At 49.3% G+C, this 535,413-nt stretch overlaps 193 protein-coding genes and 4 non-coding genes across 197 annotated transcripts in view; 103 read left to right on the top strand and 94 right to left on the bottom strand.

The window, feature by feature from the left end:
- Window positions 1-4,462: 4,462 nt before the first annotated feature.
- On the bottom strand, window positions 4,463-5,056 carry ACHE_50415A (uncharacterized protein; the record flags this gene model as incomplete). The annotated part of the gene is made up of 1 exon (XM_043280129.1): window positions 4,463-5,056. One exon carries the CDS (start codon window positions 5,054-5,056, stop codon window positions 4,463-4,465), a length of 594 nt encoding a protein of 197 aa, XP_043137739.1.
- A 3,991-nt stretch (window positions 5,057-9,047) lies between these two features.
- On the bottom strand, window positions 9,048-9,142 carry ACHE_t50006A. The gene has a single exon. It is a non-coding gene; the product is annotated as a tRNA-Ala (tRNA).
- A 4,446-nt stretch (window positions 9,143-13,588) lies between these two features.
- On the bottom strand, window positions 13,589-13,918 carry ACHE_50416A (uncharacterized protein; the record flags this gene model as incomplete). Its single annotated transcript, XM_043280130.1, has 1 exon — window positions 13,589-13,918. The coding sequence occupies one exon, from the start codon at window positions 13,916-13,918 to the stop codon at window positions 13,589-13,591; it is 330 nt and encodes a 109-aa protein (XP_043137740.1).
- A 104-nt stretch (window positions 13,919-14,022) lies between these two features.
- Window positions 14,023-14,775, bottom strand: ACHE_50417A (uncharacterized protein; the record flags this gene model as incomplete). Its single annotated transcript, XM_043280132.1, has 1 exon — window positions 14,023-14,775. One exon carries the CDS (start codon window positions 14,773-14,775, stop codon window positions 14,023-14,025), a length of 753 nt encoding a protein of 250 aa, XP_043137741.1.
- A 4,399-nt stretch (window positions 14,776-19,174) lies between these two features.
- Window positions 19,175-19,393, top strand: ACHE_50418S (uncharacterized protein; the record flags this gene model as incomplete). The annotated part of the gene is made up of 1 exon (XM_043280133.1): window positions 19,175-19,393. One exon carries the CDS (start codon window positions 19,175-19,177, stop codon window positions 19,391-19,393), a length of 219 nt encoding a protein of 72 aa, XP_043137742.1.
- A 1,829-nt stretch (window positions 19,394-21,222) lies between these two features.
- ACHE_50419A (uncharacterized protein) lies at window positions 21,223-22,197 on the bottom strand (the record flags this gene model as incomplete). The annotated part of the gene is made up of 1 exon (XM_043280134.1): window positions 21,223-22,197. One exon carries the CDS (start codon window positions 22,195-22,197, stop codon window positions 21,223-21,225), a length of 975 nt encoding a protein of 324 aa, XP_043137743.1.
- Window positions 22,198-22,769: 572 nt separating this feature from the next.
- ACHE_50420A (uncharacterized protein) lies at window positions 22,770-23,273 on the bottom strand (the record flags this gene model as incomplete). Its single annotated transcript, XM_043280135.1, has 2 exons — window positions 22,770-22,879; window positions 22,937-23,273. The coding sequence occupies 2 exons, from the start codon at window positions 23,271-23,273 to the stop codon at window positions 22,770-22,772; spliced, it is 447 nt and encodes a 148-aa protein (XP_043137744.1).
- A 3,720-nt stretch (window positions 23,274-26,993) lies between these two features.
- On the top strand, window positions 26,994-28,497 carry ACHE_50421S (mannitol dehydrogenase family protein; the record flags this gene model as incomplete). The annotated part of the gene is made up of 2 exons (XM_043280136.1): window positions 26,994-28,043; window positions 28,135-28,497. 2 exons carry the CDS (start codon window positions 26,994-26,996, stop codon window positions 28,495-28,497), a joined length of 1,413 nt encoding a protein of 470 aa, XP_043137745.1.
- A 2,765-nt stretch (window positions 28,498-31,262) lies between these two features.
- Window positions 31,263-31,928, top strand: ACHE_50422S (uncharacterized protein; the record flags this gene model as incomplete). Its single annotated transcript, XM_043280137.1, has 1 exon — window positions 31,263-31,928. One exon carries the CDS (start codon window positions 31,263-31,265, stop codon window positions 31,926-31,928), a length of 666 nt encoding a protein of 221 aa, XP_043137746.1.
- Window positions 31,929-32,678: 750 nt separating this feature from the next.
- Window positions 32,679-34,755, bottom strand: ACHE_50423A (sugar porter family MFS transporter; the record flags this gene model as incomplete). Its single annotated transcript, XM_043280138.1, has 8 exons — window positions 32,679-33,400; window positions 33,462-33,896; window positions 33,952-34,077; window positions 34,133-34,217; window positions 34,264-34,325; window positions 34,384-34,426; window positions 34,485-34,541; window positions 34,606-34,755. 8 exons carry the CDS (start codon window positions 34,753-34,755, stop codon window positions 32,679-32,681), a joined length of 1,680 nt encoding a protein of 559 aa, XP_043137747.1.
- A 2,579-nt stretch (window positions 34,756-37,334) lies between these two features.
- ACHE_50424A (uncharacterized protein) lies at window positions 37,335-38,066 on the bottom strand (the record flags this gene model as incomplete). The annotated part of the gene is made up of 1 exon (XM_043280139.1): window positions 37,335-38,066. One exon carries the CDS (start codon window positions 38,064-38,066, stop codon window positions 37,335-37,337), a length of 732 nt encoding a protein of 243 aa, XP_043137748.1.
- A 1,694-nt stretch (window positions 38,067-39,760) lies between these two features.
- ACHE_50425S (NAD-dependent epimerase/dehydratase family protein) lies at window positions 39,761-40,678 on the top strand (the record flags this gene model as incomplete). Its single annotated transcript, XM_043280140.1, has 1 exon — window positions 39,761-40,678. The coding sequence occupies one exon, from the start codon at window positions 39,761-39,763 to the stop codon at window positions 40,676-40,678; it is 918 nt and encodes a 305-aa protein (XP_043137749.1).
- Window positions 40,679-41,424: 746 nt separating this feature from the next.
- Window positions 41,425-42,348, top strand: ACHE_50426S (uncharacterized protein; the record flags this gene model as incomplete). Its single annotated transcript, XM_043280141.1, has 3 exons — window positions 41,425-42,055; window positions 42,116-42,204; window positions 42,265-42,348. 3 exons carry the CDS (start codon window positions 41,425-41,427, stop codon window positions 42,346-42,348), a joined length of 804 nt encoding a protein of 267 aa, XP_043137750.1.
- A 347-nt stretch (window positions 42,349-42,695) lies between these two features.
- Window positions 42,696-44,677, top strand: ACHE_50427S (sugar porter family MFS transporter; the record flags this gene model as incomplete). The annotated part of the gene is made up of 7 exons (XM_043280143.1): window positions 42,696-42,764; window positions 42,835-42,886; window positions 42,950-43,205; window positions 43,259-43,507; window positions 43,566-44,204; window positions 44,263-44,393; window positions 44,466-44,677. The coding sequence occupies 7 exons, from the start codon at window positions 42,696-42,698 to the stop codon at window positions 44,675-44,677; spliced, it is 1,608 nt and encodes a 535-aa protein (XP_043137751.1).
- Window positions 44,678-46,721: 2,044 nt separating this feature from the next.
- On the top strand, window positions 46,722-47,285 carry ACHE_50428S (uncharacterized protein; the record flags this gene model as incomplete). The annotated part of the gene is made up of 3 exons (XM_043280144.1): window positions 46,722-46,730; window positions 46,793-46,875; window positions 46,958-47,285. The coding sequence occupies 3 exons, from the start codon at window positions 46,722-46,724 to the stop codon at window positions 47,283-47,285; spliced, it is 420 nt and encodes a 139-aa protein (XP_043137752.1).
- A 1,690-nt stretch (window positions 47,286-48,975) lies between these two features.
- On the bottom strand, window positions 48,976-49,776 carry LXR1_1 (SDR family oxidoreductase; the record flags this gene model as incomplete). The annotated part of the gene is made up of 1 exon (XM_043280145.1): window positions 48,976-49,776. The coding sequence occupies one exon, from the start codon at window positions 49,774-49,776 to the stop codon at window positions 48,976-48,978; it is 801 nt and encodes a 266-aa protein (XP_043137753.1).
- A 413-nt stretch (window positions 49,777-50,189) lies between these two features.
- Window positions 50,190-51,453, top strand: ACHE_50430S (NAD(P)-dependent alcohol dehydrogenase; the record flags this gene model as incomplete). The annotated part of the gene is made up of 4 exons (XM_043280146.1): window positions 50,190-50,195; window positions 50,243-50,365; window positions 50,432-50,439; window positions 50,514-51,453. 4 exons carry the CDS (start codon window positions 50,190-50,192, stop codon window positions 51,451-51,453), a joined length of 1,077 nt encoding a protein of 358 aa, XP_043137754.1.
- A 1,889-nt stretch (window positions 51,454-53,342) lies between these two features.
- Window positions 53,343-55,016, top strand: ECM14 (M14 family metallopeptidase; the record flags this gene model as incomplete). Its single annotated transcript, XM_043280147.1, has 2 exons — window positions 53,343-53,732; window positions 53,781-55,016. The coding sequence occupies 2 exons, from the start codon at window positions 53,343-53,345 to the stop codon at window positions 55,014-55,016; spliced, it is 1,626 nt and encodes a 541-aa protein (XP_043137755.1).
- Window positions 55,017-55,124: 108 nt separating this feature from the next.
- On the bottom strand, window positions 55,125-56,972 carry ACHE_50432A (dicarboxylic amino acid permease agtA; the record flags this gene model as incomplete). Its single annotated transcript, XM_043280148.1, has 5 exons — window positions 55,125-56,436; window positions 56,482-56,642; window positions 56,688-56,694; window positions 56,744-56,801; window positions 56,846-56,972. The coding sequence occupies 5 exons, from the start codon at window positions 56,970-56,972 to the stop codon at window positions 55,125-55,127; spliced, it is 1,665 nt and encodes a 554-aa protein (XP_043137756.1).
- Window positions 56,973-57,608: 636 nt separating this feature from the next.
- Window positions 57,609-57,956, top strand: ACHE_50433S (uncharacterized protein; the record flags this gene model as incomplete). The annotated part of the gene is made up of 1 exon (XM_043280149.1): window positions 57,609-57,956. One exon carries the CDS (start codon window positions 57,609-57,611, stop codon window positions 57,954-57,956), a length of 348 nt encoding a protein of 115 aa, XP_043137757.1.
- A 3,621-nt stretch (window positions 57,957-61,577) lies between these two features.
- ACHE_50434S (ABC transporter ATP-binding protein) lies at window positions 61,578-65,861 on the top strand (the record flags this gene model as incomplete). Its single annotated transcript, XM_043280150.1, has 11 exons — window positions 61,578-61,688; window positions 61,735-61,812; window positions 61,862-61,977; window positions 62,025-62,079; window positions 62,127-62,728; window positions 62,778-63,360; window positions 63,412-63,973; window positions 64,024-64,196; window positions 64,245-64,774; window positions 64,822-65,782; window positions 65,835-65,861. The coding sequence occupies 11 exons, from the start codon at window positions 61,578-61,580 to the stop codon at window positions 65,859-65,861; spliced, it is 3,798 nt and encodes a 1,265-aa protein (XP_043137758.1).
- A 913-nt stretch (window positions 65,862-66,774) lies between these two features.
- Window positions 66,775-67,776, top strand: ACHE_50435S (uncharacterized protein; the record flags this gene model as incomplete). Its single annotated transcript, XM_043280151.1, has 1 exon — window positions 66,775-67,776. The coding sequence occupies one exon, from the start codon at window positions 66,775-66,777 to the stop codon at window positions 67,774-67,776; it is 1,002 nt and encodes a 333-aa protein (XP_043137759.1).
- Window positions 67,777-68,650: 874 nt separating this feature from the next.
- On the top strand, window positions 68,651-70,374 carry ACHE_50436S (HoxN/HupN/NixA family nickel/cobalt transporter; the record flags this gene model as incomplete). Its single annotated transcript, XM_043280152.1, has 7 exons — window positions 68,651-68,872; window positions 68,922-68,932; window positions 68,988-69,060; window positions 69,114-69,199; window positions 69,249-69,527; window positions 69,577-69,722; window positions 69,770-70,374. The coding sequence occupies 7 exons, from the start codon at window positions 68,651-68,653 to the stop codon at window positions 70,372-70,374; spliced, it is 1,422 nt and encodes a 473-aa protein (XP_043137760.1).
- Window positions 70,375-70,913: 539 nt separating this feature from the next.
- Window positions 70,914-72,935, top strand: ACHE_50437S (type-X family DNA polymerase; the record flags this gene model as incomplete). The annotated part of the gene is made up of 1 exon (XM_043280154.1): window positions 70,914-72,935. One exon carries the CDS (start codon window positions 70,914-70,916, stop codon window positions 72,933-72,935), a length of 2,022 nt encoding a protein of 673 aa, XP_043137761.1.
- A 316-nt stretch (window positions 72,936-73,251) lies between these two features.
- Window positions 73,252-77,408, bottom strand: ACHE_50438A (aminophospholipid-translocating P4-type ATPase DRS2; the record flags this gene model as incomplete). The annotated part of the gene is made up of 2 exons (XM_043280155.1): window positions 73,252-74,100; window positions 74,151-77,408. The coding sequence occupies 2 exons, from the start codon at window positions 77,406-77,408 to the stop codon at window positions 73,252-73,254; spliced, it is 4,107 nt and encodes a 1,368-aa protein (XP_043137762.1).
- Window positions 77,409-78,083: 675 nt separating this feature from the next.
- Window positions 78,084-79,075, bottom strand: ACHE_50439A (exosome non-catalytic core subunit RRP45; the record flags this gene model as incomplete). The annotated part of the gene is made up of 3 exons (XM_043280156.1): window positions 78,084-78,678; window positions 78,737-78,856; window positions 78,912-79,075. 3 exons carry the CDS (start codon window positions 79,073-79,075, stop codon window positions 78,084-78,086), a joined length of 879 nt encoding a protein of 292 aa, XP_043137763.1.
- Window positions 79,076-79,277: 202 nt separating this feature from the next.
- Window positions 79,278-80,282, top strand: CWC15 (spliceosome-associated CWC15 family protein; the record flags this gene model as incomplete). The annotated part of the gene is made up of 7 exons (XM_043280157.1): window positions 79,278-79,287; window positions 79,340-79,362; window positions 79,410-79,486; window positions 79,536-79,829; window positions 79,877-80,129; window positions 80,180-80,215; window positions 80,265-80,282. The coding sequence occupies 7 exons, from the start codon at window positions 79,278-79,280 to the stop codon at window positions 80,280-80,282; spliced, it is 711 nt and encodes a 236-aa protein (XP_043137764.1).
- Window positions 80,283-80,597: 315 nt separating this feature from the next.
- ACHE_50441S (RNA polymerase II mediator complex head subunit MED22) lies at window positions 80,598-81,127 on the top strand (the record flags this gene model as incomplete). Its single annotated transcript, XM_043280158.1, has 4 exons — window positions 80,598-80,631; window positions 80,689-80,753; window positions 80,818-80,886; window positions 80,960-81,127. 4 exons carry the CDS (start codon window positions 80,598-80,600, stop codon window positions 81,125-81,127), a joined length of 336 nt encoding a protein of 111 aa, XP_043137765.1.
- Window positions 81,128-81,475: 348 nt separating this feature from the next.
- Window positions 81,476-82,276, top strand: DFR1 (dihydrofolate reductase; the record flags this gene model as incomplete). Its single annotated transcript, XM_043280159.1, has 1 exon — window positions 81,476-82,276. The coding sequence occupies one exon, from the start codon at window positions 81,476-81,478 to the stop codon at window positions 82,274-82,276; it is 801 nt and encodes a 266-aa protein (XP_043137766.1).
- A 160-nt stretch (window positions 82,277-82,436) lies between these two features.
- On the bottom strand, window positions 82,437-85,246 carry ACHE_50443A (chloride channel protein; the record flags this gene model as incomplete). The annotated part of the gene is made up of 3 exons (XM_043280160.1): window positions 82,437-82,592; window positions 82,648-83,037; window positions 83,087-85,246. 3 exons carry the CDS (start codon window positions 85,244-85,246, stop codon window positions 82,437-82,439), a joined length of 2,706 nt encoding a protein of 901 aa, XP_043137767.1.
- Window positions 85,247-86,212: 966 nt separating this feature from the next.
- ACHE_50444A (uncharacterized protein) lies at window positions 86,213-86,629 on the bottom strand (the record flags this gene model as incomplete). The annotated part of the gene is made up of 1 exon (XM_043280161.1): window positions 86,213-86,629. One exon carries the CDS (start codon window positions 86,627-86,629, stop codon window positions 86,213-86,215), a length of 417 nt encoding a protein of 138 aa, XP_043137768.1.
- Window positions 86,630-89,179: 2,550 nt separating this feature from the next.
- On the bottom strand, window positions 89,180-89,449 carry ACHE_50445A (uncharacterized protein; the record flags this gene model as incomplete). Its single annotated transcript, XM_043280162.1, has 1 exon — window positions 89,180-89,449. The coding sequence occupies one exon, from the start codon at window positions 89,447-89,449 to the stop codon at window positions 89,180-89,182; it is 270 nt and encodes an 89-aa protein (XP_043137769.1).
- A 1,618-nt stretch (window positions 89,450-91,067) lies between these two features.
- ACHE_50446S (uncharacterized protein) lies at window positions 91,068-91,961 on the top strand (the record flags this gene model as incomplete). The annotated part of the gene is made up of 1 exon (XM_043280163.1): window positions 91,068-91,961. The coding sequence occupies one exon, from the start codon at window positions 91,068-91,070 to the stop codon at window positions 91,959-91,961; it is 894 nt and encodes a 297-aa protein (XP_043137770.1).
- Window positions 91,962-92,005: 44 nt separating this feature from the next.
- On the bottom strand, window positions 92,006-93,319 carry ACHE_50447A (uncharacterized protein; the record flags this gene model as incomplete). The annotated part of the gene is made up of 1 exon (XM_043280165.1): window positions 92,006-93,319. The coding sequence occupies one exon, from the start codon at window positions 93,317-93,319 to the stop codon at window positions 92,006-92,008; it is 1,314 nt and encodes a 437-aa protein (XP_043137771.1).
- Window positions 93,320-94,144: 825 nt separating this feature from the next.
- On the top strand, window positions 94,145-95,821 carry ACHE_50448S (putative MFS transporter; the record flags this gene model as incomplete). The annotated part of the gene is made up of 4 exons (XM_043280166.1): window positions 94,145-94,360; window positions 94,415-94,841; window positions 94,892-95,636; window positions 95,686-95,821. The coding sequence occupies 4 exons, from the start codon at window positions 94,145-94,147 to the stop codon at window positions 95,819-95,821; spliced, it is 1,524 nt and encodes a 507-aa protein (XP_043137772.1).
- A 7,356-nt stretch (window positions 95,822-103,177) lies between these two features.
- On the bottom strand, window positions 103,178-104,420 carry ACHE_50449A (uncharacterized protein; the record flags this gene model as incomplete). Its single annotated transcript, XM_043280167.1, has 5 exons — window positions 103,178-103,482; window positions 103,543-103,642; window positions 103,693-103,865; window positions 103,922-104,102; window positions 104,154-104,420. 5 exons carry the CDS (start codon window positions 104,418-104,420, stop codon window positions 103,178-103,180), a joined length of 1,026 nt encoding a protein of 341 aa, XP_043137773.1.
- A 7,536-nt stretch (window positions 104,421-111,956) lies between these two features.
- ACHE_50450A (uncharacterized protein) lies at window positions 111,957-112,355 on the bottom strand (the record flags this gene model as incomplete). The annotated part of the gene is made up of 1 exon (XM_043280168.1): window positions 111,957-112,355. One exon carries the CDS (start codon window positions 112,353-112,355, stop codon window positions 111,957-111,959), a length of 399 nt encoding a protein of 132 aa, XP_043137774.1.
- A 4,368-nt stretch (window positions 112,356-116,723) lies between these two features.
- On the top strand, window positions 116,724-118,190 carry ACHE_50451S (uncharacterized protein; the record flags this gene model as incomplete). Its single annotated transcript, XM_043280169.1, has 1 exon — window positions 116,724-118,190. One exon carries the CDS (start codon window positions 116,724-116,726, stop codon window positions 118,188-118,190), a length of 1,467 nt encoding a protein of 488 aa, XP_043137775.1.
- Window positions 118,191-118,380: 190 nt separating this feature from the next.
- On the bottom strand, window positions 118,381-119,023 carry ACHE_50452A (uncharacterized protein; the record flags this gene model as incomplete). Its single annotated transcript, XM_043280170.1, has 3 exons — window positions 118,381-118,538; window positions 118,589-118,626; window positions 118,797-119,023. 3 exons carry the CDS (start codon window positions 119,021-119,023, stop codon window positions 118,381-118,383), a joined length of 423 nt encoding a protein of 140 aa, XP_043137776.1.
- A 373-nt stretch (window positions 119,024-119,396) lies between these two features.
- Window positions 119,397-119,986, top strand: ACHE_50453S (uncharacterized protein; the record flags this gene model as incomplete). The annotated part of the gene is made up of 2 exons (XM_043280171.1): window positions 119,397-119,492; window positions 119,660-119,986. The coding sequence occupies 2 exons, from the start codon at window positions 119,397-119,399 to the stop codon at window positions 119,984-119,986; spliced, it is 423 nt and encodes a 140-aa protein (XP_043137777.1).
- Window positions 119,987-120,589: 603 nt separating this feature from the next.
- On the top strand, window positions 120,590-121,556 carry ACHE_50454S (SGNH/GDSL hydrolase family protein; the record flags this gene model as incomplete). Its single annotated transcript, XM_043280172.1, has 5 exons — window positions 120,590-120,716; window positions 120,767-120,806; window positions 120,850-120,928; window positions 120,978-121,368; window positions 121,423-121,556. The coding sequence occupies 5 exons, from the start codon at window positions 120,590-120,592 to the stop codon at window positions 121,554-121,556; spliced, it is 771 nt and encodes a 256-aa protein (XP_043137778.1).
- Window positions 121,557-121,746: 190 nt separating this feature from the next.
- ACHE_50455S (uncharacterized protein) lies at window positions 121,747-122,289 on the top strand (the record flags this gene model as incomplete). Its single annotated transcript, XM_043280173.1, has 1 exon — window positions 121,747-122,289. The coding sequence occupies one exon, from the start codon at window positions 121,747-121,749 to the stop codon at window positions 122,287-122,289; it is 543 nt and encodes a 180-aa protein (XP_043137779.1).
- A 392-nt stretch (window positions 122,290-122,681) lies between these two features.
- NUO24 (complex I 24 kDa subunit family protein) lies at window positions 122,682-123,629 on the top strand (the record flags this gene model as incomplete). The annotated part of the gene is made up of 3 exons (XM_043280174.1): window positions 122,682-122,804; window positions 122,901-123,191; window positions 123,240-123,629. 3 exons carry the CDS (start codon window positions 122,682-122,684, stop codon window positions 123,627-123,629), a joined length of 804 nt encoding a protein of 267 aa, XP_043137780.1.
- Window positions 123,630-123,985: 356 nt separating this feature from the next.
- On the bottom strand, window positions 123,986-130,785 carry ACHE_50457A (putative SNF2 family helicase; the record flags this gene model as incomplete). Its single annotated transcript, XM_043280176.1, has 5 exons — window positions 123,986-124,289; window positions 124,357-129,300; window positions 129,355-130,098; window positions 130,157-130,301; window positions 130,359-130,785. 5 exons carry the CDS (start codon window positions 130,783-130,785, stop codon window positions 123,986-123,988), a joined length of 6,564 nt encoding a protein of 2,187 aa, XP_043137781.1.
- A 451-nt stretch (window positions 130,786-131,236) lies between these two features.
- ACHE_50458A (putative polyadenylation factor subunit CstF64) lies at window positions 131,237-132,151 on the bottom strand (the record flags this gene model as incomplete). The annotated part of the gene is made up of 2 exons (XM_043280177.1): window positions 131,237-132,051; window positions 132,100-132,151. 2 exons carry the CDS (start codon window positions 132,149-132,151, stop codon window positions 131,237-131,239), a joined length of 867 nt encoding a protein of 288 aa, XP_043137782.1.
- A 390-nt stretch (window positions 132,152-132,541) lies between these two features.
- Window positions 132,542-133,646, top strand: PHB2 (prohibitin subunit PHB2; the record flags this gene model as incomplete). Its single annotated transcript, XM_043280178.1, has 4 exons — window positions 132,542-132,722; window positions 132,781-132,849; window positions 132,910-133,265; window positions 133,323-133,646. 4 exons carry the CDS (start codon window positions 132,542-132,544, stop codon window positions 133,644-133,646), a joined length of 930 nt encoding a protein of 309 aa, XP_043137783.1.
- Window positions 133,647-133,834: 188 nt separating this feature from the next.
- rmt2 (protein-arginine N5-methyltransferase) lies at window positions 133,835-135,109 on the bottom strand (the record flags this gene model as incomplete). The annotated part of the gene is made up of 1 exon (XM_043280179.1): window positions 133,835-135,109. One exon carries the CDS (start codon window positions 135,107-135,109, stop codon window positions 133,835-133,837), a length of 1,275 nt encoding a protein of 424 aa, XP_043137784.1.
- Window positions 135,110-135,769: 660 nt separating this feature from the next.
- Window positions 135,770-139,513, bottom strand: ACHE_50461A (putative DUF221 domain protein; the record flags this gene model as incomplete). Its single annotated transcript, XM_043280180.1, has 3 exons — window positions 135,770-136,806; window positions 136,865-139,272; window positions 139,344-139,513. The coding sequence occupies 3 exons, from the start codon at window positions 139,511-139,513 to the stop codon at window positions 135,770-135,772; spliced, it is 3,615 nt and encodes a 1,204-aa protein (XP_043137785.1).
- An 885-nt stretch (window positions 139,514-140,398) lies between these two features.
- Window positions 140,399-140,486, top strand: ACHE_t50007S. The gene has a single exon. It is a non-coding gene; the product is annotated as a tRNA-Gln (tRNA).
- Window positions 140,487-141,393: 907 nt separating this feature from the next.
- ACHE_t50008S lies at window positions 141,394-141,481 on the top strand. Its single transcript has one exon. It is a non-coding gene; the product is annotated as a tRNA-Gln (tRNA).
- A 401-nt stretch (window positions 141,482-141,882) lies between these two features.
- ACHE_50462S (MCM DNA helicase complex subunit MCM4) lies at window positions 141,883-145,036 on the top strand (the record flags this gene model as incomplete). Its single annotated transcript, XM_043280181.1, has 5 exons — window positions 141,883-142,153; window positions 142,213-143,022; window positions 143,076-143,147; window positions 143,205-144,397; window positions 144,446-145,036. The coding sequence occupies 5 exons, from the start codon at window positions 141,883-141,885 to the stop codon at window positions 145,034-145,036; spliced, it is 2,937 nt and encodes a 978-aa protein (XP_043137786.1).
- A 907-nt stretch (window positions 145,037-145,943) lies between these two features.
- Window positions 145,944-148,615, top strand: vtc4 (putative vacuolar transporter chaperone (Vtc4); the record flags this gene model as incomplete). The annotated part of the gene is made up of 4 exons (XM_043280182.1): window positions 145,944-145,948; window positions 146,022-146,496; window positions 146,593-146,838; window positions 146,903-148,615. The coding sequence occupies 4 exons, from the start codon at window positions 145,944-145,946 to the stop codon at window positions 148,613-148,615; spliced, it is 2,439 nt and encodes an 812-aa protein (XP_043137787.1).
- Window positions 148,616-149,465: 850 nt separating this feature from the next.
- On the top strand, window positions 149,466-149,771 carry MET7_1 (folylpolyglutamate synthetase; the record flags this gene model as incomplete). The annotated part of the gene is made up of 1 exon (XM_043280183.1): window positions 149,466-149,771. One exon carries the CDS (start codon window positions 149,466-149,468, stop codon window positions 149,769-149,771), a length of 306 nt encoding a protein of 101 aa, XP_043137788.1.
- Window positions 149,772-149,810: 39 nt separating this feature from the next.
- MET7_2 (folylpolyglutamate synthetase) lies at window positions 149,811-150,086 on the top strand (the record flags this gene model as incomplete). Its single annotated transcript, XM_043280184.1, has 1 exon — window positions 149,811-150,086. The coding sequence occupies one exon, from the start codon at window positions 149,811-149,813 to the stop codon at window positions 150,084-150,086; it is 276 nt and encodes a 91-aa protein (XP_043137789.1).
- A 4,763-nt stretch (window positions 150,087-154,849) lies between these two features.
- ACHE_50466A (type I iterative PKS) lies at window positions 154,850-163,905 on the bottom strand (the record flags this gene model as incomplete). The annotated part of the gene is made up of 7 exons (XM_043280185.1): window positions 154,850-156,952; window positions 157,018-158,199; window positions 158,252-161,841; window positions 161,891-162,314; window positions 162,376-162,488; window positions 162,556-162,679; window positions 162,736-163,905. 7 exons carry the CDS (start codon window positions 163,903-163,905, stop codon window positions 154,850-154,852), a joined length of 8,706 nt encoding a protein of 2,901 aa, XP_043137790.1.
- Window positions 163,906-164,850: 945 nt separating this feature from the next.
- ACHE_50467S (uncharacterized protein) lies at window positions 164,851-166,363 on the top strand (the record flags this gene model as incomplete). The annotated part of the gene is made up of 2 exons (XM_043280188.1): window positions 164,851-165,033; window positions 165,092-166,363. The coding sequence occupies 2 exons, from the start codon at window positions 164,851-164,853 to the stop codon at window positions 166,361-166,363; spliced, it is 1,455 nt and encodes a 484-aa protein (XP_043137791.1).
- Window positions 166,364-166,530: 167 nt separating this feature from the next.
- Window positions 166,531-167,108, bottom strand: ACHE_50468A (uncharacterized protein; the record flags this gene model as incomplete). The annotated part of the gene is made up of 2 exons (XM_043280189.1): window positions 166,531-166,722; window positions 166,779-167,108. 2 exons carry the CDS (start codon window positions 167,106-167,108, stop codon window positions 166,531-166,533), a joined length of 522 nt encoding a protein of 173 aa, XP_043137792.1.
- A 392-nt stretch (window positions 167,109-167,500) lies between these two features.
- ACHE_50469A (uncharacterized protein) lies at window positions 167,501-168,098 on the bottom strand (the record flags this gene model as incomplete). Its single annotated transcript, XM_043280190.1, has 2 exons — window positions 167,501-167,689; window positions 167,754-168,098. 2 exons carry the CDS (start codon window positions 168,096-168,098, stop codon window positions 167,501-167,503), a joined length of 534 nt encoding a protein of 177 aa, XP_043137793.1.
- A 2,371-nt stretch (window positions 168,099-170,469) lies between these two features.
- Window positions 170,470-172,451, bottom strand: dbp9 (ATP-dependent DNA/RNA helicase; the record flags this gene model as incomplete). Its single annotated transcript, XM_043280191.1, has 4 exons — window positions 170,470-171,520; window positions 171,575-172,053; window positions 172,107-172,183; window positions 172,247-172,451. 4 exons carry the CDS (start codon window positions 172,449-172,451, stop codon window positions 170,470-170,472), a joined length of 1,812 nt encoding a protein of 603 aa, XP_043137794.1.
- A 1,499-nt stretch (window positions 172,452-173,950) lies between these two features.
- ACHE_50471A (uncharacterized protein) lies at window positions 173,951-175,198 on the bottom strand (the record flags this gene model as incomplete). Its single annotated transcript, XM_043280192.1, has 1 exon — window positions 173,951-175,198. The coding sequence occupies one exon, from the start codon at window positions 175,196-175,198 to the stop codon at window positions 173,951-173,953; it is 1,248 nt and encodes a 415-aa protein (XP_043137795.1).
- Window positions 175,199-176,497: 1,299 nt separating this feature from the next.
- ACHE_50472A (uncharacterized protein) lies at window positions 176,498-178,690 on the bottom strand (the record flags this gene model as incomplete). The annotated part of the gene is made up of 1 exon (XM_043280193.1): window positions 176,498-178,690. One exon carries the CDS (start codon window positions 178,688-178,690, stop codon window positions 176,498-176,500), a length of 2,193 nt encoding a protein of 730 aa, XP_043137796.1.
- A 4,521-nt stretch (window positions 178,691-183,211) lies between these two features.
- On the bottom strand, window positions 183,212-185,270 carry ACHE_50473A (putative ABC transporter; the record flags this gene model as incomplete). Its single annotated transcript, XM_043280194.1, has 6 exons — window positions 183,212-183,720; window positions 183,778-183,931; window positions 183,986-184,065; window positions 184,113-184,548; window positions 184,599-185,092; window positions 185,138-185,270. 6 exons carry the CDS (start codon window positions 185,268-185,270, stop codon window positions 183,212-183,214), a joined length of 1,806 nt encoding a protein of 601 aa, XP_043137797.1.
- A 1,621-nt stretch (window positions 185,271-186,891) lies between these two features.
- ACHE_50474S (glycoside hydrolase family 76 protein) lies at window positions 186,892-188,434 on the top strand (the record flags this gene model as incomplete). The annotated part of the gene is made up of 4 exons (XM_043280195.1): window positions 186,892-186,979; window positions 187,050-187,297; window positions 187,349-187,798; window positions 187,853-188,434. 4 exons carry the CDS (start codon window positions 186,892-186,894, stop codon window positions 188,432-188,434), a joined length of 1,368 nt encoding a protein of 455 aa, XP_043137798.1.
- Window positions 188,435-189,569: 1,135 nt separating this feature from the next.
- On the top strand, window positions 189,570-189,952 carry ACHE_50475S (FAD-dependent oxidoreductase; the record flags this gene model as incomplete). Its single annotated transcript, XM_043280196.1, has 2 exons — window positions 189,570-189,577; window positions 189,661-189,952. The coding sequence occupies 2 exons, from the start codon at window positions 189,570-189,572 to the stop codon at window positions 189,950-189,952; spliced, it is 300 nt and encodes a 99-aa protein (XP_043137799.1).
- Window positions 189,953-190,195: 243 nt separating this feature from the next.
- Window positions 190,196-190,576, top strand: ACHE_50476S (uncharacterized protein; the record flags this gene model as incomplete). Its single annotated transcript, XM_043280197.1, has 2 exons — window positions 190,196-190,336; window positions 190,391-190,576. The coding sequence occupies 2 exons, from the start codon at window positions 190,196-190,198 to the stop codon at window positions 190,574-190,576; spliced, it is 327 nt and encodes a 108-aa protein (XP_043137800.1).
- A 1,013-nt stretch (window positions 190,577-191,589) lies between these two features.
- ACHE_50477S (uncharacterized protein) lies at window positions 191,590-194,647 on the top strand (the record flags this gene model as incomplete). Its single annotated transcript, XM_043280199.1, has 2 exons — window positions 191,590-192,006; window positions 192,056-194,647. The coding sequence occupies 2 exons, from the start codon at window positions 191,590-191,592 to the stop codon at window positions 194,645-194,647; spliced, it is 3,009 nt and encodes a 1,002-aa protein (XP_043137801.1).
- Window positions 194,648-194,929: 282 nt separating this feature from the next.
- On the bottom strand, window positions 194,930-197,224 carry ACHE_50478A (arginine--tRNA ligase; the record flags this gene model as incomplete). Its single annotated transcript, XM_043280200.1, has 4 exons — window positions 194,930-194,936; window positions 194,995-195,408; window positions 195,460-196,754; window positions 196,811-197,224. 4 exons carry the CDS (start codon window positions 197,222-197,224, stop codon window positions 194,930-194,932), a joined length of 2,130 nt encoding a protein of 709 aa, XP_043137802.1.
- A 299-nt stretch (window positions 197,225-197,523) lies between these two features.
- On the top strand, window positions 197,524-198,609 carry ACHE_50479S (phosphatidylinositol phosphate kinase family protein; the record flags this gene model as incomplete). Its single annotated transcript, XM_043280201.1, has 2 exons — window positions 197,524-197,784; window positions 197,845-198,609. The coding sequence occupies 2 exons, from the start codon at window positions 197,524-197,526 to the stop codon at window positions 198,607-198,609; spliced, it is 1,026 nt and encodes a 341-aa protein (XP_043137803.1).
- A 213-nt stretch (window positions 198,610-198,822) lies between these two features.
- On the bottom strand, window positions 198,823-199,910 carry CBR1 (cytochrome b5 reductase family protein; the record flags this gene model as incomplete). Its single annotated transcript, XM_043280202.1, has 4 exons — window positions 198,823-198,972; window positions 199,023-199,648; window positions 199,706-199,851; window positions 199,906-199,910. 4 exons carry the CDS (start codon window positions 199,908-199,910, stop codon window positions 198,823-198,825), a joined length of 927 nt encoding a protein of 308 aa, XP_043137804.1.
- Window positions 199,911-200,171: 261 nt separating this feature from the next.
- ACHE_50481S (GIG1 family protein) lies at window positions 200,172-200,882 on the top strand (the record flags this gene model as incomplete). The annotated part of the gene is made up of 2 exons (XM_043280203.1): window positions 200,172-200,274; window positions 200,326-200,882. 2 exons carry the CDS (start codon window positions 200,172-200,174, stop codon window positions 200,880-200,882), a joined length of 660 nt encoding a protein of 219 aa, XP_043137805.1.
- A 937-nt stretch (window positions 200,883-201,819) lies between these two features.
- SMC3 (chromosome segregation protein SMC) lies at window positions 201,820-205,582 on the bottom strand (the record flags this gene model as incomplete). The annotated part of the gene is made up of 4 exons (XM_043280204.1): window positions 201,820-202,112; window positions 202,168-205,276; window positions 205,328-205,487; window positions 205,545-205,582. 4 exons carry the CDS (start codon window positions 205,580-205,582, stop codon window positions 201,820-201,822), a joined length of 3,600 nt encoding a protein of 1,199 aa, XP_043137806.1.
- Window positions 205,583-205,910: 328 nt separating this feature from the next.
- Window positions 205,911-207,611, top strand: RIO1 (serine/threonine-protein kinase RIO1; the record flags this gene model as incomplete). Its single annotated transcript, XM_043280205.1, has 1 exon — window positions 205,911-207,611. The coding sequence occupies one exon, from the start codon at window positions 205,911-205,913 to the stop codon at window positions 207,609-207,611; it is 1,701 nt and encodes a 566-aa protein (XP_043137807.1).
- An 851-nt stretch (window positions 207,612-208,462) lies between these two features.
- Window positions 208,463-209,718, top strand: ACHE_50484S (glycoside hydrolase family 3 protein; the record flags this gene model as incomplete). The annotated part of the gene is made up of 4 exons (XM_043280206.1): window positions 208,463-208,707; window positions 208,771-208,996; window positions 209,052-209,214; window positions 209,270-209,718. The coding sequence occupies 4 exons, from the start codon at window positions 208,463-208,465 to the stop codon at window positions 209,716-209,718; spliced, it is 1,083 nt and encodes a 360-aa protein (XP_043137808.1).
- Window positions 209,719-210,995: 1,277 nt separating this feature from the next.
- On the top strand, window positions 210,996-212,339 carry ACHE_50485S (uncharacterized protein; the record flags this gene model as incomplete). Its single annotated transcript, XM_043280207.1, has 1 exon — window positions 210,996-212,339. One exon carries the CDS (start codon window positions 210,996-210,998, stop codon window positions 212,337-212,339), a length of 1,344 nt encoding a protein of 447 aa, XP_043137809.1.
- A 2,715-nt stretch (window positions 212,340-215,054) lies between these two features.
- ACHE_50486S (class I SAM-dependent methyltransferase) lies at window positions 215,055-216,026 on the top strand (the record flags this gene model as incomplete). The annotated part of the gene is made up of 4 exons (XM_043280208.1): window positions 215,055-215,121; window positions 215,177-215,284; window positions 215,342-215,773; window positions 215,857-216,026. The coding sequence occupies 4 exons, from the start codon at window positions 215,055-215,057 to the stop codon at window positions 216,024-216,026; spliced, it is 777 nt and encodes a 258-aa protein (XP_043137810.1).
- A 3,427-nt stretch (window positions 216,027-219,453) lies between these two features.
- Window positions 219,454-221,097, bottom strand: ATG17 (autophagy-related protein 17; the record flags this gene model as incomplete). Its single annotated transcript, XM_043280210.1, has 1 exon — window positions 219,454-221,097. The coding sequence occupies one exon, from the start codon at window positions 221,095-221,097 to the stop codon at window positions 219,454-219,456; it is 1,644 nt and encodes a 547-aa protein (XP_043137811.1).
- Window positions 221,098-222,402: 1,305 nt separating this feature from the next.
- ACHE_50488S (F-box/WD repeat-containing protein) lies at window positions 222,403-224,525 on the top strand (the record flags this gene model as incomplete). Its single annotated transcript, XM_043280211.1, has 2 exons — window positions 222,403-222,726; window positions 222,813-224,525. 2 exons carry the CDS (start codon window positions 222,403-222,405, stop codon window positions 224,523-224,525), a joined length of 2,037 nt encoding a protein of 678 aa, XP_043137812.1.
- A 429-nt stretch (window positions 224,526-224,954) lies between these two features.
- On the top strand, window positions 224,955-225,839 carry ACHE_50489S (uncharacterized protein; the record flags this gene model as incomplete). The annotated part of the gene is made up of 1 exon (XM_043280212.1): window positions 224,955-225,839. One exon carries the CDS (start codon window positions 224,955-224,957, stop codon window positions 225,837-225,839), a length of 885 nt encoding a protein of 294 aa, XP_043137813.1.
- Window positions 225,840-226,027: 188 nt separating this feature from the next.
- ACHE_50490S (uncharacterized protein) lies at window positions 226,028-226,420 on the top strand (the record flags this gene model as incomplete). Its single annotated transcript, XM_043280213.1, has 1 exon — window positions 226,028-226,420. The coding sequence occupies one exon, from the start codon at window positions 226,028-226,030 to the stop codon at window positions 226,418-226,420; it is 393 nt and encodes a 130-aa protein (XP_043137814.1).
- A 289-nt stretch (window positions 226,421-226,709) lies between these two features.
- On the top strand, window positions 226,710-226,898 carry ACHE_50491S (uncharacterized protein; the record flags this gene model as incomplete). The annotated part of the gene is made up of 1 exon (XM_043280214.1): window positions 226,710-226,898. One exon carries the CDS (start codon window positions 226,710-226,712, stop codon window positions 226,896-226,898), a length of 189 nt encoding a protein of 62 aa, XP_043137815.1.
- A 955-nt stretch (window positions 226,899-227,853) lies between these two features.
- Window positions 227,854-228,205, top strand: ACHE_50492S (uncharacterized protein; the record flags this gene model as incomplete). Its single annotated transcript, XM_043280215.1, has 2 exons — window positions 227,854-227,893; window positions 227,937-228,205. The coding sequence occupies 2 exons, from the start codon at window positions 227,854-227,856 to the stop codon at window positions 228,203-228,205; spliced, it is 309 nt and encodes a 102-aa protein (XP_043137816.1).
- A 2,723-nt stretch (window positions 228,206-230,928) lies between these two features.
- On the top strand, window positions 230,929-231,301 carry ACHE_50493S (uncharacterized protein; the record flags this gene model as incomplete). Its single annotated transcript, XM_043280216.1, has 2 exons — window positions 230,929-231,037; window positions 231,087-231,301. The coding sequence occupies 2 exons, from the start codon at window positions 230,929-230,931 to the stop codon at window positions 231,299-231,301; spliced, it is 324 nt and encodes a 107-aa protein (XP_043137817.1).
- Window positions 231,302-234,563: 3,262 nt separating this feature from the next.
- ACHE_50494A (uncharacterized protein) lies at window positions 234,564-234,950 on the bottom strand (the record flags this gene model as incomplete). The annotated part of the gene is made up of 1 exon (XM_043280217.1): window positions 234,564-234,950. One exon carries the CDS (start codon window positions 234,948-234,950, stop codon window positions 234,564-234,566), a length of 387 nt encoding a protein of 128 aa, XP_043137818.1.
- Window positions 234,951-239,427: 4,477 nt separating this feature from the next.
- UBP12 (putative ubiquitin-specific protease UBP12) lies at window positions 239,428-243,884 on the top strand (the record flags this gene model as incomplete). The annotated part of the gene is made up of 3 exons (XM_043280218.1): window positions 239,428-240,865; window positions 240,959-243,067; window positions 243,121-243,884. The coding sequence occupies 3 exons, from the start codon at window positions 239,428-239,430 to the stop codon at window positions 243,882-243,884; spliced, it is 4,311 nt and encodes a 1,436-aa protein (XP_043137819.1).
- A 606-nt stretch (window positions 243,885-244,490) lies between these two features.
- ACHE_50496S (uncharacterized protein) lies at window positions 244,491-245,567 on the top strand (the record flags this gene model as incomplete). Its single annotated transcript, XM_043280219.1, has 1 exon — window positions 244,491-245,567. The coding sequence occupies one exon, from the start codon at window positions 244,491-244,493 to the stop codon at window positions 245,565-245,567; it is 1,077 nt and encodes a 358-aa protein (XP_043137820.1).
- Window positions 245,568-246,104: 537 nt separating this feature from the next.
- ACHE_50497A (arabinan endo-1,5-alpha-L-arabinosidase) lies at window positions 246,105-247,257 on the bottom strand (the record flags this gene model as incomplete). Its single annotated transcript, XM_043280221.1, has 2 exons — window positions 246,105-246,375; window positions 246,434-247,257. 2 exons carry the CDS (start codon window positions 247,255-247,257, stop codon window positions 246,105-246,107), a joined length of 1,095 nt encoding a protein of 364 aa, XP_043137821.1.
- A 1,573-nt stretch (window positions 247,258-248,830) lies between these two features.
- On the bottom strand, window positions 248,831-251,055 carry ATG20 (sorting nexin, cytoplasm-to-vacuole targeting pathway/endosomal sorting; the record flags this gene model as incomplete). The annotated part of the gene is made up of 5 exons (XM_043280222.1): window positions 248,831-249,025; window positions 249,110-250,228; window positions 250,299-250,565; window positions 250,624-250,907; window positions 250,965-251,055. 5 exons carry the CDS (start codon window positions 251,053-251,055, stop codon window positions 248,831-248,833), a joined length of 1,956 nt encoding a protein of 651 aa, XP_043137822.1.
- A 495-nt stretch (window positions 251,056-251,550) lies between these two features.
- Window positions 251,551-252,102, bottom strand: ACHE_50499A (uncharacterized protein; the record flags this gene model as incomplete). The annotated part of the gene is made up of 1 exon (XM_043280223.1): window positions 251,551-252,102. The coding sequence occupies one exon, from the start codon at window positions 252,100-252,102 to the stop codon at window positions 251,551-251,553; it is 552 nt and encodes a 183-aa protein (XP_043137823.1).
- A 414-nt stretch (window positions 252,103-252,516) lies between these two features.
- ACHE_50500A (THADA/TRM732 family protein) lies at window positions 252,517-257,926 on the bottom strand (the record flags this gene model as incomplete). Its single annotated transcript, XM_043280224.1, has 9 exons — window positions 252,517-253,341; window positions 253,394-254,028; window positions 254,083-254,223; window positions 254,279-254,802; window positions 254,854-255,164; window positions 255,216-255,444; window positions 255,493-256,714; window positions 256,764-257,716; window positions 257,772-257,926. 9 exons carry the CDS (start codon window positions 257,924-257,926, stop codon window positions 252,517-252,519), a joined length of 4,995 nt encoding a protein of 1,664 aa, XP_043137824.1.
- A 362-nt stretch (window positions 257,927-258,288) lies between these two features.
- Window positions 258,289-258,959, top strand: TIM23 (protein transporter TIM23; the record flags this gene model as incomplete). The annotated part of the gene is made up of 2 exons (XM_043280225.1): window positions 258,289-258,882; window positions 258,936-258,959. The coding sequence occupies 2 exons, from the start codon at window positions 258,289-258,291 to the stop codon at window positions 258,957-258,959; spliced, it is 618 nt and encodes a 205-aa protein (XP_043137825.1).
- A 3,962-nt stretch (window positions 258,960-262,921) lies between these two features.
- Window positions 262,922-264,963, bottom strand: ilv3 (dihydroxy-acid dehydratase ILV3; the record flags this gene model as incomplete). The annotated part of the gene is made up of 4 exons (XM_043280226.1): window positions 262,922-262,970; window positions 263,035-263,353; window positions 263,413-264,818; window positions 264,893-264,963. 4 exons carry the CDS (start codon window positions 264,961-264,963, stop codon window positions 262,922-262,924), a joined length of 1,845 nt encoding a protein of 614 aa, XP_043137826.1.
- Window positions 264,964-265,584: 621 nt separating this feature from the next.
- Window positions 265,585-267,743, bottom strand: ACHE_50503A (putative protein kinase; the record flags this gene model as incomplete). The annotated part of the gene is made up of 2 exons (XM_043280227.1): window positions 265,585-266,132; window positions 266,186-267,743. The coding sequence occupies 2 exons, from the start codon at window positions 267,741-267,743 to the stop codon at window positions 265,585-265,587; spliced, it is 2,106 nt and encodes a 701-aa protein (XP_043137827.1).
- Window positions 267,744-268,910: 1,167 nt separating this feature from the next.
- ACHE_50504A (uncharacterized protein) lies at window positions 268,911-270,250 on the bottom strand (the record flags this gene model as incomplete). The annotated part of the gene is made up of 3 exons (XM_043280228.1): window positions 268,911-269,478; window positions 269,531-269,869; window positions 269,925-270,250. 3 exons carry the CDS (start codon window positions 270,248-270,250, stop codon window positions 268,911-268,913), a joined length of 1,233 nt encoding a protein of 410 aa, XP_043137828.1.
- A 4,208-nt stretch (window positions 270,251-274,458) lies between these two features.
- Window positions 274,459-276,492, top strand: ACHE_50505S (MFS transporter; the record flags this gene model as incomplete). The annotated part of the gene is made up of 8 exons (XM_043280229.1): window positions 274,459-274,511; window positions 274,569-274,695; window positions 274,758-274,911; window positions 274,964-275,084; window positions 275,135-275,186; window positions 275,238-275,652; window positions 275,707-276,023; window positions 276,082-276,492. The coding sequence occupies 8 exons, from the start codon at window positions 274,459-274,461 to the stop codon at window positions 276,490-276,492; spliced, it is 1,650 nt and encodes a 549-aa protein (XP_043137829.1).
- A 140-nt stretch (window positions 276,493-276,632) lies between these two features.
- On the bottom strand, window positions 276,633-277,415 carry ACHE_50506A (HAD family hydrolase; the record flags this gene model as incomplete). Its single annotated transcript, XM_043280230.1, has 1 exon — window positions 276,633-277,415. One exon carries the CDS (start codon window positions 277,413-277,415, stop codon window positions 276,633-276,635), a length of 783 nt encoding a protein of 260 aa, XP_043137830.1.
- A 1,856-nt stretch (window positions 277,416-279,271) lies between these two features.
- On the top strand, window positions 279,272-279,490 carry ACHE_50507S (uncharacterized protein; the record flags this gene model as incomplete). The annotated part of the gene is made up of 1 exon (XM_043280232.1): window positions 279,272-279,490. One exon carries the CDS (start codon window positions 279,272-279,274, stop codon window positions 279,488-279,490), a length of 219 nt encoding a protein of 72 aa, XP_043137831.1.
- A 1,405-nt stretch (window positions 279,491-280,895) lies between these two features.
- Window positions 280,896-281,312, top strand: ACHE_50508S (uncharacterized protein; the record flags this gene model as incomplete). The annotated part of the gene is made up of 2 exons (XM_043280233.1): window positions 280,896-280,910; window positions 281,091-281,312. 2 exons carry the CDS (start codon window positions 280,896-280,898, stop codon window positions 281,310-281,312), a joined length of 237 nt encoding a protein of 78 aa, XP_043137832.1.
- Window positions 281,313-281,652: 340 nt separating this feature from the next.
- On the bottom strand, window positions 281,653-283,191 carry ACHE_50509A (phosphatidylserine decarboxylase; the record flags this gene model as incomplete). Its single annotated transcript, XM_043280234.1, has 1 exon — window positions 281,653-283,191. One exon carries the CDS (start codon window positions 283,189-283,191, stop codon window positions 281,653-281,655), a length of 1,539 nt encoding a protein of 512 aa, XP_043137833.1.
- A 3,832-nt stretch (window positions 283,192-287,023) lies between these two features.
- ACHE_50510A (ankyrin repeat domain-containing protein) lies at window positions 287,024-287,697 on the bottom strand (the record flags this gene model as incomplete). Its single annotated transcript, XM_043280235.1, has 3 exons — window positions 287,024-287,195; window positions 287,257-287,383; window positions 287,445-287,697. The coding sequence occupies 3 exons, from the start codon at window positions 287,695-287,697 to the stop codon at window positions 287,024-287,026; spliced, it is 552 nt and encodes a 183-aa protein (XP_043137834.1).
- A 522-nt stretch (window positions 287,698-288,219) lies between these two features.
- On the top strand, window positions 288,220-288,856 carry ACHE_50511S (uncharacterized protein; the record flags this gene model as incomplete). Its single annotated transcript, XM_043280236.1, has 2 exons — window positions 288,220-288,404; window positions 288,514-288,856. The coding sequence occupies 2 exons, from the start codon at window positions 288,220-288,222 to the stop codon at window positions 288,854-288,856; spliced, it is 528 nt and encodes a 175-aa protein (XP_043137835.1).
- Window positions 288,857-290,657: 1,801 nt separating this feature from the next.
- ACHE_50512S (uncharacterized protein) lies at window positions 290,658-292,925 on the top strand (the record flags this gene model as incomplete). The annotated part of the gene is made up of 5 exons (XM_043280237.1): window positions 290,658-291,063; window positions 291,128-291,861; window positions 291,968-292,272; window positions 292,322-292,758; window positions 292,816-292,925. 5 exons carry the CDS (start codon window positions 290,658-290,660, stop codon window positions 292,923-292,925), a joined length of 1,992 nt encoding a protein of 663 aa, XP_043137836.1.
- A 1,692-nt stretch (window positions 292,926-294,617) lies between these two features.
- On the bottom strand, window positions 294,618-295,897 carry ACHE_50513A (trihydroxytoluene oxygenase; the record flags this gene model as incomplete). Its single annotated transcript, XM_043280238.1, has 5 exons — window positions 294,618-295,112; window positions 295,164-295,395; window positions 295,450-295,597; window positions 295,650-295,845; window positions 295,895-295,897. The coding sequence occupies 5 exons, from the start codon at window positions 295,895-295,897 to the stop codon at window positions 294,618-294,620; spliced, it is 1,074 nt and encodes a 357-aa protein (XP_043137837.1).
- A 381-nt stretch (window positions 295,898-296,278) lies between these two features.
- Window positions 296,279-298,484, top strand: ACHE_50514S (putative monooxygenase; the record flags this gene model as incomplete). Its single annotated transcript, XM_043280239.1, has 6 exons — window positions 296,279-296,504; window positions 296,571-296,650; window positions 296,699-296,985; window positions 297,040-297,357; window positions 297,408-297,550; window positions 297,622-298,484. The coding sequence occupies 6 exons, from the start codon at window positions 296,279-296,281 to the stop codon at window positions 298,482-298,484; spliced, it is 1,917 nt and encodes a 638-aa protein (XP_043137838.1).
- Window positions 298,485-298,915: 431 nt separating this feature from the next.
- On the bottom strand, window positions 298,916-300,613 carry ACHE_50515A (lipase family protein; the record flags this gene model as incomplete). Its single annotated transcript, XM_043280240.1, has 3 exons — window positions 298,916-299,849; window positions 299,897-300,047; window positions 300,103-300,613. 3 exons carry the CDS (start codon window positions 300,611-300,613, stop codon window positions 298,916-298,918), a joined length of 1,596 nt encoding a protein of 531 aa, XP_043137839.1.
- A 787-nt stretch (window positions 300,614-301,400) lies between these two features.
- ACHE_50516A (uncharacterized protein) lies at window positions 301,401-302,700 on the bottom strand (the record flags this gene model as incomplete). Its single annotated transcript, XM_043280241.1, has 2 exons — window positions 301,401-302,523; window positions 302,576-302,700. The coding sequence occupies 2 exons, from the start codon at window positions 302,698-302,700 to the stop codon at window positions 301,401-301,403; spliced, it is 1,248 nt and encodes a 415-aa protein (XP_043137840.1).
- A 709-nt stretch (window positions 302,701-303,409) lies between these two features.
- Window positions 303,410-304,495, bottom strand: ACHE_50517A (lysophosphatidic acid acyltransferase LOA1; the record flags this gene model as incomplete). Its single annotated transcript, XM_043280243.1, has 3 exons — window positions 303,410-304,115; window positions 304,168-304,405; window positions 304,465-304,495. The coding sequence occupies 3 exons, from the start codon at window positions 304,493-304,495 to the stop codon at window positions 303,410-303,412; spliced, it is 975 nt and encodes a 324-aa protein (XP_043137841.1).
- A 1,993-nt stretch (window positions 304,496-306,488) lies between these two features.
- On the bottom strand, window positions 306,489-308,239 carry ACHE_50518A (putative MFS transporter; the record flags this gene model as incomplete). The annotated part of the gene is made up of 3 exons (XM_043280244.1): window positions 306,489-307,491; window positions 307,544-307,790; window positions 307,849-308,239. The coding sequence occupies 3 exons, from the start codon at window positions 308,237-308,239 to the stop codon at window positions 306,489-306,491; spliced, it is 1,641 nt and encodes a 546-aa protein (XP_043137842.1).
- Window positions 308,240-308,871: 632 nt separating this feature from the next.
- ACHE_50519A (uncharacterized protein) lies at window positions 308,872-311,352 on the bottom strand (the record flags this gene model as incomplete). The annotated part of the gene is made up of 1 exon (XM_043280245.1): window positions 308,872-311,352. The coding sequence occupies one exon, from the start codon at window positions 311,350-311,352 to the stop codon at window positions 308,872-308,874; it is 2,481 nt and encodes an 826-aa protein (XP_043137843.1).
- Window positions 311,353-313,139: 1,787 nt separating this feature from the next.
- ACHE_50520S (uncharacterized protein) lies at window positions 313,140-315,429 on the top strand (the record flags this gene model as incomplete). Its single annotated transcript, XM_043280246.1, has 5 exons — window positions 313,140-313,557; window positions 313,618-314,366; window positions 314,469-314,776; window positions 314,826-315,262; window positions 315,320-315,429. The coding sequence occupies 5 exons, from the start codon at window positions 313,140-313,142 to the stop codon at window positions 315,427-315,429; spliced, it is 2,022 nt and encodes a 673-aa protein (XP_043137844.1).
- A 3,399-nt stretch (window positions 315,430-318,828) lies between these two features.
- Window positions 318,829-321,677, bottom strand: ACHE_50521A (uncharacterized protein; the record flags this gene model as incomplete). Its single annotated transcript, XM_043280247.1, has 5 exons — window positions 318,829-320,404; window positions 320,451-320,669; window positions 320,723-321,432; window positions 321,501-321,608; window positions 321,669-321,677. The coding sequence occupies 5 exons, from the start codon at window positions 321,675-321,677 to the stop codon at window positions 318,829-318,831; spliced, it is 2,622 nt and encodes an 873-aa protein (XP_043137845.1).
- Window positions 321,678-322,128: 451 nt separating this feature from the next.
- On the bottom strand, window positions 322,129-322,967 carry nctA (negative cofactor 2 transcription regulator complex subunit BUR6; the record flags this gene model as incomplete). The annotated part of the gene is made up of 2 exons (XM_043280248.1): window positions 322,129-322,385; window positions 322,445-322,967. The coding sequence occupies 2 exons, from the start codon at window positions 322,965-322,967 to the stop codon at window positions 322,129-322,131; spliced, it is 780 nt and encodes a 259-aa protein (XP_043137846.1).
- A 1,529-nt stretch (window positions 322,968-324,496) lies between these two features.
- Window positions 324,497-327,726, top strand: ACHE_50523S (uncharacterized protein; the record flags this gene model as incomplete). Its single annotated transcript, XM_043280249.1, has 6 exons — window positions 324,497-324,540; window positions 324,609-324,718; window positions 324,782-325,188; window positions 325,240-325,504; window positions 325,566-326,529; window positions 326,586-327,726. The coding sequence occupies 6 exons, from the start codon at window positions 324,497-324,499 to the stop codon at window positions 327,724-327,726; spliced, it is 2,931 nt and encodes a 976-aa protein (XP_043137847.1).
- Window positions 327,727-329,184: 1,458 nt separating this feature from the next.
- CRN1 (coronin) lies at window positions 329,185-331,457 on the bottom strand (the record flags this gene model as incomplete). Its single annotated transcript, XM_043280250.1, has 9 exons — window positions 329,185-329,385; window positions 329,440-330,157; window positions 330,213-330,674; window positions 330,739-330,842; window positions 330,897-330,945; window positions 331,001-331,143; window positions 331,214-331,273; window positions 331,327-331,355; window positions 331,424-331,457. 9 exons carry the CDS (start codon window positions 331,455-331,457, stop codon window positions 329,185-329,187), a joined length of 1,800 nt encoding a protein of 599 aa, XP_043137848.1.
- Window positions 331,458-332,077: 620 nt separating this feature from the next.
- On the top strand, window positions 332,078-335,057 carry KAR3 (putative kinesin family protein (KlpA); the record flags this gene model as incomplete). The annotated part of the gene is made up of 6 exons (XM_043280251.1): window positions 332,078-332,095; window positions 332,152-332,281; window positions 332,356-332,661; window positions 333,067-333,198; window positions 333,258-334,822; window positions 334,881-335,057. The coding sequence occupies 6 exons, from the start codon at window positions 332,078-332,080 to the stop codon at window positions 335,055-335,057; spliced, it is 2,328 nt and encodes a 775-aa protein (XP_043137849.1).
- Window positions 335,058-336,617: 1,560 nt separating this feature from the next.
- ACHE_50526A (translation initiation factor eIF-2B subunit family protein) lies at window positions 336,618-338,282 on the bottom strand (the record flags this gene model as incomplete). Its single annotated transcript, XM_043280252.1, has 2 exons — window positions 336,618-338,088; window positions 338,146-338,282. 2 exons carry the CDS (start codon window positions 338,280-338,282, stop codon window positions 336,618-336,620), a joined length of 1,608 nt encoding a protein of 535 aa, XP_043137850.1.
- Window positions 338,283-338,557: 275 nt separating this feature from the next.
- Window positions 338,558-339,153, top strand: ACHE_50527S (GFA family protein; the record flags this gene model as incomplete). The annotated part of the gene is made up of 4 exons (XM_043280254.1): window positions 338,558-338,665; window positions 338,714-338,875; window positions 338,945-339,065; window positions 339,122-339,153. 4 exons carry the CDS (start codon window positions 338,558-338,560, stop codon window positions 339,151-339,153), a joined length of 423 nt encoding a protein of 140 aa, XP_043137851.1.
- A 2,040-nt stretch (window positions 339,154-341,193) lies between these two features.
- Window positions 341,194-342,735, top strand: ACHE_50528S (uncharacterized protein; the record flags this gene model as incomplete). Its single annotated transcript, XM_043280255.1, has 1 exon — window positions 341,194-342,735. The coding sequence occupies one exon, from the start codon at window positions 341,194-341,196 to the stop codon at window positions 342,733-342,735; it is 1,542 nt and encodes a 513-aa protein (XP_043137852.1).
- Window positions 342,736-343,636: 901 nt separating this feature from the next.
- Window positions 343,637-344,083, bottom strand: ACHE_50529A (Zn(II)2Cys6 transcription factor domain-containing protein; the record flags this gene model as incomplete). Its single annotated transcript, XM_043280256.1, has 1 exon — window positions 343,637-344,083. One exon carries the CDS (start codon window positions 344,081-344,083, stop codon window positions 343,637-343,639), a length of 447 nt encoding a protein of 148 aa, XP_043137853.1.
- Window positions 344,084-344,903: 820 nt separating this feature from the next.
- Window positions 344,904-345,631, top strand: ACHE_50530S (HHE domain protein; the record flags this gene model as incomplete). Its single annotated transcript, XM_043280257.1, has 3 exons — window positions 344,904-345,137; window positions 345,187-345,518; window positions 345,571-345,631. 3 exons carry the CDS (start codon window positions 344,904-344,906, stop codon window positions 345,629-345,631), a joined length of 627 nt encoding a protein of 208 aa, XP_043137854.1.
- Window positions 345,632-345,725: 94 nt separating this feature from the next.
- ACHE_50531A (Con-6 family protein) lies at window positions 345,726-346,167 on the bottom strand (the record flags this gene model as incomplete). The annotated part of the gene is made up of 3 exons (XM_043280258.1): window positions 345,726-345,822; window positions 345,886-346,038; window positions 346,091-346,167. The coding sequence occupies 3 exons, from the start codon at window positions 346,165-346,167 to the stop codon at window positions 345,726-345,728; spliced, it is 327 nt and encodes a 108-aa protein (XP_043137855.1).
- A 685-nt stretch (window positions 346,168-346,852) lies between these two features.
- ACHE_50532S (uncharacterized protein) lies at window positions 346,853-347,290 on the top strand (the record flags this gene model as incomplete). The annotated part of the gene is made up of 2 exons (XM_043280259.1): window positions 346,853-347,054; window positions 347,118-347,290. The coding sequence occupies 2 exons, from the start codon at window positions 346,853-346,855 to the stop codon at window positions 347,288-347,290; spliced, it is 375 nt and encodes a 124-aa protein (XP_043137856.1).
- Window positions 347,291-348,399: 1,109 nt separating this feature from the next.
- Window positions 348,400-349,080, top strand: ACHE_50533S (uncharacterized protein; the record flags this gene model as incomplete). The annotated part of the gene is made up of 5 exons (XM_043280260.1): window positions 348,400-348,416; window positions 348,472-348,539; window positions 348,597-348,627; window positions 348,683-348,689; window positions 348,748-349,080. 5 exons carry the CDS (start codon window positions 348,400-348,402, stop codon window positions 349,078-349,080), a joined length of 456 nt encoding a protein of 151 aa, XP_043137857.1.
- Window positions 349,081-350,571: 1,491 nt separating this feature from the next.
- eng2 (putative GPI anchored endo-1,3(4)-beta-glucanase) lies at window positions 350,572-352,578 on the top strand (the record flags this gene model as incomplete). The annotated part of the gene is made up of 1 exon (XM_043280261.1): window positions 350,572-352,578. One exon carries the CDS (start codon window positions 350,572-350,574, stop codon window positions 352,576-352,578), a length of 2,007 nt encoding a protein of 668 aa, XP_043137858.1.
- A 1,650-nt stretch (window positions 352,579-354,228) lies between these two features.
- On the bottom strand, window positions 354,229-357,588 carry ACHE_50535A (putative NRPS-like protein biosynthetic cluster; the record flags this gene model as incomplete). Its single annotated transcript, XM_043280262.1, has 4 exons — window positions 354,229-355,401; window positions 355,459-356,464; window positions 356,518-357,278; window positions 357,334-357,588. 4 exons carry the CDS (start codon window positions 357,586-357,588, stop codon window positions 354,229-354,231), a joined length of 3,195 nt encoding a protein of 1,064 aa, XP_043137859.1.
- An 839-nt stretch (window positions 357,589-358,427) lies between these two features.
- Window positions 358,428-359,128, bottom strand: ACHE_50536A (putative nuclear distribution protein RO10; the record flags this gene model as incomplete). The annotated part of the gene is made up of 2 exons (XM_043280263.1): window positions 358,428-358,834; window positions 358,891-359,128. The coding sequence occupies 2 exons, from the start codon at window positions 359,126-359,128 to the stop codon at window positions 358,428-358,430; spliced, it is 645 nt and encodes a 214-aa protein (XP_043137860.1).
- Window positions 359,129-359,410: 282 nt separating this feature from the next.
- ACHE_50537A (uncharacterized protein) lies at window positions 359,411-362,000 on the bottom strand (the record flags this gene model as incomplete). Its single annotated transcript, XM_043280265.1, has 6 exons — window positions 359,411-359,713; window positions 359,765-360,198; window positions 360,251-361,615; window positions 361,674-361,707; window positions 361,775-361,843; window positions 361,914-362,000. The coding sequence occupies 6 exons, from the start codon at window positions 361,998-362,000 to the stop codon at window positions 359,411-359,413; spliced, it is 2,292 nt and encodes a 763-aa protein (XP_043137861.1).
- A 617-nt stretch (window positions 362,001-362,617) lies between these two features.
- Window positions 362,618-363,787, top strand: ACHE_50538S (SET domain protein; the record flags this gene model as incomplete). The annotated part of the gene is made up of 1 exon (XM_043280266.1): window positions 362,618-363,787. One exon carries the CDS (start codon window positions 362,618-362,620, stop codon window positions 363,785-363,787), a length of 1,170 nt encoding a protein of 389 aa, XP_043137862.1.
- Window positions 363,788-364,271: 484 nt separating this feature from the next.
- ACHE_50539S (putative AMP-binding enzyme) lies at window positions 364,272-366,480 on the top strand (the record flags this gene model as incomplete). Its single annotated transcript, XM_043280267.1, has 7 exons — window positions 364,272-364,415; window positions 364,476-364,546; window positions 364,610-364,757; window positions 364,823-364,858; window positions 364,915-365,958; window positions 366,012-366,297; window positions 366,356-366,480. The coding sequence occupies 7 exons, from the start codon at window positions 364,272-364,274 to the stop codon at window positions 366,478-366,480; spliced, it is 1,854 nt and encodes a 617-aa protein (XP_043137863.1).
- A 260-nt stretch (window positions 366,481-366,740) lies between these two features.
- ACHE_50540A (putative serine/threonine protein kinase) lies at window positions 366,741-368,766 on the bottom strand (the record flags this gene model as incomplete). The annotated part of the gene is made up of 2 exons (XM_043280268.1): window positions 366,741-367,204; window positions 367,260-368,766. The coding sequence occupies 2 exons, from the start codon at window positions 368,764-368,766 to the stop codon at window positions 366,741-366,743; spliced, it is 1,971 nt and encodes a 656-aa protein (XP_043137864.1).
- Window positions 368,767-369,801: 1,035 nt separating this feature from the next.
- ACHE_50541A (uncharacterized protein) lies at window positions 369,802-370,534 on the bottom strand (the record flags this gene model as incomplete). Its single annotated transcript, XM_043280269.1, has 2 exons — window positions 369,802-370,256; window positions 370,360-370,534. 2 exons carry the CDS (start codon window positions 370,532-370,534, stop codon window positions 369,802-369,804), a joined length of 630 nt encoding a protein of 209 aa, XP_043137865.1.
- A 419-nt stretch (window positions 370,535-370,953) lies between these two features.
- ACHE_50542S (spermidine synthase) lies at window positions 370,954-372,719 on the top strand (the record flags this gene model as incomplete). The annotated part of the gene is made up of 3 exons (XM_043280270.1): window positions 370,954-371,906; window positions 371,963-372,266; window positions 372,321-372,719. The coding sequence occupies 3 exons, from the start codon at window positions 370,954-370,956 to the stop codon at window positions 372,717-372,719; spliced, it is 1,656 nt and encodes a 551-aa protein (XP_043137866.1).
- A 731-nt stretch (window positions 372,720-373,450) lies between these two features.
- Window positions 373,451-375,325, bottom strand: ACHE_50543A (dynein family protein; the record flags this gene model as incomplete). The annotated part of the gene is made up of 6 exons (XM_043280271.1): window positions 373,451-373,582; window positions 373,645-374,270; window positions 374,322-374,415; window positions 374,478-374,860; window positions 374,923-375,084; window positions 375,193-375,325. The coding sequence occupies 6 exons, from the start codon at window positions 375,323-375,325 to the stop codon at window positions 373,451-373,453; spliced, it is 1,530 nt and encodes a 509-aa protein (XP_043137867.1).
- A 512-nt stretch (window positions 375,326-375,837) lies between these two features.
- On the top strand, window positions 375,838-376,754 carry ACHE_50544S (uncharacterized protein; the record flags this gene model as incomplete). Its single annotated transcript, XM_043280272.1, has 2 exons — window positions 375,838-375,893; window positions 375,965-376,754. 2 exons carry the CDS (start codon window positions 375,838-375,840, stop codon window positions 376,752-376,754), a joined length of 846 nt encoding a protein of 281 aa, XP_043137868.1.
- A 366-nt stretch (window positions 376,755-377,120) lies between these two features.
- On the bottom strand, window positions 377,121-378,515 carry HSV2 (phosphatidylinositol-3,5-bisphosphate binding protein HSV2; the record flags this gene model as incomplete). The annotated part of the gene is made up of 5 exons (XM_043280273.1): window positions 377,121-377,642; window positions 377,712-378,068; window positions 378,127-378,224; window positions 378,288-378,326; window positions 378,407-378,515. 5 exons carry the CDS (start codon window positions 378,513-378,515, stop codon window positions 377,121-377,123), a joined length of 1,125 nt encoding a protein of 374 aa, XP_043137869.1.
- Window positions 378,516-379,111: 596 nt separating this feature from the next.
- On the bottom strand, window positions 379,112-379,528 carry ACHE_50546A (uncharacterized protein; the record flags this gene model as incomplete). Its single annotated transcript, XM_043280274.1, has 1 exon — window positions 379,112-379,528. The coding sequence occupies one exon, from the start codon at window positions 379,526-379,528 to the stop codon at window positions 379,112-379,114; it is 417 nt and encodes a 138-aa protein (XP_043137870.1).
- An 832-nt stretch (window positions 379,529-380,360) lies between these two features.
- aspA (putative septin AspA) lies at window positions 380,361-381,931 on the top strand (the record flags this gene model as incomplete). Its single annotated transcript, XM_043280276.1, has 6 exons — window positions 380,361-380,381; window positions 380,544-380,613; window positions 380,690-380,806; window positions 380,865-380,952; window positions 381,015-381,617; window positions 381,685-381,931. The coding sequence occupies 6 exons, from the start codon at window positions 380,361-380,363 to the stop codon at window positions 381,929-381,931; spliced, it is 1,146 nt and encodes a 381-aa protein (XP_043137871.1).
- A 1,106-nt stretch (window positions 381,932-383,037) lies between these two features.
- Window positions 383,038-386,829, bottom strand: rom2 (putative Rho guanyl nucleotide exchange factor (Rom2); the record flags this gene model as incomplete). Its single annotated transcript, XM_043280277.1, has 4 exons — window positions 383,038-383,118; window positions 383,177-383,608; window positions 383,664-384,094; window positions 384,150-386,829. The coding sequence occupies 4 exons, from the start codon at window positions 386,827-386,829 to the stop codon at window positions 383,038-383,040; spliced, it is 3,624 nt and encodes a 1,207-aa protein (XP_043137872.1).
- A 1,152-nt stretch (window positions 386,830-387,981) lies between these two features.
- VMA11 (V-type proton ATPase proteolipid subunit) lies at window positions 387,982-388,896 on the top strand (the record flags this gene model as incomplete). Its single annotated transcript, XM_043280278.1, has 8 exons — window positions 387,982-388,029; window positions 388,098-388,115; window positions 388,176-388,188; window positions 388,258-388,340; window positions 388,403-388,521; window positions 388,579-388,663; window positions 388,720-388,805; window positions 388,854-388,896. The coding sequence occupies 8 exons, from the start codon at window positions 387,982-387,984 to the stop codon at window positions 388,894-388,896; spliced, it is 495 nt and encodes a 164-aa protein (XP_043137873.1).
- An 827-nt stretch (window positions 388,897-389,723) lies between these two features.
- Window positions 389,724-391,097, top strand: PKA2 (cAMP-dependent protein kinase; the record flags this gene model as incomplete). The annotated part of the gene is made up of 4 exons (XM_043280279.1): window positions 389,724-389,979; window positions 390,044-390,133; window positions 390,199-390,323; window positions 390,375-391,097. 4 exons carry the CDS (start codon window positions 389,724-389,726, stop codon window positions 391,095-391,097), a joined length of 1,194 nt encoding a protein of 397 aa, XP_043137874.1.
- An 861-nt stretch (window positions 391,098-391,958) lies between these two features.
- On the bottom strand, window positions 391,959-393,099 carry OCH1 (glycosyltransferase family 32 protein; the record flags this gene model as incomplete). Its single annotated transcript, XM_043280280.1, has 2 exons — window positions 391,959-391,987; window positions 392,043-393,099. 2 exons carry the CDS (start codon window positions 393,097-393,099, stop codon window positions 391,959-391,961), a joined length of 1,086 nt encoding a protein of 361 aa, XP_043137875.1.
- An 880-nt stretch (window positions 393,100-393,979) lies between these two features.
- On the top strand, window positions 393,980-395,230 carry ACHE_50552S (glycoside hydrolase family 43 protein; the record flags this gene model as incomplete). Its single annotated transcript, XM_043280281.1, has 2 exons — window positions 393,980-394,495; window positions 394,547-395,230. The coding sequence occupies 2 exons, from the start codon at window positions 393,980-393,982 to the stop codon at window positions 395,228-395,230; spliced, it is 1,200 nt and encodes a 399-aa protein (XP_043137876.1).
- A 257-nt stretch (window positions 395,231-395,487) lies between these two features.
- Window positions 395,488-397,047, top strand: ACHE_50553S (homoserine O-acetyltransferase family protein; the record flags this gene model as incomplete). Its single annotated transcript, XM_043280282.1, has 1 exon — window positions 395,488-397,047. One exon carries the CDS (start codon window positions 395,488-395,490, stop codon window positions 397,045-397,047), a length of 1,560 nt encoding a protein of 519 aa, XP_043137877.1.
- A 2,935-nt stretch (window positions 397,048-399,982) lies between these two features.
- On the top strand, window positions 399,983-401,627 carry ACHE_50554S (tRNA threonylcarbamoyladenosine dehydratase; the record flags this gene model as incomplete). The annotated part of the gene is made up of 3 exons (XM_043280283.1): window positions 399,983-400,162; window positions 400,232-400,331; window positions 400,390-401,627. The coding sequence occupies 3 exons, from the start codon at window positions 399,983-399,985 to the stop codon at window positions 401,625-401,627; spliced, it is 1,518 nt and encodes a 505-aa protein (XP_043137878.1).
- A 101-nt stretch (window positions 401,628-401,728) lies between these two features.
- Window positions 401,729-402,325, bottom strand: ISC1_1 (putative isochorismatase family hydrolase; the record flags this gene model as incomplete). The annotated part of the gene is made up of 1 exon (XM_043280284.1): window positions 401,729-402,325. One exon carries the CDS (start codon window positions 402,323-402,325, stop codon window positions 401,729-401,731), a length of 597 nt encoding a protein of 198 aa, XP_043137879.1.
- Window positions 402,326-404,309: 1,984 nt separating this feature from the next.
- LXR1_2 (SDR family oxidoreductase) lies at window positions 404,310-405,110 on the top strand (the record flags this gene model as incomplete). The annotated part of the gene is made up of 1 exon (XM_043280285.1): window positions 404,310-405,110. One exon carries the CDS (start codon window positions 404,310-404,312, stop codon window positions 405,108-405,110), a length of 801 nt encoding a protein of 266 aa, XP_043137880.1.
- A 467-nt stretch (window positions 405,111-405,577) lies between these two features.
- On the bottom strand, window positions 405,578-405,998 carry ACHE_50557A (uncharacterized protein; the record flags this gene model as incomplete). Its single annotated transcript, XM_043280287.1, has 4 exons — window positions 405,578-405,659; window positions 405,735-405,809; window positions 405,871-405,932; window positions 405,987-405,998. The coding sequence occupies 4 exons, from the start codon at window positions 405,996-405,998 to the stop codon at window positions 405,578-405,580; spliced, it is 231 nt and encodes a 76-aa protein (XP_043137881.1).
- Window positions 405,999-410,087: 4,089 nt separating this feature from the next.
- ACHE_50558A (uncharacterized protein) lies at window positions 410,088-410,475 on the bottom strand (the record flags this gene model as incomplete). The annotated part of the gene is made up of 2 exons (XM_043280288.1): window positions 410,088-410,378; window positions 410,464-410,475. The coding sequence occupies 2 exons, from the start codon at window positions 410,473-410,475 to the stop codon at window positions 410,088-410,090; spliced, it is 303 nt and encodes a 100-aa protein (XP_043137882.1).
- A 256-nt stretch (window positions 410,476-410,731) lies between these two features.
- ACHE_50559A (uncharacterized protein) lies at window positions 410,732-411,642 on the bottom strand (the record flags this gene model as incomplete). The annotated part of the gene is made up of 2 exons (XM_043280289.1): window positions 410,732-411,486; window positions 411,561-411,642. The coding sequence occupies 2 exons, from the start codon at window positions 411,640-411,642 to the stop codon at window positions 410,732-410,734; spliced, it is 837 nt and encodes a 278-aa protein (XP_043137883.1).
- An 883-nt stretch (window positions 411,643-412,525) lies between these two features.
- ACHE_50560A (Zn(II)2Cys6 transcription factor domain-containing protein) lies at window positions 412,526-413,005 on the bottom strand (the record flags this gene model as incomplete). The annotated part of the gene is made up of 2 exons (XM_043280290.1): window positions 412,526-412,844; window positions 412,905-413,005. The coding sequence occupies 2 exons, from the start codon at window positions 413,003-413,005 to the stop codon at window positions 412,526-412,528; spliced, it is 420 nt and encodes a 139-aa protein (XP_043137884.1).
- Window positions 413,006-413,346: 341 nt separating this feature from the next.
- Window positions 413,347-414,206, top strand: ACHE_50561S (uncharacterized protein; the record flags this gene model as incomplete). The annotated part of the gene is made up of 2 exons (XM_043280291.1): window positions 413,347-414,085; window positions 414,145-414,206. The coding sequence occupies 2 exons, from the start codon at window positions 413,347-413,349 to the stop codon at window positions 414,204-414,206; spliced, it is 801 nt and encodes a 266-aa protein (XP_043137885.1).
- A 968-nt stretch (window positions 414,207-415,174) lies between these two features.
- On the top strand, window positions 415,175-416,717 carry ACHE_50562S (uncharacterized protein; the record flags this gene model as incomplete). Its single annotated transcript, XM_043280292.1, has 5 exons — window positions 415,175-415,248; window positions 415,308-415,556; window positions 415,616-416,254; window positions 416,313-416,443; window positions 416,518-416,717. The coding sequence occupies 5 exons, from the start codon at window positions 415,175-415,177 to the stop codon at window positions 416,715-416,717; spliced, it is 1,293 nt and encodes a 430-aa protein (XP_043137886.1).
- A 160-nt stretch (window positions 416,718-416,877) lies between these two features.
- Window positions 416,878-418,263, bottom strand: ACHE_50563A (putative serine/threonine-protein phosphatase; the record flags this gene model as incomplete). Its single annotated transcript, XM_043280293.1, has 3 exons — window positions 416,878-417,108; window positions 417,165-417,841; window positions 417,897-418,263. The coding sequence occupies 3 exons, from the start codon at window positions 418,261-418,263 to the stop codon at window positions 416,878-416,880; spliced, it is 1,275 nt and encodes a 424-aa protein (XP_043137887.1).
- A 3,448-nt stretch (window positions 418,264-421,711) lies between these two features.
- Window positions 421,712-422,127, top strand: ACHE_50564S (uncharacterized protein; the record flags this gene model as incomplete). Its single annotated transcript, XM_043280294.1, has 2 exons — window positions 421,712-421,855; window positions 421,924-422,127. 2 exons carry the CDS (start codon window positions 421,712-421,714, stop codon window positions 422,125-422,127), a joined length of 348 nt encoding a protein of 115 aa, XP_043137888.1.
- A 35-nt stretch (window positions 422,128-422,162) lies between these two features.
- On the bottom strand, window positions 422,163-424,181 carry ACHE_50565A (LCCL domain-containing protein; the record flags this gene model as incomplete). Its single annotated transcript, XM_043280295.1, has 2 exons — window positions 422,163-423,603; window positions 423,658-424,181. The coding sequence occupies 2 exons, from the start codon at window positions 424,179-424,181 to the stop codon at window positions 422,163-422,165; spliced, it is 1,965 nt and encodes a 654-aa protein (XP_043137889.1).
- Window positions 424,182-424,527: 346 nt separating this feature from the next.
- On the bottom strand, window positions 424,528-425,293 carry ACHE_50566A (MARVEL domain-containing protein; the record flags this gene model as incomplete). The annotated part of the gene is made up of 3 exons (XM_043280296.1): window positions 424,528-424,952; window positions 425,020-425,179; window positions 425,231-425,293. 3 exons carry the CDS (start codon window positions 425,291-425,293, stop codon window positions 424,528-424,530), a joined length of 648 nt encoding a protein of 215 aa, XP_043137890.1.
- Window positions 425,294-426,247: 954 nt separating this feature from the next.
- ACHE_50567A (uncharacterized protein) lies at window positions 426,248-427,135 on the bottom strand (the record flags this gene model as incomplete). Its single annotated transcript, XM_043280299.1, has 2 exons — window positions 426,248-426,939; window positions 427,006-427,135. The coding sequence occupies 2 exons, from the start codon at window positions 427,133-427,135 to the stop codon at window positions 426,248-426,250; spliced, it is 822 nt and encodes a 273-aa protein (XP_043137891.1).
- Window positions 427,136-427,725: 590 nt separating this feature from the next.
- Window positions 427,726-429,173, bottom strand: NSE4 (non-structural maintenance of chromosomes element 4 family protein; the record flags this gene model as incomplete). The annotated part of the gene is made up of 3 exons (XM_043280300.1): window positions 427,726-427,904; window positions 427,960-428,811; window positions 428,870-429,173. The coding sequence occupies 3 exons, from the start codon at window positions 429,171-429,173 to the stop codon at window positions 427,726-427,728; spliced, it is 1,335 nt and encodes a 444-aa protein (XP_043137892.1).
- A 395-nt stretch (window positions 429,174-429,568) lies between these two features.
- On the top strand, window positions 429,569-432,319 carry VPS34 (phosphatidylinositol 3-kinase VPS34; the record flags this gene model as incomplete). The annotated part of the gene is made up of 2 exons (XM_043280301.1): window positions 429,569-429,627; window positions 429,682-432,319. The coding sequence occupies 2 exons, from the start codon at window positions 429,569-429,571 to the stop codon at window positions 432,317-432,319; spliced, it is 2,697 nt and encodes an 898-aa protein (XP_043137893.1).
- A 120-nt stretch (window positions 432,320-432,439) lies between these two features.
- ACHE_50570A (uncharacterized protein) lies at window positions 432,440-434,704 on the bottom strand (the record flags this gene model as incomplete). The annotated part of the gene is made up of 4 exons (XM_043280302.1): window positions 432,440-433,031; window positions 433,082-434,013; window positions 434,069-434,162; window positions 434,286-434,704. 4 exons carry the CDS (start codon window positions 434,702-434,704, stop codon window positions 432,440-432,442), a joined length of 2,037 nt encoding a protein of 678 aa, XP_043137894.1.
- Window positions 434,705-435,069: 365 nt separating this feature from the next.
- MTG1 (putative GTPase MTG1) lies at window positions 435,070-436,166 on the top strand (the record flags this gene model as incomplete). Its single annotated transcript, XM_043280303.1, has 2 exons — window positions 435,070-435,339; window positions 435,408-436,166. 2 exons carry the CDS (start codon window positions 435,070-435,072, stop codon window positions 436,164-436,166), a joined length of 1,029 nt encoding a protein of 342 aa, XP_043137895.1.
- A 216-nt stretch (window positions 436,167-436,382) lies between these two features.
- On the bottom strand, window positions 436,383-437,224 carry ISY1 (pre-mRNA-splicing factor ISY1; the record flags this gene model as incomplete). Its single annotated transcript, XM_043280304.1, has 2 exons — window positions 436,383-437,135; window positions 437,222-437,224. The coding sequence occupies 2 exons, from the start codon at window positions 437,222-437,224 to the stop codon at window positions 436,383-436,385; spliced, it is 756 nt and encodes a 251-aa protein (XP_043137896.1).
- A 682-nt stretch (window positions 437,225-437,906) lies between these two features.
- ACHE_50573A (type II myosin) lies at window positions 437,907-445,275 on the bottom strand (the record flags this gene model as incomplete). Its single annotated transcript, XM_043280305.1, has 4 exons — window positions 437,907-444,336; window positions 444,386-444,570; window positions 444,632-444,775; window positions 444,829-445,275. The coding sequence occupies 4 exons, from the start codon at window positions 445,273-445,275 to the stop codon at window positions 437,907-437,909; spliced, it is 7,206 nt and encodes a 2,401-aa protein (XP_043137897.1).
- A 721-nt stretch (window positions 445,276-445,996) lies between these two features.
- ACHE_50574S (uncharacterized protein) lies at window positions 445,997-449,938 on the top strand (the record flags this gene model as incomplete). Its single annotated transcript, XM_043280306.1, has 5 exons — window positions 445,997-446,693; window positions 446,743-448,494; window positions 448,590-449,245; window positions 449,311-449,551; window positions 449,739-449,938. 5 exons carry the CDS (start codon window positions 445,997-445,999, stop codon window positions 449,936-449,938), a joined length of 3,546 nt encoding a protein of 1,181 aa, XP_043137898.1.
- A 2,137-nt stretch (window positions 449,939-452,075) lies between these two features.
- Window positions 452,076-452,291, bottom strand: ACHE_50575A (uncharacterized protein; the record flags this gene model as incomplete). The annotated part of the gene is made up of 1 exon (XM_043280307.1): window positions 452,076-452,291. One exon carries the CDS (start codon window positions 452,289-452,291, stop codon window positions 452,076-452,078), a length of 216 nt encoding a protein of 71 aa, XP_043137899.1.
- A 423-nt stretch (window positions 452,292-452,714) lies between these two features.
- ACHE_50576A (uncharacterized protein) lies at window positions 452,715-452,924 on the bottom strand (the record flags this gene model as incomplete). The annotated part of the gene is made up of 1 exon (XM_043280308.1): window positions 452,715-452,924. The coding sequence occupies one exon, from the start codon at window positions 452,922-452,924 to the stop codon at window positions 452,715-452,717; it is 210 nt and encodes a 69-aa protein (XP_043137900.1).
- A 1,182-nt stretch (window positions 452,925-454,106) lies between these two features.
- On the top strand, window positions 454,107-454,218 carry ACHE_t50009S. Its single transcript has one exon. It is a non-coding gene; the product is annotated as a tRNA-Ile (tRNA).
- Window positions 454,219-454,805: 587 nt separating this feature from the next.
- PFA5 (DHHC family palmitoyltransferase) lies at window positions 454,806-456,351 on the top strand (the record flags this gene model as incomplete). The annotated part of the gene is made up of 4 exons (XM_043280310.1): window positions 454,806-454,920; window positions 455,000-455,516; window positions 455,568-455,732; window positions 455,787-456,351. 4 exons carry the CDS (start codon window positions 454,806-454,808, stop codon window positions 456,349-456,351), a joined length of 1,362 nt encoding a protein of 453 aa, XP_043137901.1.
- Window positions 456,352-458,271: 1,920 nt separating this feature from the next.
- On the bottom strand, window positions 458,272-459,864 carry ACHE_50578A (uncharacterized protein; the record flags this gene model as incomplete). The annotated part of the gene is made up of 1 exon (XM_043280311.1): window positions 458,272-459,864. One exon carries the CDS (start codon window positions 459,862-459,864, stop codon window positions 458,272-458,274), a length of 1,593 nt encoding a protein of 530 aa, XP_043137902.1.
- A 1,934-nt stretch (window positions 459,865-461,798) lies between these two features.
- On the top strand, window positions 461,799-463,753 carry ACHE_50579S (uncharacterized protein; the record flags this gene model as incomplete). The annotated part of the gene is made up of 2 exons (XM_043280312.1): window positions 461,799-463,503; window positions 463,563-463,753. The coding sequence occupies 2 exons, from the start codon at window positions 461,799-461,801 to the stop codon at window positions 463,751-463,753; spliced, it is 1,896 nt and encodes a 631-aa protein (XP_043137903.1).
- A 3,007-nt stretch (window positions 463,754-466,760) lies between these two features.
- Window positions 466,761-469,867, top strand: ACHE_50580S (uncharacterized protein; the record flags this gene model as incomplete). Its single annotated transcript, XM_043280313.1, has 5 exons — window positions 466,761-466,838; window positions 467,109-467,340; window positions 467,441-468,520; window positions 468,890-469,618; window positions 469,683-469,867. The coding sequence occupies 5 exons, from the start codon at window positions 466,761-466,763 to the stop codon at window positions 469,865-469,867; spliced, it is 2,304 nt and encodes a 767-aa protein (XP_043137904.1).
- A 1,092-nt stretch (window positions 469,868-470,959) lies between these two features.
- On the top strand, window positions 470,960-472,946 carry bgt3 (putative cell wall glucanase; the record flags this gene model as incomplete). The annotated part of the gene is made up of 2 exons (XM_043280314.1): window positions 470,960-472,749; window positions 472,802-472,946. The coding sequence occupies 2 exons, from the start codon at window positions 470,960-470,962 to the stop codon at window positions 472,944-472,946; spliced, it is 1,935 nt and encodes a 644-aa protein (XP_043137905.1).
- Window positions 472,947-473,045: 99 nt separating this feature from the next.
- On the bottom strand, window positions 473,046-473,914 carry ACHE_50582A (SRR1 family protein; the record flags this gene model as incomplete). The annotated part of the gene is made up of 2 exons (XM_043280315.1): window positions 473,046-473,368; window positions 473,422-473,914. 2 exons carry the CDS (start codon window positions 473,912-473,914, stop codon window positions 473,046-473,048), a joined length of 816 nt encoding a protein of 271 aa, XP_043137906.1.
- A 485-nt stretch (window positions 473,915-474,399) lies between these two features.
- ACHE_50583S (copper acquisition factor BIM1-like domain-containing protein) lies at window positions 474,400-475,223 on the top strand (the record flags this gene model as incomplete). The annotated part of the gene is made up of 3 exons (XM_043280316.1): window positions 474,400-474,595; window positions 474,651-474,964; window positions 475,017-475,223. The coding sequence occupies 3 exons, from the start codon at window positions 474,400-474,402 to the stop codon at window positions 475,221-475,223; spliced, it is 717 nt and encodes a 238-aa protein (XP_043137907.1).
- A 940-nt stretch (window positions 475,224-476,163) lies between these two features.
- ACHE_50584S (uncharacterized protein) lies at window positions 476,164-480,174 on the top strand (the record flags this gene model as incomplete). Its single annotated transcript, XM_043280317.1, has 2 exons — window positions 476,164-476,199; window positions 476,248-480,174. The coding sequence occupies 2 exons, from the start codon at window positions 476,164-476,166 to the stop codon at window positions 480,172-480,174; spliced, it is 3,963 nt and encodes a 1,320-aa protein (XP_043137908.1).
- An 810-nt stretch (window positions 480,175-480,984) lies between these two features.
- hexA (putative Woronin body protein HexA) lies at window positions 480,985-482,955 on the top strand (the record flags this gene model as incomplete). Its single annotated transcript, XM_043280318.1, has 4 exons — window positions 480,985-481,021; window positions 481,323-481,608; window positions 481,920-482,272; window positions 482,453-482,955. 4 exons carry the CDS (start codon window positions 480,985-480,987, stop codon window positions 482,953-482,955), a joined length of 1,179 nt encoding a protein of 392 aa, XP_043137909.1.
- A 3,898-nt stretch (window positions 482,956-486,853) lies between these two features.
- On the top strand, window positions 486,854-487,399 carry ACHE_50586S (uncharacterized protein; the record flags this gene model as incomplete). Its single annotated transcript, XM_043280319.1, has 2 exons — window positions 486,854-486,874; window positions 486,947-487,399. The coding sequence occupies 2 exons, from the start codon at window positions 486,854-486,856 to the stop codon at window positions 487,397-487,399; spliced, it is 474 nt and encodes a 157-aa protein (XP_043137910.1).
- Window positions 487,400-488,370: 971 nt separating this feature from the next.
- On the bottom strand, window positions 488,371-490,547 carry ACHE_50587A (putative transcriptional regulator (Cti6); the record flags this gene model as incomplete). The annotated part of the gene is made up of 4 exons (XM_043280321.1): window positions 488,371-489,050; window positions 489,122-489,372; window positions 489,452-489,736; window positions 489,958-490,547. The coding sequence occupies 4 exons, from the start codon at window positions 490,545-490,547 to the stop codon at window positions 488,371-488,373; spliced, it is 1,806 nt and encodes a 601-aa protein (XP_043137911.1).
- A 1,890-nt stretch (window positions 490,548-492,437) lies between these two features.
- Window positions 492,438-494,410, top strand: ACHE_50588S (uncharacterized protein; the record flags this gene model as incomplete). The annotated part of the gene is made up of 3 exons (XM_043280322.1): window positions 492,438-492,486; window positions 492,586-493,338; window positions 493,473-494,410. The coding sequence occupies 3 exons, from the start codon at window positions 492,438-492,440 to the stop codon at window positions 494,408-494,410; spliced, it is 1,740 nt and encodes a 579-aa protein (XP_043137912.1).
- A 1,228-nt stretch (window positions 494,411-495,638) lies between these two features.
- Window positions 495,639-496,310, top strand: ACHE_50589S (MARVEL domain-containing protein; the record flags this gene model as incomplete). The annotated part of the gene is made up of 1 exon (XM_043280323.1): window positions 495,639-496,310. One exon carries the CDS (start codon window positions 495,639-495,641, stop codon window positions 496,308-496,310), a length of 672 nt encoding a protein of 223 aa, XP_043137913.1.
- Window positions 496,311-496,509: 199 nt separating this feature from the next.
- ACHE_50590A (GATA-like domain-containing protein) lies at window positions 496,510-498,592 on the bottom strand (the record flags this gene model as incomplete). The annotated part of the gene is made up of 4 exons (XM_043280324.1): window positions 496,510-497,267; window positions 497,318-498,161; window positions 498,228-498,430; window positions 498,493-498,592. 4 exons carry the CDS (start codon window positions 498,590-498,592, stop codon window positions 496,510-496,512), a joined length of 1,905 nt encoding a protein of 634 aa, XP_043137914.1.
- Window positions 498,593-499,338: 746 nt separating this feature from the next.
- On the bottom strand, window positions 499,339-500,642 carry ACHE_50591A (putative D-arabinitol dehydrogenase ArbD; the record flags this gene model as incomplete). Its single annotated transcript, XM_043280325.1, has 4 exons — window positions 499,339-499,519; window positions 499,581-500,006; window positions 500,066-500,135; window positions 500,189-500,642. 4 exons carry the CDS (start codon window positions 500,640-500,642, stop codon window positions 499,339-499,341), a joined length of 1,131 nt encoding a protein of 376 aa, XP_043137915.1.
- Window positions 500,643-501,746: 1,104 nt separating this feature from the next.
- On the bottom strand, window positions 501,747-504,464 carry ACHE_50592A (uncharacterized protein; the record flags this gene model as incomplete). Its single annotated transcript, XM_043280326.1, has 5 exons — window positions 501,747-501,803; window positions 502,212-503,835; window positions 503,896-503,993; window positions 504,056-504,254; window positions 504,310-504,464. The coding sequence occupies 5 exons, from the start codon at window positions 504,462-504,464 to the stop codon at window positions 501,747-501,749; spliced, it is 2,133 nt and encodes a 710-aa protein (XP_043137916.1).
- Window positions 504,465-505,016: 552 nt separating this feature from the next.
- Window positions 505,017-506,097, top strand: ACHE_50593S (uncharacterized protein; the record flags this gene model as incomplete). The annotated part of the gene is made up of 2 exons (XM_043280327.1): window positions 505,017-505,091; window positions 505,174-506,097. 2 exons carry the CDS (start codon window positions 505,017-505,019, stop codon window positions 506,095-506,097), a joined length of 999 nt encoding a protein of 332 aa, XP_043137917.1.
- Window positions 506,098-506,263: 166 nt separating this feature from the next.
- On the bottom strand, window positions 506,264-507,864 carry ACHE_50594A (uncharacterized protein; the record flags this gene model as incomplete). Its single annotated transcript, XM_043280328.1, has 7 exons — window positions 506,264-506,504; window positions 506,568-506,675; window positions 506,734-507,011; window positions 507,077-507,312; window positions 507,366-507,460; window positions 507,525-507,612; window positions 507,678-507,864. The coding sequence occupies 7 exons, from the start codon at window positions 507,862-507,864 to the stop codon at window positions 506,264-506,266; spliced, it is 1,233 nt and encodes a 410-aa protein (XP_043137918.1).
- Window positions 507,865-508,159: 295 nt separating this feature from the next.
- MCCC2 (putative 3-methylcrotonyl-CoA carboxylase, beta subunit (MccB)) lies at window positions 508,160-509,953 on the top strand (the record flags this gene model as incomplete). Its single annotated transcript, XM_043280329.1, has 2 exons — window positions 508,160-509,607; window positions 509,662-509,953. 2 exons carry the CDS (start codon window positions 508,160-508,162, stop codon window positions 509,951-509,953), a joined length of 1,740 nt encoding a protein of 579 aa, XP_043137919.1.
- A 901-nt stretch (window positions 509,954-510,854) lies between these two features.
- On the top strand, window positions 510,855-511,244 carry ACHE_50596S (uncharacterized protein; the record flags this gene model as incomplete). The annotated part of the gene is made up of 1 exon (XM_043280330.1): window positions 510,855-511,244. One exon carries the CDS (start codon window positions 510,855-510,857, stop codon window positions 511,242-511,244), a length of 390 nt encoding a protein of 129 aa, XP_043137920.1.
- A 1,620-nt stretch (window positions 511,245-512,864) lies between these two features.
- RSR1 (putative RAS small monomeric GTPase (Rsr1)) lies at window positions 512,865-514,046 on the bottom strand (the record flags this gene model as incomplete). Its single annotated transcript, XM_043280332.1, has 8 exons — window positions 512,865-513,291; window positions 513,364-513,373; window positions 513,432-513,460; window positions 513,546-513,568; window positions 513,619-513,698; window positions 513,824-513,850; window positions 513,925-513,956; window positions 514,036-514,046. The coding sequence occupies 8 exons, from the start codon at window positions 514,044-514,046 to the stop codon at window positions 512,865-512,867; spliced, it is 639 nt and encodes a 212-aa protein (XP_043137921.1).
- A 2,625-nt stretch (window positions 514,047-516,671) lies between these two features.
- Window positions 516,672-518,054, bottom strand: TGL1 (sterol esterase; the record flags this gene model as incomplete). The annotated part of the gene is made up of 1 exon (XM_043280333.1): window positions 516,672-518,054. One exon carries the CDS (start codon window positions 518,052-518,054, stop codon window positions 516,672-516,674), a length of 1,383 nt encoding a protein of 460 aa, XP_043137922.1.
- Window positions 518,055-518,718: 664 nt separating this feature from the next.
- Window positions 518,719-519,090, top strand: ACHE_50599S (PET191 family protein; the record flags this gene model as incomplete). The annotated part of the gene is made up of 2 exons (XM_043280334.1): window positions 518,719-518,819; window positions 518,904-519,090. 2 exons carry the CDS (start codon window positions 518,719-518,721, stop codon window positions 519,088-519,090), a joined length of 288 nt encoding a protein of 95 aa, XP_043137923.1.
- A 272-nt stretch (window positions 519,091-519,362) lies between these two features.
- On the bottom strand, window positions 519,363-520,921 carry WBP1 (dolichyl-diphosphooligosaccharide-protein glycotransferase; the record flags this gene model as incomplete). The annotated part of the gene is made up of 4 exons (XM_043280335.1): window positions 519,363-519,788; window positions 519,845-520,503; window positions 520,617-520,727; window positions 520,780-520,921. The coding sequence occupies 4 exons, from the start codon at window positions 520,919-520,921 to the stop codon at window positions 519,363-519,365; spliced, it is 1,338 nt and encodes a 445-aa protein (XP_043137924.1).
- A 380-nt stretch (window positions 520,922-521,301) lies between these two features.
- Window positions 521,302-521,657, top strand: ACHE_50601S (NADH:ubiquinone oxidoreductase subunit NDUFA3; the record flags this gene model as incomplete). Its single annotated transcript, XM_043280336.1, has 2 exons — window positions 521,302-521,485; window positions 521,611-521,657. The coding sequence occupies 2 exons, from the start codon at window positions 521,302-521,304 to the stop codon at window positions 521,655-521,657; spliced, it is 231 nt and encodes a 76-aa protein (XP_043137925.1).
- A 770-nt stretch (window positions 521,658-522,427) lies between these two features.
- Window positions 522,428-523,927, bottom strand: ACHE_50602A (uncharacterized protein; the record flags this gene model as incomplete). The annotated part of the gene is made up of 2 exons (XM_043280337.1): window positions 522,428-523,639; window positions 523,712-523,927. 2 exons carry the CDS (start codon window positions 523,925-523,927, stop codon window positions 522,428-522,430), a joined length of 1,428 nt encoding a protein of 475 aa, XP_043137926.1.
- Window positions 523,928-525,231: 1,304 nt separating this feature from the next.
- ACHE_50603A (putative transcription factor RfeG) lies at window positions 525,232-526,345 on the bottom strand (the record flags this gene model as incomplete). Its single annotated transcript, XM_043280338.1, has 3 exons — window positions 525,232-526,035; window positions 526,108-526,152; window positions 526,226-526,345. 3 exons carry the CDS (start codon window positions 526,343-526,345, stop codon window positions 525,232-525,234), a joined length of 969 nt encoding a protein of 322 aa, XP_043137927.1.
- Window positions 526,346-529,441: 3,096 nt separating this feature from the next.
- Window positions 529,442-531,526, top strand: RAD30 (DNA-directed DNA polymerase eta; the record flags this gene model as incomplete). Its single annotated transcript, XM_043280339.1, has 1 exon — window positions 529,442-531,526. One exon carries the CDS (start codon window positions 529,442-529,444, stop codon window positions 531,524-531,526), a length of 2,085 nt encoding a protein of 694 aa, XP_043137928.1.
- A 505-nt stretch (window positions 531,527-532,031) lies between these two features.
- On the top strand, window positions 532,032-533,014 carry ACHE_50605S (uncharacterized protein; the record flags this gene model as incomplete). Its single annotated transcript, XM_043280340.1, has 2 exons — window positions 532,032-532,425; window positions 532,482-533,014. The coding sequence occupies 2 exons, from the start codon at window positions 532,032-532,034 to the stop codon at window positions 533,012-533,014; spliced, it is 927 nt and encodes a 308-aa protein (XP_043137929.1).
- A 708-nt stretch (window positions 533,015-533,722) lies between these two features.
- ACHE_50606S (uncharacterized protein) lies at window positions 533,723-534,652 on the top strand (the record flags this gene model as incomplete). The annotated part of the gene is made up of 4 exons (XM_043280341.1): window positions 533,723-534,069; window positions 534,131-534,289; window positions 534,343-534,413; window positions 534,477-534,652. The coding sequence occupies 4 exons, from the start codon at window positions 533,723-533,725 to the stop codon at window positions 534,650-534,652; spliced, it is 753 nt and encodes a 250-aa protein (XP_043137930.1).
- A 659-nt stretch (window positions 534,653-535,311) lies between these two features.
- The window catches only part of ACHE_50607S (uncharacterized protein), a gene marked incomplete at both ends in the record, with an annotated part of 2,035 nt that continues 1,933 nt past the window's right edge, over window positions 535,312-535,413 (top strand). The window contains one exon of the mRNA XM_043280343.1: window positions 535,312-535,413. This exon is cut by the window's right edge and continues 931 nt beyond it. Coding sequence (XP_043137931.1) covers window positions 535,312-535,413 — 102 coding nt within the window.

Consider the following 535,413-nt stretch of genomic DNA (forward strand, 5'->3'; position numbering starts at 1 on the left):
GAACTGCCCAACCAAGATTGGCCAGTTAATGATTTCCTTGACGAAGAGTACGGTGCTCAGTGGAATGGCCACGATCCCAACGTGGAGGAACTCCATGAGATACCGGAGACACCTCAGAACGCAACTCCCGAAAATGATGAACAAGAAGAACAGAGTCTGGCAGAAGATAACGAGGGATACACGAAGTCCAGTGTGTATAGCCCTATTGCAAAGCAACAGTTATGGTCCAAGCGATATACGAAACAACGAAAAGCCGATGAAGAAACGAATACCGACGTTGCCGCGTACTTCATTGATGATATTGTTATTTCACTCCAGGAGAACCCCAAGAGGCTCTCTAAAGGATTGAAAGAACTATTCAATGAATTGAATACATACTGCCCACATCAGAACTTGAAATGTTGGGAACGAGCGAATGAAACTTGGGACGAACACCTACGGAAATGCGACCAGCACCCATACACGTGCCACTACTGTGGACAGAACAATGGAGAATTATGGGGATACTTACGGGACATCACGACCAAACGACTACGAGGCCCCATCCACAGCTCATGCAAGTATGATTGGTGTGATTGTGTGCACTACCGAGAGCACCCAAAGCATAACCAATTACCTTGGATTGTGTGTTATAGCCACGCATGTGGAGAACACTATGATCGAAAGAAAATGGCGCATTATTTCCCAGAACGACCTAAGAAATATAATGACAGTTGTCCTTGTTGGGATTGGAACTGTGCATGCAGAGGATATCTACTGCATCCAGAGCATTCAAGTATGCACTGGACTGCATGTTATGAAGATGACTGTATAGTCCACTTTGAACCCAAGGATTACTACCCAAGTCCACGACGTCTACGGCAACCAAGATGGCAAGCAAGCCTATCAGCGACACAGCGAGGATACCACTTGAAGTTTATGACGCCAGTTCTCAATCAACTAGCCAGAGTGATGGTTGACTCAGGAGCTACTGGAAATTACATGGATCCTAGATTCCAGCGACAATTGGGGATCTTAGGGATTGAGAAGGCGCAGCCAGAGCCTATCTCAGGACTGAATGGTGAAAATTTGGGAAGTCACCTGACGGTCGAATCGGGATTTGTCCCTATGGCTGTAGCGGAACATGAAGAAAGGATCAATTTCGACGTGACACCGCTGGGACAATACGATATAGTGTTGGGGATTCCATGGCTCAGGAATCACAACCCGGAAATTAACTGGAAAACTGGACAAATGAACTTTGTGAATTGTGATTGCCCAAGAATGAAAGGACCGAGTCAACGGGAGGCCGGGACCTCACCACGATCTACAGGCAGGAGACCTGGTAGATACGTGAAGCAACCAAGAGGTGGGTTGAATAACAGAGAAATGAATGACACAGCAACGAACATTGTTTTAGCAGCCACCAGGGCCTCAGAACGACATTGGCTGATGAATTTACCCGGATGGGCACCGGACACGACCCAGAAGTATTGCGAATACTCCATGGACGAGGATATATCCAAGAGATCAGCACCGATTGAGGAATATCGCTCAGAAAGAGTTGATAGCAACCAAGAAGCATCAGACTCAGAGCTAAGCTCATGGGAATGGATTGACCATAAGGAGCTAGCAGCGACGACTCAGGAACCACAGATTCCACAGGAGTATATTGAGTTTCAGCACTTGTTCAAACAGCCTGAACAACCTGAACTACCGGACCATGGACCACACGATCATCGAATGCCCCTTATGGAAGGGAAGGAACCAACATGCAAAAAAATATACTCGATGTCAGAAAAAGAGTCAAAGGCATTACGAGAATGCATCAACGAACAACTGGAGAAAGGAACAATCCAACCATCAACATCACCAGCAGGACATGGAGTCCTATTCGTTCCAAAAAAGGATGGAAGCTTACGATTATGTGTGGATTATCGACCACTCAATGCCATCACTGTTAAGGACCGACATCCATTACCACGAATTGATGAAATGCAAGATCGAATTAGAGGAGCAAAATGGTTCACAAAACTTGATGTGACAGACGCATACAACCGACTACGAATCGCAAAAGGAGAAGAATGGAAGACAGCCTTTCGAACAAAATACGGACATTATGAATATTTGGTCATGCCATTTGGGCTTACCAACGCACCAGCATCATTTCAACGATTCATCAATGAGGTATTCGGAGAGTATCTCGACATCTTTGTGATAGCCTACCTTGATGATATTCTGATCTTTTCCAACACCTTTGAAGAACACATGCAGCATGTCAAGAAAGCACTGCAAAAACTTGAGGAAGCAAAGCTACGATTGAAGTTGAAGAAGTGCGAATTCCATGTTCAGGAAACCGAGTTCTTAGGACACTGGATTACTACAGAGGGAATCCAGATGGATAAGAACAAGGTTCAAGCAATCTTGGATTGGCCAGAGCTGAAGAACACCAAGGAAGTTCAACAGTTTACAGGACTCGTGAACTACTACCGACGATTCTTGAAGGACTACTCACAATTCATGACACCACTGTTCAAATTGTTGAAAAAGGGACAAGAGTTTCAATGGGGACCAGAACAACGACAAGCGTTTCAACAAGCCAAAGAAAAAATTGTATCTGCACCAGCACTTGTGCAGTTCGACCCAGAAAAGGAAACCACAATTGAAACGGATGCATCAGACTATGCCATTGGTATGAGGATGACTCAACCAGGACCAGATGGAAAACCACGAGCCGTTGCATTCCACTCAAGAAAACTAGTTCAAGCGGAGTTGAACTATGACATCCATGACAAGGAACTGCTAGCCATAGTGGTAGCATTCAAGACTTGGAGAGTTTATTTGGAAGGAGCACAACACACTGTACTTGTGAAAACAGATCACAAGAACCTGACCTTCTTCACAACAACTAAAGAGTTGACCCGAAGACAGGCCAGATGGGCTGAAGTACTATCGCAATATGACTTCAAGATCATCCACTGCAAAGGAAATGAGAATGGACAAGCAGACGCACTCAGTCGACGACCGGACTATGAGATCAAAGACCGAACGATCAACCCAGCAATATTGAAAACCAACGAAGACGGGACCATCAGCTACAACCACCAGGTGTTAGCAGCGACAATGCATACCTCGAACGAAGCTTTGGAAAAGAAAATTGCCGAAGAAACACAAAAAGATAAAATGATCCAGGATATGATTGAAAACTCAGCAGAAAACGACAAATTGACCACAGATAACAATGGATTAGTGTACTTGCACAATCTCATCTATGTGCCAAAAAGCATGAGAAATGAGATCATCAGCATGCACCATGACACTCCACTCCACGGACATTTGGGAACAGAGAAAACAGCCGAACAAATCATGAGAAACTACTACTTCCCAAACACGCGAAAAGTTGTTCAAGAATATGTGAAGAACTGTGAAACTTGCATTCAAGACAAGGCAGCAAGACATCAACCATATGGAAAAATGCAATCCCCGGATGCTCCAACACATCCATGGGAATGGGTTACCATCGACTTCATCACACAGTTACCGACATCACAAGGATATGACTCGATCACAGTCATCACAGATCGAATGACCAAATATATTCATTTGGTGCCAGCCAAAGGAACCATGACCGCAGCAGATATGGCACAGATATTCCTGAAGCATGTCATCACCAACCACGGAATGCCTCAGAAGATCACCTCAGACAGAGACAAACTGTTCACTTCAAAATTCTGGACGACACTCACGAACTTGATGGGTATAGAGCACCGCCTCACCACAGCCTACCACCCACAAGCAAATGGTCAAACTGAACGAACCAACCAAACGATTGAGCAATACTTACGGCACTACATCAACTATGAGCAAGATGATTGGGTTAGATTCCTACCCATGGCACAGTTTGCATACAACAATGCAGAGCATTCAACGATCAAAGTAACGCCATTTTATGCCAACTATGGATACCACCCAGTGCTATACGAAAAGCCACGACCACAAGAGTCCACATCAGAAGCGGCAAATGAGACAGTTCAAAAGTTGAAGAACTTACACCACCAACTGTCAAGAGACATCGATTTCATGAACCTACGAGCGGCCATATATTACGACAAGCACCACGGAAAGGGACCTACCTTAAAAAGGGGGGAGAAAGTATACCTGCTCCGCAGAAATATCAAAACGAAACGACCAAGTCAAAAGCTCGATCACCAGAAGATTGGACCTTTCACCATTGAAGGAAAAACAGGACCAGTGAATTACCGCTTGAAACTACCGAAATCAATGAAGCGCATACATCCAGTATTTCACATCTCGCTATTGGAACCAGCACCGAAAAACGCCATGCCAACAGAAAATATCGAAATCGAAAGCGATGATGATGAATATGAAGTTGAACGAATTCTGGATTACCGACAAGTCAATGGACGACCATGTTACCTGATCAAATGGAAAGGGTACGATACCTCTGAGAACACATGGGAACCTATTGCGAACTTGACTGGTTGCCACCAGTTGGTGAAGGAATACCACCAGCGACAGCAGAGTCGAAATTCTCCCAGAAGGAAGGGGAATTCATCATCTGAGTCAAACTAGGATCGTTGGATACCGACGCCAGTTGAGCATCACACTCAACATCCTCTCCTTGTTTCTGAAATTTCCCTTGTTCTTCATGAGTTCTATTTTCTTCCCTTTCTAATTCTTCCAATTCTTCGATCGCTTGAAACTCATGGGAAATAAATTCATTCGCACGCTCCCTAAGCAAACGTTCTTGTTTTCGCAACCGAAGGAGTTTCGCCAGAAGAGCCTCTTCTTCATCCTTGATGGAATGCTGAGCACGAACGAGACGACGCCATTCAGCATCAGAATAGGAAGGTTTCATTTCAACACAACGCGAACGACCACCTTCCTTAACACACTCGCTACAACGATCGGAATCATCAGATTTGACGCAGGTCTTACCCAGACGAGCACACCGAGTACAAGAGAAAACCATAGCAAAACCGTTATCGGAAATCTTGCGCAACAATTCGTTCTTTCGGACAGAAGAGGATTTGGTCTTAGAAACCCTGGATGACATGGTGGAATCAGCAGAGAATAAGAAAGAAGTTGGGTAGTCAGGCGCTTACCTGAGGGATACCGCAGCTTTATGACTTTCGAGGACGAAAGCCTGAAAGAGGGGGAGGTAATGTTACAGACCTTGCCGTATCAACCTCACGTGATGATACAGGGTTAGGATGGAATCATTGGATAACAGTTGATGGTGGATATGCAAGATGGAACAAGGATCAGATTGATATTTGACGGCCATGTCACGTGATCGGCATATCAGTGATATGTTCCCGCATAGCGATGATATGAAATAACATAGCAGGACTACGAAATACCATATCAGTGATAGGAAGTGACAGATCACTGATATGACCAGGAAGGATATATAAGGACGCTCATTCATGTACTTAGTTTAGTTCTTCGCGATCAATTTTCAAGTCTTACAGCATTGGTTACCTTCTAGTTTCTGACTCGTCCGCACTTAACCAACAACCCAGTATACGTACTCGGTTGGCCTTGTTTCTCTATTCGTTACCTTTATTGTTTCTACTTGTTGACTATCTTACGGAGCCTGGAGGGGGCGATATACCCATCAACGCATACGACATACCGAACCGGACCCGGAGGGGCATTGAGCATACAATTACTTGGAAGACACTTAGGGTAAGTGTCCAGTCTCGAAATATAACTAACTAGAACCCTAGGTACGATACGAGAGAAGCCAGGTTGTGACAGATTGCTCTGAAAACATCCTGGCTGTCAGTGAAGTTATCCAGTTGTGTTCGCCAGTATTGCCGTTTTGCTTGGCGTACTGTGCGGCGCAAGGTTCGTTGTGCCATTTCTAATTCAGTTGGGGGGCTATCTGGGTCTCGTGAGGCTCTTCGGAGTGCCACTATTGCATCCTGGCAGTCCTCGTTCCACCATCTATGGCCTGATGGGTGAGCATGGGCTCTTTTTGTGGATGCTTCCAGGGCATTTGTGATTACTTGTGTGATTGCAGAGGTGTACTGGTCTAGAGCTTCGGGTGTGAGGTCGAGCTGTGCTGGTGGCGGTTTGCCCAAAGCTGTTGCTTCCTTATGGATGACTGAATGAAAGATGTCTTCCTGCATGGTGGCCATTCGGAGGGGCGGCACAGGCTTTGTGTTGTTGATAGGGTGCCAATGGACGGTTGTGGACAGAGCTATGTGGTCTGCTAGGACTGGGAACCCTGGTGCTGGCTCTGTATGTGTTCCTAAGCAGACCAGAGGCCTATTGGCCCAGGTGAGGTCAATGGTGTTGTTATCATGTGTTGGGGTGTTTGGCTCGAGCATCAAGGTCATCCCCTGATGATCTACCCATTGCAGGAAATGCTCTGCTCCTGCTGAGTTGATTGTATTGGTCTGCCAGGATGAGTGGTGGAGATTGAAATCCCCTGCAACCAAACAGGGCCTGGTAGGGAGGGACTGGCTTAGGAGGTGCTTCAGCCCCTCCCCTGCATCCACAGATCCAGGGGGAGCATTATACAGATTCATTAGTGTCACTTGTTGGTCTCCTGAACCCACCTGGACTGCTGTCAAGTCCCGGCTGGGTTGGGGGCCATATGGCACAAGCTCTGCTTTAAGCTGTGGATGTTTGCGAGTATATGTAAGGGTACGTGGTTTGTGTGTCCAGTCTTCTATTGGTGTGAATAGCTTGAAGGCAGGGTGGTGTTTAGAGAGGCGTCGTGCGCGGAAGGTGGAGATCCAAGGCTCTTGGATGAGAACAATGTGGTAGCCTTGTTCAAAAGCGAGTTGCAGAGCGGCTTTGTTAGGATATTGGGACCATGGGGCCCTATCGAGGTCCCCTATCGAGACTCTCGAGAGGCATATGTGATAGATCAGATACCCCGCAGCGGGGTTGTCCAGAGGAACAGGAGTTAAAAGGCGTGCACTGTATGTAGCTTCATCCGACAAGATTCAGTCTTGTAACAATCTCACTATACTGCTTCCTTTCCAATATCGTTATCCTTACCTGGTTGACAGGCTGATCTACACTGCCCCGTAGATCATAACAGGCTTCATGTGGGGATGGGCTCCGGGCCACGTTGACCTGGAGGATCTGCAGTTGTGGGAGAGATTTGTCATATCTCATTGGGGTGATGTGGGACTGGGAACTGCTTCCACAGCAGGGTTCACAGAGGAGGCATCAGTGCCTGTTTGTTTATCCTGGTTGCTGTCCTCTGTAGTTTTGGGTGGCAGAACTTGTTGTCGACCAGATTCAATTCGTCGAATAGCTGTTACCTGTGTCTTGGGAACCCGGACCAAAATGCCCTGCTTGATACTCGGCCGTACAGGGCAATGTGCATGGTCAGCAGGAGCAGGTCTTTGGCAGTTGGCACATTGTTGGGTGCTTTCTTTGTGACCCTCTTCAGTGTGGTCTTTAGCTCCACATAGCCGGCATTTGGGTCGTCGGGTGCAGGTCCGGGGGTTATGGTAGTCCCAGCACCGGGCACATTGTTGGACTTTGGGGGTTATGATCTTGCGCCTAATGCGGAGGTTCTTGCCGAAAAAATGGACCCAAGGTGGGATCCTGGGGGCAGAAGTCTCTGGCACTGCCAGGACCATTGTTGCTGTGTTGTCTGTATTGAGAGAATGTTCTTGGCTCTTCCTGGACCAGTGTAGCTTTAGGGGCATGGTGCCTGTCTGCAGCTTAAATTCTTCCTTTGCTGCTTGCTCTGATATAGTGACAACAGAACCATCATAGCCAATGTATTGTTTGATGGCACCGGGGATGACAAAGATTGCCCATCTCTGTTCTAACTCAGCATTAGAGCCTTGGATTACCTGTTGTATATCATCCTTATTGACAAGTAGGATCTCTGCATTTTGGACATCTTTAGGCCCAATAGCGAGCCCTGTGGGAACATGTTGTATTTCCTTGATGGCGTCAGTGACTGCTGGATCTAGGCTACTGCGAAGCTTTTGTAGAGTCGCATGCGGGCTGGCATGTCGGGCAGGGTGGTCTGTTGGGAGTCGAAGGAAAAGGCGAAGAGGTCTTGCTGGCTTAGGGGCTGAGACAACAGGTTGTTTTCCAGTTTTGTTGTTTGGTTTGGATGGGGAGATAGTGTTCGCATATGTTTTGGGGGGGCTAGCTGGGCCTGGGTTGGCTGTGTGGCCTTGGTCATTTGCCTTGCCACTGGGTTGGGTGAAGTAGTTGTGCACGAAGGTCTGTAGAGCCTTGCCAAAGGAGGAGGCCCTGGGGAGGCTTTTCTGTTTCATAGAGGAGAGCTTCTTGTCCAGTAGGTTGAGGAACTCCAGTATCTCCTTGTCTTCCTCTTTCTCTTTTTTGGCCCGGGCTTGTAGGGCGACGCTGGCGTTTTTTTCGAGCTCGAAGTCAAGTTGCTTGTTTGGGCATTGTGGCTCCAGCATAGCTGGTGGCGATTGGGTTGCCATTTCATAGTCCATGAACAGAGGTGTTGGGGGTGGAGGCGAGGCATTTGGCTCGCCTGTGCCTCCCTCCATCTGGTTATCTGGCTTTTCGAGTTTTCGGTGTTCGCGGGCTTTCACTAGCGCGGCTAAGCCTTGTTCCCGGGGGCTGTCCCCGTAGCGGGGACCGCCTGAGGCGTGGCCTCTGGCCGAGTGCCTGGTGACAGGCGGCATTACTCGTCTGGGGAGCGTGAGTGGAAAGTGGCTTGTGTGCACAGTGTGAGTGTGAGTAGTAGTAGTAGTGAGTAGTAGTAGTAGTGTGTGTGTGTGTTTCTATTTAACGTCGAGGGTCGGATTTTTCCACGGAAAGATCCTGGTCCCGGTTCGGGACATACGACGGGCAGATCGGAACTGCCTGGCATCTAGCTAAGCTACCTTCTATTATACATGAAGCACCTCCCGCGCGGGAGGATACTTTAGTCAAGTCAATACCACCTGGGTTGGCGATAGTGTTGAGTTATAGGGGATCTATCCGGCATTTACCTGTTGTTTCGTAGGGAAAAAATAACCCCGCCCAGGATCGGGGGAAAAACCTGCGAGAGATAGATACTTGGTATAGACAAGATTTGTGGTTCAAGGGCCAGGCGGGATTCGAACCCACAAACTGCTGAGTGATGTCTGCACCAGCAGTCTAGCCAGGCTTAGTGTCTATACCACTAAGCCACTGGCCAAGTAGTAGTAGTAGTAGTAGTTGCTATTTTACGTCGGAAATTCGGTCACATGTCAACTAAGATCACGTGCCGCGGGGGTCCCGGAACGGAACATACGACGGGCGGAGCAAAACCGCCTATCTGGTAGCTAAGCTGATTCTATCATACACTGGCGAAGACTCCCTCGCAGGAACTTGCTGAAAAACTCTTGGGCTGAATAACCAGCACTATATATCCATTCAGGGGGAGGAGGGGGAGAAGGAGGTGAAAAGGGAGAGGAAGAGGAGATTTTTTTTTTTTTTTTTTTGGGGGGTTGGTGGGTTTGAGGTCAGTGTGCCGGACATATCGTGCTGTAAAAGTGAGACCTCTGCAACCATCCATGGAGATCCCTTGTTCCTGACTTGGAGCGCAGAATCTCATCCACCTGCCGGTTACCCCATGGCTGTGGGAAGGCCTTGTGGCCTTTTCGACAGTAGTAGAAGTGGTGGGGGTCTTCGGGCGTCCACAGGAGCACTCCAACTTGGCGTCTTCATGTCTGAAGCGCTCATGATACTGTGCGAAGTCCCCATGGCCCGACCGGGCGGCAAGGAGACGACTGAGGGTGGTTCTGGGAAGGGATAGTTCATGGGGTCGTTTATCCAGGCTGATGGAGAGATCCTGATATTGTTGTGGCGCATTCTCAATCCAGTATGATTGAAATCGTCGCCAGAAAATCTCCTTCAGAGTCCGGTGAGCCCAGGCATACCTTGCTGGAGGGGCGTTGGTCTGTGGGATCAGTCTGGCACCTTTTTTTGCTTGTTCATCAGCCAGTTCATTCCCTGTGATGCCAGCATGACCAGGGATCCAGTGGACATAGACTTGTCCAGGCTGAATGGCCTGACATCGTGGGGACCGGGTGGGCCAGGCATTTGCAACCTTTTGGAAGGCCAAGATGGTTCGTTGACTGGAGCCTCTGGGGGAGCCCTGTAGCTGCTGTGCCACTTCCTGGTTATCAAGGAGGACATACAGATTCTGTGTGTAGGGGGCTTGGGCACTATCACAGGCGGCCTTTAGCCCTTCATATGCCGCAGTGGCCTCTGCATCAAAAACTTCATGCCTGGGGGAGGCAGAGATGGCCGCAGGTGGACTCCTGCTTCCAAGCACCCCAATGTCCATACCATCCAGCACCAGCCACAGCATTGTTGCTTAAGCGGCTGCCATCAGTGAAGAGGAACATGGAGAGTGGGGGGCATGTGTCAGCCCATTGTTGAAAGGTCTCACCTGCCCTGTCTCGAGTCAGGCATATATTTTGGATAGTCTTGGAATCCTCTGTCTGCCAGGGGGATATACCAGAGGGTCAGTCTGTTCTACCCCCTGTAGCCATGGCAAGTGATTATGGATTAGACGTGTGTTCACAGGAAAGGGTCGTGTTCGGAATAAGCGCCTGTGAACTGGATGGCGGTTGTCCAGTCGGGCAACACGCAGTCTGGCAGACGTGCGTTTCTGGTCCAGGATGATCTCCATTGGGGGAATGGCAGTTTCTCGATGGAGGGCTGGAATAGGAGTGGTCCGGTATACTGGGAGAGTACCACGGAGAGCATCTCTGAGCACCTGGTCAAGGCAAGAAAGGGATGAGTCAACTCGATTTGAAACAGAGCCCTGATTCCTGGGTCTGGGCCTGTTTCGGCCCGGCCACCAGGCCTCAGCCCCATAGCAAAGAACTGAAATGACACAGGCAACTGTAGCTTGTCGCAGTAGGTGTGCCTTAGTCCCTCTAACTGTGTTGGCTAATGATCTGACACCGGCAGTTGTCTGCTTGGCTTTTGCAGCTAGGGTTCTGCAGTGTTTGCTAAAGCTCAACCTCCGGTCAAACCAGATGCCTAGCCAACGCGTTGCGCCGCCAGGAGGGGGGGGTGTGACTGTGTGTGAGCCTTGAGAGGTGTGGATAGAGCATGTGGGGTTGGAATGGTTGGTCCCACGTGTGAAGTGCTGCAGTTCGGTTTTATTGAAGTCAAATGTGAGGCCTTCTCTAGCTCCCCATTGTCTGAGCTCCTCAGTGCAGTGCTGAAGCACAGTGCAGTTTTTCTCCAAGGAAGGGGAGGCCACAAGTTGGCATATGTCATCAGCATACCCAAAGCGGCCGCTGCCGCAAACTGAGCCCTGTTTGAAAATGGGCTCAATGAATAACATGAAGAGGATTGGGGAGATTGGGGAGCCTTGTGGGAGACCTGCTGGAACCTGATATGTCTGGCTTGTATGGTTCCCTAAGCGGAGGCTGGCAGTTCGTCCCTGGGTGAAGCTAGCTACCCATTGGACCACATTTGTGGGCCAACCCTGCTCTCGGAGACGCCTGATCAGTCGTCCTGATAGGATAGCGTCAAAGGCGCCTTGCACATCCAAGGTGAGCATGGAGGCCTTCAGACCTCGTGACCATGCCTCCTCGATGTCGTGTATCAAGGCTGTGGCTAGGTCTGTTGCAGAACGCAGTGGGAGAGCTCCAAATTGCTGAGGGTGGAGGACTTTATATTTGATAGCAATCCATGCCATCCTGCGTGCGATCAGGCGCTCAAGTCCCTTTCCCAGAACTGACAGGGAGAGCAATGAGCCTGTAGGCCCGGGGGAGCTTCGGTCCCTCTTCCCTGGCTTTGGAATGGCTACAAGCGAAGCGTCTCGGAATGGAGTAGGATGCCAACCTTGCTCTAGGCAGTGTCGGTATAGTGTTGAGATGGCGGGGCCTAGGGCGGGCCATGCTTTCCTAAGGATAGAGGTGGTTATGCCATCTTTTCCTGGGGTGCTGTTCTTGGGCTTGGCGACTGCAGTATATATCTCTTGCTCTGTGATGGCAGGGAAAGGCAGAGTAGGGTTGCTAATAGGTTCCAGGTTGAGCTCCACATCCTCGGAGCATGAGGTCTTTTGCAGAAGTGCCCGGACCAAATAGCTTGCCTTGTCATCTGTAGAGGTATGGAGTTGGTCTCCTTCTTTTAAAGGGGAGATGGGTAAAGTTCCTTCAGTTCTGTTCCACTTTACCGCATTGAATACATCCTTGGGTTCTTCAAATTCATCAACTTTTGAGCGCCAGAATTGGCGTTTGCTATGCCGAACAACACGGCGGAGGGTCCGTTTGGCATCCTCAATGCCTTCTGGGGTGGACATTGGGTCTCGTACAGTCCTGCGGAGTGTCCTGACTACACTGGAGCAGTCCTGGTTCCACCATTTGTGGCCACAGGGCCGGGGATATACTCGTTTGGTCGAGGCCTCCAGAGAGGTGGAGATTGCCTGGGTGATGCTAAGTGCAAGCTCATCTAGTTGGGAGGGAGAGGGGCAAGGGGGAAGAGTAGAGGTTATTCCATCCACATGTCTTTTCTCCCCTTGTAATGTCTCCTGGAATAACTTGTCGTTGTGGGTAGACCAGCGGAATGGCGGAGTATCCCGGGGTAGGTTGTTTATGCTCCATTGGATGGCTGTGAGGATGGGTTCATGGTCTGCAAGGGGTGGGAGGTCTGCAGCGACTTCTGAGGATATCCCAAGGCTGAGCAGAGCGCTATTGGCCCAAGATAGGTCAATCATGTTTTGTCCACGAGTTGGTGAGTCTGGTGGGAGCGTTAGGGTGAGGTTCTGGGACTCTGCCCAAGCTAGGAAGGGTTCTGCTCTGAGAGAAGGTTGAGCAGAAGACTGCCAGATAGGGTGTTGGAGGTTGAAGTCTCCAGCTATCAGGCAGGGGAGGGATGGAATTGTCTGTGTCATGAGAGACTCCAAGCCTTGGCCCTCATCGACGGCACTCCGGGGGCGTTATAGATATTAACCAGGAGTGCTGTCTTCTGGGGGGTGTTGATTCGGACGGCCAGGATGTCTCTGGATGGTGGTCCAAGAGGAACTAGTTCTGCTTTCAAGTGTGGGTGTTTCTGTATGTATGTGAGGACTCGGGGCCTGTTTGACCAGTCCTCAATTGGGGCGAGTTGGTGGAATGATGGATGGTGTTTAGATATTCGACGGGAACGGTCTGTGAAGATCCAGGGCTCCTGAATTAGCACTGCATGACAGTTGTTTTCAAAAGCCAGTTGAAGCGCAGTTTCATGTGCTTCCCAGTTTCGGCCAACGTTGAGTTGGAGGATCTGTAGATGAGATAGTCTATCTAACATGATAGAGGTTGTTCTCTTGTAGGTGATGAGCCCAAGTTCTCAGAGGGCTCGTTTGCATTGGTCTGGTCTTTTAACATATGCTGGCGCGCTCCTGCTTTCCTGACTGCAATGTATTGTGACCTTGTTAGTCTTTGGATGACTCCCTGTTGTATAGTAGGTCTGGTGGGACAGTTTGAGTGGTCTGCTGGGAAGGGGCCACAGCAGTTGGCACAGTTTGGTTCTGGTGATTTCTCATGGTTATGGTGGGAGTGCAGCTCTTCACTATGGTCCTTCTGGCTGCAAATGCGGCATCTAGGGGTGCGGGTGCAGGTCCGGGGGTTGTGATAGTCCCAGCACTGTGTGCACTGTTCTATGCGGGCCCGGGGGGTTTATGCTTGATTGGTGTGTTCTTGCCGAAGAGCTGGACCCATTTGGGCACTGTTTGAACTTGAGTTTCTGGGACTGCCATGACAAGGGTGCCAGACAGCGGATTCTTATTTGAGCGGTAAAATTTCAGAGGGGAGAGGCCTGTCTGAAGCTTAAATTCCTCCAGAGCCATCTGTTCGGTTATGGGCACTTGGTTCCCATCATAACTGTTATACTGCTGGGGCGCGTTTGGTAGGGCGTAGATAGCCCATTTCTGTTCAACTTCGGCTGTGGCTCCCTGTATAAGGCGTTCCAGGAGCTCCCTATGTTCCATGAGGAGCTGGAGGCCCGGGCCATCCTTAGGCCAGATTGCCAAGCCCGAGGGCACTTGTTGGATCTCTTTAATGGCTGCAGAACAGGTCCCGTCCAGGTGTTTCCTCAGTATGTCCAATGTGGCGTACGGGCTAGCTTGACGGGCTGGGTGGTCCTTGGAGAGGCGGAGAAAAATGCGCAGAGGTTTCTCTGGTTGTGGTGACTTGCCTGTGGCCTTGGGTAGCTTGGGCTGTGGCCTGGGGGCGTTATATGGGGATCCAACAGTTTTGGCATAGCTGTTGTGTGCCGGGTGCGGGGGTGGTAATTCTCCTGTTCAGAAGGATCTCCAGTTGTTAGGTTCTTTCCAAAGTTGAGGACCAGGGTCCTAATGTCTCTGCCCAAGGAGGCTGCTCCCTGTAGGCTCTGCTTTTCCCAATCGATGACCTTCTGGCTAACCATGGAGACAAGCTCTAGAACTTCATCTCCGGTGGTCTTTATTTGCGCTGTTTTCGATGCCACTGCTGCTGCAATGTGGCTTTGGAGTTCTAAGCCCAGTTGACTTTGGGGGGACTCGTGGGCCGGAGTCGTAGGAGGGGTATCCCGTTCAGGCTGTGTGGGTGGATACTGGTTTTCAGGAGGATTGCAAGGGAAGTGTTGAGCTTGCATCGGTATCTCACGTCTCAGCTGTTCTGGTGGATGTTGTGGGGTGGTGGGCTCTCGAGGAGGCGCGGTCGGGGTCTCGCAGACCTCCGGGGCATCCTCCATGCTGGCATCTTCCTTTCCATTGTGCTTGTTGAGTCTTCTCTCACTTCTCAATCGCATAGAGTGCAGGCGATCTTGCGCTCTGGTAGCAGGGCCCATTCTTTTCCTGGCGCCCATGGTTGATGGATGAGAATATGGAAGTATAGTAGTAGTAGTAGTAGTAGTAGTTGCTATTTTACGTCGGAAATTCGGTCACATGTCAACTAAGATCACGTGCCGCGGGGGTCCCGGAACGGAACATACGACGGGCGGAGCAAAACCGCCTATCTGGTAGCTAAGCTGATTCTATCATACACTGGCGAAGACTCCCTCGCAGGAACTTGCTGAAAAACTCTTGGGCTGAATAACCAGCACTATATATCCATTCAGGGGGAGGAGGGGGAGAAGGAGGTGAAAAGGGAGAGGAAGAGGAGATTTTTTTTTTTTTTTTTTTTTTTTTGGGGGTTGGTGGGTTTGAGGTCAGTGTGCCGGGCATATCGTGCTGTAAAAGTGAGACCTCTGCAACCATCCATGGAGATCCCTTGTTCCTGACTTGGAGCGCAGAATCTCATCCACCTGCCGGTTACCCCATGGCTGTGGGAAGGCCTTGTGGCCTTTTCGACAGTAGTAGAAGTGGTGGGGGGTCTTCGGGCGTCCACAGGAGCACTCCAACTTGGCGTCTTCATGTCTGAAGCGCTCATGATACTGTGCGAAGTCCCCATGGCCCGACCGGGCGGCAAGGAGACGACTGAGGGTGGTTCTGGGAAGGGATAGTTCATGGGGTCGTTTATCCAGGCTGATGGAGAGATCCTGATATTGTTGTGGCGCATTCTCAATCCAGTATGATTGAAATCGTCGCCAGAAAATCTCCTTCAGAGTCCGGTGAGCCCAGGCATACCTTGCTGGAGGGGCGTTGGTCTGTGGGATCAGTCTGGCACCTTTTTTTTGCTTGTTCATCAGCCAGTTCATTCCCTGTGATGCCAGCATGACCAGGGATCCAGTGGACATAGACTTGTCCAGGCTGAATGGCCTGACATCGTGGGGACCGGGTGGGCCAGGCATTTGCAACCTTTTGGAAGGCCAAGATGGTTCGTTGACTGGAGCCTCTGGGGGAGCCCTGTAGCTGCTGTGCCACTTCCTGGTTATCAAGGAGGACATACAGATTCTGTGTGTAGGGGGCTTGGGCACTATCACAGGCGGCCTTTAGCCCTTCATATGCCGCAGTGGCCTCTGCATCAAAAACTTCATGCCTGGGGAGGCAGAGATGGCCGCAGGTGGACTCCTGCTTCCAAGCACCCCAATGTCCATACCATCCAGCACCAGCCACAGCATTGTTGCTTAAGCGGCTGCCATCAGTGAAGAGGAACATGGAGAGTGGGGGGCATGTGTCAGCCCATTGTTGAAAGGTCTCACCTGCCCTGTCTCGAGTCAGGCATATATTTTGGATAGTCTTGGAATCCTCTGTCTGCCAGGGGGATATACCAGAGGGTCAGTCTGTTCTACCCCCTGTAGCCATGGCAAGTGATTATGGATTAGACGTGTGTTCACAGGAAAGGGTCGTGTTCGGAATAAGCGCCTGTGAACTGGATGGCGGTTGTCCAGTCGGGCAACACGCAGTCTGGCAGACGTGCGTTTCTGGTCCAGGATGATCTCCATTGGGGGAATGGCAGTTTCTCGATGGAGGGCTGGAATAGGAGTGGTCCGGTATACTGGGAGAGTACCACGGAGAGCATCTCTGAGCACCTGGTCAAGGCAAGAAAGGGATGAGTCAACTCGATTTGAAACAGAGCCCTGATTCCTGGGTCTGGGCCTGTTTCGGCCCGGCCACCAGGCCTCAGCCCCATAGCAAAGAACTGAAATGACACAGGCAACTGTAGCTTGTCGCAGTAGGTGTGCCTTAGTCCCTCTAACTGTGTTGGCTAATGATCTGACACCGGCAGTTGTCTGCTTGGCTTTTGCAGCTAGGGTTCTGCAGTGTTTGCTAAAGCTCAACCTCCGGTCAAACCAGATGCCTAGCCAACGCGTTGCGCCGCCAGGAGGGGGGGGTGTGACTGTGTGTGAGCCTTGAGAGGTGTGGATAGAGCATGTGGGGTTGGAATGGTTGGTCCCACGTGTGAAGTGCTGCAGTTCGGTTTTATTGAAGTCAAATGTGAGGCCTTCTCTAGCTCCCCATTGTCTGAGCTCCTCAGTGCAGTGCTGAAGCACAGTGCAGTTTTTCTCCAAGGAAGGGGAGGCCACAAGTTGGCATATGTCATCAGCATACCCAAAGCGGCCGCGCCGGGCGCAAACTGAGCCCTGTTTGAAAATGGGCTCAATGAATAACATGAAGAGGATTGGGGAGATTGGGGAGCCTTGTGGGAGACCTGCTGGAACCTGATATGTCTGGCTTGTATGGTTCCCTAAGCGGAGGCTGGCAGTTCGTCCCTGGGTGAAGCTAGCTACCCATTGGACCACATTTGTGGGCCAACCCTGCTCTCGGAGACGCCTGATCAGTCGTCCTGATAGGATAGCGTCAAAGGCGCCTTGCACATCCAAGGTGAGCATGGAGGCCTTCAGACCTCGTGACCATGCCTCCTCGATGTCGTGTATCAAGGCTGTGGCTAGGTCTGTTGCAGAACGCAGTGGGAGAGCTCCAAATTGCTGAGGGTGGAGGACTTTATATTTGATAGCAATCCATGCCATCCTGCGTGCGATCAGGCGCTCAAGTCCCTTTCCCAGAACTGACAGGAGAGCAATGAGCCTGTAGGCCCGGGGGGAGCTTCGGTCCCTCTTCCCTGGCTTTGGAATGGCTACAAGCGAAGCGTCTCGGAATGGAGTAGGATGCCAACCTTGCTCTAGGCAGTGTCGGTATAGTGTTGAGATGGCGGGGCCTAGGGCGGGCCATGCTTTCCTAAGGATAGAGGTGGTTATGCCATCTTTTCCTGGGGTGCTGTTCTTGGGCTTGGCGACTGCAGTATATATCTCTTGCTCTGTGATGGCAGGGAAAGGCAGAGTAGGGTTGCTAATAGGTTCCAGGTTGAGCTCCACATCCTCGGAGCATGAGGTCTTTTGCAGAAGTGCCCGGACCAAATAGCTTGCCTTGTCATCTGTAGAGGTATGGAGTTGGTCTCCTTCTTTTAAAGGGGAGATGGGTAAAGTTCCTTCAGTTCTGTTCCACTTTACCGCATTGAATACATCCTTGGGTTCTTCAAATTCATCAACTTTTGAGCGCCAGAATTGGCGTTTGCTATGCCGAACAACACGGCGGAGGGTCCGTTTGGCATCCTCAATGCCTTCTGGGGTGGACATTGGGTCTCGTACAGTCCTGCGGAGTGTCCTGACTACACTGGAGCAGTCCTGGTTCCACCATTTGTGGCCACAGGGCCGGGGATATACTCGTTTGGTCGAGGCCTCCAGAGAGGTGGAGATTGCCTGGGTGATGCTAAGTGCAAGCTCATCTAGTTGGGAGGGAGAGGGGCAAGGGGGAAGAGTAGAGGTTATTCCATCCACATGTCTTTTCTCCCCTTGTAATGTCTCCTGGAATAACTTGTCGTTGTGGGTAGACCAGCGGAATGGCGGAGTATCCCGGGGTAGGTTGTTTATGCTCCATTGGATGGCTGTGAGGATGGGTTCATGGTCTGCAAGGGGTGGGAGGTCTGCAGCGACTTCTGAGGATATCCCAAGGCTGAGCAGAGCGCTATTGGCCCAAGATAGGTCAATCATGTTTTGTCCACGAGTTGGTGAGTCTGGTGGGAGCGTTAGGGTGAGGTTCTGGGACTCTGCCCAAGCTAGGAAGGGTTCTGCTCTGAGAGAAGGTTGAGCAGAAGACTGCCAGATAGGGTGTTGGAGGTTGAAGTCTCCAGCTATCAGGCAGGGGAGGGATGGAATTGTCTGTGTCATGAGAGACTCCAAGCCTTGGCCCTCATCGACGGCACTCCGGGGGCGTTATAGATATTAACCAGGAGTGCTGTCTTCTGGGGGGTGTTGATTCGGACGGCCAGGATGTCTCTGGATGGTGGTCCAAGAGGAACTAGTTCTGCTTTCAAGTGTGGGTGTTTCTGTATGTATGTGAGGACTCGGGGCCTGTTTGACCAGTCCTCAATTGGGGCGAGTTGGTGGAATGATGGATGGTGTTTAGATATTCGACGGGAACGGTCTGTGAAGATCCAGGGCTCCTGAATTAGCACTGCATGACAGTTGTTTTCAAAAGCCAGTTGAAGCGCAGTTTCATGTGCTTCCCAGTTTCGGCCAACGTTGAGTTGGAGGATCTGTAGATGAGATAGTCTATCTAACATGATAGAGGTTGTTCTCTTGTAGGTGATGAGCCCAAGTTCTCAGAGGGCTCGTTTGCATTGGTCTGGTCTTTTAACATATGCTGGCGCGCTCCTGCTTTCCTGACTGCAATGTATTGTGACCTTGTTAGTCTTTGGATGACTCCCTGTTGTATAGTAGGTCTGGTGGGACAGTTTGAGTGGTCTGCTGGGAAGGGGCCACAGCAGTTGGCACAGTTTGGTTCTGGTGATTTCTCATGGTTATGGTGGGAGTGCAGCTCTTCACTATGGTCCTTCTGGCTGCAAATGCGGCATCTAGGGGTGCGGGTGCAGGTCCGGGGGTTGTGATAGTCCCAGCACTGTGTGCACTGTTCTATGCGGGCCCGGGGGGGTTTATGCTTGATTGGTGTGTTCTTGCCGAAGAGCTGGACCCATTTGGGCACTGTTTGAACTTGAGTTTCTGGGACTGCCATGACAAGGGTGCCAGACAGCGGATTCTTATTTGAGCGGTAAAATTTCAGAGGGGAGAGGCCTGTCTGAAGCTTAAATTCCTCCAGAGCCATCTGTTCGGTTATGGGCACTTGGTTCCCATCATAACTGTTATACTGCTGGGGCGCGTTTGGTAGGGCGTAGATAGCCCATTTCTGTTCAACTTCGGCTGTGGCTTGTGACGGCCTGGTCACGTTGGTTGATTATCACGTGAGGTGTGGTTGTTTGCTTTATTGCTTTGTTGATAAATATGGCGTTACCTCCTTTCTTCCTTCCTCATGTTGATTATTCTCGTCGATAGCTACCTAGGTAGAACCCATGAGTTGGACGTTCCATCATCCTAGTAGAGCGCCGTGACATAATAATCAACATCCTCCTTTTATACCTTAGGGAGAGAAATACCAAAGGCTTCTCCCTTCAAGGGATTCGCTGGTGCCGCAGTTCGGGAGCTGGCCAGGCTATAACAGTGTCTCCATTCAAGTTTCCATCCTCAAGTTCATCCTCAAGTCAAGTCAAGCGCTGCTTCAGTTAAGTTTCTAGAGCTCAGGACTGAAACTTCTGTTGTTGGCATATTCAAGTTCAACTTTCAAGAAGTCCAGTGGTTGCGACTATGCTGGCACCCCCTTCAAGTTCTCAAGACTTAAGTTTTTCAAGATTCAAGCTCACGATCCCTTTCTTAAAGATCATGGACCCCTTTCAAGAACTCCGAAACGAATTTTCTTCTACGATCCGCGCCCTCCAGAATGAAATCGAATCCGTCAAAAATGAACCCAAACCACTTCAACGACCAAAGCCATGCCTCCCTGATCCCGAGAAATTCAATGGCCAATCTTTGAAGTTTGATACCTGGCTTGCTTCGATGAAGGCTAAGCTTAGGATTGATGCTCCAGCTATTGGTGATGCAGTGGCTCAGTTCTACTATGTCTATCTGAATCTGGAAAGCAAAGTCCAAGCTCTAGTTCTTCCCCAGTTATCTTATGCAGAAGACACCAACACCTGGGATTACAACACCATCCTTGATCAACTATCTCTGGTTTATGACAACCCCAACAAGGTTCAAGAAGCTGAAGATTATCTACTAGTCCTAAAGCAGGATAGTGGTGAATCTGTGGCAGCCTACATCGCCAAGTTTGAGAGGATTCTTTATGAGGCAAAGGGCAAAGATTGGCCTGATGTCACCAAGATTTCAGCGTTCAGGAAAGGCCTCAATCCTACTCTCCGAGGACGTCTCAACCAGCAGTTGAATCTTCCAAAATCATACACTGATTTCCTTCGTGTGGTTCAACAATTGGGAAGTCATTCTTTCAGCTCAAATTCCACCAATGTTTCCCACTCTCAATCACACCAATCTGGCTCTCACACCAAGTCTGATCCTATGGACCTCAGCGTCATCAATATCAACTCCCTGTCAGCAGCGTCCACCTCCCTAGATGAAAGGAACAGACGACGACAACAAGGATCCTGTGTGAGATGTGGCTCCTCTGATCATTGGGTGAAGGATTGTTCCATGAAGGCACACAAGGAATCCAATAAAATATGGAACCAGCAGATGATTGCAAGGTTAGAGGCAAACCGTCTTGATGACCTTAATGATCTCGATGATTGATTTTTGGAGATGTTTGGACATGTTCATGTGTTTTTCTTTTCAAGTGTCTCATGTATTGTTGCCTTCTCATGTTTTCTTACCTGTGGGTTGACCATGACATTGAGGACAATGCCTATTGAAGCCGGGGGGTAATGTGACGGCCTGGTCACGTTGGTTGATTATCACGTGAGGTGTGGTTGTTTGCTTTATTGCTTTGTTGATAAATATGGCGTTACCTCCTTTCTTCCTTCCTCATGTTGATTATTCTCGTCGATAGCTACCTAGGTAGAACCCATGAGTTGGACGTTCCATCATCCTAGTAGAGCGCCGTGACATGGCTCCCTGTATAAGGCGTTCCAGGAGCTCCCTATGTTCCATGAGGAGCTGGAGGCCCGGGCCATCCTTAGGCCAGATTGCCAAGCCCGAGGGCACTTGTTGGATCTCTTTAATGGCTGCAGAACAGGTCCCGTCCAGGTGTTTCCTCAGTATGTCCAATGTGGCGTACGGGCTAGCTTGACGGGCTGGGTGGTCCTTGGAGAGGCGGAGAAAAATGCGCAGAGGTTTCTCTGGTTGTGGTGACTTGCCTGTGGCCTTGGGTAGCTTGGGCTGTGGCCTGGGGGCGTTATATGGGGATCCAACAGTTTTGGCATAGCTGTTGTGTGCCGGGTGCGGGGGGTGGTAATTCTCCTGTTCAGAAGGATCTCCAGTTGTTAGGTTCTTTCCAAAGTTGAGGACCAGGGTCCTAATGTCTCTGCCCAAGGAGGCTGCTCCCTGTAGGCTCTGCTTTTCCCAATCGATGACCTTCTGGCTAACCATGGAGACAAGCTCTAGAACTTCATCTCCGGTGGTCTTTATTTGCGCTGTTTTCGATGCCACTGCTGCTGCAATGTGGCTTTGGAGTTCTAAGCCCAGTTGACTTTGGGGGGACTCGTGGGCCGGAGTCGTAGGAGGGGTATCCCGTTCAGGCTGTGTGGGTGGATACTGGTTTTCAGGAGGATTGCAAGGGAAGTGTTGAGCTTGCATCGGTATCTCACGTCTCAGCTGTTCTGGTGGATGTTGTGGGGTGGTGGGCTCTCGAGGAGGCGCGGTCGGGGTCTCGCAGACCTCCGGGGCATCCTCCATGCTGGCATCTTCCTTTCCATTGTGCTTGTTGAGTCTTCTCTCACTTCTCAATCGCATAGAGTGCAGGCGATCTTGCGCTCTGGTAGCAGGGCCCATTCTTTTCCTGGCGCCCATGGTTGATGGATGAGAATATGGAAGTATATACCATCCTGTATACCGTGCCATATACCATATACCATATACCATATCACGTGATCTGTTCGGATTTTTAGTGTGCAAGCGTCGTTGATTGGATGGGTGGTCTATCGGCTCAGCTAACTATATAACTACCGGGCAGAAAGCGAGGGCGGTGAGGCACGTGACCCGCTGGGTACTAACACGGATATCAACTTGATCCCTGTTGCTTCCTGCATATTCATCGTCAACCACCATCCAATAATTCTTTCTTAACTCCCCGCGTCATCACGTGAGTCTGACACGACGAGGTCTGTAACACACAGCCCCAGTGGCCCAGTCTAGTAGATAAAACAAGATAGTATTCTCAATCTAAACTAGGTAGCCATAAGATGAGAAAATCGCCCCTGAAGAGGAAAGAAAAGGAGAAGAAGCCATAGAGTAAGACAAAGGAAAACCAGGTGAATTCATCTGATTGCTTGATAGTCGAGTTGGCTACAGCTAACAAAGATACCACAATAAAAGACAGACGCAAGTAAGCAGTGTAATAGCCATATCATCCCTGCTGATTCTCAATTATGTAGATGCACAGACATCATAAGAGCTTTCTGATAATTATACAGCTGCAATTCAGAATAATCATTGATAAACACAGCATGCCACAGCTTAGGCTCAGAGAACTCTATCAAGTTGTTAGTGGAATAAACCATGGATACTGAATTGAACACAGAGAACACACCTTTGGTTGGTAAAGAAGTCGCACAGTTGATTATGATCCAATCCTCAATCATCTTCTCCTCCAGCCAGGGATGATGCTTTCCGCCTGACTTGAATCGAGAGATATGTTCATCAACTTCATCATGATCTCTCACCAATTCAATCGCCCAATTCTTTTCAGGGATATAGTAATCCACTCGACCATCCTTGGTCCTTGACCATTCACTGGATATCGGTACACCTCGCCCTGCTACATGAGTGAATCTCCTGTAGAATTCATCCTGGTATTGGGCTTCCACAGGTCTGGGTTGTGACGCACTTGACATTTTTTTGCCCTCAGCTGAATGCCTTAAGTTCATGATGGAGAATGTTCTGAGGATTTTTTTGCATAGTTTTGGTAGTGAGTCGAACCTGGCAGGCAGGTGCTGTGACATTCTGCCAATCGAATATTCAATGTATCTAAGATGGTCAGAGCAGAACAACAATAGGGGCATGTGAGAAGATTTACTTTTCATGTAAGCGCGATAGCAAAACAGCGATATCATCACCACCATCCAGAGCTACCCTGTGAATCCAGCCTTTCTGATAACAGAACTTGATGTTTGCATCATTGATATCAAATGTAATGTTTCCTTCCTCTATAATTTTGTTCAACATGTTTGAAATCCCATCAGTAGCTACTGATATAACTGGGAAAGAGCGATTAACTGGCTTGATGCTTAGTTTTTGAAAGACTGTGGCAGTGTCCTCCAAAAACCAGATGACATAATTTCTGTCAAGGTCATAATATGTCCACGCTTGATCCATAACCTCCGGAAAAGAAGGGTTCCAATCAATGCTGTCAACTGGATAGCAAGCTTCCTACACCACCGCATCACAGATATCATACTGATGGAGGGTGCAACAGGCCAGTTTACCACAAACACAGGCATACCCCAAGGCTCACCTCTCTCTCCAATTCTTTACCTGTTCTACAATGCAGACCTAATCGACCGAATACATGAGGCTTACCCTGGAAAAGCTATGGTCACTGGCTACATTGATGATATATGCATACTTGTCTGGAGCTGAGCTGCTGCAGCTAACTGCCGACGTCTTGAGCAAATACACAAGATAGCAGGACAATGGGAAACTCAACATGCCTCCAAGTTCGCCCCAGCAAAATATGGCCTGATACATCTATGGCGGAAGGTCCGAGGTGTTCCTAGACCCTTGAGCTCAACCAATGCTTCAGTCAAAGTGCAAGGGGTAGAGGTTAAGCCAGTGCCTACCCTTTGCTACCTTGGTGTTCAGCTAGACCAGCATCTCACTGGCATGAAACAAATTGAACACGCCCAAGTTAAAGCAACTGAAATGATAGCAGCACTTGGTTCCATAGCAGGATCAACCTGGGGAATCACCCTATCTCATCTCCGCCAAATGTACACAGCAGTCTTGTGGCTGCAGATCACATTTGCCTGTTCCACATGGTTTGTACGGGCTAGGTGGGGCTTTAAGGTGGCAGAAAATGCTGCTAGGAAAGCCTTGGAATCTGTCCAGCACAGGGCCCTCTATGGGATAGCAGGTGCATTCAGAACAACCTCTCGAGCTGCTCTGGAAATATGTCTCAACATCCCTCCTCCAATGATTGCACTTGAGCGCGCGGCCAAAGAATCATATCTCTGGATAGCCACCTCTCCCCTTATGGCCACCCTCATTGAGATACGCCGCTCTGGCCAACGACCAGCACCAAGAAATGCATGGGAGCGACGACACATGCAATGGGCCACCAGCTCAGACCACGACCCTCTGACATCACCACTAGAACAGTGGGGACGGCGAATTGCAATCCCTCAGAACAGACTGGAGGTTATACACCCGCATGTGACCCCCCCCCCCCCCCATATGGTGATCAGGAATCCCACATAGCAGAAACTCGGGAAGATGCCTTAGCAGCTCACCAAGCCGCCTTACATAGCGGCACCGACATCATTGCATACACAGATGGCAGCTTGACAGATCAGGGAGTTGGAGCAGCAGTGGTTTCACCTCTAGGGCGCCAGGCAGTTCATATTGGCTCCCCAGCTACCCACACTGTATATGCAGCAGAATTGCAAGGCATAGAGATGGCCCTCACCCAAATACGCAACTCGGGCGGACTGGAATTGCAATGTTCCCATCAGACCTATACAGCAATCATCTTTACAGACAATCAGGCGGTGATACAAGCGTGCTCAGCTCCAGGAAGATTTTCTGGCCAATACATCCTGAGCGAGATTATACGCACTGCATCTCAACTACAGGAACGCGGCTGGAATATATGGCTGTATTGGCTCCCTGGTCATGAAGGCATCTACGGTAATGAGCGTGCTGACACTCTTGCAAAAGAAGCTGCTAATTCACCGGCACCCAACACTGCAGAAGAGCTAACCCTCATGGCCAGCGCTCGAAGGGCCCTCCACATGGAAGCAGCCAGCGCATGGAAATCTGAATGGGCCGCCTCCACCCACGGGAGTTCCCTCCGTCGTTTATGGAAAGAGCCTTCGAAAGCCCCAATGCAACTATACCAAGGCCTACGGAGAGCCGCTTCATCAGATCTCATCCAAATGCAAACTGGGAAGATAGCGCTGGCCAGTTATCTTGGTACATTTAATGCTATGGAATCGACTGAATGCTCTTGCGGGCGTGGTCCTCAAGATATACGCCATATTCTCCTCCACTGTACAAACCAGGCAGGACCCCGGATGCGCCATCTTATACAGGGGTCTAGGCGGGAGCTGGATCACCGGGCCTACCTAACACGGCCAGACTTGGTACCGAAGGCGGTGCGGTTCATGCTTGAGACAGGCCTCCTGGGCCAGTTCCAGGCTCTACCAACCACATACCGAATCACAGCAACGGACATGAAGCAGTCAACATTATGCGCTTGCAGAAGTAGGGACGGAAACGAGATAGTATCCAACATCCCATGCATCTCCGTGACCATGGGAACAGCAGTACGAAACCAGCAGAACGGGACATACAACATATGGAATAACATACCAGGATGTGTGCAGAAAAGTGACGATGTACATAGCGACTACCATTACGGCGGCTTACCCGGTCGCCCCCCAGGGCCTGCCGTCACCCGGCCTACAAGGCTGACAGATGCGTGTATGGATAATAATAATAATAATAATAATAATAATAATAATAATAATAGGCCTATTCTGGCCAATAGCCTCAAGCTCCGAGACTGCCAAATCCATGAAACTCTGACTGGTCATTCGTCAGCCAATCAGCGCCTGGGATTTTTACAACCCCAAAATCCATCATGACCATAAGGCTCCAGTCCTTCTTAATTAGGGACTGTCGCACTAGCAGGCCACACAGACAGAAAAACCAATAACCCATTCTTTGGCAAGCAATAGCAGTTTGTGCCGCAGCAGACAGGGCTTTTTAACAATCCTTGGGAAGGACAGTCTCCGCAACAGCAACAACAGGTGGGAGTTTGACTGATCCGTGATCTTGCAGACTTAAGAGTTTTCCTTTCAGTTATTGATTTGGTTAGGGGCTGCAATGTAGGATTCCGGATACCAAATTTGTTGAGAGTTTGTTTTGTTGTTTCTGGTTTGACTTGGTTTGCTTTTCTGCGTTTGAAGAGAATCTATCGACCTAGCATATCCATACTTTTCTATTTATTCCTTCATTTGCTTGAGCTCTCTCTCTCTGTCTCTCTCTCTCTCTTTATTATTTTTTATTTTCCTTTGTTTAAAGGTTAACTCCGAATCTGTTGCTATGAATTGGTATTTTGCGTTGGATAAGTCCTTCCTTTCATAGGTCATGCCCACACCATATTACATACTAGTATTTATCTACCGAATATATTATATTTTACAGAGTACTCACCGATAGACCGAAAAGGCAATTCCCTAATGGTATCTTCATAAGTAACGAGATTTTACGTGGGGACGAAACCGGGGACTGGGCCTCCGGTATTTTTCACCCCGCCACCTGATGTAAGTGATCAAAACCCTCGGTGGCATTGGAAAGCAGCTCTCGTCGATTCAGTCGCAATAAACCCTTTTATCTTTTCAATCCATCCATTCCAAATCACAATAATGGCACCCCTCAAACTCAACGGCAAGAATCTGTCACCAATCTCGGCGGGTGAAGCCCAGGTCAAGGTCCCAACCTACCAGCGCGGCGGCGCTGTCAAGGAGGGAATTGTTCACGTCGGTGTTGGCGGCTTTCACAGAGCTCACCTGGCTGTCTATGTCGACGAACTTATGCAGAAGCATGGTGTTGACGACTATGCAATTGCCGGTGTTGGTTTGCAGCCCTTCGATGCGGCCATGCGCGACGCCTTGGGATCGCAGGACCACCTGTCCACCGTTATCGAGCGTTCGGCGAAGGGAAGCATGGCCAAAGTTGTCGGCAGCATCAACTCCTTCCTCTTTGCCCCTGACGACCAAGAGGCCGTCATCGCGAAGATGGCGCACCCGGATACCCACATTGTGTCGCTCACCATTACCGAGAGCGGTTACTATTATAATGAGAATTCTCATGAGCTGCAAAGTGAGCACCCCGACATTCAGTTCGACCTCAACCCGACCAACGACAAGGCTCCGCGCACCACCTTCGGCTTCCTCTATGCTGCCCTGGCACGGCGTTACCATCAGGGACTCAAGCCCTTCACTGTCATGTCGTGCGACAACATGCAGAAGAACGGCTCTATCACACGCCGCATGCTCGAATCATTCGCGCGTCTGCGTAACGACTCCGTGATGGCCAATTGGATTGCTGAGCAAGGCGCCTTCCCAAACGCCATGGTCGACCGTATCACACCTCAGACATCCGCCGCCGACAAGACGGCACTCGCAGACACCTTTGGAATTGAGGACTCATGGCCAGTTGTTACGGAGCCCTTCATGCAGTGGGTTATCGAGGACCAGTTCTCCGACGGCCGACCACCGTTTGAAAAGGTTGGCGTCCAGGTTGTCAAGGATATCCACGCTGTCGAGGAGTTCGAGAAGCACAAGCTACGCCTGCTCAACGGCAGCCACTCGGCCATTGGCTACCCCGGTCAATTGGCAGGCTTCAAATATGTCCACGAGGCCATGGAAAACCCGCTGTTTCACAAGTTCGTGTGGCAGATGATGCAGGACGAGGTGAAGCCACTGTTGCCCGAAATTCCGGGCGTCAACATTGATGAGTACTGTGCTGATCGGGCGTTTCTCCAATCCCACCATTATGGACCAGCTTCCCCGCATCTGTCTCAACGCTTCTGGCAAGATCCCACAGTTCATCATGCCATCGATTGCCGAATCAATTTGGACCACTAGTCCGTTCCGTCGCCTGTGCTTCGTCGTGGCTGCTTGGTTCCGTTACGTCAGCGGTGTCGACGACAACGGAAACACATTCGCCGTTGCCGACCCGATGCGTGAGGAACTCCATACCAAGGCCCATGCTGGAGGCACCAGCCCGGCCGAGCTGCTCAGCATCAAGAGCCTGTTTGGTGATGATTTGCGCAGCGATAAGAGATTCCTCCAGGAGATCACCACGGCTATGGAGGGCATTGCGCGGGACGGCATCTTGAAGACGCTTCCCAAGTACGTTGACTAAGTGCCACGGCTAAAATCTGTTGTCTTTGGCGAAAAAGGGAAAGGGTATGTCTTCGTTCGGCTTGCGAGTGATATTTATGTTTTCTTTGCATGTGTTAAGATTTTTGCGGAAAAAGCACGATAGAGATATATGGCAATAGACAAAAACCATCTCATTGCACGTTCTACCATTCAGGCTACGGCGCATCAGACTGATTCATTCCACTGGCTGAAGAACCCCGCGCAAAGTGAAAAGCTGGCTTGATCGACTAGAGTTATAGAGAATGAGGTATAGAGAATCAGTAGGGAACAGTTAGCTTACTGTTGGAACAATTGAAGAACGAACGAAAAGTTGTCGAATGGGCCAGTGAAGATGAGCATTGAAGGGATAATATGTATTTTAATGAGATATTGTGAGAGTGCCATGAGGGGTAGTGGGAGGAAGCTCTCTGCAACCATGTAATAACTAGTTAACGCATTCAGTGGGCGAGCGGCGAATACGGTCGAAGTACGAATATCCCGAATATCCCCTGCAACCACTACTTTGCAGCTTTTCAACACCAACACCAACACCATTAAATTTGGCTAAGTGAGAATAGTTCGTAGTTAAATATACAGCTATTTATTAGGACGACACCTTATAGTGTGCCCATAATCCCAGTCACTGCAGCGTGGGGAGTTCGCTGGCGAGGTGTAGCAGATTAAGCTGTATATTTATCAAACTGCTGAATAGGTTGACGACCTTCCCTGTAAGAAGATAAAAAGGTAATCCCCTAAAGAAATGTTTCTTTGCATTCTTCTTCATCCTCCGCTCATTTCCAGCTCGTAGAACCCTGATTTCTTGTTGCAGAATGAGGTTCATATTCATTGCCATCTGTGCAGTTTTCTCAGCGCGGCTTATGATACGGCTTGGGAAACAACTCGCAAGTATACGAAGGGAAACCTGTTTTCAAATATTAGTATCCAACCATCCAGGCCTAGCTTCAAGTCAAAAATTCAGCTATTGGTTGGTGTTTTGAACCGGGATGTTAATAAACATGGTGCTTGTGGAAACCAAAACACCCGATCAAAAGGTGCCTTATAGATTCAATCGCATATTTTTAGCTCATGATCGGATAAGTACTTGATTGATCTTCTCTTAGGCTTTGAAGCTGTCTTAAAAGACTCAACGTCATCTTCAAGAGAGAATGTGTGAGTCAACGAATTTCTCAAATCGATCATGCCGCTTTCAAAGGCCCTAACAGCCCTTGGCCACATATTTACATAACGTTGCTGAAATTGCAAGTCAACCTTGTTTGCACTGCATAACTAGTATAAATGGAATCTTCATCTTGTCTTTCCCAGCACCGATAACGAAAACCTTACCCCCAAACTTGGCTGTTTGGATGGCAGTTCTTAAAGAATTTTCAAACTCAGTATATTCCGAAGCCAAGGCGATTTCGATGCTTTTTCCCAGAAGCTCGGGAACGGTCTCAGCAAACCGCTCCGGTGTCCCATCTTTTTCGACCTTGTGAGTAATTATTAGCGGCATGATATGCTTTGCAAAATCAAACACGAGCCATTTATGTCTGTAATTACGATTGGGTATGCCACTGGTGTCCTACATACATGCAAGCTAATGAGACCAATCGGCCCAGCTCCACGGACGAGTACTAAATCTCCAATTTTGAGTCCTGAACGTGTTGCGCCAGCTAGTGCCACGCTTAATGGCTCAAGCAATGATCCCTGATCAAAAGATAGGCTGCCAATCTTGTGACGCCAGATGGCGAGATGATTGACATATCAGCGCAGCAGGCGTGAGAAGGCGGACTGGAACGAAGCATGTTCTTGCACCCATTGTAGCGACCAGGCAAGCATGGGTCGCAAGTCCGGCAAACAATGTGCGGCTTGGTAGCAACACGGTCGCCCATGGCGAGGTTGGTAACTGTCCGGTGGACGGCGATGACCTCGCCTGCGGATTCACGGCCCAAAAAGTGAGAGTTGGTGACTTGCCAGGGGCCGATGCTGCCGTGCAACCAGAAGTGAATATCAGAACTGATGATTTCCGAGCCAGCTAAGTCGTTCTATGACGCAGAAGGGAGATCCTTTTTGGGAATTTCATGTCTACCGTAAGCAAACGACATTACCCACAGAGTCCGGTCGCTTTAATAGCGACAGTAACTTCACCAGCCAGGAGGCCACTCCCAGTTATTGCGTTTTACGCATGAAGGACTGCTTCGTCAAACCACAGCTAATGTGTTGAATTGATGTACATGCCAACATTAGGGGCCGCATACGGAGTGTTAAGCGCAGGTCCGGTAGGCATGGTTACCTTGGCCAGTTGAAGCTTTGAATTATCAAAAGTATTCAAGGCTAAAAATAACTATGGTTTAATGCGATGCGGCGAAATGAAAGTACAGCTTCAAGGTTCAGTTTGAGAATCGGGTTAACGCTGAAATCGGTTTGTTCGGAGTTAGGGTTTCACAGCCGGCAGAGCCCCGCACCTTCGCCTTTTCCTCTTTTGGAAAATTAGGAGAACCGCTCAAATTTCCTTTATAGGCAACAACATCTAGGTGCCCCACACGCCGAACAAGAAGAAATAATTATTTTCCAAAGAAACATGCGTGTTTTGCCCCATGGTTTAAATCTGAAGGGGCCCAAAAACTGCGGGCCTTTCCCAATTAACCGGCGAAATGTCCTTCTGACTTTACTCCTAGTAATTGTCTCAATCGATCTAGTACCAACCCCCTCACCCAAACGAAAAAAAAATTTGTCCAACGCAGAGCCTTTCAGACACTTACTTCCAAAATGCCTCTCCCTGGGACGAAATCCGCGAGACTTCTCGATATGCTGAGCCTCAAGGGCAAGGTGGTCGTCGTTACAGGTGCTTCGAATGGCCATGGGATCGGCATTGAAGTAGCCCGCGGTTGTGCTGAACTGGGCACCAGCATTGCCTTGACCTACTTCTCACGTAGTGAGAGTTGTCTTCAAAACATCGGAGACTTAACTCGCGATTACGGGGTCACATCCCGTGCATACACCCGTGACATTAGTCGGTGGACATCTGTCCAGGAGACTGTTTCCCATATCGTGAAAGACTTCGGGCAAATTGACATTTTTGTTGCAAACGCAGGCCGGCTAACTGACTCTGGTGTGCTTGAAGGCAGCGTCGAGTCATGGGAGGAGGTTATTCAAGCAGATTTGAATGGAACTTTCTATTGCGCCAAAGCAGTTGGTCCGCACTTTAAAGAAAGGGGTTCCGGAAGCTTCATCGTGAGCTCCTCGATTTCCGGACATATTGCAAACTATCCGCAAGAGCAAACATGTTATAATGTCGCTAAAGCTGGATGTATTCACTTGGCAAAGTCGCTGGCGAATGAGTGGAGAAACTTTGCGCGTGTCAACTCAGTGTCGCCGGGCTATGTTGAGACTGATATCTCGGATTACATTCCTAAAGAGAAAAAAGACATGTAGACATCTCTCTAACGCCAATAGGACGATTTGGAAGGCCAAGGGAGTTGAAAGCTCTTTACGCCTACTTGGCCAGTGATGCCAGTTCTTACACTACGGGATCAGATTTTGTTATCGGTGGTGGCTATACTATTCGTTGAATCCCTGCGCCACTTTTGCTTGTAGATAGGCACTGACGCAATGTATAAATTTGAAATAACTCAAAGCCATCCCTCATCCAATTTACAAACCAGCTCCATTACAAGCCCGAGAGTGTCAAAGGTGGCTCCGTGACCCCGCCGAAACCGCCTCGCTAATTTTTGAGGACGGTGCTCCAAGATTGCAGGTACACTAGTTTTGGCCTCTATCATCTGCTTCCTTGTCCTTAATGCCTGTGTGGCCGGGAAAAGGATTCGAATTCAGATTTACTCACACCCGTCCCAGCCAATCTTATCCATGGCTAGACGGGTGCCTAGTCCATCTGTATATACGGGCCACCGCGGTATTCCGTTGTAATGTTTTTGGGACATAAAAAAGGGAAATTGCTAAGACTGGCTAAAAACCCTTTTGCTGAGGCCTTTTCGCGCCCGGTAAATGTATCCGCGGGCCGGGCTGATAGTGTATCCACGCACCACCAGGGGATTTCTCTCGCGCCCTGGTAAGCATCGAACAACCCGTCCTTAGCATGGTATACAGGGTTTTAATAGCAAATAGAAGTTATGGGAATTATTATCTTCGTTGTCCTGAGAATCTCGTTGAATTTTGGATTTGGACCTATTCCTCCACCATTTCGACCTCCCGCTTAGACGACGAATCTTTGTGCTCGTCTATAATTCCAACATCTGCAGCCAGATCCGCCATGCCATTGATTCCAAGCTCGACTGCAAGGCGCTCGCGGCGGAGACGATCTTCTGCGCTGACCTCGTCCGCAAAAACGGCATCAATCTCCTCGAGCGTCAAGCCTTTCAATTCTGGCAAAACAAAGTAGATCCAGACCAGACCAAGGGCACAGAAGCACATGGAGACGATGAAGGTCTTGTAGCCAATGTTCGTGAGCATAACAGGCGTGACTTGTGCGACAGCGAAATTCATGATCCAGTTCACTGCAGAACCAATAGCGACTCCTTTGGCGCGTATATCAAGCGATGACGCCTCCGCAGTGACGACCCAGCCGATAGGTCCATAGGGCATTGCGTAGTTAAGGATCATCCAGTAAATGAAGAAAATAGCGGCATTGCCGGCAGACTTGTGCTCTTCAAAATTATCGCCGTAGGTAGCGATGAGGGCAGCAACAATTGCGTGGGAGATACCCATATTGGCCAAGCCCCAGAAAAGCATTGGCTTGCGACCAGCCTTATCCACCAAAAGAGCGCCTGGGATCGTGAAGATGAACATTACGATACCCACAACTCCAGTGGCCAGTAGTCCAATGCTTCCGCCCGAAAGACCGACTTGTGCAAAAACGGTTGGAGCGTAATAGATGATTGAATTGATTCCTATTCAGGTCAACGAAATTTTGACGCAATTTTATCGAATCTACAAAGGAACTTGGCTTACCTGACCACTGGCCAAATGCTTGAACACCGGCGCCGAGACCAACACGATGTAGAAGTACTTTTGTTGTGAAAATCCGTTTGTACTCAAGGACCTCAGTGCGCCAGTTCTTCTTTTCAGTTCCGTAGCGCAATCTAGAGGTCTCACGGTCTGCATAAGCCTCGACCTTGAGCGACCGATATTCATACTGAACTGCTGGAGAGCTTGCGTCCTGTTTTCGAAGGCGAGCCAAAACCGCAAGACATTCTTCTTCCTTATTGACTAGCATGAGCCATCGAGGCGAGTACGGGAGGAACCACGAGCCAACGCAAAGGATAATTGCAGGGATTAGCTGAAGTGCAAGCGGAATTCTCCAAGCTGCGCTTGATTGATCTGGGTAGGTAGTTCCACCGATATAGTTAGTACCGTACCCAATCCAATATGATATCATGATGCCGACTGATGTAAATGTTAATAGAAGAACGGGAAATTGAATAGGTTGAACATCACGTACAGCAAATTGCTACTTGCTGTAGACCAACTAGGGTACCTCTAATGGATGCAGGCGCAAGCTCGGCGTTGAACATGGGCACAACGACGGAAAGCCCACCAACACCCATGCCGGCAAACCAACGACCAGCTGAGATCTTATGTTAGTACCTCAACATAACTCGACAATACGCGCTGCCACCTACAGTAAATGAAAGCGACGTTGCTAGGCGCACCTACTTGAAGGGCGACACCAAGTATGAAGATAATGCACCAGGCTGAAATTGAAAGCTATTCCATGTTAGAGGCCGTGTATGAATTGTGACAAGAAACTCACCTTCCTGGAATATTTGTCCGCGAGTGGACTGCTGCCCAAAGCTCCAGCCATAGCTCCCAGCTCTAAACATAGACCCCATTAGAGTCTTGGTTACGATCCCTTTCGGTGAAGCTCACTTACCTAAAATTCCAGTAAGAAGGCCTTTGGTTGAAGAGTTGTTAAGCTGACGAGAACATGAGCTGAGTTCCTTGATGGTGAATTCGGCCGCATTGACAACTCACAGTGGCTGCAAAACGATGCTCGAAATCAGACATGACCTGGACCTGACCAAACACTCCCTAAATGAAACGAACGATCAGTAAATGCACGACTGCATGGTTAGCATGCGTGATATGGAATTACCTGATTATAGCCGTAGAGGACACCCCCAAGAGAGGCGAACAAGGCCAATCCCAAACATCCTCTGTTTTGTACCAGGCCACGGATACCACTAGGAGTGCGAGTCACTTCATCAAGGCCAGTGACGGAGCCCCGTTTCCGAGTGGCTTGCATACTTTTTGTACTTTCAAGATGAGCCGAATCTCTGCAAGTTGTCCATCGCATTTATGACAACACCCGGGCAACCCTGTGCCTTTTAAACATGCTGCCCCCTACCTTGAGGATTCGGCTGTTGATTGGTCCGAACATCGCCTCATGAATCCCCCCATGGGTGTACCCCACAACCCCATAATTCGGAAGACGCGTTCCCAGACGGAGTAAAATAAGCGGAGGGAAAGAAGAAACAAGCCATACTTTCAGTGCTATTTGACCGCGTAGACCACTGGACTGGGTCGAGCAATCTGCTTCCTGTCATTCAGAAACATTTAGGCGACCCGTATTCTGTAGGCAGGACTAACTATTTAATCGAGAGGATTGCATAAAATTGTACCGGCCAAAAGACGCCACACAGGATGATAGGCGTATGCATGTCCGGGGAAAGAGGTTGCTTAACTCGTTGCGTTGGTCACGAAACTGATGTCTCAGACGAAATTGCTATTCTTTTCCGAGCGACCAAGTCTCTGGTCAGATTATGGCAAGCGCTTTTCTATCCGACACCATCTTTTAACCCCGATGATCCGGAAAGTGACCGTAGAGCTCAAAATACGGCAAAAATATTCTGGACCGATAGGCCAGAATTTCTGAGAGAACTTGCCGATTCGAGACAGTTCCCTAGATCCCCAGAAAGGTGGCGATGGTTAGTGGGAACTCCCTCCCAATTAGGCAAATATGGCGAACCAGAATGTAAAATGCTGCGCGGGACCTTGGGTTAGTCAACCCAATCTATAATTAAGGGCAGCAGTCAAGGTGTCCACATAAGACTCACACTGTAGTCCACTGCAGTTCCCCCCCGGTTCCTGGTGCAATTCCGCCTACATCGATTGGTCCGCGGTGTGTACTCATCCCGCCTGTGCGTGCGATTTCGAGAGGTTTTTCGGAGATGGATTAACTCAAACCGCTCGAATTTCGTCGACAAAACCGCATTTGGGTTCTGTAGATAAATCCAAATGTTTTTAGGGAGATTGAGACAGCCTAACCGAATAGAGGTAAACCACCACAACTTCAACCGTTCCCTGGGCATCACCTCATCAGCTTCGGTCTTATTGCTGTACAAAACTCTGAACTATTTCTCGTTATTCTGAGCGAGATAATTTCTCTAATGGCTCTATCTCCCACACCTACAGAGAAACGAGGGCGACCGCCTGAACATGAATTCTTGGAGCAAAAGTGGTTAGGGTATGCCCAGCAGCAGTGGAACCAATGAGTAGCTACCCCTGTGACTGACCGGGAAATCCGGTTTTACTGGTATTATTCCCACACAGCAACCTCACCAGCCGAACTGCACCAGCAACTACTTACTTCCCCTGGGAGAACCGACAATCCCCCAAGAATCAAATAACTGCTGCCACCTCTCAGCCCCCAATTAACCTCAGCCCGTCCAGCCTCTCTTCTTCCGTGTGTGTTATGATCGGGAACTCGCCGACTATTTTGCAACCTCGCTCAGACCCTGGCTGATCAGCTTTGCCAATATCGTGGTTGCTGCCAGTCATGTCATGTGTAGCGGCAGACCGAGCACCATACCCGGCATGGGAGCATATTGGCTTGGCAGACTACTTGAGCCATGTCCAGGCTGACAGAGGATATCCTGATATGCTCTTGTCCCCCAAATGGCCAATAAGGAGTAGGACCTGGCCGGACAGACCAGTGTGGAACGCAAGACAGATCTACTCTGGGGTCAACCTGATGAATCCTGATCCAGACCTGATCCATCTACGCCTGGCTGCTAACTATCGGACCGCTACGCAGACCGCAGTGATCTTCTGTACTGTAAACGTTGTAGGGGTTGCGCTTACGTTCCTTAGGCAATATATTTCTTCCGCAGGCTAGCCTTCTCCATATAGACCTCCTTAGTCCGGAATGAAAGACCGCCAAGTTCCCACTGAGTTGAGAACATCGTATTGGACATAGAAGGCGAAGCCCTCGATAACCGACATGTGTTCGATGATAAACCCATATGCTCAGAATCAGGCCATTCCCTCCAGGCTCCCTTTAGACGGCGTATGGTGAGCAGAAATAAATTTGCCAACGGACAGAATTAAAGAATTCCTGAGTTTCAGATTACCATTTCCTATGGGGGCAGAAAACTCAAGCACGATTTGTAGTTTTTTCACAAAGCAGTCTATTTGAAAATGTTTGCAGTAGTACATTGAAATACACTTCTAATTTCTTTTTATCTATGCGACGAACTCGACTACTGTGAGGCAACAAAAAAGAGACCTTGATGCACAGTATCGTAATTGCGCGCACTTCAATTGTTGTGTCTTGGTCCATCCTCCTGCTGTGCCAAGCGCTGGTATTTGGGTACCTTCCGCAGAACCATACCATCACTCAATTGGGCCACCTCTTGGCGAAACAGCTCCTGCCATGGCGTGCCACTCAGGACCATATTGTACCCTTGATCACCCAAATCTTTTCTCCGCTGTTGAAGCTTCTCGTGGCTTATAAACATGTTGACCGTCCGTCTTTCTAAGTCAATACGGGTTCTGTCACCATCTTGCACGACAGATAGGCTTCCCCCCGCAGCAGCCTCAGGGCTAGCATTTCAGAATAGAGGGAGACGCTGATGTTCCTGACTGTTGTCCATCACCAACGCAGAAAAGTGCATCAATACCTTCCTTAATTAGCCTACCAGGAGGGTCCATGTTGACAGCTTCAGCTGCGCCTGGATAACCCAAGGGACCCACGCTCCGCATGATCAAGGCAGACCTCTCATCAATGTGTGATACACCTTCTACTCGTCTGTGGAAATCTTCAGGGCCATCAAACACCACGGCATTGCCCTCAAAAGCTCCTGGGTCTTTTAGATCAGATAAGTAGCGTTGTCGAAAAGCAGGTGAAATCACACAAGTTTTCATAATAGCAGAATCGAACAGGTTGCCTTTTAGATGAATAAACCCGGCATCCTTCATCAGAGGGTCATCACAGGGCCGGATGACACGGCGATCCCATGAATGTCGGCCTCGCACATTATCCATCAGTGTTCTTCCATTGCACGCCAAGGTATCACCATGGAGCTTTCCTGCATCCAGGAGCTCTGCCATGATAGCCGGAAGCCCTCCCGCACGATAATATTCCTCTCCAAGATACTGCCCTGACGGCTGCATGTTCAGGAGTAACGGAATCTGTGATCCGATCAGGTCCCAACCATCAATAGAAACCTGAACACCCATATGCTGGGCAACGGAATTTAGGTAGATGGGAGCATTTGTGCTGCCATCAATTGCTGCATTGACCACAATCGCATTTTCAAATGCTTCACGAGTCATCAGATCAGAGGTTTCCGGTTAACGTGTACTATTTCAAGGATCTGTTTGCCGATATCATAGGCACATTAAGCCCGGTTCCGGTATGCGGCTGGAATAGAGCCGAGCCAGATAATGTCATTCCTAAAGCTTCAGCGATGGCATTTATTGTTGACGCGGCTCCCATTGTATTACAGTGACCAACCGGTGGAGTTCTGTATCTGTTAATGAAGGCAACTGATTAACCAGAACAAGGAATTCTCACCCTTGGGAAACGTATTCCATAAATTCATGTTCACCTATCTCACCAGTGGCATAGAGCTCTCTTCCCCTCCAGAGGACATATCCAGATCCTGTCAAGACAGCTCGGGAGTATCCGTTTAACATCGGCCTCACATTCATGCAAATTGCCGGTACATTGTGCAAAACTTGATCGATAGGATACTATAAAGAAGATGGAGATTTATCATACCACAGTCGCAGCAGCCATCAAAAAAGCTGGTGGAGTTTTGTCACACCCCGTCAGAAGAACAACACTATCCAAGAAATACCCCGTCAGAATCTCTACCAGTGTCAAGTATGCTAAGTTCCTATCCAATGTTGCTGTAGGCCGCCGTGACGTTTCCTGGATTGGATATGTTGGAAATTCAATCACAATGCCCCCTGCCGTTCGAATACCTTCTCTTATCCGTTTTGCAAGCTCGATATGATGTCGGTTGCAAGGCGCTAGGTCAGACCCGGACTGAGCAATCCCAATAATGGACTTCCCGGACATCAGCTCCTCGCGGGTCATTCCAAATTTGAAATATCGTTCCATGTAAATGGCAGTCATGCCGGGATCGTTGCGACAGTTGAACCATTTTGAAGATCGGAGTTGGCGCTGAGGACGGGTTGGACCTGGAGTCACTGATGGTTGATGGTTGGTGATTCCAAGTTTGGCTTCCAGCTCGCGGGTGCGCTGCCGGGGTTCATTCAGCTCGCTCATACAGTCTTCATTATCGGCGAGTGGTTGATCTCCAGGACTGGGACATGAGCAGTCATCACAGGACCTTGCTGCGCCGCACGACATATTAGTCTAATAATACTCAGGTGGGCCGGACTGAGGTTTAGACGGGGCCTTACCTGATTATATACGCGACTCGCCATATACCATCTCAGAATTTTAAATTATGTTAATAATGTTCCGCTCCATTGGGTCTACTGATTCCAGTTCTGGGTTCTCTGAATTATGCCGGAACAGAGCTTTCCGATTGCACTTTCCATTCTTCTTATTACCACAATACCCTGGTTTTGACTTCATATTTGTTTTATATGCCGGAGTTTCAGTCTCTGCTTCCCAAGAAAATAGACTCGCAGTGCCAACCTCCGGGACGGTATACTCCATAAATCATAACCAACGAAACAGTCTCTCAAATTGTAGCTCCGCTAGTGACGTTGACGGACCTCGCGGAACCACGATTTACGATTCTTCAACAGCAATAACTTCTCAGTGATTGAAAGTGCAAAATTCGATGTTGACTCGCTTTTCTCTGTCCGGAGTGTCTTGTTCCGGCACAGCTCTCGGAGAATTGTGCCCCGACCAACTATTTCTTAAAATACAGGTAGAATGTCATTCAACTCACTAAGCTTTTTTTTCTACATCTGGGTACACTCTTTTCTGTCCATCGCTATCATAAACGAACACCTTTGACACCGGCACCCCGACATCCTAAGTCGAAATGGGTAAACGGATCATTATTACAGGCGGCTCTGGCAAGGCCGGCCAACAAGTCATTTCTTACCTTCTCCAGCAAGGCCATGATATTCTCAACCTCGACCTGACTCCGCTTCCCGCTGAATTAGGAGACCACGTCCATACAATACGGACCGATCTTGTCGACACTGGACAAGTTTACGGTGCTTTTACCTCGCATTTTCGACTCACAGAGCCCTTCTACGAACCAATCAACCTCAAACCCGACGCAATCATCCACCTGGCCGGATACTCTCGCAACATGATTGCACCTGACAATGAAACCTTTCGGGGGAATATGATGTCCACATACAACGTCATCGAAGCGGCCTCGCGCCTAGGAATCAAGAAAATCATCACCGCAAGCTCAGTGTCAGTCTATGGGATAAGCTTCGCCGAAGGTGATGTTAATTTTCCATATTTTCCTGTCGACGAGGAAGTCGATCCCGATCCAATGGACACGTATGCTATTTCGAAGCTCTGTGGTGAGCGAGTAGCGCGTGGCTTTGCACGGCGATTTGGGATAGACATTTACATTCTGCGGATTGGGAGGGTTGTGTCGCCAAATGAGTACACAAGCGACATGTTTGGCTCTTATGTTAAGGATCCTGCGCAATGGAAGGTCCATGGATGGTCCTATATCGATGCGCGGGATCTTGGGCAGATATGTGATCTGGGTGTACAGAAGGATGGGCTTGGGTTCCAGGTTTTTAATGCCGTCAATGACGAGATTACGAACTATACAAGTTCTGTCACTGAGTTTCTGAGCGTTGTTTGTCTAGAAACACCCATTGTTCGCAAGATGGAGCCGCGAGAGGCACCTGTGTGCAATAGTAAAATCAAGGAGCTGCTAGGATTTAGTCAAGACCATCCTTGGCAGGTGTATTATGATGCAGGCCATTGAAATAGAAAGTTTCACCCTACCAACAATGCGCATGCAGTTCTCCGAATTTACCAGCCCTTACGAGATTGACGAGGATAGGCCTCACGAGCTGAGACTTGACGTGGGCCAACAAGGTTGCGCCTTTGTTGAGGCCGTTGGCCTATCTCCCGAGGCGACATGGGAAAGAACTCATAGCTGAGCTATGAGAGAAATAAAGAGAGAACCATTCGGGGCACTGAAGAAGATACGGTAGGGGTCGGCACGAATACATATTCGTAACAATTTGATATATTTGCATTCGTATTCGCAGGCATTTTTCACTGCGAATGCAAATGTGAATATTAGTAACAAATACGAATACATTTGCCTGCCGACCCCTAATACACGGCCAGATACAATGAGGTGTCACTGGAATGCTTTGTTGGGAGGCATGCGAATGAGAAAACATTGACGATAGATGCAGTGAGGTGCGGGATTTCCCCGAGAAATGGTTAATTCGGGGAAGCCTTGGGATCGGCAAATTAGTCCAAACGGGTAATTTTTGCGTTGTCCTGACTATTTCTTCTAGTTTGGTTGGTAGTTCTCTTGTATACTCGAAGGTTCAAATACAAGAGATAAATACACGACTGAATTTTCGTATTATTTAACCATGCGCCCTGTTCGCTTGTTTGAGCTCAGCATCATCTGCAATCCAGAAAACATCTCACAAGCTCTTTTCCATCTTCCCTCGAATAACTCAAACAAGACTCAAAACAACAATCTTCACGATGCCTCTTTACCAATCCCCTGATGTGCACGCACCAGTGCTCTCCCAATTCTCCCTCAAGGGAAAGATTGTCGCCGTGACCGGTGGTGCTCGTGGAATCGGTATCGAAGTGGTCCGAGGCCTTGCAGAGGCTGGTGCCGACGTGGCTTTAATCTATACCACAAGTGCAGAAGCTCCCGAAGCAGCTGCCAGAATAGCCGACGAAACCGGCGTTAGAGTACAGGCCTATCAGTCAGACGTCACCTCGCGCGATCAGATTGCTGCTACCATCAATCAGATCACAGAGGAATTTGGTGACGGCCGACTCGACGTCGTTGTGGCGAACGCGGGTGTCTGCACTAATTCGCCGTCTCTCGAGTATACCGAAGAGAGCTGGGCTCGGGACAACCGAGTCAACTACGATGGTGTTATGTGGACTGCACAGGCCGCCGGAAAGATATTCAAGAAACAGGGCAAAGGTAACCTGGTGATTACAGCATCTGTGAGCTCCATTCTGGTCAATATCCCCCAAACGCAGGTCGCGTACAATGCTTCCAAGGCCGCAGCTGTGCACCTAGCAAAGAGCTTGGCCGTCGAGTGGACAGACTTTGCCCGAGTGAACTGTATCTCGCCCGGATTCATAATGACAAAGAGTAAGAATGTCCCACTGAGAAAAGAGGAAAGTATAAATAGAAACTGACTTTGTATCCCAGTGTTGACCCAGCAGCCAAAAGAACTGTTCGACAAGTGGTTGAGCATGATCCCAGGAGGCCGAATCTGCGATCCCGCTGAGTTGAAGGGGGTAAGACCCGTCTAGTATCCCGGTTTGAGAAAATGTCGCATTCTAATATTTCCTTTTCAGGCCTATGTGTTCCTTGCAAGTGACGCTTGCCCTTACATGACGGGTTCCAACATAGTTATCGATGGAGGCTACACCCTGCCTTAGATTTTTGTTTTATGATATTAAAGTTAGATAGACTGAATCTCTTTTGGTTATAGACTGGATGTCCACATAGCCTGATCTGGACTACTCGGCTAGCTTGATGCGTGTTACATCATGAATTTGACCTCTCTTAAATTTCCTCTTCCGGTAGCAACGTGCCAACCCCGCAAAATATCAGCAAACAGTCCGGGGAAAGGATGGAACTAAACCATGTCGGGTGTCGTCTCGGAATGGAAGTAGATTGGTATTATAAAGGGCCACTGAAGGTTGCTGTATGATACTATTCTCCAAGTCTGGTCTCAATTTTAACTATTGTCTCTTGTGTTCTTTTACTATCTCGGTTTTGTACAATGGCAGACAACCGAGAGAAGAAGCCTTACTTCGGGTTCACCGGGACATCGCTTGTCATCTTGATCACAGTAAGCATGCCCTCAAACGGACATATCTCTAACACAGCATTTCTCTTGCTAAACGTGGCTTTGTGCACAGGTTGCCTGTGCAACTGACATGACCCTTTTTGGGTACGATCAAGGTGTTTTCAGTACGTATATCTCAGGCCCTTTTTCGAGATGAAATAGACATCCTAATCGAAATCCTTCAACAGGTGGTGTTGTTGTTACCCAAGACTTTCTGGAATTACACGATTTAGTAGGACCGACGAAGACCAAAACCCTCTCGACCGTTACAGCCATTTACGATGTTGGATGTTTCTTAGGAGCCCTTGTGTCTTTCACAGTTGGGGAACGTCTGGGCCGAAAGAATTTGATTCTGGTAGGCACAACTGTCATGAGTATTGGTGCTTTGCTCCAGACCACTTCGTATGGCCTCGCACAGATGTTTGTTGGACGGGTTGTCGCAGGGTAAGAATATTGTTGTGTTTCCTACGTAACAGTCTGACTTATTTTCACTTCAGCATAGGAAATGGTATTAACACGTCCATGGGCCCTATCTGGCAGACAGAGACAGCCCCACCACAATGGAGGGGGAAATTGGTCCTTGTGGAAATGGTTATGAATATTTTTGGATCTGCGCTGGTCAATTGGATCAATTATGGCTTGTCTTTCTATGGAGGAGCTATAGCATGGCGATTTCCCCTAGCCTTTCAGTTTTTTTTCATTATCATCTTATTCTCGACTGTGCCGTGGCTTCCTGAATCTCCAAGGTTAGTGGCTCCCTCTGTTATGAATTTCCTGGGATGCTTGGGATTAACAATGAAGTAGATGGCTCTTTTCTCATGACCGCGCAACTGAAGCAGTTGAAGTACTGGCATGTCTTGAAGATAAACCCGTCAACGACCCATTTATCTCAACGCTTCGCCAAGAGATCGAATACAGTATCCACTACGAGCGTGAGAACCAAACGCAATGGCGAGACCTTTTCCTATGCAAGAGGAACCAGGATACCAAGACCTTCCGCAGGATTATCCTAGGGGCTGGCACGCAGCTTATGCAACAATTTGAGGGAATCAACGTCATGTCCTATTACATGCCCACTGTATTCATGAATTCAGTCGGTCTGTCTAATAGCATGTCAAGGCTGCTTACGGCCTGCAACACGTCGTCCTACTTTGTCTTCACTTGTAACGCTGTGTTATTGGTCGAGCATTTAGGGCGAAGAGGTTTGATGTTACTTTCGACCTTTGGTCAGTTTGTTTCCTTCCTGATAATTACTATACTGTTGTGCTTGGCAGAGGACAGACCAACAGGATCAGCTGTTGCATCCGCCTCTGTTGCTTTCTTCTTCTTGTTCTATGCCTTCTTTGGGCTCGGTATGCTCAGTATTCCATGGTTATATCCAACAGAGATCAGTTCACTTCCGATGCGGACTAAGGGTGCGTCCGTTGCATCGGCTACCAATTGGTAGGAAAACGTCGTGCACCGAGTAGGAATCTCAAAGCTGATGCGAGATTTCTCCCAGGATTTGCAACTTTATCGTCGTCGAAATCACGCCCATCGGTATCCAAAACATTAAGTGGAAATTCTGGATTGTCTGGACAGTTCTGACTGCTACTTACCTCCCGGTTATCTACCTTTTCTATCCAGAAACAGGTTTGTTACTTGCATTTGCTTTTTGTTGGTTCTATATTGCCAATCTGAGGCTAACTTTGCCTCCTATCCTAGCCAACCGCAGTCTGGAAGACATTGACGCCTACATTGACGCCTACTACCGCTCCAATCCCTCCCTTTTTGTTATCAGAGACCCTGACGGAATTTGCACAAAGCGCCCTCAAAAGTATATTCAACACGAAACTGAGGAGGTACAAAAGAATTCCAAGCAAAGAACGCTGAATATGTATAAGACACAATCTCATATGGTGGAACATGTGGAATAAGCTCAGAGCTTTAAACAAGTCCTACGTCGCCAATGACCTTGGGACCTTCACAAATAAACAAGCATCATCCGGTTCAATTATCACAACGGACGTCAAATCCTCAGCCTTATAAATTTATCTGACAGAAAATACAAAATCGTCTATAATTTTATCTACCGATCATCCCTAGTCCTTAAACGTTATCACCGCATTTCTGCTGCACAAGACTCTGTTTCCCACCTACTTCGATCACCAAAGCCGTAAGCTTCTCCCCTTTGACACAACTCGAGCCTAGGCCTTTGGTATAATCGCATATGGCATGCCCCGTTTTTGTGTCGTGACCATAAATGACCGTCATTGTGGATGGTATTGACTGTTGAGTCAACATTGTTACCCACCATAGTCGAGTAGTATTTGTTGTATAACTGCAAATAGACTAAATATTTTGGATACTATAGTCTATTGCGAAAGGAAGACATACTTTGGCCCACATACCTCCTAGTGTGAATCAAGCACTCTTTTATCAAAATCAACGGAGCGCATATTCATAACACTCTACGAACCCTGCTTCTCCAACTCAATGTCCGGAGTAAGCCTGCATGCGCCACGACCACCTTGCCCATGCCGCGCATCCATCCCAGCTTGAGGATTATCGGACGGGACTCAAGCCATTGTGCTTGCTCATCCTTCAGCTGAAGCGCTAGGTCACGTTCACGGGCTTTCTTTCCACCTTTCTGATCTCTTAGTTTCTTAACTTTTTTCTTGTTTTTCTTCTCTTTCTTTCCTCTCTTCTTTCCTTTTTCTCCCCTTTCTCTTTCGTCTTCCCCTCTTTCGTCTCTTGTCGGACTTCTTCCCTTCTCTTTTTCTCTTTCCTATTCCTCGTCCGATTCACTTTTATCCTCAGAGCTCGACGACGACTCCTCGCTCTTGTGTTACCATCTCCTACCTTAAACCGCAGAATTCTATCTTCATGATTCCCATGCGCAGAGGAAGCAGGGTACATCCGTGTCAAATCGACAACCCCGAGTTACCCGACAGCTACCTAGATACGGTGTGATATCTTCATCAGCCAGCAGTGCTTCTCAAGCCTTGTTGAAAGCACCCATGCGAACACAGACAGGGCTGGCACTGGACTCTCTTTGCTAGCAGCAATCACCAGGTACATCCACAAGCTCCCAGATGCAACCAGTTGCAGGTGAAATCACCCATTCACAGTCAGTCCACATTGCACATGAAACACCTTAATCAGTGCCCAAACAATTGACACACAGCCGGCAAATGCAGTGGACAACTATACTGCCACAGGTGTGCGTCCTGGTTCTGAGTTTACGACACCAATTCAAAGGGCTCAATGTAATATAGCATGCTCTGGTAGGTCCTGGATGCTCTTGGCAACTACTGGGTATGACTGGTAGCAGCAAGAGGCTAACTGAGCAAGGCCATGGATAACCAAGACCCGGCGTGCAAGAGCCTATCGAGCAGATGGACTTGTCTGGTAGTCTTCAGCCACCAAATAGGAAGAGGAAAAACACAGATTCAGCGTGAATAGGAGTTACTGGATGCCATGAGTTCCACTGGCATAGCACATAAATCATCTAAGAAATCCAAGCAAAAATCAACAATCACCTCTGAACGCCATCCACCAGAGCCCTGGTTGCCCCCTCCCAGGCTATTAGTACCAGCCAGATACATCCATAGACCTCGCCCAGACCCTCCACCCGACCCTCAACCCTCGCCAAGTCTCATGTGGGTGACTTTCACAGACCCTTATCGACCCTCATTTTCACAAATTTTCATAAAATTCCCCCACGCTTTACCTGATTTGTATGCATAAAAATGGTAATCTAACCTAGTATAGTAATGTTGGTCTTGTTTGATCACCCGCGGGTGAGGGCGAGGTCTATACATCCATGATCCATATGAGATCATTGACAGCCAGGAGCCACTGCACCTACGCCTGGTAAGTTCATACTACTTCCAGCCATTACCAGTTAATCCCACTGAAGCGAAGCCTAGGTCTTTCAAAAGGCACAAGGGGTCAAAAATCAGAAAACACGTCAGAAACATGCACATCGTGAGTCAACCCTGATCTTATGTTTCTATCTGGTAACATTTGGATGCGACTGACCTTGATAGAAAACCGGGAACTACCCATCGCTTCAAATGGCGCAGGGCTCCTCTGGCCACCCGCACCACCGCTTGGAGAAAGTTGTTGATCTGTGAGTGAAAACACCCTGGTTGGCTCTGGTTTTAAATGGTAACAAACTGAGTGTTTCTACCCCCTCCCCATGCCGATGAGAGTGAGTTCTTTGCTTTTGCCGCCCCGGCTGTGTCTGGTCCCATGGTCCCTTTTAGCGCATCTGTTGCCACATCTGGTCCAGCGTCTTCCTCTTCATCTAATAATAATGGCAACCAGGTTTCCCGTTTTGCTTCTGTGTCTTCTGCCTCAGCCCAGCCTCCCACTGATTCTGACAACGATGAGTCTGATGGGTCTGTGTCTGAACCTCCCGCCAGCCGTACCACCCCCACCCGGCGCCAGCCCACCAACAAGCAGCAGCCTTCCAACAGTAAACAACGCGCTACCACCGTTTCCAAGCGCCCTCTCACCGACCACCCGTTCCCAGCATGATGGGCCGGTGGGGGAGCACATTGAGCCTAGCCCTGAGGAGGCTGCAGCTGAAGCGCAAGATGCTGGTGACCTCTTTTATCAACATCAGTGTTGAATTCTGGTTGTTACTGGATGCCATCAGTTGACAGATATTTTTTTTTCCCTCCTCGACTTTCGTTTCTTGGGGGATATCTTCTCGGATAACATATGCTTAATTTAATGTATTTGCCTCATGACACCTTTACTGGGTGGATTTAAAGTCCTATGAGTGAGTAGTACAGATTGTTGTTCATTAATGGATGTTTATAGTACTTACCAGTGGCTGTTGGAACTGCTACATGCACCCAGTTGCTTTTGACAGCATCTAGCTATTACCAGTAACAGCAATGAGCTGCTGGGACGTTGACAACAGTAACTAAATTCCCAGTCTATCTAAACGGTAACAAATCAAATTGTCTCACAGCCATCTAGAATTGATTGTATTTATGTGTCATTTCTGCTTTCTTCTCCCTCAAATTCTCAAAGTTGTCTTCTTCCAATAGCACTTCATCACCAAGCAGCCAGAAAGCGCACGCGGGAATCAACTGACCATTGTCACCCACTATTCATTACCAGAAATAACCAAAATTACCACTTACCATATCGCCAGAGATTGGAAATTGCTCGAACTCATTTAGACCCTTGTGCTGTACTGCTGTTCACAATCACAAAGCTGTTTCATCCTAGCTATTATCACGACTGGTAGGGACCAGTAACAATTGGGTAATGGGAATACTCACACACCACGCCGCCTCATGGCAACATCAAGGTTTACATCGGCAGCGGGGGCGGGATTCGAAGTGGTGATGGTGGTGGTGGTGGTTGGGGGATGCTTGGCTCCTTTCTGGTCCCGTTTGGCAGCCTTGGTAGCAAGCCTTTTGCAGCCGCCTTGCGTTTGTTATTAACCTAGGTGAAACAGTATTAACACTGATCAGTATCCTACTGGTAACCACTGGCAAAAACTAGATATGGCCACCTGGTAAGCGCTACCTGGCGACCCGGCGAGCCCTAAACTCCTTAAACTCTCAATTATATTATTGTTGGAGTTCCTATTTCGATACTGTCTTGGTACCGTATCGGCACTGTACGTCTTTTCACCCTGACCGCACTACTGCCACTATTGCCATATTAGAACTAGACCTGTTTCATGTATGTATATAAAAGACGTCTCTTGGATCAGGAGGACCATGATCAGTTAACATACAATACAACTCCTTTACAGTCAAAACAACAATTATCTAAACACAAATTTTGAGTGTGATGACGAAAATACGATAGTCTTGTCCCGTAGGCGGTGCAGTATAACATTTAAGGCGTCCCGGGTCATGTATCTGAAAATGCCGATCGGGCACTATTCTTTCTGTCTTAATTTCTTTCTTCAGTCCCCGGGAGGACCACGGAGTATTATGTACTCTTTCAGGGATAAACCGCATGGGTGGCATCCTGGGGCTATTGGTGGGGGTTGTCGCCCATGGGGTTTGCCACGGCGCATAAATTTCCTTTTCGGTCTAATCTAAGTATTCCGTACTCCGTATGAGGTTCCCTGCGCGTATATACTGCCCCAGAGATACGGCACTAATATTATTATTGCTTGGATTAGAGATACTATAGACTAACAGAATTTTAGATGTCATCCCCGAACGATATTTCGATATCCAGAAAATATCCCCGATTACCGCGCGGTGTATCCCCCATCGACAACAATATCCGCACCAGTAGTGTAAGTACTAGCATCACTAACCAAATAGACATACAGCCCCTTCAACTCCTTCGCAACCCCATTCCTCCCCAGCGGAATCATCGAAATCCATAAATCCTTGGTCTCCTTCCCAATATAATCCGATAACCCCGTATCAATATACCCCGGCGACACAGAGTTCACTCGCGCAAAATCCCTCCACTCATTAGCCAACGATCGAGCCAAATGCACACACCCCGCCTTAGCAACATTGTATGATGTCTGCTCCTGTGGGAAATTCGCAATGTGGCCTGACATCGACGATGTCACCACAAACGATCCTTGTCCCTGCGCCTTGAAGTGCTCACCAACTGCCTTCGCGCAGTGGAATGTGCCATTAAGGTCTGTCTGCAAGATCTCCATCCAGTCTGCAACGCTGCTTTCAAGCACGCCAGCGTCTGCTGCACGGCCCGCGTTTGCAATAAATCCGTCAATTTGACCAAAGTCTTGGAGAACCTGGTCAACTAGGGTCTTTGCGGCGGCATAGTCGCGAACATCGCAGTGGTAGGCCTGTGCCTTAATATTGTAATCCTTGGTGAGGGCTTCAGCGTTTTGCTTTGCGCTGTCTTCGTGGGTGAAGTAAGTGATTGCCACGGAGGCGCCCATTTCGGCGCAGCCGCGGGCAGCTTCAAAGCCGATGCCGCGGGGGTTGGAGGCACCAGTTACCACGATCACCTTGCCCTTTAGGCTGAAAAGATCAGTTAGGTTGTTTGCTTGGGGAATTGGGATAGGCATTTTGTTGATCGTATGAAGGAAGGGTCAAGAGGCAGGTAGAATTGAACTTAGAAGCTTGATCGATGGGAAGAAGGGTTTAGTAAAGCAAAAGACCATTCTATTACCATATATATCTTGGGAAGAAAGCACACAGGAACTTTTATAGAAAGGTTGAGTCTGGTAATTGTCCCGAGCTTAGGAAACTCGTGAAAATTACTTTTTCTGATGACAACCCCCCGCCTTCCCATGCCAAAAATACCGTATTAGGAATTTTAAGCCACACGTAGAAACAAGTGGTTATTTTGTCGCCAAAATCGAACTCTCCGCAGTCAGCATTGTAATAAGATTATAAATGACCCTCAAAGTCCTTTTGAAAGAGAGAGACATAGGGAGGAGTGCTCAAATTAAACTAAGTCGTCGAGATTGTGCCAACCATGGAGGTGTGTATTGTGTTGAATTTCTATTGTTCCAAGCTGACTTCTATCAGAACGCTTCCTTTGTACTCCGCGACATTAAAGATGTGGTGATCGAGGATCGCACCAAGCCGGAACTTAAGGATCCTTATGATGTGATGGTGCACGTCGCCCAAACGGGTATCTGTGGAAGTGATGTGAGTTGTCCTGTTACCATTTACTTGTGTATCTCCATCTGTCTTACTAACATGCACGATCCATAGGTTCACTAGTACATACTTTGATCTTTCCGCCATCAGGGCCAGATCCGGCTTAATGCTAACGCTTATCGAGCTGGCAACGCAGCCGTATCGGCGACTACGTTCTCACCGGGCCAATGGTCCTTGGCCACGAATCTTCCGGCGTTGTCGTTGAAACCGGTAGCAAGGTCAAAGACCTCAAGGCTGGCGACCGTGTAGCTCTTGAACCTGGCATACCGTGCCGTCGCTGCAAATACTGCCGCAAGGGCTCTTACCACCTTTGCGGTGACATGATCTTCGCTGCCACCCCCCCCCCCCCCTGGGATGGCACCTTAGCCAAGTACTACGTGAACGCGGCCGATTTCTGTTACAAGGTTCCTGACTCAATGGACCTCGAGGAAGCAGCCATGGTGGAGCCTGTTTCGGTGGCTGTGGCTATCTCTAAAACGGCGGATCTCCGTGCTCACCAGACGGTGCTAGTTTTCGGATGCGGACCAATTGGTGTCCTCTGCCAGGCTGTGGCAAAGGCGTGGGGAGCGAAGAAGGTTATTGGTGTCGACGTCGTTGCGTCCAGGATTGAGGTTGCCAATTCATATGGTGCAGATCAAACGTTTATGCCTCCTAAGCCAGAACCGGGTACGGAGCCTATGGTGCATGCAAAGAAGGTGGCTACTATGCTGAAGGAGCAATGTGGCCTCGGCGATGGTGCGGATGTGGTTTTGGAATGCTCTGGTGCTGAGCCATGTGTCCAACTTGGTATATATGCTGCCAAGCGAGGCGCCACGTTTGTGCAGGCTGGTATGGGTAAGGAGAACATCAGCTTTCCAATTACTGCGGTTTGCACCCGGGGATTGATAATCAAGGGTTCAATCCGGTACTTGACTGGCTGTTATCCGGCGGCCATCGACCTGATCTCGAGTGGTCAGATTAACGTGAAGCCATTGATTACGAACCGGTTCAAGTTCGAGGAGTCGGAGCATGCTTTTGAGCTGGTGAAAGCGGGGAGACAGGACGTTTTCAAGGTGATGATTGCTGGTGTGCAATAAAGGAGTGATAGATTATTCTGTATATTAAGCTCATGAGTCTGAAAACAAAATGCTTCATTATCCATCCTGTGGAGGCCCATGACATTATGTTTATCCAATCAGATAGTGCAATTTCAGCCCAAAATGGCTAGATGACCCATCAAGATCCAGTTCCGCCAATTAAAGCAGGCCTAGAGTATTGATTAGATATAATCTCGATCCTCCGATGATTATATATAAACCCTACGATATCTCCCGATTGTTTTCCCCAAACACTCAAGAGGGCGAGTGAAACACAGAAGTTTCAAAGCCGCACGCTAAGAAGGCGCAGAACAGAACATCGGGCACATAGGCCACCTAGACCTCGCCATAGCCCGCCCGTGAGAGGCCATGGGCAGGGCAGGAAAGCCTGGAGCCCGCCCGCGGGCTCCAGGTGGGTGCCCACTGGCTGCCAGTCACCTGCCCATTTTTGCATAACTTCCCCAAATAGGATGGATAAATTGATGATTCATCTGCTTGAAAGTTGTTAACGTAACTCACAAGCGACCGGCGCGCCTCTGTATTCCATATAAATTGGCATTTTTTGTAACCTCAATATCTCAGCCTGTCAGTCATTATCCGCGCCGCACTTCACATGTACAAGACAGGGCAACTTGAATATGGGTATGGATATACTCTTTTTCGTCGAAGGACAAGTTGTACCCATGGATGCTATTCCAAAGGACTTGATGATGGCGCCAAAGTGGGCAGAGGTACATTGCATTTCAATTCTCTTTCACCAAATGCTTATTTATTTAATAATTTCTGGACAGGGCTTGGGAACTCAACTTGGAAGCACCGTGCCTGTGCCTCCGCAGCCTAAGGCTTTGGAAACAAGCAAGCAGCCCCAGGTATTTGAAGAGAATAACCAGCCAGAGGTATATGGAGGCCATGAAGGTAACAGAGATCAGCAAGCTGAATCTTCAAGGCGCTAGGGACTCAGCTTGCACACTACACGTCGTATTACGCCAACAGTACTGGTACTCACATGGTTGGTACCGATATTTCTGTATGAATATAAACATGCTAAATCTGACAAGATGGCTGCACTCGTCCGACTCGTTCCCTTATTTGGTGGAGATCCAAACAGCACTCAAGCACTTGTACTACGTGTGGTTACCATAGACTTCAATATTACTCCTTTCGGCGTATAATATACTCTCCATCTTCTGTATGATGAGGATCTATCGGACAAATGGTCGGCCCGATTACCGAGGCCAGGGGATCTTTATATAGGTCGATGTTTACACGTATTTAGATAGTCAAGCACTCAAGCATTTGTTCTACGTGTGGTTACCATAGACTTCAATATCACTCCTTTCGGCGTATACTAAACTCTCCATCTTCTGTACGCCATATAACCTCGTGCAGTCGGATTATCGGCTCCCGATTCCCCGAACCTGAGCTACCCGCTTCAGTATCACGTGATTTGGAACTACCGCCTGTTTCGTGGACTGCTCAGGGATGCTCCGGGAGTGGTCAGCTAGACAGTCCGGGAGCTCCTGGAGCGAGCTAAGGCTCTACGGTGCGTGTCCCGGAGCGTCGAAGAATGTTCTCTGATCACTCCGAGATTGATCATGGGAGACCCCTATAAAAGCGGCGGGGTCCGTAACAGGTAATTCAAAATTGCCCGCGAAATAATGCTAGATATACACATATATAATAGAGCCAGTTAAGGGGAAAAAAAAAAAAAAGAGAGATACCCCGTATTCTGTATGGAGGAAGATTATTTATGCCTGGGGAGAAAATGTAACCCTAGTATAGTCGCTGGGATGACTTCACCTCCGCTTGCCGCCGACTCTCCATATCTTTCTCACACGCTCTCTCCCTCTCCAACCATGCAATTTCTCACCACTCGTTAATCCACTAAAATGCATTTTTATCTACTGTTCCTCTTCACCAGTCTTGTCTCTGCCATTCCCGCCAGTTCCAGCATCACCCCACCACCTCCAGCCGAACCCGTCCAGCTTCTCTCGCAATCCTCCGATCCATCGCGACCCTGGACCAGACTACGAAATTGGATCATCGAGACTGTCTGGAATATCCCGAAATATCCATCGCAGCGACCCTCTAAAGATGCTGGTCGGGATCGCTCACCTCCATCTCGGGTACTGACGCGATACGGCAGCGACGTCGTTCTCCGGTTTCGGGTACAACATGGCTACGAGGCTGAGGCTCTGGCGCAGGCCAGCGATATTTTGTTCTTAGATGTGTGGGCTTCGACGCCCGAATTTGTGGATATTCGACTGGCACAGGAAGTAGTGAGTCTGAATCTACACATTATGATGGATGGAGTGTTGACAGATTAGATTCCCTCGTTATTAGGCCTCCTGCCCGATTCCCTGCGAACCGCTTACACCCCCCTCATCGATAACCTCGCGGAATTAATATATGCATCTTACCCAACGAGACAATCAATCGGCCTCGAAGGCCAGTCTGGATTTGTTTCTTTCCGTCCACCAGCGCAGGCCACAGATCTCTTCTTCCATGACTACCAGCCATTCTCCGTCTTGGTGCAATGGATGCGCTTGATGGCCTCCATGTTCGCGTCGCACACCCGTATAATCAATATCGGTATTTCGTACGAAGGACGTGAGATTCCAGCACTCCGTATTGGTGGGAAAAGCGACGCGTCGCCCGACTCGCCGCGCAAAACGGTCCTGATCACGGGAGGCTCCCACGCACGAGAATGGCTCAGCACGTCGACCGTTACCTACATCGCGTATCAATTAATGGCCCAATATGGGAACTCGAAGGATGTTGATCGTCTGGTAAATGCATACGACTGGGTACTAGTACCGACAATCAACCCAGACGGGTACGCCTACACATGGGAGTCTGATCGCCTATGGCGCAAGAACCGTCAACCCACAAGTCTCCATTTCTGCCCGGGTATCGACCTCGACCGCGCTTGGGATTTTGGATGGGATGGTGAATCGACGAGATCGAACCCGTGCGCCGAGACGTATGCCGGAAACGAGCCATTCGAAGGCACAGAAGCGCAGCAATTCGCGCAGTGGGCATTGAACGAAACGCGGGAGCACGACACTAATTTTGTCGGCTTCCTCGATTTACATTCCTACTCGCAACAGATCCTCTACCCATTTTCCTACACATGTTCCTCCATCCCACCCACCCTGGAATCCCTACAAGAACTCGCCATGGGCATGGCCAAGGTGATCCGCCGGACGACGCACGAAATCTACGACATCACCTCCGCCTGCGAAGGAACAGTCACAACCGGCGCCTTTGGCCCTAGCTCTGATGAATCGAAGCAGTTCTTCCCGCGCGGTGGGAGCACAGGCGGAAGTGCATTGGACTGGTTCTACCACCAACTACACGCGGCGCATTCGTTTCAGATTAAGCTGCGTGATCGCGGAAGCTATGGGTTCCTTGTTCCGGCTGAGTATATAGTGCCGACAGGGAAGGAGATCTTCAACGCGGTGGTGATGTATGGACGGTTTCTCATGGGCGATACCATCCAAATGGACGACACAGGGGAGGACGAGGACAACGTACCGGAATACTCGATGGGCACCTATTAATGCCTTGCTCTATAGTCACGACTTACGATTACACGTTGGACAGCACTACATAATATCATAATTCATTTACATAACATTTCGTCTAACCTAACCCAAAGAGAAAGGAATCTAAAACAACCAAGAAACAAACTTCTCATAAAACCAACCCCCCTTGGGCTCCCTCATAGCCTGCACAGCCAAATACTCTGCCTCCTCACGATCAATCTCCTCCTTGCCCGTCCACAAATCCGCCTCCTCAGGCTTTACCCTCTTACACCCCGTAAACACTTTATACCCAAAAATCAGCATAAGATACAACGGAATCCCAAGATACGCCGTGATAAACGTCTTGTAGTCAAAGTTGCCCCACTCCGGACTATGAGTAAACACATCATAACTCTTCGTCAGCGCAATGATAACGCAAAACACCAGCGCAAAGTACGAACCCCCGACCCCAAACGGCGCGGTGTACGCAAGGTCGCTCTCAGGGACGTTCTGCGCCTTCCGCGCACGCACGAAGAATATGTGCGTTACTAGCAGCGAGATCCAGGTCAGCAGGCCGAAGATGGTGACGAGGTCGACGAAGTAGCCGAAGACGGTCTGCGAGTCGCTGGAGACGTTCATGTAGGCGATGCAGGCGATCAGCGAGCAGAGGCCTAGGGAGTAGATGGGGACGCCGCGGTTGTCTGTCCAGGAGAGGAAGGCGGGGGCTTTTCCTTCGCGCGAGAGGCCGTAGATGGTACGGGTGGCGATGTAGAGGTCTGAGTTTGCAGCGGAGAAGACGAAAATGAGGATGCAGGCGTTGACGATGTGGGGTAGGACGGGGATGGTGGCTAATTTGATGGCAACGACGAAGGGAGAGGCTGCGGCAGAGTTGGAGTTGGAGGAGTTGGTCGCGGAGGCGAGCTCGGGGGAGTTGTAGGGGACCAGGGTTCCTAGGAGGAGCACGCTGAGGACGTAGAAGAAGAGGATACGGTAAAAGGTGAGTTTGATGGCGCGGGGGATGGTCTTGCGGGGGTTCTGTGCTTCACCGACTGTTACGCCGACAAGCTCGGTTCCCAGGTACGCGAATGTGGCAGAGACCATTGTGCTCCAGAAGGCATAGAAGCGGCCCGGGGCGCCGTCGTCGATGTATGTGTTGAAGGCGCCGGGGTTCTTCCAGTATCTGAAGCCCTTGCGGTCGTGGTCGGGGCCGCCGCCTAGCATGAGGATGAAGCACAGGAGGATTAGGCCGATGATGACGATGACTTTGAAAGAGGAGAGCCAGAATTCAAATTCGCCGAAAAAGCGCACGCCGACGTAGTTAATTAACACGATGACGACTAGGAATATGGTGATCCAGACGCCGGGGTTTATGCGTTCGGTGTCTACCCAGAAGGATATGACCATGGCGGCAGCGGTTAGTTGGTTGGGGGTGACGATGATGTATTTGAACCAGTATCTGTGTCGTTAGCGGTGATTGAGAAGAGAGTAGGGCTGTACTTACGTGTAACCTATAGCGAATCCTAATGCTGGGTCACAGAAGCGGACGGAGTAACCGGTAAAACCAGAGCCCAAGGGAAGCCAGGCGGCCATTTCTCCCAGACCACACATGACCAAGTAGACAATGAAACCGACGGCAGCGTAAGAGATGAGAATAGAACCGGGCTATACATGTTAGAAAAGACATCTAAAAGAGATGGTTGTACTCACACCAGCTCTGTCTCTGTTAGCATATCCCTTAATGTTGCGTGTGGAGAGAAACTCACTTAGCTAGGGCTTCTCCAGTCCCAATAATCAAACCAGTACCAATGGCACCCCCAATGGCTGACAATTAGCAGAATTCTTTTTCAATAGCGGAAATCACCTACCAATCATGGTAATATGCCGGGATTTGAGCGCGCGATGAAGCTCGACATTGCGATGCTGGTCAACATTGCCCTCTTCAACAAGCTCATTCTTGACGTGAACATCGGAGGCCTCTTCTTTGACAGCCATTTTACTGAGCCGCATGTACACAAAAGAGAAAAAAAAAAAAAACAAGAGAAAACAAGAGAAATTTAACAATCCAGACAAAGGCTGACAGCCTCATCCCGTGACCCGATGCGACCCCGAGGCAAAGCGCGATATCGTGCATGGTTCCTCCGCGCTTTGAATTTACATTATGTTAGCGAATTTGATATGATTCGACCAGCCTTGTCATGTCCATATCCCTGTCCAATCAGCAAGGACCCAACGGTATCTGAGCCGTCCCCAGAACAGTTCCTGCGGCTTTCTCCGGGCTCTTGATAGATTAATTTTGCCTATTCCGGAAATCCCCGCATTCTTGGCGCCGAGCCGCTGTCAATCCCGCTGTCCAATGGGACGGCATCTGAAATAACCTTATCTCTTGGCAGCGGCCTTATCTCGGCGGGTGTCCGCACGTGATTTTGTCCGGAAAAGCCGGCCCGATAGAGGCTACTCGCTCGGAAAAATACTAATCCGACATGAGCCTCCATCCACCGTAAATGGAAAACAACCACTCTCAGCGCAGAGCGAATTTTTGAATTTCTCGCTAAACAGAAGCCTAATTGACCTTAAACCTGGACCAATCTATTAACCAGGCCTCTTGCTATCACCCAGTACTCAGAATCCATGGTTAGTAGAGCTGTCTGGCCAGTGTTGGGGATCCAGCCTCTCAACCACCTCGAGCACGCCACTCAAATCATAGCCAAGGCCACAGCACTGCTGGAGCTCGACAGCACCAAACGCGCCAAACTACCATCCCAATTTCTGGAAGCCTTCGTCAACAGCATGATTACTCTAGCTAAGAAAACCCGAGAGCAACCGTCGGCGCAGGAGATTCTTGGAAAACTGAACAGCTTGCAGCCGATGAGAGGACATCACCCTCAAGGATGCAGTCAACAACGCACTCACCATGCCAACTCCTCCCCCCAATTGCACCAAATGCAGCCTCTCAAATTGCCTCCTGGGCAGATGTAGTCCGGTCAGGCATGCCCTCATACCCATCAACACTGAGCAGCAGAGCCTCCACAACCACAAGTATCAAAGACAGGGAAACAGTAGTGCAACTTCAATGCAAGTGCACCAGCTGTTCTCTGCGAAGTATCACCAGAGGACCTCCACAAATGAGTGAACGATGCCACAGGATCATGGATAAACCTACTTGAGAAAGCCCCGGGTCATCGCAGCGAAACTGCTGAAGAGTTTGGATGTGGTACCCCATACTGCAACCACAGCAGAGGCAGACACATTAAAAAATACTGAAGATGAATGGGCAAAAGTTCTCGGAATGACCGCACAGGTAATCAAACAAATGTATAGAGTGCTTGTCCATGGAGTAGCCACCGGCAAGGAATCAATCAACACTGATAATCAGCAGAGAACTATTGAGAAAATTGAAATTGAAACAGAGAATGTGGTGCTCCATAAAGGTGTGAAAGTGACATATGTTGGATGGCTGACCAAAGAGGGGAGAAGAAAAAAACCTCCTCCATCATTGTGGAATTCACCACAAAGTATCACGCTAATCGCGCCATCCAAGAAGGACTGGTGCTAAATGCAACCCACCATGACTGACCTATATGACCGGTCATGCAAACTTAGATAGTGCTACCAATGCCACAAATACGGCCACATCGGACCTCAGTGCGACGCTGACGCGGTATGACGGGCTAGGGCCGAAAGGCACCTCGAACCAGAAATGGTTCTCGATTGAAGTTATTCACGAAAAGCTCGCCGAAGCCAGGTGACCGCAGGTCACCTGATCACGAGAATATAAATCCACCACCAGCAAGCTAAGTTTCTTTCCTTCTTTCTTTCCTTCTCAACGAGTTGCAAGGCTTCAGCCCATTACACGCAGAGAAGCATAACACCAAAGAACGCATGTAGAAGCTAACAGATCCAAAGCCAGCACCGTCTTGTATGCTGTGTAAGGGTCAACACACGGCATTGTTATGGGCTAAGCCCGTAATGCTAATGACTAGCTATCATAGGAAAGACTTCGTTGAAGAACAGAAGAACGGATGTCCGATCGGACGGCTCTATATACAAATGTACATCGTGCGGGGTAGGTAGCCTGGTAACCCCTCCGATCACCCCTCCGAATAACATATCGTTTATTCTACAGGCGCAGCCTGTGACAGCATGGAGCAGTGCATGCCCCAGAAGAAGAAAAGAGCTGACAAGAGTAGAGCAGGCACAGCAAGACCAATCTGTTTCCATTATGGGACAGATGATTCAGGATGCTCAACCGTGGGAGAGCCAGCAGGAAACCAAAACAGCTGCTATGCAGACATTCAATTTCACAGGAACGCAGAACAGCATCAACAGCAGAGTAGACAATCTACACGAGAGCCCAGCCTCTAGCCAATCACACTCATATAGCCTAAGGAGAACTGTGCAACCTTCCACAATGTCACAGGCTGCGCCTGTCGCATAAACGGTATGCTTAATGGGAGAGACGACGGGGAATTATTAATAGGATATCCACTCCGCACGGCGCACATATGTATATAGAGTCGTCCGAGCGGATATTCGTTCTTTTCTTCTTCAACGAAACCTCTTGTGTTATAGCTAGTTATTAGCACTACGGGTTTAGCCTCCAACACAAAAGGGCAGATGGAGAAAGGTGGCAAACAGTATGCAAGTGATAATGGATGCTCTCATCACAAAAGGGCCCCCTTCACATGCACAACTGCTCCACAACCTGCGAAAGGAGGATAGACCATGGCACAGTACGGTGGATAGCAAGCTTCCTTGGTAACAGAACGACCACCATATGGATGTGCGACATAGAATCCGACATGTACCAGGTACGGATCTCTTGGAGAACGCCGGCGACAAGGATATACAGACAATAGGATGGATCAAGGATGTTTACTTCTTCACAAGGAGCACATTAGTTGAACAGAATTGCCGGAACCTCGAGCGGGCACATCAAAGGACTGAAGCATGGGCAAGGAAACATGGCTCGAGATTTTCTCCTGCAAAGTACCAGCTCGTACACTTCACTCGCTCCAGGACGAAATTTGATGTAACATGAACAGTGAGAATCCGAGACACAACGGTCAAGCCCAACAAGTCGGCCACATACCAGGGCATCATCCTGGACCCAGCACTCCGATGGGAGGACCAAATCAGACATGTTCAAATGAAAGCAACTCCCCTCCTGAGACCACTGGCAACGCTTGCAGGAAGCACATGGGGAGCAGGTCTGATACAGCTGCACCAGATTTATCAAGCTGTGGTGATACAGCACTCCTCTATGGATGCTCAGCGTGGCACACCTTCAAACAGACGGTGATCATCACTGGACACGTCTATGGATTCTAAGCCAAATCCATACCAGAGCCATGGCGGCCACTGCAGGTGCATTCAGAGCCACAGCAACAGCAGCGTTGAACATAGAAACGCACCAGCTACCCATGCAGTGTCTCCTGGAGAAACGGGCCCTGGAAGCACTAACACAGATTGAAACAAGCCAGTCTGGGGATCAGGTGAGGAGAGCACACAGAAGTGAAGCCATGAGGTGTGGGCACATCCACCCTGGCTGGTGCCCCTGAGAATGGAGTCCACTAGAAAAGATCAGCGAGCTCGCCATGCGGAGGCTAGGACAGACCCCATTCCAAGACCTGGAGCATATCCAGCCGTACATCACAGCGCCGTATTGGAGCCCGCCAGAGGTGGTCATCGCCGAGAACACAGAAAATGCAATCATAGAACACAACACAATAATGGCCCACGGTCAGCTAGTAACAACGGTATACACAGATGGGAGCGTGGTCAACGGCAGAGTGGGAGCTGCAGCAGTCTGCCCCGACCAAACAGGTTCTGAAGATACATTGGGGTCTTCACCGGGCACTCAGCATAATCATCATACAGATGCACACAGGGAAGATAGGGCTCCAACACTACCTCTACCAGCGCGGGGTGTCGGACACACCAGACGGAGACTGCCGCTGTGGGAAGGCCACCCAGACAGTGCGACATGAACTCCTGGCCTGCCCTCTTTTCAAGGATTTTCAAGAGCAGTTCCTGGGAAGACCAGGTGGAGGACTAGAAGGAGGCAGGAGCCTGAAAACAATCCTGAACACGCCTAGGCTCGCAATCCGGCCAGCCAAATTCATGTTGCGAACCAGGCTCCTTGGGCAATTTGGGGCCGTAAACGAGGATGGAATTGTTTAGGCAGAGCACTGAGGCCATCAGGTACATAGCAAACAAAGAGAGCCAGGCGAGCCCCGGATTCTCATGAATTTGAGCCGAGCCGAGCCTTCAAGCCAAGCATACACCATAGATGTAAATGGGTATCGATAACTGCCCTGGTGGCTTACAGCCGAAGGGGCGGTTCCCACATAGCCATGGATAAGATTGGCTGGGACGGGTATGAGTAAATCCGATTCCGAATCACTATTCTTGGCGGTCAGGTGGCCTCCGGGGTTTCGGGAATTGCCAAAGTCCGGACAGTATATGCCCGAAGCCCCGGCTGATCGTATTTGGATCTCCTGACGAATTTCTCGATGGGGCGCTGCTGGGTTCTCGGCATATATAAATCTGTGCTGGAACCATGAGGCTCGAAATGACAGACAACCAGCCTGTGCCACGATGGGCAAGAAGAAAGAAATCGTGACCAAAGGCTCCGAAGCTTCAGATCTAGATGAGCAGTCAGAGAAAGATGGGGAGCCTCAACAAACTGCCTCCACGGGCAGCTATTTTGTATGTCATGCCCGACTGCTAGATGATATTACTAACTAGTTCGTAGAGACTCTTTTCCTATGTCACAGGAAGAGACCGTATTGCTCTTGCATTGGCACTGTTGTGCTCGATTGCATCTGGTGTGGTATGTTGATATCCATAGTGTGGTCATATATCAAGGTCTGATAAAACAGCCTCTTCCGCTTATGAACATTATTTTCGGGAACCTCGTTGGCGAGTTTCAGGGTTACTTCATGCCAGGCACACAGGTGACCGAAGGGGAATTCAAGGCTTCGGTCAACAGATTGAGGTGAGTATATACTGTCGTATGTCTAGGGTAACGAGCTGACTCTTCAGTTTGTACATCGTGTATTTGTTCATCGCAAAGTTTGTTCTGACCTATGTCTCAATGGTACATATCCTGTCTCCAAATTGTCAGAAGACATGCTAACTAAACAGTTCTCCTTCCGTGTTATCGGTCTCCGTGTTTCCTCCAGTGTACGACTCCACTACATGCAGTCCCTCTTCGCCCAGCCCATCAGCAAACTGGACGAAGTATCCGTGGGAACTGTCACCAATACCATCACGACCCTGTCCAACACGATCCAGCAAAGCATCTCCGACAAGCTAGCTATCCTCTTTCAATCCCTCGCTCTCCTCATTACCGCATATATCATCGCCTTCAAGTACTCATGGGCCCTGACCCTTGTCACGAGCTCTTCTCTATTGTTCATTCTAATCTGCTGCATATTTATCATGCCAGTCATGACTAAGATCCAGAAGCAAGTCGACAAGGCTGACGAGCAGCACTCTTCAATCTCAGCGGAGGTGTTCAGCTCCATTCGGACAGTTCTATCTCTTGGTGCTGAGGAAACGCTTGTGATAAAGTATGCCAACTGGGTTGATGAGTCGCGGAAACGGGGGCAAAAGATGTCTACTGTACTGGGGCTCCATCTTTGTCTTATGTTCTTTGCAATGTATGCTAGTTACGCGCTAGCTTTTTGGTTTGGGTTGAAGCTTTACCGGGAAGGGCATATCGCGGATATCAACACGGTTATCATGTTAGTATTTCCTTTCCCTTCCTTTTTCTATACATACTAACAATCACAGCGTGTTCTTCTCAGTAATGATGGTGGTGAGCGTCCTAGGAGGAATCGCATCACCATTGATGATCATTTCTAAGGCAACGAGTGCAGCGTCTTCATTTTTCGAAATAATCGACTTGGAGACTATGGACAGAGGAGGCCTTAAGGATCTTGAGGCTTCCTCCGAGGTAGATATTGCATTACAAAACGTACATTTTGCCTACCCAACTCGCCCAGATATTCCAGTCCTCAAAGGTCTCAATGCTCGATTCCAAAAAGGCAAGACGACGGCACTAGTGGGTCCGTCTGGCTCAGGCAAAAGCACCATCGTCGGTCTTCTTGAACGATGGTTCGAACTGAGGAACCATCAGGGGAACATTTTTGCCGGTGAACATGACCTCACCCATCTGGATTTGAAGTGGTGGAGATCACAGATCGGGCTTGTACAACAAACCCCCTTTTTATTCGACGATTCAATCTTCAACAACGTTGCCTTCGGTCTGATTGGGACCAAGTGGGAACATGAGACCCATGAGGTCAAGCAGAGACTTGTTGAAAAAGCGTGTAAGCAAGCATTTGCCGATGAATTCATCAAGCGTTTGCCAGAGGTACGTTTATCCTTCTGTCTTATTCATGTTTCTGTATCTGATTGTCACCAGGGCTACGATACCCTTGTAGGAGAAAGCGGCAAGACATTAAGCGGCGGCCAAAAGCAACGTCTCGCCATTGCTCGAAGTATCGTCAAAGAACCCTCTATCTTGATCCTCGACGAAGCGACAAGCGCAATCGATGTCCACGGAGAGAAGATCGTTCAGAAAGCTCTTGACCAACTCTCGAAGAACCGCACTACTGTTGTTATTGCTCACAGACTATCAACGATCCGGAAAGCCGATCACATTGTCGTTCTTAAAAACGGTGTCGACGTTGAGCAAGGCACGCACGACGAACTTCTGGAAATTGAGGATGGAATATATCGTGGTTTCGTGAATGCTCAGAGTCTTGCGCATTTGACAGATGACGGTCCAGACGGAAGCGAAGGCTCTGATGCTCTAGAAAAAGAAGCCAGTGCTGTCCAGAATTTTCATGGGCCAGAAAAGGAAGAAATACAGAGGAAATACAAGAAAATAGGCTTCTTTCGCAGCATCGGACTGATACTGTACGAGCAACGTAGCCATTGGCTGTTCTATTCACTAACGCTTCTTGGTGCTGCTGGTGCTGGGTGTAGGTGGTTTCGCCTTCAATATGCCATAATTGGTGCTGACGGAATGCAGCTTCGTACGCGCTCCAAAGCTGGCTGTTTGCCCACATTATCGAGGTGTTTGGGTATCAAGATCAACGGCTCGCAGATGCTGCCAGCTTCTGGGCCTTGATGTTCTTCGTTCTCGCCCTAGGCGCGGCTCTTTGCTATTTTCCTGTGGGATTCTCTTCGAATACATTTTCAATGGTCCGTTCCTATCTCTTCACCTCCGCGCATAATACTAAAATGCAATAGAAAATCTCCTCGTTCTACCGAAAAGAATACTTCCGCAGCATTCTCCAAAAACCCATCCCATTCTACGACCTCAACGAAAACGCCTCCGGATCCCTCGTCTCCCGCCTCTCCACAGACCCAAAACAAATCCAAGACCTCCTCGGCACAAACGGCGCCTTCCCACTAATTTCCATCTTCAACATCCTCGGCTGTATCATTATCGCCTTTACATTCGGGTGGAAACTAAGTCTCGTTGCGGTATTCGCAGCTATGCCATTTGTTTTGTTAGCTGCGTTCATGCGCATCAGATTCGAGCTGCAGTTCGAAGCTATGAATGCAGAGGTATATAGTGGTAGTTCGCAGTTCGCGGCGGAGGCTATATCGGCGTTCCGAACTGTTTCGGCGTTGGTGATGGAAGATGCGATTCTGGGAAGGTATTTGGGTCTTTTGCAGACGCAGCGGAAGAGGGCTTGTCGGAAGGCGTTGTATGCGACACTTATCTTTGCCTTTTCGGATAGTGTTGAGCTGTGTGCTATGGCGCTCACATTTTGGTAAGGCGCTTTTTGTTCACGTCGAAGGTGTGGTACTAATCGAATAGGTACGGCGGTCAACTCCTCGCATCGAGAGAATACGAACCCACTATATTCTTTGTCATCTATATGGCTACCATCCAGAGTAGTCAATCCGCCGGGCAATTCCTCAGCTTCGGGCCGAACATCGCCCAAGCTGTGGGTTCTGCTAATCGTATGCTGAGCTATCGCCCGACTTCAGCCCCGCGAGACGACCTGAAGCAACTTGCACCTGCAGATTATCAATCTGCAGCAAGCGTTGAACTTCGCAACGTCGCATTCAAGTATCCATCGCGAGATGTTCCCCTGTTCACGGGTCTAAACCTCAACATCAGAAGCGGCCAATTTGTTGCTTTCGTCGGGCCTTCTGGCTGTGGGAAGACCAGCGTTATCTCTCTATTGGAAAGATTTTACGACCCAGATCAAGGCGCGATTCTTGTAAACGACCAAGACATATCCTCTATCGAGATTTCATCCTACCGCGAAGCCCTAGCACTAGTAACACAAGAGCCACGCCTCTTCAACGGCACGATCAAAGATAACATCACCCTAGGCCTGGGAGACAAAGGCATAACAAATGAAGAAATGATAAGAGCCTGCAAAGACGCCGAAATCCACGACTTCATCGCCTCCCTCCCAGATGGCTACGAAACGACTCTCGGCACAAACGCCCAAACAGCGCTCAGCGGCGGCCAGCAGCAACGTCTCTGCATCGCCCGCGCTTTAGTGCGAAAGCCATCCCTCTTACTATTGGATGAGGCGACATCCAGCCTCGACTCGCAGTCCGAAAAGCTAGTACAAGGTGCTCTTGAGCAGTTGGCGGGAAGACGGGAAACGACTATTATCGCGGTTGCGCATCGACTGGCGACTATTCAGAAGGCAGATGTAATCTTTGTCTTTGGAGAAAGCCAGAGTGGGAAGGGGTCGAGGATTGTTGAGCAGGGGACGCATGGGGAGTTGTTGAGGGGTAGAGGGGTTTATTGGCATATGGTGAGTTTTGTGCGCGTTTAATGGTCAATCAAATTTTGCTAACCCGCTGCAGTGTCAGGAACAAGCGCTGGATAGATGAAGCTTTTTTTTTTTTTCTTTCCTTTTTTTCCCTCGTTGTAATCGATGGGGTGCCACTGTATATCAGGGTCAGTGAATTGGTAATAGACGCCGCTTCAATAGGCCTGTATAATATCATGAGAAGGCTAACAATATATTTAGAGCCAGGATCTGGAGGCGCGGCGCTTTGCATAGGTCTTGCAAAATGAATGAATCACTGAAATATAAAACCCACAGAAATCTCCTAACAAAGCTCCTTTCTTACATTCATCTGAGCTCAGAAATGAGCCAACCTATGAACGTGACACAATCCTAGATGCACGCTCTTTTGTAACATAAACCTTGTGATTTGAATCATCCCGACAGCCGAGGTAGATCAATCATGAAAATAGAAACAATCAAAAGTACTCCATTCTTGCACATCCTTTAGCTTCCAGAATCCTTGGGCTAGCGACGCAATTCCAGTCGGAAGCTAACGGATCTTTGCAAATACGGCACTGCATTCTTGCGGGTTTTAAGGACTACGTACACCAACCAATTGACGCAAATAGCACAAATATTAGGACAGCCCCGCATTTAGCTGGCAAGCATTCTATCACCATGCATGAGCAAATCCACAATACAGAGTATCGTCTACGGGTTGGACGGGGTTGGCCATCACACTCGAGGGATCATTGTCCACGCCGACTCCAATTGGCAGAGATGCACTCCCGGCGCTTAAAGTTATTTATATCGCCCGGGTAGCTGATCCGATTGGGTTCCGTCGTGCTGGTATAGAACCATGAATATTATTGGTCAATGCTATGCATTACTATTTTAAGCTGACAGGGCGGGGTGTTTGTGCTTATTTGTGTTATGGGGATGGATATAAACCCTGCGAGTCCGAGGGGAAGTCTATACTACAACTTGCTTTACTTGTGCTCTCTTGAACAACCATGGGTGTTCTTCGTTTCCCCCGCCCAACAGGCATCTATGTGCCCCGTTCAACTACACCCATTCTCACCACGGATATGATCTCCCCTCCACTATCGCCTAGTATCTACGGCGACTCGGACAATGTCACCGCATCTATCATCCCCGCTCTCGAATACATTTCCTCCAAGTTTCAACAAAAGTTCCTGCACGTCACTCTGTTGATCGGCCGGGGCAACCCGTTTCCAACATCCAACGCATCAAACCAGATGATGGTCATCCCCGTCAGCGATCTAGACGAACCATCCTGGCGTCTCTTGTACAGAACCGTCTCCAAAGCCGTTCGCAAATTCGCACTTGACAACAGCTGGATCGAGGCTCTGACCCGGTGTCAGCACGAACGCGACGCTCACTGGTATCTGATCCAGCAGTCCATCCGGCAGAACGAGGTGCTGTTTAGCAGCGAGGGATTGACGCTGTTGAACATGGACCGGATCTATACATTCAAGCGACGGCTGTGCATCCTCTCGCATCGGGAGCTGGATGTCTCGGACGACCATCCATACATCATATCCTGCATACGCCTCCTGCACCGCACAATCGCCGATTTCCAAGGCCGCCCATTCAGCAAAGCCTTTTTCCACCGCGTCTACGAACAATTGGACGTCCGCGACGAACACCTCGCCCGTGTCGCACGGGTATACCAATCCGAATACGAGCAAGAAGGAATCGTCCTCCCCCGGCCAACACCACAACCAGACCACCGTCACCACCAGTCCCACTCAGCTACAGCAGCCCGCGCCCGCCGAATGCCGGTCCGACCCGTTCGTCGACGCGGTCCTCCGCCGACCTCATCCATTTCGCCGAAACAAGGCAAACGAGGCCCGAAGACGCCGTTGTCCGCGTCGGATGTCACCCCTATTACGCGAAATGAGTGGAATTTGCTTGTGGCGGGCGAGATTCAGCGGGCGAAGGCGAGTGTTACAAAATGGACGCCGTCGCCAACGGTTATGGCGGCTGCGTGATGTGTCTGGTACTATGGGGTGGATGCAAATCATCCACCGAGATGTTATTCACTTTCTTCCGGAACATGCTCGTCATTTTGGCGGGTCTGGTTCCTGCGCGGACCAGGCGGCATGAGTCTTGCGAACCATGTCCCGTGCGCAACAGCTGATTCCGACCAGTCACTCCGGTATGTTGTCGTTGTCGTCTCATCAGTCGCAGAACTAACAAGTGCTAGACCATGGGCCATTCAGAAAGCCCCGGTCGGACAGACATTCGCCTGTGTCGGCTAGCCAGGCAGATAGAAAACGTGAAGACGATGTATAATCGCATCGAATAATGTTATCAACTGGTCTGCCGGCCATCGGCAAACGTTATCTCGGCGATACTCCGCAGTCCGAAGTACGGAATCCACGGACCTGTCAATGCGGATATCGATCCCGAGTTTCGACCTCTGTAGGGGCCCTGCCAGGGTTTGAGCAGATATTAGCAAACAAGGTGGTCCATTCAGGGTTCTCCATCTGAAAATACTGCATCGGTTCGCCCTTGGAGATTGAAAATAACAGGGTGTGGGTTGGCCGAAGACCGAATGCGGATGCCGAATGCCCACTGTACCCCACAGGAAGAGGAGAAAAAAAAGTGACTCCAATGCAAAAATAATAATGTACCAGTAGAAGACTAGATAAATGGAAAGATTTACAAGCCAAGTATTCTTTAAATCCGCATAGTCCCAGTTCCATTTCTCACAGCGATGCAAGCACAGTGACGTTTATCAATCAATCTACCCCTCATCACCTGACCTGCATTGTAACTTCACCTTCACCTCTTTTTCTTTCCTTTCCTTTCTTTTCTCTTCTCATCCCCATTTCTCAAAGATAGTAATACCACTAGCCAGACATGACTCCGGAACAAAACCCCCCAGTCGCAGTCACCAACGAGGTACCGCCTGACACCGACAGCCCCAAACCAAAATGGTACCCTCGCGCATTGATCCGGCAGGCTGAGCGCTCGCATCGTCGATTGCCGGGTATTAGAAAGGTCCCCCTTCGGGCTATTGCTGCGATTTTGTTTATTGCGTTGGTTAATGTGTTAGTGTGGATTGCCGCGGCTGTTGTGTTGGTAAGTGTCGCTTAGAATTGATTGGAAAGGCATTGGCTAATTGCACCAGCATTATTATCCGTATGTATTGCGTTGTGTTTATTATTATGCGGATTGGCAGAAGCTTATGGCTTAGATCTCTCGCGTCGAATGCCGTGCTCTCGTACACGCTTGGTTTGAGACATGCATTTGATGCTGATCATATCTCAGTGCGTGAATTTGATATTGATAGTGAAAGGATTGATGCTAATGTATACAACAGGCTATTGATCTGATGACCCGGAGACTCCTGGCCAGCGGCCAGAAACCCGTCACCGTGGGTACCTTTTTCTCCTTGGGACATTCGACGTAAGCAGTCCAATTGAATTCGGACGAACCGCATTGCTAATCAAAACAGGATTGTCATCATCACCTCGATCGTCGTGGCCGCCACTGCAGCAGCGGTCTCTTCTCGCTTCGACAGCTTCAGCACTGTTGGTGGCATTATTGGCACCTCGGTCAGTGCGGCGTTTTTGATCCTCTTGGGTCTTATGAATGCGTACATCTTGTACAAGCTGTACAGACAGATGCAAAAGGTACTGAACCTTCCCGCTGGTCAGGAGGATGAGGCTTGGAAGGTTGAGGGTGGAGGAATCATGTTCAATATTCTTCGGAAGATGTTCAAGCTTATTGACCGGTAAGCATATTTTCCCAATAATATGAATCCAGCATGCTGACTCTAATAGACCATGGAAAATGTACCCTCTGGGAATCCTCTTTGGTCTAGGCTTCGATACATCCTCCGAAATTGCCCTCCTCGGTATCTCCTCCATTGAAGCCGCACGAGGAACCAACTTCTGGGTCATCCTGATCTTCCCCATTCTCTTCACTGGTATGCCTCCCCCCAACGCAATTCTATTTCAATACTGATAATACTAGCCGGAATGTGCCTCCTCGACACAACCGACGGCGCCCTAATGCTCTCCCTCTACATCCAACCCGCCGCAAACTTCCTCCCACCAAAGCAAGACGGCACCATCGCCTCCGGCGACCTCCTCACCGACCAAGAACAGCAACAACCAACCGAAGACATCCACACAGCCCAGAACCACCGCGACCCAGTCGCCTTTCTGTACTACTCAATCGTGCTAACAACGCTTACCGTCATCGTGGCAATAGTCATCGGCATCATCCAACTCCTCACCCTAGTGCTGAACGTCGCCGAACCGACGGGTAGATTCTGGGACGGTGTGCAGACCGCAGGTGATTACTATGATGCTATTGGTGGTGGGATTTGTGGGTGTTTCTTGATCATTGGACTGCTTAGTGTTTTTGTTTACAAGCCGTGGCGGAGGTGGATTGCGCGTCGGCATGGACGGCCGGTTGCCGGGCCTGCTCATGAGGACGGTAGTTATCGGGATGATTTCACTGATGAGGAGGATGCGAATTCAAATGCGAACCGTGTTGGCGTGCAGGGCGTTCAGGCTCAGGGTAAGACCGGTTCGCAGGTTACTGTGAGGCCGGCGGGTGAATCGTCGACTTGATGCGTTGTTGGATATGAATGTATATGATGCATGTGGTGCTGAGATGGCGATAACATAAATCGTGTTTTATAGGATAGCGTACAGTATATCTGGTGCAGAAGGATTGGATAGTTATCTAGATTGACGCCAATACAATTGCAATTCTACTTACATTCGGCTGTCTCTGCCCCAGGTACCAGATACCTCAGGCACACATGACGTCAGGTGCACGTCTCGACTTCATCTTATTCTTTTAATGCTCAATCGACGACAGCAAACTGTGCATATATTGTTATAATTGAATATTGGCACGCGCATTGCACTTGGTCCTATTCATATATACGTATGACGTCAATTTCATGATATGGCTTTTCGCGCCACGGCCAGGGATTGACCCGACTGGACTTTACGACACGATGAATATTGGATCTACATACCATATATATACTGAAGCTGGGCATAAAACGCATACCACTACCACAAAACCAAAAATCACAAGACATGCCACCATCACCACCACAACATCTCCCCCGAGCAATGGCCACTAACCCAAATCCACAATGTCAGACTCTACCCTCTCCCACTCCCCGTCTCAGGACGGGCCTCTTACACAAGCGCCAAACTTCACCTCATTTCCCCCGATGTTCGTCCTACCCACTCATCTCACCCTGGATGAATTACATCGGGTAGAAGATGTTCTGGGCAACCGGGGCGCGAGACTTACATATGATATCTGTGAGGCTAGGTTGGTGATAGGGAATGTAGGGCAGAAGAAGAGGGCTGCGTTGGAGTTGAGGGCTAGAGGGGTTTGGACGGAGGAGCTTGTTTCTGAAGAGGGCGAGATTGAGGGAGACGGGGAGCCGCCGGTTAAGAGGAGGCGTGTCAGTGTTCGTGAAGAGAAAGCTGATGGACAAGCTGTTGAGCAGTTGCAAGATGTAGATGTGAGTACTGAGTCTGAAGGGGAGGAGGGTGGGGTAGAGAGCCAGCATAATCCTGGGAAGCAGTTACGGAAGAGGTCGCTATCTGCTGCTTCGACTTCAACCACTGGCTCGGAGCAGACAAATGTGATCAGAGTCGTCAAGCTACAATGGCTCGAAAAGTCAATGGAAGCCGAAGAACTCCTCCCCATCGATCCATACATTGTCTACCGAGCCCGCATAATTGACCCTCCTACCACAGCGAAACCAACAACCACAGCATCCGACATAATGCAACGAGCCCAAAAAGATGCCCTATTCAAACCCCCAGCAACATCAGCCTCACACTTTCACACCCGCCGCCAAAACCCTGCCCAACCCGACGGCGGCAGCCAAGCCCATCCCATCCCAAAACTATACCGTCAAACAACCTCCGAACACGACGAGATCATCCCCCTCCTCCCAGTCCCAGACTGGGTCAAGAACCGCGTCATGTACGCCTGCATGCGCTCCGCACCACTCCACCCGCCAAACGAAAGCTTCATCAACCAACTCGTCAAAATCCGCAAAGCCCGCGAACTAACACTCGACGAAATTGGTGTCCGCGCATACAGCACCTCTATCGCAGCAATCGCCGCATACCCCTACCAATTCCACCGCCCCTCGCAAATCCTCCAACTCCCAGGCTGCGACGCCAAAATCGCAAACCTCTTCGCTGAATCCCAAGCCAGCGACACCGGAACCTGTCAATCCGCAGATCTCCTAGAAACAGACCCAGACCTCAAGATTCTATCCCTATTCAACAACATCTGGGGCGTCGGTGCCAAAACCGCCCGCGACTTCTACTACGCCCGCCAATGGCGCGATCTCGACGACATAGTCGAATACGGCTGGTCAACTCTTTCGCGCGTGCAGCAAATCGGCGTAAAATACTACGATGAGTTCCTAGAAGGCGTGCCGCGGTCTGAAACTGAACACATCGCATCCACAATCCAGCGTCACGCGAACCTCGTCCGCCCAGACGCAGACTACGATGGCCGCGGCGTCGAATGTATCATCGTGGGCGGGTATCGGCGTGGGAAAGCTGTTAGCGGAGATGTGGATATTGTACTGAGCCATCGCGATGAATCTGTGACTAAGAACCTTGTCGTCGATTTGGTGAGTAGTCTCGAGAGCGAGGGTTGGATCACACATACTCTGGCATTGCATATGACAACGTCAAATCGAGACCAACAAACCCTGCCCTACCGCGGCGACGATAACTTCCCAGGCCGCCATTTTGATACCCTCGATAAAGCCCTCGTCGTTTGGCAGGATCCTCACTTCTCTGGCCCCGACCTTAACACTCAGTCAGAAGCAGCCCACAAAAAGAAACGAAACCCCAACACTCACCGCCGCGTCGACATCATCATCTCCCCCTGGCGCACCGTCGGGTGCGCAGTACTGGGCTGGTCTGGGGATACGACATTTGAGCGGGATCTACGGCGATATGCAAAGAAGGCGCATGGGTGGAAGTTTGATTCTAGTGGTGTCCGGTTACGGACGAGTGGGGGGCAGGTATTGGATTTGGAGAGGGGTGGAAGGACTTGGGAGGAGAGGGAGAGGCTGGTTATGGAGGGTTTGGGGGTGGGATATAGGGCGGCTGATGAACGGTGTTCGAGATAGTCATATATTTGGTTTGGTTCGAATAGGTTGGTATATATCACTGGGTAGTGAGGGTTATATATATGCTGAATCTACATGGAAAGTGAAATAACCAGGAATTGATATTGGTCATAGAAAACAAGCTAAAAGAAAAGTACAGATAGCAAGTGAAAAGAAAAAAAAAAAAAAGGCTCCTATACATACATATATCGTACCACAACCAAAAAGTGTAAAGCAAGATACATGAAAAAATCTTATCAAGCCACACAGCACCGAGAATCGGAAGAAAAGAATAGAGTAGAAAACAAAAACGATCGGGGAAAAGCCAGGGAAACGGTTACACCAAGTTCCTCGAACTAGTCATCTCCCCATACCTCCCTCTCCCCCGTGTTGTATCATAGGCATTAACGACCCGCATCTGTGCGCCCTCATCTGCCTGACTGAACGCGTACCCGCGCTGTTTCCGCATCCGCTGCACCTGTCTGACCTTGCGAATCGCCTTCTGGAACTGTTCCATGCGCGGCCGGTAGTCTTGCACGTTGAATTTTTGGATTTCTTGTACGTGGTGGTAGTGTTGCGGGTAGTACATGCGTTTCGCGTACTTCCACGCATAGTCACGAATCAGACACAGACAAGGCAAGACGACAGCCATGAGGTAGAACACCGGTGATGTGAAAAGCGGAGGAATAGTGCCGTAGTATTCGAACGAGAAGCCGATAGCCGGTGCACCGTAACCGTAGGCAGGAAGAAAGATGAGCCAGATGATCATGGAGCCCGGGATGGCAATGAAGGTGTATTTTGTCCAGATGTTGCTGATGAGAGCCGCTTTTCCGAGGACGGTGGCTAGGACCGCTGTGTAGAGAGCGGAGCCCCAGACCCAGTGCCCGGCTGTCTTGCCGTCTGCCATTGGGAGGTCGAAGAGGTAGATCAACTGGGAGAAAATGTAGAGGACCAGGGAGTGGTAGAAGCCGTTGGCGATCCATGACCAAAAGCTGTGTTTCTTGAAGAAGAGTCCCTTCTGTCCAAGTTGGTACAGTTGGGGGTATCGATCTAATAACCGAGCAGACACGTACTGGTCGCAGATACCCATGGCGAATGGAGGAAGGACGGTGAAAAAGACATTGTAGAATGAAAGTGTCCATGACTCGTAAATAACTTCACCAGAAAATGCGTTTTGGAACGAGTACTATACTGCATTAGCCCGAGATTTAGAAAGAGTGGCAGTAAGCAACTCACCCAGAACTGCGTCATGTAAAGTGTAATGTTCTTATAAAACGAATACAGAATCACCCGACTAATTCGGTGATAACTCCAAGCCCCATGGACAAGCAACAATTTACGAAGAAAGCGGAATTGAGCAATCGAAACATCCGCAGACCGGGCTGCCTGAAGACCTTCAAGACCGCTGATACCGACCCCAACATGAGCTGCCTGGATCATAGAGACGTCGTTTGCACCATCGCCAATTGCCAAAAGCAAGGATTTGAGATGGCGCTTGACGAGTTTGACGACCAAAGCCTTTTGAAGGGGGGAGACACGACAGCAAATTACAGCTTTGCACATGACAGCAAGATCCAAGAACATCTTCTCCATGTCCTTTTCAAGAGCAAAAGTCAAAGATCGACCATCGATAATCAGCGCCAGAGACTCGATTTCACCAGATGTGCCTTGACTCTGCACAGCCTGGAGCTTCTTCGATATGTTCTCCCTTGTAGCTTGTGCTGTCTCCTCGTTCACAATCAGCAGCGTCATATCCTCAGAAACCAACCGGCAAGACATGCCGATGTTAATAGCAGTTTCCTGTCGATCACCAGTAAGAACCCAGACTTTAATTCCAGCCGTTTGGAGAGTGTGAATCGTGTCCGGGACTCCATCTTGCAGTTTATCCTCGATGGCCGTTGCACCCAGGAGATACAAGTCTTTTTCGATCAATTCTGCGGCCTTGTCTAGTTCCTCTGCACGGTTTCCACTAACGGTCGTGGCAGCCTTCTCTTGGATTTGGTACCACTGCTGGAACTCTTGTTCAGAAATTTCGCGCATGGCCAGACAAAGGGTCCTAAGGCCTTCAGACGCGTACTCTTCCAAGTGTTGCAAGGTAGTCTCGACAATCGGGTTATCCGGGTGCAAGCGTTCGAGGATGACGGTATCAGCACCTTTGGTATACATGCGGAGCTTACCATCCGGGCATCTGAAGATAGTCGACATCCGCTTTCGGGCTGAGTTGAATTCACAAACGGCAAGCAACTCATATTCGTACTCCTGACCTGCAACCGTAAAGAGCACAGAGCGAGGTCTCCGGTTTGTGAAACGATAGCCCAATTGCGCAGCACCATCGACCAAAGCACCTTCGTCCGGGGACGCCGCCTGGTATTTGATCTCACCGGGCTTGTCGTCTGACCGCTCGGGAATGACGGTGTGGCAGGTAGCCAGCAGGGTGAGGAAGTGGTGAATAGCATCTTTTGACGGGTGGAAATTCAAGTTTTGCTGTAGTTTCTTAAAGTCATGAATGCCGTCCGCTTCGTCGTCATCCGCAGTTGCTCTCCGGTCCTCCTCAACGTCGTCACCGTATTGAATACCAGCTATACTGCACTGTTTAAACTCCATCATGTTGCAAGTCAAGGTTCCTGTTTTGTCAGAGAAGATATACTCAATCTGACCTAGCTCTTCGACCAAGGACGACGTCCTACAAGTCGCTGGTGTATCTGTCTTGTCGTAGTAGATATCGAGGTCGGAGTTGATGAGGAACGCTTGCGCATATTTGACAATTTCGATAGTGACGAAAAGCGAGATAGGGACCAAATTCGAATACAACACCCAGTAGGTAAAGATGTCGAGAACAAACTGCTTGACCGGGTTGGTACCGCTGTAGTAGAGATAGGAAAGTTTGTCGGACTGGGTTTGGCGGATGATCAAGTCACCAACGGAACTGATGACACTGAGAGCCACCAGGATAGTGACCAACATCAGAATCTGAATGTTGACCATGCGCTCCACTGCCGTTCGCTTAATGGGGGTTGCCGTGGCATTCCGCATTAGCTTTGTTTCGTGACCGGTAAAGACAACAATTCCATGAACCCACGGGGTGTTACGAAGGGTAGCGCCTCGCAGTAATAACTGGTCCGGCGCCAGGGGAAGCTCTTTCTCCCCTCCGCCAGCGTGCATAGTAAGTGTGGCTTCATAGGTGTACAGACTGCTGTTCGGCTGCTCTGAGCGAATTCGTCCACTCAGACGGCTGAGGTCGGAAGGGTTGACAAGATGCGCCGTCTCTGGGATAGCCTGCTTGACTTTCAAGTTGGTTTCTCCGTCCAAATTCGCCGTTTCGATGTAGCAAAGGCCTTCCGGCTCAGATGTCGCCAGCATCACCATATCAGCCGGAAAAGGCTGTTCAGACTCGACACGGACAATATCACCCACAGACACATCGACCCATTTTGTTTCGTGAAATGCAGATCCCTTGAGAACTTGAGTCTTCGAATAATTGAGTGACCTGTCTGACGCCCTCCGCTTGTAATCTTCCACGAGTTCTTTAATCGCTGACACCAACAACACAACGCACAGCGGACCAATGGTAGTATATCGATTCGTCGGGCTGACATTGGGAATCTGCTGAAGAACAGCCGTGAACAAGAAGAACAGGTTGGCGTATTTGGAGAACTGTTCGAAAAGGAATTTCGGGATAAAAGTGATGATGTTGTATTTCGCCGTTGACACATGGTTGTCAACAAACTTGTGCACCGCATTGGCCGGCGGGTTGTTGAGCACAATGTTCCGAGGGCCCAGTGTCGACGGATCGGCCTTCCTTCGTCCAAACCCGAACTTGAAATCCGGTTTCCGCGATTTCTTGGGCACTGTTTCGTCCGGCTCCGCGCTCTCGACACGTGCATTCCTCGCGCCGGCTTCCGTCAGCGGGAGGTCCATCTCTGAATACTCCCCGCCCATTCCCAGCATGTGTTTGGCCCTGCCCATGAACCCACCTCCCAGACCCAGAATGCTATTGCGCTCCTTTGCCATGCGAACATGTTGCGACGACGGGACAGTGTCATCATCCCGATCCATATCATAGTATCCATGTAACGACCGTTCATCTTCGTAGTCATCGAGCGAGTAGCGATGGTAATTGCTCAGTCCGGAGGTCTGCGAATACGTCCGGGACATATCCGCGCCGGAATAGGGATCATGCAGGATCGCTCCGACCTGGGGAACATGCGCAGGGGGCACGACAACATGGGCATGAGCTCCGACATGCGATGGCTGCGGTTGGTGCTGGGCCTGCTGGGGGTAATGTTGATGGCCGCCTCCTACAAAGTCATCGTACGAAACGGACGGACGCGCTTGCGGATAATCGGAATCGTCGATATCGAAACGTCTTAACAAATGCTCGTCATTGACCGGCGGAGGTTGGCCCGTACTGTACATGGGGGTAGTATCCTCCAGCTGCAGCAGATCATCCTCCGCGCGGCCATGGTTGAATCCTGGCGGCCTACCGCTGGCCATGATGGACGGGACGGGTAAACACCCTCCTCTCTAAAGTCGGAATGCAGTAGCTGGAGTGGCCCTGAGGCATTGATCGAGGATAAGGATCCGGTTCATAAAAGGGGTTGCAGCACGGAGATATACAGAGGGGGTTCAACGGTGTTTGGTGTACTTCTGGGCGGATGGAGACAGAAAGGGAAGACCCCACGGAGGAACGCGCAAAGGGGAATCAACGGATCGCTGCAGAGAATCGAAAAGCCGAAAAGACCGTATAAACCGAGAATGAACGCGAAAAAGCGATGCAGAACGGAAGGTTGAGGGAGTTGCAAGACCGTTGAGAGCGTTATGGGAGAAAAAGAAGTCGTCGTGGCTGGAAAAGTTGGCGGTGCTGATGGTCGAGGCGGCGATTAGCGCGACCGAAAATAGAAGAGCCACAGTATTTACAAGTGAAAATTTGAGAGGAAGAAATGGCAATAATTGGATTCTGCAGGTGAAATTGGCTATATTCAATTGTATTTGTGGTTGTTCATACGAGTCTGTGTGCAAGTCATGGCGGTGCGAATCTACAACATAGTACGGAGAAAAGGCCCCGAAGGAGCATGGACATTGAGGGATGAAAAGATTCTGCATAGCAACATTATCGTGGCATATCATACATTTGTGTACAGCTTTTGATTCGTCTCATATCCGGCCCCATCACCGGTCATTTTCCGCTCGTGATTGTTCAACCATTCCAGTATCTGTCCGTTTCGCCAAATCGGCCTGTAGCGCCTTGTCGATAATGCCATTGAGTTCCTTCACCTTCTCCAACGCGACCGTCGACTTGTTCACGAACACCATCGCATCAACAGGTGCGCCTGAGAACTTCGAGACGTAGCAAACATCCCCTGCGCCATTCATACCAATCACCACATCCGCCTCCGACGCCTGTTCTTCCTTCCGTGTCGCATCGAGGATCACCCGCTTGCCTTCGTCGAACGTGTGGAAGGTGACTGCCAGCGGTTTGTGTGTGATGTTGAGGGCAACCGGGAGTCGTTCGTCGATGCCGTAGACAACGACTTGGCCGTCTTTGACAACAGCGTCCGGACGACGGAAGTGCTGCAGGCCAGCCATGACACCGATGCAGGCGGCGTCAATCAGGTTTCCGTCGTAGTCGACCACGTGGATATCGGCTCGGATACTCCAGCAGCTGATGCCTTTAAGGATACACAGCGATTCGGTGTCAAGCGCATTCGAGTGTCGTACTACACGGTCGACGACGTTGGTCACGTATGTCTCGAGATCCCCCTGGCTATATTCACTCAGTCAGCTTTGCAGGAGCTTGCAAACACTTCACAGGTAGAACGTACCGCCCATTATCCCACGCCGGAGATCCCATCGCCGTGAGTTCCAGCGCAATTGTAAAAACACCATCGAACGGCCGGTCATCGCGGGGTTTTGTCACTTCGGACGAAACGCGAATAATCAAACTTCACCGCTAGATTAGAATTTTTTTTTTCTCTAGGAAACGCAGGAAGAACATACGTAGTCTTCCCCAATTGCACCTTCACATGTCCATACTCCTCCCCAAACGAAACCTTCAGCGGACGCAGCTGGTCCAGTCCCCGGCCGTCCAGGCGCACATCTTCGCGCAGCGCATCGAGAATAAAATCGCGCTCAGCAATCGACAGCAGTGCTTCCTTGTTCATGATGGCGGAGGCAGACCCCCGGCGCAAGAAACGATTTTCTGGACTGGGAAAATTGGGAGATGCACAGCGTCATCGCAGCTGGAATATCTTTGGTCCGGTTGACTAATACAGTAGCCTGAGGCAGATTCGGCGGCCATCAAAGTATCTTGTATGCGATTGACTCTCCAATCCAACCATTTGACTACAGCTACGTTTAGGCGCCATGACGACGGGTATGTTTGCTTACCCCAACTCCCTCGCTATGATGGTACTAATCCATTACAGCTCACAGACCGACGTTCGATCCCGTACGTACTATCTAACCACCAACCAGAACCTCTACTCACCATCATAGGCACAAGGGCGAGAAGCCCTCCGCGGGCCCGCTTATCACCAGCGCCTTCTGCCTGCGCACATGCACCTGAAGACTCGGTAGGTCCCTTCATGAACCGCGTTCCAGCCACGCGACTGACAACCCCAGTCAACTCGGCCAAGGCAGCGAAGGCGAAGTGCAACAGCGCGACCTCCGAGCAGAACTCCTCCAAGCCGAAGCAGCCCATTTCGCAAAGAAGCGCGGCGTTCCCGTCGATGAACCAATTATCGAGAGTGCACCAAAACGTCAGATCGGAGGGCCTCCATCAGGTGGCGATGATAGCGGAGCGGCTGGAGAAATAGAGGAGGATCCAGAGGCGAAACGGCGGCGTATATTGGAGGAGACAAGAGATATAGACGCAGATTCGGATGGGTCGGAGGATGATAGTAGTGAGGACGAGAGGTATGGCTTATCTGGTGGGTTTGATGGTTCAGGCTGACCGGTCATAGTGACGAGGAAGACGAAGAAGCTGAATTGATGCGCGAGCTGGAAAAAATCAAGAAGGAAAGACAGGAGCAGAAGGCGAAAGAAGAACGTGAACGAGCCGCCGAGGAAGAGGAGCAGCGCGAGGTCGACATTGCCCGGGGTAATCCCCTCCTAAACTCTCAAGACTTCAACTTGAAGCGGAGATGGGACGATGATGTCGTTTTCAAGAACCAGGCCCGAGGGACTGAGCAGAAGAGGGGGCCTGAATTCGTCAATGTATGTCTATCTTGGGTCTTTTTCAATGCGCAAACTAACATGTGATATAGGACTTGTTGCGTTCCGACTTCCACAAGCGGTTCATGGTATGTATTTTTCTTGGGCTTCTTTTCAACGCCTACTGACAATCTCTAGTCCAAATACGTTCGATAAAGCACATCTACTCTAGTTCTATTTTTCTCAGGTGACGGAGGAAGGCAATCATTTCAGGCGCAATCTCAAGACTGTTTTACTACTTTCAATAACAAGGATACCCAGCGACACGAGAAGTCCTCCTATACTCGACCATCAGCTTGTATACACTGGTCCAATTGAATCAACTGTCTTATTATCGTCCACAATACATTGTAGAATGCAAATCGTAACCACCGCCTACCACGCCGCCATATACTGCCGACTTATCTTAATTGTTCTGATAGAGTTGGTCCAGCAACAAAACATCTCGAACCAATTCCACAATCGGACAACATGGAGTCTCAACCGACAGCCAAAACGCTACACAGTGAGTCTTACCCTTCTACTTCCCAACCCGAGATGTCATACTAATGCGCGAGGACAGACCGTATCAACCATAACATCTCTCAGCTGCTCCAACGCTTCGAGAATATCATGGCAACAGCAACAGTAAACCTTACACCCCAGCAACCCCTCTCGATACAATGACAAAATTGATAACCAATGTGTTCAGGTCGAGAACACAAGCCACACCTCCACCGCCGTCGAAACCTACCAACTCGACGTCGAATCAACAGCCTTGGTACATCCCCTCCAAACCCTCACCATCTCTCCTCAAGGAAACGAACGCACTCTAATCACAGGTTGACGCATAGATCCGCGCAGCCGAAGACATCCTCTCCCTAACCCGCGCAATGAAAGAAATCTGGCTCTTTGGAAAACTGGACACACTGGGTGAAGATGAACGCGATATTAAGCGGAGGGAGGAATTGGAGGGTGATGCGGAGGCCGTGCAGAAAGTCATCGAGGAGGTTTTGAAGTAACTTGCGGTATCATGGGTTATTGGAATAGTGGGATGATGTTGTTGGTGTTGGTGTTCTGGTGTTGGTATTGATATGGACGGCTTAGTTTGGTGTTGATTGGCGTTATGCGTTAGGTGCTGTATTTGGTTTTCATTGTACGGGAGAATATATACTATGTGAATAGATACCCTTGGAAAATACTTTTTTTTTTTTCAAGTGTCTGTCTATCTCTGTCAGTCTAAGATATCCTCCATTGGAGTAGTACAGCAGCACTGCTATCACCGCGGGGCCGATAAAGAACCTCCGAAACTTCACTCGCGACAACCTCACCACCACCACCCAACCCAACTCTCTCCTCACTACAAACCAATGCTGAAGCCCAAAACCAAAATGCCTTCCCTATCAACACCCCTAACTCTCATCGTCGCCACAACCCCAATCCCCCACCACCCATCATCCACGTCAACCCAAAATGCCCAACCCAAGCTAGGAATCGGCCTAAACGGCACCCTCCCCTGGCCGCGCATAAAAGCCGACATGTCCTTCTTCGCGCGCGTAACCTCCCGCCCTCCTCGACCCAATACAACAAATGCAGTGGTCATGGGCCGGAAGACATACGAATCCATCCCAGAAAAACTGCGGCCGCTGGGGAAGAGGGTTAATGTTGTCGTCACGCGGGATGTGGAGGGGAATGCTGGGAGGGTGCGGAAGGAGTTGGAGGGGAAGAGGGAGAGGGATGTTAAGAGGGCTGCTGAGGCGCAGGCACAAGGGAAAACTGGGGGTGCGGGGACGGAGGGTACTACGGATGCGATTGTTAGTGAGAGTTTGGAGGCTGCGATGCGCGAATTGGAGAGTGCGTATGGGGCTGGGGAGGACAGTAAATTGGGGAATATATACATTATCGGCGGGGGAGAGATTTACGCATCTACATTACGCTCTGGGGCTGGACTCAACCGGAAGATCCGCATTGTCATGACGAATGTGAAGAGGAAGGGTAATGAGGGATATGATTGTGATACATTCTTCCCCGTCGATGACCTCAGCGCTGAGAGTGGATGGCGGGAGGCGAGTAGCCAGGAGGTTAGTGAATGGGTTGGGGAAAATGTTGATGGGGAGTGGAGGGATGAGGGGGAGGTTGTGATTCAGATGGTTGGGTATGAACGGGTTTAGTGATGCGTTCTATTCTGTATGTACATCGAGTGTGTCCTGTAAATGTCTCATAGATCATCTAAAGTAAATAGGAATGCTACCGTGTACTCCATGAACCAAGAATATGCAAAAGATATCAGAGAAAAAAAAAAAAACCAGAATCCAACAACGCCGAAATGCATCATTCGTTTTCTTTGAGAAACTTCACAAACGCTTTCTTATGTACCAGGCCTGCGTACAGTCCGTTCTGGAGGACGCACAGATACCGCAAGCCCAACTTAGCGAAACATTGATAAACGAGGTCTATAGGCGAATGGATGTCGAGAGAAATTGGGGCCTACACAGTCAGCTCCCGTTAATATAGGCCTTCGAAGGGGAAGGGGAATACACACCGGATCAATATATCTGGTAAAATCAACCCGATCAGCCGTGCCATCATCCTCATCATCCGAACCACCGAACGAGGAAGCATCCATAGTCATCAAACACAGTGCATTCTCCTCATCCACCACATTATCAAGAGCATACTCAAGATCCGGCGCGGGAATCAATCCAGCCAACACGCCGTGTCGAAGGATGGGCAGACCACTATCCAGCTCGCCAGCCATAAGGAGATTCTCGAGTTTCGCGCGGAGCTCCGTGGCTGGTACCCATGGTGAACTGGAGATGTCGATGATACGGTTGTTTCGTACTGGTCGGACGATATCTCCTAGCTCGGCGTCGGACAGGGTTTGTAGTTTGTTATCGAGGAATGGGTAGGAGTTCATGTCCGTTAGCAGATCCTGTACGAGTTAGCTTTCATCCTCCAAATTCTTGGGGAGAATGACATACGTAAATGCTGCGAGGCTCAATAGCATCAGCAGTCCACTTCGCGCAGAGAACCGCCACGGAAAATGGCATGACGTGGTTCAAACTTCCTGTCAATTCAAATAAAATGACAGGCAAAGTCACGGAAAGACGGGTAACACCGCACATCGTAGCCCCAGCTGCAACCAACGCATACACACCAGGAGTCACACAGGACTCCATGCCAGTGTAGGCAGGACAAGCGGCAAAGGGCAGGTAATCGGGGTACTCCACAGCCATGTACTGAACCATATGGCCAACGATGCGTCCCATTAAACCACCCACAACCATGGACGGCACATAGATACCAGCCGGAACTTTGATACCAAAGGTCACAATGGTCAGAAGACTCTTGATGACGAACGCCACGGAAAGGTAACGGATTATCTCGCCGATGCCCTCCGAACGAGGACACAACCCTGTGGCAATTTCCGTTTCAGGGTCATCGCATGGTCGTGCCAGTTCGAACAAGAGTTCAGAAACGGGCAGCTTGGTGTATCTATTCCAGAAGCTGACTACTCCTGTCAACACTGCAACCAGGACGACCTCAAGCATAGGCCAGCGCTTAATGGCAGGAATCCGGCGGAACGACTTGGCCCACAGATTGGAGGCCTTGATGAACAACGCACCGGCAGCACCTCCGAGAATACCAAGGAAAATGAAGAGGATCATCTCAAAGATTTGCCAGTCGCTCAGATAACGGACCTCGAACAAGACGATCTTCCCCGTTCCATATGGATTCAAAAACTTGAGCGACAGGGCAGCAGCGATACAACAGAAGAACGTCCGGAACAGGGTCTTGGGAGGAAAGTAGTAGCTGACCTCCTCCAAGCTGAATAAAACGCCACCAATTGGTGCACCAAAGGCCACTGCCACACCACTAGCTGCGGCGGCACTCAAGACCTCACGACGTTTACCGTCATTGAGGTTGTACTTGGAGAACATCCGGCAGCAGATATTTCCAACACAGGTGCCGATATGCACGTAAGGGCCTTCTTTGCCCAGACTCAAGCCGGACGAAACACTGAAGATAAGAGCAACGGTCTTGACAACCAGGGTCTTGAGTCCTAGGTAGCCATGTAAAACGAATCCACTGTTGATGACCTTTACTTCTGCCACGCCACTCCCTGCAGCCGGATAGTAGACCTTGGCTGGACGTGATGGAGGAACAGACGGAAGAGCGCAAAGACTTGACGACGACTCGGGGCTGTGGCTGCCTATGTCTGACCTCCTGCCACGCGACGAGTCTGCCCCGAGATTCTCATCAAGGGTTGCCAGCGACACAGTGGACGGCACGACCGTCTTGGTCAGCAAAGTCAAAGAGCACGAGACGACCGACAAAACCACCACCCAGAGAACAAACATGCCGAAATTCACCCACTCGTTGTTCCGACGCGCAGGACTCATGATGGACGACCAGGAATACCATTCATTGCAGTCCATGTTCCCGCGACAGCAACTGCTCCGACTGTGAAACCACCTTGTCGTGCAAAACCCTTCCTTGAGATCAAAAACGAACCCATCCGATATATCCACGAAATACGCAATAGCTGCCGTGATGCAGCCGATAACCGCGACCAATATCCATCCCTGAGCACCATCAACACGAGCCAGAAGCCGACCACGGATATCTTTCCTTTGTCGCAGTTGGCGGAGACGAGCATTGTCGGCAATGCTATCATGAACCCAGTCGGTAGACGTAAACTGATCGTACCAGGCCCGCTGGTCCAGAAACGACGCCGTCAATGGGTCCTTGAGCGATGGTGCCACACTTTCCGGGCGCTCTGTATCCATACTAGCCCGTCGACTGGCAAAACGGGGAACCTGCGAGTTCGCGCGACTGTGATGTCTCGAGCGGCGCAGACTCCCTGCCGCTAGGTTATGTCTGTCGTTAATCGTGGCATACGAACGACCTCGAGATCCGGTAGGGTTATCCTGCGATTTCCCCAGAAGACTACTCGTCTCTCCGAATTCCCTTAAGGACTGATACCCCGAGTGGGGTTCCTCAGGTACCAATCCATAGCCTCGACGGTAGGCAGATGGTGATGGAGGAGCGGTCCGGAGATGAAAAGGGTCATTGTGTTCATCGGGGAGCTGGATTCGCGAAGGAGGTCTGTTGAGATCGGAGGCGATTGAGCGAGGCATGGTCAGCTATGCGACGGGAAGCTATCACTGCTTCGGAGATGCGGTATCTAAGATACCCTTGGAGTCAGCACCAGGGTCCTTCCGATAACGGTGGCGGTTGAAGTGCAAATAAAAATAGGGGAGTCATACCAACAAGCATACTATATCGAGGTTAGTACTACCATTGAGTAGTATCATCGAGGGTCAGAATCACGACCCCGGGCCGGGCAGAGGGAGAGATAAAGGGAAGGCCGATCCCGTGCGGAGGCTGGAAATGAAATGGCAGGGAGAGTCAATAAAGAGAGAGAAAGAAAGACAGAGAGAGAGAAACAAGTCAGTTTACAAGCTAGTTATAAGACTGGCATTTATATCCGAGCATCAAAAATGAGGCCGAATAAACGAGGCGTTCATAGTGCTGGAGAGTTTCGCCTATTGCCTGAACAGGAAAGGCGGAGGTCAGCTGATCAGCATACAGGGCCGGATAACGCGTCAAATGGTCAGAATCCTTTGCTCTGATACATTCCGATGATCACGGATGCCCCGCGGGCACTTCAAGCGTTCTGATCGGGCATATCATAGCAACTGGTTGACCTAGTCATGCTCGCCTCTGCGTCATTAGCATGGTCATCTGCTGCATATGCACCATTTAATCTATTCCTCGTATCTGTGGGGATGCACTATTGCCGAGTTTATATAGAACAGTGGTAGATCCGATTTATTACAGGCCTGAGCACAAGCTTAGCTTTTATGACATTATACACTACAATTATCACCAAGAGATCAAGATAACCACTCTTCTACCGGCTTCTCCCACCACCGGTCCTCAACCCCTCCCGCCTCAAACGCTGTCTGATCGGGATTACACTTAGTCCCATGCTCGGGCAATGTGTCGTTGGCGAAATACTGCCGGATCGCTTTGATCGTGCATTCCGAACGGTGGTTCATCACACCATGCTGTTGGCATATTAGCCGCATTCCATTACACCATTAAAAACCTACCCCGTACCCCTCATGCACCACAACTCGACTGTTCTTAAACCCTGCAGGCAGCTCATACGCAGAGCTCAACGGAGTTATAGGGTCGTACGGACTATTCGCCGACAAGATCGGGAAACTGGTACTGATATTCCTCCAGCTGCCTTCGTACCGCTCCGCCGGATTCATCTTCCACTGAGCACATACCCAGACCTGTGGCACGAACGCGTCGGCAAAGGTTCCCTGTTGCGACTGCGACTGGATCAGATTATACATCTCCTGAGGGGGGTTAGCGCGGAATGTACTGTCGGAGCAGCCGATTCCATGGAAGGCGTGTTTCTGGATATTCCACGAGCGCGGATCAGTCTGGGTAGTCGGGTTCATATAGATGATCCATTCGCGCAAAAACGCCAGATATATTTGGACCATAAGTTATTGTGAAAGAAGTGGGATTGTAGGGCTTATTGAAGATGCTGAAGTTCAGCTGGTTCAGAAGATTCAGTCCGTCTGGCTGCCACCAGAACCGCAAGGGAAAATTGTCAGGGAGGATGATGGGCTCGTCGATTAGTTCTTGGAACACCTCGCCCAAAGCGGCAGTGAGATCTTGAGGCGTGGGGCCAGGCCCGGTTTGGTTGGCAAATGGGCACTTTCCCGGACCAGCGGCGGTATACTCGAAGAAGAAATTGTTCAGGGAATTGTCTGTCTGATGGATAGCTGTTTACCAGGTGCCCGAGAAGTAGCATCTGCCAGGACGACGCTGTGGAGAAGCATCCGGCCTACACGGTTTGGAAACATGGCCGCAAAGGTCTGACCCAAGACTGTACTGTAGGATCGGCCCCAGAAACGCAGCTTGCCGTCTTCATTGAGGGCGTCCACGACTTAGAACATATCACGGGCAACGAATGCCGTGCCATATAAGTGACCGGTGTTCTTGAAGGTCTCGTAACACGCGTCGGCTACGATACCTCCGTCATGCCATGCTTTTGATTCCAGTAAGTTCCAGAAATCCTCCTGTGGAAGTGTTGTAGCGGGCATGCTGCGACGAGTTGTTGTATTCGACTTGTTATCCGTTAAGTTGCAAGTATATGAGATAGTGTGACGGCGCCCCTTCCCAGTCATTAGAAGCTGATAATCGTAGACATCTTGTACAGTCTTACTGAGCATCGAACCCAATAATATCGTATTGTCTGCCTGACGTACATCGGCCCCAACTGAGCCATCTCTTCCACCCCAGAAGCACCAGGTCCAACCGGGTTGAAGATGACACTTCCTTTGCGTGGGCCCTGGGTGATATTCACCTTGACCAGCTAAAGGTGCAACGTTTTCCCATCTTTAGGATTGGTGTAGTCGAGAGGGACCTTGAGCGTTGCGCAATCGATGGGAACGGTGATTGTATCCTGTACCTCTTGAGGAGAGTCAAGTCAACAGGGTGCCCAATTCAAGCTGCCTTTGGAAGTAGAGTGATTGCTAGCATAGGGAAGGGCTTGAACGAAGCCGGAACATAGAAGTAGAAATGCTGTACTGATAAACCACATGGTGAGCGGTTCTAGAATTTTAGATACTTATCCACAGAGCAAACCTACCATTCTTACCAGTGCAAATATTTATACTACCTCAACACCGTATTATCCAAAAAGAGATACGAGGCCCAGCTCAGAGATGCGTGTCCGCAGGATGCTTCCGTCCATTCGGCTCTCGTATTTTTTTTCTCTGCGCTTGGCTTGACCATGCTCAGCCTTGCAAATATTGTTCTCTTCGGATATGCTGATGTCGATCAGTTGGGTTGTCCGTGTCCATTCCTAGTAATTAGATATGCTGCAGAATGATGTAACTGCATTGTGTGTGTATTGGATTCGGCCTTTTATGTCGACTTCACAGGATTGCCTAAGCTCTTCTACTACACAAACCACATAACAGTAAGAGTACGTGAAATTCAGCCGTCCCTCCTTGTAATCTTGGGCCTGTTGAAAAGTCAGTCGAAAGTAAGTATATCTATAGGATGACCAAAACCTACTAAATCATCAATAAGTTAGTCCAACTCCACCTTATCCCGAAACCATCCTTCCTGTTTCTCCCAAAAAAAAAAAAAAAAAACCACTCTGAAAAGCTTGTGCAGAGTGAAAATCGACCCAAGCCGCTCTATCCTGTTCACCCCGACAGATGATCATAATCTTCGGTTTAGTATCACCAGAACCCTTGCTTGGTGAGTATCATGGAGGAGATGGCGAAATTTATCTAGGTACTCTCTTGCTGAAAGTTTGATAAGCCAATTGGCTGCATGTTCGAATATCGCGATGAGAACGGCGTTGGAGGCAGCTTAACGTCATGAAACATGTGCAGACTCGGGCAAAGCGCTGGTTGTATTACTGTAACTGTCCCATAGGAGTAAGGAAGAAGGCCTTGCTTACATAGATCCCTTGCTTTCATCCGGCGATACGCGGTAGATTCGCAGAGGAAAAAATTCACGTCAAAGTCTGGGGAATCGCAATCAGGTAGTTCTCTATAATGATACCGAAAAGCATTTAGCTAAATTACTAGCCGGTAATAAGCAGAGTGAACTTACCACTCTCATCACACATTTTCTTCCATGAACAGATACCTTGGAGACAATGGAGTTCCTAGATTCTTGAAGTTTCTAGCGATCTTCCGCATTTTCTTGAGCTTGAACAGGGGGATCTTCGAAATCTAAGCGCTTTATCGCACACGTGCACGAAGTGACGCAGAACATCGCAGGATAGCTTGGTCAACTTAGGGCTAATTTTGGCATGAACGTATTCATGCAACGTTCTATAAACCCGACACATGAGTCGAACAGCTCATTGAGCGCGTCATATATGCTTTGGTAGCCCTTGTATGCGTTGATGACAAAGTTAAGGGCATTGTAGCATTTCCCGGCCGGGGCGAACACCTGCGTTTAAATGAGCCACACACTCTTTCTTTTGGGATTCATCGAGCTTATCTGGGATGCTGCGTCGGCAATCATGCCTCCAACGTTGGAGATACGGTGAGTGTGTGAATGAAAGTATTTTTGAGCCTCGCCCACTTCTCCGACTTTTTCTTATGTCCGCTTTGCACAGCATTCAGCTTCTCCAGCACGCTCTCAGACTTCAGGTTCTTCTCATAATCCTCGCCTGGAGACATCTTGACAAGCTGATCCATCCTCTCTTCCATCTCCCAGATTTCGGCGATCTCTTCGTTCAGAGTATTGTCCGTCCCGAAGACAGCATTGCCGGATACCACGACCGCCATTGTTGATTCTCGTCCTGCATGTACTTGCAAGTTGAGAGAGACATCAAGTCCCAGGATTTGGACGGGCCGAGTCTGTAGAAAGAGTACTCGAGCGCAGGCATGATCCTTAAATCCAGCTCTCAGCTCACATGGGTTTGGTTACAGCCCGTGGATCGGCAGTCACGGTCCACTCTAATATTTCGCCGTCGTATCCCCTTCTCACGAGATAATAGCCCCAGACCCAGTTTGCGCGTGAGGTTGGTTCCCAAGAAGCTGACGACGGGTCGTCAGGAACTGTAAGATGCATGATTACGGATAAGTCCGGTGTCTATCACAATCTTACCAGGCTCGATCGAGAGCCTGCCGTGATTATGGGCAGATCGGCAAACGAGTGGGCAGAGATAGAAAAATAAGCAAATTCGGCATTTCTATTTGAGCACCAATATGATCTAAACCTCGTTCGGAAGGCGAACAATCTCCTAAGCCACCAAACAGATTTGACATCAGTACTTCTTCATACACACACCTTGCAGACTCCATTGCCAGCAATGACCTTTCAGATTGGAAACCGCTCTTTCTGGAAGCGGAGAGGGAACGGGAACAAGAGGATAAGGAACAAACTCAACGAACGACTTTTGGTGAGCTCATTCAATATAGTCACAATGTTGTTGCAAAATCTCTGAGAGTCCCATAGAAAATATCAATCCTGATTGGAAAAGACGTCATTGAAACTATGCCCATGGGGAGAATGTCAACTCCAGCAGGAAGAAGAAGTTGGGAGCAGACAAAATTAGAACAGCGGAGGGAGGGCTCCTATATACTTGAGAGGCCAGGCGGGCGGTGTCTACAGCAGAAATGCTTAGATTTAAGAATCCTGTCGTCTTATGTGATCGGTTAATAGAGGCGCTGGCGCCAAAAAAAGCTAAAGATAGCATCTAAGCCACGCGCTAGACACCGCATATATACGAGCACGCACCCTACTTACAGCCTCGTATAGCGAAACCAGACAAAATGTTGGCCAAAAGAACGCGGAAGAGCATGCCAAAAGTGCGCTCTGGATGCGCAACTTGCAAGTACGTCAAATAAGATAAAAATTGGCTAGGGACTGGTATTGACCAGCAGACTTCGCCGTGTGAAATGCGACGAAGCCAGACCGCAATGCATGCGATGCGTCCGCACCGGTCGACAATGTCCAGGCTACCCTGAAGAGATATCACATGAGTCGCCCGAGATAAAAATATATAATCTCCCGTTTAAAGTACCCGGAAGTCGAGTACATCGTGAACTGCTGCATTTTTATTGCTGTGAAGCGGCGGGTTGTTTGTCCAGGTTCTCCGATCCGACATTGTGGACGGAGCTGGTCCTACAACGAAGTCAGCATCAACCGGTGGTACGAAATGCCCTAGCGGCGCTCAGTTTTCTGTACCGCGATTATATTCGCCAAGGATCGACGCCGCTGGGTGAAGAACCTACGTATTTGCAGGTGATCGCCAAGTCGCATCGACAGCTGCGGGCGTATCTATTGTCATCTCGGAACGTGTCACCCGAACCAGCGCTAATATGCAGCCTCATATTCTATATCCTCGAGTGTCTGGTTGGGAATGCACAGCAGGCCATTTGGCATCTCGACCAAGGGTTGATGCTCTTGGAACGGTGTCGGACTGAGTACCCGGGCATCGCCGCTGGACCGGATTCAATATATGAGCATTTAACTGCTGTCTATGCACGTCTGGACATCCATGCCAGCGGCTTTGATAATGAGCGCATCCCCATTTTGAAGCTCGCCTCGCCAGCGCAGGTTGCCGGCTTGGGGTCAGTGGTACCAGACAGCTTTGACAGCTTACCCCAAGCCGATGACGCGTTGACTATACTGCAAAATTGGATGGTGCATCACCTGGTCGCCCTGTTGATACACAGACGGCAATCTGAGGAGAGCGCTAGCATACCATTCGACCTCGCTCTCGAGACGCTACAGCTCGAGCACCAGTTCCTGCAGTTTGTTGATGCGACAGCTAAGCTCGCCTCTACTGCAAATGTTAAGTCAGACACAATTATGCAGCAACATATTGCCGTGTTACAGATACAAGCACAGACCTCCCATGCTATATTGGTGGAGCGGGCGAAGGTGCCTGGGTATGCGATCGATCAATTGATTGACGAATCCACCTTCCAATTCGACATTGCATTGTCGAATGTTTCCGCTTTGTACTCAACTTGGCGGACTGATGAGTACTCTAATCGGGGCTTTACTTTATCCACAAACATCATCGCTACATTATATTACATCTGTATGAAGACCAAGCATCGCCCTACGCTACAAACGGCACTTTCTCTTTTACAAGACTCGCCATTTTCGGCACGAGACGGGCTCTGGGATGCTAAGACTGCCGCATCCGTCGTACAGGGAGTCATGCCAAAGCAGGAAGCAGAAGAAGTGAAACTGGAAGATGTTGGTTCCGACGTTGTGAACGCTCGCGGTGGTTTGGATGGAGTCTTTCAGGCGTTACAGATCAGAGAAAACAACATGGCATAATCACATCCATAAAGCAACTTAAATACATGTTATCTCATTCCAATCTAGTTCAACCTCTTCGCGAACCTCATCTCATCCTTTCCAAAATCAAAAACAGCGATGACACTCTTCAAGAACGACACACCCAGGATACTCACCGTAATATCACCAACGCGCGCATCCTCTGACGCTGCAAGAGAAGACACGCAAAGATCATCATCCACCTTCTGGATCAAATCCGCAGGATTATGGTAAAATGTCTGGTTTCCAAGCTGCAGACCAAAAAGCGGAGCTTTCGCATTGCAATTGACCACATACAGCTTCGACGAGTCATCGAATGTAGCCGGGGGGTCAAAAAGTGCATTGACAGAGTCAACAACAGCAGCCGGGAGGTAGGAGATATTGTTCCCGGAGTCGACGAACGTCTGGAAGGCAGTCGAGTTGCCCTTATTCGCTGACTTTGGGCCATATCGAACACTCTGCACAGTCGTTGTCCACCAAAACCGCGTACGATTCCCAGACGTGAATTCCACAGGAATAGTCCGATAAATTTCAACAGGCACAGTCGCCCACTGATCACTATGCTTCACGGGCGGCAGCTCACCAAGCGACAAATACCCCCCAAACGCCGTAGAGTCATTCTGCGGCGTAGACGCCAGCGCAAGACTGAAATAGGGCTCCTTCAGAACACCTTGCTGGTGCATATGATACAGCAGCGGGTTATACACCTTCCGATTGAAGAAGCACGTGCTGTTATCCGAACTCGAGGCGTTACCTGGATGCGCAGACGTGATAGACGGATACGCCAGCCCGAGTAGTCCGCTATTCACCCCATCGCCCATTGGGTTCGTCCGCTGTGCGATTCCGACTTTCTGGTTTTTCACTGTGAGGCCACCCAATGAGACGGTTTCATATGCCAAATCACCACTAGCGATACCTGCGCCGTACTTGATGCCGAAGTACTGGTCCTCAACGCGACGATAAGTATCCGAGTAGTCGGGGTTGTAGGTGTGATTGGAGTACAGGCATTCTGCTTCCGGGATAGTAGAATTTGTGTCCTCGTCGATGCAGATGAAGCCGGTTTGCATTACGTAGGTGTCGCTGCTGCCGGTGTCGACTAGGAGTTGGAAGGTTTGCTTGCCGATTGTGGCGGGGACGTCGAAGATGGTGCCATATTTGGTTGCTTTGAGGCGGGAAGCTGTGGAAGAGGTTGGTGCTCGTCGGGTTAGGGGGAGGGTCGTTGCTAGGGTTGTGCTAGCGAGTGAGGAGGTGGAGAAGACGCATTTCGTTTTGCCTGATTGTTTCTTTTCTTTTGTTCCCAAACGATGGATGTTGATATTGATGCTGCTACTATGAGGGCTTTCATGGTTTATATACATCGAAGCTCGTACAATTCTCGTATATAAATAGCTCGTATAGTTCGAGATCCTACGCCAACACAGCTCGTAAACTTTGATTATGCATCCCTACGGATCCACTCGACCGACTCCCTCCAATAATTTCATGAATATCAATTGCATGACGTAGGTTCGACCCATGCTTGTGTTGGCTTACGACTGCTCTTCTAGTATATGGCAATCAGACCGAGTTCGCATGTTAGAACCCTTCTGGCTTAGTGCCAAAACCTGGCACTACTAAGAGACAGAGTATTTCGATATGTCCCCCGAAAAACCTAATCCGACCTTTCAAAAAGGTTATCTGCTATGTGTGCTTTTGTCCATTGGGACACTAGATGTAGGGCCATAAACCTCTCCCAGACTAAGGTATGATCTGCAGCCTCTCAATTACTACATACGAGCAAACTTGGTCACTCAATCCGATTTTCTACTGACGGAAACAGCATGTCGAAGGGCCCCTCTTTAATATAGGGCTGGGATATCCGGGCAGCAAATGGACCTGACCCACGCACCCGATCCACGGTCCATATTGGGAATACCTGTCACCCCACCCGAGCCATATATCTGCCCCTCTTGCGTCTTCATTATCCAATTATTCGCCCGTTTGGAATAAGGAAACCCTTCCCGGATTGTGGGTGGCCCCACACCCCACCTCCACTTCCCCACGATGCTTACCCCGGATTTCCCATTCAGCCCATCTCATTCTGATAAAATATGGGGAATATCCCTGCAGTACCGAGCTATATAAGGTGTAGGGGACGCGGCGTAGAATGAACGTAATTGTCTTCGTTCTTCCGGGCACCAAAGATGTCGTTAGAGACGAAAGAGTCCTCGATCGAGGAGATAGACAATGGCAAAGCATATGCGGAAAACGTTGAACAGGGTCAGATAATGATGACCGATATCAAGTCTTTGCTTTCTGAGCCCCATCGGGAGTATCTTCTTCAGCGCCATGGCACGCTCGAACTAGATCCAATTCCCAGTCCGTCTGGTGCGGATCCATATAACTGGCCGACTTGGAAGGTAATCTGCCTAAGCCTATCTATATAAAGCGAGAATAACTAAGTGCATTATCAGAAACTAATCAATCTAGTCCTCGTCGCCTTCCACGCCAGCATCTCAACAATCACAGCCTCCAGCATCACACCCGCATACAAAGACATCGCAATCGACCTCGGTGTATCACTCCAACGAGCAAGCTACCTCACCTCCCTCCAGATCGCCATCCTCGGTGGAGGACCGTTTATCTGGAAACCTCTATCTCATCGCTTCGGTCGACGCCCTATCTTCCTGCTCTCACTTATACTAAGCGCGGTCTGCAATGTTGGATGTGCAAAAAGTCCGACATATGCGTCCATGGCGGCGGCCAGGGCTCTAACGGCACTTTTTATCTCACCTGCTGCAGCCATCGGGAGTGCTGTTGTGGCGGAGACATTTTTCAAGAGGGATAGGGCAAAATATATGGGCGTTTGGACTTTGATGATCACCGTTGGGGTTCCAATTGGTATGTCTTTGCCCCTATCAACCTTTCGGTTTAGTACTGATATATTATAGGACCGCTTGTCTTCGGTTTCGTTGCATATCGTGTCGGCTATCGTTGGATATACTGGGTCCTGGCTATCACTAATGGTGTCCAGTTTATCCTATATCTCTTCCTCGGTCCGGAGACGCGATATGTGGGCGGCAGCGTCGAGGACCAGTCCTCAACCCTGAAATCTCAGTACCTTTCCTTGCGACGAATCGACCCCAGTTCGCTAACATGGATGGAGTTTATCCGTCCCCTGTTCATGGCCAAACATACGAACGTCCTCTTCCCCTCTATTATCTATGCCATGGTCTTCCTCTTCGGCAGCGTGCTCATCACAGTCGAAGTCCCGCAACTCCTACAGGAAAAGTTCGAACTGAACACAGAACAACTAGGCCTGCAATTTCTCGGTGTAATCATTGGTTCGGTGCTAGGCGAACAAATCGGTGGCTCTCTGTCAGACTTTTGGATGAATTCTCGCGCACGCCGGATACAGCGCAAACCAGGGCCTGAGTTTCGTCTTTGGCTGAGCTATCCGGGTATTCTCTTGGCCATTGTGGGTATTATCGTATTCCTGGTGTGTACGGAGCAAGCACCTGAGGGCCATTGGGTCGTAAATCCTATCGTCGGGACGGCGGTTGCAGCATTTGGAAACCAGATTGTCACGACGGTTATGATTACTTACGCGGTGGATTGTTGTCCACAGGATCCGGGGAATGTGGGTGTGTTTATCACCTTTGTAAGGCAGACGTGGGCGTTTATTGGGCCGTTTTGGTAGGTTTGCCTTCCCTCTCTTGTGGATAATGTGTTGCTAATGAGGTAGGCTCCCTGATATGTTTGAGAATGTAGGTGTGGCGGCTAGTTCTGGGATTACGACTGCTCTTATGGTCATTTTTAGCTTGGTATTTGCTGTGCTTCTGCATGCGTTTGGGAAGAAATGGAGGCCTGGTATTGAATAGCTTTCTGACCCGGCTTGGACATTACTCAATTGATTTGAATCTGATATACTCCCTGTCACTGGACTGAGGGGATATTGAACAATACCCGCATACTAGTCCTGTGTGGAGAGTGAAAATGAAGGCTTTCCGTCCGCAGCCATATGATTCCGCAGTCAATCCTTGAGCTGGACTCCATTTTTACTACTACCTGATAGCCAAGAAAGGGTAATGTAGTGCTAAGTTTCGCCACATCCGTTCATGGTTGGTAATAACACTGACTAATGCAGGATACCAAAAATTTGGGATAGTTATATGCGGCGGGATACCCACATCAGGTTACATATAGAAGACCTAATCCCATTGATAGTCTACGGAACACATATAGAATCTTTCACAATCGTGACTACATCAATTCAGAGATATCCCCCAGAAAAACGCCAACATGAGCTTCGTACCAACCAATGATGACCATGAAATCTACTACACACGGCACTTATCGGTCCGACTCTAGTGCTTGTATCGGGCTACATTGGCATCGCCAACATCTGGCAGCCACTGTTAGCCAAGCTGAGTCCCAAGTACCGCTGCATCGTCTACGACCTCCGTGAATTTGGCCGATCATCCAAACCCAAATCTCTCAAAGCGTAGTCCCAACGTCCCCATAGTCGAAGACATCACACCTCTCCATTTAGCTGCCACAATACCGCGAATTATCAGAAAGCTAGGCGCCTGGAACATCAAAATTAGCACCCACAAAAAACACGTCTTCTTCACGCGTTTATCGACTGATAGGGGCCTCCTGGCACCTATAAACCACCATGGAGGCACTGAGACCCCATGGTGGTGGTATATCGCACGCGTCACCCCCCGGAGTGGGCAACGTGGCCTCCCAGTTCGCGGAAACAGAAGATATGCCAGTCACCCCAACGCCAACCCGCTGGCGATCTGGAAACATGATGCAACCCGAATTCAATGAAGGCAACATGGAGAGTGCAAGCATGGATGAAAATGAGGGCCAGGAACACTGGCAAACCAGAGGAACCAGCAGGACCCCCAGCCGAGCCAGCGAGGCCAGAAGTGGAATCAGGCAACGAAAGATATTACAGAAGTCATTGATTGGCAGGCCAAGGCATCACACTTCCCTGCTAGATGTGAGCAAACAGGCTCAGATGTTAGTGGGGGCCCTGGAAACAGCCCAGACACAACAACAAGAGATATATCAGATGGTGCAGGAACAGGTACAGGCACACCTGGCAGAAGAGCTGTCCAACTGGAGAGCAGAACAACAGACTCATGAAGGGATCTACCTTGAGCGGATTACAAACCTGGAGCAGGAAGTCAGTAAACTACGCACAGAGCTTACAGAAGCCCGGCACACCATCCAGCAGCCTGCGCCGGGGAGGCAAGACACACCGGCAATTGATACCCAACCAAACCGGGTAAACAAACATGTCAACAGCCAAACCCCCAAGGTGAGGGAAATGAGCCAACAACCAAGGCAGGAACCTAGTTTTGCAGACCTAGCTGCACTGCTCTCCACCAGACCGGGAGGACAGGAATGGCAGGAGGTCACTAAAAAGAGGCCGAAGAACAGACAAATCCAAGCAGTTGCTGCTGCTAACCAGCCTGATCCAACCAAACTTAAGCCAGCCAAGGACAGCCCCAAAGAGGCACGGAGGCTACTCTTTCGCCGAGAGGGAGGCAAAACCGCCCCAAAATCAGAGAAAGAGGATGTCATTCTGGCCATCAACCGAGCAGTAGCAAAGGAACACTTCCCAGCGTTCATCCGGGTGGTGGATGCAGGATATACCAACACCGGAGCGATTACAATTCTCCTGGAGAAAGGCACCCTAGGCTCTATGCTACTACCTGTCTACAAAGACCTACTGGTCACTGCAGCTCGACAAGCAGACCCAACAGTGATATCTGTTGAACTACCAGAACAATGGTACCGTGTCAAGATTTATGGGGTCCCAATTAGACGTTACCTCACTTGTGGTCTGGCTCTGGCTCGTGAAGAGATTGAGCTAGGCACTGAATACCGGTTAAAAAGAAACCCAACATGGCTTCGGAGCTCAAAGGAGCTACACAACAGCAACCAAAAGGGCTCAACTATTGTTATTACAGTTGGCTCACTAGATGAGGCCCGGAGGCTTCTCATCAATGGCATTCGATTTGGAGGCTCCCGCTATAAGACGGAGCAATACTGGGAAACAGGAGTGGATACAGTCTGCCCCAGGTGCTGCCAGTTGGGCCACCGCAGCTTCAAGGCCTGCGGGGACCGCCCACCATGCTGTTTTATATGCGCAGGGCCCCATGAAGGCACTGAACATGCCTGCCGGGTAGTAGACTGCCCCGCCAAACCAGGAACCGCCTGTAAACACATCCCGGCCAAATGTGGCACCTGTGGAGGCCCACACCCCGCAACAGTAGGGAATTGCCCAGCTAAGCGAGCAGCGAGGAAGGAACTGAGAAAGAGAACTGTGGAGTCTAAAGACAGATCCCAACTGGCTGAGAGACCCCAGCAAATGACCAATGTGGAACTAGCTATTCCAAGCTCACCAGGATTCACTTTCAGTGTGGTCAACCGAGACCAGCATCAATCACGACCACGGAGCAGCTCAGCTCCCAACAGCCCCCAGACCCAGCGGTATCTGGGACTGAGCTTGACAACTGGCCAAGAGGACACAGAGATGAGGGGCATTAACACCCCAGGGCGTTCAATAGCCCATTAATGCGACTACTCCAACACAATTGCCGCAAGACCTATGCAGTCACAGTTGCGGCTCTGGAGGCGGGGCTGGAGCTAGGGGTGGGACTAGCATGCCTACAGGAACCTTATATCGATATGGAGTTCCGACATGGAGGATATCAGATATATTGGCCAGAAGCAGGATCTCTTCGAGACCGGCGAGTGGCAGTAGCAATCCGACGGGATATATTGAATGAAATGATTGTGGAGGCCCGAACAGATCTCCTTGATCACCCATACCTCATGGTAATGGATGTATGGGAGTTAAATCAGGCCCGGAAAAACACGAAGAACCAGGATAATCAACTGCTATGACAATTGGTTAGGAATCGGCCATTGTTGGCATGGGGGGAATGAGAGACAGAGAAGAGCACTAGAGGATGTGCAATGGGACCAGGTTCTTGAGGGAAGATGCCTGCTTGTGGGAGATTTCAACGCCCATAGCCCACTATGGAACCCTCTTACAAGAGCCCGGGTGAACGCGGGGCCATTGGAGGACCTGATAGATGAAGCAGACCTCTACATCAACAATGAGCTAGGAGTTTCCACTCGACCAAAAAGAACTCCAGGGATCTCAATTATCGACTTGGCTCTAACCACGGTTAGTATGGGGCCTCTGGAAACATGGGTGATTGACCAAGAGCACCCAACTGGTTCAGATCATGAACTGATAGTCATGGAATGGACCTCTCTGGAGCGAATACCCACAATGCCCTCACAGGATGTAACAGGGTGGCAGATCCAGGCGCTCCAAGCCAACCCACAAGCCCTGGAAGAAGCCAAGGGGGATTGGCAAACGAGAACAGAATCTAGACCCTGTTTGGGGGACTCTTGCTCATCAGAAGACCTAGCTGGGGAAGCCATATGGATCCAGGAGGCCCTGACAGCAGTATTAAATCAACATGCAAAACAGCTACGGGTGACTCCACTATCAAAACGCTGGTGGGGAACGGAGATTAAAGAAGCCCGTAGGACCTACAGCCAGGCAAGACGGGCATGGCAGGGTCAAGAGATCTCTACAACAGAATTGAGAGAGGTCCGGAATAACTACTATCAAGCCATCCGACGAGCGAAACGCACCTGCTGGGAAACCTTCCTGGAAGGGACAACTACCCACCCTGGCTCTGTGGACACTGTGAGATGCTGGCAAGCTCTGAAATACACAAAGCCCAGAACAGCTACAACTACGCCAACCCTGCATGGACCCCAGGGGCAGCTAGCCAGCTCCCTTGAGGAAAAGGAGGCCCTAATTCGGGAAACAGCCTTCCCCCAGGTACCAGGAGATAGCCAGGAAGTTGAGATCTCCCAAGGGTCCTGGCATAGTCAGGTGGATGAAGGAATAGTGAGACATGCTCTGTTTTACCAGGCAGTACAGAAGGCTCCAGGAATCGATCGTTTGAATTTTCGAGCCCTCCGGCTCTTGTGGGAATGGGACAGTCCTAGAATTGTTGCTCTGGCCCGACAATGTTTCCGGTTGGGTCTACATCCACCAGTATGGAAGGTAGCGAAGGGTATTCTGTTAAGGAAACCTAATAAACCAGACTACGCAGCTGTGAAGGCCTACCGGGTGATTAGCTTACTAAACTGCCTAGGGAAGGTGGTTGAAAAGATAGCGGCAGATGCTATTGCCCACCACTGTGAGACTATGGGAATACTACACCCAGGACAGATGGGAAGTCGCAAGCAACGGAGTGCAATTGATGCAGTGGCATGTCTAATACAGAACACCCATGAAGCCTGGAAACTCCAACAACTTATGGGAGCACTATTCCTTGACGTGAAGGGAGCATTCGACCATGTGAACCCAAGCCGACTGATAGCCCGACTGATTGAATTCAACCTAGATGGGGATCTGATCCGATGGGTACAGTCCTTCTTGACCGACAGATGGGTACAGCTACAGATCGACAACACACAGTGCCCAGCACACCCAATTAACTCCGGGGTGCCACAGGGCTCGCCAGTGTCACCAATTCTCTTCATTATATACCTCAGCGGTGTATTTGATGCAATTGAGAGGAGAGTGAATGGTATCCAGTGTCTCTCATTTGCAGATGACATAGGCCTGCTCGCTCCAGGATATTCAGTTAGAGAGGTCTGCAAGAAGCTGCAAGAAGCTGCCAAGGTGGCCATTGAGTGGGGGCATGGTAATGTGGTCCAGTTTGATGCGGGGAAAACAGAAGCAGTCCTACTTACTCGCAAACGGGGCCGGGAACTGAAAGATCAGATTCAACGAGCACAAGTGGAGGTAGATGGCCACTGTGTGCCCTTCAACTTAGAGGCAACGCGATGGCTTGGTGTCTGGCTTGATTCTGGGCTGAATCTCAAAGCCCACTATCAGACCTGTATGCGCAAGGCACGGGCTGCAGAAAACAGAGTACAACGCCTATGCCAGAGTCATGGACTGGCCCCAGGGCTAGCTCGTCAGGTTCAAGTAGCAGCAGTGCAATCAGTAGCTCTGTATGGAGCAGAGCTCTGGTGGCAGGGCCAGAAGGATCGGCTAGTGGGTATACAGCTCATGATCAATCGACAGGCCCGTGCAATTACCGGCATGTTGAAATCCACTCCTGTAGGGCCACTAGTTCGTGAAGCGGGCCTGGCACCAGCAGAGGCCCTGTTGGAGGCTCGACAATTGAAATACACTACCCGGCTGCTCAGCTTACCGGAGAACCACCCAGCTAAGGAGATCCTCCCAGTGAGCTTCCGGGAAGGGGATCAGCACACCCAACCTGGGGAACAGACCCCAGGGAACCGACAATGGGCTGAGAGAAACAACCAAGGCCCATGGTCCCTGGGACAACACCTTGCTCGACAACTAGCCAATATTCTACCAGTGGACCCATCTGGGGGCTTTGAGAGCACAACACAGACAACCAGTAGCCAGTTTCCAGGCCAAATAGAGATGCTACCAGGTCCAGAGGCCCTAGCAGCGGCGCAATCTCTCCCTCCAGAGCTAGCAATCTGGTCAGATGGATCAAGATTAGAGAATGGCAAAAGCGGGGCAGGGATTGCTTGGCAAGAGCCGGGAGGAACATGGAGGACCCGGGGGTTCCCATTAGGCAAGGGATATGAGGTCTTTGATGCAGAGCTTCTGGGCGTTGTGCGAGCACTCCAGTTAGCAGAGAAAGTGGGGGATCAAAGACCAGTCACTATCCTGTTGGACTCCCAAGCTGCCATTGCAAGGATGCGACACACCCAGCCAGGTCCAGGCCAAGCATTAGTGATCCAAGCACATGCTATAGCCAAGAGACTACATGCCCGAGGTTGCCAAACCACTATCCAATGGGTGCCGGGACATGCAGGAATAGAAGGGAATGAGAGAGCTGACCAGGCAGCAAAACAGGCAGCCAGTAAGCCACCAGGAAGAGGCCCAAGAGAAATATCCCTGGCCTTCACCTGTAGAGCCCAAACAGAAGCCATTATAGCACAAAGGCAGAGATGGCTCAACAAAGAACTTGGACAGCGATCCCAACAAGGTCAACGGACATACAGGCCACAGAGGAACTGGCGGCTCGACCCGGCAGCTGCAATAGCTCCCAAACACCTAGCAAGCCGTTATTTTCAACTGAAGTCAGGACATGCCGCTATAGGAACATACCTACATCGGATCCAGGTCCGGGAGGATGCAACCTGTGAAGGATGCGGTATATCAAGGGAGACAATACACCATCTTCTCTTTGAGTGTCGGGAATGGCGACACCAACGAAACAGGCTCTACAAGGACCTAGAGACTGACGGAGTCTTGAGACCCACCACTGCAGAAGAATATCCACAAGGACGACTTTTAGGTGAGCCTAGAGCTACCAGAGCGCTGCTGCGATTCCTAGCCAGCACCAGCATAGCTCTACCCCGGGCGCACCTACGGCAGACGGCAGAAAGGGCCCAAAGAGATGACGAATGGGGACTGGAAGCATTGGAGGAAGCAGTTAGAACAGGAGAGGGGTAGCAGGGAGGGTAGCCCAAGGCTGAGAGTCAGCCTAGGCCACACCCATCTTGCTCCAAAACACAAGGAGAGCACGGTGCTCAAAAGCCCTGCGCATACAGGCGGTCTGGGGCGAGGAAAAGGATTGGAAAGATGTTAGAAGGGGGCTAACGCCTCAGGAACCTATGGGGACAAGAGACTGTAGAATAGCCACTGACCTCGAGTCCACGAATCATGGTCTATCATAGCTCTAGGGCTCGGTATGGACAATAAACTTGATTAAATAATAATTTAGCTGCCACAGCAGGCTGGATAGATGGTATCAATGCGCTGCTCGACAAAGCCGCCTTTATTAACCCTCGCGACGAATTTCTTCGTGAAACTCCGTTGCATAAGGCGGTACGGAACCTTGAGAAAGTGGCGATTAAAGTGCTGTGTGCGCGTGGGACTTACGAGTATTTGAGGAATCTTGATGGTTTGGATTATCGAGGTCTTTTGGAATGTGCAGAACAATATCCGGATAAGTCGCGTGTTGGGAATGCATGGGTACTTATTGCACCTACTATCAATTATGAAAATTCATGGAGCTCTGTGTTTGTGGCTTTGGCTGCCTTAGCTATTAAGGTGCATTCCAGGCCCGTCGAGACTCTCCGGTCATATTTATGATTGTATTACCATCCTATAGACTTAGAGAAACCATGAATCATTCCCACCCCTCAATCCCCTTTTCCAAACTATCCTTCACGGAGGTAAACCCAGACAGTCCATAGAACCCACGAAGCAAAGCCTCTGCTCTTCCTCGCGGAAGAACCTCGGTTCGATCTCTCAATTCATTTTCAGGAGGGTCCGGAATGTGCTCGTTATTCGGCCGAAGTTCGCGAAGCATGGTGACAGTGTCCGTCCAGTTCGCCTGTTCTGCGAAGGCGAAGATGCGCTCTGATTTTACCGTTTCGTCCAAGAGGCCAATCACGCAGAGTCGGGCGACGTCCTCGACGTCAACGTAGTATTCTATGAGCAAGTGAGTCGTTAGTACTGGCAGTAGAATGATTGAATTGATCAGGAACGTACGCTCAGGGAACCTTGAGAACGCTGTATTATCACCTTGTAGTAGCTTGCGAACCCAACCCATTGTCGAGCCGGGGATTTCTGGGTGAAGGATTCTTCCAACCTGTTCAAATCAGCGACGACTCTTTCACGGAAGAAATTTGGGACACGGACATTAAAACATGGCAAAACAGTGTTGAATACAAACCGAGGCTGATGCTGCTCGACCCATTTCCACGATTGCCGTTCTCCTTCAGCTTTGGATGCAGCATAGACCGCAACGCCTTTATCTTCCTCGGCGGTTCTTTCATCCCATGCAGCTTTCACAGCGGTTTCATTCCATGTATCTTGAGGCACTTTATTAGTTTCTAACCAAAATTGGCTAGATCATGTCCAATCTTACCTTTATGAATCTGCCGTCCGTTGGGATCAGGAGAAAGCATATACGTCGCACTCGATGAAGAAGCCAACACCACGCGCTTGATAGACGGCCTTTTGGCAGCGGCTTCCAAAATGTTGAGCGAAGCCTGAACCACCCAAGGAATCACAGCTTTGGGGTCGGTGCCGAACGTCAAGTCGGATGCCTGTTGTTCATTAGAACACAGTAGCATATCAGAAACTCGGCCCATCCTTACCAAGTGAGCGACACCATCCACGCCATCTAGTACATGTCCAATAGCATCCCTGTCTTCAAAGGACGTCATAATGGCTGTTTCAAACACGTTCCGTCCATATCTTTGTTCGAAGTATTCGTTTAACCATGGTTTCGGCGAGCGGACGGTTCCCCGCACCACGTATCCAAGGCTCAGTAATTCATTAACCACATGGGATGCGATGTAGCCGTTGGCGCCAGTGACGAGGATTCGGGATCCCGGGGGCAGGGTATATCTTTCTGTGGTCATTTTAGTCTAGTTGTTCGAAAAATATAGGAAAGTGGTGGTGAAATGAGCATAGATAGCAAGGGAAGGTAATAAATATAACTATCACCTGAGATTAGTAAAAGTGCCGGGGATCTTCAGGAAATAACGGGATTATGATCGGAATTAGTTCCGGTGCCATCACTTCAAATCGCACGCAAGTCACAGTGAGGATACACTCGGTACCTTCGGGCCTTGTATGGGGCATGTCCAATCGATGGCGTTGGCCCAATTTCTGTTTCGAATCACCTTTATGCTTCTACATCAAAAAGCATTTCATCGTGCTCTTGGTGCTCTTAAATCACCTAAAACAAGCTCAGAAATTTCCTTCATGGAGGAAGCCTTCCGATCAAATGGTGGCAGCTGTCAAACTGCTCTTGAACAAAGTCCCGATGCCTCAATTCAGTATCTGAGTATAGTACTCCGTTGAGACCAGAGAATACATTAATACAAGACTACTGTCCTCTCGTATCATGGCATGTATGGAGCATCAACAAAAAAAGGAATTATAGAACGGACTACTGCAGGTCACATGCCCAACCCCCTCCAAGCAGACAAACAGACAGATGCTCCTTTGTCTCTGTCTCCCTTTCCATTATCTATTCTAATTTTCTTCTGTTCTTCATTTATTGCTCTGTGTGATTTACCCTTAACCATCACTGTCACGGTCATTTGTTGGCTTCCTCGCAATGGATTTCAAGTTGGATACCTCTGAACCCTGCTCCGCCTGCAGCTGGACCCCAACCGACAAAAGGGCTGCCGCCACCATAGCAATGTCAAGATTTTCTACGGTGTCAGTGACCGCGGAGCATGGTCTCTGGGTTCGCGCTTGATTCTAAAAGAACGCTCCACCCGCCCTCCAAACTTCGACGCAGTCAATCTACGTTTTCTAAAAACACCACCATCCCTATACCAGATGTCGTGAAAGACTGGGAAGAAAAGAATGGGCAGTAGTTTGGATTAATTCGACGCATCCCTGGCGAGCCTCTGGAAAGTGCTTGGGGAAATTTACCCTCAGAGAAGGAAGAACACCACCGCGAAAGAAACCGCAGAGTACCTCAATCAGCTAGAAAACTGCAATTTCCGAAGATGCAGTCTCGGTGGTCAGCCATTGTACTCTGCATTCCTCATTAAAGATGATGATATACTTTGCCATGGGCCATTTTCATCTGACGAAGAGCTCTAGGCAGAGTTGGAGAAGCCTCTGGAGCAAAGGGGCCTTCTGGAGGAGGCTTGTCGATGACTCTGAGAACGGATGCCTTCTGCGGCGCCGTACACTTTTACTCGCAATGACCTCTGTTTTGTCAACATTATGGTTGAAAATGGTCATCTCACGGGTATAATTGATTGGGAGTCTTCGAGTACTTTCCCGTGTGGTGGGAATATACCTTTGCGGGAATAGGATTAGTTAGGTCATGAGGATAAAGAGTGGAAGACTTTGTTGCAGAAGCACATTCCGGCTCACGATGAGGCTTTGGAGTTCTATATGGATTTCTTGGCCTTGCTTATGTATCTTGAATTCAATAATGCCCTTCCATTGAAGGGCGAAGAAGTTGCTCGCGGACTGTGGCTCACCATCAATTTTGATGACCAGGCCTCGTGCAAACAACGCACTTCACGTGATAGCCAACCAACGTGACCAGGCCGTCACACAGAGAGATTCTAGATGGTCTCATATCATACAGCTCAGTTGACCGCAGCAATGTCCTCCTAAATGAGAAAGGAGAGATGCAATTGGGTTGGCAGGATCTTGCCCTAGATTTCTATGAAGTTAATGATATCTCTAGCAAACATTGGAGACAGTATGTTAAACAGCAACATGCTAGCAACTGGAAGTCAGATATAGCAACCATTGGTTTCATTGTGGTCTGTCTCAGTGACAAGACTGCCTAAATTTCAGGAGTCGTTAACGAGTTAATTATCGCAGGTGAAGTGTCTTAGTAGACTTGTCTAGGTGTGCAGAATCTTGGGAATTATACAACGATTATGAATTAATATGAATGTGTGGAATTTTGTATTTCCTGTGGCAATAATTAAGTCATTTTCGAATGGCTCCTTGGCCCCCGACATATTGCAGAACATAAACCAGAAACATCAAAGCTAATTGTTGAGTTCGATAATGACCGAGCTGCCAATATAGCCATACTGCTTGGCCTGGCAATTGACGGCCGCGACCATCCATGTGAATACTACGACCAAACTCATCGGATCCAGCAGTGCTTCAACTGCCAAACATACGGCCACATAGCCCGAAACTGCAAGCGACCTACCTCATGTGCATACTGTGCACTAGACCATTCCTCTCAGGAATGCCCCACAGCAAGAGACCGCACTAAGGCCCAATGTGCAGTCTGCCAGAAACAGAACACTAAGCGAAGCGAGAAGGTCTCAGAGGACCATTTTGCCTTTGACCGCAGCTGCCCAGCCCGTGTGGAACAGGTGGAGATTGCACGTCATAACAGAGTCAATGGACGTGGATGGTATGAGAGTGCTCCAGTCTCCCTTGGCTCTGTAGGCCCCTCAGGGGAGGAACAAGACCCCACCCCTGCAGAAGCTGCAGAGTACCACACCCAACGCCGCGGCCCAGGCCAACCCAGAAAGAGCAATAAAAGACCTCGCACAGAAGATGAACCTGAACTAAACAGCGTTATGGCGGATACCCAACCAGAAAATGAGATGAACACCCAGACCCAGACTTTGCAGCTCAGGGAGGGCCCTCGCCAGCGGTCTAGAGCAAGAGCTCTCAGTGCCCCAAGCACTGATGCTGCTCCAAGAATACTCAGACAGACTCGAAACCGACGCAAAAGCCATACCCAGCACCATGGTCAAGAGTCTGATGATGAGCAGAGCCAGTATCACTCCAATGAAGACCCAATGGAGGAAGAACTGTGATCAACAATGGAATTTAAACAAATTCGAATCCTGCAGGCCAACTGCTGGAAATCATGTGAGAAAGTGATGGTACACCTCTTTGGTGAGAAAGAGGTGCGCGACCTAGAGATCCTGGCTATCCAGGAGCCCTACATCAACAGACACACAGACCAACTGACCACATACTCACAAATACTTGGAAACCGCTTCCACCTCCTGATCAAGCCTACTAGCAAGGACACTAATGCGGCTGATATGCCACGGGTGTGCTTCTTTGTCAGCAAGGCACTGGAACCAATGAAGTGGGCGATACAGCATCATACTAAGGACCTGAGCACCTTAACACTGCGCACAAGAATAGGCCCCATACACATTCATAACGCATATAACCCCAGCCCTGTCACAGGCCAACCCAGTGTCATTGGTGCATTGCACAATGCACTAGCTGAATATCCCAACCAGAAACACATGGTAGTGGGCGATTTTAACCTCCATCATCCAATGTGGGCCCGACCTGACTACGACCACCGCCATGAGGAAGCAGATGATCTCATCAGGATAGCTGAAGACCATGGCTTAGAACTGCTTACACCGCCAGGCGCTATTAAATATGAGAAGCACACAGGTCGGGGTTGCCACCGGACTACAATTGACCTGGCATGGGCTACCGCTGAGGTTACAGATCTTCTGGTTCGTTGTCAAGACCGACGGGACTGGATGCATGCAGCAGACCACATACCGATTCTCACAGAATTGGATATATCTGTGCAGAAAGCTCCAGAGAGGTTAAAGATGAAGTGGCAGGAAGCTGATTGGGATGCCTTCCAAAAGGCATTGGCTGCAGACCTCCGGCCTACATACTCCCTAGCTACCACCAAGGAGATAGACGTCATAGTCAACCACCTGATTAGAACCATCCAGCAATCTGCAGAGAGCACAGTCCCTGTAGCCAGGGTCACTCCCTACTCCCGCCCAGGATACCCTCCAGAACTGAAGAGACTATGCAACAATGTTAACCGCACACGACGCTGGGCTGCCTCTGGCCAGGAGGAAGATATCAAGGCATTCCATCAGGCCAGGCACAAACTGGGCCGAGAAACCACTAAACTGAGCCGGAACAGCCACCGGAGACATGTGGAGGAGGCAACTGAGTCAATAGAAGGCTTCTGGAAACTAGCCCGATGGGCACGCCGCCGTGGAGGTGTCCAACCAACCTACACACCAACTCTTCATGCAGGGAACCAAACATATGACACTCCAGAAAGGAAAGCACAGGTGCTGCAGGAGACTCTATTTCCCCCAACTCCTGAGGCGGATCTCTCAGACATCCCTGGCTATGAATACCCTGAACCACTACAGATGCCTACCATCACAGAGAAAGAGGTCTGTCAGGCAGTCCGGCGGGCTGCACCAAACAAGGCCCCCGGTCTTGATGGAATACTGAACCTGACATTACATCGCGCTATAGCCATCCCGGCCTTCCTAAGTCACCTCACCAACCTGTTCAATGCTTGCCTGCAGTTGGGATACTGCCCAGAGCACTTCCGAAAGTCAACTACAGTGGTACTGCAAAAACCTGGCAAACCGGACTATGCAGATCCAAAGGCATACAGACCAATAGCCCTGCTTAATACAATTGGAAAAGCATTAGAGGCAGTTATTGCAACCCGCATAAGCTATATGGTTGAAGCATACAGTCTCCTACCACAGACCCATGTTGGTGGCCGCAGAGGGAGATCATGTGAACATGCTATTCACCTCCTGCTGGAACGAGTCCATGCATCATGGCGTACTGGTGCATTGGTAGCCACACTGCTCACCTTGGATGTTAGTGGTGCATTTGACAATGCTGCACATGAACACTTGATCCATAACCTCCGGAAACGAAGGGTCCCAATCAATGCTGTCAACTGGATAGCGAGTTTCCTACACCACCGCATCACAAATATTGTACTGATGGAGGGTGCAACAGGCCAGTTTACCACAAACACAGGCATACCCCAAGGCTCACCTCTCTCTCCAATTCTTTACCTGTTCTACAATGCAGACCTAATCAACCGAATACATGAGGCTTACCCTGGAAAAGCTATGGTCACTGGCTACATTGATGATATATGCATACTTGTCTGGAGCTGAGCTGCTGCAGCTAACTGCCGACGTCTTGAGCAAATACACAAGATAGCAGGACAATGGGAAACTCAACATGCCTCCAAGTTCGCCCCAGCAAAATATGGCCTGATACATCTATGGCGGAAGGTCCGAGGTGTTCCTAGACCCTTGAGCTCAACCAATGCTTCAGTCAAAGTGCAAGGGGTAGAGGTTAAGCCAGTGCCTACCCTTTGCTACCTTGGTGTTCAGCTAGACCAGCATCTCACTGGCATGAAACAAATTGAACACGCCCAAGTTAAAGCAACTGAAATGATAGCAGCACTTGGTTCCATAGCAGGATCAACCTGGGGAATCACCCTATCTCATCTCCGCCAAATGTACACAGCAGTCTTGTGGCTGCAGATCACATTTGCCTGTTCCACATGGTTTGTACGGGCTAGGTGGGGCTTTAAGGTGGCAGAAAATGCTGCTAGGAAAGCCTTGGAATCTGTCCAGCACAGGGCCCTCTATGGGATAGCAGGTGCATTCAGAACAACCTCTCAAGCTGCTCTGGAAATATGTCTCAACATCCCTCCTCCAATGATTGCACTGGAGCGCGCGGCCAAAGAATCATATCTCCGGATAGCCACCTCTCCCCTTATGGCCACCCTCATTGAGATACGCCGCTCTGGCCAACGACCAGCACCAATGAATGCAAAGCAACAGCGCATGCGATGGTTCACCAACCCAGACCAAGACCCCCTGACATCACCACTAGAACAATGGGGCCGGCGAACTACAATCTCTCAGAACAGACTGGAGGTTATACACCCACATGTGACCTCACCATGGTGGTCAGGTCTGGAATCCCACATAGCAGAAACTCGGGAAGATGCCTTAGCAGCTCACCAAACCGCCTTACATAACGGCGCTGACATCATTGCATACACAGATGGCAGCTTGACAGAACAAGGGGTTGGAGCAGCAGTGGTTTCACCTCTAGGGCGCCAGGCAGTTCACATTGGCTCCCCAGCTACTCATACTGTATATGCAGCGGAATTGCAAGGCATAGAGATGGCTCTCACCCAAATATGCAACACATTTGGACCGACATCACAACGTTCCCATTGGGCCTATACAGCGATCATCTTTACAGACAATCAGGCAGCAATTCAAGCATGTTCAGCTCCAGGAAGGTCTTCTGGCCAATATATCCTGAGCAAGATTGCACGCACTGCATCTCACCTACAGGAACGCGGCTGGAATATACAGCTGTATTGGCTCCCAGGTCATGAAGGCATCTACGGCAATGAGTGTGCTGATGCTCTTGCAAAAGAGGCTGCTAATTCCCCAGCACCCAATGATGTGGAGGAGCTCACTCTCATGGCTAGCACTCGAAGAGCCCTCCGCATAGAAGCAGCAAGCGCATGGAAGTCTGAATGGGCTATCTCCACCCATGGGAACTCCCTCCGTCGTTTATGGAAAGAACCCCCAAAAGCACCAATGCGACTATACCAGGGCCTATGGAGAGCTGCCACATCAGTCCTCATTCAAATGCAAACTGGGAAGATTGCGCTGGCTAGTTATCTTGGCACCTTTAACGCTATGGAATCGACTGAATGCTCTTGTGGACATGGCCATCAAGATATACGCCATGTTCTCCTCCACTGTACAAACCAGGCAGGCCCCCGGATGCGCCATCTTACACAGGGGTCAAGGCGGGAGTTGGATTACCGGGCCTACCTAACACAGCCAGACCTGGTACTGAAGGCAGTGCGTTTCATGCTTGAGACAGGCCTCCTAAGCCAGTTTCAGACTCTACCAACCACATACCGAGTCACAACAACGGACACGAAGCAACTGGCAGCATAGTGCAGCTGAGGTTAAACGCTTGCAGAAGTAGGGAAGGAAACGAGATAGTATCCAACAGGCCCATGGACCTTCGTGGCCATGGGAACAGCAGTACAAAAACAGTAGCACGGGACATACAACATGCGGGATAACATATCAGGATGTATGTAGAAAGTCGATTACCACTACGGCGGTTTACCCGGCCGCCCTGCAGGACCTGCCGCCACTCGGCCTATAGGGCTGACAGATGCGTGTATGAATAATAATAATAATAATAATAATAATAATAATAATAATAATAATAAAGTCATTTTCGAAAAAAAAAAAAGAAAAGGTTTTGGCCACAACTCGCTTTCAGTCCGCCGTAGAAATCCAGTCTGAGTCTGGAAACTATTTCTTTATATAATGCATTTCGATCGAAATGGTGGCCAAGCAGTTTCTTTATTTAATGATTTCCGAGAAAATGAAGCTGAAAACGAATTATTTGTTAAATTGTTTTTGGACAAAATGCAGTTTCTTTGATCTTTTCTGCAGAAAGAGTTCTAGCTACTATTACAGTTTATCAATCTCAAATCCATCTGGCAGCTTTGACTTCTTCCGAATCCTGCCTTACCGCGCCTGTGTGCTCTCTTCAGTTGCCATTTCAGGAAGTGGGAGGCCATTATCTCCATCATCTTGAGGCTCAGAGGTCTTATTCCAAGTCCATTTGCATCATGCTTGCTTTCTCTGAGTTATAATCTGTGTGAGAGTCAACTCTTCCTCTAAATGATCATCGTCTGAACTGTCTAAATCATCAGATAGATCATCATCTTCGCAGCCCTCTTCTTCATTATCGCTGATCGGCTCGACCTCATTGAGAGGTACAGGCTTCATTATCTGATCAAGCATAGCAGCGTCGCCACTGGACAAATTCTCCTTGATCATCTGTAGCTCGCTTTGTTCAAGCTCAAACTTTGGTGAGAATAAGTGGAGCATCAGACCTTTGATTGTGTCTGGTTTTAGTTGCCCCTGACGATAGTGGCAGACATCACGAGCACAATTAAAGAGCCGTTCAACAGCAGCACCACTGGCAGGTGTCGAGAGGATACCCCGTGCTATCTTTGCAAGCATAGGATACTCATGTTTATGCTCTTTCCAAAAGAGACAAGGGTTCCCCCTAACCAGTATTCCGTACAATGGCCCAGGGGTGGGCCATTCTGATTTTGGCCCACCCCAAATACCTTTCGAGGGGTCCTACGGACACGGGGTGACTATCATGTGACTCATCTCGTTGGGCTCTAACAACTGGTCACTAAACAATGCGCCTGCAAGGCTAAAAGTCTCTACCTCCGGTAATCGATAGAATCAAAATGTTCACTATTATTATATCTCCTGGATGTTCGTGACGCATAGCATCCCTCCTCTCTCAGCCCAGTCGGCTTCAATATCAATTAACTACATTGCTTCCCCATCATTCTGCCAAACAGCCTGCTCTATGTTCTCTCCTTCAACATCTCCGCCTCTCGTCTCTCCTCCTCTTCAACCCTTGCATCCTCTTCCACTGTCAGTCTCGCCAGCTCTCCTGTTCTCTCTTTGCTTCATACTCCTCTATCGCTTGCTCTCGTAGCCTCTGAGGCTCTTTATCATTCACTCTCACTTTTGCTTGATCCATATTTTTTCTCTTATAGACCAAGCATTTTCCATGATCATCCTTCCATGCCTTTCCCTCGTGTACCAACTTCAGTGTCATGAACATCTGGAGCTGCATCCAAAATGGGATGGTGAAATCAACCATGATGTCACAGGCTGCGCCTGTAGAATAAATGATATGTTATTCGGAGAGATGATCGGAGGGGTTACCAGACTACCTACCCCGCACGGCGTACATTTGTATATAAAGCTGTCCGATCGGACATCCGTTCTCCTGTTCTTCAACGAAATCTTTTGTGAGATAGCTAGTCATTAGCACTACGGGCTTAGCCCTTAACATTAGATTTCGTTCCTTTCCTTTCCTATCGGCGGCCCAATCGTGCGATAGAGGGATCGACTGAAAATAGTATAATCACGACGATAACCACGACGAGAACCACGACGATAACCACGACGAGAACCACGACGATAACCACGACGAGAACCACGACGAGAACCACGACGAGAACCACGACGAGAACCACGACGACAAGAACTCATGCCCACATATGAAGCCCCTACCATTAGCGATCACGAAGAATCCGCACTGAGTGCTGAACCGGAAACTACAGACTCACAGGAGACCCCAAGCACTATGAGCCAAAGCAATGATAACAATAGTGTGCACCAGCGCCCCCGACAAATCTTACCGGATCCTGAGGTGTTTAAGGGAGATATTGCTTCCTATCAGAACTTCAAACATCTCCTGAAAGCGAAGCTCCATGTCGACAGGAAGGCCCTGGGAGGTCCTTATGAATGCCTCTGGTATGCCTATGGACGATTGTCTGGCAATGCAGCTAGCCATATTCTTCCATGGATGATTGCCAACGCTGATTCGCCCACTATGGTAAACGACGATACAGTGACCAAACTCTTCGAACATCTTGATTTCAACTATATGGATAAGGAGCTCCAGAGGAAGGCTATGTACAACCTTAGCACATTGAAACAAGGCAACAAAACCATCAATGAACTGCTTGCAACCTTTGACCGTTATCTGATGGAGGCTGGCCAACAGAACCAGCCCGACAATATGAAGATTTTTTGGTTGGAAAACACCCTCAATGACGATATATTCAATCGACTTGTTAACGCGCCTACCTGCAAAACATTTAGCGAATACTGTGTTCAACTCCAGGGTATCTATGATAGGCATCAGAAATACCAACAGCGCTCTGCAGAACACCGACGTCCCCTTAATCGACGGACAACTACACCCATGTTTCCTCCTCCAGCAACCTCCCCCACAGCTACTCCTACCCAAGGAGACCCCATGGACTGGGAGCCCACCATTTCTCATGCCCGAAACCCCCAACGCAAGCGGGCTCGATGGGTCAGTGGTAAAGAGATTGAGCGCCGGAAGCAGGAGGGATGCTGTTTCCGATGCGGCTCTGCTGGTCATCAGATTAGCCAGTGCCCCTTTCTCCCTGCACAACGTCCTACAGCTAGGGTTGCTGAATTCACCGCAGAGGATGTCACAGATGCCGTCCTGGATGACACTCAAGCCACACCAGTGCCTGATGTACCTTCGGGAAAAGTCTAACTCCTGTGCAAAGTCGCCCACAGGAGTCAGAGCTAGATCGGTTACAGAGATATTGGCGTACCTTCAATCAAAACGTTCACTTCAATGGTCCCCCACTGCTAGTCAGCTCCTTAGTCAATGGAAAGAGCAATTGCAAAACATTAGCAGATTCTGGTTGTACAACATATGGTATCATATCTGAACGCTACGCCTTACGTCACCGATTACAGCGCATATCCATCTCCCCCCGGAGCATGCGAGGATTTGATGGTCCACGAGATGGTCTAATCACAGAAGTCGCCTATTTTTCTATGGACGTTGGTGGGAATAAACAACAGGAAATGTATGCATACATTGTTCCCCGCATTGATGATGAAGACCTCATTCTTGGCCTACCTTGGCTTTACCACCAAGGAGTGTCCATTATTGCGAACAGCCCTCTGGGTGTACCTGCTCTACGTCTGGCCAATGGTGATCATGTCCCCTCGCTGCAGCATGAACCAGACATGGAGATCCATCAGGTCAGCGCTCAATCATTCAGGGCCTGGATGGATCGCCGCAAGAAAAACCATAGTGTACAGATATTTACTGCCAGCATGCGGGATATTGAGAAGGCCCTAGAGGTTAAACATCACTCTGACCCTAGAGAAAAGCTACCCAAGCAGTATCATGCCTGGTTAGAAGTGTTTGAACGGAAGAAGGCGGACACCTTGCCCCCACACCGTGGACCACAGGTGGATCACAAAATTGAGTTAGTAGGGAAGGATGAGAAGGGAAACACACCTGAACCCCCCTGGGGTCCACTATACAACATGTCCCGGGGAGAGCTCCTTGTACTGCGGAAAACCCTGCGGGAACTCTTGGACAAGCAGTTCATACGTGTTAGTGATTCCCCTGCAGCTGCACCAGTCCTATTTGTCAAGAAACCTGGGGGTGGCTTGCGATTTTGTTGTGACTATCGTGCCCTTAATGCAATCTCCAAGAAGGACCGATATCCACTGCCCCTGATTAATGAGACTTTGCAGCGTATTGGAAAAGCTAGATGGTTTACCAAGCTGGATGTTATTGCCGCCTTCCATAAGATCCGCATTGCAAAGGGATATGAATGGTTAACTGCATTCCGCACACGTTTTGGCCTCTTTGAATGGCTAGTCACACCTTTCGGCCTCGCCAATGCACCGAGCACCTTCCAACGCTATGTGAACTGGACTCTACAGGAATTCCTTGATGAATTTGTGTCTGCATACCTAGATGACATCCTAGTTTTCTCCTCTGGATCCCTTCAGGACCACCGTGAAAAAGTCTCCAAAGTCCTGCAACGGCTCAAGGATGCTGGTCTTCAGCTTGATATTGACAAGTGCGAATTTGAAGTACAATCCACCAAGTACCTGGGCTTTATTATTGAGGCAGGCAAAGGCATCCGCATGGACCCTGCCAAAATTTCAGCTATCAAGGATTGGGCAGCCCCAACCAGTGTACGGGGGGTGCGTTCCTTCCTAGGGTTCGCCAATTTTTATCGACGGTTCATACGAAACTTTGCAAATATCACAGCACCACTCACTGCACTCACCAAGAAGGAAGCAAAATTCACATGGAATTCAGACGCTGACAAGGCTTTCAACCAGCTCAAGGAGATGTTTACCACTGCACCTATCTTAACGCAATTTGATCCAGACCGCGCTACAGTGGTAGAGGCTGACTCCTCTGGCTGGGCTACTGGTGGTGTATTGTCCCAATATGATGACAATGGGGTACTGCGCCCATGTGCCTTCTTCTCAAAAAAGAACTCACCTGCAGAATGCAACTATGAGATCCATGACAAGGAGTTGCTAGCAATCATCAATTGTTTGAAGGAATGGGAATCAGAGCTCATTAGCACACCCAAGTTCATCATTATCACTGATCATAAGAATCTCCGCTATTTTATGAAGCTGCGACGCCTTAATGAACGACAGATGCGCTGGGCAGATATATTGAGCCGCTATGACTTCTACCTCCAGTACCGACCTGGGAAACTTGCCCTTACTCCTGACGCCCTATCTCGCCGAGATCAAGACATGCCCAACGACCCAGGTGATGAACGACTGCAGATGCGAGAGAAGCGCCTCTTGGACCCTAATGCGTTTGTTGAGACCAGTGAATGCACCATATGCTGTGTGTCAGCTGTACAGGTCGACAAGTCCATTCAAATCCTACCAATCCATACTAGTAATGGAACTACAGAAAATGAAAACACCACCTCAGATCTTGAACAGCAATGGAGCCATGCAGAAGCTGAGGATACCACTATGCCCATACTTCGTGATGCCATCCGTGCAGGATTACCTCATTTCCCTCCTGAACTGGGAATCCAGGTCTCAATTGGCGAATGTGAATTAGACTCTGATGGTCGGATCCTCTTTCGCAAACGACGATGGGTTCCCAATAATGAACCTTTACGAACAAGATTAATGCAAGAAGCCCATGACTCCCCACTGTCTGGGCATCCAGGTAGCAATGCACTATATAGTCTACTTGCTCGACAACTTTTCTGGCCCAATATGAGTGCAGATGTGAAACGTTTTGTCAAGAATTGTGACCAATGTGGAGCTACCAACATATGGCGAGATCGACGACAAGGACTGCTGAAACCCTTACCTATCCCAGATCGCAAATGGCGTGAACTCTCCATGGATTTTATAGAAGGACTGCCAGAGTCAAATGGTTACAGTGCTATCCTGGTGATAGTAGACCGCCTCACAAAAGGGACTATCCTAATCCCTTGTGCAAGGACAGGAAGTGACTACATTGTACCAAAGTTCCTGCAGCATGTTGTGGCATACCATGGCCTCCCAGCTGCTATCACCTCTGATCGCGGCTCACAGTTTGTGGGTGAACTCTGGGAACGCATGTGTAGCCTCCTCAAGATCAATCGACGCCTATCCACTGCCTACCACCCCCAAACTGATGGGCAAACAGAGCGCATGAATGCAGTTGTTGAGAGCTATCTCCGTAACTTTTGCAACTTTGCACAGGACAACTGGTCAGAAATCCTACCTATGGCGCAGCTTGCAATTGCCAACCAGACTGCAGCTTCTACTGGGTTCAGCCCCTTTTTCCTTGACCATGGGTACCACTTGGAGACACTTCAACTAGTTGAACCAGTCACTGAAGAACTCCAACAATCATCCAGTGGGTCTGCAGGTGCACGAATAGCTGACAAACTCAAGAATGCATTGGAGGTCGCTCAAAGTGAGTTAGCTGCAGCCCAGGAACGACAGGAACAATATGCCAACCGTTACCGAAACCTTGCACCACACTACAAGCCTGGTGATAAAGTTTGGCTCGCCCTGCATAATATCCGAACAAGCCGTCCCAGCAAGAAGCTTGATGTGCGCCAGGCCAAATATACCGTCCTAGCACAGATTAGCCCGTATGCCTACCGACTGAACACACCAGAGGGTATCCACCCTGTCTTCCATGTTGACCTCCTCCGGCCAGCAGCAAACAACCCCTTTCCCAGTCAGCGCAATGACGACTATCAGCCCCCAGCTGTGCTTGTTGACGGCGAGGAAGAATACCAGGTGGAGCGTATACTGGACTACCGACAGATCCGCCGTGGACGGGGATTTCAGCGACAATACCTAGTGAAATGGACCGGTTATCTACATCCTGAATGGACTGCTGCGCACAACATGGAGAATACCGCCGCACTGGATGAATGGGAGCAACGCCACGGAAGCCAGAGCCCTGTGAGGGATGGGGATGATTCTTAGGAGGGGGGTGTTGTCACAGGCTGCGCCTGTAGAATAAATGATATGTTATTCGGAGAGATGATCGGAGGGGTTACCAGACTACCTACCCCGCACGGCGTACATTTGTATATAAAGCTGTCCGATCGGACATCCGTTCTCCTGTTCTTCAACGAAATCTTTTGTGAGATAGCTAGTCATTAGCACTACGGGCTTAGCCCTTAACAATGATGCCCTCTGGGCCCTTGCTGAACCAGTCTTCCTTGAATAGAAAAGGGTCATTGATAGCTCGGGGATCGTCCTTATGCAGTCCACTGAATATGGCAAATTCCGACCGGAGTCCTTGCTCTCTGCCCTTCTTAATATAACCTTCTATATTGATCAGCAGAAAATCGCCTATAGTGTTGACTATAAAGACTTACCACGAGTATATTCAAAGTCATCTGTGTAGTATCTAGCCCTTTAATAAATACATCCACCATTTTGTCAATAACAGGGAAGCTAATGCTATTGAGGCCATTCCGGGAATGTTCCTCATCATATCCACAGCTGGATGCTTGATAATCTGGATATAGCTGACTGAACTTCTGTTACCCCTCAACGTCCTTCTCGTCGGATAGCCCAACCCACTTCAGACACTCCCGCGTATCAGCAGGGTCTGGCAGGGCCATACCAGGCCGGTAGATGTAGTTCAGAAATCCGTCGCTTTGTTTGATAGGACCAATCGAGGGATGTATCGAGCCGCGAGAGGTTCCAAGCTTCACAAGTTCAGGAGTCCATTCAAAGTCAATGGCTTTGATCTCCTCGGAAACCTCCTTGTGTGTGTCATGCTTAGGGTGATCCTTAGCATCACTCATCTTCGAACAAGATATATTAAAAGGGGGGAGATGGAGCAAATGGCAGGCGGGTTGAAGTGTAAAGTCGCTTGGAATTCATGGGAGCGAAGTTGTTATCGATCCCGGACACCGCGTATGGTTATGTCGGAAGATCGAAGTACTCCGGAGTATATTATTACTTGGTATTTATGTACTCTGTAAATAGCAATACATATTATTGGGTCCAAAATCACGGATGTATCCCAAATGATCATGCATTCTTTGATTGACCGATCCAAGCAGGCACCCACTAAAGATCAGTGCCAGATACGAGACTGATTGACGATGTCAGACAGGATTTCAGCTATTTAATAAAATGGCTGTGACCAGACAAAAGTACAAACATTAACCAGAAATGTCAGGGTGGATGATGGATTTTTCTCGAGTTCCTAAGGACACCAAGTCCCTCAAGAATGGTTTGACGAACGCCTCCGAAATTACAGCAGCAAGAGTAAAGTCCTCGAATCTGTTTACGCCGAGGAAATCGCCGCTCTCCAATCCTTTCATATTAAACAATCCCAGACGAAGCGGCTCAGGCCATCACGCGATCTATCTCCAACTGCCCCGTCCCAGATTGGGGAGGCTACACGCCTGAGATCGTGGCTGTCTGTAGACTAGGCGGAGCATCTGGTTGACGCTCTCATTGAATGGCCTTCCTCGCGCACGCCAGATCTCGTCGCCCTCCTCACTGCGATATCGAAAACCACGGATAACCTCCATTGGAATGAGGCCGTCGATGATGACGAGGAGTTCCTCGCCTGCGATGGAGTTCCTTACATCAATATGGTCTGGAGGGATGCGAATTGGATGATGATGCACGTTATCATCAAAAAGTGTTCCAAGAGCGACGATTTCGAAACTTCCAAACGAAATGCTCGTGATAACTACCTCAAAACACAAGATGTTGAAGCACAGCCTCGTGGCAGCGGGGCTAGGTCCATTTGACATGAAACCTGCATTCGATTACCTGATCTATACACTCGAATAGAATCTCAATCCTAAGGACGGCAAGGCGGAAAAACGAAAGAGTGAAGCCCAGACCCGTGAGCCATTTGAACCAGAATTTCACATTCCAGCTGTGACTTGTTGGCTGGAACATACCGGGTGGAAGTTATAGGAGGTCTTTGCAACGAGATAAAGAATTGGCATCCGAAAAATTTCCCTAATATTCTGAAGCATTTTGATCGTCCTGCTGAACGGTGGGCATCCTGGAAAGAACGGTCAATCGGGGTTGCCAAAGATTGGCCGGATGGGTTTGTCAGAAATGCAGCAGAACAGGCTGTGAAGTATATGCAGGATATCGCCTGAGATGACTTTGTACATAAATGAGAAAATATTTTCTTCTACTTAAGCACTTTTGGCTTCTTTTTAATAGCTTGTTATTCGTATAAATTTTCAGACTAGCTGATTGTTCGTTCAGGACAATGTATTTGTTCGTCTTCCACTGCGGGGCAGATGAGTTGCTCTCCGCTGAACCGGACAAATTTCTATACAACTCACTGCAGTTCTTTCCAAAAAAAAAAAAAAAAAAAAAACAAAGACAGTACAATGTCTACCAATGACCCAGAGACTCTCTGCCAGCCATACGACCAATTCATTCTCTTTGGTGACTCGATCACCCAAAATTCTTGTCAAAGGGACCTGAACTTTGGTTTCTTCGGAGCTCTTCAGGATGGTTAGTCCTCAACTCCATTCTAGTTATCACGCAGATGCTGATTATAATAGCGTATATTCGAAAGCTGGATGTGGTCAATCGGGGTTTCTCGTATGTCTTGAGTCCTCTATAAAGAACGTACTGACCATCTTAGAGGATACAACACTGCCCACGCCGTCAAGGTCTTTCCCAAATTCTTCCCTACGCCTGAGACGGCTACAGTCCGGTTCATGGTACACAATTCTTACATCTCTGTCTCTTTGTCAAGCACTAACGGCATAGATCATCTTCTTTGGCGCAAATGACGCCTCTCTGCCCCGGAATGCCCAATATGTTCCACTCGGCGACTACAAAAAGAACCTACAAACTCTCGTTGGGCACCCAGCAACAAAAGCGCAGAACCCAAAAATAATCCTCATAGCACCCCCTCCGATAAACGAGTACCAGCTGGAGTCATTTGACGCAAGCAAAAGCTTGCAGCATCCCAGCAGAACCGCCCACCACACTAAGCTGTACGCGGAAGCAGCTCGGGATGTTGGTACTTCACTGAATGTCCCTGTAGCTGATCTCTGGACGGCGTTTATGAATGTCACTGGATGGAAAGAGGGTCAGGCGTTGCCGGGCTCGAGGGATTTGCCGAATGATGAGAATTTGTCACGGTTGTTGTCCGATGGTTTGTTCCCTTCGGACTCTGTATGGTATCGGGCACCCGCTGACCGAAAAATAGGACTACACTTCACGTCGGAAGGATACAAAGTCATGTTCGATGTGGTTATGGAGACCATTCGCAAGAATTGGCCGGATCAAGATCCAGAGAAGCTTCCCTTCGTGTTTCCAGGATGGGTCGACGCACCCAAATAAGTGCATACTCACCTCTAGGATCACTGATATAGACAGTAAATAGAATTTCAGTACATATTTCCATTCACATCTTCATAAAAGATACAATGTTTTGCATAGTGGCCTGTCATATGACGTCACATGGTGGGTGCGGACCTTCGAAGCCCAACGACGCCGTAGCAACTCTCGACAATTGACCACATACAACCAAATGCGCTCAGGCATCCTATCAGTTATTTGCCCAGTAACCAGCAAGGCCATTACGCAGCCTTTCCGTACCTGCTGGGCCTCACAGACACCGTTCCTACGAATACTCTCCCGCCCAGTAACAACCACCGCTACTGCAATCCCTAGACCCCGAACCAGCCCCCCACCCTCTCGCTTTGTCATTCACAAAAGACCCCTTACAATGTCCTCCGACAAGATCCCAGACCGCTACAAGCTCATCTTCTACGTCCCGCATTCCCATCTCGAACCGTGCAAGGAAGCCGTCTTCGCGGCCGGTGCCGGCGTCTTCTCCGGAGGAAAATACTCCAAGTGTTGCTTTCAGATGCCTGGCCAGGGACAGTTCCAGCCGGGTGATGGTGCGAATCCGGCGATTGGGTCTGTGGGCGCGCTGGAGTATGTTGAGGAGATGAAGGTTGAGGTTATGTGTGTGGGAAGGTCGATTATGTTGAATGCTGTGGAGGAGCTGGTCAAGGCGCATCCGTATGAGGAGGTTGCATATGAGGTTTATAAGATGGAAAATGTTTAGCTGGTCTAGGCATGGTTATGAGTTATGAGTACTCCGTATGGATGTCCGGCCTCGGGGTTCATTGTGTCGATAGCGGCTTCCTCTGTCACCCACCGCCCGGCACAGAATAAATAAATAAAAGTAAAAATAGGTCAATTGAGATGCTTCCTCTGAACAAATAATGTATTGTATCTCTCTCAAATGATCATATCTCTATCCAATATCAAAATGTCTCCGTCTTACTGTAAGCAAGGCGATTGGCACAAAGGCGGGAGTAATCTCTCACCGCTGATTGGCTGCCCGCAGCTCCCGCAAAACCAGCGACTCGCTCCAACTTTCGACTTCCTTTACTGTATCGCAACGCCGACTCCAATCCCCGTCGCTTCTCTCCTCTCTTCTATACACCACCGGAAATGGCTTCGAAGCTCTTCCCCGCCGCCCCCCGGGTAGGCCGTCAATTGCTCCAGCAGCTCCCCAAGTCCCAATGCAGAGCGTTCTCCGCTGGGCCACAACTCTTCAGTGACGCCCTTGCCGTGGTATGTACAATCCGGAAATCGTCGCAGAGATTATCGCATTTATTTGTTCAAGGGAACGTCAAAAAGATGTTGTTAACGAGTTATCTGCTCAATTAGCACCGCAACAAGCCCTCCAACAACCCGACCCTCCCGTTCAAATTCAACGACCAGAACCTCCAACTCATCGATGAGATCCTCAAACGCTACCCTCCCCAGTACAAGAAGGCTGCTGTCATGCCTATCTTGGATTTGGGTCAGCGCCAGCACGGCTACACCAGCATCAGTGTCATGAACGAGGTCGCCCGGTTGCTTGAGATGCCCCCGATGCGTGTTTACGAAGTCGCAACTTTCTACACCATGTACAACCGCGAGCCCGTTGGCAAGTACTTTGTTCAACTTTGCACTACTGTATGACTGCCTTGGTTTATCATCGTTGTCAATTGCTAACGGCCGTAGACACCATGCCAGCTCGGTGGCTGCGGTAGCACCAAGATCCTCGAAGCCATTTCGGAACACCTGGGTATCACCCCCGGCCACACCACCGAAGACGGCCTGTTTACCTTCATCGAAGTCGAATGTCTTGGTGCCTGTGTCAACGCCCCCATGGTCCAGATCAACGACGACTACTACGAGGACCTCACCCCCGAATCCACCAAGGCCCTCCTCACCGCGCTTAAGGACTCTGCTATCGCGACGGACAAGTCGGTCAAGGTCCCTGCTCCCGGCCCGCTGAGCCAGAGAGAGAGCTGCGAAAACAGTGGTGGTCTCACGAATTTGCAAGACCCGCCGGTGTGGAACCCGGAGACCATGATGAGAACGGATGGTGCTTTGGACGCTCAGCAATAAACGAATACAAAGAGTTAAAACGCGTTTTCCCTTTTTTTTTTCCCGTTTCTTTATTTGGTGGCATAATGGAATGGAGTCCCGAGATATATCCACCAGGCTTCTAATTGTACAGTACATTGTTCCTGAGGTTTGGGATGTCATTTGAATTACTGTAGAGGTTGATCCAGCAGTACAATGCAATTTATCGTCCAACAAAATAGCTCTTCTAGTAAGTATCTGATTTGAATCAAAGTATGGCTATTGGTAAGCGGAGATCATTTGACTTCCGTATCGCACTTCATCCAACCTCTCTCCACAGCATGATTTCACTCCGACAGCATCAACTCACAAAAGAAGAAAATATCACAAGAATTGGGTCAAAATGCATTATCCATGACCAATGACGGTCCCTCACAACTAATAGCTTCAGACTCCACAGCCTCCTCATGGCTAACCAACACCGGCCTTCCATCCTTCTCAACAAGCACCCTTTCTCGACGCTCCTGGAAGATATTCACATCAATTGTCAGCTTCGCCAGCAGATGATAGACGTGGACGTGTCCGGTCTGCCCGTATCGACGGCAACGTCCGATGGCCTGGGTCATGGCTGAGTCATAGTCATACTGGGTCTGGCCGAGGAGGGGCGAGAGAAAGATAACATGGTTTGCACATTGGAGGTTCCTGGCTTGTTAGCACATCATGATCGAATAGGGACAGGTCATACGATTTGAAGGGAAGGGAAGCTCACAATCCAGCCGCCATTTCACCACCAAGGTTCAAGATCAGGACCCGGTTATCTCCAAAACTTGTTTTCTGGAACTGCTCGACCTTTTGAGCTGATCTACGATCAGTAGGTGAAATCACCGTGTGTTTTATTTGTGCTAGTTCCAGTGCTTTTGATGCGACTTCCATCAGCTCGGGGAATTGGATGAATAGCAGTGCTTTTTCATCCTTGGGTATGCCATGGATGATCTCGATCAGCTTGTCTAATTTGCTTCCTCCAAACGTCGCACTCTTGTCCTTGTGGTCGTAGCCTAAGGTGCTTGCTTTGATGATATTGAACCGCTTTCCTGAGCCACGACATCCATCTACAGCACATTCCTCTCTCAGGACAGTTTCTCGGGCACACTCCGCACAGACTGCATGTCCACAAGAGCCGAGGACATTACCGTCGTCGAGGGTATTGGGGCCATTGTCGCAGCCGTCGCATACGGGGATCTCTGTACCGGTTTGTATGAGGCGGACGGTTCGTAGGAAGCGGAGGGCTCTTTCCCGGAGCACCCATTCCACAATTAGGTTGCGGAGGGTGGATGTGACTTCGTGGAGGGTCACTTCGTATTCGTATGTTTTTCGCAGTTTTGGGGGGAGGTCGGGTTGTTCAATCTTATTTGCTTTAGAGTTGGTGGTATTCTTTCGTCCGGTTTTCTGGTTGGAAGGGCTCCTGATGCCGTTGCCAGTGGCGTTTGTCTTCCTTTTCTTAAGTGACCCTGAGGGTAGAAAGTTTTCGTCATCTTCTTCTTTGATATCAATATCGCTGGCGTCCGATTCTGATTGATTCTGGAATTCCACGATTCTTTCAGAACTTCCATCGTCTCGTAATTCAGCAAAAAAAAATTTCCAGTCGTCATGTTTTGACATGAAGACAGCACCTTTAAGAAGCGGATAGGCCTTTTCTGTGACCTCACTGTCACCAAAGTCATGCCTGATGAGACTCTCGACAAACTTCTGGAAGGATTCATATTTCAAGTCACAACTACAATACACCCAAGCAGCCAGCTTAAACTTCATTCGTATATCATGCACGAGGGCGTCAAGCTGCTTCTCACGAATAGCAAGAAGCGTCTCACAGGTGACAGCTTCGGGTTTTCCATCATCCCAACGACCCTGCAATGCTAGTGAGGAACATCGCTTAAGCAAGGCCTCTTCGGGACTCGAACTGCTGCTTATGATTTCGTCCAGTCGTTCGATCTGATCATTTCCGAATTGCCCCTGGTTGCGTCGACGAAGCTGGCGATTCTGAGCCATTAGCTGCTTGTACAGCTCGAGGTAAATAGCCCTCTCGGCTGGAGACTGGTTGATTAGGACAATATGCTCCGTGCAGGGTATCTCGTCAATTTCGGCGATGTTCTTACGCGCGAAACGGTTGAGAAAGTTTTGCGCAACTTCATGCCGTCGTCGGTGCCATGCCTCGCTATGTGGTATCTTGAAGGATTGAAAAGCTTCCGCTTCGGATCTATGCTTCCATATCGTCTTGAGTCGTTTATTCTGGGACTGGTCATCATAATCATCATCATCGATTCCAAGATGGATACCCAAAAAGGGAGCAATAGTGTTAACATCGGCAAAGTCGTTCAGCGGGGGCGTTCCGGAAAGAATCCACTTCGAGTGTGCCTCGAACGATAAAAGAGGTGCGAGTCTTTCTGGATTGGCATATGTGAACTCATCAATAACGAGACGGTTGAACGAAAAAGCGTGCAGCAAGGGTGTTTTCACAGTCGTCCAGTCTTGAGAGTCGTCTTCAGTGATGTTGAATTCTTTACGATCGTTCCATTTGCCTTTCCCGCTTGAGACGCTGCCCGAATCGTTCTTGCGCTTCCTGCCGCGGCCTTTTCTGCAGCAATTGCGGGTATCGGCGGGATCGTCTGTCGAAGAATCTTCATATTTGGTCTCCTGGCCTTCAGAATCTGAATCATCAAGGCCGTCAGTATGGTGAGCACCAAGTGACCCTGTAGCTCGGAGCTTCAGATGCCGGTCGACATTGGCCCTAAGCCTGTCAGGATACTCGCTGTCACTGGCATCAGACTCTTCTTCCGCACTAGATACATCCGCATAGTGCATTTTGGAATCCGTGTCCAGTTTCTCTATATTTGCTTCTGTATACACCTTCCCTCTGAGCCGCCTGGATGGAACATACGTGGAATTTGCCTGCTTGTCCTTGACCTCTTGCCGTTTGGCACGAATCGCCTTCAAGAGGGCATTAGGACCTTGATCCATCAAAATCTGAACATGAGACCTCAACGAAACCTGAGCATCCTTAAACCAATGATCAAAATTGCGTCCCGCTTTCATAGGAACGCGCGGCATTCCAGTGAACTTGTGCATCTTCTCGTAGTAGCCACCATTATTGAACACAGACCAAGAAACCAAAATAATGTCTGCGCTTCGAACATCGCGAATTGTCTTGCTCGTAAATGAGGCGGCAGATTGGAACACCAAGACTTTATACCTGTTTCCTAGGAACTTTTCGATCTCCGACTTCCATTGGGGCAACATTATGTGAGGGATGACGATAAGCGTTGCATTTGATGGAATTAAGCCTTCAATCGGTGCTTGAACGGTATGACGGGCGCGTTGAGCTTGGATATCAATGAGCCCAAGAATAATAGCTGTCTTCCCATATCCAACATCATCCGCAAGGACACCTCCACGAACAGCCTTTTGTGTGGTCGCCCTAGCTTCTGCGCGCCACATCATGAGCGGCAGAAACGCCTCCTCGGTCTCTTCTTCCTCGAACGGTGCAACATCATCGCCCTCTTGGCCTATCATCCACGACAACGAGCGCAGCTGCTCTGGCCGTAGACCCAAACGAAACCCGGGCGGTTGTATTGACTGCGGATCATGCTTGTTACTGCTCAATTTAAACTTCGGGAATTTCAGATTTCTCGCATCATAAGCATTGGGAACCAAGCGCCAAAAGAATGCAACCTCATTACCAATATTCGGTCCAACTAACTTGTCACAAGCCTGATGCAAAAGTGTTTGGATGTTTAATGTAACCCGCAGATGTCCAAGATCATCCTCATCAACACGGCGGAAGATCAAAAAGGGTGAGGGCTTTGCTTTAACCTGTCGCTCGTAAAGAGCTGCATCGTATGGATCTTCGTATGCTTTGATCCAACCTTTTCTGTTTCGACCCCAGAGCGTTCGTGGTTTGGGTGGGATGCAGACTGTGCAGATGGGATCTTCATTGCTGGGAATAAGGTTATTGCGGTTGGTAACCTCAGTCCATTGCTGGAAGTCGGAGAATCCTGCGACTCTTTGTAGTAACCAAGAAAGGTCCGTTAACATGTCTGAAGACTCGATAGGGTTGATGATTTCCCAAGAGTCTTTGGCTGTTGATGATTTGATCAAGCTTGCTGGCGCTGAGAACGACAATAGCGTGATGTTTGCATCACGGCATTCAGACCTTCCAATAGAGATCTCTGTCCCAGGATGTAACTTAGCGCAAGTTATCGGAGTATCAGAATCGTACAGCGTCAAATGAGCCGTCTGGGCTTTGGTCCATTTTCGATAGTACATGTTGACATGCTCCGGTTCGGTAGTTGCTCTGGAGGGGCGCCATATATGCGAAAGCTCAGCGACAGTCAACCGCGGCGCATACCCAGGAATACGACGATGCTCCAATGAGAAAACAAACGAATCATTCTCAGCCTCGTTGACCTTATGAGGGTCCAAAAAAAAATATACTGCAGGAGTGCCAGCTGTAGCATCTTTCTTATGCAACGAGGCATTTGCCGTTCCACATTCTGGCAAGAGCTCATAAGTTCCGCGGATATCTATTTCTAGATCTCTTACGTCCTCATCTGCCGCTTGAACTGTGATCTGGCTCCAAACTTCAGATCCAATAAACTGCTTCATCTGCAGTCCGCATCGCGCTTCATATGACATGACCCGATCACCAGTTCCAGAGAAAGCCATTGTACACCTGGAACTTATTGGCGCACATACTTCCCATTCACCGTTAAGAAGGGATTCACGAACAGGCGTCATCCGCGCAATGGGTTTGGAGAGTATCTCGCGGTTGAGACAAAGGGCCGGTTCCAGCTCCGACGGCTTCGCAAAGAATAACCAATGAATGCTCGTGGGGCTAATGATAAGATTCAAAATGGAATACCTTCCCTGGTAAGAAACGGTCCAATCTTCGCTTCGCTTGATGTCCAGAAATCGGAGCTCGTCGCCAATTGCTCGTGAAACTGCTTCCAAGAAATCGTTCCAGACGGCGGGAGGGCAGCCTAAAGAAGTTGTACTTAGCGAATCATAATCTTCAGGGGAGATACCGGAGAGGACTAGTCGGGTAGGAAGGATGTTCTTCAGATGACTGACAAAGTCCAGTGGTTGGCTGCGTGTCAGGCTGGACCAGCGTTCGTAGGCGTGTGTTGGGTTGCCGGCGCAGACAGAGCAGGCTGTGTGGTCGCATAGAGTGCACCTCAGGATGTTCTGTTGTGTTGCTGTTTGTCGTTCACACGTGCAGTATCTTGCGCTGCGCGCGGCCTGCATTTGGAGATATGCTATGTCTACGCTGAAAACATGGCCCAGTGGCACACCGCTCGAAACCAATCGGTAATCATCTCGTGGGATGATTTGCTTACGCTTCGATTCAACCTTCTTCGGAGCAGTTTTGTCGCCAGGATTAAGAACCTTGTATCCAACAATCAACGCCGAGAGAACCGCAGCCCCGACAACTGTCGAGCTCATGGCGTTTCCTGCGAGGTCTTGCAGTTCACGATGTCTTTCTCTAGTGAGTAGCAATCTGTCCAACGGGAGGCCTTGGAGGGAGAGTGCTTCAAGACCACACAGTGGACCGCCTCGTGTCGTAATGTACGGGATACCGCAAGGCGTGATGCAGCCCACGAGCCCATATGCTCGGGTATCTGTTTCTCTGTCGAGGCCTTGTGATAGATCGATGCATCTCCTGGGTCTCGTCAACTCTGTCTGCTCAAGTCACAAAGGGGGGAGAAGTGCTTACTCTTTATAGTTCATATCATACCCATTCTCCCCAAGCTTCCGCAAGAAGTTCGCATCAATCGTATCCCAAACCCTCTCCGGCAATGACCTCACATACGTCTGCCACGCAAAATCCGGCATCTGACAAGTCCCATCCTCCTGAGACCTACTAATCGGCCGTCGATGTCCCAAGCCCTGCTCTAGACGATATCCCTGATGACGAATTTGGTATCTCGCCCAGTTAACAGCCGTCTTGGCAGATGATGAGGTAATGTAGGCAGCCATGTCTCTCTCGATCTGCTCAAGTCGTCGATCATCGCTGTCCATGAGGAACATTCCGGCCGGGGAACTGGCTGGCCGTTTGAATCCCGTGAAGAGGGCGAGCCACTGCTCCATGTCTGTTTCTGGAATCTCTCGCTCTTCCAAGAGGCTACGGTCAATGCAGAACATATATCCCCGTTCGCGGGTCTGGGGGAGGTAATATGCTTTCGTATCGACAGCCAAGTGCACAGCGAAATAACCGATCTCGTTCCAATTTTCCTTGATCTCATCCCATGGTGCATTTTTCACATTCTCCAAAATCACAATTCGTGGTCTGTATGTAATCGCATACCGAATGATCCCCCAGAACGTTCCGCCGGACTCGCCCTTTTCGTCTAGGGTTTTGCGGTTGTTGTTTAAGCCCGAGAAATCGACGCAGGAGAAACCAGCGATTAGAATGTCAGGACTTTTGGGGATTTTCTCGAGGGAGCCGTATGCGGTTTGGCTATTTCATGCATTAACGGTTGTCTAGGTTGATTTAGGGCTGCAAAAGGCACGCTCACGCTACTCTGTCCTTCAATTCAGCAACATCTCGAAACAAATACCGAGGATGGAAATTGCGTTCGATATACGCCTGCTTAAACGGCACAATCTCAGCGCTAAACAGATGCTTGAAATCAAAACACCTCCCAAAATCCTCTCTCAAACCTACAACCGTCAGCAATCCCCCTCTTACCAATCTACATTCAATTAGGGAAAACTCACTCCTCTGCACCATCTCCAATGCCAACAACGGACTCTCCGTCCCCGAACAAACAGTAACAACCCTCAACGCCCTACCCCCCAAATGCTCCACCACATCTCCAAACCCCAACTCCATTGCCCGCCTCGTCATGTCCTGGTATATATTGCTTAGCTGGTACATGGGTGGAAGACCTCGTGCTAATAGCGTGCGCGGGGACTTTTTGCCAGCGTAGGGGAGAGAGCGGACGACTTCGGGAATGTCGCGGGGGAGGCCGTGGGCTGTGGGATCTGGGGGTGAGGGGACTGGGATTTCGAGGGTAGTCGCTGTGGTCGTTGAGGATGGTGATGGGGATGTTGTCGTGGAGGTTTGTTTGGAAGGCTTTCGACGCGTCGAGCGGCGTGAGCGTGGAGTGGTGGTGGGTTTCCTTTTTCGTGCTTGAAGGGGCATGGTGGCTTATTGGAATGGTTTGCTTTTGAAGAATTAATGGTCCAATGGATTCCAATATAGAGGATGGTTCTTTGCAAAGAGGTGAGAGAGGGTGCTGGTAGGGTATGGGGATCACGTGTGGGAGAGGTTGAAGAGGGAGAAAACAAAGGAGAGGAGTTTAGAATGGTTAAGGTAATTCATGCAGTTTATTAGTGAATGTCTTTGTTTGTCAGGGAAGAACATGTTTGCATTCACTTCTACTGGTACTCAGGTCTACTAATTTAGCGGTGACTATTATGAATGAATTGACAGTCTGGAGTATACTACATTCGCTGTCCAATATGAATAAATCCTGAAAATCAACCCTGACGCCATTCCATTACTTGATTTCGAGTGCCCTTGAAACGACGAAAAGCGAGAACCAAAAACGACTAGATCGAGTTAAAGATAGAAAACAAAGAAAATGCAACCGCTACCTCATTGCACTCTGCATTAATTGCTGTCGTAGAAGCATAATCTGGCTCCGCTCCATAGGAGGAAGCGCGTCAATAGCCGACTGCGGCATCGTAAGCACCTGCTGCAAGAGCTCCTCTTGCCCTGGCATAGCAGCAGGCTGCGGCGTCGCCTGGGGAACAAAAGGCTGATTCACCATCGGGGGCGTGGGAACTGCACTGAAAGGCTGGAATGCCTGAGCGGGAGGGGGAGGAGCTGCTGCAGCTGGCTGCGCAGCTTGTTCGACAACCGTGCCCAGAGTACTGTAGTCGACGAGATTCATGAGTAAAAGGGCCTGGAAGATGGCGTATGCGAGCTGTGGAGCCTGGCGCAACAATTCCGTCGCTCTTGCCGGGTCTGCCATAACCAGCGATTTCATCTGCGCGAGGACATCGAGAAGCTGATTAGGAGGGAGGGAGGAGAGCGTCTGAGAGATAGCGTTGGGACAGTCCAGATGCGGCGGAAGCTCCACGCCCGGCGGCAACGGTGGCAGGGGCGCGGAACCCTGCTGAGCGCCGCCCATATGTATATCTTGTCCCGGTAATTGTGACGGTTGCGAGTAGTCCTCTGGCACGGAATCCTTCTCGTTGTTGTGCGGCCAGTCCACCCTAATCTTGCGGCCCATGATCTCGTAGTCGTTCAGGTTACGGACAGCTGATGCGGCTGCGTCTGCGTCTGCGAAGTCTGCGAATCCATAACCCTTGGGTTTTCCTGTTTCAGGGTTCATCATAAGACGAAATTTCGTGACAGTGCCGGCGGAACTGAGGATGTCTTTGACCTGTTCCTCCGTAAGGTCTGGGATTGTTAGTGACTGTACCATAGGATTTGCGGGATTATACGTACTGTAGGGGATATTCCCCAGGAATACGCTCTTTCCGCCTCTTTCTGGTGCCATTTTGCGATATAGATGTGCTCAAGAGAGCTTTGCTGATGATAAAAGCAGTGGATTAACGGCGGCAGTGAGTTGGTCGGAGCAACACAAATAGGCGATGTTCGATAATAAATGAGTCGCTGTATGCAATGCAATCCGTAAACTCTCGCAAACCAAAATCCCCGAAGAATAAGGTAAAAGTAAGTCGTTCGTTGTCGAGATTAAAATGCGTCGCGCCTCTGCAAAGGTGAAGCCGGTATTGTCTCATAGCAGCAGGCGGTGGTGAATAATTAAATCGGCAGTATAGCAAGGCGGTGGATGACACTTCCGAACCTCAACGTCCTTTTTACAACGGCGGCCGTCATTCCGATTGCGGTACGACCTTTTCTCATATTCAACCACAACATCGCCATCATGGCTCAAAATCCAAGAGAACAGTGGGAGCGGCTTCAGCTCATCCTAAAACAACGTGGAGCCCGCGGAGGTTTCGGTTTCGGCGGTCTCCCTAGCGGCGGGGGTCGCGGAGGATTGGGACTGGCGGCAGCTCTTCTAGTTGGTGGTGGAGTATGGGCTCTGTCGAATTCGCTTTTCAACGGTGAGATACCTATGGATGCGGTATTGCTATGTACGAATTGGTTGCTAATTCTGTCTAGTTGACGGTGGTCACCGCGCGATCAAGTACTCGAGAGTAAGTGGTGTGAAGAAGGATATCTACAGCGAAGGTATGGATAATCTGTCGGAACAATGGGTTCTCGTACGGCACTGACGAGTGTCTCCTCTAGGAACGCATCTTCGTATCCCATGGTTCGAAACGCCCATCATTTACGACGTCCGTGCAAAGCCGCGCAACATTGCCTCTCTTACCGGTACCAAGGATCTTCAAATGGTTAACATCACCTGCCGTGTCCTGTCGAGACCGCGAGTGGACGCCCTTCCGCAGATCTACCGGACTCTCGGATCCGACTTTGACGAACGAGTCCTGCCATCAATCGTCAACGAAGTGTTGAAAAGCGTTGTCGCCCAGTTCAATGCCAGTCAGTTGATCACACAGCGTGAGAACGTTGCAAGATTAGTCCGGGATAACCTCGCCCGCAGAGCGGCTCGTTTCAACATTGCCTTGGATGATGTTTCTTTGACTGTACGCTATTTATTACTCTGGTTACAACGTTGCGAATAGATTACTAATGCGTTATAGCACCTTACATTCTCGCCCGAATTCACTGCTGCCGTCGAATCGAAGCAGGTCGCTCAGCAAGAGGCCCAGCAGGCCGCTTTCTTAGTCGACAAGGCTCGTCAGGAGAAGCAGGCCTTCATTGTCCGCGCTCAGGGTGAGGCCCGCTCGGCAGAGCTTATCGGAGACGCCATCAAGAAAAACAGGAGTTACATCGAGCTGCGGAAGATCGAGAACGCCCGGAACATTGCCCGTATCTTGCAGGACAACGGCGGCCGCAACAAGCTCTACCTGGACACACAGGGTCTGGGCTTGAACGTCAATGCGGGTGCAGAGGATACGAAATAAGCTGAATTTGAAGCGTAAACGAACAAAAAACTGTGATGTTATTTGGTTTATGATCCGGCAATCTCGTTCTTACCGGCGCTTAATGTCGTCCTGGGGTGGGCGAACACAGTGAAATATGGTCTTTGTATAAATAGTTATCTGAAGCATCATGGCAACTGCTTTCTCTTCTCTAGCTGTGCTCTAATAATTTAGTCCATAAACTTGCACAACGGCAGGCGGTAGTTGTCCACCACCCAATACGCCCTCTTCACACCACTCCACTCCCCCTCCAGCTTCGGCACTGGAATCTCCTCCCACTCAACATCATACCCAGCCTCAAACAAATCCATCTCAACCACCTTCTGATAAACATCATAACTAATCTGCCTATCCGCCCCCATCCCATTAAAGAATCCCCACCGACCTCCCTCCTCCAGAATCCCAATAACCTGCTCACTGAAAAACTCCTTGAAATCCGCATACGACTCCGCAAAAGTATCATAGTAAATCGCATCAAACGTCACCCCCTCCTGCGCCAGCGCCGGCAACACCTCACTCCACTTACCCTCGTGGATCGTAACGCCGGGCTTCTCATGCCACCCCTTGCGCTTCATCTCCGCAAGAACGTCGGGATGTGCTTCGACGATGTGGTGCGACGAGGGCGACTGTTCTTGGAAGAAGGTGTCGATGATGCCCATGCCGTGGCCGATGTTGAGGACGCGGAGGTTCGTGGTGGGGAGGAGGTTCTTGGCGGAGCGAGACATGATGTCGCTTTCCCAGGCCATCATTACGCCGTTGTGGTCGGCGTCCAGGAGGCGATCGTTTTGGAAGGTTAGGTTGCTGTTGAGGTAGTTGGTGTTTGTCACTTCTGCGTCTGCGTCTGTTGTGACTGCGGTGGTTGCTTCGACGAGTTCGGGCACGGCTTCATTTTGGTCGTCCGCTGTCGTCTCCTCCTTGGTCTCGCCTTCTTGCTGCTCTGACTGCTCCTCATTGTCGTCCTCATCCTCATCCTCCTCCTCAATCAACGGCTCGTACCCATCCAACCGATTCAACAACAACTCCGCGCGCACTCCGGCATCAACAATCGTCTCATAAATCTCCCCCAACCCAAGCCGTCTCGCAAGACACCCTGGCGTCTCATCATTCAAATCCAAATCATTCCAAATAGCACCTTCCTGCAGCAAAAACCGTACGGTTTCCAGACCCGCCTGCTTCACTTTCTCCTGCTCCTGCTCCTGCCCCTGCCCCTCCCCATTGGCAGCATCCACAGCATTGTTCTCTTCGGAATCGTCTTCACACGCAGCAATGGCAGCATGCAGCGGCGTGAAGCCCGTCTCTGGATCTTTGACGTTGGCGGGGTTGCCGGTTTGGGCGTTGTCGCGGATTAAGAGGCGCAGTTTGGGGATGTCGTGGTTGGAGGCGACGAGGAGAATTTCTTGGATGTTGAGGTCGACGTTGACATCGAGGGTGGTTGGGTCGGTCATTTTGTATATTCTTAGTCTGCGGACTGTTAGCGGGGTCGGGATGTATTTTGGGGTTGCCGATTGCGATAGCAATGGGGGATGAGGGAAGTGGTTTACCTGCGATAATTGTTGAAAACTGTCTATAGATGAAAATTTAGACAGTCAGAGGTTATATTCCTCTAAATTCGTGGAATTGAAATCCTGTTGTCCAGAAAAGAGGTGATGGTTGAGTATGTCAATTTTTTTTTTTTTGCCGCAGAACCGCCTATCGATAACTACGGCGCAAACGACAAACTACATATTTATGGTCCAGGACTCTGCTTCTAGCTACAAGACTCACAGATATTCATATTATAGCTATGTAAGGGCTGTTGGATGATTTCACTCGTACAAGTACAAATCCACTGTTAACTACTGGATTCTGCGACGTTGGCGTTGACACTACTATCAGGGCACAGCCAGATATATATCATTCCACGGCTAATCCAAGATTGCTTCAACCCCATCAGAGAATATGAGTACAAACTATTATGTATGCTATCAAGTCTATATATACAATCCCAGTAAAGCAACTGCAAATCAAAACGCCATTTATGCTAGCAAAACTCCCAAAACCGCTAATGCTTTCAACATTATTTTATGCAACATCATCACCTCGTGCGATGCGAAGAAAACCCAATCCTACAGCTGAATAAGATCGACCTCCGAGAAGTCCGGCGGACTGCGGGTGAATATCGTCCGGCATTTCCCATCCAACGCCTGGTACTCGTTACTGATCCAGATGTGCTTGCTGAAGCGCTGCGTGCGGTAGATCTCGTCGTCACTGACGCCCAGGTCGTCTCGCGGGATCCAGATCACGGGGCGTTTGGCTCGGAGGGCATCGTGTTGAAAGGCTCGCTGTGTGAGTTGATCGCGTTCATCGGGCGTCAGGTCCTCCAGTTCGTCTTGGATTCCGGCAAAGAGGGCTTGTGCATGGCGTTTGCAGTGCGCGAGGGGTCCTTGGTTTTCTATATCCTCGGCCATATTTTCGCGCATTCGCTGGACGCTCGGCAAGGACGTGGTCGAGTGAGTTCCAAAGTACTTGGAACGCTGCCCAGATGACCGGTCTGCCCAGGACGTTTTTCTAGGACCCAGTGGAGGGGGTGCCAATCTGTCTCCAGGTTGTGACGATCCCCGCCGTTCTGAACCACCCCTGATAGTCTTCAGCTCAATATGGTTATCTTCAGATTCCTCGCCCTGACGCTCCAGTTTTGCTGCAGTTTCTTTCCTCTGTTTCTCCTCTTCTCCTTCATTCTCGTCGTCGGAATCATCCAGGCCTAATCGAGCTCGCTGAGCGCGGCTGAACTCTTCATCCCGTTGAACTGCGTCGTCTTCCAACGTAATGGGCAGATACCGAATCAAAGGGCTGAAAGCCTCGTTGAGCAAGAATTGATATCCGACTGTAAGAATCATAACCACAATCATGCAAATAGCCTGTCCCTCACAGGCAACCGTGCCATCGACGTCACGGACCAGGAAGAATAATCCAATCAAACTGAGCTCCATCACGTAGAGACCTGTAAAAAGCTGGTTGATGGCTTTGGGAAAGAGTAGACCGCCGGTGTCGAAGCGGAATTTCGTGACATACAGCGTATTGTACCGGTAGACGAACCAGAAGAGACCAAACGTGATCACATTGAAGACCAAGATCAAAGGAGCAATAACACAATAAATCAAGCCTGTTCATAATAACGATTAGCGATCATCTGGCTCAAGACTACTAGGGAATGAACATACCAATAGACGCAAGCGTCGTGTACACCGGGAAGAAAGTCCCCCACTGCATTTGATTCAAATTCGTCGTCCGTGCCCACTTCGTCCTGGCGGTCGTGTCCAATATCGGCGCGAGAATGAACCAGCTCACCAGACCAAAGATCTGGACCAGCGCTCCTGCACTCACCGACAAAGCTTGGAGAATCATGTAAGAGAAGAAGTAATTGCTCGATGAGGGAATGTTTTGCGCAAGCAACTCTGGCCAACTGGTAACATCTGTAACGTGGTTGATGATAGTTGAGAAACTCGAAGAGATCGCAACAACCAGGAACAGCTGCACAAAGAGAAATGCAAAGAAGTAGTTCTGCACGGTAAGCTCGACAGCCATACCTGTATGTAGCCCTTGCGTTTTCGAGAGGAAGCGCAAAATCAGAGGCAACACGGCCATCAGAATGGCCAAAAACAGTGGAGGCAAAATACCCTGGACGGCAGAAATAAACCAATCTGGCATCGTGTCGATCCATTCAAGCCAAGGAAACGTCTCTTCCAGGTACGTCAACTGAGACAACAGACCCGTAAAAGCCACGGGGAAAGCCCATCCAACGACCATGCCACATACCAAGGCAAGGATACCAAAGGTCCGCAGGTACCGTTCCCACCATTTAATAGACATGTTGTCCCAGATCACATCGTCGGGGGAAATCTCAACAATACGAGGAGCCATTTGTTTCGGAACGTGGTGACTGACTGTCTGACATGCCATGTGCGCAGCGACCTGGTGGTTGAACTGGATAAAGGCAGAATTCATCAGGGGAAACTTCTCGGGATTCTGCTGGTCGATTTCGATCTCCAAATTCAACCGAGCCACTTCTTTCCGGCAATGGTCGATTGTATCAACTTTCTTCCCAATAAGCCAAAGGGAGGGCATCCAGCTCCAGCCGAAAATTGGCAGGCGCATCGTCTCGCGATCCTTTTGCTTGATGTACTTTTTCCACACGGGCTCGCCAAATTCCTCGTTGTCAAGCCCCTCATTATACGCAAGCGGGTACTCGTTTCCTTCTTCGGTATCACCTTCTTTATGGGCACTTCCTTTTTTGCCTCTGGCCTTCTCATCATCGTGTGTATTAGCTCCGTCTGAGCGTAAACTTTCTGCATTGCCAATGGGAGACTCGGGACCTGTCAGGGGATACTCATCAGGCTCCGTCTTGCTGCTCACTTTTGAATTGCCGGACACCCGACTTTTCCAAAAAGGCCTTTTCAGTTTGGGGCCGGACTCAGTAGTGACTGTGGCGCTTGAGGTTTCACCGCCTGTTTCGTTGGTGTAGGCTCTGTCGACATCTGATTCTTCATGACGGTCCTCGTGGCTTGCAGCGGAATGATCGTCTGCGCTGACTTGGGCAGGACCGGCTTCATTGCCCTCCGGAACGGGGTTGACGGTTGGGATGGATGGTCCGTTTCCCCCGGGCTCAGCCTTTCTGAGGCTACCGAACACCGATTTCCCCAGCTTACCGACACCGTGTCCGACTGCCTCTGCCGCGTACATCGCGGGATCCAACGGATTGTAGCGTTTCCGTTCTCCGGAAGCCGGGCGGTGCAAGACTTGGTTCAGAGTGTGCGCTTGATGGGGATTACCGGAGCTGATTCCAGCGCCCATTGCGAACTGAGATGCATGGTTATCGGTGGCCGCCTTTTCCTCGTTGCCTACGGCTTTGGCGTTTTCCCCTGCCTTCTTCGCCTCCGCTTTCGCCCGCTTGATCTGTGCTTTCTTGCAGTTAATAACCAAGTTCGTCTCTGCAGTCTCAAGCTTCAGGGCCAGTGCATCCCGTTCTTTGACCTTCTCGTTGAGGTCGTCGAAATTCCGGTTAATCCAGATATTGCGAATACCACCGGGAAAAACATCGTATAGGCCGTCTAAAGCCTCCACGCTGAGCCAGCGTTCCGGAATGGCGGTCACCAGGACAGTTGTTGCGGATGCTCGTAGGCGATGTTGAGGCGAGGTCAGATAAGCCTGTCGGAGACGGATGTAGCCCCTGAGTTCATCATAGAACACAGCACAGACATATAAAACCACAATGACCGCCATCACCAAATGCCCCCAATATCGATGCACATGTTCCGGAGCGACATTTCCCCACGCCAGCTGATCCATACCAGTGACGTTCCAGTGGCCGCCCGCTGTCCCATTCTTGAAATTATGGTCTTTACCATCCGCCTTGTTTAACGGGAGAAGTACCGGCAATATCAAGATTGCCAGAGGAACGAAGATCTTCAGAAGCATGCGCAGGTATCGCAAAAAGAAGTAGGCGTCCAGCCCACATTTCTGGATGAACTCGGTACTCGAAGTGCGGAAAACGGGAACGATCCAACGGAACAGACCGGGCGGGGATGGTTCGGTACGTTCTCTATCGGGAACGAGGTACGTTCGGGGTTGACTATGAAGTAATTGGGGTTCTGTCAGCCATGGTTCGGCGAGAATTCCAAGAATGATTGGCCCATCACTCACTATATGCGGGTCAGTTTCCCCTTGAGAAGCAAAAAGAGCAGGAATTCGACTGCAAAAACGATGATGGCAGTGGCCAATGAAGCCAGGAAACTCGAAATCGAAACACCTTCATTTTTCTGACCGGTGCCGCCAGCATGCTCCAGGGCCGTTCCCAAATCGGGGGCAGCCATTTTGGCTTTCCACGGCCGTTCAACGGTTTGAATGAATGAGAGAAAAGGTGGGACAAAGTCGCTGAATGCAAGGCGCTATGCAGTAATTTAGTAAGGAGAGAGAAGAAAGACAATTATACAGCATAGGTAGACGAGAAAGTCGAACAACACATGTCACGGGGGTCCCAGACCAGCCAGAGCACCCACGATTTCAAAGGAGACAATTGTCATATAGAGAACTGCATCCCAGGTCCATTCACTGCATGAAAGAGGCTGCGTTGGACAATGGGAGCAATGTGAAAGACAAAAGGACACATAGAAGGAGAGAAAAGAAGAAAAGTGAGGGTGAAGAATCGAAGATAATAATGGAGCCATGACAAGCACGTCGCGCCGGCCTTACCGCATTGGGAATAGCGGAGTGGAAGATTTGAGGCGCCCAACGAACAGGAAGCTGAGCCCTGTATTGGAATTACACGATACGTTCGATCCAGGGGCTACAATAGGTGAGATAGATTGGATACTGTAAATATACTGTAACAGTACCTGAAGATAGGAAAAAATACGCTGTACAGTCGATCGATGACATCAGGGCGCCTAGTGAAACGTCTGGGTGTTGTAACTGCCACTGTCCCTGGCGGCTGTGAGGGGATCTTTGTATGTATTAGGCTTTGTATGGGCGCCTAAATATATAGTGGCCTGCTTTCTACTATTCCACTATTTCTCTGTCAGAGTTACGACATGGAAGAGGAACATATAGCTACATACATAGAGATGTGGCGTTGTCGTTTCAGGAGTTCTTCAGGGCATTCATGGATGCCTGCTGATGTCCCCACATGCTGATAGGTATGGATGTGGCTGGTAGAGATATTTCTTATATTAAGATATAAAACCTTTGTGGCGAACTTCGCTCTTGTGGTGTAGAGGTTAGCATCTGGGATTTTGATACACATATCAAGATCTTCCCGTGACCCCGGTTCGAATCCGGGCAGGAGCTCATTTTTTGTTTTTGTTTTTTTTTATTTTTTCTGTAATCTGCACGTCGTCCTTTCCCCCCAATTTTTATCGATTCTGTTGACAGTTTTTGATTTTGTTTTTGTGGTCAATCGAAATGGTGTATGTCTGTACAGTACTTGAAACAAGTAGCAAGGTAATAGTGTAGCATGGTCGCCTGGCGCTGCTACACGGGACTCCGTACAAAGGAAGAAGATAAAGGAGCGAACGATTCTGAAAGAAAAACCAAGCAGATAAATTTGGTCGGCTCTCAAAGCAATAGTCCGTTCAGACGGTCAAAGAGCCCTATCGTCTATGGTGTCATTGCCGGGCCTTCGCTGGTGTTCTAGTCGGAGCGCTAATTCTTCAAGACTGATACTAATATTTACCATCCACTACGGAGTCTTCCGGTTGAGAGAAATGGAGAGGTAATGTTTTACCAATAGACGCCACGATGTGCATGTGTTTTTTGAGCGGTAAATACGGAACAGATTGGTAGCCCAGTCCTGGTGCAAACGATGATATATCCATGCCGACTTGCGCCATTTCACCCTGATTTTGGACCAATGAGCCAACCTGTAAATATCTACGCATATTCCAACCATGCAGGATTAAACCATACCATCTCAGCTGATGATACAGAGACAGCAGTATCATAGGATATTATGGGCTATCTTTCGGTTGGGTTACATGGAGGAACCAAGCTATGCGGCGCGATCACAATGGCTACAGATAACACCCACGTACATACTGATCCTGTTGGAATTATAACCATTCGTGCGGGACGGCAGCAAAGATATAATTTCCTTTCAATGGCGGATTATCCGACAAAAGTGAAAGTAGATCCCGGAAACGTTTGGCCAAGCTTCATTTGGTCATAGATTGCTATTGGAGAGACCGAAGAATAAGCCGCTTCTATGGTGTAGAGGTTAGCATCTGGGATTTTGATAACCTTATCAGAATCTTCCCGTGACCCCGGTTCGAATCCGGGTAGGAGCTAATTCTTTTTTGACTCGATATTTTATGTCCTTTTTTTTTTCAATTTTACTGCTCCAGCTTCCAAGTAATTTTTTGATGATACCAATCTTCAAATCAAATCATCTGTCTGAATATCAAACGCAAGTTTGGTGTGCAAGAATGACATACGCTAGTCCGCTTAGGGAAATATTGACTTTAACGCGCTACCCGAAAATGGCAGTCAATCAACGCGTCCCTCGCGTAGCAACGCGTTGGGCGAGTCCACCAAAAAGAATTCGAAGGACGTATCCACCGCAACAGCCAACTTTACCACCACCACCACCAACGCTCTCCACCCATCACCGCGCTGCCATTGTGGTCGGTCTTTTGAATCACATAGTAGACAGCAAATCATTCCGACCGGCCTCATATATATTATCACCATGTCGTCCCCAGCGTCACGCCGGACCCGTCAATCGAGGGACTCGGCCACTGCCTCCCCTGCCCGCTCAACACGGTCTCGCCAGCAACAGGAGCAAACCACCCCGCGAGCGTCGAGACGTCTGAGAGAAGAATCAGCGATGCCGGCCTCGTCTCCTATTTTTTTCCAATCCTCTCCGTCCAGAGGAAATCATGACGGCGCCGAGACACCAGACGTTAGAATGGATGAACCTGGTGATGCGACACCCCGAGGGAACGCATCAAACATACGAGGTATGTATCTACACCAACGTTGAATCGAGCGCAGCGACGCGAGCTTACAAATTTATCAGATTCTTCCCCGATCAATTACATGGCCAGTTCGAGTCCAACGCGCGCTCAATCCCGCGGTCTGCACTCTGACGCCAGCAGTGGGCTTTTCGTTTCTTCAAGATCCAATCGCGGCATCACATCGCGCCGCAATGATCTGAATTCTGGCGGGATCAGTTCCACCCCAAGCCGTCGGCGGAGACTGTTTGTCGATAGTAATGGAATGCCTGTTGCTGATGGAGAGCCTCAATCCGATGCGACTTTCTCGAACATTAATCCCGGTACCTCGGAGGCCGACGTTCTCGGCGGTGATTCCACCCGGATTATCTGGGGTACAAACATCGCGCTCCAAGACTCCATCAATGCCTTCAAGAACTTCCTCTACAACTATGCCACCAAGTACCGTCTGTGGGCAGAGGGTGCGACGGAGGATGAGACTCGTATAATGGGGGATGCCGCAGAGGAGCGGGAATACATCAGCATGCTGAATACCATGCGTCAATTGGGTGTCACCAGTCTTAACCTGGATGCTAAGAACCTCAAGGCGTATCCGTCAACGTTAAAACTGTGGCATCAGCTTCAATCATACCCTCAAGAAATCATTCCTCTGATGGATCAGGGTGTCAAGGATGTGATGGTCGAGCTAGCAGGAAGGGAAATGAATCAGCTGCGAGCCCGCAACCGCCCTCAAGCTCATGCAAGAGACGCGGACTCTGACGCTCTGCTACAGCCAGAGATCCCTGATCTCGTCGCGGAAGTCGAGACCAAGATTTACAAGGTTTTGCCGTTTGGACTCGATTCCACAGTGAACATGAGAGAGCTTGACCCAGCGGGTCTGTGAACCCCATTTTAGCATTATCTGTGACTTTGGCTGACGTGTTTATAGATATGGACAAGCTGGTGAGCATCAAAGGCTTGGTCATCCGAACGACCCCTATCATTCCGGATATGAAAGAGGGTAAGTCTAGAACATGTTAAATTGAAAGGAGAATACAAATAACTGACTCCCAATTAGCATTCTTCCGCTGCCAGATCTGTAACCACGGTGCTCAGGTCGACATTGACCGTGGCAAAATTGCTGAGCCCACCATTTGCCCGCGCCAGGTCTGCCAGGCGAGAAACTCGATGCAGATCATCCACAACCGGTGTTCCTTTGCCGACAAACAGGTTATCAAACTGCAGGAGACTCCCGACAACGTCCCCGACGGTCAAACTCCCCACTCGGTCTCGCTGTGCGTGTACGACGAATTGGTGGACATTTGCAAGGCTGGTGATCGCGTGGAAGTGACTGGTATCTTTCGATGCAACCCCGTGCGGGTGAACCCGCGCCAGCGCACACAGAGAGCACTGTTCAAGACGTATATCGATGTGCTTCACGTTCAAAAGACGGACCGCAAGAAGCTTGGTATCGATGTGTCGACCGTCGAGGAGGAATTGCAGGATCAGGCTGCTGGTGATTCCGAACAGACACGCAAGATTACCGCGGAAGAAGAAGAGAAGATCAGACGTACTGCCTCGCGACCTGATATCTATGAGCTTCTCTCTCGTTCGCTAGCGCCAAGTATCTACGAAATGGATGATGTGAAGAAGGGTATCCTCCTCCAGATGTTCGGAGGCACCAACAAGACCTTCCAAAAGGGTGGTAACCCGCGGTATCGTGGTGATATCAACATTCTTCTGTGCGGTGACCCGTCGACGTCCAAGTCGCAACTTCTCCGATACGTCCACAAAATCGCCCCTCGTGGTGTCTACACCAGTGGTAAGGGATCTTCGGCAGTCGGTCTGACAGCGTACGTGACCCGTGACCCGGAAACCCGCCAGATGGTTCTCGAGTCTGGTGCCTTGGTCCTTTCAGACGGTGGTGTTTGCTGCATTGATGAGTTCGACAAGATGAACGAATCTACGCGGTCTGTTCTCCACGAAGTCATGGAACAGCAGACTGTCTCCATTGCCAAGGCAGGTATCATCACGACTCTGAATGCGCGAACCAGTATCCTGGCCTCTGCCAACCCTATCGGCAGTAAATACAACCCCAACATTCCTGTTCCGCAGAACATCGACCTGCCTCCGACTCTGCTGTCTCGTTTTGACCTGGTGTATCTCGTGCTGGACCGTGTTGATGAGCAAGAGGATCGCCGTTTGGCGAAGCACTTGGTCAACATGTATTTGGAGGATAGACCCGACAACGCGAGCGATGAGGAGATCTTGGTAAGTACACATGCAACATCCATAGAATCATGCTAACCTCTATCCCAGCCCATTGAATTCTTGACGGCGTACATCACTTATGCCAGAAACAAGGTGCATCCCGTCCTTACGCCAGCGGCAGGCCAGGTGCTGTCAGACGCCTACGTGAACATGCGCAAGCTGGGCGACGATATCCGTACATCAGACCGCCGTATCACCGCCACAACCCGTCAGCTAGAATCCATGATTCGCCTGTCAGAAGCCCACGCCCGTATGCGTCTGTCCGAGGAAGTGACCGCCGACGATGTGGAAGAAGCTGTGCGTTTGATCCGCTCGGCCATTAAGCAGTCGGCCACGGACCAGCGCACTGGTCTCATCGACATGGGTCTGCTGACCGAGGGTACGAGTGCCAGTGAGCGTCGCCAACGCGATGCGCTGAAGCGCGGTCTGCTCTCTGTGGTGGATGAGCTTAGTAGCGGCAGCGGCTCTGCCCGGTGGGCGGAGGCGTACAAGGTCCTCAGTGACCAGAGCAGTGTTCCTGTGGATGGCGGCGAGTTTGCGGACGCCGTGCGAGCTCTGGAAACCGAGGGTGTTCTAAGTGTTGTTGGCGATGGTGCACGCCGCAGCATTCGCCGTGTTGGCGGAGGACGTCTGCCGTAGTCACCTCAGGGATAGAAAGATTGGAATGATGTGACCACGATCTTATGCATTACAGTAATAACCAAATGATGGCTGAGGATGTTATATTTTGTTTTATCAATGAATGATACGGATATGGATATGGATATGGATATGTATAAAGTACCTGCCAGATTAGTTACCCGGTGTGCTGGAGTTGGTGGAAATAAGTTATAACTACTAGCAACGAGCTTCGTAATGGTACTTTTTATCACATCCTTGTAATTCATTTATTTCCCGTAGTCTAGTATAACTTATCGGTTTAGATGCTGTGGAGACACGCCGTATACAGCAGGGCCTGGAGTATTCGCGACAGGCTAGCAGGGGGTGAATCCGGGTGGCCTGCCGGATTCACGGTCATGTCCTGATTGGGAATAGTGTTTTCCACCGGCGATGAGCACGTGCCACTGTGAGTGGCCGGTATTGATAGCAGTGGACGGGCTAATTGGGACCCCTGTCTGGGCACCGTGTCGTAATTTAATTCCTCGAATAGATACTTGGCTTACAGAGATTTTTCCCTAGAGAATTGAGGCAATTGAGAGCGAAAAGAGTGAGAATACATAGAATAGACAAGACGTTAGTGACAAGTCAGTTGACGTTATTAGTGCATATCAAAAGAACCCCGTCGATCCGCGGTTGCGCTAACCGTATCTGGAAGGCAGCTACTCCAGATCACATGGTCTGGACGTAGTCTCTCCTCTTCTGCCGTCATCTTCTTCTTTCTTCTTTTCTCTCCGATTCTGATTCTGACGAAGATTTGTGGTATAGGGAACGGATACTGATTGTACAAACTGATTGTCTTGTTTGATTTCTCTCGTATATTCTGTTGAATCTGTGATCCCTTTCTCTCCCTCCAGCTGGGCTATCGTCATCAACCGGCTAGCCCATCATGCGGTAAGTCATTCCATTCAGCATTCTTGTCAACTATGCTCAATTGGCCACGTCTAACTGGTTACTTGTTCCTTAGGTTCGGAGAACATCTCCGCTCGTCTATGATTCAAGAGTACTACTGGTACTACATCGCCTACGACGAATTGAAAAAAGCCCTCAAGACCGACTTCGTCCAGGAACCAACCCCCGAAAGCCCAAAACCAGACCGCAAAGCCTGGACCGAAGATGACGAGCAGCGTTTCGTCTCCCTGCTGGAGGACGACCTCGACAAGGTTTTTAACTTCCAGAGGATCAAGAGTGAGGAGATTGTTCGGCGCATCCAGGCCAGCGAAAAGGACGTGAACAATGTCATCTCGAGGCTGGAAAGTAATCGGAATCCTTCTGGAGCCCGCCGCTCGAGTGTCCGGTCCGTTACGCGTCCGCCTCCGTCCGATGAGGATTTTCTGTTCCTCGAGCAGGTCTTGAGTGATATCATTGCTGATGTTCATGATCTGGCTAAATTCACCCAGTTGAACTATACTGGGTTCCAGAAGATTATCAAGAAGCATGATGTACGTTGGCTTTTATTTCCCATTCCATTTTTTTCTCGTTTTTCTTTTTCCTGTCGCGTCTCAGCCCAACTGCTGTCCGTGCGCTAACTTGGCCAGAAACAAACCGGCTGGCACCTGAGACCCGTCTTCGCCGCACGCCTTAACGCTAAGCCCTTCTTCAGAGATAATTATGATGCCTTCGTTGTAAAACTTTCCAAGCTTTACGATTTGGTCCGGACCAAGGGAAACCCAGTCAAGGGAGATGCCGCCGCCGGAGGGTCTCAACAAAACTTTGTCCGCCAAACCACGAAATACTGGGTCCACCCTGATAATATCACAGAATTGAAATTGATCATTCTCAAGGTACGCGAATTCGCTTTTTCTCAATTCAACACAAAGGCGGCTTCGAGCTGACTTCTCTATCCAGCACCTCCCCGTTCTTGTTTTCAACCCTAGCAAAGAATTCGAAGAAAAGGATACCGCGATCTCGTCCATATACTATGACAACACCGATACTTGGGAGTTATACCAGGGCCGTCTTAAGAAGACAGAAGGAGCCGAGGCGATTCGTTTGCGTTGGTATGGAGGCATGGAGAGCGATCAGATTTTCGTCGAACGGAAGACACACCGCGAAGACTGGACTGGCGAGAAATCAGTCAAGGCGCGTTTCGCTCTCAAAGAAAAGCATGTCAATGCTTTCCTCGAGGGTCGTATGACCGTGGACGCCGTCTTTGACAAGATGCGCAAGGAGGGGAAGAAGAGCGAAGCGGAGATTGCCGACCTGGAGCAATTGGCCCGAGAGATTCAGTACCGCGTTATCACAAGAAGGCTCGTACCAGTCACCCGGTCCTTCTACCATCGAACGGCTTTCCAGCTTCCTGGCGATGCTCGTGTTCGGATCTCGCTCGATACCGAGTTGACCATGACCCGGGAAGACAATATTGGACGTCGACGTGCAGGAAACAACTGGCGTCGCATGGACATCGGGGTAGACTATCCGTTCAAGCAGCTTCCCCCTGAGGACGTTGAACGATTCCCTTATGCCGTGTTGGAAGTAAAACTCCAAACCCAAGCCGGACAGGAGCCCCCTCAATGGATCAGGGACCTGACTGCCAGCCATCTGGTCGAAGCTGTTCCTAAATACAGTAAATTCATCCATGGCACAGCCACCCTCTTCCCCGACCACATCAATCTCTTGCCATTTTGGATGCCGCAGATGGATGTCGACATTCGGAAGCCTGCAACACGCCGCTTTGGTATCCAGCGGCCATTGGCAAGTACATCAATGTCTGGCAACGACGAAACTCAGGAGGATGACGAGTCGGACGATGACTCGGGCGAAGCACAGGAGAATGACAGGCGCAGACTGGAAGATCAAGCTAACGGAGGTGATGGACTTGGGTTATTTGCTGACACCGATGGAAATGCGCTTGACATCGAGGAACGTGTCGCTGCACAGCCGCTACCCGGTGATGAGGATTATCCACTGTACGACTCGGATGATGATTTCATGGACTCAGATGAATTGGAAGAAGCGAGAAGGGTGGGGGGAAGATATTATTATCAGAAGCTGCTCCAGTACCACGCTGAACAGGCTGGAAACGCAGTGTTAAGCGGCCTCAAAGCCATCATTCCGCGGCCGACGCCGACAAATATGCCTCCTCCTGAGCAGCGTGGAATCATGGTTCTTGGAGATCGACGCACAGTGAAGAGGTTCGAGGCACCCAAAGGTAAACGTATCCACGTGCCTGTTCGTGTCGAACCCAAGGTCTATTTTGCCGCAGAGCGGACATTCCTGTCATGGCTCGAATTTTCGATCATCCTGGGCACCATTTCGGCAACCCTTCTCAACTTTGGCGAGGACTACATCACCCTATCCTCGTCCTGGGCATTCACCATCCTAGCCGCATTGGCCCTCTTGTACAGTCTCGTGTTATATATCTGGCGTGTGGATAAAATCCGCAAGCGCCGCGACGTCAAGCGTGTATACTATGAAAAATGGGGCCCTACTGTCCTGGGCGTCGGTCTTGTATTGGCGGTTCTGACGAACTTTGCATTGCGCGTTCGACAGGGAGGATTCACGGCGCCGGACCATAATTTCGGAAAGGGGGGATATGGTCGGGTAGGGGACGAGTTATGATTTGTCTTTTTGGACTGAGTATAAATTTTTTTCAACAATATATATGTTTCAACAATGCGGGGACATGGGTTCTTTATTGTTCAGGAATCATATCAGAGCTGAGAACTTAATTGGATGTGGCTACCTGAACAGCTGCCGATCACCCTCCCACTTCTTCAGCTCTGCACATTTCTTCCAATATCGGGCTACGGTTCGCCATGCGACACTCCACCGGTACCAATTGTAATTGGCGATGCAGCGCATAGCCATCCATTCTTCGGCTGAACAGGTAGATTCATTGCATGCCGAATTGCACTTGGTGAAATTTTTCCAACCCAACCTATATAAAGTCATGACTATACCTGAGGTATGCATAGTAAATAACACGAATGCATTTGGTTCGAGCAGGTTTTAAACTGTAGAGAAACAACAACCATTAAGCATTATACTTATACCTACCACGCAAGCACTCACACCTAATACATCGACTAAACACCAGCCAGACAGGCTTCGACTCTCAAGAAAAACGCGAACTCCGTCGCCAGCTACTAGGCAAAGCCGACGTACCTCAAATGAGGAAGTGATTATCCCTTATTGGATAGATACACTGTATGTCCCCCTGTCTCTCCCAAGCAAAACGAAGCATACTGAATCCCAATCATAATACAACCCAGCAAATTTCAACCGCCTCAACGTCGTCCATGTCGTCGGAACAAAAGGCAAAGGCACAACCTGCGCCCTCGTAAACTCGATCCTCACCCGCTACCACGCATTTACCTGTCTCCCGCGCAAAACCGGCCTCTACACATCCCCGCACCTCATCACCGTGCGCGAGCGAATCCAGATAAACTCGCAGCCTATATCCGAGGACATGTTTACGAAGTATCCCTTCGAGGTATGGGATGCGCTCGAGGAATCTGCGGCGCGGGACGGATTTGATCCGTTGTTGAGGCCGATATATTTCCGGTTTCTGACGCCGTTGTCGATTCATTTGCCTATGAGAGAGGGTGTTGATGTTGCTGTTTATGAAGTTAGTGTTGAAGGCGAGAATGGCTCGACGAATGTTTTTGAGAGTCTTGCTGTGACTGGAGTTATGACGTTGGGGATTGATCATGTGAATCTTCTGGGTGATACGATTGGTAGTATCGTGTGGCATAAGGGCGGGATATTTAAGTAGGGGTGTTCAGATTTTACGGTAGGCCAGATGCCCGAAGCTATGGAGGTTCTTGAGCAAAGGGCTGTGGAGAGGGGGTTCAGTAGGGTTGGGGTGTGTCCTGCGCTGCTGCGGCAGAATGTGGATATCCGGCCTGGAAAGGAATTCCAGAGAAAGAATGCATCGTTGGCTATTGCACTTGCGCATACTGTCCTGGAGAAACTGGGTGTTGCAACTGATCCTGGCCAGCAGAGCCTTCCGGTGGAGTTCGTCCAGACTCTGGAAAGTGCGGTTTGGAGAGGTAGGTGTGAAGCATTGAGAAGTGGACAGCAGCACTAGCATCTGGACGGCGCGCACACAAAGGCAAGTCTGGAAGTAGCGTCGTTGTGGTTTGGGAAGATATCGCAGGAATGACAGAGACACACTTCGTGTGCTGGTTTTTAATCAGCAGTCGAAGAGCAGAGATGCTGTCTCGCTGCTCAGGACTATCTATCAGACATTGGACGACCATTTTAAGACGTCTTTCCAATACGTCTTGTTTTGTACGAACGTGATATACAAAGAGAATTCATACAGTCCCGGTACGTTGCCTCTCTATTAGCCGAGAATAGCAGAAACATATAAACTGACAAATGGCAGACTTCATGGCCTCTTCACGCAATATGCTACCTGCAGCGGTCATTGAGATACCCGGACTATGTAGCTACAATGTCTGGGAACGTGGTAATGTCTGAAATGCATACTCTTCATCAAAAGAGAAAAGGCCATTATAGGGCTTATTGCTACTCTCTGCTTTTACAACATACAACAGCCAGCATTGAACTTTGCTCCCGACAAGCTCTCTCCAGAGCTTCCATCTTATATATAACTACCCAAAGTAAAGCATCATATTTGACGTGAAAACAGAACAACCACTGGCCCGATCTATTGTGCCACTGTATAGAATCAGCTGACCAGTGCATGGAGGCGTGTTGTACCGATAATGCTGGCATATGAAATCGAATCCAAGTGAATGCACCAACATGTTGGAATAGTTGGAGCCGCGAAAGAACTTTGCTTTTTACTTGGGCTTGATATAAATTGAAATTCCCAGGCAACTCTGACCCCATACCAACTCAATCGAGGGACGCCGTGCTCTAAACAACAACAATGATACATGACTTTCAAACAAAGCCGGACGTTCAAATCAGCGATGGAGATTTGCGAGCAGAAATGACCTCAGCTGCGTCTGAAGCTTAATATGGCTATGCTGGACTGGCTGCGCACAAGAAGTGATTGCTACAATTTATTAGAAGCTATATTTCGCAAGACCAACAGATGAAGCTGGCACCAACCAGTTTGCTGATGGCCGCGTAGTCACACTTCGAGATTATCGCCTCATGTCCCGACTTTTAAAATATAATCGAGAACAGAATGCTGTTGACCGCGGACTGATGTCCCTAATGCAGTGTATCTGATCTCTGGTTTCAATGTTGGTCTTGCCTGGTTAAGAGATCTCATGGTTATACGACCTCGTACTAAAGCTATTAGACAGGACCGTGACCGCTGAACGAAACCAAAACAAAACTACAGAGATGCCAGAGCCTTAGCAAGCCACAGAACTCTGCAAAGCAGAATGGCCACAGTCCTCTTTCTCGCCTGATGATACTGGAGTAGCTGCTAAAAAGGGTGGAAAAAACATATGAGAAGCTCATCGAGCAGTCTAGTTTCGAAAGAGAGTAGTTTAAAAAAAGATATAAATGGCACTAAAAAGGACAGGCCGCGCCCCGTATGGGAAAACTGACACGGCGTTGTACCGGCTGGACCATCCACATCGCCTCAAAACCGGGAGGGGACTCAGGGGAGTGCTTGTACGGAGATAAGTGGAAGGAACAAGCGGCCTAGAAAAAGAACGGAATAGCCAATGATTCCAGTGCATGACGGACTATTACGCCAATAAAATGAGGAATATAAAGTCGAGCCAGCTGGTCGATGAACCAACCTGGCACTAAGAATGCTGTTCTCCGCTCTGTAAGATCTGGGACATAACATAATGCTAATCTGAGATGGTGAATAATAATCTTATAAAGGGATAAATCAATTTCGGACTTCCCAATTAATTCCATCGACGTTTTTGCGGATGTTGAAAAACATATGGGATATATTCAAGGAACTGATACATTTGAGCAAGAGGAAGCCGTACTATCCGTACACCTAGGAAGACCACTGGGGGCTGGTGATCCTTCATGCTAAATAATCGGAGCAAAGTATAACTCGAAAAGACATAGGGGGGATTGAGAGACCACAGTCAGGAATGTTACCCCTTGTTACTGACTTTATAAAATCTCAAGAAGCCGATGATTTTTAGACTTCGTGCTTTTTTTGGCCGAGATGATATTGGACCTCGAGAGGAGCTGTACCGCTATAACAACTGCTCATTGTCTTTGTCAGGCCCCGTAATTACCTTTCTACGGACCATAGAATATGGGGAGTTGCACTTCGACGGGGACATATGCTTGAGAGCATCGTTTCCATAAGCGAGAACATAAGACAACCGAAGACGGATACCATTGAAAGACAAGCAACGCTGCAAAACCAGTAAATCAGTTTTTTTTGGCAGTCAAGATCAGCAGAAGCTCTGATTGAGACTGTATATGACGACGCCAGCAGGTTGGATATCCGTACGTGGAGAATTTGTGTACTAACTTGAATTGTTTCGACTTGACCCTGACTTACAGAGCGATGAATTGGATCTTGATGATCAAGCAATTGTCTTGCTATATAGAAATTGAGACCGGCATTAACTTGTATCTCATGGACCTGTATTTTTATTGATCTATATACTTGAAGTTTCCAACCTCCTTTATTCATCGTTGGTTTCTCCCAATGGAATAAGCATAGTCACGCCTCGCCGAGGCTTTTAGTTACTCAGAAAATTAGCTACAAGCTGACAGTGTTGACTGCATACATGTTGCCAGCAGTACAATTCAGTATGGTCATTTCACTTCATCCCAGCAGCTAGTTCCCCGGATCCAATACTCCTATCGCACAAGCGTCCGCAGAATCCATGTCAACTCACTGAATCTTCAGTGTCCCTACTCGACTGTGGATGTGGCTCATTTTGAATTATGGCACTCCGCCATATAAACAACAAATGAGCGTTGATCACATACATAAATGGACATGCATTTCAGCCTGACCCCGCCTTGTCACTGACATACTTAAACCTTTCCTGCGCCGTGTATAATCAAATAATAATGTGATATGAAAATGTCCAACTTTCACTTCACAAAATATGAATATCAACCCCTCCCAACACCAACCTCCACCCGCGTCATCTTCCTCGACGACAATCCTACAAAGATTCCCCAGATATCTGAAAATCCATTACTGCATTGTGCTGGTTGCCATGGCCTTGATGATGATTCATTCGTCTCCCTTCCCTCCAATCTTTGCTGGCCCTCAGAGCCAGTTAAACTCCCTCCATCTTGAATAAAGGCTCGTGTAATCTTCTTCTTCTCTTTTTGATGCTCTTTTAATATGCAAATCTGATAGATTTCTTGTCTTAATAGAACAGCATCCTGCATTGCAACTTCTGCGCTTTTCATGAACTTTCCAAGCATCTGTTCCGCAACAACTGAAGATAGAGACTGGTTTCGAAGATATTGAGTCTGCTTTTTCTGCTGATTCAACTGATACAGATTGGCTGGTGTCTTCTAAATAAAAGGATTGATTGCTGCTTGAAGAAGATGGTGGTGTTGGTGTTTTCATCTTGACGTGGAGTTCTGCAAGCACCCTCTCTGGTTTGAATGGAATAAGACAGGCAGCTGCAAATCACTTAATATATTGACCTTGGAGAACGCATGGGCTTGGATTTTGGTGTAGATAGATAGCAAGTCCGTTTTATCAATGGCATGAATATCTTTCTGTGCCATCTCCCTGATTTTCTGGCCATAATAATGCTTGAGCGGCGCAAAACAGCTTATATCCAGCGGCTGGAGTAATGAGATAAATGAGGAGGCATATATAAGGGGATAATCCTCCTTTCCATGCAGAAATGATCAAACTTGGCAGTTGCATGGTGCTATGACCATCAAGAATCAGAAGGCGATATCTTCCAGCTGTCTGAGAGGCAGTATGCTTCTCAAACATATCCTGAAGCCACTCAAATCCCAGGTTATCATTCGCCCAGCCATTATCACTCATGCTAATTTGATAATCCCTTGGAATAGCTGAATACCACTGGGATTGATGCTTTTTCTCAGCCAGAATGATTTGCGGAGGTAGAGCAGACCCAAGGCATTCATGGCGACTATTATAGTAACCCATTCCCGATTTCCAGGCTGGACAGATTTGGCATGACTATCTCTAGTTTCTGAACCACAAACAACCTTTGGAGTCGACGCAATTCCCATTTGAAAGCCAGTTTCATCCATATTATAGATATCCTTCTCCGCAATGCCATCTCTGGATAATCTCCTGAACTCGATTGAACCAGCCCTTTATAAGCTCTGGATCTTCACATTTGACACGTTGATAGTCATATCTGCGAGTGTATTTGGATTTGAGTTCAGGATGGCGTTGAATAAACCGGGAAACCCAGTTTTCACCAATGGTCGCTTCCTTGGAGGACTTCAGCCGTGCAGATAGGAGTAGTTGGGCAAGGTGACGGACATTTGACATCTGGAGAGGTAGGCCACGCTGGCACATATCAAGAATCTATTTAGACAGAGTTTCTTCCTCAGTTTCTGATAGTGTTCGGCAATTTGGACTGGATTCTTTGCGGGAGGTCATTCCATTCAGGAGGTGCAGTAGAGTTCTTGGAGGCACATCAAATGCTTTTGCACAGGCAGCTTTGGATTAAAATTGGCCTTTATTAAAGGCTTCAATAGCTAGTTTCATTCGCTCTTCCTTATTCATGATGATTATGCTGATGGAAATAAGGGTTAAAGAAGAAGTGGTGGTGTATGAATTCGGGGCCGCCGACCGCGCCATTCGGTGGTAGATTACGTTACAAACACTGGAAGCGTTGTTCGAATAATGATATTACAGAGCCTCTGGTGTGCGTGAAGGTCTCCCTACTAGTACTATTGAACAAATTGTAAACAACAGGGAGTAATCCGTCAAACAGCGACGTCTGTGTCCGAAGCCCCAGCCTCCCAACGGCCATAATAGGTCTTGAGCAGTTCTGGCATAGGCTTGATATCCAGAATATCTGGAGAGTCCGCCAACGCTCGGCGGAGGTTTGTGGTTTCATACACGGCCATTCCACTGCTGTCACCCCACCAGATCTCGTTCTCCGCTAGTCGTTCTTTGAGGAGAGGCGTCGCTCCTTTCATGCTGTGTTTCCCTCGTTCCGTGAACATCTGCAGCCATTCGGCTGCAGTGACACATCGCAGTGGAGTAGAACCGTACTCGCTTAGGATTTTGAACGTATCCATCCAGGTAATAGTTTGATCTTGATCAGGATGGACGACATTGAAGGCATGGCCTTGGTTCTCTGAGAATTGCGATATGCGCAGGATAGCTGCGCATATATAGTTAACTGGGACAAAGTGGTTACGCTGATGAGGTGGAGCTGGATATGCTCCGAGTCGGATGCAGTTGTACATGAGTCGATTGAACAAGTCTTCGGGCTTGTCTACTCCTGTGCTGCTGTGGCCCATCACGACTCCTGGGCGATAGATGGTTATGGCAAATCCGTTGGCAATAGCGTTCCAAGCAATGCTCTCCGCAGCAAGCTTGCTTCTTGTATACCCAACGTGCTGCTCAAAGTACTTGGGATCCAGCGCGGCCCTTTCGTCCTCAGGGATAGTCGTACCAGTGAGATGAGCCGAGGCGCCGCACGCCCCGATACTGGAGAAATAATTCAAGGGCTTAAGACGCCCAGTATTGACAAACTCCAGCATATTGAGGAGTCCAACAATATTGGCGTCACGATGAGCAGAGTAAGGAAGGGTGTAGTTGACGTAGGCTCCAAGGTGAAAGACAACACTAGATGACCATGCGTGATGATCAAATTCCTCCTTCGACATTCCCAGATTCGGGTGGGCAATATTGCCAGGAACCACAGTGATCTTATCCAGAGCTCCAAGGGGCAAGCCGTATCGGGTGAACGTCTTCTCAATCCGCAGTCTTCCCGACACAGGATCCGTTGTTCGAACCAAGCACGCAACGCTCTTAACTTGTGGGAGAGCGAGAAGCCCCAAGAGAAAGAAGGCCCCCACAAATCCAGTCGCACCTGTCAGGAAGACTCTTCCTTCAGATTCGGAGCACCAGTCAGGGATTGTTCCAGGAAGAGCTCGCAAGTCACTGCCCAGCTTCATGTCCTCCAGACAAATCGCCATTTCATCCGGTTCAGCTGTTGTCGAAGCGCTTATTCCGCTGGGAAGTTCCCCTTCATTAAAGTATTTGTTGCGCAACATCTTCATGGCCACGTCGGTTAGTCCTCCAACAGTACCCGCATTCGAGATCTCGACCAGGGAGATGTCGATACCCGCATTACGGCGAAACCAACTGCGGATTTCTATGCTCATTAACGAGTCAATTGCAATATTGGAGAGTTCCTCTTTGCTCAAATCATCCGCATAGGCAAGATGAGCAGCGACAACTTTACCTAGCTCGATGGTGATTTTGTCATGGGTTGACTGCTCATCCAGCAACCTGGGATTCTTCTCGACCTCATCCAGAAGAGACTTTAGTTCGTGAGATTGATTGGCTTTCGTTGCTTTGTTCGTTACTGAAGAATTTCGCCAACGACTGAAGCGACCTTCTTGCAGCCACGGTAGTTCTTTAACATTGCCCTTGGTTCCGAGACCCACGACGAGCTGTGATGAAGGGTGAGGGGATTGAGCAAAGACCGAGATCTCCAATGCTTGCAGCAGATCCTTTTCTTCGATTACCTGTATGTCCATGGTTTTGACGATATTCAACGTTTGTGGGCTTTGCTCAGCTGCATAACCAATATCTCCCACGAAACCGAGATCAATCACGCTTGCTGGGAGTCCTTGGGAGTGACGATATTTGACAAATGAATCCAGGAACGTGTTTGCTGCCGCATAGTTGGCCTGGCTAGCAAATCCCATGGTACCAGTGACAGAGCTGAAAAGAACAAAGAAGTCAAGTGGTATGTGTCGAAGCTCGAAATGGAGGTTCCATGTCCCTTGAACCTTCGGTGTTATAGCGGCCACCCAGTCCTCGTAAGTCATTTTGGATAGCATTTGATCCTTTATAGTAAAAAACAGTTAGTATTGGATAGAACGGAAAAGAACGTAGTGAAGAAGTGACTAACCTTGAGTACCATAGACATTTGGAGTACGCCTGCGATGGGGCGCTTGGCTGCCGAAAGAGCCCGCTGGATATCTTCAACATTTGAGACATCGCCCGCGATAACCGTCGCGCCCACCATATTGTGGCTCTCCAAATCGTCAATAAAGGCTTGGGCTTCAAGCGACTTGGCGCCTGACCGAGAGAGGAAGATAAAATTGCGGGCACCCTTTTCCACCATCCAGGTGCTAACGGCTCGACCAAGTCCTCCAAGTCCGCCGATCAAAAGATACGAAGCGTCCGGTCTGAAGAGCTGGGTGGTGTCATGTATCTTGGATATTGGCAGAGTATTTGGATCCTCCGGCATTCGAACAACAATCTTGCCTATGTGTTGGCCTGTTTGCATGTGGCGGAAAGCCTTGACAACATCCCCGGCATCAAAAATGATAATAGGTCTGATGGGGGTCAACTTTCCTTGCCGGAAATATTCTGTGAACTCTTCAACCAAGCCCCTCAACGCTTCATGGTCCTCATTCCCTAAGACTGAAAGATCCACGCCGATGAAAGAACGGTTGTCCAGAAATCCATCCATGTCAAGTTTGCCGTGACCCATAAAGTCTCGCTTTCCGATCTCGACCATCTTACCGAATTTTGCAACACATTTCCAGGAGGCATGAAGAAGTTCACCTGAAAGGGAATTCAAGACTAAATCAACACCTCGTCCATTGGTTTTCTTCAGCACGCCTTGCAAGAATGACGTGCTTCTGGAATCGAATATGTGGTCTGCTGGGATTTTCACTATGTCAGTGAGATAGGTAACCTTCTCACTAGTCCCAACCGTGGCATATATTTCTGCCCCTATCATCCTGCAAACTTGGATTGCTGCCAGTCCTACACCTCCACAGGCAGAATGAATTAGTACGGACTGGCCTTTTCGTATGTTCCCGATGGTGATAAGACAGTATATCGCCGTCGTGTAAATGCAAGATATCGCGGCAGCATCTTCAAGCGACATCTTTTCGGGGACGGGATGGCAAGAAGCTGCCGGGACGACTTTTTGGGTGCTCAAGAGTCCTAGATTGATAACGGCAACTCTGTCACCGACCCTTATATGCTCGACAGATGATCCTACTCGGCGAACAATTCCACTGCCTTCGAAGCCTAGTTCGGACGTATCTCCTAGGAAGCCCATTGCAATCATCATGTCCTATCGAAGTTAGAGAGTGGCCAGTGTTACCCGTGATAAAGAGACGACTTACCTTAAAATTCAGACCAACATATCTTACGTCCAGCTCAACTTCGTCTTCTTTCAACTCAGACGGCGAAGATGTAGACACGGCCCACCGCAATGAATCCAGAATTCCGTTGAACCCGATATCCAATGATCGTGGTTTCGACAAGTGTGGTACGGCAGCCAACTGATGATCAAAAGAGGACCATTCCAGCCGAGGCAGAAGGATATTTCCATCCTTGTAAGCATATTCATAGTCCGAATCCAGCCAAGGTAAGTTAGACTGAGCCTTCAACTTCTCAAATACCTTGATCACAGAATCAACGGCTGTTGTGTCGAACTGATCAACTTCCAAAGTCGCGAATTTGTGACCCAGCTCATTCCGAATTGTCCGAGCCATTCCCAAGACCAACGAGAAGCGAGGATCTTCACAACCGGTTTGGAGCGTTCTTGTAATCCAAAGGAGGTGGATGCCAGCTAATTTAGGCAAGTAGCTTTGGAACAACCGGAATTCCTCGGGTAGCAAACTGTTAAAGAAGGGGCCTTCGAGGTCGATAAGAGAAATGATATCAGATCCAGGAGGGAGAGTATCGTGCAGTGTGTACCATTTCACGGTATAGCCCGTGAGCGAAAGCGCTGACTCCAGCTCACGGCCCCATTCCGAGATTTCTGACAGATAAAGCAATCCAATTTGCCTCTCTTTCGTGATGACGCGGGCCTTGGCCGTAGAGAGGAGTGTAGCTGTTATGGCATAGTATTCATCATTGTCGTATTGCACGGCGTCCACGCCAGTGAAGTTGGTATTGGCCAACTCCTCATGCCATCTCTCGACAGACAATGCCGGGCTGTCACGACGACCATCGTCCTCTCCAAGCCACCAGCCTGGCAGAACGCCCATCAAAAAGCCGCTTATAGGAATACGGCCAGTCAACTCTTGCATGAGTAAACGACCCCCAGGGGCCAAAAGCTTGCGGACGTTCTGTAACGTGTCGGAAATTCGAGGTGTGGCATGAAGAACATTGCCAGCTATGATCAAATCATAACTTTCCGGTGCATAGCCTTGTCCTTCTGGATCACGAGTGATGTCAAGTGTCGCATATTCAATGGCATCATACTCGCGAAATTTGTCTTGAGCATCTGCTAGAAAGCCTCCCGATATGTCTGTTAATGTGTACTTAGAGTAAAGTCGGCTATTGTTGGATAATGTGAGAGACTTTAGGGCAATTGATGTCAAGCCACCCACTCCAGCACCGATTTCCAGGACGCGAAGGATCGGATTAGATTGGCCAAGTAATCGGAGGAAGCCTCCACAGGGCGAAAGAGAAGCCATACCTTCGAAGAAACGCTTCAATGAATCATTTTGCATGAGCGTTTCGAGGGGGTTTATTCGTCCCTCTAATATATCGTGAATGGCAGAGCAAAGTCTCTCGGCAAGTTGGTGAGTTGGGTAGACTAGAGAATGCATTTCGCGCATTTCCTGGCGCAATGCATCTGCGTAAGGGCTGTGAAGGCCAAGTTTTGAGACATCCGTTTCCTTCATCTCAGGGACTAAGTCGGCCGACTTTCCTTTGATCATACTGTACTGATCTCTTATCCAAGCGTGGTATTTCTTGAGATGATCAGAAGCGGGGGTCGAGTACATCGTGCGTCGATATGCTTCAACCAAGTATACACTCGTTGCCCTTGCTACGGTCTGCGCTCGGATGAGAGGTTCAGGAAGACGCGGGAGCTGCTCTTCAAAAGGAACAAAGTCGATATGCCGTGTCCAGTAAAGGTTCGACGCTAGCAGCGCATTCGGATCATTTGACTCAGGATCCTGGACACTGAAAAAGACACCCCTTTTCATGGAGAGGACAACCTGATTGTTCGAGAGTAGTGTCGATTTACCACACATGGTTCCACTGGTGGCCTCACAGGAAACGTTCAAGTCCATTTTACCACGACCTTCATTGATGTATAGGGACTCGATAGCAGTCGGTATACACATTCTTGTCATTCGACGCGAGATGCCCTGTGTTGCTGCTACGCTGAGCAGTTGCAATGATTCATCAATCAAGGTTGGATGAAGAGCATAGTAACTGCTATGCGGCGTTTTATCACCATGCAAAACCGCAGAAGCCTGGAAAGTCGTTGAACTCGCTGTAATCTGTTCGAGCCCTCTGAAATGGGATCCATAGTCCAGCCCGCGTTTCTTGAGTGCACGATACCATTTATCGGATTCAATCCGTCGAGAATAGTTCTGGCTCAAGGGAACATCATGTTCTTGATCAGCGCCTGACCGAACCTGACCCACGCAATGTTTCTTCCACTTGCCATTTTGATAGGCTGAAATGGTGAAGTCAAACCATGGCGAGTCAACATTGTCTGCAAGTTTGACTGATTGCAGACTCGTGACAATCTCGACGGGCCCTGAGCCCTCTAGAATCAGTGCGTTTCGAATGAACATATTCCTTAGAGAGTAGTCCGTAGATCCAGCCACTTGACGCACAGCTTCACCTGCAATAGCAACATAACCAGCAGCAGGAAAGACAATATCAGTGCCAATTTTGTGGTCCATCACCCAGAGAGCATCTTCTATATTGAAGACGTTCCGCCAAGCCGGCTCTAATTCACTTGACTCCAGAGTCCGAGAGCCTAGGAGTTCGTGGTGAGGATATCGGCGAAGTCTCCAGTCACGAACAAGACGGGGCTCATCCCAGAGTCTCTCGTCATGCTGCCAGGTATATGGCGGAAGTTCTGTTAAGACTTTACCTTGCGTAATGAGGGAAGGGAGGTTTATAGGTGCGCTGTGGATGTATAGATTCCCAGCTGTCACCAGAAGACTTCTCCATGGCTCTTTGCCCCTAATAATGGTCGGAAGATAGCGGTGCTTTCCCGTATCGGCCTTCGTAAGTGACTGACGAATAGGACCGGATAGCGTTGAATGGGGACCAATCTCCAGGAATAGCTTTGACTGGTCGTCATCTCCAATGATCCGTTGGATTGCCGTGTTGAAAAGAACAGGGGACTGCAAGTTCCTGCGCCAGTAACGGGCGTTCAAAATCGAGGGATCTGATACAATTGTGCCCGAAACCGTAGAGTACATTGGTACCATAGATAGCTTGTGCGCGCAATGCGGATAGATCATCTTTTCATACGCTTTCCCAGCTTCGACCATATGGTGTGAATGATAGGCAACATTGACGGCGAGCTGTCGACAAAATATCTCCTGGTCATGGGCATGAATGCCATCCAGAACTTCACTGAGGGTGTCACTATCACCTGAAAGCGTCACACTTTCTGGGCTATTGTCGCAAGCGATGACGACGCCCGGCTTTAAGAAAGGCCTTGCTTTTTCCGAACCGAGACCAACGGCCGCCATACCACCATGACGCTCGGAGGGGAAAGTCTTCATTGCTTGACCACGGAAGTATGCGACGAGAATTGCAACCCCAGCGGACACTGCACCTGAGGCATAGGCAGCTGCAATCTCACCACTGGAATGTCCTACTACTGCATCAGGTGTAATGCCCCAGTGTTGCAGAAGATTCACAAGAGCTATTTGGACGGCTGTGCAGAGCGGTTGCGCGAATTCTGCCTCTGCAACTCGGCTGTATTCGTCACATTTCGAAAGCTCATCTGAATTTGAACATTAGATCTGCCCTTTTGAAAAAGAGTGCGGACATACCTTCAATAGACCACGAAGGCCCGCCCGCAACTCCTTGCAAGATGCGGTCCATCATCTGAATATCTTTCCGGAATATTCCTACTTTTTCGATCAACTCTCTGCCCATCCCGGGCCACTGGGCACCTTGTCCGGTAAACACGAAAACGATGGGTGCCTTGGAGAACTTGGTCTTCTCAAAAGACGAGACTTTTCCATCCGCTTCTGCGAGTGCAAATGCCCTGTGTGGCATGTGTTCTCGCCTCAAACCCAATGTGTATGCAATATCGTCCAGCGATGACTTGGCCGTGTCCAGGTACTTCTGCAAATTCCCAATCTGTCCATCTAATGACTGTTTTGATTTCGCAGAGAGAACTAAAAGTTGAGGGCCTGGTTGGTCATCCACATTTCTGCATGTATCATCGGGAGGGGCAGAATCAAGAATAACCTGACCATTTCAGCATTTACACGACAGCATCAGACGAGAAAGATTTGTAGCGTCAACTTACATGAGCATTCGTCCCACCAATGCCAAATGAATTGATGCTTATCCTCTGGCTTCGGTCCTTTGGCCAGGCGGTAGCTTCCACGGGCAGCTGAAGCTTCGCCTTTTCAAATGGAACTATGGTAATCACATATTAGAACTTTTGTATAGAACTTCAAATAGCTGGGAGGGTATGATAGCGCACTGTTGGGATTTGGACTTTGGAAATGAACGTTGGGTGGAATGGTTTGATTCTCTAGCGCCAAAACACTCTTGATAACACTGGTAATTCCAGACGCGCCTTCAGAGTGCCCAACATTTGGTTTGACCTTGGATTGTATCAGAATGTGGTACCGTTAAAAAAGGAAATAGGTAGGATACATACCGCTCCGATATAAATACCTTCTTCCCCGAAGATATTGGCGACAACAGATGTTTCTGATGTATCTCCAACACTTGTCCCGGTGCCATGGCACTCAAAAAAAGCGGTCTGTGACACATTGTCAATTCCTGCTTTCCTATATGCTCTTCTAATCAACCTTTCTTGCGCCGCGGAACCAGGGGTTGTGATGCTAGGAGTCTTCCCATCACAATTCACTGCACTAGAGCGAATAACGGCGCGAACTGGATCACCATCCCGGACTGCTTTGTCCAAGGGCTTGATGAATATGGCATTGACTGCCTCTCCTCTTCCATAGCCATCTGCTGCGGCATCAAAAGTCCTGCAAATTCCACTCTTTGAAATGACCATGTTATCGGACATTGAGGTCGTCATTGTTGGTGTGAAGATAAGGTTCGTGCCAGCCACCAAGGCAGAAGAACATTCACCAGAGTAGAGGCCCTGACATGCTTCATGAAGACCTACCAAGGAGGATGAGCAGCCCGTTCGAAAGGTGATGCTTGGGCCTCCAAGGTCGTACTCGTAGGAGATACGATTAGAGATGGCATAGTCACCAGCTCCAACCACCCGGTATCTGTCGTTGTCTTGGGTGTCCTTTGTCTTCAGGTCCAGCCAGTCCTCACCAAAAACCCCGACATAGCAGCCAATGTTCCTTCCCCGCCATCCTGTCTGTCCACCATTCTCCATACATTCCCAGATTATCTCCAGCAAGAGTCTTTGTTGCGGGTCAAGTTTCGCAGCCTCGGCCTTACTAATGCCAAAAAAGCCCGTGTCAAACTGTGCAATATCCTGCTCAAGGAAGTACCCGTGCTGTGTTCGGATTGCACCGGCTCTCGAGCCCGAGTCGTCGTGAAAAGCATCAATGTTGTAGCGGGTATCAGGGACCTTGCACAAGCCATCGCGCTTGTTAACCAGAAAGTCCCAAAACTCCTTCTCACAGCTGACACCTCCGGGCAATCTCATGGCCATGCCAACAATCGCAACTGGAAAAGGGACATGGGTACCCTCGATGTCGTCGACATCTTGAGGGGATCGGGTTTCGTCGTCGGTCCCGCTGCTCGTCGTGGGAGTATGAAGGGCATTCTCGAGGATCTCAGCCGATTTTCCGCTCAGAGGTACTCCGCAAGTGAGCGCATTCTCGATAATTTCAGCCATCCTCGCGATGTTTTTTTGGGTGCAACAATTGTATCCGCTATCAGTGCGCGAAGTCAACTCTGGGGAGTGGCCGTGACAATGGGAACGAGAATGATATACGAGTAATCAAAGGTATGGATACCAATTCAACATAAAGATCTAATTTGTATCAATTGGAGATCAACACACGACTTGTCAGGCTACTTCGACTGTATCGACCCATAGACCATTGACGATCTGCCAACCCATAGCACCCATACCATCGACGATCTGATCGCTGCCATATTAGCTAGCACGAGCCACCGCATTCTGAATCCGGTACTGATGTGATAAGCTATTAGCTTTTCACCCGAGGCTGAAAATATGGCGCTTGATCGTCGTTCAGCTCTACTCCGGAGTAGTGCTGGAGCCGTGATGATATTACTCAACAGGGAAAAGGCGCTGTCGAGCTATCATGTGACAAGATTTTACTATTGATGCTGTAAAGACAATTTTGGTCCTGGCTCTATTATCAGCCATCAATTGTGAAAGCTGAAGAGAATCATTGAGAAGATCATTAGACGGTCGATTCCACCGCCATTCCTGCGAATCTTGCCCCACGTCGATGGTCAAATCGCCGACCTTTGACAAGTGTATTGCGGCCCAATACGTTACTCTGCATACATAGTATGCAGTCGGAAGAGCACTATTTGCTTTTGCCGTCACATTCTATCACGTTTTCACATAGTTAACACATACATGGTCTTGGTACATGTGGTTCATGCAATAATGCAATAGTTTCCGCTTAGTTGGCCCCATATCTCAGCTGCCCGTCGCCAAGCCCTTTTTTCTCCAATCTGGTTATTATCGAGTACAGAGTGTGTGATCCTAGGGTACTGTAATGTGAAATCGTGTTTTCCGGAAATATGCTAAAGATCCCTCACTCTCGCACCCATCAGCAGAAACCGCCCACGCAGAGTGTAAACAATGGAGTTGCAAACGGTAATCCCTCTGCACTCAAAGGATGATACTTGGATGAACCGAGGCATTGCTCTCGAGTTCACCCTCCACTTTGATGATGTGTTGGATCCGGAGCATCTCCGCCGGTCTCTAGAGAGATTGATGGAAATCGGAGAGTGGAAGAAACTCGGCGCTCGCTTGCGTCTCAATGTATGTAGATTTGTCTTTGTGTGCCAGCTAGAAAACTGATTTGAACTGGGTAATACAGAGCACTGGCGGACTTGAATACCATATCCCCAAGCAGTACGATGCGAAACGCCCCGGTTTCACGTTTTCTACCGTCAAGCGGGATGGGTGCCTTAACGATGAGCCGTGTGCTTCAACATTGCCCCGGGGGACTGAATTCCCGACTGTGTTTCCATTCTCGGCCTCTGATATCGATGGCTTACTATACAAGTCTGATTCGCCGAGGAAACTTGAAGACTGGATATACACCGATCGCCCGCAGCTTGATATTCATGTTGTTACCTTCCCAGACGCCACATTAGTGAAGCTGGCATGGCTTCATACCTTGATGGATGCTTCAGGGCGGGCCAGCTTGCTCAAGGCGTGGACGGCTGTTCTTCGCGGTCGCGAGGATGAAGTGCCTCCATTCCACGGGTTCTTTGAAGACCCCTTAGCAGATTTAGATGCGCGGCCACCGCTTGAATGGTTCGTTCGGTCGCGTTGGATGGTGAAGATTCTGCAATGGCTTGGACCGCTGCTGCTCATTATCCGGATCATCTGGGAGATGGTTGGCTACCCAAAGTATGAACATCGAATGGTTTGTATACCCGGCTCGGTTGTCTCAGAGATGCGAGAGGCCGCAATGGAGGAATTGGCTGTGGGCGGCGACGAAGGCAAGCCACCTTTTGTGAGTGAAAGCGATGTCCTCGTTGCATGGTGGGCCCAGTGTATAGTTCGGTGCATCCAACCACCTGTGGACAAGCCCATCACTTTGCTGAACAACTTCAATATCCGGTCCACATTTCCAGAGCGGTTTCCGCAGGGTACTGCGTATATTGGAAACGCATGGCTGACTGCACATGCCGTTCTATCTTCCGGCCTTATGCTTGAGCGACCTATCAGTTACCTGGCTTCCAAGCTCCGCCATTCTCTTCTGAACCAGCGCTCTAAACAGCAGGTTCAAGCCTATATGGCTGTTCAGGAAGAGGGCATGAACAAGGCTAGGGGTGAAATTGCGTCGTGGATCGGTCTTTCAGATATGCTGATCCACTGCTCGAACTGGCACCAGGCTAGATTTTTCAACGTCGATTTCTCCTCTGCAGTGGTTAGCTCAGGTTGCGCTAATGAAACGAAGAGCCACTCGCTGGGGAAACCCTCGCTCATCATACCGAGAACCTTTTATCGATGGCCAATGTTATTGAATCTTGGATCGGTTATTGGAAAGGATGCGGATGGGAACTGGTGGTTGGTGTGGCACTTGAAGAAGGGCGTGTGGAGGGAAATTGAGAGGCAACTTGCAAGTATGAGAAGGTAGTCTCAGTATCAAACTACTTGCTGTCCATTCCATGAGTTTACCTATCGAAGAGACAAAATATAAATATACTGGTAGGTTTGAGTATATAAATAACATCGATAGCACACTATATTGTTATCGGACCTCTGACCAAGCACTCCTTCAGAACAAATACATGCCATAGCTCATCAGTTTCGGTAAGCTTCGGCGGCATTTCTGAACGCATCATCGATCCTATTAGAGTATGGCTTTACCAGGCGATGATGCTTGTCAGATAGCTGGCTCTTCATCACATCCTCCAACTTCTTCTTTTCGTCATGCATATGGTCGAAAATTCCCTGTGCAATATACTGGACGCCAGCCTTCTTGCACTCGGACGCCTATATTGATTTGAAATGTTAGCGTGAAAGGGAGAGGGGGTACAAGTTTACCTTACCTTGTCATTTGCCAAATCCAGTATGTCCATCACTCGGGGATACAAGTTCTTGTATGAATCCATAATTTTCGAACTCTCTTCATCCGTGTACGCATCAGGCCCGGCGAGGTCTTTACGAGCGATTCCAAATATACCTTTGGCATCGTGCAGGGCCTTAGCCACCATGAGGTTGGAAATGAGTCCGCCGTCGTATTTTTCAATGGTGCCCTTCGCCCTGTCTAGCTCGCGAGCGATGGCCTGGTTGTTGGACACGATTTGTTGGGCATCGACTGCAGCAATGGCAGGAGAGACAAGTAACACGGCAGTTAAGAGGTATTTGATAAGCAACATGGTGTAGTGATCCAAGGTGGTGAGAGTGAAAATCAGACTCGGTGTTGGATATTAACAGGAAATGCTAATGAACAACGCTCTTTGACCCTGCGTTGGGTGCCTCGGGTTCTTAAAATTCATTTTAGCTGTAGTTATTACTCTTCGGAATTTGTCAACATTGGCCCTAGGACTATATAGTACTAGTGCTTGCAGTATCCTGCATTAGAGTGTGATCTAGCAGCGATGATCATGGGAAATCACAGCTGAAGGTAATGGGATTTCGATATTTACATATAGCTGTATTTATGAATTTGTATTTCAGACAGGATGGACCAGATATAAATCAATAAAAAACAAAAATGAGCTCCATGCTGGTCACCTGTCATCATAGCACCGGCCTCAGAACCGGGGTCTCAGAGGAAGCCTGCAAGAGCCTTTTCAAATTCATTTCCAAGATCCTCTACCGGTCCCGCGAGTTCCGTGTGGTTATCTACCGGAAGCTTCTGCTTAGACAAGGTTTCATACGTGGCCCTTTCCTTAGCAAAGCCTCGTAGAATGATCGTCGTGAATGCTTTCAGCCCCGCCGAGTCGAGGTGATCGGTCTGCATTAAGATGAGCATAATCCTTTCTAACCAGACAGGATTGCGATGAAATCTCTTGTCATACCTTGGAAGATGCGGTGTTCAAAATTTCTTTGATAGACGTGCGAATATCATGATAGTGGCTCAAGTAAGTGAAGACTTGGTCCGCCGGAACAGAGTCCAAATTCGCCAGGGTGTTTCTTGCGGAATTGCTACTCGTCATGAGATTGTAGAGCTCGTAACCGCAGAGCAAAGTCTGTCCGGCGCCGCCATCGAAGTCCTTGACACAGTCATGAGTGGACAGAATTTGTTTATGGAGGGAGTCAAAACCGAGGAAAACATGATCAGTGGTGGTGGCAGCTAGAGAAAGGGGTTGGATGGAGGCCAGAGGTGCCAGGAGGGCCGATAGGAGGAACTGTTTGAACAGCATTGGTGATAACTCCGGTATGCCGGCGTAGTTCGTACTCTGTACAGTCTCTTCATGCCGGTTACCTATGCTTTTATAAGGCTCCATAGCAGATCATGCTGCGAGGGGCGGTGGGTATTGGGTATCAATAGTTTGCTCAGCTGAGGTGATGGCGTGTCACCTCCGCATAAGCCGAAGCTAGTCCTAGTTTGCCCTTCATAGTACTCCGTACAAACTCTGTGCCGCTGTGCGAAGATAGCCAGAGAACGAGCCACCATATGTACGCTTTGGAAACCAATATGGCCCTATTCTGGCTGTAACTCGTCAAATTGAGGTGCTATTTGGCTGCCATGGCCAAGCGCAAGTAGGCAATTGAAGCTAGTGAAAATGGATGAACAGACAAGTTGACAAGCCTCGGGAATTCAATTCGAAAGAGAGGCCCGACTGGCACAATCGTATATGAAATCCGTGTTGAAAACCCCAGGTTTGAGGTGCCTAGAGATAATACGTACCAGCTTTAGCATATTTTGCCGGCGTGAGGACTGACCTTCCTATGCGATTACTCAAGCGCTTGAGACTGGTATTTTTTTTCCTTCTCTGGTTTGCCGGGCGTAATGATTAAAATGGGAAACAATTATTCTTCCAAGGGTGCCTGCGGTCTCTTCTGGATTTTCTTCATAATTTCTGGATTGATCATCAAGCCATCTTTTATCTGCTTCAGTCCAGAAATTCGTATCTTCTTGGGTGTTGTCCAGAGGATAATCATCGAGTTCCTGCTGTGTCCATAACCGGAAGAAAGACGAGGATGACGTTCCATCCGTCCCTAATGTCAATGGCCTCCAGTCAACGGAGAAATCGCGAGCGGTAGTTTTATCAAGGTGATCCTGGTCGTGAGCATAAACTAGGTCGTAAATGGGTTCCAAAATTCGATCAGTTGTACTTCGGACGGTCTTACGTTCTCGAGTTTCGTCTTCGACCTGTTTTTCCCTGGTCTCGCAGGAAATAGTCCGGGAACGAGATTAGCTATGTCTATAGGCATCTTGCTTGCTTGGGAAGTAATGGAGAGAGATGGAGAATGGGAAGTGGGAGGGTCGCAAAACAAAGAAGGTTACCTGACATATGTCCATATGCTATTCACTCTAACAGAGACAGTTATGAACAGAACAATTAATCTAAACCTGTGGAACTTGAGGCTGCATGCTCCTTTAAAACCAATATCACCGCAACCATGACGGCGCCGAATACTTCCATGTGGAAGGCGTTGCCAGCGTACAGCGGTCCACGAGACTCTACCCTCAACAGTATATCATCATTTAACGTTCCATTCCGAGGGTATGCGGGATAGCCGGTACCTCACTTGGTGAACTGCACATAGATCTCATGACGGTTTTCCGCCAGAGATAGCCGGCTATCATAGTCAGTATTACTTCAGGGTAGTTCTCATTTATCAAGCGACTTGAATCACCAGCCGTTTAAGTACTCGCGGGGGTTCGCATCTTGGCGCAACCAGCCGAGGGTTGCAATGCGCATGACAACCAGGTAAACTTGGAACTCATTCGAGTCCCGGATAGTTTCCTTTGCTCTACCCAAACAGCTCCAAGCCCGTATCTTTCGGCAACATCTTCAAAGGATGCCGGAGGGATTGGGAACGCAGCAGTGTGCTGGAACATCGCGTACTGCTTGTGGGAGATCCTCGATCCGAGGAACATCAGACTCTGTTTAAGGTAGTGAATTGACTTGTGCCCGAGCTTGGCTCAGAAGATCAACTCCTCTAGCTCCCAGCGCTCAGTTGGGATCTCCAAATCGGGAATATTAGGGTCATCGTCGTTGGGCTTCTGCTTTTTGGCTCGGGGCATTGCGCTGGTAGTAATCAAATTGAAGTTCGACAAGAATTAAACGACAGAAACAATATCCTATGTTGATATCGGGGTTCGAGGGTCCTTATAAATATGTGTAGAAACCGGTCTGTTTGTTTTGGTGAAAAAATGGTGTTATAGAAAACATGATGGTTCATCTTCTTTGCTTGTTTCAGGCCTACAACAAAATCCTTTAGTCTATGCTCTATGCAGTACTAGCAATTATAATACCCTCAAAATTTAGCTAAAGCCAATTGAATGAAACTAATTCAGAATGGTAAAGAACGGTTGGCGCATGCTAGGGCTATGGTACGCCATGGATATTGAGCTGGATAGGCCTCTGGCCCATGCATTGTAGATATGGCTACATATTCCAATGGATGACTACTTTCCATTATGATTATGATTTGATTCTAGGATCCATGCATGTGTTTTGCTAAATTCATTAGAAACCCAACCTACTAAATTTATCTACATGTGGACCGTATTCACATCATCTGATGGTAAAGACAATGGTATCATCAAAAAACAACAAACTTTTATTTCCTCCCCCGATTAAACGTCTTCAACGGATCAACTCTCCCACCAGGCTTCCTACCTCTTCCAGCCTTGCGATTCCGCTCTCTAGCCTTCCGAATGCGATTATCAGTGGTCTTCCGCAGCCCAACATACCCAATATCCTCATTCGAAATACCTTTCCTTCCTTTCGCTGGCATCAGGTAATCCGGAACATGCTTAAGATGGGGCTGGATGCGCGCAGAACGCAGCTCGCCGTCATGGCGCAGTTGTCGCAGTTCCTCTGGGTTCTCTTCAAAGTGGCGCTTGAGCTTCTCGCTCTTGATGAGTTCTTGGCGGATTTCACGAGCACGGGCTTCTTGCACGGCGAGTCGGGTCACGGCGCGGAGGGCGTCGGACATACGGTACCGGAAAGCCTCAACTTGGTTCATTTCGAAGTGGTAGGGTTTCACTTCGTGGCCGAGCTTGGACTGGCGCTTAACGATCTTCGCGAGGACGGATTCATCGTGCTTTGCGGTGGAAATGGATGTGGGCTTGTGTTTGCCGAATTGGGCTGCTGGGACGACGAAGGAGAGTGCCATTCCGGCCTTGCCTGCTCTTCCGGTACGGCCGATGCGGTGGGTGTACGATTTGGAGGTAGTGGGCAGGTCGAAGTTAAGGACACAGGCGACGTTCTGGAAGTCGATACCGCGGGAAATACCGTAATCCTTTTCTTTGCCGGACAGTTTGCGGCGCTTGTTGTCTCCTTCGTTCTCGTCCTCGTCACTCGATTGTGCCTTATCATCGCCATCTTCTTGCTTGGTCTTCTTGGACTTGCGAGCACCCATAACTTCTTGGTCATCGGCGGCGATGATAATATCGTAGACACCCTTGTTGAACTCCTGCACGACGTGGATCCGAGAGTTGACGGGCAACTCTGAGTTGAGCACACAACACTTGACACCAAATTGCTCTAAGAACAGCTTAACACGGTAGCATCGGTCAATATCGCCGACGAAAACGATGATCTTGCCCTTGATCAGCTGCAGCTTGAAAATAACGTAAGTCAAGAGGAATTTTTCGTCCTCCGCGCACCTGTGGAGTATTAGCGATGTACCAGAGAACTCAGTTAGTAAAAAGGCATCTTACTTGACAACAAACTGGCTCACGCCAGCGCCCTGGTCGTCTTGATCCTCAAGCTTCAAGGTCACAGGACTCCGACAGAACAGACCCTTCAAGGTATCAACCTCCGCAGTGAGCGTAGCACTCATCAAGAATGTCTGCACACCACGGGGAATCGCCTTCGACAGCGCTTGAATGTCCTCATCATATCCGTATGAGAGAACGAGGTCTGCCTCGTCAATAACCAGGTGGCTCAGATTGTCGAGCGACAACGCGGAGTTGCTAATGTTGGACAGGACACGAGCGGGGGTCGACACGATCAGATCGGGGCAATCGGCGAGCATTGTACGCTGAACTGCGTCGGAGACCTTCTGTGTGAGGTTGACAGAGCGAACTTCCTTACCGCAGAAGGCTGCGAAAGTGGTCACGACATTCTGGACTTGTTCGGACAATTCTCGGGTCGGGACGAGGATGAGGCCGGTTGTAGCTTTCAACGAGGGGTCGGCCTGCAGTTCATCAGTACTCAAACCCTTTCAAAGAGACGAACTGAAATACTAACAGCCTTCTTCTGAAGAATCGTTTGCAGAATCGGTAGGACATAGGCCGCGGTCTTTCCGGAACCAGTTTTTGCGCGAGCTGATTTCGTTAGCATTATGCTCCCCCAAGTTGCGCAAGCACAACGCAATATCTCTCACTCACCCAGAATATCCTTCCCCTGAAGCGCCAACGGAATCGCCTTCGCCTGGACAAGAGTCGGCTTCGAGAATTTCTCTTTCGTCAGGGCTTGGCGCAGTCGCGGGTCGAGGTTGAGACTTTCAAAACTGGCATCGTCGGAATCATGGGTTTCGGTCTTGCCAGCTGTTTCTGGTGACGGGACGTCGTTGGCATCGAGCTTTCGTTTCATAGTGCAATGTGGTTTTGAAATGATCTTCTGTTGTTGAGTTCTTCGTTCTGGTCCTGAAAGTTTTCAGGGTGGAAAATCTGTCGGGCGGTGAGATTTTGCAGGGTACATCTTCCACCGCCTTTGATTTCGGGCGCCTTCCGTATTAGGAATGGCTAGAGCTCTATCGTCGACCGCCGTTCCAGGCACAAAACCACCTCGAGGGCTCCGTCGACTAACCTCAATGTGGGCGACAGAGATTAGGAGCCCAGGATGACCCACATATTTCAATAAGTTTTCCTTTTCTTCTATTAATCCGTCCAATTCCGTCCGAGTTATTAAAACCTCACCATAGACGATTTCTGGGATGCATTATTCGCCTTACTCCCACCCTCTTCCGAATGAGCTCCCTTGTGGAGCAGTCTGTTCGAAAGTGCATTATTAGCCTCCCTTATCTGGCTCGTAGCCCGGATCGGTCCCGTGAGGACTTCTGCTTTTGAATTAACATATCATTCAATACTCCATGAGTATCGATTCATCTGCGATTTCATCTGGCTTCCAAGATGGTTGGCCGAGACTATCTGTGACTGAGTGTTGCGGGCGGACGATTATCGTTTCGTCGTTTCTGGTGGCTATCTATAAGGCTTATTATGAACAGGGTCGATCTTGTAGGTTTTCTGGCTTTGGTGAGAATTCTCTGTTAAATTACCATGTTCTAGGGAGGGGGCGCAGAGATGACAGAAATGATAAATCTTGATGGCAATGATAGTATCTGATACAGAGCTTTATCTTTGGATACTCTATGGCTCTGCGCTCTGCATTTAAGACACAACCAAGTAGGTAAATGGATGAAGTAGGAGGGTCAATCTGTCTACATCCATGGGAAGCTTCTTCCCTTCCAGAAGACCGATAAACTGCAGTGGTACTGCGATGTTCGCGAGGCAGGTTGACGAGGTGGTTTTATGTCTGGAGCAAACGACTTGGGCCACCTCTTTAGAGGATAAAGGTCTAGAGGATATGGCATGGGCATTTTAGTCTTTCTTCTACAGTTGGTCACAGTGATGCTTATGCTGTGAGGCTGGAAGAAAGCGGCCTCTCCCAACTTCCAGTGTACAGATTAATATGTGCATTCCTTTCGCCTTCAATCTTCTATCCTTCTCGCTTGGATAAAGTTCGGATGGCTCCACCCTAGGCCGAGATCCACTTTCTTTTTGATTTTGATCTTATCGGATCTTATCCAGTAGGCTTGGACTCCAAAATGTACTCCGTACTGCATATGTATGCTGTGAACCAATAATGGTGTGGGAAAGAACATATTCCTGTTGCGGTTCATTTCTATTAAGATCAAATCATGAAAACTATACTATCATATCCAGACAATCTGTTGTTTCCCATCCATTTCATATCCATCGTAAAACTCATAAACCCCAAACCTGACCATACCGTAGCAAACAAACCCAAACCAATCGAAACAAGAACAAAAACAAATGAAACCATTATTCACATAAGCATGAAGACCATAATTAAGAATACCTTGTCTCCTCCCCGTCACTCTCACTCAAACTATCCCTCCGTCTGCCTCGTCCGCCATCACGGCGGTATCCCTTGGTCAATCCCGGGATTGGATGGTGGTAGCTCCTGGTCCCGCTCTCGTCCTCGGAGTATAGGTTCGAGTTGAATTCTGACCGCGAGCCGAGAGATGACTCGGTGTAGTGGCCACCGCCGTTGCTGCGGCGTTGCTTGCGGGGGTAATGGCTATCCTGGCGGGACGATGAAGACGAAGATGTAGGCGGAGGCGGGTTGCGGCGGCGTTCACGACGGCGGTTGTGGCGACGGGCAGAGGGTTCGCGGATACGACGGTTGCCAGTGTCGCGGGGATGGTAAGACGGATCACCGGTGACTTGACTCTCGGTACCAGGCGTGAATGAGAAATTGCGAGACTGGCGCTGACTCTTGTGGCGTGCCGCAACTGGCGGAGCAAAAGCATAGTCCCGGACTTCACTCATCTCACTCTGATTATACTGCGTTGGCGGCGCAGAAGTATCATAATCACTCCCGTGATACGTCCCCTCAGCCTCATGGTTAATCCCACCAACCCTCGCGGCCTTCTCCTTCCGATAAGCGCGCACATCCTCATCTTCATACTCCTCGCCATTCCATGACTGCTCCTCAGCACGCTTCCGCATGAATCGTCTCTTCGCGATATCCTTCAACCGCTGTCTCCTATCTCTTCCGGTCTTCTTAGTCAGATTCGTAGCCGTATCTGCATACCCGAGTCCACTCTCCGTGTACCCATCACCCTCTCCCTCCCAGTCACTATATCCCTTGCCCACGACACTCCCGCCACCAAGCTTCGTGCTCTTCGTAGCATTACTCAACGTCTTCCCGTCCGGACCCTTCCGTCGCAGAACAGTAGACTTGTACTCCTCCCAATCGCCCTTGCGCCACTGGAACCCGCCGTTTTTCGCCCAGAAGAAGAACCAGATCCCCGCTATGACGAAGGCGGCGCCCAGAATCGCAAATAGAGCGAGCAGGCCCTGCATGTTGATGTGGTGCGGGTCGACGGTGCCTTTGCCGGGGACGTAGGTTTTGTCAGAGCGGGCGGTGATGGATTTTCCATTTTCGGTTGAGGAGGTGTCGATGTCACGCTTGGCGATGTATATGTCTGGTGATGGTGATGGGGATGCTGAAGGCGAGTGTGAGAATTTGTGGTCGAAGAAGACATCCCCCGGAATGCCGGGGAAGTCCCAGACTTGTTGGACGGGAGGCATGGTTAATTGGTCGCTGTCAAGAGCGCCGAGCTCGAGACCTAGAGATCTGGTATGTGTCAGGAACGTGGTGCATTCCATGGTTATCTCGGATAGTTATCTTACCAGTGAATGCCAAATCGTCAAGTATCGTCAAGGATGATCGCTCGTTCTTCAAAATTGACGGTAAGCAGCGTGCTCTTTCGTAGCATCAGTGATACAATTATTCTAAGAAGAAAGAGGAAAGAGGAAAGAGAAAGCCGCAGAGAGCACCGCCGACCGGCGAAAATGCGGTGGTTGGCATAAATGGGAGGCTGGGATGACGCCGCCTTGTTTGACAATCGGCGTTGCGTGGGCAACTCGCTGACTCAGCGGTTAGGGTTTCAGGTAATTTAACTACAATATACTTGTAGAATAGTTATCATGGGAAGTAGACAATAATATATGGTCTATAATGGGTGTTGAACTCATTCGTTACTCTAGCATATAAACAGGGTATTGGCACAACGTCAAACAGTCAAACACTCAGTGCAACGCAATGATACAATCAAGGTGCAAATCTACCGGAACATCGCTGGAACAGGACACAAAGTCAAAAACGAAAAAGCAGGCCGTACAGTCAATCATGTCAGTCACAAGCAGAAACAAATAGCGAGCGATAAATCAAGCGACAGAAAAGAAGCAAGCTACGCAACACGGCAACAGTGAGGAAAACCAACGAGACAAGTACATGGATTGTTAGAACCAAAATCAGAGAAAGCCAAAGCAAAACAACGTAGAAGACAGGCAAACCAACGACAGCAGAAAGGGTATATCTCTCCCCCCTTCGATTCTACCCAAACATCGTAACAGAATCATGATCATGAACATTGTACACAGCACGCTTGACAAGGCATCACACATAAAACAAACACCGAATATAAGCAGAGCAGATGAAAGAAGCGGCAGGAATGAGAAAAATGACAGAAAACAAACCAAACAAAATTAGACAGTCATGCAGGTCATCAGAATCATACAATCATGTCACCGTGATGGACGCGATTGATCAGAGTTGTATAACCCGCCCTTGAAACCCGAAATCAAACGACGTGAACATGGAAATAAATGCAAAACCTCTTCGCAGCGCCTTTTTCCTTTTGTAGAAACAAGGAAAAGAAATTGTATCACAGACGCTTTTGCTTCTTTTGTTCGAAAGACGAAGCCCGACCCAAAATCACAAAACTTTTTTCTTTGCAGAATTTTTATCTTTTTCTTTCCCCCATATGACCCTTTTTGATAAGTAAAACGAAAAGAAAGAACCGAAAAGTGGACAATGAAAAAAGCCTAAGCCAAGAATCGGCCAGTACCATAGGTAGACCGACTAGAACGGCGACTGTGGTGCCGTTCTGATCGGGGCCTATCAGGCCTATCACGAATCTGTCGAGGCGCAGGGGCGGGTGGCTCAATTTCCCGCCGAGCAACGGCTCCCGTGTAGTCAGATCCCCCGGAGGTCAGGTATTTCTTGGGCCGCTTGCCCTCGACGCTGAGTTCAAGAGCTCCCGTGTTGTTGGTGCGCAGGTTGATCTTCTTGCTGTTCATGGACTCCTGAGTAAAACTCATGGTGACACCATTCATGGTCATGACAAGGTTCTTGTCTTCATCCTCTTTGATGGTGTTGACGTTGTTGGTGCCTGCGTTGCTTGCGCTGTGCGTACGGGCATCGCTGGCACGGCTGCTGTTTGAACGGCTCTTCTGGCTTCCGCTGTCGCTCTCTGCTCTTGATGCCTTGGTTTTGTACAAGGCATCCTCCGTCAGTGGAACGGGCACGGCTTTATGGCCCTTGGACTTGGATGCTTGGTATTCCTCGGCTTCGCGCTGCTTGTCCACAAGGTCGCTAGCAGCTTCGTCCGCGTCAATATCGTCAAACTCAGAGTCATAATCGTACACGACCTCCCGACGGCGTCGAGCACCTTCGACGGCCATGCGAGACGGACGAGCAGAAGAGTCACGGTAGGCGCGGCTGGACCGCAGGCTACGGCTGCGCTCCGGGATGAGATTCTCTCGAGAGCGTCGGTAGCGCGGCGTGCGAGGTGGCGTGTAATCACCGGGTAGCGCCGCGTCCATGTCAGTCATGTCGAAAGTCGACCCTCGACGGCCATGTGTAACGGCATTTGTACTAGCGGGCTTCCGCTGCAGCTCAGGGCGTTTCTGGATAATCTGTGGGGAGGTCTTCTTGATCGGAGGTGGGGGCATGCGATAGTAATCCTCATCGGGATCGTAGGCAGGCGATTGTGGGGACATAGGAGCACGGGAATCCCGCGAGGCGACACGGTCCAGGGGTTCCCCATCGTCGTAGGTTGGGGTGGGCGGGTCATAGTCGACCATGGGCGGGCCGTACACGGATGAGCGACGGTCCCTCGGGTACTCCCGTGTGGTAGACATGGAACGTTCCCGACCGTGCTCAGCGGGCGGAGGACCGTAGTCCGCCAGAGAGTAGAATGGCGGTTGAGGGCCGTAGTTGGCAGGACCAAACGAAGGCGAATTCGCGTACGCCGAAGCAGACAGCGGGGGACCATGTTCATAGCGGTTCATATTGTAGTAGTTGCTGACACCATTGCTGCCACTGGCGCCGTTTCCAGCGCCGGGCATCATTCCGTGAAAACTCAACGGTCGGCCATTGGCATGGTATGAATTGGAGCGATTCGAACGGGCGGACGGTCGACTACTGGAGACATGGACATCTGGAGCGCCCGGTGGTGGTGGAGGTGGAGGTAGAGCAGAGTATGAGGAGGGGTGCTGCGCAGCGGGCATAGGTGGTGGCGGCGGTGGAGTCGGGTGCTGGTATTCTGGCAAAGCCTGTGGCTGCGACATATAATACGGATATTCAAGGGGAGTCGAAGGACCAGATGGGCCGGCAGAATGATAGATGCCATTTTCACATTCCCAGCAAGTACCGGGATAGTGACGGAAGTGGGTGTTATTTTCCTTGGGTCGGGAAGTGGAGGACGACCGATTGTGGGAAGAACCATGGTAAGGCCCTGGAGGGTACGATGGGTTGGCCTGCATTTTGTCGCGACCCTTGGTATTCTTCTTCTTTTTCGTAGTAGTAGTATTGTTGATGGTAGGAGGAGGAGGGGGAGGAGCTGGGGTGTTATTAGTAGTATTTATCGTGGGAAGACTGGTGGTGGTGGGCGGCTCGGTGAAGACGTTGGCGCCCGACGGGACCGACTGAGAACTGGTGACAGTGCGACTAGAATAGCCGGAGTCACTCGCGTGGTCGAAAGGGTGTGATGGCCTGTAGCGATGAGCCTTTTGCTGCTTTTGCTGGTATTTTTGGCTCTGTTGCGGTGGCTGTTGGGGAGGAGGAGATGGTGGTGGCTGAGGAACAGACACCGCAGGAGGAGGGGAAGGAAGAGGAGGCGGCGGAGGAGCGGTGCTCTTTTTGATGTTGGCGACCTGACGGGTTTCGGGTAGGACAACTTCACTGTCCTCGTCGAACTCCTCACAGAATGCGACCAGAGGCGCTTTTCCGGACATGGCCGGTTCTTAAGTATTTAAGAATGTGATCTGTAGCTGTAGGGGGGATGTGTGTGTTTGTGCGCTGACAGGGACCGGACTACGTGGTGGACTCAGATGCGCCGGAGGGGGAGGGGAGAATCTTTTTTATCCAGTCGGTTCAGCAGTCCACACGCCCGATTTGACGAGAAAAGATATGCAGAGAAAGATCAAAAGAATAGAAAGCAGAAGAAGTGACCACTCAGTGGATATCTACTACTCCATCGGCGGCCAGCGAATCGACCGTCCATCCACTCAGGTTAGGCTGAATTTTGATGCCACAATCGGATGGCGGCAGTATGTAATTAAACCGATGCAGTAAGATAAGCGAGGAGAATAAAATGAAACAAAAAGAATGAAAGAAGAAGAAGAAGACGAGATGAAAAGAGGAAGGATAGAAAGAGAAGAGAAGAGAAGAGTGAACAGAGAGAGAGAGCGGCAGTGGATATAAGACAGCAGAGAGGGGTTTGTCACTGACCACAAATGATACACATTCGAAGAGCAGTTCAAACAGTAATTCTTTACTTTTTCTTTTTCTTCTATTCCGTACACTTTTCTCTCTCCTACTCTTCCCCTCCTGCTATGCCCGATGAGGGGCTCTCTATTCATTAAATGCACGACATGAGATTCGGATAGTGTGTTGGCACTGGGTCCATCCATAACCTTGTCTATATTCTGTCTTCAGTATTCATCTCTCTCTATATTCAATCTCAACTTCGATTCATCTACTTATACCACTAACCCCTCTTATCCTTTTCTGATATAACTACTCCGTATTATACCCCTTCTTATTCTCTCACTGATGCCCAACCTCATCGCGGCCCAATCATAATACCACATCCCCACTGCAGAAATCACTCACTCGACTCAAATACCGAATTGGGTCAATCTCCTGCTTAGATCTTGTCGCGGAATAATGGGGATGCACTCCGGATTGTTTAGCCATTGGTCCATCTATATTACTTCCACAGTTCCCGTTCCTACAGACTACAGAACATGTACTCAGTCGTACATCGTGCTCCGTACATGACTGACTGCACGAATATAATCCACCATGTGATTAATGATTATCCTAGCTCCTCCGTACTAACTATACAGACGCTACAAGTACAGTACTACGAGTGCTTTACACGTGCATATTCATCCTTGCACCATCCCCTGCAGCGACTTTTCTTCGCTGACATTCCGTCAAGCTCCCCTCGCTGACAGACGACATCATCCTACAGCTCTCACTCCAGCGCGGTATGCAGAGTGCCGGCCAATGTGCATCATGACGACTTTGGATGCATGCTGCAGCGCTAGCTATGGATTCCCTGCTCTGTATTCGTTTGCTAGTTTGCAGGGTGGGGATCTGTAGTAAAGTTAGGTACCGTTGGACATGTCATATATTTCCTATCGGCATGCAATTCGACTCAATCGGCTATTGTATGGAGTAACTTGAAGGCCATACGTCACTTGGACCCGAGTAGTACAGGTAGAGTGAGTCATATACTAACCTAGTTCGCACGGTGTCTACAGTTGGTTAGCTCATGCAGTGTTTGCATGCATCCCGACCATTTGGATAAGGGTCAGGTTCGCACTACCACTAGCTCTTCGTTCATACATGATGGAAACTAAGCCCGAGCTGGAGATGACCCATACTGAACGATCGTCTCTCCCGAAACCTGATACATTCCGATAAGCTGTTCATCCCACGTTCATTCCCTGCATCCCCTGCAACCCAATTCGACAGATCACTTGATTACTTCAGGGCTACGAAGGGGGCTAGTGTAGCTTTGCGGTCTCTAAGGACGCTCGTCGTTTACACCCAACTTCATGGGCCCGATGGCCTCAAGTTTGCATTACCTTATTCTCGATTCGACAAACAAATCGCATAAACTATGCACGGAGATAAATTTCGTCAAATATGTCATGTAATCACAATTAGAGTAAATCAATATGCCTGATAGGATCAATATATGTTTTCGACTGCTACATGGCCAAAAAATACCTGACGGTGGTCTCACGAGCTGCTGCTAATGCATTTCCACTTCCGCCATGAACAAGTTACAATGCGTATCATGAATTTCGAAAAATGAACCAATGTATTGCCTGGTTATACAATTTAGTACCCGGGGCTCTGAAGATTTCCATTGCCTGTCTCTCTGAATCCAGGAGTTTGAATATGCCGCGAGATCTTCGCATATTTACTAGCACCACCTTCACAGGACCATTGATATGGACCTGTTCATCCTTTACTGTATTCATTTATGTCCGATGGTAAGGCGGGCCATCATTCCGCCGCGGTACATAATGTCCACTTAATATAGAGTGGAGTGTGCTTTGTAGCCAACTGATGTGCCAACGGAAAGCTCTTGAGAAGCCTGGTAAGTTGAGAAGCTTTTGACTGATGCCTGCTATCGCGGCTTGGTCCAACGGCTTTCAAAGCATTCAACACTGACCATGCGCTTTAGATTGCATCTCTCGACAATAAGCGTCTGGACAAGTCAATTGAGCCGCAAAGTCATTTGAAGTTCGGAATTTGTGACGGCCGTTGACCTGATAGCGCACAATTCATGTTGGACAGTAAATCAGAGAGATTGACAGCTGAGCAAAGGATTGGCTTCGACCGGAACGTGGGCGAATGCCAATCCTCACGTATCCCTGATGCGGGTTTTGTTCTCAACTGTCTGAGTGCATCAGATACTCAGCACATGGGTTGACAGATGATCAGCTTCTCTTGTCTCTGGGGTTCAATATGGTGCTGGAGGCGCGTCGTGGCAGCCTCTTCCTTGCCTGTCTTGGCCCCGGGCCTCGTGATCGTTCATGACTGCCATGAATTCTTTCCGCTAATCCACTAGGGCACATAATTGGACTTCTCTCGTTTCATTTCGGTTACCCTGACATCTTAGCTGTCGCTGCCAAATGTGCACTCATAAATCATAATGCCTGAGGTGTTAACGTAGATCAACCTTACCGAAATAGACTAGCGTCCGCACCAGACAGCCAATCGCCGTCCGCACGCCTATAGATAGGCAACAAGAGTATACAACGCCGTAAAGACTGTAAGGACAGGTAAAGAAGGAATCGATAGCTCAGTTTGCAAATGTGTTAGTCGTGAGTTAGGTCCTCGCCTGGACGTGGGGCGTTTTTGTTTTCCTTTTTCTCTTTTCTTATGCAACTTTTTGTATGGTTCATCCTCTGTTTTTTTGGCTTTTGTTTCTAGTATATTTGTACACCAACGTCAGGGCTAGGGACAAATAAAAAAGAAAAAAGAAGAAGAAGAAGAGAATTATACGGGCAGCCGGGAGTCGAATCCGGTCCTCGTGGGCCTCTAGACGCAAGCGCTGTTCGCTGAGCTACAGCCCGGCCCTGGATATTGATTATACCCCTTAAGTGGCCCGTTTGTTTAAAAATGTGTTACCTGAGGTCATACGACAAGAAATTAACACTCCTGTACACATGATACCCACAAGGAATTAGTACGAAAACATACCGATGAGTTGCATATAATTTGTATATAATAGCCAACGGTCTCGACGGGCATCCTAATAATATCTGCGACGCAATTGCCAGAATCACCGTCATATCAGGTGACGAAAGAAAAATGGTGGTAGAGTCAATGGACTCTGTGACAGGCGATAAAACCAAGCTTTGAAAATCTCGAAATGTTTTGGGAACAGGGAGCAAAGTCTTCTGGACATTGTAATTAGCAATGTTAGTAAAAGACTTGATACCATTGGTAATCCCAATCGTTTACACTGTACCCCACTTATAAGGCCACTGACATCCATAACGTCCCAGTGGGTGTACGAAGGAGAGAGGCTCGTGCCTTTCTTGTCCATCACCGTTCGAGGTAATTAGGTCAATATTCTCCCACAGGTGGCAGATTCGCTGGAGGGTTCAAGTTCGGTATTCCCTTAAGAATCTTGATCGGTGTTTCAAGGCGCCAAACCGTACATCACTAGTTCCAACAATATCAGCATTTCAAATCGGCTTTACCTGCTGTATCTTCACAGAGACTGTAGAGACTTGTGTGTCTGTGACCTATGCTAGGGGTTGTAGCCATTTCTCCTTATACTTTCGCTGCAGTCACCATCATTTCCTTCCGGATTTGGTATCCCATATCGTGGCCGTAGAGTAGATGTTTAAATGGTGATTAAAAGTCAAGTTGACTTGTTCTTCTGATACCGCGGAGTTGGTTATGGCCTGACAGGTGTGCTATGACTTCTATTTTGCATCTAGACTTCTGGAGCAGTAGGAAATTCACTCTATTGGATATTCACTGCCATATACTCGGCAATATCTTTTTTTTTTTTTTTCATTTTGAATTATTGGGAGATGTGTGCATTCATCGCGTTCACTTCGGTTCTGGCTCTGACAGGGACCCAGCCCTACCGTGTATTTCGAATTCGCCAAAAATGAAAGTCTTTATTATTAGTATACTAAGTAATGTAAATGTATATACCTCTCCTTTCCCTGCATTCATCCTCCTCTATTGCCATCTCCACATACCCTCCACCATTAACGCCTCCACACCAACGCCAACCATCCCAAAACCCGATATCCCGCAATAATGCCAATCAAGATCCCAACCCACTTACCCATATTCCCTGTTCCGTATCCGTACTGCTCCAGCACCCCTGTTCCCCTTATCAAGCACTGATCCTCCAGATCCGTACTATACATACACCGACACCCACCCCCACAACTGTAATTCCTCCTCCCAAACTCATTCACCATCATCCCCTGGAACACATACGCCTGGTAGTCAATATAATGGAAAACGTAATGCCAGAAGGGATTGAGGATTGTGATGGGAACGAGGAACCCGCCGACGCTCATCCAGAGGCCGTTCGCGAAAGCGACGACGGCGAGCGAGAGGACGAAGTTGGGGAGGAGGGCTGTTACGAATACGACGAGGGATTCGGCCGCGAGGAGGTCGAGGAAGAGCCAGAGGACCCAGGTGAAGAAGGCGGTTGCGGTGGGAGTGAAGTTGGAGAGCCAGTAGGCGACGATGGAGAAGAGGATTGCTATTATGACTGGGCTTGTTAGTAATGGTATAGAAAAGATGGGTGGGGTGGGCGTACAGAGGAATGGGAGGCCAATTATAAAGTTGGCTAGAATGAATGGCGTTGCGCCATAGAGGCCGTTGGCACGTTCCTTGACGAATGTTGCGCGGTCTTCGAGGAAGGCGGGCACGTATGCGACGGCCATGAAGCTCATGAAGGCGGATCCGAAGAACTGATCAGTTAGCAAGTTTGTCACAGCTGGCTGGTGCTGGTACGAGATACTCACAATAGCATTGGTGAATGGTTGGATGTGCTCCTGGGATGTGTCCAGTCGCAGCCAGACGGTGCCCATCATAATCGCCAGACCTGTCTTGTTAGCTTTAACACATTGACGTGAAATGCATAATACGTACCCAGGTACATCGCAATGCGAATACCATACGCCACCACATCGCGATAACTTTTGATAAACGCGCGATGAAAAAGGGACAGCGTGATCCATGCAATCCCCGGACGGTCACCGGCGTTCATGATCGGCTTCCCTTTTTCAGACGGCTGGAAGGATTCGATACTGCTCGACTCTGTTTTCCGCAACCAAGCATCCTGGATCTTTTCAACCCGGTTCTCGTCGGTGTTGGAACGTCCCGCAAAATCGGAGCTGACGAGATCGAGCAGAAATTCAGCCGGGTTGGTGTACATGTCCAACGGATAACCGATGCCGGCGAAGTAGGGCTCAATTTGTTTTATCGGACCAAAGTAGCAGGTCCGTCCTGCGGACAGAAGCAGCAGCGTATCGAAAAGCTGGAAGGTACTGGTGGACGGTTGGTGAATACTCGCGATGATGATGAGCTATACTGGTCAGCTGGTCCCAAGCGTACTTAATTGAAGTGAAGACCTACATTGTTCGCTTTCGCCAGCTCCCGCACATACGAGATAACCTCATAGCTCGCCGTCGAATCCAACCCACTAGTCGGCTCGTCCAAAAACAAAATCTTCGGGCAAGTCATTAATTGACTGGCAACACTAACACGCCGCTTCTGTCCACCCGAAATTCCCTTCCTTATAGGCGTCCCGATCAGAGTTTTCGCCTGATTCTGGATCCCAAATGCGTTGAGCAACATCTGAATCCGCTGCTTTCTCTGACCCTTGCTCACAGAGCGAGGTAGGGCAAGGTCCGCCGCGAACTGCAACGTCTCCCAGACATTTAACGAACCAATAAGTGCATCTTCTTGCTCGACGTAGGAGGCAAGCTGGTTGAAAGTGGTATCGTCGACCTTGGTTTTGTTCACGTAAGAGTCGCCGGTGGTGTTTTTGTGGGCTGCACGGCGGGCGAGGACGTTGAGGAGGGTTGTTTTGCCGCTGCCTGAGGGGCCCATTAGGGCGACCAGTTGGCCTGGGGAGTCAGTACTCGTCTATCTTTGAAGTTTGAATGCCCTACCGGCTTGGACATCCCCGCTGATGCCTTTGATGAGATCACGATCATTGACGGAGACGGTTATGTCCCTGAACGAGAGGGAGTTCACCGTTTCGTTGAGAAGGAACTTATTGTTGTTCTCGACGTCGTTGTCCATTTTCTTACTTGCCAATGGTGTCGACTGTATGCGTCTAGCCCCCTGTCTAAATAGGCTGGTAATCGCCGTTCATATGGACCATATACTTCGGGGACTGACCGGGGACCTTTGGTCGCCGAAACACTTCGGGGTCAATGGACTTTTATAGACGCCGATTCCTTAACATGAATGTTATGATGGAATGGGAACGCTTCGAGGGGTCGTTAGGTTGCATTGGATCTCAGCTGTCAGCATCAAAAAAAGCAATATGCGATAGTTTGGAGTGTCACGATAAGCTGGAAGTTTGTTTGGTATTTTTGTTCTCTGTTTATGTGGTCCTAATCCTGTGATATGATTGTATTTTAGACAATAGGATTATCAATATTATAATCATGCTACTGGAGTGTGATGCTTCACATCGTATCGACATGTATTGTGCATATTCTATTGGAAACATAGATCTCAAGGCCCCACCGTTCGTGCGGAGCTCCGCCATCGAATAATAAATGATATCCGATTCGGGCTTCGTCGCTGAAGCGTTACCGTGCTAGTTATCGACTAAGGAACATATATTAACAGATGTTGTAGCCATAGATGCACCGTAGTGTCAGCTTATCCCGTCTGGGATGTATCATGTGGAGACGTCTCGGAAAGATATTGGGCCACTTAGACCACATGGAGATATATTTGAGATTGTTTGAGCCTATTGGAATATTTTTGCAGTAAGCTTAAAGATAGATTATGGTAGCTCGTGGACGGTTGAGTGCGTGTTTAGAACTGTATATTCATATGGAACACAGCTGTTCATCCCTGCCGGCGATATCTCGACAGCTTACGGGTCCTCGGATATGTTTGCAGATCGATCTGACCCATGAGATATTGAGATCTCTGCTGTTATCTCAAGATATTCCGTAGTTTGGACAGTTTGTTCACAGGAGGCGTTCTGAAAAGCATGTCTTGGGCCCCTTGAAATTCAAAGTCCGCTGCTCCAATAACAGACAGCAGATCGATCTAGAATCGACGATTACCCGGAGGCTCTTGACGGCGCCACTTTGCCTCGGGATCTAAAGAATTTTCTATGGATTCGACACCTGACCATCACCTGACCATCACCTGATTTCACCTGATTTCACCTGATTTCACCTGATCTCACCTGATTCGTATACCAGTTACCGTTTGCGGAACGACCACCCCGGTTGCGGCTCACCGGACCGATAATAGTCCGGGAAGGGTTGACGATCGCACCCTTTTGGGCCCGCTTAGTCCGCGTCAGCCGAGTGGAGCTCTGTCAATAGCCAATAAGCCTTTTGGTCCCTGGTGCTTGTTTCCACCTTGACCAATGGATGGCCTCCATCTCCGCCAATGATGACATCGACCTATTTTTGTAAGGTCACGTGCGTAAGACTTTTTGTCAGGGCCACCGACCGAAAACGGCAAGTAAGTGTGAACGTCGGGCGTGTCAGGGATAAGGGGCGGCTCCGCAGCAGGAACCTCGCGCATTCCTCTCCAACTCTCCGACACGCTTTGAATGACATCTTAAACCGCATCGCATCGCATATCGTGTACCTTGCAGCAGTGCATTCTTCGTTGATGTATTGCTCTGGTCTTGGCATTGCGCTATAGATCTGGACTCTGGAAAATTATGAATTGGTTTCATTGGTTAACAATATGGGCTGCATTTCTCCAGGCGGGGATATCGCATGCCCTCCAGCTGAGCATTGACGATGATGGTGCGTCATCTTTTCTTTTCTCTGTGCTATGCGATTGTCGCAGAAAGCTGATATCTTACTCTCGCCACAGATTCTATCAAAAGCGCCGCCGAACAGGCCGCACATGGAATGTTCATGTGGTATTCCGGTAACGAGACCGGTCAGAATCCCGGTGCATTCCCCGAGAAATGGTGGGAAGGTTCAGCCTTGTTCATGGCCGCGCTGCAATACTGGAAGTACACCGGCGACACGACCTACAATTCCGAGACCAGTCAGGGTTTGGAGCATCAGTCTGGTGACGGGGGAGACTACATGCCGTCTAACTACAGTACCTACCTGGTAAGGCGCAAAGGGCGACCTCTGGTGGCGATATTCTGACACATTGTGTAGGGAAATGATGACCAGGGTTTCTGGGGTCTGACCGCGATGCTTGCGGCAGAGCTGCAATTCCCCGATGTCGAAGATGGGTTCTCGTGGTTGTCTCTGGCGCAAGGTGTCTTCAATACGCAGGTTGCCCGATGGGATACGACGTCGTGCGGTGGTGGATTGCGGTGGCAGCTTTTCACCTACCAAGCCGGTTATGCGATGAAGAACACAATCTCGAACGGTGTTCTGTTCCAGCTCTCGGCCCGACTTGCTCGCTACACGAATAACCAGACGTACGCCGACTGGGCGGAGAAGATCTACGATTGGATGGAATCGACTCCTTTGCTCAACGAGGACACATGGCATATCGCTGATTCTGTCGACATCGATGATAACTGCAAGAGCCCGGGTGATAACCAGTGGTCCTACAACTATGGAACCTTCATCATGGGCTCCGCATACATGTACAACTACGTAAGGCACCTCTTCTTTCCCCATTTCAGACGAAATGCTGATGGCGATGCATAGACCAATGACGACAAGTGGTTGAAGCGCGTCAACGGTTTCTTGGGAACCACTTTCAGCACGTTCTTCCCCAAGAAGTTCGGCGGCAACACCATGCAGGAACCTTGCGAACCGCTCGAAGTGTGCAACAACAACGAAATCCTCTTCAAGGGTCTTGTTACCTCCTGGCTCGCGTATACCGCTCTTTTCATCCCATCTACCAAGGACAAGATCCAGCCAAAACTCAAGGCATCTGCCGAAGCCGCAGCCGACTCGTGTGTTGGTATGGGTAACAACACCTGCGGTGTGAGATGGTACCAGCACAAGTGGGACGGATGGAACGGAATGGAAGAGCAGATCATCGCTACGAACGTGTTCACGTCCAACCTGATCATCGAGTCCAATGACAAGGGCCCCGTCACCTCCGACACTGGTGGTGACAGTAAGAGCAACCCGAATGCTGGCTCGAGCAGTGGCGGTGGTGATGGCGGCCAGACGCTGAAGAAGATCACCACCGGTGATAAGGCGGGCGCTGGTATTTTGACTGCTCTGTTTGTTGGCGTGTGGGTTGGTATGGTTGCATTTATGATTACTGGTGCTGGTTGATCTGTCTCTTGATTTACTTGTATTTTCTTTGATGCCTCTACTAAGGCCGGATGCGCTGTGTTTATATAGCCTTGCTTGTACAGTTTATTTCATGGTATTTGTCGGTTTTTGTTTGGGTATATTGTGTGCTGTTTTATTTCTATCAACTTATCTTCTTCGCGGAGCAGATCGGAAGGTGTTTGTGAATGTACATACTGTACTAATACCAACACAAGAGGAACTTGATTCTCTGGACTTTTTGCTGCTGGATACACTAAATGTCCCTCTAGTATATGGCTACGATATAAGATATCATTGAACTCAACTAAGGTTAGATAGTGCTCTAGCGCCGAGGCTTATGGAACGTTTCATTCCTGGACTAACAAAATCTCACCGTCATTACCATACCAATATGTCGTTGGTCAATCCGTCCCAAGGACGTTGATTTTGTTAGGAACTATCCAAAAACTGGCCGCGAAAAATAGCTGCAGAGACATGGCCTAAATCGAGGCCTTGCCTCATTAGCGACTTTCCCTAGACTTCTCGACTCTCCCAGCATCGTTTATATAGGTCGGGCTTGGAAGCCCCCGACACCGAGCTTGCTAGGCATATCGGACCCTCACACCCCGACTGGGCGTCCAACGCCCGACGGGCCGAGTGGGGACACCTTATCTTGTAATCTAACGGTTGTTGGGCTATACGAACTAACAAGACGATTATCTATCATGCTCTGATTTTGGTACCTGAGTGGCCAACAATCGACATCATCGAAAGCTATGGTCTGGGAGAAACGTAGCACTACTAGCCAAAGCGAAGCATTCGTTCCAGATTTCTATCTCCAGTCTTTTTTCTACATTCGACATCACCAACAACGATGACCACTGACAGAGCCCATAAAACTGTCGGAATTGTCGGAGGAGGAATAGCAGGGCTGACACTGGCGCGGATGCTAGAGCTTGCAAACATCCCTTACTGCCTTTGGGAAGCCTACAACAGCTTTATGCCTTCAGCCGGGGCAAGCATTGGTCTAATGCCAAACGGGCTTCGCATCCTGGATTAAATAGGTGTCATTGGCGAGCTGGATGTTTATGCAGTCCCGCTCGAGTCGTGGGAACATCGGGATGCAGAGGGTCGGATCCATGCTACCTTTACCTCAATGTCTCAGTATGCAGAAAAGCAAGTCTCCTCCCAGCCTCTGCATATAGAATTTTCTAACGCGACGTGTTTATGTCTCTCCATTGTAACAGATTGGGATATGTTGGCTTCTTTATGGAGAGACAGCGGGTGTTAGAGGTTCTTTACAACAGCATCGTGGATAAGAGCCGGCTTCATACCTTGAAGCGTGTCACGGCTGTCAGGAGCACTGATGCGGGGACAGTGGTTGTTGCTGCTGATGGGAGTGAAATGAGCTGTGATTTTGTGGCTGGCGCTGATGGCGTGAGAAGCGTTGTGTGCCGCGGAATCCAGGAGAGATCTGTCAGCCACGAAAAGGCTAAGGAGCTATCACCTCTCCTTATGGCTCACCGGAGCGGAAGCTGACAAAATGACTAGTGGCAACATCTTTCAATGCCAATTACGCATGTGTGTATGGGATATCCAACCCAATTTGGGGTATTGGTCCAGGGAGAGCTCTCACTATTTACCGGCCAGGGGTCTCCCTCCTGATATTTAGTGGTATCCATGGTGACTTGTACTGGTTCATGTTCCAAGAACTCGAGAGCCTGATTGAGTACAAGGGCGCACGGAAATTCTCTGACGCCGACATTTTTGATTTATACCGTCATGACACAAGTCACGCAGGGTGTCGTATTTCAAGATATCTTCAAGCAAAGGCGCACGGCAGTCATGACGGCGCTAGAGAATGGGTTAGCAGATCCATTGTTCCACGGAAGAATGTTCATCATGGGCGATGCTGCGCACAAGGTACGTCCTTATCGAAACCCCTCCTTCCGTGGTATTTGTTTCTAACCGCATCAGATGGTGCCTGACGCGGCCATGGGTGCAAAACAAGCCATTGAATCAGCTGCTGTCTTCGTGAACATGCTCCATCGTACTCTTGCGTCCCAGGGCAGGGCTACGGTTCATCTTCCACATCTTGCATATCTCTGTCTGATGCAACCTCTTGCCTGGAGAAGTATACCAGACGACATCAAGACCGATTAGCTGCCGCTATAAATCTTGCAAATTCAAATTGTCGAGGTCAATTGAAGATTGGCCCGGAAAGTGAGGACTTTTGGCTCAAACTGCCCTCCTTGACGAACGAAATGTGGTTGCATAGGGCACTGGAATCCTTCAGCGGGGCAGAAAAACTAGAGGAGTGGAAGTACAAGAGCGATAGGTTCACGTCTATACGGCCACGTCTGACAGTATCCAGCGGCATCGGGGTCGAAAACTGTAGTCTTGGGTCTGATTCTGTGACTGGGTCTGTTGACACGATTTTGAATATACAGTAATAGTTAGTGGTTTGGCATAATCTTGGGGCTGGATGGCATGCACTGTCCTGGGCTGAGATGCACATAAGAAGCATTTGGTAACGAAACTCCATGATGTTGAAATTCTTAGATACTCGTTAAACCAACCCAGACCGGAAGTCACCAAGGTTCCGAGATCCGCTGAGTCAGTATGCAGTAACGGCTGCAAAATTTGGGCTAGAGTATCTCCGCAATCTACACTAGACGGCAAGACACGATTATTTCCCGCCCCGTGGACATTGTTGATGCCTATGAGGGCTGTCCGGTATATCTCCGCCCAACGTCTAAAGATCGTCATCGAGTTGTGACGACTGTTCGGACATTCCGACTTGGCCTCGCCTTGCTGCGCAGAGTATGCGATTGAATGCACGTATTTTATATCTCAAGTCCAACGAAGAGGCATACATTCCACAATCGGTGAGCAATACCCCGAGTGCGCTCAATTAAGCCCCGGCGATGTCCAGATATACTCGACTGGTGCATATTGAAACCTTCGGAAATTCCGGGCTGACGAAAAGCACGTGCCAGAAACCGGGGATTCCCCACTGATCGATGGCCGCTTTCCTATTCAGGTCAGGGATAGTCAACCCTGATTTCGTCAATTCATTTAATTTGATTCTTTTAAAACTGCAGACGCCATGCGCGAATCTATTTTTGACATACTGACGGTCCAAATTATTCTTCACTCCCTCAGTTGGCACAGAGATGCGTACTCTCACATGGCTCGAGACCCTGCTGCTGGCCCCAGCAGTCTTGGGCCGGAATGACTACGGTTCGTTTGAGGACCCGGTCAACCACGCACGCGTGAAATTCCGATACTGGCTCCCCGATGCGAGCGTGGACGCCAACACCGTACAAAGTGACATCAAATCAGCTGGGTCGATTGGAGCCGGTGGCGTGGAGTTCCTGCCGCTGTATAACTATGGAGGATCGTTGGCGCCGCCGCCTGAGGGGGCTGATTGGGCAACGTATGGCTTTGGGACGCCGGCATTTAATCAGATGTTCAAGGCTTCGTTGAAGGCGGCGAAGGATGCGGGGATGGTGTTTGATTTTGCGTTGGGACCGAATCAGGGGCAGGGAGTTCCGGCTGTTACTACAGATGAGGGGTTGCATTGGGATTTGGTAGGTGTATTCATGCGTGCTAAAGGGGTGCAAGTGCTGACGAAGAAAGGCGCCGTTCAATGCAAGTGTCCCTGCGAATGGATCCTACAGTGGCACTGTTCCTGGATGGGGTGCGGGCGAGCTAGTTGCGCTCGTTTCGGCAGAGGTTTTGTCCTCACCGATCATTCACAATCCGGCAAGCACTACTTTTAGTACTCCTTCGACGAACTCTACGCGTCTAGTACTACGAAGCGATTCCCTTACGGACCAGACAAACAAAGTCCAGAATGATGGGACCGTGAACCTGCGTTTCAACGCCACTGGCGCGGACTATCGTCTTTTCGCATATTATCAGTACCAGGATCTTGCGAAGAATCTTGACATTCAAACCAATACTACGGGAACAATCTTCGACAACGGCTCTTATACCGTGGATCACTTCAGTTCTCGCGGTGCACAAACGACCATTGATTTCTGGGAGAAGCATATCCTCAATGACACGGAGATCAAGCAGCTTTTGTCGGAAGTCGGGAAGTACGCTTGGGAGGACAGCCTTGAAGTTAAGTCCAATATCTCTTGGTCGCCTTCGCTACCACAGCGTTTCCGAGAGATAAACGGATATGACCTGCGGAAGTACCTACCTTTGGTTCAATTTGGCAACAACAACCCTGGTGTGCAGCCATCCTATCCAGGTGATCTGGCGTGTGTGCTTGATTCAGAAGATTCTGGGAAAGGCTTCGTCAATGATTATCGGGAAGCCTTGGCCCAGGGATATCAGGATTACCTGAAGACATTTACATCTTGGGCTGAGGATTTGGGCTTGGAATACTCAGCACAAGTCTCGTATAACTTCCCACTGGACATGGAATCAAGCATCGAGTACGTCAACGCACCCGAGTGCGAGAGTCTAGCCTTCAACGACAACATCGACGGCTATCGCCAGTTCGCTGGAGTCGCCAACGTTGCCCAGAGACAAGTTATCTCCAACGAGATGGGTGGTGATCTGCGAAAGGCCTTCAGGCTCACTGTTTCCCATTTGCTGTGGCAGATCAACAGTGCCTTTGCAGGGGGTGTGAATCAAGTTGTTTTGCACGGTCAGACCTACACTGGCAACTACTTCGAGACAACGTGGCCGGGATACACGGCATTCTTCATGCTCTTTTCTGAATCCTACAACGACAAGCAGCCTGCATGGCTACACAGCTACCCCGAGGCAATCGCCTACACCAGTCGAAACCAGTACATCCTGCACCTGGGACAGCCGCGGACAGACGTTGCCTTTTTCAACAAGGCTTCTGTCACGGATCCGCAGGTGGGCACCATGTACACTGGCCAAGACCTCATCGATGCTGGATATACATACACCTATCTATCGCCGGATAACTTCAACATGACCAACGCACGCGTGGCCGACGGCCTCCTCGCACCGGAATCACCAGCATACAAGGCAATGGTCATCACCAGCCACCAGAACGTCACCCTGGACGCCGTCAATCGACTCCAGCAATACGCACAGGACGGACTACCCATAATCCTCAGTGGCGGTCTACCCGGATACTACGCCTCTAGCAACGCCGCCGACGTAAGAGCCGTCTCTTTAGCCTTACAAAAGCTCAAGAACACCAAGAACGTATACAGCGTCGGAACCCACGAGATCGCGCAAAAGCTAACGGCCCTGAACCTCGCCCCTCGCGTCCGCGTCCAAACAAACGGCACCTGGTACCCCGTTTTCCGGACCGACAACGCCACGGACTACGCGTTTCTATTCTCAACAGCCAGCAGTGTCTCATCGGGGAGTATCACTGTGCAAACCACCAAGACGCCGTATTTCTTCGATAGCTGGAGCGGCAAGCGTGCGCCGGTGCTGCACTACCAGATTCAGAATGGCAATTTGTCTATTCCACTCAGTTTGGCTTCGAACCAGACAGTGGTGTTGGCGTTTAGCAATGAGCTAGCTTCTGAAATCGACACACCATCCGCACATGCCGTGCAGCTCCCGCCGAACGTACTGGGATACAACTACACCAAATCAAACGGTCTAGCCCTACACGTCGCTCCTGGTTCATCAAGCACTGTCAAACTCTCCAATGGCAAAACACACTCCCTCAAAGCCAACAGTACCAACACCAGAGCACCATTCAACCTATCCAACTGGACCCTAACAGCCGAACATTGGGAAGCACCATCCAACTTCTCAAACGCCAGCATTCCCGCCGTGAAACACAACACCACGCACCACCTCCAGGACCCTTCGCTACCCTCCTGGCTCGATATCCAAGGCCTGCATAATACATCTGGCGTGGGGTACTACACAACGACATTTACCTGGCCATCCAGTAGCGAAATTACCGGAGCATACATTTCCCTCCCACCAGTCTCCCACGGCCTGCAAGTCTCCATAAACAACCACCGCCTTTCAGCGCTGGATTTCAGCAATCCCACCGCAGATATTGGGCCTTGTCTGATCTCTGGGACGAATAAGGTTGAGGTTGTCGTGCCGACGGTGATGTGGAATTATATCCGCAGTTTGTATGATAGGATTCGGATTGCCGGGTCGGAGCCGATGTTGAGTAGCACGGGGCCGTTGCCGGAGGATGTGGAGAATGGGTTGGTTGGGGAGGTGAGGATTTTGCCGTATGTTGTTAGGAGGGTTGATGTTTAGCTGTGGGGTTGTATATATTCGGTTCGGGGTGGTTTGTTTATGTATGGGTTTTGAGGGGTCTATTGTACTTAAGGCCCATTTTGGTACGTTTTCTTTTCCCAACGTTGTTTAATAGATCATTATTGAACCTAGGCAAGAATCGTAAATTCGTGATGAAGCTTATATAACCAGGATAGCAGAAGAAAGGCGTTCATTCATCTATCCAAATCACTATAGAACATTGGGATTTAAAGGAAATCATACTTTTCGCTTTTTCAATTGACACGTTCACACGTTTCACGTTCACATCCTAGACCATCGTTAGTATTACCATCACCCAAAAAGGAACCAAAGGGAAAAGAACATACCGATCAACAGGACTCAACCCCACAATCCGCATACCATTATACAACACCTGGCGCGCAGCCTCGTAAAGCATCATCCGCGCCTTCTTCACCTCCTCCTCACTACCGACAACCTTGAGCACATCGTAGCTCGAGCTGAGCATGTGCGTCATCTTGAACAGGTAGGTGAGGATGGTGGTGGGTTCGAGGGTGCGGGTGGTTTGGAGGAGAACGTCGGGCCATTGGGCGAGGTAGCGGACGAGGTCGATGGCATGAGGCTCGGTGAGGAGGTCGATGTTGGAGTCGCCGAGTTGAGAGGGGTCGAGGCCGGCTTTGCGGGTGATGGAACGGAGGCGGGCGTGGGCGTATTGCAGGTAGGGACCTGTGTCACCTTCGAAGGAGGTCATGGCGTCGAGGTTGAAGTCGTAGCCGTTGATGCTGTTTTTATTAGCAAGGGTTAATGGGAAAGAAAGGGAATTGGGGACTTACCGCTTCCCGCTCATGTCCTGAACCATGACGGAGGTGATACCCAGGATGTCGGCGGTGGCCTCGGGGTTCTCGATCTGCTCGTACTTCTCGGGGTTTTTCTTCATAACCTCGTGCATCTTGTCACGGACATCGCCCAGGATGTCATCCAAAAACTTGACGGTACCCTTACGGGTACTCATACCACGGACCATACCGAAGTTGACGTGCTGGCAGCGGCTAGCCAAGTCCTTGTGGCCCATGAGCTCAGTGATCTTGAACAGCTGAGCGGTATGGAGATCCTGCTGAGCAGCAATGACGTAAATCATCTTGTCGAAGTGGAACTCCTCGTCACGCTCAACGATAGCACCAATGTCACGGGTCAGGTACAGAGGAGTACCGTCCTTGCGAACAATGATAGCCTTGCCGAGCTTCTTGGCACCGTGCTTGGTGAAGTCGACAATAACGGCACCGTCCGACTTCTCAGCGACGCCGCTCTTCTCCATGGTCTGGTAGGCAGAGGTCATGCTCTCGTTCTTGACCTGGGACTCTCCGGAGTACACGTCGAAGTCGATGTTCAGACGGGCGTAGGTCGACTTGTACTTTTCGATGCTGAGTTCACGGAAGCGCTTCCACAGGGCGAGAGCATCCGGGTCGCCATCCTCCATGCTCTTAAAGTACCGACGGGCCTTCTCATCCTCGCTGGCATCGACCAACTTCTGCAGCTCGGCCTCCTGAGCAGAAACATCCTCGCTCTTCTCCTTCTTGGCCTTGATCTGCTCCTTGAGCTCCTTGATCGGCACATCCTGCTCAGACACAATGTTGTTGACCTTGACATACACATCGAACAAGTGATTGATAGGATCCTTGGTGAGCTTCTCCTCGTCACCAAAATACTTGAACCCATTTGCCAGCAGACCGTACTGCTTACCCCAGTCACCGAGGTAGTTCATCTTAATCACATCCCAGCCCATGACGGTGTGCAGGTTGGCAAGGAAACCACCAATAATGGTACTCCGCAGGTGACCCGCGTGGAACGGCTTGGCGATGTTGGGCGACGAGAACTCGACGATGATCTTCTTGCGGCCCTTGGAGGGGTCCGCGGGGTCCCGCAGACCCTGGTTTCCGTTTGTACCATAGGTAGCGCGGTCCTTGAGGATGCGGCGGAGGACGGTGTGCATCAGCGGCTGCGGCCGGAAGAAGAACTGCAGGTGCACGCCGGCAACGCTGGGAGGCTGGACGAGGTCGGACTGGGGGAACTTCTCGGCGAGCTCCTTGCCGAGTTCCTGCGGGTTCTTTTTGATTCCGAGGGATGGGATCTATGCATGTTAGCTTTCCGTGCGAGATGTACCAATATCCTCCGATATGAGCATACCGGCAAAACCAAGTCACCCTTGTCCAGGGTACTCGTCCACATTAACCGAGAGTAGATCTTCTCCGCCTCAATACCAGTGCCCTCGCTCAGCTTCTCTGCAATATGTTCGCGATAGATATCAACCGGGTTCAGCGACGGAAAGCAGTTGGCGAACTTGGAGGTCTCGGAGGTCGACTGGAGGGACAATCCCTCCACGGAGATGGGAAGGTCATTCGAAGCCATGGCGACCGTACGTTTAGAGGTACCGAATGCTCGTCGAGAGGATGCGAAGGAGAAGGAGGGGCGCGCGGAGAAAAAAAGTCGATAACTGGAGCGCAGAAAAGTCGGGATGGAGGGGCAACAAGTCCGGGCGGAAACAGTAGTAACACTCTGCAAAGCGAAATATCGGGCCCCGCTTACCACTGCACGACCCATAAAATATTCAAGGCAAACGAACCACAAGCGAGAAAAAGAACCCAATTTCCTCTTTTTTTTGGAGGGTTTTTTTGGTTGACTCAATGCGGCGTTCTGCCGGGCGGTGTACCATGTCATATGAGGTCATGTGACATCTACACGTGCGGGATATTACCCTAGCCCTATCTGTATCAGTGACGTCACACTAGGCACCACCAGTCATCGATACGAGGTGACAGCCCATGCTATAAGGCCTGTTTATGACTGTCATCTCAAAATGAAGACATACGACACTCTACAGTCTCACAACAAACGCGACCATGGGTAGTCGTCGCCAGTCCGCCCTGAGCAAATCAATCCGCTCAGCTCTATTCCGCGACCCAAACGACTTCAACAGAACAACCACCGGACATATCCAGGTCCTATTCAGCATCTACTATATTGAGCTCCTACGCTATGCCGACATCCTCTTCCAGCGATTGCGCAATAATGTCTGGCAGATCGACGAGAACGAGTATCTGGAGTGTTTCTCGGCCGCGGATCGAGTGAAGTCTATGGGGGACTTGGGGTTCTCTGGATCGGTATGCACTCCTCTATCTCACCTCCGTAGCCAGACCCGATTCTAATGTATAGTGAGGTAGACGTTCTTTAGTACCTCCAACTCGAAATTCCTAATCAAATCCCTACCGCGACACTTCGAACACTCGTTCTTCCGTCGCGACCTCCTGCAGCCGTATTATATGCACATGTGCACGAAGCCCGACTCCCTCCTCGTTTGGATAACAGACTATGTCTTCGCGCCGTACGTCACGATCGGAAGCCTACTGCGAACAACCCCCGCACACCACATCATCATGGAGAACATGCTGTGTGGGAAGAGCGATGACCTTGCGAAAGACCAGTGGGAGACGTACGATCTCAAGCCGGTGGACTACTTCTACCCGGAGCGCGACCTGGTTCCTGATTATTTGCTGGATGAAAAAACTATGGAGAAACTAGGGGATAGATTGGAGGATAAAATCCGTCTTTCATCAGGGGATTTCGAAGATTTGATAGGCACTCTGCGCATCGATACAAACTTCTTGCAGGAGTCGAATGCGGTCGATTACTCGTTATTCCTTGTCCGGTACCCCGCTAGTTCGACGCCCGCGGTTGTGGGGAGGAAGAATCGATGGCGAGTTGGAGTGCCGTCTTCTGATGCGAAGTGGAAGTATCGCGTCGTGTTGTTGGATTTCTTCTGGGCGAGGCACAAGTTGCATGCTCAGGCTATGACGGGAGTGGTGCAGACGTTTAATATGATTGGGCGGCAGGGGCCTATGACTATCACGACTACGGCGGAGGAGTACCGGGGGAAGTTCTTGGAGATGGTGGAAGCTATGGTGGAGGTGCATGAAGAAGAATACTAATACACCCGTGATACCTTAAATAGCTAATAACTGATGATAACGATAACGATAATGATAAATGACGAATTTCTTGTCTCATTGCTCATCGAAGCCTGCTTCTTGTCTATCTATAAACAGATCATAACTCACAGAAATGCTAATATCGCATCTTAAATTTCCATATGGGAAACGGCATGTCCCAGCTTACTTGAATAATAGAAACAACCCCACTGCTTAGAAGCAGAAGACCTGGTCCTCGAGCTTGCTGACAGGACGAGCCTTGGTGTATCCGAGAGACTCGGTAGCCTTCTTCATGGCGCTGATCATGGGGGGAGGACCGCACATGAGGATCTTGACATCGCTGGCGGGGGCGGGGAGACGCTCCTATAACACGTTAGTAGGGTCGCCTTAGATCAGTGAGGCGAAAAGCATACCTTGATCATGTCAGGAGTAACGAAACCAACACCACCGTTCCACGAAGCCGGCGGGTTGTTAAGCACATAGTACACGTTGAAACCATCATCCTCCTTCTCAAGCTGGTCCAGCTGGTCCTTAAGTAGGATATCCTCAGGGTTCACGTTGGCAAAGATCAGGTCCACCTTGGTCGTGTCGTTACCACCGTTGCGCGGGCGGTTACGGATAATAGCCTTGATAATCTGCAACATGGGAGTAATACCAGTACCACCAGCGATCATACCAATGTGACGGCACATGTTGGGAGTGTAGACCATGGCACCCTTGGGACCGCGCACTTTCATGGTCTGGCCGACCTGCAGGTCTGTCAGGTACTTAGAGATGTTACCCTGCGGGTAGGCCTTAACAAGCAGGTCGAAGTAGCCGGCATCCTCGTCGGAGGAGATGGGGGTGTAGGAGCGCACGACTTCCTTGGGCTGGCCTTCGATGGTGGCGGCGAGGGAGATGTGCTGGCCGATGGGGAGACCCAGGATATCGGTGGGACGGGGGAGGGAGAAACGGTAGATGGTGACGTTGTGGGAGATTTCATTCTTTTCCTTGAGGATGAAGTCTTGGAATTGGTCGGCGATGAGGACCTTTCTGGGCTCTGTTTGGGTGTGTTTAGTTGTCGCATTCACATGAACACCGGGTGAAAGCCACGTACTGCTACCACCCAAGAGCTTGACACCACCCAGAGCAGCGGCAATGGCCACGGCGAAAGGAAGCCACTCCTGTTTCACAAGGAAAGTTCCCAGGATCAAAAGGGCCGAGGGGATGTAGACCCCGTTGATGTTTTCGGTGGAAAAGGCGCTGCTCAGCTCGTGTCAGTCGCGAAATGCCAGCTTGAGTATCGATTGTACATACCCCATAATGAAGACTCTTCGCGAGAATAAGAACAAGAGATACGAAGAGAAGAGAAATAGGGGAGAAGAAGAAAAGAGGGAAGCGGTTGAGAAAAGGAGAAGAGTGAGTGACCGCAGACAAAATGTTGGGGAACAAAAGCCGAATCTGCAAACCGCCGGCAGAATAAGCGCGGAATCAATTGCTTCTTCGGCCCCGGAAAACTATGCTCAAAAGAGTATTTTTCTACAAACATAGACAATTTGATATTCTACTCGTACATAGACAGAATGACTACTCCCTTCACTCTCACCGAAACCGACCGGCAGATCCTCTCCATGACCGACGAGGAATTCGTCCCGCACGACTGGGAAGATCTCTCTGCGATCATTGGTATGCCACCATTGCCATAATCATAGCTAAACAGTGGTTGACTCCCCACAGCCAAAAACGACCTCGGCGCCCTCAAGCGGAAACCCTCCGACCTCCTCCGATACCTCTCGTGGTCCAGCACCACCAAAGCCCAGTACGGCACCATAACCAACTTCATTTGCCAGGTCCGCCTGAAATGGCACCTCCCGGACCCTTCCTCTTCCACCCCCGCCGTGGCCAATAGTGCCTCAGGCACCGCCGACAGCGGCCCCGTCCTGCCCTTTGCGAACCCGATCCCTTTTGCCGATCCCTCGGACTACAAGATCCTCCGCAATGACTGGCCGTACGGGTTGGCGCCGGGGATTGTGCATTTGATTGTTTGGTTGAGGACGCCGGTTCCGGTGAAAGAGGACGGAGGGGATTTGACGGATGAGTCGAGGGGTCTAATTGAGGGGTTTGTGAAGAGGATGTTTGTGCGGAGATTGGAGGGGGAGGGGATTGAGGGTGCTGAGGGGCGGGTCCTGTGGTTTAAGAATTGGAGTGCTTTGCAGAGTGTGAAGTCCTTGGAGCACGTTCATATTCTTGTGAGGGATGTTCCGGATCATATTCTAAGGGAGTGGACGGAATAAGCTACGGTAATATGCCATAACGAGTAATGAAACACCATATCTTATGTTTGTCTTCCTGCCATATGCCATCCATATCGATGCTATATTGAATAAACTCACTAACAAATATCTTAGTAATTAACAGTGAAAAGATCTTAGATTTTTTGCCATGATTCTGGGGTTTGACTTCGCTCGGAAATAATTCATCTGAATGCGCAATGAATAGCGAGATGTTTCTACGATTGATCTCTTTCGAATAATCATATTAGGATCTTGAGAACTTCATCGAAGGTTCGTGTGTTCAGCCAATTATGATCTAGAAGATAGTGTCCACGGGAGATGTATCCTGTTAGATAATGCCCAGTCTCCCCTGCCTTCGAAACGTTGAACGAAATCTTTGCAGCCAGTAACCAGGGCAAAGAAAAAGGCCATGTCTGAGCCTGGTGATAGGATGAGAGTATTGGCATATTGATGGCCTTCAGGTAGGAGCAGAGCTGCTTGCCTTCGTTTGCGCCAAAACCATTGTGAAACACATTGGCAGTGTTTTCAATGCACTATTTCCCTTGGGCCCTTTTAATATGTTTATCACGTTGACATCGGGTTGGCTCCCTATCATCCAAATATCCGTGTCTTCTGATGTTCCTCATCACCGACAAATCAGACACTGGATCTTTGCGAAGTAACGAAGAATAGTTGAGAAGTTTTCCGGAGGTCTACCCTGTAGGTGCTAGGTCTGATGAGATATATAGTCTCCAACATGAGACAAATGAATACAATGAATAGCAATGGGAATTCATAGCAGTGAATTACCAGCAAGTTGACTTAAAGTACATACATTCAAAGTAATACTTCAACGAAATAAGAAGAAGAAGAAAAAAAAAAAAAAAAGGACCACCATACGCCTGTCATTATATCCCTAAACCGAAAAGAAAAAAGGAAAACATCAAAGCTTCATCCGTTACACCCTCTGTTCCTCAACAAACTTCAACGCTTCTTCCCTTGAGACCACGTCGATGGTACTGGCCTTCTGCCTGAAACTCACACCGTAGCACTTCTCGGCCACATGCAGCATTTCCGGCCGGAACGTTGTGCAGATAAATTGGCCGTTGGTCGAGTCGGAGATAGACTTGAGCATCTGGGCGACGGCTGTCCGGTACTGCGCGTCGAGGTTGGCGTCGATTTCGTCGAAGAGGTAGAAGGGTGCTGGGTCGCAGGCTTGGATGGCGAAGACTAGGGCGAGTGCACATAAACCTAGTACGGTTAGTAACTTGTCTTCAGCAGTAGAAATATATGGGGCGAGGCTTACTCTTCTGTCCACCACTGAGCTGCTGGATACGCTGCTGTTCATCATGCTTACTGTTGAAGCTGACACTGATACCCACACCAATGTAGTTCTCTACGCTCTGCCGCGCATCCTCGTCATCCGTGTCAATCTCTTCGCCCGTCCGAACAGCACGGTCAGTCTTCCGCTGGATGATCAACCGGCCACGACCCGCGGGAACCAGTTTCTCAAACACGTTGTGAAATTCGCGCGAGACCTGCTTGAACGTCCGCTCGATGGCTTCGTCCTTGCGCTGGTCAAGCACCTGGATGAGCTCGTCGATGGAAGCCTGCGAGGCGTCGAGCTCCTCGCAACGAGTGGTGAGGGTTTCCCGCTGCTTCGTGAAGCTATTGTATTGCTCGAAGGCCTTCTTGTTGACGTGAGAGTACTTCTTCAGCGCTTCGTTGGCCTTGTGCAGCTTCTTGACGACGGTGTTGGAGTCGGTGTTCTTGTACTTGGTGAAAGCCTCGTCGGGAAGAACACCCAGGTCACGGATATTGGCTGCGCATTCAGCAGCCTGCTTGGTCAGGGCTGCCTTCTTCTGCATGCTCTTTTCCATGCGGCGCTGGTGCTTCTCAATCGACTTGGCGAGGTCTTCCAGTTCCCGCCGTGTTTCAGCATTGCGTTGCTGCAATTCAGAGACCCTCGAGTTGGATTTCTCGATAGACTCGTCTACTTGTCGCAAACGGTCACCAAGCTTCTCCAAGTTCTTTCCAAGGCGATTCATTTCGCGCTGGGTCTCCTTCAGGTTGCCCCCATTGTCGTCATCAGCCATATCAAGACCCTGGCTGAGCAGCTGGTCGAGGCGCGGGTGAAGATTTTCCCGGAGTTCAACTTCGAGAACAGACTTACGCGCCTCCAGCTCACTGCGGCCGCCGGTAAGCTCTTGGTACCGCTTACGGAGATCTTGAACAGTCGCATTGAGAGTCTCCAACTGCTCTTCCTCCTCACTGGTAAGCGCCTTCTGAAATGGAGACTTTAGTTCCGCCTCGAACGCATTGATCTGGTCAGACAGAGAAGCATAGTTGGCCTCGATGTTCCGGAGGGCTCGTCGCTTGGCATCCAGGTTGTCTTGCTGCTTCTGAAGTAGTTCGCGCTTGCTCCTCAGCTCGTGTCGTAGGGGACCGCTGCTGTTCTGCACTTGGTGTCGCTGTTGTTCAAGTTTCTGCAACTCACCAACGGCCCGAGTGATGACCTGGTCGAGCTTTTCCAGTTCTCGCCGGATCTCCGTGCCCCGGTTTTTCTTGCTCTCGAACTCGTCCCTCCATTTTGTGAGATGCTTCACCGCGTCAAGACGAGAAGAGCGAGAGTCGTGGAAACCACCAGTGAGAGCACCTCGCTTGTCGGATCGGTCACCCTCTGGGGTGATAGCATTGACGCCGTGACTGCGGGCGTATTGCGATGCAACTTGCAGGTTCGGACAGATGATCGTCTTTCCAAACACATGTGCAAACGCCTTCTCATATGCAGGGTCATATTGCAGCTTCTCAATCATGGGAATCGTGTCACTGGCTCTGGGCATATTGATGGGCTTCGACCTCAGACGGTTCAGAGGCATGAATGTCACTCTTCCTGCCTTCTCATTTTGTAGGATCTCCAAGACCTTGGTGGCGGTTTCGTCCGTGTCGACGACGTAGTGGAACAGACTCTGGCCGGCGGTCACTTCAACTGCCGTCCGGTATCTTTCGTTAACCTCAAAAAGATCGGCTAATGTCCCGTAGACGCCCTCGAAATTGTATTGACGTTTAATCCGGCGAACAGCTGCGATACCACGGCTGGTGTTGTGATCCATCATGTGAGAAAGGTTGCGTTCGGCTCGCTCGACTTCATACGAGGCGTTAGTCAATACGGAATCGAGCTTGGCTTCTTCTCTCCAGAGTTCTTTTCTTTGGTCCATCAACCGGTCTCGCTCATCCTTTGCACTCTGGACTTGCTGGTCCACGGAATGGATGGTATCTCCCCTGCCCTCAATTTGCTGCCGCAAACGTTCACTCTCCGGCTCCAACAAAGCAATCTCATTCTCAAGGTCCTTAATATCCTCCCGAGTCTGGGCTATCACACCTTGGACCGTAGAAATGGAGGTATGATTGTCCTTAATCTCAGTTTGCAGCCACTTGTCCCGCTCTGACTTATTTTTAAACCGCGAATTCCGACCTTGCTTGGCATATAACCGTTGACGCAACGTCTCTGCATCGGTAAGCTGCGACCTGACATCGTCTTCCTCGTCTTTTGCCGTGTTGAACTGGGGAAGAAGTTCCTGGAGTTCAGATTCGCGTTGCTTGATAGCGGTTTGAACGGCATTCAAATCCTGGTCGTGGCGCTGTTTCTGGGACTGCGTAGCAGCCTGGTTGTCTTTGAGCGATTTCGCCTGGAGTTCCACCTGCGCGAGTGCTTTCGAAGCCTCGCGGCGCTCGTCCTCCAGCTGGGCCTTGTCAACCTTGAGGAACTCGATTTGTTGCTTGCATTCGGCAATCTCTGCGTCGATCTGCGCCATTTCCTTCTCTCCTTGGATAAAACGGTCGCGGTTCAGGTCCGTATCTTCGACACCAGTTTGCCGCTGCTCCTCAAGACTGTCCAAGACGCCCGCAATCTCCTGCTGTTCGCGCGAGTAAATGGTGTACTCCAGACATCTCCTCTCACGATCCCGTTCTTGGAAATTCCTCAATTCATCCTTTTCTTCCTCCAACTCAGCAAGCCGCTCATTGATGAAATCCAAAAGCTCGTCGATCTTCGCCCGCTTGCTGTTGGTCTCGTTCATGATCTTCAGGGATTCTCCACGGCGCGCTTCGTAGACCTGCGTTCCCGCAACTTCCTTAAGCAGATTCAATCGCTCCGAATCCTTCATATTTGTCAAGGCGGTAACACGACCCTGGGGAACGATATAATACGGGTTCGATCGCGAGAAACCGGCTGATTCGAGGAGGTTCATGACATCGGACTTGGTAGCGTTTTTCCGATCCAGGGTGTATTCATCTTTCTTCAGACCGATTGTGCGACGAAGGATAACTTCTGATTTACCAGTTGGGAATCGGTCGTCGGAGTTGTCGAAGATGATTTCGACATAGGCCGACATGACGGCGGAGCCAGATCCTTCCTGTTCCAGGTCAGCCAGCTGCAAAGTATCCATCTAGGATAGTAGACGCACGTGTAGAAGGGCCTGTCGCTCTTCTCTACCAAGGTGTGTATAGGCATCGCTGAGGACAAAACGGATGGCCGCGAAGAAATTACTTTTGCCGGAACCATTGCGACCAACGATTACATTGTGTTTGGGCGAGAAGGGCTCGATGATCGTTTGGTCCTTGTAGCTAAGGGACGCTCAATATCAGTGAAAGCTCAAACTAAGAAGGATAATGCGCACTCACCTCTTAAAGCCCTGGATAATAATTTGCTTAACGTACATCTCGACGAGGCACGCGACGCGAAATCGACACTTGTAACCACCAAAGCATCACGCGATGGTGCGCGATCAGAAAAAGGCCTACTCGTGAACGCTTAACAGTGCACGCTATAGGTGATAGCGCAAGCCGTGAGTTGATACTTTCTGGCCTTGGAGAAGAACCTACTTACGGTACGCGCTACGCGTTGAAGGCGGCGAGTCCTCAGGCCGCGGGGTTCTGCCGAGCGGTGAGTGCCCATAAGGTCCGCACTCGAAAAAAATCGTCGCAGCAACAATCTTTCTTTGCGCTTTTCGCCGATTGTCATTTGAACTTATCGCGGAATTCGGAAAGATGACGTCCGCCCAATCGACAGCAGGACCAGCCGATGGTCTGGCGCCCTCCCACACCTATGTCCCCAATCAGGGCTACATGAATGCCGATGGCAGTGGCCCCGCGCTGGCGGGGCAAGATCCGGAACAACTTGAGGAAGGCGAAGAGGACGACGAGTATTACGATGACATTTTCGAGGAGGGGATGAACGAAGACGAATTTACATCGTCGAACACAGGCGACCTGACGAAGGGCTACAACCGACAGCGCAGAGTGAACGAACTCGCCGCAGACCCTAATGCGCCGAAATGGACGTACCCCAAGACCAACACGCAGAAGCCCACGGTGAACACATATGCCTCCGTCGATGATCAGATTAACACCTTGACTCGCCATACTGGGAAGATTAAACTGGATGATATACAATCGGGGATGGCGGTTCGTGGTGACCGTGGCGGCGACAGAGCCGACAGAGCCACATCGGAGCAGGTGCTGGACCCGCGCACACGGATGATTCTTCTCCAGATGATTAACCGGAACATCGTCTCAGAGATTCACGGCTGCTTATCGACGGGTAAAGAAGCCAACGTCTACCATTCCATCTTCCATCCAGAGACCGACGAAGACGAAGAGCCCCCTACCATCCACCGCGCAATCAAAGTCTACAAAACCAGCATTCTTGTCTTCAAGGACAGAGACAAGTACGTCACCGGTGAATTCCGCTTCCGCTCTGGCTACAACAAGAGCAACAACCGGTCAATGGTGAAGGTCTGGGCGGAGAAGGAAATGCGCAACCTCCGCCGTATCTACAGCGCTGGCATCCCATCCCCAGAACCAATCCACCTCCGCCTTCACGTCCTCGTCATGGGTTTTGTCGGTACCTCTAAGGGCCGACCCGCACCGCGCCTTAAGGACGTTGAATTCGATGTCCCCGAGCCGGAGACACGCTGGCGCACACACTACATGGAGTTGCTGGGCTACATGCGCGTGATGTACCAGACCTGCCACTTGGTTCACGCCGATCTGAGCGAGTATAACATCCTCTACCACAAGGAGAAGCTCTATATCATCGACGTCAGCCAATCGGTTGAACACGACCACCCGCGCAGCTTGGAATTCCTGCGCATGGATATCAAGAACGTCAGCGACTTCTTCCGCAGGAAGGGTGTCGACCCGCTACCGGAACAAAGTGTCTTCAAATTCATCATCTCCCCCGAAGGTCCTACGACAATCACAGACTCGAACGAGATGTTCGACGCGATTGAGAAGCTCTTCGAAGCCCGCAATAACCGGGCAGACCAAGACGAGCGAACCGCTGAAGCCGAAGTTGACACCGCTGTCTTCCGCCAACAATATATCCCGCAAACTCTCGAACAAGTGTATGACATTGAGCGCGATATTGAAAAGGTCCGCGCAGGCGAGGGCTCTGACCTCGTCTACCACGATCTTTTAGCCAAGCACCGCCCCAACGAAGACGAAGACCAGTCAGACTCAGAATCCGAGGGCGGCGTCTCCATGTCCGGCGGCTCAGATGCCGAAACAGGCGATGAAAACGAAGAAGAGGACGACAAGAAACCCCGCGGCAAGCGGTTCCTGGATAAAGACACAAAACGCGAGCATAAGCAAAAGGTTAAGGAGGAGAAGCGGGCACAGAGGGAGAAGAAGATGCCCAAGCACATGAAGAAGAGGATGGTTGCTTCCTCTTCGAGGAAGAAAAAATAATCGAATTGCATTTTCTATGTACCTGTATCTGGGAATGGTTTGGGCTGGTAGATAAAAGTTTCGGTACGGTTTATGATATTCATGACGGCGCCTGTATGAAGCGATGGCATAGATATTTACATCAATGAATACTTTGACATGCACTTTCCTCGGTCTTTCCCCGCTACTCCTCGGCCTTCGTCCTCACTGAGCAGCGGATGGCGTGTGCCGGGTTCTGCTGGAATCTTTTCCCGATTCCCCAGTGCTTAGAACTCCAATGCGGAGAGAACACCATCTGTGCTCCATGCCTGTCATATCACAGCGTCTGCACCCGTTCCTGTGGGGGGTAGCCTCAATATAACCAGAAGTTCTGGCAAAATCCAGGTAAGTAGCCCTGCTGATCCGTTCTGCTTTGCCGAGGTCGGGGTCGCCAAGCCCGGGGTTTGGTCAAAATATGGGGTTGTGACAGCTGACCGGGTCGGGTCGTGTGGTTGTCTTGTCTGGTATGGCTTCATCTGTGATGTGAGAATTCAGGTGTTCTCGTAGTCCCGGAGTTTTACCGTAACGACGTAACTTGGATGCTTAGAGGTGTTTTGTCCCATGGATGCTATATTTGGCATATTTGTACAAGGTGGCCGAGGACGAGGGGTATAAAGTCGAGGTATATTTCTGTCTGCCGATGGCGAACAAGCTGTCCTCTCTTGGCTTGGTTGTTCTCTTTGTTCATTTGGACAATGCCAAACGTCAAAGGGGCGGTGGCTGCCCTAGCCGCTCTCTCCCTGGTCAATCCTGCAACCTCGCAAAATGCCAAGATCGTCCAAAATGATACCTACTTCTACGGCCAAAGCCCTCCAGTCTATCCTTCCCCGTAAATGGCCGGCAACGGGGGCTGGGGTGAAGCCCTCTCCAAAGCACAAGCGACGGTGTCGCAGATGTCACTGGAAGAAAAAGTCAACATCACTGTAGGCTATGGGAGCAAGACCACGGCTTGCAGTGGTAGTGTTCCTGCTATAAACCGCCTGGGGTTCCCGGGGATGTGTGTGCAGGATGATCCGGCTGGTGTTAGAGGTGCGGAAGGTGTGAATAGTTATCCAGCTGGTGTGCATGTTGGTGCGAGGTATATTTGACTTCTGGATTGTACTTGATACTCTTATGCGAGGATATTGTTGACAATGTATAGCTGGAATAAATCCCTCGCCTACGATCAGGCATATGCAATGGCTGGCGAATTCAAAAGATCAGGTGCTACTGTGAGTCTGGGTCCGGCGGTGCTTGGTCCATTCAGTAGAATTGCTCGTGGAGGACGGAATTGGGAAGGCTTTGCTGCGGATCCGTATCTCAGTGGAATTTTGGGAGCCAATTCTGTGGAAGGGGCTCAGGATGGTGGTGTGGTATCGTGCACCAAGGTGAGAAAGGACATTCTTCGTCTATCAGTGTGGTGTATGAGCTTACCGTTGTCAGCACTCCATTGGAAACGAGCAAGAAGAACATCGATTTGAGAAGAGGGACCCCGTAACCAACCACACGATCGAGACATCCTCGTCCAACATCGACGACAAGACCATGCATGAGATGTACATGTGGCCCTTTGCGGATGCTGTTCACGCTGGGACTGCCAGTATCAGTAAGCCGCAGTCACTCCCCCAACCGATTTCCTCGACAGCTAAATGGACATACAGTGTGCTCCTACCAACGCGTAAACAACAGCTATGCCTGCCAAAACAGCAAAATAATGAACGGCCTCCTCAAAACAGAGCTCGGCTTTCAAGGCTTCGTAATGAGTGATTTCAAGGGCCAGAAAACAGGCACGGCAAGTGCGTTAGCCGGCATGGACATGACGATGCCCCTCGCAACCCCATACTGGGGTTCTCACCTCCTCGAAGCAGTCCGCAACGGCTCCGTCCCTGACGCGCAACTGGAGAACATGGCCACAAGGGTCATCGCCGCCTGGTACTACAGTAATCAGGATGACCCAAGCGTTCCCCCAGTTGGCGTGGGTATTCCATATGATATCCACAGCCCGCACACCATGATCGATGCGCGGGACCCTAACGACGCGGACACTCTCCTGCAGGGAGCAATCGAGGGGCATGTGCTAGTGAAGAATATCGACAAAGCCTCTCCCTGACAAAACGCCGCATGCTTGCCGTCTGTGACTATGATGCCAAAACAACCGAACGAAACAACCCATCCAATGGCTTCAACGATTGGACCCTAGGCTTTGAGTCACACAATTACACAGATCACAACCCAGAGCAAGCACACACGATGCAAGCGGCCTCATAGTGCTGCTGAGCTTCAAGAGAATAGTGATAATGGCCTACCACTTCCTGAAATGCCAACTAAAGAGTGCATGCAGGGGCGTTCAGGGAGGATTTGGAAAAAGCCAAAATTGTCAGATGGATTTGAGATTGATAGACTGTAATTATAACAACCGCTCTTTCTGTTTCTACAGAAATGCCTTTTTAGCAGAAAAGGTCAAAGGAACTATATTTCAGCCGAAAATTAGTTGAACAAAGAAATCGCTTCTAAATCTATCTCCTCGGAAATCAGCAGTTATTGTAACTGTTACAAGCTGGATACTCCAAAAATATTTCAAAAACTGCATAATCTATACACCACTGGCTAGGTCACAAACCTTGGCAGGTTTATTATGTTTATATACCCATGGGTACCCGCAAAAAATCCGCGGCTAGCAAGATGATAACCGTGGCCGCCTGCTTGCGGCCACTGTTGCGGGTACCCATGGGGACCTACAGTTATGCCGCAGCCTAATTTGGGCTGTCGGTGTGCAGGGGTGGAGTTTGCTGACTGGGGGGCAGTATGGGGTGGCTGTTGGGGCGAGTTCACGGAGGTTATTTTTGAATGGGATGTTGATGGTGTAGGTGGGAAGTCCAGTGGATATAACTATATGTTTTTCAGTTGTATGAGCTATATATATAACGACGCACTCAGCAATCAGCAATACATATCTACTGCAAAATCTATCCCAAATGTTGAAGTTTTTTGTACTGAAGAAATAGCATCCTAGATACTGTAGACTAATCAAAGCTCTCTTTGAAAGACCGTCTCCCGGTACATCTAGCATGATGCAGCTAGCGAGCCTAGCCTAAAACACAATATGTTAGCGATTCAAAGATGGCGTGGTGCATCCCAGGGAGTAAGCCGGGCGCTTACTGGCTACATTCATCGGTTGTGTAGCCTTAATGGACGCCAATGGGGACATCCAGGCCTGGCCTTGTGTAACACACGATTTCGCACCGTCGTACAAAGACCCAAAAAGCATCCTGCTCCCCATATATGAGTGCCAGATCTGTTCGTGCCCCTGAAATGTCTACCACTCACAACACCAGACAGCCTCAAGCGAAAAGTTGATTCAGGGAGTTCTGCTCACGGTATTCCAAAATGACACCCAAAGCGTTCGAATTAATCGGTGGCAACAGCCGTGCTGAGGACGTGATTGCTTCTGCAGCGAAACAATGTGGAGTGGACAGCAGCCAAGTAGAAGACATATACCCTTGCGCTCCCCTCCAAAAGGAGATGGTCTTACATTCACTATCGGGCAGGAAATCCCAGCTGGCTCGGGAGGTAGTGGAGCTCGCTAAGGATCTGGATGTCGCTCGCTTGCAGGACGCATGGAATCATGTCTACCAACGTTATCCAATCCTGCGCACACGGTTCGTCCGGACTGAGTCGGGGGATCTCGTGCAAGTTGTCGTCCGAGAAAACCTGGTCTGGCAGTCACAAACAGACCATTTAACGACCGATGCACAGCTCCTGCCTGCCCTAGGAAAGCGACTGGCTCACTGGGCGCTGACCCCGGGGGACAAATCCTCGCCTAATGGCCATTTGATCGTGACCATACACCACGCTCTGTTCGACAGCATCACGCTAGGTCATATCTTCAGCGCAGTCTTCGCAGCATATGAAGGCATCCCGCTGCCCACGCAGCAACCCGTGCCCTTTTCGTCCTTCCTGGCTCTCCTGGCCAAGAACCAGGCCCAGAGACAAGACTCCCATCGCTTCTGGCGCTCCTACCTCTCCAACTGCGCAGCGCCCACTTTCCCCGCCCTGCCGTCCCCAAACTACCACCCAAGCGCCAACCGAGGCTCCCAGCGTCACATCCCACTCCCCGCGTCCGTCCAGCGCTCTCTACAGCAGCATGGACTTACTGTGCCGACGCTCGTCCGCGGCGCATGGGCACTCATGCTGTCGAACCACTCCACCCCAGCCGGCGACGACGTGCTCTTTGCCTCCCTCCTACCCGGCCGCACCATCCCCCTCCCCGACATCGACGATCTAGCCGCACCCACCCAAGCACACGTGCCAATCCGCATCTCCATGCCGCGCGACGAACCACCCCCCGCCTTCCTAGTCCGCATCCAGACAGAGGCAACGGCCATGATCCCGTTCGAGCATGACGGGATGGACCAGATCTGCGCGGCGGACGAGCGCGTCCGCGACACGTGCAGCAGGATCGGACACTTACTGGTGGTCCAGTCGCTGCCGGTTGAGGGCCCGCCGGCTGAGTTCCCTGGACGTATTGTTTCGGGGCCCCGGGTGGATGCGGCCGGGATGGGGGAGTTCACTTGGTATGGGCTGATGGTGCAGTGTATTATTCTTCCGGGGGGAGTGTTGTTGCGCGCTAGTTTTGATGATTGTTTGCTATCGGCGCCTGCTATGGAAAATATTATTGATGACTTTGGGCGGGCGCTGGGGGAGTTGTCTGAGGGGTTGGCTGGCGTGTAGTTTCTGGGATCGTTGTTGATATGGGATGTTCTGCGGGGTACGACGTGGGGTTTCTCTAGGAAGTTTTCAATATATGTGCTGAAGTAACGGCGTTGAGCAAGTTGTGGTTGTCTGTGAAACAATTCCTCTGATGATACAGTAGTTCCCGAAATCAGCCTGCCCCCCAAACCTACCATGAAACACACTAGTCCACATATGGTGACTCTCAATGCCATCCCTGCTTAATCGTATGGTACAGTACTGTAACGTTACAAGGCTTATGGTTTATGGCTAATATGAGACATACAGCATTTCTAGGAAGTGCTGTCATGGAGCACAGGCGCTTGCTAGTGTTGTATGGCATGTGTCACGGAGCATGAACGCTTGCTACCTGTATTGTATAAGCATGTTTGGTTACTTTGACCAGTTCGAGTAGGGCGTTCACTGAGCATGAACGCTCGCTAGCAGTACGACATGTTTGACCACTTTGACCTGTTTTGATATAGGGCAGGAACCCCTTGAACACACTAGACAGCTCGTGCTGGCAGGCCCAGCATCTTTTCTTTCCTTCTTCATGTTAGTATTTCGTCAGATAGTCTACCAATAGATTTCTATTGAGCGAGACCGTCACACTGCCCATCTTGATATTGAGGAAGAATCTGCCTTTGTAACTAGAAAAGGATATTTTGGGCGTTCACGCTTAGGCGAAGTCAGAGAAGGCCATGTAGTCGCAATCATTGGGTTTGGGTATGTACCATATATCTTCTAGGAGCGGGATAAACGTTATGCATTGTGAGCCATGTTTATGTAGAAGGTGTCAGGGCTCGGAATAGTAGATAATAATGAACTGCATTCCTATCCTAACCATTGTAGCTGCCAACGAGAATATCGAATCTGGAGACGGAAAGAGAAGAGGAAATCTATTTAGATAATGAAGAGGTGAAGAGGTTTTATAGGAGTTGTTGGCGACATGGCTGAGTAGCAGCATTTGTGATGTATCATCCATTGCTGCAGTGTTGAGCCGCCATATATCGCTTGCCAATATTTCTAAGACTTTTACTGCTGCCTTCATTGCTGCGGCTGCAGCAGAGTAGGCTGTATCCAGTTTTTCAGTAAGCTTGTAGAATTCTTCTTCCGGTCCTCTGCAAATCTAATACTCCTTGTTGGCCTCTTCCCAAGACTTCATCGCAACAAAATGAGTCGCTTTGGCAACTTCATACTATTTGTGGACTGCATCACTGGGGATGATCTGCTGGAAATTCATTCTAGCACGATCAAGCTCATTATGTGCAAGATTATGTTTTTGATATTAAATCAGACTTCGTATTTGGAATCTAACCATTAATAAAGCTGCGGATTACATGCTTTTGACTTGGCTTCGAATGATCAATCAGCTGCCTGTACGCTGATATAGCGACTGCACAAACGTAGAAGCATTGAACCAGAGGATTTCAAGTCCCACAAACTTACATCTGGTATCCTGGCTGCGGATGAATGGGGTTCAAGCTCTACCTCTTTCTCGATAACCATCTGAGCCTTGCCCTCAAGGCATGGGAGCGCTAGCGCCTCAGGTTGCATAAAGAATGGACTCTCTTTGCCCCATTATATCTGCTTCCCAGGAAGTGTGATCACCGTAGCAGGCCTTAGTACCGCAGCCATTCCTGCCAAGCATCCTTGTAGTCACAATTGAGCTTTCATTGGCTCATTGTCGCCTAGCGAAGTGGACTGCGGTATCTTCTTCCCAGGCTTAGCCTTGGCCACTACCCCACGCGTCTCCTTGTGACCGGCTTACTAGTACTTGAAAAACCAGACCGTGCTTCATCCGCTTGTTCGCTCAAGTTTGCAAGCAAGGTCACTTTGGTATTATCACCACATCGCCTTCTGGTTCGATAGTGTGCAACCTTCTATCATCGTGTTAGGTTGTAGGGAAAATTTGCGATAGAGAAACTATTTTTAAGACACCTCAAGGAAAATGTTTTGAGGCTCTCAAAAGGATTAATTAACAAACACCACAGCCCGCCTATATGTCGTTATTTTCTATCCAAAACGTGGTTGGCCGTGATTGCGCACTGATGTGTGACTGTGACTGCATCTTTTCCATACTGCTTTTCTATTGGTGATGGATACAGATAGCACACCACTCTTATCATCGCTTTGATTATTAGCCTCAACGAGTTCTACTTAGGACGTACGCATATCAAACTCTGATTCTTGGGAGCGTGTAGGGGGGTATGTCTAGTGGGAATAAAAGCGGAATATTTGGTGCACCAAATCCTACACTAAATCCTACACCAAATCCTGCACTAAATCCCACACTACTCGTCGGTCTAGATAAGTGGGGCGCCCTTGAGTCGGTAGCGCAAACGAGCCCCCCCTGTCACCTCGATCTCTTCGACGCGCCCCACTGTGAATACTTTCGGCCTATCTGATACTGTCATACGCTACATAAGCCCTAATGAGACCCAACCTGGAGTTAGATCGTCTAGGTAGGCTAGAGCTAAACTAGTATAAATTGATACTAAAGCCATGGGGGCCGGCCTTCCTCCCTTCTTGTTCGCGGGACTAGGATTTGTAGACTGTAACACTCGAGTCCTGCCGGCGTACACACACTACTTCTGTTTTCTCCCCAACACAAATTTGGCATCCCTATTCTACAAAAAAATCAAGTGCCCGCCTCCTTTTTTGTCCTTTTTTAAAAGGTTCGACATTATTTACAACCGTCTCACGTGGATAACCATGGTCCAAAAAGGCCGCCTTGCTTCCTTTTTCCGTCCATGGGGCCTGATATGGTTCTCTATTTGCCGTAGGTCTTTGTCACCTATCGCTTCCACAACTATACTGATCCTCCTCCCGTACAGTGCACTGGGAAGCTTTCATAGAAGCGGTTCGTCGGGACGGTCTCGCAGCACTTGTGCGCTTACGACAGATTCGAGATGCCGCTTTAGCAAAGTTGCTCAGTATAACCTGTAACCTACTGGCCATATCTTCCCTCAACTCGTCTACAGACTGACCATCATGCGTAGCTGGCAATTTTATCGCTTACGAAGACACAACCATCGTTCCCTCGCTCGTACAAGCCGCTGGTGGCGTTATCCTCGAACTGGGCCCTGGGCCAGGCAATCAGATTCATCGTTATAATACCTCTCTTGTCAATTATGTCTATGGTGTTGAACCTAACTGCCACTTCAAAGACGACATAAATGACAAGTTGGAGAAGCATAGCCTGCGGGATAGGTATAAGATTATAGTTTCTGGCATTGAAGATAGCGATGTTCTGAGAGAGGAGGGAATAACGGAAGGGAGTTTGGATGCCGTGTTATGCATCCAGGTCCTGTGTGCGGTAAAGGATCCAAAGACCGTGATGAAGGAAGTGTGGAAGCTACTGAAACCTGGAGGCAAATTTATATTTTGGGAACACGGATGGAGTAGAAACCATTTGACGACTGTAGCGCAAGGTATGTCTCTGCCAACCTTTCTTTTCTGGGTGGACTAGTGGAGAGAATGAAGAGCGGTGCAGACGGGCTAACATGAAAAAAAGCTTTCTGGAATCCTGCTTGGAGCACATTTGTCGGATGTCACATGACCCGGAATGTATTGGCGGACATTCTCAACAGTGGAGAGTGGGAGAACCCGGACGATATCGAAGAGCCTGAAGATCCGTTTAGTTGTCTGCCTAGGATTCAGGGTGTGCTTGTCAAGAAGGCCTAATTAGATCCTGATTAGAGCAAATCCCTCCACTCTCTGGATGCCATATCGAGTTGGGAATAAAAACGTGTTATGATGAGTTACAGTTAACGTCTGGGGAATGATGGCTGTTTTTCACTCAAAAACTATATGTATTTCCAATCTTTAGTGCCGTATGTTCTTGGGACTCGGGCACAGCTGAAGATTCTGTTCAGTGAATAGGTTATAACGCCAACAGGTAAGAAGACAAAGTAGAGACCTACTACAATATACCAGTAGCAGCAGCTTAGTAGCTGTTATGAGCCAATCCTGCAGTGCTAATGACTAGCTATAACACAAGACGTTTCGTTGAAGAAGAAAAGGACGCATGTCCGCTCGGACAACTCTAATATGAGACCTTCCGCATTACCCTGTGATATACCACATCCCAATGCTCCGACTTTGGTTCCATTCAGTTTCCCGTAAAGATAATCATTGGTGGTATAGCCCAGCCAGAAGCATTAATGACTTCAATAACTGTTAATCACTTACCCATTCACGATTACCAGGCTGTAGAGCTAGGACACGGCTTGTAGAATTACGTGATCCGGTAACAGCCTTTGCTGTAAATGCCATACGCATTTGAAAGCTAGTTTCATCAGAATTGTAGATATCCTGTTCAAGGATACCATACTTTGCTAACTTGTTTAGATAGGATGAAAAGCAAGACAAACAGTAAGGATATTACCATTTATAAAACTTGTATCCGATCTTACCGTGGCCAGGCTGTTTTATCAATATTGGTTTTGTCCTCATGGTAGTATTGCGTTGGCAGCAAGAAGCCCTAGAAGGCACTATCCAAACATGTTCGCAAAAGGGCGACGCCAGACTTACAAGGCGGATATAGTACCGGCCACTCCCCTCGCGCTTCCCCTGATAGACTAATAATTAGCTGATCATTCGAAGGTGCTTGTTTAGTCAGTTGAAATTGAGAAATACTCTTCGGCAGTTTCTAAACAGCCTGATTGACCCCATATGATCCTAAATGGAAGGCGGTAAAATAGTGGTCACAGCATAGCCCTAAGTACTTAACCGCCGACAACAGTCGATTCATCCTTGGGAATCTGACTTGCACATAAAAGGGTGTGATTGAGATCAACATGTCAGCGCAGCTGGAAAGGTGTGGACGCACCTGTATCGCCTCCAGAGTCGAACTATTGAGTATCTCGCTAGTCGCTACTTGCTCGCTGAAAGAATGTAATAAACCCATTCGAAAAGAAACAGGGACAAGGCCACCACTGAACTTGACAACATTTTGCACATCAGTCCAGACCAACTGCAATTGAGTCTATCAAACATAAACTGATTGAGCCTACTGACAAACTCATCCCAGGAGAATTTTCTGTTCAGAGCCAACCGAACTCCCGCAGGTATGCTGAAACCCGATTCATTCCCCAGAACAGCATTGCCTGCTCTTCGCCTCAGACTGTTGTCGCGCTTGCTCGGATAGCAGATATCAGTTTCATGCGATTTTCGACTAATTCGTGGATCCGCGCTGCTCTTCTCCAATGGGTTTTGAATTTGTTGTCTGGAATGCTTCGCGAGGATTTCTGGTGAGTTTTGGACGTGCTCATATAGTGCTGTGATGGCTTCGTCGACCTTGCTGCGGGCGCTCAGCAGTAAATCTAGCAGTTGCTTGTACTTTGCGTAGCGTCCGGTTACTGAGAAGCTTTCGATGTGTGCGAGGGCTGGGCTGAAGATGGGATTATTTCGTCGGACGGATCGACGAGAGCCTTCAATGGGGCGAAGTCGTTGATTATCAGACCGCTCATTTTAGCTGCTAGATAGTAGAAAAGTAGACATTTGTTTTTGGTGTTTCAGGAAGAAATTATAATGGTGAGGAGAACAAAATGATGAAGTCTGAAGCGCAGTCATGTGACATGATAGCTACACATTCTAGCGCTAGAATACGGCTATAATACACCCTAGACAGCCAGGATGACACTTTTGCTGAGATTGAGGTTACTCAGATCCACTTCTTCTGCCTCCTCTTTTTGTGCTTACGCTTAATTTGACCGCTATAGACTGTCCTAAATGAGAGCTGTTTCTGGCGCCCCGCTAACCGGCACAGCAGATACTGCATTCTTCATATCCAGCCCAATTTCAAACATTCACAAGGAGATTACATCGGAAGTTGACTATCGTGATTATCATCACCAAAGCATGTGCTTTTTTGTGGTCGCAGGTCAGCTGGGGTCGATGATTTAGTGGCGGTGGTAAAAATAGCTTATGTAAGTCGCGTAGTAATCACGTGGCCCACAATGGGTGGCATGAAGTTTTTCAACTTGCATGACCTTTTCAAAACAAATACCATCATCGCCCCATGGCTTCGTTGGCCAACAATGTGAGTTTTGTTGATACTGAATGAGTAAAGTACTTAGAAACAGATATCTAACTGATTAATGCAGAAATGGTATAAGCGGTACCTGGAGGGGCCGTGTGTATCAATGTCAACATTTGATCTAGCAAACTCATCTACATCAATTATGCCACAATCAAGGTCCATTTCAATAAGAAATGAATATTCAACTGATCTGCAGCGGCTTATGATCGAAGAATAAAAATAAATAACGAAAAAGAAATTTTGAGATAGAATTTTTTGATATGTGTGTATGGTATTTAAAAAGGCCGTGTGAGTTGTTATCGCTTAATAATGGTCTTGGCGGTCACGTGTTGATGGTATAGCTCACGGCAGCTCTCTGAAAGGGTCGCGTGAACACGCTTTTTTACCGTAACTTAGCCTATTACGCTGAATCAGCAAACAATGCACCCTAATTAGGATAGTTATGCATGCATGGGTATTTGATGGGTTACCCATAGGTAATGAAAACGTTCTCTGATAACTATTTACATGTTGTACGCTATGTATTCCATCGCACAAATGTGAATGTAACTATGTGTTCAATCAAGAGAATCATTTGTCAAGCCTCTTCCTTATATGGCGGAGAGTTCTCGAACATATATTGATCATTGTGTAAGCGATACTCAAGAGTATCAGGAATCATAGACCAGATAAAGAATAGTAGATAGATGTAGAAATCCAATCTAGAGGGTTACCGTAAATATATTTCATCGAACGAGACACTCAACAATTCAATACAGCAATACACCCATTGTAAATTCTATTCTAGATGCCGAAACTTCTAAAGTCAAAGAAATAGCATCTAGATACTTCGACCCATCAGAGCTCTCTTTGAACCTCATCCCAATCCTGCTTACACCTCACAGTATCCGCAGCACCTACATCTGTCCGCGGCGCGACGCAGAGTATGCGTCTGCGACATACCTTGAGTTCTCTAGCGAAAATGGATGTTCGGTGTGGGCTGTGCCCGTTGAGTTCATCATGTGAGCCATGTTTCTATACAACGCAGTCGTTGACAGGGTTGTAGAATAGATGATGTGAGGTGTGACCTCATACAGCGGACGAAGGGATATGTTTCGCTCTCGCCTTAAGCCGCACAAGAGCCTGTTCGATGATTGGTCGCGGGATATTAGGGATAACTTCCCCATCTGCATCACCCGCCGATGCAGACTGCACCTCTCCTTCCTTAGTCTCCTCCGTACCAACGGCTTCGTGTTCGTGGAAAGCATCCTTGAGATTTCCACCGGAAATGCGCCGGAATTCAACATGCATGGGCTCGCGGCTCAAGCCGGGCCATATGTCAGATGGAAGATAATCGCCTTGTTCGACGCGGAAGGTTTCACGTGCGTTGACGTCTTCTTCGTAGAGATGGTCGAGCTTCTGTCGGGTTTCTCGGAGGACTTTTTCGACACGCGCTCGAACGTGCCTCCGGCGCGCGACTTCTAGAAGCAGGCCGTCGTAGGCATCTAGGAAGCCGTTGTAGAGGGAATGGAGGTCAGACAGGTCAGCTAGGCCGCCTTTGATGCGCTCGTTCTCATCATTCCATACGCGCGTGAAGTTGTGTGCTTGGGCTATGTAGCCTGGTAGACGAGTCGAGGCGAGAGAGGAAAGATGGTCAAAGACGTTAGTCGTGGCTTGATAGACTGCCACCAAAACATCGCGTTGGGCGAGAACGTTCTCCAGAACGGATTCCATATCTCCGATTCGGTCTTGGATCTCCATGACCACGTCTTCTGCCTCGGCTGCATCTTTAATTAGGACATTGACCATCTCGCGATAATGCGACTCGCTCAAAGGATCCAGAGGTGCATTTAGGTTGGTGTTAAGACCCTCTCGGACCGGAACTCCGGTTGGCATATCGCCAGTAATGGATTGGGCAGCGGCCCCACCACCCTCTGTATGCTTGACAGCCATGACGCAGAGATCGAAGTGCTCCACCAGGGATTCGAGCAATTTGGCCATTTCCTGCGCATGCATTTCTAACGAATGCAGCATCGGTGGTAATGCCGTGGGCGATGGTAGGCTGGAGTTGGAGTCGGAGGATGATGCAGAGGCCGACGGAGACGACCGCGAGGATGCCATCTTGGTGGCAGCCCGGTAATGGCCCAGTGCTTGCTTGATGGATCCCAGCTCATCGTCGAATGCAGCGTTGGAGGAATCTAATTCCGCCTGTGCAGTATTGGTTGTATCGATGGAACTCTTTAACGCGGCATTAAGCTCTTCAACCCCGCGTTCGTCTACGAAATCACGGAGACTCCTGGGTTCCTCGCCTTCTGGTCGAAAAGACGCATGGACAATTGTTTCTCGTAGCAAATCCAGTGTCTTCCGTAGTCTTACATCGGCCGCGTCCAAGCTCTTGAGCACGTTCGCGAATTCCGTCCGACCGCGCAGGGATATTTCCTCCACCTCCGTACGAACATTGTATAAAAGCCGCAACTGGTTATTTAATCCACGACGCAGGAAACCCGTTCGGGCAGAAACCACCACACTCTCTTCCAAGGCTAAACGGGCGGAAGTGACGATTTCATTAGCCCGCGCGACATGATTGATGGAGGACAGGGACCTCTTTGCAGCAACGAGGTGAGAAATGAGGGTATCCAATTGAGGCATTTGGTCAGACTGGGGATGGGCGACCCCTGTCGCGGATGCATCACCATCACTGGGTGCCGACGAAGACTGCGAGGATGATGCCATTGTGGAGGGGCGTTGCGCCAGCTGTGCTCGCAATTGTGAGGTAAAGTTGGGCAGGATTAGAACAATGATGCCAGGAGACTAAACCGTTGGGTCCGACTGATCTGCTAGTAATCGCAACCTTATAATATAGACGGGATACGGGGTTCGGAGATCACTTCATCGTGGTGTCTGCTCTGGATGCAGCGATATCAGCATTCCGACTTGTCACTTGCGGCGAATGGTGCGACAAAGTCTCATGACGCCATTTCTTGTAAAGATTATTTGCGCAGTGATAGATCTCATGGAACAGGGGAATTCTTAACAACAGAATAGATAAGAGACTCACTGTATTCTGTACTCTGTACTCGGGACAGATACGAACCTTGCTGGAGCGCGTAATAGCAGATGACGTGATGGGCGGGACCTTGGTAGATTCTTCAGCGAGAGCGTGAAATGCTCTGAATTTGAGGAGAATATGTATAGCTCTAGCTTGTGTTAGTGATAATAGTGGGCTGTAGTAGTAGAGTAGAGTAGGAGTAGTGGTGTGGTGATGGTGGTGGTGTAGGTGGTGTAGGTGGCCGTCTGCGGATAGCCGTTGTACAGGTACTTGTACAGGTACTCGTACAGGTACTTTTTCACCAGTACAACAATGCCCCGGATTGCTGATTCCACACCGCTAGACACCACAGAATGGGTCTCTGCACGAATTCTCCATACAAAATCCGTCGATCCTCCAGAGAAAAGAGCGATGAGTGATTGGAGAATCACGTGTTACTTTCCTGAATGGGTTTAGCTTGTTATCACGAGTTGCCTCCATCGACTTGCGTGATTCTTGGGAGACTTTGGGCCATCTTTGGGTGTTGTCAGTCAGTGTCGTGATTGATTGACTCTGACTCTCCTTCTCTGCAGCATTCCTTCTTTTCACTTTATTCTCCCTGTGGCTGGTCCATATTTAAATTCTCCTATCGCCCCCCTGTCAATTCTTGATTGTGATTGAGTCTCGCGTACTTCATACATACTGATTGTTATCGGCGACCTCGGTGATTGCGCTGTCTCTGCCCGCCACGGTCCTCCCTCCTTGCCTATTACTACTACCTCTCCCTCACTACCATTCGACTAGTCTGTATATCTGCGTTCTTTCGACGTCTTCTCGCTTGCGCCATTCTGCGCTCGCTCTGCCCTTTGCGATACTCATATACCCGGACAGTTCGTGGCGAATCTTGTGTCGCAGCGACCTATTTGACACCCCCCGAAGCACACTGCACCTGGGCTGTCGTGGTACAAGCTGAATCGCACGCCATTCGCGACAAAAAGGAGGATATAACCATGGACGTCTCGCAGGAATTGCCGTCCAAGTCCATCTTTGGTCCCTCCGACATGACCAAAGAGTCGGATGGCGATGACTCCGACTCCAGCCAGTGCACGCCCCACTACAGCAGCGCAACACCGACGACACCCGCGAAGCTCGCCAACAAGAATGTCGCTCCGTTTCTTGCCAAACACATTCCCGAACAATACGCTCCTCTAGGTTCTCGCGCCGGTGAACAGTCCGACTCCTATAAAGCAAATTCGAAATATTGCTATCGCCACCGCCCAGATCTCAAGTGCCGGCGACAGGCTGACGAACCCTCAATGGACAAGTTACAGCACGTACGTTTTTGTTTTTTTTTTTTGTTCCCCCCCCTGTTTGCGCTGAAAATATGTGATTGGACGAAGAATAGGCTGACACTATGTAGGATCTAGAAACGCTCCCTCAGAGCGACCAACAAGGCATCGCACATGTCTGGTCGCTCTTTTCAGCCGCCCCTGCCAAGCATCGAAAACTTATGCTCCAAGGGATCATGTCCCAATGCTGTTTCCCGCAACTGTCGTTCGTGTCTGCCACCGTCCGTGACCTGATTCGAATCGATTTCATGACCGCCCTCCCTCCGGAAATTGCGTTCAAAATTCTTTGCTACCTGGACACGACCTCTCTCTGCAAGGCGGCTCAGGTCTCGCGACGTTGGCGGGCGCTAGCTGATGACGATGTGGTTTGGCATCGCATGTGCGAACAACATATCCATCGCAAATGCAAGAAATGCGGATGGGGTCTGCCCTTGCTCGAGCGCAAACGACTCCGGGAGTCTAAGCGCGAAATCGAAATGCGCGCCACTGCCACAACATGGGACGTCAGCGGACCATCACCGACTCTCACGGCTGCGCAGGGTACCGAAAGCCGTGAAGATTCCCCGGCTGTGTCGGAATGCGTCGGCACGAAAAGAAAGCCCGAATCGAGCGAAGATGAGGCGGCAATGGTCAAGCGTCATTGCACCTCGTTGTCCTCTGGTACGGAGAAAGCTGGTACAGAGAATGGAGAAGACTTCTATAAAACCAAATACAGGCCGTGGAAAGATGTGTACAAGGATCGGTTCAAGGTTGGGACGAACTGGAAGTATGGACGATGCTCGATCAAGACGTTCCGTGGACACACCAACGGCATCATGTGTTTGCAATTTGAGGACAACATACTCGCGACCGGATCTTACGACGCGACGATCAAGATCTGGGATACCGAGACCGGCGAGGAACTTCAAACTCTCCGGGGACACGAGTCCGGGATTCGTTGTCTGCAATTTGACGACACCAAGTTGATCAGCGGCAGCATGGACCGGAGCCTGAAAGTGTGGAACTGGCGCACTGGCGAGTGCATCTCCACCTACACTGGTCATCGTGGTGGTGTCATTGGTCTACACTTCGATTCCACCATCCTCGCTTCCGCCTCAGTTGACAAGACGGTCAAGATTTGGAACTTTGAGGATAAGTCGACCTGTCTCCTGCGTGGACATACAGACTGGGTTAATGCAGTCCGGGTTGACACCAAGTCGCGCACCGTGTTTTCGGCTTCGGATGACTGCACGGTCCGGCTCTGGGACTTGGACACCAAGAACTGCATCCGCGTCTTCCACGGCCACGTTGGTCAAGTGCAGCAGGTTGTCCCTCTTCCTCGAGAGTTTGAGTTTGAGGAGCACGATGCGGAATGCGAAAATGACAACGTCAGCACCACTTCTGGTGACTCCGATCCGGCCTCGCTCCAGGCTACTCTAGGACTTGAGCCGAACGAGTTGTCTGCCTTTGGACCATCCTTCGACAATGGTCGTCCAGCGCCACCACGCTACATGGTTACTAGCGCATTGGACTCTACGATTCGGCTGTGGGAGACCACTACCGGTCGCTGCCTGCGCACATTCTTTGGCCATCTCGAGGGTGTCTGGGCCCTGGGTGCTGATACGCTCCGGATTGTCACTGGAGCAGAAGACCGGATGGTCAAGATCTGGGATCCTCGAACTGGAAAGTGCGAGCGCACCTTCACCGGCCATTCGGGGCCGGTCACTTGCATCGGACTTGGTGATAGTCGATTCGCAACCGGGAGCGAGGACTGCGAAGTCCGCATGTACAGTTTCCGGAGTTAATTTCTTTTGTTTTTATTTCACTCTATGCTACATTATGATCCTTCGCGGCGCACGGTTCATTTGCACATCCATCGGCCTGTTTCTCATTTTACTGCTTGCATCTCGGTCGATAAAATACCCCCGAACTGGCGCGTTATTGTTTTCAAGGGTCATGGAAGGATACGAAAGGTTTTGGATGCAGAGTGTCTGGCGTTTTGGTTTCTCGGGTTGTATTTATATACCAAAGTTGATGATAGCAACGAGTAATGTTTATGTTCCTATCTTATTTCCCTTTTTGGTCTCGGAGTATGAAGCCGGACGATGTATAGACTTGTCAGGATTGCATCACTGGTGCCTGTCTGGCCTTTCACTTGGTAAAAGTACTGTTGTTCTGAAAACCAGCACACATATTCATCTTCACTAACGCAAACAAGAATTCGATCAATCAAGATGGTTTACGACACCCAAAATGAAGACCCCGAACGGGGCGAATACCGCAGCCTCTACAGTGATCAAGGTACTGCTCCCTCCCTTATCCATAAAAACCCCAAGACTAACCCCACAAAAGACGAAGATGGCGACGAACAAATCAAGACCCCTTCCACAACCCCCCTTCACACCCAACCAAGAACCCCCACTGCCAACGCCAAGTCCGAGCCCAAGCCCAACAACTCTCGCCGCCGCCCCTGGGCCCAATTCCCACAAAACCTCCGCCCCTCCGCCACCAACGAAGTGAAGACAATCGCAAAAGCCGTCTTCGGCGCGCTGGGCTTCATAATATGCATTCTGGTATGCACATTCTCCATCATCACGCTGATCTACTGCTGCACGGAATTCGTGAATGGGATCCGGCATGTCGGTGATCCTAGTCCCTATGATCGGTTTAGTCATTACAAGGGGTATGTAACCGTGGATGATGATATTGATGATCCGTATCCGTATCCTTCTTCCGTACCGCTCGACAACGATAATGGTGATATGGATACGGTGCCCGAAGCTACGACAACAGAGTCGGGTATCGAGGTTGCTTGTATCGGGGAGGCGGGTGCTTGTGGGGGTAGTCTTTCAGAATTGATGCGGATTCCTAAAGCGACGAGGGTGGCTATTATTACGGATGGGAAGTGGTGGAGTGATATTGAGGGCGAGGATGTAGATGCTGATTTTGATGCTGATGTTGATGTTGATTTTGACCGGGTGGACGACATTCAGGGGCTCTCTAGCGATTATTTGAGGGATGAAGAGGACTGTGAAAATTATTATACGCGGGAGAAGATGGAGGAGCAGGAGTATGGTTCGGTGTTTGATCGGTTGTGGAATGGATTGTTTGGGGTGTAGGTTTCTTTGGTTAGGGCTTAGTTGGTTTAGCGTTACTCGGATCATTTGGTGGCTTTTCTTCTTCGTTGTTTCCGGCATAGAAGCCCTATCTCGATATAATGATCAATATTGCATCACACAAGAACGTGGTCTTTTTTTTTCTTTTTCTTTTCCAGACAAACCCCACATTGCCTCCCTCAACCAATAAAATGCCCTACGAACGGTGTTCCAACGGAGACAAAGATCTCGACCTCAAACAAGGTGTCGAAGTCGAATGCGAGAGCGATTCTGAATCCGAGTTTAGCACTCCTATCTATACACCCTCATCGTCCACATCTACATTCCCAGCACCTGATAAGCAACAACAAGACCCAGAACAACAGGATGAAGCCCAGCCTGAATCGCAGTTCCAGTCCCAGTCACAATCAGAATCTCAGTTGCAATCACAACCACAACCACAAGCTGCGGTATACCAATTACACTACCACCCTGATAAAGTCCTGGAATGTAGTTTTTGGGATTTGGTGGGGTTTGTGCTGGCATTTATTTTGTTGGTGATTTTGGGGGTCGTTTGGGTTGAGGCGGTTAGAAATGCCGATTGATTGATGGTTTTGGAGTCAGTGTTGCTGAATATTAGGGTGGCGAGGCAGCTGCTAGTATACATTATGTGCCGATTTGCTTGAGAATTGCTCGGAGCGGATTGCTGGGTGTTGCCATTTCCGAGGTCTTTTTGCTGTTTGTATATATATTTTGCCAGGAGGTGGTCTGAATTTTGAGTGCCATGAATCTAGTCATAAGCGTTTCGTCATGTAGATTATCCTCATTTCCTTTCCCCCCCCTTTTTATTTTGTTCAATAACACCACACAAAAATTCCCGAACAAACAGCCAAAATGGGCTTCATCTACAAACGCTGTCCAGAGTCTGCCAAGGGCCTTGAACAAGGTAATCCAACCTCCGAGTTAAACAACTTCCTCTCAAGCCCGGAAAATCAGCAACAGCAACTGGAGCAACAACTAGATGAACAAGAAGAGCAGATCCAAGAACTCCGGGAGGAGCAGGATCAGCAGCTAGCGGATTAGCAGCAGCAGCTACAGCAACATGAACAGCAGATCCAACAGCTCCAGAAAGAGCGCCAACAGCGACAGATCGAGGAGCAGATAAAACTGCCGTAAGAGCAGATACGAGAACTACAGGGGAGGCAGCAGGAGCTACAGGGACTACATAATACAGCTCAGTCATTCTAATTATCATAAAAGCTGCTTATCGAGAATCTTTAACACCGGACTCTAAAAATCACCAAACCAGGCCAAATCCAGCACGGGCAGAATGGGCCACGAGTATACAGTGTCCGGACACCGACTCTGAACAAGTGACTTGGTCGATTCTGACGCTCCCTATTTAGCCCGAGGGGCAGCAAAAGCAACAAGAAGAATACAATAAGTCTCCTCAATCAGAGTCTCAGTTGCCAGCCCTTTTATATATCAAGAACCAAGCCTCTGTTCTCACCCATGCTGCTACTTTTACTTCTGGAACTGTCCATCCTATCTTGATACTTGTTGAAATTTTCTGTATAACTATTATGATTACTGTAGGCTACACTATAGTAAAGGTACTGAGGTTTAGGGTACGTTAACCGTTGGGAATGCTATGTTAGAGGCGGCTGCCAATTCCGTTACTGCTACTGCTACGGCGATGGTTCCTGTTCGTGTGTTGGTGTGATCAACATTTGGTCGTCTTGCTTCGCTGTCGTACCTAGCTAGGTCATCTGTGGACTCAATCCTACACCGTACGCAAATCAGTCACAGCAAGCACAATGTTTACCCTACGGCTTTCTATATTGAGGAATAGTTGATAGGATGGTTTGGGGTTAGTGTTGTTGGAGGTTGGGATAGATAGAAGGGTATTGTTTGCATACTTCAAACGGTGCATTGCTTGTGAGCATAGCTCCGAAATGAGGTGGCCTGTATTCTCAGTACAAATAATATAACCATCAGGATCCTGTCACATCAATGTCCAGCTACTGGAGTTTCCTTTATGCTTTCCACAACCGTCTTCACCAAGCAAGCGCAAACAGGTAAACAAGCGAAATGGCCTCCTTCATCTACAACGTTTTCCAGACTCAGATAAGGGTCTCCAAAAAGGTAATCTCGAGTCCAAGTCCGAGTCCGAGCTCAACGCACCCATCCCCGACCTAGCCGCATACCTATCAAGCCTAGAACAGCAGCAGCAGCAGCTAGAGCAGCAATTCGAGCAACATGAAGAGCAGCCCCAACAGCCACAGGAAGAGCAGGTGATAGAGGAGGTGCAAGAGCAGATGGAAGAGCTACAAGGTAAACAGGAGGCACAGGTGCAGCAAAATAAGACACAGTCCGTTGGGGACACTTGATTAAGTATGATGGTGATGGGTTTTGGGATGTCAAGCTTTCGGAACTTGGGTGTTAGTTCACAAATTTTGTGGTAATTGTGCTTGTTAGTACTATAATCTACATGGGTACTGTGTTGGATCACGCTGCTGCGCCTGAGGCTAAAGTTGTATTGCTAACTCCGACTCCGACTGCATTGGGATTTGAAGCAGAGACTGGTCCTTGAGAGGGTTTCTTGTTTACAGGGCTTGCTTTGTCTTTTTTGCTGGCGGTCGTTTCATATCTTGTACTATTATGTCGCTGTAGCTTGTAATGCCTACATCCTACATACCATGGCCATTTCAATTATTAGTTGCAAAGGTGATCATCACTGTTATCGACCCTGAAAACCCTCCCGCTAGAGAATCGAAGAAGTTGCTCCAAAGCTACTGGACGCCTATTGGGTGGCTTTACTTTTGTTGTCTCTGGTCCCCCTCTACGGTGTCACCATACCGAGGGAACCAAATCACTTCCAAGGGTTTCCGCCTGAAGGAAACAAGAGAGTACTTGGATGACATTATAGAAGCTTTGGTCCGGATACTTGGCTTGATGCTAGTCTTGACTGCTATTCTTCTTGTGATATCTGGCTCCGCGTTTCTCTGCCATTTCTCTGGCCGTGAGGCGTTGGGGTTGCGGTAAGAAAGGCTTGGGCTGGATTTGGAAACATACTACTGCTTCTTTTCTCTTTTTGGTACTATGAATCCATTCATTAGTGCTGCATCATATATAATCGAGCCAATATCGCCATGATTGCCTATTCTGGTCACTAAATTAAAAATAGCTTCTGTGGATGCCTGTTCGACAATATATAGCTACGGCTCACCGAACAAACAGCCAGTGCCTAACGAAACACCTGATCTGTAGACACTATGCACTCTTCAAAATGTCCAGCCTTAAAGACATGAGAAACTCTTTGGATGACCTCATAGAGGTTTTTCTACGACTATTTCACGTAATTTTGATTCTGGGTGCTATGTTTCTCGTTTTTTCTTTTGGGAGGCTTCTCTGCTCTGGACCAAAGGACAGGAGGTTTTGAGGACGAGGTGTGCTGGTGTTGAAGAGATATTACTGTTTTGCAAGTTTTCGCCTTGATACCATCTCTTATTTTGCCCAAAATTTGCTATCAGACTAGTCATCAGCATTGCATCATACATCAAAAATTCCGTTTCTTCATCTGATACAGCTACCGTACTCTCAACAATATGTTCAATACATAGGATTTCCCCGTGTACGCCATTGCAAATGTCAACATACCAACAATGATATGCAAGCCAAAATCGAACCACATCCTTCATAAGTTTTAGCCCTCAGTCTATCAAGGACTCCTTGGATAATCTTAGAGAAGTTCTCCTATGAATGTTTGTTATAACCGGGATCCTAGGTTATATACTTTTCTGGCTTCTGTGCTTTATTTAGGTCATTAGTACTATATTCGTTTTGCTTCTTAGATCTAAAATCTGAATGTCTCCACCAAAGGTACGTCATTAGAGATGCCTTATATATGCCACATTTGAAATATTTCTTATTCTGCTTCAACTGAATCAATGGACATTCCACGCTCATCTTGCTCCCCTAGGAAATAGGCAAGATGACTCGCACTGGCTCCTTGGACGTAGACCTTGAATTGGCCTCGAATTGGGTGAGGTTACTACTAACACTTCTGACCAAGGGCCTCCCTATCGTACATTTCTAATCCGGAGGCTCCATCTTCATATACATCATCAGCGAACCAACAGCAACAGCAACAGCCACCGTCGTCGCCGCCGCAGCAGCAGCAGAGCGAAACCAAAATCAACGATCATTCTCCTCATCTTCATCATCGTCCCACAAACGATGTCACTGCTTTGGCGACTGCCTTGAGGCCTTCAAGGACTTTTGTTGCGCCGCTGTAGCGGTCCTGTTTATAGCGATTTGTGGATTGGTGATTCTGGGTATCATTGGCCTGTTAATTTGGGGTGCTTGGGCTCGCCTCACTGACATCTGCAAGGATTCAAGTGACCTTTGTTGCTATGTTGTTTCTCGTATGTTAGTAGCACTCAGATCGGGAGTTACGCCATGAACCACGAAGTTGACTACCTACGCATACGCGACTGCGAAAGACATCGAAATGGGGAAATACGATACTACAGCTGACTTTACATATCCTCCCTCTTCATATGAAGTAGCACTACTCTCCTAGAATTCCGAATTAGGACTTGGCTGGGAAAAGAACGACCCAGGAGCATGACGAATTACCAGATTTCTTGTCTTGCGTGGAGTGTATTCCTAAAGCCATCGATGACTTCTTGAGCAAGATTATAAAGATTTATGCTGTAGTACTCTTTTGCTGGATGATCTTCACTGCTATGGTTTTGCTCGTTTGTCTCTATATGTACATTTGATTTTTCTTTCTTTCCTTCTTTTTTTCTTTGCCCTTCTCCTCGAAATATAAAAAATTTTCAAGGACAGAGCTGCAGCTGAAAGCTACTACCATTACTTCTATTGGTTCACTCTGCAACTCATCTCTCTTCTCTGTCTCGCTACGCATAGCTGGCACATTAATTTAGTGTTAGTTTGCCTGGTAGTTTTGCCTTATTTTCGTGCGTCACGATGGTGCTCACAGATCCTTCCGATGGGTGCCTATCTGGCATCTAAATGACTTACACCTTCGCTTTGATAATACAAGTCTATCTGCATGCTGTTCATTAATACGACGCCAACAAGAAAAATGGGTAATGTAGGCCATGATGACCTTCAGAGTGACTCAGATCTCGAACGAGGCTATGAACCGGACCTTGAGCAGGGCGAGTTTGACGATACAAGCGAGGATGATTCAGGTACGCCCTCAAGACAGATGACACGTAATTATGTTAACAAATATAACAGACATTGGCAATATGAATCCTTCACCCATGAGTCATGACCAGCACAACCCGGTAACGCAGTCGCAGCTGGTACAAAATCGGAATCTGGCTCGTCTTAAGAAGAAAGGTATCAAACGACAGGCAATAGTGAGTATTACAGTTGGTCCGACTAGTGCAGCAATAGCACTTGCACTTATAATATATGTTGTGGGAAGAGCGCGTGGTAGTTGGTCTTAGACCGATGATTGTGGAATCAAAGATGAGATGGAGGAGCGAAAATAATAACTGGGGCCTGCTACTACTACTCAATGTTACGCTCTGTTCCAGGGTTCCTGGAATTTGCTCTTATTGTCAAGTTCTTTTAGTTTTTTCAGGCTATTATAAGTACTCTGCCAATCGCTCGTTCAGCCCTATGTTTGACATAAATCAGTAGAACCCCGCGGTCAATCTAATAATCAGCGTTGCAGAGAGTCCCAGATAAATCCACTTTGAGCTCTATCTTTTTTTTTTTTTCATCGAACAAACAACACAATGGTATAAACAAACCCACTTCATCATGGCCCCGAGCCAGGCGAATCCAAAATGCCCAATCCGATCACAACAGACCTCGAGAAGCAACAAAATCACAACCAACTTCCACAATTCTACTTCTCTAAAGGACTTTAACAATATTCACAACAAAAACCGAAATCAAAAAAATCATAGTCGTGATGGGCTTTACAATACTGTTCGTGGCCTCTATACTTGTATGTCTCAAGATTTTCTTCATTATCCCCAGTGCCATCCTCGAGATTGGGGATTCAGTGATAGCGTATATCAAATCGTGGTGAGGAGAGTGCAATAAGATTACTGCTCTTATGTCTACTTGTGTATCCATATAGGACTTGTTGCTAGCTCCGGATTGAAACAACGCAGGATAGTTTAATTGCCTCCATTGACATATGCAAGTAGTAACCAATGTAATTATCAGAGTTGCATCAAATTCGAAATCTCAATGTACCCACTCCACTTTGATTCTACCTTCTACTGCTCTCCGCGAAGGCAAGCACACTGTAGCAGTGCTTGCCCTCTTTCTGAGCTTAGTGGTGTGGGCCTACATGGGACTTAATCGTGCCGCGAATGATGGGAATAGGGATACTATTGCGATAATAATGGCGGGGCCGGAGCTAGGGCAGGAGGTTGGGGATAGTGCTGCTTCTGGGGCTACCTTTGCTACTACTTGTGTCGACATGCCCGAGGTTTAATTGATTGGGTTCATCTGACTATTGTTGTTCCTATAGGAGCCTAATCAGGGTTTTCAAATTTTATCTCGTCATCAGGATTACATCACGAAGAGAATTTCTTTTCCTTTCTTTTTTCCCTTCTATATCACAAACGCCCTTTTAGACCCGTCATATAGCCAGCACCATGGCCGATATAGAAAAGCAAGACCCGGAATGGGGCAATACTGATAGCTCAGATACAGATGCAGAGTCAGGCATGTCCCCAACATCCGAATACAACTAAGAAAACATCAACTAACAAGCTAATTAACCAGTTACTTCCCTCTCATATGCATCACGAGCACTATTATCAATACCAGTGGTCACACCAATAACGCCATTGCCTCCGAAGAGACCAGCGCAGCTCCAAGTTGAGTCTTTAAACCACCGAAGACGTCGCCGCTACAGCAACACCACGGATGTAGCCATGTATGTCTTCTTCACCATTCTCTTCGCAGCATTCGTCGCTTTTGTGGTCGGCGTGGTGGTATATGTCGCCAAGTATCGTTTGGCGAATAGGCGATCTTGAAACAAATTCTGATGCTGCGGTGTCCAAGACTTGCTCTAACAGTTGTGCCCTTGTTTCTATTTTTATATATGGTTATGATACCATGCTTGCTCCTATGAGCTCTACAAAAAACTCCGATTACTAGGGTCGTCATATATCGAATTCAGGTGTTCGAACACGCCCATATCCTCGCCACTCTCCAGAGCATCAGAATTACCAAATTTTGAGAAAGATTAACCTCGAAAGCCCAGGAGTCGTTTAACCTTCTGAATTATTAACGCGGGTATTTTCGGATACGCGGCCGCCGTGTTCATGTCGTTGAGTGACTGTGTTCGATCTGGTCCCAGAAGCTAGCGTACGGACTTTCGTCTACCTATTTGCGCTAACTATATATGATTTCTATGTTTCCTGCTACTATCTCTTTGCCATAATTCCAATATTCTATCTAGTTATCAAGGTTGCATCATCAGATGCCTTGGATGCCTGGTGTACAAACTTTTTTATTTCTTTTCTCTTTCTTTCCAAAAATCGTAATCATTCTTAATTCCAATTCCTTACAACACCATGACTGACGATGAAAAGGAGCCAGACCCTGAACAGGGAGAGTGCGAAACTGCTATCCAGGCAAATTCAGGTACGCATTTACTGAATCTACAGAACTCGGGCAGAGAGGCAGGAGATGACAAAGAACAAGAAAAAAAGCCCAAATAACAGTTGTACCCAGACACTGATCCATCATCACCGGACCCCGTCTAACACCATGACAAACTTCGACCGCGACGGAAATATGGCTATCAGCGATTTTTCGCCACTTCGACAGCCAGAAGTGACTGATAAACAGGATTGATTAACATTTGCATCTGGAAGCAAAGCAACAGCAGTCACATGGTGTTGTACCAGAGTTGCTTTCATCTGGTATCTGGAGACCGTATGCCAGTAGTATAATAACACAGAAAATAGGATGATAGCTATATAGCAAGAGGCTCTAAAGTACTATGGAGACAGAGGTCGATTGCCGAGACTGGTAGCGTAAACCTTTTCTCCGGTAGCCTTCAATGACCAGCATCGAGCATATTTCGTCAATGAAAATAGCAACCAAATCTTCATTCTTTCCCGCCGAGCATGATCCTATATTCCCAAAATGAAGATGAACGTATCCTCTAATACAAGTCAGGGTACTTTGATTGAGCCATAGTTGTTTGGTTGCTCATGTCTCATTCAATCGGAAGTGTTGCAAGCATAATAGTAAGACGATTATGCTTGACGGTAATACTCGACCTTCTTCATACTTTTCTGTTGCGATACCTCAGGCACAATCTCGGATACCAGTCCAATCTAACCATCAAGTCTGCGTCATACAATGTTTAGCAAGGTTGCCTAGCAGATATTTCTCTGCGCTTTGCTCAAAAAAGTTCCTCTAAACAAGCAAAATGATCTATGTGAGCTACCAGAACGAATCGTCGGAATGGGATCCTGTCATATGGGACGCAGGTACGCTCCCTGAGAGACAGGAAGAAAAAGGGGACAGCTCTAATAGCAAACTCAACCAACCAGGCTCCCCCCCTCCATACACGGTCTCATCTCCATACACCGTGTCATCAAGCCCGCCTCCCTCCTATAAAGCTGTGACATCATGCCCAACGTCCCCTGCACCAAGATCAACACCACCATCAGAGCCAGACCCCGAGCTTGGTAACATTCATGGCCAAGCCTCGTCCCAAAATGCGCATCAACTATATGACTCTTCCAACTCTCCGAAGAAAAGAAGGGGTTGTTGCAAGAAAAAGGTAGCCTGGGTAGTGGACATAATTCTCTTGATGGGGATCATAGCCACCATACTCAGCACGTGCATCATATATATTTCACGTCGTGGTGAGGGAGACGCGAACACAGAAGTAGTGCCCGTGGTCGAGCCGCAGCTGCAGCCGCAGCCAGTCACAGCTGGAGCGGATAGTGGTGTCTGACTCTGACCCTGAACGTTAACGGGAGCCTGAGCCTGAGCCTGAGCCTGAGCCTGAGCTAACTCCAGAGCTAGTACTAGAGCTACAGTCGGAGCCATAGCCGGAACCCGCCCCTGCTGTTTCTTCTCCTGAACAGGTTCCAGTTGCGGTTCCATATTCTATTCATGTGTAGACATGTACACGCATCCCTTTACTTGGCTGGCTTCTTTTGTGGCTCGACTCTTCCATTTGCTAGAGGGCCGGGGAGAACACCGTAACGGTTCTGGGATGGGAAGTTATCATGATGTTTCGTGACTTTGGCATTTTCCTCGATCATTTCCTTATGTGTTGCTTTGCATGTGGCTGTTTTGTTCATGATGATGTCGCTAGTGCTTTCTAACCATATGAATTCGGCTTCTTCAAATCGCCTTGCGTGGTCGGGTTTTGTCACTGCTTTTCTGAGTAGTTATGTGGCTTGGAATCACGGAATACAGTTCAAATTTAGCTATCGGGGAATATATATAAGTTAATAGGTCAAACTTAAGTAATACAACACCACAGTTTGTTTCTGACTTGCTGATACGCAGGAAATAGGCTACACTGGTTACGTAGAGAAAGGTTCGAGTAATGCTGATATACTTGCCGGTAACCCTTCGGTATGGTCATGTGCCCTAATAATCAGCAAGTGACCAAGGAATCTGGGGAACGAACCTTATCAATCTAACCATCAGCATTGCATCACAGAGATCTTTTTCTGGAAGATTAAAAACTGAATGTTAGTTCCAGCACACCTAAAACAAGCAAAATGCTTTTTGCACAGCACCAGAACGAACCAGTTCTCGAATCAATAACAGGGATAAAGAGGATAGAATATAAAACCCAACCAGACACCGCATCCCCCCAGTCATACCTTCTTTCAACATACTCTCCCGTCCTAGCCCCAGACACAACGCAACTGACCCTCCTGCCATACTCATCGCTGCCATCGACACTTGAATCAGTAGAGACACCAGTATTAACACCATCGTGACCTGTTGAAGCACCGGCATCGGCACCGCCCCCACCTAAGAGGAAATAGTGCTGGTGCAGGTTTAGAAGGTGTGATACAGAGAACATTGCGGAGCTCTTGGATAACATTGATATCACTTATTTCTGCTTCTGACTATCATTATTCCCCCAATGGTTGCTGATTATCTATATATAAAAAAAAAAAAAAAAGAGGTATAATGATTAGATAACAGGGAACTTTTGCTTTAGTCGAGTTTTCTTTTGTATTGTTTAGCCCTAGATATGGGTGACTAACGAGTATAGAAAGAATTAAGAATTGTTCTGAATCGTGTCATGTTTGAAAAGTGCGTTGTACTTATGCAGGATGCAGACAAGGGTCTGATCTAATGATCTGAATTATCTTCTTGAAGGAGCCCATACTCAAATCAGAAGTATCACCAACAGCAGATATGTAATCTGGTAAATTGTAAAACTCAATTGATTCAGGATTCAACAGTGTATTAACACTAAGTCAAGCTCCATACTAATTTCCTATAGCTATCTGGAAGCAAACGGAATAAATGTTATGTCTGAAGACAGACGGGGCCCCGAATGGGGTGACAAGAAACCAGGTATGTATGCATGTGTACACACAAAGAGAAATCCAATTAACAAAGGACAGGTCCAATTAACAACATCCAACCAGACAATCTCAGCCATATCGGTACCACTGTGAAGCACCAACATTAGCACCGTGAGACCTGGAAGAACCATGTCAAATCTAAAGAAGCAGTGCCGCTTTTGCTCCGGCGCCCGATCTGGCTCGGGAGCTGGCTTTGGAGCTGACCCCGTCACAGTAATAGTGGCACCGAGAATTGGAATATCTGGATATAAAATGGCCATTACGGCCAGAGTACTTATAGCGCCGCAACAAATCATCATAAAGGTTATAGTAACAGTTAGGCAGAGCCGGTCCAATTTATTGAGCTTGCACCGGCGGGAAGCTGATAGTACTATTACTGCTGCTGCTCCTCTTCCTGTTAATGCATCTTGCATTGAGTCACCTGGGCTTTGCTAATTTTTCCTACCTAGAAACACTAGGTTTTTGCTCTGGTCGACTTCGCTGCTATAATAGCTGCTTGTCTATTATTTATATGGAGTATTGATAGTGCTATCAATTGCCTCATCAACATTGCATCATGAAACATTTCTTTTTCTTCGCCCCGGAAATTTTACAAGTAGATAAGATACTGTACATTCCACTAAGGAAGTAGAAAAAATGGCGCAGCAAAGCCAGACGGAAGAAATTGAGCTGAATAAGAAGATTCCAGGTATGCACCAACAAAAGAAACAGCATAAAATGGTAGACCTGAATAACAAGAACCAAAGAGATACTTGATCAACCATATCACTGCCGCTCTCTGAAACACCAACGTTAAAGCCATCGGATGTTGAGAAAAATCCACCCAAGCCCAAAACTGAATCGCTGTGGCCAAGATAGGCCACTGGGTATGCCACTACAAAGTCGCATTATTCACAATATTTTGGTACTCCTTATTGTGGGGGGTTTGGTCGGCATGATGGTTCCGTCTAATCTCAAAGGGAAAATGTCCAATGCGCTCTGGGTAGAATGGATAGGCAGAAAATGGGAAGAAGTAAAACAAGATCCAGGTATTGCTGCTAATGGTACTACTCCTACTACAACTGCTGATCCTGCACCTGCTATCACCTGCGTCAGTGCAGATGACAATTGCTCGAACTAATATTTGTCTTATTTTCTCGCTTTGGTCTGCTGATTTGCTTATATTGCTTTATTCAGTGCCCCTTAGCGTTCAGAGTTTATATACGGATTTGAAGGATTTCATCAGGTTTACACCATGCCTGCTCAATGGCTGATGCCTAGTACTTCTACCTACATGTATTTCCGTTGTATCTACGAACAAGCAATCAAATAATGCAATGTCTCATGCAAGCTATCGAAACGGACCAGACCTCGCATGGGGTAATCGTGTTGAGAGAAATCCAGGTATGCATTAACAAAACAGTGACGGAAAAGAACAAGCTAATAGTACCAAGTAGACCCTTCATATTCAACCACATCATTGCCATTTTCCGAAGTATCGACAATAGTGCCCGGCTCTGAGAAAAGCCAGCCAATATCTCAAGCACCAACTATGGTACCAGACCCTGGCATAGACCAATCTGATTATCAGCGGAAGCGGCGCCGTCGCAGGGCATGGTGGGCCGCCATAGCTGTAATACTTGCTATATTGGTTGCTGTAGGGACTCTGGTGGCCATGATCGCCCCGTTTGTTGTACATCATGATGCATGATATATATCGTGCTGATGGTTCACCAGGACAAGTACGTGCAAGCAAGAAGGTGATACCAAATGGTACGAGCCTTGCGGCTGCTCCTATGTTCCCTGGTCTAGGTTGTTGTTCACTCCAATTCCGGACGTTTCCCAAGTTCATTGATGCCGGTGTAACCTGGTGGATCTAACGTTTGGGGTTTACTATTGCTATCCATTTGTTATCGTTCCATGCAGCCAATAGCCCTACAAGTGACCTGGAAATAGTTTGGGTTGATAAAATGATTCTCAAATGATGATGCCTAGATTATAGTTAGCTGCACAGTTGTATATGCTACATACGATATCAATTTTGACTGTGTGTACAATTTGGTGCTTGATCTCCTAATTCATACGGTGTTCTCTGCAACTGCCTGCTCTAGTGACATTTGCCAATGACTGAAATGAGGAACTGATCATATACTCGAGAACAGACATTTATCATACGATACCTCGTAGCAAGCATCGACACGTTGTCTGGTCATAGTTGATATCTCGCTTAATGACCGCTATTCCCAAAACGGAAGGCACCAGGCTTGGCACATGTTGAAGAGACTGCAGGAGAGCATACACCAACATTACAGCCAGTGTTATTGCAAGCGATCAAGGCACTATATTCTATGAAAGCAAATCCAGTGTATTTACACCTGGAATACTCTGATAGTCTGTATAGTCGACCAGGTCGCTGACTCAGCATCCCGCTTTTTTTCATCTGTTCGGTCCTTGTCCTGCGCTCGCTTTTTTCATTTTTCCTCTGCACATCTTCTGGTCATCTCAAGTCGTGCTGAATTTCTTCATTTTCATGTCTTTTTCTCTCTATCAATCTACGTTCTTTTCGTCTTTCCCCCTAACTTCTCTGCTCCCCTTCGTCCTCCCTCTCGACCTAACCCCCGGTATCCGACAGTCTAGCTATTGTGTCGTTTCTGTCTAGAGCTGCCACGAGACGTGAGCAGCTCCCCGTCACGACGTCTTCCACAAAGCGCCGGAAAGTTGTAGAGCCTCGCAAACCTCACTCCCAGTCGTTGGGTGTACCGGTTGCCTCGCAGGCTGGAAGACGTCACGGCCATTCGCCCTCCGATCCTCCCTCGTCCTTGCCACCGCAACAGCGTCCTTCCTCGCAAAGCCGCAGTCGAAGTTCCTCTACCTCTCCGCAGCCCTCGCGTTATATACCCGCTCATTTGCAGGACCAAGTGTTGGGGACCTCCAAGTCCAAATCCGGTGCTCGTTCTTCAACCCCAGATTCGGTGGGGAGTCTACTCGATTTACCCTCCACCGCCTGCGCTGGCTTGACGCTCCACAGCGACCCGGCTACCGACATGTCCGGTTCAGAAAAGAGGGATGGCAGTGTCCCCCCTACCGATCGCGAATCGTCTCCTGGTGTTAAACGCCCGGCGTCAGAGATCTCCGGACGAGACGTTGAGATGGAATTAAGATCCACGGAAACTTCAAACGATAATCATAAACCTAATAACACCGGTTCCGACAACGTCTATCCCGCTTCTTCCAGCATGTCTACCTACACTGCACCGACAGCTACTCGCAGGGACTCCCAGTCCCAAGCCGCCGCCGGGTCGCAAGAGCATCTCCCGTCAATTGACGACCAGGTGGCCCAAGTGACACTCGCCATGGCGCAACCGTTGCAGGAGAAGCAAAAGGGCTTTCTGCTTTCTATGTCGTGGCTGAAACGGGTGCTTGCTCGGAGTTCGACCCACGGCGACATGGTGGACAAGACTGCAGCAGAAGGAGATGTCGGTCCTGTCGACAATTCCGATATCGTTCTGGTAACCGATCCGACTATCTCGGGCTTCAAGGATGAGGCCGGCGAACCATTTGTACCTCTCCGTCCGGGGTTGCAGATGGGCGAAGATTTCGAAATTGTGCCGCAGGGGGCCTGGGATTCCATTATGCGCTGGTATGGTCTGGCGGACCAGTCGCCCGCGATCGTCCGTTACGCCCACAACACCGCGACTGGCGACACGGAAAACATCCAATATGAGATCAACCCACCCATCTTTACCATCGTCAAGCTACCAAACCCTGCGACTGGCACAACGCCCCAGACCATCAAAGACAAGAACGCGGCCCCGGTTAAAATGCTGGCAAGCCGACACACCAGCTTCCAGAAATGGTTGAGAGAAGCAAAAGGATTGGCCAATATTGATATGTCGACCAAGGTGCGTGTTTGGAGAGTTCTGGGCGGCCTAGGAAGCGCCAATGCATCCACCACAATTACTCCAGCGGGATCCCGCAGTGCCTCGCCGGCCCCAGCATCAGCAGTCGCCAATGCAGGCAACAATCTGGTGCTCGACCTTAACACCTTCCTCTCTCTTTCGGAGGGCGCACAGCGTGAAGTTCTCGAAGATGCAAAGGACCAGACCGCTAACCCCAATTACAATGGTCGTATGACTTTGGATTTGGCCGGACTGGGTGCCAGTGATGCCATCGTGCTGGAGGAGAATGTCGGTGGTAAAAATGGCGAGTGGGTGTCGGAAGCATCCAAGCAGACCCTCAACCGCCTGGGCGTTTCTGCAGGCAACGTTAAGAATGGCGTCGCAAACAAACTCAAGGATAACAAGAAGAGTCCCGCGGCCAGTGGCCGCTCCTCGCCGGCACCAGAGCCGAACAGAGGCCGACGACGCAAGGATGGCAAGTTCCGTGGCTGCACCGGACTGAGCAATCTCGGAAACACTTGCTACATGAACTCCGCTCTCCAGTGCGTACGGAGTGTCGAAGAATTATCCTACTATTTCCTGAGTTCGTACATCCCTGCGGACATAACCGCCATATGGTTACTGGATTTCCATTTTTTTTTTTTTTTTTGCTGACTTACTCTTCTTTCCTCGGCAGGCGATGTCTATAAGCAACATCTAAACCCCAGCAACCCACTTGCGCACAACGGTGAAGTCGCGAAGTCATATGCTAACCTGCTGCGTCTGATGTATGATGAGGCGGGTCAATCATCCTTCGCTCCACGACAACTCAAGAATACCATTGGCCGCTACGGACCAGCATTCTCGGGCTATGGACAGCAGGACTCCCAGGAATTCCTTCTGTTCCTTCTCGATGGTTTGCAAGAAGATCTGAACAAAATTCTCAAGAAACCGTACATCGAGAAGCCCGACTCAACAGATGAGATGACGCACAACAGGGCAGCTCTAGAGAATTTCGCCACCAAGTGCTGGGACATTTACAAGGCCCGCAACGACTCTGTGGTTACTGATTTGTTTGCTGGCATGTACAAGTCAACTCTGATTTGCCCTGATTGTGAGAAGGTCAGCATCATCTTCGATCCCTTCAACAATCTAACACTTCAGTTGCCCATTGAAAACCTGTGGAGCAAATCGATCTTCTATTTCGGTCTGAATAAGAAGCCAGTCTCCCTTGACATTGAGCTTGATAAGAATTCGAGCATCAAGTCATTGAAGGAACTCGTCGCAAAGAAGATGGGTTCTGAACCTGACCGTCTCATTATGTCCGAGGTTTACAAACACAAGTACTACAAAATGTTCGACAACACAGGCTCCATTGCCGATCAGCAGATCTCTGCCAATGATGATATTGCCATCTTTGAGGTGGAATCGGTGCCCACGAACTATAATCCGGACAAGCCCCCCAGGGCCTATTTCTCCTTCAATCGCCAGGACGAGAAGATTCCTAGCTTCGATTCGCCCAAGGCCGACCGAATGTTGATCCCTATCTTCAACCGAGTTATGGGAAAAGCAAGGAACAACAACCCGCGCAACGCACAACGGCAACTCTTTGGGGCGCCAAATTACATCATCGTCAACCGGGAAGAGGCCTTCAATCATGATGCCATTCTGCAAAAGGTTCTGGCTGTGGTTGACACGATGACGACCCGTGATATTTTCAACGAGCCAGAGCTTCTGGAAGATGACACTGAAGAAGAGGCGAACGCTGAAGATTCGGACACGGTTGTCATGAACGATGACGATGCGCAGTCTGCCGACTCGAAGGTCAAGACCTCCTCTGTGGATGGTGAGGATGGCATGGTGGACGTCTCGATGCGTGACGCATCTCAGGACACGGATGCTGCTACTCCTTCGCAAGACGTTGAGTCCAGCAACCCTGACTCGAAAAAGGACAATATCGCCTCGGGCTTGCGGAGACTCTTCGACTTGAAGATGCTTATCAAGTCCAATGAAGCCGTCCCCATGGGTTTTTCATCTCTGGATGACCACAAGGAGTATCCCTCGATGGCAGGACGCGTGAAAGCAGCCGAGAAAGCTAGGAAGCAGGCTGAAGCGGCGTCTCAAGCCAACAATGCGGATGAGCAGGAGTCTGACCGCGGAGGGAACTCATCTGACAGTGACAGCTCCGATATGTTCTCGAATGAAACGCGGCCGAACGCCACGAAACCGCAGCCGGAGATTCGCCCGCTTGTTCGCCCAGGTGAGGGTATTATTCTGGATTGGAATGAGAAGTCTTACGATGCCCTCTTTGGTGGAACTGTCAAAGACAAGAACTCTGGTCGCGGTATGGGCACTTGGGTCGACGTCGAACACGTCCAAGACCCCGAGCTGGCCAAGCGGCGTGCTCTGCGTCAGACCCGTAAGAAGAAGGGCGTCTCTCTCGACGAGTGTCTCGACGAGTTTAACAAAGAAGAGGTTCTCTCCGAGAATGACGCATGGTACTGCCCCCGGTGCAAGGAGCATCGCCGTGCTAGCAAGAAATTCGAACTCTGGAAGACGCCTGATATCCTCGTCATGCACCTGAAGCGGTTTAGTGCCAGCCGTGGTTTCCGGGACAAGCTGGATGTTTTTGTCGACTTCCCTGTTGAAGGTCTCGACATGAGCGGTAGGGTGGAAAACCCTGAGCCAGGGGAGAGTCTAATCTACGACCTCTTTGCGGTTGACAATCACTACGGTGGACTTGGTGGAGGCCACTATACTGCATACGCCAAGAACTTTATGAGCGGAGAGTGGAACGAGTATAATGGTGAGTCTTTCTCTTTCCAGACGTCTTCGGCGTGAATAACTGACGTGGTCTAGATTCCTGCGTATCGAGACCCCTGGACCCACAAAGCGTGGTAACTTCTTCTGCCTATCTGCTGTTCTACCGACGTCGATCAGACCATGCGCTAGGCGGTAAGGAACTCCGAGAGATTACTGAATCCTACAAGAAAAACATGGATGATCCCGAGTCTCAAGCCAATTCGCGGGCACCATCTCCGTCGGGGGAAGGTCGGCGTCTCGGCGGCTCCTCCCGCAATGGGTCGTCGAGCGCTTTAGCCGGAGTCGGAGCAGCTCACCAGGCGGGAGTTGGTGGGGTGCGAGCCGGAACGCAAGCGAAGAACGGGGACAATGAATCACCGCCGGAATATTCCCAGAATCGACAGGAAGGTATGCTTCTCGATGATGAAGATGATGAGGATGACGGGGGAGTCCCAACCCACCGCCCGTGGCGCTTCGAAAATGAGCCCTCGTGGTCGTTCGGCGCAATTACGGAAGCTCACGGCCCTTCACAGAGAACAGGAATGCTTCCACTCTCTGAGAGTAGTGACGATGAGGTCTTTGACGATGATGCTGCCAGCGACCGGGCGGTTGGAGGAGGTAACATGAGCGACTCGGATATGCAATTGGCCTCGTTGACGGACGACCACGAGGGACAGCATGGCGTGCCATTTCCCGGGACACCTAGAGATGAGGCACAATCGATTCAGGACATCCCTCCGCCGTTGGACGCCGACGATGATGACGAACTTCCAGTGGTAGAATTACGAGTAAACGACGAAGATCGGATGAATTCGGATTAAAAAAACCGACAATGAGATTTTTTTTGGGAAGCGCGAAGGTGGTTTGATCAGTGTGGTTACTACTGGCAAATGTTTATACGATTTCATTAATGAAGTCGATGCTTGATATTGCTTGGACAGAGTCTGTTCATTAAATAGAAGCTGGTTGCTTGCATTCGTTGGTTTGGATGGGTGGCCATGGTCATGGCATAGTTTTGCTTTTCGAAAAGTTGTGATTATGCATGGGCGATGTTGCATGGCATTGCTGTTTATAATTTAGAGTAGCTCATTTGATGTAGTGCGACAGGAATGGACTTACACTGCTCTTGTTTTTTGTCGTTCCTTCCTTGTTCTTCTAGTATACTTGTCGGTGGTAGGCAGTTTCCCTGGCGCCTTCCCAATTCAAACAGTTGCAGTGGCTACCTAGTCCTGGATTATATCCCGTTCCTCATCCTTCCCACACCACCATTTGTCTACTAACCACCATCAATCATCATCACTTGCTTACTCTTGCTTACTCTTGCTTCAATTCATTCATTCATTCAACGCATCTCCAATTCTTACCCGATTCACTTCATCTCATCGCAGCTCACGCAACGCAACACAGCACAACAAACGCCAGACGAAATGGCATACTCCAACTTCTTCCACAGCAAACCACTCCCACTCCTTCCCCGAACCCCGTCTCCTTTGAAGAGGTATCACCCCGGAACGAAGATCTCCAAGGCCACTTTCGACTCCGGTTCCACTCGCGGTTCTACTCCCAGCCCTACTTCCTCTACGGGCCCGATCCCGATCCCCGTTCCGAGTCGGATGAGTTCGAGCGTGGAGATACCCGAGATACATTTCTCTCCTCCGCCGCTTTCGCTGTCACCTTCGTCTTCTCTGTCGGGGTCTGAGGGGTCTTTTTCGGTGTCGTCTGACATTGGTGATGATCACGACCATTGCTGCTACGAGCAGTATCACCAGCCCGGTCACAATCATGAATACGGTACCTACTTTTCTACCAAGGAGAATGAAAATACCAACCACGTCCACGCTCAAACTCATACCCTCCACCCCACCCTCCTGATCCCAGGACCCGAAAAGGACAACCGCCGCAGCTCAGTTCTCAGCGACAGCGAGATCAGCGTTCTGGATTTGGGACCCAGTCTCAGTCCAACATCCTCTGGTTCTGCAACCGAAGTTTGCAGTCCGATTAGTCCGGTTGGTGATGCTGAGGGGGTTCCAGCACCTTCTTTGACCGTGGGAATGGCAATGAGTCCGGTGGGCCCAGTACCTGGCATCGACGGCGTGGAGAACGGTCCGTTTGCTTTAGAATTTGGAATTGGGCTTGGGGCTAAGGAGAAGAGTTACCGGGGACTGTCGACATCTAATTCTACTGGTTTGAATGGTGCTGTCGAGGCGGATACTTGGGACTACCGATACGGATATGGACGTCAATACGACTATGATTACGCGGAAGGAGATATGTTTGGATATGGCTATGGAGGAGACGGTTCCGACAGCCCCCATCCTCTATTGGTTATGCCACGGCTAGAACGGGATGGTGGTAGTAGTGGCAGGGCTAGTCACGAGCACAGGCATGTACGCAAGGCCGAAGTGACCGTGTCGTCGCCGGTATTGAGACCCCTGAGAACCACGCGGAAGGACAAGGCGAGACAGGCGGTATCTTTCTGGTCGAGGAGGGCTTTGGGGTTGTGATTCTTTCTTTGGTTCATTGTTATTGGTGTCTGGTGTTGATGAATTACTCTTGCTTATCTCTTTTTTGGGTTTAGGTTTGTAACATGGGTACTCGGTACTGGGGATAGAATAGGTATCGAATGAATTATTATTATTTAATAGACCGGACCTCAGCTCTAATAATCACAACACAATAACACTTTTGTGTATGTACAATGCGGTCGGTTAATTAGGTATTAAACATTGATCTTGCCATTTCCACATCAAAGAGCTCTATGGTCTGGTGTGCGTGATGAAGTTAAATATGTACCGGTGGAGCGACAGATTGAATGAATGTCGCAGCGAGTCAAAATCGAAGTCGAATCGAGACGTAGGAGTGTCGATAGAGTAAAAAAAAAGGAAAAACGTAGAAGATCCCAAATCAAGGAAGGTAGAAATGTCGAAAAATAGAAAACGCCAAACAAACCCCCAACCAAATATGTATAAAATCGAAAGGGCTCAAGAAACGAGAATGAAAACGAAAGCGGAAAACCTCAAGGAACGAACGGAAACCAATGTTTAATACTTCGCAACAGGCCACCCATCCTCATACTCGAGTCTGTTCCAGCCAAACTTGGCCGTGTTAAAGTCGTAGCTCACAGACGAGTTCAGGTAGTGGTAGTAGAGGATGTCACCGCCGATATCAGAGAGGACGGCCTGGCCGCCGGGGGCGTAGACGTCGCGGTTGGAGCCGTAGACGAGTTCGCCGCCGCCGTCGACGAGGTCTTTGCCGGATTTGTCGGTGTAGGGGCCTTGAGGGTTTGAGGAGCGGCCGACCCGGATGCTGTATCTGTTGCTTTGTTAGTGCTGCTTTTTTGAAAGGTGGATGTGAAATGAGGGAGACTTACTCGTCACCGGGCTTGGGGAGGGCGTTAGGGTCCAGATCGCAGCACTTTCCGTGGCTGTACCAGAGGTAGAAGTAGGGGAAGTGGTAGGAGATGAACGCGCCCTCGATCGGGTGCGAGCCGCTGTCATCCCGGCAGTTGGGGTCTGGGTTGTTCCCGCCAGGGAACATGGCCTTTGGCTCAGCGGCGAGATGTCTCGAGTCGGACTTCACATTGTCGCCCAGAGAAATGAGATCGTCCTTCAGCGGCACCTGCCAGATACCCGACCAGTAGCTGCCGAAGTTCAGGTACGGCTTTCCGCCTGCGATGACCACCGAGGGGTCGATGGCGTTGGATGTGCCGAAAGGGTATTTGCCCGAGCCCTTGCCGGTGCCGGTTTGGATGATGGGCCCGTGGTCTTTCCAGTTACCTGGGCCTGGGTGGTCGGAGACAGCGACGCCGATGGCGCTGTCGCGGCAGCCGGCTTGCGAGACGCCGTAGTAGATGTAGAATTTGCCGTTCAGAGCGATGGTGTTGGGGGCCCAGGGGGCGGTGCGGTCACCCTTTGGGATGACGGAGTCGGCGTCCAGGGCGTTGCCGAGTCTGGTCCATGGGCCGTCGAGGCTGGGGGCGGAATGGATGGGAATGTGTGTGTCGACGCCATAGGAGTAGTATGTGTCTCCGTCACGGACGATGCTGGGATCGTGGATGTTCAGGTCGGTTCCATGGGTCTGGGCGAAGGGTTCCTTGGAGGATGAGGGTGGTGATCTTGGTTGCTGGATGCTTGCCGCGTTGGCGAGGGACAGGATGGACAACGAGGCCAGCAGCTTTAGCTTTGATGCGATCATTTTCTTTTTCTTTCTCTTATACTTAAGGAATGTATACACGCAACACAACGAATGACGCGGGGGGGGATCAGCGAACGAAGGAATGGAAATATGAACGAATGAATGAACGACTTTAACCTCAGGAATTCTTCACGTCAAACGCAAAAAAAAAAAATGAATGAGAAACGGCCTGCCATGAGGGAAAACAACATGATAAGTAGTGATTTCGTCCGGAGGGCGATCATGTTTGCCCGAATCCGGTATCGAGTCAGGGAGAGCAAAGAGAGGACTTTTGGTTCAAAGCATTCGTGTGACACATCCAGAGCGAATAACTAGCAATCATTTTTCCCAAAGGAGGCCCATATGGCCACTGAGTACAGCCCACATCCCCCCATAATGGGCATCATAATGGGGCGGGAGGAGGAGGATCCGAGATGTGCAGTGCCGATTACCTGGCAAGGCGACGTATTGGAATGCGGAACCACCATTCCTCTCTGGATGCAGAAACAGCCTGGTCGATAATGCGGATGAAGGCCTCAGGAAAGGCGGTCGACGAATGCGAAACCGTTCCAGGCGGTCGAAAAAAGGTTACTTGACTTAAACTGGGCCCCATTCCGGCGATCGGACTAGGGGAAGAAAGGCGGACAGGGCTAAAGACAAGCTCCTGAGTGCGAGTCAGGCTGCGTTAGCTTAACTCCGAACTCACGATGGAGCACAGAGTACGTACTTCCTGCTGTTATGTGTATGAGCACATTATTTGCAGAGCATGGCCCGTATCCCGGAAAGAAGGGAAGGATCGCCCGAGAAGGCCGAAAGAGAAAGCAACGACGATTCATCCCAAAAACGGGATCCTGGCACAAGCTCTGTTGCCCTTTATTTTGCCTTTCTGAGCGCGTCATTGATCGACGGCATGGTTGTCTGGAGGGAGTGCCTGTCGATCTGGTGCGAGCGGCGCCCGGGGCTGTACTTAGTGTGCTCCGTAGCACTGTAAGGAGTCGGTGTCTCGTTGTCTCCTGCAATAATTCGGCCGTGTTCCTTTGTTCCATAAGAGATGATCATGTAATAACAGGATGCACTATAGCACCCATCATGGCAAGGCGCATCCCACTTGCAGCGCAGTGTGCTCGGAGTAGTTGACTGGTCTCCTTCCCTGGTTCCGACGTGGATCCTCCGAGGGAAAAGAGAGCCGATGCTCCGAATGCATGCATGTGTTTGGTGTGCGTAGAGTTTCTCCAAAACGATAAAATGACACAAAAAAGGAACTGAATTTGAGACGGGTCCAAAATATTACAGGCAAAGAATAACGCCTTCAAAATAACAAATAGCGAGCAGCCATCAATCATAATGCCGGTCCAAAAAAAGAATGAATCCACTCCCCCCAACGCCCAGGATTTGGCTGCGGTTCTCGCCCATGCAGCTCCATCACAAAAAAAGCAATACCTAGTCATGTCTCCTTAATCCTTCTCGTTGTCTCGCCCGGTCTTCTCTATCGCGCGACGATCTTGTCCACCTCGTCCTTGGCTTCCGTCCATGTCTCCAGATTCTTTCGTGCCCAGTCGAGATGACACCGCGCGTAGGCCACCTAAAACCGAGTTTAACTTTTGTCTCGACATATAAAGGAGCAGTAGTGCTCTGTAGTTTGAGCTTGCTCAGAAAAAAAAAAAAGGAGACTCACCATGTAACGCCGCAAATCCGCTTCTTTGTCCCTCTGGAACCGCTTAAGATCCTGCAATACCCCTGTGCTCGCATCCTTGACATCCTTCTCCGAGACCTCCAGTGCTTGCTCCAACTGTAGATCGCAGGTCAGATAAACTTCCATATTCGTCCCCAGGCAACTGCATTACACCGGAGAGTAAGGGATGACTTGACGTACCTGCGATAAGCTCTCCTTAGTCTTTCCTATCTGGTCTCGACGTGTTCGCTCTGGATCAACGTCTACAAATCCGTGAACCGCGTGACTGATCCGTCCAAAGATTTTATTTGCCACAAATGTTCCACTGGAGGTTTTGCGATGCGCTGGTGTCGTTGATGGCGGAGCCATATATTCCTGTCGTCTCGCTGTTGTCCCTTGCGACGCCCCCGGTGCGGACCCGATCGACTCCCCATGTGTGGGTGGGAAGTCGGAATCAATTGATGCCGTGTCTTCTCCGCCGGCTCCGCTGCCTCCAGCAGCACTGCTACTACTGCTGGGGCGTCTTTCTCCGCTGTCAGTTACATCACCGGGAGTAGAGCTGGGGACTGACGAGGGAGCCGATGTGCTGCCGCCTGCGGCTGAAGGTTGCGAACGGTTAAGGAATTGATCAATTCGCTGTGCCTCTTGTTCACTTCGCTCCAGAGACTGTAAGAGAGTCTTCTTTTTCGCCAACTCGTCCAGGGTCATCTCCTGTTGCACCCGTTTGAGGACCCGATAACGCAGAACACCGCGCACCACACTGGCAAACTGGGAGGTCTCCCGCATGGGCTCAGCGAAATTTGCGCTCAGTGACGTTGATAGCTCTTCCGTTTCGATATAGGATGTATCTGCAGCCTGGCCTACGCGTTCAATCGCTGCTGCCACGGTCGGGGATTGCTCAGACAGGGAGAAACCATTGTAGCGGGCTCCCAACTCCATCAAATCCGCAGACAACGATGATAGATGTGCCAGCGTCCGCCGGTTCACCTTCTCGATATTTCCCTGCAGGAGCAATTCCAGCTCGCGCGTAGATGCCTCGAAATTGATAAAGTATGGGTCCAGTTCCTTCTCGCTCAATTTGCGTGACTCCGGAGGGAAACGGCCCAGGATATCGGGTCCAGGTGCGCCCGTAGGTTGCGGTGCATTATCAGTTGGGGATGTAGTGGACGGACCGGAGCCGCCAGAGGATTTCAATTTCGCAGAAGCCGAAGGGATTGGTAGCCAGAAATGGGCGGGTGTGGGATTCGCAGGATCGAGGGGAGGAGCTTGTAGGTGATTCTTCGGCACAGACGATGCAGGCGGCGAGTGAAGGACTTCGCTCTGTAGCAGTCAAAGGCGTCAGTATTCTACGATCGCCAGGTCATGAATCGACATCGATTTCAGCACATACCCAGCTCACGTTGGGGTCCATGAATCTCCACCACACACCATCCTCCCGGATCTCCTTCATTCGACGACAGCGGTTCAAGAAAACACCCAACATGCGCTTCCGGAGGTCGATAATAGCAGTGTCTTCCTTGGCCTTGGTCGGTTTGGCAGCGTAGTCCGCCATGGTGTGTTTCTCCGGGATAGGTGGGACAACCAGGGTCGGGTGCAGGCTGACGAGCGTCTGTCGTAAAGAAGCGAATTCCGAGTACCGTCGACGAACTTCCAAGTCCTATGCGTAGATATAATTAGATCTGCCCTCGGAAACCCATCAAGCAGGTCGAGCATACCCCAGTTCGTATCGTGTAGACAATGAAACTCCCACCACCCTCATGGTTCTTCCCCGCATCCGTGATGAGAATAGGCATCTCAGGGTTCTCGTGGAGGATCTGCTCTATACGACTGTCGTAAACACTCCGCCGAAGGAATCCAGGACCAGCCTGCTGAGCACCGTATGCCCCCTCATCCTCTTCATCACTAAGCTCATTCTCGCGGGACAGGAAATCGGGCGGATCCTGGCTGGACGCACGACTGGACGGGGACGGAGGGGTAGACTCTTGTTCATCAAACAAAGCTATAGACAACCAGAATCAGTAATCGCAAGCAGCTAGTTCCAGAACGTTGTGCTTACGGCCAGACAGAGCCGCGGAATGGAGCGAATCCGACAGCTGGGCCTCGTTGTCGAATGCGCCGTAGGGGTTGTTATCCTCGTCGTTCCACATGATGGTTACTGGGCTGATCAACGCCCTTCTTCAGTCTAACACAAGATAGAAAGCAGATGCGGCATTCAGTGTAAATCAAACAACAACACCAACAGCAATCAATAGAGATGGTTCGTCAGTTCCTGCCTGGAGATTTCGCGGGGAAACGTCACTGGTCCGGCACACCGCAAAGACCCTTTGTGCAGAGTTAGTCAGCTATGCAAATTATGCAGCACATCTTTACAGCCAGTTCTTGCTATAATTCATTTTTCATTAAGTTGTCAAGAGTCCTTGAGAACCATGTTGTAAATAGTTACATTCCTAAGCTAATTCGAGCCCCTGAGAGCCGTGGGAAACAAAATTGTTCGCCGCCTAAACAACCCATCCAAAATATATCCCCGCAAACACCTGGCCATAAACCGAGAAAACAAAGAAACCCCAACTACCAATTCTCTTTCTTTGCGTCCTGTCCTCACCCCATTCCCTTTGACTCGGTCCCGACTGTATCGCTGCCTGTCACCATTCGTACGACGCTTCTGCGTTGCTCATGCTTGACCATTCCCCCTGCACGGGTGCACTAGGGCTGCTTTGTTCGGTAACTGGCGTCAGTCCGTCGGCTGACCACTCACTCGTATTGCGTTGCTTCCCCTTGTCTTGTGGCGCGCTTGTAATCGTGGTAGGGGGAGGAGAAGTATGCGTAGAGGGAGGAGAGGGAGCAGGAGCGACAGGAGAATGAGCAGTCATAGTCTCTTGCTGTCTGTTCACATAGTCCCTCGTCTGTCTCACGACCAAGGGTTCTGCGATTGATTCGCGTGTCACTCTCTTCTCTCTCTTCTTTTTCGCAGGCCGCTCAAGCCGTTCCACTGGCCCGCCGGAGCTAGATGTCGATGTCGAGGGTGCTTGCACTGGAGCTAGGTCCCTAACTGGTATGCGCTGTTTTCCGATATGGTAGCTCACCAGCAGTTCATGCTTGAATCTCCTTCTCCAGTAGCGAAATGCCAACCAGGAGGTTACTACTGCTCCCAAGGTGATGAGGATTATGACGCAGATGGTGATATTCTTCTGCATGGTGCTGGTTTGGTTGTAGTAGTCAGGGTCTGCTCCGTTTATGGGATGGGTATGGTATGTGCTCACCGTTTCTTACTCTTGAATCTCTCGTCGCTTGGTTTGGAAGCTATTTCGTGGTCTGGGCGCGGACGCGGAACGTTGCTCTGCTCATGTTAGAATGGTACAAGGGCCATGGATACATCTTTTAGAACATACGACGAATCTTGATTGTCTGAATAAAGACGAAACTGAAAAGAACCAAAACTGGGGTACTGCTTGGCGAGACTGCCGTGTAAGAGGTTTTGTTGTTTTGATAGCCACCTGCTAGTTGTTCAGGAAACCCGCGCAGTGAATAACAACCCAGTGAATACAACCAAAACAAGAACAGGATCCATACCACTTTCGTCTATAGTCTAAGCCTATTTACACATCACATCATGAGATCTCCAATGCACGCTCAATTCCCACAATCCAGTCATGATGGAGACACGCAGTCTTCCCGTTACTGAGTAGCGACTTAAGCTGTCCCTCGAGTGCAGCTTGACCATCACCCAACAAAGCAGAAGCAGGGAATTCCTTTGATGCCAAAATCGCCGCAATGTTGACCACCCTCATACCCAGTGTAAAGATCTCAGGCTTCGCGGCCCAACCCAGGAGCCCATCTTTGCCAGCATCGTCAGAAGTAATTTTGACCAGATAGTCCAATCCACTGGATACCCAGGCGAAGAGTTCCTTCACTGTAGCGTCCTCGTATGATGCCTCGATGAGGTATAAGAGTTTCTTGGGCCAGACATTGACCTCGCGGACTTCGTCAATGAACAGGTTCTGCTTCTCCTCCACGAACAACACCGTGCTCTCCTTTCTAAGTTCGGAGATGGTATCAGAAACGGAAACGAGCTTGGTTGTGTCGATGGATCCGCCGATCCGGGGCTCTTGTCCAGTGCTGTAGCGAATGATCTTTTGACAGAGAAGCTTGGAGTTGGTGTAGTTGCGTGTAATGAACTCCGCAAGTAGACTGGCAGCGTTCAAAGGAGATAGAGCAACGGCCTTTGAAAGAGATACCGAAGAGTACGAAAGAACCCACGATGCTGTCGACGTGGCGATATCACGAAGCTCTTCGTCGTCATCATTCAGCATGTCATACAACGCAAGGTAGGCGTCCAGGAAGATGTGGTCCACTCGAGGAGGACTGCCAAGCGGGCGCAGAACACGTGCAAAAGTGTTTAGAGATGCCACAGCTGCGTATCTGGTAGTGAATTCCTAAGGTTTGTCAGCACTTGCCCTACTAAATCTGAGACTGAAGTAATCATACCGTTTCCTCCTGCATGGCGAAACGAAGCTTCGTCGCCCACTTGCGGAGATCGTACTCATACGCCGATAACGATTGCCCCTGGCTCGAGTTAATTCTCGCAGCAAGAAGGCTGCCTTGAAGGCGTAACTCTGCGTCGGCTAGATCCCTACTCCGTGTATGTGCTTCCGCGTCGGAGTCCAATTGCTTGCTCAATGCTTCCCACGGCAAATCAACACCCTTGATATTGTCATGACGGAAATCGAGCAGAACCTCCAGAATGTTTGCCAGGTTCAGGACTGCTTCTCCCTTTACCTCCTCTGAATAGTCTCCTAGGATAACGGACACATAGAGATCGAGGAGCGTGCTTCTGTATTGCTCCTTTTCGCCAAAGACTTCCTGCGTCTTCTCCAACAACGACCTGCCAGCATTCGAATCGAAAGCAGAGATACTCTGGAACAGGGACATAAGTTCCTCGACTCTGTTCGAAGCAAAGAGCCTCAGGAATTCGGCCCATGAGAGGACTCTGCGGAGTAGAGACGAAGCACGGGTGGTACTTAGAGCCTTCCAGGAGGGATGAGATGAATCGAATACGTAGTTCAGAACGTCGTGGAAATCATAGGTGCTGAAAATCTCATCTAAGAAGGGTGCGATTTTGCCTGTGGAATCTTAGCGACGGAAGCCATGAATAGGAGAGAAATAAAATTCCATACCTTCGACTTCCACCTCAACACTCTTTTCGGCGATGTCCGCCAATACCTCCACGAAGGCTGTAGCAAGGAACGGCGATCGGGCAAGAGGAAACAATGCGGCGAAGACATCTCTCACAATGGAAGTCACTTCTTCCATTTGTCCTAAACCTCGTTATATAAGGATTCCCACGAAGAGAGTGTAACGGATGCAACGTACTGTTCCAGTCCAGGAGAGACGACGATGCGAGTCTCCGCAAGGCAAATCTGACACAGAGTGCTTTTCCATGAACGAAGTTCTGTGTCTTAACATCCTGGTCAATATCAAGCAGCGCTCTAACCTCGCCCAAGATATCAGAACGATCCAATAGCGACGCATAGACACGGGCTGCGTGCTCCCTGATACCCCAAACAGGACTCTTGAGCTGCTCGCGGACCAGCTGACGCAATATCATCTCATCAGGGCCAGCGTATGTCGGAACCTTTTCACCGATTAGTTCAAGAGCGGGGAAAACTCTTTCTGTCAGGACAGCGTTGTCCTCATCACCGTCTTGGTTTGCACCTGGCGATGCCAGAAGGCTTGACAGAAGCTGGACCAAGCCGGGGTATTTCTGGAATGAGATACGAGCCCCGGGCTCCGACCCAGAGGTCCCACCGAACCCTAGATTGGATCCGGTAATAAGTCGACACATTCGTGTCAGCAGGGCGCGGAAGAGCATCAATCCGGAATTACGGAGAGCCCAGCTAAGTATACGGTTAGCTTGCTGATAACGAAATCGTATTGCCAATACTCACATTGGTGATCCAAGCCGCTCAGCCGACAGATTGAGAGCGGACATGATGAAAGGTACAGTATGCGGACCAAGCTTGGTGTTGGTGAAGATATCCTTCAAACAATTCATCGCATGAACCTGAGGTAGCTCCATTTCTTGACTGTTCGTGTCATGTTTGGCAGGCAGGCGAGATATCTCATGAAGGTCATCGATAACATGCTTGAACAGCGGCCCGCCGGGCTTGGAGGTGAGAATTCCAGTAACCAGTGCAGGGAGACCAGCTGAACGACGTGTAAGCTTGGATGCCGTCTCGAAAATGATTTTATTTGCTTCCTGTATCAATTGTCAGTGGCCTTCTCCTTGATCACGATTATCATTTCTTACCTGATACCACGCATCAGGTAGCGAGGAGATAGCTGGATCTTTCGATTGACCACAGCGTTGACAACAAGTGGCAAACGTTTGGGACACGGTTGAGAATGCACCTCTATGGCGGAGTTCAGCAAGCTGGGTGAAGCTAGCGCTTCCAATTTTCTCGTAGTCAGCTCTCTTGAGCCCTTGCTCCCCTTGGGGTCCATAATTAGAGTTCGACAGAGTCGCATAGAGTAGAAGACTACAATAATCAGCAAATAAGTTCACAGGTATCAGAAGGCATACGTACCTTGACTCTCGTAGAGCACGCCAGGAGTAGGATAGAATATCCTTCGGTCCAACCGAAAGGTCCTCGGTCGGTTCGTCTGTATGCCCCTCAGGAGAGTCAATGCAGAGCACTGGTTTAACCTCGTTCCAAATCTTGTCGCAGAGCGATACTATCCTTGCGTGAACAGACTCCCATCCTTGATACGTTCCTGACTGATCCGAGATCAGGGAGTAGAAGTTAGGAGTCAGAACAATGTACCTGAGCCCAGAGACATAGCCATGGAGAGGCGCATCACGCATCGAAGAATTGAAAAGACCACCTGCAGTTGAGAGCTTTTCTTCCAACTTTTTTATAATGATATCGACAACTCCAGCCTTAGTCTCCCACCAGACCGACTCAGACGTGGCACTACCTGGAGCTGCTGCACAGAAAAGCAAATGATGCAACCTGGCGACGGTGTCTGCATGATCAGCTCTACTGGTGTTGCTTGCTAGCCTCTCAGCTCGTTCCAAGGCTGTTGTAAGTTGAAGCACTGTGTCCGACGGTTGGTCTGTTTGGCGCAGACCACCCAAAAGAATGTTTCGAGGAAACAAATTTATGAGACTGAGCGCCGTTGCTCTCACTTCCTCAAATGGATCAAGCAGGAGGTCGACTAATAGTCTGAGAAGATTGACGTCGAATATTTCCATGTCGAACTTCCACTTAACCTCATTTCCGTCTGTTTTGTGAGGAGGAGCACCATGAACTCGGGGATCCAGACCAGCCTCTAAGATGAGTTTCAATGCTTTCAGCGAAGTGATATGACGAGGATATGAAGCTGTAGGCTGCAAGTCAGACTTCAAGAAATTGAGGTAAGCGGTCATGCATTCCCAGGTCTCGGAATCGCTTGTTGCAAAGGCCGGCTGTTTCTTCTGATTTGCGGACATCGTGACTTCGGTCTGGTCCTCTTTGTCCTTTATGATACCACCCTTGAGACGGAGAATCAGCCTACGGGTTAAGCTGAGAATCTCGCCTCGCATATACGGATCAGGGTCGGCGTGCATTGCAGGTAGACCCTTGAGAAGAGATCGCATGGCAGCCGAAGTAACAGGTTTGGTTATGGTTGGGGCTGTAATTAGCAAGGAAAGGGCTGCTATTCTGATACTGGGTTCTCGATGAAGGAGACATTGACCGATGACTTCACTCTTCACAACCAGGGGTTGGTCTTTGGGTTGCTTGGACGAAGCAGCCTTAGAGAAATATCCTAATAAAAGTAAGCTAGCGGCTTAGAAGACTCATGGGGGTAGATTTACTATCTTCATGAACAAGTCCAATTTTCTTCGCCCCTTGCAATGCTGTAAAGAGGAGCATGAACTCTTCGGAAGAACCATCGGTCATGTCGCCAGCGACAAGGCTCTTGTATGGTAAATTGTCCATGAAGAAACGGAATCCATTAGTGTCAATGCTAGACAAAGGATAAAGGATCTGATTTGACATAAACTCTAAACCATCCAAGTTTTGCAGCATAACGTGTTTAACTGGAGGAACCCAGGATGACATCAGTTCTTGCGTCTCCTCTGGAGAGAAGTAGCTGGGGTCTGGGGCCGCTTTTAGTTTCTGGAAAAGGGCTGCAAGCGTGGCTCCAGCAGACGAAGCAAAGTCTGCATTTTTCGCTTGTGACAGGAAACCCAGGACAAATATCTTAGCTGCAGTAGCTCTGGACCAAAATTCACTGGGGCTTTGGCTTATGAATCGAGGGATATCTATCGATAGGGCTTTGCAGTCATCTTGGAGAACCGGCGTCCATCTTTCATGATTTTTCAAAAGCCAATCTTGAACTCTGCAGATCAGTTCAGCCGGCGTGATCGCATTCTTGCGAATGAAGATCTCCAAGGAGACGAAGGACGGCTTTCGTCGAGAACGAGGCTCGCCAAGTACGATGCTGGGAACTGTCTCATCAACGATATTGGACAAGATTTGCTCCGAACCTTCTTGACTGCGTTGCTTCGTTAAGACTTTGACCAAAGAAGTCAAGACCTGCTTCATGGGCTTGGGCTTGGTGTCCTCAAATCGGTCCAGGTAGACTTCGAACACGGCAAGCCATGTGTCATGGGAATAGACGAGCTGTCTGGTCTTTTCAGGTTTGGAAGCAGTGGCAGCATCTAGGAAAGCTCCCAAAGCGTTACACGAGGTCGTCGTATGGTCATGGGAAATAGATGCTGTAGAAAAGGTCTTGAAAAGACTTTGCCATACCCGGTTCACTTTCCTTTACAAAGGTGTTAGATCACTATACTGTATGATCAAAATGCACAGAAACATACTCAAAATCGTCGCATTCATGCGTGAATTCCACCAAAGGGCCCTTGGAAATCTTTTTCAACGTGGCTTCCGGCACCACATCTATATTCTGCGAAATGGTCTCCATCTCCGGCCATCTTGTGTCGCCGCGGACACCAGTTGATGAGTCAATTTCCATAGCCCTACAGATCCCGCATGCCTCGCGCAGCGCAGAGCCTTCCGATTAAATGAATTCAATTGGATCTTCTTGAGCAGTACTCTGTATCGTGGGCAGTCTTGTTCCCCGCGATGGATTTTCGAAGAGGGTCTACCAAAACGGGTTAGCGGCGGGGAAACCTTAGTCCGGGCGCGGGCAGTCACGGGACTGAATTTTTTGTTCCCGGGTTTCCTCATATCGTCGTGTCAACCCGAGGCCGCCGCACGCAAGCAGTATTATTCGAGGTGGAACGCTGTCGCTTTCTCCGGATTTCTCTTCTTCCTCCTGTATACCTTTTAATTTGATCTCCTTTTGTCCTCCTTCCCACCTCCAATTCCTCCACCATGGCTATTTGGGATTCGTTTAGTGGCCGCAAACAGGCCCAATCCGACCCTTTCGACCCCTCGACCGCCGCACAGGATGCTACATCTTTCCTCTCAGATGCCGCAATTCCCGACCCTACTCAACTTCACCCTTTGTCTGGCTTGAACCAAGACACTCTCGACTACATCACCCTTGAAGACTCCGCGCTCGACGAACTGCCCGGTTCGCGATCCGTTCTGCCGTCCCGCGGATGGTCGGATGACCTATGTTATGGAACTGGCTCTACCTATCTGGCGGGATTGACGCTGGGAGGAGTATGGGGTCTTGCTGAAGGATTGAGGCGGACACCAGTGACTGCGCCTCCGAAGATCCGGCTGAACGGTGTTCTGAACTCGGTCACCAGAAGAGGTCCTTTCCTCGGTAACTCTGCGGGTGTGGTGGCTATGGTGTACAACGGTCTCAACTCGGGGATTGGGTATGCTCGGGGGAAGCATGATGCCGCGAACAGCATCATTGCTGGTGGTCTGAGTGGAATGGTTTTCAAGAGTACCCGCGGGCTTAAGCCCATGGCGATTTCGGGAGGCATTGTGGCCGGTGTCGCAGGCGGCTGGGCTGTAAGTGCATACGCAATGATATTGTGAGATTCTCATCGCTGATTCAACTGCAGGTTGTGAGGAAGGCTTTCCTGTAAACGCTGGCGCGACCAGTTTGTATTTTAACAACCAAAACCGAACCGAACCGCCTTGATCTCGAAACGTCAGTGGTCCGGAAATCCATACCCTTTATGCAAGCGGACCGATATAACCATCGGTTTTCTTCTTTGTTCACGCTGTATCAACAACGGTTTCCTTTTTTTTTTTTTTTCTGGCTATCTATCTCGTCTAACTCTCTTCTCTCCGGCGCTCAGAGTATCCATTTATCGCATTACCTGTGGATTGGGAGGTAAAAACCGGCATGATAATGGGTTTTTGATGTCTTTTCTCGTTTTTGTACATATAGAGGTTTCCAGCGTTGGCTTGTGGTGAAAATGTGTCTATGTCTGAAAAGTACGCTTAATGATACTCGGAGTTAAGTCAACGTCCTTGTGGCTATCAAGGCTAGTTTCTTCTGATGATATCGAGTCTAAATAGCTACAGGAACGATCTCTAGTCTGCTTTCTCTCGAAAGCATAGCCAAGCAATCTCACAGAGCGTGGGTCAGCAATGTTCAAAAGCCATCTAAGGGACCTATGAAGCTCTGCTCTGCAATGGCACCTCATTTCTCGCCCAAGGAAACCCCGTCCCCCATGAATGGATCTACCACCTCCAGACGGTCTTCATTCACCGCAGTCTTCAAAGCTGTCTCCTCCATCTCCAAGTCCCTTGTGGACACCCTTCTCCAGAATCCTGATAACACACACCGGAGACTCCCGGGCCGCATCTTCCAGAAGCCCAGGTCGAATAAAGGCATTGTTTTCGAGAAGCAATCCCACTGTTCGTGGAATGCCGTAGCTCTTCACTGCCAGGGAAAGCGACATTCCTTTATGGTCAGGATATCCATCTATTTTCGCGCCACGTTCTAGTGAGAGTTTAATACCATTTTGGCCTCGAAGAGCGGCAAGCCCCAGAGCAGTAGTATCCTCCCCTTGAAGGGACTCAGAATACTTGAGCTTTGCTCCTTTCTGCAGTAGGTAAAATATCACTTCAGTTTCTCCACTATACGCTGCGGCGAGCAATGAGTGGCAGTATATATCCTTCCATATTGGTGAATACGAGTGATCAGCTTCCCTATCCAACAACTTCAGAACACTCAGGTTGCCACTCATAGCAGCCAAGGTGACTAACCTGATATGATTATTTGCTGACCTATATCCTCTGGGACTGGGCTGAGAGAGCAGTAGCCGCGCAACTCCTTCATGGCCGCCCAGTGCAGCGAGTTCGAGAGCAGTATAGGCCGTCGATTTCCGCTTTATATCAACTAAAAATACCATCTGAACCTTCCAAAGCTTGGAATAACCGTCATAAGCGTCCTTTTTCTCTTTCGAATCTCCGGGATTTAGCTCAGTCCCGATCGACGCCCTTGCTTAGAAAGAACCGAACGACTTCCACATGGCCCTTATGCGCGGCATTCAGGAAGATATTTCCAAATACATCATTCTTAGCGACCCCCCTCCCCCCGGGGTGCCTCTTCAGTGATTCCCCATTTTCATGTTGAACGTGAATAGATCTTAGCTCGGAGATATTATGGCAATATTCAAAAGTTTCTCCTTTCAGTAGATAAAACATTTTTGTTGGTAAATCCAAGTAGACTAACACCTTCTTCTTCCACGAGCTGCTTGACAAGCGGTAGATGACCCAGATTTGCTGCCACCGAGAGCAGATGCTCTAGTGCAGTGCTATTTTTGTAATAGGAGCACTCCCGATCCTCCAATTCAGGTTGCTCTCTTGCCTTTGATTCACGTTACCGTCCCCTCCAGCAGGGTCCACGTTGAGATACTTCATCATCCGGTCAGCGAAATTTCACAAGATCTTGACGAAGTCAGGGTCATCTTCTTGTGATCGGGCAAGGGTTATTCTTTAGAGGTCGTAAGGGCTAAAAGGTGAAAGCCATTGAGCATCTTCAGGAATTTTACTATTTTCTCAACCATGTAAGACAACAATAATAAAGAAACTCCCAGCCACTGAGAATCGACTAAGGAATTTAAGAATGATAGATGTACAGCATGTTTATGGATAATTGCACAAAGAAAGATCTAACTGGAATGTTCTGTATAGCTGCAAGAAGACCAGGTATTCAGTTTCAGTACAAATGGATATACGTCCACAGATATTCAATCATTGACTTTAGCCTACAGTGACTGGTCCTAGTATGTCATGTGATTACATGTGGTGCAGCTGTCTTTTCATTATCCCCAGATTTTGCAAACACTCACACCTCAACATATCTCTACACTGAGGTGTTCTGTCTACATCTTCATTGAACGTGTAAAACCAGAATGACCCGCAAGATGTGCCTCCTTGATGTACTGATCGAGATTGTTCGCGAAATTATCAGGACAGCCGTCGGATCCACCAGAGGCAGTCGCCACGACCAGGTTCAGCTTCAACTGATCAATAGTAAGTAGCCTCAATCTAACGCCACGGCGCCATCGAATTAAGGAGACTGACCATAGAACAGAGTCCTTTGCTTGAGAGGTCATCAACGCAGCGTGTTCCACGGTAGGATACGAGGATAATCGATGCAGAGATGCCTTTGGGGCCTACTATCTCCAGAGGACAGGGTTCTTTTTCACGTGTATTACTTGCATGTTAATATATTCTTTATGTTCTCTAACTGCATCCACCGGACGCACTTGGGTTAGTTATAGACCCTCCATTACCTCTGCCTTGATAGCAGGACTAATTCTTTGATCCAGTGTACTTATCCAGTAATGGCGAGACCAGGAGCTATAGCTATGCAAAAACAAGGTGAATGTGAACACTCGCACTGATGTATTCAGAAAGTCACTGCTCAGGGCCACTACAATAGCCATTTGAAAGTCGTCAAATTTCTTCTTAACAAGGGTGCTGTGGTCGACGATGATACATGGATATGGTTTTGATGGGAAGATGCATATTTCGGTGCTCGGAAGGGAAGGAGATTGTCGTTCTGTGACCAGGAGGCAGAGTTTCCATCTACCGATACTGTCCTAAAAGCTGCGGCGTTAGGAGGTATGAGAAGGTAGTACGGCTCCTACTGTTTCGGCCCAAATGCAACGTCTCAAGAACAACGAAGACTATTTTCAAGCGACTACCTACGAGGCTATGAGCGAGAAATAGAAGTGGGAGCATTGGCATGTTGAAGTTACTGCAAGAGCAAGTTGACTTCAACAACATGCCCAAGAGAATGGCTGAAAAGCTCTGGAATCACACATTATTGAGTGTTTTATATGACGGACAAATGAAGTTATCCCTTTCTCCTAGAAATGGGCGCGCAGCTGAACTACATGGAGCACTGGGAAAGGTATTCTGCCGATACCACCGCATTGGTATTTGGTGCAATGCGAGGCCGTAAGATACTATAAAACTACTGTTTGACCATAGCGCAGATGTAAGCAGGGTCTGTGGTGGTGAGAGGCTCCGCTTCTTTTGGCATCATAGTATGGCTTCCCCCAAACTGTGGCATTTCTATTAGATCAAGGCGCCTCATTGACTCCCATGGGGATCAATGCTTTCTACCTGGTAGCAATCTGGGATGCACAAGGAGATTGAATTAGAGTCTTTCTGGAAAGGGGCTTGCATAAGAGATGTGAAAAGGCGAGGAAGGCAGCTCTGAGGGCTGCAGTGGCAGAAGGACGGCAGGAGGTCGTCTCCCTTTTCGAGGAATTTGGAGTTACATTGGACAAGGGTGATTATGTGCAGCGTCTGATATTGTTGAAGCTCATGTCTAGTCGAGAATTTATAGACGAGCCTCGCCGGGCCCTGGCTTTTCTACAGCATCGTCCTCTTACTATGTCGACAGCTATGTATCCCCTGGGGACTGGAAACAGTCGCACACCAGGCATAGCAAGTATATATAGGAAAAGAAATGAATTGCTTTTCTGAACCATTCATATAATGCAAAAAAGAACCCTTTTTATGATCCCATAAACCAAACTAGCACATAACATAAAAATTACAATTCATAGCCCTACTCTTACTCCACAGAGTCCGTAATACACCCGTGACTAGCATCCTTAACAGTCCTGCACACCAGTTAGCACCACACCCACATATATCCATAAGTCCAGTCTCAAAAGAGTAACTTACCGAGCATACTTCCCGAGCGTCCCCCTCATCGTCAACCCCGTAGGCGGCAACTGGCCAGCCGCCTTCTTCTCCTCCCACTCCTTCCGTCTCTCCACAAGCTCCGGCTCCTCAACATCGAGGTCCAGAATGCGCTTCTCGGCGTCAATGGTGATCACGTCGCCGTCCTTGACGAGACCGATCGGTCCGCCGACGGCGGCTTCGGGGACGATATGGCCGATCAGGAAACCGTGAGAACCGCCGGAGAAACGGCCATCGGTGATGAGCGCGCAGGAGTCGCCGAGGCCGGCGCCCATGAGGGCAGAGGAGGGCTTGAGCATTTCTATGTCGTTATTAGTATATGTTTTGGGTGAGGCTGGGGTTGGAGGGGGGAAAGCGTACCAGGCATGCCGGGACCACCCTTGGGTCCGGTGTACCGGATGACAACGACGGTCTTCTCGTCCTTCTTGATCTCGTTGCGCTCCAGCGCAGCAATGAACTCATCCTCCTCATCGAACACACGCGCCTTACCGGTGAACGAAGTACCCTCCTTACCAGTAATCTTACCAACACTACCACCCGGCGCCAACGAACCGCGCAGAATCTGAATGTGACCAGTCTTCTTGATCGGGTTCGACATGGGGCGGATAATCTTCTGGTCCTCGGGGAAGTCGGGTACCTTCTCGAGGTTCTTGGCCAGCGTCTCACCGGTAACGGTCATGCCGGAGCCATCGATGACACCCTCCTTGAGCAGGAACTTGAGCAGCGAGGGCGTACCGCCGATTTTGTGCAGGTCGGCCATGACGTACTTGCCCGAGGGCTTGAGGTCGGCCAGGAAGGGCGTGCGGTCCGAGACCTTCTGGAAGTCTTCGATGTCGAGCTTGACGCCGACGGAATCGGCGATGGCAATCAGGTGCAGAACAGCGTTGGTCGAACCACCAGTGATGTTGACGACGATCATGGCGTTCTCGAAGGCCTGGCGGGTAAGGATGTCCGAGGGGCGGATATCCTCGACCAACAGCTTCTTGATGGCCTCACCAGCCGCCAGACATTCGAGGTCCTTGGCGGCGGATTCAGCCGGGTTCGACGACGAACCAGGCAGAGTCATACCCATAACCTCAATAGCGGTAGCCATCGTGTTAGCCGTGTACATACCACCACAAGCGCCGCCGCCAGGGCACGCATTCCGGATAATATCAAACCGCTGCGGCTCGGTAATATCCCCCGTCAAAAACTGCCCGTACGCCTGGAACGCAGAGACAATATCAATATCCGCATTCCCCTGCATAGCGGCACAACCAGGCTTGATCGTGCCTCCATAAACCATCAAACTCGGCCGGTTCACCCGCCCCATCGCCATAAGCACACCAGGCATATTCTTATCACAGCCCGGAATGCTGATATTCGCATCATACCACTGACCCCCCATAACCGTCTCAATCGAATCTGCAATCAAATCCCGACTCTGCAACGAGTACCGCATGCCCTTGGTGCCCATACTAATCGCATCACTCACGCCAACCGTGTTGAACTGGAACCCTACCAACCCGGCCTTCTGCACGCCGTCCCGCACCCGGTTATTCAGGTCCAGCAGGTGCATGTTGCACGGGTTGCCGTTGTACCAGACGGAGGAGATACCGACTTGGGCTTTGTTCATGTCGGCTTCGTTCAGGCCCGTGGCGTACAGCATGGCCTGCGATGCACCCTGGGAGATGGGCTGGGTGACATGGCGGGAGACTTTGTTGAGGGCGGAGTCGGTTTCGGCGGGGGTTTTGTTTGCGCGGGGGAGGGTGGTTGAGAGGGAGCGACTGTATCCATGGTGGTTGTTAGTAGGTGGTCAATTAGTGGTGGTCCGGACTAGACTTTGGCCGTAGCAACGTACAGAGCAAAGGAAGTCTTGGACAAGCTCCGCAGAGCAGAGGGCACACGCCCCCGAGGTTGTGAGAGGAGCATTTTGCAATCGACACACAGTCAGATCGGAGTGTTGTTCAGAAGAAGATTAAAAAAACAAAACGACACTCCCCGATGTGTCTCTCCGTCTCCAGAAAAAAGCCGTCCGGAGTTGAGCCGGAGCTCCGCGGGCAGCAGCGAAGTCGGTGTTGGATCGGGACTAGCGCTGCCGATGCCGGGATTGGCCCAATGGAATGTCCGGGATTGTCAGCGTTTTATGCCGGGGATGAACCGATTACTCAGCTGTACTTGTGCATTTTTCTATTGGGCCGGACACTTGTACTCTTTATTCTTGACACTCTCGAAGTGGAGGCTCATGAGTAGTGTTTACTGGAATTGTATGCTAAGGCAGGTCAAAGTTATAAGCCAATAGGCAATGATACTCGTATATGCTATGGGTATAAACAATCTAGCAACTAATTATTATCAAGGATAAGCTCATGATCATGCATCGTCTCTCGGAAACCGAATCGTCAAGAGAAAGAAAGAGAGAAAGAAAAAAAAAAAATACAACTAATGCAATGGTCATGGTGAATGACCGAATCAGCTCACAGGCAGATAGGCGAAATGTTCTGTATGCAAAAGGCATCACATGCAAATTAAGAAGAAAAAAAGAGTCCAGCTCTAAGGCACCTCTTGGTCACCTCGTTTCAGTCCACCAGGCACATCGATGGCATCCCGGACCCAGGGAATGGCGGCGATTTCGTCAAGGGTTTTCCGTCGTGTGTTGCGCTTCAAGAGACCCTCGACACATTCGTGTGCTTCGCCCCAATCTTTGCCCTTTTCGGGATCCCATTCCTCGTCACTGTCGGCATAGCGGTACCAACCCCACTCGCAACGTGCAATGCGGTGTGGTGTTCGCGCGCGGAGTTTGGCGGGGTCACCACGAGTGCCGGGAAGGGCATCGAAGGGCAGTCGGTTCTCCATCATGGCGTACAAGGACACACCAAGGGCCCACGCGTCGGTTGAACGTCCGTCATAGGCCTGGCCCATCAGGATCTCGGGTGCTGCATAGTCTTCACTACCACAACGGGTGTGGAGAAGCGGGCTCTCGGGGGGTTCGGGAATGCGTCTCGAGAGACCAAGATCACTCAGCGTGACAACGGCTCGATCATAGGTGCGCCAGTCGATTGGCTTGTGCATGGCGGCTGAGGGTATGGTCACGAGCACGTCTGATCAGTCAGCGAGACAATCCTGGATCTTGGTCGAAAAAAGGGGGACTAACTCTCTAGTTTGATATCTCGATGGACGATGAAGTTCTGATGGAGGTAGCGCACTGCAGCCACCAATTCTGCAAAGATACGTCGAGTGAGGCTAGGCGACATTGGTCGCGAGCTTGAAGATGCGACATCGAAAAGATCTCCTCCGGGACAATAGTCCAAAACCAACAAGGCTCGTTTCTCGTCGCTGCCAAAAGCCTTGAGTTGAACAACAGACGGGTGATTGATGGTTTTCAGGATATCCACTTCGCGCTTGAGGGAGACTTCCAGACGTTCCTCATCCGCACCACCGGCGGGGCCGTACTCAATCACTTTGACTGCAACCAACTTCTGCGACGTCGAAGCCGTATGAACCAGGGGAGCCAGATCACCGGTGCCATCTGCTTGGTCCAACTCCATGCGAGCAGCAAGGTTGACCTGACTGAACGTCCCTTGGCCAAGCTGGCATAGCTTGCGGTATTTGCGGGGTTGCTGGCTGCGTATTGATCGCACCGAGTAAACCTCCTCCGAATCGCCCAGAGAGGCAGAACGGCTGACGACCGGCCCTTGCTGCTCATCATCAGCACCTCGACTGCTTCGGGGCGGCGTGAGTGGACGAGCGGCAGGGAAAGCGATCCCGCGCTGCACGGCCAAGTATTGTTCGCGGTGAAGACCATTGGACTTGTCGTCAATACTGGAGGACGGTCCGATAAAATGAGGTGCACCCGATCCCGACGCGACAATCGGGCGTGGCTTGATGGGGATGCTGCGTCCTGGAGGCACATAGTCACTCAGACTGCGGTTTCGCGTGTGTCTGGGCGCTGGAACCGCAGGAATACTAGTGTCGATAGCCCGTTCTCCCTTCTCTCCGCTGGTATAGGGTCTCGTACGCGAGCGCGAGGTTGACCGTCCGAAGCGATGGGAGGATTCGCTCAATCGCAAACTGAGACTTGAGCCAGGGCGTGAGATGGTAGATGGCGTACGAGACAGAGGTTGCGCATCGTTTCGAGACGGCCTCCATGGAGTAGCACCACCAATGGGCGAAGGCAAGGGCGTAATATCACCCATAGCCAGCAACTGAGGAGACGACAAAACCGAAGCAGCCGGAGACAAAGAATTGGTACTGGGATTGCGAGCAGCACGCAGTCCACGAAAACTGGGTGTCCGCGGCGGCAGACCACTACTACCTGCAGAGGAGACACTGTAGGTAACCATAGGATCGGCGGAATTCATAGGACTGGAAGTCGGGGGTACATCGGTCCGGATCTGTAACGAGGGCATATAATGGTGGGACAGATAAAGAGGTGGTACATTCTCATTATTCTGCACCCAATCCGTCGTGGCGGGGAAGGCGTGGGCAGAACCAGGTCTGGAGGACGAGGAAGACGAGGGGGGCGGCGACATGGCAGACGCCGGGGCCCCGTGGTTCAGCAGCACTTCATTATGCGGGTGAGATTGGGGGGTTGCATTGGCCGCATGTAACTCGGACTCGGGGTTGTTGATGCTGTTGCCGCTGGTATTGCTATCGGAGCTGCAAAGGGACCCAGACCTGACGGTCGGTTTCGGAGAATCGGGGTCAATCATCGAATTAGAGCAAATATAGGATAAGATAGACTAATCCGGGGGGCAGGCTGTTTCGGTTTAGTGTGATGGAATAAGAGGGCCTCTATTGCCTGGTGGTTTCCGTCGTGGCTGAGGGTGGAGCCGCCGTTGGGCTTGGGTGCTGTCACTGCAAACGGCAGAAAGACTCTGATAGGAGCAGATGAGTCAGATGGGGGGGAGGGAGGAAATATGAAGGAATTTGTATGTTAAAATCAATACAAAAAGAAGAGAAAAGGAAGAAACCAGCAAAAGAGGCCCTATTAAAGGAAAAGATAACCGTCTCACAGGGGCCGGGGGGCGAAAAATCGAAAAAAGAAAAGAGAAGCCAACCCTGGACCGGGCGAGAATTCGGCGGGTGGAAGGAGGGTCAGTTCCTTCCAGTTCGAGCCGGATATCTTAATTACCGCACGGACTGTTCTTTAAATGAACAGGGTCCTGTTCTCTGTATGAGTAGTTCTCTCAGGTACTCTGTAACATTGAAACAAATGCTGGCAATAATATGTATCTCAGAAAATGAAGCCGGCGGGTCAGCTGATATGGCCTGCCTGGATTAGGACTAGCTTGGCCAGAAACACGCTACCCCGCATTGGGTAAGTGTGTACAATCCTGCTCATGTATACAAAGACCCGGGTATTAGGGGTATTATGGATCCCGGGTCTGATTACGGGGGATATTCTGTACTCTGCACTATCAACTTGGAATTACCCGGCGCCTTGCATCCATACATCTATCTATGTATGTACAATCTGAAGATGCCTTGCCTCAGGCATTCTGCCCTATCTCTCTCCATGGGTCTGAGCTCTCCACCGGCATTGTATTGACCCCTGGTACAGAGTCACTGTACTAACAGACGAACGTTCATGATTACGTCGGGACAATCGCAATCCTGTTTTCTGTCCCTTCACTGCATCAGAATTACGAGTACCGAGGACTCCGTAATTGAAAGAAAATAAAAAAATCTATACATAGCAAAAGTCTTTTCGTGATCGACACGCGTTTCCGAGTCTACGTAAGCTGTCACATGATCTGCACGGGTTTGCCACTAATCAGTTCTTCACTACGTAGTACTGTACTCGGTAGGACTACAAGTACGGAGTACGACTACAAAAATGGGCTTGAGAATGTTGGGCACGAACGTACACACGCCTTTCATGATTTCGCGTGCCCGCTGGTAGCTTCCGCACCCTCCAACCGCTCAACCGCCCTTAACGCCTCTCTCATCCTCTCCATCAACACCTCCCCATCCTCCAACCCAACGCTAATCCGCACAATATACCGATCGACCCCATACTCCGCCGCAAAGTCCAATTCTTGGAAATGCGCTAGCTGCGCATACGGGATCGCCAGTGTAAAGTTCGTCCCCACGCTGGGTCCCTTGCACACGTCTAGCGCGTCGTAGAAACATACCGCGCTCGTCGTGTGGTTGAATATCATGCTTAGCAGGAACCCGTACCCGCCGTCGCGGCGGCGGTAGTGTTCGTAGAGCGGTGCGGAGGTTACCATCGTTGGGTAGTGGACGTGGTGGATGGAGGGGTGGGAGGAGAGGAGGTTGGCAATGGAGAGGGCGATGGTGTTGCTGTGGTGGACGCGGGAGACGAAGTCGGAGCTGTTTTGGGACATTGTTATCGCGTCGAGGGGGAAGTATTCGTCTTCGAAGGTGGCTTTGAGCGCGGAGTGGATTGTACCGTGGTGTTGGGATTGGGGGTTCACGACCACGCTGATCTGTTAGCTGTCTTCCGGGGTATCGGAGTAGTGCTGGAGCCTCTTACCTTCCGCCCATTACATTGGACGCGCCGCTGAAGATCTTGGTCAAACTCGTCACGAGAACATCCACGTATGGCAGCAAGTCGATATTGACAAACGTCCCCAGGGTCTCATCGCAAGCCACCACAAAGCCATACTCATCCGCCAACGCTCTGACTCGTAACAGGTCGGACGACTCCAACAGCGGATTACACGGAACCTCGCAAAACAACGCGCGAATGCGTTGACCCGATTTCAACAAGGCCTCCAGCTCATCCAATTCCCGCGCCGTCCCGCGTCCATATAACGTAAATCGTTCGAACCCGGCCATCTCCACGGCCTTGGGTGTCTCGGCGTAGGGCCATCTTTATATCACCAACATTAGCATCATCATCATCCTCTAGCAAGTGCCTGACTAACCCGTAAACAACCGCACCATTGTATTCAGGACCCGGTAGGGTCTTTAGCAATGCCCTGGCTACATAATTAATAGCCACCATACCCTTCGAATACAGAAAAACATCATCCGGTGAGACAATCTTCGAACCAGGCTTCTCTGACATCACTAGCTCCGCAATCTGTTTTTTGATTTCTTGTTTTTCGTGACGAGCGGAATCCGTCCACGGTGCCGGCGCTAGTTCCGTTGTATTCGAATATGGTGCAGCGGTTTGAAAAGCACTGTTGGACGATGATGAATGCATGAAGTTGATCCGGTCTTTGCAGAACTCCCCATGTCTGCTGGACATCCCGTCTCCCAGTATACACCAGGTCTTTCGGGCTTGCGGATGGAGATCTCTATCGTATATCACCGCGACAAAGCGTCCCCAGCGGGCGTGCTCGGTCGATACACCGTCTGGTAGGTAAAAGGTCACCGGCACCACTGTCTGCTTCGCATCCTTTGCTCTTAATTGCGACACGAATCGCTATGCCGTCGTTTCGGATGGAAATAACATGCAGTCGACGTGGGTGTCGGCGATATTTAATCGCTTTCGTACAATAGCGCTTAGGTCTTGGAGGACTTGATGGATATGGAACCTATCTGTATCAATATCATCGCGCATTGTTTGTAGTGTGTATGCGGTAGACTAGGCACCTTGGGTAAACCGTCTGCATTCTGCTCACCACCCTGTCTTCGCGTTTACCCCAGCCGATTACACTGTCCCATGTTGGCATTGAAACGCTGACGGACTGGTTTGTCGGATTAGCGGTCACGCCCTTGTAGCTCTTCTTCAAAACGACATACATGCACCTGTTTCGGCGGCTGAGGCTCCCCGAGGGAGAGAGCGTGGGGATCAGGGAGAGATCGCATCTTAGACTACTTTGTGTCCTTTAGGTCACAGGAAAGAAGAAGAGAGACCAAAAGCAACAAAGCACAAGAAAAGTAGAATCAAATCCAGAACGCAGCAGCCTATCCCTAAATACAAACCCAACCTTTTTCACCGCTCATAACCAGGCTAATGCTTCCCCCTCTCTCTGCACCGGCGTCGGTAAACAAGATCCAGCTCAACTCCGCCACTAATCGAGCTGAAAGTCCAAATCATCAATCACCTGCAGCTCCCACGCACCCACTTTTCAGCTCCCGGTCGCATTCCAACCGCGATTCGAAGTCGTCACCGCACACCAGCAACCTGCTTTTCTGGTCGTGGATACAAGGGTAGCCATATTTTACTGGGTCAAGTACTTCGTGCCTAGCTGTAGATGGGAATAGCTTGTATCTGGACACTGTAGGACAGCTGTCCCGATTTGGTTAGGGGCTTGGCATTCAAGATCCTCGGTGTCGATCGAACCCATCGATTCGACCAATGAATGAACGACGGGGCGTGGGCGTCAGAGGCCAATCAGGGGGCGTACTGATCAAACATCGGGAGGTACACCATGGTCTGTACCTGTAGAATAGCTAACAAGGTGATTTATCTTAGAGATTCAAGTGTACTTTGATATCTATGAAGTATAATAAGTTGTATATATATGGATTTGGACTTGACAGGCACAACGAACACCATAGCTTTACCTACAACCAGAAAATAAGGTATACTCCAAAGTAAACTCCCGTATCACAAGACTTATAATCTGCTCTTGGTTGCCACCCTCAATAGTCCTATTTCCTCCGATTTTCATGGCAATGAAGAAGTCGCTGCCACTCTGATACCATATATATATATCAGTCACTCTTTAATTCCGGGTTCCTTTGACAGGCTAGTGTGGGATAGATGCCTTTGCAGTTGGGAGTACCAGACAGTGCTTCGAACACTTCTGCATCGCAATCCGGAGAGACCTGCAGCGACCCATGCTATTTATCTCTCTTCACTGCCTCTTTTATAATTCCTTGTGTTTCCTCGTTGACGGCGTGAGCGAACAATCCATTTGAGATCATCCTTCTTGGCCCCGGCCATTTCACCACACCTGCAGCATAATCTCTGCGGGAGGAAGCTGGTAATTTGCATCGTTGTCGTCATGTTGCTCGTAATTGGGGTTTGCAAAAATGATACCATGACTGGACATGTATCCATTCTACCCAACGGGTCTTTGCCTCGCAAGTTCGATCTAGGCAGATTGACCGTCTCTTATGGTCTTCTCCTGTCCCTTGAAAAAAAGTATCGACTTGCTCATGAATTTATTGTTTTTCCTGATTTCATCTTTTGTAGAAGTCGATCTGGCCAGTAACCCGCGGTAGTGATTGAACATGGAGAGCTTGAAATGCCCCGCTCCCCCTTTCCCCATGCCTCGCAGGGCAAACTGAGCCTTGTTTTGGGGCTCGAATATGTTCCAACACTAGACTATAGATTGTGAATGTTGTATTTTCATTGTTCAGAATATAGTGTATCATGTGATCGCCAGGCTGTTTTGGGCAGGGCTGAGCACTCGCGCAAATGCTCTCATATAACCATCTAGAGAAGAGAACAGGCCGACTTTGGAAAAGACGTAAGACGTATTCTTGTTCCGTGCAATTCTTGACAGAGCGGTTGAGCTTAGCTTCTATCGCCACGACCTGGTCGAAAGCCAGCTTGTCAATAGTAAGATATATTGACTATATCTCATGCTACGGATAATAGACAAAAATTTAGAGTTCTTTGCCAAAGAGGTTATCGTCTCGCTGTGTTCCACAGGCGTTTATAATATAATTCAGCCGCGCCTTGCCCCTACTAGCTTCAGAAAAGAGCACTTGCTCGAGATCCAACAAACGGATTCTGCATCAGAAGTACTACTGTATGTACTAAACCGGTTAATTGATTATACCAACCCCAATTCGGCCGAAGTGGACTGCGACCAAAAGCAACAACAGCAACAGCAAGAGACATCCCTAGTACTCTCGCGTGCAGCAGCCCAGTACGGTAACTGGAAGCGCTCACACGATAATCCGACAAAGTATGATGCACCAGAACATCTCTCTGCTGCTGCATGTGTCGGGAATCTATCGCCTGTCGAACACGTGAAACAAGACCACTGCTCTGTCAGCGCAGAGAGTGACTTGCTTGGAACGCCCTTGTTGAGTGCTTCGCGCAATGGTCATTTGGAAATTGTTCGGCTCCTCTTGAACAATGGTGTCGATTGGGAAGCCGGTTACAGAAGAGGAGCGATACGCCTACGAGAATGCAATGTCTGGAGTCTCCAAGAACATTTTTTTGTTGGAATAGAGTCGCCCTACACAGTGACTGTGCTGGAAGCAGCGGCATCTAAAGGGGATGAGCAGATAGTGCAATTACTACTGCAACAGCCCAGCCGCCACAATTGGAGGTCAAGCTATAGTCATCGAGCAATAACATTTGCCGCTACGCGTGGTAAAATTGATCTTGTGAGGCTGCTGGTTGAAGAGATTAGCGAGGTCCATCCACTAGTTTTAAAAGATCCCTGGAATCATACATTGCTCGCAACTGCGTATAGCGGCAAGACTGAAGTGATACCTTTCTTGCTAGCCAAGGGCGCGCAAATTGACTCTACTGAATTCTATGAGAGAAATCACACTACTGCACTGGGTTCGCCGCTCTTCGGACCCACAACGACACGATTCGATTACTCTTGGAAAACGGTGCGGATATAGAACGGAGGGTCGAAATCTGAGGTGCCCCTCTCGCTTGCAGCCCACGTCTATGGTTTCCCTCGTACTGTGGCGCTTCTGTTAGATCAAGGTGCCCCTGTGCACCCCGTTCGATCTCGGCTTCTCGAGCAGGCAGTTTTTTTTTTTTTTTTTTCTCTCCCTTGTGCATTATCGAGGTATTGTTGGAGAAGGGTGTGCACAAGATACGTGAGGATGAAGCCTCCTGACTGCGTCGGAGGCAGAACGTCAGGATGTCGCTGATCTTTTCAAGGCCTACGGGCTTGTGGATGGGAAATAGTGTGTTGTACCGAACCTTACGTTTGGGTTCAGTGATCTCGCCTACAGAAAACCCATGTCCTGTTCAAGACTCCCATAGCATACATCCCAGATGAACACAGGATAACCTTGTTAAATGGGACTGAAGCACGCCGATGTTGTGCATAGTAATTAAAGTTGCCGCTGGGTCCTTGTCATATCGGGCTAGTGCAGCGCAAACAAGCAATGATCACTCGGGATACTCGGCCCGGCGATGTCTTGGCATATTTACCGTAATGGGAAACTGGCGCAGGAGCATGACTCGCGCACAAACAGATATCGAGACCCCCATCCTCTATACGGAGAAAAGGAGTTAACCTATACAGAAAAAGGTCATGAATTCATTTAAATTTGCTTATTTGCAGGGATTATATGGCATTGAACTAGCAGTGTATCCAAACATGCATACTCCCATCAGGCAGACAAAGTATACGCAAGCCGGTGTTTCAGCTGCCGCATGCCGTTCTTTGTCCATAAATCGGTCCTGGGGTGCGTCATCAGCTGGTGCCTTATGCCCTCTGGATGATAAAAGCGCTCGATTTTTGACTTGGTTCTGGTCCTCAAGCAAAGAGGTATTGGAATTCTCAGCATTGAAATTGCGCCATGATCACCAGCTCGTTGAATCGGACCGCGTCGCTTGCGACCTTGGCTATAGTGTACGTCTACACTGGAACGGGCGCCATAAGATCATCACTGACTCGGGTATCATGCAGATGCCTCGTTTTCTTTGTTGACATTGCAAATCTGGGCATGGCCAACATCGCCCTTCCGACCATTCAGAAAGCTCTTGGTTATGACGAAGGATCGCTGCAATGGGTTCTGACAGCTTATTCGCTGACGGTCTGCATCTCTTAACTTCAATAGTTCTGCTCCGAATGCAGATAATGTTAACTCGGGCGTAGTTTGGCGGCTTTCTAATGGCTGGAGGTCGTCTTGGTGATATTTTCGGCCATAGACATGTCCTCCTTTTCGGCATGACGCTGTTCAACATTGCAACGCTGGTCTGTGCTCTTGTTAATGATAAAATTGGACTTGTTGTTGGGAGAGCGTTTCAAGGTATGTCGTTTCCTTTTTCGTCTCTATGCAGGACTAACTGGTATTGCAACAGGGGTTGCGGCGGCTTTCACAATCCCTTCAGCGCAGTCCCTGGTTGCCTTGTCATTTGAGGATTCTGCAGCGCGGGTCAAAGCTTTTGGCGCTTGGGGTGCGTGCGGTTCGAGTGGCTTTGTGTGAGTAGTCCCGATGCGTGTCGGAAGTGCTAGACTGAAATTGAATTCAGTTTCGGACCCATCCTTGGCGGCGTGTTCACCTCGCTTGTCTCTTGGGAATGGGTATGGTTATCCCTGCAAGTATGTCGACACTATTGGAACTAACATGCGTAGATATTCTGGATCTCCCTCATCGTCGAAGGCGCCCTTGAGATCGCGGCCATTGCTCTTCTGCTTACAAACAATTTGCCTGACGCGGTAGCCGCAGACAGCAACAAATGGTCGAATTTGCATATTCGGCTTGATGCGCTTGGCACTTTCTTTTCCGTGTCAGGTCTGATCCTCCTCGTCTACGGGCTAACGAATGGCAATGTCCACGGTTGGGACAAAGCGGATGTTATTGCAACTTTGGTTGTTGCCGTAGCATTACTGTCAATCTTCGTATTTGTTGAGTTCAAGGTCTCCCCTGACCCTATTCTGCCTCGTCATCTTTGGGACGATCGAATCAAAGTTCTGGGCTGTGCGGTAGCTGCCTTGACATATGCGGTATGGCAGGGTTCAAACTATCTATTGACTCTTCAGCTTCAGAGTATGTGACCTTCCCTCCTGTTCTGTCTCTTCTCACAGCTTTAACTAGTTATAGATTTCGGATACTCCGCCCTATCAACAGCCCTCCACTTCCTTCCACTAGGTATAACCGCCTGTGTCGTCAACTTCGTCATTCCCTTTCTCCTGGCCCCCGTTGGTCCCCGCAATTTGCTTATTACCAGCTGGATCCTAGGTCTGGTGGGTGTTGTTTTGCTCACTCGCATGGGCAACAGCAATGAATATTGGCAATTCTGTCTTCCTGGCATGATACTGTATATTGCCGGCATCGGAACGGTGTACTTCGTTGGCAATGTGACGGTCATTGCTACAGCGAAGGAAGAGCATCAGGGGACTGTCTCTGGCGTTTACAACGTGGGTACTTTTCGAGCTTGCTTGAACTCTTCACGAATATATTAACTGAGCGCTATAGATGTTCCTCAACGTTGGCGGCGCCGTTCTTGGTGTTGCAGTACTGACTGTGATCTCTGACTCTGTTGCATCAAGTAACGGCGGGAAGAGCAACCCCCAGGCAAACCTGGAGGGTTACCGCGCTGGATACTATGCTGCCATCGCTATGATTGCCATCGGACTTATTCTGTCGGTTTTCTTCGTACATAAAAAGAAGGGCCATCAGCAGAAGCAGCAGCCACAGCGGCAAGGAAGAGAACAACAGGGATACGAACAGCAAAGCGAAGCTGACAAGAAGAAAGCGGAAAAGGAAGAAACCCCGGTTTCTGGAACTGAGGCGGCAAGCGCAACAGTTGGTGAAGAGACCGAAAGCAGAACAAAGGGACGAATCAGGGCGGCTGGGTCTTCAGAAGAGGAGAATGGTGCTGTCTGATCCTCGAACGTATCCGGCAAGATGTTCAATTGAGATTTTTGACTTGATTTTTAACTGGACCTCGGCGAAAACACGCCGTGCACTACGTTGGCAAACTGGACGTTGGATAGAAGCAGATAACATTCAACCCTCAATATAACTCAAGTACACAAGATATCCTCTAACTTCCTCAAGGATTCTACACGAAGCCCATCAATCTTATCCAACCTTGTCTCCCCACGCTCATCATATAACACCGACAACAACCCTTCACTCCTCGCCGGCACCACATCCCTCGCTTCATTATCCCCAACATAAACAATATCCCCAGCATTAATATCGTACTTCTCCAGAACGATGGAAAACAGTCCGTCAACCTTTGATTTTCCAACCTCATTGGTCGTAACCAGGATATCGATATACGGCGCGATCCCGAGCTCCTGTACAGTCCATTCTTGGGCGTCTTGTGGACCTTCTGTGATGACAATAATCTTTTTGTCGAGGCGTTTGAGGGTTTGAAGGAGCGATAGGGCGCCGGGTTTGAGCTCCAGTGCAGCCTGTAAGCTATTCTTGTAGATGTCCAATAGATGCTCGAGTATTGTATCGGAGATTTCCAAGCCATGGGCTTGGAGAAGACGCTCAAATCGATCTCGTCGATATTCGGTGGACGTTTTGCCCTCAGTGAATGCGGACGCTGTTTTGGATCGTAGGATCTCGGTATATGTGGCTTTGAGTGTTTCGATGCTTATATCGGATTGTTGTTGGACTGCCTCAAACACGGCTAATGAGGCTACGGCAGATGCTTTCCTGAATCCATGGAGAGTATCGTCCAGATCGAAGCCGAAGTATTTTTTCAACTGAAGGGTCCATTGGACTGATCGCAAATCGGGATCATTTGCGATGTTCTCGGAAAGTAACGCGGGAGATTTTTCGCAGGCGGACATGTTTAAATTTGGATAACTATTCGATGTTCTAGATCGGAGATATGTTTAGTATCCGGGAATTGGACATGCCTCATCCAAAGAAAATATGATAATACACAAATAGTACGGAGTACTCCATACAATATATGTCTTCACACAGGCTAATTTCATGAGTCATGCGCAGTTGCGTGATAAGGGTGGGTCATGAATTAATTTAAGCCAAACCTCGCCAGAACAGAATGCAAAGTGGTAACTCGCGGGATGCAACAAGCATGATAACAAAGAAAAACAACAGAAAATGCAAGAAACGCCCAAGTAATGCAAGCCCCAGCGACACGGCACAGCCACCCCCATATCTCCATATGCATTATCCCGAAGACGACTTTTTCTTTTCTTGTTCTGGAAAGCGGCAGACGTTAGATCCAATCCCAAGGCTCTCTGATGAGAAGATGGTATACCTTTTGCCTCTTTGAGCTTTTGGGCCGTTATATAGTCTATTTGCTCCCATTGCGCTTGGTAAGAAGCCAGTTCTGCCGCCGTCATGCATGTCGGGACTGTCTCAAGGTTGTGACCGTTGCTCGATGACGTCGTGGTGTTTTTGTCCATTGTGGCTTTTCGCATAGTATTGTGAGGATTGAGGGTTCAGACAATCTGAAAAGAAATTGTGCAATAGTCAAGCACCTTGGGGAGATTCAGCTCTATATATGAATCGAGTATTCAAGACAAGTACTTTTTTTTTTTTTCTTGAAGTGACGAGGGTAGATCACGGGAATAAAGAAGTAGTACAAAGGATCCTTATATGCAGGCAGTCCTCGAGCCATTTTTATAAAAAGCACCGAATTCGAATTCCAAACCCGCCCGAAACATATCGGCAAGTATCCGGTTGGATCAACCGGCCAGAATCCCTACCAAGCCACATGGCCGTTCGTCAAAAAAGAAAATAAAGTTCCGAGCATAGAAGAAAAAAGTAAAAAAGAAAGAAAGGAAGTAGCGATAGAATGTCCACTGACCCAATTCCAGTGGGGGTTTCGTCTATGGGTAAAGTGGCGGTGGAAATCGCATTGTTTGCTTCCCCGCTGTGTATATCGATATCTATAGAATGTATTGAATTTTATCGGATCCATAGTCCCATCCGACCGGAACGTATCATTTGCAGCCAACGACATATAGATCGTGACAGACTCCCGGATCCAACGGGACAGTCCTAATTCGCTTCCCTGCGCCGGATTCTCTGATCCGCCCGCGCGGATGCCATGGCTCCTTCCGGGATCCGCTACAGTCCTTTTTTAAATCCGGAAAGTTCGGGGGAGCCAAGACGCAAACGATAATCGGGGCATTCGGGGAAGCGGTACCTTTGCGTAGGGGCTCCGGATGTGTGGGATGGGGATCCATTGGTTCCACCGGGGAAGAGGTTCCGGGTTTCACTGCTGTGGGTAACCGATCGGATCTGCCAATGCGTACTTTTGGGCAATTTCAGGGAACTTTTGTTCTTCTTGCCGGGGAATCTTATCCTTGCCTGAGGGAATTAAGGAGTTGATTTACAACAAGGATGAGGGAATTCTGCATGACGCATACAGTCAACAATAATCTGTTGTTTTCTTCTATCATTCTCAACGGTGAGATCGCATGTAAACAAAGAACATGCTGTGTGGCGGTGAAGTGGCGGTGGGTGGGATAGGGCAATGTGTCATCCCATCTCAAGGTGATAAGAAACCGCCATACGAAAACTTTTGGGGAACTTCCCAGATTAAAACGTTACTATCTGAGGGAATATACCTGACAATTTATACAACTTTACAGAGATTTGGAGCGATGGGTGCGAGAACCAGCTTTATCGCGCGCTTCCTATCCCCTTCACATGGTGGATTGCTGGTATTATGCTTGTTGTCATTGCCATGCGGCATCGGTGTCAGAGTGCAGTGGCGGCTGAGGAGGCTGCTGCTGCTAAGGAGAAGGATATCTCGCAAACAAATCTGTCGCGGGATTCGAGTACGCAAGAGATCACCCCGCGGAATAGACAGGATACGGTTGAGGCATCTCAGATGGAATGGACTGCATATGGGCCTACTTGTCCCATTCCTTTTGTCAGAGAATGAAGGAAAGAACGCCTGCTAAGGTCGGAGGCTAGCATATAAAGGTTCGCGTAAATGTATGCCCTAGGCGTAGCCTATCACAAGGAGCTAAATCTGATAAAAGAGTATCTCTCAGCTGGTGAAATTGAAGGTGTTGAGGAGGAAAAAGCCCTCTCTCAGTCCCAGGAAGATTTGGAACCAATAAGCGACAATGAGGAAGATGATATACTATATAATTCACAGCCTGCAGCACCTAGTGAGCGTGCCCTAGGGAAATGACGCAGAAGCATTTCTTCTGAGCCAAGGGATGAGGTAGACCGTGAGCTTGATGATGCTGATGGTGATCATCCTCTACCTGATTTACCACATGAAAAGAATAGTACGCAGGCGCGTTCAACAAGGGTTCGGAAGCAGCCAAAGATGCCAGCTTGGCTTTGAAATTGATAGATACTAGCCCCTATTAGAAGAATTACATCAAAAATAATGACAAGAGTTTTCTTTGATCTAATATCAACGAATATGAATTATTCAATCAGTAGACTTTCTCACAACTACAATACCATTCAATACCGCCAAGAATTACATGAATTATGTAGACACAAATTCGTCAGATTTGCACTGTTTACATATCCGCACGGATATGTCATGAGCTCGGCTAGGTTGATGGAACTTCCAACACACGGGTTCTACTTAGGTAGTTATCGACGAGAATAATTGACATGAGGAATGAAGAAAGGATGTAACATCGTAGTTATGAACAAAGCAAACAACACACTTCACGTGACAGCCAACCAACGTGACCAGGCCGTCAAAGGATATGAGGATGTCAAATGCTACCCAAACCCGCAAATTTGCGATTTGGATAGTTATGTATAATTTGGATATTTTGCGGATCGTGTCGCAGTCTAAGTAGGATTTTAAAGAAGCCAAAGCTGCCAGATAGATTTGAGATTGATAAACTGTAATAATAGCTAAAACTCTTTTCTGCAGAAAAGATCAAAGAAACTGCATTTTGTCCAAAAATGATTTACAAAGAATTCGTTTTCAGCTTCATTTTCTCGGAAATCACTAGATAAAGAGACTGCTTGGCCATCATTTCGATCGAAATGCATTATATAAAGAAATAGTTTCCAGACTGATTTCCTCGGAAATCAGTGGTTACACACTGAATACTCCAAACATAGTGCAAAGAAATGCATAATTTTTACAGTCTCCTCTAGGTCACAAGTCTTAGCATATTTGTAATGTTCGATATACTGTTAGATATCTGTTGGATGCTGTCGCAGCCTAGTCAGGACATACAGCCATTGGAGCATTGAGCATATCGACAACTGCGAGAGTATGCTTTCCCTCTCTACTTGTCAGCAGAGTTTAATAGATACTAACTTGTGCAGAAATCGGAGAAGTCGAGCCCAAGGTCCGCCAACACATGCCTGATGTCTCGGTACGTGGAAGCCCCACCACATCACCACATAGAGATTATGGAGGAGAGACTCGGGAATTCCGCAGTTGCCTGGAAATTCCAGCTCCCCGCTTGCCCCTCACCATACGATCATATCCATGTCTTATTCGTCTCGTTCGATGCTCATTGATATTGACTGCGCTAACCGTTCTCTGTCTATAGTTCAGCGCTTCCATGTGGACCGACGAACAGGCCAAGGAAATCCACGGTATTGCCCGCTCGATCAAGCCCGATATCAAATTGCACGCCATCAACCCCGGATTGCAGGTGCAGCAGGGTCCAGATGCGATTGTTGATTATTCTGTGAGAAGGTGCCTCCGCTGCTGGACAGCGAAAAGCTTAGAAAATGAGGTTGTACATATTTCATACTGCGATGTGGAATGAAACTTATGCACAATTAGAAGAAAATGCACAAATCTACAAGCATCTATCTCATGTACAATGGATTGGAAGATAGGAGTTTCGATCAGGTAAATTTGGGCTGGTCAGGTTCGAAAGCTCAAGCTACTTGGAACAGCTACTGTTAATACTACGAAATCGAGAACAGTGGACAAGAAAAGATCAATTGCTTTTCATGACTAACGAATGAATTATTGCACTCAGGCAATGAGTCAAAGGGTCATTCCGCAGGACAATAGACTACCAAACATGATCTTGTCAAGTACGTCCAGAGGTTGCTTCGTTCGGAGAACCGATCCCACATCATCTTTGCATGTGTCGCTCATTACTTCCACTCGGCCACCTTTTCTCTGATGTGCAACTTGGTAGTGCCAGCTTTGAGATCATCCCGGTAGGTAGGTCGTTTCTGGAAGACAGTCACGATATCAGAGCCGCCGAATTGGAAGTACGAAATATTTTGTCCTTTCTCCAAGAATTGTCCCTCTTTCACAGTGAGGACGACCGAAGAGACATGGGCCATTCCAATGGGCAAAACCGCAACGTTACCATGGTCCACGGATTTTTTATTGCCCTTGCTATCATAGCTAGTGTCAATCACAATGAGGCCACGAGTTTGACACCATTGATAACCAGCGTGGTCAGGTGCAGTGATACCAACGTCAGGTTTCGGACCGTTGGCACTAGGCTGTTCAGACTGATTCTTTTCGAGGTTATTGTTCGACCTGTAGAGTGCGAGAAGATCCTCTTGACTCTTGGAATTGGTCTTCTCCTCAAGTTTGGTAGTGTTTTCTAATCGTCGCTGTAGTTCTTGGGGACTGACAACAATATCCCGCTCGGGGGAGATGGTAGTTTTGCCATCCTTGGTTGTGGATTGGGCGACTTGAAGGTAAACTTGTTCTTGGATGTTCTTCGCTAGGACCACTTTTCCCTCCACGGGGGCGTGCTGACGATGGTAATCGGTTGGCCCAAGGAAAGCGTGCGTGAAGCTCCCATTATCATATGTTGTATCCCCATCGATGGTTCGGACCAAGTCTTTGATGGGCCAATCGATACCCTTGATTCTGATAGACACCTCGGCGGATTTGGAATCGGCCGGATCGATATGAACAATCCCATTGTTAATGTCCCAGTGGCCGTTAAATACCGAATCAGCGTCCTGGACAATGACTTTGTCATCACCCTCTCCATCAAGTGGGCGGGAGTAGTCGATATTGGCCCATTCCCGTGAAAACCATTGATTGAATGATTTCCAACCTCCTTCGGGGGTTTTCCACTGCTCGTAGCGATCTCCCTTGTCGTACTTGGTGCCTTTGTCTGCATCACCAGGGCCTTGGCCATATTGATGACTGGTGTAGAAACTCCAAATATTTCCAACTGACTCAGGCGTGGACATGTACTCCCCCAATCGTCGCGCATACGCAACAAGCCAATAGGAAAGCCATCTCAAATCGGTATCGGTGAAGGCGGGCGCGATTGGAGTCTGAAGGTCGCTGAGTTCCTGCTGGTTGAATGGCCAGTAGAATACAAGGAGCTTTCTCAGGACTTCGTCTCCCTTGGAGCTGACTGTAGGAGTCCACTCAATGAAATCGTCGGCAAATTTTAGATAGCTATCCAGATCCGTGATGTGCTCTTCGCCCATTTCCTTTTCGCCCTGAGCAATTGCGGTTGCAATAGCCGAGTTGAATAAAGCTAATCTATCGACCTTGAGTGGAACCTCTTCCTTCTTCGTTTTTTCATTATTTATAATCGGGGTCCGCCGATTGATAAAATCAATCAGGTCTTGAATAATGGCATGCTTGGGCTTGTAGGTAATGGGTTTCTTGAGGTTGACGCCTTTGGACGCAATCATGAGGGGCAAATCCATGGAAAGATTTCTTGGATAAAGAGAAGTATAAATGTCACGGGGAAAGAACTTGGATGATGGACTGTACTGTTTAAGTCTGGATTACAGAACCAGCCCAGAACAGAGTAGGCTTTTATAGAAAATATTGACTATCAAAAGCGTCTCCAGGTCGGTGGTCACGTCACAACTACGGCATCATCTCTTCCAGACGGCGGTCTCATCCCCCGAGCGTCTCGCGCAGTGTTGCCCATGGATGGTGAGAATCAAGGTAACAATGTCAATCACACCATCATCATCCGTTGAGTGACTGGTGTCTAAATCATTGTCTCCATCGATGAAGTGGTCATATGGACTCGCACGAAAAGCTAGCATGTCATGGCTGTAATAGTGGTTGGGTCATGATGCAGATGCTGACGGCGACCAGGAAGTGAGCCATTTTCCTTTCTTGCATAGACGGTGATAGATGCAACAGGCTAAGTCCAACACTGTCATTGCCGTTGGCTGATGCGATGCTAATGCGGCGTGCATTTCGTGGCGACGCATTAAGGCAGACCCGCATATGCAGTTGGGCGGGGAGGCTGGGAGGCTGTAGTGCTTTCAGCCCGTCAAAGCCACCTCACAATTCACAATCGACCAAGGAAGGCAAATATAGACATTAGGGGGTTGTTTGCAGGGATCTTCTTGTACTTTCATACATCTTCCACTGCATGAGGCGTAAGAAATGGTGAGAACTGTTAGCGGGCGTGCATGTATTGATGTGCGTTTTGTGTAACAGTTCGAACAGTTGTAGTGTGGAGCATCTTGACTCTCGAATTATCGGCAGCCTGTTCCATGGTACTAACAGTAAACAATAATTCTAGACAATGAAATGAACACGAAGATCAGGAAAGAGAGAAGGTTGACCAACAATGATCCAAAGGATGAGATTTCCTCGCTTTCCGAATTCTCTTTTTGGCTAAGGTCACCTGAATCCACATTCACTGCTTCAGTTTTAACATGCCCAATTAAGTACGGTGGAACAACGAATGGGGTCGAGAAGAAAATGAGGAGAAACAAAGGGAACGTCAATATGCAGCCGTATTGGAATAGATATTTCCAATTTTCTCGCCAATTCTCCCATGGAGCTGAAGGGTTGCATATCCCTGCTTCACCACTGAATGCGAAGCTGCCTTGGTAATTGAAGCTTCAATGTCCAGACCAGCGACATCCTCAGCGTATCGATTGATCTGCATGTTCCCCGCTGATAGACGAATGGGCCTGTGAAGAACTGGCGTGACGCTGACTCCGTTGATTGTCCAGTGTCTGAGGGACCCCGCTAGCAGGCCTTTGAGTGGAATGACAACTCGAAAGATGGGACTTGCAGTTGGAGAAGCTGGACTGTTGATTTATCATTTAATGCACCACGATAAGTCTGGTGGAGAATGTTCACCATGGTAGGTTGAGCTGAATGAGCCGAAACTCATTGACCTTCTCCCATTTCCGATGCGGGTTGTCGAATTGGGCAATACTTGCAGCGCGGAATGGAGGGTATGCTGTCATGTCCATATCAATCTGAGAGAGACTTCTACAACTTTCTATGATGGTATTCGAGGGGCTCAGGGTGAGGATGAAGAGTGGAACGCTCAACGGAAATTGTCTTCGTTGTCACCATCTCTACATTCTATCTCTACAAACAAGACAAATTGCAGTGCCTCGAAATAACAATGGTTTCTATGCGAGAATGAAGTCCTTGAATCAAATATAGCCCAACAGAGAAGTCATAGAAAGTCATGGCATCATGTATGCAAAAATCAATCGGTTTCAATCCGTCATTCCTAAAATTCTATTTCAAAGTGTCACGACATGCCTGTGACGTTAGATGTGTTTGATCTCTTTGTCTTTGCCATAGGGCTACAACCCCGGACACACAGTAGATAGCCCATGCCTGGCAGGCTCTGCCTATTTCTTTCTCCATTCTAGCATTCAGTAGATAGCCTACCAATACATCGTTGTAGAGACCAAAACAAGAATGGATCGCTCCATGGGTGACAGTTACCTGTGATACTTGGAAAAGTCGAGGCAAAAGTAACCGGGGGATTATCTCCTTTCTGCCTCTTCGGCTTTTCCCTCGCCCAATCAAGGCAGCAGCCTCGCGAAGCGTGACTCAGTCATACGTGCGACCAAGGCACCACATTCTCCCAGCTCGTGACCCTTTACTTCAATGATTTTCTGTGCAATTTTTAATCAACAAGTAGAAACGGTAAAGGTAACGAATAGAGAAACAAGGCCAACCGAGTACGTATACTGGGTTGTTGGTTAAGTGCGGACGAGTCAGAAACTAGAAGGTAACCAATGCTGAATGACTTGAATTGATCGCGAAGAACTAAGCTGTGACGGTTCAACGCCTCAACACCGCTTGGTGGCTGGTATCGACGAACGCCGCCATCCAAGCAAACAAAGAAAGCACTTAGCACGGCCACAAAGCCCATAGATAGCACCCCTTTTCGCCCTGTAGATAGATTCTTCTTCTTTTCTTTCCTCAGATTCGATATTCTAGTCGATGGCTACAATGGTCTGGATAGGAATTCAGTTCATTAGTATCTACTATTCCGAGCCCGTGACACATTCTATCTCAAACACCATCCTTGGTTAGCAGAGCTTTTCAACATGAGTGGGGGATCACACTGGTGTGAAAGACAGCAGCTTCAGGATGATTATGACTGCATTCAGCGAAAAGGGGGTGGCGCAATAGGGGATCTAGGCAGAGGATCAATAACAAAAATACCTCATCACAATCTTAGGCGGCAGGCACGAAAGGCGAAAGGAAAAACAGCAAAAATCTGGTTGAAGTTGAAAGAATCAGCCTGGTACAACTTCCCGCACCACCCGTTCCGGACATGTAGAGATCCCTTGGGTTCTGCAACTTCAACCGGAGGTTCATTAAGGACTACAGCCGCATTGCAAAACCGCTAAACCGCCTGAAAAGGAATGATGTGTCCTTTTCCTGAACTGATGAATTCCAGAAGATCTTTGAAGAGTTTAAAAAACGGCTAACAGATGCCCCAGTACTACGACACTCTATCACCCTGACCTAGAGACGAAGTTAGACCGATGCATCAGATGAAGTAGTGGTTGGAGTACTCTCCCAGAAGCGTGGGGACCTCTGGCACCCAAATACGTACTACTCGAAAAGCATGCCCAATGCTGAGAGCAACTATGAGATCCATGACAAGAAGATGCTAGCCATCATCCACGCACTACAGGAGTGGCGAACTGAGTTAGAAGGACTGCGACTCCAAGAGCGCTTCGACATCGAGAACTAGAATACTTTATAACAACAAAGAAGTTGAATGCCCGACTATCCCGATGGGCTGAGTTCCTCTCCCGATTCTACTTCCTCATTCGATATCGACCCGGACGTGAAAACACCCTTGCAGATGCTGTTAGTCAACCTACGACCGAAGTACAGCGGAAGGATGAATATCGTCAACAGATCCTCCTGAAACCAAATTCAGTTGAGCAGCCATTAGAAACCTAGAGGACTGTACCAACCATCAGTGCTTTGGGACCCACCTTGCAGATCGCGGATCAGGTGCTCAAGGCAAACCGAGTTTACTGCAGAGAGTTATCGTGAAAAGACCCAGGAAGGAAAGAGTTATTGGACTCTTCAAGATGGTTTGCTGCTAAAGGGAAACCTACTATTTATACCTGATGATGATCCTAGACTGCGCACCCGACTATTTCATGAAGTGCATGCACAGGTGTCAACTGCATACCCGTAGGCATAGTTGTCCTAAAATGCATAGTTCTTCATATCTTGAACCATGCACAAACTGTGAACCGCTCGATAATACTAAATCATCATATTATATCATTACTCCTTCGCACCATGATCAAGAAGTAACTGAACAATCTCCGGGTTTTCAGGTGTTTTGGTCTTAGCCCATTCAAGCGGTGATTCATCCAGATAGTAGTTGTCATTGGGATCTGCACCATGTTCAAGCAGGTATTTGACAACTGGAGCGCTATCTGCGCAAATAGCAATACTAGAGATAGAATGTGAGATTTCAGCACAGATAGATTCATTGAAGGGGTGGTATATCTTACTTGAGAGCATTGCCAACCTCGCCGAGACCTTGATTAGGGTCCCATCCATTTCGCAAAAGGACATCGTAGGACTGACTGCTCCACTCTGTTTCCTCATTAAAGCTATCATTTGCTGCAATAACTGCGTCTATCTCAGGTGTCATTATTGCTGGCAAATATTGGACAACAGAAAAAGCAGGGAAACACACCTGTATTGATCCAACACCCACGGTGGATCAGCTCTTCAGCTACTTCCACATTGCGCTCTTCCAATGCTGCAGTCAAGGCCTCTTGAAAATCCACCATAGGCCAGCGTGAATCTCTAGGAGGATCGGGCTTTTCTTGGGCCATCCAGGAATCTAAGGCAGCCTTGACCTCAGGCAGGTTATTGGTTTTGGATGCATTCAGGATGGTAGTAACGATACTGGACATAATGATGAGTTCTGTTTTTTGTAAATCCATTGAAGTAAGGAATTATTAAGGTGGGTTTATATTTCCGCATTTTGGCGAGGCTCTGCTGACATCAGCGGAGCAAAAACAGAAAAACGCCTTGCCTATAACTAAGTTAACTACTTGAAGATGCCTTACACCTCATAGAGAGGACAAAGATTAAAATAACTAGTAAATCGGGGGCAGCTTCAAGGTTGAATCCTGCTAGCGGAGGATTCAATCTGACTGTAAATCCTCACTGCCTTCATTTTGTTTGTGTGCTTATGTTTAGGCAGGGTCTGGTTGACGGTAGAAAATGAAGACCTCTGAGACAAGCTAAGGATGGTGAACAAGGATTCGGGGTCCAAAGGAAGCACTACCATCCATGATCGTGTAAATGTGCCTAGCTAAATGACATTGAGGAATAGCTGGGAGAGACATAAATACCCTCTTCGACGCCCTCAAAATCATGTCTTCTCCATCCATCAAGATTCATTCTCAAACAGTTCTTCACTCTCATACCCTGCATATTTCTGAGGCTCCCCAACCTTTAATATGAAGCTCTTTGAAGGCAATCTTTTCTCCCGCCTACTGGCCCTTCTCCTCGTTGGCCTGCTGGGCCAGGCCATCGCCGCACCAACCCCCATCGACCTCGACGACACACATAATGGCCCCCTAATCGAGGCGCGCGGCAAAAAGGCCACCCAAGAACCCTACAAAGCCAGCAAACCCAAATCAAGGTAAAATCCCCACTGTCGCTGAAATAAAGAAGCAGCTGGACTTCAAAGATGGCACTACCATCTTCTACTCCGGCCCCAACGAAGGCAAGGAGGCGGAGACCTACAAGAGACTTGCCCGGGAGGCGATTTCGAAACGCGACTACCTCCACGGCTACCAGATCCTGGCTGATACTTTCCATGACATGCAATGGCCCTCCAAGGTGTTGAAGGAGAGAAAGATCCCCGGTAACAAGAGAAAGCAGTTCTGGAAGAATGCTTCCCAAGCTCTTGCTGAGGAGGCTAAGGATACAGTTTATGTGCTGCTTCCTAAGGGCTCTGGTGATGACTGGCTTAAGACAACTGTTTGGGCCAGAAAGGAATGGCCTAACCTCAACCAGGCCAAGAAAATTGTTCGGATCAACCCGGATGACGAGAACGACAAGGAGGATATTACGCACTTCAAGCATAAATAGACTATCCTTTAGTCTGCATAGCCTGGCGATAAAGTTACTTTAGCGTGCACACTTTTTGTTTTGATTTATATCCCTTTCTATAGATGAAATTCCGCAGAGACCTACTCTTTGTAGCAATGAAACGAGTCAATGGACATTCTCATATTACGCATAAGCATGAATGAACAATAGTTATTCAAGTTAGCAGAATCATGATATGACATCCACTTCTGATTTCCGGACGTTGCAAAGTACAGAGGGAATATCGGGGCTGCTTTTAGAGTTTTAAAAGGATATATGACTATGCATAGTGCGAAGATGTCACAAAACCAAGCAGGTGCAGCGAAATATCGAAAGTATTATGGAGCCACCGATCCGGTGCAGGTATACATTTAAGGGATGTGACCTGTTCGTGGTTCTGCCAGTATTGATGCATAACATCCAGTGGGTTGACAATAGAGTTTTAGGATGTTTCCCTGGCAGGGCAGTTTCTATATTCCTAGTATAATTCCCTCCTAAGCTCTTCTTGAATTCCTAGGTCCAGGTGTGTTGAATTAACTCGCGCTTCCATCTCCAAATAGATGACCTCAAGTGAGTGTCAACCCAGTATGGTTGGAAGTATGGTCCATCTTCTCGGATTGCATGCGCTCAATAATTTTGCTAGTTTTGTACCTCGTCTCTCATGTGCGGGAAGCCATTGGATATGGGTATTCATCCCTATCTCCTATTGTAATTGTATTTCATTTATGACTCTTACAATGAGGGCTTAAGACTTCAGTGCTGTTTGATTGTTGTTGTGAATAATGATTTCCAACATTCCTTTCAGAATCGGCAGGAGTTCCAGGGTATTTGAGCGCCTCGAGAAATGATCCCAGTTGCAAGAAGTAGATTTTGACATTCTAATGATTGTGATGGCTCGTATAGGACGGCTCAACGCGCGATGCCGCATCAGCGAACGATATCGACGACTGCCGCCTCCTGAACAAAGAAAGCACTGAGCGCGGCCGTGCAACTCATGTATAAAATCCCTCTTCTCTTTCCTTTTCAAATTCGATATTCTCATCGATGGCTACAATAGTTTAGATAGGAATTCAATTCGTTAGTAGTCAGAATTACAACATTCTCAACAACCGCAGCTATAATTAATTCATTATTCAATTTTATTTCCCGGCCAAGGCTACATGAAATACTAATCTGCAAACGTTTGGAATAATCTGACTCAGGTGTTGCTGCAAATCAGTGCTGCGGTTTGTTGTAGATCACAACTTCCACAATCGACCGTCTTTTTTCATCAATAGAACCACTACCAGAAGCGATTTCATCAGAACCCTGAATTTGGCCAATAGTCTGGGGTCTCTTCTTCCACTTAGCTTCTTTTCTATCGTTTGCCATGTTGATGATGCTTGCTGATAATGGCGCTGAGGTGAGCTGTAACACTGCTTGTGATGGGGACGCGTATGACATAATTAATAAATCAACCAATCAACACACTGATATCACATGCTCACATTCCTTGGCGGCAACGGCAGCGGTGGTAATATATTCCACAGGTCTTCTTTACCATCTCTAATGTCATCTCTTATCTCACTACATCTATTCCCTGCAATTTTCTTTCCCGACCTGACTTGAAATAGTCCTGGATGGAAAACTGACACGTATCGCCTGCCTATGTAACAAGGCCGTCAGCAACCCTCTTCTTACAGTGTGTTTGTCAGGCAGGTGCATTTCTCGCCCTTGTTAGGCAGGTGCAACTCTTGTTCTCATCAGGTAGGTGCAATCCTTGTTCTTGTCAGGCAGGTGCACTCCTAGTCTTTATCTTCCAATGGCCGCCGCCATCACCAGCTGGGTGCTCAACCCAATCCAATCTTTGACAATGTCTCGACCACGTACTCGCGAGTTATGGTGTGCTGTATCCAACGATCTTAGGCAGCCATTGCCTATAGAGTGCGTTGCAGACCAAGACAATATCGATACACTCAAGAAGAAAATCTGGGAAAAGATAAAGGAAGAACTCAAGGATACTACACCTCATTACGGCAAACTCATTCTCTACAACCCTGTGGTGCAACTCAATCATGAAGAAGAGTTTAGGATTGAACATGGTGAATTCCTACATCCACGCCGAATGATTACATCACTCTTCCCTGAAAGCAAGGATCCAGATGTGGATATTGTTGTTGTGAGCGGAGGTGCCACTACACAGAAACGAAAGCGCTCTGAATCACAAGGTGATGAGAATATCCCATTCTTAATGATCCTTTCATGCTTTTAGTTAACAATTACACACTACAGCGAATATACCTCGGACACTGCCCATCGCAGAGCATCAGTTGATATGCCCTCGAGAGCGTACAGTGTCAAAACTTGCAGCCATTTTGGATGACATGAACATAGTCCATGTGCGTGGAACTCCAGCCAGTGGGAAAACACGTCTCTCTGAACTCTTGAGAGACTACTATCGCAAAGAGGGAAGGAAGGTTTCCTTGATCAAAAGATGGGAAGGACTCAATTTTAAGAATCCTTGGGGCAGTCTTGTCGAGCTTGTTGAGAAATGGAATGATGAAGCACAAGACGCTCCCACCACAACTTCACAATCAGAACAGGATCTCTCTTGGGTTTTGACATCAAACACTGTTATTATTGTGGATGAGGCACAGGCGACCTACAGTGATGATACACTCTGGAACACAATCTTCAAAGAGAGACTAACCCCTAATGTTTACAAATTTCGACTATGTCTTTTCTGCTCTTACGGCAGTCCAGCAGCAGGCCCAGATCCAACATTCTTCACTCCAGTCAAGTTTTCTGACGAACAACGCATCTCATTGACGCCACAAAACCAGCAAGACTCACCCCCTATTGGTCTATTTTATGACAAAGAAGAGTTCAGGGATGTCATTTCACGATTGCTTACATTTCATTATGAAGAGACATTCAATTTTGATGAGGGTGCCCTGGAGTATATATTTGCAGTAACAAATGGCCATCCAGGAGCGGTGACATCGATAGTTGATGTAATTTACGAGGTATGTGCTGAATTATCTCTTCAATTTTTTGTTAGTTGAATTAGTTGAACCTCATATTGGGGCATTTTGAGAGGCCATATTTGAGCAAAGAAGCTAACAGTTTCAGGCCTATCGCCATGACATCAAGCGTGGATGTATCAGGTCCTTGACAGAAGATCATGTCATCTGGTTCCTGGAGGACACTGCCACAGTTTTTGACAAACTAAGAAGCAAGCCAGTTAATCGCTCTTTTCCAGATATATCAAGAGCTACAAATGGAATCTCAGTCATATTGAGCAAAATTACAGAAGGAAGTATTCCATTTGATATCAATGATGCAAGCATCAAGTTCTGTTACCAGAAAGGTTGGATTCACAGGGTAGCTCTGGATGGTGGTGATGTTGCAGTTCTGCCATCGCGCTTACATGAAAAGTAATTCTCCTCACATGCCCCTATTGTTATTCTGATCTGACCATCTTAGATATGTTGAATATTGGATTGGCAAAATGTCAATGCCCCTTCCTGCCAGATTTGACTCACTACCGAAATTATGCAAAGAAGTTCTGGGTGAATTCTCCATCACAATCCTGAGGAATTCAGCTGAGGGCAAAAAGATATCAACTGCATCACAACCCAGACCTGTGGAAGCCCAATATCAGGATGAATTTCACAGGGGATTTGTCCACCTGGCTGGGCTAGGCGTACCAATATCCAGTGAATGGTCAAGAACTAAGGACGGTCGAGTGGATTTCTATATCCCAGAAAAGAAATGGGCGATTGAATTATTGAGAGATCACAATAGAGTTGATGAACATATCTCTCGATTCAAGGAGGGTGGAAAATATCATCCCTGGCTAAAAGAGAATATGATCAAGGATTGGATCATAATTGACTGTGCGACTTCTTTGCCAACCAAAGGTGTGTTTTCAGTGTTCAATTCAGTATCCATTATTTATTTCACTAACAACTTGATAGATTTCTCTGAGCCTAGGCTGTGGCATGCTGTATTCATCAATGATTATTCTGAATTGCGGCTGTATGACCATCAGAAAGCTCTTATTATGTCTGTGCATCTACATATTTGAGGATCAGCAGAGATAATATGGCTATTGCACTGTTTACATGCATGTCTTTTATTGTGGTATCTCTGTTAGCTGTAACCAACTTCTCAACTTTTAAGCAATCAGATGAATTCACCTGGTTTCCTTTGTCTCGCCCCTGTGGCTTCTTCTCCTTTTCTTTACTCTTCAGGGCCAATATCTTCGCCTTATGGCTACCTTTTAGATCGAAAATACTATCTCGTTTCATCTACCAGGCCGAGCCCGTGGCAACAGGGTACAAGTGGAAATAGAGAGAGCAAAAGTTGTATCTGTCATTTCTGTTCTTTCTCTTTTCCTTATCATTGATACACTTTTTTGCCCTAGAGCAAACTAAGTTAGTAACCAACTTTGAGAAAGATGCCTTGTTAGGTGGTTAAAGTAAATGAGCAAGGACAAAACAATGGGCAAAACAGGAGAGGGTCCCATAAAGGGATGTGAAACTGAAGCTGACTGCAAAGTATACCAGGCCTAATCAAAATATGGCAAGTGTTGCCCATCAAAGTCTCAGGCAAGTATCACAGTCAAATACAGGCAATACACACAGGTCAGAGGTGAGTTGACAAGTGAGGAGGTAGACATGTATCTGGAAGTAAACCTGAAAGATCTTTTATGGACACTATTGACAAGATGCTTATTCGATCAGCTCTGATACACCAAGCCTTTGGGAAATAATTAATAAAACTAGAGATTATCGAAGATAGTAGCTATACCTCCATGGTTCCGAACTAAACCCTAATTTGAGGGTTGTTCATGGGAGCTTTCAATCTCCTATGGATCTCAGCCTAGCTCACAGGATAGTCGGTTGTGTTCCTGCGAGCCTTGAGCAAGCTCCTTGGACCCAGATTGATCCCAGAAGCGGACTGGAACTTCACCTTCAATTGACCGTCAGATTGATGATGCCAGCGCTTGGACGGAGGTAGAGAAAGGAGGTGGGGTTCGCACCGGGTGTGAGTGGCCGTAGAGTATCGCACGCCTCTATAGAGCACCCACGCTAGTCGCGCAAGCGCCATAAGTTGACACCACCTCGCACCCTTTAGGGATACCCCTCTTCTAAGTTTTATTTTCTCAATGGTCCTCTGCTACCTCCAACAGCAGATGCAGGATGCAGAATGCTCTCAGTAAATCTTAATTAGATCAGCCATGTATGATTTAGAGATATGAATCACATTTTCAGGGCTCGACATCTCCGTTATCAGACTAGCCTTATTCTTTGTATGATCATCCAGGTGGGCAGCTCCATCAAGCTCATTCTAGATAAACATGGCTCACAATGCATAACGTTTATCCCGCTCCTCAAGGATATATAAGCTGAGAGTCAGCCTAGGCCACATCCATCTTGCTCCGAAACACAAGGAGAGCACTGTGCTCGAAAGCCCTGCGCATACAGGCCGTTTGGGGCGAGGAAAAGGACCAGAAAGAGTATAGAAGGGGGGTGCCACCTCGGGAACTCATAGAGACAAGAGGCCAAAACAGCTACGAGCCTCGAGTTCATGGAACATAATCTATCATAGCTTTAGGGCTCGATATGGACAATGAACTTGATTAAATAATAATAATAATAACATACACTACAGAGATAATGGGCATCCCTCCATGCATTGGTCGCGGATCACACACAAATTACACAATGAATACACTCAAACTCCCCTTTTCACACATAGTACTGTATCTCGCCACTTACTGCAAGAACCAAGACGGCACCTCCGGCCCCCAAACAGCCAACGACTCATCCCCCGCCGGCCCATACCCAACGGGCGTCTCTTCATTAACCAAATCCCCGTCCGCATAATGCTCAATCATATTTCCCGTTGTGTCCCACCAGTAATCAAAAATCTGCGATCCCAGTATATGCCTCCCAACACCCCATACAGCCTTATAGCCCTTGTTCGCAAGCCATTGATGGCCGAGCTTCTGGGTGTCGAAGTCGTGAATCTCGAAGGAGCAATGGTGTACGTGCGAGGTTGGGTTGGATGACATGAAGAAGGAGTGGTGGTCGACGTGAGTGGAGCCGCGGTCGATGTGCGCGAAGAGAGCGACGTTTTTCTTGCCGTTGAGGGTTGTGGGGTCGGCGTCGTCGATGTAGAGGAAGTCGCTGGGGGCGATATTGAAGGTGCGGGTGTAAAAGTCGACGAGGGAGTCGAATTTGGTGGTGCAGACGCCGTAGTGGCCAAGCTGTGACGTTAATTTTCCTCCTCAATGTACGGGTGTCAATATGTGGCGTACCTTGTGCACGGCAGCGGGGCCTGGGTTGAAACGCAGGAACTTGCGGACTCGCGGCTTATCGTTTTCGTAATTGTAGGCGAGCTTCTCGGGGAACTTGCCGGGTGGTGCTGGTTTCTGTCCGTATATGAGGTTGATCGGGAAACCGTCCGGGTCGGTCAGCGTGACCATGTGTCCTCCTCCGGGGGCGTCAGTGAGCTCCGTTATCGCACCAGCCGTTGGTAATTGTGTTGCTCTTGCATTGCGTTAGCACTCGAGTTCACAGTTCATGTGTTTTGGGTAGATCTACTTCTCCAAATCCTGATAAGACTCGACCAAAAACGACCCCCCAAGGAATTCCTTCGGTCCCTTCCTCGCGTAGTAGACGTACGGATCGGTCCCGTAGCCTCGATACCAAATCTGATTATCTGTTTTCTTCACGACTTCCATGCCAAAGTCTTCATTTATCAATGTTAATCTTAAGGTGCAAATGCGGGGAACTCAACACACCTTGAAGAAATACAGTGATCCCATCCAGATCCGGATGCTGGTATCGCATATGCGACAGCTTAACCAGCCGAATCTGAGCATCAGTGTCGATATTGCATCTCTTTCTCCAAGCCTGTAGGGCTTCTTGCTCCGGTCCAATTGCGACGATATCTTGAACTTCAGAGCCTTGGGTTGCTTGGACAGGTGTCTCGTTTGCCTGGATCGGTTAGTGAACGAAATAAGTGTTATTTCGGGTATTCGCGCACCATATCGCTTATCTCAGGTCTCTATTCAATCCCAATTCTGTAATAGCTGAATTGAAGCTAGTATGTACAAGTGGACTTCAAGCATCGAAGCTGAGGTCGGTGTTAAGGAGCCTTCCCGCATGTCCCACATGTTGAGGAGGGGCAGACGTGGAGCACACCGGGATTACCCCGGGCCCCACATACATCTTCCCCACGAACAATCGATCGCCGGATCCTTCCGCGGGACCCAAGGAAAATTAACCTATTGCTAATAGCCCTAATATCTGCTGTACGGGATTACGGGTTTATGCAGATTGAGCTGACAAATGCTGCATGTTGTTCAGCTAGACAGTTTAAGTTGGCATTCAACTACCGCATCGTCATCTGCAACTACTGTCACTGATCATGGCTGGACACGACTACGAAATCACAGATGTGGTTATCTGTGGCTGCGGCCCGACCGGGGCGATGCTATCAGCATATCTTGGTCGACTTTCTGTTCGACATATAGTGCTGGAAAAAGAGGACGGGATAACCACGGATCCGCGGGGTATTGCGCTCGATGAAGATGGGATCCGTCTACTTCAGGGAGTTGGGATTTACAAGCATATGTATACGGATATTGGGACTTGTATTCTCCCCCAAAATTTGGAGATGTATAGGATAGATGTATAGGATGGTTTACTGACGGAGATAGGTATGCAAAAGTTCAAATTCATTGGAGGGACGGAGAAAACGCTTGATACTGCTCCTTTTCTGGAAATGGATTATGGGACGGTATAGCTATCTTCGAGCATTGAGCACGAACTATACTGATCTGTACAGACCCAAGGTGGCACCGGCCATGTAGGCTTCATATGCCACAAGCAGCCAACCCTGGAGAAACATCTTCGGAATGCAATGACCTCTTCCGAATTCTGTCAATTGAGATCAAACTGCACCGTTTTCGAAATCCGCGAAGACGAAAACTACGCCTATTGTCGCTACCGCGGTATAAAAGGAAACACGCACACAATAAAATCCCGATTCTTCGTCGGCGCAGATGGTAAAACGGGCTTTACCAGGAAGAATTACCTCGAACCATTGGGAATCCACCTGGAACAAGCTCATAAGTACCCTCACTCTTCTTCCGTTCCTTTCATTTCAGCATATACTAATCATCACAGAGCATTCTACGACGAAACCTGGGTAGCACTAAACTGGAAAGTAACTCTACCCACCCCAACCACCCATCCAGACTTCCCACTATGGGAACTAGGCTTCACACCCCAGCAAGTCTACGACCTCTTCTTCCCAGCCAACTTCCGCTTTATCTGCAACCCGGACCGTCCTGCTGTATGCGGTTGCTTCGGCCTTCCGAAAGACAGGTTATGTCGATTCGAGTTTGTTGTTCGCAGTGATGAAAATGGAGATGAGATGGCCAGGCCTGCGAAGATCAAGGAGGTTGTTTTTCCGTATTTCTCGCATGCTGGGAGTCGTTATGGGTGAGTATGGTATTGGACAACGGAGATGGTTACAGGATTGATTATGATAGGTTATCACAGGATGTTCGATTCCCGGAAGATTGCATCCACATCCTCCGCTCCCGGCCATTCAGATTCGCTGCAAGAAGCTGTAATGAGTGGTTTCGTGATCGAGTCGCTCTCTGCGGTGATGCTGCGCATGTTTTCCCTCCATGTACGCTCCCTTACCTACCTCACACCTCTATACGGCACCTCATCAAAACTAATATACCGCTCTTACACCAGTTGGTGGCCAAGGCATAGCCTCCGGCTTCCGCGATGCAGTCTCCCTATCCTGGCGTCTAGCCCTTCTCACCCGCCAACAATCCTCCGCCAGCCCCTTCCACACCCCCAAAACCAATCACCAAGAAATCCTCTTATCCTGGTCCCGCGAACGCAAGCAACAACTAACCCGCTCCCTCGCCGCCACAATCGCCAACGGCAAGGTCGTAACAGAGCGCAACCCGCTCAAGATCTTCCTCCGCGATTGGTACCTCTATATTCTCTCGTTTATACCAAGTTTCCAGCGAGGTCTGAGTCTCGGGCAGAGGAAAGAGGGCATGATCCGGTATGAGTATGCGGATGGGATGCCGTTCGTTCCGGGGTTTGGGGGCGGGGTTTGTGCGCCACAGGTTTATGTCTCTGCTTGGGGACGAAATGCAGAGGTTTCATTTAGTGATGACATACTCTTTTCGAGGGGAAAGAAGGCTCTCTTTCAAGTTTTGGTTTACATCCGAGATCCGAGAGAATTGTCCTTCGCGCGAAAGGTCGTCACAGACATCGAGCAAACATCAAATGGCGAACTATCTGCCAACGAAGCAACTTTCATCATCGAGACTACTGTATCTACCCCGGTCCCAGAGACGAATGATAATATGCTCCCAGTCTGCAGACTCGCTACTGCAGAGGAATTTGCCGAATCGCCATTATGCCGAGGACGGCCGGAGCCGCGGTATTACAATCCCTATTATCTTGGGGAGATTGTGGGTGGTGGCAGTGTTAGATATGTGATTGTGAGGCCAGATCGGTTTGTGTATGCTTCTTGTGATAATAAGAGGGATTTGGAGGGTGTTGTTGTTGGGTTGGTGGGATACCTGAGAGGTGAGTAATATAGTGCTTTTTGAACTGAAGACTTAAAATCAATCTCACTCATATCTTAATGTTAACATATTAAAGTAAATATTCATTTGATAGAATGGATAACATAAACTGTTTGAACCAACAGTCGTGGACATCGTACGGGACACGACGCAGCGGAAATATATCATTTGAGGTATGGAGCAAATCTAGCTCATTTTTTTTTTCATAACCCCACAATCTGTGTCAATCTGTTGCTTTTATTCGGCTATATTCATTCTTTCCCTGGCTATATGTTCTTCATTCTACTTGTTCATTCTACTTATTACCATAACCGAGGCACGCCTCAAGTTGAACACCATCGACTCAGTACATCGTTTCATATTTTACTCGAGTCATATCCCTATCTATTTTATTCTATTCGGTTCTAAATCATAACTGCATCATTTATATTAATCCATAATCATGCCGAATAAACCGAGTAATGCACCGCATTGCGGGCCAACTCCTCGATCCGCCTCGCATACAGATCCATCGTGTGCATCAGAGGGTCTCCAAACACCACTTCCCGTAACTGGCCATGAGTAATAATACTCGCCTCGACCCCCTCGGAGCCGGGTAAACTTGGGTACACGACTGGCTGCTTTCTCCGCAGCAGCACCAGCCGTCCAGCAGCTGACAGTGTCGCTCGGGGGACTTTCCAGTTTCTCGGCTGGCCCTGCGCCTTTGTAGGCAAGACATACAGGTCCAATAGAGAACGAAGGTATGCTTTCTCTGCACGCGGCACGGGATCACCCTCGTTAATGAAGGCAAAGAACATGGACCGTTTGGGTGACCGGGCATTCCACCGGGGAAGTTGTAATGGCCGGATGGACACTGGTGGCGACCCAAATGTCACACAGTGCACCCGTTTGAAAAACGGACGCAGATGAGTCAGTTCAGACTGCACATAATCCGAAAGCATATGGCAAAACAGCAGACTAGCAACTGCACCCCCAGCGGAGTGTCCCGTGATGATTAGAGAGTGTGCCACCCGATTGGGATCTTCAGCTAGCAAACTGCGCAGGCGAGCTGCGACAGGACCCACCATCCTCCGTGCAACAGATAGGAATCCGGCGTGGCAGAGATTATCCGGGTCGTCAAGAAACCCTTTCGGGGACTTCGGATCGGTTTTCAGGTTGATGGTCCAGTCGCGGAAACTTTGAGTGCCGCGAATCGCGAAGACGATAGCATTTCTATGGTCGAGAGGAATCGACTTGATGACCATGGCCTTGGTACCCTGGCGCCAATCCGCGTCGATGTAGCACTGTCGTTCGGGACCGACGGGCTTCTGATAGACCTGTCGCGAGTATCGTGCGGCCAAACGGAGAAGTGTGTAGGTTGGGGTATATATGCTCCTACTGAGATTAGCAACTCGTCAATACACAGCGGGAAAAGTACATACAGCTTCAGCGGCGGCAATTGAGCCGGCAGCCGCGAGTTGTAGTAAAGATAAACCTTCGAGAAGTATTCTGCCACATTCTGCATATGTTTCGACTTCCTAAACCCCGGCACCGCCTGATAGTAGTCATCATCATAAACCGGAGGCGCAAACGCTATGCACCCATTAGCCCTGATCCCAAGCCCCAGCAGAAGAATAAAGCAACTCACCCAAATCCCTATCCCGATTAAACAACCCCTCATCAATCAACGTGATAATCTGATCCAGCTTCCTTGACAAACTCCCATGTACACCCTCCACATACGAACCATAATCCCGCTCCCACGCAGCCTCATTCGCCAATGCAGCCTCATTCGCCAATATCTCCACCGTCTGCGAAACCACCCTCGACAAATCCGGACAAGAAGTCCTCCTCACCATTGTTCGTGGACGGCTGGAATGTGGCATCGGCACAGGAGGGGACAACGGAGCCGACGAGACGCTCCAGTTTCGATCTCGATTGTACGGTCCAGGGGTCGCAGGCGTAGGAGGCGCTGCGTAGAGGGATAGGCTGTTGTTGTTGTTTCTGCTCGAACAAGCCCACCCTGGGGAACACGCAGAGACCGGCTGCGAAGGGGAAGGTGGGTGACGGAATTGAGGACGGTGGAGGACATTTTGAGCGCTGGCGGTCTGGACCTGCAGCGGTGGGCGGCTCTTGGACAGTTTCTCGAGACGTGCCATTGCTTGTTGTCTTTGCTGGCACAATGGGCTGTGGAATGACAAAGGTGATTGTGGTGTAGACACAAAGAAGAATGAAGTATAAAGAGATGGTTTTCTTTGGCAGTCGCAGTCCGGCTGCAGTGCTCTTTCCCGATTAGGCACGGAGGACCGTAGCAACTAGTTCTTTATGAAAGCGGCACATTGAACAATGAACATGAAGAATGATTAGCCAAAAAAAAGCAACAGGGATGGCCAAACACCCCTCATTTTTATATACTTGTGTATATATTTAGACGCATTATGTTATGCTATTGTTCCTGCAGCCAAAAGTAGAAGTGGTGTGACCCGCTGCAACGGTGGAGGATCCCCGTTGCATGAAGCAGCCCTAGCACGTACATTAGTACATCACAACCGGCAATCATGGAAATTCCCCGAAGGTCTGCAGAAGCCTCGTGGTCGCGTCAGGGTGTCATTGGTATCATGGTTCAGCGTGTAACAAGGCTTCTGACGTTGACGGTCTCATGATGGGCAATGTCGGCCGTCGAGGAAATTTCCGTTTAGAATGCCGAGGTGAAGCGGAGGAAACACAAGGAGTTGGGGATAGATGAATAATGGCTTGAAAGTAGCGATTATTGCAATAAAGAAGTCATAGAAAAAGGAGAAAGAATTCCGGTTGAAAAGTGAGTGATCGTTAGTGACCTAGTGCTCTATTCAAGCTTCATGTTAGCGGAGTAAAGAGAGGCAAATTCAAACACTTTTCTCTAGCCGTAGGTAGTCTATTGTCAATACCATCATATCTCATGAACAATTACACCTGATCCATCAGCCTCCGACTCCTCACCACCCTCGCACCAGCAACAAACACCGTCCCCACTGCCAAAGCACAAGCACAAAACAACCTCAACCCCAACCAACTCCCCTTTCCCACAATCGCGCCCGCAACCGGATTCCCAACTAACGTCCCCAATCCAGCACAAAGCGTGCTCATTCCCATTCTCGTCCCGAAGATTCCCAGACTCGGCGACAGTGTGACAACTGACGTTGCCTGCAGCGACACGAACGTCCCCGAGAAGAACCCGTACAACACGCAGAAGACGATGATACCTGGTGTATTAGCGATTGCAAGCCAGCAGTACGCTAGAATAAAAGCGGCACATATGCATATGGCGATCATGTTAAGGGGACCAGTTTTGTCGGCGAAGAAGTTGGGGAGAATACGGCCAAAGACGGAGCCTGCGCTGAGAATAGGGACCGTGTAAAAGGCTAGGGATGGGGACATGGTGGCAACGATGGTGGAGTAGTCAGAGATGTAGAAGTAAGGGACGTAGAGGCCCACGCAGGTGAAGAAGGCGGTCGCATTGAAGAGCATAAAAGGGACATCACAAAGGGCTTGGGGGTCAAAGAGGCGTCGTCGCTCGGGGGGTAGAATGCGCACGCGGAAGGTTGCGATGGTGATCGAGAGGGTGCCTAGCATAATGAAGGCAATGGCTCGTGTGGCCCATGGGAAACCGATACTTTGCTGGAGACGGGTAAAGGCGATAGGGTAGATAACACCGGCGACACTGCTTCCTGAGGCTGCAAGGCCCGTCGCGAGCGCTTTACGAGTGCTAAAGTAGGTTGGAATGATACCAACACTGGGAATGAATAGGCACCCGCTGCCCAGACCAATGCAGATACCCTGCGCCAACATGACCTGCCAGTACTGAGTGCACAAACTGACCATAAACATGCCAAATACCACAAGGAACGAGCCAATGTATATAAGGTAATAAGCGTATCCGGCATCGAAGAGCGGACCGGTCAAGAAGCCTGTGAGACAGAGCAGAAAGCCGTGGATAGAGCCGATCCATGAGATATTCGAGTCGGAAACATCGCTGAGCAGCTCGGAGCTGTAGTAGCTTTGGAACGCGCCAAAGGAATTCACGATGCCCCTGCGCCTGTAAGTAACGATCCAGGGAGACAGACTAGAGGAAAGGACTGTACCATGTATTCAAAAAGGCCATGAACGACCCGACGACCTGCAACCAAGCTATGAGGCCGCCATTGGGGTTCAACTCTGGCGAAAATCTCTCAGAATGGCGATTGGTATCCTTACCAGAATCCGTCATTGTCGCCATTGCAAATACCCTCCGTTGTTGTCTCCTTTTCCCCTCATGGGTGAGGTAGAAACGATGCTAGATGTTCGAAAAAACAGAACAACAAACATGTTAGCCCAGAAAGATAAGAAGCAAGTTGTCACCCAAACTATCGGACACCGACATATTCAAAGGATTCAGTCGGTGCACCGATACGGCAGTACGGCAGACTGCCTTCCAATCAGGGACAAAGCACAGCAGTAGATCTGATCTTCGGCGGATCTCACTAGCAGTCGATCCCAATAAAACCCAAACTGTGTGTGTTTTTTTTCATAAACTCTTGCCCCGTGCATCACGCATGGGCAACATACTGTTCTGCACGGAACTAGCAAATAGTAAATCTTGACGTGTACTTGCACATACTCTGCATATTTGGATTCAGACCCCGGGTAGGGATGAAGAGACCGAAGGAATGATTGATGGATTGGTGATCCATTGAGTATCCACAGATGATCTGTTCATATTGAGTATGCCTCGGTACTGATTGTCGCTCCGTAGTACCGAGAAGCATTGAGCTGGTAGAGCTGAACAAGTTTGACTGGCAAATGAAGTCAAAGAGCATCTGTAACTGATTCAGCGAGTTTGTTGCATTCCATAGAAAATGGACACGGGCGCATCGCCCCATGTTGATAGCAAGATAATATACAAGAAACCAGTTGGCAATCCGCCTATACAAGTCCCACTACCATGTCCGTCGCGTTTTAGTCCACATCCGTACAAAGTCTTGCTTTTCCTTCACCCCCAACCCAACACGCTTAACCCGACCCAGTCGAGCCAGCGACTCACCCACATTATCCAGCAGTGCCTTCTCAGCGGGCGCAATCGCAGCCTCAAAACTTTCGACGGTTTCCTGCTTCATACCCTTGCTAACCTGACTCATGTCCGCCCCTGCTCCACTAACCACCGACTCGGCAATCCGAACACGTATACAGTGAGTTGGGCGACTCAACAACGTCCACAGGAAGCTCAGATATGTCCCTGGCAGCGGCGTAACAACATCCACAGGCGTATATCGCAGGCTCACGGGGAATATTTTCGTCTGCGCTGGAGCACCCAGTAGCGAATGGCTAAGAGGCAAGATACCGCGGCTGTTTGTAGTGGTGCATTCGGGGAACGTCACGATCGGTCGGTTGGGGTATTTCTGCAGCAGTGTCGAGAAGTCGACCATCCGGGTCCCTGGCGAGGGACTGACACGGGGTTGTGCGAAGGAGCGTAGAATCGCCTGGAGGAGGGAGATATGTTCGACCTGGCGGGTGTTGGGGTATGACGCGGTGAAGATGGGATCGAAGATGGCGGCGAGATATACGGCATCGATGGGAGAGGTAAAGGACGAAGCGATAATCGAACCGGGACCGGGGAGACGAGCCTGCTGCTGTCTTGAAAGCGACCTTCCAACCCTGTCAGCTATGATCCAAACAACCCCCGTTAAAGTAAACTCACCCTTTTCGCACCCCATCGATCTGGAGATCAATCCACCATATACTGGGCACCCCCAGGATACACCATAGCGAAGCCTTCTTCCCTAACGACCCGATCGGAAACCATTGTAGAATGGCAAAGTAGGTAAAGCATACGAAGACGAAGAGCGGGAGACGGAAGAAGAACAGGAACACGCGCAGAGGGAGCTGGTAGCCCGACGGTTGAGCGGGAATCGGGAGGAACGGCGCGATGCCGGATCCTAGTAGGTGTAAGGTTAGTTTATTCTCCGGTGAGAGTGTTCGAGTAGAGGGAATGTACCTCGATCCCGGAATTGGGAGAACTTCTCCATGTGAGTGACGTCTGGTGTAAGCTTGACTCGAGGACTCAACAGAATGCGCGCAAAATTAGATTCAATAATTCAGGAGTAGCCGGGGTTAGAGACGCAGGGACGATGAAGGAATAATAGGGTTAAAATTCTAGAAATTCATCACACATTCAGAGCGACAATCATGAAGCCGAAGCGAAAAGCATGCCGCATGTGAACACTTGGAGTCGTGCTGAACCCCGCCAATCAGAGGATGCCATGTTGATGCCTGAGGAGACATGTGCTTTGGTAGTTAAAGCATTCTTGCTACTTTGTCTATTTAGTGGTTCCAACGAACTAAAAATAACGATTGAGGACATCCTTTGCTCAATATTTCTAATCTCAGTACCTTTGATTTTCGATCCGAATCTTTCCAGTAGATTATGCCCTTCGAATTGTCGAGACACGTCTCATATTCCCTCGTTACTTCAGCATGGATTGATACCTTTTCCAGAGAACGTCTTCATTAAGATCTCTCTCTAGGTCAATTAAACTTACCAGCACGGCTTGCGGCTTTTTCCAATTTGGTAACAGAACAAACAAGGACGGGCCCAGCATGCGAAGCTTTCGCCCGGTACTGCTCCTATTCTCTGCAAATCGAGGACTTTGCTTCCTGGAGCTCTAAATTTCAGGTGTTGCGTTAGTTCTGGTCTTTCGATAATTCCCTTATCAGCTGCGACAATTGAGATCTGAACACGGCATTTTTCGCGGCCTGTGGATTCAAGTTAGGTTGAAATTCGAGAATCTGGCGCAATGTAACACTATACCACAGCGCTTATATCCATCACCCTCTCTCTCGGGTAATGTTTCAGCATTGACCAGACGTAAGGCAATGTGAATGAAGGAAAAGCAAGGTCCTCCTTCAGAGGAAACGCAATTGGAAACCTTCCATACCGGTTACTAGGCAATTTTCGCAAAGCCTGGAGGCTTGCCTCTGTCCCAATTTCCCAGTAGCATATTGCTAGGGCAAGGCCCGTGACGTACCAAGCGCTTTCGGAAGGGATCTAGTACCGTTTCCTTATAGCTTGATCAAGAACAGAATGACTTATATGTGAGACTGATGCATCAACTGGTACAGGACGGTGCTGTTATCCTCGTCCATTCATAGTCGAATATTTCCTCCGCCACCAGTATACACGATAGGAAAAACTGCCGGTGATTTGTATTGCTAAACCTTCCCGGGCCACCGGAACTTAGTCTTCTGTCAAAATTCCCCAAATTGGGCCTGCATACTTTCCGCAAAGGGGATTCCCAAGGCATTCCCATATTAAGCTTAACTCTCATGTCTTCCTGTCGATAGAGCATCTGCTTCATGCTTGCCTCGTTCTCTGTTCTTGGAAGACATTTCCCAAAAATGCCTTATAACAATGCTCGTCCATATCTATAAACTGATCGGCATTAGCGATTAGAAACGCAGCGCACGACATAGGGATTCGGGCATGATGGGAGAAATACGAAGTGGGTATATAATAATAGTCCATGGTGATCACGCTGAAAACGACGGAGTTTGGATATTTCAGGTTGGATACCGATGTAATTTGATAGCGGTGCAATCGCATAATTCATAGTATTAGACTATAATGAAGGTGATGCGGGAGGAGAGAAGATGAGGACAACCCTGCCGGGTGGAGGGAGTGACGGAGCAAGACGATAGATATGTTGCATCAATATATAATCTAAGGAATTCACTGTCTTCATTCATTTTACAGCTGTACTATAATAGAAGTCAAATATCGCTTTCTGTTCGAGGTATTCGCCCTCCAACAAGTCCAGTCCGCAATGCGGGTATGGTCACTACCGCCAAGTATAAATGGCTAGTTACCTTGGATAGAATTAATACTCCATCATGCACAGTGAGTTGCTGCTCTTGACCATGTACCAATGTCCAATTTCCCATAATATATACCGGAAGAAATATATGTACAGATACCAAACCCAATGCGCCTATATATATGGATAGAAAATAAAGAGACACAATTTACACTTCCCTTTCAGCCTGTTCCTCCCGCTCCTTGGTCACGGGAGGCAGACGGAACGTCCAGATCGACACACCCACCAATGCAAACGCCGTGCTTGTCATCATCCAAGCAAGTCCAATCCAAGCGCCACCCAATTCTAAACCAAGCTGGAATACTTTTGTGATGGATAAACTGGCAATCACGTTGCCGACAGACTGTAGTAGTTCCATGATCGTAAATAGCCGAGCCGTTTCTTCTCGTCTCACTAGCACCGTGAGTAATGCCCGTGTTAGGAAGAGGAATCCTGCTCCTGACGCCTGGACAATCATGCTTAGGATGAAGGAAATGACATTCGGTGAAAGACCAACGCCTAGTGTGCCCACACAGAGGCAGAGAACGCTAGCACGGGCGAGATAGAGGTTCTTCTGGGAGGTGCGGAAAGATCGGAGGGCGTATTTAGAGATGCCGGGGAGGATGAACAGGAAGAGGGGTATAGTGAAACAAGGTCGTAAGGACATGAGGAAGTTGGCCTCCGCCAAGGACCAGGAGTATCGGGTGGAAATATACTGGACAAGGAACCAAGAGGAGCCTCGACTGAGGCGGTAGACCAGGAAGGCTGCGAGGAGAAGAAGGATTTGCTTGTTGCGGAATATGAAGACGTAAGGCGCGAAGTAGTTTCGACATCTGGTATAGAGAGTGAAAAAGAGAGACCGGCTGCTGGAAGCAGTTGTGCTCTTCTCCCTGAACGCCTGCTCATCTTCGCTGTCGTCCTTGAAGCCCTCTCTGTAGCTGTTATTCAGATGCCCCATCTCTACTGTCGACGTTTCCGGCTGATCGGTCCTTGAAGAAGACACAGGCATGGTCTCCGGGAGTGTCAAAACAAAGAGCATGCCTACAAAGGCCAGTATGAAACCGAGTAGCATGGGGATCCAAGGATTCATGGCCATTAGCACCGAACCAAGAGCATTAGAGATGAGTTCGCCACCCATGGTGACAATCGCGAATTTGAAGAAAATTGAAGCCCTGCTTAAAGTCAGACACGCGTCACAGTCTCCACTTCGTAACAAAGACATACCGCTCATCTTCCGTTGTCACGTCCGACATCATCGTCCAAATAATCGCGAACGCGACGACAGGACCACCACCACACAACCACGCCAGAGACGACAGCCATACCGCACGCAGAGGGAAGATATCAGAGAACCACAACACGACGGTGATTATGGCGGAATTCAGGATAAAGCCGGGGACACTGAGGCAAATGGTCCACCTTCGTCCGTATCTATCCGCGAGCAGGCCGTAGGGGATCGCGAGGAAGACACCTATCGCCACACGTAAGCAACCAGGATATAGCTAGTAGACCACCAGGAATAGCTATACTCAACAACCCATCAAAGAATTCCATATACCCTTTCACAGCGGCCAGCTCGGTTTGTACATCCTTCACCTTACACAACTCCTCTTCGACCTGACCATCCACACCGATCTGCGACGGATTGTACTGAGCGTAATAATGGCGACAAGTAATCGACTCGTAGATGCGGACCATAGGGCTGTCAACCATGTTCAAACCCATTTCCACGGCGAGCACGATGGCGAACAGAGTAAGGAGCAACCGCAAACGGAGCTTCTGCGACGCTGGATCTCTCGCCTGCGATTCATGGTGCTTCGGTTCATCGAGGGGCGAGCTCGGGGAGCTGTCAGCCTCGGAGGGTTGCAGAAACGGGACATCTTCACGGTCGAAGAGGTCATGTGCCGCATCGGAAGGCATGGTTCATGTCGTGCAGTATATATGGAGGGAAAGGAGACGGAGTATGATAATGATTCACATTGGGGATAGGGATAGAATAACAATGGCCCACGAAGAATGGTGTTAGAGAGAGATGGAAGATGGAAGAGGGGGGCAGGGCGCTGACACAATCAGGAGATGGACACGAAGCCAAAGGTCGGAACTGCAGGTGGATTCGCCTGTCAAATATGATATTGCATGTCCACGCCACGATCGCTACGTATGTGTTCAAGATTTTACATTCTCTATTTCCTATACATGTACATGGACACCAGGCTATCAGTATCCTACTCCGACAGCCAGCATCAATACTACTTATTGTCCCCCGAAAACGGAGGATTACAACTGAAAGCCTTCCACCCGCTTTCTGGAACCCCCGTGCTAATTATGCCCGCCAATCACCCTGTACCACACTAGCACGTGGATCCACTCACTAGCCAGTAATAATTGTGACGCAGAATCAGGGGCAGCCAATCATCAACTGTGAGACCAGAATAGAGGCGGACACGCGCCACTTTTGCATGGAGATGTGGCTGCTGCACTGTGGCTGATGTAGCCGCCTTTCCGCACTCTTCCCCTCTTCATCTCACCTTCACAGTTTCCTCAATTGTGACTTAATACACAATAATTGGAATTGATACTCCTGTCGTGACATCATGATTGATCTGCTCCTGGGCCCTGGGAGTTTTCCCTTCGAGCAGTAGTCGACTAGCCACTCCCAACTTATAGTACAAAGGATTTGTACTGATTGCTGCAACCACCACTGGCTGCTCTCCTTTCCATTCAGTTTCAATGGTCAAATGAGTATCACCCACCATGAGCTTGGTTCCCTGGACGAGACCAGTCTTCGCTGTCAGGTTATTCCGCTGCTGATTCCTACTACCACGTGCTGGTAGCCATAGCGGATCTAACATGATTCGAGTTGATAGGCCTGTTTGTGCAATTCGAGAATGACCGTTCTTGCATGGTCTAGAGCACTTCTGGATATTCCCATGTGCGCGAATCTCAAAACAGCGTTGACTAACTATAGGAAAGGCCGATGTGTCTCGCGTATCCTTGATCAGCCGAAACCAGTTGGTAACGTCGTTTGTTGTGACTGGCGATATGCGACAGGTCAGGGGAGTGTCTGTAAAGGGCCACCAGGCCTGCAAACTTCCATCATGATCGATTCCGGTGTATTCAAACAGTTTGATGCAGTCGATTATTCTGCGTCGGGCATCCAAGCCACTCAATACCTTCTGTTCATTGGTTCTGTTTCCGAGGCAATCGATCCCTTCATTTTCTTCATTGACCCAGCAAGAGCTGATACAGTTGATATCGCCAATTCCGTGCTCGCATGGATTCAACGAGTTGGCCACACCATCTTTTGATCTGGTTCCTCTCTTCTGTGATATGCAGATAGCATCCCACAAGGAGATTCTCCTAGCATTCCCAGTACATGCGCTGATCTCGAGACCTACCTGGAGCTTCAAAAGTGGCATCAGTCTAGTATTTGGCTTGTCGCAAATCTCGATTAGTGCGCTCTTCTGTGTCCGTGCTGGGATCTTCTTCCATTTCTTGGTGATGCCTCCCGTGACATATTCACCACCACCTAGGTTGACCTCGTAGCCATCTCCAACATAGTGTCCTCTGTATGCTCCTGGGATCTGTAGTTGACTGGCAATTTGTTGTTGTATCAAACCAATTTGGGTTTGGCATTTGTCATTAACAGTGAGCCCAACTTTGCCCGTGGCAGTGCCAATCAAGATCCGCCTTGCACTATTCAGCAAGAGATTCTCCGGACGTTCAATTGCCACTAAAGAATGCGGCAGCTCTTTCGTCCAGTGAAATTCAAGCTCATACGGCACGCGATCGTGGGTCATTTCATGCTCACTCTGGGACGAAAGCGGGACTATGAAACCCCTTTCGGTCTTGATAATTGGCGTTTTATCTGGGGTTCTACCAAACGGCCATACCGGTCCCCAAAGATGCTCAAAATCTTGAACTGTTAAAGATACTTTCATGCCGGTGTCTGGTGATGGTATCGGATCGTTTCTTCCGAGAACCCATGCAGGACCGCCGATAAAATCCTCAAGGCATGCCAGTTTTCGAAGTGTGAAATTCAAGCCAAATCCTACCGGGATCTTGTCCAAAGGCGTGCTGCAAAATATTGAATCAAACCGACAAGCATGCGAGCCGGAGAACGACACGAGGCCAATCGATAGCGCTGTGCATAAGAAGCGGAGAGAAGGTAGCCATTTATGCGATGCAAATTGTGGAATTGCATCGCGGTCTTGGTCCTTCCTTCCATGGCGACCCTGTAGTTTCCGTATAAGGGATAGAGACAGGATATGTGCTGTAGTCTTGTTTCCCCGTCTTGACGTCCTCATAGCAGAAAGTGAAGTGACCAGTAATTCCATTTCTTCCAACGAAACATGAACGGCTTCGGCGACATCTGGTCTTGAAGGATCTTCGACCAAAATGGTAAACGTACGATCGCAGAACCCCTCACGTTGGAGATTAATCAATGCGTTAATGCATCCTCTGAGCGCTTCCACGCATTCAATAAATGATGAATAGGGGCCTGAATTTTCCAAAGCGCTATCAGGTAAATAAGGGAGGAACTGATCAAGTCCACAGAACAGCGCAGTATCCAGCTCAAGTTTGTCTAGCTTTTCATGATACTCCTTTGCATTTAGTATAAATTGCAGATCGTAAGCCTGTTCGATTCCCAAGTCTATCGAGGTATTTCCCTCGCACTCAGGTGCTGCAGTGTCTTCAATTGAAGGCGCCAACATGAAGTCCGCTTTGCTGGCCGAGGGCACGCCTGCGCCTTGGGAGCCACGCAGTTCCGCCTTGGAGCGGTTGTTGTATATATATGATGGAGCTTGGCCATCTTTGTTGAGGTTTGTTGGCGATCTGCGTATCCGCTTTGCATGGCCCCGATGGGCCTTGTTGTCACTGCGATCAAAACTTCCCCGTGGATCACCGGATTTCGCAGTGTTAGGCGGCATGTCTAGAGGCTGTGTGAACCAAGGGGACAGGGTAGGCCCAGTAAAGCTCTGGTTTGCAGGCAAGGAATTATATGCAGAAGGTCCCAATGTCGATAGCGGCATATTTCCGGGTGCTCCGTACAGAAGGAAATCGATTTTACCGAGCGTGCCATTCAAAAGGCCTCTCAGATGAGATAGATCGTTTTGATTCATTGTATGGAGCCTGCTTTCTATCTGCTTCACAAGCTCTTCGGATTTGTCGCCTGTAACAGGAAAAGACGTGTATCCGAAATTCATAGAAGGATATGCAAAGTCGTTTGCATTTACATGCATCAAATGATTGCTGCTATAACCAATGCTGGGGTTATACATGATAGCGGATTGGATCACATAGATCAAGTAAAAATGTAAAAATAACTCGAATATAACACAAATCGAAGTCACATCAGCAAAAAAGGGGGTTTAAAAGATACTGGAAGAAGTAGATGCATCCGGGGATAAGGCTGTGACTCAATTTGCACAGCCTTGTCTTTCTCAGAAAGAACAACCAGGACTGCCTACTATGGGAATGATCATCAGCGAGGCTGAACGTGGCTGGTGCTTGTCAATGTTGATCAGCAATAGATAGCTTTGTGGACATCGTACTGGTATATAGTGCAGTAGGTAGTAGTTAGCAGGATCAGTACAGATTGAACTGGTAAATTAATAGAGATGAAACCGAAGAGATCAATCTATAATGGTGGCTGGTATTTGTATAGATTTGCAATGTAAATGACCGGCGTTTGATGTATTACTGCCCTATGTGCCACCAAGTCTTCTATTTGCGTCAGTCCAATGTAAATAGCAGTATTTGTATTAGGATAACCAGCAGAAGGCCTGCCCCCCCCCCGCCCCTCCCCTCCTCCAGCGGCATCAAAATCCGTTATCATGTTTGAGCAATGTGCGAAACAGGAATCTCTCGATTTAAACCATCCTTATTCCGCCATGAATTGTGGGAAAGGCCTACAATTAATAGAGCTCCGGAAGTTGTATCGGAAGTTTACTGGTAAATATACTGACATTAAGTCTCTATTCACCTGTTAAAAGTTGAAAACTTGGCGACGCATATAAACTGGAATTGCTCATCTATCCATAAGGTGCAATGATACTATTTGGTTTTGCCAAGTATAAGTTGTGACGGTTAGCGAGGCCCCAGAAACGGCTCCCATTGAACCATCCTTCTGCCGAGTCCTACCGCCTGCCGTCGACGGGAATACTATTGCCATTTGCGGTATGGCGTCTACTGTATCAGGGATAGCGCCGCCTCGCGCTGCTTTTAGGCTGCTCACTGATGAGGATCTATCGGACAAATAGTAGGCCCGATTACCGAGACCAGGGGATCTTTATATAGGTCGGTGTTTACATACTGTGTATATTTAGATAGTCAAGCACTCAAGCACTTGTTCTACGTGTGGTTACCATAGACTTCGATATAACTCCTTTCGGCGTATAATATACTCTCCATCTTCTGTACGCCATATAGCCTCATGCAGTCGGACTATCGGCTCCTGATTCCTGAACCTGAGCTACCCGCTTCACTTGGCGGCAACGGCGGCGGTGGTAGTATATTCCGTAGGTCTTCCGTACCATCCATCTCTAATGATCATCTCTCATCTCACTACATCCTATTCTCTGCAAATTTTATTTCCTGACCTGGCTTGGAATAGTCTTGGATGGAAAACTGACATGTATCGCCTGCCCATGTGTGTAGGCCGTTGACAACCCCTCTTCTTACAGTATTGTTTGTCAGGCAGGTGCATTTCTAGTTCTCATTAGGCAGGTGCCAGGTGCACTCCTTGTTCTCATCAGGCAGGTGCCAGGTGCACTCCTTGTTCTCATCAGGCAGGTGCACTTCTAGTTCTTATCTTTCAATGGCTGCTGCCATCACCAGCTGGGTGCTCAACCCAATCCAGTCTTTGACAATGTCTCGACCGCGTACTCGCAAGTTATGGTGCACTTTATCCCATGATCTTCAGCAGTCATTTCCTATAGAGTGTGCTGCAGACCAAGATGATATTGACACTCTCAAAAAGAAGATCTGGGATCGTTTACCAGCACGCTTTGAAGATACTCTAACCGACTACAGTGAGCTCAAGCTCTACAGCCCTGTTGTGCAACTCAATTATGAAGAGGAGTTTGATGTGAAAAATGGTGAATTCCTACGCCCACGCCGAATGATCACGTTCAACCCACTCTTCCCTGAAAGCAAGGATCCAGATGTGGATATTGTTGTTGTTGTGAGCGGAGATACCACTACACGGAAACGGAAGCGCTCTGAATCACAAGGTGGTGAGAATATCCATTCTTAATGATCTTTTCATGCTTATAGCTGACATTTATATATGATAGTGAACTTACCTCCGGAACGGCCCATCACAGAGGAACCACGCATATGTCCTCGAGAGCGTACAGTGTCAGAACTCGCGGCCATTTTGGATGACGTGAACATAGTCCATGTGCGTGGGACTCCAGCCAGTGGGAAAACATATCTCTCTGAACTCCTGAGGGACCATTATCAAAAAGAGGGAAGAAGGGTTTTTTTGATCACAGAATGGGAAAAACTGAATCCCAAGAATCCTTGGGGAAGTTTTGTCAAGCTTGTTAAGAATTCAAATGAAGAACTAGAAGATGCCCCTGCTAGTTTCAACACAACTTCATCACAGTCAGAACAGGGTCACTCTTGGGTTGTGACATCAGACACTGTGATTCTCGTGGATGAGGCACAGAAGACTTACAGTGATTCTGTGCTCTGGAACACAATTTTCAAAGAGAGACAGAAGTCTGTCTGTGCATACAATTTTCGACTATGTCTTTTCTGCTCTTATGGCAGTCCAGGCACAGGCCCAGATCAAACATTCTTCACTCCAGTTACCCTTGTCAACAAACAACGCATCTCATTGACACCACAAAGCCAGCCAGGCTCACCATCTATAGGCTTATTTTACAGCAAAGAAGAGTTCAGGGATGTTGTTTCACGATTGATCAAGTATCTCTATAAGCAAAAGTTCAGTTTTGATGAAGGTGCCCTGGACTACATATTTGTGCTATCAGGTGGTCATCCAGGAGCGGTTGAATCCCTAGTCAATGTAATTTTCCAGGTATGTGCCAAATTATTTTCTTTTATTTTGATGTTCCTCCCACCCACCAATAATGAGGCATGGTGAGAAGCTTTATCTGAGTCAAGAAGCTAACAGTTTTAGAACTACCGCCATGAGATCAAGCATAGACATCTTAGAACCTTGACAGAAGATCATGTCATCTGGTTCCTGGAGGATACTGCCACAGTCTTTGACAAGCTTAGTAGAGAGTCAGTTAATCGCTCTTTTCCTCGTATAGAGAGGTGCACAAGCAAGATTTCAAACATATTGAACAAAATTACAGAGGAAGGAAGTGTTCCATTTGATCTCAATGATGCAGACATCAGGTTCTGCTATCAGAATGGTTGGATTCACAGGGTAGCTCTGGATGGTGATGATATTGCAGTTTTGCCATCGCGCTTACATGAAAAGTAATTATTCTCATATGCCCCTATTGTTGTTCTGACCTGACCATCTTAGATACATCGAATATTGGATTGGCACAATGTCAAAACCCCTGCCTGCCAGATTTGATTCCCTACTGAAATTATGCAAAGAAATTCTCAGCAAATTCTCTATCATGAACTTAAGGCATTCAGCTGAGGGCAAAAAAATGTCAACTGCATCACAACCCAAACCTGTGGAAGCCCAGTATCAAAGTGAGTTCTACAGGGGATTTGTCCATACAGCAGGGCAAGGTGTACCGATATCCAGTGAATGGTCAAGGACCAAGGATGGTCGAGTGGATTTCTATATCCCAGAAAAGAAATGGGCGATTGAATTGTTGAGAAATCATATCAAAGTTGAGGAACATATCTCTCGATTCAAGGAGGGTGGCAAATATCATCCCTGGCTGAAGGAGAATATGGTCGAGGATTGGATCATAATCAACTGTGCGACTTCCTTACCAACCAAAGGTACATTCTTAATGCCAATTAAGTATCTATGATTTCATCTCACTGACAACTTGATAGAGTACTCTGAGTCTAGACTGTGGCATGCTGTGTTTGTCAATGATTATTCTGAATTGCAGTTGTATAACCATCAGAAAGTTCTTATGATGTCTGTGCATCTACGTGGCTGAGAATCAGCATGGATGATATGGCTATTACACTGTTTCCTTGCATCTGTCTTTCATTGTGATATCTTTTTTAGCTGTAGCCAACTTCTTGACTATCAAGCAATCAGATGACTTCGTCTGATCTCCTTTGTCTTACCCTGTGAATCTCAGTCTAGCTCACAGGATAGTTGGTTGTGTTCCTGGGAGCGTTGAGCAAGCTTCTTACCCAGATTGATCCCAGAAATGGACTGGAACTTCATCTTCAATTGACTGTCAGATTGATGATGCCAGCGCTTGGACTGGGGTAGAGAAAGGGGGTGGGGATCACACCGGGTGTGGGTGGCTGTATGAGTAGCGCACCCCTCTATAGAGCACCCTGTTACAGATCCCAATGTATCAATCTCATGTGATGATGCAGGGAGTCAAGGCAGAATCATTGGATAACAAGTGATGATGAAAACGCAGGAAGGAACAGGGATTAAGCTGATATCTAAACAGATCAGTCATGTAATCTCATACCATTGTTTGACCATGAATGGTATACGAAATGGTATACTGCAACCATCGTTCGACCACAGATGGTATACAGAATGGTATACAGATACAGGATATATATAAGGACATTCATTCATGTACCTAGCTTAGTTCTTTGCGATCAATCTAGTTAATCAAGCATTGGTTACCTTTCTAGTTTCTGACTTGTCTGCACTTAACTGACAACCCAACATACATGCTCAGTTGACCTTGTTTCTCTATTCATTACCTTCATTGATTCTACCTGTTGACTATCTACAGAGCTTGGAAGGGGCGATATACCCATCGACACATTACGAACCGGACCTGGAGAGGCATTGAGCATACAGACACATTAGGGGACACTTAGGGTAAGTGTTCAGTCTTGAAATACAACTAACTAGAACCCTAGGTATGATACAGGAGAAGCCAGGTTGTGATACACCCACGCTAGTCGCGCGAGCGCCATAAGTTGACACCACCTCACACCCTTTAGGGATACCCACCCAACTATTGACTGTACTCAAAGCCACACACCGGCCGGTAGTAGTTGGGTGGGTGACCACCAGCAAATCATATAGTGTAATTTCCGAAATGGTAGAAGGAAAAGAAAATATGGACAATGATCTTATGCTGCCAGGGATCAAGATTTCATGCTATTTTGTAACGGGATTGGGATATTTGTGAATGCTCAGGTTAGGATGCTTGAGTTGAGACCATTTCAAGCAGGGAAATCTCCGTCCAGGCCCACTCTCCCAAGAACTTCAGCTGCCTTGATGGCTGCACTTTCAACATCTACGACCGTGATGACCCCTGTGTCGACCGCTGGGAATCTCCCGATTTGTTTTGAACCTCTAACATTACATAACCGTACATTTAACTACTAGAGTCTTCTTTGTTTGGGTATTATACAATTCAGCCTTGGAAACCCCTCCGCAGCGACCGCAGCGAAAGCGTCTAGGTAAGTGATACCGAACAAAGAGTAACAAAAGGTCCATTTTGAAACTAGCGTCAAGGACATGAAACCCATCGCCTCGCGTGGAGGTAAAGCCCATGGCCATGGGAATACGCTCACCTGATGCTAAGACGGGAGTTGGTCTCGAAAAACGGCCACCGAAGTAGCCCTTTTCGGCCGCCTGCTAACCGTCTCATCGTTAAATTGAGTACTCTTCGTGTATATCTCTTCATTATAAGTGCTCGCACCAATAGAAAGAATCTAACAACTGGAGAAAAACATCAGAAATTAATACCCATCATGGCGTCACCGTGAGGCTCCAACGTGCTCTAACTTTCTAGCAGCAACAACATGCTCTACTACAAGACCAAATGGAAGACGACATGAAAGACTCGCCGGAGCCACTGGTCGCGGAAATTTGGGAAAACACACATGCAATTACGGCTCTTCGATCCCATAGAGATTCAGCCACCGATGCATCTATTCCAGATTTACAGGTCCCAGAAAACCCCAGAAGCAATGGGATTTCGCCTGCGACCGCACAAGGTAAGTCGCCGGCTGCCGAGGCACGCGCAGACGTCGAAGCAGATATCAAGAGAATCAGGGACCTAGCCCCAGTAAATCTAGCCGAATGTCACCGCGAGATGTGGAATTTCAATTCACGATATGTGTCGTGGCAAAAAATAGAAGAGAATCGCAAGAATCGCAACCAAGAGGTTGGTTTGCTTGCCTTGATGTCGTCAGACCGTCCCATCTCCCCTAAGAGAGTAGGAATACAACGAATTCGCTCACAGAGGCAATGTGACTGCAGAACTTACAAGTGATGCACCAAAAGAACCAGACGCTTGACCCAAGTTGGATTCGTCCCATGCGATAACCGAGAGACCCCTGATGGTTCTTTTCGTTGGCGTAGAGGTCAACCTAAAACGCGGTTTCAATCTTTTTGATTCTGACATACAGAGTCTCAACGAATCTTGGTACTGAAACTTTCTGGAAATATCGACATCCCTAAACACGATCCATGTTTGCGACTGCTGTTACATTGAGGCACATGAGGTAGTGTATACACCGATTCTCGAGTGACATACAGTGCACGGATATGTGATATCCTGTTTACAATGAGGCCATTTAATGGAGAAAGTACCGATGTCTGACAGACAGCATCAGCCGTGCTTGGAATACCTACTACGGAAAGAAGATAGTCTTGGTCTGTAGCCTTGATGCTCTCCATACACTCACGGCTCTGACCATCATACGTCGGTGGTACCCTAGAACCACGACTACCCACAGCGAAACGTGGACTCGTGAAAGGTGTGCATGATATCAGAGCTGGAAACAATCGCTTGAGCAGAGAAGAAATTGCTCTCTAAATTGCTCAATTCTCGGATACTTTTGCTAATCTCTGACACGATAAATGACCCAGGTAATCGGGTGTGCTTGTACTGGCTGGGCGGGCCGAGCATGTCTGCGGTGAAGATACACGGACAAGTACTGTGTACTGCGCTGTGGATTCCCTGATTTCCAAGAACGAGAACAGACGCTTTCTAGCCGTGGTGCATCACGTTTACATTTGTGCGTTATGTATCGAACCCGAAAGCTTGTACGATTAGCCAGACTGTATCTAAGACCACCCAATCATCTGCTTTCTGACAACTAGCGTGGAATTCGGAGGATCGATGCTCGCCATAGAATAATGCTTGAGACACATAGTCTCGGCCAGCTTCGAAGCGAAAGGAAGCCCTCTTTACTCGCTGTGGAGAAAGGTTGACAGAGGGTCGCTGGGTTTAAGGGACGGCTCAAGATCAATATCACGGATCCAGAGGGTTAACGATTGAGTATTCTATACATAAATAAGCTCGAATGTTCATCAAAAGAGAGGGAAAGATTATAGTTACAAAGATATATTCACTATCTATAATATGTACCATCCAATCCCAAACTAAATAACAAAACTATCAAACAGATATATCTACTCCAATGCCCGGAAATCCCGCTTCCTCATATAAACTCCCTCGAACCTGTACCGTAGCTGAGAGTTCCAGCAAGAACTCGTAGAGAATAATCACGTTTGTAAGGACATGGCCCAGCGATGCAGACGGGGCCGGCTCATCCACAATAGCTGATTCGTCTTCGTTGCTTTCTCCTTGTTGTCCTGATTGTTCTTCCTCGTCTTCGTGTTTTTGTTCTTCGGAATCATCGTGTTCTTGTTCCTGCTCCTGCGGTTCCTCTGTTGTTGTTGGGAGATTATCACGTTTCGGCACAGGATTCGCCGGTGCGGATGGAAAGAATGGCGCAGATAATCGTTTCCGTAATTCCTCTGTTCGAGCGAGTGATGATTCACGAGACGCGAGAGGTCTAGCTAGCGAAGAGGACCGATCTCGCCCTCTATGCGGAGAACCAAATGCACTTGTCGAAGTGCGCGGTGATGCAGACACACTGCCTAGTCCACGGGTAAGCGATGATCGAGCACGACCACGAACGAAGTTCATATCAGAGTCCCAAATAGTAGCAGTAGAAAGGCGGCTGGTGCTGTTGCGCGGGTCTGTGGCAGGGTTGACGGGCTCGTCTTCTTGATGGAGGAGGTCTCGACGGGCTGCAACGAGAATGTCGAAGTCGGGAAGGATTTTGCGCCATTCTTGGGTTTGTTGGACGAGGTGTTGGAGGATGGAGGTTAAGGTTGGGGTGTCTTCGGAGGACCAGGTGGGTTCTTCGTATGCGAGGCGGATTTCGTCCAGGATGTTCTTGTTTTCGTCGGTTGTGGGGGTTGATGGGTCGGGGTAGTTGTATTTGGAGGGGTCGACAAGGATCCAGCCATCGAGGGATAGGAGGTGTGAGGATGCGATGCTCATTAGGACTTCGGTTAGAGCCAGGTTAACCACGACACTGTTGGTGAAGAAGTCGCGTAGGCAGTTCAGTAATTCGCGGATCAAACCATCGCCTTGTTGGATTTCAAGTGGTCGATCTGCTGTAGGGTCATTGGGGCTTGCTTCGGCCGGGGCGATGCATAAATGAGCCTCTAGTATCCACGAAGCATCTTTGAGGTAGTTGTCATATGACTCGTCCAGGGTGGGATCATTGACGATGGAGGTAGCCATCGAGACCATATTCCCCAGCTCTGCGTTCAATGCTCCGACGGTGCGCTGCTTGGCCGGTTGGCCAGGTACAGTTCGGATCAAAGACCGTGTGAAAGGATGGTGGCGTTGGAGAACGACTGTCAGTAGACGTAGCGTTGCCAGGACAGTTTGACGGTTCGACGACCGCAGGCCAAGTAGTGCAAGATCCCGCAGGTTGAACAATGATGGTGACGGCTTAGCTGCTTCCTCCGAAAATGCCGCCAACACGTCCAGTGACTTCCGTCTGCTGACTGACATGTCCACACTCCCCTTGCCTGAGTCCGAGGCGAGTAGGAAGTGAAGAATGCGGTGAACCAGATCATCTTGTACCAATGATTCCAGGATTCTGTAAAGATAAGTTAGAACTGCGGCGGTGGATCCTCCTTCGACATCCGATGACTCCAATAGAGATGGGTATCTGTAATGTTAGCAGAGATCAACATGTTTGGCGCCTGATGACATACAATAGCTGTTCCAAGAACAGAATTTGAAAGTGGTCCAAAAGGGTACCGTTGACTTCTGCTGACTTGCAATGGTCAATCGTATCCTGCCAAAACAAGAGATACGACATGAACGATCTCATAGGAGAGCCCAGGTAGGGCGGAATAGCTGTATCCTGCCCAGCATGATCCGACAGAGCAATGATATGCGGTGGCTTTTCCTCAGGCGGAATGAATGACAGACTGCAAGGGGTTAGCCCCAGGACCGCTACGTAGCTCATTGTAAATCATCTCACCTGCCCAGCTGACTGTAGAGTGCACCCAAACCAGTAGCCATCAAAGTCGCCAGATCACTCTCAATCAACCACCGCTCCAGATGCTTCGACCGCGAAGCCGTCTCAATCAAATAAAGCAATCCCGTACGAGCAAAATCACCCGCCCGTCCCTCATGGTGCACATACTCAACCAGCAGATAAAATAACGGAAAGTCATCCTTCCTCGTCGCCCCCGCAAACTCCTTCCCACTCAGACTCTGCCGCTGCCCACCAGCATCACCACCCCCAGCTTCCTGCCCATCTAATCCCTCATTTCTAGGCGCAAACCAAGCCGGCAGAATACCTGGCTGTAATCGAATATTATTCGCAACCCCAAACAACAACTCCACAAGCCTGCCCTCCACATCCTCCGAATGCTTATCCGCCCTCCTCACCAGATCCACCAACGCCCTCGCGAACAGTCGATTATCAACGACGCCATCGACCTCCGCATCAATCAGGGTGTTGAAGAAGACAGCCGCGCAGCGGAGCGTGTTGTCGTCGTAACTAGAGAGCGCGAGTTTGGTGACTGTTACGAAGATTTGGGAGGAGGAGGCGTATTGAAGACAGGGGTGAGGTGCTGGGCCGCGTGATTCATCGCTGAGGACGGAGTTTAGGCGTTCGATGCAATTGCGGGCGTGGGTGGTTGTGGATTGTTGGTCGATAGGGGTGTTGCTGGAGCGCCAGATTTGCTGCGCCACGTCAGTTAAATCTGACTGACGTTTTTGGATTTGGTGAGTTGGCGATGAGCGAATCTTACCTGAAGACTATTGCAGGTTCGTTTGAAAGCTGTCAATCGCTCAGTTGGTGATGTTGCGCGGAAGCTCTTGGAGGTTAGCGAACGGGAGCCGCCGATGAGACGAGACCACTGTTATTCTCTATTAGCCAGAGCCAGAAGTAGAAGAAGAGATGGGGGTATAGAACGCACAAAATCCATGATTCAAAGGACAGCATATTATTGCTTGTCCATGAGCCAGTCGAGGTGGTCAAGCGGAGGGGAAGATAGTCGGGGGAAACGCGCCAAGACCGATTATCAACAACGGAGTATAAGGCTGTTCCTACCACAGTACAGAGTACAGTACGGTGTACAATTACAACTACAATTAAGCAAATAGAATAGAAGATTATTCAATTACCAAACATCTGAGGTCCAACCAATCCTCCCAAAAAAAAAAAAAAAAAAAAAAACGTATACGGATATTCACATGGAAAGATGCAACCCAACCATGTCCACCACAACGCCAAACATAATAACATGAAGATGCGCCCGCTTTCCTATCCAGTCTAAAGAAGCCCATCAAGTCATCCACAGATAGAATAAAACAAAAAGGAAAGACGTCACGGAACTAACACCGCGCAAGAATCCAAACAAACAGAACCACCAGGGTCTAGTCACTATTATCTTCTTTCGGTCGTCGGCCTCCGCGCTTTCGTTTCCCCTCGTTCTGATCACTTCCGTCATCATCCTGTTTCCGACTGGGTTGGTCCGGGACCTTGGCGATTATGTCTGCCAGAAAGTCTAGAACCTCGTCTTTGGCAACGGCGTGTTTCAAATGTGACGCAGTGACGCGTTTGGAATTGCGGTCTTTGGCTTCTTTGGCGGCCTTGGTGACGAGGGAGATCATGAAAAGTTCCAATGCTTTGGCTGTTGGTAGTTAGTACTTGTTCCTTAAGCTTGGAAGTAAAGATTTGGGGAAGACGTACACACTGCAATCGGGGTAACCTGCGCAACCTTCCCGACATCCTCATCCGCCTGCATGATGCGCTTGATGCGCGCCACCGGAAACTTGGTCTTAACCTCTATCCCCTCCCCGAGACGTGACTTGACCTCCTCCTTGATCGGCAGCTCAGGCTCCTCGGGCTCAGGCTTGGGTTCCGGTTCATACTCAGCCACCTCTTCTGGCGCCTCAGGCTCACTGGGCTCCTCGAGGTATTTTGATTCAGGCGCGGGGTCGGCTTCGGTTGCGCGCGCGATGCGAGATGATCTCCGGGCCATATCGAAATCCTGTGCAGGGTAACTGGGGGAGAACGGAGGCACGTATTGCTGTGCAGCGGCCGGCCGCTGGTGGTATTGCGGGGTGAAGAACGGGGAGGCGTCGTAGGAGGCGTGGTGGGCCAGCGGAGTGAATTGATAGCTGGGACTGCTGGCCGCTGGGGGAGGGAAGTTGGATTGGAAGGAGGAGAAATCGGGGGATCGAGGTCTGTAGGAATTATCCTGGTCTGTCATCGCTGGGGGATTCGGCGTTAACAATAAGAAGCAACGGCAGTTGGCAGGTTGACAACGTTGATATACCTTGTAGATTATATAGGGAAACAAACAAAGAGTCCAGAGACAAGGAGAATAAGAGAATAATTAGAGCATCGCACAGTGAACAGAGACTACTCTGATAAATCGCAGTAGATCGAAAACCGCAGTCGCGATGACGCTGACGGCGATGTTATGGATCGCGAATAGCGCGTGGCAATATTTAGCGTAGAGGTGCGTGGAAGCAAGACCGAAGGAAGCAAAAAGTCCGGGCGGCAGAGCGGGCAGCAGCGGCCCTTTTTAACCCTGCGCCAAACGCTAAAAATATTTTTTTTCTCGTTTGTGTGGATGATTCGATCATGACTATTTGCTCTTCTGATCCTGGTCCGGGGAATGCTTCACCAGCTCTTTGAGTGCTATATAGAGGTTTTTTACTATGCTCTTCACTATCTTGCTTATTCTTCACTCCATCCTGACTTGTTGCTTGTTGTGAGGCTCTTTCATACTGCCACTCTAGTCATCTACTCCGTACTCCGTCTATTTATTCATGTCTACTCCGGAATATGTATGCCTACCTGCATACCAAAATGGCCTCCAATCTTCTGGCGAGTCCATTGTTTATCACTCTCTATTCATCCTCTGCCTTATTCATTCCTTCCCCTGATCCTTCACTTTAAACATAGATCGACAATATCACACGTGGATGATGATACCAAGAGCCCCGAGACTGTCACCAGAGATCGCGTCGAGCAGAGACCCCTTGGTATCGCCGTCCGGTCTTTGGTTCTTTTGCGCTACGACGCGACTGTCGATGAGGGTCCATAACTTGATCTAATCTGACATGCGTCGTGTTTTGCCCATTCATATGCCGCACAGGGGTGTCATGTATGCCCGGATGCTGTCGGTCCAGCCGTTGGACCCGGGGTGATGCTAAACACCCATATTACTCTGCGTATTTGTTCTGTTGCTGTACAGTACTTTGTACCCTGCTGGCAGCGTCTGTTACTATGCCGCGAGGCGACCCCAGGTAGGTAGCATAGCCTGCTTGACAGTAGATTACCTGGCAATAAAGGATAAAGGCGCAAGCCGTGTCGTATGTGGGCTATTCAGGCGGTCAGTACTGCGACTGCAGTAATGCTCCGTATAATAGGGTAGTTCTTAAGAGCATGGTACGGTGTACCAGTGTACTCCGTCCTTGTAGATTACAACATACAAGTACTGCACCCACCGGCCCCACGTTCCTCCGCTCCGACCGCATCGCCGAATTTGGCAGAATCCGACGTCTTTTTAACAGCAAACGAATTCAACGAGAATAAACGCCTGCCTCTTCCTTCCACTCTCGGTTTTCTGCTCGCGTTCTCGGGCTGGACACGCCTTTGCTCGGTTCATGGCATTTTCAGTCATGTCTGCTGTCCCCCCCGTCTTGGTCGGTTCTTCCTCGTGAGCTTTTACTCTTTTTTCTCTTCTAAGCGGCCGTTGGGAGACAACTCGAACCGGCTTCGATCTTCTCAATGGCGGCGGCAGAGCAGCCTTCGGGCTTGATGGATATCGCGAGGTACGTGAGAAGTTGTATCTTGGTTCATTTCCTCCAGTTCAGCAGGAAGATAAGCTGACGGTCAAAAGTACTCTCACTCAGGATGAGATTCCATTCAAGCTACGCTGCGCGATTTGCAACAAGTTAGCGGTTAATGCGTTCCGGCTGCCTTGCTGTGAGCAAGCCATTTGTGAAACTTGTAAGTTACCGCACTTCGAGACTTGCTCGCGTGTGGACAATTGCTGACTACGGTGATGTCTAGGCCAATCATCCTTGCCCGATACCTGCCCCGTTTGCGCACATACTCCCCTGTCGTCCGATCTCTGCAAACCGAATAAAGCTCTCCGGACTACCCTCAAAGCCTTCCTGCGTACCGAAGAGAAGAAGCGCGAAAAGGACCGCCAATCCGCCACTCCTGCTGCGCCGGCTGAGGCTCCCGTGGATGGAACTCCGGCGCCTTCGGAGCAACCTGCTGCTACGTCTGCTCCTGATACACCTGCTGCGGCTCTCCCCGAAGAACAGGCCCCTGCTGAGGAACAACCGGAGGTAGCGCCTGCTGTGGGGGTTCCGCCGGAAGAATACCCCGCTGCAGATTCTCAGCCTGTAGAGGCTGGCGAAGAACCTGTACCTGATGCAAATACCGAGGTTGCTGAGAATGCTCAAGCTCAGGTAATTGAAACATTTTCCTTTGACTTTCCGGGTCGCTAACGACTCCTACAGAATGAGCAAGAGGATGATGCTACCGGCACGCTAGAAAAGGCCGACGCGGCCGACGAAACCGCCGCGGAGGGCGATGAAGCTGCTGACACGGCGGCGCAATCTGTTGAAGAAAATAATGCACAACCTAGTGGAATGCAACAAATGTTCCCCGGCATGGGATTTAATATGCCTGCCGGAGGATTTCCCAATATGCCATTCAATGGCAGTGGCGATTTCAACCCCATGCAGTTCATGTCAAATGGCATGTTTAATCAAAACCCTATGGGTATGTCACCGCCTACATCCCCAATCGCACTTCAAGAATCAGATACTGACTTATGTTACAGGAATGTCTGGAATGTCGATGGACCCGATGGCCGCGAACCAGGGTATGTTTGGAGGCTACGGGATGGGCATGAACAATGGCATGAATATGGGAATGAACTTCGACGCGGGTCAGGGGATGTATGCTGGGGGATGGGACGGCTCTCAAAACAATATGTGGAATGGAGGCCAAGATAAATTCAATCCAAATGCTTTCGCAAATGGTATGGGCTCGCAGTATGGGCCCTCCTCTGGATTTGGCGGATTTAATATGTCTCAACCCAACGCAAATTACTTCCCTAACCAAGACTTCTCGAATGGGTACTATGGCCCCGGCTACGGCAGAGGCGGTTTCCGCGGCCGTGGTCGTGGATTCTTTCCTGGTGGCCGCGGCCGCGGGGGCTTCATGAATGCTAATTATCTTAACGCCGCGTTTCAGAACCCTAACTCCCCTAGCTTTAATCAGGCAGTGCCCGCCGAGGTTCAAGATGGTGAAGTCCCGGCGGACGCCAGTACCGATGCAGATAAACCAGAGGGTGAACAAGGCACTAGCGGCCAGCAGGATCCCGAGGACCCAGCATCAAAGGAGATGACTGATGAAACGATGGGAGAAAAAGTGCCAGGTGAAGAGGTCCCTGATGCGTCTGGCAGTTTTGCAGAGGATGACTCGCAACCACGAGGTATACCAACAATTGATAGCCTGGACCAGACTAATGCTGCCATGTCCGGTTTAGTTGGAATGCCTGGTCCCCATATGGGACCCGGATTTGGTAGAGGGTTCATGCGTGGACTATTCCCCGGAGGTCGCGGAGGTGGTTTTCCTGGCGGTCCTTTCGTTCCTGGACCCATGCCAGGACAGGGTGTTGAAGGTGCTCCGGCCGCACCTAGAGCTATGAGAGAAGGCCTACCTAATACTAGTGTGTTGCGTCAACGATACCAAGGGCGAGCATCGGTTCCCGCCAGCAGACCTTCTGAAGGTACTCAAAGGTGGGCTCTTCATGTACGCCTTTTTTTGTGCGATAATGATACTAATGTGTTAAAAGCGGAACCCCAATAGAGCCACGAGAAGACGATGACCGCCGCTCAAGGTCAAGATCTAGGGCTAGATCCGCATCGCGATCCCGGTCCCCGTCTCGTCACAAAGATGGCCGTCGTCACCGATACCGCTCACCAAGCGCCCATGACAGCGCCGATGAGTACGAACGGAGACGCGAACGAAAACAACGATCCCGTCGAGAGGATAAGTACGATGAGCAGTCATTAGCGGAAGACGGCCATCGCACTCGCTCGCCTTCCCTTGAATCATCGCGGAGGTCCCATCGCCGCGACAGAGACAAGGAACGGCGAAGTGGACGTCGCTCTCATCGCTCGCATCATCATCGAAGCCGCACCAGGAGTCCTAGTCGCGATGGCGATCGTGATGTTGATCGTCTCTCTGTCATTGCGGAGGAGAGATTGATTGGTGAAGCTGCCGAGGGTTCTAGTCGCAGCCATCGCTCCGGGAAGGATCGTTCCAGCCGTCGAGAGGAAGAGCGGGAACGAGACCGTGATGCTCGGCGCAGAGACCGCCGGGACCGCGAGCGAGAGCGAGACCGCGATCGACACCGCGAAAGAGATCGTGACCGTGATCGTGATCGTGATCGCGAACGCTACAGGGACCGAGAAAAGGGCCGTGACCGCGAGCGTGAACGAGACAGAAAACGCTCCCGCCGCGACCGGACCGCCTCCCCCGACAGCGACTACTCCACCCGCCACCACTCCCGACGCCAAAAACGCACCCACGAAGACGACCGCGACCGCGCCTCTTTAAAACAACCCCCCTCCACCTCAACAACCGCCCCCGAAAAAGACCCCATAACTCTCGAACGCGAAGCGCGCAACCGCGAACGCCTCATGAAAGAACAGCAGCGCCGCGAAGCAGCTGAAAATAATACTAATGGTAATGGCACTAGCCACCGCCACAGCCACCGAGACCGTGACCGTGACCGTGGCCGAGATCGCGATAAAGAGCGCGATCGTGATCGTGATTACCACAGATCTAGTCGTCGACGGGAGAGTCGGCAGGATCGGTCTTCTGCGTTGGTTGGCGGGAGGAGGTTAAGTTATAAGTATGAGGATGAGGAGAGTGATAGTGCGAGGGCGACGAGGGTTGAAAAGGAGAGGGAGGGGGAGAGGTGGGCTTGAGTACATAGATTTCTTGCGGGCGTCTTTGATGTATCTATGAGATATAAGAGAATATAAAGCATATAGAGGTCGGTCTTTCCATTCGACAAGTTGATATCCCAGTACTGTACACTGTACAAAATAAATAGCCCTAACTCAGTTCGGAAACGGCTTCGCCACCAAAATAACAACCTCATCGCCAATAGCATCCGGCCGACCTAAGATGCAACCCAAGCTGAGGAATCAACGCCTCCCTCATCTTCTCTATATGATCATCTCCCTTCAACCAGAAATCACTCAACACCTCCGCCGCCTTGGCATATGTGCCTGGCCTGTGCCATCAGGGCGGAATTCGATAAACATTTCTCATCATCGTATCTCCATGATTCAGTTGCTAGCATAGATAAGAGTGTGTGAGGCGAGTTTTCTGCTGCCATGTTATGCTGCTTTGAGGACCTGAAAGTACTGGTATTAAGGTGATATGGCAGCTACTTTTAAGTGAAATGACACGTACCAAGCTACATACAGATCCTGAGCTAAGCTTTACAAGACGCATTGCTGATATTCCTTAACAACTGGAGTTGATATCCAAGCTATAACTACGCCACTTTATCTTCCCACGGCATATCCAAATCTGATAAACATCAGGTCTTCAATTCACTTCCCATATGCAATTACCAACTTATCTATCACCTTTCACTTACCTCACGCCACGGCTGTAAGGCAATCTCTTCGACGGAATAATCGAAATTCCCAGCATCTCTCCCTGCACACCGCGGAGACGGGATCAAACTCAACCATGCGCATGATCCGTTCCCATCTCTTTAGTTTTCTTCCTGACTGATGAAAAGCATTGAATGGTAATGGTCCAGCTCACTGCATTCTGCATGACAGGGGACTAGCCCCGGTAACTGCTCACAGTCGGGACTGAAGTCGTGATCAGGATTACTTCTCTTCACATCCGTGATTTGAGCATGGTAGTCCCGGCGGGCTTTTTTTCTCTGCAATACTTTTCCATGCAGCTCTCTCCACCGGCACTGGGGAAAAAGGGTCTTTCCAGACAGAAGCGAGGGGAGCTATTCTTCAATGCTTCTGATTGCTCCTTTTGGTCGACGTGGTTGGGAGAGGCATTGGGGTGAGTGAACGATGAGATGGATTCAGCACAAAATGTGCGGTATAGCTGGCTGTCGTAGTTAGTATTTCAACGCTAAATTGTTTGACGAGATCAGCTTTTATGGTTCCAAGAGATTGAAATCTATTTGTAGTCAAAAACAAGCCACATATACTACAGTAATGAATTGCAACCATCTATCTAGCCCAATTGATATCAACCAATATACAGACATCCAGGCTACAAACAAAACGAGAGACAGGACCAACGATTCTTTTGTGCAGGCTCAACAAGCAAAAGTATTAGGAAATAGGAAGAAGGCGTATAAAAAATGGCAGAGCTACGTAGCAACAAGTACAAAACCCAGGCTAGCCCAGCTTGGCCTTGAGGGACTCAATCTCCGCAGTCAATGTTTGGACCTGGTCTGCCTGCGATGCGATGGTCTTGGTCTGTGCCGCAATCAGAGATTTAATCTCACTGATTTCGCGTGTCACGGTATCAGCCGCGACGGTGGCGGTAGCGGTCAGGGTTGATTCTCCGGAGACGGGTGTCGATGCCGCGGTGGGGGTCTAAAGGGCGTTAGTTCATATTACTACTAACCTCGAAAGAAGTAAGAGCCTTACCTGGACAGGAGACTGTCGCGACTTAGGCTCCTCTTTCAGGTGCCATGGGCTGGACTTGACGGACGGCGATTCAACCTCCGTTGCAGAACGAGAAGGACGCTCAACTGGCTTGGGTACTTCGTCGAAGCTCGAGTCCTCGTTCACTGGCTCGCGGTCCTCTTCCGAGTCGGCGAACTTGTTCACCATGGCGGCCATGGATGCACCCTGCTCCTTCATAGATGGCGCCGGCTTCACAATAGGAGTGGGCTCGGGAGCCGGTTCAGGAGCCTTGACGGGCGATGGTGGCGTAGGCTTAGGCTGAGGTTCAGGCTCGGGCTCCGGCTTGGCGTCGGACGATCCAACGGTCGTGGTGGGTTTGTCTTCCACACCAGTAACCTCCTTCAGGCCCTCGCCTTCGTACAGGCTGGCCATGGAGATCTTGGGGGGAAGGGCCTCCTTGCCGGCGAGCCAGTCTGCGGCACCCATGGCAGGGGTAAGACCAACAGTAGGGGGGTAGATGTCATCCTGGAAGTTCTCTGACCGACGGGGGACGATGAAGGAGATGGGTTCGATATAATTGTCGTTGACAGTCTTGTAGGCTCGGGCGACTTCGTTTTCGTGGGCGTTGACACCACGCTTGGGCATAAAAGCAATACCACGCTGAGGATCACCCGATTTGTATTCAGAGAGGAACTCAAACTTGTCGTTCTCCAGCTCAAAGTATCGGATGTTTCCGTCACTACGGATTGGTTAACTCTGCACCCGTGGCCCCATTTGAAAAAGTCGAGACTTACCCTCTGCCGGCCAGGTACAACATTTGCGTGCCCTCATCCCAGAACGGCATGCACACACCGGATATCGAGTCCAGCGTCTTAAATCCGGTGATGGGCTCGCGAGGAGCACGGATATCCCACAGTGCCAGCTGGCGGTCACTCATCTTGGAGAAACCGGTGGTCGCGATCCGGTCGCGCTCACCCAGCCACACGACACGACTGTTCTTAGCCCCCGAGTGTCCTTGTGTCTCATATGCAGGGCGTTCCTGGCGGGTATCCCATATCCGCAGCTTCTTATCACGCGAGGTGGTCGTGAGGAGGGAACCGTTGGCGCTCCACGACTGCGATTGCACCATGTCGCCCAGCTTCAAGGTCAACTTGGCAGCACCGGCCTCAATATCCCAGATTTTCACTGTGAAGTCGCCTGAGGCTGTCGCCAAAATGTTCTCCGCAGCGGGGTTGAAGGTCGTGTATCCGACTTTTCTATAATGGGGAGATGAACGGACCGTCAGCCTCGAAGACATTGGTTGATTAAAGAGAAACTCACTTGGGATGACCACTCAGCTTACCCACGGGGGTAACATCTTGGATTTGGTCCGGCTCGATATCAGGCCGGATAGTGAAGTTCTCAGGTACTCGCCAGAGACAGATCTAGGACAACGGGTCAGCTTCTTCCGCAGAGCGCATGTCCATCAAGATACTTACCTTTCCGTCATCAGAACCGGATGCAAGCAACTCATCGTTGAAAGGGTTCCTAATCCCGGTTATTTCCTCATCCTGCTTCCCTTATCGCATCCAGCAAAGCTCACCAATCGGTGTCCAGTACCACAGCGGTATGACCGCGGAATAGGGGGATTCTCTCGGGCAATTTGCCACGCTCATGGAGAGGAATGACAGCAAAAGCACCACCACCACCGGCTTCCCAGTTTACGGACAGATAGCGAGGGTTGACCTAGTGTTAGGCGTCAGATCGCGTACGTTCGCGAGATCAGGGGGTTGGTTCAACGGAGGGCGGAGCGCACCTTGACCAGGTTCGTATCGAAGGCATTCGCGGAGACTCGAAGATTATCGTAGCATTGTTCCTGCCCTTGTTAGAATGACGAGTTCAATAATGGGGAGAGAGCAATTGGCATACCTTCTTTGTCGGCCGCCCGAAGACGTGACCTGGTTGATACTACCTGTCAGATTCCCGATTGCGGGTGTTTTGAGGGGGCACGAGGGGAAGAGCGTACGGTATTTGGAGGAACGGACAAAACGACCAGACATGACTCTGCAGTTGTATAAGAGAAAAGGAGCACAACAGGAGAATAAAGGATCAGCGATAGAAAAGAGGAGAGGAAGAGAGACCACGTTGAGAGAGCGAGGTTAAGCTGTTATTCTAGCTCCGACGATTGCGCTGCGGGAGGTCGGTCTGGGAGCACCCGCACCCGGAATTACACCTCCGTTTCAGGACAGTTGCAGATGAGACTGATCCTGTAGCATACTTGAAGAGTTATTCTTTAATCATTATAGCAATTGAATTAGGCTATTGTCCATAATTGAAGGCAGCTCTGCTCAGTTCTTCAGCATAGAGGACGTACCTGTATCATCGTGTATTCAAGGTTGTAATAAATACCGCTAACCTCATATGGCATAGCGCTGCCCCGCCAGGTCCGCTGAGTCAGCTCCGTTTGTTTACGTTTGTTTTGGTCCCTCCAGAAACCACAAACACAGCAGAACAACGACACAACGCAGCAGTGGTGGTAACGGTGCAGCGGTTTGAGACGGTTTAGTCCTATTTGGAGCGCTTGGATTAATCTCTCTCTTTTTCTAACTTCTTATCTATCTACTTCAACCCTCTCCGCAGCCCATCGACGAAGCTACCCGACTAAACAGACGTCCCCATCATGAACGACGAGAATATGGTAATTCCCGCTGGATGCAAGGTCGTACATGGTCTCATTCGACTCACAATACGCAGGTGCGCTCCAAGGCGCCGACACGCGCTCGCGTTCCCGGAGGATTGAAGGAGGCCAACCCGGCCTTCGCCAACTCCCGTTCGGGTCTCATGCAGCCCGGCACAATCGCCAAACAGCCCTCTACTCTACCACGTACGATGAACAAACGCGATAGGAACGAGGTATACTTTGTGGACTGACAGGGCTGACAGGAGGACGCGCAACAGAACTATCTCGCTCGAAAAGCACCACGCAGGCCCCTGAAACCCAAAAAATCGGACCCGGGAGAACGGCCACATCGAAGACCGGCGTTACCACCCGCGCACACACCAGGGCAAAGTCCGCCGCAGCTCCCGCCACTTCCACTAGAGCCTCGTCGCGAATTGCCGCTACCACACGACAACCAGCTCGACCACATTCGGCCCTCAGTGGTCCCCGAAAACACACCGGCCCCTCGATTCCCAGACCCGCTACGTCCTTGGATACCCATGATGAAGAAGAACCCGCTGGAAGTGTTCTAGGTAAACGAAAGGGTAGGCGACAATCCCACCAGTTATTCCCCCATTCCACATTCTCTCCCCCAGGACGGTCATTCCCAGGCGTGTACAGGAACGACTCGTGGAGCTACGTCAGAAATCAGGCATCTCTGCCGGATATGAGAAACACTACCACTGAGTCTTGCCGGCGCGAGTCTTCCATATGCACCGTCATGGAGCAATTGACCTTGGACCAACCAACCTCTGGACCCCTATGCCGCCAAACCGTGCAAGATGGACCCAAGAAACCATCGCCATCAAAGCTCCCCATGTCTACCCCAGTCAAATCCCTCCCAAATAGGCCCCTATCCCCTCCCAAGAATTCCTCCAAGAGACACCCGTCACCCATTATTCCCTTCCTTTCAAAAGATTCAACGGTCAAAGCGTTTAACAACTTTACAGATGCCGGATGGGACCTAGAACGTCGAGAGAAACATATAGAGGAGTTGATGAATACCTTCATGACCCAGGTTGGCAAAGCCGGGCAGGATAGTTTTGGTCTAAAAGAAACTGTTGAGCTGTACAAAACACGAGGTAGGTGAAGCGGCCTGCGATCAACGCGGAAAGCAAGTCTAATAAAAAAATCTCTGCAGTGAACGAATTAGAAACATCCAAGGATCAATTGTCGGACAAGAACCTCAACCTACGCGTGGAACTCGAGACGGCTAAATCTCGATTGGAAACGATGGAGAACGTCCTAAAAGAAACGCAGGAAGAGCACGAAATCGAACTGGAACGCATGAATAAACGGCAGCGTATCGAACTGGATAACGCAAAAGAAGAGAGTAAGGAACAGTTGGAAGCATTAAGCGCTCAGCAAGAGGACGAGATTCGCGAACTTAAGCGCCGGTTCGAGCGCGACTTGGAGGACGAGAGAGCTGCGCGACAACGAGAGCTTAGCCAACTCAACTCCCAAACAGCCTTCGATGCGCAACGGGTGCAAATCGAAGTTGAGAAGAAAGATCGAGAAATCCGAACACTGCAGGACGACTTGCAAACATTGCGCGACAATCTCGAGCGAGAGCGGAAGAATAACCAAGACCTTCGCCAGAACCTCGACACTGCAAGCGGCAACAGCATTACTCTTGAATCGTCCATCCGCGCGTTGAAGGCTAGAATTGAATTCCTCGAATCCGGACGGGAGGAACAATCCGCGTCATTCGAGCGCTTGAACCAGCAAATGATCGATGCCCTGGCCGAAACCAATGAAGCGAAAGACAAGCTGCGGAAGGAAGAGACACTCCGTCGGAAGCTACACAACCAGGTTCAGGAACTCAAGGGCAATATTCGGGTATTCTGTCGAGTCCGGCCCTCGCTGGAGAGCGAACCCGAGACCGACATCGCCCAAATCGGATATCCCGACCAGTCAGACGAGTCGAAGGAGATAAATGTCCTGGGCCCGGAGGAAAAGAGCAGCCTGGGAGCTGTTTCTAGGAAGAACAACAACTTCGCTTTCGACCGTGTGTTTAGCCCATCGACAGCGAACGGGGAGGTTTTCGATGAGATCAGCCAGCTGGTGCAGAGTGCCCTGGACGGATACAATGTGTGCATCTTCTGTTACGGTCAAACTGGTAGTGGAAAGACTTACACAATGTCCTCTCTTGATGGAATGATTCCTCGGGCAGTTCACCAAATTTACGAGACGGCCCAAGGCCTTGAGGAGAAGGGCTGGATGTACACCATGGAAGGCAACTTTGTCGAAGTCTACAACGAAAACCTGAACGACCTACTTGGCAGTGCCGACGACCTGGACAAGAAGAAGCACGAGATCCGCCACGACATGCAGCGTGGCAAGACCATCATCACTGATGTCAACACCGTCCGCTTAGAGTCTCCCGAGATGGTTGAGACAATTCTCAAGCGAGCCGCTGCCAACCGTTCGGTTGCGGCCACGAAAGCCAACGAGCGCTCCTCGCGGTCTCACTCCGTGTTCATTCTCAAGCTCATTGGGGAGAACCACATTACGGGCGAGCGCAGTGAGGGTACTCTCAACCTGGTAGACTTGGCAGGCAGTGAACGCCTGAGCCATAGCGGAGCTACCGGCGAGAGATTGAAGGAGACGCAGAATATCAACCGCAGCTTGAGCTGTCTAGGAGATGTGATTGCCGCTCTGGGACAAGGGAAAGAAGGTGGACACATTCCCTACCGGAACAGCAAGGTACGTGTAATTCATTTCCCCGCATTCTGGTGGCTTTACACTAACTTGATGACTATAGCTTACGTACCTCTTGCAATTCTCCCTCGGAGGCAATTCCAAGACCCTCATGTTCGTCATGGTCAGCCCGTTGCAGACACACCTCGCCGAGACCCTAACCAGTCTCAAGTTCGCCACGAAGGTGCACAACACACATATCGGAACCGCCAAGCGCCAGGCTCGTGTTCGCGACTGTTAAGATTACTGATGATACTTGATGCCTTTTGCTTTCTGTCTGTCATATAGTCTGGCGTTTATACGGTTCGAGGTCTGTTGGTGTTTGGAGTATTTTTGTCTGTTTTCTAATACCACCTCGTCTGTGTTTATTTTGATATTGGGTTTAGCGCAGCGTTTGTTTCAATTTATGGACATGATTTATTCGATCTATGTGACTTTTTTCCCGCATGACTTCAAAGATATATTCCGGTGAAGTGTAAACAAGTAGCCTCGCCTTCTTAGCACGTCAAAGATTCTGTCATCATCGCCATTCAGCTGGTCATCATCTCATCAACCTCCAAGAACACCCCACTGCGAAAGTTACAGTACATTCTCTGCCAACTGATCAACTGCGAGTCATTTGAGATCTACGCTGTTTACACCGAGCTCAGAGATCATGATACCAATTTCAGACCAACAGACTCAATTACAGCTCTTCTAAACATTGCTACGAGGACTAGTCTTCCTGTCACTGCACTTACAGTGAATTTTATGGGCTGTCGATATACAATCATCCAGTCCCTCAACGGCTACAATTGTCAGACAAGGCCCAGTTCATTGCACTTGGCCAGCATCTCAAAGAGCTGGAACTGCGCTATACACTTTGAGTTTGACATGGTTCGTGATTGGACATTCAACATGTCACTTCACGCTCTTACACTTCATACACTGCATTTTAAAGGCCAAAGTGAGGAAGAGGGCCCATCACTCATCCGTCGCCTTGCAGCAGCAGATCTCCAATGGTCACAATTGCAGGACCTGCAACTGGAATGTATCTGGGCATCCCTTGCAGACTTGATGATTTGACTTCAGAAATGCCGACAGACACTTGCATCCTCAGATTGGATGTTATGAGACTTGATGCAAACTTTGAGGAGGTAAAACAGATGTTTTAGACCCTCAACAACTTTCCGTCGTTCTGTGGGTTGGGGTTGGGTCTGACTCGGGGCGATTTCATCCACTTTCGTGGTCTCTGGGAGTGCTTTTGTTGATGAGGAGCAGGATACAAAGTTTGAGCTTGCTTCCAATCACGTTCGTGGGTGGCCGAGGAATTTCTATGTAGCCGGCTCGGGTCCGAAGACGGATGTTGCTTTGGATATACTTGCAAGAACGGTGGACTGCGCTCTTAGACGAATAATGGACATAGAAAGGATAATGAAATGTTGTCAAGGTCGTTTCCTGCCAACCATCTGACAGATCATTTGAGCCCTTTCAGGCACAAAAGCTTTGGCCGCTGGTCTAAAGGGAAACATAAGTGACAGCTGTCTGTGAAATTACTATGTTGTTGGCAAAGATATTCTGGCATTAGGGGTTGGAGCATGTCACCCTAAAGACAAGTAAAAGGATTAAAAAATCCACCACCACGAAACGGGTGGTTAGACCAATATAATCGATCTTCTCCGGTGCTATATGCTTTATTCGCGCTTTATAGGATGAAATTCGTTATTGGAAGGGACGAGACGGAAATAACATTTCTAACCATGGGAGACTTATTTTGACGTTCATTTACCACTAGTGTATGCTTTGGAAGTTCGGTTCCGATCTATAATCCACCAAAATACCGATTTATCCTCCCTCCCAGTCGCAGTGACTGGTCCCGAATGCTGTCCTTATTCAGCACACCTTGCTCACAAACCAAAGCTTCCACGAGCGCCAACGGAACCCATTCAAAGTAGATATTCTTGACTTGCACGCGAGCATTGCTATCCCCAGACTTGCTTGCATTGATGCCGTCTTCCAAGACTGGAAGACCCTTGACGCCTTGACTGTTCCATCCATCCACAATCTCCATCGGGTCATTATCCTCCTGTGATGATTGCGACTCCTCCCCATTTAGTCCTTCGATTTTCTCCAGGTCGCTTAGCACGAGTACCTTGATGGAGGGCTGAACGTGCTTTGCGCTCAGGACAGCGGGTAAAGAGCCAATTTTGTTACTGATGCCTTTTGTAGTGGAAATGCGATCTGCGCCTATCAGGAGGAAATCGACATCTGTTGCGGCGAGGGCGACGGATGCGTCGGTATAGATTTTGATTTCGAGGGTTTTGTTCTGTAGTGATGTTGGGAATTGGGATTTGAACTGGGAGTATAGGGAGGATGCGACAGTGACTCCCTCGTATAGAGGCCGGGATTCGAGGACGCGAAGCTCAAGGGCTTTCACATTCCCTATAGCACCAAAGGCGTCTAGGATGCTGTCTCGTATTGTGGAACTAGCGGAGACAGTCATAATAACAAGTCTGTTCTTCTGTTGATGATCATCCGATGAGGGAAAAGCCGACTGTAGATACGAGACAAAAGCGTCTTTTATCTTCTTCGCTCGGCACTTGCGCTCACTAATATGGTGGTCAATTGCCCCAAGTATACGGTCCCATTTCGCTTCCTCGCTCGTTTGCTGCTGCCAGATACCATCCATGTCACTCAAGATTGAAATGAGTGCGTTTGTGATTGAAGTCCCCATGCTCTCGCGGCCATTCTTTCCCAGATGCCACGCAGCCATACGTACCATCGCCCACCAGTCATCATCAAGTCCATTACGCGTTTGCACGACAATATCCCGAAACACGCCCAATGCAATCGCCGTCAACTCTTGGGATCCGCTCTGATGGTCCATCTGCAATCGGTCTAGTCCCGCCGACAGCACCTCGGCCGCACGCTCATTCATCTCGCCCTCGAACCATATCCGGCGCAGACTCTCATGCAGCCGCGGCACGCCCCCGAACTCTTCATTGTCGACTATGCTATCCGGGTCGAACCATTGCCAGCCTTCGTGTTCCCAATCGATTTTGATTGCTTTTTCGCCTAATTCTCCTTCGCCGGTATTTTTTAGGCGGAAGGCAAAGGGATGGATACTCCATTCGCGGTTAACGGAGGGGTCTGTGAAGGAGAATGGCTTGCCGGTGCGCCAATGGGAGAGCGAGGTGCAGTTGAGGGAGGTTTCTTCGGAGAGTTCACGCCATGCTGCTTCGAGGGGAGATTCATTGGGGTCGATGCTTCCAGAAATCGGTGCTAGGTGGCGGCTTTGATTGTTAGATGGTTGTGCTGGTGCTTTGGATGCGGGGATCATGGATACCCACCGATATGTCCTCACTTTGTCACTGCGCCGGAACAGCGCGACTTGAGGCTTTTTCCGTCCTTCATCTGGGAATTTGAAGATGAAGGAAGAGACAACGGCGCGTTTTTGCGGAGGTTGGGACAGGTTTGGTGTCCTCATCTCTGCCAATAGCACAATGGTTGATGTGGTGGGATGACTCGCGATGGCGGTGGATGCGATGAGTCGGTTATCTTAGTGGTTGCCCATCCAAGTCAAAAACTACATAGTAGAAAAAAGACAATATTCATCATGGTCACATCATGGTCGTATTCTGGAGAGAGCGTTGATGTTTTTACTTTATCCAAGGCCACATGACGTCAGCACCGTTATATATTCCATGCTGGCATTCGCCGTAATGCCAGTCGAGCTCATACAAAAGCACCAGGATATTAAATATGCCTCGATATACAGGATCCTGTTTCTGCCGTCGAATCAAATACAATTTGGATCTCTCCTCTCCAGACGACGCCAGAACCTCCCTCTGTCACTGCCGGAATTGCAAGGTCAGTACAATCTCAATTGGATACAGCTTGAATCTAAGATTGGAATAGAAAGCATTCGGAACAAATTACGGTCTTACGTCTAAAATTCCCAAAGACGCCATTGCTGTCACAGCCGGGAGACCTAAAGAACATGTCGCCGACAATGGCTCTGGTACGGTGATCCATCGGGAGTTCTGTGATAACTGTGGAAGTTTCATTCTGGAATACGGGGTGGGTTATCTACTTTCTCATCACAACTCTAAGCCCTATGCGAGCGATGACTGACTCAATTGGCCTTAGGATGCTGTTAAAGAGCAGTTCCGGTACATCTGTGTAGGGTCACTCGATGACCCCGAAGTATTACCACCCAAGGGGGAATTCTTTTGCTCATCAAGAGTGAGCTGGATGCCGGAGATTCCAAGTAAGCTCTTTCTTTAATATGGTTGAGTGCTATGCTGTCAGACATTGACTCGTTAGATGTATTCCACAAGCAGCAGATCAAGGAGTAACAACTTATCGCCTATGATTTACCATGTACTATATCTTTGTATATTAACTATACTCAATCAGCATTGTTCTAACCCATAATCACTCTGTCACGATCATATAGCGGAGGTCTAAAGACCCCTCATAAAAAGGATCAGGACGACCTGTTAGTTCCATCGCGTCCTACCACCATGAATCCGGTACACATAGCGAAGCTGGCGTTTTAGCTATTGCTCAATTCACTCCTTGCAAGCTCACGACCGAATAGCACATCGCTCACGATTGATTTAAACTGCCTCCGGTTAATTCGGCTCTGTTGGAATGTCTCCACGTTCGTATACCGCGCTGTCTATTTTTGGCGCGTAGTACGTTGTTACTGAGTTGTCAGTCTTGTCCTTCCCGATACCATCTTAAACTGTACTCTGTATACTACCTTCTATTATTATAGACAGAATATGCACACTAAGTTGTATAGCGGCAGTAGGAGCAGAGTTCGATGGAATAGTACCCTGCAGTCATAGCGTGATCATCCGGTGATCACTGTTGCATATCCAACTTCACCATTATTCGCCATGTATGCTCCGGATCTAGCGCTTATGGCGCTAATCACAGTTCGCCATTAGAAGTCGTCGGCTAACAACCCGAGCTCCCTTGGTAGAGTACTACAGTTCTCGGCATGGTCGAAAGCTGATCGGATTATCCGCTGTAAGCAGCCCGTAGACGTAGGACACGACGCAATCAATAATCGCTCAAAGCGACACATTCCACCTCGATGACGACTCAAACCATACCAATGAGATATGGCATACTGGCCGACGATTTCAAATCGGGGAGAAGCTGAGAGTAAGGGCGGAAAGCTTTATCCGACAGACGCGTTACTGTATTCTGTCTTCCCTAGATCGCCGTGGATGGGAATGCAAACCGCTCATCTCACCGCAATGCGTGTATGTGATCTCTGATGCAGTGTGTAGGATCTGCTGCATGATTATTGCCCTGTGGCCGCCACGACTGCCATATCGTATGCACACGGTTAACGAGGCTCATATGCATTATGCATGTCGGTTCTTGTGCCGTAGTCGGTAAGAATCAATTGCCGAAAGATTGAGTGGGCGAGATTGAGTTAACCAAATCGGGAGTGGCGTCTCCATCCCTACTATGACCTGTATGATAGTTATGGATACGCAATTAAGCAATGGTTGTTCTCAACGGCGAACATTCCCGAATTCGAATCCGAACTGAGATCATATGCATGATGATGTAGCATCTTGACGTGCGTGGCTAGTGCAGACCGACTTTCTTTTCTTAGCCTCGTGCATATGCATCCCTCGACGGGACAGGATGACAATTCGCTGTCTACCCAGAGCTCTACTTTGACAATAGCTCTCCCCATACATAGTACATCCGAGACATCTAAAAAAAAAAGTTTATGCGCCAAACTGTAGGGCTCCATGTAGATCCTCAACATTTGACAAGGGATACCTTAGGTGATCCTCGGATTACACGGCACCCATGACTTTTGTCATCACGACAGAGATGCAGTGCTTGGGTTGCATGCATGCACGAGGAAAAGCCATCCCTTGTAGCTGACAGTTCTATCGACAGGCGACACTGGACATGTCCAGGTTGGAGCATCAAGTACTTGGATAGCACCGGACTAGTGCCGGAAAGGGTTATTAGCTCACTGTTGGAAATCCATTGCAGAGCGTGATCCGCGTAGATGCAATAATAATCGGAGATATGCGTCCCACCCAATAATTTGGTCAAGAACACCGAACATCAGAGCTTTAGACTCCACGATTCCTCCACGCATGAGCATATGCAAGGGGAGTCCAGAGGCGAAAACAGCACACAGTCGCCAACGAGATGCTATTGCATCTACCCAACATGAGTCTTGGAACGGATTTCGCTGAGCCAAATGTTATAAATACCTAGTCCTGTTCGCTCCCGATGACCAGACCAGAACAATCAATCCATTTCTATCAACCCAAGAGAATAATTCCAATTCTCTTCTCATCTCTTCCTCTTCCAGACCCTCCAAAACTTTCTCTTGATCTCTCGTCATAATGCGTTTCTCTACCGTTATCCCAAGTGCCCTTGTCGGCCTTGCAAGCCTCTCGGCTGCCGCCCCTACCAAGAACATTCCCAGCGAAGGTGCCGTTGCAGACGTCACAGATGTGCCTGAAGCCGCGAACGTCGACAACATCAACAAGCGCGCCGAGGACGCCGCGAATGACGAACAGAAGAACCAGGACGACGACTATTTCGTCAACCCCGCTTCTCCCGCTGGCCAGCCCCAGCCCGGCTTTGGCCAGTCCGGCTACAACGCTGGCGCTGCTGTCCCTGGCTTCCGCGGAGCTGGTTACGCTCCTCGTCCTGACTACGCCTCGCACCCTCCCCCGTACGGCGGATTCGCCAAGCGTGACGAGAACAGCGGCGAGTACTTCGTCAACCCTAAGCAGGGCCAGCCCGGCTACGGCCGCCCTCAGGGCTATGGTCGCCCCGGATATGCTCCTGGCACTGCTCCCTACCCTGAGTACGCCCCGGGCACTGCTCCTTACCCCGAAGTGACCAAGCGTGATGAGAACAGCGGAGAGTACTTCACCAACCCCCACTACAGTCAGGGTGGTTACGGCCGTCCTGGCTACGCTCCCGGCACTGCCCCCTACCCCGAGTACGCTCCGGGTACCGCTCCCTACCCCGAGGTCACCAAGCGCGACGAGAACAGTGGCGAGTACTTCGTGAACCCCAACCATGGCCAGGCTGGCTATGGTCGTCCTCAAGGGTACGGCCGTCCTGGTTACGCCCCGGGTACCGCTCCCTACCCTGAATACGCTCCTGGCACCGCCCCTTATCCCGAGGTCACGAAGCGCGATGAGAACGCCGGTGACTACTTTGTCCCCGGCCCTGCCGCTCCTGCCACTGGCTACAACGGCCCCGGCTACGGCCACCAGGGCTTCGCTCCTGGCTCTGCTCCTTACCCTGAATACCCTGGCGCTGGCCGCTACCCCGGCTTCGCCAAGCGCTCCAACGACGCTCTCGCCGGCGAGGACCACGACGGAAACTGGATCATCCGCCCTTACCTCGAGCCCGAGCACGACCCTCTCTACGTCACCGTGAACCATGTCGGCAAGCGCGACGAGAACGCCAACGACTACTTCGTCCCCGGCCCCGCTGCCCCCGCTACCGGCTACAACGGCCCTAACTACGGCCGTCCCGGCTTCGCTCCTGGCACCGCTCCCTACCCCGAGTACCCCGGCGTTGGTCGGGGATTTGCCAAGCGTGACGAGAACGCCGGCGAGTCCTTCGCTCCTGGTCCTGCCGGTCCTACCGCTGGTTACAACGGCCAGGGCTATGGCCGCCAGCCCAACTATGCCCCTGGCACTGCTCCCTACCCCGAGTATGCCCCCGGTACTGCCCCCTACCCTGAGGTCACCAAGCGTGATGAGAACGCCAACGAAGCCAACAACTATTTTGTCCCTGGGCCCGCTGCTCCCGCCACCGGTTACAACGGCCCCAACTCCGGCTATGGTGCTTCTGGCTTCGGTGGCCCCGGCTATGGCAACGCTGCTCTCCCCAGCGCTGCTGGTACCCCTTGGTACGCTTAAACTGTCAGCCGTTCGGTGATGGCTGATGGCCGATTTGGTACGACGAGCGTTTTTTTTTTTTTTTTCCCTTGAAGCGTAACCGGTAATCTTGCGGTCTCTTCAGAGTTATATGAGTTATATATTTCGGGTATCCATATTTGGATGTTAATGAACATAATTCGTTAATGACGCGGAGGATGAGTTGACGACTGTCTTTGTTAGCTTAGCGGGTTTGTTTTTTGGTTGCTTTCCTTGTTTTATCTGTCTAGTCACTCCCTTGTGTATATGGTTGTTAATTGCAATGAAGTCTCTCCTTGAAAATATCTGATATGTGAAATCAGTCTCAATCGTATTTGGAGCGTAGTTGATGGCGAGTTGAAGACGTGAAGAAGTTGATGCCAAGCCTGGCGTGGGTCGCGCGCGGCCGAGAGCGGAGATCTTGGCACGCTAGTCTTAGGGCTGAAGAACGAATGTGGAGCCGACTGCACGAGCGATTTTAGTTTTAGTATATTCTCGGCACTTGGTCTGAGTTTTATTCACATTTTATGCCGAGGGGTATAAGGATCTAGAATTGGACTATACGCGGTTGCCTGAGAAGTTAGAAAGTGGATGGATGTCGGGCAATATAAGCCCCAGTTTTGATTTGATTTCCAATCTATATTAGGTTCGGTCCCCACACCAAAGCCTAGATATGTATGCACACACACACACACGAGGGAATGGAAAAGAAAGAGATGAAGGGGCCGATTTCGGTCTCATGTCACATATATTCAAAAGAACGCCAAATTTTACCCTCCCAAGTTTTCGTCTGATCGTTGCTGGAATGAAACGAAATTATGAAGCACACAGGGCTTCCTCTCCACTGGACTAAGCAATACGCGGGATTGAGTAGCCAGGGACCTTTTTCAGTAATGTATGAAGCTCACGAGGCTTCTCTGTCTTCACTCAGACTGGGCAATACATGAGATTGCGCAGCCGCTGATTGTTTCCGCTTCTTCTTTGATACCCTGAGCGGATCCACATAGAAGCAAAGTGTCTGTTCGTTAAGACACTGCGAGCAATGTGGTCGTCGGCCATCGCAGGCTATTCCGGCCATCCGGCACGTCTTGCATGGCGAGTTCGTATCATCCGCACCGGACTGTTTCCGGAGTCCCCGAGTGATATCGAACTGCGGAGATGCAGAATGTTCCGGGGCGAGTCTCGGAGGGCTAGTGATGTTGTAGTCGTCGTAGTCGGTTTCGTAGAATGTCACTGGCCAGAACCACTGTGACAGGCGTCTGAAGAAGCCGGACTTTGGCAGATCATCCTGTCCGAGTGGGGCGCAGTGCATGGGATTCGAGAGACGAGGGGTGGTCTGAACAGCAGCCATATTTTGGTGAGATGTGGGGATTATTATGGGCTCTGTTCGCCACGGCGACATAAAGTTAGTATGTGTCAATAATACTGCGGGCAATCTTGAAGAATGTACATACCAGTTGTGATTCAGCAGTCGAATTCCAATAATGCTGTGATATGAAAAGAGGAAAGTTGGACGAAGAGAGAAGAAGCGATAGCAGCTTAAGAGGAGTCAGACAGAGGATGTCCAGTAGACAGCAGCAGACAGGCAGCCAAAGCCAAAATGAGTCTTATGACGGCAGTCGATGACAGCTCGGGGAATTAAATGTCATGCAGCAACCCGAATCATCAGCCCAACGACTGCGAGAAACAACACATTTGACAGGTGTTAAGCGCCATTGCCAGCTGGACCTGCAGGGGTCGGTTGGTTGGATGCAAATGCCGAAAACGCCTGCTGTTACGTCAGATGCGCTTCATTAGGATTCAGGCACAATCAGTGCCTGCAGCGGCGGGGATTCTAAGTTTGATTACAGTTACAACAGTAAAATCAATAAAATATTGCATTTTGCATTCTACTCTAAAAACAGAAGGCACTCACTTTAATCCCAATGACAGGTGTTCCTGGTACCTTGCTACCCAGCATTCCCCGGACTTTATTTCCGGAGTGACCTCATTCCGGAAACCTTGTCAACCACGCCACATACCACCGTGACACCTGTGGCACAACAATGTCAGCCTATATCCCATTGTTCAGGGAATGACATCCCTGACAATCTGTGCTAGTATGAAACGAGCTGCATTTGAAACCACCCCCACACTAATCCAAGAAATTCAAGAGATCGACCACCGCTACCATGAGCTCACGCATTTTGGACACCATCAAAGGAGACCACCAGGAGATCGAATCAGTCTACAACAGACTCAAGCAAGCCAGCGATCCCGAGGAGCTCACGGCCTATCAGAACAGATTGACCTGGGAAATCGCCCGGCATGCGGTTGGAGAGGAGTTGGTGATCCTTCCGGCAATTGAGAAGTACGTCCGGGATGGGAGGGACGTGGCTGACAAGGACCTCCATGAGCATCGAGTGGTATGCTGCTGAATTCCGTGTATTGGGTACGGCCACTAACAATGACCAGATAAAAGAACAACTGTCCAAGTTCCAGGACATGTCTAGCAGTGACTCCGAGTTTCTCCCTACCGCCCAAACTCTCATGTCCCAGGTTCTGGAAAATCATATGGGAGAGACGACAAACGATTTAGTCAAGCTAGAGGGTGCTATCACTCGCGACGAGAGCAACCGTCTCTCCAGATCTTTTAACCGTACCAAGATGTTCGTGCCTACCAGAGCGCATCCCAGCATTCCCGATCGGCCTCCGTTTGAAACAGCCTTGGGGTTGATGACGGCGCCTGTGGACCAGCTGATGGACGTATTTCGCACGTGGCCTGAAGATGACGTCGACCAGATCGAGTAGGCTTCCCGGTCTTCCTGGTGTTGTACATTCTAATGGGATATTGTGTAGGGCGGACGATGAATATGGCTATATGAGTCCCAGGCATTGTAAATTACCTCTTATAGAGTGATTGTATGATAAAGCAGATAGGTGTCTTTATAAATATACAACATGTTAATTGATTATAGTTAATTCATTCTCTATCCGTAGTCTAAGTTTAACAATTACTCCTCCGGCTGCTGCGTCTGCTCCCCCAGCTGATTCAACTTATCACCAGCCTGCTTCTTTCCTCTGTCCGTCACACGAGGATTCTCCTGAGCACTGCCAAATACCAATTAGTATTAGGTCTCCCCAGCAACATCCATCAATAAGTAATATACTCACGCTTTCAAACCGCCCGCTACACGAGTAGGCTCTTTGTTCCGCTGACGAACTTCATACAGATCCTGCCGCGGTTTGTTCCCGTGGATCTCATTATCAAGCACGTCTTGCGCGTGCTGCTTGGCTTCATTGGAGACGCGTGGGTTGTGCAAGGTGCTGCTCTAGTGTTTAATCATGGTGCATATGGATGGGATAATGAGGTGCTTACGCCTTGTAACCACGCATGGCGTTGACCATGTCCTCTCCGGAAGCGGAGACTTCGTTGTTTTCTCGAGAGTAAGACATAATTGTTTACTAGTTGAGGCTGTTTCTGGAAATAATCTGATAAAGTGGAGTGGAGCCGTGATGATCAAAAATATTGTTGGATGGAGTATGGAGTATGTGATGTAGCAGATGGAGAAGTGGAGAAGTTTTTTGTTCAGTTAGTTTGGGGGGTTGAGTCCAAGACTAGTGTCAATTGATCTAATTGCGCGTCATCTTGCCACTGTATTCGCAATTTGCCATTCAGCGAGATACATCTGTTGGGGTTTAGTGTTCGATATATGGAGTACTCGCTGATCAATTCGTGATGTGCAGTGTCACCGCTGGCCGCGCTGTCCCTGAGTTAATGCCTATCAACGCTCTGAAAATGACCATTTACCTGTTTAAGCAAGTCAATCGAATTGTACGAAATGCAACAAAACATTGTAGTCGCCTTTAAATTCAGATGACGTCCCCGAAACGTCAAAACCCAAAGTATTACGACAACTCCGAAAACAAACCTTTGACAATATTTTGACATCAAAGTGGCACTTGAATCAAGATTAAACCCATTTCAGCTAGTAGTCATGGCTACATCATTGCCTTCATGGACGGAGTTATAGTACTCTCGAAATCTTCGCCTTGAACGTCCGGACAACTCAAAACTATCAGTTACGACACATGCTCTACAACCATACCTCTTTTCAGTTTGAAAACAGATAATAACAAAATGTCCAACCGCCTTGAAAGAGAAGCCGAAGACCTCTACGAGGCCCAAAACGACGCCTCCCCGGTCCCCGGCAACGTCTACGACAGCTCCTACATCAGCGACACTCGTCCTGAGCTGAGAGACCAACTCCCCGTCCAGGCTGACCAAGAGGACTACGATGATCCCATGCAGCCTCCGTACTCGAACTCAAATGAGCAGCTCGGTATGCACTACATTACATTGACATGGATGGAGCATGATTGAGATGCTAATGGTGCGTCTACAGAGGAGGATGAAAAAGAGGCCATTAACCAGTCGAACATCTTGGAGGGTGATCGTACGCGCCATGCTAAGCCGCAGTCTGCAAATAGGTACAATGAGGGACCCGATGAGGATGACTTGCCTGATTATGTGAGGTATGGTACCTCGGGTGTGTCTGGGACGAAGAGGTTGAGTTAAATGAATGGGAATGAGTTGGAATTGTGTTTATATTTTTGGCTTTTGTGTATGATTTTATGAAATAGTCGTAATTGTATAGGTGGCTTTTGTGTATGATTTTATGAAATAGTCGTAATTGTATAGGTTTTTGTATTCCGCTAGGCTAGTCAACAGGTGTGTATGTGACGTCACCTGATGGCAATAGAATGTTCAGTTATAGGCTTTGTTGTGCATTTTCACATTGATCCATAATCAACATAATAGACATTTTGAGGAAATACTACGGTCTTTGGATTGCTTAGTGTAGTTTTATCAGTTGCCGATCAGGAATCCATGGATTTCCTTTTGGGATTAGATCAAGTATTAGATGTCGAGGACATTCCTTAAACTCCATGCAGAAAATCAAGGAAAAGATATTCTCATAGTTTCCTGGACTTTTGTGCCTTGCCAGTGATCTCAGTGATAGCACGAATCTTCCGCCGTGTGGTACTCACGTAGAAAACCCGATGCGATGATGTTTTTATTGTTATCTCTTTGGTAAGGATGTCTTCTCCTGTCAAACTACGATGGGCACTGACAGCCTGCGCTCGAATCATAGGCTGCTGCCATTTTGTGTTCCTCCCTTGTCACGGTATCCACTATTGCCTGGCATACATCTGCTAGAAATACCAGACCAAGGTGACTGAAGGATTGTCTCCAAATACACTATCATTGCGCCCAACTTCTCCGTCGTGAGCACTAGAACAGGCAAGATCTCGGTGGTTCTATTTCTCCCCCGGTTGATGGCTCAAGCGGCAACGAAGACAACATGAATCATTTCTTTATATGCTGACCATCGTGTCCATTATCATTAATGTCATCTGCGTCGTTGTCCTGATGGAATTCTGCATTCCTGCTATGATCTGGGGTTCTTCCACTCCAGGACACTGTATGAGCCTGATGACACAGTTGGTTATCGGGCTGCTTCAGGCTTGTAAAGTGGTTTACTCCTGTATTCATAAAGGGTCTTTGCTGGTGTCTATCAATTGGCTTATAATACCTTTACGGATTTGGCCCTAGCGATCTTTCCGGTCTTCATATTCCCAAACGTTCAGCTACCTGTCAGGGCAAAGCTCACCAGCATAGGCGTTATGCGAGCTGGCGTGCTGTAAGTACTTACGAGAACAGCAGAAATATATAGACAAGTGCTAATTTGCCGCTAGAGCAGCAGCAGCGATTTTAACCAAGTGCATTCTGCTGAAGCAACTTCCAGATCAAAACGATATCACATGTATGTTTCACTGAACAGATATACCTTTGGCATCCTTGCTAACATTAATGCCATTAGGGGCCTGGGCGCCAATCACTCTGTGGTACTCGTATGTTAAATGAGCATTCTGCCTATCACTAGCAAACATGTCTGGTCCGTTTCAGAGTTGAGGTCAGTACTAGTCTAATGAATCCCGACACTGACATATCCTTGACTCACCGAGATACAGATTTACATTATTATAATCTATGCCACACTTCCCACCCTTCGACAATTCTACCTCTTCACCATGGGCCAATCCTACCACAATAGCAGCTGCGGCAGCACTCGGTCTGGAGGACTCGGTGGTTCTCACGCACGGGAGAGATCACATTCCGTTGGGCTGGCGTCGCTGAAGTCGCGACTGAAACCGGGCGGTAATGCCATCGCAACTTACCAGCAGGCATTTCGCCAGGAGAATATTTTGCCGGCAAAGACACAGATCCACAAAGTGACCGAGTTTCAGATCTCCAGAGATACACATGGGAGTAGTCATGGACTTCATGATGGGCCTCACGAATGAATATTTGTATCTTGCACATTGATGTATATCTATTCTCACATAGTGAGAACACATGGATTTAACGCCAATATATCTTGACGGGGCTTACTCGTACGTCGGTATTTGCTATGGCCGTTACTTGCCTTTTTTGGGATATGTAGGCTCCGGACGCTCCGTGTATGCTCGTATTTGCAATACAATATTATCATGCGTGCAAGGCCACGACGCTGACGGCAAGGTACCGTGTCAATTTGCTCTTTTCTGGCATATTTTTTTAATATATGTATATGCAAGGCCGCGCTTCTGGCACAGACCAACTGTGCCGTAGTCGTATCCCGCCTCGTGTCGGCGATGCACGAGACAAACAAAGACAACAAGTGTGCGTCTCATGCTGGCTGCTTTGTCTAGATCTAGCAAATGGAACATTTCAATTGTCAATTAGAATGCTCTTTTACATGTGTGCTTATTTTGTATGGCAGCCCATTCGCGCCTGGGATCTTGATCCTCAACCCCGCCATAATATTCACTTCAGGGATGATCTGAAATCTCCATTCGTCGCGCAATGATTTCACAGATCACCAGTTCTTTCTCCGGATCGATTATTAGATGGCCCTGGGAGTCTACGAGATTCCGGAGTGTTGGAGGGGTGATCGGGAAAGAATGCAGGAGATCGGAGTCCGTGACATATGGTGTCCGCCGTATACACAGACCAGGGAGGTAATTCACTGACCAGATTCTGCTCATTAGATGGTGCTATTCATAAAGACAATTGACTTTGGTTCCTGAATTAGTGACAGCCAGTGTTTCATCTACAACATCGTCCAGTCACAGTTCATCCATGGACCTGAAGAGAAAGTTCGGCTGCCCCTGTTTGAGATGGCTCGGGAGTGTTTCAGTTGCCGACCACTCTCTCTGCACATCTTGTCGCCGGCCCACTCAGCATGCCAGAACGCCCGAGAAAGAAGAGAATGAAGGGTCCCTGGAGTCTGGACTTCCTCTGGCGGGACGCTGGGAGTGGCGCTGATTCGTGCGTTACCTGGCCAAGCAGAGTAACCCTCCAATCCGCGCGCTTCGGGCCCTGAAAAAAAGAGCCATTGTCGCGTGAATGAACCGCATTGACGGGGATATTAATAGGTACGCTGCTCTTATTGTCCTTCATTATTGACGACAAAGAGCTTTATTGGTCAATGGCGCTGGCTGGGCCGGGTCTTTTTTCGTCTTGATTGTTTTTATTTGGGCCGATTGTCCCCAGTGCTGGCATCCGTTCCCTTCCATCCCCCTCTCTTTATTTTCCCATACATTCTTTCTTGCCCCAGGTCCCAGCTAGACTGACGACCGCATTTTCGACTTTCATTCCTTCGCGCTTTGTGGCAACCTAGAGGGTTGTATTCCGTTCATTTGGTCCCTGCATCTTATCCTCTTCAAAATCCCTGCTTGAGCCCGGAACTGGATTCCTTTCCTTCTTCCTCTGAGAGTTGAATAATAGTAGTCCTTTGTTTTCTTACATTCATCATGCCTTCTTCCTGGCTTCTGAGCGTCGGGACGCTCGTCGCTTCATCGATTTTCTCCCCCGTTGTGGCCGGTGGCTCATGGCCGGCAAAAAGCTATCTACTCGCCGAAAACTGGCAAGGCGACTCGTTCTTGGATCATATCGAATTCTTTACCGGGGCCGACCCTACCAACGGATATGTCACCTACCAAAACCAGAGCAGCGCGGAGAGCTCGGGTTTGTTCAAGGTAACCTCCAGTGGGAGTATGTACCTGGGCGTGGACCACACAAATACTCTAGATCCTAACGGCGCGGGACGGGATTCGGTACGAGTCGAAAGTAAAATGTTCTACAAGCAAGGTCTCTACATTGTCGACATCGCGCACATGCCCGGGAGTGTTTGTGGTACCTGGCCCGCGTTTTGGTCTGTTGGTCCTCGCTGGCCTCAGGATGGCGAGATCGATATCGTTGAAGGGGTGAACAAGAACGAATACAATGAGATTGTCCTGCACACTAGTGGCTCCTGTGGAATCTCGGCCGACAATGACATGACCGGTACTGTGAGCTCCACGGAGTGTGGTGAAGCCTCCGGCACCATTGGTTGTGTTGTGAAGGGTAAAAATGGCACGTCTGGCACTCCGTTCAACGAGCAGGGCGGCGGTGTCTACGCCCTGGAGCGTACCTCTGAATTCATCAAGATCTGGTACTTCCCGCGTGGTTCAATCCCCAAGTCTATCGCCAACGGCACACCGGACACGGCTCACTTTGGGACTCCCATGGCGCATCTCCAAGGATCCTGCGACTTTGGTGAACACTTCTCGGCACAGAAGCTGATATTCAACACCGATTTCTGTGGTGACTGGGCCGGTGGTATCTTCGGACAGGATGGCCTTTGTCCAATGAGCGATCCCAGCGACACTTTCAAGAGCTGCAAGACCTACGTTGCGGAGAACCCTGAGAAGTACAAGGACTCGTATTGGGAGATCAACTCGGTTCAGATCTACATGGCTGGCTCCCGTCACCATGAGTCCAGTCAGCCTGCTTCTGCAGGTACCGCATCTGGTACTGAGGTTCCCACGAGCAGTGCGGCACCAGCAGTCGAGTCTACTGCTGAAGCAACCACATCCAGCATCGCGTCGACCACTGCTGCTCCCGAGCCAACGTCTGAGAGCACACCTGTTGCAGAATCAACGGTGTCCAGTGAGAGCTCTACGCCACCGACGACTCAATCGCCGGTCGAGAGTGTCCCCGCACCTGACACCAGTGCGCCTATCCAACCAACTAGTGGTACCACCTCTGCGGTGCCTGAGACGACACAATTGCCGGCCGAGACCACTTCCTCCGCAGTTCACGCCAAACAGTCCAAATCCCGAAGCACCGTGTACGCGACATCGACGACTACGATCTGCCCTCAAGCAGCCAGCTCTACTGCTGTGGGTGCCGTGGGCGCTAATGAGCCTGAACCCGAGACCTCGCAAGCTAGCCATTCGTTCCCTGCCAGCAACAACGTTCAAGAACACGGTAGCCAGTCTCCAGCTAGCGAAGCTCCGGCGACGTCTACGCCTGTGGCTGAGCCTGTTGCAGAGTCGACCGAGGCTCCAGCTGAATTGCGCCCTACTGGTGCTGACGCAGTCGGTGCCTCTGCTCCTGCTTCGTCTGAGAGCTCTGCAGCTCCCGTCACCCAGGCTTCCTCGACTGAGACTCCTACTCAAGCGCCTGCTACCCATGATCCACAAGCTTCTGAGCCTGCACCATCTTCTGCCGCGGCAGTTGAAAACTCCGCTGCCCCCTCTCCTGCACCGGCGACGAGCAGGGTCCCTGTGATCTCTTCGGAACGTGCTTATTCGCCCAGCAGCAGCACGCCTTCTACCGTCCACGCTTCCGGTAGTTCTTACTACCCTGGATATGGTGCTTCTGGTACGCCTTCTGGTAGTGGGCCAACACCACCTCTCTTCACGGGCGCTGCCAGCAGACTGTCTGTTGGAGTAACTGGTGTCCTTGGAGCTGTTGCCGTGGCTTTGATGGTATAATCATCTTTTTTTTTTTTTTCTCTCCCTATTTACGATATCCTATAAAGACCATCCAATCTTTTGCTTATGGTACTATCTTGCTGTTTAATCGTGCTCCCTTTTCTAAATACCTTTCGCACCAGTCACCACTGCCTTCATTTTGATATCCAAGCGTCCTAGCATATCTTAGTCTAGAAATAACAATGCACGCTCGAGCCTGCGCGATTCAAAATTCCTATTATTACTTAGCATATCAATAGTCTCGATCAAAACATCCCCGCTGATTCGCATTGCAGCTAAGCGCCCAAGTCTATATGCATGCCCAGCGCTTAGCAAGTCAATCACACCCACGGCTCAATCTCTCCTACATCTATCTACTTGTATTCATACGGTAGATGGCGCTGGCGTCCACCGCGCCATTTAACGCTTAAAATCAAGACGAATAGGCATTATTACCCCGATGAACAGGATTTTAGCAGAGAATTGCGCATGACGCAGCATGCTTCTGGAGTCAATCGCCGGCATGTGGGATATCAGTCTGTGCGTCTGTTGCGGGATAGTTTTGATCTAGATAGGCCGGAGGGCAAGCATATCTGTATGGTCTTCGAGACGCTAAAAGAGCCGCTTTGGTTTCTGAAGATGAGGTTCGTGAAGGGTGTATTGCCGGATGATATGTTGAAGCTGGTGGTGCATATGGTGTTGCAGGGGTTGAAGTATTTGCATACGGAGTGTCATTTTATCCATACAGGTGAGTTGTATCCAGTGATTCTGGGGTGTATAGAAGGGTTGATGCTAACAGAAACAGATCGAAAATAAGACAATACCCTAATGGTTCTCAATGACCTAGGCGTTGCCCAAGATGAGACAATTCGCCCCTCTACCCCAAAAACACGTCGATATCCAAGTGCACGATATACCTCTCCCGACACATGTTCGGATCAGCCCAGGAAATAGGAAGACCAGTAATCATGGCTTTCGAATGAGCCGTTCGTGGCGACGATCAGAAGTATCGCTATTATCCCATTCAGCCTGATCCTGATTCTGCGCCGGAGGTCGTGCTCGAGTCGGGACGGAGTTATAGTGCTGATATATGGATTCTGGGGGTTTTGGTAGGTCCTTTTTTTTTTTTTTTCAAGTGAGAAGAGGGATTGCTGATGGCGTAGATGTGGGATTTACTTCAAGGGGCTACGCCTTTTCAAGCGGTGCAGCCTGAGGGTGTTTCATTTTCGTATGAGCAACATCTGGCAAATACCATTGCATTATTTGGTCGTCCGCTGCGGGACTTGATTGAACGGGGCGGGGGAGTTCGCAGTTTTTTGTTGATGATGGTGAGTTTCTCGGTGTACATGTTGACTACATGGCTAAGTTACGGTTTAGGGGAATCTAAGTATCCCGAACTCGTTCCTAAGGATGCAAAATTAAAGAAATTACTGGATCGAGTTGAAGGTGATGAGAGGGAGGCATTTCTCAATTCATGTCGAAAATGCTGCAATGGTACTCTGGAGATCGGGATACTGCTGAGTTACTATCTGAACCCTGGGTACAGATTGGTATTTGACAATATCCTGCAATGTACATCATATCCGGAGTCTCAATCTTGAATTGATAGCACGAGATGGACTTATGTACATACAACTATCCACTCATAAAATTAGACGGAACATGCAGTTCCTACTTCTCCTCATTTACCCTCCACCTCTTCAACCAATCCCTCGCAGAAGACCCCAAAACCCCATCCTCAATAATCCTCAATCTACCATCCCGCAAGCTCACACTATCTCTCTCAGCTTTCCCAGTCAGAAACCTCTTTCCCTGCTGCTCTGGTTTTGGTGAGCCGCTATACGTTGCCTCGTAATGCGCCGTCAATTTAACAGCAGGATTGACAAGCTCTTCGCCTCGCGCTTCGCTGTCCCGTAGCATCTGAAGCCAGGTCTCGAAAGGAACGGTTTTGAATTCGAAGCCATGCTCCCGGAGAGTTGTGAGGAGAGATGACCATCTGAATGTGTACGGATTGCAGAGGTTGTAAACGGTGTCGTCCTCATCCTCAACCATCGAATAAGACGAACCACCGCTACTGTCACTCCTTGGCGAATAAGGCCGTGATACACACTCACAAGCCCCCGTGATCTCAATAATACCCCTTGCAAGCACATCAACCGGCAACCAAGAACACTCCACATCCAACTCCGGAAGCACCTTCAACGTCACCGCAGACCGAATCATCAACGGAATAGCTTCAGAATCATTCCAAAGCCCCTTCTCAGAGTGCCCCGAGACCTGTCCAATCCGCAATGTATATGCCCTGGCACCCGATTTTCGCGCATTGCTAACGATATGCTCGCCCACGAATTTGGAGCGACCATAGCCCATTTCTAGTGCGCTGTGGAGATCGGGTATTGGTTTCTCGTGGACTTCGGGTGTTGATAATCCCAGTGCTGTCGAGATAGATGAGCAGAAGAATAGTGCTGCGGGGGTGGGTTGGTGGACTGATAGTGAGAATTGTATGAGATTGTGTAGGCCTTTAATGTGTGGTTCGAAGGTGGATAGTGGGAGGTTGAAGTTGACTGGCCATGCGGTGTGGATTATAAGGGTGATTGATTGTTGCATTTTGTGAAGTATTTCTTCGTCGATGCCTAGGTTGGGTTTTTCGAGGGTGCTGTGCAATGCGATGATCTTTTGGGTTTTGGAGGTTGGAAGTTGTAGGTCCTTTTGGGATAGGGTATTCAGGATTGCATCCTTGGGCTTGTTTCTGCGTGTGAGGCAGTACAAAGTGGAGATACTGTCGTCGTCAAGGAGAGTCACCAGGATATGTGCTCCGATAGAGCCAGTCGCCCCGGTCAATATCTGATTAGAGCAGTTAATTAGTGATGGAAATGACATGGTCTTGCAGATGAAACATACCACACTCTTCCCAGTGGCACACTCTAGGCTCGGACTATGTTGATGGAATGAAGAGTACTTTTTGATCAACCCCCGTATCAGCGAGATTTCATCTTCAATCCTCGTCTGCCGTCCACTCTGCACAGAACAAATATGCTCCGCAAGCCGGGCAATGGTTCCAGTTTCGAAAACGACGTTCTGGCTGATTGCACCGCTGTCCACGATCTTGAAATCCCTAAGAATCAAGCGTCGCAGGTGAATTGCCTTCAAGCTGTCAACTCCCTGACTGAAAAGGTCGACATCTGCGCCTGGGATTGAAAGACCAACTTCCTGACAAAGCTTCATCAGGTGGGCTCCCGTGGCCGTGGTATCCAGCTCGAACCTACCACCTTCACCGGTCTCGAGTCTGGCATACATGCTGTCTATTACCTCAGCATATTTCATGTACACCTGCATCCGAATAATTGAGCCTTTATCTGTCCGTGGACATGGAGCATCATGAGGCAAGACGGCGACCATCTCTCGAGCAACCTGTGAAAATTGCTCGGCTCGGGAATTCGCGTCTTGAATTGCTGGCCATACGGAGTCAAAGTATTCTTCATCAGAAAGACCCTTGGACTCCTCAGAACGAAAAACGAGCAACCCAGGAACCGCCTTCCCAATTCCCACAACAACAGCTTCCTGAACCAGCGAGTGCTGCTTGATAGTACCCTCAATAGGCAGAGGTAGAACCTTTTCGCCATTGATCAGCGTGACACGGTCATCCAGCCTGCTGATGTATTTCCATCGACCGGAGATTGTCGGATGCGGCTCGAAGACGTCGCGAGAATGGTAAGATCCCGGAGGATCGTTGGAATTCGTCAAACGTAACGAGGGAAGACCAGTTAGGTAGACAGCTTCATAGAGGGAGTTGCCGATTGGTTTCATCCATATGAATTGCCAGAGATTGTTGTCGAATTGCAGATAATTCCAGTACGGATCATCTTTTGGGCGGGAGGTGGAGTCTGCGACAGTGCCTGATTCGGTTCTATACTGATATTAGCTTTTATTCAGATGAAGTCAAGCGAAAGGGTGGCTAACGAGCCAAACTGGCAACCGAGCCGCACTCCCTCATGCACCAAACGGTTGCCCAGCTCATCAGGACAGACAGCGCCACCGTAGGTGACGACCTTGCATTTCCGGAGCAGTTCAACTCCGTGAGAACTGTCTGCCAATAATTGCAGTATATACGGGACTATGTGCACAGACTCTGGTTGTGCTTCTTCCATGGCGGCAACCAGACCCCCAGCAGTTAGGGGTAATGAGGTATTCCACATGAACGCCGTCTTTCCCATGTACATAGTTGGTAGATATTTGCAGAGACCGTACGAATGGAACCAAGGGAGTGGGATGAATGCCGTCATTTCTGATCCTCGTATCATGAACATCTTCAGTACCTGATGGGTGATGAAGATCGGCTTGGGAAATCCAGTTGATCCAGACGAATGCATTATAATCGCGACGCTTTTCTCTTGTTCTTCGTGAGAACGACTTCTCTTCAACGCCGACACGGATGGCGAGACTTGTGCTTGGCTTAGAGATGCTCTCTGAACGATAGAGCGACACGCGATCGCTTTCAATCTCAATACCTCGCCTATAGTCGCTCGAATATTCAAGGACGGTTCGTAGAGAATAGTATCACAACCGACAGCATCGAGCAAAGAGACACAAGCGGCGGCGGAAAGACGAGTAGACAATAACATGATGGAGTATCCCAACCGACTGAGGGCAAATAAGGTGATAATCATATTTAGGTCTGAAGGCGTGAGCAGTGCCACGACATATTTACTATCATTCTGTTGCTAATAGTGTGTGAGCAAGAATAGAACTCTGAGAGTTTCTTCGATGCAATCTCACCGGTGTAAAGCCCTGGTTTACCAAAATCTGGGCAGCCTGGTCAATCATTGCATCCAGATCCCGTCCAGTGAAATATTCGTATGAGGCATGACCGTTTTCGAAATTTGGATACGCGAGGATAGGCTGTTGAGTTGCATCTACTGCCCGCAGTCGAATAAGATCGTCAAGGACATGCGGGTTTCCAAAGCGTCTGAATAGCTGCTCTGGAGTCAAGATGCTATTCTGCAAGGCCTCTTCGTGATGTTTGGTTCCCATTATAGGCGAACTTATCCTAAGAGATCTTCCACACGACTGTTTTTGGAGTAGAAATGAGCTTGATCGATACTCGGGCACTGAGAGGTTTAAAAAGATTTTCAAGTGCTCCAAACCTTTCCCTTTTAGGCCAGCTTAGCTTTTGGTTTGTCCCTCAGTCCCTTCATTCTCCATGCATACTGAATACTCCGTGGTATGCATTACTTATGCTTTTGTGGGGCTGTGCGGCTGAGGCATGGTGTGGATGAGCTGAAATGAACCTACGCGGATGACATCAAGGATGCAGGCGACGGTCACAAACCAGGTTAGCAGACACACAACAGAAGAAATGTAAAGTACTGGGCTGAACTATGATCCTGCGTGTTGACAAATATCGGAGGAGTAACATATAAAGCACATCACATGAATCTATACAGTCATCTTCGGAAAGCAGACAGGTCGAACCTCAAAGCGCGGATGTCTTCTATCACCAGCCCAGGGATCAGCTTCTTGCTGCCATCCTCAATCTGCCAACGGAAGGCCTCATCACCAAAGCATCGATGTTTGTGATCCCAGAGCAAGCTCCTTCCCTGTTCATGTCTCTCAAGGCTCCATTGTGATTGGGCCTTCATCTCATTCGGAAATTCCGGCGGCGCATTGACGATGACGAATAACACTTTTGAGACATCGTAAATCCGTAAGCACATCAACTACAACATGGATTATGAAAAGGCAGAGTGTGGCCAGCTCGGAGCATTATTTGTTTATTCTCCAGAAATGTACTTGTACCTTCGTAAAGACAACAAACCGGGTATCCAAAACTCCATACACGAAAACCAGATAAAAAGACAAACACCGAACAATCAAATCTCCTTCTCCCTCCTCATCCTTCCAACCTCCCCCCTCCGAACCTCCCTCTCCACATCCTCCAGCCTCCCCTCCCACTCAGCCCAACACTCCCCGCTCCCCACAAGCCCAACCTCATACCACCTCTGCAACGCCTTCGCAGTCCTAACTCTCAATTCCGAAATAATCTTCACCTGCTCCTCCTGCCCCTTCGACACGCGGTCAATCTGCGGCTGTAGCTGGATTAACGCGGCGGATGTGGAAGCGTCGGGGATGGGGAGGTCATTGAGGGATGTGAGCCGGGAGGCGGTTTCGGGGAAAGCAGAGGCGTAGGAGAGGACGATTGAGGCAAGGTTCTGGGTTGTTAAGGTTTCGGGGAGGGTATCGGGGGGTGCTGTGTGGAAGAGGTCGGGGAAGCGGTCGTCTGTTATCTACGTTAGTGACTTATCAACGTGTATGTAGGGGTTGCTGAGGACGTACGAAGTTGGATCACATCATAAATAGCTGGGATGTTCCTGCTGAGTCTCTCGAGGTCCTTTTCCAGACGGAGGAGACGGCGCGAGACGGTCTCGTCAAGATTATCGGGCTTTAAAGGTAGTGAGGGTTCGCCGGTCCAGTGCGAGTCGCCGGTGAGGAGGTAAGAGATGCGGCGGAGGCGCAATTCAAGGAGCTCAATTGTCGCGCCTGCCACGGCATCACTTTCGAGGGTCATTTTCATTATTTCAAGGGAGGCAATAGTGAGTTGAGTGTTGAGTGGTTGTTGGTGTTGTCCATCAACTCCCCGAAGATCACGGAACGGAAATGCAAACAAAACAAACCCTGGAGAAGTTGAATCAAAAGTATGTCTACATATACCTAGGAGTTCCAGCTTCATGATATAGAGCTAATTCATATAAACACGTATAGTTTACCTCTACCTATGTACAATAACTGCACGTCGTGTCTGGCACTTGCATGCATCGTCAAATCGTTCACGCGTAATAGTACCATGTCATAGACATCATTCAGCTTTCGATCCATCAGCATCGTTGGATTCAGGGCCACCACGGCCAGATGTTGGCGGGGCAGCGAATCTATGACTTTGACCCAGAAAGCCCCCGCCCTTCTCCTGCATCTCTGGTCCCACGGGATCCGCCTCATTTTCAAAGGATGCAACCTGGTAGTCAAAAACGTTTACTTTCGGACGAGTAGGGTCCTGCGAAGTTGTTGCATCCTGGCTCTGAGCAGCGGCAGTCGACTGTTGTTGAGCCCTCGCTTCCTGCAGTTCGGCCTCAAACGCTTGATTATCGGCATCCACAAATCGCTATCGTGAAGTTAGTAGAATGCGCCTAAAGTTATCAAGTATTTATCTTACCTGGAGTGGCGCTTGGATTTGGTCTTCCTGGGCCGTCACTGCATTGGCACTTGCGTATACAAGCAAGACCGATTTCGATTCCTCGCGCGCTGCGCGAAGGACTTCTATCTCACGGACCTTGCGCGCCGTATACCCAATGACATCTGTATTGCTTGGTGCGGCGTGGCTAGCACGATCTAATTCTGCTTGTCGTATCTTCGCATCTTCGGTCGAAAAGCTGATACGCCACCACTGCCATTCATCGTCGGTTCTTGCATCGCTCTCCTGCGCATTCTCACGGGGCCGAAGGACGTAGGTAATATGTGGCTGAGTGCATACACCTCGTAGCGTGTATTTATGAAGGGGTGGTTCGTTCGGTGATGCTGACGGCTCGGTGAGAATCTTTGAATAACCTCGAAGAGCTTTAATGGCACCCTGTTTTCGTAATTCCAATTCTAGTCAAGTTAGCCATGGATTTGAAATTTGAAGCGGAAGCCCGAAACTCACCCTGTAGCTTATTCTCGATTTTGTTCGATATCGATTTCAGCTCTTCCCCTAATCGTTGTGCCTCAGAATTTGCAGATTCAGGTGTCACCGATGCATCGCTGGCTCCACTTGCAAGACCTTTGGTTAGGAATTGAGAAGCAGCGGCAGCAGCTTTCTCCAATGTCTCCTTCGATCCCAGCCCCTTGTGAACGAGAGACTTGGACACAGAGAACTGGTTCATAAGACGCTCCGTCTTGAAAATCTCTTCGTAGACACCAAGTCTCTCTGACCGGAATTCACGAGCAAACTCTCTGGCACCAGTAAGATATCGATCTGGGTAGAAGACAGCAGGTATCTTCACATCAACGGAGTTTGCTGCATCAGAGTTTTCCAGTCGAATTGTTAGAACTTCCGCGACGTTCTCGAGCCACGTGTCGTCGAGTTCGTCGCCGGGACGGTCCGCCCACATCGCACGATCCAGGACATCATAGAGGGTTTGGCCATGTTCAGGCTCCACAAATGGATCCAAGCTGAAGAACTCCTTATGGATAGGCGTGTCGTGCACAGAAATCGGTCGTTTATATGCGTTCGATGAGAATACACTCACTGATTGGTTGCCAGGGTCTGCTCTAGCGGCAGAACCTTGCCATGTCTCCAGAAACTTGCCAACACTGCCTTCTGAATAAGAAGACATACTCTTGAGGCTAGCTAGAGCGTCACTACTTCCGAAGGACCGATTGGTCGAGTCCAAGAATGCCATCAACCTCTGTGCCTCGTGTAAAATATCATCCCAATTGGTATCCCCATCCTGTACATCCTGCATAGTCACGATCTTAGGAAGACTAATTGGTTGTCCGTTCCACCACTGCGGATCATGACCGTAATTTGGAAGAATGCGATTCCTAAACAAAAGCGCTTCTCTCGCAAGCGGGATTGAATGCAAGATTGTGAGCAACCCTCCCAGGTATTGGTTATCCGGGGAAGGGCGTAAGAATGCTGGTTCGCCGTTCACTCTCTTGCGGTCCTCCGGGTCAGGGCTAATGATAATCTCTCGTGAGGTGGGGTTGAACAAAGTCATCGCCCAGTTGCCTTCGTCGTAATGATCGCGAGTCGCTTCTCCAAACTTCCCTCCCTGGGTAGTGGTGACCCCGGTTTCCTGCTCACCAAGGTTCTGGTTCAACGACATGGCGACGGCTTGCTGGAGCTCCTGCTCTTCCCGCTCCGACAGCGTCATCCCTTGTCCAGTGTTCGAGGCGCTGGGTGGCGGCGGTTGGTATTCGTTCATGGCTAGTTCGTTCATATTTATTCTCGACGGCGGACGCGACGGAGGGGCAGGAGCGTGAGATCCCGGGGCTGGAACAGGGTCTGCATGTTCGATCTGGAATGCTGTGACACCGTCAGCAAATGCGAACAGTCGTTTCGTATTTGGGCCTGGCAGACATACATGACATTCGTTGGTCATTTTCAAATCCAGTTGTCTGTACATAACCAGATTCACCGATTAGTCCCTGCTTCCGCACACCGGGCGCATGGTTGGCATTTCACCTGTGTCTGAGGCCCCGTCGGATCTTCGAAATAGGCATTGATGGCTTTGTTCGAATTATTGTCGTTCGCCTGTGTAAGAGGGCATAAAGAGTCGCATTAGCTCAAGGATATTGTCTAAAGTTGATCAAAATCCACTCACCTTGAGGAAGCTGATAGCTTGTTCGCGCGTTGTACTGGTGAAGCTAACGAAGTTCTCGATAGCTTCCTCTGACGGTTCGGCAGCCATCTCAGATATTTTCCGACCTGGCAGCGCGATGGGAGCTGAATGTCCAGGTGATTAACTTAAATCCAGAGAGCAAAGAGAGTAATCAAGCATGAAGACAGCGTGGAGGAATCCGGGGTCGCAGTTGTTGACAAACGGTTATCCCACCTCGGATTGACGTCACATGACATACCGCCCCCACTTCGCCCAAAAAGGAAAGACAAGATAATCAGCCAAACGTTTGAATAGAACACAGATCCGGACAAAGCCCTACACCGGAACAAAGGCTGAGATCTCTAGGCCTGTTGTAACAAACAACTGCATAATGTGTGCAACAAAGACCTCATTCATGAATGTGCCAAATACAGTGACAGCTTGATTTCCGTTATTTATTTGCCGCTTGGTTGTCCCCTTTGGTGGCTATTTTTGCTCTTTGGGGGATCTGATGGTCCAAAGAGGCTATCACGATGTTTCCATGGTTGAGAGCCCTTTGTGTTTCGAGAACAAGGGCCCTCGCGGTCTCAGGTCTGATATAAAACGGCCCGCAGGTTCGAAGCAAGAATCAGCGATCACTCGAATACAAACTACATACAACATTAAATCTCAGAAATTCAATTCACTCCACATGATCGAATACCGCCATGGAAAACACTAATCGCGAAAGCGTCCGCATCTTGGCTGCTATCTACTACGACATCAACTCTGTCTGCGATATCCGAAAGAGAGTCAACTCAAAGCCCAAAGATGAAGACACTAATGACTACAGGACGGCGTGCCGACGTGCCAGCACACTGGTGAGCCGGGCTGTTACCCAAGCATTGAGACATCAAGTTTCCAATCAACGGCACTATGACCAGCGTTTAACGGAACTGACCACAAGATTAGGCTGGAAGTTACTCTCCATCTGCGCGCATTCTGCAGCCTTTCGACAAGCGACCATAAGAGCGGGAGTGGTGACGTGGGACGTATTGATCAGTCAGCTCGAAGCTAACCGTCTCAGCATTGAACTCTTTGCTCGGACCCGGAACCTCGAATGGCGCGGTCCGTTGTTGAAGCACGCCAGACATAACCTGCCAGAGCTACAGAAAGAACTCGCTCCTTATATAAAACTCTACGACCAACATCCGCACCACTTTGTCCGAATCGAGAACAAAGCCGTTCGCATGCCAGTGTATGAGGAGTTCCTTCAAATGCATACCGACGCCTGCATGTTTGATCCGAGAGAGTGGAAGAGCTATGTTGAAGAGGGAGACGTCTATGACCCCACACAACGTGAAGAAGAAGATGGAAACTGTTGGATTTGTCGCCAAAGTCTTGAATTCCCCTGCTCCTGTCTCCCTCCAGACGTAGGACAACTGGTTGAGCTCGTTGACTATCCTAAGAAGGGAATTGGAGTTCGGGCTCTGGCTAACTTCAAAGAAGGACAAATCCTTGGCGAATTCATCGGAGAGATTCGACACTGGAACTACGGAGGTGATCCCAAGTATAGTTATCTCATGCATGATAAATATTTTCAACCCGTTGCAACAATTTCGCCCAAGCGCTATGGAAACTGGACACGGTTTATCAACCATTCATGCGGCTCGAGTACCAAGTTCGACACTATGGCTATTGGAAAGCGGCTTGTCGTTGTCATCCGGGCAAAACGGGACATCATGATGTTTGAGGAAATCACGGTGCATTATGGCGGCAATTATTGGGAAGGTCGGACCTGCGAATGCGGTTCATCAAAATGTAAATCAAGAAAGCCGGAGTCCGAGGAATCGCCTTTGCAAATCCCAGTTGACAATGACCAACTACATGACACTTAAGCTTGTTTCTATTGCTGTCAAATTTTTTTTCCATGCGTTTTGCTTCGGTATATAGATCAATGCAACTTTAGTTACTCCATAAAACCACACCGACATTGCATTATTGTACAGTAAATGTGCATACCCCTGACTGCTCCATTCCGTGAAGTTAGAAAGCACCTCGGATACATAGAAATATGTTATATCCGCTGGTATATTGGTGTATACTTGGCCAACCCCGCAAACAACAGCCGAGGAAAATGCGGGGAAGCTCCATCACCACTTGCTGTCGAGCTCCTCTTCCACCCTTTTTCATCGTTTCTCTCCGGTTTTTCTGTTGAATTTAACTGCAAGTCCGCTCTTTCACATAACCAACTGCCTATTGGGCCCTGAATACGATCAAGCCCCGACAAACGGCTACGGATATCCCGAACACGACGCATTGAACAGCATTGAACAGCTTTAACTAGGAATGACCCTTTAACAGAACATCGGATCTGTCACAATGCGCAGTGCAATTGTCTGTCGTACACGAATTATCCCTCGATCAACATCCTTTCGTCCAAGTCCGTGGACAAAACCAGCACGGTCAATTCTGGGCATAAGACGAGGATTGATAACGCAGAGCTATGCGCGAGGATCATCAGAGGTCCGATTCCAATTGATGAAAAGAAAGAGTTATGTGGAGGCTAACAAATTGCTTTTATAGCCTCCGTTGATTGAATCGACCGTGGGAGATCATTTCGCCAAGGTAGTCAGTGAATATGGGGACCGGACTGCGTGAGTCTATACTATCTCTCGGTGTGACAGTACCATTCATCTGATACGATTGTTTGCTTTCAGAGTGATTGCAAGACACCAGCAAGGCAGACTCACGTATTCAGAGCTAGACGCTAAAAGCAATGCCCTCGCCCGGGGCTTGGAATCGGTGGGCGTGGGAACCGGGGACCGGGTTGGGGTGATGCTGGGGAATTCTATGGAATATGCCATTGTACGTCTGACTTCGGTTGTTTATTGAATTGCTAAAGACATGACTGACTGGTGTCATTTGCCCAGGCAACCTATGCTCTGTTCAAACTGGGAGCTATCCTAGTACGTCTCAACTCAATCATGACCATCAAACGATCCATTCTAACCCCCTAGCCTAGGTCCCTATAAACCTCTCCTTTAACACAATGCAAGTGGTCGCAGCATTAAACCATCTAAACGCAAGTCACCTAATCATAAGCGCCGAATCCAACCTCCCTCGAAAAGAACCACGCAACAACACCCCCCTCCTCCAACACATGATCCAAGACCTCACCAGCCCAAAGCTCGAATCAGCAATAATTCCCTCCCTCCGGAACATAATCTTCGTCGATAACTCCTCCGGTCGCGTTGACACCTCGGACTTCAAGTGCCTCACGCCATATAACTCCATCGCATCCGACCTACAAGCAGACGGGAACCCCCTTCCATCCCGAAATCTCTCACCAAACGACATCGTCAATATCCAATTCACATCGGGCACAACCGCAATGCCCAAAGCAGCTTGTCTCACACACCGGTCCATTCTTAATAACGGTGCGCAAATCGGGGACAGAATGCGTCTCACACCAACCGACATCGTCTGCTGTCCGCCGCCGCTTTTCCACTGTTTCGGCTGTGTTCTGGGATACATGGCGACAGCAACACATGGCTCAACAATTGTCTTCCCAGCGGAATCCTTCAACGCGCGCGCAGCTCTCCATGCCGTCCAGGAAGAACAATGCACGGCTCTCTACGGCGTGCCCACGATGTTCCTCGAACAACTAGGTCTAATCCAGGACGGCGAAGTCTCCAACGAAGGCTTCCAGCACCTACGCACCGGTATCGCAGCAGGAAGCAGTATCCCAGCAGAACTAATGAAGAAATTACACCGCGTATTAAACCTAACCGAATTAACAATCTGCTACGGAATGACCGAGACAAGTCCCGTATCTGCTATGACGACAACAGACGACCCGATTGATAAACGCATAAACACCGTCGGGAGACTTATGCCTCATGTCGAGGCTAAAATCGTGAATCCCGCTGATAGAAGCATTGTGCCTGTCGGTGGGAGAGGCGAGCTCGCTGTTTCGGGATACCTGCTCATGAAGGAATATTGGAATGATCCGGATCGGACAGCCGAGGTTATGATTCCGGATGATGGTGGGAAGGTCTGGATGCATGTAAGTTCAGTTCAACGCCAACTGACTCCCGTTAATTAACAATATATAACTAGACAGGAGACGAAGCCTCAATGTCCGAAGACGGCTACATCACCATAACCGGCCGCATAAAGGATCTCATCATCCGAGGCGGAGAAAACATCCATCCCCTAGAAATAGAGAACTGTCTCCTCTCTCATCCTGGTATCGGGGATGTCTCTGTCGTCGGAGTCCCCGACGAACGGTACGGAGAGGTCGTAGCAGCCTTTGTGATTCCAAAGCACAGGCAAGGTCAAGAAGAGCCGCTTGATGAGGAGAGTATCAAGACGCAAGTTCGGGTGAAGCTCAGCAATCATCTTGGTGTGTCTCTTTTTTCCTGCTCACTGGGATTAGACTAGATGTGCTAACGCTACGACAGTGCCGAAATACGTCTTCTTCATGTCACCATCCGAGACATTTCCCAAGACGGCGAGTGGAAAGATCCAGAAGTTCAAACTTAAGGAGAATGCTATCCGGATCTTGAACGAGACCCATTCTACGTAAAGTGTACTAGACTAGACACCAAAGAGGGTATTCATCTAAGTCAATAGATAAGAAATATTAAACACACGCTAACATACCTCATCCATCATGTAACGTAGCGCCGAACTAGATTCAGACACCGAAAGCGGCTTCGCTCAAGGCAAGAATCCTGGAATCGAAAACAAGGACCCGAAAATCAAACATAGACGACATATAGCAAAATACAAGATAACACCAAAGAAGTATCGGGGTGAGAATGCCTATTGAAAAGAAAGAGCACATCAAATCCCTAGGGATTGCAAAATCCCCTTCTTTATCGGCGGGAAATGATTGTGCTTTCTGTTTGCTAGTCGATAGCTACCCATCCTCATTGCATCGGAATACTCGGTTGTCCAGGGCGGATTTTCTGGGTCAGGACAACAGCAGTCAATAGTCCTCACCCAACGATCATTCAGAGCTCCGAAGATATTAAGCCGTTTGTTCGGGTTTGGGTGAAGCATTCGTAGAAGAAGACGTCGGAGCACAGGTATCGGAAGAGCTTTAAATACCATTCCACACTTTGGATAGTTGAGACTATCCACCACTCCGTCAGGCCTTTCCTGGAAGAATTTTTCCCAGCCTGCAAGGAAGCGACCATATTTGGAATCCTTCAGGTCTGCAGCTTGCCAGGGTGTACCGCAAATGAATAGAGTGAAGCAAACAATGGCGCATGACCATACATCAAGTGGCCGTGGATCATATTCAGCTGGATGAAATTGTTAGTCTCTCTCGAGAAAACGAGTTTAGGTGTCACAACTTGCCGTCTCTACTCAGAACCTCTGGTGCGATGTATGGTAGACTGCCGCTTATTCCAGGTGCACATTTACGAATCTCGTTAGGATCTTGGGCGCAATCATAATATGCAGCCCTCATTCCGGGATGAAGGCCACGGAATACTACCGCAACACCAAAATCGGTGATCTTGAGATGGCCCTTGTCATCCAAGAGCAGGTTCTCTGGCTTGATGTCACGATGTGCAATCCCGCGACTATGCAAATACGCAACACCTTGGAGAAGCTGCTTGAAGAAACACAGCTTATCGTCAATCTTGAGGTGGCCATGCTTGAGGAGAGAAAATAGGTCACCTTGACCGCAGTACTCCATGGTGTGGATCCAACGACCTCGATGAGTGCAAAGGCAGGCCGTTGCCACTATATTCGGATGGTGTAGGCTGCTCGCAATGGTGAACTCCGACTTGATCTTATTTTCGTAGTCGTTTTCGTTTTCGCCCTGTCTGCGCTTCCTGAACTCTTTGACAGCATACAGGTCTTTTCCCTTCCCTCTTCTATACATGATTTTAATAGTGGCTGTGGATCCTTTACCGACTTGTCTTCCTCTTCTCCCAGGAAACACGCTGCTGCTGACAAACACATCGTCGAGCTCAAATGTGTTGGCGTGAATATCATCCAGATCACCTTCCCGTTTGGCTTTCGAGCGAGCACGGGTAGAGGTTCTCTTAAATTGGCCTTTAAGGTCGTTAAAGGTCGGTAGTTTCAGTGGGGGCGAGTTGCGTTGATCGGGCATGATACCAATATTCAGTTTGCTGGAGCCCGTGCCAACTCTCATCAGTTTCCTTAAGCCTTCAAGCCGTAAAGAAGAGTCAATGGAGCCAGCATTCATCCCATCCGGAGAACCACGTCCGTGCGGTGTATCTGACCCTAAATTCGTCAAGGTTGTGAATGCCGGTGCGGATTTAGATGGAGATGGAGTCTTTTCGCGGCCAGAAACAGCCGGGGTAAAACGATTACTTGCGCGTTCCCTGATGCTTAAACTTGTCCTGCGACAGAAATCGCTGAAAGAGCTTGCTGTCAACTTAGACGATGGGGTTGGCTGGAGTGTCACTGTCGACGATGAAGATGTAGATGACGGACTACGTAGAAAAGACGAGGGACCCTCTCCACTTTTCAATCGTAAATCCGTCATGAGCGGACGAGGCGTATTAGTTGAGTGACGCGGCATTGCATTCGAGGGACCCTCGCCGTTGTCCATCCACAAATCCAGCAGCCGTGGACGCGATGTGCTAGTTGAATGACGCGACATCGTAATCGAAGGGCGTGGAAATGACCTCCAGGCATCGGTGATATCCAGTCTCTCGTTTTCACGGTTATTTCCTGGGTGGAGGCTGGATTGTGCTTTATCTCCGACATGCAGCTTCATATCAACGGGTGAGGGTCTTCTGGACGGGTGCATCGAGTTGGAGTAAAGAAAGTCTTCGTGCTCCTGTAAGAGCTCGCTCTCGACCATGGTGATTGATGCGTGTCCGGCCATAACGTTGATGGGGGCCCAGAGGTTCCAGGACAACTATACGACAGATACCTGTACACTGGCTAATTAGCTGGTATAGTCGCAACGTTGTGACAGCGTATCTTCAGGAGCTAACTCACAGCAATTGTCTGACAAAGTAAGAGAAGATAATCTGAAGGCCATAAACAGTTCGTGACTGAAGAAAGGGGAGAGGCAGCGTTTTCGGAGGAAGCAGGAAGACGGCTTTCCAAACGTGGAAGGCAGCAGCTCCCAGGCAACGCCCTATTACAACAAGAACCAGGTCGCAGTCCAGACGACAATTACGCAAATGTAGCGTTATTTCTTTCATAAAGTGAGCTACATTCGAGAATATATTTGTAGGGACCGTGAAATGGGTTAATTTATTTCAGTGACACTGTCAGCTTCGTTCCATTCATCTGGTGAAGGCTATCCCAAAACGCTAGACCATCTCTAGTTAAGGTTAGTCATGTAATGGTGGATAGTACCTGGTGTAGGACAGCTGGGTGCATGGCGATCAAGGCACTGCAGGGCAGTTGGCTCGGAAACCATCAATATAACAACCTGCACCGTGTATACAATGCCCCGTTGCAAATAGCAACGACAGAACCAGTACCGTAAGGCCGGTCAAAACTGAGACCCGGCCATGGAATTGCCATACCCTGCAGTGTTGAATCGATTGAGGTGTACGGAAACACGCATCAATCGTGCTACCAAGTGACACGGTACACAGTTGTCCAACTTTGACTATGGGCCGTAGACAAGCAATGCCTTGAAACCGCGACTTCCCGATGCTGGAAACGTGACGGTGTGGACGCCCACTGGTGCCTCTTGAGTATTCCGTGCACCCATCTGACCCAGTCGATCATTGTCACCCCTTAAGCGGTGGGTGGGAGAGTGGCTGTGACAACGCCATTATACCCATCTAAAAAGAAAATCGCGGCCAGTTTCCAGCTGACCTCATTGTATCCGAAAGTCTCTCAGGAGACGTCGTGCCGAACTCGATGATCCTAGCAGCGAGGAATAATAGACGATCCACGGCTAGAAATCTTGAATACCCGTCTCCCCTTGTAGCTGGGAATTAATATCGCCTCCACTCTCGCCCTCAATCATCCATCCCGGTTCTTCATCGTCAAAGTATTCCTCTTGCGCCTCGTTCCAATCATCATATTCATCATTCTCGTCAACCGCCGCATAGTCAAAGTCGCGATCCTCGCCCTTCAAGAACCGCATTGTCATCTCCCAGCGCCACTGCTTCTCTCCCTCTTCCTTGCTGGGTGGTATCTCGTCTCTGTCTTCCGCCAAAATTTCCCCGTTGGGACCGCGTTTGTAGCTGAACATGGCATGGGGATCCGGATGCGCAAGGGCATCCATTTTGGCTTCGGAGCGTAGCAGGTCCGCTTGGAGAATTCCAGAGAATCCTTTAGTTCGTCCTTCTGCTTCTCTTTCTGCGTTTGATTGGAACCGTCGGATGAGGCGATCGTATAGTAATGGGTCTGCTGGAGCTGCGCATTAGCTTGGAATCACTACCAACAACCAGGATCGTAAACACGATCCAGTCATTTAGGAAACAAAACAACGAGGAAAGAGCAAGACGACCGGCTAGTTCGAGATCTGCAGAGAAGTATTCGGGATGCATATCCAAGTAGCGCTTCCGCCGGTTCTTCGCGCGCATCTCAACGGAAGGCTGAGACGGCTGGAACTCAGACTTGACGTCCTCCCGGTCATGGTCCATTTCCATCTCGAGTCCAGTGCCCATGGGGAAATGCGGCATAATGGTCTTCACGGTTTAGTTGTTGGTGGTGGTGAAAGAGGAATGGCGTCAAAAGAAGGCGGCGAACCGGCGGACCAAAAAGTCCCCGTCAGCTCCGGCAGTTAAACCAACCATCCAACAAATAACAGTCCGCGCAGACCAGAATATGGAGAATTGGCTTTTTATCTGAGAAGAAACACGAAAAAGACTTGTACGTCCAGCTTCCAATTGTTTCATGTTGTGTTATTTTATTGCTGTTCTGCCATGCTGGGTTGTGCTCCAATCGGTGTTTCCGGTATATTGGCAGAGAGCAAAGCAATAAGAGAGACCGCAAGAAAACAAGGGGATTGTATTGACAACTTCTAGTTTTGCCTTGCGAGGCTATCTATTTTCCATTGAGTTTTTAAAGGAGAGCTTCAATTTGACAAGTGTCTTTCACCATGCCCTCAATCGACGAAGTGATCCAACGGGCCAACCCCAGAAAGGTGTTCACAGGCGTGGCATTACTGGTCCTTACAGCCTTCTATTCCCCGATCTTTGTGTTGACTTTGGCTCCTGTGTATGGATCTGCTCCTGCAAGCATCTTCCACAACTATGGCGCGGCACTTACTGCCGCTGCCGGATGGTTCCTGAAGGACCAGGTTCAGCGACTGACGAACCGACGAGCGGTCTATCTACTCCCGGTGCTAGCACTCTGGGTTCCCACGGTTGAGTATCTCTTGCTTCAGCAAAGCGCAGGGTTTGGGAACCCCACGGGTCCTGTCATCACGGGTCTGCTCAGCTACTATCCGTTAGTATTCCTCTCAGTTGCCTGCGCTGGCAAGCTTATCCAGACTGGGTTGAGACTGGAACAAGAGAGCGACGTCATTGCTGAACATGTCCCTCTCCTGTCGTCCTACGTTATCTACTCCGCAGGAGAGCATCTTGCCAATGCATTCATTGCCAAGTCCATTGGGACGTTTTCTCTGTTCTCAACTGCCGGCCTGCAGCTTCTGGTTACGCTTGCGTATGCGGCTGCCGTTCCATCAAAGTTTTTGCTCCTGGCCATTCCATCGGTCCTTTTCTCGCTCACTTCTAACGTGCACTTGCCTTTTGGCCATCCAACCAAGGCGGTGAATGCTGCTCTTCAGCATGAAGGTTACGAGTTACTGGCCCGGCAGGACTCGACTACCGGTTACATCTCCGTTCTAGAAAACTTCCATGATGGCTTCCGCGTCATGAGATGTGACCATAGTCTGCTAGGTGGACAATGGACGACGAGGTTGCCAGAGACCTATGCGTCTCCGGTCCACGAGCCTATCTACGCTGTTTTTACCATGTTGGAGTATATCCGTCTGATTGAGACCGACCGTGGCGAATCCCGAACGGATGAGAACAGCAAGGCTCTTGTCATGTAAGTCGCCGCATTTAATAGTTGCAGAACGAGCAGTATTGGCTAATGACATCCAGTGGACTCGGTGTTGGCACGCTCCCCGCTGCGCTGATCAACCACGGTATCGAAACCACGATCGTGGAGATTGACCCCGTCGTGCACAAGTTCGCTGGCCAGTACTTCGGCCTGCCTTCGAACCACATCGCCGCTATCGAAGACGCTAGCGCTTTTGTGAAGCGCTCTCAGGTCTCTGAACCCGCCAAGTACGATTACATCGTCCACGACGTCTTCACAGGAGGCGCTGAACCCGTCGAACTTTTTACCATTGAGTTCATTCGCGGTCTGGCCGCCCTCCTCAAGCCAGAAGGAGTAATTGCCATTGTCAGTACCCCATCCCAACCATTCATCTCCCCACGCCACTAATAAAAGCTACAGAACTACGCCGGCGACATCAATCTCTACCCCGCCGGCCTAGCCGTCCGCACCATCCGCGCCGTCTTCCCAACCTGCCGCATTTTCCGCGAAGAAGCCGCCCCCGAATCCAACACCGACTTCACCAACATGATCATCTTCTGCAAGAAGAGCTCCGCCACCCCTCTCACCTTTCGCGATCCCGTGCCCTCCGACTACCTCGGCAGCAAGTCGCGTCAGTCCTACCTGGTTCCGAAGCATGAGATTGATGTGTCGAGGTTTGCGGATCATCACCACCATGGTCGACCGGTGTTGATTGCAAAGGAGACGGGGAGGTTGCATAAGTATCAGGATAGGAGTGCTTTGGAGCATTGGGGGATTATGAGGGATGTCGTTCCTGATGCGGTTTGGGAGAATTGGTAGTCTCTTGGTTTAAAGGGATCTATGGGTGAGTATAGAGTGCATTGCTGGAAGTTGGTCAGGGGTTTTGCTGTCTTTGCATAATGATAAGCGGAATTCGCTTGATATGTAGTTTGTAATATAGCTTGGCATAGAATGGAAATTCATCTCATTCGAGAGACTGGTGATCAAGACTAAACGTTCGATTGCACATGTTACGCGAGTGAGCACATCGGATACATGTCCAACATGACTCCCCATTCCGCAGCAGTAGTACTCTACATTATAAACGACGACTCAAACATCCATCACCAAATTAATAATCTATCAAATGTTCAACTACAACTCAAACTTGGTATTCACATCGATCTTCATAGCAGCGCTAATGAGACATCATGTCCAATAAACAATAAAACCCACACAGTGCAAAGGGGAATAAATAACTAAATGAAGTAACTATTCAGGCGACGCCTCTCCTCTTTCCTTCCACCATTCCATATGTCATCTCTATTCCAGCAAAGCAAGCTAGCCCAAAGCGTATCGTATCCATCTTCATCTACCGTAGAGGCCAACGACGACAATAACAACAACAACGATGGCATTCCTTAATGCCCTGATTCTATCTATGTACGGCGTGAAGGGTGAAAATGTAATAACGTGTACAAACCAAAAGGGAAAAAATGAAAGAGCATATCGCATGGCGAGAAGGAAGGGGGCGGTATGTAGAGATCGGAATCGTAAAAGTGAATGTTCCATTATGTTGAAGGACTTCCGCGAGATTGGGGCTTGCGGACCAGGCCGGCGAAGAAATCGGCGAGCGCTTGATTGTGTGCTTTCTCGTCCCCGGAGGAAACCAGTGCTTCTTTTCCTCGTTTGGCTTCTCGCTCCTGTAGTACCAGTGGTTAGAAGGAGATGTCATTTGACAATGAACCGGGGTTGGGATGCTAACCTTTATACCCTGCAACGAGGCATCGACGTCCACCTGAATACCGTCCTTGTTATACTCAACTGGACCGATATACTCATTGACCCGGCCGTTGTTATCCAGAGGTGACATTTCCATCTGAGGCATCTGGTGCGCTTCCCTATCCTTATCATCCTCCTGTTTCTGTTTCTCCAGAACTTCCAGTTGCTTCGCAAGGAAACTCTGCATATCCGAGGACTCGACTTCCACCTTGTTATCGCTATGTTGCCGACCAGGGGGTGCGATCGAGTAATCCCGCTTAGGGTCTTTGATCGTTTGCTCGAATATTGCTACTGCGCTAGAGCCATCCTCTGCTTCGGTAGCATCTTGTGGTGTTTCTTCCGTGGACTCGTTGTAGTTCAGCGGCTCAGGTGGGTCTTGGATTTCAATTGACCAGGCTGTTGATACGCCTTCCATGTCGAAGCCTTCTCTGATAATCCGTATTTTGCCCCACGAGTCCCAGTTTGAGGGCACCAGGATCTTGTCGCGATCGATAACGTTATGTTTAAGCGATTGTCTTTTGAGGAGCGAATGTATCCCGAGGGAGGAGTGTAGCAGGCTTTGTAATGAGCTCGCAAGGAATGGGGTCGTGTAGATGAGTGATGCGCCGTCTGCCATTTGTCAGCGTTTGTTGAATAAGCTAGGGAAATACGCAAACATACGCTTGAGAAGAATCGTTCTCATAAACTGAAGGATAAAGTCAAACTCCTCCTCGTGCCAACCGTGCTCTTTCTCGAGCTTCTCGATTTTATCGGCCTGGTTTCACACGGGTGTCAGCATGCGAGTCCCTTTCTTTCGTCTTCAGTCAATATACGTACCCCCTGACACACCACACACATCGGAATCCCCAGCGGCTCATCCCATTCACCAGACCCCAGAGGTATCGTAACCGGTCCCCCAGAGCTGGTCAGTCCCTGCGCACCCGCGGAACTCGAATCCATAGCCCTCTTGCGATCCCTCCATTCGACCATTGTTTCCTCCATAGCAATCTTCGTCGGGTCATCAAGCGAAATCAATACTTGGCGAAGGAGACGGATCCATTCTCTCAGTCGCCGGACCCATGTCCACGGGTCTGACCAGTCCAGCAGGATCACGACCAATGTTTCCGGGACGGACTGAGGGGTCAAGAGCGGCTTGAGGAGGGGGGCAAAGGACGGTGAGGGTTCGGAGAGGAGGTATGCGGAGACTCGTGCAAGGGTATCTTTCGAGAGAACACTTAGTTAGCCTAAGACGTGGCTATATCCAGAGTAAACCCTCAGTTACCTTCTTGATCAGCATCCAGCACATCCTGGTATGTGTATCCCAGTGCGAACTGATTGGCGATTGGCGGTATCCTCCCTTTGCGCTTGTCATTTGATAGACCGGGCTCCGATGTATCTGCGGAAAATGTCTCTAGGAATTCTCGCTGGCTCTCTGGTGTCCCTCCTGTAAATGAATGAATTAGCACCTCCCATAATCTCCGTCCTGCGCAGGGCAAAAGTAATTAAAGGTTCTTCCCCGTCTCAATCACAGTAGAATGACGATGGCACGAACCCAAGATCAACAAATTCTTCTCCGGCAAGCGCTTCCCATTTGCAACATTATCCAACATGGACGACCAGATATTCTTTTTGGATCCATCTTTGCTTGACGGCCGACTGTTCGACCGGGTGCCAAAAGTCGACATGATCCGATCCGTTCGATCTCAACGTTCAACCCGCGCAGACCATTCCAATACGACGATAGACCTCCCAGAGAATTTCGACTAAAACGACGCGTAGACCTCAAGGCGAAGGTGGTGGTAAATCGGGTGTCGGAGCGGAACAGGTCCAAATCAGGGGAATCTTTGGGAGGGCGGAATATCAGCGGTGCAAGTAAATTGGATATAAGCCAGGCTTTAGGACGAAAGAATCCCGTGGCCGTGCTAGAAACGTTTTCCTGTCACGGGGTACCAGAAAAGTGTGGTGAGCGTAGGGTGCGTTAGTCGGTCACTGTTCGGCCAGCACGGAGGTTGGATTGTATGGAGGGTCTCCCTGGTAAACAAGCGGACGCAGTTTCGCCCGCCGGTGCTGGGTGGAACCTTGCGCGGAGGCCCGTGAAGAACGACGTCTTTTCTTCACTACAACAACGCGCTCCTGCATTCAACCAAGAAGATATGCAGCTATTGAATCACTGATATTGATATTCTAATTCTGCAAAATGAACAATATCCGCCAAATCCAAGCGCTCAACAAGCGCGAACTCGAAAACGCAATGTAAATCCCATATCCTTACCTCCACCAGCTACCAATCTCAACTCTTAACTAACCCTTGAATGAAATAACAGACCCCCCGCAGCATCATGGCACGCAGACTACCGCGACACAGCTTACATCTACATCGGCGGCCTCCCCTACGACCTCTCCGAAGGAGACGTGGTAACCATCTGTTCGCAATTCGGAGAACCAGTGCACGTGAACCTCATCCGCGACAAAGAAACAGGAAAGAGTCGAGGCTTTGCGTTCCTGAAGTACGAAGACCAGCGCAGTACGGACCTTGCTGTTGATAACCTGGGTGGAGCGACGGTCCTGGGAAGAGTGATTCGTGTAGACCATGTGCGGTACAAGCGACGCGAGGATGAGGAGGAGGGTGATAATGTTGCGAGCTTGATGGGGGATGCTGAGCCAGATCAGAAGAAGAGGAGGGGTAGTGAAAATGAGGAGCCCCGGAGACGACCGCAGCTCAAGGAGGAGAGGGAGCTGGCTGCGTTGATCCAGAACCATGACGATGAGGATCCGATGAAGGAGTTTTTGATTGAGGAGAAGAAGGAGGAGGTTACGCAGGCGCTGGAGAGATTGGGGAGCAGTGAGAAGAAGCCCTCCCGGCGACGAGATGATAGCAGGGAACGATCGAGTCGGCATCATCGTCATCATCGCCGCAGGCGTGATGAGGATCGAGTGCGCTCCCGCTCCCGCTCTAAGGACAGGAGGCGTCGTGATGAACGATCTAGGGAAAGGAGATCTCATCGGGACAAGTCACCTTCAAGGAGGGAAAGGTCCGATAGAGATCGGTCACCTAGGAGGTCACGGTCGCCCGGATCACGGCGATACCGGGACAGGCACGATCGTCTGCGTTGAGTACTCAGGTCTGGCATCATGAATTGTGCTATCTATATGCTATCATAATCTGCTCTGGTTGCAATTTCACAAAGGAAAAGCCGATAACCCCTTCGCCTAAAACCAAAGAGAAACTCGTGAGTCCATGAAAGGGCTCGACTCAGTACACCGACAGGTTCGGGGGCGTGGCAGTCAGCAACCAAATGCGTTGGCATTCTCCGCGCAACCGCATCTTCCTGGACGTTGCCTGCTGCGACATGAGGAAACAGTGGGGGGGGGATGTACTCTCAACCCTCATGCAAGAGGGGGAAAATATACCACAATTGGGGGAGAGGCAAGCTTAGATAGAACCTGGAAAATTATCAATCCCAATTTCTCCGAATGGCTTCAACCACCCAAATATCTTTTCCATCCTTCTCTTATGCAATACCGTTTCCCATCATCTCCTTCACGAATGACGAATCTTTCCCATCGTCCGTCACGGCCTGCGCCGATGATCAAGATTGTTTGGTCGTCGGACCAGCCTATGACCCCCTTGGGAGGTCGCGCAAACGAGGTCCCAAGAGATGGAACATAGCTCAGCGGTGCTTCGTCACCAATCTCGAAGTGTGCACTTGCAAATGAATATATGTCTGAGAACACTCTGGGAAGCAACGGTATCTTGCCGAGAATGCCCCACTTCTGGTTGGTCCCTTCTTCAGACTGAGAAGGAGGTGACTGGCTACGGTATGCTGGGTTGCGTGGGTTAGGGAGATCGAAGACATGAAGTGTTGACTTGTCCGAGGTAACGGCTAGCATGTTGTTTGAAGGAGAGATGGCGAGTGAAAAGATCACTGCGTGGTCCACTCCTCGTCGTAATTCGGCCATCTTGGTGCAGTTGCTTGTAGAGAATACCCGTATCAACGTACCCTGGGAATATTATGACAATTAGTCAACCGATACCGATAGAAATATATGTCAGGCTATCATATTACTTACCGATTCACTTGCTGTTGCCAGCACTTCGCCGTCCGGGCTCAACGCCATAGCTCGCAGAGGTGTACTATGTGCCGGAATGATACTGACATTGCCGGTTTCCAGTTCTACCAGCTGAACTTGCCCTGGAGACCGACCCGGGAAAGCAAGCAACTTCTGCCCCAGACAAGCTAGCCCCATTGGATTATCCGACGTCTCGAAAGCCGAAAGTTTGTTTGGAGGATTAGAGAAGGCGAAGATGTGGATACTGTTTAGCAATGCGACGACAATGCGCGACCTTGATAGACGGACGCCCAAGACTGAAGTGCGGAATTCGAGGTTTATGACCCCTTTCTGCTTTACGTCGTCCCAGATCACCAACTGGGGGTAAAAGTGAGTATATTATCATTACCAGAGATATGGAAAATCGGATGCGCACCCTATTTTGAGGGAATTTGGGTTGTTTCCCTCCTCCGACAATGGCAAGGAAGTTATACTGGCCCATCATTTCCACTACCCCAATGCCAGCGTTGAAATCTGTAGCCACATGGTTAAGCCGGGATCAGATCATGAGGGTTGCCTAGAAGCACAGCAGCATACCTCTTGACACCTTGAGCTCGCATGGATCGGCAGTGAAGACTATTTGTCGATCAGGGTATTCTCAGTATCAATTGCTTTACATGCACGAGGTATCGGGAACAGCGATAGCGAAGACTTACCGCAAAATCCTGTATCCAGGCCAACGGAGAAGCAGCTGTTATCACTATTGAATGCAGTAGAGAGTGAAACGGGCCCCACGGATTCATCAATAACCTGCCGGGTATTCATCTTGATAACGACTAGAAGCTACCTCAGAGCTTCGGTAAGGGTCAATGACGGAGTAACGGTGCGTAAAATCAAGAATAACAGCACGATTACAGATGTTTTGAGGGACTGTCAATTTTCACTTCAAGCTTCTTCCTGTACTCTGTAGAATCCAGGACATAGACCACCAGGGAGAAAGTGATATGACGATGTCCAGATTTCCCGAAGACAGCTTCAGAACTCCGCCTTAACTCCGGGACAGGAGGCGCTAGTCCCGATATAGTTAGAGGGGGATCCATTTACGTTGCCCTGTATGCCTTAGGCCGAAGTGCGTTGATGCTCTCCGCAGTGCATGGAGCTTTATACCTCAAGGGTACAGAGTAGGATATTCAGAACTTCTAATGCATTCATATTTCATTATTTGGATATTTTACGCCTATGTAACGCCAATGCCAGATAATGCCCATACCAAGTATACTCCGTGCTTCGTACTCTGTGGTACTTGTATGCTCCGCATGTAGCCATGCATGACTACTCGTATCAAGTAGATTCAGTACCTGTCATATATGACCTCAAATATGAGATCTAATCGAGCCTCCCTTAGCAGACTGGAAGGGTTATCATTTCTTCCTTCTGGCCGCTCTGCCTTGGATGGCAAGCCCTCCATACTCTGCTTCCCTTTCTCTTCGTCTGTCACGCTCCTCTAAATCACCATAAGATCCATCCTCCCGTCCCGGCGTAGATTCTTGAGCCTGCCTCCGCATCCTATTCCAAACATCCGGATCCAAAAATGGCTGCGGGGCGTTGGAAAAATCGTACTCGATAATCACCGGGCAACTTCTTTCTTGCCGGTATTTTTGATCATCAAAAGAAACATCATTCTCTGAGAAGGCAGGTTTTCGAAACTGGATGTCGGCCGGTCTGGAGCTGGGATTTAGACACACGGAGGACTTCTTCGGAGGAAGGAGAGGACGTCTGACTGGAATAATGCGGGCTCTGCTGGTAGATGACATGTAGTCTGACATGTAACAAGGCATTCAGTAAGCATCAGGCTATTTAAAATAAGGAGTGATTATTGAACGCCCTCACTTTCTGACCGAGAGAAAATCATAATGAGGAAGAAAAATGTCCGGCGAGAAGTTCTGATATTCACTACGGCGGCCCGCAACGACCCACTTGGAAGAGGAACCCCTGAGTACAAGGATGACCGTACTGTATCGTCATGTATTATTGTACTAGTTCATTGTATCCAGATTGCAACACAGACATGCAGTAATCTGTATACAATAATGAATCGGATAGACATTGGATGGTAACATTACTACTAAAAAAAAAAAAAGAGAGAGAGAGAGAGAGAGAAGAAATAAAAGCATTGATCTCTTCTACACCTGTGCTTTGGAGCTGTGGGTAAGCTGGTGTATCTGGTAGAAGCTCCTGATTACCATATGATACGTGCCATTGTATGGCAAAATTACAGGCCTGGTCCTTTCCATCTGGAGAAGAGCAGCGTCGACTCTTATTGGCCGGAGGGAAAGGGGGAAACAGCCTGGGAAATCACCCCTAATCGGACCTCAAGCACCACCATCGCTCTGTCTTCCTCTTTCTCTCCTTCTTACTCGTTCGCTCTCCCTCTTTCTTTCTCTCAGTTCTGATTATATACACAGCTTCAGTCTCAGGAGAGCTCTCTCTCCCCCCTTCCTTTCTGTTGCCGTTCTTTCTTCTCCTTCGCTCACCTCGACGTCTTCCCTCCCCCTCTCCCCCCTCTTTCGCTTCCGCTCTTCGTCCAGACGGAAGAGGCTCGATTTAATTCAATTCCACCTTATCCATTGATTTTCCGTTATTGGACCTCGTCGTCTATCAGAACCCATCATGTCGTCGGCCTTGAACGCGGTATGTCCTGTTCTTTGTTTTTGGTTGTGATTTCGATTGAGCTATGGGCAATTGCGACTTCCTGTTCAATGCATTGAATATCTTCTTTTTTGTATTCTCAAATACGCCGCAGCTGATGAGCTTTTTTGTTATGTGTTGAACTCGTTCTGATACCAGATTAAGCTCCGTCGCAAGAAGAATGTCAAGAAGGGAATCCAGTTCTGTTTGATGGTCTGCGGCGCCAGCGGAACAGGTATGTCATGCCCGCGCTATCTCCATACCTGCCCAATGGCATCCCACTGACAACCTACTTTTTCACTTGGTTTTAGGACGCACGACTTTCGTCAACACACTCTGTGGACAGCAAGTTCTGGAATCGAAAGATGCTGATGATGCTGCCAACGCCCATATCGAGGAAGGAGTCCGCATCAAGCCCGTCACAGTCGGTAAGCTATTGTGTGTCCACAAATATTTGGTCACCGTGGTGCTAATTGGGAGACCAAGAACTCGAATTGGATGACGAGGGCACCCGAATCTCCCTAACCATTGTTGATACCCCGGGATTCGGTGACCAGATTGACAACGAAGCAAGGCATGTGGACCTACGGGTTGACCCAAATCATCACTCGACAACAGCACTGACCCTTTCGTTAGCTTTGGTGAGATTGTTGGATACCTCGAGCGCCAATACGACGACATCCTGGCCGAAGAGTCGCGGATTAAGCGTAACCCCCGATTCAGGGACAACCGTGTGCACGTCCTCCTCTACTTCATTACACCAACCGGCCATGGTCTCCGTGAACTCGATATCGAGCTGATGAAGCGCCTCTCGCCCCGTGTTAACGTCATTCCCGTCATCGGAAAGGCCGATTCTCTTACTCCCGCCGAACTGGCTGAGTCCAAGAAACTGATTATGGAGGACATCGAGCACTACCGTATCCCCGTGTACAACTTCCCTTACGATATCGAGGAGGATGATGAGGATACCGTGGAAGAGAACGCGGAATTGCGTGGATTGATGCCATTCGCCATCGTTGGTTCGGAGGACTTTGTGGAGATCGACAACCGGAAAGTGCGCGCCAGGCAGTACCCTTGGGGTGTTGTCGAAGTTGAGAACCCACGGCACTCGGATTTCCTGGCCATTCGAAGTGCTTTGCTCCACAGCCATCTCGCCGACCTGAAGGAGATCACTCACGACTTCCTTTACGAAAACTACCGTACCGAGAAGCTCAGCAAGAGCGTTGATGGCACTACTCCGTATTTAGCCCCGTTCCGTTCCTTGTGTTATTTTCCTTCGGACTGAAACTAACGGTTTTTACAACAGCAGTAGAACCCAAGATTCTTCGATGAACCCTGAAGACCTCGCATCTCAATCCGTGCGCCTCAAGGAAGAACAGCTCCGGCGTGAGGAGGAGAAGCTCCGTGATATCGAACTCAAGGTGCAGCGCGAGATTGCTGAGAAGCGACAGGAGCTCTTGGCTCGCGAGAGCCAACTCCGGGAGATCGAGGCCCGTATGGCACGCGAATCGAGCCAAGGTCAGGTGGCCGACGGTGCCAGTGGAGAGGCTTAAGACCAGACCCTATCGAACCAACTGGCGTTTGTTCTGAAATGAGACACGGCTTCGCGGGTTTAACATCATCTTGTGCCAACGTAATGGAGATCTGGGGCACAAAGGTAGTAATTACTCTATGGGGATAATATTGACCGTTTATTCACGTTAATAGCTTTTTTCTTTTTCTACTTCTTACCTTTATTGAAGAGAGGGGGAGGCCAAATGCAGCACTCGGACCCTTGACCTCCACTCCTGTAGGAGGATTGAACAGGTCATAACGATCAGAATGTTGCACTAACCCTTTCTCTCGATATTTCCCTTCCTTGGTCGTTCTTCCTTTCCTTTGAGTGGAGATTCGTTTCTTGTCTTTACAGCGCCCGTGTTGCCATGCTTGGGGTCAGATAACATCCTTTTAATTGTTGACAACCGGAAGCAGTTTTCTGCATAAACCTTTCATTCGGATTTTTTTTTCCTTTTCTGTTTTGTGTTTTGTTCTGTCATGGCACCTGTTCCTATTGAAGCAGCGCAGCAAGATTCCCTCTTCATTTATCTTTTGTGTTTCTATTATTATTCTATGTCTTCCTAGTTGATAGTAGTATTCAATGAAGAAAAGTCCCATCTACATCTATTGCAAATCGCCATAGACAAAAGCCAGTATCTATGTTCTTTACATATCAACCTCGTCAAGACAGACAGAATCTGGGTTTTGATGCCGAAACGAAAAAAGGAAAAACGGACAACAAAATAGCAACAAGAATTATACGAACTCAACGAGGAGAGAGTATAAATGTAAACAAGAAATCAGAAAGATATAAGAACAGGAATAAACATGTGGTATTTTCGCTTCATTGTACACAGAAGAAGTGGGCAAATGAATCAAGATAACCCAGTACAGATCGAAGAAATGGAGGTATTAAAAAGAGATGTGTGACAGATCAAGAAAAAAGGATGAGGTAGAAAAGAAGATAGGGGAAGAAAGAGTAAGAGTAGTCCCCCAGAAGAATGACAAGAGACTTGCTCTCTCTAAGTGCAGTGGTGAAAAGGAGTTGTGGGTTGGTGTATGTATAAAAAACACAAATCGGGGGAGAATATGACAATAACCTTCCATATCCATGATGAGCGACCTAGTTCTGCGGTGCCTTGCTCCAGAAATCCAAACTGGCGACCACGTCCTCCCCGGTTTCGTCTTCGTAGGCATAGAGAATCTGAGTCACAATCAGCAATCCGTACGCTTGTTTCCGCTATTATATTTCCAAGACTCACCTCTCTTGTTGAGGAATGCAACATGCGAATGTTTTTGCCCGTCATGATGTGGATCAGTTCACTGGTCTCAATATGTCTGATCTCGATGAAATTGGGCTCGAAAGCAAGGATATAGGGATAAGAAAGCGCGAATGCGTTGGGGTTACCCTCCCAAGAAATCCGCCAGTCAGGCCTAGCGCGCCAACCATTGCGGTTGACGAAGAATGAGAAGTCGCTGTAGTTCAGAAGGAACTCTCCGTTCATTCGCTCGATGTGGATCGGCTTCACGTTCTCTTTCTTTGCAACGAAATCAAGCGAAGTATCGGCTTGGTCGAGCAGAGATTGGGTCTCGGTGGTTTCGAGACTGACAACTTCGAAACCACGAGCACAGCCAACGCACAGCGTCGAGCGCAGGAAATGTATCGAGGACGATTCGGCTGGGATGTAATATTCCTAATGGACGTATTAGTGATACGGACGATTGAGGAAGATGAAAGAATATACGAACCTTGAATGGCTTGAGTGTGTCCTGTCCACTCTGGAACATCTTGCTAACAGCGGACTTCTTCTTTCCCTTGGCCAGGTTGTCCATCGGCTCATAGACCTTGATGGTTGTCGAAAGAGCAGAAGTCTTGACAGAGCACACCAAATGGCGACCAAGACCTATGCCGGCCTTGAAGAAGTTGGCATGGCCCTGAATTTTCTTGGGCCGCTTGGACAAGGTATTTTGACCTTCCACCACCTCAAGAGTCTCTAACGGGAAAGAAGAGAGAGTCTTGTTTGCCAAAACTAGGAGTAGCTGATATTCCTCCAGGGTATCGATTTGAGTAACCTGGCTGACATCAAGCACCTTCCTTGGTTTTGCGGACTTATCCTTGGGCCAGCGATCTGAAAGGTAGATGCCACTGTCTGTGCCATAGACCAATTTCCGGCCACCGTCTGAAAAAGCAGAAATGTAAGCATCCATACAATGAGAAAGAAAAAGAGAACTTACCGACTGGAACAAGACAGTTCACCCTGTTGACGGACGTAAAGAAGTGCTCACACAGTACTGTCTTGTGGTAGAAGTTGCTATTGCGCTCTCTGAGCTTCCGCTGTTGTTCTTCCACCATCTCGATAAATTTCCTTCTTTGAGTCGGCGACGTAGCATATAGTGTCTGCTCATAGCCACCTTTACCAAGATGCCTGAACGTGATAGGAAGGCCATCCTTCGTTGATGGAGGATTGACAGCAGCCTTGTTGGACAGCAGGCTAGACGAGGGGCGTTTAGAGATTCCAACCTTCGGGATCACTTCATCCATTTGTGCGATCACCAGGAGCTCCAGAGGAATGGGTTTCCTGTAGACTCGATACTCTTCACGCTTATTGACAACCTTGATCCTGACTAGCAGGACCGCGTGGTCAAAGAGATATGCAGTAACCTCGGAGCTGTCGGTTGGTGTCTTCTTGAATGCCATCTTCGTGAGCATCTGGCGGTTCTCCTCTGTGAGCTTCAAATCGACGTAATCACCAGGGTTGAACTTCAAGGATGAGTCGAGCTGCACGAGGTTAAAGTGATTCTCCGCTCTTCCACTCTCAGTATTGACACGGGACAAGAAATCTTTGATAAGCTTGATGGCTTGGGGAATATCTTGCTTGTCTGGATTATCATCGCGCGTACTCTTGAAAACCTGTTCGAGGAGCAGTGGATATCTTGCCAGACGGGTGGTGGGCTTGGTCAAATAACCATTCAGCTCCAGTTTGCGAGACTCCTTGAGACGTTCCGTCTCTTCTACGAATCGTGCAAAGGCAGGGTTTGACGCCTTCTCCTTCTCAAATTCGTACTTTCCATAAAGTTGGTTGGAACCATACTTGATAAAAGGTTCAAAGTTCGGCACATGTTGAAGGAAAACGTCGCCGACAGTATGCACAATATGGCTTTCCTTTTGCCGCGTATTCAGAGCCTCACACAAAGCACTATTAACCTTGAGCACCTCCAGGCAGTTCCCAAACACTGTGCGGATAAATTTCTCTCGTCGATGCTCTGGAATTGGTGAAAGGTTGGCGTTGCCAGCAGAACGCAACGGCCGCATCCAGAAGTCCCGCAAGTATTCCAAGTCCTTGACAAAGTCGCGTTCGGTGTACATGATTTCGAATATAATCTCTTGGCGCTTCTTCTGTTTATCGTCGATAGAGTCTGAGACTTCTTTCGGAACCATATTGATCCACAGTTTCTGGTCGTCGTTGTCATCGTCGCCATGCAAGCTACCCTTGGAGGCAGAAGTTCGCAATCCTGGCTGAGGTTTGATGTTTAATCGTGCCTGCTGCTCCAATCTTCGGGGGCACGCTATCGAGTAGCATAAGGTTTCGCGCGTGCATGTTGGCGAATAGCACTCAGTCAAAAGAGTGAAAACACCGTTGACATCGGAACTCGGGGCTTCCTCTCCCATGGTTTCCTTGAACTGATAAAGCTCCCCGGTAGCATCCCGGAGACGGTGGTCGTACGTCACATCGTGGAAGAACTTTTGCGCATCGAGTGCCCGACCCAGCAAAAGAGCCAAATTCCGATCACTTGTCTTGATAATATAACCAATCATATCCACTGCCTCAGCACCGCTAAAGGCATTCTGATAGGACAATCCGTTCTTCTGCCGTTCACCAAGTGCGATTTTCTCCCGAAAGACATCCGCGACCCGGGAAAGGAGGGCCGGGTAGACCAAAGGCACTTTGCTGCGGCGTGAAGTACTTGTGGCATGTGTCACTGTGGAACCGCTGTGTTTGGGTTGCGATTGGCTTTGTATGCTCATCGTCCGATCGGGGACAACAGTCGACGCCATTGACATGGTAGCGGAAGCCATAGACATGGAGCGGGAGTTCGTCGAGGAGTCGCTTGGCGGTCGCGATTTGCTATTCGCGTTTTGCTGTGCAATGGGTTGCTCTGGTTCTTGTTTCATCGGGGGAGGCGGGGCTGGTCCGGACGGATTCCTCCTGGTCGGAATGACACGTCCAGTACTCGTAGTGAGTGACTGATCCCTATCGGCCGCATACGAGGTCATCGACATGGCGCGTTCATTCCCATGCCTTTCTGGTACAACACGGCCCTGCGCAGTCATCGGAGCGGCAGGGTGGTAAGGTTGTTGGCGAAAAGCAGTGGCGGAAGTATGGTTAAAGCTACTTGGAGGCGGTCCATACATTGGGGGCCCGCCCATCCTTGCCATCGAGCGTGACCGGTATGCGTCAGAGTTCATGGCGGGGGGAGGCATCGGCCGACCGGGCGCTTTCATATCTTGGTATTGGGAGCCTGGAGTCGGCCTCGAATCCAGGCGTTGGGGTTGTGGATAGGCAAATCGTCCTGGGTACGGCCGGGGAAGATTCTGCGGAGGAGGTTGCGCAGCCATGGCAGCGCCTCCGGGGTATGCTTGATAGTACCCATTGGAGGAAGCCGGCGGATAGCCATTTTGCATCTGGCGTGTAGGTTGCGGTGGAGCCCTTTGCATCTGGGGGTGTGGCACATGGGATGACATGGTATGAGCTCGATCCTGAGAAAACTGGGGGGTCTGCGAAGTCATCGTCTGCGAACGTCCCGGTGGCGGTGCTCCGCCAAAGATCTCTGAAAATGCAGCATCCCGCTGGAAATTAGAGGGGTGGCCGTAGGGCCGGTAGTTCCGGCCCTGTTGTCCCCCTAAATCCGCCATAGTCTATGATAGTCCTTTCTTTGCTGTCCCTTTGTAGGTTCAAAAAATCACAAGACAAACCAACGACAGAATTAGCCAGCGAAGCAATACGAAGCAAAGGAAAGGGTATCGGAACTGGTCGTAGAGAGCGTGCAAGAGCGTCGCGGGAGTCGTTCAGAATCGTGGAGAAAGGAGAAGCGAAGAGGGAAAAAATTGAAGAATAACCGTGCTCCACAAACTTCGACGTAAAGACGAGCCAAATAATAATAATAATAAAAATCCTTGATACAAGAGAGAAAAAAAGAAGACAAGAGAAAATAGAAAAGAGGAAAAGAAGAGAAAGAGGGACAAAAATCTCTTTCAGTATCTCATGCCTCAATGAATCCGAGCTTTGAAAAGGCCGAATTCCTAGCCTGACAACCGGACGTCGAAACCGCGTATGCGATATTATTTTAAACGACCGAAGTGCGCTAGGAGCCTTTGAGCGCAATCGCAAACCGGGCTCCTATCAGTTCATAACCTCACCATCCTCCACCGGGGGGGAAATCGGATCCGGGGCGCGGGCGGAGAACACTGTCCAGCCGGGAGCCGGGGCGAAGGGGAGAGAACCAGAGGAGTTTCTCAAGTAAGAGGAAGAGGCAGAATAGGAGATAGTAGTAGTATTATAATTGAGTTGAGGGTATTGCGGGGGTGAGGGGGAAGGGAGAATTATGGAAGGACTTGGAGCAGGAGACTGCGAGGAGTAATAAACGACGGACGGAAGACCGGGGGAGGTGGTCGACAGGCCGTTAATCGTCCGGAATCAGGCGTGCTTCTTGGCGTAGGGACGAACTGAAGACGCAGAATATGGTAGTAGCGATGGTATAAGGATGTCGATAGGAAGTCGAGGAGGTGATGATAGGAGTAAGAACTGTTGGTGGAGGACCGGCACGGGGTTTGTTGGGTGTCAGGCCGGATAGTCTTCGCTACGGTGGCCCAGACGGAGCAACTTGGTCTTCTGCATCAGACAGTCTACGTACCAGCTCCGACTTTCTTCGACGTCGCTACTACACTGAAGCTAGTATTTCTTTCCTGTTTCTTTTCTCTTGAATTGTTTTAGATTTGCTTGAGCTTTCTATTCGCAGTTCCTTCTTCTTGCCTTTTTTCTAACCGCCCCTGTTTGAAATCGGCACCATGTCAGTCAGCGAGTACACCCCAAAGTTCGCGCCTTTCTTCTCCTTTGTAAGTGACCTTGAGCGCGTTTGCTCAATGATAGCTATTTGCAAGTGCTGGACTAACAGCCATGTTAGGCAGGAATTGCGTCTGCAGTGAGTATTCCGTGACGTGCGTACCGGATGACGACTGGTTCACTGACCATTCGCTCGAAGATGATTTTCGGGTGTATGTTTTCTCACTAGGAGTTTGACAATACGATTAGCAGGATGGATAAATGACTTACACGGTATACAGCAATGGGAGCAGCATATGGGACAGCTAAGGCCGGGATTGGTATCTCGGGTGTCGGGACGTTCAGACCGGATCTGATCATGAAGGCATGAGCTTGTCCACAATATCGATCAAATATGGTTCATACTGGTGTGCTGACTGAAGATAGTCCCTGATCCCCGTCGTCATGTCCGGTATCATCGCAGTTTACGGTCTCGTTATTGCGGTTCTCATCGCAGGAGACATGTCCCCACCGTTAGGAACAACACCACCCACCAGCTTGTATACGTATGTTTGGCCATACGGAAATGATTCAAGGGCTAGGGATAATAACGGGACTTACAGATCATTCATGCATCTCGCATCGGGACTGTCGGTTGGTCTTGCAGGTGTGGCCGCAGGATATACCATTGGGATTGTCGGAGACGCGGTAAGCAGTTGTGCTAACTACGCTTATCTTATGCATGTCTCTAACGAATGTCTCAGGGTGTTCGCGCGTATATGCAACAGTCCCGGGTCTACGTTGGAATGATTCTTATCTTGATTTTTGGCGAAGTTCTGGGTCTCTACGGGTATGTAGCTTGGTGACGAATGGAGAGTCGTATGCTGACAGAGAACAGTTTGATTGTCGGTCTGATTTTGAACTCTAAGAGCAAGCCTTGAATTGCACCTGCTGTATCAAATGATCGGTTACTCTCATTCGTCATTCTGCCTTGTTCCTTTGTTCGATTATCGTGAAAATGGATCATGCATCATGTACTCGTGGGCCAGATATTGGCGATCCCCGATGCCCTTACTATATTAAGCTTCTAGACCCTGGTAGTAGTGGTCATCATAAAGACAGGGATTTGGTCTACTAGCCCGGGTGCTGACGGAGCATCGGATGAGTTCCATCAGAAGTCGCTTTGACGCAAGATAATGTACCTTTGCCACCGGTTTGTCACGGCTCTTTTTTACGCAACATGATAATTAGTTTGTCTAGACCTTCTGTGATGTGGTTGTATATTTATACCATGGTAACCCCCTAAAACAGATGATAACAATGTCATTCAGTATCACACATTCATTCTCAATCAGCACAACACTAGAAGCACGCTGTACTATAAAAAGCAATAAAGTAAGATGAGGGAAAAGTCGGGTAGATCTCATAGTGACTATCCTTACTACTAAGTATACCGAGGACAGCTGCTTCCTGCCCCACTGGGGATGGGTAATGTCATCATTCCCCTGTATTATCGCCGGCCAGCTCTCATGGCGGAGCAGGACCTCATCTCCCCCCATATCCCACGAAGCTCCTGAGTCCCCTATCGAGCATCTCTACTATCGAAATCCTCACCTCAGATTCTATCAATCCTTATCTCTATATCGATCTTAACTCACGGTTCCTGGTTCCAATTGCTCCTCACGTCGTGTCTTCCTCCCATCCACCGCTTCCCCCCACACCTCTTCCCCGCTTGTCCTCCGAGACATGATCTCTTCTTGCCATTCCAATGGCTGCGGAAACCGTCGACCCTTCGACACATAAAAAGGTGCAAGGAACAGCTGTCCCTCCCAAGAAACCGGAGTCGGGAGGATCCCAAGATGCCCATGAGAGGGAAAAGCAGATGGTGGGCTCCGTGCATCCGCCGCATCAACGACACCTGAACCCCTTTACTGTCGCGGATCGTCCGGACCAGAAACACCTGGGTGTGTCTGCGAAGAATTTAAAAGTAGCCGATTTCGCGCTTTTACGAACACTAGGGACGGGTAAGTCTCAGTTCGGCCCGCAGTCGTTTCTCCGGTGTCTGATCTGTTATCTTTCTCCGCGCAGGGACTTTTGCTCGAGTATGGCTTGCCAGATTGAAAGCAGATGAAAGAAAGGATAGGGTATATGCATTGAAAATACTCCGCAAGGCAGATGGTGAGGGTGAACCTTGCCTGCTGTGCTTCTATGAGGCTAATGCATGATGTCGTCTATGTGCGCAGTGATCAAACTGAAGCAGGTCGAACACGTCCGCAATGAACGGAAAACACTTGCAGCTGTCTCCGGTCATCCTTTTGTGACGACTCTAATAGCATCGTTTTCTGACGCGGAAAGTCTATATATGTTGGTATGGTGTTCTACGATCCAGAAAAGCGCATGGGTCTAACAGCATCCTCAGCTGGACTATTGTCCTGGGGGCGAGATATTTAGTTATCTACGACGAGCACGGCGATTTAACGAACCTACATCAAAGTTCTACGCTGCCGAAATTACCATGACAATAGAATTCCTGCATGATATGGAAGGGATTGCTTATCGGGACCTAAAGCCTGAAAATATTCTCCTTGATGCCGACGGCCATATTAAACTCGTCGATTTCGGTTTCGCGAAAGAACTAGGTGACCGTGAGACATATACACTATGTGGTACACCAGAGTATCTCGCGCCAGAAGTTATCCATAACAGTGGCCACGGACTTGCAGTGGATTGGTGGGCTCTAGGGATCCTTATTTACGAGTTCTTGGTTGGGCAACCGCCTTTCTGGGATCAGAATCCAATGCGCATATACGAGCAGATTGTCCAAGGTCGTTTACGCTTCCCGCAAAACATCATGTCCCCTGCAGCTCAGAACATCGTCTCCTTGCTCTGCAAAACCAATCCGACGGAACGACTGGGATACATATCGGGTGGCTCTGCAAGAGTAAGATCTCATCCGTTCTTCGAGGGCATTAAATGGGATGATCTCTATCATCGCCGTATAAAGGGCCCTATTATCCCGAGAGTCGACCATCCCGCAGACACAGGCAACTTTGAGGAGTATCCAGATCCTCCAGTGAACAACTTGACCCCATATACCGATGATTTGAAGTCAAAATATGAACCTTTGTTCGCCGATTTTTAAAAGTTTATCGCCTACAGTCCGGTGCCCAGTGTGAGTGAGTTGAGCTCATTCTTGCAACGTTTCGTCTTATACTGTCCATCATCTGATGGGAGCTTCGCTGCTTTGATTCTTCTTTTCTTCCTTCTTTTGGGTATATTTTGGACATGGGAGTTACGAGCAAGTGATTACACGAATGTCTATAATGATGTCTATTGGTCATGCCATATAAGTCTGCCATTTACTATTCTTCTTTCTTTACACTGTCAATACATAGCCAAGTCTGTCAGGTGTTTGGCTTTACCTTTCTTTCTGCGTTATCATCATAATCTTCCTTCTTTCTGCTTTTGGATATATTCGAAAATCGTGTCTTGCGTTTCAAAAAGCGAATGGCTTCGGATTGTCCAGGTGTATATATCTAGGAAATGGATACAGGGAAAGAGGCCTAATTATGATTATGCGTCTCGCTCACACTGTACCCAAAGTCTATACATTCCAAGCTCCCTTACACAGGCAATCCAATCCAAGCACACCAACCGAGCCAACGAAGATGAACAAAAACAAATCAAAAATGAAAAACCCCCAACGCCTTTCTCCACTCTTTGTATACAGAAATGTGCCATGCAATGTTGGGGCCCAAAAGCGTAGGCCCGCTCTTTTCGTCATTTTCGTTTGGAACTGAGATTCGAGCTCGAGGTCGGTAGGGTAATCTGACTTCACATGTCGAGCTGCGTAGGTTTATGAAAGCGCTATGTGAGCGCCAGATTAACACTGTCTATAGACGGATTCGGAACGAGTAGCAGAATGAACGAGCCCAGCAACGCCATCCCGCTGTAATGGAAATGGGTATCTTTGATTTTATCGGATGGGCGTGAGACGAAACGATCATAGCGAAGGGTCTGTTTTCCAAGTTCCTGGTCCGATGTCAGTAATTCTCGATTGCTTCAGCGGGGTAAGGAACTGCAATACCTTCAAAATCATGCTGCACAAACGCCATCGGATCATCAATATCCATCGCCCCCATCTGTCCAACTCCAGGACTGAAACTCGTGATCGGCAAGACGACGACATCACCGACCTTGCGTCGGTCTTCCTGCCCAGTAAAGTCTTCGTAGGTGACATTGCGCGAGGTCTCAGGGTCGATCTTGAAGTACTCCGGGTCATTAAGGTATCTGAAGACGGCGTCCGTCCATGCCGCAGGACCCGTGAATTCAACAACAGTCTTGTCCATTTTCTTCGTATTGAGCACGCCTAGCTTCTTCATTCGCAGCGCTTCGTCGGTAATATAGGCGACAATGTCGCGGAGGACAGGGTGACCGGGCTTGGCCTGAATAGTCCACTGGCAGAACTGAATGCGTCGCGAGTACCATTTCTGCCAGTCGTCACGGTCCGGATCCGCTTCGATACCCACGACCAGGCCGACGGTCGACTGGTCCAGTTCCGCGGGGAGCCATTCAGGCGCAGGTTGTAGGGCGGTGGTGTCGATGTCACTGTAGATACCCCCACGCGCAAGCAGTACCAAGTACCGGAAAAAATCCGCCTTGAGCACAGCAAGCGGCAGTGCCTCATATGCCTCCACCACTTCCGGAATAGACGCGAAATAGTATTTTATCAGGTGGCGCTGGGTGTCGTCGGTGATGACCTGGTGGACGAAACCGGGATGCAGCTCTGTCCAGCTAGCTTCGGGGGCGCGCAGGTCGTCGATGAACCAGAACGAGGACGGGTCATATTTCCATGTCTGCCAGATGTAGGCGGGGAATTTGTTCGAAATGTCGTAGGGGAAGTGGTAGCGGAGTCGGTCGCGGAGGGATGCCGTTGGCGCGGGTTGGATGGGGAGTTGTTGGACGGTGCCCTTCTTTGGCAAGTTATCCTCGTTCAAGTTTTTATCGGGAGTTATTGGAGGTATATCGGCTATCGACGAGGATAAGGATGAGGATGAGGATGAGGAGGAATGGGAGGATCGGAGGATTAGAATACAGGCGACAAGGAAGATCGCGGCGATCAACGACTTGCGGAAAGTGAGCATTGTGCCGGCCACAGACAAGTGAGCCCCAGCTACTGGGATCGAATCGCGTCAATTAGTGCCGCGAGAATAACAATGGTCTGCTTTAGTGCTATAAGAATGAAGACAGACTCTGAAGAGGCGCCTGACGAAACTACCACGAGTTATCCGGACGCTCCGCCGGTGATCCACGGGTCGATGGAGCAGTATGTAACTCTGCAGTAGTAACTATATCCTGCGTAGTCTGATGCGAATAGGCATATTGAAAGGTAATTCAACAATGATATACTAGTAGTTGGTGATAACATGTAGTGCCTGGAGTCGGACTGAAGAAGCGAATAGAAAGAAAGACCACGCGGCCGCCAACGTCAGATTGCTTAACATTCTGCAACAACGGTGCCGTTGCAGAAAGTGCACAGATGCATTGCAGACTGTAGTGGAATATTCTCTTTTTCCTTTTAATATCTAATGTGATCTCGAGCTGTACAAGAAATAATTCTTCCAGCCGATGTGCTCTACAGTTACAAGGTTCTATAACAAAGCCTTTATACCGCGCCATACCCCTGGTACAGCTGCATACAAAGCGGAGAGCTTAGCGACAAGGCCCGTCCCTCTCGGTTCTTCATACAGAGAAATCTGAATTGAACATGCGCAACAGATTATAGGCCGTACTCTGGGCTCCTTCAATACAAAAAAAAAAAAAGGCGTGATACTTATCTCAACGACGATCCCAATCTTGCCATCGGTTCCTGGTCTGTCGTGCTGGTTTTCGACTTTACCTCCGCATCTCCGGCATACCAGGTACTACAATGACCGCGCTGTGACATAGACGACTGTACCACCAGTTCAAAGCAAAACTACGCAATTCTGAACCATGACCAGGACCAAATAAATATAACCTATAATGCCGGCAACAGCGCTATCCCGTCCCTTCCAGTCACAAGACAACCCCCCCAGCGACAACACGCAGAGCATGGACCCGGGGTCCGAATCCCAACGTCCAATGCCGAAAAAGGGATCGAATGGGCCATCGAAATGGACGGGGAAACGGGTTGCAATTGTGACCCTGATCGTGGTGATGGTCGTCTTCACTATTGTCTTGGTCGTCACATTGCCCATCGAGCTGCGACCCCGGAGCAGCTACCGCGTTGCTCGCGTTGATCCCAGCTATTACAATGGAGCCAATCGTCCCAAACGTGTCTTGGAAAACTTTCCAGATCCTGGTCTGCTTCAGGTTAACGGTACCTGGTATGCCTTTGGGACCAATGAGGCGAACAACGATACGGAGGTACCGAGGGTGCCAGTCGCAATATCGTCAGACTTCCTCAATTGGACCAAATTGGAGAGTCGGCAGGTGCTACTGCCAGATGGCGATTGGGAAACTGACGTTAACCACTGGGCGCCGGACGCCATGCAGCGGGTGAGTACAGCGGGTTCCTTGAGATTGTACGAAAATAACGTTCTTGTCTAGGACGATGGAGAGTTTGTGCTCTACTATTCTGGGGAATTGAAGGATTGGAAGCGACACCACTGCGTTGGCGTTGCCGTCACGAACAACACGAGCCCCCTGGGCCCCTACGTGCCACAGAATACTCCCCTGGTCTGTCCCCTAGACCAAGGTGGTGCCATTGACCCCTCTCCATTTAAAGATGTCGACGGAAAACTTTATATCGTCTACAAAGTCGACGGGAATAGCATCGGAAATGGCGGAAGGTGCAACAACAGCAAGCCACCCTACAAGTCTGTCCCCATCATGCTGCAAGAACTCGAGAACAACGGTACTGCTCCTATTGGAGATCCGGTGCAGATCTTCGAGCATGATAGCGATGAAGATGGCGAGCTGGTCGAGTCCCCCAACCTCATCCGGACGGCGGAGGGTGTGTACTACCTCTTCTACTCTTCCCATTGTTTCATATCGCCCGAGTATGATGTCAAATATGCCACTTCACCATCAATCCGCGGCCCTTATACTAGGGCCAAAAGAGAGTTTCTCAGGACTGGCGATTTTGACCTCGATGGCCCTGGGGGCGCTACCGTATCAAAGGACGGAACAAAGATGGTTTTCCATGCGAATTGCGACCATGAGCGATGCATGTATGTGGCAGGAATCCACATCAACTCGACTGCGTTGAATGTCACCTTGACTTCCTTATGACAATGGTGCTATGATGCATGAGTCTGTATGATTAGAAGCGAAGATACCTTGTTCCGTGCAGAAGAGTTGGATATCTAGATATAGAATTCAGCCAATGAGAATACCCATAGATGACGCCATGTCCATGCTGCGGCATCGGCCTCCAAACATCTCACCGCCTTCCTTATCGAGGACGGACTTTTCAACTCAGTCGCCGTCTAGATTTCGATGACTCTAGACGGAACGTCTCATTCCTTCCTCTGTGCCTGTCTGCTATCATGGCTTCCTTTCAAAATGCAGCGCGCTCAGCGTCCCGAAGATTGTTGAAGCAATGCGAGACCCCGACCGCGTTTGCCGGAAGAAACCGATTCCACTTGTCGCAATCATCCCACCTGAGAAGACTACACAGCCTGCCGCCACGGAATTCCCAGTCCACAGCTGCGTCCAATCCTGCTCTTTCCTTCCCCTGTCTCGACGCCCAGGAAGAAAAGACCGCACGGCTTAGCGCACGATCTCTCGAGTCGGGACCGGAACCTTCGTATACCACGGGCCACCATGAACGATTCCATTGCGAGGTACCGTTGTTGCTGGATTGGGGTGGTGTCTTGCCAGAGTTCGATGTCGCGTACGAGACCTGGGGTACATTGAATGAGGACAAGAGTAATGCAATTCTTTTGCACACAGGACTTTCCGCATCGAGTCACGCTCACAGCACCCTATCTAACCCTAAGCCCGGTTGGTGGGAGAAGTTCATTGGGCCTGGTGGCCCGTTGGATACAAACAAATACTTTATTATCTGCACCAATGTTCTTGGAGGCTGTTACGGGAGCACAGGGCCTTCGTCGGTTGACCCGTCTGATGGAAAGCGATATGCCACTCGATTCCCGATCCTGACCGTCGAAGACATGGTGCGGGCTCAGTTCCGCCTGCTGGACGCGCTTGGTATCCAAAAACTGTACGCGTCAGTCGGATCGAGTATGGGTGGTATGCAGAGTTTGGCTGCCGGTGTTTTGTTCCCCGAGAGGATCAACAAGATTGTGAGTATCAGTGGGTGCGCACGTAGCCACCCGTACAGCGTTGCCATGAGACATACCCAGCGTCAGGTCCTGATGATGGATCCCCGCTGGGAGCGTGGTTTCTACTACGACTCCATCCCGCCGCACTTCGGAATGAAGCTTGCCCGTGAAATCGCAACGGTCACCTACCGTAGCGGACCGGAGTGGGAGAAGCGCTTTGGCCGCAAGCGCGCCGACCCCAGCAAGCAGCCCGCCCTCTGCGCGGACTTCCTCATCGAAACCTACCTCGATCACGCAGGCGAGAAGTTCTGTCTTGAGTACGACGCCAACAGTCTCCTCTACGTGTCGAAAGCAATGGACCTGTTCGATCTGGGCTACGAACAACAAGTCGAGACCCGGAAACGCCGGGCCGAGTACGAACGCAAGATTACCCAAGGTGACAAACAACTCGAACAAAGCGATCCCGCTTGCAGCCTGACTCTCCCAGAACAGCCCTACGAAGAACAACCCTCTGTTACCGCATCCATCCCATCGATCAACGAATCTGTCTTTGACAAGGGAGATAAGAACTCAGAGGCACCGCCGGAGGATCTTGTCCGCGGACTGGCACCTCTCAAGAATCACAAGGTGCTGGTCATGGGTGCTGCCAGTGATATCCTCTTCCCGGCTTGGCAGCAACGCGAAATCGCTGCAACGCTCCAGGCTGTTGGCAACAAGAACGTGGAGCATGTCGAACTTGGAGAGGACGTGTCGCATTTTGGGCATGATACATTCCTGCTTGATCTGAAGAATGTTGGTGGTACGGTGCAGAGGTTCCTGTGATGATATAAAATTATGTTTCCGTATTATTCTTGTATAGCGTGTTCATAATGATGATGCATGTATAGGCGTTTTTATTGTGTTTTAATTTAGACTAGAGGCAACCGTCCAGCAAAATCACCGACTGTCCAGTCTTGAAGTCATATATAAGCTGCCTGTTCTCCTTATCCCTCCTTTCTATCCTCCTATCTCACTCTCCAGCCTGCAACCTAATATATCCATTATATAGTCGCATTCAACGCATCAAATGGCTCTCTGAGGGTATCGTAGCCCTACCACCTATATCCAGAGAAACCACATTCCGCACAGCATGGACATGCCTTTAGTTAGCCGATATACAGCAATTACAAGGAATGCTGAGTTATCTGCCCGTCAAAATCGAGGACTTTCTGCGAACTCGAGCAGGTCGAGGCGCGAACTGGTAGATATGTGAGTTAGTTCATTTTGAGAGTCTAAGAGACATTGTTGATATCGCGTTGCAGGGACTCAGACTGATAGAGATCCACGTTCAAAAACCCCATGAGCTGCGTCGACTTTATCACAAGGCTATAAGGATGAGCGCGGCTCACGTCCGATTCTCTCCCAGTCCTTCGATCTTACCAGTTACAATGTGATCGTCCCCCCTCGTGAGAGGCGCGCCCCTCTCAGCCCCTTAGCGGTTTGGCCAGGAAAAGTGCTGCTGAGGACATCAAATCAGGAAATAATAAGAGGGCTAAAGCTGGGAGTGTTCCGGCAGAGAGGATGGTATTGTTGAAATCTTTGCTATTAGCAAACTGATGCTGACCAAAGTACTAGTGCTACGAGCGAGGCGGTAGTTGCTTCTTGAGGAAAACCAACCCCCTTGTGTCGAATATGGTCCATCTATATCCCTCCTTGATAAAGAACCCAAATACAGCCAGTGTTGTTATGTTCTGGCGCACGCTGCGGATTTTTTGGACCGAAGAGAGGGTGGATGCTTGGTCGGATGCAGTCTACGGAGACAATGCTGGAACAGACAAATCCCTAATCAGTTGTGCATGAGTCCCTCGGCATTTGAGATGTACACACAGGGTCTATTTGCTCTTGAACCTCTAGTTCCGGATAAAAAGTCAGATGGTAAGGAACTCTTTGTCCGTTTCTGGTGGTTTTAGCCACCAGAGTTAACTGGCCAGGTCGACCTAACTGCCCAGTCCCAACTCCCACCAAATTTCGACTCCAGTGGGCATGGTCTAGGATTGCACAATGTGTGTACGGGAGAACCTATTCGCTCTGGTGACGTTGTTACACTCCGAAGACACAGTCCCATTACCCACCCACTTCCGGATACAAGAATTTTCGAAATGCAATGGTTCCTAAACAGAGTTACCGCCCTACGATGAGCCGCAGAGGCAAGGGAGCTACCAGATGACGGCTTGTCCTGGCTAATTTCATCGAGCATGCAGAAGTCGCCGCCACCAATCTCGCTTCCAAGCGAGTTTTCTGAGGGGAGTTCTAGGGCACGGTAAAGGAGTCCACTGTCACGCTTGGTGAAGCCAAGAAGGACAGCGGGTAGATGGGACCGCTGACAATTGTTAGGAAGAGGAAGGAATGGAAGCGAAACAGGGATATGGTCGTTTAGTGTACGCTCGTTTGCTTATTTGTCTATTGGCTCTCGTGAAGAGAGTACTAATATCTCAGTCTGAATTACACAAAGTGGGAATGACATGTGTATGCGTCAAAAAGAAATTATAAACAGTGGCCCTCAGATTAGCTCTCAGGTTCTCATTGATTTCCAGGTAAATTCATGTTTCACCGGATATCGTACAATTTTGGCTTATGTGTTTAAACACTCATCACTGGGCATCTAGCTAAAGAAAGGGCTGACCAATCGTTCTGAATAGCGCAAAGACATATTAATCCGCCATATTCAAAAAAAAAAACAAAGGAAAAACAAAATAACAATCATTGAAACCAATAGACTCTGTAAGACACGTTAGTGATGGCTCATATACGCATCTTTATCCAGAGACGCTGAACGCAAGATAAACCGACCAGCTACATCAGTTTGAAAACTACCTTTTCACTCTTCACTGACCTGCTCAACGCCGTTACCATGTGGTTACAGACGGAGCATTATTGGCCTCAAGTGAATGCTATTTAGTTGTCGTCATTTGGTTGGCTGGGGTATAGCGGATGGAAAGGAGATGCGGAAGATATAGAAACGTACCTTTATATGTCAGTCCCATGTAGGAATGACCACATTACCTTATACATTATAGGTAACGTAGTCATCCAGGGAATGAAAGCATGTAAAACAACACCCAAAAGAGTCGATAGTATTGCCAGTCCCTTAGATCTCTGTTCGTCTCAATCACCCACACATAAGCACACATCTTCTTCCACTAGGAACATCAACATGTTCTCAAGGGATGAAGTCCACGCGCTGGAATAATCCAGCTTTCTGGTTTATCCCAAGGTGTCATGAGAATGCTCTATGGTGTACTGGAGTATCATCATTGGGAGTCACAATAAGATCACTCTCGGATCTGCAACGAGTCAGCCGTTGGCTACCATCTCTGTAGAAAATACATGGCGTAGGCGTCAACTTACCTAGTTGTTAGAAAGGAACATAAAAGAGAAGCACGCGACAACGCGCGGAGACAAAACGGCGCCGATGCGCACGTGACCTCACCGCCGATCCAATGTGGAATCCGAGCTATGACGATAGAATTTATGAGTTGTCTGTCTGCGCTAAACATCGGAGGTTTTTCTTGTTTTCGCTGTCGGGAATGGTATGATAGATCCTGTCTGATTTGGACACCCTGAGATTACGATGATTGAATCCGATATTGACTATTTCACTACTGTAGATACACTGAACGATTTGATGAATTAAATCTCGGCCGCAAGTTGAAAATCGTGACGCACATCGAACACACATAAACGAACGGAGGAGGGCATATACACGAGTATTTCGAGAATGTCGTGGATCCAGCAGCACGCCAATTCTCATCAGTCACGGCTTGCTGCTACAGCTGTGCTCTCGGGAGCTGCTGTTGCAGGCGCCATACTTGGGTACCAGGCTATTCGACGAGAAAAAGCCGTGCACAAGCTTAAGGCTTCCATACCGGATATAAACGACAGCCATCATGCGGAGAAGGTTCGTCATAATCATTATCCGGTGCTTAGAGTTTTCATGCAAGGTCCGGAGGGCTGATTCAAAGTGAAGCTTACAGAATATGGCTCTGCGGCTGCAACGCAATTGAGCAAGGAAGATGAGCGTAGTGCGGCTCTTGCGCGAAGGGCGCAGCAGGGTGACTACGATGACGGTGAGCATTCATTGTTCTTGCTACCGTAGCCAAGGCTAACAAGTACACTGCGGTATAGACCTAATTCTCGAACAACTCGCCCGGAACCGTGTATTCCTTACCGATGAAGGCCTTGCTAAGCTTCGATCATCTTTTATAATTGTCGTCGGATGCGGTGGTGTCGGGTCGCATGCAGCAGCCTCCCTCGCTCGCTCCGGTGTATCCAAGATCCGGCTTATCGATTTCGACCAAGTGACCCTCTCTTCGCTGAACAGACATGCCCTCGCGACACTGGCAGACGTGGGTACTCCGAAGGTGCATTGCATCCGCAAGCGCCTCGAACAAATCGCCCCATGGGTAAACTTCGATTGTCAGAACGAACTATTTGGGGGTTCTGCGGCAGACAATCTCCTGGGTCCGTGGCAAGGGCAGAAACCGACTTACGTGCTTGATTGTATTGACAACATCACCTCGAAAGTGGAGCTCCTGCACTACTGCCATACGAATTCGATTCCCGTGATCTCCGCCATGGGTGCCGGTTGCAAGTCAGATCCTACCCGTGTTGTGGTGGGTGATATCTCTCTTAGCACCGATGACCCTCTCTCACGCAGTACCCGTCGACGACTGAAGGCTCTCAAAATCAGCACTGGCATCCCAGTGGTTTTCTCGACTGAAAAGCCGGGCCCCGGGAAGGCAAGTCTACTTCCCCTCGCCGAGGAAGAATTTAAAAAGGGCGACGTGGGCGAGCTATCCGTTCTCCCCGACTTCCGGACCCGAATCCTCCCCGTCTTGGGCACTATGCCCGCAGTATTCGGATATACTATTGCGAACCACGTCATCTGCGACATCTCCGGCTATCCTAATGACTACAACGCCGGCGGCAAAGGACGGGATAAAATGTACGACGGCATCCTTGCGGGAATGCAGGGCTTGCATGAGAAGCTCGCCCGGACAGAAGCCGGTCATGACTTCGTTGGTCTTCGCCTACCAATTTCCAAAGATGACGTAGGATTTCTTGTGGATGATATCTGGCGCGGGAAGAGCATCGTTAGCGGTCTGCCTAATCGTCTGCAGCTGATTTTGTGGGAGAAACCCGCTCGTGGGTTCGGCCCGGACCCTGCATGGGAAAAGGAAGGGCAGAAGTTCATTCCTATTTCGCTGAAGGACCTCGTTTGCTTAACCAAAGAAGAGGCTATCCGGCATGAACGTGAGGTTCTTCGAGGGGGGAAGAGACCGGAGGACATTTACGATGAGAAGACGGTCCAGAGGGCGAAGGAGAGGATGAAGGAGGCTGAATTTTACGAGAACTACCGGTAAATGCGGTTCATGATAACGTGTGTATGTAAAAACGAAAAGTTATGTACAAAGCAATGACCATTAGCTGTTTAGACTCAGTATCATCGCAAGGGACATCGTTCTTATGCACCAATCTCCTCCGAAGAAACAACCGTGCCAAAACCATCAGCCAGCTCACTCAACACAACAGACACCAACTCCGCGGCCCCAACACCAGGGATATCCCTATCCCCAATCGCATCCCTCGCAACAATCACATCATAACCACGCTCAGCCCCCGCTCTAGCCGTCGTAGAAACACAAACATGGGCCATATACCCGACCAACACGATCTTCTTCCCCACATCCCCCAATCCCTTCAAGTACTCATCCAAATCCGTCTGCGCAAAGGAGCTAGGGAACTGCTTGGTAATCACCTTCTCACCAGCCTTAGGGGTCAATTCCTCGAACTCCTTAGCCAGTTCAGTGTCCGGAGTGAAGACGGGTGCGCCGGCGGGGACTTGGTGAACGACGTGGACGATGTTCTTGCCATTGCCAGAGGCGCGGTACTTGCTTAAGAGGTTTGCAATGGACTTGCGGGTCTGGTCAATATTGGCAGTTGTCAGAAGGCCTGTGGCGTATTCGTTCTGGGCATCGATGATGATGAGGGTGGAGTCTTGGACGGAGGCGGTTGAGGGAGGGATGCCAATGGTTTGGCGGAAAGATTTGGCAACAGACATATTGTAGAAATTACGAGAAAAGTGATCGAGTTTAAGAGGGGTTTTCCCTTAAGTGTTTGGGAACAACAATGGCGAGATGTCGCGGGGTTTATATACAATCATCGGAGGATCGAAATCAATACTCTAGACCCGCTTTAATCGGCGGAACGGGGTCTTGGCGGGTAATCTAACCATTTTTGGGTAGAATTGCATCATCTTATTGGATCAACTTGAAGTATGGCATGGGCCTTTGTAAACGATTGATAATCAGGCATTTTATTTTCAATCTCATGACTCTGTATATATAATCATCTATCATTCGTTTATTACACACCAGCAATCATCACCTTGAAAACGTCCTGTCTCCCCGCTTTCACCAGCTCAAAAGCTCGCTCTGACTCCTCGAACTTGAACCGGTTCGTGATCAATGGCTTCACATTAATCTGACCACTCGAGATCAGGTCGATGGCCGCCGGATAACAGCCGGTCAGGTACCGGATTGAGCCCTTGATTATCAATCCCCGCGTGCAAACCGCAGTAATCGGGAAGTTGATGTTTTCCTTACCCATACCAGCCTGCACAAATGTGGCGCCTCGCTTGGCAGCATAAATACCAAGTTGGACGCACGGCTCAGCACCAGAGCATTCCAGAACCACATCCGCACCATCACCAAGACCACACTGCTCCTTCAGCATAGTAGCCACCTTCTCTGCATGCGCCATGGGGTCTGCACCAGGCTCCGGCTTAGGAGGCATAAATGTTTGATCCGCACCATATGAATTAGCCACCTCAATCCTGGACGCAACAACATCGACACCAATAACCTTCTTTGCTCCCCACGCCTTTGCCACAGCCTGGCAGAGGACACCAATTGGCCCGCATCCGAAAACCAGCACCGTCTGGTGAGCGCGGAGATCCGCCGTCTTGGAGATAGCCACGGCCACTGAAACAGGCTCCACCATGGCTGCTTCCTCAAGGTCCATCGAGTCAGGAACCTTATAACAGAAGTCGGCTGCGTTCACGTAGTACTTGGCCAAGGTGCCGTCCCAGGGGGGCGTGGCGGCGAAGATCATGTCGCCGCAAAGGTGGTACGAGCCCTTGCGGCAGTATTCACAGCGACGGCATGGGATGCCGGGTTCAAGGGCTACACGGTCGCCGGCCTTGAGATCTTTTACCTTGCTACCGGTTTCAACGACGACACCGGAGGATTCATGACCAAGGACCATTGGGCCAGTGAGGACATAGTCGCCGATACGGCCGCGTTGCCAGCTAGATAAGCGTTAGCATTAAGCCTGACCTGGCCTTCATGCCGGAAAGATAAAAGTACATACTAGTGAACATATAAATCATGCATGTTAGATAAGTCCGATGGGGTTATATAAGGGAATAGTAGCAGGACAACTCACATCACTTCTGCAGATACCCGTCTGGGCGACGTGCACCATCACATCATAAGGATCCCTAAGTTCCGGCTTGGGGCGATCCTCGATCACCACATCTTCAATGTTGCGAAGTACAAACGAAGCGTTCTGATAAAGGTCAGCTTGGAACGATAGAAGTTCAACACAATGCAGACCTCCATGGTTGGTATGATCTTGACGATTTAGTTCAATCTGAGCACTTGTGTTTCTCTCTCTCTCCCCCCCCCATCCAAAGGACTTTGAAGGTCATTTATATCCTTATGAAAACGCTGTATGCGGGGAGAATTCATTTCTAACTACAAAATAAACCATTCTCTTCTACGGTATAGTTTAAAATTCCTAATACGGTATTTTTGGCATGGAGAGGCGTGAGTGCTACCAGAAAAGGTAATTTTCGCGACTGACCCTAAGCTCGGGACAATTACCGGATTCAATCTCCTCACAACGGGTTCCTGTATGTTTTCTTTTCTCAAGAGATATAAAGATGGTAGTAAAGTGGTCTTTGCTCCACTAAACCCTTCTTCCCATCAATAAAACTTCTTCTAGTCTTTGCCTCTTGATCCTCCCTTCATGCGATCAACAAAATGCCTACCTCAATTCCCCAAGCAAACAGCCTAACCGACCTCTTCAGCCTAAAGGGCAAGGTCATCGTGGTAACCGGTGCCTCCAACTCCCACGGCATCGGCTTCGAAGCCGCCCGCGGCTGCGCCGAAATGGGCGCCTCCGTGGCAATCACCTACTTCACCCGCGAAGACGGCGCAAAGCAAAACGCCGAAGCCCTCACCAAGGAATACAATATCAAGGCGCAGGCCTACCACTGCGACGTTCGCGACTACTCCGCCGCAAAGACCCTAGTCGACAACATTCTACAAGATTTTGGTCAAATTGATGGGTTCATTGCGAACGCGGGCCGCGCAGCGGACGCAGGCGTGCTGGGAGGCAGCGTCGCAGACTGGATGGAGATCGTACAGACAGATCTTAATGGTACATTCCACTGCGCGAAGGCAGTTGGTGAGCACTTCAAGCTTCGGGGCCAAGGGTCGTTTGTGGTGACATCGTCGATGTCGGGCCACATTGCGAATTTCCCACAGGAGCAGACGTCGTACAATGTTGCTAAGGCGGGATGTGTGCATTTTGCTAGATCGCTAGCCAACGAGTGGAGGGATTTTGCGCGAGTGAACTCTGTGTCGCCGGGGTATATTGATACAGGGTTATCGGATTATATTGGGAAGGAGACCAAGGATTTATGGATGTCGATGATTCCGCTGGGGAGGAATGGGGTTGCGAAGGAGTTGAAGGGGCTGTATGTCTATTTGGTTAGTGATGCTAGTACTTACACTACTGGTGCGGATATTGTTGTCGATGGAGGGTACACTGCGCGGTAATTGGGGATGTTTTTTGGCATTCAGAAATGGTTTTTTTGCTCTAGGACACGATTTAGGGCGCATTTCACTCATGCGATTCGATACTGTCAACTACTGTAGCTCAGAATGATGTTGCCTTCACTATTCGAAGTAGTAGTTATATAATGTGTAAATACTCTGCTAGATACGATTTTTCCATGTTATATCTTATACAAAACTAGTATATACAGCGCTCAAACGGGTTGAATTTTTTTTTAAATACTCAGAAATTGCTCCCCCCCCCGAGACCGCTATGATGGATTACTCTTTTCAGAATAGAACGATATATTCTCGCCTATATACACGTACGCGAGTGGATGAGTGCTTGGCTAGCTATATGTGCATACAAACTGGCCTATATGAAAAATTTCCAGGCCTCACCACCTGGGCCGGCTTATTTCTCATCAACAAGAATTGTAACACTCACTCCGGCAGCAGCAAATAGCCAATTAATCATCATCCTCTTCCTCAGGCACTTGGACAATTACTCCATCAAGGCGTCTCAATCGTTCCATACCGTCTTCATCGAGCCTAAAATTGAGTCAGGAATTAGGACCAGCCCGTTCTTAAAATATGTAGAAACAATAGCATTGTGGAGGGCCATACTGAGCGCCAAAAATAATTGGAGGTAATGACCTGGTTGAGGGGTATTCGTCGGTTCCAGTAAGTTCTTGAAGTATCCTGAAATTGTCAGCCATAGCATATTTCAAGAAGTCCCTCGGACCTTTCTGCTTTAACATACTTATCAACCTCGTCGCGTGTCTCCTCCCATTCTTCTACACCTTCGAACCGGATCAGAACATCCTATATGTAAATTAATATTAAAAGTAGTTATCAAGGTTGTATTATATATCCCACCTTTAGAGACATTGTTGGATAGCAGAAGGATTGTTGAAATATGATATCCAGAATCTTTGTAGCACTGGCTTGATAATTACTGACTCTAGAGAAATGGTATTTATGAGCTGATGTCGTAGGAATATATATAGTTCCACGCCGCAGATGTGGCTAGCTGAGGAATCTGCACATACAGTTCATCATTCATCATGGGCAACTATTGGCAGAACCCATGGCAATTGTCCAGCTGAAGCCCCACATGAAGAGGGCGTTGGCTGCACTTCAGTGGATTCCATGTGCGACTTTAACGTAATCGGCCACCGAGCGGCGTCGGCCACCGAGCGGCGCCAAATCTCCGAATCTTACTACTTTACGAACCATCCACTTTATACTCTATTATCGCCATGAAATTGACTCCTATTTCTATAATAATTAAATGGGACTATTTACTAGGACATTGAGGTCTTTTATGACCAATAACACCACAATCACTGCATGTTGGTCGCCTGCGAAGCCTAGGTTGAGCATCTCTTTCCAGCTCTCTTCTTTGCTCTTCCTCCTTCTTTTCAACCTCAGCAACAGTCAAACTGCCTCCATTCTGAATAAACTGCTTGGTTCTTCCCTCCCTCTTCCTTCTATATTGGTTCTCTGACTCAAGCTGATGGATTCGCTGCTGTAATAGAAGAGCATTCTGCATGGCCATCTCCGCACCCTTAATCATCTTCTTTGTAGCCCCATCCACCACAGATGGAGACACAGTACCTTTAAGATACTCTATCTTCTTCTTCTGCAGCTCTAGTTGATGTATATTGGCCGGTGTTTGTCCTACACCAAAGGACTGGTTGCTGTGTGATGTAGAAGGTGGTGATGGTGTCTGTGTGATTTTTGAGAGAACTCTCTCTGGAGAAAGAGGAATCAGGCCTGTTGCTGCAAAACCACTTTTAATATTTGATGAGGATAAAGCCTGTTGATGGACTTTTGGATAGATTTGAAGAAAATTCTCTTTCCCAATTGAATGAACCCCATTTTGGGTTTTTTCCTGGACTCTCTGACCATAGAGATGCTTTAAAGGCGAAAAGCAGGACACATCCAGTGGCTGAAGAATATGAGAGGAATGAGGAGGCATATATAATGGAATAATTCTCCTTTCCATGCAGAATCTATCAAATTCTGCAGTAGCATGGCTACCGTGCCCATCCAGAATCAACAACCTATACCTTCCAAAAGTTCGTGGAGCTGTATTTGGCTCAAATACTTTTTGAAGCCATTCAATGCCTAGCTCATCTGTTGTCCAGCCATTCTTGCTGACACTGAGAACATAATCTCCTGGTAAATCGTAGTACCATAGAGATTGATGATTGACTGCAGCGAAGATGATCTGAGGAGGAAGAGACCATCCCATTGCATTTATAGCAACAATTGAAGTCACCCACTCTCTATTCCCAGGCTGAAGAGCTTTTGCATGACTCTGCTTAGTCTCAGATCCACAGACAACTTTAGCAGTTGAAGCCACACCCATTTGAAAGCCAGTTTCATCCATATTATAGATATCCTCCATCAAAATCCCATACTTTCAATTGTCTCTTGAACCCGTGTAAACCAAGCTTTAATAAGCTTCGAGTCCTCACATTTCGCGCGCTGATAACCATATTTCCGAGTATATTTTGATTTTAATTCTGGGTGGCGTTTGATAAAGCGGTTAACCCAATGGCCTCCAATAGTAATGGAGTGGGATGGCTGAGACAGGCGGGCTGAGAGTAGAAGCTGAGCCAGATAGCTAACAGTTGGCAATTGCAAAGGCAGACCACGTTTATCCATATCTAGAATCCATGCTGAGAGTGTCGATTCCTCTGTAGGTGATAGTTTTTGGCAATTAGAGATCTTTTGCATGCGTGAAGTGGTTCCTTGTAGTCGTCTTCGCAGAGTGGTTTCAGGCACATCAAAGGCTACAGAAGCTGCCTTTTTAGTTTTAAATTGACCATTCTTAAAAGCTCTCAATGCTAATTGCAGTCTTTCTTCCTTAGAAACAGAATTCATGATGTAGAGGTGGTAGAAAAGAGGAATAAGGGGTGTAATTCGGAGATTCGTAGATTTGGCGCCGCTCGGTGGCCGACGCCGCTCGGTGGCCGATTACGTTACCCTGAGATACAGTCATCCAGAGGCAAGTTTGAATGAGGGAAGCCGGCTTATTAGAGGTGATAATTGCCAGGTGTAAGGGGTTAAACCCGCAAAGCTATTGACTCGCTATACCAGCTCTATATACACAGTGTGGAGAAATTGCTCCGCTGGTAAATCAACCAATCATCGCTCCCCACTAATCATAGCGCTTATCACTTATTTTGGACCATTCAGCCAGCGACCGCTTGCGCTTTTGGTATTTATTAGCAGCACGTAGCTGCTTAACCTCATGCTCTAAAAGCAGTGCGTTCTGCATTGCCATTTGAGCACCCTTGACCACTTGCTCAACTGCTTGATTGATAGGGCTTGGTGGGCTATGTGCACACTTCCTCCAGAGGCGCTTGATAAGCTCAGATTGCTTCTAAAGTTGCCTGGTAGTCTTGGGGGTCTCTGCTGTCCAACTAGATGACTCTTTGCTATGTGAACTGCCCGCTGGTGTAGGGGTCTTCATTTCGATATGGAGCTCATCAAGCACATTTCCGGCGACAAACGCCGCCATCCGAGCAAGGAAACAAAGAAAGCACTTGGCGTGGCCGCACAGCCCATGGATAAAACCCTTTTTTTCTGTATATAGATTCCTCTTCTCCTTTTCTCTCCGGATTCGAGATTCTCGTCGATGGCTACACTAGTTTAGATAGGAATATCATTTTGTTAGTATCTCCTAGTCCGAGCCCGTGACACCCTGAGGCGTATCCAGAAGCTTGGAAGCAAGCATTTACCTTGGATAATTTCAAGAGTGGATTTAGAGCTACTGGATTGGCTCCAATCAATCCAGACGAGATGCTTGGGCATTTTACTATTCAACTTAAGACCCCTACACCACCAGGCAGTCAGTCAACCAATTCAGCACCAAAAACACCTTATCACTTGTGGCAACTAGAAAAGCAGAAATCTACAGTTCAAGATATGCTTGAGGGGAGCATACAAAGCCCTCCATCTCTTCTAGGAATGCGGTTGGGCAAGATCATCAAAGGCCATTTCATGGCATGTGATGAAGCTATTCTTGTATGTCAAGAAATTCAGGAATTGCAAGCTTCACATAAACAGCAGCTTTGAAAATATAAGTAATCTAATAAGTAGATAGCTACTGAAGAAGGCATTTCTATTTAGGAGGGCTAGGATCTCATTTAGGGAAGGAGGCAGGAGGTGGCAGAATTCCGCTCCGTACGGGCAACACCACGATGTAGTGATTGCAATACTACAGGGCATAAAAGAAAACAATATCCTAAGAACAACAGTAATTAGATTTTATATGGAATTGCATATTTCTGGTGTTATTATTATGATTATTATTATTAACTATTTAATCAAGTTTATTTTCCATATCGAACCCTAAAGCTATGACAGACCCTATTCTATGAACTCGAGGCCAGCAGATAACTTTCAGCCTCTTGCCCCTAAGAGTTCCCAAGGTAAGACCTCTTTCTATAACCTTTCTAGTTCTTTTCATCGCCCCAGACCGCCTGTACGCGCAGGGCTTTCGAGCAGAGCGCTCTCCCGACCCGACCCTTAACCCTCGCCGAACCTCGTGCGGGTGAGGGCGAGGCCTATTCATTCTTCCTTTCAAACACAGTTTCGAAAAAAGTTCTTTTCTTCTTTGGCCAACTTAATCAAAGGGTGTCACGGGCTCAGTAGCTGGTAGATATTAACGAACTGATATTCCTATCTAAACTGACTAGTAGCCATCGACGATCATATTGAATTTAGAGAAGAAAAGAGAAGGGGAAATCTATCTAGGCAATGAAGGGGTTTTATAGGGGCTGTTGACAGCATGATTGCTGGTTCAAGTAGCGGCACTTGGATGTATCAACTGCTGCAGTGTCGAGCCGTCATATAAGAACTGTGCGCACGAAATCCAAAGTAATATTCCAATATCTCAGATCAAGATTCCACGATGTTCTGGGTCTTGTAAATGAATTTTATAGGCTCAAATCAATACCCCCCTTATTCAGCAGGGACCCATTCCTTCAACGTGAGGAATCCTTGTGATGTTATTCCCTCAATGGTGTAATCATCCAAGCCGACGTAAACTGAGTTGCCGTCCTGCATATAGCCCATGTTATCGGGGTTATTCGCGTCCCAAAGGCAGAATGAGCCACCGGGGGCCTCGGACAACCAGACCCATCGGTTTATCTTAGTCTCATTCTCCTGCTCAAAGGTTGTGGGGGTAGCATTGAGCCATTCGAGATGGGCATGGCCGCGTGATTGGACTTCGAAGCTTTGCCCAAATTTGAGCTGTTGTGTCGAAAAAATAATGGCGTTAGATGAAAGAGTACAGAATATTTCGGGTCACCTTTGACACATGCATAGAGTGACTTACAGCCTGTTTCATAGTCGGGAAAGAATCAGGACAGAAAGAGCCGTGCCGGATCGGTATTAAATACTTGAGCCGGGGCGCCTTAATTGTGATACTGCACCGCGTACGGGACGAGACTATAATATCTTCTTTGTCTCCATCACACTTCAGTTGTGTCTAAATAGTACAATTGACTTCCTCCAGGGCAATCCTGTGTACAATTGTGCTTCCACCAAATGATTCACAAAATGACTGGCACACTCTCATGAATCATTCAATCATGCACCATAGTCTATGCTCGTTGACATTCCTCATCAGCTCGTATCCTATTCTGCGTCTGCCATGGGATACCCCATTCCCCCGATAAATCCTTCAAACGATATTCCGTGGCAAATCCTAGATCACTTTCGATCTCAAGGAGTATGTCGAGCAGATCCTGTCTGTCGTTTGTGTCGAATAAAGACCGTCCTGCGGTGTAAAGTGGTTGTAGCAAATTCTTTCGTACTCTGTCGTCGGGAATCGCACGCGCTATCGGAATGATTTTCATCGCATGCTGACGAAGGTCCCGTTGCAGAGAGTAATAAGTAGATAATACATCAAGTGCATTCTGGGGCTGTCCTGTGAGAAAAACATCCACGGGACGATGAATCAACAGCAGCATTCGTGCCATATGGTAGAACGACATGGTAATAGCACACAAGTCGCTGCAAAACCAGGATTCATGGTAGACGGTCTCCGTGGAAGGGATCTGTTCCTCGTCTTTTGCTGTCGAACAAGGCCAATCGATGGAGCAAGAGAAGGATGGCGGTAGCATATCATACCACCGGTTAAAAGCATCATCCATGCGTGTCCACTGAGGGGTGTCTCCAGCCTCCAGGTTGACAAGTTGGCATAAAAGTCTCACCAGAGCTTTGAAGAAAAAAGCCTCGACTTGCGTTTCCGCAGCAAAGTCTACCACAAAGTGTCCCATATCATCAAGCGGAAGGCCCATTTTGCGCCACATCGAAAGGTTTTCAGTGTCCACCCTGCACTTTTTTCGTGAGACATCTTCATCGTCCAAGTTAGATAACTGATCACGAATATTCTCGGTTTGGAGGCGGGTGGTAAAGACAAAAACTCACATGCTTCGGACATATCATGAAGTGCAAAGAACCAGAATGTTATCTCGAGTGCCCTCATGGGTTGGGGAACATGCAAAGGCATTGGAAAGGAGATCGGAAGCGAAGAAGCGTGGATATGGGACTGGAGTAATTTGTAAATGCCATTAATATGACCTGACCCAAGCCCTCATGGTGGCGCTGAGATCTTCATATTGGCAAAGAATACATGCTGTTATAATTTGGAATAAGGAAGCAGCTTCCTCTCGCTCGTCATGAAAGCTAAGATCATTACTCACTGGCGTTAAGCCAGTTTGATAAATGCAGCAAGGGGACAGACCAGGAATAGAGTGATCATCATGGGAGAGTTGTTTGGCGAGTAATTGGATTGCTTTTTCGTAGTATTTTGCCCCATACCAAAGAAAATCGAGCCTCGACTTGGAGAATGCCCTGAGCATCAACCTCTGACAGTTTGTCTGCCGGATCTTCAATATCGGGTCTTTCATTTGACCGAGCTGTTTAGCCGCAACTGCGCATGCTGCATACCGCACTAATGTGCTCGTGTGTGCAAGTTGCACCACGTGTTGGCTAAAGTACGAATGTTGACCGGCAAACACATCCATCCACAGGCCTGGCCCCTCGGCAAAATAACGCAAAAAAAAAGAAATGCAACTTCGTAACGGTCATGTTGGCTCTCTGTAATGTCTGCCGAGTGGTTACAGATGTGAGAAGAGCCTTGTTGTCCTCCCGGAGAGATATGGTGAAGTAAGAGCTCAGCGTTGAAGCCATGCTTTGGCGGGCTTGGATGAATTGTCGGTTCGATTACCGTTGACTGAAGTTGAGCAGGTGGGTTCTCGTCTTTCTCTGGAGCGACGTTCTGAGGTGACGATTCTCTAAAGTAATCAGTGGTGGCAAATGACTCTTCATGTTGTGCTGGTGAGGTCGATGACAGTGCCTGCACCGGCGATGTAGCGTTTCCAGGTGTCGAATCACCTATAAGATCGACTCAGAAAAAGTGTTAATCTGGTAGTAATGAAAAGCAAGCTTGAAGGGAGTATCCTACTGGGTTCGGGAATCTCCCTGCGAGTATCTCCATCCGCATTCTCATGCGAAACAGCACCCTGCGCAGCACCAGAGGATCGATTCTTCTGTCTGGAGCCAGCGCGCACGTGTGATGTAGCTAAAAACGTATAAGAGTGTTGTTTGAACAACCCGTCAATGATATGACAGGCACGACCACTCTTCAGGCATTGGCCACACTCTGGCCGGGTTTCGTCACATTTGATCTTCCTTCTGCGACATTCGGGGCTGTAGACACGATTAGTAAGGATTACCTCGGGCAACGCGCACGCAGTTCCCCAGACATACCAGCCCTTGCGAGATCGATAAGTCTCACGAGCTGGGGCACGGTGAGGACTAACAAGGTTGCGTCTTGGTTCAGGCCGTTGGCCTACCTCCCGGGGCGACATGGGGAATTACCCATGACTGAGCCAAAAAAAAAAAAAAAAACAATCAATAACAGTTCGGACAATGCAGAAGACACGGCCAGATACACTGAGGTGTCGCTCGGATGCTTTGACAGGATGCAGCAAATGCGAAAACGTTATGACGATAGATGCACGTGAGGAACGGGAATTACTCGAGAAATGGGTTAGTTCGGGGAAACCTTGGGGTCGGCAAATTAGCCCAAATAGGTAATTTTCGCGTTGCCCTGGCTATTTTTCCAAGTTTGGTAGTAATTTTGTATACCCCCCTTCAGGTTCAGGTACAATGGATGAATACACGACTGAGATTCTCGTATTATTTAACAATGCGTCCTGATCGCTTGTTTGAACTCAACATCATCTGCAATGCAGAGAACATCTCACAAGCTCTTCTTCATCTTCCCTCGAACAAACCCAAAATATCAATCTTCACGATGCCCCTTTACCAGCCCCCCGACGTACACGCACCAGTGCTCTCCCAATTTTCTCTCAAGGGAAAGATTGTTGCGGTGACCGGTGGTGCCCGTGGAATCGGTATCGAAGTGGTCCGAGGCCTTGCAGAGGCCGGTGCCGACGTGGCTTTGATCTATACCACAAGTTCCGAAGCTCCCGAAGTAGCCGCCAGAATCGCCAGTGAAACCGGCGTTAGAGTACAAGCCTATCAGTCAGATGTCACCTCGCGCGATCAGATTGCTGCTACCATCAATCAGATCACAGAGGAATTTGGTAACGGCAGACTTGACGTTGTTGTGGCGAATGCAGGTGTCTGCACTAACTCGCCGTCTCTTGAGTATACTGAAGAGAGCTGGGCTTGGGACAACCGAGTCAACTATGATGGCGTCATGTGGACAGCGCAGGCCGCTGGAAAGATCTTCAAGAGACAGGGAAAAGGCAACCTGGTGATTACGGCATCTGTGAGCTCTATTCTGGTCAACATCCCTCAGATGCAGGTCGCGTACAATGCTTCCAAGGCCGCAGCCGTGCACCTGGCAAAGAGCTTGGCCGTGGAGTGGACGGACTTTGCCTGTGTGAATTGCATCTCTCCTGGTTTCATAATGACAAAGAGTAAGCACGTCCTTCTCCACCCAGGAAAAGAGGAAAGTTTGACTAACTTCGTATCCCAGTGTTGACTCAGCAGCCAAAAGAACTGTTCTATAAGTGGCTGAGTATGATCCCGGGAGGCTGAATCTGCGATCCCGCCGAGTTGAAGGGGGTAAGACCCGTCTGGTATCCCGGTTTGAGAAAATGTTGCATTCTAATATTTCCTTTTCAGGCCTATGTGTTCCTTGCAAGTGATGCTTGCCCTTACATGACAGGTTCTAACATCGTCATTGATGGAGGCTACACCCTGCCTTAGACCTTTGTATTATGATGTTAAAGTTAGATAGACTGGATCTCTTTTGGGTATAGACTGGATGTCCGCGTAGCCTAATCTGGAGTACTCGGCTAGCTTGACGCGTGTTACATCATGAATTTGTCCACTCTTAAATTCCCTTTTCTGGTAGAAACGTGCCATCTCCGCAAAATATCCCCCGCAAACAGTCCGGGGAGAGGATGGGACTAAACCATATCGGGTGTCGCCTCGGAATGGGAGTAGATTTGTATAAAGGGCTACTGAAGGTGGCTGTATGATACTATTCTCTAATACAGGCCTCAATTTTTACTATTGTCTCTTATGTTCTCATTACTATCTTGGTTTTATACAATGGCAAACAACAGAGAGAAGAAGCCCTACTTCGGGCTCACCGGGACATGGCTTGTCATCTGGATCACAGTAAGCGTGCCCTCGAATGGACACTTTCCTAACACAGCATCTCTCTTGCTAAACAGGGCTTTGTGCACAGGTTGCCTGTGCAACTGACATGACCCTTTTTGGATATGATCAAGGTGTTTTCAGTATGCTCATTTCCGTGCCCCTTCTTGAAATGAAATCGAAATCCTAATCGAAATCCTAATCGAATTCCTCCAACAGGTGGTGTTGTTGTTACCCGGGACTTTCTAGAAATACACGATTTAGTCGGACCGACGAAGACAAAAACTCTCTCAACCGTTACAGCCGTCTATGATGTTGGATGTTTTTTCGGAGCCCTTGTGTCCTTCACAGTTGGGGAACGCCTGGGCCGAAAGAAGTTGATCCTGATGGGCACGACCATCATGAGTATTGGTGCTCTGCTCCAGACCACTTCGTATGGTCTCGCACAGATGTTCGTTGGACGGGTTGTTGCAGGGTAAGAAGATTGTGTTATTTCTGTTTGATACGTGACAACCTGGTTGATTTTCACTTCAGCATAGGAAACGGGATCAACACGTCCACGGCCCCTATCTGGCAGACGGAGACAGCCCCGCCACAATGGAGAGGAAAACTGGTCCTTGTCGAAATGGTTATGAACATATTTGGATCTGCGCTGGTCAATTGGATCAATTATGGCTTGTCTTTTTGTGGAGGAGCTGTAGCATGGCGATTTCCCATTGCCTTCCAGTTTGTTTTCATTATTATCTTATTCTTGACTGTGCCATGGCTCCCTGAATCTCCGAGGTTAGTGGCTCCCTCTCTGTTACGAATTTTTGGGATGCATGGGACTGATAATTAGCCAGATGGCTCTTATCACATGGCCACGCAATTGAGGCAGTCAAAGTGCTGGCATGCCTCGAAGAAAAACCCGTTGACGATCCATTTATCTCAATGCTTTGCCAAGAGATTGAATACAGTATCCACTACGAGCGCGATAATCAAACACGATGGCGAGATCTTTTCCTACGCAAGAAGAACCAGGATACCAAGACCCTTCGCAGACTTATCCTAGGAGCTGGCACGCAGCTTATGCAGCAGTTTGAGGGCATCAACGTCATGTCCTATTACATGCCCACCGTGTTCATGAATTCAGTTGGTCTGTCTAATAGCATGTCAAGGCTGCTTACTGCCTGTAACACGTCGTCCTACTTTGTCTTCACTTGTATCGCTGTACTCTTGGTCGAGCGTTTAGGCCGAAGAGGTTTGATGTTGCTGTCGACCTTTGGTCAGTTCGTTTCCTTCCTGATCATTACTATACTGTTGCGCTTGGCAGAGAACAAGCCAACAGGATCGGCTGTCGCATCCGCCTCTATTGCTTTCTTCTTCTTGTTCTATGCTTTTTTTGGGCTCGGTATGCTCAGTATTCCATGGTTGTATCCAACAGAGATCAGTTCGCTTCCAATGCGGACCAAGGGTGCGTCCGTTGCAACGGCTACCAATTGGTAAGAAGAAATCGCGCATCAAGTAGGAATCCCAAAGCTGATGTGAAATCTCTCCCAGGATTTGCAACTTTATCGTCGTCGAAATCACGCCCATCGGCATCCAGAACATTGGCTGGAAATTCTGGATCGTCTGGACGGTTCTCACTGCTACCTTCCTCCCGGTGATTTATCTTTTCTATCCAGAAACAGGTTTGTTACTTGCGTTTGCTTCTCGTTGTTTTTATCTTGTCAATTTGAGACTAAATCTGCCTCCTCTCTCTTAGCAAACCGCAGTCTGGAAGACATTGATGCCTACTACCGCTTTAATCCCTCCCTGTTCGTTATCAGAGACCCAGATGCAATTTGCACGAAGCGCCCTCAGAAGTATATTCAACACGAAAGTGAGGAAGTACAAAAGAATGCCAAACAAGGAACACTGGACATGTACAAGGCGCAGTCTCATATGGTGGAACATGTGGAATAAGCTTGGGGCTTTGTGCAAATTCTGCACTGCCAATGACCTTAGAACCTTTACAAATAAAAAGCATCGTCCGGTTCAATCATCACAACCGATATCAAATCTTTAGCCTCACAAAGTTATTTGGAATACAAGACCGTTTATAATCTTTATCTGTCCACCATCTCTACTCCTTAACATCGTCACGGCATTTCTGCTGTACAAGACTCTGTTTCCCACCTACTTCAATCACCAAAGCCGTAAGCTTCTCCCCTTTGACGCAACCCGAATCCAGGCCCTTGGTATAATCGCTTATGGCAAGGCCCGTTTTTGAATCGTGGCCGTAAATGACCGTCATCGTGGATGCTGCTGAGTCAACATTCTTGCTCGCCATAGTTGAGTAGTGTTTGTTGAATAACTGCATATAGAATAAGTATTTTGAACTCTATAGTCTGTTGCATATGGGAGACATACCCTGGCCCACATAGTCCCCTGGTGCGAATCAAGCACTTTTTTCTTATCGAAATCAACCGAACGCATATTCATAACATTCCACGGATCTTGCTTCTCCAACTCAATGTCCGGGAGTAAGCCTGCATGCACCACGACCACCTCGCCCATGCCGCGAATCCATCCCAGTTTGAGGATCATCGGACAGGACTCGAGCCATTGTGCTTGCTTATCGCTCAGCTGAAGCGCTAGGTGGCGTTCGCGGGCTTCTTTGCCACCTTTCTGATCTTTTCCTTTCTTATCTTTCTTATCCTTCTTGTCCTTCTTGTCTTTTTTCTTCTCTTTCTTCTCCTTCTTTTTCAACTTCTTCTTTTCTTTCTTCTTTTCCTTTTTCTCCTTTTTATCTTTCTTCTTCTCATCATTCTTGTCTGGTTTCTTTCCTATCTCCTTTTCTCCTTTCTCTTCTTCTTCCGATTCACTTTCATCCTCAGTACTCGATGACGACTCCTCGCTCTGTGCCATCATCTCCTGCCGTAACCGCAGAATCCGATCCTCATGATTCCCACGCACAGAGGAAGCAGAGTATTTCCGTGCCAGATCGACAACCCCAAGGCTATCGGGCCCTTTATTGATAAGATCCCCCGTGAAGATAAGATGGTCATGATCAGGTGCAAAGGACAATTTCTCCAACAACGCATCCACTTAATATAGGTAATTAGCTAGATTCAGAGAACTAAAAGTATGTCGGGTACTTACATGAAGCTTTGCATCCATGCACATCACCGATGATGATCAGTCTCTTCTGGGATGTTGCAGTCGTTGTTACAGCGTCATTGCTGGGCAACAATGCGGGATTCAATGATTCGATTCGGAGTGGCTTATTAGCATCATCGTCATGGCCAGTATAGTCTTGAGTCTTCGATAATAAAGAGATATTTTCAAGCATGTTTTTCGTCTGTTCAATTGTCGCATCGTGCAGCGGGGACGAATGCCCGTTTAGTTGCTGGTCCATGATCGTATCCCGTTGCCACATCCAACAGATCACGATGGTAAATATACAAATGAAGTAAAATATTGGAGATTTGAATCTATATCCAAAATGTTGAAGATGTTTGAGGTTCATTCTAGACTCATGGAATGAGTCAGTGGATATTTTCTGGTGGTGATTGTGGAGGGGATGTTGATTGGCGGCGGGCAGTGTTATGGTGGGATGGTGCTGCATGCGTAGAATTGCTTGACAGGGCAGCTCGGCGAATATTTAGGTTAGCAAAAACATAAACAACAGCAACAGCAATAGTAAAGAAAATCAAACATCAGATGATAACAGGGCATGAGATAGTATGCTCAACACAAATAATACAAATAAAAAGACTAACAATAATTTAATATCAGCTATTAGGGGGTTGTGAGTGCCATAATACTGGGTATATGGCTTCTGGTTGCCACAAAAATCAAACAGCGCCATATTGTTGTGCGGAGGATATCATGTCCAGCACCAGGTTGCTTGTGCTGTCTGCTTTTATCTTCTTTTGCAATTTTTCCTGCTTCTCAGGGGAAAGATTACCAACCGGGATTGGGTCCAACCTGGCATTCAAGCTCTTGCCGTCAAAGAGACGATCCAAATACGACTGGTCGTGCATCCCTGGCTTCATGGATAGCCGCGCATGCTGGATAAATGTCCGGAGCCCCCCCTCTCCCCCGATTGTTCGAGGATATTGTCGCAACTGAGCAGGTGAATGTGGTGTCAAGGCAGCTTTAACGAATCCATACCCCCCCTCCTCCACCCTCCACCCTCCACCTCCTCCGCCTTTGCCACATTATGTTCCTCGAGGGCCGGTGAAGAAACCTGCTGCTCAGACACAGCCCAAACCGTCAGCAGGGAGTCTCGGCATTGGGATCGAAACCGAAGTCTTGCTCAGAGGCCGTAACCGACCTCCTGCAAATGAGAACACATTTCCCCGATTTGCCCGGCGGTGTGCCGCTTTGTATAACAACACAATCAGCTCCGAGTTCCCCAGGATGCATAGCTTGGTTCAAAACCAGTGGGCAGGAGTGCCACACACTCAATGGGTTCTGCACCACGATCCAACGTGTGAAACGGAGGCAGAACCATGTAAGAGCCGCTGGGTACAGCCTTGCTGGCTTCTCAAGTGCGCTATAACTTGATGAGTCGTAGTCAAAGCCTCGCTGAGGCGATTTAGATGACAATTTCAATCCCTTTTTATCTTGCCTGGTTCCCTTATGCATAGCTCATCCTTGTGCCAAGAATGGACTATGCCGACATCCGGGAGCGTTCAACCTGATTGCTCAGTGGAAGGATGGAATTTCGTATTCAATAATAAAACTTATATACTACTCCATATGTATTCAGAGAGCGCCTGTTATCTCCCTCTTGAGGCTCGTGCTATACACCTTGGGCCATTCCCCCTTTGTATGCTGAGAGTTAATGCTCTTTCCTATAGATGCAATGTTTCAATATACGAATCAATCTCAGTGGCAACCTGGTGAATGCCTAATTCTGGCAAACATTCTTCACCAGCTAAAATGTGTGACGGCCTGGTCACGTTGGCTGGTTATCACGTGAGGTGTGGTTGTTTGCTTTGTTGCTTTGTTGATAAATAAGGCGTTACCTCCTTTCTTCCTTCCTCATGTCAATTATTCTCGTTGATAGGTACCTAGGTAGAACACATGAGTTGATGTTCCGTTAACCTGGTTGAGCTCCGTGACAAAATGGTTCTCACTGGAGAATCAGAGATTGGAAGATTCTGACAGCTTCAGGGAAGTTTTTTTGATATGTGTGAGAGCAGGTCCATAAGATTCTGAGCAGTTCATCTGTGATTGTGGCTGGTAATCGCGTTAGCTCAGTGTTAGGTTGAAAGTCTAAACAGGGCTGATAGTATTCACACAAAGCTGCAGAGTCTTCTGTTTCTTTAAACCTTGGAAGTTGCCTTTTGCGGGTCTTGTCATCGACTGTATCCCAGTCCTCTGCATACAGCTGTTGTAGAATTGAGTCACGCCCAGCGACTCTTTCAAAGCTTGCAATTTCTCTGGCGCTTTCATGGATCCTACGGTCTTGGGCCTGTATGGTTTGTTGCATAGATGTTATTTAAGAGGCTTGTCTTTAGACTCGTCGAGTAGGACTTCAACTTTCTGTGAGAGTTCTACCTGGGTTTCAATAGCCAGCGTTGCCTTTCTGTAGGTCATATTGTAGTCGATTGTCAGTCGTCTTGTATGAAACTCTCCTGGCGCTTTTGATATTGCTCACTGCTGTCGTGATGCAAACGTGAGTACTACTTGTATAGAACTCTAAGTTGATTCAACTCCAAAACGTGACCAGTAGCATGGTTGCTTCCGATTAACCTTCCGTTCTTCGGGGACCAAACCATGGTTTCCGACCACAACCTACTGTCTTTTGTATTTCATGCATCACAATGCGTCAGCAAGACACGGAAAATTGGAGTAGTAGATTCCCTGTGCTAATTATATACTAGTAGTAAAAGCTAGCCTTTCCACTTAATAGAACCACTGGATCACACGGCCTCACCAACCCAAACTTTGATTTAGCTGACTGTACCATGAGCTCTTAAAGGGGCTGTCCCTCTGATGCTGTCCGTTTTCGAGCCACATATGCCAAATGTTGACCATCTGCTTGCATAATTGCTATTCAATCTGAGTACTTTCCAATTTAGCGTAGAGGTCTATAATACGCATGATCTCCGGTAATTGGAGAATTTTGTCAGCATTCATAAAATAAGTCCCATATTTTGAATGGGAACCCTCTATCTCTCGGCAATCCTCAGCCATGTCCTCCGGAATCAGCCTTCTGATCTATCTGCTTGAATGGATGCCTGAGGCTGGGCTCAGGAGAAAAGGATAGGCTGGAGGTCTCTGATGTGGGCCGGCCACTGATTGATATGAAGGAGGCTCATCTCTGCCGGGGCTGAGGGTTGCGATTTTTCTGGCATTTTCTTCAATATTACGCTCTTGGGCCTCTATGGTTCGCTGCGTAAATGCGATCTGAGAAACTTGAGCTTGGACTATCGCAGCCAGTGACTCCAGTGAAATACTTGTAGCACTTTCGATGGGTTGATTATTGAAATCGAAGAAAATGCTGTTGTGAGTTAGAGCTGGTTGTATGATGTTGTTAGAACTCTTGGATATTGTCTTTCTGTTGGGGTTATGGTCCTGAAGATTTCTTTCATACTTGAGCTTCTTGAGGATGCCTATTTCCTTGATGCCTGCCTTCAATTTCTACATACAAATTCTCATCATTGCATCACATCAATACTAGGCTACCATGTCCACAGCGGACCTTCCGAAGGAGATGCAATCCATGAAGGCCAATGTCCTCGAAAATCAGCATTCTAGGAGTGAAAAAAAAAAAAAGAATCCTTGCATTTTTTGTATCATAATGTGCTCATCCCCCCGCATAGTACCTATCGGGCCCGAGTAACTAACCCTGACATCAAACGAACGCCACCACAAGTATATAACCTCCGGTTTCTCAAATATATAGACTACTATCATCCTCTCTATCCTCACATCCAACTATAACCTTCCTAATCGGCAAGATGTCCTCCCGCATGAGCCCTAGGCACTATCTCTCCCGCTCCAGCAGCCAACAATCCCAGTCCCAATCTGAAGAGGATCCCTCTCGCCAGGTTGGCCAGGAGACTTACCAAGGTGACTTTGCGACAATGGATCCGGCTATGCAGGTACTTCTATATATTCCTAGAGCATTTTTATGAAGTTGATTTGTGGCTGATACGTCTGCGGTTGATAGCGGCAAAGTGTATCCTCGATGGCCACCGGTGGACGTGGGATGCAAGATGGGATGCAGGGCGTGTCCCAGGGTATGCGACAGGGATTGACACAGATGCCACAGGGCATGCAGCAGGGGAAGGAAGCTGGGAAGGGTATGATGGGACGATCGAGTCGGATGATGGATATGTCGAATATTCCGGAGGAGGTTAATGAATTGGGTTGATTTATGTACTCTAGTGAGATACAGATTTTTCCAAACTAAAGAGAACGAAATGTCTCATTCCACTTTCCATCCCCCTCCCAAATAACCGGGTCCGTAAAATCTTCGTACCAAAATCCTCCCAGTGCATTCAACTTAATGAATCCAAATCGGAAATATTCCGCATCACCCTCACGCTGTCTCGTCCAGTTGAATGAGTCCACTTTCCCGTCTTCCTCCCGGAACCCAAGGAAGCGCTCGACATCATTCACCAGCACACTAATTCCATCGGCGTCTGCCGCAAGCAGGTCTGGAAAGTTAAACAAGATGTTCTGACTAGACATAACCAAGGGCGCCGCAATTTCAGGAAGAGGTGATCCCAACTGCGCGCCATCGAGAAGAGCTCCTGGGGTTTGAAGGATGCTGTCAAAGCCCCAACGGGCGATGCCATTGATAAACAACCCCACCAAGAGGCCTTGGTAAAGGAGACTTGGGCGAGTTTGAAGTGTTGTTCCCGGGAGGAATAGAAGACTGAGGATGTAGTGGTGGATTCGCAGGTTCATATTTGGTACGACTAGCAAAGTTAGGACGCCAGCGACCAACAGGCCATACACGCCCAGCATTTTCGGCATTCGTCCTTCGTTGCGGAATGCGATGGCTTGGGTGATGACGATGGCAATTAGAATGGTGACAATAGTAATCAAGGCTGGGATTGCGCCTGGTTGTTGCTGGATATCATGCGGCGTGAGACGTGAGATCGGGATTTTGTCGAATGTGTCCGTATTCAAAGCTCCGACCCAGCAGGCCCCGAGCCATAAGACTGTTTTATCCCAGTGGGCTTCAAGCTCTTCCAGCGTGTGGCGAACGCAGTAATAGTATATAACGAACCCACAGAAAGCAGCGGGAAGGAATCGACCCAGCGCAGTCGATACGACTTCATAATAGTTCGGATATTCAGGAGGGTCCGAAGACAACCCTACCTGAAAGTATACAATGAAAAAGGTAGAGGTATAAAAGGCGGCAGGTGAAGAAATGCATAGTGAGAGCAAGGTAGTGATCACCACAGCGAAAGTGAACAGTGACCACCGGAGATCCGGGCAGTCGATACCCGCGTCACCCGGAGCACCACCTTGATCGAAAGTGAAAGAGAGAGGGAAGTTCGATGAGAATCCCAAGCTCGAGATCCCATTCTTTTCCACGGCCGGGAATTCGTTTTGTTCGCCCGTGCGGCGGAGGATACCGCAGCCTCCCTGCTGGTCCGAAATAAGCCCAGCATGCAATGCTGCTGGGCAGATGAACGAATCACCACGGTAGACGCCCATATCGCTCCCATTCGAGCCTCCAACGACCAGACTCCGGTAATTAATCTCCTGGGGCCCCACGACGTATGGTTCTAGCACCATGGAGAACGAGCAGCCTGCCGGACAGCGGAAGGCGAATCCCTCTTTGTCAAAGGGACGGCAATTATCGCCATTGATTCCACAAGAAGTCGAGCCCGACCTGTCAAGTATAAGCCAAGAGATCTTGCAAACGCAGTGGAACTAGGGTCCTCACCAAAGTCTATCGGAGCATGCAAGTTTCACCGGTTTCCCGTACCCAGATACGTCGATGCCATTGACCGATTTATGTATAATCGAAAGAAAAATAACGAACCACAAAATGACAACAGAGAACAGAAGCCCAATCTTGGCCCTTTTACTAGGACAATATCGGTCAATTAAGCGTCCTGGGGCGGTTTGCCAACGCCGCAGCCAAGGTGTTATCTGATACTTCCGCGGCTGTGGCGGTCCTTTCGCCCAGTTAATCACCCCCGGCACTGAACACTCAAACCTCTCTGCCCTTTTTAGTTCTGGGCGCGGCAATTGAACAGACGTCGGGAGCAGAGGCTCTGAACTATGTTCCTCCTCATCGCCGAGCCTGACGGAATCGGAGCTCCCGCGAGGGACCGCCACGAATTGGTTACTACTGTCAGAATCATGGTCCAGTATCTCCAGGGGATATTCCTGGGGTTCGCGGGGGGTCTTTTCGAATGATGATGAAGATGATGAACTCTGCCCTGAACTGCCTTCTGGTCGCATTTTGTCATGAATTGAGTTATTGGAGTCGTTAAGAATTCCCCGGACGCGGCGATAGGGGAGACGGAACTTAGTCAGATTGTCACGGTCCACCTCCATCTACGACTGTCTCTTTCTTTTTCTACTCTGTAAACAAGAGTACGGTATTTCAAATTAAGATTAAATCTAACATTAACATAACGAGCGACAATAATTGCCACCTACATGCCACGGATCATCATCAGCATGCCATAGGGGTATCAACATAAATCATCAATATCAACCATTGTCAGTCCTGCACGAGTCCACCGATAAACCCGCGAAGGTAGGCGAACATGGCTGCATATTATATCAAAAAATATTAGGGACACTAGGTCCAATAGGACCGTTGCGCCATTGTTGGGTATGTTCGGTGTTTATACGTCGATGCGCGCTGACTGAACACAGAACCGAAATCCACGATTACAGACACGGTACTGCATTTAGACAGCAGAGCGGTTCCAGCGGCGACGACCGGTGGAGCTGTCCTTGCGGAAAGTGAACCAGATGCCCTGTTCATCGTCAATTTCCTGAAGTTTATACCAATAATATCCCGGGGAATACGCACCACGATGCCAGATACGAGCCAGACAAAGGCGGAGATAAAAGCGAAAGCCTCAGCAGCCTTCCAGCGACCACAAGTGTCACCGCTCAAAAAGCCACCCCAGTGCCAGATGCTTCCGCAGTTGAGCTTGTGAATGGCGTCGACAAGGATACCGAAAGCAGCAAACCAGGCGAGAGAGAGGATAATATCAACTATAAAGGGGTTCAAATTAGCACGCTGCACTCGGTGGGTGAATTTTGAATTGGACTGATGGCGTACTTGGGAACAAGAAGAAGCCGAACGAGCAAGGAATTAACCAAAGTAGAGCCAGCAGTATCGATACACCGGCGACGACCTCGGTGTAGATCCATCTCGCCTGGGGCCAGGGATCAATGTTGTCGAGCTTGTCGAGGTAATGGCCGATGATACCGGCAACGATCTAAATAGTCAGTTTTCTGCTAGGGTCATGACACGCAGGACTTGTACATACAGCACCGAAGAAAATCTCAGCCACGCGGAGCACGGCCGACACAATACGCGAAATCACAGGCATGATGGTGGGGTATAATCGATTTAACTGCGGATGGAGTATATGCAGCTATCTCAGTCGAAGGATGTATCTGCAGGATAAAGCACAACAGAACAGAAAAGCCAGAGGAGCGACGCCTTTTTAAAGCCGGCCCAAACATTCACGCGCACCGCAAAAAACTTGCATGGTGGCCCATGATCTGCGGCTTCATTTGCCCAACACAGACCACTTAATGCGGTTGCCCAACTTCTGGCCGATTTCCCGTCATCCCGAGGAGGAAGGATCATCGAGTCGGTGTCCGATCACTGTCACTTTACAAGTACGTCCTGGACATACGTACTTCGTAGTACAAATTGCCGTCTCTTACTCTCATTCTCTCACTTCCATCAACCATGTGAGTTCTCGTATAACACTCAGTCTCAGCATATTGGGCATATTATACAATGACATTGGCACTGTACAGCACAATGTGACGGCACTGCAGAAGCAAATCATGTGGACCGGTACAGACCCACGCCAGCTAGGACAGTTAAGGCTTAGCGGGATCCATAGCTCTACGTTAGTGGCATCTACTAGCACCAATAGCCAACCCATAGACCCAAAGACAAAGCTTTCTTTTAGGCGTAAACTCGGCACCTGAGAGTACGTAAGGTGCAGGCATCAGTTAATCATCGCCAGATTTGGGGCTCGGCCACAATTTGCCGTTCTGGGCAGGTGGCTGTATCTGATTCATGCCACCAGTCGAATATTCTGGACTCGGTCATTATTGCACTATTTGCTCGGATTTCATGGGTGATTTGTGGCTCATGAAGAATCGAGTCTTTGTATTTGACAGAGTAGAGGACTCCGCGGAACAATACCCCTCGAATGACGTCAGTCAGATCTCCACTGACTCAGCCCTACAGAATGGGAGGACGAGAAAGCAGGACGCCAGAACAATGCCATTAATTATTACTCAGTATGCTGTAAAGCGAGAAGCTATAGTCCCTTCTTATCATAACCCAAAAACCACTCCATGACAGTGCGAAATACCCCCTTTCCACCACTCTCGACCACATCTCCATGACACGGAATGATGCGATTGAAATCCCACTTATCAATCCTCTGCATAGACTCCCGGAACGCCTTCCGATTACTCGCAGAAAGGATATACCAAGCAAACCGCTTCTGCCATGTCGCATCCCCACTAGTCGACAAAAACGGGTGTACCATCTTCGTAAGAATTCCAGAATCCGCCGCCTCGTTCGTCAGTGAATACTGTTCCCTGGCTGGCAGGTTGAAGAGAAGATCCGCCTCGATGAGCGTTCGCGATCGTTTATGTAGAAACACTAGTTCCTTCGAGCCGTGACCGTGCACATATTCAGCCTCGAACTCGGAGTCGAATTCCTCCGTGACCTTCTGCTGAGCATTGTTCGTGTCCTTGGTGAAGATGTGGTGGAAAGACGTGTCTTTGAATTCCGGATTCGACTGCCGTTTCTCCCAGAGTCCTTCGGGTCCGATGATTTCAGCATCCGGATACTCCTTTTTCCACGATGTTACGTGCAGGTGGTGCTCCATGTCCGGCGCGGCGATGTATTTGAGCTTCCCGCCCAGTGAGTCCACCGCTTCCCGTACTTCTGGCGTGAATGTCACGGGGGAGAACACGGCGACGGATCCGGAGGCTAGTCTGACTATATATATGAGACAAATATACGTCAGTTAATTGATCCTAGTAATTAATCAATCGGGATACATACCTAATGTCCCCCGCGCTCCGAATTTGAGACGGCCGAATCGCGCAAAAGGGAGGCTCATGGTCACCACATCCGGAGTGACGTTGCGGATTACCATCACCTGTGATGGATTTGTCGGAAATAGTTTGGCCATGATGGTACAATTTCTGAGGTAAATGTAATGTGTCGTGTTTAGAGAGCTGCCTGCGACTGTAGTCGATGGCGGGTACCTCGTCGGGAGCTTCGATCGACAGGTACGACTTGAGCTTTGGCACGTGCCTTCAAAAGCTCTTAAAAAGTGATTCAAAATTTGCTTCAGATAGTTTGAAAATCAAATCGCTGGCGAAGAAAAGATGGTAGATGGCGGCGATGATGTTGGGGTTGAGAGGTTGAGAGCTGAATGCGGCAAAAAATGTGCGAGAGTTGACAGGTATCCCTGAGCAGATTGGAAACCCAGGATTCAATTAGTCAAGTGTAAAGTATATGCAAGTATTTATTGTATTTTGTTGCGATTTTGGGATTCTGTGATGTCGCCATGTACATGTAGTTACCTGGACTTTCAAAGTATGACATAATTACGCGCTTATAACTACGCGATTGGCGCACAGATCACGGCAATGAACATTAAGAGCATTAACGTAACTATCCATATGTCCATTAAGTAAGCATATTATCTACATATATCTAACACTCATAAGGGTATCGCTCATTAACCACCCCTGCCATTACTCTGACTTCCCCATCTCAACCATACCAACCACGCCTGGTCTGCTGTTCCTCTTGACGATGCGGGATAATGCAGTCCTTTCTATCATACAGGTCGATAATAGCTTGCCATGTCTCAAAATCAAGGCTGAAGACGGCTTGATGCTTTTGAATACCCTTCTTCTGGGCTTCGATTGGTGCGTATGGTTTGGTAGGATCTAGATTTGATATGTTAGTGCCAAGGCCAAGTTCCAAATGATAGATGGAACCTACGTAGTGTTGGCAATTCCCGGCTGTCGAAAGAAATACCCACTGTGCCATCTCTCACCAAGAAACTAACGTAGAATAAATTCTCCACGCTCTGTCCAAATGACCTCGGGTTGATGCAGAAGAGGAACAGCGGAATGCCGCCATCATCAGCAATTTCATACTTGTCCATCACCTCGTGTATTACCTCATCGCTAGGGTCCTCCATTTGTCTTAGAATCCTGTCTACTGTTTCCATGCGTTGCTCTTGTGTTGTGGCGAGCAACTTGTTGATCTTCGAGCACATGGTCGTCAGGTTGGACGTCTCTTGTCGGTCAAGATCTTCCTCTTGAAGTTCCTGAGGTCGAACAGCCTGCGAAGGATCGATGCGCTCTCGAGCTTTCCGCTGAGTCTGCTGCCGCGTGCGCTTCTGGACCGACAGGGGACCCAGCAAGAAGCCCGATACGGGTGGTCGAGCATTATGCTGGAAACAAGCCGAACGGCCAAGCCAATCCCAATTCATAGCATCTCCTTCATCCTCATCATCGCTATCGGCTTCTGGGTCTGGTTGCGATCTGCCGGCTGCACGAGGGCGGATACGCTGGGTGCTGCTGGCGAGCATTGCGTGCGAGTCTTCCGGGCCGCGGCGCATAAACGTTATACATTTCGAAACAAACTCATCCACATCAATACCTGCTGTCGCATCGCCCATCGAGAGTTGCGTTGTTTTCTTGTACGATAGATCCGCTGCGCTGACGAGAAGACGGGAGTCGATCGTGGCGTCCGAAGTCTGCTTGACATGGTCGAAGTAATCGTTCGCTTTCTTAACCGTATCTCGGATTCCATGATTCCCGGCCTGTAGGTATTCGCTACGCGAATCTATACCACAATTTAGTTACTAGGTCACTAAAGACGAGACCCTGGGCAATCGCATTACCATGGAGATCCCGCGTCAGGTCTCTCAGACCCTTCCGAAGCCATCTTCTTTCAGTCTCATCCTGATCAGGATCATAAAATCTATTATTCCTGACTGCTTGCGATGATGGAACTTGTGACTGTGTACCGCCTTGGATATTCGATGTTCTATCCGCTAGGCGCTGTCGCTTATTCGTATTGGGCCTCGAGGCCATGCTTCCTCTCTTGCGGTTCCTTGCCGATGCTTGGTGGTTTTCCTTGTCCGAGCGAGTTGTCTCTGGCGAAGACCGGTCCGAAACGACGTCTGTAGGGATAGCGCGCGCCATGCTAACTTTTCCCCAGCGGTTTGGCCAAACGGAACGAGCGAGCAATGAGGCTGTGATACACAGCAGATAAGTACCGGAGATAATCACGTCAGTCTTCGCGCGTAAAAAAGCAAAACGGGCCAACTCCAAACTGAAGAGCAACAACAGCGCTTACTCGAGCAGAACTCCCGAGTTGTCCAAGTCACCTTATCCACTTTCGATCCGCGGCGCGTTCCACGCGTTGCGATAACTATCACGTGATCACAACTCCCACCCCGCGTCATCGCGGCACTCTAGCCAATCAGTGGTCGTCTGGACAGCTTTAGCTCATTCCGCTTGATATTCAGCGACTTCCCCAGTCCAGAGCAGTCGAAGACCAGGCGATGACGGTGTGAGCAGAGAGCCTCGAGTGAAGGATGGAGGCATTTACATTTGCTACTTCCACGCAGGTGGACTTTCCAATTCACGTCAGAATGTCTGTGAGCTTTCCGATGAGTTAAGGACCAGACAAGTCGCTAACTTGGTACAGTGGCTCGTTGGAAGGAAAGCAGAAAAACATCCCGTTCTCCGTTTTGCTGAAACAACCGGAGCTGCGGCATATCGGCTCAGTCCAAAATTCCGTCTCCGATCTATTCGTTACGGCACAGCTATGGTCCGACTCGAAACCGTTAGGAGTACCGGTCCAGACCTCGTACAAGGCGTTCAAGTCCCGGCGGATATGGAATGAGTGGATGCAGATGCCAATGTCGGTTAAGGATGCTCCGGCCAAGTGTCAATTAGCTATCACGGTCTGGGACCTGTCCCCATTCGCTGGCGAGGGGGCACACGGCCATTATATCCCGTTTGGTGGAACGACTATCCCGATATTCGATGGCGAGGGTAAATTGAAGACAGGAAGGCAGAAATGCAAGGTCTATCGCCACAAAGCCGCTGATGGAATGTCGTCTACTACCACTCCGTCGAGCCCGCCTCCGAAGCGACGCAAGGCCCAGAATCCCGATCCCTTAGGCCCGTCGGTGGAGGAAATGGAGTTAGAGAGAGTGGAGGTTCTGATCAAGAAACACGAGATGGGTGAAATACCACGAATCGACTGGATGGACCAGATGGTTTTCCGACAGCTGGAGAAGCTCAAGCTGAATGCTGAGGAGGCTGCGAGGAAACGAGCAATCCGTCTAAAAGCTACGAAACAAAAGACTTCGCAAGCTGATGAGGAGGAGGACGAAGATACCGATCAGAATACAGACGATGAGAATTTTGTTATATATGTTGAATTTCCACGCTTCGACCATCCGATCGTCTGGACAGACTATCAGTATCCCCCGCCACCCGTTTCGGCGCATCTTCAAAACACACCGGCAAATCAGGCTGCACTGAAGCCCCTTCCGGAAGTCCGTTTTGGCCCTGGGATCGAGGGTGGTGAGGCTGTCATTAGGATTTACGATCCTGAATTAGGTCAGACAGGGAACCCGTGCGAGGACAAACACAGAAGATTAATTCGCAGTCACCGCACTGGTATCATGGACCGTGACTTGAAGCCGAATCCCAAGATCCGTGATGAACTAAACACCATTCTCTCCTACGAACCAACACAGGATCTCAGTGCCGAAGAAAAGGATCTTATTTGGAGATTCAGATACTTTTTGACGCGCGAGAAGAGAGCGCTCACCAAATTCGTCAAGTCAGTCAACTGGCGGGATGTTGGAGAATCCCAACAAGCAGTGGACATTCTTCCCAAGTGGACGGAGATTGACGTCGACGACGCTTTGGAACTTCTTGGTCCTACATTCGATAACGCTGCTGTTCGCTCTTACGCTGTAGAGAGACTTAGAAAGGCTGATGATGACGAGCTACTTCTATATCTTCTGCAGCTAGTCCAAGCGCTTAAATACGAGGACAGCCCTGATGAGGATCTGGAAGAGTCAGCGTATGACTCTTCTCTGGCCAATTTCCTTATCTCGCGGGCTGCCAACAACTTCAAACTTGGAAGCTACCTACATTGGTATCTCATGGTCGAATGCGACGACGCTGGCCCGGGAACCTTGTCAGCACAACGGAGGCTTTTCGCCCGTGTGGAATACTATTTCATGGCAGAACTGGAGAAAGTCCATTCAGAGAACAGAAAGACGCTATTACGCCAGGGTGAACTTGTCGCTGTTCTTTCGAAAATCGCCAAAGACATTCGTTTCTCTCGAGAAACCCGGCCTTTGAAGATTGAGAAGTTGAAGAAGTATTTGAAAGATCCGAAAAATGACATTTCTCACATAGATCCGCCTTTGCCGTTGCCATTGGATCCTGATGTCTTAGTGACTGGCTGCTTCCCAGACGAATCCAACGTTTTCAAATCGTCTCTTTCTCCGCTGAATGTCACCTTCAAGACGTCTGATGGGCGTAGATATCCAATTCTCTTCAAAGTTGGCGATGACCTTCGCCAGGACCAGCTCGTTATCCAAATCATCATCCTAATGGACCGTCTCTTACAAAAGGAGAACCTGGATCTCAAACTCACACCATACCGTATCCTCGCAACCACCTCAACAGCAGGTGCCGTCCAATTCATCCCATCCACCTCCCTTTCCGCAGTCTCCGCCAAATACAAATCCGTCCTTGCTTACCTCAAGGCCAACAACCCTGACGACCATGAACCACTTGGAGTCCGCAAGGAAACCATGGATACCTACATCAAGTCCTGCGCCGGATACTGCGTGATCACCTACCTTCTCGGTGTAGGCGATCGTCATCTTGAAAACCTCCTCCTTGCACCGGACGGCCACTTCTTCCACGCGGACTTTGGCTTCATTCTTGGTCGTGACCCTAAACCCTTCGCGCCGATGATGAAACTCTGCAAGGAGATGGTCGAAGGAATGGGCGGGACCACGTCCCCGCTTTATCTCCAATTTAAGCAGTACTGCTTTACCGCGTATACGACGCTGCGGAAGTCTGCGAATCTTATTCTTAATCTCTTTAGTCTAATGGTTGATGCTAATATCCCTGACATACGAGTTGAACCGGATAAGGCTGTTCTGAAGGTTAAGGAACGGTTCCATCTGGAGATGACTGAGGAAGAGGCTATAAGGCATTTTGAGCAGCTTATTGGGGATAGCGTTAATGCTATCTTCGGTGTGGTTATTGATAGGATCCATGACTTCGTGCAGGGGTGGAGAGCATGAGGTATCCATGGTGTTGGGATACTGGCTTGAATTTGTTATGAGGCGCAAAGGCTTAGATTTATGATACCCATGTAGGAATCATTTATATTATATGATACCGCAATCTAGACGTATTGGTGGCTACCTGCCCTTTCTCCCAATCTCCTCGTCCGCCTGCGGATAAGCATCAAGCTCAATCCAATCATTGCCAGTATCATCGCTTCCCGCTGCCCGTATATCATGAGATAATCTGTCAGATTTAGGCGACGCTCCAACAGTGAACATATCATTTCGATTATCCGCAGAAGTAGTGGGGAAGAAAGCATCATCTCCACGCTGTCCATCGCCAGGCCTCACATCTCCCTCCTGTGGCTTATTCGTCTCGCGCTCATCTTCGTCATCCTCCGGTGTCCCTTCCCTACAAGCCCACGCATCAACAAACCTGAGAACTTCCCGTGGCCACCAGCGCTTCATAACAAGTAACCGGAACGGCACCAGGAGGATGATCAGAACCGGAAATGCCGGCGCTGCCTGTGTCAATGTCACGATGAAAATAGCGACGGTGATGGCGATCTGAAGGATCGTATAGATATGGATGGAGATGTAGGAGGGCTTTTGCAAGGATACATTGTCAAGGTCCGTGTCGCTATTTTCTGGTTTCGATAGAGCTGCAGGCAGTGGTGGGAGTTCGGATGGTGGTGTGAGAAGGTAGAATGCGCGATATAGGATCGGGCTGGTTTGTGAGCTTCTAGTTCCTGCTTTAAAGAGAATTGGTTGACCTACTTGACCGATAAGCTCTGCTCCCCCATGAACATAAACAACCCTGCGAGTACACTTGTCGGCGTCAAGCCAAGCACCTTCATAAACGGCGGGCTAACAAATGCGAAAATCGCCCCTGCGTGCAGAAACGCCGACCACCGCTGCTCATGCACGCGCTTGACCTCTCGAGTCTGCATCTTTTCCTCGCCGTCTACAATAATTGTCGATGTTTCTTGCTCTGCATGCATCAGGGACTCCGAATGTAGAGGCGCCTGCGGTAATAGCCCATTGGAAGGTGGTATACCCAGAATCCCACAGATAGCAGTCGTAGTGCCCAGCAATATAATATCCCACGCGAACCCGCCAGGTTTCCGGGTCCCGTATCGGTCAATCGTGCAGATAATAGAGCTAACCTCGTGGTCGAAAAAGAATAAAATGGTGATGATAATTCCCGGAATTATAGCCCCGAAGATCCATGGTACCGGCAGTTTCCAGAACTCCACGAAGAATCTATCTCGGTCTGGAGACGTGGGTCTGAAGGTCTCACTGACTGGGAGAGTCATCTTGTCGAGATGTGCCAGTTCGCCCACGTATGGTAGACCAATGAAAAGGATGATGGATATAGCGGCCGCGTATTCTGTTAGGAGGAGTCGAGCGTAGCGATGGAACAATGGCTGCCAGCTTTCTGCCGTGGAGAGGAATATAGCGAAGAGCATTGTTCCCACTGCGCCGATGATGGCGTACAGGAAGGCTGCAAATGAGAGGTCTGAGTGTGCTCTTTCGAGTTCCTGGATTGCTTTGTGGAAGTAGATGATGCTATTCAGTAAGGAGAAGATTTCCGTGGCGAAGGTGGTCACGTATTGCATTGTCCAGTCGTGAGCATTGATGATTGCTAGTATGTAATGCAACCAGGCAGAATGGATCAGAGACCAGGCCATGAAAGGCAAGAAGGGTATCTACAAAGGGCCAGTGTCAGACAGAGCAATACGGTAATGAGTTAGCGATGGTCACCTTGAACGCTTCATCGCAAAGCTTGTATATGTTCTCAGCTAGCACGGAGAAGGGTCCGGTGACACCAAGGATAGTCAAGGGCTGGATAGAGAATCTAAGGGTCCATACTCAGCATTATTCCCGGGATACTGTAGCTAATAAAGGCATCTATGGATGTTGCGAAAGTCAAAATGTTTATAGAACCAGAAAAAACGTATACAACAAGAAAAGCACCTACAGAGAAAATATGACACCACAAAGTCCCGTGCTGAATACGACTTCGATGGTTCCCCAGCTCTTCCCGGTCAAGACATACAAATCGCTCGCGAACGTGATGCCGGGTAAAAGGTTCGTGAAGAACACGTACACGGCGCTGGCAAAAATCAATTGATTGAATATAGTCCAGTCAGATCTATATCGACGGCGAAGATTCATGATATCCTGCTTCACCAGCCTGAAAGGCCTTAGAGGACCGCCAGCAGTCACCGTACCCCGCAGCACTCGGAATGGTTTCGGGGTATGCTTGGAGGGAGTAATGATAGAGTGAGCATCATCCTCCGGTGCATCTGTTTCTGGGTCCTCTCGCTTCTTGTTCTTCCTCCGCCTTAAAGGGGAGTTCCGCGCGGACCGTGGTCGGAATGCTGAGATCAGAGACATGGCGGGGTACCTTCGGTATCACACGCCTCGATGTAGGCCCCTAGTAGGATATTTAGGAACAAATACCAAGGGACCTAGTTCTGTTAGCAGCCAATTGGCAGAAACATCATTCTCAAACGGAACGCAGCCCTGAGCCAGTGCGATGATTGACGGATGACGATGATGCAAAGGGACGATGATATGCCGCGGCTTTTGTGACCGCCTTTATATTCCGCTTTCCATTTCTGCCCACCAGCTTTGCGAAATCCTGGGAATTTCCTGGGTCAATCTAAATATGTTCCCAGGTCAATTAATATGGACGTCAGTTCTAGTTCCATGTTCCAATTGAACCCATATAATCATCGCCCAGTGATTGTTGTTTTTTTATGATGGCAACGAAGTTCATTCCGCGCCAAACCTTCCCCCATTATGGATCCATCCCAAGGTCATATTACCTGGGTCACCATCGGACTGGGTTGAATAAAATGAAGAATATGTTGTCCTCTATTGATTACGTTGTCGAATGCCGCGACTACAGGGTTCCGGTGACCTCAATGAATCCGATGTTCGAAGAGGCACTGGGAAGCACAAGGCGCTTGGTTGTATACACTAAAAGAGATCTTGGTGCGGATCCTCGGCCCCCTGTACGGCAGCAGGTAAGTTCAAAAAGTCTCCTCATCTTAGGCTAGTGGCGCATATAGCTCACAACCAACTTTCGCCGCAGGTTGAAAAGACGATCCAAAGCTTCGACCCCACCAGCGCCGTCTTCTTCGTTAGCTCGTCCTCCCGAAGGGACATGAGTCCTATAATCAGACATCTCCGGGATGATGCACAAGGGCCAGATAACCTGGTTGGTAGTCGTGTCATGGTAGTTGGTATGCCAAACATTGGTAAATCGACGTTAATCAACGGTCTGCGCAACTACGGAGTAAAAAAGGCCAAGGCTGCACAGTCCGGCGGTCAACCAGGTGTCACACGCAAAATCGGAACACCAATCAAGATTATTGAGAGGGAGAGTGGTTCTCATGTATATGTGCTGGACACTCCAGGTGTCTTTATGCCATATGTCCCCGATGCAGAGAACATGCTCAAACTAGCCCTATGCGGATGTGTGAAAGACTCGGTGATCTCGTCCTTGACGTTGGCAGATTATCTGTTATACCATATCAATCTGCATGATGAGCGGGCATATCAGCGGTGGTCTGAACCAACAAATGAGATTGGTTCTCTCCTCGAGAATTTCGCTCGATATACTGGCCTTCTGGCCAAAGGCGGCATCCCGAACATTGACCTTGCAGCATTGCATTTTATCCAAAAATGGCGGTCTGGCGAGCTCGGGCAGTTCATTTTGGATCATTTGCAGGCTGAACAGTCCCGCCGTCAAGAAGGAATAACCGAGTCAGCGACCAGTATAACGCAAGCACTGAAGGCAGATAGGATGGCGAAGAAGGGGAGAAATCAACAGGACACAAGATCCGACTAGTTTGTAAAAAGAGATTTCCATGTACAAAAGAACGAAATTTGCGCTGGTATCATCAAGGGGCCTTCCCCGTCAATGCATCACATTATGAAAATAGCAAAACCATGAACGTATATAGAACTCAAATGTGAGAAAATGAGGAATGAAAACCGTAACGCCAGTAGATGATGAAAAGAACAGAATAAAAAACGACCTGAAGCACCTCCGTCCGCGAGTGTATCAAGAGATCTTATCCAAGAGCCGTCTCCTCCGCCGGTCAACGAGTTCTTCTTGTACTTCTTCAAGAGACGGCAGTCTCCATTCCATTCCATCTCCTGCATCGCCTGGCAAAGATTCCCACCCATCTTCGGCATCATCTTCCTTCTCGCCGCGAAGATCTTTCACGGCCTCTTCCTCCTTTTGCCTCTCGTATTCTAGAAGAGTACCATCCTCTTCATCCAATCCGTATCCGAAGTAGTTCGCGTCCACTTTCTTGGTCGCGATATCACCACCCCGTCCGCGCTCTTCACCTTCCTCCTCCGCCGGCCCACGACCCCGTCGAGCCGCCGCCTCAAACATCTCCTTCACGCCCGGTAATTCCCTAGCGCGACCAAAATATCGATACCCTTTCCCTCCGCCTGGTATTTCTCTTCCCTCCTCGTCGTACATGCGACCCGAACCTCGCATGTAATTCGGCCCGCCCAGGTTCCGGATTTGCATCTCCCACGTCCACTTCTCGCGCATAAGCTTATTGATCTCATCATTCAGATCCCGGATCTGGTAGTCGCTAAGACTCTGTTCATGAATGCGGGACACTTTTCGCGAAATCTCCTTGAGGACCTGGCCGCGCCATTTCTCGCACATCGGAATCGAATCTACCGTCGTGATGGCTTTGGGACGACGAGTTCTCCCCATGTCGATGATGCCCAGATCCGCAGCCTGCTGGGCCCGGAACCGGAAGAGCATCGATTGCGCTTTCTCGCTGTTACGCGCCTGTTGATTGAGAGCGACATGGTTAGTGATTGCCCAACGGGTTTCGCGGAGCGAGCTGCAGAGATTTTTCGGATTTGTGAACTAACCATGATGAAAGGCTGTCTGAGCAAATCCGCCGAGTCAGGTTTTGGGCGTCGCGGGGCGAGGAAAGGGCTGTAGAGACGACAACCTCGTGCCGAAGAGCTTGAAGCCTGAAGCTTGACAGCTCGTAGGTCGGGAAACCGGCGTTAATTTACCCGCGCGGTTAGTAATTGACGCGCGGGCCGTTGACGTCCAAGTTTTTGGATACTTATTAATGTTTGAAATTATTTGGAGGCCTGTTTATGATGCTAGGTCCGCTAGACTGGAAGATGATTTTCTTCTGTGCGGTTGAGGCTCTAACGGTGCTCTGATGTAACCAAGGCTGGGTTATATATTTCTCGCCGCAAGCAGAATGAGCACGACCCGAGAATTCATTGAAATAGGTGACTAAATCTAACGCAGAAAACAGGGTGCCATGAAACATCAGATGAGAAGAAACATCAAATAGGGATCGACTCTTCAGCATTAATTCTTAAAACAGGCAGCCTCCAGGAATATAAATGACCAAAATGCACCATTCACCATTATCCGATGGACAGAGATAAAAGAAATAGTAAAAACAGATCATCAAGAGGCATCTTAGCATATACACATTAATAAAGCAAAGCAGAATCAGAAATTGCGCCGTCTTTCCAATCATCACTTCGAAAACCCTATCCGATTACCACTCAGGTCATGTAGAGTATTCCCCTACAGGAATCCCTTCGTGTTGCTGGGCATCCTCTGTGGGATGTCGCCCCCATTACTTCCCCGACGGCTACCGACATCACTGAAGGCGGGCATAGGCCTTCCAACGGTACTGCCCCTTTCACCCCAAAGGCCCTTCCAGCTGTCCAACTCACGTTCCATCCTCAAACTCTTCTCCTTTTCTTCGCGGAGCTCCCGTTCCGAGCGACGGACGAGGAGCTGCGTTTCGGAGTCGCTCTGCTGGAGCTCTTCGATATTTGCCAGGAGGCGCTCGATCTTGTCACGGGATTTGCTGATCTCGTCGTTCAACTGAGCGTTCATCTTGTCTCGTCTTTCGATTTGGGATTGGAAGTCCTTGACGGTGCGGTCGATGTTGCGCAGAGAACGCTGCTCTGTGGTGTGCTTGTTTTCTTGCTCTTCGAGGTGAGCTTCAAGCTCCTTGATTCGCTTGTGCAGGAAGCGCACGTCCTGGCTACCGGTCGAGTAGCTCTTGGTTTCCAGGTCAACGCATCGGAGCTGCGCTTCCTTGAGCTGCTTCTCCAGGGCCGCCTTATCCTTGAAGAGTTGGGCATTCGATTCCCTCTCGGCCGTGACCTCCTTCTGCATCTCTGTGGCCAGGGCCTCGGCACGTCGCATCTTGCCGACAGCAGCGGCGGACACATCTTCCTGCTGAGCAAGTTTCGACTTGAGCTCGAGCAGCTCACGGTCCATGCTAGCAGCGTTGCGCATGGATGGACTCTCGCCCTTGGCAAGGTCTTCCAATCGTTCGCCTGCCTCAGACAACCGTGTCTCGAGCATCTTCTTCTCCTTGAACAACATGTCTCGCTCGGCTGTGACATCGTCGACGGAGACACGGAGGCTTCTGACCTGGGACAGGAGAGAAACAATCTTGCTCTGGGCCTCGTTGTGAGCGTCCACGGCCTCTTCGCGGGACGTGGTCACATCTTGAAGCGCAATGTCCATGCGCGCCTTCTCCTTGGCCCAGGTCGAGCTGTTGAGCACTTCATTGTCCCACTTGCTGCGGAGGTCCTCGAGTTCTTCGCGGAGACGAGAGTTCTCGGAGCGAGCATTGAGCACTTTTTCACGCTCCATTTCAAGCTCGTTGTTCAGCGTCGAGAATTCACGCTGGTATTTCTGTCTAGTCTGCTCCATCGAAGTCTCCTTATCTTCAATGTCGATCGCCCGCTGGTTCCTATAGTCCTCGAGCTCGTTCTGAAGACGTTGCTTGGTCTGGAGTGCGCTTTGAAGTTCAGCGGTCTGGTCCTCCATCGCTGCCTCCAAAGATTGGGTTTGACGCTGCAAGTCTTCCACAAGGGCGTCCATCTGCTTCCTCTCAGCCATGATCTGTGCACACGTATCTTCGGCTTCCTGGGACTGCGATTTGGCAAACTGCTCGGCTCTAGTAGCCTTCAGAACGGCAATCTCAGCTTGCTCAAGTTTACTGAAGTAATCGTCCGCACGACTCTTGTACAGACTGAGACTTGACTCAAGGTCAGCGGATTTTGATGTCTCAGCGTCCAACCTGATCTGCAGATCAGAGAATTCTTGTAGAAGTTGGTTCCTGCTAGCCGTGTCCTGGTCCTTAGCGGCCTGCAGCTCCTGGGTCTCGGAACGAGCATCGCGAATGTCGACTTCCAAAGCAGCCTTAGAGCGCTTAAGCTTCTCGGATAGGGCCTTCACTTCACTGAATTCAGCCATAGCCTCGTTATGGATCTTGAGCAATGATTTCCTGGACAGTTCCTGGGAGTTGATGAGGTCGAAGAGCTCCTCATGCGACTTAGCCTGGACGTCACGCAACGAGAGCTCGCCGGTCTGGATGCTCCGTTCGAGAGACGAAACCTTCTTGGCAGAGTCATCGAGTTGGTCATGAAGACGACCGTTCTCACGCTCCAACAACTGCATCCGTCTAATCGAAGGGCTTTCGTCCTGGGGCTCCTCGTGAGCTGGAGTCGCTTGGTGAACGCGGCTCTGAAGATGCTTGTTCTGCATCTCGCTGAGCTGAAGCTTGTTCTGAAGCTCTTCGATCTCGGTGGCCATGTCCATGCGTTTCTGGAAGGCGACAGTATCAACGGTCTTGTCAGAGCGGCCGGAGTCAGGGGCATTGTCGTTAAAGTTGACCCGTCGATTGGGCGTTGTAGGAGTTCCGAATTTCTTCAGCACTCCGTCGGAATTCTTCCTTGCATGCGTTGGGGTGCGGTTACCGACTTGATTCTGGTCAGCTTCCTCCAGCAGGGCGCGCTTAGATGAATAGTAACGAGTGTCGAGTTCCTTCATCTCATCACCGTGTCGTTGTCTCATCTCCGCAAGCTGGCTCTCAGCCCGACTGTACTTCTCTTCGGTAACCTGCAACTTGCTTTGTGTCTCGTCCAATAGCTGTGCTAGATCGACCTTCTTTGACAGATCGGGCTGAACTTCCTCCCAAGACTTAGGTGCCTCGTCATCCGGGGCGAAGACCTTGTGTAGCGTCGTAAGCTTGCGGTGTAGGTCCTCGATTTCTTTATTCGCCCCATCGAGAGAACTTTGCAACTGTCGCGTGTTTGCTTGCGCTTGTGAACGCAATTGCCTTTCAGTCTCTAACGACCTGTTCGCTTCCGCGAGTTGAAGATTGGCGGTTGAGGCGGCCTTTTCAGCGTTCCGACTATTCTTGTGCTCCCTGTTAACCTCATGGTTCAGGTCTTCCAAGCTTAGCGACAACTTTTCCTTTTGCTTCTCCAAGGAGGTGATAGTGAGCTGCAGGTCTCCCAGCTGGTGCGATAACTTCTTGTTTTCGTCCTCCACCCTAGCCTTCTCCTTTTGAAGGTTGGTGATGCGCATCCGCTGGCTATCGCTGGCCCGGGAGTTTGATCTGGCGATATCAAGGTTCTTTTGCTGAATCTTAGTCAAGAGAGCCCGGTTGTCGTTCTCCGATGCCGTGAGCCTGCCCTTGAGGGTCACGAGTTCTCGCTCCAGACGCTCCTTGTGCTGATCATGGCGGATACGGAAGTTGTCTGATTCGGCAATGGCATTGTTGAGCTCTTGGATCCTGGTCGAAAGACGCGCTCGTTCTGTCTCGCCCTCTTCGTACAGGCGTGTCTTCTCTTCGAATTCTTTGCGCAAACTACTCAGGCGCTGATCTGCTTGCTGCATGATCTTCCGCTCGATCTCACTCTCAGCATTCAAGCGCGCGTTTTCGACATTGGTGAATCGATCCCGCAGCTTTATCAACTCCGTTTGCAATTCTTTGCGCGACTGCTCAGCCGTTACACGGGCTTCCGTGGCGCGTCGCAGGGTATCTTGTTGGATGTACATTTCTTTCTCAATGGTTATCTTGGCGTCGTTAAGAGAGGTGTACTTGTCCCTGAGCTCAGCAAGGTTGTGTTCCGCCAGCATTTGCACGTCATCTCTGGACTGGCGTTCGCGACTCAGATCTGCTTGCGCCTGGAAAAGTTGGCTCTTGAGGTCTTGGCTTTGCTGCTCAAGGAGTTTTCTGCTTTCTCCAGCTTCCGCATCCTCAGATATCTTCTCTTCAAGCAGCCGTTTCACGTCTTGCACTTCCTTCTCCAGTTGCAGCTTCTCGGACGTCATGGCATCCGTTTCTGCTTGCACCTCACGAAGACGCTTTTGCATGTTATCGTGGCGGGTAGTGAGCGAGCTTTTTTCAAGGACCAGTTGCTGCTTGTCCTCGTCGTGCTTCCTGACATCATTTCGCAAAACAGTCATCTCGCTCTCTTTACGACGTAGCATCTCTTCATAGCCAGTCGAAGTTGCGGAAAGATCGGAGATCTGTTCCCGAATGGATCGGTTCTCGTCAATAAGCTCCTTGTTCCGTTCCTTGGATTGCTCAAGTTCCTTCGAGGCCTTCGCGAATTTTACGTCGAGCTCCTGGTCTGTCTTCAACAACTTAGTTTCTAGGTCTTGCAGCTTGCGATCTTTTAGTGCCATATGGCTTTGCAACATCTCCACATCCTGACTGATTTGCTCGAGGTGTTGCTCCTTCTCAAGGGAGTCCCTCTCTGTATCAAGTAGTTTCTGCGATACGGCTTCAAGATGCGATTGCAGTTCATTCTTCTCAGCCTCCAAGCGTTCAATGATTTCTCCTGCTTGCTCCAACTGCGTAATCCGAAGCTCGAGCTGATCGTCTGCCCTCTTCTTGGCATCAATGAGCCCATCCAGCTGGTCTTCCAGGCTCTCCTGGTCTGCAATCGCCCCGGCCAGTTTTTCGCTCAGCTCGACTTCCCGCATCTGCAAGCGTTTGAAGATCTCCTCTTTGTCGAGAGCCAGAGATCGTTCGCTTTCGAGGACTTGTTGGATTTTCTGTATTTCGACCTCCGTGCGCCGCCTTTCTTCTTCTAACTTATGGCGGTCGGACAAGTCCTGTTGCATCTTGACCTCGAGCTGTTGGATCTTTTCATCTCTCTTTTTGACTTCGTTTGCACTGCGCGTCTCACCCAACAGGGGCTTCATTCTCGAGAACAAGCGCCACCATGGGTCAGCCTTCATATCCAGATAGACGTGGAAGTTGTGCTGGATGATCCTGGTGGCCTCTGCACGGTACAGCCGCTTGTTGGCAATCCGCCGTGAGAGGAAACCACGGGCAACGGACTGAAAGCGGCCCATTATGTTGCGAATAAGTTGATCCCGCTTCTCTTCAAGCTCGGCCAGAACGCCTGCCCGGAAGAAAACTTTGGTTCGACCAACCCGATACCAGGTCCTATCCAGACCCAGTTTGTCGAGCATAGTTTGGGTGGCGGACTGTCCATCCAGATAGCCCTTGGGCATGCCACGGCAAAGAACCTCATAGCGTTGCCGGAATTCAGAGAATGGCAGCCGATTGGGGAATCCGGTACGGGCAATTCGAATACCTTCAAGCACACCATTGCATCGCAGTTGGTCTAACACAAGAGGTGCGTTCAACAATTTGGGCCGTTTCTTGTGGTTTGGAATGATACAGCGAACAAAATGGGGATGGGTCGAATTCAGCTGGGTCATGAGACTAGAGAGCTGCTCCTTGTGTCTCTGGGCGACTGTCCGGAAGAGACCCTTCTTCACCCTGCTCTTGGGGTACTCCCCATCGTCCTCACCGTCTCCGCAATCTGCGAAGAGGTTTGCGATATGGCTGTCTCTTGAATGTGCAAGTAGTCGAGTGACATTGTCGTTCAATGGGTCCTTGTTCTTCTCCAACCAATCTTGCGTATCATATTCAACATCCGCAGCATAGTGAGTGAGAACAAAACCTTGGTTCAAGCGAGCGGCGCGGTATTTAGGAGTCTTACGATCCCACAGCGAATGGAGCTTCTCGGTAAATGACTTGTCGGTGGCTTTCGGCATAACACAGTCCTCATCCAGGCATGAGAAGATACCAATAGGATTCGTCAGCTCAATTAGATCGATCGTAGGCTGCAGGTCTCTTCCAAAGTCAATGAATTGCCATTCGATTTGTTCACGTGCATATTCCTCTTGCTCGAGAACAAACATATGATGGTTGAAAAACTGCTGTAGTTTTTCGTTGGTGTAGTTGATGCAGAGCTGCTCGAAGCTATTGTTTTCGAAAATTTCGAAACCGGCAATATCCAGAACACCAATGAAGCTGCTACCCTCGCTGGCCATGGTGCTGCGATCCAGCTGGTTATTGATCCGGGACACGAGGTTTCCAAAACCTCGCTCGTAGATACCCTTCGCCAAGGCGTCTAATGCTAACCGGACTTGTTCTGGCGTTTGAACCTTCTCCACCCACTCACGGCCTGCCTTGACTTTGGGATGAAGAAGTCCTTTGACGAATTCATCCGGCGCAATACCAAGCAGATAACAGGCCCGTTCAATGCTGTTGAGGGAATCAGCACCCAGGGCAGCTTGATCGGCCCGTATGCTTTCCTTGACAATGGTCACATTACCCAGGTGGAGAACAGCTGCGATCGTTCGAAGAATGCACATTTGGTCCTCTTGCGAGAAGCTCATGACATGAAAGGCCTCAATCAATGAGTTCCATTCTTCCACATCAGACACCCCTGCAATAGTATCGTTTCCATCTCTAGTATATGCAAAGTCTTCAATTCCCAAATCCGACAAAAGCAGATTCCTCCGCAACTCTCGATCGGCACCCTGTAAGAGTTGATAAAAGACGTGGTAATTCCGTTCATTCGGGTTCGGTTTGACGACTCGAGACTTTTCGAGGAGGTACCAGTCAATCCAAGCGCCGGAGATTTGGCCAGATCGTGAGAATTCGATTCGGATGAACTTTCCAAACCGCGAGGAGTTATTGTTTCTAACAGTTTGCGCATTACCGAAAGCTTCAAGGATGGGATTCGCTCTCAATATTTGCTGCGACAAGGCCGACAATTGTTTCGATCCTGAACGAGGTGCCGAACGAACATACGGAGTATCCGAAGTAGCGACAGCCGCAAGATATTGAATGACTTTCTTGGTGTTCTCTGTTTTACCCGCACCTGACTCTCCGCTATTTTCATATCAGTTAGGGCCCAAATTTGAAGAGTCATGCGACTTACGTCACGAGGATACTTTGGTTCTCGCCCTCCTCAACCATGTTTCTAAACGCCTGGTCCGCCATGGCGAAGATGTGAGGTCGCGTCTCCTCCCTGCTTCGTCCCTTGTACATCTTCACATACTCGCTACTGTAAATCGGCAATGGGCAGTACGGATTAACTGTTACCAAGAACAGACCCGAGTATGTCTGGACAAAGAGTCAATGCAAGGTCCTTGAAGCCCGTCGGATATCCCTGGTGTGTACTGACATAGATGAGATCCGCCTGGTAACGGGTATGGAGATTATGAACAACCGAAGCTTCATTCAAGTGCGTAAGTTCCGCCATATCATCTGCTTTGTCGAATTTCGCCGGGTTGACCTTGTCGACCTGATGGGAGTCCACTTCCCGTGGCTATGAAATAGGGTCAGCCAAAGAAAACCATATCAAGCTGTTGGACGTCGTACCTCGCCATCATCCGGCTGCACTAATAGCCGCCCATCTTGTCCCTCTTCTAACACCAACCCGCGAACGAATGCCTTTTCGGGATGCCGTAGCCACACATACTTGTTACCTGAAAAGTCATTGTCACCCTCCAGTCCCCGGATCTGATCTGCCCCGCGTCGCAATTCCTCCGACTTGATAAATTCGGGCGCAAATGTTCCGGTGGTCGCATTATTCCGTAGAGAATTCGATCTGTCCCGGTTTCCATGTGGTGAAAGGGCAGTTGGTGTGAGTTGGGTAATCGATGCAGAATTCCGATAATGGCCCTTTGACCCGTCAATCCTGCTTGGTGATGTTATAATCGCCGACCTTGGCCGTGCGGAACCATTCTGACCTCCAGGCGATGGAGATGGAGACGTGCGGCCAAATGGATTGGCACGCTTTGGCGAGCTTAACTGAGAAGGAAACATAATTGTTTAGTCTTCAATGGCGCATCATCTAGGAACAAGCTCGGATTCTATAGTAGTCAATGTCATGAGTAACTCTGAGTCAATCAGTTATCTCCAACGTGGAGTTTCCGACTAGCAAGCGGTGACAGAATGGAAGATTGATAGAATAGGAACAGAGGGAGCACATACAACCGAGAGAGAGAACGTGGGGGGGGGGGGCAGAGAAGTGGTTGGAAGATGAGAACAAGAAGATGTCCCTTGAAGTCGTCGTCTTGTTCTCTTTCTCTTTCTCCCTGCCCGACGCTGTTTGTTTACGCCCTGCGTTCCTCCGGCCGCCGAGTGTCGATCTCACGCTAGTCCCGATCCGTGGGGAAGCATCACGTGCGCACATGGCGGCCGCGAAACTCGTCTTTTTCTCTCCGGGCGCTGCTTCGACTTTGCACGGTGAATGCAACTCCGGTTCTTGATTGCTTTTTCCTCTTTTGTTTTTATTTTGTTGGATAATCTTTCGTCGCCTGCTTTGGAATACCCTGTGTCCGTCTGAAAGCGGTCGCTGCTACTGTTCTGCGTAAATCATTGGGATATCTCCTGTTGGACATTCTTCCCCGTTCTTCTCAGCTTTGATGATGTGCGACGCCTGAATACGCTGTAGTTCTTCCAGGCCATCTCTTGACTCACTAACCTGCAGTGAATTCTCCTTTTCTCGTACCTCCATGCTGTACTGATAGACTGTACAGTCGATATGTCAAACTATACCTCTACGCCCTCGTTGGGGGGTTCCTCGAGCTATCCGAATCAATGGCCTCCCGCAAACCCTCCTCAGCAAACCCCCATGCCTTCGATACTACCATCTAATTTCCCTTTTCCTCCCGATTCATCTGGCACTCAAAACGCGCCCAACAATATGAACAATTTCGATGCGAACTCGCGTCTTCCGGGTCTCGGGATTGGCGCTCCTGGGCCATTACCTCCGCCGCCCTTTCCTTTTTCGGGTCCATTGACACCTTCCCAGTTTCCTCCAGCCCCTTTCCCTCTACAAATGCCTCTGCTGGGCTACCCACCGATGCCTCTCCCAATGCAAACACAAACGAATCCGCTAGTGACAAATGAAAACATCTCAGGTCACACCATGAACGCGATGAACCGTCCACAGGATTACTCGACAAACCCAAGACTTAATAATGAACAGGAGGAAGGAGAAGTCACTGACGGCGAAAATGTGGGGCTTGCGTGCCCGGGGATTGAGGGGAAGGGCCAGTCTGGACGTGTTGCGAGCGCGTACTCTCCTCCTGTTCGGATGGAGGCCGACACACCGACTAACAACCCAACAACGAACTGCCACACAGAAGGCCTTCGAGGATATGAAAGAGTTTTGCCCAGGGACTCGGAGGAGGGTCAAGTTTCTATTTCGTGTGCTTCGTCCAGAGCCAGTGGATCCCGTATTATCCCCGTTTCCTTTTGCAAGTCAAATCGACTAACTCCGTGCAGCCTATAATCCTCCCATGTCGGTTACCGCTGCCTCTCCCGTACCTGAGAAGAGATCTGTACATAGCGTCGACGAGCGGCCAGTATCCCCGGGCCAAAAGAACGAAAAAGAACAGCCTCGTTCCCAGTCTAATCCCGGAAAGTCGCCAGATCAACTTCGAATTCAGGCCCAAGGCGCCCTTCTTAGTCTTGCACCTCACAACATTCGTTTCGAGGAGTTAGTGGGTGAAGGGATCAACCCAGAATTGCTTCGACAATTATATGAAGAGGTTGGCATCAAAGTTTCCACGCTGCCTGTTACAACAGTGGCTGAACCCCCGTCATTCACCAACGGAGTGGGCCCTGCGCAAAGACAAGGGACAGATTCAACAATGAAAAGTCCAAACGATTTACAAAAAAGTCCTGTAGGACGTCCCGCCTCTGCTTCCCAGTCAGACACGACCAAACCAATGGAGCGTAAAGAGGTCATCGCTCGTATGCTTGCGGCGAAGGCTACCAAAGCTTCTGGTCCATCTCCATCGCCTCAGACCAATGTTGCCAAGGAAAGTTCAACAATCCCCAACACAGTGGCACCTTCGAGGGAAATATCTGCCAAGGAAAAAGAAATCCCTGTCAGGGAAAAGAACAAAGCTCAAACTGAGCTGGCAAGGCAGCGAATTGAGCAACTTAAGAAGCAGGGCTTGATGAGAAATCAGAAAGCACAGCAGGAGCCTGCTTCCCAAGACCAGCAGTCGCGAACTGCCGCACCATCTCCAAGCGTCACGGTAGGGCAGCATCCATTGCCTGAACGGCCTCCTGAACGCGAAGGCCCTTCTGCTTGTCTTCCCGGTCTATTCATGATAGGGTCGGACCAGACTCCAGTTCCTGACCCTCATGCTACGCCTATTCAAAACCTTCCGCTTGATCCGACTCCGCAACCCCGGGTAACTCAACGCAAACGTCCTCGCGCATCCGATTTTGATGAAATCAATAATTTCTCGAGTAGATGTCTTAGTCATGGGGCAGGGAGTGCGGCTCCCGAGGATAGGCTGGTGATAGACATCAGTGACGATGAGTTTTATGGAGAAAACGAAGACAATGCGATGGATGTCGAAGAACACCAACCACTTGGAACCATTTCATCGTCCACCGACTTTCCTACGTCTCTCACCCCTCGAAATAACGACCAGGAACACCTTCGCCAAAAAGATATGGAGATACAAGAAATGCACCGCAAGATTGCGGAACTTGAGCAACGAAAAAAAGCTAAACTGGTTTCTAATCACTCTCAGTCTCCTCGTGCTACCAATGCCTCCTCTTTACCCGTCGCAGAAAATTCGATTGATGCGGACCTCGAATCTGACAATATCACTCCAGCGGAGCCAGCGATTACGAATGGATACAATGGCGATGGGGCAGAACAAGCGACTTCTAGGTCAAATGGACCCGTCGCTGTCCCGCAAACGAAACCCCTCGCTTCGATGGACTCAACAGAGCTGCAAACGATACGATCTAAAATTCTTCGCAAACAAAAACTTGAATCAGGCCTTCCCGAATTGGACGCTGAAATAGCGAGTTCTGAGGCAAAGTTATTTTTGGTAAAGCAGGAGGAAGATAATATACTCTCGGCCATTGCGATGGGTAAGCAGGGACGTAGACAGCTTGTACGCGAGTTGGAAGAGTTGGGCATTGAAATCAATGGCTTGACGCTCGATGAGCTTGACGCAGCTCAACGCAAATTGGAAAGCGACCAAGCAGCATTTCCTGCGGAAACAGGTGCGTTGTTCTTGTATCCCATCATTCAATATCCTTTTGTTCTGGTCTCAATACCTCAAAATTGGCGCGAATTTATACTCACTTGCCTTCTCTAGCATCGCCATTGGCACCGACTGCAAATGAGGATGATTTTCCCATGGCAGATATTCCTTTGCCTACGGAGACGGGCCGAGAAAAATCTGTTGAAGTAAGTCCGGTCGGGCAAGAACCACAGACGGAACCAGACCATGGTCCGACCCTTTCTGGCGATCTTGAACAAAGAGCATCGCATGCGTATTCCTCTGATTCTACAGGGTCGTCGATGGATGAGTCTACGGATACCTCTAGTGTCAGCTCCGACTCCGATAGTGAAGGGGAATCAGACGATGAGGACGTGCGCAGCCTTGGGCGTGATTTGGCTGAAGATGCGGAGAGGCCCGCCGGGGATGACGAAACACAAAAAGAGACTGGCACAGAAAGCCACTCACCTTTATCTAAACATGCGCCAGCTCCCGATGACGGCTCGTCGGGGGAAGAATCTTACGAGCCTGGTGATGTTGACGGAGATGACCGCATGTCTTCTGCCGAATCAGAGGGGTATGAACCACCAGAGCCAGAGCAGGATTTAGGCTCAGTGGAATCTGAGTATACGCCGCCCCCTATTAACGGGGAAGAGCCCGAAGTGTCTCCTGGCCCTCTTCCTGATCAGTCTCACGCTGAGCCACTGACGGGAGATGTCCAGGAAGTGAGAGTGGACTCAGGCCATGTGCAGGTTGGGACCACTTGAAGATGACTCGAGCGATTCATAAGGCACGGAATGACTGACATGCCTTCTAGAATGCCCCGAAAGTCCAGGTCCCTGTCCATAAATTCACGCCTTACAAAAGCCCGCTCAGGCATTTCAAATCCTATCGCTATCACCCCAACTACTCTGACCTTGTTTCAGAAGGTTATCGTTCTCTAACGTACAGCCATAATATTGATTCCATGAAACACCTGTGTCCTTTCCAATCGGCGGGCGGCATCTGCAATGACCGTTCTTGCGAATATCAACATTTTGATGACATGAAACTAAGCGGTGCGTCGACAGACTTGAATTGAAACCATATGCACCATTTTTGCCAGCACATACTCTCTCCTCTTCCTTTCCTTTCTCCCGTCGCGTTTGTTGTTTTAGCATATCCGACCTCCACCTTATACCCCGATGCGTGGTCCGCCTTCAGTCGTGTGGATGCTGACGCGCAGGTCTCATTGCCCGTTTACAGATGACAAGATCCTGGTACAGATGGGGTCTCTCCGGGAAGGCAAAACCCCAGAGGAGAAAGACCAGTACATTGCTGGCCTGAAGCAAATCATCAATGATATGCGGCGTGACAAGGTGAAAGATTTCAACACCGTTGCGACAGAAATTGCCGCATACCGTAGACGCTTCCTGCACGATCCAACGCGGGTCCTGCCCTTGTAACAGGCTTCGGTTTACGATATTCGGGTGTCCTCGACGACTGACTAGCTGAGCTTTTGCTTCATCATATTCATCAAGGTGAGACGCTATTGTCTGAAGTCAATGACTTAGACACTGCCCGTGGGCACGAAGAGCTCTGTGCCAACAGTCAACATTCTCAGACTATTTACGTCTTTTCGGTGTTGGTCATAACATCATAAGCAGTCTTTTTTTCTTCTTTTTTGCCTTGTTCTTTCTTTTTGCTTCTTCATTCATGACACAACACGCTCGTTCATTACTGGAACGAAGCATTTTCCCTTCGACTCTGCATATTAGCAAGCGCGGCGTTTTTCCGTTTGGTTCATGGACCTCTGGCTGCTTGGCATAAGAGTCAGTATTCGACAGAAAGAGAGAGATGTGAGCAGGGAAAGAAAGAAAATGCAACAGCGAAAAGAAGAATCCCAGAGCAAAGTCGACAGCTCTATCGACCACTGAATAATGCTATAGTGTATGACTATTATGCTCGGCCGGAGCAAAAAGGATTGTACAGCATGGCGTATGGGATCTAGGGTACATAGCAATAATGGTGAAATGTATCAACATATCTAATTACTGCTTTTCTCGAAATTATACATTCTGCCCGTAGAGATATAGCAAGGCGCAGACGCAAATGCCCAGGTTTTTGAATCCGCCAGAACGTTTCGCATAGAAGCTTGACCTCATCCTGGTGATTGATGTAAGCTGTTATTTTCGAGCCTCTGCTGTATTCATCCGTGTAACCTTCCTTTGCGCTGCTATCGAGGATTGGGGCAGTGTACCTACGGTATGTCATGGATGCGCGCATCGAAGAGGTAAAGAAGACTCCACGGGATCAACAGGGGTCTATTTCTGTTCATTTGGCCCCCAGACTATGATATACTCCGGATTTACTTTTAAGATAATAATAGTAATCTGATCAGATCACCGATGATGATTCACCGGTTTATTACATAGTCGGGCGCTTAATTGCTGGTAAGAGAGACAAGCCACGAGTCACCGCCAGACCATAAGGCTGACTTTGAAACATGGCATCGTGCAACGCGAGAAATAATAATAATATGATGATTATTATTATCATTGATGATAATAATATTAATAGTTTATTTAAGAGGGCCAAAAGAGAATAGTAGCATAACATCATACATAGAAGTAGCATAGCAAGGACTCGGCTAGTATATTCTTACCCGTTTTGTATACTGGGCGTTACAGCACAACACACAGCCCACTCCGTATATTCAAAAAAAAAAAAAAAAACGCCCGATGATGACATAGCATTCTCCCGGTGAATATCAGCTAGTTTACCCAGTAAACACGAACAAAGAAAGTATATGTTCAGTAAATCAAATAACTAAGTCCAAGGAAGTAAGCGAGTGTACCGTTAGTTCGCCGTGTATCTGACAGCCACACCCGCCAGAAAGGGCGATGGATAAATCAGAAACAACTCGATCGACGGCCGGGAATTTAAAGAAACGCGGCTGGGATTCTATTTCATATATGTGTATGCATATGTGCGCACTATTTATGCGGGTAGCTGGATTGGGATGGGATGCGGCTCAACTGATTAACGACGCGGATTGTTGTGTACGGAGGATGGATTTTTACAGATTTCTTTGATGAAAATAATATATGTTGAGTCAATATTCAAATACATACATCATAGCATAGAAACATCAATCATTCTCGTGACAGTGATGATTACTATTGCGGTGGCTGTATCTCAGCCCCCATTTGTTGTTTGTTGGTACATGCGAAAAGAAATCATAAAACCGAGAAAAGCCGAAAGGAAGAAAACAAAATAAACCAGAATAAACCAGATTCTATCGCTCAAATGAACCCATGCAATCCCAAGACGTGAGGATTAGAAGTGAAAGATAAAGAAATCCCAAACTCCCAGACGCAAATGCGTCTATGCTCGTGCCGTATTCGTCGTATCATGAAGAAGGAACCAGCCCAGTAATAACACAAAAGTAGTCGAAACACATCGTTTAAGCCATCAGGCGCAGCAGAAATCCTGCAGATCAGAAGCATTAGCTTTCCTTCTTCCTTTTTGCCAAGGTTCTCATTCAAGGACGAATCGCGGTGCTTACCTGTTCTTTGCTGAACACGAGGCCTGCCGTTTCAATTATTTGCCTGCCGGTATGCAGTTGGCGCAAGCAACGTGGTTGCACATCACGCAGCGCGGCTGATGGTTGTAGACCTTGGGTCCATCATTGCACTGGCAGCAAAAATACATGTAGGTTGCGCCATAGCTCTTGATGCCGGAATGGCCTCCTGAACCGAGACCCTGAGCGAGCGACAGGCCCGGGGTGAATGTCGTGTTACTTGCGATGGGCGCCATTGTGCGTAGTTGACTCAATGATGTTCCGGTGCAGCTCTGGACAGGAGTGGAGGGGTATGCGGGCAGCTCGTGAGAGCAGCTTTGCGTCGTGTTGTAGTCGGAGGTGTTGACCTCAAGAGAGCAGTCGTCGCAGCGCATCGTACCGCACTCAATGCAAGTGTTGTGAAGTTCAACGCTGTGAGGGCCGAATTGGCAGTCGCAGCAATACCAGGTGCAAGACATGATAGGGATCGTCTGTTGACTTTGTGAACTTAGGTAGGCCGAAATGGTGGAAGTAGCGTTGGAATTGCTTGGGAACAGCAGATAGAAGTGGTCAAGCTTTGTTGTTGTGTGAATGTGTTTGAGATGAAGAATAGGAGACATGAGAAGGAATTGGGATGGTTTAAATATTGAGGCATCCTCAAGGCCAACTCTGTCAGTGACCTAGGCAGTAGGCCGCAGGCATCCAAGCCCCATACGCTCCAGTGCTAACCGTTGATACTGGGACCCATCAGAGCGATCCTCCATTGGTCCCTCGTAGGGGGTCCGGGCAATTGGTGGTCCAAAGAGGCTTTGCGGGTCATCGCCCTTGCCCTGAGTGAGCCCCGGTAGGAAGTGGGTGCGTCTAGAATACCACAGGAGTTCCTGATTCATAGACAGGATCACCGCCAGAAATGCCAGACAGGTTGAGTAAAATCCATAGTAAGATACACTGAAACACTGGGGAAAAGGCGGTATTCACAAGGCACAAGGCTTGGACATTTGCCCATAGTCAGCGTGGTTCTTGCTGTCATCATCGTCATTATGCCCGGTCACGTTGCCCGAGAGCGCGAAAACAACAGGGGGCCACAGTGTCATTTCGGGGTTATCCGTTTAATGTTTCCTGTCTTTTTTGATTTTTTAATTTTTTAGCGCATCATAGTGGTTGCTCATATCGCAGATTGCAGGAGTTTTGCGGGTGGTTAATGCCTTGTCAGAGCCTCGACCTCGTGTGAACCGGCGGGTCTCCACTTAACAGCCACAAATCGCAGGCAGACAAACGGCCCATATCGTTGCGAGCAGAAAACTAGAGAAGAGAAAGAAAGAAAACGAGTCATCGACATGAGCTGAAGATCTTCAATTTCGTAGAATAATGGACGCTGAATGGATCGACAGGTGTCTACTAAGGAATCCTTCGAGGTGTGAATCAGTCGGACATCCCGTACTATACGAACTCGCCTACCCGGACGACACCAACGCACATCGCAGATCAGGTGATCGCTGCCTAAGCCATCTATTTCAACAAGTACGGGGTACACATTTTACCACTTTGGGTTCCCCGACTCTGGCATTATTACTCACTCTCTCTGTGTTTCATCTAGCATAAGAATGAACCCCCATTTGCCTGTTCAGCCACAGGTCCTCCCTCACCCCCCCCCGGTTCGCTCCTGGTAATCCATCCGTTTCAAGTTGAGTATTCCTGGGTGCCCACGACAGCTGAAATATGCTATACAAAATTTGGCATCATGGGGAATAATAATAGCCCCAGTATGCTTATTTGCTTGTCTCAGATGTCAGTTGGTCGATAACGGGGGCGATCTATTTGGATGCGTTTTATCGCGTCTTACGGCGAACAAGTTCATTTCCATATATACTCAAGGCTATTTATGGATCTATACACTGCTGATGCTGAACGACATACCAATTATAGCAAAGTAAGATGTGTTCTCATGCCCTGGTGAAAGAAAGCAAGTGTATTCGAGGATGCTAGCTAACAAAGTGGGTCCAACTAAGCTGTGGTGCACTTAGTCTCAGTTCTTACAATATTTTAAGATGTACGAGATACGTTGAAATGTAGCTCCTGTGGCGCAATTGGTTAGCGCATGAGTCTTATAGGACACTCACTGGCATGTGATGTACTATGATTGAGGACTTCTCAAGGTTGTCGGTTCGAGCCCGACCAGGAGCACTTTTTTTTTGTTTCATTTTCATGATTATCATGCCTTGGTTCGTATTATGCCGCTCAACCGACCGCCTTTATTATTTTGTCCAATTTCATCCGGCGAGATGGGGACGGGTATTTTATGGAGTATCAACGTCAGCAATCTGACAGGATTGAATATTGATGTCATGAAAAAAGCAGTGAGATAAAAGTTGGTCTAACGTGAAAAATTTATCTCAAGCGCGGCCCCAAAAGAGTTCCACTAAATCAGGGTTAGGGTTGCATCATGTGACCATATGCATTATTAGTAAGAATGTATTAATGCCTGCATAAGCCCCCTACCTACTCGTGACGTCTTCGTGAAGATGTTTGTTCTGTTTGCACCTACTCCGTAATCAGCATTTGTTCCTGATCATTGCGACGCCGTCAACCTTGGACTCCCCCGAGTTAGCCTTGCTGGCTCTTGTCGCGTATGGCAGTGAATGCGACATTTTTACATTGACTCATTCCCCTTTTCCTTGTCATATCTCGTCTACTTCTTCGTGTTCGGCTCATGAACAGTTTATGCGAATGTTTCCTGTTCGAAGAATTGCAGCCTAGTTTAACCATTGCCAATGGCGGCGGCTGGTCCGGACAGGCGTATCAACCTCGCGGTTGCCAAAATCATCCCTCCCATCCTGTTAGGCATCGTGATTTACGCCTCCTATGCTGTCACCAAGCAACTCTGCAGTAAGTCATTTCGTCTCTGTTCTTGCATCGGAGTCATCCTGCGGACCGCTTTTTGGACTAATCACATGGAATCCAAAAGTCGATTATCTGATTGATCCTATCCCGCACCATTACATTCGAAGTCCTCGGGTCGGCGCGGGTGCCGCTATTATCGCCGTTTACTACGTATTGCTAATTCCGGTGCTCGTGACTTATTTGCGGCTCTTTTACAATGTCGCCTGGAACCCCGGCTTCCTTCCGCGGGGCGCGCCGTCCATTGAAGATCAGGACGATAATGGTTCCCGATCTTCAAATCGACGTCATCGCAAACATCGGAGGAGGAGGAACAGTCGGTCACGCGGGAGGACGACTGAGAAGACTGACAGGAATGACATGGACCCGGATGTCGAAGGGGGGTTGGATTATGCCGCTGGGGGGAAGGCGTATCCCCTGAACACGGGGGGCCTTGAGAGCTTCTATACCAAGGATGTGTTTGTCTGTCAGCCAGATGGGAGGCCGTCATATTGTTCTACATGTTGTCAGTTCAAGACCGACAGAGCGCATCACTGTCGTGAAGTGGACCGATGTGTCCGTAAGATGGACCACTTTTGTCCTTGGTGTGTTCCCCCATCTCTCTGCTACTGTGAACAAGCACTGACAATTGATAGGGTTGGAGGTGTGGTCTCCGAAACATCGTTCAAATTCTTTATACAATTCGTATCTTACACGTTCATATTTTGTGCATTCGCTCTTATTGTATGTGCAGTGTTTACTGCTGAGTTGAAAAAAGATGAAGGTCGAGCGAACCCTCACTGGGCGGTTGGTATTGGATTGTAAGTCCTCGATTTCCGCTCGGTCTACCCGGTCATTTGTCTAATGTCGTACAGGAGCGGCCTGTTTGGTCTATTCGCTTTTGGAATGACTATTAGTTCTCTTCAGCTTGCCATGTTAAATCTTTCGACGATTGAGAACCTAAACCGTCGATCTGCTGTTTGGACGTTGGCTATTCGGATACCGGATCATATTTTGAACAAGCTCAACACACAGTGGGCCCCGACATATCGTACTATTACGTACCCCCTACAGCCCGTCCCGTCAGGGCCACAAGCTGCTCCGCCTCCGGCAGACCCAACGACCGGAGAGCGCCATGTGTTTGCCATTCTCCAGACATTGCCTGGAGAGAATCCGTTTGACCTGGGCAGTCCTCTCAGGAATCTTCAGCAAGTACTGGGATACACCATCTTCGACTGGCTGCTCCCACTCAAACACAGTCCTTGTGCGGATCATGGCAGCTTAGAAAGCGCATTTGCCCTTGGGCCCGTTGTGACTCGTCTAAAGAGGGAGGCCGGTCTTGAAGCATCTGCTGAAGGAGAGGGTTCCGAATCAGGTAACAGACGATCGAGACATCACCGAAAACGAGGAAAAAGCCGACGACGTCATTCTAATACTTGAGCATCCGGCATTCTATCTTCAACTTGCAAATAACTAATTGCACGGTTTCGTTTGATTTACAAGCGCGCAAAAGGCCTATTGGCATTGAGTGGAGTACATGGAGTCATGTTTTATCTTTTGGTTATACCTCTCAGTACCCAGATTACTTCTTTGCATATTCATTACTTTATCGAGCTTTAATTTTAAACTTTAGGTTGGTCTTCAGGATACAAATGTTCATATGATGATATTCCCCCCAACAAAAGCAAAACACGACCAAACCAGATCCCATCATGGGAGAGTAACGCAACCCTCGCACCGTTGATGAGAACACAGCGAGCACCTCTCTGGACACAAATCAGGGTTATTCATTCCCTGGCAAGTGCAACACACCCACCACCCGGCCAGCGACGGCCGTACCATATTGACGGCATAGTCATGTTCGTCGATTGCGCCACATCTTTGGTGTCTGTCACTAAACTGTAACATTGCCGGTCGTCTAGAGGTGACGGCGTTTTGTCGAATATTGTGTCTTCGTTGAGGTTGAGAATGTCGAAAAGGTGTATGAGTTGGAGGCGGGAATGATGTAGAAATCGTTGGCATTGTGCATTCAATTCAGTAATCGATTATATTTGCTCGCCACTATTGTGAGCCTCGAGACTCGATTAGATTGGTATTTAACTTTGATTTGGCTCTGGAACAGCGGATGTGGAGTGCTTTAATCTATAACTCTTCATTTACATTACTTGTTCATATATATAACCTGCCTGCACACCTCACACCGGGACATAGTATAATAATTTCAACCTAAAGGGTGGTCAATAATTCAATTAGGCAGAGAGCATTTGCTGTCGTGTGTTCTCTCTCTCTCTTTTTTTTTTTTTTTCCCCTTTTTCCATCTTATTTTCTCTATTACTTCGATTTCCCTTTTATTTGCTTTTCCATGTTGTTTGTCTTTGATGCATACATAGACAATAATCATAGTCATACAATCAAATTAAATCTGCAGTTCCATCCCTGAATGGTCATCAGCTCGTCAGTCAACCAGAGTGATTCCATATGGTTATGCCTGGTCAATGGAATCTAATTGTATGGTTGCCTGGGTTTATCCATCAGGTAGCCAATTTTCTAATCCTTTGCATCGTCACGGGGAACACTATTTTTCGTTGCTCTCCCCGTGTACAGCATGTCATACATACATGCACACAGAATATAGGTAAAAAGAGCAGGGATATCATGCATGCCTGCAAACATGCAGGAATGGGTGCATCAGCTATTCCATTTCTCGTGCATATACCGCGACAGATCCAGCGTATCGGAGAATAATCTGCCATGACTTGCTTTTGGCGAAGAAGGGGGATGTCTGATGGTTTCTGCCTGTAGTCTTGCATTGGATCTGGGTTTGGATTCGGGGTTTGTTGATATGGAATGCGGCCGAATCTGAGGGAGAGGGCGAGGGCAAGGGTCAGGGTGAGAGGGCAGCGACGCCCGGTGTGTTCGTATTCGGATCGTGAGACAAAAAGGGAAACAGAGAAGAGAGAAGAAGCCGTGGGTCTAACCCACGGCCCATGTTATTTGCGATTCCCGTAGGGCAAGCATCGTTGTACGGAATAACTGTCGAGATATAGTGCTGACATATGCACTGATACCGGAAGCAAAATCCATGATTTTCGTGCCCCTCCTTTTCAGACAAAATCATCCATCTATATGAAGCAGTAACAAGTGATCCTCATACTCATGATCGGTATTCGCTTCTAGCACTGGTCGTCTACTAGCGTCTCTGGTAAAATACTAACGTAATCGGACACCGAGCTGCGCGGGACACCGAGCTGCGCGGCGGCGGCGAGTAACTAACTCTTCTATACGAATTATACGAATTATTTCATCAACCTAGTTAAATAAATGCCACATTGAACTGTATTCGATCTATTAAATTTACTACTATTTAGCAGGACATTTTGACCTATTATGGCCTTCTTCATTGCAGTTGCTGCATCGTGCTGGCCGCCGTGGCCTTCTTGATGGCTCCTGTATCGCCTCCCTCTCAATCAACCTTTGCTGACCTTCAGAGCCAGTTAGACTACCTCCATCTTGAATAAAGGCTCGTGTCATATTCTTCTTCCCTTTCTGATGCTTATTTGACGTGTGGAGCTGATGGAATCCCTGTCTTAATAGAATAGCATCCTGCATTGCGACTTCTGTGCTCTTTATAAACTTTTCAAGCATCTGCTCTGCAACAACTGAAGATAGGGATTGGCTTTGAAGTTCTTGAATCTGCTTTTTCTGCTGATTCAACTGATAGAGATTGACTGGTGTTCTTCCTAAATAAAAGGATTGGTTGCTGGATGAGGAAGAAGGTGGTGTCGGTGTCTTGATGTTGAGTTTTGCAAGAACTCTCTCTGGTTTAAAAGGAATAAGACCAGCAGCTGCAAATGCACTCAATATATTGGCCTTAGAGAATGCACGGCCATGGATGCTGGAGTAGATAGATATGAAGTCTTGTTTATCAATGGCATGGATGTTGTTTTCTGCCATCTCTCTGACTTTCTGGCCGTAATAATGCTTGAGTGGCGCAAAACAGCTTATATCAAGCGGTTGAAGTAGATGAGATGAATGAGGAGGCATATATAACGGAATAATCCTTCTCTCAGTGCAGAATTGATCAAAACTAGCAGTGGCATGACTGCTATGGCCGTCAAGAATTAAAAGACGATATCTGCCAGCTGTCTGAGAAGCAGTATGCTTCTCAAACATCTCCTGAAGCCATTCAAATCCCAGAATATCATTAGTCCAGCCATTATCGCTCAAGCTGATTCTATATTCCTTTGGAATAGCTGAATACCACTGAGATTGATGCTTTTTCCCAGCCATAATGATTTGCGGAGGTAGAGCATGTCCAGAGGCATTTATGGCAATTATTATGGTAATCCACTCGCGATTTCCAGGCTGGATAGATTTGGCATGGCTATCTCTTGTCTCTGATCCACAAATAACCTTTGCAGTTGATGCCACTCCCATTTGAAAGCCAGTTTCATCCATATTGTATATATCCTGCTCTGCAATGCCGTATCTCAGGATAGTCTCTTGAACACGATTAAACCAGCCTTTTATAAGCTCCGGATCTTCACATTTGGCACGCTGATAGTCATATTGGCGGGTATATTTGGATTTGAGCTCAGGATGGCGTTGAATAAATCGGGAGACCCATTTCTCGCTGATAGAGATGTCTTTTGATGGCTTAGACCGCGCGGATAATAAAAGCTGAGCAAGATGGCGTACATTTGATACTCGAAGGGGTAGACCACGTTTATCCATGTCTAGAATCCAGTTTTTAAGGGATTCTTCTTCAGTATTTGATAGCTTGCGACAATTTGCAATTGTATGTTGGCGAGAGACAGTCCCATCGAGGCGAGTCATGAGGGTCCTTGGAGGCACATCAAAGGCTTTTGCACAGGCCGTTTTTGATGGGAATTGGCCTTTATGAAAAGCCTCAATGGCCAATTCTAGACGTTTTTCCTTCGGTATTTCAGTCATGATGAATATGGCAGTAGAAAAGTAGTATATGGGATCATATTCAGGAGAAGCGGCTTCCGACCGCGCAGCTCGGTGTCCCGCGCAGCTCGGTGTCCGATTACGTTAGGTCCGCATGCTGACTGACTCGCGAGGTAGAAACCGTGCTCCGGGCGGACGGAGGGAAGCAAATGCATAAAGAATGCCCAAAGCACAGACACATTTTTTCCCCCTTGATTGATTGCTCTGGTGAAGGAGGGAAAAACAATAACAGAAGTGGATAAAGTCATATCAAAAACTCGCTCCAATGTACTCCGTCAAGCACGGAGTTGTCTCGGTGCTTTGGGCACAAGTACAACACCGCGGGGCATGTCAACCTTCCGAGCCGGCCGTTTCAACGATTTCTCTGAGACGATCAAAGAAAATTTTATGGGATCATTTAGCATCGATCCCGGTAATCCCGGGAATTGAGGGGTAGTGCCCAATTGCCACGTCTTGAAGAATGAGTGGTTCGTTCGTTCCCAGCTGGCATGTAAGCAGTTGCTAGACACAGCTTTGTAGAGTTTGCTATGGAGTGATTGATGAGCAGGAAACGGCCATGCTGCATATCCGCAATTTGGTTAAACTTCTTTCCAATGTCCCGATAGGCGTACAGTGGGCATGTCCCATATGTGCTCTCCGTTTTGGGAACACATCAAGTCAGCCACCCCACCGGACTGGAATGCTTGTACCTCCAGGGGCTGGTTCCTTTTGGCCGCGAGATTTACCAGTGATGTCATTGTTGTTCTTTGTCCTTCACAACTATGACTCTGTCGGCAGTATTATAGACGGGATCGCATACAAAGAGTACTACCGTCGTGTATTTGTACCCTTTCGGGAGTGGAACAGGCGGAAGGCTCCCGGGTACGCAGTACGCCGGAGAAAGAGAGTGCCTGCGATTCAAGAGTCCCCTCGTGTCCTCACGTTGCAATGTTCCGGAATACTACAGAAAAAGCATTGTAAAGTAGGAATCGAAGAGTAGTTGGAGTAACTGGACAAGGGCAGTGGGGGCCGCCTCGAGACCCGGGCTGAAGGAGCCTTTTCCGGGATGTTTTGCATGGTAGGATCAGAATGCTTTGAAACCATCGTTTACTGACTTGCATTACTATTTGTTGTTACATGATCGCATGAAGAAACGTGCCGATAGAGTCGCGGAAGACGCAGTATGCGATCCGTGGATGGGGAGGGAACGGATTCCAGCCAGGCGACACCAGCGGTCCGTGGATTGTTGCTGTTTGGTATATAATTTGTTATAGCAAAGCGAGTCTGGTTTGTCTCGGGACATTCTTACCTCAAACGCTGGAAGCGAATATCCGGAAGCAGTTCAGGCTTCTGAAGTTTCGAAGGCGCAAAGAAGAACAATTCGAGAAGAAAAAAGAAAAAAAAAGGAAGCAGAGGAAACCCCCCGCGTTGCGTCACTGTGTGTACATTTATTTATCACCGTTGCCATCTACAAATCTTGTGCAATTCTACTGAAAGCAAGAGAAAGAAGGCTGGTTCCTTTGATTTCTCGACTTTCTCATCAGCGTTAGTCTTTGTGCCGAGCGTTGAGCCTCTTTCCCCCCCCCCCCTCCCCCAACTCTCTTGACGCAACCTCATCTCGACCAGCCATTGCCCGACAGTTACATTCCATTATATTTGTGCCCTGCACATCATCTTTCTTTTTTCTCTCTCCTTTTTTATACTTGTCTTCTTTGAATTCTTCGCCTCACTTTGTCGGGCTGTTGCTTGCCCAGTGCCATATATAACTGTTGTCAAATCCATCGCATTCAGTGCCACAGCGTCAACAGCTTTATCTCATTGACTTGAACCACCCGAACCATCTCTACGACATCCCAACTACTGCAGTGCTCGAGTAACCAAATCCAATTCAACACGTGCAGCTGCGGCAGTTCCCTGCAAGGAAACAAGGATTCATCATGGGTTCCTCCCCGCGTCCTCGGGCCATGTCGCCCTCCGACAAGCGTGTGATCGATCCAATGCGGGCGTCCACTGGCGCAATGCAGCTCAGTGCATCCTACAACGAGCCCTACGATGCTTCTACCAGTCGTCATGGACGCAGTAGCAGCCAGTCTACCGCCGATATTCCCTACTCAAATTCCTATGATCCTCGATTGAGCCGGTCCCGACTCGACCCCATCTCCTCCACCTATCGAAACCCAGACCAGTCATCTACCAAATTGCGGGCTGAATATCCAATCCGACCCCGCCAACGAAGCAGCACCTCTGCTGCGGATGGCCGTCATCCTCCTCCGTTAAGAGTCACCGTGTCCCCGAACGTACCGAACAGAGCCTCTCCTATCGTCACGCCGGGTTATGGTCGTTCCTCCAGTCCTTGGACCGCAGATCATGGGTATCTCGTCCCAGCATCGCCCCGTCATTCACATCGTCGCCTGTACTATACAAATGATGCTAGCCGGCTGGCTCGGCCGCGGAGAAGACATGGAGAATATCATGCTGAGCGCAGTAGTCGACCAAGATACCCGACTGTGGAAAGCCTTCGCCAAGGGGACTTTGGCGACTGGGGTTCTTACTCCTACACCACCCAAGAACAGATGGAAAAGGACCAGATGGATCGCCTGGACCGCGGTCGTGGGGCCTACCGCCACAGCCGCCCTCTAAGCCTGACCGGGGTGGAAGGTCACTATGTCCCGTCAGGGTTAAAGCACGAAACTCGGGCTCACGGCCCCCCTCCGTCGCAGAGAGGGTTTGACAAGTTGGAAGGGCGGACCCGGCGTTCAACTTACGATAGCGATCGCGAGTCGACCGGACCACCGTCCTACAGGGCTCCAGTAGCCTTGCACCAGGATTGGGACGATGGCTACTACTCTTCTTACCGAGACAGTCATTACGATGACGGCCATCATGACGGCCGTCGCCACCGTCGCCGACGCCATCGTCATCACCATCACGATAGCCGCGATGATAACTACCGATCATCGAGGAGCCACAACCGCACTGACTCCGCTAGTGGATCGGTGGCAGGAACTGGGGCCGGCCTGGGCACTGCGGTCCTGGCCAGCGGCTACGAAAGTGACTGGGCCGACTACCCTGACGGATATGACTACACTAGACATCATAGTCGATCTAGGCGGCCATCTAGACAGCACGAGACCGACGCGGATCCCTATACTTCTGAAGACGACCTCCGTGCATACCAGCGCGAGCTATCTGCTCGCCGTGAATCACCGTCGGATAATGGTTCTCAACCCTTGACTATCGAAGCATCACGCTCGCGCAGGACTTCACGTTCGCAGACCCGTGTGCCAGAAGGCCACCACTCCAGCCGACACGTCTCGAGCAGCAGTCAGGAGGACTCCAAGAAGCCCACGGAGTCTGAGCCACAGATCAAAGGCATCTTAAAGCCCCCGCGGGAGAAATTCCCGGAAGACCCGAACCCAGTGCGGCCGGGCGTGGCACCCCTGAAAGAGGAAGCCCACAAGAAGGGAATTCCCCTGGACGCACGTTGGACCAGAGTTGACCGCCGGTTGGTCAACCCCGAGGCCCTGGAGGGGAAAGAGCGGTTCTCGATCACGGACGAACAGCCCGACTGTGTGTTTGTGTTGCGGGTGTTGACGAAGGAGGAAATCCAAGCGTATGCCATCAGGACACATGAAATTCGATGTACGAGAAGCCTTACCCCTGTTCCTAATACGAGTCACGAGGCTAACCAGATTGAACAGGTGAGCGAGCTCGGAAATACCGAGAATACCGCGAAGAACGACGGCGTAAGAAGGAGGAGCGTCGACGGTCGGGAGAGGAAGTGAGCGCGGATAGCGAAGATAGCGAGAATAGCGACGATAGCGACGATGAGGATGAGGACAAGGAACAACATGCGCTGCCATCGAGTCAGCAGATCCAGGGTGATTCATGATGTTTGACAGCAGCAGCCAAAAGAGAAAAAAAAAAAGACAAAAAAAGGATGCTCACCTGGACCAAGAATAAACCAATTATGAATTTCTGATTATAATTGATTGCCACACTCCTATCTGCATCCAACAAAGAAACCGTAGTACAATCCCTCCAAGAGAGACGACTATAATAGATAGCCTGTACCACCCAATACAAGTCGGCCCATGTTGCACATGTAATCATTCTTGAGGATACTAAATTGAATGTGACCTATAGCTGTCATAGAAGAAGTGCGTTGAATTAACGAGTCATCGTATCCATACTGGAAGATAGACATGATGATACATGATCAGTCACTGTCACATGTTGATCGTGCAACACTCCAGACTCCTCCGTATGGAGCATTCCTTGAGGTAGCACGAGTACGACAGCATAATAATAGTACACCGTAATCAAAGCAATAGCAGCTGTTACTATGCGGTATTTATTTTACATTACTATTACTCTCTGCTTATTGTATTTTTACTTTTTATGCTGTATCAGTGAGTAATTGATTTCCAATCTCAAATCTGACATGGCAAACATAACTGCGGCATTGGAAGGGGACGGATGGATGGAGTACGAATACTACTATTATGGTACGGATAGTAGGCGGACTGGCTGCCTATGCGCGATGAATAATGTTCGCTGGGCCTAGAGCGTTAGCCAACGGTTTTCTTTCCTATCCCATCCTAGTTAGCCTTAGTTGGATTATGCAGAGTGCATGAAGGCTAAGGGCAAACATATGCTCCGTACGGGATACTCCGTACATAAGTGTCCTCTAGACTCGGCTATGCATGCTTGCTTGCTCGTGCGGTTGCTCCAAAGTACATACAGATAGCTAAGCTAGTTGCGTAGCGTACGGAATATTCCTAGCTACTAGTTATCTACTTGTTCTGTACAGAGTAGGATACAAATGCAGCCAACGGTCTATCTTCGGCAACGACAAAACTCCTCCTACCTTTACTCCGGAGTGCTTGTTCTGTGGATCTCGGGTTCGGATGGTGGGGCCGGTTTAAGTTTGAACTCAGATCACATGTTCTCCATACGGTGCTTTACAAGTACAAACTTGTTCGTACTTGTAAAGCAAAAGACTGCGGTGGACGGAGTATCGGAAAATTAATGTAGCTTGCCGCTGGGATTGTACCGAGGAAGTATATACGCAGGAGTACTTGATGCAATCTGTACATATTAGCAGCGTCCATTTGAGACATTGACAGAATGATAAAAGCACTAGTCCTATCTCGATAGGGTTGATCCGCCCAGGGGCACGGCAAGCCATTCGGCCCCGGCTCCGAAATGCCAGTGACCCTGCATCGATCACAATACCCGGACGCTATGGTGCAAGCGGCGCAGTCACTGCTTGCTGATTACGACGATAGTTATTCAACGGCCTCTACAGAGTAGGAATTCCGTACTTTTCACTATTTGTACATGATAAATACATATGCTGGAGGACAGTAGTCCGCGTGCCTACAGAGTACAGTATACATTACACTCTACGGAGGATATAACCACGCAACGGAATTCTCCGGAATTTTCCAGTTTGCTTCAAAGTTTGCCAGAGAGACTTGTGGCTGGATGGGTATTATTTCTGGTCTTTATCTCCGCCCCACCACACCGGCCGTGCATCGGGCACAGCAAAAAGTGGAGTTCAACCAACCAACGGGCAATAGTGTTGAATCGACTTACTCTAGTACAGAAGTGCTGCGACTCGATAGGATGGTTCTGTAGCAAACATGCTGAAAAGTTGCCGTTCTGGGATTGTGTGGAAAAGGAGGGTTACACAGCTGACACAAACATATATGCTTTTATGCTTTTACTTGTACAGTAATGTCGTATACAATACGGTATTGACACACCCGTTAGTGGTTTCAAGTTTATTTAGACGAGGAGAAAAGAACCTTCCCCGCATTGATTGGTCCAGACCGCAATAATCGTCTCTCATTGGACAGAGCCGGACTTGGCACTGGTGCAGCTGAGCCGACCTGACCATGGCAAACATCCGACTACTGTATCGTATTGTAATATCGCCCGGACCAAGGTTGGCAAAGCACCGCGCCGATCCCCGGATACCGCACAGGCAGTGGAGCTGTCAGAGTACATCGAAGTACTCGAGCATGTACAGGTACTCTGCCCAGTATGGAGTCCACAAGGGGAGTGAAAGTACCTGGACACACACACTAGAAAAGTCTCTCCTTTGTCAAAATAGCAGCAATTTCAAGTATGGTAGCCAATCTTATGCATTCCTTCCCTCCGCTAAAGAGATTACAATCTTCATGGGCTTCCTTCCACTCAACCCTTGGACCAGAAGCTGTCTCTTTCTCCTCGATGTGCCTCCACCCTTCGGTTAACGGTCCGGACAGTGGGAAAAAGGTCTTGTATATTCGACCAGTCTGATTGCCCGGTGTCGCATCTCTTCCACGCACTTGTTGTTTATGCACATCATACTACTGTACTCTGTCACCCCCCTCGGCTTCTCTCTTTTTTCTTACCCTCTTAAATAAACAAATAAAATATTACAAGAATATCAAGGGAAAAAAAAAATCTCCTGTCACAATTTTGCGATTTTCTGCATCCATCCTGGTCGAGATTACACCACTTGCCGCTAGTTGCAAGTTCAATCTCTTTATTCTCCCTCTCCACTACTGTTCAATTGCTATCGATTCTTTCTCTCGCTTTCTCGGTGCCTTTTCTTTCTTTCTTTCTCTTTCTCTCTTCTTTTCTCATTTTCTTTCTTCTGTTCTTACCCTCGTTCCATTCTCTTTCTTCTCATTTTATTCCTCTCCAGGATCGTTGACCCCCATCCTTTCCACTCGTTCACATCCCAGAATGAGTGCAGCCGATTCCTAAATATCAAACATCCTGGACCCTCCAGCAGCACTCGCAGCCGTTTTTTTATTTATATTTTTTTTCTTGGATTCCCAGTCCCCTGGCGTTGGATCAAGCTTCTCTGAATTCTAACAAAATTTAATACGCAACGGTCAGTCATGACTAGCATGGTCCAGGCTGACCTCGGGCCTTCTTCCTCGGTGGTGAAATACAAGGACGACCCCATTGGAGACCCTGTAAGTCTCTTTTTGTTCTTTCTTTCTTGGTCCCGTCTCAGCATCCGAGTATCCCAGTCTCGTACCCCAGTCGACGGGGATACGGACAGGGTGTTTATTATGCTACCTTTGTCTCCCTGACTCGTGCTCGCTTTTGTATGCATCAACATGTACGGTCCCGAGGCGGGTTTGAATATCGATTCCCTCGTATAGGCTGGACTTAGCGTTTACTGTTCATGGCACATTGCTTTCATCATGCTAGCATAATGGCAAGACATTAACGAATGATAGCTTCGATCTGGACACCCTCAACTCCACCACCCCCGTTCAACTCTTCTCCAGCACCGTCCTAACTCTCCCCACCAACCGCCTACAACTATCTCTCCTACCACATACGCCTCACATTCGTTGTCCAACGGCCTTCCCCATTCGCCCTACGGTCCGCATCCCCAGGAATCCTCGTACTACGCGTCGCATCCCGCTTATACCGCGGCTAGCGCCTCCAGCCAGTATTCTTCTAGTGGTTAGTGGGCTATCTTTTCTTTGTTGGTCACGGTTATTCCCCCAAGCACCTCGGTGTGATTGAGATCTCTTTTGTTGGCCAGTCAAGCTGACAGCCCCAGGACCTCCGGAGATTATGGCGGCCACCGCGCAGATGCAGAGGCCCTACCCTCCCATCTACCACACACCTCAATCGAGCTCGCCAGTATCGGTAGCCTCTCAAGCACACGATCAACGAACTATCTACGCCCAGTCGCCTCAAATGGCTCACCAAGTATATGGATACCAACCCTATCCGGCGTTGAACACTGTTCAGCCGTCATCGTACGCGGCGCATCCATCGCCTCAGTCCCATCCTCTCACAACTCAACCGTTGATGATGCCACCTCATCAGGCACCCTCTACGCAGATGCCTCGACCATCGACGGCCGCTCCTATCAGCCCGAGTGCGGCAGCACCGCCGCAGCAGCATACGCCACCCCAGAGGACCGTCTTGAGTGCTCCCCATCCGGCAACTACAGCTCCCACCATTAACACTGCTGTGAGTACCGCGGCTCCCTCGGCTCCAGTCTCTCATACGAGCCCTACCGTGGGGACGAGCTCCAGTGCCGCACCCGGTCCCATCCCGGCGACCACGCCCTTAGTTGTGCGACAAGATGCCAACGGGGTGCAGTGGATCGCCTTTGAATATTCTCGCGATCGCGTCAAGATGGAGTACACCATCCGATGCGACGTGGAATCCGTCAACGTGGACAGCCTTAGCGCGGGGTTCAAGTCGGAGAACTGCGTCTATCCACGGGCGTGCTGCAGCAAGGACCAATACCAGGGCAACCGGTTGGTATACGAAACTGAATGCAATGCCGTGGGGTGGGCACTGGCCCAGCTCAACCCGAGCTTACGAGGCAAACGCGGCTTAATCCAACGTGCCGTCGACAGTTGGCGAAATAGCAACCAAGACCCGCGACTGCGCAGCCGGCGAGTGCGAAGGCAGGCCAAGATCACTCGACGGCAGACCGTTGCTCCTCAAACACCTGTTCACATGGCTGCCGGAACTCCTCTCACCCCCAGCTTGCCTGGCGTGGGCATGTCGCCGCCCAGCGCCGCACGACCGGGGTATGGTGGTGGGTTGGCCATGGGCCCTCCACAGTTGCACCATCATCACCATGCTCGACCTGATGGTAGTCCATACGAGGAAGTCAGCGGTATGTTCCATCGCATATAATATTGCTACCCCTCCCTTCATACGGGGAGTGACTTATAATTCTCCTGTAAACCTTTTTTTTTTTTTTCACTGTTTTTGTATAATGCCTTGCCCTTGCCCCGATGGGAATCTGAATCTGCCTTGCCTTTTGCATCTTGGGAAGATGTACTTGATGTATTTTTACGCGGTTTGTGGATGGCCATCGTTCCTTTTTTTCTCCTTCGTTGTGTTGATATTGACTTAATACCCTTTTTTGTGTCGGGAATTCCCCATGTTCGCGATCATTTGCTGTTGGCGTTGAAATCCGTTCCTTCTCGTTGTCTTACAGCGTAGGCTAATTGTTATATATCATCCTTTCTATACATAATAGGCACCTCTGAGTTTCCGAACGCTTCTCATCGTCCATCTGTCACCGAAGCCCCCGGGTCATCTACAACAGCAACAGAACTCCGACCAGCACAGGTCTTCCACGGCTACCCAACCTACCCATCACCAGCTTCCAGCGCCCGAGCAGGCCCCTCGATTCCTCCCCTCCTACGAGAAAGCGGAATGAGCGCCATAGGCCGAACCCCAACCGTCGCAACCAGCACCACCGCATCAGCAGCCCGACCGGACGAAGTCGACGAGGACGAGGAGTATCAGCCAAACAAAGAAGAGCTCTTCGGGACTCAGCCTGCCGGCAAACCGCGCAAGTTCATCCTCGTTCCCGATCCGCAGCGCGGAGAAAGCCGAGTGCGCGTTAAGGTCAACCTCGACCAGGCCAAGATGGACGAGTTGCCCGACTCGTACCGGATGACGCACTCGGTCTACCCTCGGTCATACTTTCCCGTGCATTTGAAGAACCCGCCTGGCCTGTCTGTGCCGGGAAAGCGGTATTTCAGAGATGATGCGGCAGAGGCAGAGGCGGATAATGAGGATGCGACCATTGGACGGGTCACGGTACCTGCGCCGTCGCTGGATGGAGAGAGTGAAGTAATTGTGCCGCGGATGTCGAAGCGGCGGCACCGGAAGGATGCGATATTGAATGATCTGGGATACCGGATGACATGGTGCCAGAGCCGGACTTTTGTGGGACGGATGGTATTTCTGCAGAAATCATGTTCGTTCTTCTATCCCTTACATACTTTCCGCATTGTTCCTGACAGGTGACTGACATGTGGCAGTGGATATGTACCGCAACAAAACGCGAAGCGCCATGCTAGGCGCGGGGCAGGATCCGGCGTCGATTCCTGAGCATCTCGAGACGCGGCCTGGTAAGCGACGTTTTCTCGAGCGAAGGAAGCGGAAGACGACACCTATTTCGGGAATGAATGCTACCCGACGCAGTGCGGAAGAGGTCGAGGCTTAACGACACCTGCATTTTAATATCTGCATTTGGAATGACTTACCCGACGATATGATATGTTACGTACACATGACCATTATGCTTGATGAGTGACGGATCTACGATGTCTAAAAATTGTTCTAAAAGAACATGGGACGTGCAGGATTAGTATGGGAGGCGTCGTTCTCCATTTTTTTTTTTTTGATATTTTTCCTTGGTTATGTTTATGTTTTTATGACCAGTATGATGATGATAATGAGCCTGATGGATAATGATAATGCCATTTTCGTTCTGTCTTTATTTGCAGTGCTACTGTTACTATGTACTTGTACTCTGTAGGATCTTGCCCAGGTGTAAGGCTAAAAATAGTTGCCCCACCGATTTGCAGGGTCTGCGTAGGCTTCCCAGAAAGGAATGACGAGGTTTTATTGTGGAGTACAGCACAATGATTTGTAGACTGCTCTTTTGTATGACAGTGTACATTGGGATGTCGAGATTGCTAGAGACAAGAATTAGCAAGTCAGAAATCATCGAACTTAACTGGTACAAGTAGTATACAAATATAGTGTGTCTTAAAACAAGATAAGCAATAATGTATGCACGCTGTTGTCGGGGCCACCAGCCGCCATTCCACATCGAGACAGCCAAACACGCCGACCGCATGCGGAGATCTTTTATTCTTTGGTCTTTTGTCTCTCGCTGGTTTGATTTTTTTCTCTTTTCTCTTCTTCACTGTTTCTGCATTCTTTATCTGTCTCCTGCTGCTTCTTTAATCCGTTTCGTTTCTTTTCTTTTTTTTTTTTCCCCTCTGTGTTGGGGTTGTCGTATACAACTACATCGGTCTATCTACTCACGGCTGGACTATACCCTATTATACCTCTGCCGCGCTTCTATTTCCTTTTTTTTTTTTTAAATTGTTTCTGAAACTGACTCGACCCTCAATCGGCTAAGCACCTTAAATATCTGTCTCCGGCGCGGCTGGCACACTGGAACCGTGGTTCAGTTTTGATTCAGGGCCCATCCGGTTTCGAACTCTCAACCACCCTTTTTTTTTCACTTATCCTCCTTCCGCTTCTTCCTTCTTCAATATACTCTAATAAAATTTTAACCACAACCATGCCCCGAACATTCAGCTTCAACAACGGCGACGACCGCGAAGGCCCCGGCTCCCCCATCTCCCCAGTTGGCACCCCACCACCAAGCTACCAAGCAGACCCGCGAACACAAACCACAGCCGCAACGCCCGGAATGGATAACATGGGCCCGTCATCCGTCGGCGGCGGGATAGGCGGCATCGCATTAGGCGTTGCCAACGGCCACGGCCACAGCAATGACTTCGACGACGGCTATGTCGGCCCTCCGGAACGAGGATACAACACGCCCGGCGCGGATAACCCGTATATCCCTTCGCCGCCGTTAGTCCCCTCGCCGGGTGTTGGGATGAGCTCGGACTCGCTGCGACCTAGGGATTCGTATGGTCAGGCGGCGGGACAGTCGTCGTCGCAGAATTTGCTGTCTGCGCAGTCGACACAGCAACAACAGGGGACGCAGCAGCCGCGGCCGTATTTGGGTACTGCTGCTGGAGGGATTATGAGTGATGGTCCATATCAGAGGAATTCGGCATATAGTGGGGGTGATTATCCTTTGTTTGTGAATCCGGATGAGATTATTGATGATGGGGATGATGGGATTTTGCCGCCGGGGAGGAATCGCGGGATGGGCGGGGGTGCTGCGGCTGGTACGGCTGGGGGTGCTGCTGCGGGGGGGTTGTTTGGGGGGTTGTTTAAGAGTAAGAAGACTGCGGCTGATACTACGCAATATGGACCTGTTCCTGGGGCTGCGGGTGGTGCGGGTGCTGGTGCGAGTGCAGCGGCGCTGGAAGCAGGAGAGAAGAAACATTGGTCGGCTGGGAGTAAGAAGCGAGGATGGCTTGTTGGGTTGATACTGGGGTTCATCGTGGTCGGAGCGATTGTTGGTGGTGCTGTGGGAGGAATCCTGGGGCACCGGGGGAACACAACACGTGAGAAGGGCACGATTCATTCGGCATCGGATGATTCCAAACAGAACGGCGACCTCGACAAGGATTCTCATGAGATCAAGGAACTCATGAACAACAAGGATCTGCATAAAGTCTTCCCGGGCGTGGACTATACACCCTGGGGCGTGCAGTATCCGTTGTGTCTGAAGTACCCGCCATCGCAGAACAATGTCACCCGCGACATGGCCGTGCTGTCACAGCTCACCAACACCGTGCGCCTGTACGGTACGGACTGCAACCAGACCGAAATGGTCCTGCACGCCATCGACCGCTTGGAACTCAAAGACATGCGCCTCTGGCTAGGCGTTTGGATCGAGTCCAACCAAACCACCACAGATCGCCAACTAAAACAACTCTACAAGATCCTCGATGACACCAAAGACACCTCCATCTTCAAAGGCGCCATTGTCGGTAACGAAGCCCTCTTCCGCGCGGGCTCCACGAAATCGCAAGCTCAGAAGAACTTAATTGGCTACATGAACGACGTCCGCGACGAGATTAAGAAACGCAACCTCGACCTCCCCGTTGCAACCTCCGATCTGGGCGATAACTGGAACGAAGATCTCGCCAAGGAAGCGGACCTGGTCATGTCGAACGTGCATCCGTTTTTCGCGGGTGTCACTGTTGAGGAGGCTGCCAGTTGGACGTATACTTTCTGGACAGGACATGATGCGTCCCTGACCAAGGGGACGGATAAGAAGCAGGTTATCTCAGAGGTTGGATGGCCTAGTGGTGGGGGAAATGATTGCGGAGATGGGAACAAGTGCAAGAGCGACACTGACGGCTCTGTGGCGAGTGTTGACAACATGAACAAGTTCATGGAGGACTGGGTTTGTCAGGCGTTGGAAAATGGGACTGATTATTTCTGGTATGTCCTCGTTTATCCTTCCCTTTCCTTTAGAATATACTAACGAGATCAGGTTCGAGGCATTCGACGAACCATGGAAAGTCCAATTCAACACCGAAGATGAAAAATGGGAGGATAAATGGGGCTTGATGGATTCAGCGCGCAAGCTGAAACCCGGACTCAAGATTCCGGATTGCGGAGGCAAGACGGCCTCATAAATACAACTTCTCGCGTAACGATACTATGATGATTGTTTATGATGTACATACAATATATACAGACCTTGCAATGCAGATATAGCAGTATAGTATGCTGTGCTATAAGTAAACTCTCATTCCCCAGAACGCCTTTTCGTCCCCCTCGAAGATGGGTACTTTCTTTCCAACTTTCCCATCTAGGAACGCTTTCACGGAGTCGCTATCGCCCATTTCCTCCAATGGACCACCGAACAACGCTCTGGGCCTCTTCTCGAGGAGCTCTTCGAGATGGCCTTTTTCCGTCCCAGGACAGAAAAGGAATGACCGTTCAGACACCTTCTCAAAACCAGCTGGGTGGTCGACAACTGTCAAGTCCAGGGATTCGAAGAGTGCTTTGTCGAGGGTGTTGAAGACGGGGTCTTGGGTGTATACCCGCACATTTTCTATTCGTGTTGTTAGATGATTTAGATGAACTGGGATGGGGAGAAAGACGAACGAAATAACTCTTTTATTCTCACGAGGGCCGCTACTTGAACGAGACTGACTTGTCGTCTGTCTACCCAGCCGCCACGGAGGAAGCCACTGGGACTGCCGAGGCCGATGCAGATTATATTCTCTATTATCCCCTCTGTAGATATATCTGTAGGTGCGTCTGCATTTGCATCTGCAGATGTAGATATGTCCGTAGATGCATGGGCAAGAGAAAGAAGATTCTGTCTCACAACACCCCAACTCTCCGACGTCGTCCAGCGTTCATAATGCCGATTAAACTGTTGCTGGAGGCCATCTAGCGTTAGGTTTGACGGTGCTTCTGCTGGTTTCAATTCTTCTTTCTCTGTTTCTGTGGTTTTTTCTTGGCCTGTGTTTCTGTATGTCCGCCGTGCGCGGGTGGTGGTGGTGACGTGCGACCAGCCGGAATCGTCGGTTATGGTTGTGCGTCTGTTCTGAGAGGGTTTTTGTTTTTTCTTGGGACGAGTTGTATGGGGCATTTTATTTTATTTTGGGGTTCTTAAGATTTGGTGTTTGGTAGGGGTAATTTGGGGATGTGATATGCGTAGTTGGTGGTGTGGGGATTAATTTTTCTATCGACTACGGAATATATAAATACAACCCTCGACACTCGTTGCAGATGAGCTTCAACTACAAATGAAGTTCAGAATCAAAATAGAATACGGAGGACAGAAAATCAGTCAACTAAAAGTACCCATACCCATCCAGCAGTGTGCAGTAGTACAGTCTCTACAAAGCAAGCGCTGGACTCGGCGCTTCGACAGCAAATCACAACCGCCGAAAGTGTGACACCTCCTGCAGCACATGGGCGCTCTGCCCAGTGGTCGTTCACAATGATGCGCCCTCCATCACATCTCCTCACTGCAGTCCAGTTCTTTTAGAGGTGCTCTGACCATTCAAAATGTCGCTCTCCCCGTGTGAGAGTCGGCGGTTTTCAACGTTGATATTAGCACCTTGAACCACCATGGAATTCCGGCTTGTGCTTACCTTGGCTCTTTTGCTTCTCGGGCTTGTCGATGCCCATACTGTGATTGTCTACCCTGGCTATCGAGGGAATAACCTCATAACAAACGGAACTATCGAGGAGGCAAATGGTCTCGGTGCCGCGTCGCAGAATGGCTCTATGATCTACCCATACGGCATGGAATGGATCTATCCATGTACGTCCTACACCAACGACATATCTACGTGTATGCTTCTTCTAACACTCGACAGGCGGCGGAATGCCCACCTCTACCAACCGCACAAAATGGCCCATCCGCGGAGGTGCTATCTCCCTCCAACCGGGCTGGTTCCCCGGCCACTCCTCGGGCTTTATGTACATGAACATGGGCTTCGGTACTGTCCCAGCCAACATGAGCAACGCCATGATCAAGCCGTTTGCCTTCGAGGGACCTAGTAACCTGCCGTACCCGGGGACGATTTGTTTGCCGCAGGTGCCGCTGCCGGCGGGACATACGGTGAATGTTGGCGATAATGCGACGATTCAGGTGGTGTTGGCGGCGCAGCATGGGGCTGCTTTGTATAATGTATGTCCCTTTTCGCGACTTGGCGTTGATGTGGTGGGCGCTGACGAGATAGTGTGTCGATATTACATTCGCAGAGCCGGAAGATGTCGCGGAGGTGACGCGGGATAATTGCTTTAACTCGAGCGATATCACGTTCCAGGATATCTATAGGACGGCGCCGTTGAATAATGTGTCTGGGTCTGGGGCCGGGCAGGTTGTAAGGGCGCGATGGGTGGAATTGGTGCCGTTGGTGGTGGCGGTGGTGGTTGGGTTGTGGTGATCTTATACCTGATTTTATTTGCTCTGTTGTTTTGTTCATACCCCCATGATGTTTTTATTTTTTTGATGCTACTTGGCGTAATGGATAATAAATTGGTTGATGGTGGATGGTGGATTATCTGCAGACTCATAATCTGCATACCATTTTGGGAAACATTGAAGCTATCCATACCACCGGAATTGACTTTGTGCCCCTTAGCAAAGTATATGATGAAAGAGTTAGACAGAGACGAGTACCAGGGAAACTCTAGAGTAACATAACACTAAGGATTCGACGATGATGATTCCAAGACTCGAGGCAGCCTCAGCAGTGTCGCTCAATTACTAGACGTGTCTGTGTTTGTATAGACTCAGGCTGAAGAGATGAAAATCCCAGACATGCATGATGTCTTAGGACTGTATTTCTCTCTAGCTTCTGCAATAACATGCCCCCTGTATAAAATCGCTATACTAGCCTGATCATATCTTTTGTGGTCATTATATCACACTCCAGTCATGACGCAAGTTCCAACTCAAACCTTCTTTTTTTTCCTTTTTTCCTTCTTTTTCCTCATTTCTTTTCTCTCCTCCTTTTCCTCTTTGCTTCATCTCATATTTGCTATCTATTCTTATTCTACTCTAATAATTAATTAATTCCTCCCCTTTGCTTCTCCGTTCATTTGCTTGATCTCCCTTCCTCTTCTCTCTTGCTCTCCATTGCATCCTCCCTGGGCGACCGTCTCTGTACTCGGCGAGTCGGCGCCCACGTTCTCTCCTATTTTCCCTATTTTTCTTCCCTCGTTATATAGACTCATTTTTATTATACGGCTATTTTAATTATAATAGTTATTCTATTTAATACATTTTTTACCCGCCAATTTATCGGCAAAGTCCTCATCTCAGCCGCATTCTTCTGCAGCATCCCACTTGCTCGAGGCAGCAGTTCCGAGGCCTGACCAGCCATGTTCCGTCGCAGGAGGAGCTCCTCACAACATCAGGTACCATCCACATGCTCTATTAATCGATATCATGTGCTAATTCAATAGCCCCTCGCAAGTCCATCGCAAACCGCTCATTCCGCCGCTTCTCATGCCTTTCTCAAATCGCAACCCTCCTCCAGTAGCCTCTCGTCCGCCGCAGCGGCCGCCGCTCTACGAAGCCTCACGCCGACCCCTCAACCCGTCGAAAATGTTCAGACAAAACGCATCCAGCGTCGGGCGTCTATCGCCTCCCAGCCCAACCTCCGCGCGAGTCAGACACATACCCTCCGCCGTGCCAGCAGCTCCAGTTCCATGAGCAACCGTACTTTCCGTCGCGATCAGTCTCCCGGTCGTCCGTCTACGAGTCAGAGCCATTTGATGCGCAGGGATGCGCCGCCGTTGCCGTCGCTGCCTCCGGGATATACGTCGCCTAAACCGTCAACTTCCAGTCGGCGCTCGATGAGCGTTTCGCCTACCACGCGAGCCATGTCTCCTCCGAGGCGGATGGGAACTCGTGGTATGAGCGTTGGTCCGGCGGTAATGCGGAGCCCTCCAAGGTCGAATGGCTTGGGTACTGTTCACGAGCTGGAGAGGTCTGCTAGCAGGAATTCGATCAACTTCTCTTACCCGATGAACTCGCGTCCCAATTCGCCGTCTCTCCCTCCGAGTCCAGAGTATCAGCGTCAGGTGCCTACATCGTTAGCGGAGCAGTTGTCACCGCCGGGAAGCCCGGTTCCGAAGACGGCCAATATGCCTAGGACGAGAGCCGCAGCGGACAAAAGACGGTCGACCGGAGCGCAACCATCAGTTGGAACGGCAGTCGCAGCGGCGCAGGCGGCCATTGTACCTGGTGCAACCAGCACTCGGGAGCAAGCCCCTGCCCCGTCGCGGCCCGTCATGGTCAAACGACCATCGACTGTCCCGGAAGATTACCAAGGCGAGGAACATGCAGAGGCGGGGACAAGCAATATCGATCGTGCCAATATCGGGGAACAGAATCGCAGCCGAGGGCCAGTTACGCCAGAGCCTCAAATCATCAAATCGCCTCCGACGCCTGAACAATTGAGCTCACCACCGCCTTTCAACCAGATAGGATCTCCAGCATCGAACCGTTCGGTTGAGCTGGAGCGGGAGCCTGTTAAAAAATCGCGGGCACGGCAACCGAGCGCCAGTCCAGGAAGATCGGCACGGTTCTCTACTCAACTGTCAGTGGTTGGCGCGGGCGAGTTACACAATCCGCCTCCAAGATCCGTGTCTCCCGTCAAGTCTGCCATGAAACACTCGTCGCAAGGGTCCATGTCTCCCGATCGAGTTGGGACAATCTTCCGACCAGGACCACCACCTAGCGAATTGTCGGATGGCACATCAGTAGGATCGGACGAAGGTTATCGGTTCCGACGGAAGCCGGCCAAGGTTAGTTTCGACGACGAAGCAGAGATCGTGGGTATAGCAGCGAGCCCGCCTACCTCGCCTGAGGACATGCTTCCACCAGACTCCCCGCCTGGTTGGTCCAAATCCAAGACCACGTTTTTCGGCTTGGGTAAGAAGAAGCCTACCGCGCTGGACAATTCAGTTGGTAATGATGAGTTCGACGAGGTGCTGAAGCCCCGGCCGGCCCTCCCTTCGTTTGGCAGTATACGGGCCACAAGGGATACTGGTGCTGAGCTTCCTCAACCGACCCAGGATGAACCCAGTGACACCGAGTCCATCGCGTCGTCGAATTCTAATATCATGGTACCGGGCTGGTCCTTCTCAAACGATCACGCTCTCGGAGGAATCTTGGCGAATGCCCAGTCGCCGGAGAATGCTATGAACCTCACGGAAAAAATTGAACACCCGCCATTGCCTGCCAAGACTTCCGAAAACGGAAATGTTGATGAGGTCAGCGAGTTTGTTCCAGAAATACGCTCTGCGTGGGTGGATGGAATGCAGGCTGCAGAATTCGTGCCAAAGCCAAAACAACAGGCGTCTGTACCTGCTACTCCAATTCCTACTACTGTTGCTGCTATCAATACGAACTTGGCTCCTGCAATCACTGTTGAGCCATCGTCACCTGAGCTTGAAAAGGGACGGTCGAGTCTGGAAGGCTATGATGTCCCCGGAGGATTCCCTCGGACGTCGTTGGAGTTTATCGATCCGAAAACGGCGACAGAGGTGACGACTCCGGCAGCAGCACCGACGCCGCCGCCTGGCAAAAAGAAAGTCAAGAAAAAGTCTCACAACTGCTCAGGCTCCGAGTCGTCTGCGGTCTTTGACGAGGCAGGAATACCGATTCCAACCGGCAAGAGAACTGACGACGATTCAGATGAAAGTGTTTACAGTGATGCAGCAGAGGACTTCAACGGAGACGGATTTGGATCTATTAATGCCATAGTGGACGGTCAAGCAGCTGAGGAAACAGAGCAGCCTATGACTGGGGCTTTGGACAAAACGAAGCCAGCAGGGGCTGAACTGCCCAGTGTGCCGGAGGAACCGCAGCAGATGATCGGTCGTGCGGTCTCTCCTCCGCATGATTCCCTTCCATGGGTTCCTGATTCGCCAGACACGGTCGACGAACCCCTTCCTTTCTCTTCGCCCTACCCGCCGTTCCCGATCAAGCGCAAAACTACGAGTAAACCGAGACTTGTATCAGGGGTGGTTACAAGAACAAACACGAGGACCAACAAGGTCCAACGACCTGTATCAGCGGTGGCTTTCGCTCCAGAGGTTACTACGAACGGTGCCCCGCGACCGATGGCCGCCCCAGAGCGAAAGAGGCCGGTGTCAATGGGTCCAGTTCCCGCCAATGGCAAAGGCCCTGTCCGCGAGACTAGCACCCAGAGGCCGATGACGGGCGCCAGCGGTTCGTCTGACGGCTCCCAGCGACCAGGGGCTGGCTCGCCTACTGGGAAGCATACCATGCGACGCACCATGCGGGCTCATTCTCAAGAGCCACCAAAGGTGCAGTTCTCGCCAAGCCGACAGGAATTGCCTGCGGAACCCCGGCCAATGTCGCCGGGGTTAATGGCGACCAGGATGCCTACTACGCTACGCGGAACCGGGCCAAACAAGAGCGGAAAGACTTCGTTCTTCTCGACGGGCAAGTCGCCTAACAGAAAGAAGCTCTCGCGAGCTCCCGGGACGTTGTTCTCCTCGCCGTCCCGGTTTGAGGACTCTGACGGTGACGACGACGAAGGTCCGCATAAGACCTTCCGCAGTCGGTTTGCAGATTCGAGTGATGAGGATGAACTTGGACAGAACACCATGCGCCCCGTACGAGGCATTCCTCGTCGCCATGGCATGCAGGATGGTGAATCGACGGAACTCGAGGACAGCTCAGATGAAGAGAAACGACGTCCCGGGTCGTCAGCGACGGCGCCCGCACGGAACATTAGCAGCCCCGGGCCAACCGACGCGACCGCCATGGCCGCAGTAGCGCGATCTCGCGGTGTGAGTCGCGATGAGCTGGAGGATTTTCTCCACCAGCCAAGTCGCAAGCCGGGGATCCTCAGTCGACTAAATCTCCGCAAAGGGCGGAATCCCGAACCCAAGCATCACAAGGTGGCCTCAGAACCAGTGACTGAGAACCCAGCGGTAAATCACCAGCGCGGAGGTAGCGTGACGACCATAGTAACGGCCAATAACAACGACATGCAGACAATGGACATCAGAGGGCAGCGGCGGGGATCTCGTCTTCTAGACGGATGGCCGTTGCGGCACGACCGGAAGGGCGTTTCCGAGGCTGGCGGCGATGCCGGGGGTGATGCAATTACAACCGCTAGTGGTGCGGTGGCATCGCCGGAGGAACCACCCCAGGTGAATGGTAACGAGAGCGGGAACAGATATACTCCGGGGGCTGCACCGAGCGAAAGCGTGGGACCCGGGGATCAGGTGGCTGGCGAGGGAAGCCATTTCAAGCGCCAGAGCACGCTCGCACGGGACGTGGTGATCGCAGGGTCGGGGCGTAAGAAGCGGTTCCCGAAGCTGCGTAAGGCGTTTGGGTTGCGCAATTGATTATTGTCGTTCTTTTGGGATATTTCTTTTCTTTTGATATTACAATCTTTTCTTTTTTTGGTGTCTTTTGGATTAATGGGTGTGGTTTACTATTACTTCTTGTTTATTCTTACTGTACTGTACTAAGTACAAGCGGAAGAGGACACGGGGCGAAAGGGTTTAAGGTTCACGACACACGGGCAAATGAGGGAATCGGATGGGCGGGTTGAGATACCAGTTTTGTTTATTTTGATAATCACTCGATTTACTACGGAGTACTGTAAGATCAATCCAATAATCGGACTATTCATAGCTAGAAATGATAACCTCGGTTGATATCAGCCAGCCACCCGTCACCGCCCAGCCACACAATACGTACGGTACGGTACGGTACGGTATGATACGGTCTAGAAGTGATTAGCATGAGACATACAGCAGCGGTGCAGGGAGCGGCGATTGGCCGGAGCGGTGGCAAACCAGTGGCCATCTCTCTGTGCTAGCAATTGAACACTTGTCCTGTGCAATTGACCTGGACACTGCAAGTACACTGCAATATTGACCAGGAATTATTGCATTCGGGATATGATACTTGTCAGCTGTTGGGATAAAGTGGTCTCCAGTTCCAGCGGAAGAGTACCAGCGGAAAGACAGATACAACATCTTGGGTCGATCTGGTCCGATCCGAGTGGCCCGTGGGTTGCCATGGGGATTTCCATGGATGCTGCTCGGCTGTTGATCGGCGGCTGGCCAGCCATCTTTCCATGTGAATACGTACTTGTATTGTATTATTGTACCTGTGGAGAGCTGTCCAGCTCAGCTGTAGCTGAACGTATGGAGCAGCTGTATGGAGCTGTCCTGGCCATTCATCGTAAGTACAGAGTACTACTCGGTATCATACAGAAACTGACTCAAAAGAACGAGGCTGGACCTCCCGAATTGGCAAAGTCGTAAACAAACACGTAAACACCAAACGGGTATTTCAGCAGCCTCAATTCTCATCTTCCTCTCTTCTTCTTCATCATCCTCATCTCACATTCCTCCAATCTCCCAATCTCAAATCTCACATTCTTCGGATCTTTAAGATCTCTTTTTTCTATCTCGTTTCAAAACAGATAGTCTTTTCTCGCCTTTCGAGTTCGTAACGTGCTCCGAAAGGCCTTAGAGAAAAGACGCCCGCAGAGTCGCCAATCTGGACTTTGACGCCCGCGTCCCCATCCCCTTCAGTGTCTTCCCGTCGTCGTACCGGAGTGACGCTGCAAATCATCACCCGCCAGCTCCTGTTCCTGTAAACGAGCCGGAGCCTGTTGCGTATCCCGTTGAGCATCATCATCACCATCATCACGACGACAGCCACTCGCTCGTCGACCGGGAAGATACTCGAACGGCCGCTCCTGCACTTCCGGATCCCGCTGTTTACGGCAAGGAAGAAATTCCGCAAGAGTTTGTGAATCACCAGTGAGTATTTCTTTTTCTATTTCTTTCTGTATTTGTTTCCGTTTTATTGTTTCTGTATTTAGCTGTATTCAGCTGTATTGCTGTATTGCTGTGGCTGGGATGGCCAGCTGAAGTGACATGTTCGGTGAATTGGCTCGTTTTTCGTTTTTCTTTCCCGTAAATCGGGCCAATTTACGCCCGGTTTACGTGTCATAAGCTCGGACCAATCACAGTCGGTCAATCGGTTTGTTGTTTTGTTTATTTTGATGGTCCACTTTATTTATATCTCCGCGTCCCGTCCTGAACATATATTAACCTCTTCCCTCCCCCAGGTACATCGAGGAACCTACTCCTGTCCATACTCCTGCTCTTGTTCACGCTCCTCACCACCCCGAGCCTGAACAACCTTTTGATAATCAACTTGACCTTGTCGAGTCTGAATATCGTCGTCGGACCAGCCCTGCTGCTTCCGTCATCAGCTCCTCTTCCAACTCTTACCCTTCTCAAGAGTTGACCCCTACCTACTCTCAGCCTTACGAGTCTCACAGCGTCGTCTCTTCGTCGCCTTCCCGAGTCTCATACACCCCCAGCCAATCTCCGGCTTCTTCTGCTCTTCAGGTTTACCAACCTCAAACCGCTATCCAAAACCACCCTACTTCCAAAATGGGTTACTACGACGACGACGGTAACTACCACTCCTTCCGCCGCGGTGTCGAGCGTGCTGCCGACCGCATCATGCATCCCTTCCATCATGAGCATCATGACCATCACCACCACCACCACTCTCACTCTCACCCCAGCTCTCCAAGCCTAAGCCCAAGCCCCAGTCAAGAGTTGGTTGTTGCTGACGACCGTCGCCCAGCAGCCCCCGCCGCCGGTGGTGAGATCCGTGCCATTGAGCGCGGTGGCAGCAAGCCCGCTGGCGAGCATGTCCCCATCCCCTGCAACTACATCCGCCTTGGCGACATCCTGATCCTGCAGGGCCGTCCTTGCCAGGTCATCCGCATCTCGGTCTCCCCTCAGACTGGCCAGCACCGCTACCTGGGTGTTGACCTTTTCACCCGCAAGCTCCAGGAGGAGTCGAGCTTCATCGACAACCCTTCGCCCTCCGTCGTTGTCCAGACCATGCTTGGTCCCGTCTACAAGACCTACCGCATCCTGGACATCTACGATGACCAGACCATCGTCGCCATGACCGAGTCCGGTGACGTTCGCCAGGGTCTCCAGGTCGTTCCCCAGGGTGACCTCTTCAACCGCATCCGTAAGGCTTACGCCGAGGGCCGTGGCTCCGTCCGCGCTGTTGTCATCAACGACGCTGGCCGTGAGCTCGTTGTTGACTACAAGGTCATCCACGCTTCCCGTCTGTAAGCCTGTCGCCCAACCATGGGTCAGGTTAATATGATGAACGAGGTACGTTTGGTTAAGCTTCCCGTCCCGAACCGTTCCACATTCCTCGGATCTCATCCCTTGCTGACCTGTTATTGTGTTACAGCATTTTCCTTTGTCGTTCCCTTTGTGATGGAAAATAATTTAAATCCCAGTTCATTGCCAATGACTGTTTACGATGCTTGTACTTTCGGATGGGATCATGCGTGATGAGATCGGCCTGCCTTTGGAGAATCGTTACGTTAATGTCTCTTGTATCAAACTTGGCCGTCTTTGTATCTAGCTACCTAATGATCATATTGTTTAGTCTCTACTTTTTTTTATTTCTTTTCCCCTCTGGATTGGTAAATGTGTCGTCGGTGTTCTCTAAAGTTGTTTACTCCACGTGTTTGTTTGTAAACATGCACGGACAAGGACACGTACCTTGTTCTTGCGGACGTGTTCTCTGCTTGAACTGGATTTGAAATATCCCCGTCGGGTCACTGCACGTGAATGAACAGTATGCTTGAACCAGCCAATTCATCATGGTGATTTGATTTTCTCGATATACTCATCAAATAAATAACAAATCAATTAATTATTAACACCAAAATGAATACTTACACTGTATATAACTATGTATTTATTCGTCACCACCAAGTCCGACTGACTCAATTGAGAGCGACCGGTCTCGTAAATATATACAACGAACTCAGTCCTTGGTTTTAGTCTGTTCATTCCAGCCCTTATGCAAGCAAAGTAGGGAGAGGGAGAGATATAGAGATATATATATACACCAATGTGTAACGAGAAGTCATCCAAGACTGTAATGCCAGGACGCGTCGGGTAGCTGAATGAGACGTGGCTGTACTCGACATTGCCTGTAACTTTCGTTGGCATCTTTCACGACCCATCGAAGGGAATTGATCATCGAGTCGCGGTTCATGAGCCGGAAAAGTTCTGAAGCTGCCGAGGCAGCACGAGTGAAGTCAATCAAGTGCGGCGCTATGGCAGTCAAGCTAGAAGCTGCCACAATCACCGACATGAACACACTGTAATAACCAAATTCAGAATTATATCAGGTCCTAAAGAAAAGGATCAAACGAACATGAAAACGTTACCTGGATTCTCAACAACCCGCCCGGCTATCATCCCAATCCCCTGCCAGAAGCACAAGCCGAAACCTGCATAGATAATGCAATACTCCGCAGAGAACATACAATCAAAGTGTGAACTCTTTTTGTTTCCGAGCTTTCGTGAAGCTTGTAAGAACGTATCAAAATGGCCCACCAGTCGCGATCGAAGGTCAAAGGAGTGGATCGTCCGGACGCTTGACAAGATGCTCTCTGCAAAAGTTCCAGCTTGCACCTGAATCTTAAGAATTCTAGTCTCAACCGAGACTTCAATAGTGGAGCTAACTCCCATCGCTAGAAGCGTGACCGGAGCAATGCAGCAGCACATTAGGGTCAGCTTCCATTGCGTGACAAATGCCAACACAAAAGCCGATATAAAAGCAGAAATTCCTGGATCACGAGCCCTAGCTTTTCTGATACGCCAGCCTGGATGAGCCGCCCATTCGACGTAGCTTGCATAGCAATTAATCCGCCCGTTCCACCGTCAAAGAAGGCGATTTCTTGGCTGAGCCCTGCTTTCAGGTACAAGTGGCGTGTATTTCTTGTGATTCGGTACGCGGCAATCGTGAAGAGTGTACTGTATCCGTAAGTGAAGACAAATCGCCCGATGCCGATAATGAAGGAGACTGTTCTCAGATTATTCCTCTGTCCATCGCCATGAAACCTGTTTACTACACACGTACCCAAGTCGACCAGCGTCTTTGCGGAAGGTGAGAGCATCCGAATGTCCCGAAACATAGTCAATGATGAGCGTTAAGAATTCGCCAGGAGTTAGGGAAAAAAGAATCGTTACTTCTGTCTGCATACGTTAACTGGTATGTGAACATATAAATCACATTAGCCTCTTAATCTATTGTGCTTTCTCTCATGCTTGTAGGACGATATCATTGCTTACGCCTTTTATTCCTTTCATTGTGCTATTCTGCCATGCCATCGAAATGGGAGACAGCAAAGACTTAAGTGGAATGCTATCTTCGTCAAATCTACCGAGTGTACCTGCCAGCACTCCAATGCCATTGCCAAACACCATCGCCTCTTCCAGGTCTTCCACGGTGTCGCTGTGTGCTATAATGAGCTAAAATCATCACCATCCTGGTTTTCATGGAGAGCAGGTACAGCTTATAACTGAGGTGGTTGCGCATCTGAGTGCACTCGAGTTACAGCCTCAACCTCATGCGGCGCATGGTACTGGCCACCGTGTGCAAGAAACAGGTCACATGGCATCGTCAGTCATTCCCAGCGTGGGAATTGATGAGGAGTATCAGGATTCCGAAGAAAATATTGGGGGAAGCAAGGTCTGTGGCTAGGGAATTGGCTTTCGTTTAATCAGCAAATGATGGATTTGTTGGACCATAACGATTTGCCATTTTGACCAGGTTCTCGACCTTGATGTAAAATTTCGAACTACCATGTCTTGTGTCATACTATTGCCGACTACCTCTCGCGGCAAGAGATGTTTTGAGGTTAAGCCATTGTATCAGAAACAGCCACAGCAGCAAAATAATAGCATAACAGTGTACAGCAATCTATTGGTATCTTCTCTTATGCTATTTTAGGCGGCTCGGGAGATAACTCGAGATGCCCAATACACTCAGCGGATCCATTATTGTCGATTCCCGTACGAGAATCCCTTCCTGTGCTTGGAAACGGCATGATGGAACCTTCGGGATGCGAATGGCGACCTGGACGGACATTTCGGAGCGTTCATCCCCCATGCCCGAGACTCTGAAGTGGAGGGGGGCTTCTCAGTTTGTCATTCCAGGATGGCTTTGCCGACAATGGGCCGTCCTATGAGGTTGGCTATATATATGGACAGTCTCTGTCCACTCATTAACTTCGATACGTCTTTGTCAGCGACAACCCTAGTTAACTAGTTATCCGGAAGTCGCAGTACCAGCAAGATCGGTGTTTGCCAAGATGTTCCCTGAGTTGGTTATTAGCATCCTGGAGTCTCCTTTTTTTCGGATTTTCATAATTCTAGTTCTTATCAAGCTTCTTTACTATGCGGCATGCGGACCAAAGCTTTATCCTTGATTTCCCGCAGTCGGCATTGAATCTAAGGATGGTTATTCCCGGGGGCTTGTCAAGACTCGGGAGACTTGACTCACCCATGGGAAAGAAATTCTCGACCAGGGCCTGAGACAGGAAGGTATTCATATCTCTCAGCTGTAGAGATGTTGGCTGACGTTTCAGGAGTTTGTAAGCTGCTTCCAGGTCTATACGGACGTCGGGCCAAGCTTGTCCTTCCAAACCGATTCGCAGATGAGATACGCAATCACCCCGATTTGCATCTTGGCAAGGCCATATCCGATGTAAGTGGTATTGCCATCTCCTAGTTTCCACTCCTAATAATGTGATTAAGGATTCTTTGGATCATACCCCGGATTCGAGCCCATTGCTTCAGACAGCTCGTCCGATGTTGTCATCAATACTGTAAAAGGCTCACGCAGTCACTCAGTTAAGTTGTCTCTGCAGCCTCCAATTGCTAGCTGGAATTGACAATATTTGTCCATGCCACAGATCTTATTACAGAAGTGCTAGCGGACGAGGCATCCAAGGCTGTCAGTGAGCTCTACGGTGAGCCGGAAAATAGGTGACTTCTCACATTCCAGGTAGGATGCTTCCTATCGGACTCTTTCATATTCTGCAGGCTAGCCAAATCATCATAGCTTGGATGGAAGTCAAACATAAACCGAAGCTTCTGCAACTGATTGCTCGTATTTCACATCGCGAGTCTTAATCGGCCCAGAGCTGTGTACCAACGAGGAATGGCTCAGTATCAGCCAACAGTACGCCATCGAGTCGTTCGTTGCTGCAGTCTCTGACAGTGGCATTTTTCCTTGCGTCCTATTGTCCATTAGTTTTTGCCGGAATGCTGCAAGCTCAGAACAACACTCAACCAGGCGCGGAGAATCCCCAACCCCGTTAGCGAGAAACGCTGGGAAAACAATCGCCAGGCCTGCAAGGCTGGACAGCGTCTTTCCAAGGTTGCAGACACCATTGGCTGGATGGATGAAGCCGCTAAAGGACAGCCAAAAGGCGTGGCGACGGCTCAGCTTGGTCTCTCACTTGCCGCCATTCATACCACGACCGAGATGGCGAGCGGTCTCATCAGTGACCTCTGCGCCAACCCCGAATATTTTGAAGCGCTGCGCAATGAGGTCATCTCGGTTCTGGGAGACAAGGGTTGGTCAAAGAGGGCTCTGCATGATTTGAAACTCATGGATAGTGTAATGAAGGAGTCACAGAGACATCACTTTGGCGATATTGGTAAGGCCCTAGTCTCTGGAATGTCGAGCCCGACAAGTTGCTAACATCATGACTCCCCCACCAAGCTGCGATGCATCGGGTCACTGGAAAGCCAATCAAGCTGTCAGATGGGACACGGATTCCCCAAGGGCGCTTCCACCATGGTTGGCATCGATAAAATGCATGATGAAAGCCTGTTCCCCCAGCCACATAAATACAAAGGACGCCGGTTTTTTTGAGATGCGCCAGCAGCCTGGGCATGAACACCGTTCGCAATTCGTATCGACCTCAGCCGAATATCTCGATTTTGGTCACGGAGCATGCTTCCCCGGACGATTCTTTGCCGGGAATGAGATAAGGTCGTGCTGGTCTTCCTGCTGACAACGTATGATTGGAAGTTCACGGCAGAGGGCCGCAAAGCAGACAAAGCTTTTGGCCAGGAGACGAATACAGATCCAACTGCGAAAGCGATGATCACAAGAAGGACACAAGACATCATGCTTTGAAAATACAATGGACATTCGTAGAAGCAGCGTCAATTTGACTTAATGGGCGTGGCATAAGTCATAACATGAGCGACAAGGGACAAATTCAAATTGATATTTCCATTAAGATGACCAAACAACCAAAACGACCAACCGATAGACCAGATAACAAAGGAAGACTCCCCAACGCAGCCATTTTTGCAAACAAAAACAAGAAATTGCGATGAACAGCGAAAAGCAAATCCCAGACGCCAGATCCAGTGTATGAATATCCCATGATGAATAGAGCAAGAAAGCGAGTAACCATGATGATGGCCGGTTCCAGAAGCGTAAGTGTACGGACGTAGTATACATATATTTCCCATTTCCATGTGGGACGAAGTGGTAGCAAAACAGGGTATCGTGTATCGTGTATATTCAGCAAAAAGAAAGAAAAGAAAAAAAAAATTCCCTTCAGATGCATGATATATAAAGAAAGGGATAGAGGAGGAGCTTTTTTGGAGGCGGAGGTGTAAGAAGGACAAGCGAGGAGACAGGTAGGAAGGTGAGGGTCACCTCTCTCCAAATCTGCCATACTCTTGTTGCCATTTCATCAGATGACGCGTGAGTACATCCATCATCTCGACGCTGCTGAGTTCTTTGAACTCCTTCTCCTTTGATGATTGAGATTCGCCATCTGTGGCTGGCCCGGATTCTCCACCATCACTGGCGGCGGCCGATGGTGGCATGCCGCCCTCTCCAAAGTCCGCTGTATCTGCGGCGCCGTTTGGCCGATCGCCGTTGCCCGCCAAACTGGAATTCTCCCCTGCAACTGCCATCTCGACCTGCATACGGGAGATAAATTCCAAGATCCCAGCCACACGACGCTTCATCTCGTTCATCGTTGTCCGCTGTGGATGCATATACCGTGGACGACTTGGTTTCCCCGACTCGCCGCCATTAACATGCGGCCGCGGCGAGTCTGCGCCATTATCATGTGATGCACCCCGCCGCGGGGAATTTGTTAAACCAACGTCAAGTCCATTCCCATTTATGTCTCGATCTCGTGTATATTGGTTGCGTCCTACGCGACCCCCGCGACGCGCTGGTGGTCTCCCGGATTTGCGCGTGGATGGACGAGAAGGCGCTGGCTCTGGTGCTGCAGAAGGAGCTGGCGTGCCCGGACTGGGTTGCGAGGCTTCGGGTTCGTCGACCACGGCTTTCGTCGGAGAACCGACCTCATGATCTGACTCTGCAATTTCATTGCGTTAGTCTCTCTTCTACAATCGAATATTCTTTTCGGATTGTGAAATTGTAACCCACCGTCGTTTTGATCCGTCCGTCCTTTCCGACGATTGGCAGTATCTGGACGTTCAGGCTCAGGCTCCTCTGGTTCTTTGGTTTCTTTCTCGCGCTGGTTCCGTGACGTCGGTTTTTGCTTCTTGGCGCCATTGGTGGTAGCTTTTGCTTTCGACTCATCCTCGGACGCAGGCTGTGATATGGAATTGCCCTGTTTAGAAGCGGCGGTTGGAGATGGGGAACTAGTACGTTGTCGTTTGGGCAGTTGTTTAAAGCTGGACGTAGGAAAAAACATGTCAGCACTTGGTACCACTCTAGCAAACGTCCAGCTCATTACACCAATTGTCAACTTACGCTTCGCTATCACTTCGACTTCTCTTGCCTCGGCGGGTTGCAACCTCATCGGCCGTCGATTTGTTTTCTTCCTTGCTCTCCTCGATCGCACGTCGAAGCTGTTCTTCTTCGTCGTACGCAGCATCGCGACTGTTCATCGTTGAGCGGCGTTTGGGGTTCGAAGCTTCGTTCTGTCGAGACTTGGAGTCCTTCGACCGTCTGGAATTATTGTCTCTGGAAGAGTCCCGTGAAGAGGGAGGCGGGGATGAGAGAGGCGCAACAGGAAGATACGAGGAGGAAAACTGTCTGCAATATCGTAAGCGAATGTCCACATTGTTGCAAGTGATGATGAAAGTGCTGCGAAGAGTACCACACGAAATACTGAACGGCAACTGAACTTCATGAAAAGAGCAGCAGAGGCGTCCAAGCAAGCCAATTTGCAGAAAGGCCACCAGCCCTCCAGGATCAACAAAGAAGCCAAAGAAAGCCAGAAGAAGATAACGAAATATTCAAAGATAGGTACTCACCCATTTGGCTCATTTCTAATTTGGTGGAGGTCTTTCCGACACTCTTCGCAGTAGTATTCATCAGGACTCATGGCCTCATCCATGATTCCCACACAACCGCCATGTTGCCAGACCTTGCAGGCATCACATTGGATGAACATACTGCCAATGTCATCAGACATCAAGTCTGATCCATCAGTGGGTGGATGTGAGGGCCTCTCGTCCCTACCACTGCGACCGAAGGTCTCTCGACGGGAGGGCGGCAGGCCCGGGTATTCTTGCTGTCCACAGAGACATCGGGTGACTTCTTCTTCTTCCTCTTCGTCCCCTTCTTCTTCCTTTTCCTCACCCTCCTCAGGTCTCAGCGGGTCTTGTTCTTCATCTCCTCGGGCGCGGCGCTGCCGCGTCTGTGGGAAGTCATTTTTCGGATCGACATCGTCGGTGGATTGGGACCGCTGGGTGGAGGACCTCTGAGGGGAGGAGATTTTGTGATTCGAACGGGTGCTTCTTTCTCGAGTCATGGAGGATGACGAGCTGGAGGAGTTGGTATGTTGGAAAACGGCTGGCGAGGGTTGGGAGGTGCGGGCTCGAGAAGAGCGACGAGGCGTCATGACGGGGAGGAACGCAATAAGGATAGAAGAGGACTCTGCAGTCGACTAGAGTGATTAATTATAAGAACGAATAGAAACAATGACAGAAATCACGTAGACACTGCTCGCGAGCAGGTTCTGTCGCACGCGGTGGAGAGACGAGAGCTTTTGCAGCGAGTTGCAAAAAAGCAGGCAATTGCGATAGGAGAGAACAAGCAGAGCTCAAAACAGCGAAAACAAGCTCACGACACAAAGCCGACGACTACATAGTCTGGCAGGATAACGTATATAGGAAGAGAGATAGAGAAATGAAGAGCGGGGGAGCAGAGGAGAAGAGGAAGAAGAATGCGAGAGTAGCAGCAGAGACGAGGAACGGGACTGAGAGCGAAGCGGACCGACTGGCGCGGATTTCTCGTTGCGGGTATTTCCCCAATTACCACTCGCCGCATCCAGCAGTCGCTTTGTCTCCTTTTACTGTTCAAGACGCAGAGAATATGAAAATAATCATGGTTTGTATTTGAATTGATGTGAACTTCTCTTTTATCCTCCATATATTGACTCTTCTGGATAGTAATAAATACGTTCCCTGCTGCGCCGACAAAACCCCGCTTCTTCGCGCAACCGACGCGATTAACCTCCCCCGTTCCTTTTCCCCTCTACTTCGCGAATGACGAAATGATATTCGGGCGATCGAAGCTGTGCCAATCGATGGACTATGTGACGGCCCTGCAAGGTTGTATCATGCAGAGACGGAGCAGCGGTTAACTGTGCTTTGTCGCTACCCGGTTAGCACGGCGTCAGACAGTCAAAAACCAGGCAGAATGTGGATGGTTTTCAATCGAAAATCAGATTCAGTTGATATATATTTCGAAGACCTCTCGACGATGAGCAGTGTGGAACTCGCTGAGGTGGTACAATCCGCTTCGCCTAGGTATTTCGCGTTCCTGGCGGGCGTGTCGCCTGGTAGCCGTTTAGTGGTTGGGATGGACATCACTTACACAATCAAAACAAAGACACCCAGGTACCCAGGTATATGGAGGACATACATACAGGGGTATGCAGAATGACTGCCACTTTCGCATAAGAGCCCTCTCCAGAAGGTCCACACAGGGCAGCTTCCCGAGGGTTACTGCAGGTACCAGAATTTTAAGTCGAGTATGAAGTGTAGCTACTGTAGCTACTGTAGAGCACCTCCTCTATCAATAGCTCTTCTATTTACTCTATATTCCTTCGTCTGTAGAGAGCAATTGTTGCCTCTTGGGTGTGTTGAGCAGTCATCAGAACTACCCAATCGGGACTAGTGTGGTGGCATCTTGACTTCCACATTGGGGCCTCGTCCCCTCCACATCCAACTCTCTCCAGATAATTACAAACCACCTCCCCCTTTCGCATTTGCTTCCTTTCTCCAGGCGCTGCTATTTTCTCGCTTGTTGTTGTTCTCGCAGCATTTGCATTTTTGAATTACTTACGCCCCGTCTCCTTCTGAGATTGCAGCGTGTCTCTCCTTTTCTCCGTTCTCAGACTCTGCATGGAGACGGGCGGATTCTCGGTTCCCGTGGTGTGTGTAAGTCCAAGTCTCTCCGGGCCTCAAGTTGTGCTCTAGATGTATATTGTTGGCAAAGCAGCCACTTGGCTATTCTCTATTTGCGTCTACTCTATACTTTGGCGGGCGTTGGTGGTTGTCCTTGGTTGCTCGGGTGGTGGGCGTGGACAACATGGCACTGACTGTGTGGCTCAAAATAGTTCGGACCTAGAATTCTTTTCCCGGATCCCTTCTATCCTTTTGATGCATCCATACCACATTCGCTCGCGTGAAAACGATTACCCAAAAGAAAAGAAGGCAAAGAAGTGAGAAAAAAAAGACGACTCGATAATCTCCACAGGTGGACTGGCCTTCAGCTGTGATTGTGAATGGAAAACTCACAGCTGGCAGCCAGCATCATGACCACAGCTACGTTGAGTACGTTCCCTTTCCATTTACCACAGCAAGGATAGGAAGCAATTTCTTGCTTCTGCTTTGGTCATGCCTCGGTTACTGATCGACATCACCCCTCTATAGATGGGTTCAACTCGGCCCCGGACACACCTTCGCCCGTCTATCCAGACCGATTAATCCGACCACTCCCCAAACGGACCTTGCGCTCACGTCTATCCCTCTGTGCCGCCGATTCGATTCTTTACCCGCCGGCGCCCGCTGCAACCCATGTCTTCCACGGCGTACCGACAGATAGTGGGGATGTTGAGAATGACTCAAAGGTCTATGTGCAGGAGTCCGTGGAGCACGAATGTCCAGATTGCAACTCTTGGCATCATTATTATGAGGATGACGTAAGTTGTGACTGCGACTGTGACAGCGCTGATGAGGATGGTCCTGTTGTGGTGCGGCGGAGTGCTGGTTTTCGCGGGGCTTCCCTGTCTCCGTCAGCTTCGAGCTCCCACCCCCAGAGGCTTCCGGTCAACGGGGAAGGGTCTCGCCAGATCAAGTCTGCTTCAGCAGGCCCTGACGGGTATGATGCTTTCGAGAACACCAACAACAAGAAGAAACGCAAGATTCCAACGCCGGGAAACATGGGCAATAACCATTCTAGCTTGTCTCCCGAATTTTCTGCCATGGGACTCGCGACATCAGCTCCGTCGACGCCTTCCGCAACGACAGCTGATAGCTTGGCCTATTATGGAGCGGGCAATCCGGCGTCTCCGGTTGGGAGCGGGATCTCCGGTTCAGGCAGAGGTCGCCTTGGGCGCCAAGTGCCTCGCGGTGGCAGTGGAAAAATCCCGTTGTCAGTCCAAACTCAAATTGGTTTTGCAAATGGTCGGTTGCCAACTCGTCAGGGCGGACTGTTGTCCTTTTCAGGAACAACAGGTACTCTCGTCCGCTTCCACATCTCCTGTTCTTTTCTCTTTTGGCGTGGATAGTATAACTCACATGTTCCTCCCTTCTGCTAGGTGACCCCGCCGGGAAATCAGACCAGGGTATCATTTCGGCTGCCATCGCAAACGCTGCCGCGGTCTCTTCTCCGCCGAGAGGCTCTGGTAATGTCAGCTTGCTCGACCAGCAAACCAATGCCACGACGCCCACCAAGACCCAGTTTACCTTCACGTGTGAATCGGATTCCTCCAAGGGCATGGCAATGCAAGCACAGAACACCTATCCCGCGCAGCACCGCTCGCCCACCTCCCCTTTTCCCGCGATTGCACATAATCCTCGAAACTTTTCCACGCAGGGCACGCAAACAAGTCCAAGTATGACTGCACAGGCTCACCAGCAATTCCAGCAGCCGTCGCAGATGCAGCAACAACCACAAAATCATGATGGGTCCGCTGCCGAGCCGGCTAATGCTGGCAGAAAGAAGAAACGGTCACCGGACAGTGTCTATGCGCTGGCTGCACGCCAACGAAAGATCCAGCAGCAATATGCCAATCTTCATCACCCTCCGAGCATCGAAGATCTCTGGATTTGTGAGTTTTGTGAATACGAGAGCATCTTTGGTCGTCCACCAGAGGCTCTGATTCGGCAATATGAGATTAAGGATCGCAAGGAGCGGAAGCGATTGGCGGAGAAGAAGAGACTGCTCGAGAAGGCCAAGATGAAGGGGCGGAAGAATAGGAAAGCAACCAAAAACGCAACGAAGAATACCTCGGCCCACCAACCGGCGTTTCAGTCTAGTTACGATCGTGCGTCTGTTGACCATCCGTCTGTTGGAGGGTCAGGAGGCGGCCATGAAGATAATTATAATGAACATGATGAGGAGCCGGTTCCCTTTCCGAGCCCTCCGCCCGCTTCCTTCAAGCCGCCATTACCCCCGGAGCATCAATCCAGGATATCTGCTAATTCCATGGTCGCGCCTGGTGCAATAGATTCAGAAACGAGTCGGCCACCATGACAATGGCGCCGACGACCCGCAGATTTTCCGCTGTGCGTCGATCGCTCGCGCGGGCTGGACCTGGCCAGATCTGTCGATGGGGTCGAAGATATTTTGCATTTGCTTTCTGCTTTCTGCTTCTTCTATTTCCCTTCTACGCTCTTTTGTTTCATGTGTTATGCGTCCGTCACATCGGTTTTATGTCTTTCTATTCAGCACGCAATTAACCCTGTGTTTTGCTCTTTCTCTTTTCTCTCGCGCCCCTCCCTACGATTCCCCTTCCCTCATTTTATTCTTTCCTCTTCTTGATTTTTGAAGTTCATGATTCATTGCATGAACGAAATCCCCACTCAAATTTGGTATTGTTATGAGTATTATGTCAGCATGAGGCATTTGAACATATCTGGGTCAGGCGCGAAGTGACCGGGTTAGTGTCAGTACTTTTGATATGCATTTGCAGGGATATGAAACGACTGATCATTGGATGTCATTACGAGAATAACGGAGGTTCTGGTTAAGCCTAGGGCCTGTTTTGACGGAAAATAAGGAATGCATGATTATTACTATTGGTGTACGTACTGGATAGATAATTTGAAAATGTGAACTTTTACCGCTGAGATAGATACTCTGTGTAGCTGCAATTACCTTGCCCAACCATTGACTATTTCGTAGTCTAAAATTGACTGCTGAGCTGCCAAACAAGCCCGGCGACAATTTGGCGCGCGCGAAGAACATCAACGTTTCACCTTGAGCAGGCCATTATCGAACTACTGGACAGGACGAATCTTTAATCCAGAGTAACTAGGACCATAATTAGAAACAATGGTAGTTCTGTTCTTGGCCAAAGACGTCCTTCGTGTATATATACACCTTCCGACAGACAATGAATTGCATTGAATCAGCCCAGTCTTTCTTCCTCCGGAAACGCATTCTTTGCATTCACTTCTTCAATATCTATTCTATTGTCCTATTCATTCTTTGGCTATTGATAGAAGTCTCCTGTGGTCGCCATTGTTGTTGTTCTATACCCATTCATCGCTTGTTCGTTCCTTCCTCTTTGACCACACTACTTAATAAATAGGGAAGCAGTGCTGGGCGCTATCGTCCCATCGTTCCTTCCTCTTTTCTTCGCTTTCATTTTCTGAGCCAAGTCGACTGAGCCAATTCTTTCCAACTTTGTTTCTTGCATTGCATACCTACCTACGCCTCCTATACAATACAACCACCAAACATCACACAAGAACAATAAATGTGGTTCCTCCTCTTCAAAGTCTTTAAAACCGGCGTCTCTCAAGCCAAAAAGCACAAAGCCAAGAAGAACACCTCCTCTCCCGTTGCCGACGCCGACAAAGCCGGAACAACCACCGAAATGTTCTCTCTCGACAACGCCAGCGGCACCAACACCAGCACCCGCAACCCCTTCAAAACAATCCTCGACTTCCTCCTCCGCCTGCTACAGTTCGCCCTAGGCATCGCTGTCGTCGGCCTCTACGGGCAGGATCTCTCAGGTACCTCGTCGAACAAGGGCATTGATGGGCGCTGGTTGTACGCTGTGATCGTTGGTGCTTTGTCTTCGGTTACGGCATTGCTGTATTTGATTCACCTGGGAATTACGAAGAAGAAGAAGACGACGCCGTTTTATTGTGCTGAGAACGGGGTTGTGGGGGTTTGTCTGTTTGCGTGGGAGGGGGTTGTGTGTTTGTTGTGGTTGGTTTGTTTTGGGATTTTTGGGAAGGTGTTTTTGCCTGCGAGCCATGGGGCTGGCGGGTATGAGGGGAAGATGTGGAGGGCTGTTTGGGTGGATTTGGTTTGTTGGGCAGTTTGGGGGGCTAGTATGGTTTGGTTTGGAGTGAGGTGGTGGAAGGCTAGGGCTGGTACTTCTGATGCTGGCGGAGATGTTGAGAAGGGGAATGACGAGTGATTTTCTTGTTCGGGATATGCATGTGTGTATGATGACGAGATGGGGAGTTTGGGATTGAAAAGAGACTGGGGGCGTAATGGTTCTGGATCTCAGAGAATATTTGGTTTGTATTTTATGGTTGGGGGTGTTTTGCATGGACGAGAATGTCGGGCTGGACCCTAAGTTATTGATACCAATGCATTCGTTAATATGGCCAAGACTAAGTACTATCCACTATTTCCGCATCCCCTCGATACCCATACTGCTCAGCACGAAGCAACACCGTCAACTGCCCCGAAACCTGTAGTCGACATGCCGCACGCCAGGATGAAGCGTAGGACATCCCTTCAAACTTGAACGGAGCAGCATCCACCTGCGTATCACTGTAGTGATCCTGTGCATCATCGGCCGCCCATCCACCGCCATCTTCACCTGTAAATGACCATCCATCATCATTGTCGTTGGTAGCGGCTTCGGGACGCTCTTGCTTTATCCTCTCAGTATCAATATCTCGCTCAACACCCGCACCCCCACCACCAAGAACCTCAACCCACGACGTCCTCGGAATCCTCGGAGCTTTCGAACGCCCGCTATGCCCCTCCAGAACCGCACTCCGCTCCTCCTCCGGTAATGAATTCACGGTGTTCAGAAATCTCTCTTCACGCTGGAGTTCTTCCGCGAAGCGCACGCGGAAATGGTCGTCGACGAGCTTTGCTGGTTGCTGATGTTGTTGTTGTTGGAGCTGGTGCTGGAGTTGGTGTATGTAGGTGCTTGATTTTAGGCGGCGGAGGTGGTCGCGTTCGTGGTTGGTGAGGCGGTGCGTCGCGGCGTTGGTAGTAGTGATGGAGTATGGGATGTGTTTGGGGCGTGATTTGGTGTTGTTGGGCCTGGTGGTGGTGGTTGTGGTTGGTTTTTGTTGGGCGAGGAGGAGTTTGAGGTTGGAGACGAGGTTTGGAGGGAGGTTTTTGAGATTGAGGTCTGGCAATCATATTAGAAGATAAAGGATTAGGATTGTGGCGCTGACTTACCATCTGTGTTGGCGTATTTGCCGTCTGGCGGTTGCGATTCCTTAGGGCTCTCCGTGCGCTCGTCTTGCTTGCTTTGATGGTTCTCCTGATCAAGAGAAGCAGGGGCTTCCGTGTCCGAGGACTCTCTTTGTGCTGTCTTTTCGCAATTAATTGGCCCTTCCTCATCAACCGGAGTAACTGGCCTTTGTTCCTTCAAGTTATCATCCTCATCCCGACTGAAACCAACAGTTGTATTAGTTGTTGTCTTCGAGCTTGTTTTTGTAGGTGTAGTTGCATTTGTATCCCCCTGCCCGAAATAATCACTTTTCGCTTCATATCTCGGAATAGCAGTCTGCGAGGACTTGCGCCGCCCGAGCACGGGCCTGCGCTTGCTTGCTTTGCTCGCGACGAGATAAGGCTTTTTCTGGTATTGGTACTGCGCCCTGAAAGTCGCAGCAGTAGTCGTGTTGTGGGTAGTGTTAGTAGCAGTAATAGCAGTAATATCATTATCAGTTGTGGTGGTGGTGGTTATAGTGGCATTTGGATCTTCCTTCGCAGCAGCAGCAAACGGCGGAGGCGAGATTGGAGTCAAAGGGTTAGATGGCTTGCGGGTGACATGTTGGCCACCGATTCCGGTGAGGAGTAGCCGTGCTTTCTTCTGGGGAGATTCATTGCCGTTTACTGGTTTTGGCTTTTTGAGGATAGGTGGGAGAGGAGTGCGAGTATTTGTATTTGTATTTGAAATTGGATCTGAATTCGATCTTGCATTCGAATTTCTGGTTGTGCTGTCTGACTTGTTCTCCTCAGTCGGTGGTGTTGGCGGGAGTTGGACGTTGACTTTGGAGATTGTAGGTTCGCTGGACATCTAGATGTGGGGTTTCGTCAGCCAGAGCCAGGTCTCCTGAACAAACAAACAAGAAGCAGTTATTACCTTTTCCAACGACTTTGACTTTACAACACTAGAAGAAGACGAGAACTTCTGTGCCTGCGACTCAGCAATATTGACAAACAGCGTGGCCAGCGCCTCTCCCTGCAACGAACATCGCAGACGCTCGTTGCCCCAGACTCTCCAGAAGAAGTTCTCCAGGCGGTGACCTGAGTCGTTATTGTGGACTGCGGGGTTCGTGTGATAGACTGCAGATCTTAGTTCTCTGGAAAAAGAAAAAAACAAGTAGAGAGTGGGAAGGTGGGTTTACCTTTCCATAAATGTGCGATATCAAGGGCGTCTATCACATTGGGATCTTCAAGGTGGGAGGGGATTCTGGTGGTGGTCACTAGCCCTTTTGGAAGGTCCATGTTTTGGGTCAGCTGTGCTGTACAGAGTAGACAGAAAGCAGAAATGGACGAAGCTGATTTTCTAGAGATGACTCTACATTATTTCGTGGGGGCTCACTCAGGTCAGCTCAGGTCAGCTCATCGCTGGGTTAGGGGACGAATGAGTGAATGCAACCTCTTCTAGACCAGTCTATAATGGGAATACGAAGTGGGGGGATTTCCACTGCGGCTGGAGTGTAATTCCAGTTCGTGAACAAAGGAACGCGTCAAACGGAGTCGTGCTTCCCGTCATGGCTGATCATCGATTGATATCATAGGCATATTATTGTCGTTTAGAACGGATGTACATGTTGCGGAAATAATTGCCATGGATGTTACCCGCAGGTTGGTCTACGGGAAAAGTATCACTGGGGTGTACAAGGTGCATTGGGGTACGCTGTGGGTTGTACCTGGTTACGAACTATTCTGCAGACAAGCGCTTTCGGTAAACGTGGAGATCTCAAACCGGGGATCTCCGGGGTATGAATTTAAATGAGGCTAAAGTCCGTTCCATCGTCACATGAAAAGTCTGGACTCTCAATTAACAATGACGTCACGCATTATAACTTTTTCTTTCTTAACGACACCAAAAGACCGAATATAAAAACGAGAAACCGCATACCACATCAACCGCTCTATATCGCTTCCACAAAATCAGCCCTGTCCCCAGGGCATTGGGGGTATCTGTTGGATAAGTAAACGCCGTGAAAAAGGAAGATAAACGATCCTTAAGTCAAGGTGTAGCCACCGTCGACGCGGATCTCAGCACCGGTCATGTACCGGGATGCGTCACTCAGGAGGAAGATAACCGCACCCATGAGGTCTTCGGGATCTCCCATCTTACCGAGGGGAATGAGCGAAGTCCACTTCTCGCGGAGGTCGGGGTTCTCATCCAGGATCTTGCGGGTGCTGTTACATGTCAGTACTCTATTGAGAAAAACAGCATAAAAAGGCACGGCACGGCACATACAGAGCAGTCAGCATGTATCCAGGGCTAATGCAGTTCACTCGGATGTTGGAGCCCGCCCACTCAACACCAAAAGATGAAGCAAGGTGACGAACAGCAGCCTTGGCCGCGTTGTACGGAGCTTGAGGCTGAGGAATGTTGACAATGGAGCTAGACATGCTACCAATCATTACAATGCTGCCCGAAGCGTTGCGCTCCATCAGGTGCTTGGCAACACCGGTCGAGAACAGGTAGGTACCATCCACGACGACACCCCACAGCTTCTGCATACGGTCGTAGGGGTACGAGATGGCATCGAAGTTCTCCGTGAAGCCAGCAGAGGTGACCAAGCTGTCGATTCGACCGTGCTGGTCAATGATCTCTTGGAGCGATGCGTTGACGGAATTCGGGTTGGAAACGTCGGAGTAGTGCGCAGTGACCTTGGGCATTCTGGTAAACCCGTTAGTTCATAAGTCCATATCAATAATAAGCAGCGCGGGTTCACTTACTGCTCCAGGCCAGGGTTCTCCCTCCGGAAAGTGTCCACCAACTTCTTAGCTTGGGTTTCCGCCTCCTCCTCTGCCAAATGTTAGCCATTGTCATCAACAAAACCATCATGGCCAGAAACATACTGTTCAAATCAACAATAGCAATATCAGACCCCGAAGCAACAATAGCCTGAGCCATAACCAAGCCCAAACCACGAGCACCACCCGTCACCACAGTAACCTTGTTCTCGAGCGAGAATTGAGCAAGCGTCCGCTTGAAGTGCATCCCCCCACGTCCCTGAACGATGGGCTGGGCCGGCATGTGGGCATCATCAGGGTACGGAATCACGATATCCTCATCGGTACGAGCGTATTTACCCTCCTGCTCACCGGAGGCGCCCTGGGGGGCTTTGGTTGTAGCGGATTCCAGGAAGCCATTCTTGGGATACTTCTTGTGGTCTTTGGTACGGGGGATAGAGGACGAGAGGGGACGAACAAAGGGCGAGCGGAGAGAGGACGAAGAGGCAGCGAATGGGGATGGACGCGTAGAGGTGTTGAGGGCCTTGAGGGCCTGACGGGAAATGGTTGGCCTGAACATTGTGAAGACAGTTGTTAGAGAGGAACTGGAGTTTCTGGAAAACAGTTACGAGGGCGGAGAAAGATATAAGGAAGAATTGCAAAAGAACAAGGGGCACTATAATATGTAAAATTGGGGGCGTAGAGTTAGAATGAGCATGGAGAAGCAGGATGCGAATTGCATAGAAATGGTTTTTTATAAGCTCTGGGCCGGTGAAAATTATGATCCAGGTCAATTGGCATGATTGCTTTTGGTGATTATTCAGAAATGGCAATGTTTTACTTGTACGTAGCACCGTTGTAAAGATACCCACAGTTGCGGTGAATATTGGGGGAGGAGAGCTGGCCCCGAGAGATTGGACGGCTGTCAGACTTCCATTGGAGCGTGCGGCGGGTCCCGTGATGTCACTTGCTGGCCTGGGCCCAAGCGATCTGCAGTTGGATGGCCCATGTGACCTGAGAGGATTCATTTTCTTTGCCCCTGGACTGCATTCCTATACAAGGATTTATATCAATGTCCTATCCAGAAGGTGAGTTGCAATAAAAATAGCCATTACAGGATATCCAGGGGTCTTGGTTTGGTTCCTGGGCTCGGTTTGCCACCTGTCGCTGACCCTGGTAAGCCAACTAGTACTCTGCACGCCGCTTATTCTGGACTTGTCCATTCCCATGTTGAAGCCGCAATGATGGAATGTGGTGGTGGGGCTGTCCAGATATATCAATTTAGCTGCGGATAAGATCCATACATGATGTAGGGGAATGTAGCGAGAATTCCGGGATAGTACAGAGTATTTGTACAACATCATAGTATTCCCGAATTCCATCGAAGCAGGTATCTACTAATAGGCCCGAGAGTTTCATGTACAATATTTGTATGCGGCACTCCGTACAGAGCTCGGGCACCAAGGGTACATGCATCAGCTGGTTCAAACTTAGACCGATTCTCCAGCAAATGACGAAAAATCGCCCAATGAGACCATTCAATTGACTCATCACTTCTGGACTGATACAGGATGCTCCACTAAAGCGCTTCACCTTCCCCCCGGGCTTGTCCTCCCATGAGTCACAGCTCTCCTCCGACTTTCCGTTTTCCAGAACTCAGAAGCACCACGTTGCCCGCTCTTTTCTAGTCACCGCCTTCACCCGCGAATTCGACGAGGGGAGTCCCGCTCTTACATTGGTCCTGCAAGGCATATGTCAGCTCGAAAGACTTTTTCAGTGTGGGGGGGGGGTGAGTTGTGGGTGAGTGTGAAGTCCGAAATGCGAAATGGCAGGAGGCGGAGATGGCCGAAATTTGGCCTTAGGAAGCCAGAAGAACATCCATGGAAGCTTAATCGGGCCGGGTCCGTGCCCTTTCCCCACACCCCGCAAAAGGTGAAGGTTACCCGACTCGGAGCACTGAAAATTCTTATCCCCGATTTCGGCTCAACAGCGGCCGGGTCGGGATCACCACATCCCAAAACAGACTAATATTTGGCCGTCTTCAACGGATCCAACCTTATGGAACCCTTTTCAAAGAAAATTCGCGCAGGAAGCGGCAAAGGCGGGTGTTCAATTGGGGGAAGAGGGGAAAGATATCGTCTTGACTTACTCCTTTTTGATGCACCACCCGTGAAATAGTTCCCCGCTGTGGGCTACGGATGACGGTCTCCATCTTCATACTCTCGATCACCACCAACGGTTGGTCCTTCTCGACCGCGTCGCCCGCCTGTACCTCCACACGCAGGATTTTGCACGGCATTGGCGCCAACACACTGTTGGTCACATCCTTCATTCCCAATGCCTTTTCCATCCATTTCGCCCGTGGTACCGTCAATCGATACTGGGTACCTTGTTGGAATGCGACTATTGAATCTTCGCCCCGGATGACCGTGGTGTCTAGACGCGTGTGGGGAAAGAATGAGGTGATCACTGGCGAGTCCGGGTTGCGATGGCTGAACACTGGCTCGAACACTCGGTCCCCGACCTTCACACTGAATTGGTTGTCGCTTGTCTGTTGGATTTGCACATTGAATGTGGTGCCATCCTTAGACCCGGTTTGCGTGTCTCCGAAAGTGAACTGATGTTGCTGGTAACTTGGACTGAATCCCACCGCAGACCCTTCAAAATTAGCTAGTTTTCGCGAGTTGTCAACGGTGTCGGAGTGTAGACAGGCCAATGCGATCTGTGCGAGCACCTCGTCCCCGATGACATTTGTGGCGAACAATCCTTCCCGGTGTTTCTCGATGAAACCCGTTTCAACCTGACCTGCAATGAAATCGTCGTTTTTGCAGACAGCCTTCAAGAATTCGATGTTGGTGATGGGCCCGGCAATTTCATACTCCTCCAGTGCAGCTGCAAGCTTGCGGATCGCTTCTTCTCGTGTTGCGCCCCGCACAATCAGTTTTGCGATCATAGGATCATAATGTGCTGACACCTCATCCCCGGTGACGAAGCCTGCATCAATCCGAGTATCCTCTGTGATTGCTGGAGTGCGGACGTGGACCAGACGCCCCGAATCAGGAATAAACCCCTGGTCAGGATTCTCTGCATAAATTCTAGCCTCAATAGCATGTCCGCGGCTAGCCATTTGGGCTTCCACTTCATCTTGGGTCAACGGGAGCTTTGCACCCTCGGCCACTTTGAGTTGCCAGTAAACCAGGTCTTGGCCGGTAACCATCTCAGTCACGGGGTGCTCAACCTGAAGTCGGGTGTTCATCTCCATAAAGAAGAATTCCCCGGTGTCGTTATCGAAGATAAACTCGACTGTGCCAGCACCTTCATAATCAACAGCCAATGCGGCGGATCTTGCTTTAGCCCAGAGGTCTTTTCTGGTTGCATCAGGAAGGTCAGGAGCAGGAGACTCTTCAAGGATCTTCTGATGCCTGCGTTGAATACTGCAGTCTCTTTCTCCGAGAGCGACACAATTACCGTGCTTGTCTGCGAAAATTTGGACTTCAATGTGTCGTGGTGTGGTGATATACTTCTCCACTAAGACGTGGTCGTCGCCGAACGAGTTCATGGCCTCCGATTTTGCTGACTCTAGCTGAGCCTGAAACTCTGACTTTGACGAGGCGATACGCATGCCTTTGCCACCGCCGCCCTTTATAGCCTTAATGAGCACAGGATATCTGATCTTGTCCGCTTCAGCTTCGAGGAAGTTGGGGTCTTGATTTTGGCCATGGTAGCCGGGTACACAGGGTACATTGGCAGCCGTCATGATCTCTTTGGACCGACTGTCTCCAGTTAGCACATGCTACTTGGGGCATTATTTGAATAACCATGGTGCGGCTTACCTCTTGTCTCCCATGTCTTCAATGGCTCTCCACGGTGGGCCAATGAACACTAACCCAGCCTCCGTACATTTCCGTGCAAATGCAGAATTCTCACTAAGCTATATCACGGTTTCTCAATAAGCCTCATGAGCCTTTTTTCCTCGGTCTAATCCGTACTCACAAAGCCGTAACCAGGGTGTATCCCTTGGCAGCCTTCTCTCTTTGCAATCTCTATAATCCGATCTCCATCGAGGTAGGCCGAAACGGATCCCAAATTGAACGCAAAAGGGGAACTCAGGGCATGCTGGGCTCGGCTATCCGGATCCGTGTATAGGGTAGTAACTCGAATGCCATGCTGCGAAGCGGTTTGTCCGACTCGTCTAGTAACAGATTAGTTAGCAATGGTCAATTGAATGGTGATATTTGTATGCATACAAAGCTATTTCACCACGATTTGCAATGAGAATTGAATCGAGTGAGAAACGTGACTCCGCTGCATTTGATGATAGCGTGGAAGCAGCTCTCTTCGACCTCCGAGCTATTTTCGGCCCCAAGCGGGGAGTAATGCGGAGAAACGGTGAGAGTGGCATCGTAGATAATGCTAAATAGAAGTCATGAACAAGGCTCGATGATGGGTGTCTTAGGAAAGAAGCATATCACGCAAATCAACGGCCGCGATGAAATCTCAGAACAATCCCAGGGAGGTTTAAAAAAGCATCCTGAAGCAACCCGCGGCAATAACTATTCAATGCTGTTTAGCCGACGCAAAGCGAAACTGCGGGGAAATACACGTGACTCGCGATCGACCGAAACTTTCGGCCCCGTTTTTTTCGCGTCTTTCTTCCCTCTGCACAGCACCACTGCACGGATCACGCTAGCGTTTGATACGTTCGGCCTACGTCGAGATTGGCTTAGATTGGCTTCCCCTTTTTAAACCGTTTATTGATTTTCCGGGTCTCTCTCACTGTCTGGGCGTTCGGGCACGATTCTTTTTTCGACGGACGATCCTTGAGTCGCGCTTTTTCGAATAGCGTCATATTGATCTCCTTATTAAAAGGGTGATTAACTCTTTGCTTTAAATATCTCACGATATTGAACGGGATTCTCGAATTGTCGATTTGCTTTTATAAAGAGCGCTCATCATGTCTGACGACGAAGAATACTACGACGATTTTGACGATATCTTCTGGATCGAAGAGCCTGAACCTGATGCGGCTGTCAGTCCTACTGTGTCTTTGCTCTATATCACAAACTTGTGATATTCACCGAGAGTCGATGTGCTGACTATCAATGATATAGGACGACCTGGCTGCGACAGCAACTTACGATGCCGTTTTCTTTGAAGACCCGTCGTTCGAGGCAGACGAGTATTACAGTGACTGGGACGAACTTTCCGACGATTATTACGATGAAGATCCGACGGTTAAACTAGGACATCGCGTGGCGGACTTAACCAACCGAAGGCCAGCCGGCCAAGGTCCCCAGACGATACGGAGACGGAAACAAAGCAATGATACACAAAATGGAGGAGGGGGTACTACTCGAGTCGTTTCGTCCAAGGTGCCAGACCAAACCTCTTTCCAGAGTGTTGTTTGGAAACGACCAGAGCACGACAAGAACCCGGTCCAGATCATGGTACCAGGCGAAGGGGAGAAGGTCGCATTACTGAAGAACTGGCGAGAAGTCTTCAAGAACTCCCATCCCTCGTTCGGTCGTTCCCGGGCATGGAGACAACAGAAAGTTCTTGATTATCTCGATAACTCTGTTCCAGAATTTGCGCCTCCGGACCCGGTTAAGAATCTCGTGGTGGAAGATGAGACGTCAAGGGATGTCAGCACTGACCGGACCTCGGGGGACAGTGGATCTGGGGGATATGCCTCGAATACTACTCTGGAAAAATCAGTCTCTCCACCGTCTGTGCAAGATGACAAGGTTGTGAACCCAGCTTTGGTAAACGACTTACCGATGAACAATGATCCTTCGCAACCCTCCGCACCATCCAATAAAGAATATAACAACAATAATCCGGATACCACATCAGGAGCTCCGCCTCCCGCTTCGTCGCCTGTGAAGGGTAAAAAGCGCAAGGCTTCTATCTCCATTGACGGGGATCAATCCAAAGGACGCAAGTCAAAGCGCGTGGCGGCTGGCCAAGATACACAGGCAGCGCCAGCACCGGGACCTGTACGGAGGTCTGCTAGACAAACAAGAAGTCAGAAATAGGGATCTAAAATAGGGCATCATATTGAGACGGCTTATGTTGAAGGAAAAGGAAAGAAGCCATTTAATGATCAAAATTGTAATAGAGACGAACGACATTTGCTAGACATAACTTGGTATTATCTATTCGTCATATCCTTTTGTTTCTTCAAATTTAGAACGAAGTGGACTAAGAGTATTCTCTATGGAATGCACGCCCAATAACCATGCGTCTAATCTCACTCGTCCCAGCACCGATCTCGTACAACTTCGCATCTCGAAGCAATCTTCCAGCAGGGACTTCATTGATATAACCAGTGCCACCCATAAGCTGAATCGCGTCCAGGGCACATTCCGTAGCCCTCTCTGCGGCGTACAGAATAGCACCCGCGCAGTCCTGGGTTCGGATTTTGAATTCTGGGGATGAAGCGCTGTTGTCAATCAGTCTTGCTGTGGAATATGTGTATGCGCGCGATGCAGAGAGCTTGGTGTACATGTCTGCCAGTTTACCCTGGATAAGCTGGTTGTGTGCGATAGGGGTTCCGAATTGTTTGCGTTGGTGGGTGTAGGGGAGGACGAGGTCGAGAGATGCTTGCATGATACTGGATATGCTGTCAGTATATTTGCTACCAAGAGCTGGACGTGTTTGGCTTCACTTACCCCAAAGGTCCGGCACTCAAGACGAGACGTTCAAGATCCAGACCTTCCATCAGCACCTTGACGCCCCGGTTAATTTCACCCAAGACGTTCTCTTTGGGCACGAAGACATTATCAAAAACAAGCTCGCCTGTGTTGGAGCCACGCATACCCAGCTTGTCAAGCTTCTGCGCGCACGAGAATCCGTTAAAGGTCGTTTCCACCACGAACGCGGTAATACCTTTCGATCCTTTCTCTGGCTCTGTCTTGGCGTATACGACGACGTAGTCTGCATTGGGGCCCTGGATATTGCATTAGCATGTGGTTGAGATACCAAGGTAGATGCGCAATCGAGACTGGTACTCACATTGGTGATCCACATCTTGGTGCCGTTCAGCACCCAGCCACCATCAACTTCTTTGGCAGACGTTTTCATACTGACAACATCGGAGCCAGCCGAGTGTTCAGACATGGCCAGCGCACCGACTTTCTCGCCAGAGAGGAGACCAGGTAGATATCGTTCTTTCTGTTCGGGAGTTCCGTTCAAGGATAGTTGGTTCACGCAGAGTTGGGAGTGGGCGGCGTAGGATAGGGCAATGCTTCCTGGGAATCATTAGAGAAAGGTACTGAAGGGCTAATCTTGGTCAAGTAAGTACCTGATGCTCTGCTAATCTCTTCCATCACCACGCAGTGAGCCTGGTAGCCCATTCCGAGTCCGCCATATTCTTCATTTGCAGTTACTCCTAGGAACCTAACGATGAAATCAGCATCATATTGCCATTGAGATGCTCAGATTGAAAGCCAAGAATACATACCCAGCATTGCCCAATTTCTTCCACATCTCTGCCGGAAACTCATTCTCTGCGTCTGTCCGAGCCGCAACATCCTCGGGTATCTCACGTCCTATATTTTGCCATTATCAGCAGGGGGACATCGAACCATAGCCTCTCAGCATTGAGAGCACCCACTGGTAAACTCTTGAACTCGCTCCCGGAGCTCTTGCAACTCATCCTCCGTCGGTGCAACGAAGCCTTTCGGATGTTTGGTTGACAGCGGCCGAATTGCGGGGATGCGGTGGAGGAGCGGCTTCTGCGATCGAGATAGGACTCTGGAGGAGCTCCGGAGAGCAAAAGGGAGAATTGATACCACAGCCATAACGAAGAGGAAAAACAGTGTAGATGTTGAGTATTAAAGGAAAAATCAATAAAGGAAGTGACCATTTATGGCGTCTATGCAGAATGCCGCGGCTAAACGCGGTAATCATCGCCTTCCCCGCAATCCGGGGATAGCCTGTCTTGGAGCTCCTACAAAGTATTCGGTTCTCCTCTTCCGCTTTATATCCGCCTCTGTGTCCTTACCGGGTATATCTGAGCTTGAACAGCACGAAGACGTCGTCCAGCCGGCTCCGGATGTGTCTTAATTGACAAAACACCTTGTTCCTATCTCCGCAATGCGTCCGTCTCCGCTTCTTCGGAGCTTTAGCTCCAGAGCAACAGTGCTTCTCCCTCATTCACAACGGCTACTCTTATCGCGAGCTCCAAGGGCAGCAGCTATGGAACGAATTCCCAGAAGAACAATTGCCAACTATACACATCCGCACCATGCCTCTGCCATCTCCGTCCTGCCTACCGCTGTGGACACCTCCTCGTCCGATTTCCGTGAGAACGAACAGCAGATGAAAGAGCTAGTCAGCAAGATGTCCAATCTACACGGTACAATTGCACAAGGAGGACCACAGAAAGCAAAGGATAAACACATTGCCCGTGGGAAGATGCTGCCGCGAGATCGGGTTACGTCTCTGATTGACCCTGGCACCTCGTTCTTGGAATTATCTCCTCTGGCAGGCCATGAGATGTATGGAGAAGATGTCCCTGCGGGAGGAATAATCACGGGAATTGGAACCGTGGAGGGTGTCACCTGCATGATTGTGGCGAACGACAGCACCGTCAAGGGAGGGACATATTATCCCATCACGGTGAAGAAGCACCTACGCGCGCAAGCCATCGCCCAAGAAAATAAGCTCCCATGTCTCTATCTCGTTGATTCCGGAGGCGCCAACCTACCCCACCAGGCCGACGTGTTCCCGGACAAAGAGCACTTCGGACGTATTTTCTTCAACCAGGCGAGAATGAGCTCGTTGGGTATTCCTCAAATATCCGTCGTCATGGGTCCGTGTACGGCAGGAGGTGCCTATGTCCCAGCTATGAGCGATGAGACGATTATCGTTGAAAACCAAGGCACTATCTTCCTGGCTGGACCTCCTTTGGTCAAAGCTGCGACGGGCGAAGAGGTCTCCGCAGAGGATTTAGGAGGTGGCCAGCTTCACAGTTCTGTCTCGGGCGTGACGGATTACTTGGCTGTCGACGACGCGCATGCCATTGTGTTGGCTCGTAGGTCGGTAGCCAACCTCAACTATCCACAGACCAGCGTCCCGTCAGAGTTGGTCAAGGGAGCATTAATCAAAGAGCCACTCTATGACCCTAACGAGCTCGATGGTATCGTCGGGACAAATCTCCGTCGACAGATTCCCGTTCACGAAGTAATTGCCCGCATCGTCGACGGAAGCGAGTTCGCAGAGTTCAAACGCGACTACGGCAGCACACTCATTACTGGGTTTGCTCGAATCTACGGACACCAAGTTGGCATCGTCGCCAACAACGGTATCCTCTTCTCCGAGTCATCACTGAAAGGGGCCCATTTCATTGAACTCTGTGCTCAACGGAAGATCCCCTTACTCTTTCTCCAGAATATCTCTGGTTTCATGGTCGGTGCCGATGCAGAAAAGGGTGGTATCGCAAAGAACGGCGCCAAGTTGGTGACTGCAGTCGCCTGTGCCGATGTTCCCAAGTTCACTGTTGTCTTTGGTTCGAGTGCAGGCGCTGGAAACTATGGAATGTGGTGAGTGTCACCAGGTACCAGTCTGTAGTGAATACATGTATTAACTTGACTCAGTGGCCGCGCCTACTCACCACGCCTCCTGTTCATGTGGCCCAATGCCAAAATCGGCGTCATGGGTTCCGAGCAACTATCCGCCGTCATGGAAGCCGTCGGACGCACCGCGGACCCGGAATTGAAATCACGTATTGACCGTGAATCGGAAGCGATCTTCTCCTCAGCAAGGCTCTGGGATGATGGAGTCATTCCTCCGGCGCAGACAAGGCGTGTGTTGGGATTGAGTCTGGCGGCTGCACTGGGTGGTAGAGTTGAGGATGTGCAGACGCGCTTTGGGGTTTTCCGGATGTGATGATCCATATTATGGTACTCTGTACAGATATTCAAAACATTGATGTCGTTGAAGTGCGATGCCAAAGTTCTCGAGCACAATAAACAATCAGATAGTCAAATCTGGTATCCACATTTTACGGTTTCCGGGTTAGCGTCCTAGATGCCGTACCACCCATCATCACCAGCTACAGTCAACTATATAAGACCTGCCCCCTCATTCTCCCTTATTATCTTTCAATTTCTTTCCTTCCTCCCCACCTTCTATATTCTGCACTCACTCAGTCGCACCATTTTCAATCTCCCACACTTCATCCACCCCGTCGTCCCAGCATTTTTTTCGAACGTAGGCTCTTAGACGACTCAATGGATCGCCTTATTATTCCATCGATCTTACGGCCAGACTATACTTGGCCACGGCGGATGCAGTCTGTAATCCAGCAGACCACTCCTCAAGTACCAGTTGGGCCCAGCAGATGCACCAGAATACTCTGGGGCATCATCCACAAATTCCTCTATTACTTCTCTCAATGGTATTGCTCTTGGTTCGGTCTTCTATTCGATGCAAATATTATTCAATTACCATTTGGCGTTGTTATGAAATGGACGGACCGGACGAGCGTCGAGGAGGTGGTTTCAATGCAAATGGCAAGATCTGCTGGAATGCCTGTATCCAAAGTCATCAGCTGTGGTGAACACCTAGATGCGCCTTTCAACCGAAAATTTTCTATCTTGATGACAAGGCTATCTGGTGTACCTCTTGAGAACTCGAACGATAAACTACAGGCTGATGCCAAGGAGCCTTGGCTGGAAGAGTTGAAATTTTGTATCACCTCCATGCGATCGTGGCATTCTCCAGGGTCAGAGACGATTTGCTCTCCCATTGGAACTCGTTACAGAGTTCACGAGTTCCTGGGCACATCATGGGTCCTCTTTCCAGCCTAGAGACTTTTTACAACTATCTTTTTGCTCCGGCTTCAGCTCATGCATTTCAATCCGACACCGAATACCAAAAGACCCTGTCACGCGCAAAAAGGTTACAGAGTCATCAGCACAGAATTGTGTTCACTCATGGAGATTTTAAAGCGCACAACATTCTTGTCGATGATGATGGACATTTATCTGGGCTTCTCGACTGGGAATCCGCAGGCTGGTATCCTGAATACTGGGAGTTTACTACGGCTATGCGCTTTGGGAAAGATAGCTGGTGGTTCCAAGTTGCCTCTTGGATGGGTGGAAGACAATATTGGGATGAGTTGGACTCCGATGTGGCTCTAAATCTATTAACCGTCGACTCTTATATAGCCCTTTAGTGACTGAGGCTTCTAAACTTCGGACTGCCACGACTACATCAGATTAACACTCCAGGCTGAATTCTGCAGCTTCCTTAAAAAGGCTACTCTCGCGCCTTTGCCGTTGTCGTTGTTGCGATTTTGCTCGAGCGCTGTCTGAGTAGCGCTTCTTTACCCAGAAAGTTTTTTTTTTTTTTTGTCTTTTTTGTGGTTTCTTAGCCAGGATTCACTGTATTCTGGAGGATCTTAGAAGCTTTGAACTCAAGAGGTCGAGGGTGTTTAAATATGTTTACCCTGACTACAGGATGAGCGTTCAGTGTCTCTCGACTGAAGAAATTAACCGTAAGCGCAGTAACGGGAAGACTGGCTTTTGCGACGATGTCCAGGAGTGTTGTGATTGAGTCCGTCGGTCTGAAATTGTCATTATTAAACTCAACCTCGGTGCGGTATGCAAAGATCTCAAATGACTTGCAGTTGACCAGTTAACAGAGCATGCTCTGTAGTCACAGCGGGATGTTCTTGGAGGTTGACAAGGTGGCCAGACGGATGGCGATAAGAATCCCACTGGTATCCTTCTCCAAGAATTTCAAACCACTGGTCAAACCCTGTGAACACCATTTGGTTCACATAATGTCGTAATTGAGCGTCCCTTGGGATTTTCGCCAGTTCTCCCAGATTGGCATGGGATAAGTCTGTCTTGACGCTTTGCAAGGAACCCTTCCAAAATATAGAGGATGTCTTTCCATGGATACTCTTGCATGTCATTCGTAAAGCGCCCAAGTCGGCCGGTTGCAGCGAGGAGGCCACCATTTCGAGGAGTTCTACTGGCAGGTCACATAACGGAGTTGGGTTGTAGGAGTCGGGCGGTTCTCTTTGGCGATAAAGGCTCAGAGATTTGAATTTCCTAGCAAAACGTTTTCTGGTGGTTTTTAAGCCCATATTTCTTTCTTATTTGCCTTTGGAATTCGTTGTTGGAGTGACGATGTTGAGAGTGTGAAGAGTCCAGGTCAAGTACTTATGGTACGCAACTACTTCGGGCTGCCGATCCAAGGCTGAGCGAGGCGACTTTTATAGCGCATGGTCCCGAGTTACAAAGTTACGGGTGGAAATGCGGCCGTTTCTGGCCTCCGTAGCGGTCATTTTCGGCATCAATTTCACATGTTCTCACATTCTATGTGTAAAAGATAGCAGAACGAAACAAGAACAAGAATAAGAACTTTTCCCATTTCATATCCATAGGCATAAATAGCAAACGACAGATCAGGTTCGGGCATGTAATAAATAAACATATACTCTTCCAAAACAGCAACAGAACAAAGGAACGTCAGAATCGAAATGAACATAAATCTATCATATTGTTGTAAAATTGTAATAAGTAGGTAAACGTGGACGGCGTATGATTGGGTGAGGGTGATGCGAATGGTATGGACAAGGTTCGATCGATGGATATTAGTGAAGTGAAAGTAACGATTAAGGGTTTGGTGTGTAGATGTATAGCTGTATGGTGGTGATAAGTTGTGTACCGACGCGGCGAAGCGATCGAAATGAGGTATCACGATATAGGGGTTTAAACAGGTGAACGACGGTAGAAGATGTAGTTGTATAGTTATGGATACGGTGGTACTCGTCGCCAGTAAAAGTCTATAGGATCACACAGGGTGACCGGCGTCCCGTTTGGCGCTTCTTCTCGCGCTTTCGGTCATGGCGGTTCGGGCCTTCTCGCGTTCTTAATATAGAATCGGAAGACTTTCCGTTCCCTTCCGTGTCCTTTCTGATGATTTGCCGGCAGAGGTCGACGAAGACCTCGTTGACGTTGGCTCGCCTACGAGCCGAGGTCTCATAGTAAGGAGCATTCCCCCAGGACTGGGAGAGTGCGAATGCACGAGCACGGGGAACTGCACGATCTTCCTCGAGGTCGGATTTGTTTCCGACAATGACGATGGGGACATTTTCGTCGTCTTTAATGCGGGTAATCTGCTCTCGCAGTTCTGAGAGCTCGTGTAGGGATGACATGCTGGTGATTGAAAATACGAGCAGAAACCCTTGGCCTTGCTTCATGTATAATTCTCTGGACTATGTCAGCACCGATGTCACGTAACCATGCCTCAAGGCCGGATAATGCCAAACAGGGATAGTTTACCTCATAGCAGCTGTACACCATGTTAGTAGACGTTCAAATAAGGTCATCAGCACATGCGACAAACTTACTGAACTGTTCTGTACCTGCAGTGTCCAGACTGTGGGAGAAGACATCAGGTTAGCGATATGTACACAGGTGGATAACGACTGTCACTTCCACGGGAAGTGGGTCACGGTGCATACATCTCCAGTATACATTGTCGTCCCTGTGTAAATTAGCAACATGAACTGGAAAAGAGCGTCAGTCAACACTTACATCTACTTCAATCTGTTTACGATAGGAATCCTCAATCGTGGGATCGTAACTCTCAATCCAAACATTTTGGACGAATTGAGCTATGAGAAGGATTAGCGTGCGGAGACAATAGGGACAACGAGAATGGGCCCAGGCCACCCCTTAATGAACAGCAGAGACAAAGGACAAGTGTAACAAGGGCTATTAAGGATAAGGATATACGAACCAGTAAGACAACTTTTCCCAACACCACCTATAGCGCAGAAATGGAGTCGTTAGCAGGGCGTCACTTCTCTTTTCCTGTGTCGAGCCAAAGTCAATGCCTACCAGCACCCAGCACAACAATATGATATTCCCGTCTAATACGAATCCAGAAATTAGAATTTATCCTGTAACAAGTATGCGACCATTGAAGGGTTCTGGAGCTCATCGACTTACTGCGGCCTCATTGAGAATAGCAGCAGTGATTTCTCGATTTAAAAAAGAAAGCCCAATAGCCCAAACAAAAGAAAAGAAAAAAATGTCGGAGCGGAGTCGTAAATAATGCAGACAAGAAGTATGTCCAGCTGGTCGGGGTATAGCTTCGACTGTGAGGTGACCGGTAACCGTAATGCAATTGACGTTTCAAGGTGTGTAATTCCACCGGAACTGCGCGTCAATCCGAATATATATCGCCTGTTCCAATATGCAATATCGCGATCAATGAAGGATCGATTATGTATGTATCTCGATATCCCGGAGGGGGAGGAATGCCGCCGGTAAAGCAAGGGCAACGACACGCGATCCGTTACATCGGTCTTCAGGGCTGACGATCCCCTCGGAGGAATTTTAGTCGACGGAGGCCGCGAACGACGCCTTTATCGGTCGAGGGAAAGGGTCAATGGCTCAGGTTAGCGACGGGAGGGCAGAATAATGGTGTGGTGGTGGTTGGATGTTCGACGGGAGAGGAGCGATTGAGCGCTCTCTCGACAGATTGATGTCAACAGATCGGGCCAAGTTCCGCGGAGGCTAAAACTGAGGCTTGGGGTCGGTCTGCAGGAGAACCCACCACAACACACTCACAAGGGAGAAGCACAGTCCAACTCAGGGACTACCAATAACAATAAGGGAGGACAAAAAAAAAGACTACCCTCGTGATGTTAAGGGCGAAGAGAACTGGGATAAGGACTGGGCACGATGGTCGTTGGGCGGCGGTGAGAAGCGTCGAATTTTGTGCGGACACAGACGGGCGATCCAATATCCGCGAACAAACCTTAACGGCCAGCAAAAACGCGCGAAGGGCCACGAAGTTTCCCCAATCAGAGAAAGAGTGTCGTTGGTCCTGCTGGTGCTTGGAGATCGCCCGGGTTAGTCCGCTTTGCGTGCTGCAGCAGGAAGTGTGACCAGTTGGTAATGTGCCCATTGGGGGGTTCAGGGGAACACCTTTATTCTCCATGATTATGATGTGACTATGGTAATGGAATGGGCATCGCTCTTGCTTTTTGTCTGGGCATTCCCTGTGTCCTATCTCGTTGGAGGGGTCCTCCGGGAAAAGGCCGACGCTCTCGCCGACATTCTCCCCATACGCTGGCTTGAGCGGAGGATTGACCATCCAAGGACTCGAAAACGAAAACGAGGAAATATGAACTTACAGAAAATGGAAAAATATAACAAGATCAGGGCAAGAAAGAGAACTGTGCGTCACTTACCGCAACAGTTCCTTTTCTCCAGGTAAGTAGACTGAATCACGATGAGCAGAAAATCTCTCGATAACTATGGGAAACTCGCATTTAAGAGAGTCAGCCTGAAAGAAAGAAGAGAGCATGGCAGACGTGAAGTACTCAGTTCTGCCGGGTCGAGAGATCATCTGCAGCACCACGTCCGATGCAATACGACCTACATAACCATCGCTAAGCTGTTGTACAGACCAGATCGATATGCTCTATTCTCTCTCCTTTTGCTTTTTTCTTCCTGCCATTCTACACACTCCCGATTCAGCTCTTGAGTCAAGCCTTGAAATGCATCCAAGTCATACTGTTTATACGTCACCGGGGCCCTGTTACCTATCGATCTGTAGGTCCGTCGGTACATTTACCCGGTCCAGCCGAAATTCACCCTGGTCAAGCATTGATGCGTCTGGATTGTCAGGGCCGCCCTTTCACTATTTTATTTCCTTTTTTTAATTTTTCGCTTCGGGGAAGCGGTAAGTTCCACTATCAACAAATTGCAGGTTGGACGAGGATGGGACCGCAGATACGGGTACTGATAAAAGCCCATCCATGCTCCATGCTGTCTACCATACCAAAACATCCCTACCCCGCGAACACATGCCAACTTTTCGGGGGAGGGGGTGGTTGTGGTTGGTGTATCACGACCCGAACCCCAATGAGATACATACCCCAGCATTCCACTTAGTTCCAGACCCCAATTGACATTCCGATTCGTAATCCTGCAGAGCCCTTCTCTGAGTAACTGGACTGAGGGATAAATACAAATTCCAAAGACAAGCACTTTTCCACATCCAATGCGCTATTGAAAATTCGTGCTCCGTACAACAACAGCAAGGGAGGGAGGGGGCCGGGCCGGTTGCGCACTGTGCGCCGTCCCCGGCTGTGGTTGATGGTTGATGCCCAATATGTCCAAGCTCCAACGGGATATGTCGACTATCAATAGGTTAGTGCTGGTCTGTGGGTTAGGCTCGCTTGAGGAGGTCGAAGGTCAATCAAATATCAAAGTCACATGGTTATGGCTATCATCCTCCGGCTCCGAGGTCCTTGTTGGGTCTATCTGCTGTCGCTAAGCGAATTGTGGTCCAAGGAATCTATATATAGCCTACGGAGAGAAGGCAAGACATACCCGAGTATCACAACATGCTCTGATATGATTTACGCGGCATGGCTTGTGTACCATGCGCGAGTACGTGCTAGGTACACGGTATATCTATCCAAGTATCTAGCAATATCTAACAGTATCTAGCACCGGGTCCCGACGTATGTACATATTCAGCGAATACCAAGCAAGACCCAAATGAATCCGCAATCCGCAAAAAGCAAGAAATATTAGAAATTATGACCAAAAGCGGTTAGGGGCATAGGTTACCGGGTGGTCTTAATACCCTTGTCAGAATGACCGTTGATATCAGGATCGGCATGACTACGGACCTTCACTTCAATAGGTCCGTTAGATGATGCGCCACTGCGAATACTATGGCGCTCGAGTGCCTCAAAGACATCACCGAACACCTGCTTATCCACATCACTGGCCCACAAAAAGTCAAGATGTTCGTATGTGGGGATCGGTTTCGCAATAGTTCCCCGCGGCAGTCCTTGAAGCATTGAATCAATATCAACGAGGCTGTCGCTATCTCCATAGAGCAAAACTATAGGAGTCTTGATGTTCTTGATGGGGTATTTAACGGGCTTGTAGAAGCGCGCCGTAGCCACAAGACTCAGCGGAGACTGAAGTTCGTCGTCGTAGAATTGGAAGCTGCGGTTCCGGATAATTTGGAACCAGTGGACCACTGATTTTGTGCTGGTGAAGGAGAAAAGGTGAAAATATGCAGCTAGTTTCTGATATAAGTGGATGTTCTTGCATTTCCAGTTGAAGAGCACTGATAGCGAGGAATCCATGATCCAGACGAAGAGCGGCGGATAGAGAATACTTTGCCACATTGTCGTGGAGCTAAGAACGCTGCGTCTACCGAAGAGGAGGAACAGGAAGATTGGAGACGCTTTCATCAAAGAGTCCACGATGCGATTCGACAGACCCGAGGGTGCCATTGCGGGCGCCAGCGCCACGAAGACGTCGCATTTTTGGTTCAGCGTCGGGTGAATAGAAAGAGCAGCAAATGCTTGTGCAGTTCCTTGCGAAAATCCAATATACGACAGCGAAGGCTGTTCTGTCACATTGAGAATATATTCGATACTGTCGGGAACATCATAGAAGGCGAACTGATCAATCGAGAAATCCCAAAACTCATTCGCTAATGGCGAGTGCTTGACCGACTTTTTCGAATACTTGTTCCCTCGGTTATTTCCCAGCCACACATCGTATCCTCTTTCAACCAGTTGGAATGGTAGGCATCGTTGCTCGTCCGTTAGGCAGACCCAAACCTCGCTGCACATGAGGAGTCCATGGTGCAGATAAGCGACCTTCTTGCGAGTACTCCCTTCGCCCTGATTTACCCTGGTTCCTTCTTCTCCTCTCCGATACGCTAAGCGATGGAGGCCCAATAGATATCCATCATTGGTTTGGACGATGTGTTCCTCCGCTTCGTAGCCAAACAGGGCGCAGATATCAGCGAAGTCCGAGGCTTGCGCAATTGAAGTGGCAAAGTTGTTCTTTTTGTCGCCTGTGTCTCTCTCGGGAGCAACAAAGACCGTGAAAATTCGTTTCGATCGATTGTAGAAGAATCGAATGACCGGATCAGCTGTAGTCTCATGATCAGCCCCTTTTCTCAATGTACCGGGACAGACCATAGTAGATGGCCCCAAAGACCCAAGTCAAGCGCAAAAAGCGACACGGCTTACTCACGAAGACAAAAAGTGATAAGATGAATGATCCATCCTGAAAACATCAAAACAAAAGATCCAATGAGAGCGAGATATTCAGACCAATACAGTCTGCCAATCACTGGTACTCGCGCCATAGCGAGGTTTTCAAGAGGTAGACGTCGCGCGCCCTTTTAACCAAATCAGACAAGATTCACAGTGCAATTGATACAGTAAGTCGGCATAATGTGGCCAAGAAAAACAAGGACAGAGAAGTTGAAGCTTGACCGTAGCCATCTTCCATGATGTAACAGGGTACCTCTCTTCGTCCCATGTGATTGATGCTTATCTAATCCGGGGAAAGGCACATTTTGCCGCAAAACCAATGATTCTGTCTTTGTTTGGGAGAAATACCGCTGTCCGGGATTCGAAGAACAAGTCAGCACCATATAATCACAATGCCGAGTTCTTGCAGAGATATCAGTACGTCATTTCGCCCCTTCTCGGGATTCAGTGTCCTTGGGAGGAAGACCTATCTACCTACCATCGCCGGCATGACCGCAAATATGAGCCGATCAGCACTCTAACATGTCCTCGTGATTGATTGATAGGAGACGCCCTGGCGCAATGCCTCCAAGAATCCGATTGCATCATGGTCCAGCGCCATAGCCCGAGAGAATGCCTAAGCTCGCCATTGGCCGAAGAACTACCCACGAAATGTCAACAGTTGCGGAAAGGTTTCAGCGAGTGCAAGTACGTCAGAGCGGGATACTCAATCAGAAATCCAAACATAATCTAGAGGCAACCGGATCCTAACCAGTGTTCTTCTTGTCACAGACGCGGGATGATTGATATGCGCAAACGATTCCGTGGAAACCAACCGATCGCGCTGTCCAAAGAAATCGAAGGCGGGAAATCCAACAAGCCCCAGCAGTTATACGCCGGTAAGCCGGCGTTCGAGACGGTCAAAGAAGTCAGTGGGGATGAAGTCCAGATGGACCCGGAGAAGACGAGGGGTTTATAAGCGAGGATAGATTTGGTTTCGATAAATCTTGTGTTTTCTGGCATGGGTTGGAGTTTTCACTGGAATGGTTGACGACATTATAGGGATGCTTGTACGATATCAGGGTTTCATTACGCAGGAATTGTACATAACGAATATATTCCCCTCAGGTGCTCTACGTTACATATGACTTCCCCGAAAAGGACCGAAAGCTTGATATACGATACCAGCTCGTGCGCCTTGGCACAAGATTTTCATTTTAAGCATGTACTTTATACTTGATGTTACATAGCTTACTGCGTCTTCTTGTTCTTAGACGCAGCAGGAGATGGCTCGGAGTAGAGCCATACAACAACAAAGAGAAGGAAGCCGGCGATCACAGACCAGAGACCTCCGATCCAGACCCATCCGCCGCTAATTCTCCAGCTGCGGGGGTATTCGTCGTGGGCATAATGGCGAACGGTAACTTCGTGCTTCTCTTCGATGTTTGTGAAGAAGGGACGCTTATAGTTGACGCGGAAGGAGAAGATTCCATGCTGGTCGGGGATGGTGAAGCGCGTGCTGTACACAGTGCTGGTTTCTGTTCGGAGGGTTGGTTGGAGAGTGAGGCGGTGGAAAGGCGAGAGCATGGTGAATTCGAGCTGCAAAGCATCCCCGGCCGGAACCTCAAAGGGAACGTATCTGTCGTTAACGTACTCAGAGACCTCGATGCTAAAGACCTGCGAAAGATCCACCATCAGTATTGTCAGCCATATAGGTAAAGAGCGCAACTTACAGTTTCGTTCTTGATACGGTAGAGAGAGGGGTTCAACTTCTCAGAGGTAATCTCTCCTTCCTCAGCAAGGTGGTGCTCGATCTTTCCAACCTTCAGCACACCGGCCTCCTTGAAGGTCCACGAAGTCAATTGCTTCGCGAATTCCTGATTGGCCGTCTTGGCCTCCTTTTTGTCCTTAGGCGCCTTCACACTAGCCGAGAACCACTTATCCTCCAAGCTTTCCACAGATCCCAAGACAGCAAAGCGAGCCGAGTTTCTGGCTTGCATGGCCGAAACAAGAGCCAGCTGGGAGCCAGTTGCCTGGACATCTTCCGGGGTGAACGATTCCTCCTTGGGGTTGTAGCTGTACGATGTAATCGGAGCACGCAGGATAGGGGTGATGATGTTGCTGGAGTCTCCGAGGGTTTGAGGAATAGCCCTGGGGAAAGCGAGAACACCGTTGCCGTCGAAGAAGGCCTTGGTGTCGGATCTCAATTGGCCGGGTCTCTGGAGAAGCAGAACGTCGTGCTTTTCAGATGCGGAGACAGTGTCGTAGTTGAAGTGGTCGAGAACGATAGACGAACGGTCGTTGGACAGGTGGAGGTCGAATTCCAGCAATAGCGAGCTGATGGCGCTTGGTGTTGTAGACTTGCCAGAGAGGGCGAGGAGGACGTTACCGTCTTTGTTCATGAAGTCGATAATGTTCTTGGGGCTCAAGGAAGGCCCAAAGCCTGCGACCACGCAATTAGAAACGAGCTATCTTCAATGCCATGATTAGGTAGAGTCGTCCAACCTTTCGATTTGGGAGGGAGGATAAGTAGGTGGTCGTAAGCCTTCTCGCCATGTTGGAACAGAGAGAATTTGCTGTTCTTAGGCGATTCGAACGAGATTGTGTATCCACGAGCTTTCATAAATATGTCAGCATCAACTACAATCCAATTTTGTATAAAACTCACCTTGCAGGTCGCTCCAGAAGCTGGAATAGAGCTCCTTCTCGGCCGCTTCCTCGAGAATCACCACTAAACGATTGCCCGAGCTACTCAAGGCGTGGACAACCGCCAAGAAGCAGAACAGAAAAAAAGAAAGGCACCACCGCATCTTGCAATACCTTGCGCAGCGAGGGGTGGGTATAAAACAGACAAACGAATATCAAGAAAAGAGAGAGAAGTTGTCGACGACAGCCGTATCGATAGAACGGGCGACGTGTTGCGAGACGGAGCGCCAAGACCGCCTGCGCCTGTCGTCACTTTCCACCTCCAAACCTCCGTTCCCAATCTTCCCCTCCGTCGCAAACTTCGCCCTGTTGCTATCCCTTTCAACAACGCTCGCTCCGGTGGGATAAGTTATCACGCGTGATCGGCTTCGCTTCAATTGATCGGATATACCCTCCGTTTCCTCGAATTCCCGCGAAAAAAGCCGAGGGAAAAGAATCTTCGAATTCCAAAATCTCTCCATCCATCCATATAACCCGTTTCACAATGTCGAACCCTCAGTTCTGGTCTTCTCCCCTCCGCTACCTCCGCTGGGCCTCGCACGAGAAGCCCGCTATCTTTTACGCCATGGTTCTTGGTTGCTCCGGCCCGGTCTCGCTGGTCGCCCTCCCTCCGATCCGCCGGTTCTTCGGTGATGTTGACCCGGAGCCTATTCCTCTGACATATCCCAGTAAGGATGGCCTTTTCTTGTGTTCTTGATATCCGTGGCGGGAAGTTTGGTTATTTCAGTCATGCATGGTCATGGTTGTGCTTTTCCGAGTGGTTGCTAACATATTCCGTTTCTGCGAAATTTAGTCCCGCAAGGACCCCGATCGATCCCGCAAGGCTACGATGACCAGTAAAGACATTAAATCAAAAAGGAATCATGGGGGAGATGTATGCATCGTCGTGTGAAGCTATATCCGGATTTGCTTTTACTGTGTATTTAACTCGGAGTCTTTGAGAGACCTAACCCTGGGAATCGAGCATTGTCGACACTTACGATACCAAATCCTTCTTCTCTTCCGTGTTTTCGACTCTATCCTACTATTAGGAAATGTCTATCATGTCACTACGGCGCCACTGTGAGGCGCCACAATTTGCAGCTTCCGCAGGGATGGTAGGCAAACTGCAAGCCCTGCGATGTATTTGTACATGAGGTCAATAGGGATTGGTCATAAATCAGACGAATCACGCTCTATTCAACACAATTTCATTTCCAAATCGTGTATCTGACTGCAAAAGACAAAAAAGCGAACGCACATAGCCATCTATAACCAAGACCTTCGACTGCTCAATGGCTCGATAAATACAATAAGCAGCAACCAAATATGAAAACATAGAACCCCTCAAAGAATAAAATACTCGATGCCTTTCCGATTGTACATTGAGCCTGTTATGCTCAGTCAGTATATCGTGGAGTGCCTCGGATGTGCCGTACCAACCATGTTTCGGCAAATGTCAGCCATCGGGATTGGTTAGAGGAACATCGAGCTTTATCCATGACAATATCCAACAAACACAGTCGTCTCATAATAAAGCCAACGTATTACTATCTTTGAGAAGCCTCCTACTCCATTTGAAAGGGTCTAACACTGAAAGTGCTCCGGGAGGGGCCCCGCACGGGCATGAATCATGGATTCATCAGCCAGCCAGAATGGGAATCCATGAATGAAGGATTTGTTTGGCCTGTCAAGAACCTCTCGGTATTGCCGGTATTGGTATTGGATCCCCAAGGGAGATGTCCCGGTGGATAGAGATTGTCGGATGGAGTCGGATATCCCAGAGCACCTGGATATATATCTATGTTGCCGAAGTTTGGGGTCTGACTATGAGCAGACTGCGTGGTGCTACCACTGCTGTAGCTGACAGCTTTTTGCATCCCAAGACACATCTTACTTTCGTCGATCTTCAAAGCAGCTTCACACTGTCCATCGCTTTCGCTGTCGTCGGCGTCTTCCGCATCAACCCAAGGCAGATCCTCCTCATCAACCCAACAGCACGTCAGATGAGGAAGCTCATCAAAGGTGTATCTACTATTGTTGACAAGGAGATCATCGACAAAAGGCCTAATTTCTTCCTTCAACTCCCGCACCTTCGCCTCAAACACAGCACGCCCCTTGGTACTCATCGGGAATCTAAGATTGAAGTAAGGCATTTCCTGGGAAGTGAGGTAAGTATCCACACCACCGATCCTGCGATAGAAGGCTGCACCTCCATCCGCAGCGACGTAGTTACGGCACAGCACGATCGAGTGGCTGAACCACTGGCGGAAGAAAGAGATTGCCATCCACGTGTGGATGTCGTTTGCGTAGGAAGCGCAGCTAAGGTTTCCATCTGCTTCGCAGTGCAAAGATCTGGGGTAGTGACTGAGGATTTGGCACTCGACAGTCTTCTTTCTCAGAACAAGCTCTTGGTACTTCTTCTGACAGAGACAACGAGTGTAGGGCTCAAGAGAATCGATAATCGTTGCGTTTAAGGCTTTCCATTTACCCACGAGATGAATCACGGCTTCTTGGTAGATCACAGCGGAGCGCATGCGTATCCCCAGGTTGACCCAACTGGCCGGTTGCCACACAATAGAATACAGAGTCAGCCGGTCGATGTGCAAGAGCGCTGTCTCTAGGGCTTTCATGACCTCCCAGCTAGCACCTATATCCTCCGCAATTTGCACGAGGTCTTCTGCTTCCAGGACTATTGACTCTGAATCCCAACTTTGAATTAGAGGATCCATATTATAAATTAATCTGAACATGCTTGCCCAGCGTTTGCGGAGGCTCTCAGGCCAAACGATGCCGATAGGCGACAGCGCGCGCTCAATCTGCCAGTTATAGCTTTCGAAAGTCTGCAGTTGTCACCCCGTTAATCATCATTATTCAATCACGACGCCCGAGAGACTTGGAATATAGAGACTTACCTGAAATTGGAGGACGCCCCTGGTATGCATAGTTGACGGGACAAGCACCAACCGGGTCGCGCCAAACTGTCCAGGCTCATTACTCCTGGCACAAGCGGCCTTGAAGAAGCGCGACTTAGCCCCTAGAACCGAAGCATGTAGACTGTACATATCGGGGTTTATGAGGATGTTGAAGTTCCCGTCGTAAAACAGGGGGAAGCCTGTTATGCTGGCCATCTCAACTCTGGGGCAATCCTTCGAGTCGTATGCTGAGGCCCCCTAAAAAAAATATCAAGAGATCTCTGTAAAAACCACATAGACAAGAAGGCGAAAGAAGAGGGGCACATAATGGATATGTTCATGTCCATCGTTGAAGAAGTTGTGAATGACTCCAAATAGCAGGTGAAAGGAAGAAAACCTGGTAATTGATGCAACTGATGCAATCAGTTAGCCTACACACTTGTATAGTAGCTGAGTTGAACTGTTAAAGTAATAACAATGACAATATGAAGACATCTCTTTAATACCTTCTTCATTGTAACTACAGCGAATGTAGCCTTTGGGGAAGAAAGACTAGAGCTAAGCCATTAAGAAAGGACAGTAACTATAAACGGACGCTTCTGGACAGACAATAGTTGAACTGTTATGAAGAACTCCCTGCTGATGAGTACTCATAAGCTCAAGGGCCCAGGATAATTCTCTCGACTCACAGTCGAGTCTTGACTTCCGGGAAACTACGGTTTGTACCCGACAAGGCAAGCCATGATGGCTGTATTCATGCTGACGTTCAAGGTCAAGAAAGGATATGAATATACGTCTTGGAATGAATGGACAAGCATGATCGATTATGACAGTTAAATAATCCGTAACGGTGTCATCCAGGAAAATGATAACGCCAGATATGCTTATCTACATGGAATCTGTAGGCAGGATGACTGTATTATCGGAGCCCGGCTGATGCAGCTGGATGCCTCGAGCAATTCAAAATTGTAGAGATATCCAAGATAACTCCTTTGACCCAGAGCAGAAAAAGACAGAAAAGAGATGCGCAGCATAAAGACACAAGCCAGTACACCGTATAGAAACAGACGGAAGAGTATAACGAACTATCCAGAAATGGCAGAGTTTTGGAGAGGACAAAGAATCACAAATCCATAATCCATCACACACCATTAACCTTCGGACAATCGTAATTATAGGAATGGAGACCATAAGATCGGAACAAGCAGTTGCAGTATCCCTTGGTAGTGGCCAAGAACATGGGTTGACAACAATAGTAAATAAAAAGAAAAAAAAAAAAAAAGGACATCCGTATCCAAAATGGCACATTGCAGTTTATTGGTTTCCCAGGCGTACATGGAGTCCCAAAGGAGCCTCTTCTCACGGTCCGGCCATGGTACTCCTGGGCAACGGGGTATAAAAGAATTGCTCTTTTGACATTTTTTGTTCAAACGAAGAATAAAAAGAGAATATCAAAGGAAAAAGAATTAACTTTCTTTCCCGGAACGTCAAACTATGAGATCCATGGAAGTTATAATCCTTTACCGGGCACGGTTATCTCTTGCTGGCTGTGGCCTATTGCGGTCCGAATATGTCGACTCTGGAGTGTATCTTAATCCCATTCCAGGCACGCGTGGATCTGCGGCTGTGGTAGCCGGATAGTTCACTCCAGTGGACACAGGGGAATACTCCGACTCGGTTTCATAGCCAGGCCCGGAATATGTCCTGGGAGCATTGTTCCAACCACCATCATAGCCATAGCCGGAGCTTATATACTTGTATGATGGGTGGATATCAGCAGAAACTGCAGGCTGAGCCGATGTGGTGAAGGGCGGCATTTGCTGCTGCGAAGGGAACTGATTCTGACCAGATGTGAAAGGCGAATGTGAGTGAGTGGAGTGAACGGAATGGGTGGAGTGGGTGGCAGGATACGACGTCGGAGTGGAATGTGTGGAATAAGGAGGACTCTGCGCCTGCCCGTATGGGTTTGTAGCATACGAGTCCATGTATTGCTGAGGTGGAGGAGCACTGTAGGTGGGAGGTGGTGATGGTCCAGTTGACGAGCGCGCCTCCTGAATTGGCGCAGATGTACCATAGCTTGCCGGAGGAACAGAAGTACCATAACTTGGCGCCGGAGGAACAGAGGTACCATAACTAGTTGGAGGAGCAGAGGCACCATGCCCATATGGTGTCGGAAGCACATTAGGTCCTTGGTGAGGTATGGGATATTCTTGCACATGGTAATCATTATGGTAGTAGTGACCCCGCGGGTGGCCTTGATCTGTCCGACGCATTACATCTGCCTCCCAGCGAGAAGAGTCCGCTTTGAGATCAGCAATCATTTCCTAAAAAAAGCCACACGTTAGTATTCGGTCCCTAATAAAAAAAGAGCATGCGGGTTTTTGTGAGTGACTTACAGATGTGAGATTCCGATAAGCACGGATGAAATAGCCTTGACAGCCCTGTTCAATCAAGTCAGTATACCACCCCGGGGTCTAGCTGGTTTTTTACAGCATGAGGATATGGAAGACGGACATTGTGATTTCCAGGTCTTACGAGCGCATCATTTCCAAGGTAACGACAAATGTCTGCTTGAATGACTTCCCGGCTAATACCATCTCCAGGGATGAAGTATTCATTTTGGCGCCCAGACATCTTGATAATTCAGAAAGGGGAAGTATCCGGTGGTAAGGTATGAAGGCACAGCGGATCCAAGTGGCAACAATGAAGTCCGGGACGGGAGGTCCACAACCACGGTTCCAAAGTATGGAGAAATGACGACCGGTTTGTTTTTGAAGAAGCAAGAACAGAATAATAAATCTATTGACTGCGTCCAGGAAACTCCAAGGCTGATATGAAGGCTAATCCGAAGTTGTTCTCCTTTTCTGGTCCTCGAAACAAGCACAAAATGCAGAAAACGAAGACAGGCGAAAGAAAAACAAAGTATCCGGATCCAAGAGACGGGCTAATCTGATCTTATCTCCGACCAGCAACAGAATGGTCCTTGGGAGAGTGTTGTCCACGGTGGTATAGTAAGGGTCCAGAGCAAGAATCCTTTTCCGGGTGGTATCTCCTAGCAACAGAAAAATCTGCCAGTATGGGCCGCACAGACGGTGAACAGCGGATTGTCCAAGGAATCAATGAATTATCGATGATGGCCGACAACTCAGACGAGCAAAGAAACGAGGAAGGATCTGAAAAGCGAGGAACGAAGGAAAGATCCTAAATGGTATGGGTAGAACTGATCCTATTTTCGGATGAAAACTGTTCTTGTTTTCCAGCACCTTCACACTCGTACACGCAGATAATAATCTTCTGCGGAAATAACCCAACCGGGGGAATAAATAGGGGATAAGTGAAGAGAATATGGGAAGATGCAGAGGAGAAGATGAAGAAACGGGGAGTAATAGAAGAGGGAAAGAAAGAGGGAGGAAAAGAAGAGAAGAAAGAGAAACGGAGAGAGGGAGACTGGGGGAAAAGCAGATAAGAAGAGAGTGAGAGGGGGCAAAACCAAAGGCTGTGGGTAGGCCAGTGCTGATTGGCCGGACAGGCGGTTGGGCCGGTCTCTTACTTGGGCTCTTCTGAGAAAGGTCTGCTGCCACTACTTTTTTTTTTTATTTTTTTCATTATTGTACAATTGTTCTTTTTTTGTTCCTTACGAGGACAGAGTGTTATGATCTCTGATCCGAAAAGAAAAAATCACGTTCAAGGAGGGAAGAGAAATTCTATGTTTGGTGGATACTAACGCAACGTACTGTGTCTGTACGGAGTACATACAGATCGGATGCAGTTGAAAAAGGAACACCATCCACCCATTTCTGCACAAGAGTCAGAGTCATAACACAGTCAGACATGGATTCTAAGCACAGCTATGACTGAATGTCCAGACCGACAGACAGACTCATGAAGATCACCGCGGTATTGCGCTGCGATCTCGAGTAAGAACCCTCCACTAGGCTGGGTAGCCTCACTATGTGAAGCTTCAACATCACCGATAGACATTACTATTCGCTGGAGTAACTCCGTACGCAATATGGGTACGCGGAGCCACCAGGCTAAGGAAGAAAAAGTGATGCTCCGTACCTAGTACGGAGCAGAAGTACTTTGATACTCCCCGAGTAGGGAATGCACATTGTCAACGGTGGCCAAAGTCCCGGACCAATCTATGAACAACAAAACCCGAAAATGATCATTCTATATCGGAATCTGTCAATCAGTCATGGAGGGTGTGAGATCACATCACACTTCACTGAGTAGGAGGATGAGACAGTATGAGACGTTGATTTGCCGATTTCCACACACTCTCTCACTCACTCAGCGCAGATGTACCGGTCAAGGCGAACTTTTGCCACTAACGGGGCCAAATGGCACTGTGTAAGGCTACTTGCATGAGAAAGAAACCAGAGAACCGCTTTACTCGCGTCGAAACTCGGGGCCAATGATGATTTTGTGTTCGGTTGGGCATCACTGCGTGTGTCTGTGTTTTGGCCGCTTACGCTGACTAACTTTTACCTGTTTGGGACATGGTGCGGTTGGGCATCCATCGACCATCCACCGTCCATCGTCCAATAATTCTCCGAATCTACGATCAATCAGATCAGACTTTGAAAAACGTCTTCTCTTTCTTTCAGTTGCGGTGACCGTCTATGGTTGGAGGAACCATGCCGATGATGGCAGATGTGATCAAAGCGTCCGCCTCTGTTGACCCATCTGCCATCATCACGTCGTTCTTGTCGCTCAAATGAAAGTCCTCCAGGTGGCCTCGCTTTTCTTGCATGGTCTCTGTCATTCTAGCCCTGTCTGTACGGAGTACCGGGGGGAAGTTTCTGCATTATTCTGTACATCGATCTTATTCATCGTGCTTGACAGCGTAGCCATCATCGTACATAGAAACCCTGCTGCTGTTGTTCTGTTTGGCTCAATGAGCGAAACACTTGATCTTACTCCATACCGTCTACCCGCCTTGTGCTAGACGGGTAAAAATAGTGAATGGCTGGCTGAAAAGCTGCAACCTGCTTCTGTATGCACCAAACCGACACCAATCGCGAGCCAGGAAGCTACGGAGGAAAGAATAGAATGCATATTTGCCGTGGGCCATGGTCGAAAGCCCCGTCAGCATTTGTTATCTTTATGGTTCTCGCAATGTACTCCATACCAACGAACCCATGCTCCGTATAGTACACGGAGTACTCCGCGAATACAGAATACAGCATGATACCCTGCATGAGGGACAGTCTCATGATTCAAATGGGAGCTGCCTTCCGCTCGGATCCAGAATATTCTCGCGTTTGCTACGTGGGTTCGATCTGTTGGACACAAGGTATCATTATTCTTAGCAACCAGGTGGAGGTTTTTGTTTTTCACTTTGCATTCCAGAAGATGGATTTGGGTACCGGGTACCGGGATTACTCTAGTGCACTAATGGACAAGCTACAACTTGTCTCAGTAATCTGAATATGGATTCCATAGCTTCGATGCATAACAGAGTTGTTTAAGTTGAACATTAAGAAGCTTACCCATATTTTCAAGGCTCAAGAGTCTCAGTCTCAAAAGTGTACGAAGTAGATCGTAGAACCACACTTCTGAGCTAACCGTTTTTGGACACGAACCATGGTCGGCAGTTTTCACGGAATTCGATCTCGACATTTGCACCCTTCAGCAAAAAGTCCGCAAGTGGAACAACAAAACTCCAGAAAAGTCCGCCAGCTCATGCCTCCATAAAACCATGCCGGCCCGATTCTGCTCGCCAGTATGTCGCGTTCACCCACTACCTCCCCGAGACCATCGCCGCCGCCGGAAGACAAACCCGAACCCGCGATAGACCTCCCTCGTCCTTCGCGCTACACCTACAAACAACTCAAGCTCTTGCGACAGAGCTCAACAGCGACACCGCTCCGCGTCATCGCGCATATTGATCTCGATGCCTTCTATGCGCAATGCGAAATGGTCCGTCTGGGGACGCCGCGGGAGGCGCCTCTCGCGGTTCGGCAGTGGGATTCGTTGATCGCTGTTAACTATCCAGCGCGGGATTCTGGGATAACTAGGATGATTTCGGCGGCTGAGGCGAAGAAGCTCTGTCCGGATGTCGTATTACAGCATGTCGCGACATTCAGAGAAGGCGAGGGCGGGAAGTGGGCGTATAGGGAGGACGCGTTCAAGAATATTGGGACAGATAAAGTGTCCTTGGATCCGTACCGGGCGGAATCGCGCAAGGTTCTTGCTGTGATGAAGGAGGGGGTGTCTAGGTGGCATGCGGCTGTGACCGGCGAAAACGGCGTTGGGACTGAAACTTCAGCACCACCCTTCGAGATTCAGACGCAGCTCCCCAGTGTTGAGAAAGCGAGTATCGATGAAGTGTTCATCGACCTATCACCGTTGGTATTTGGTGCTTTGTTGCAGAGGTACCCTGAGTTACGGGCTGGATCTCTTGGTGAAGACCAGGGAGCATCGTTACCATGTCCTCCGACAACAGCGCTGGAATGGAACGCTGAAGACTGTCTGATCGATTTGGACGAAAATGAAACCGAAGTCGATGACCCCGACTGGGATGATATCGCAATGCTAATAGGTTCTGAGATCATACGATCCGTCCGCACAGCTGTCTGGAACCATCTCAGTTATACCTGCTCTGCTGGTGTTGCTAGAAACAAGATGATGGCCAAGTTAGGGAGTGGCTGTAACAAGCCAAACAAACAAACCGTGGTTCGGAACCGTGCCGTTCAAAACTTCCTAGGTGGATTCAAGTTCACCAAGATCCGGATGCTGGGCGGCAAGTTGGGAGATCAGGTTGTTGCTCATTTTGGAACGGAGCAGGTTAGTGACCTGCTGAACGTATCGCTCGAGCAGTTTCGAGCTAAGCTTGACGACGGTACGGCCAACTGGCTCTACGGGATTATTCGCGGCGAGGACAAAAGTGAAGTAAATTCACGGACCCAAATAAAGTCCATGTTATCCGCAAAATCATTCAGACCGAGTATCAATTCCGCAGAGCAGGCAGAAAAATGGCTGCACATCTTTGCAGCTGATATCTACAACCGCCTTGTTGAAGATGGCGTGCTTGAAAACAGACGCCGTCCAAAGACCGTCACTTTGCATCATAGACAGGGTGCTCAGGTCCGCTCTCGTCAGATCCCGATTCCTGGCGCGAGGCCTGTTGACGAGGCCACTCTTTTTGATCTTGGCAGCACCTTGCTGCGACAGGTTATTGAGGATGCTAGCGCATGGCCGTGTGCAAACCTGTCGTTGAGCGTTGGTGCATTCGAAGATAGAGTCACCAAGAACCGTGCGATTGATGGCTTTCTGCTTCGTGGAGAGCAAGCAAAGGCGAACTCAGGCTTTTCCACAAGGGACGTCGAAACAGGGGATTTATCAGATGATCAGCCATTTAATGTGAAAAGAAGAAAAGTTGAAGATAACGGCATCAGACGCTTTTTCGGCAAACCATCAGCTGCCGATCCCGAACTCTCCTCGAACGAACAACCGCAATCTGAATCGGGGCCAATGCATTCGACAGAAACCGTTTCGCATGGAGTTTGCGAAGCCGTGCCAAACCCCAGGCTTGAGGGATCTTTAAATCCATCAGATGACATTCCACCTGGCTTCTATCTCTGCGAGAACTGCAGCCAACCAATTTTGGAAGGCGGCAGGGTTGAACATGACGATTGGCATTTTGCCAAAGAGCTGGAATTGCAGGAAAGAGAACTAGCCAGGGCCTCCGTCTCGCTGCCACGCCCGACAAACCCTCACTCGAATCCTAATGCCCGTAGTCGAGGTGGCCGCAACAGTCGTAGCAGCAACAAGACAGAAAAGGGACAAACGCGGCTTACATTTGGGTAGCATGCGTATGTTATAGTCTTAACGAAGTACGCTTTATCTGTTAATAGTGCCTCGTCTATACAATATGCTAGTAACCAGCCCTGTTCCTCTGACACTTCGTAATATTTCTCTGTATGCATGTGAAAATGGTACTCCGATGCTAGGGCTGAGCCCGCCGTTTCCCGAAATAGTACAAATCCCGATCCAAAAGGGCTAGCGTGTACCCGAGATAGGCATGGAATGGGTTTCTGTCAGCTCGCCTCCGTCTTGACCCCTTTACTATGTATTCCCTACGTTCGGAATTCACGGCAGTTGAATAAGCCATGAATACTGTGCTTTCTGGCTCTGTATGACTGCCGAGCAATTATCCTTTTCTGTTGAGGACACTGAAGTCGTGGTCTCGTTGAATTAGCCGGGCGGACGGATCTGATCATCGGAGACTTTTCGAGGGATCGATCTACTGTACTGGCTCGAGGATAATAAGAGCTAAAAAAAAAAAGTCTGCGTATAATCTAGGGCTTTCAGCATGGACCATATTTTCATCAACATCAAAGAACCCAGCGACGCTCTGCAGCTCGCTAAAAAGACTACCGTTCGATCGCATGTCGCTCGTCGTCAATGGAAGGCTCATGCTGAAACGAACAAGGACCGGAAAAGGAAAAGGGAGGAATACCTCCCATTTCGGATCGAACTGGATTGCTCAGGGTTGATGAACAATGGACAACTCCCACAACTGTCGATAGTGCCGGAGGGTGAAGATGAGAATCATACAGCCCAAACCCAATACGCAGGGCAAACCACTACTGCTGCTACCTTCATGCTACCCTCTATACCAATGATGATAGGAGGTCTACGTGTCGATCCATTCCGATCATACCCCATCGAATTCAGATCATTCCTTCCATACCTCGTGGATCACTGTAAGTCGCAACATCCCCCATATACCACTTGTGCATCAAAACTGACGGGACAAAAGACCTAGTAAGCATGGCTGTCGACATTCCCGAGCTAGACCAGCCCGGAAACCGTGGCCTGCTGCGCACGCGATGGTTCCCCCTCGTTATGACCGAACCGAGTCTCTTTCTGGTAATCATGTTGATCGCAGCGTCACATTATGCATCCGTGCAACACAACACCACCGAGCTCAGACTCAATCTCCTCAGTATGCGTGGTGAAGCCGTGCAATCCATCAACCAATCTCTCGCCAAACAATACAGGACGATAAATGATGCCTTAGTCGGCGCAATAGCCAAAATGGCCAGTTATGAGGCTATGTTCGGCAATGTGGACACATATGGTGTGCACATGCAGGGTCTGCGTCAGATTGTGAATCTTCGAGGTGGACTCGATGGACTTGGATTGGGCGGGCTATTGCGTAGGATTGTGGTCTGGATTGATCGGAATGGTGCGTTCCTTAACGGTTCGATGCTGTATTTTCCAGGGGCGACGTTCGTTCCTGGGCAGCCGTTGCCGGATCCTAACCCGGGGCATTTTCTTGGTGCTTCGTGAACGTGGCTCGACGAGGGAAAAGGTTCGAGGAACGAGGGAGGATCGGATCGAAGGGCGTCGGGCGTTTGTGGTCAGGTTCATTCTATTGCAACTTCGGAGGTAACATGAGGGTTTCGGACTTTAGCGGAACTCGATTCGAGCGTCAGTTGTGTGAAAACACTCGGGAAAATAGTAGTCCTAGGCAGAGACACAGGGTCCTTTTGTGTACATATGGAGCGTGGGATGGGCCCGGAGTACGAGAGTTCATTGAATATTGCATCAACTCCTTGGCATGTACATCTAATGCAACATACCCATTTGAGTTATTACTTCTGAAGCTAATGAATGCAACCGACAGTATTTTATTCCTACCATACCGCGAACAGTTACCACTCCTACAGTCACGACATCATCGACACCCCACTAACAAGTGGCGCCCCACTATTTACCATATCGGGTCAACGCATTCTGAGCTTCCCCACTCCCGCATCCATGGATTGGGTTTGCATAATTCGAGAGTGATATACTATTCAGGTAGTTGCTACACTTTGTGATGCACTGATCTTCGACCATGGTAACCTTGGGGTCTCTTCAGGGAGGATTTGCAAGAATGGGCAGCATGATTGAACATAAATAAAGGAAGCCTCCAGGCGGACGGAAGTCTTCCTCTTCATACTTTTCATATCGTCCTTGACCCATCTTTAATCACTTACCAATAAATCACACACAATGTCCCTCCAAGGCCAAGTCTCTTTGATTACCGGCGGCGCAAAGAACCTCGGCGCCGCAACCGCCCGCGAACTAGCCAACGCCGGCGCATCCCTCGCCCTCCACTACAACTCACCCAGCAGCAAGAACGACGCCGCACAGCTCGAGTCGGAGCTGAAGCAGAAGCACCCCTCTATCAAGGTGGCTTTTTACCAGGCCGACCTCACGACTGCGGGCGCTGTGGAGAAGCTGTTCCAGCATACGCTGAAGGACTTCGGCAAGATTGATATTGTTGTGAACAATGTGGGCAAGGTGTTGAAGAAGCCTATTACGGAGATTAGTGAGAAGGAATATGATGAGATGTTTGCGTATGCTTCCTTTGCCTTTCGGATATCTGGCCTGCGTTGGGTGCTGACTGGGACTGTACAGGATCAACTCCAAGGCTGCTTTCTTCATCCTGAAAGAAGCCGCTAAGCATGTTTCGGACGGCGGAAAGATCATCTCAGTTGTGACCGCGCTGCTGGGTGCTTTCACTGGCTTCTACACTTCCTATGCTGGTAGCAAGGCTCCAGTTGAGCACTTCACTCGGTACGTCGCCAAGCAGACAGTTCATCATGCTATGCATATACTGACCATCGCAGCGGCGTGTGCAAGGAACTCCAGTCCCGTCGCATCAGCGTCAACAATGTTGCTCCCGGTCCCATGGATACCCGTAAGCCACCCCCCCCCCCCCCATATCTCATATATACGGCACACAACTAACAAAATGTGCCAGCCTTCTTCTACCCCCAAGAATCCCCCGAAGCCGTCGAATTCCACAAATCCAACGGCCTGGGAGGCCGTCTCACCGAAGTCACCGACATCGCTCCGATAATCAGATTCCTGTGCACGGAGGGCGGATGGATCACGGGCCAAACACTCTTCGCGAACGGTGGTTACACGACTCGGTAGAACTGTTTGCTGGTGAGGGCTGTGTATACGGGATGCGCCGGGACTTATATATTCATGGCAGCTATGATAGACATGATTCGTTAATGAGTATGTTTCAAGAAGAAATTGTAACCAATGATTATGGAGATCCAAGTATATGTGCCCGAATCCGTACCCAATGACCAATGTATGGGACTAATCGGTCGGGGAACCATGGCTCAGTACGAGCTGGTCCACGAGTTAACTATTTTGACAACATTGAGAAGTATAAAAATGTTAGAATCGTGACAGCCCAGACAATTCCTCGTATATCTTTCTATATTCTTTCTTTTGACATTCAGTGTGATTCAGAAGGTCAAACTGTTTTGATTTCGTCTGAACGTGACATCAGCCGCGGGGTCGGCCGATCGTCTGAGTTGTTTTGTGCGAGAAATCTGTTTTTCTTCAACGCACTCTGATAACACTCTCATTCTTCTCTTGCTGAGAGAGGACTGAATTGCCATTCTTCTTTCCTACGCCACTAGACTCTGTCTAGTTGGATATCCCTTGTTACTATATGTAAGGGTTTGCCCTCACCACTCTACCAAGCTAACTCATTCATCCCACCAGAGCCCAAGGTCCTCCAACACCAACACCCTGATCACAACTACAACCACAACCACATAAAAATCACCACCAAAATGCCCCGCCGCGCCCCCCGCGACTACTACTCCGAAGAGGAAGAAATCTACGAGGCCCCCCGCCGCCAAAAACGCAGCACCGCCCGCGCCCCCGCCGCCGCC

The sequence above is a fragment of the Aspergillus chevalieri genome, chromosome 5 (genome assembly GCF_016861735.1).
Source record: "Aspergillus chevalieri M1 DNA, chromosome 5, nearly complete sequence".
Lineage (NCBI taxonomy): Eukaryota > Fungi > Ascomycota > Eurotiomycetes > Eurotiales > Aspergillaceae > Aspergillus > Aspergillus chevalieri.